The following is a 576,716-nucleotide window of genomic DNA, read 5'->3' on the forward strand; positions in this document are numbered from 1 at the left end:
GTTGAGTTCTTACTCTAATAATATAACCTAACATAAGGAAGTTACTTTTAGCTGTGTAGCCTATATAAAAAAAACATTGAACTGCTGTATTAACAGCTACTGCAATATACATTAGTAAATAGGTATAAGTAGAATACACAGACAGACTTGCACTTCTAGGGTACTAAACCTGCACATGACCTCTAGGTTGTATGTGATTTGGTAGACAACACTGGGGAGTTTTTGCCGTTTGATGAGTTCATTGGTAAATTTCAGGTTAATATTACTCAGAGAGAATATTTGAAGGTTTGCAAAGCAATTCCACTTCCTTTACTAGGACTTATTAAGAACACTTTGTTATATTATGAGGTTGTTCTCTCTTTTCTAAGTTTACAAATTAATGACTTGAATCTTTTGGATAAAAAATGCATCAATAAGTGGATATAATTGGCAGTTAATGAAGGAATTTTTGGTGATTATAATTCAATATATTGCTATGGAAGTGACCAACCCATGCTATGGTCAAAAGCGACTACCTTTTACTTTACTTGTCCAGTTATCCCAAAAGTTAAAGAAACTTATTTTAAAATATTTTCTTACATCTACCATGTTAATGATTTAGTGTTCTATTCTTTCGCTTAGTGTTCTATTATTTCATTTTTTTAACCATTATATTCACAATAATGTAACTGTATTGATGTGTAATATTGTTATTATTGTTCCAATAATTTTTTTAAAAATCTAGGTTGCGATAGAAAGTACAACCCTAGATCTCGCGTGATTTCATGTTTGCTGAATCGTCCAATCACTGAGCTCGACTGAGCTACGTGTATCTCCGGGTTCAGAGGGTAATGGTTGGATGAAGATGGCAGCCGGCAAACGGAGGTGTTGGGAGTAAGTGAAATGGCTCACAGAACTAGACTAGTGTATAGCCATCATTACTAGACTTGAAATGCAGAGCTATATGAATTTCTGATAATTATTCTATTTTGACATTTTGTCGAGGAGGGCTGCATAATGGTTCTCGTGTACGAGTTCGTGTGGCGGGTTCTGCATGTCCTTCTCCACATTCATAGAACGCTTATCACTTTGTTCCGAATCCGCCTTCGCAATTGGAATGGGCAGCTATGGTCACGAGCCTTAGCAGCGCTTCTTGTGCCGATAGCTCTCTCGTTTCCCAAACAGAAAAAGCTCGTTCCTGCACCCGGTAAACGCGTTGGTCGTCGGTATCGCTGGGGGGCGGATGGGAAATCTCTGGAGAAGCTGCCTGACCATATAGGCTTGTTGATAGCGGAAGAGGAGCCGAGATACACAGACATTGCCAACCTTGTCGTGTGGTGCATGGCAGTCGGCATATCTTATATCAGTGTGTACGATAATCACGGTAAGATATCATTTGATTATAAAATGTGTTCATTATTTTTATTCACACCAGGAAGTGCTAAATACAACATCAGCAGACAGTCACGTGAATTTTTCTATTTTGGTGCTTAGTAATCTTTGATAATTTATCAAAAAAATTATCTGATAGTAAATGGCTTTATCTGGCCTTCTTCCCTTTCAGAAGTCTACAACAACCCACTTTTGCCATATATGCTTAGTAATGTATCATTCATTACATAGATGATTTCAGACAGAGAAGCCTCAATAGGCTTTCAAGGTTTGCCCAATGGCTTTTTCACCTAATTCGTTATTTGAGCCTACAGGGAATTGTCTTAACTGAAAGGTTACACACACACACACTGTATTGCTATTCCTGTTTCACCACAGCCCATCCTACTGGGTCATTGGCTAGTTGTTGGAAAATATTGTTGAATCCTTCTTGATGGCCGTCTAAGTGTTTGGTGGTGTGGCGCTGTTCCTCAATGTCTGCTGACTTATGTCATCAGTCTCTCACAGCCAAATCTGTCATATGACACATTATTTGCCTCTAATGACTAGCCTTACTTGCTATATCATGATGTTAATTTCAGATCTCAGCTCTAAAAGACAGCAAATTATTTCTCTCTAATTTTTCTTGTTTCAAAGTTGTTGAGATTGTACCCCCCCCCCCCGTATGATATTGGATTGCTCACATATTCCTTTTTGGTTCCCAGGTGTGTTCAGGAGGAACAACTCCAGGCTGATGGAGGAGATCCTGAAGCAGCAGCAGGAGCTCCTGGGTCTGGAAGGCTCCAAGCAGCACTCTGTAGAGTTCCTCAACAATGGCACTGACAAACAGGACAATCAAGGTGAGACACCAGGAGCCGTATGTGTCAAGCTTCCCAGGTTAGGAGTGCTGGTCTAAAGAGCTGAGCCCTATACTACGTATTTTGTTTAAGGAGTTAGTGAGGTAACTTTGAACTCAGGTCAACCGGTACCACGAAAGTAGCTCACATTTTAGCCAGGTACATTTTTAAGGCAACAAATCCTTAAGAACTAACCTGCTCCCGGGCAGGCTAAGGGGTTTTTCTCATTAATGAAAGTTGGAGAGGCAGCGTTAAAGTACACTTTTCAATTCACATTAGCAACGGAACATCATGTGCCACAAGATGGTCCGGCTCTTGGCAACGGGCATTTGCCGTAAATATCCCAATGAAATATCCCAGTATAGCCACTAGCCAGCGTGCTTCGACTATGCAAGCGTCTTTTCATCTTTAACCATATTACACGTTTGAAAAATGGATACAAACCCCATTACACTCTTGAATAATGCAACGATTCACAAACGTGCAGACCATAAAGGTTACATTTCTTCGTCTGTAGGCTACACTAATTATATTTTAGTCTCAAGACAAAGCACAGAGTTGCTAACAGCATGTCTTCATCAAGCAACATCAAAAATGAACAATTTAGCCTACAACCCCTCTCATATGAGTTTAAAAGTACTGTAGGCCTACCATAGAACAAAAGTCAGGCATCATTTTTTTTATCAATATGGAAATCATTTAGCCTACATGTGGTAAAAGAAAATTGCGACTGAAAACGTGGGTATAATATACAGTACCAGTCAAAAGTTTGGACACACCTACTCATTCCAGGGTTTTTCTTTATTTTTACTATTTTCTATATTGTAGAATAATAGTGAATAGATCAAAACTTTGAAATAACACACATGGAATCATGTAGTAACCAAAAAAGTGTTAAACAAATTCTTCAAAGTAGCCTTTGAAGCCTTTGCCTTGATGACAGCTTTGAAGCCTTTGCCTTGATGACAGCTTTGCACACTCTTTGCATTCTCTCAACCAACTTCGAGATAGTCACCTGGAATGCATTTCAAGTAACAGGTGTGCCTTGTTAATTTGTTGAATTTCTTTCCTTCTTAATGCGTTTGAGCCAATCAGTTGTGCTGTGACAAGGCAGGGTGGTATACAAAAAATAGCCCTATTTGGTAAAATACCAAATCCATATTATGGCAAGAACAGCTCAAATAAGCAAAGAGAAATGGCAGTCCTTTACTTTAAGACATTGTCGTAACGTTGTATTGATTAGCCAGCCGCGACTGGGAGACCCATGGGGCTGCGCACAGTTGGCCCTGCGTCGTCCGGGATAGGGGAGGGTTTGGCCGGCAGGGATGTCCTTGTCCCATCCCTCGCTAGCGATTCCTGTGGCGGGCCGGGCACAGTGCACGCTGACACAGTCGCCAGATGCACGGTGTTTCCTCCGACACATTGGTGCGGCTGTCTTCCGCATTAAGTGGGCATTGTGTCAAGAAGCAGTGCGGTTGGGTTGTGTTTCGGAGGACGCACGGCTCTCGACCTTTGCCTCCTGAGTCCGTACGGGAGTTACAGCGATGAGACAAGACTGTAACTACCAATTGGATACCACGAAATTGGGGAGAAAACGGGGTAATTTTTTTTGTAAATAAATATCTAAATTCAAATTATTCTAATTTTAAAAGTAAAAATTCAACCAGAGGGTTCCCTTAGATCATGAGAAAAGGCTGCACTTGACCGTTGCACTTGAATCATTCCCATGGTGAAGGGCTAAGCCCGCTACGCTATGAAACCACACACTATTGCAGAAACTTTGATGTTACCGGCCGCAATTGATATGGTGAAAACAATGTGTTGGGAGGCACAGAAACTCAATTCAATACCTTTGTCAGATAGCACTGTGAAACTTAAGAATTGATGCTATAGCTAGCATTATCAAGAGGAAACTGACTGAACGACTCAAACTCCATATTATGCTCTCCAAATGGACACTAGCTGTGAGGGCCGAGATGCCCATGCATTGACTTTTGTTTGCTGCTTCCTCGAATGGTGGGCTTTTGCACAGATGAGGCGACATCTGTCACAGGACGCCGGGCAGGCCTTTGCAATGTGGTTATGAATGTGTCTCCCTCTGCCATATGAACGCATTGTATGATACACCCACTGAACTATAATGGATACACCGAGCGCAATTGGCGGCAAAAGAGCTGAGCGCAGAACTCTGAGATATGTAGCAGGTAACTTTGATTGTAAACTACATCACGCACGCCTGTTTGCAAAACTGTGGAGATAAGGGCTGACCCCATTTAGTCGATTGTTTTGTCAATAGGCTGTTGGTCGACTGAGATTTCTTTAGTCGGGCAGCAGCAAAAAATATTTAATAATCATGGTGTACAAGACAACTGTCTGATTCACGCCTGTTTGAGTGGACTGATCCAAATTGTATATGGTTATATTACGTAGGAACAATGGTGCAACACTAATACAAATATTATTTTATAACAGATGCGCCATCTGCCGCATTGGATAGCGGTCGCTGTCTGCGGTTCTGAAACACATCAGTTCACTGTTGAATTGGTGCCTTTTCCTAGACCATATTGCTATGGGCATAATAGCAAAGTTAAGCAGCATATTGCTGCTGAGAACAATGCTGTGGAGGTAGCAGCAGAGTTAGGAGACGAGAAAACAGCCTTTGCCTTATTGTCTAAGAAAAGTGAGGAGAGAGGAAACCCCAACTTAATTAGGTCTATAATCAACAGCCTAACTGTTAATCATCCATATAAACACAGCAAAAAAAGAAATGTCCCCTTTTCAGGACCTTGTCTTTCAAAGATAATTCATAAAAATCCAAATAACTTCACAGATCTTCATTGTAAAGGGCTTAAACACTCTTTCCCATGCTTGTTCAATGAACCATAAACAATTAAATGAACATGCACCTGTGGAACAGTCGTTAAGACACTAACAGCCTACAGACTGTAGGCAATTAAGGTCACAGTTATGAAAACTTTGGACACTAAAGAGGCCTTTCTACTGACTCTGAAAAACACCAAAAGAAAGATGCCCAGGGTCCCTGCTCATCTGCGTGAACGTGCCTTAGGCATGCTGCAAGGAGGCATGTGGACTGCAGATGTGGCCAGGGCAATAAATTGCAATGTCCGTACTGTGAGATGCCTAAGACGGCGCCACAGGGAGACAGGATGGACAGCTGATCGTCCTCGCAGTGGCAGACCACGTGTAACAACACCTGCACAGGATCGGTACATCCGAATATCACACCTGCGGAACAGGTACAGGATGGCAACAACAACTGCCCGAGTTACATCAGGAACGCACAATCCCTGCATCAGTGCTCAGACTGTCCGCAATAGGCTGAGAGAGGCTGGACTGAGGGCTTGTAGCCTGTTGTAAGGGAGGTCCTCACTAGACATCACCGGCAACTACGTCGCCTATGGGCACAAACCCACCGTCGCTGGACCAGACAGGACTGGCAAAAAGTGCTCTTCACTGACGAGTCGCGGTTTTGTCTCCCCAGGGGTGAAGGTCGGATTCGCGTTTATCGTCAAAGGAATGAGCGTTACCCCGAGGCCTGTACTCTAGAGCGGGATTGATTTGGAGGTGGAAGGTCCGTCATGGTCTGGGGTGGTGTGTCACAGCATCATCGGACTGCGCTTGTTGTCATTGCAGGGAATCTCAATGCTGTGCGTTACAGGGAAGACATCCTCATGTGGTACCCATCCTGCAGGCTCATCCTGATATGACCATCCAGCATGACAATGCCATTCTGCTCGTTCTGTGTGTGATTTCCTGCTAGACAGGAATGTCAGTGTTCTGCCATGGCCAGCGAAGAGCCCGGATCTCAATCCCATTGAGCATGTCTCGGACCTGTTGGATCGGAGGGTGAGGGCTAGGGAAATATCCCCCAGAAATGTCCGGGAACTTGCAGGTGCCTGGTGGAAGAGTGGGGTAACATCTCACAGCAAGAACTGGCAAATCTGGTGCAGTCCACGAGGAGGAGATGCACTGCAGTACTTAGTGCAGCTGGTGGCCACACCAGATACTGACTTACTTTTGATTTTGACTCCCCCTTTGTTCAGGGACACATTATTCCATGTCTGTTTGTCACATGTCTGTGGATCTTGCTCAGTTTGTCTCAGTTGTTGAATCTTCTGTTCATACAAATACTTACACATGTTAAGTTTGCTGAAAATAAACGCAGTTGACAGTGAGAGGACGTTTCTTTTTTTGCTGAGTTTACCTACAGAACTAAGACAGATCCTGCTTCTGTTTGAGTGTTTGTTTAATAGCCTACTGATTTCGTGAATTCGGCTGTTTGCTATGCTGTAATAAAGGCTTCACTTTTTTTGTTAGACCAGCCAGCCTCTGGTATTATTTATCATTTATTTAGTGTTTACACTGTTCGCTCCTTTTTCTTGATATCCTTATTGTTATTATTGTTATGATAATCATTATTATAATAAGTCATGTCATTATCATTAGTAGGCTTAGTATTGCACCCTTGTATAACCACCATTTTAGTTTTTAAACAAAATAACAAAGCGACCCTTGAATAATTAGTGTAAATAATAAATAGACCATTCCATTTTGGAAATTACATTCACGAGTGAATGCGACTGGTTTTAGTCTTTGCTGTAATAAAGACAAAACAAAAACATTACAATACTCTCTGGCATGCTTATAATTGTAATGTTGTTTGCATTGTTCCAAATGGTCAAAAATGATTTTAATCTAACAGCACCTGTTTGGCACACACAATATGCACGCTGCGCTTGCTCCTTACCTTATTTTTCGTGATCTCCACTATTTTCCACAACTAGTCAAATTTATTCCATTCTGACTTCCCCTTTCCCTCCTGACCAACCAGTAAACATTCCTCAGTTTTGAGGTTATTTGTCACATCCCCTGCAACCACTTTGCTGTCACATGCGTTACTGTGTTTTGAGTGTGTTATAATCAATTTATTGATGTGATTATGATATGCTATAGGTCAGACCTTATAGGTTACGTGCATGAGATGCATACATGTGTCACGTAAAGAGAGCAAGGGTTGAGGGAATAGGGAAAGTTATTCAGCTTCAGCAACAAATTTGTCGAGCAGTGGCAAATATATTTGTTGAAATATGGCACATAAGACACCCGTCTGAGTGGACTAATCCATTACGGAGGCCCCGGGGGTGGCACACCAGTATCACTAGTAGTACATTTACTGTTAATTCCCATCATTTCTAATCTACAATGTTTGTTTGGTTACGATAATTTCTGTTAATATATTCAATATATTATTATTACAGTCTTACTGTTGTCATTGTAGGAGTGGACACGTTGTTTGCAGAGTGCACAACCTAGGCTACACTTGTGAGAAAAATGTTTGGTTTATTTCATTCCGTTTACGAGTTGTCAATGTATTCATTGACCGGAGTGCTCCAAACAAAAGACAATATTGAGTATGGACACGCACCTGATTACGCATATAGAAGTAGGACTAGTCTACCTGGTTTTCCCATTCTGTGATATGATACTATATCTGATATGTCTTAACTCACCATCCCTGTGGAGCTGCTCAAAGTATAGTTTTCTTTGCCTCAAACAGCAGGTAAACGAAGTCTGTTTTTACATCCATTGAGAATTAAAATAGTTCTGCAATGTTGCCTATTTGAAGCTCTTTCCCTTCCGATTACCACTCAGCATGAAAGGGGGGGGGAAATGTAATGCGCTGATCCAGTGGAAACATAATCAAATAGGCCTACATGATTATTCCTTGGGCATATAGCCTACATCTGTGTCTGTCCGTAGCTCACTGGCTGGGAAACTGAGGGCCCAGAATATTTTATCCAATGTTGCAAGTTTGCTAGCACGAGCTGCCCCTGGACCAAGTTAATACAATAGTTTCAAGTACTTTGCAGACAGGCCATGCGTAGCCAACGTGATTTATAGGATATACATTTTTATCAGGATATTTTCTATCTGCGATGCGTCAATGTTTTTATTTGTTGGCTTTATGTAGGCTATTTTTACATATATGCAATGGCAATAGAAGTTACTTTCAGATTTATCATTTTCATTTAGATAGTGTTGATTAACCACATGACATAGATTTTTAGATAAGATGACTTTATTATATATGAAATTAAACTGTTCCACGAAAATGTGCATATGAAAATCATAACTGCCACGCAGATAAGTAGAAATGGTACAGTAACTTGGCACTCCAAATGCAAAAGGATGCCGACCGCTGGTGTAGCCTTTTACCGGCAACATCAGGAGTGTTTTGGCAGAATATGTGAAGGCCAGCAGCAGCGGGAGGAGGAGGAGGGGGGTCGGGAACAGGTTTTTGTTCTTCTGGTGAGGCTATATTGATCTCTGGCTCCCCCTTTAGTAATTTGTGTCTTCATTTTTTTTATCGGAGTGCTTAACCTCATCGTCCCCCTTTTTTCAATTTTCGCCTAAAATGACATACCCAAATCTAACTGCCTGTTGTTCAGAACCTGAAACAAGGATATGCATATTCTTGATGCCATTTGAAAGGAAAGACTTTGAACTTTGTGGAAATATGAAGTTAATGTAGGATAATATAACACATTAGATCTGGTAAAAGATAGAACAAACCAAAAAACGTGTTTTCTATTATTATTATTTTTCATCTTACAAATGCAAAAGAAAGGCCATACATTGCGTTCGGATCCTAGGTGTAATTTAGATTTTTTCCCCCCACAAGATGGCAGCAGAATGTGTGCAAAGTTTCAGACTGATCCAGTGAAGAATTACATTGCTACACAATATTTTGTATGAAGTCTGCCAGGAGCTTGCTTAACTGTTCGTCAATTTATACATTTAAGTACATACAGTTGAAGTCGGAAGTTTACATACACCTTAGCCAAATACATTTAATCTCGGTTTTTCACAATTCCTGACATTTAATCCTAGTAAAAATTCCGTCTTAGGTCAGTTAGGATCACCACTTTATTTTAAGAATGTGATTTGTCAATAATAGTAGAGAATTATTTATTCCAGCTTTTATTTCTTTCATCACATTCCCAGTGGATCAGAAGTTTACATGCTACCAAATACTAATTGAGTGTATTGCCTTTAAATTGTTAAACTTGGGTCAAATGTTTCAGGTAGCCTTCCACAAGCTTCCCACAATAAGTTGGGTGAATTTTGGCCCATTCCTCCTGACAGAGCTGGTGTAACTGAGTCAGGTTTGTAGGCCTCCTTGATCGCACACACTTTTTCAGTTCTGCCCACAAATTTTCAATAGGATTGAGGTCAGGGCTTTGATGGCCATTCCAATACCTTGACTTTGTTGTCCTTAGGCCATTTTGCCATAACTTTGGAAGTGTGCTTGGGGTCATTGTCCATTTGGAAGACCCATTTGCAACCAAGCTTTAACTTCCTGACTGATGTCTTGAGATGTTGCTTCAATATATCCACATAATGTTTCTGCCTCATGATGCTGTCTATTTTGTAAAGTGCACCAGTGCCTCCTGCAACAAAGCACCCCCACAACATGATGCCGCCGCCCCCGTGCTCCACGGTTGGGATGGTGTTCTTCGGCTTGCAAGCCTCCCCCTTTTTCCTCCAAGCATAACGATGGTCATTATGGCCAAACAGTTCTATTTTTGTTTCATCACACCAGAGGACATTTCTCCAAAAAGTACGATCTTTGTCCCCATGTGCAGTTGCAAACCAGTCTGGCTTTTTTATATATTTATATAGGACTCGTTTTACTGTCGATATAGATACTTTTGTACCTGTTTCCTCCAGCATCTTCACAAGGTCCTTTGCTGCTGTTCTGGGATTGATTTGCACTTTTCGCACCGAAGTACGTTCATCTCTAGGAAACAGAACGTGTCTCCTTCCTGAGCGGTATGACGGCTGCGTGGTCCCATGGTGTTTATACTTGCGTACTATTGTTTCTACAGATGAATGTGTTACCTTCAGGCGTTTGGAAATTGCTCCAACTGACGAACCAGACTTGTGGAGGTCTACAAAAAAAATGAGGTCTTGGCTGATTTCTTTTGATTTTCCCATGATGTCAAGCAAAGAGGCACTGAGTTTGAAGGTAGGCCTTGAAATACATCCACAGGTACACCTCGACTCAAATGATGTCAATTAGCCTATCAGAATCTTCTAAAGCCATGACATAATTTTCTGGAATTTTCCTAGCTGTATAAAGGCACTGTCAACTTAGTGTTTGTCAACTTCTGACCCACTGGAATTGTGATACAGTGAATTATAAATGTCTGTCTGTAAACAATGATTTGTGTCATGCACAAAGTAGATGTCCTAACCGACTTTCTAAAACTATAGTTTGTTAACAAGAAATTTGTGGAGTGGTTGAAAAACAAGTTTTAATGACTCCAACCTAAGTGTATGTAAACTTCTGACTTCAACTGTAACTATAGAGAACATACAAAAATGCTATGGTAATAAAAAATGTCAGTTTACAGACTCCCAGGAATGCCGTGCATGATGAATCATTAGCTTCCCTACAGAAAATACATTCTGCCACTTTCATGGCCAGGCGGGGTGGTTGGGGAGCCTGTGACAGCAGTGGGGTCAAACAGACTCCAGTTCCTACATTTGAATATACAAATGGATTTTATCAAACACGACTATGCTACATTTTTATCTCTGGGACCCTCAGGATGACTAATCAGAGCAAGATTACTGAATGTAAGTGCACTATTTACCTTCAGAGGTGAATGTATTAAACCAGTTGCTGTGATGAGTGTTTTGTTGTTGTGCACTATCCTCAAACAATAGCATAGTCTTTTTTCCTGTAATAGCTACTGTAAATTGGACACTGTAGTTAGATTAGCACGAATGTAAGCTTTCTGCCAATATAAGACATGTATATGTCCTGGAAAGTTTGCTGTTGTATACAACATTTTCTGGTCACATTATCACATACTGAGCAACAACCGTCCCGACAACCGAATATTTGGGAATAGATTTCCAAAATTTAAGTAACTTGGAGCTAATTTCCTGTTTTTAGTCTTATGTCCAACCATTAATTTAAAATTTTTAAAAATAACCACCCGCTGGCCACCAGTTGGGGAACCCTGCTCTAGAGAATCTATCGTAGTGTGAAAAGGGTCTTCCTCAGGGTTAGCTTCATTTATTTGGCTAACTCCATTTATTTTGAATGAAGTGTCTGAGCCATGATTTGACCAATGAAATTAGATTCCCTACTTCTCGCAAAGATTGCGTCATCATCCCCTTCATTTGAGGAAGAATACTTATTCAATATTTTATTAGGCTAATCAAATGTTTTTTTTTGTTTAAATTAGTGATGCACCGATATGACATTTTTGGCCGATACCAATATTTTCCTTGCCAAAATAAACGATACCGGTAACCGATATTTGCAATTTTACCTGCCTTTTTAAACATCCTAGTACAGTTAAATAGTTAAAACACACACATGGACGCAGCGGTCTAAGGCATTGCATCTCAGTGCAAGAGGCATCACAACAGTCCCTGGTTTGAATCCAGGCTGTATCACATCTGGCCGTGATTGGGAGTCCCATAGGGCAGCACACAATAGGCCCAGCGTCGTCCGGGTTTGGCCCTAGGTAGGCCGTCATTGTAAATAAGAATTTGTTCTTAACTGACTTGCCTAGTTAAATAAAGGTTACACACACACTACACTGACCAAAAAGTTATTTTGTTGGCATTTACCTATGTACACATTACTAGTAAAACATAATCAAAACCTATTTCTTTCACTTACTTGCTGTGCTGTTTCGTTGTTCATTTGTTCACTCATTTCGTTCTCAACCAGGATTTCTATGGAACGTTGTTTCGGTCTTTGCATGTGTAACGGATGTGAAATGGCTAGCTAGTTAGCGGGTACGCGCTACTAGCATTTCAATCAGTTACGTCACTTGCTCTGAGACTTAAGTAGGGTTTCCCCTTGCTCTGCAAGGGCCGTGGCCTTTGTGGAGCGATGGGTAACGATGCTTCGTGGGCGACCCTTGTTGATGTGTGCAGAGGGTCCCTGGTTCGCGCCCGTGTCGGGGCGAGGGGACGGTTTAAAGTTATACTGTTACATTGATGCTGTTGACCCGGATCACTGGTTGCTGCGGAAAAGGAGGAGGTTGAAAGGGGGGTGAGTGTAACGGATGTGAAATGGCTAGCTAGTTAGCGGGTACGCGCTACTAGCATTTCAATCAGTTACGTCACTTGCTCTGAGACTTAAGTAGGGTTTCCCCTTGCTCTGCAAGGGCCGCGGCTTTTGTGGAGCGATGGATAACGACGCTTCGTGGGCGACTGTTGTTGATGTGTGCAGAGGGTCCCTGGTTCGCGCCCGTGTCGGGGCGAGGGGACGGTTTAAAGTTATACTGTTACACATGTCAAAAAAGATCCGTGTCAAATAACACTTTGACCAATCAGGACCTGAATATGACTGCATGTCACACAATAATTTAACACGTTCATAAAATGTTTACGTAGTTACACATTGATTACACTCAATCGTATTTCATATGTCACAACGATTCATCGATATGTGTGCTATGATGCTGGTAAAGTTGTCTCGTGCACTTACACAGTGATGGTCATAAAAAAGCTAGCTAGCTCATGGATGCAAACAATGTTCTTCCCCAAAAACATAGCAAACGACAATCTGTTTCAGTCGCTATAGTTAACTAGCAAACTAAACTCTCACTGCCACCTACTTTATTTTCAGCAAACTTAACATGTGTAAGTATTTGTATGAACATAAGATTCAACAACTGAGACATAAACTGAACAAGTTCCACAGACATGTGACTAACAGAAATTGAAAAATGTGTCCCTGAACAAAGGTGGGGTCAAAATCAAAAGTAACAGTCACTATCTGGTGTGGCCACCAGCTGCATTAAGTACTGCAGTGCATCTCCTCCTCATGGACTGCACCAGATTTGCCGGTTCTTGCTGTGGAATGTTACCCCATTCTTCCACCAAGGCACCTGCAAGTTCCCAGACATTTCTGGGGGGAATGGCCCTAGCCCTCACCCTCCGATCCAACAGGTCTCAGATGTGGTCAATGGGATTGAGATCCGGGCTCTTCGCTGGCCATGGCAGAACACTGACATTCCTGTCTTGCAGGAAATCACGCACAGAACGAGCAGTATTTCTGGTGGCATTGTCATGCTGGAGGGTCATGTCAGGATGAGCCTGCAGGATGGGTACCACATGAGGGAGGAGGATGTCTTCCTTGTAACCCACAGCGTTGAGATTGCCTGCAATGACAACAAGCTCAGTCCGATGATGCTGTGACACACCGCCCCAGACCATGACGGACCCTCCACCTCCAAATCAATCCCACTCCAGAGTACAGGCCTCGGTGTAACGCTAATTCCTTCTACGATAAACGCGAATCCGACCAGCACCTCTGGTGAGACAAAACCGCGTCTCGTCAGTGAAGAGCACTTTTTGCCAGTCCTGTCTGGTCCAGCGACGGTGGCCATAGGCGACATTGTTGACGGTGATGTCTGGTGAGGGCCTGCCTTACAACAGGCCTACAAGCCCTCAGTCCAGCCTCTCTGTCCGCAATAGGCTGAGTCTGAGCACTGATGGAGGGATTGTGCGTTCCTGGTGTAACTCGGGCAGTTGTTGCCATCCAGTACCTATTCTGCAGGTGTGATGTGCGGATGTACCGATCCTGTGCAGGTGTTGTTACACGTGGTCTGCCACTGCGAGGACGATCAGCTGTCCGTCCTGTCTCCCTGTAGCGCTGTCTTAGGCATCTCACAGTACGGACATTGCAATTTATTGCCCTGGCCACATCTGCAGTCCTCATGCCTCCTTGCTGCATGCCTAAGGCACATTCACGCAGATGAGCAGGGACCCTGGGCATCTTTCTTTTGGTGTTTTTGAGTCAGTAGAAAGGCCTCTTTAGTGTCCTAAGTTTTCATAACTGTGACCTTAATTGCCTAACGTCTGGAAGCTGTTAGTGTCTTAACGACCGTTCATTTAATTATTTATGGTTCATCGAACAAGCATGGAAAACAGTGTTTAAACCCTTTACAATGAAGAGCTGTGAAGTTATTTGTATTTTTACAAATTATTTTTGAAAGACAGGGTCCTGAAAAAGGGACGCTTCTTTTTTTTGCTGTGTTTATATAGCTAGGTGTCATCTATATCATAATAACCCTAATTCATAATACAGTTCTTATTTGATTAAATGTGGTCGGACCCATCTATGTGAAGCTAGCCAAAATACGGATTAGGCACAATAGTGGAATTTGCGGTTAGCCTTCAAAATAAAAGTATGTGATTGACAGTGATGCAAATGCATACAAATAGTAGAATTATGCCATAATTGAATAGATCATGCTAATCGAGGTTGGAATGTTCTATAAAATCAACTAAATACAGTCATTTGTTAATTGGAAAAAAATCTGAAATTTTACTTTAGAATTGCATTAGGGGCATACTTATTTCACTGCACATCCTTACCTATGGATTGTGGATCAATGACATGGTGTGTCAGTCTACTCAGTGACACCCGCAGAACATTATCATCGTAGCTGTTATTGCGGGACTCTGAAACAACTGTGAATTGAGCCACATTTATTGTCAACCTATATGTATTGAACACTATTCCTGAGGAAAAACAATACTGTGTGAATGTTTGAGTCTGATAATGCTGAGGAGGACGTTGGGAAAAAATATCTTGGGTATTGATTAGACTGTTATCCCATTTCATTGATACCAATCATTAGGTAAAGCTGTAAAGTGCAATATGAATGTCAATACACACAATAGGCTGACTGGGGAGGTGATTTCAGTCACAGTCCCGCGATAAGAGCTACAATGCTAATATTTGTGTAAACTCTTCACAGTTGTGTTCTGTGGGTGTCACCAAGTAGACTGATACCCCATTTCATTGCTTCACATTCCAACTTTGTTTGACATTATCTGGTCTAAATATGGCATTATTCCACCAATTGTAACCATCTGCATCACTTTCTAAGAGGTACTTTTATTTTGTAGGCAATCCGCAAATTCCACTATTGTGCCTAATCCGTATTGTGGCTAGCTTCACAACACAACTCGGTCAGGTCGAGCATCACTAGCCAGATGAAGCTAGCTGGCTGCTTATAACGTTAGCTTTGGGCAACAGGGTTAAGTAGCTGGCTAGCTAGCTATTTATTTTCATGAACTGAAGTTCAATTTCAATAGGCGAACAACAAGTAGCTACCTAGCTAATACTTACTCACAAGGATTCCTAAATCATTGCTAAGAATAGTGAAAATGACTGCAGTTTCTACTGGTCATTGTTTTCAGGCTGGTTGTATTGGTGCTAGCTAGCTACCAAGCTAAAGCTAAAATAATGCTTTATTGTTGTAAGCACATCGTTCGTGGCTGGTGTTTGCTTGTTTGCAGTCTTTTTTTGTACAGCTTTGACAGTGCTGATAGTAGTGGTGGCGCTTGGCTTGCACGTGCAAATTCAGAACCAACAACGTTCTATAATTATATGACGTGTCAAGTTAAAAGCTTATTTAACGCGTCAAATAGTATTATTGTCAAATAGTGTTATTTGACATATCTTTTTTTGACACGCAAAAACCCAAACGGCGTTCCATAGTATGTATGTCGTGACGCTATTACTGTGTAACTCCGGTAGGGCAACATCTGAACAATAGCGCACTTCGTAACGTTAGTGTGTACTGGTGCTCGACCAGTCGCGAAAGCCAACATCACCCATGACAGAGAGCGGTTGATTGTCAAGGGAAATTATTTCATTTACTTGGCTTTAATGGATTTCTCCTTTGAGTTGTCTTGCTGAAATGTTCTTACTCTTTCAAATGACTGCTCGACTTGTTGACTGTTCGATCCACACAGTAGACATTGTGGGCTAGGTTAGGAATGCTGAGTTGCAGGTGTAGCGCACCGTTTTACGTGGCGTCATTATGTCATGTACCTATGTTATATAGGTATGCACGTCAACTTTGACATCAGTTTTTCACATCGCCGTTAAACTAGACATCGGGTTGATACCGATGTTGGTATTTTTAGCTAATGTCGTCCGATTCCAATATTTTCACAGATTAAAAAAAAATATATATATATATTTTTATTTATCGTGCATCCCTAGTTTAAATAGTCATTTTAAAATGCCTATCACATTACACATTTAGTAATGACAAAATGCATTTGAAACGTCACGCACACTAAAACTTGTGTATGACTTTATTTTGGATAAAGTTATTTTATCGACAGGAGTGGTGGAGAAAAGGCTCTTGTGCATTGATAAGCACATAAAGACTGCATTAATGATGAGTAATAAATGAAGGACATCACTTCATCAAGCCTATTTAACACCATAGCCTGGAAAAACTGGAAGGGCTACAACAGAGAAGCATTCAGAACTCTGCCATGTGTAGGCTATTTGGTTGTGAATAACCATTATGAATAAATAATCAATTCAATTCTATTGGATACAACACTTTGGGTTGAGTTTAGATTGCAAGGCATCATTGGGAGTGCAATTTTCACAATTCATCACTTATTGAATGAAGTTTGAAACTGATTATAAATACTATAGTTTATAATTTTATTTAGATGGATTCCAGTTCCACCAGGCTTTTGTTTATATTTTCTGTGGCGTTTGTTTATTAAAGGGCATGTGGACTGCAGCCAGCCTGTATGGGCTAATTTAAGATGCATTGTGCGGTTTTACTCTCCATCTGCTTTTGGCACAACACCTTTATCCCCTGAGCAAGTCAATCTGTTATGGCATACAGTCAGAATTAGACCATATGGAGTTGTGCAGGAACACAACACAGAAGAATTCTCTTCACCAAAGGAAATTGGGCGGCAGGTAGCCTAGCAAACCGAAAAGTTCTCAGTCAACTAGCTGAAAAATCTGCCGATGTGCCCTTGAGCAAGACACTTAACCCTATGGATAAGAGTGTATGCTAAAGTGTTTAAAAAATAATTCCTGTTCAAATACCCTATAATTCACTTAAATAACTTATGAATTATATGATCCTGTTCTTAATTGTGATTCCTGTTCTTCATTGTTTTGTAATCCAACAATCACCTGTTTATGAATGCAATATTCAAGCGTAACAGCAGGATTGTGAAGCAGGATTTCCGAGTTACCACCCACTGACCTTTAGTCAGACACTTTTACCATTGATTGGTATTATTACTGTGTGTGGGTGTGTGGTAGTGTTTGTGCCTGAGTACCGGTATTTGTGTTTTTTGGGGCTTATTATGACCGTATTCCTGTGTGTGTGTGTGTCCACAGTGCTGTCGTGTCAGGCAGTGGTGAAGGTGCTGTCTCCAGACGATGGGAAGCTGAGGATCGTCCAGGCAGCACAGCAGCTGTGTAGCGCTGTGGAACAGATGGATAAGACATCCAAAGACATCAACGTGACTGTGCTTGACTCTCTACTCAGAGGTGAGGAGGTCCCTCCCCCATGACCAGGAGGAGGACAGGACATTGGTTCTCGCTGTTGTCCTTAGTGCTGTTATTTATGGGCAGTGGACAATACCTTTTATTTCATTGTTTTATCTTATCAGGTTAAACCCCACAGACATTCTATTGATCATAGACTGTAAATCTGATAGTAAATCTGTGCCATACTATTACAAGCTGGAGTGAAGCTTAGCTCACCAGCTCTCCTTTGGCATGATGTTGAGAGTAGCAATTTCACTCTATTTGAAGCTCAGCAAGGATGGTGTAAAGGGAATGAGTAAAGGTCAAGGAGCCCCCTGTTAGACGAGCCTTCCACAGTGTTTGATCAAAAGATGAAGGAAACATGAAGCACTGGGAGTCTGTGCCAGAGAGAGCTCTTCTCTCAGTGGGTTATTTTCCCTGAGCCCTCTGCCCACCCCAGCTCTGCTCGTCGTTAGTCCCTGGCTAAGACTGATCACCCTCACCCGCTGTAAATCACGTCACGAGTACTTCAGTGGAACACATCTATGTGTACTCGCTCAGTAGAAGGTGATGGATGAGACCCGAGGCAGGAATATGAACAAACTGATGAGAAAGATGGTCTCCAGACAGAATATAAACTACAGAGGATAGCAGAGTTCACTTCAGTGAAGTTATGGTGTGTTTACCTCAGGCCCAGTAAGTGCAGCTGCTCGTCAGTACAATCAGATGTCAGAGACCCGCTCGCTGTCAGGATCCAGGGGGGCACAGCGAAAGGGACTCTCTAATCATCTCACTATCTAAGGGGCTTGGCAAGCTGCTGCTGCTGTTCTCTAAGGCTGCGTTTACACAGGCAGCCCAGTTCTGATTATTTTGCCAAACTATTGGCAGAAGATCTGATTGATCAAAATACCAATTAGTAGCAAAAAGATCAGAATTGTGATGCCTGTGTACATGCAGCCTAACATTCAAGAAGAAATTGAACTGTCACTTTAGATCTCTAGGATCTCTCAATCTTTTCAACAGTCCTTATGCTTTAGCAACCTCCTAAATATGTCAAAAAATAATAATTTCCTGATATTTTTCTTATATCTCTCAGATAAAGGACAAACACTTCAAAACAAAATATGTTTTTCCATGTATGTATCTGTTTTTCAATGCATTACTATAGACTAATATCAGTAAGGCCCAATTCATGGTTTGATCTAATGTTTTCTATATTTTTAAAGGTGTCTATCATACTTTTTTTTTTACCCATCTACACACATTACCCCATAATGGCAAAGTGAAAACACGTTTGCAAATGTATGTTTATTTTTTTATACAGAAATATGGTCTCATTTATATAAGTATTCACACCCCTGAGTCAATACTTTGTAGAAGTATCTTTGGCAGCAATTACAGCTGTGAGTCTTTCTGGGTATGTGCTCAAGAACTTTCCACACCTGGATTGTATAATATTTGCCCATTTTATTGTTTTCTAAATTCTTCAAGCTCTGTCAAATTGGTCGTTGGTCATTGCTAGACAACCATTTTCAAGTCAAAACTGTAAGTCGGCCACTCAGGAACATTCGCTGTCTTCTTGGTAAGCAACTCCAGTGTAGATTTGGACTTGTTTTTGTTATGCTGAAAGGCGAATTCATCTCCCAGTGTCTGGTGGAAATTGTTTTACTCCTGAACTTTTTAAGGCTTGACATAAAGGGGTTGAATACTTATTGACTCAAGACATTTCAGCTTTTCATTTTTAATTCGTTTGTACAAATTCTGAAAACAGAATTCCACTATGATATTATGTGTTTAGGCCAGTGACCAAAAAATCTCAATGATTTTTTTTATTTATTCAGGCTGTAACACAACAAAATGTGGAAAAAGTCAAGTGGTGTGAATACTTTCTGAAGGCACTATACTTCCATTCATCAAGTCTTGTGAGGCTTGGGGGCGTCCTAGAGCAAAACAATCGACATGCTCTTGAGAGGCCAAACCGTTAGGACGCTTCAGACAGAAGTTGGCAGATCGGTGGTACCAACTTCAGATGAGTCCCGTGTGGCTTGTGGGGGTCTTGGAGCAAAACAACTGACATGTTCGTGAGTCATCTTTCCAAAGAGTGGTCATATTAGCTTGTAGGCCAAACCGCTCGGACGGTACAGACGTTTTCGGGAGAAGACAAACACCGCTGTAGCTCGGCCACCTTCCACCGCAGATGCGGAAGTCCGCCATGTAGAGAAATCGTATGTCTAGCTTCAACAGGCAGATTTTGATGGATTTTGTTTATTATGCTCATTTGATTTCCGCGGGACCACAAAAAATGACTTGAGGGTTAAATGCTCCGCAGAGGACACTTTTATGAGATTTCCATTGATTGTGTTTTTCATTGACCTCTGTCCATGCTATCTCGGTTTGTGCAGAGTCGAAGACTACACCAGATCCTGACCTGGTTCTGAAGTTCGGCCCAATAGAAAGCACCCTGGGGTTCCTGCCCTGGCACATCAGACTGACAGAGTTCATGTGAGTATTGCGTGTGTGCGTGTGTTAAATGAGGCTGCCTTACTCATGTCCAGAAGACATTCTGGGATAGCCGCTGCTCTGTAGAGCTGGACAGGAATGACAGAGGTTCCTCTCTTCTTCCTGTCCCATTATAACCACTCGCTGTGTGTGTGGGAGACAGAGGAAGTGTGTGCTTATGCTTTACATCCTGAGTAGAATGGATATGGGCCTGTTGTGTTCATCTGTGCAGAATAACTGGTAAACCGGTCTCTGCTGCCTCACTTACCTCCCGGCTTGAACGATTGGCAAGACTTTTAAAAATGCCTCTGTGCAACTTTGTATAAGTAGTAGGGCTATTTTAAAGATCATGGAAATACTGAGAGTTAATGATGCAGTTCAGCCTACATAAGATGTGTAATTAGACTTTACCAGATGATGATGCATCACTAACAATGCTATTTTTCAGACGTGTCATTGTTTGGGAGTCATGAAGTTCAGTCAGAATGGCCCACATCATTGAACGTTATCAGTGTTTACAAAGCAACATTTTATTTGACAGATACTGTATTTGTAAGGACTTTTACCTTCACCAAACACTAGATGGCGGTATAGTACTGTAACTGCTTTGACGGTAGCTCAAGCAGCAGCTTTTGCTAATCACAGATTTTTTTATGACTGCCGTCGTAAAGTACATAATTGTATTTACTGTGAGCCTTTACTAATGTAACATGACATTTCTGTTGACCCCTTATTGCTTGGTATCTATTTTAACAACATTATTTAGCATTATTCTTTGTTAAAATGGCGCCGGAAGAATTGGCAGCAGTTTTACGGGTGCCTTGTGCTTTACCTAACACATTTTTTGCACTATTGGCCTGTAAGTAAGCATTTCACTGTAAGGTGTGATGTATTCGGCGCACATGACAAATAAACTTTGATTTGATTTGAGATAAACTGCTGCCATCTGAAGTAGGCTAGAGGTGTCTCTCTAGTATATATCTCTGACATCCTCCCTCTCTCCTGCAGCTCCTTACCCTCCCATGTGGATGTCTCCTATGAGGACTTATTCAGTGCCCTTCAGCATTATGCCTCCTGTGAGCAGCGGCTGGGGAAGTGAGTGATTGGCCAGGCCCCCTTCAGAGGAAGGGGAACGACATGGGTGGGGTAGGAGCTGCCCTAGCCCCTCCTCCTCCCGGGTCTCTGTTTACAGTGCAGGCGCTAGAGAACAAGCAGACAGCGGTACCGCCACATCGAATCGCATCTCCACCACCACTCACTCACTGTTTTTCTGCTCATCTGGAACGCGCAAGGCTCGCCAGGCCACCTCTGTGAGGCATGCTGGGTAGTACGGGCCCTGCCAAGGTAGCGTCACGCACTGAACATCTACCCCCGCATCAGTCGGATTAACGAGGAACCAACATCACCTGAAGGACATGGTTAGCAGTATGGTATAAATCTAGTTTAGCTTCGCTTCGCTCTTCTCTCTCTCTCTCTCTGTTTGTTCTAGATCTTGCACCTGCTGTGCCCCTGAGGTATGCCCTCCTTGGGGGTTTGAATGGAAATGAACTTTATGTAAGTGTGCTTCAAGTGTAGCGCTTGATCAATGTGGTACGAGAGGTTTTGGAACGAGAGCTCTGTAATCCGTGACTATACTCTGCACATGGTGTGAAGGATGACTGACTACATGGTTGTACTTTTACGTCTTTATTCCAAGTTACTATTGGTGGACTGTGTCTGCTTGTGTACGTGTGTGAAGCTCAGCCAGCAAGTCACACTTAACCTACACTAAGTCCAATCTTTGCAATCCAGTGGGAAGAAAGAGAAAGCAGTTGTCTGTATACAATGTCCCCCATGACCATCACTACTCTTTCTATTGCTCCGTCCATAACGTGAAGATGATTGCATATTGAACGGCCCCGTAAGAATCCTCAGTGCTGCCTTCGGTTGTTCATCCATGTGAAGATTTACTAACTATTGTATTAAAGTGTTGTTCTGTTATTTCCTTATCTCATTAACTCTTTTAAAACCCAGATTCAGTATTTTCTTTCTCTTTGGTTAGATGGCATACAGTAGTATTTTCACCATCATGCTAACTTTTAATACCAATGGGACAAAAACTCCCAATCCTTCACTAGCTAATGTGCCAGTGGTTGGGTTGTCATTGGAAGGTTTGGTGGGTTGTCATTGGAAGGTTTGGTGGGTTGTCATTGGAAGGTTTGGTGGGTTGCTCCACATGGAACTTGTCGGTTTAAATGATCAATAAATGTTACTGAAAACCCCATATATACAGTACCTGCTTTGTTTGGATTGGATTTTTTTAAAGACAGACTGACAATGTCTTGTGAATAATCTTCCTTTGAGATAAATGGAACGGATGTAAATGGTTGATTTTATAGTTGTGTTGTATGACCTAATTTTCTACATGTAATGTGTGGTGAACAAGTGTTGTATCCCTAGTACTGTATGCACCAAGAGGTGTCAAGCGCCTGGTGGCTTTTAAACCTCAAATGATCAACTATTGAACAATTGAGAGTCAAGCTATAGTCACCTTGGATTTGTTAGCTGAAAGCTGTGTGACTTGGGAGGGACTCCGATGCAGGTTTCTAGTCCTTCTCAATTGATATGCAGCACTCATCCAAATGCATGAAAGACTACACCATCATTCAAAGGGAAAGCAACTTGAAACGCTTCATAACTGTCTGAGGTGTGCAGGAGAGCTGCATCTCCCTGGATGCTGTGTTTTTAGATCAAACACACTGGCCTACGCAGCTGAGAGCAGCTCCAACCACTACTCCACTCCCTTTCAGATGCAGCACTACACATCTAAACATCCCCTTCGAATTGAAGATGGTTGTGTTTTAGAGGGTTTGCGATGTCAGCTGTTTCGACATGATATTTTCTATGCATTGCGAAATGTATTCAACCGTACTGCAAAAGGACAAGGGAAGGTCCCTGTTACCTACTGTCATCTGCATAGCTGTACTCTGTCACATACTTGCAGGTGCAGCAAAATTCTTGTATTTTTTGCTACAGCAGTGCATTAATAATACCTAGTAATACAAACAATGCACACAATTCAAAATGTCATTAAATATCAGAATGAGCAATGTCAGAGTCCAGAATACATATATACTGAGTGTACAAGACATTATGAATACCTTCCTAATATTGAGTTGCACCCACTTTTTCCCCTCAGAACAGCCTCAAGTTGTTGGGGCATGGAGTGTTCCACAGGGATGCTGGCCCATGTTGACTCCAATTCTTTCCACAGTGTCAAGTTGGTTGGTTGTCCTTTGGATGGTGGACCATTCTTGATACACATGGGAAAATGTGACAAACCCAGCAGCATTGCAGTTCTTGACACACTCAAACCAGTGCGCCTGGCATACCTCATTCAAAGGCACTAAAATATTTTGTCTTGCACATTCACCCTCTGAATGGCACACATACACAATCCATGTCTCAATTGTCTCGAGGCTTAAAATCCTTATTTAGCCTGTCTCCTCCCCTTCATCTACACTGATTTAAAGTGGATTTAACTGGTGACATCAGTAAGGGATCATGGCTTTCACCTGGTCAGTCTGTCATGGAAAGAGCAGGTGTTCCTAATGTTTTGTACCGCTTCTGAAACTTGCTTTCAATGAGTGACAGATCTATAACTCACATTTCTATGTACATTTTGTTGGTCGCCCAAAAAGGTTGCATATTGCAGCTTTAAGAACACTTGTTATTGCCATGACATCTTGTCAAAGCTATGATTCCTTATTGATGCCCCTTGTTAAATCCACTTCAATCGGTGTAGATGTATGGGAGGAGACTGTTTTTAAAGAAGGATTTTTAAGCCTTGAGACAATTGAGGCATGGATTGTGTATGTGTGCCATTCAGATGTTGAATGGTCAAGATGGAAATTGCAAGTGCCTTTGAACGGGGTACGGTAGTACGTGCCAGGCGCACCGGTTTGTGTCGAGCTGCAACACTGCTGGGGTTTTTATGCTTAAAAGGTTTTCCATGTGTATGAATGGTCCACCACCCAAAGGACATCCAGACAACTTCAAACAACTGTGGGAAGCATTGGTGTCAACATGGGCCAGCATCCCTGTGGAATGCTTTCTAAGGTGCAAGGTAGAGTACCGGGTGGTAGCTGGCTAGTAAACAATAATTAAAGTTCAGGGTACTGGTTGGAGGCTGGCTAGTGGTGCCTGTTTAACAGTCTGATGGCCTGGAGATAGAAGCTGTTTCTCAGTCTCTTGGTCACTGCTTTGATGCACCTGTACTGTCTCCAAGTTGGTAGCGGGGTGAACAGGCCGTGGCTTGGGTGGCTGAGGTTTTTGATGATCTTCTTGGCCTTCCTGTGCCACCGATGATGCCTTTGGCTGACCACACCACCCTCTGGAGAGCCCTGCAGTTGCTGACGGTGCATTTACCGTACCAGGCGGTGATACAGTCGGACAGGATGCTCTCCATTGTGCATCTGTAGAAGTTTGTGATTTCTTCAGCCTTCTGAGGTTGAAGAGGCACTGTTGTCTTCAGTGATGTGCATGCCGAGGAACTTGAAGCATTTGACTGTCTCCACTGTAGCCCTGTCGATGGGGGCGTGCTCTCTCTGCTGTCTCCTGTTGTCCACGATCAGCTCCTTCGTTTTGTTGACATTGAGGGTGATTTTATTTTCCTGGCACCACTCCGCCAGGGCTCTAACCTCCTTCCTGTAGGCTGTCTCGTCATTTTTTCTAATCAGCCCTACCACTGTTGTGTCCTCGGCGAACTTGATGATTGAGTTGGAGACATGCGTGGCCACGCAGTTATGGGTGAACAGGGAGTACACAAGGGGGCTGAGCACACACCCCTGTGGTGCCCCCATGTTGAGCATCAGCATGGCGGAGATGTTGCCTACCTTCACCGCTTGGGATCAGCCCGTCAGGAAGTCCAGGACACAGGTGCACAGGGAGGGGTTCAGACCCAGGGCACTGAGCTTAGAGGGCACAATGGTGTTAAAGGCTGAGCTGTAGTTTATTAACCGCATTCTTACATAGGTATTTCTCAGTCCAGGTGGGATTGTACATTGTAATGACGATTGCGTCGTCCATGGATCTGTTGGTGCGTTATGCGAATTGTAGCCGGTCTAGGTTGTTGCGTAAGGTGACGGTGCAGCCTGGTCTCATAGACTAGACATAACATAGTAAATGTAAATCCGGGACACTCAGATTTTACTGAACAAAAATATAAACGCCACATGTAAAGTGTTGGTCCCATTTTTCATGAGCTGAAATAAAAGATCACAAAATTGTCCATATGCACAAAAGCTTATTTCTCTCAAATATTGTGCAGACATTTGTTTACATCCCTGTTAGTGAGTATTTTCTCCTTTGCCAAGATAATCCATCCACCTGACAGGTGTGGCATATCAGGAAGTTGATTAAACAGCATGATCATTACACAGGTGCTGGGGACCATTAAATTAAAGGACACTCTAAAATGTGCAGTTTTGTCACACAACACAATGCCACAGATGTCTCAAGTGTTGCGGGAGCGTGCAATTGGCTTGCTGACTGCAGGAATGTCCACCAGAGCTGTTGCCAGCAAATTGAACGTTCATTTCTCTACCATAAGCCCATCTGTGTGCTCGACGTCCTCACCAGGGTCTTGACCTGACTGCAGTTCAACGTCGTAACCGGCTTCAGACATTTGTGAGAATACCAATTTTCTGGATGACTCATGGTCTGACAAATACCGCTCTAGCTCTGCCACCTTTCACCGCAGATGCGGGAAAAAAACATATCTCTACCTTAAATTGACGGATTTTGATGGACTTTTTTGTTGTAACTTACATTGACGCAGCCGGTGCCCTTAGGGGGTTTTAACTATCCTCCCAAAGCACTTCGGGATGACAGAAGTGAGTGCTACGGTGCGATAGTCATTTAGTTCAGTTACCTTCGCTTTCTTGGGTACATGAACAATGGTGGACATCTTGAAGCAAGTGGAGACAACAGACTGGGATGTGGAGACAACAGACTGGGATATGGAGAGATTGAATTTGTCTTTAAACACTCCAGTCTGCTGGTCTGCACAAGCTCTGATGACGCAGCTTGGGAAGCCAAGCTGACTATATTCTCCTACCCATTCTAGAACCAACCTTCTGGAATATCAATGACTGCAGTAGTCGTGAGTGCTAGATTCACATTTGTTTGATTTTGTTACGCAATACCATTGTGGGGCCACTGAACAGAAAGAGTCTTATATGAGATGTTAACATAGTTTGTACAGTTATGATGTATAGGCAGAACGACATTACTCTTTCCTTCCCAATAACTTATTTCTGGTTCTCCCTGCTGATTGATCAACAAGGGGATGGCAGAAAGTATTGGTGGCTCCCCGTATTCTGGCCTAGCAGCTAACTGTAAATAGAGCCGTGAAATGAAAACAATAATGAAGATGTGACCTTGTAGGAGGCTTGTACTTCATTTGTGAATGTTTACTTTCATTTTCAGTCTGGTGCAGGGGGAAATAACACACACAGACAGACAGACAGACACTTTCTATTTGTAAACAGTGCCAAAGCCACTATGAGCTGGGGTAAGGGCTGGTAGGGGTTTTCAATTTTTTTTATAATGTCTCCTGTGTAGTGCTGAAATAACCATGGCAACCACATTGTTAATCTGTGTATGATTGTAAATAATATGTAAAACAGTTTTTATTGATCCATAAAAATGATCTTGAAACAAATGACCTGTGTACCTATTTTAAATGAAGATGGAACATTAAAAGGAAAACTGATTATAAACTGAACTGCTGTTCTTATATGTTCACGTCTATAGTTTCATCCTCATAAGATCAATGGCAACATCATAGAGCGGTGGGCCAGTAACCAAAAGGTTGCTGGATCGAATCCCCGAGCTGACAAGGTAATAATCTGTCATTCTGCCAGTTAACCCACTGTTCCTAGGCCGTCATTGTAAATAAGAATTTGTTCTTTAAAAAAATATAGATATTTCACCTTTATTTAACCAGGTAGGCAAGTTGAGAACACGTTCTCATTTACAATTGCGACATGGCCAAGATAAAGAAAAGCAGTTCGACACATACAACAACACAGAGTTACACATGGAGTAAAACAAACATACAGTCAATAATACAGTAGAATAATACATCTATATACAATGTGAGCAAGTGAGGTGAGATAAGGGAGGTGAAGGCAAAAATAAAGGCCATGGTGGCGAAGTAAATACAATATAGCAAGTAAAACACTGGAATGGTAGATTTGCAGTGGAAGGATGTGCAAAGTAGAGATAAATAATGGGGTGCAAAGGAGCAAAATAAATAAATACAGTAGGGAAAGAGGGAGTTGTTTGGGCTAAATTACAGATGGGCTATGTACAGGTGCAGTAATCTATGAGCTGCTCTGACAGCTGGTGCTTAAAGCTAGTGGGGGAGATAAGTGTTTCCAGTTTCAGAGATTTTTGTAGTTCGTTCCAGTCATTGGCAGCAGAGAACTGGAAGGAGAGGCGGCCAAAGGAAGAGTTGGTTTTGGGGGTGACCAGAGAGATATACCTGCTGGAGCGCGTGCTACAGGTGGGTGCTGCTATGGTGACGAGCGAGCTGAGATAAGGGGGGACTTTACCTAGCAGGGTCTTGTAGATGACCTGGAGCCAGTGGGTTTGGCGACGAGTATGAAGCGTTCTGTTCTTCACTGACGTGCCTTGTTAAATAAAAAATGAACATACCTTGGTCTACTACAGTACACAGTATTCCTTTTTTAGGACCTGTGGCAGTCCCCCAATGTGACTTGATTCAGTATTGACAGTAAACTGCAGTAAATACCCATTGGGGTTAATTTGACATATCACAGGATGTTGGCATTATGAATAGTAACAGATCAATCGATTTAATAGAGCAAAGCCCAACCTCGGTGTCAGTAAATCTACATGAATTAGTCCCAGCACATTGATTCAGAATAAGATCCTAAAGCCCAAGGCTAAATCATCATTTCGGATCCCTTTATGAGCACACGAGCCTAGTCAGGACACGTTAGGGAAGACATATATACATCCACAGACTTTGTTTTCTTAAGACCCGCTAGTTGCCTCTTTTATTGATTTGAGTGCTGTAGCCTGCTATATTTAGTGCAGACACTTGAGTTGCTATTTCTTTCCTTTCAGGGTGTTTGTCTGTAGCTGGGGAAGCCATGCTACACTAACACACTCCAGCTAAGATGAATGTCCCCCTGATGGATCATTACACCACACCGGGTTTGAAATTGGAAATAGGGTTTGGCTACTGATACCCTTTCAGACAGAGCCACAATTATCTGACAGTGACTGATACATGTGCGTGCTTATTCCTCTAATAACGACATCTCTCTCTCTCTCTCTCTGTCCCAAAGGTTAGGATACATCTCAGCTTACACAATCAACGACAACAAAACAGATCATGCTAGCTGGGTGATTTGTCCTTGGAAGATTTGTTTTATTAATGCCTAGTTATTATGATTAATCTATGAGTACCTCGAGGGATGCTAAAGACAGGTGCTCAAAAGGTTTTAGGCTACTTAATATGAACAGACAGCAGCATAGTACTACAACAACATGTTGAAAGCAATGATCAGTCCTTGAACATGGACAAGGCTGCATGTGTGTAGAGTACATGCCACAAGAGAACCAAGAGTGTGGGCAGGTACCAGCCATCTCTGAGGATTCCCTCCTGAATTGAAAGTGATCCTTGAGTAGAGCAGCCACACAGAGACCAGAGAGAGAGAGAGAGGTTGCCTGTGCATCTGGCTGTGTTGTGTGTGTGTGGCAGAAGTACTACAGCTCCCCCTGATCATCAAATGTTTCCATGACAACTCCAAAAGGTGAGAGCCTGAATGTTGGGTGCATGAAAATGTTTCCCAGCACCTTTTCAACTTCCAGCCGATGGATGATTAGAGCAGTGTCTGGAAACATGTAATTGTAACCCTAATTATTATCTATCACCTCCGAAGGACCCGTGGGTTTGATGATAACGAGTCGGGTTACAATCAAGTTCTTTTCTACAGTTTAATCCTTTCAAGTAGCAGCAGCACGAACTTTAGCGGCACAAAAGGTTACATCTCCATCATTTCACTTCTCTGTCACACATCTCTCCTGTGATTCCTCCTTACACGCAGGTGAGTCTGGGAAGGATATTTTCCGAATAATAGTCCCAACATAAAATCGCAAGGACAATGCCATATAAAAGTCACATACACATGACATATTTCTGATGATAAAATATATTACATTCCAAAACCATGGCTGCATAATTGTAGGAAGCAGCCGTTTCCAACATGTACCAACAAATGTACATAAACCACATCTGAATGACTAGATAATAATGTAATATGTAGCCTAATTAAAGTGTGTATTATCAGATAATAGTTGGAGTATCGTAACTGGCCTCGGTCCAAACAGTTTGATGGATTCATTAGATCCACAGGTATATTGTTGGGAGCAACACGGGGCAATACATTGACAAGGTACATCCTTGACTGCATCTTTCTCTTGTTGTAATAACAATCTGCTAACGGGTGTTCGGGTTTGAGAACGACAATGGAAGTGTGAGTCATCAGGTCAACCCTAAACAAGACTATGATTAATAACAATAAGATGACTACTTTCTCTTAGTCACACCGTGAAATAGAATTCAACTTAATTTGCTTACATTCTGAGAAATGACTGTTTTCAGCATTTCATGCTGACACCAAACTAGAGGAAGGAGAACACCCGGCATAGTTAAATATAGACAGACATAAAGTAATGTAAGCCCGTCTGTATACACATGGCCCAGCGAGTACTCCCCATATTAAGAATGCAAGTCCAAAGCTGTTCCATTGTCTCTGTAAGGTCTCACACCACCCAGCCTCTCACGAGTATCAGCGGTCTAGGACGGGCTAAATCCATAACTGCTAACAGCTAGCCTGAGCTTAGTCTCTGCTCCAGTTGTCCTCAGCTAATTCAATCAAGTTTTTAATTCTGTGACCCGAGGTCTCCAACAGTCACTATTGACCATATCTCTTCTGGAAGTCTGAGGAAAGTAATAATTCATACAAAGAGCTTATTGGGATTGCTGAAAGTTAAGTTTGGCTGGGAGACATTTTTGGTATTTCTCTTTTATTCATTGTGACGCTGAGTTGTCATGATGCTTCAGCAAATGTACATTATACCAGGCGCGTTGGTAGACACAATGTAAGTAACCAAATTAATGTCCCTCTATCTGTCCTGAATGCCTCTGTTGATCCTACAGCTACTATATACAGTAATCATGTGCCTATGAACCAGATTTATACTGTTAGCACTGTGGTGTGCCCTAGTAGGAAGTCCACTGTGTGCAGCTCACCCTGCACTAACATAAATAAAATGAGAATATCTACTTCCGCAAAGCTTCCCAGTAAAGCAATGAAAACAAGTAAGCATCCCAGAAGAAAAGGGCTAAAAATAGCACACATATGTAGCTTAAGAAACAAGGTTCATGAAATAAATAATTTGCTAGTAACAGATGACATTCATATTCTGACTATCTCTGAAACTCACTTAGATAATACCTTTGATGACACAGATGTAGCAATACAAGGTTATAACATTTACAGAAAATACAGAAATGCCAATGGTGTAGGTGTTGCTGTTTATATTCAGAACCACATTCCTGTAAAGCTTAGAGAGGATCTCATGTTAAATACTGTTGAAGTAATATGGCAACAGGTTCATCTGCCTCACCTAAAGCCCATTATTATGGGAAGCTGCTATAGACCACCAAGTGCTAACAGTCAGTATCTGGATAACATGTGTGAAATGCTTGATAATGTTTGTGATATCAACAGAGAGGTATATTTTATGGGTGATTTAAATATTGACTGGCTTTCATCAAGCTGCCCACTCAAGAAAAAGCTTCAGTCTGTAACCAGTGCCTGCAACCTGGTTCAGGCTATCAGCCAACCTACCAGGGTAGTTAAAAACAGCACAGGAATGAAATCATCAACATCTATTGATCACATCTTTACTAATGCTGCAGAAATTTGCATTAAAGCAGTATCCTTATCCATTGGATGTAGTGATCACAATATAGTGGCCATATCTAGGAAAACCAAAGTTCCAAAGGCTGGGCCTAATATAGTGTATAAGAGGTCATACAATACGTTTTGTAGTGATTCCTATGTTGATGTAAAGAATATTTGTTGGTCCGTGGTGTGTAATGAGGAGCCAACAGATGCTGCACTTAACACATTTATGTAATTGCTTATTCCAGTTACTAATAAGCATGTACCCATTAAGAAAATGACTGTAAAAACTGTTAAATCCCAGTGGATTGATGAGGAATTGAAAAATTGCATGGTTGAGAGGGATGAGGCAAAAAGAATAGCAAATAAGTCTGGCTGCACAACCGATGGGCAAACGTATTGAAAATTGAGAAATCATCTGAATAAACTGAATAAAAATAAGAAACTATACTATGAAACAAAGATAAATTATAAAGAATTATAGTAAAAAGCTTTGTGAAAAAGGGCAAACTCAGCTCCATCATTCAGTGAATCAGATGGTTCATTCATCACAAAACCAACTGATATTGTCAACAACTTTAATTATTTTTTAATTGACAAGACTAGCAAATTTAGCCATGACATGCCAGCAACACACCCTGACATTACACATCCAAGTATATCTGACCAAATTAAGAAATACAAGCATTGGAATTTTGAATTCCGTAAAGTGAATGTGGAAGAGGTGAAAAAATGATTGTTATCTATCAACAATGACAAGCCTCCGGGGTCTGACAACTTGGATGGAAAATTACAGAGGATAATTAATAGCAGACGATATTGCCACTCCTATTTGCCATATTTTCAATTTAAGCCTACTAGAAAGTGTGTGCCCCCAGGCCTGGTGGGAAGCAAAAGTCATTCCGCTACCTAAGAATAGTAAAGCCCCCTTCACTGTCTCAAAATAGGGAGGCAAGACAACGAGGTTCTAGCTTCAGCACGTTTACTAGCCTAGTCTGCGTAAGTCATTTTTAGGTTACTGATACCCACAAGGGCCATCCGACTACATCTTCCCCTCACCAATGAACAAAAATTCAACATTCATAACCACTGAAGCATAACTGAAATGCAATTTGAAAAACCAGTATTATTCACTTTAACATGCTACTTCACATCCTGAAGCTGTATGAAAGCATAAAATTACACAGTCTGAACTCCTATGCATTAACTTAGGTACAGTCTCTTTTTGCTGGGTATGGTCCCCAACAGTATGTATTATATTCACATAACATAATCTTTCAGCCACTTTGGTGGCTTCACATCCCTTTTTGGGCGAGCTTGTGGCTCTGTGAGCATTCTCTCTCCTCCCCCCTCTTTTTGTGCGTTGTCTGTGGCCTCCTCAGCCTGTGTGGATGTTAGATCTGGAAGAGCTCTGTGTTTTGAGCCTGTGTCCACCACATAGGAGCGTGGGGCATCCGCTTTCCTCAGCACTACTGCTAGTCCCCTGACTGTTTTTACAGCTCTCTCTGCCTCACCATTACTCTGTGCATGGTAGGGGCTACTGGTCACATGTGTGAAGTCATATTCTGCAGCAAAAGCAGAAAAGGAGCTTGCAGAGAACTGGGGAGCGTAATCTGTAACCAGGACCTCAGCAACCCCTTGCTTGGAAAAAATGGACGTTAATCCATTGATGTCACCAGCTGATGTGGTTATGGGTGTCTTTGCTATTTCAATGTATCTTGAATTGTAGTCTACCACTAGCAGACAAGTGTAATTTTTCCAAAAGAACATATCTGCCTCTACCTTTTGGCAGCTCAGTTGCCATCATTAATTCAGGATGACAAGGTTGACATTTTGCACACACCTCACACTGGGCCACCAGCTTGGCAATCTGAGTACTCAGACCAAGCCACCACACCGAATGTTGAACCCTCAGTATTCATTTGGTTATCCCCATGTGTCCCTCATGCACTCTGTCTAGCATTTCTGGTTGTAGTCTCTATGATAACTATCCCTTGTCCTTTCATGAGTAGGTGTCCATTACAGTGGAAGTCACTTTGGTGCACCCAATAGGGGCTTCAGCAGCTGAGGCAGTTCCTGCTGCCTGGGCCATCCCTTTTTGCACTGCTGTACTATCTGTCTGCAGATTGGGTCTCGCTGTTGCTCCTCTGCAATCTGCTGCAGTTTGGTCTGAGATGCAGGTAGGCTGTCTCTTACTGCATTGATGGACACCTGTACCTCCCCCTCTAGACATTGCTCCTCTTCTGTTAATGGACGGTTAATTGAGGCCCTGGAGAGTGCGTCTGCTGTGATCAGTGCCTTCCCTGGCACATACACCATCTTGTAGGTGAACCTCAGTAATCTGAGGCGGAAGGGCAGAACTCTGGGAGGCAAGTCGTCCAGTGCTTTTGTCCCTAACAGAGCCAACAGTGGTTTGTGGTCAGTCTCTGCTGTAAGCTGAAGGCCAATTAGGTATTGGCTGAGCCTTTCACATGCCCATGTGATAGCCAACGCCTCCTTCTCCACTTGTGCATACCTTTGCTCTGTGTTGGATAAGCTTTGTGAGATGTATGCTATTGGACGCCACTCCATATTGTCCTGCATCTGTGTGAGGACTGCCCATAGAGGTGATGATGCATCTGCTGATACCTTTGTCTTAGCGTTGGGGCGGTACTGGGCCAGCACTCTCTGTGAGGCCAGGTCTCCTTTGATTTTGTCCAATGCCACCTGACCAGTCATTGTCTTTGGCTAGTAAGTCTCTCAGGGGTTTGGTTGTATCTGAAAACTGTGGGAGGAACTTACCCACATATGTGGCCATGCCTAAGAAGATCCTGACTTCAACCATCTTCTGTGATGGCGATGATCTTCTCCGGGTCCGGCTCTATTCCAGCTGCACTGATTTTGTGTCCCAAGAACAAGACCTCTGACTGTGCATTTTTCATTGAGTGTCATGCCAGTCTCCTGCAGTCTGGTCAGAACTGCTGTGAGCCTTACATCATGTTTTGCTCTGTCCCGTCCGCACACGAGCACGTCGTCCGCGTGGACTATGACGCCACTTAGCCCATCCAACAGCTGAGACATGCGTGTTTGGAAATGCTCAGGACCGGAAGCGATTCCAAATGGCAAAACGTTAAACTGTGTTATAAACGTTGTGAGCGACCTACTCTCTGGTGACAGGGGTATCTGCCAGAAACCTGAGTGGGCATCCAGCTTTGTGAAGACTTCCAACTGAGCCAGCGACTGCTCCACTGATGGTAAGATGTGTCTCTCTCTACAGAATTCCTCATTCAAGTTAGTCATGTCTGCACAGATCCTTACTTATGTCCCCATTGGCTTTTGGGACCACCACCATCCCTGCACACCAGTCAGTGGGACTCTCTGTTTTAGACACAGGCCAGATTTCTTCCATCCTCCCCAACTTTTACTTTATTTTGGCCAATAAAGGGATAGGCACACGGCGAGGGGTGGTAAGGGCATAGGCACCGCATCCTCTTTCAGGCAGATTTTGGAGTCACCTTCTAGCCTTCCTAGGCCAGAAAACACTTTTGGGAATGTCTTTTTGGGAATGTCTCCCCTCCCTGGGTCCTCCAGTTCGCTCACTCTCTCAATGAGTTGCAATGCTTCAATTGCTGGCAGCCCCAGCAACGGTCTGGTAAGAGAGTCAATGAAGAAGACAAGCTGGATGGCACTTTTGTCTTTACTCTTCAGTTTACTCACCAACTGCCCTACCACTGGTAATATCTTATTAATGGGCCGGTACAGTTTTTTGTTTGTACAGAGAAAAGGGCCATCTCTACTATAGCCTAGTGTCGGATTGCTGTCACTGCTGCCCCTGTGTCTAGTTTAAATGACTAAACCTCCCCATTGAGTTTTATATCTGAGTGCCAGCCAGCATTGTTTTCCTTTACTTCTACCAGAAAGATGCTGTCCTGCTGTACCTCCTCTGAGACCTCATGCATTTGCTTTGATCGACAGGCAGCTCAAAAGTGTCCTCTCCTGTGACATTTCCTGCATTCCGCATCCTTTGCTGGGCAATCTTTCCAGCTGTGGAAAGGTGATTTCCCACATTTGCGACAAACACTTAAACTAGCTATCACTGTCTGTGATTGTTTTCTCCACGTCTGGCTCTGTTCTGCGTTCCCCTCTGTTTTTTTAGCTCGGTATGAAAACACATTTATTTCCTCGCTCTCTTTGCTCTGCAAGGAGCTGCTGCGGCGCATCATCGTCTGCTGTCTTTTTACTGTCTCACTCTGCTTAACCTGATTTACAACTCTGGACCAGATAAGCTGGGAATCCAACTGTAACTTTTCCGAATGTGAGATATTTCTTATTCCCACTACAATCCGATCTCGGATCAGCTCTTCCTTGAGTGCGCCAAACTGACAGTGTTCTGCTAGCTTGTGAACAGCTGTGATAAAACTGTTGGTGGTTTCACCCTGCTCCTGTTTGCGCACATTAAACCTAGCTCTCTCAAATATAATATTGTGTCTCCCTCATTTTCAAGCAGATTTAAGTCAAAACTGTAGCTAGGCCACTCAGGAACATTCAATGTCGTCTTGGTAAGCAACTCCGGTGTATATTTGGCCTTGTGTTTTAGGTTATTGTCCTGCTAAAAGGTGAATTTGTCTCCCAGCGTCTGTTGGAAAGCAGACTGAACCAGGTTTTCCTCTAGGATTTTGCCTGTGCTTAGCTCTATTTTGTTTCTTTTTATCATAAAAAAACACCCTAGTCCTTGCCGGTGACAATCATACCCATAACATGATGCAGCCACCACCATGCTTGAAAATATGAAGAGTGGTACTCAGTGATGTCTTGGGTTGGATTTGCCCCAAACATAACATTTTGTATTCAGGACATGAAGTTCATTTCATTGTTAAATTTTTTATGCAGTTTTACTTTAGTGCCTTATTGCAAACAGGATGCATGTTTTGGAATATTTGTATTCTGTAAAGGCTTTCCTCTTTTCACTCTGTCAATTAGGTTAGTATTGTGGAGTAACTACAACATTGTTTATCCATCCTCGGTTTTCTCCTATCACAGCTATTAAACTCTGTAACGGTTTTAAAGTTACCATTGGCCTCAATGTGAATCCCTGAGCAATTTCCTTCCTTTCTGGCAACTGAGTTAGGAAGGATGCCTGTAACTTTGTAGTGACTGGGTGTATTGATACACCATCCAAAGTGTAATTAATAACTTGACCATGCTTTTAATATTTCTATACCAATAGGTACCCTACTTTGAAAGGCATTTGAAAACCTCTCTGGTCTTTGTGGTTCAATCTGTTTTTGAGATTCACTGCTCGACTGAGGGACCTTATAGATAATTGTATGTGGGGGGGACAGAGACAAGGTAGTAATTAAAAAATCATGTTAACCACTATTATTGCACACAGAGTGAGTGCATCCACCTATTATTGCCACACTCTGATCTGTTTCACCTGTCTTTGTGATTGTCTCCACCCCCTCCAGGTGTCGCCCATCTTCCCCATTATCCCCTGTGTATTTATACCTGTGTTCTCTGTTTGTCTGTTGCCAGTTCGTTTTGTTTAGTCAAGCCTACCAGCGTTTTTCCCTCTGCTCCTGTCTCTCGATCGTTCCTGTGTCCTAGTTTTCCCGGTGTTGACCATTCTGCCTGCCCTGACCCTGAGCCTGCCTGCCGTCCTGTAGCTTTGCCCCACCTTTCTGGATTACTGACCTTTGCCTACCCTGAGCCTGCCATCCTGTACCTTTGCCCCACCTATCTGGATTACTGGTCTCTACCTGCCCTTGACCTGCCTTTTGCCTGCCCCTGTTCGATTAATAAACTGTTGTTACTTTGACGTTGTCTGCATCTGGGTCTTACCTGAAACGTGATAATTATGTGACTTGTTAAGTACATTTTTACTCCTGAATTTATTTAGGCTCGCCATATCAAATGGGTTGAGTACTTATTGACTCACGACATTTCACCTTTTATTTTGTCATTCATTTGTAAAATTTCAAAAAACATAATTCCACGTTGACATTATGAGGTATTGTGTGTAGGCCAGTGACACAAATTCTTAATTTATTCTATTTTAAATTCAGGCTGTAATACAACAAAATGTGGAAAAAGTAAAGGGGTGTGAATACTTTCTGAAGGCACTGTATGTGAAAATGGCACATTTCTATAAAAACAAGATAGAGGAAGATTTGTTTCCAGTGACATCAACCAATTAGTAGGCAATTCCTACTCATAATTGGTTAAAATCACATGATGCACTCCGATGATGTCATTAAAAAAACGTATCTTCCTTTGTCTTTTTTTCCACAAAAGATAGAAACGTGCCATTTTCACATATGTAGATGTTGGGGTGGTACTGGAGATTATGGAAATTAAGTTGAATTATATATATTTTTTAAATAAGAGGCTGTAGTTCCTCTGACAAGGTGTAGCATGGCCATTTGAATTACAATAATGACTAATGTCTCCGATGATTCAACACAGTCTCCCTAGATTCTCATACACTGTGCTGCTGCAGAATTACATGGCATCTCTCTATATCTGAGAGAAGAGACCCTTTCATCCCATTGCTGTTCAGACTGCATTTCATAATTCATGGAACATGGAGTTTAATCTTGGAAGCCTTTGATAACACACTTCCTGTTAAAGATGCTGTTTATCTCCCTGCAAATAGTGTGATTGTTGAGTACAGTTCACGAGTGACTCCGACTCATGGGCTTTCAACAAGAAGGCTGACAGCTCCAAATAAAGCCTGTCTTGACCACCTGAGAATATTTCCCTGTGTGGGAAGAGACAAGCAGAGAGAGAAAAAAGGACTATGTTTATGTTGAGGTTCTTTCTGACTATAGGAAGCAGAGCTCAGCTCTCTGTTTTTGACTGTGGTTTAGTTACAAACTCTCTGACAGCTTTCCTTGACATCTGATCTTGCGACAGCTAGCCTTGGACCTCTGGCTTCAGGCTTCGAGACAGGATTTCAAAGATTGGCCACACGAGACTATGTGATAGCTAACTTGACTTCAAGGTAGCGAGATATAGCGAGGTATAGTGAATCTAGTAGACATATTCATAGGCACTAGAAACATTGCTATAATTCAACTGATATGGGTGATGACAATTATTTAAATTAATATACAAATAGTTGCTTCTTATTTGACATTAAAATAATCACTAGGCCCTGCAGAATATTTATAGTCCAGACCCTTTTGAAACTGAAAAAGTAAAAACCTTTTAATAGTATTACTGAAATGTGACATTGTCATTTCCATACGCTATTATTTTTGCCCATTTACACATGCATTGCTTATCTGTTATAACCACACACCAGACTATTAGTAGGGACTATTTACACAGTGCACAATTATCTGCCTTCTGGAGGCTATTTACATTGCTGTTACATTCCAGTTAGGTCTAAATCCGTGGATTTATTCCTCAGGTTCGACACACTGGTTCAACCCCACTACCTGTGGTGAAAGCACTCCCCCTGTTGGCTAATAAAAGTACGTTTCATCCAAAACGAGTCGCCTCTCAGAATCACCGCACAGTCCGGAGAAGGCATTAAGAAAATGCACGCTGACGAACAGGGGTACCTCTGCAAACATTTTCACTAAGGAACAGGTGCATCTTGCACGAGCCCCCCGCGCGCCAAAGGCTGTGGGGCCAAAACACATTCCTCACTGTGGAAATACATCAATATCGTCAGCATCACCTTCACCTGTGTGAATTATGGAATGCTGAGGTTATCCATCGCGCGTCCGGAGAATTTGATCTCGACCCTCGTGGAGTAGCCCGAGCCTACGTCATCTCCTTGCACGGAGCAGAATGCGCCCTGGTTTCTGATTGTTAAATGTTTAGTTCAGAGATGATTTCCTCACAGCAGAATCATGTTGTCACCACTATTGAGACTATGCCTCCAGAAACTATCACGTCATCGCCGACCATGGTTCAAAGGATAAGAAAAGTGTTTAGCAGGTAAGGATGAGAAATGTTATGCTACTGCAGATTTTACTGGACCACATTTGATTTAAAAAAATGCATACTATTCAAGTTTTTAATTCGACATCAGAATCACTTGACATAGCCTATGATTGTTGATTCATTCGGTTCTTTTGTAAAGCACCACTTGCCAAGGTTTAAAATTCAGTGCACGTCAATCAAAACGTCATCATCTTCTGAAACAGCAGAGCATTGGTCAGAGAAAGAAAACACATTTCAGCATAGTGTGTGAATAAATACAGTTTTATAATACAATATAATTTTCCAATCTATATTGAAATATTGTTTTTGGCTATGTGATTTTTATATATTTGTACGGAAACAATAGCGTTGGTGCCTGAAAATTCAGCATCATCAGCCACCTGGATAAATCACAATTACCTAGCTCATTTATTATTGTCTGTCCTCATAATGATGGATAATGTGCTTGTTATAGCCTATGGAATGTTTTTTTTTTCATCCTGCTTGTTTCATGCGTTTAAAGGGTGTTACCTTTTCTCTCAAATGATGTCCAAAAGGCCAAAACCAACATTCCAGACTCTTGGGGGTTCCAATTAACAATTGTAGGCTATTCACGGATCAGACAATAATAGTGATTAAGCTACTAGTCTCTGCAAATTCTTTATTAAGAGTGATCATCAGAGTAATGCCCAGTGGATGGTCTTTGTTCTGTTGTGTGTATCCCCCCATCCACGATGAGTTCTTATTCTTGTGCCCGTGGGGGTCTTTCAGCAAAGCCTATTCAAGTGTTCTAATAATAAACCTGTTGGAGACTCATAGGCTGAAAATAATGGTTTACTTGAGTCATCCACACCCCTAGACAGAATTCGACTAGACATTCATTACCACAACCCAGGACCAGAGTGTCTTATGTGACTAAATGAATACTTTCTGTTGCTTGCTTTTATTCCACTCTCCTAAACGTTGGTTTGGGTCAACGCTGTGTGTGTGTGTGTGTGTGTTTGCCAGTGCCATATCACCTTAAGAAGTGTGTGTGGGTGTACACTCTAGACTCGAGCAAGTGTAAGTTTCCTCTCTCGCGGAATGTGTGTGGCGTGTGCTTGTGTATCTGCTTGTTGTGTGTACCTCTGAGCCTCAGACAGGGGTAATGGAGGTCCAGCTGTGACAGTGAGAGGGCACAGTGAAGGATGACAGCTGGTGGTCTTGTCTTGGTCAGCCTGCTCTCTTCTCTCCTTGCCATCTGCTGGCCCTTTCATCCCTTGGACTCCCATTTAGCCAGAGAACAATGTCCCGCGAGGTGTAATCTGTGCAGGCCCAGATCGGGTTGCTCACTGTGCTGCTCTGGGGCTATTGTTGTCCTGGAAGGAGAGAATTCCACTCTCCCGGTGAAAGTGACTCGCTGTTGTATCTCTTACCGGGGCTGTTGCCAAGGGCTGCACAAAGAATCAAGCTTTAAGGCTTCTCTTACCAGCTGGAAGTTACTGTACTGAGCTGTCCAAGAGTACAATAGCTCTATGCTTAGAGATATGAAAAAAGCCATCCCTGACATATAGTTCAAGTTTAAGTTTTATTTGTCATATGCACAACAAGTACAGTGAAATGCTTAACTCGCAAGCCATACCCAACAGTGCAGTATTTAATATCAAAAATGTATAATTGATATGAGAAAAAAGGGAACAAATTTAAATAAGAAAGAGAGGAAGCTATATACAGGATCAGTACTAATTTTACAATGTGCAGGGATACTAGAGTATTTGAGGTAGAAATGTACATATAGGCAGGGATTAGGAGAAAGTGACTGGTAGCAGGATAAAAAATATATAAAAAAATATATTATAATAATAATAATAGTAAACTGTGTGTGTGTGTGTATATACAGTGGGGCAAAAAAGTATTTAGTCAGCCACCAATTGTGCAAGTTCTCCCACTTAAAAAGATGAGAGAGGCCTGTAATTTTCATCATAGGTACACTTCAACTATGACAGACAAAATGAGAAAAAAAATCCAGAAAATCACATTGTAGGATTTTTAATGAATTTATTTGCAAATTATGGTGGAAAATAAGTAACAATTATATATAGTAAGTATATATAATATAAGTAATAATGCAACCTCTTGCTAGCTAGTTAGCATAACAATTGACTAGTTATACATTTTACAACCTCGGGTGGGTTCTTAAATTTAATCTGGAGTGCCAGAGTGTGCTCGTAAATTCAGAGTGTTGTCAGATTGTTTGTTTGTAAATTCAGAGCGTTTTGCTCTCGGAGCGCACACTGGATGCTCGGGCTGAGGATTAGGGTTGATTTGAGCGTACGGCAGTCAAGAACCCAAGCTAACGTTGGCTAGCTTGCTAGCTACTTCCAGACACAAATGAGACCACTGACCATTTTAATTGCCCTAGCAGAGCTGGTTAGGCAGTTTTCATGTTATCCAGAGCGTTGGTGACTGTAACTGTGCTGCTGGCAACAATTTAATTATGCTTTTTTGCCAACGTTTACTGACACCGGCCATATTCAATGGGTGTTGAGCACTTGTAAATGAATTATTCTGCGCTCTGGTACACTTAGACAAGAGTGCTCTGAAATCGGAGTAGATAGCCAGAGCCAATTTATAAAAGCACCCGAATGTCCATTGACTATACCATTTAGCTAGGCTAAGAATGACAGGAATAATCAAGTCAATAAACGTTGTGTAGTTAGTTAGATAGCATATAGTTAATATTCTGGCAAGTTTGATGTATAAGTAGCCAACTAATATTAGGTAGCTAGCTAACAACATACCGGGACATACTGCTGTAATGATACGCTATGTGGTTCGTAAGGACAGCGTAGGTAACAATTTGGCAGCCAATATAGCGTGTGTGGTAACTTATTTGAAAAGTCATTACTTTATTACATTGCTCAACATTTTCTTAACATTTGTCATAATTAGTTAAAGCAATGAATTTGTGTCCACTCTCGTTGTACTTTGACTGCATATTTTCTGCCATTTTCTTCAAATCTGGAAACGATGTGAAGCCTCCAATGAAGCCTCCGACGAACCATTAAACAGGCAAAGCGTCAAAACAGTGGTGGCCAAAAGTTTTGAGAATGACACAAATATTAATTTTCACAAAGTTTGCTACTTCAGTGTCTTTAGATATTTTTGTCAGATGTTACTATGGAATACTGAAGTATAATTACAAGCATTTCATAAATGTCAAAGGTTTTTATTGATAATTACATGAAGTTGATGCAAAGAGTCAATATTTGCAGTGTTGACCCTTCTTTTTCAAGACCTCTGCAATCAGCCCTGGTATGCTGTCAATTAACTTCTGGGCCACATCCTGACTGATGGCAGCCCATTCTTGCATAATCAATGCTTGGAGTTGTCAGAATTTGTGGGTTTTTGTTTGTCCACCCGCCTCTTGATGATTGACCACAAGTTCTCAATGGGATTAAGGTCTGGGGAGTTTCCTGGCCATGGACCCAAAATATCGAAGTTTTGTTCCCAGAGCCACTTAGTTATCACTTTTGCCTTATGGCAAGGTGCTCCATCAGGATTGAAAAGGCATTGTTCATCACCAAACTGTTCCTGGATGGTTGGGAGAAGTTGCTCTCAGAGGATGTGTTGGTACCATTCTTTATTCATGGCTGTGTTCTTAGGCAAAATTGTGAGTGAGCCCACTCCCTTGGCTGAGAAGCAACCCCACACATGAATAGTCTCAGGATGCTTTACTGTTGGCATGACATAGGACTGATGGTAGCTCTCACCTTGTCTTCTCCGGACAAGCTTTTTTCCGGACGTCCCAAACAATCGGAAAGGGGATTCATCAGAGAAAAGGACCTTACCCCAGTCCTCAGCAGTCCAATCCCTGTACCTTTTGCAGAATATCAGTTTGTCCCTGATGTTTTTCCTGGAGAGAAGTGGCTTCTTTGCTGCCCTTCTTGACACCAGGCCATCCTCCAAAAGTCTTCGCCTCACTGTGCGTGCAGATGCACTCACACCTGCCTGCTGCCATTCCTGAGCAAGCTTTTACTGGTAGTGCCCCGATCCCGCAGCTGAATCAACTTTAAGAGACGGTCCTGGCGCTTGCTGGACTTTCTTGGGCGCCCTGAAGCCTTCTTCACAACAATTGAACCACTCTCCTTGAAGTTCTTGATGATCCGATAAATGGTTGATTTAGGTGCAATCTTACTGGCAGCAATATCCTTGCCGGTGAAGCCCTTTTTGTGCAAAGCAATGATGACGGCACGTGTTTCCGTGCAGGTAACCATGGTTGACTGAGGAAGAACAATGTTTCCAAGCACCACCCTCCTTTTGAAGCTTCCAGTCTGTTATTCGAACTCAATCAGCATGACAGAGTGATTTCCAGCCTTGTCCTTGTCAACATTCACACCTGTGTCCAGGAGAGAATCACTGACATGATGTCAGCTGGTCCTTTTGTGGCAGGGCTGAAATGCAGTGGAAATGTTTTTGGGGATTCAGTTCATTTGCATGGCAAAGAGGGACTTTGCAAGTCATTGCAATTCATCTGATCACTCTTCATAACATTCTGGAGTATACGCAAATTGCCATCATACAAACTGAGCCAGCAGACTTTGTGAAAATTAATATTTGTGTCATTCTCAAAACTTTTGGCCACGACTGTAGAGGACTAAGATCGAATCGTACTACACTGGCTCCGACGCTCGTCGGATGTGACAGGGCCTGTAAACTATTACAGACTACAAAAGGAAGCACAGCCGAGAGGTGCCCAGTGACACGAGCCTACCAGACGAGCTAAATAATTTCTATGCTCGATTCGAGTCAAGTAACACTGAAACATGCATGAGAGCATCAGCTGTTCCGTACGACTGTGTGATTACGCTCTCTGTAGCCGATGTAAGTAAGACCTTTAAACAGGTCAACATTCACAAGGTCGCAGGGCCAGACGGATTACCGTGAAGAGGGCACAACAAAACCTATTCCCCGAAAGGAGACTGAAAAGTTTTGGCATGCTCCCTCAGATCCTCAAAAGGTTTGTCAGCTGCACCATCGAGAGCATCCTGATGGGTTGCATCCCTGCCTGGTATGGCAACTGCTCGGCCTCCGACCACAAGGCACTACAGAGGGTAGTGCGTACGGCCCAGTGCATCACTGGGGCCAAGCTTCTTGCCATCCAGGACCTCTATACTAGGCGGTGTCAGAGGAAGGCACTAAAAATCGTCAAAGACTCCAGCCACCCTAGTCATAGACTGTTCCCCTGCTACCACACGGCAAGCATTACCGGAGTGCCAAGTCTAGGTCGAAGAGGCTCCTAAATAGCTTCTACCCCCAAGCCATAAGACTCCTGAACAGCTAATCAAATGGCTACCCAGACTATTTGCATTATTTACTGCTGCTCTTTAATAATTTGTTAATCTTATCTCCTTACTTTTATTTTTTGTATTTTCTTAAAACTGCATTGTTGGTGAAGGGCTTGTAAGGAAGCATTTCACTGTAAAGTCTACACCTGTTGTATTCAGCGCATGTGACATATAACGTTTGATTTGATTTTGATTTGAAGCCACGCCCATTTCCTGAAGAATTGCATTATGGGCCCTAAAGTATGGAAATAGTGTACTCTGTGTGTATACTTCATAATTTGGCGAATTTAGAATGACATCCGGGAACTTTTGGCATACTAACTATATCCATACAATGACCAATAAGCATCTATATACTCAATTCACGTCACAAATAGTACGGTTAGTGAGGTTAGTATGAGTATTCGAACACAGCTCTAGTCCATATTATGGCAAGGACAGCTCAAATAAGCAAAGAGAAACGACAGTCCATCATTACTTTAAGACATGAAGGTCAGTCAATCCGGAAAATTTCAAGAATTTTGAAAGTTTCTTCAAGTTCAGTAGCAAAAACGATCAAGTGCTATGATGAAACTGGCTATCATGAGGACCGCCACAAGGAAGGAAGACCCAGAGTTACCTCTGCTGCAGAGGATAAGGTCATTAGCATTAGCTGCACCTCAGATTGCAGACCAAATAAATGCTTCACAGAGTTCAAGTAACAGACACATCTCAACATCAACTGTTCAGAGGAGACTGCGTGAATCAGGCCTTCATGGTCGAATTGCTGCAAAGAAACCACTACTAAAGGACACCAATAAGAAGAAGAGACTTGCTTGGGCCAACAAACACGAGCATTGGACATTAGATGGGTGGAAATCTCCGGATGTGACATTTTTGCAGATTTATTAAAAACAAAAAACAAAAATACCTTATTTACATAAGTATTCAGACCCTTTGCTATGAGACTCGAAATTGAGCTCAGGTGCATCCTGTTTCCATTGATCATCCTTGAGATGTTTCTGTAACTTGATTGGAGTCCACCTGTGGTAAATTCAATTGATTGGACATGATTTGGAAAGGCACACACCTGTCTATATAAGGTCCCACAGTTGAAGGGAAGGCTACCAAAACATTTCTGCAGCATGCTGAAGGGCCCCAAGAACACAGTGGCCTCCATCATTCTTAAATGTAAGAAGTTTGGAATCACCAAGACTCTTCCTAGAGCTGGCTGCCTGGCCAAAATGAGCAATCGGGGGAGAAGGTCCTTGGTCAGGGAGGTGACCAAGAACCCGATGGTCACTCTGACAGAGCTCTAGAGTTTCTCTGTGGAGATGGGAGATCCTTCCAGAAAGATAACCATCTATACAGCACTCCACCAATTAGGCCTTTATGGTAGAGTGTCAGACGGAAGCCACTCCTCAGTAAAAGGCACATGACAGCCCGCTTGGAGTTTACCAAAAGGCACCTAAAGACTCTCAGACCATGAACTCTTTGGCCTGAAGGCCAAGCGTCACGTCTGGAGGAAACCTGGCACATTCCCTACGGTGAAGCATGGTGGTGGCAGCATCATGCTATGGGGATATTTTTCAGCGAGAGGGACTGGGAGACTAGTGAGGATCGAGGCAAAGATGAATGGAGCAAAGTACAGAGAGATCCTTGATGAAAACCTGCTCCAGAGCGCTCAAGACCTCAGACTAGAACGAAAGTTCACCTTCCAACAGGACAACGACCCTAAGCACACAGCCAAAACAACGCAGGAGTGGCTTTGGGACAAGTCTCTGAATGTCCTTGAGTGGCCCAGCCAGAGCCTGGACTTGAACCTGATCGAACATCTCTGGAGACACCTGAAAATAGCTGTGCAGCAACGCTCCCCATCCAACCTGACAGAGCTTGAGAGGATCGGGAGAAACTCTCCAAATACAAGTGTGCCAAGCTTGTAGCGTCATACCCAAGAAGACTCGAGGCTGTAATCGCTGCCGAAGGTGCTTCAACAAAGTACTGAGTAAAGGGTCTGAATACTTATGTAAATGTGATGTTTCATTTTCTTTATTTTTTTAAATTAGCAAGTTTTTGCTTAGTCATTATGGGGTATTGTGTGTAGATTGATGAGGGGAAAAAACAATTTAATCAATTTTAGAATATGGCTATAACGTAACAAAATGTGGAAAAAGTAAAGTCGTCTGAAAACTTTCCAAAGGCACTGTATATCTTTATATGTACAGTTGAAGTTGGAAGTTTACATACATTTAGGCTGGGATCATTAAAACTCGTTTTTCAACCACCCCACAAATTTCTTGTTAACAAACTATAGTTTTGGACTGTTCCCCTGCTATCCTTCCACAAGCCATAAGATGGGTGAATTTTGGCCCATTCCTCCTGACAGAGCTGGTGTAACTGAGTCATGTTTGTAGGCCTCCTTGCTCCCACACGCTTGTGGGCAGAACGCTTTTTCAGTTCTGCCCACACATTTTCTATAGGTTTGAGGTCAGGGCTTTGTGATGGCCACTCCAATACCTTGACTTTGTTGTCCTTAAGCCATTTTGCCACAACTTTGGAAGTATGCTTGGGGTCATTGTCCATTTGGAAGACCCATTCGTGACCAATCTTTAACTTCCTGACTGATGTCCTGAGATGTTGCATCAATATATCCACATAATTTCCTACCTCATGATTCCATCTATTTTGTGAAGTGCACCAGTACTACCTGCAGCAAAGCACCCCCACACCATGATGCTGCCACCCCCGTGCTTCACGGTTGGGATGCTGTTCTTCGGCTTGCAAGCCTCCCCTTTTTTCCTCCCAACATAACAATGGTCATTATGGCCAAACAGGTCTATTTTTGTTTCATCAGACCAGAGGACATTTCTCCAAAAAGTACAATCTTTGTCCCCATGTGCAGTTGCAAACCGTAGTCTGGCTTTTTTATGGCGGTTTTGGAGCAGTGGCTTCTTCCTTGCTGAGCGGCCTTTCAGGTTATGTCGATTTAGGACTCGTTTTACTGTGGATATAGATACTTTTGTACCTGTTTCTTCCTGCATCTTCACAAGGTCTTTTGCTGTTGTTCTGAGATTGATTTGCACTTTTCGCACCAATGTACGTTCATCTCTAGGAGACAGAACGCGTGTCCTTCCTGAGCGGTATGACGGCTGCGTGGTCCCATGGTGTTTATACTTGCGTACTATTGTTTGTACAGATGAACGTGGTACCTTCAGTCGTTTTGAAATTGCTCATAAGGATGAACCAGACTTGTGGAGGTCTGCAATTTTCTTTCTGAGTTCTTGGCTGATTTCTTTTGATTTTCCCATGATGTCAAGCAAAGAGGCACTGAGTTTGAAGGTAGGCCTTGAAATACATCCACAGGTACACCTCCAATTGACTCAAATTATGTCAATTAGCCTATCAGAAGCTTCTAAAGCCATGACATCATTTTATGGAACGTTCCAAGCTGTTTAAAGGCACAGTCAACTTAGTGTATGTAAACTTCTAACCCACTGGAATTGTGATACAGTGAATTATAAGTGAAATAATCTGTCTGTAAACAATTGTTGGAAAAATGACTTGTGTCATGCACAAAGTAGATGTCCTAACCGACTTTCCAAAACTATAGTTTGTTATCAAGAAATTTGTGGAGTGGTTGAAAAACAAGTTTTAATGACTCCAACCTAAATGTATGTAAACTTCCAACTTCAACTGTACAAAGAAATGTCAATAGAAGACAGGTAAAACGAAACAAAGTTCAGTCATTCCAGCTTCAGTTTGGAGTGATTGTGTTAGCTGTGTTGTTGGCTAGCTCCTCTGTCTTGAAGAGAGAGCACATTTTCTATGCCAGGTGAAATCACGCATCATTAGCACATTGTTATGGATGTATCCAAATAAATGTCCCTAGAAAACAGCTTAAACAAATGCAAATGCAACTACTTTGTTGTAATTCTGACTGCACTGTTTGACGTGACTGTGAGAAGGCCATAGTTGGCTAGCTAGCAAGCAAGGGATAAGAACGTTGCCAGCCAGTATGGTAATAGAAGATTTAGAACAAACGACTGGGTCGCACCCCATAGATACAGAACAAAAAAACATAACGACTGGGTCACGTCTCTGGCAACCGAACCGATAGAACGAACGGCCAGCCGGCTTGGGTATGACCCTAGATTTGTGTCGGAACTATATCGTGTGGAAGGATGAAATAGTATGAATGAATTAATCAAAATAATGTTTTTAATTAAAATATGTCAATCATTATTTGAATCATGTTGGTAACCCGTTGTATAAAAGGGATAATGCCCTCGGAGACGGTGTTTGGAGGATATATTGGCACGGTTTGCCGGACCTCGACTTCGTCTTGGGCCTAACAACACCTGTGCCAAAATATCCTCCAAACACTGTCTTCGAAGGCATTATCACTTAAAGGGGCTCTGCTTCTCTACTTGATAGACTCACTGATGAAGAGACATGTTAGGGGTTTTGCATAATCATCTCTCTAACGTTTTAGCTATAGGCTAATGGCAGCATCAGGACCTATTTGTTTTCGTAAGGCTAAAAGGTTACTGCGAATCAACATTTGAATAGCTTCGTAAACTGCAGTATATACATTATGTAAATGCATACTCTATCCTAACGGGAAATGGTGGACAATTACAAACGATTCCAGTTCATGAACTGCTTTGCCCTTTATGAACTGTGCTATTTTATTGCTTTGCAGCTTGCTACAGACCAACTTGAGGGAACTCAACACAACAACAGAGAACCGTAGAGTATCACCAAACGTTGCCATTGATTTCTTTCTCCACTTTATGCTGACGAAGCAAATCTTTGGCTCGGTGGTATTTACCCAGAGCAATGTGTTTACGGGAATTATCCATCCGTCTTCACACAGCTTTTGAGCTTTTCCTTGCTGCCTGTCACACTGTTTCTATTTTCCATTAAATATTACAAGAACTGTAATAACATTCATTCCATGGTGTGTTGAAAGATGGATGAAAAGGGACATGTCCTCTGAATCCATTAGCTTTAGGGTTATTTTCATCCATCCCAGCCTGGCTTCAGGCCATAAACCAGAGTGATTTTAGCAGCGCAATTATGTTTCACTATAGAAAATGGAGGCTCTGTCCTGTTCACTGAGCTCTTTTATTTCAATTACCAACCCGGTTGGGTTCTCTCACCTCATAATGAGATGTATTACTTTGACTGTTTTGCGGTGGTGCAACAGGGCAATGTATATATCTGTTATTAAAATACTTTAGGCTGTGATCGATAAAACGCAGGATTGACAGAGCAGTCTCATTCTCGGTTATAATACAGATTAATACAAGAACTTCCCTCCAAATTTCATTGTACCCTTAGATAATGTCTACTAAGGTGTACCACAAGCTTCCACGATTAATAGGGGCAGGAGATGTTTTGTACTTTGATAAAAACAAATGATATTATGGAGATCTGATCAACGTGTTATGTTTTCATTGGGAAGCTATCCTTAAAGAAGTAAAGAGGATATACAGTGGGGAGAACAAGTATTTGATACACTGCCGATTTTGCAGATTTTCCTACTTAAAAAGCATGTAGAGGTCTGTAATTTTTATCATAGGTACACTTCAACTGTGAGAGACGGAATCTAAAACAAAAATCCCGAAAATCACATTGTATGATTTTTAAGTAATTAATTAGCATTTTATTGCATGACATAAGTATTTGATACATCAGAAAAGCAGAACTTAATATTTGGTACAGAATCCTTTGTTTGCAATTACAGAGATCATACATTTCCTGTAGTTCTTGACCAGGTTTGCACACACTGCAGCAGGGATTTTGGCCCACTCCTCCATACAGACCTTCTCCAGATCCTTCAGGTTTCGGGGCTGTCGCTGGGCAATACGGACTTTCAGCTCCCTCCAAAGATTTTCTATTGGGTTCAGGTCTGGAGACTGGCTAGGCCACTCCAGGACCTTGAGATACTTCTTACGGAGCCACTCCTTAGTTGCCCTGGCTGTGTGTTTCGGGTCGTTGTCATGCTGGAAGACCCAGCCACGACCCATCATCAATGCTCTTACTGAGGGAAGGAGGTTGTTGGCTAAGATCTCGCAATACATGGCCCCATCCATCCTCCCCTCAATACGGTGCAGTCGTCCTGTCCCCTTTGCAGAAAAGCATCCCCAAAGAATGATGTTTCCACCTCCATGCTTCACGGTTGGGATGGTGTTCTTGGGGTTGTACTCATCCTTCTTCTTCCTCCAAACACGGCGAGTGGAGTTTAGACCAAAAAGCTCTATTTTTGAATCATCAGACCACATGACCTTCTCCCATTCCTCCTCTGGATCATCCAGATGGTCATTGGCAAACTTCAGACGGGCCTGGACATGCGCCTGCTTGAGCAGGGGGACCTTGTGTGCGCTGCAGGATTTTAATCCATGACGGCGTAGTGTGTTACTAATGGTTTTCTTTGAGACTGTGGTCCCAGCTCTCTTCAGGTCATTGACCAGGTCCTGCCGTGTAGTTCTGGGCTGATCCCTCACCTTCCTCATGATCATTGATGCCCCACGAGGTGAGATCTTGCATGGAGCCCCAGACCGAGGGTGATTGACCATCATCTTGAACTTCTTCTATTTTCTTCTATTTTCTAATAATTGCGCCAACAGTTGTTGCCTTCTCACCAAGCTGCTTGCCTATTGTCCTGTAGCCCATCCCAGCCTTGTGCAGGTCTACAATTTTATCCCTGATGTCCTTACACAGCTCTCTGGTCTTGGCCATTGTGGAGAGGTTGGAGTCTGTTTGATTGAGTGTGTGGACAGGTGTCTTTTATACAGGTAACGAGTTCAAACAGGTGCAGTTAATACAGGTAATGAGTGGAGAACAGGAGGGCTTCTTAAAGAAAAACTAACAGGTCTGTGAGAGCTGGAATTCTTACTGGTTGGTAGGTGATCAAATACTTATGTCATGCAATAAAATGCAAATGAATTACTTAAAAATCATACAATGTGATTTTCTGGATTTTTGTTTTAGATTTCGTCTCTCACAGTTGAAGTGTACCTATGATAAAAATTACAGACCTCTACATGCTTTGTAAGTAGGAAAACCTGCAAAATCGGCAGTGTATCAAATACTTGTTCTCCCCACTGTAAATAGTAAGCACAGATTCTGCCAGGCTGAGGGTCTCTTTCTCTCATTAGTTGTTTTCGTTCGACCTTGTGCAAGTCAAGCACGTAGAGCATGTTTACTTGGAAAGGGAGATTCATCTTTTCAACTCCTGAAAAGAGCTCATCTGCTGCTAATATAAATACAATACAATTGGACTTTCTCGGTTCCAGCATTGCAAAAGAAACGGCTATTTGATAGAAATTAATGGTGGCTTTTAAAATGTAGTAGACAGGTTATTTTCATATCTTTTAAACCAATGCCTTTTGGCAGGGTGTGAAGTGTGATTTGGGCTCCAATAGGAGGGGTTCAGTGCCAGGCAACCTGGGGTATAATACATGGAATTAGGGCGGCTGTCTGAGGAAACGGCAGGCGGAGAGCATTGTTCTGGGCATCCAAGACATTCATGTCCAGTGGGTCACACAGCGCAACCGAAGGTATTTATAACTAACCCAAGATAGTTCATCTGTGTCGTTTACAGTGGGAGCAAATGAAGCATAGTGGGCAGAACAAGCAAGGAGGTGGGCAAAGCCAAGCACAAGCTAGTGATATCCTATTGGTTGTTGTAGTATGTATTTGCTTATTTCTGTGAAGTGAGTCTCTGTAAACTGAATTTGACCTTGCACTCCTTCTAAACAACGCAAATTTAAAAACTTTGACAAAGCGTCAAGTCTATAAAACTTAGTGCACTGTGTTCGTAACAGATTCTAGTTTTGGGGACACCGATTATTTGGGGGATCAGTTGTTTAATTGATGAGAAAATTAGCAGAATGTCGGCCCAGTTTCACCTAGTTCCATCCTCTACCACTACCCGCGACTGGACTTCCTCTCGCTACCATATTTGGTGGTGAGAAAACATTCTAAACTGATGCTTCAGCTTTATAGCCCATGTGATGTTTCTGGTTTACCCCTTCTGTCTGTGGCGCAACTTTGTTCCCCTTTCCTACGGCAGCATGACTAGGCAATGAACAGCTGAAGGGAACCCTAGAATCTATCTGCCCACTTAAGATGGAAAGCGAAGACTGGTGCTTGGTTTAATCAATGACTTTTAAAGACAAAATGGGAATTCAGTTGGTACTGTTAATTTGAAATGAATTAAGATACATCGATTTGAAATAGTTTGACAACATTTTGTGAAATATTTGAAATACTCAACTCAACATGATATCCATAGACAGTCATACAGAGCTTGGTGTAACAAACCAATTCTACTCACTGTCTCTGAAAACAATACTAAAGCTCTTTGCTGAGCCATGGTTGAATGCCACTTGCAGTTTTGGAGTTTAATTTCAGAATGTAATTCAAATGTGAGTCAAGCCACAGAGCCTTACATGGCTCATCAGAAACGAAAGTTCGCACTCTGGAGAAGCACTGTGTTGTCATATTAAATCCTATAGAGTCAGACAAACTGTTCGCTGAGAAAAAGTTTCAGCTGAAAATAGGGCACGCAATCCCAGCAGGGCTAACTCCTGGCAAGTTTCATAGATGGACAATGTCCTGTTTGTGTTTGATACTGGCAAATGCCGCATTACATCACTGTGTAGTCTACCCACTTCACTGCTCATTTTGCAGTTAAATGTCATTATTCACAGGCTAATACACTCTTTCAAAGACAATATGACTAAAGGAAAAGACTGTCACATCTATGAGGTCCATGGTCTCATCACTGCCAGGTTGGTAATAAATGAATGATGCTGTCTTTTCCATCTGCATCTGTCTCTGAAATTAACCATGGCCGTGTCCCAAAACTGTCTTGCCTACTAAAACAACATATTGCTTACTAATAGTACTACATACTATTTAGAGCATACTGTTAAGTTAAAACATATGCAGTAAGCAACAAATATCAACAAAAACTTTATCCATAAATTAAATGAGTATGACATCCTGATATTTAAAGCATACTATATTTTCTAAACTGTACATACTATAAAACGTTCTATTTCGTATACCACAAAAGCCTACTATTTAGAACACAAGTCTAGGTATTCAGACATGGCCCATGTTTTGTCAGCCATGCCACTATACAATCAAATTCAATCAATCAAATGTATTTATAAAGCCCTTCTTACATCAGCTGATGTCACAAATTGCTGTGCAGAAACCCAGCCCAAAACCCCAAACAGCAAACAATGCAGGTGTAGAAGCACAACAGTTAATTGACAGTATATCTCTTCAATATATCCCACACTGTGTATTTCAACATTTGTATCACTCAGTATCTGACTAACTCAAACTATAGTAGCATAGCATTGTTAAAGGTTATGGAAGAGGACATAGTTGGTCCCAACCATTGTCACAACCATGACGCCTGTATATAGGTTAAATCCATTTGAATTCAGTCACTTATTGACAGCATTCCTTTTTGATTTAAACAAAACTTTTTGGACATGTTTGCCAATGGAAGAAGAGGTCAGAAAGTGACTTTTTGTACCTGAATGGAAAAACATTCAGGAGATAAAGTGTTCAAAGTTTACCCATTTTGCATACCCCACCATACCATGAGACATCCATGTCTCCATCATTGGAAAATATAAATGGTTGAGTTTGATATCACTTAAACACTTACAAACAGGGTTGTAAAACTATTGTATAATTTCTTTAAATATTTCTTAATAAAAATTAAGATTCGTTTTTACCTTTTTAACATCAATTATCTAAAAACGCATACACTTTTTTCATATTCGCATATGTTATAACTTAGACTGTATTTCACATCATCTGAGGTTTTTGTGTTGTGCCCGTCATCAGTTTAGACACAACCTGCTCTTGAATATTGAATACGGGGTGGGTGTCATGTTTTGGCTGTACTTAAAAGGGAATCAAATTGAAATTTCAACTTTCAAATGGTACCACAAAAATGGTTACAGGTCCACACATCAGAGAATGTTGACTTGAATGGAAATATCTATTATTTTCAATTATCCTGTCAAACCTTTATAGGAAACCTATTGAAATGATAGAAATATAGACATAGAATATACATTCAATTGTGGATGGACAACATGCTCTTGAATACAGGGTGGGTGTCATTTCAATCATAGAAATTGAATTCATAGAATGGACCTATCCCTTCAGACCATTGCAATTTAGCTTGTACACCATTGAAATTGAAATCAAATTGAAATTTTTACTTCTAGAAATATCGGTCCATCCACCATTGAATGTCTATTCTATATCTATATCTCTATGACCTCCAACCATCTTTGTGGTACCATTTGAAATTGAAATTTCAAGTACATTTTAGTACATTTATCAGCCAAAACATGACACCTAACCTGTATTCAAGAGAATGTTGTGTCTCAACCGCTGGCCGGAACAACACAAAAACCTCAGATGATGTAAAATAGGGTCTAAGCTACAACCTTGTTTGTAACCTTTTAATGATATCAATCTTTATATTTTCCAGTGATGAAGACATGGATGTCTCATGGTATGGTGGGGTATGTAAAATAAGTCAACTTTGGACACCTTTATCTCTTGAATGTTTTGGCATTCAGGTCCAAAAAGTTAGTTTCTTAGCACTTGGGCAAATATGTATGGAAGGTTTTGTTCAAATCAAAAGAGGTGCTGTCAAAAAGTGATTGAAATCAAATGGATTTACCCTATAGCCTGGTGCCATTCTTAGGTTACTGACCTAAACCAACAGGTTGGTCCAACAGGCTAGTAGCCTACATTTACCTTGTTAGTGTATTCCAAAGCTCACCAAGAAGCTTGATGGTAGGCCGCTAATGCAGCTATTTTACAATGCAAGTGGAACATTTATCCAAGGTTGTTTTGGAGTGGTAATATTCTGCTAATCAGACGTTGCAGTGCATTTCAACACTGCTGGATCTGATGCCTCGCAGATAGCTTGGGGCTATGGCTCAGTGAACTGATGCTTTTTCCCCAGTGTGGTAATTGTGCTTTGGTCTGTTTCGCACCAATGGAATCAGAACATCTCTCAATGTGGAAATTCAGCGCCTGCACATTTAAAAAGCATTCCTACAGGCAACTCTTTTTAAGAATATTATTGCTTTATTTCTCATGCTCCAAAAACTATAGCAGGCGATGGCAAACAGATTTTCTAACTGAAGGTTCATGCTTGTCTTGGAAGTATACCAGTACGGTACCTGCTTGAGGATCTTACCAACACACAGCATTTTCTCATCATGTTTGAAAGTGAGGGAGATAAGAGAGACTAAGAGAAATGACATGGGCATTTTTTCTCGTCTGCTGTCATCTGAATTTGAGATAGACAGTCCTCCCCAGTGTATTCATGCTGGCAGCCACTCTGTGAGAGAGAGAGAGAGAGAGAGAGAGAGAGAGAGAGAGAGAGAGAGAGAGAGAGAGAGAGAGAGAGAGAGAGAGAGAGAGAGAGAGAGAGAGAGAGAGAGAGAGAGAGAGAGAGAGAGAGAGAGAGAGAGAGAGAGAGAGAGAGAGAGAGAGAGAGAGAGAGAGAGAGAGAGAGAGAGAGAGAGAGAGAGTTAATTAAAAGGGCTGGATCATCCGTGCCCGTCTTGCTGTGGATTCTGGGGGATTGACTCTCAGGACCCTACTACTGTAGCATACGCTCTCCACTGTCCATCACAGGCAAAGACAGGAAGGGAAATGGCAGTGATTTTTCATTTCCTGCTTCCACTCAGTCTGGGATGATGTGGCGTAGCTTAGAGTGTACGCCAGGGAGATTTGAGTTGATTTATTCTTGCACACAGATAAAACTGAAGAAATGCAGAATTGACATTACTAAGAATTGCAAAGCAGTCATTTAAAATAATTTCAGTGCCATCAGTCAATGCATAAGGCTGAACATGGGAATCAACACAGAGAGAGTATGACGAAGGGGTGGTAAAGACATCTCGCCATCATGGAGGTGTTCTGTCAGTTCCTGTGTTGTATTGATGTGTGTTGGCACAGTACAGTATGTTGGAACACTGTTCCTGGAAATGAGGTTTCATATCTCTGTCACTGAAGGAAGTATGAGGGCACTTCTGTGTGAGTGCCTAGGCTTGTAGCATTAAGGAACTCCTGCAGCAAATTCAATCTCGATCAGGAACGTTGAATGTTTTGAGGAAAATGCTATAGGAAATGTGGCTGCCTGAGGATTGAGTAGGGCCATTATTTTGAAAAATGATTTTTTTTTACTGTGACTCCTGAGGAATAGTGGGGAAAGTGTTGAGGTGGGACACAATAACTAGGTCTCCTCCATCTTTACATTCTGCTGCACCAACAACGGAGAGCAGTCATTCATTTCTAGAAGATAGTACATGTAGTTTCATACTATCGAACCTCATTGACAGAGATTTGTAAGTAAACAAAATGATATGCTCAGAGACATCTATTTAATGCACGGATTTAATGTTGACTGTCATATTTTATTGATGATAGGTTAGTATTGATCTAAACGCCTGTGATTGCTCACTTTGAGCACGTGCCATATGGAATTGGCAACAACATGCAATGTGCCAGTGCAGCTGCACCACAGACTGTAAATCCATACCAGCCAGCATATAGAGAAACCCGGAGATGGACATTTGTCAGAGTGAAACCTCAGACTGCACAGATTCATCATGTCATATGCACTATTAAACCTTAAGTGCCAGACCTCACATGACACACTGTTATCTAGTGGTGGAGAAGAACTTTCGACTAACTGCTGAGGAAGCCTGTTAATTACTTCACTTCCATGTTTGATATTCCCATCCTACCAGGCTGAAGTGTTTTTGAAAAGCAGAGTGACCACTCTCTCAGACAGCCAAACCAGGCCTCCCACAGTCCCCCAGGACCCAGGGAGTTTAGCAGGCTCAGCCGAGCACACTGCCCCACTGATGAATAGGAATCTGTGGGCGAGAAAGCTGAGAGTGCTGGGTAGAATCCCTGACTGTCTGGATGTAGCTAATTAGCTAGTGGCGCTAGCCTTGAACTGGATGAATAAGCTCTGCTGATTGGCTGTGTGTTAGCTAGTTGGGTCTGGGACGCTCCTGAGTGTGGTGTTTCATTACACCACACCACACCACAGCGCTCCCCAACTGATGAGGCTGGGCTTAGTGAAGTACTGTAGGTCAGGTCTGCGGAGCAGCCAGTCAGCCAGCCACCATGGACCCAGTCAGTCCATTCCACAAGACACTGGCGGAATAGCCCTCATCGGAACAGACAGGGAGAGACAAGGGGAGGAAGAGGGGAAGAGATGGACAGAGGCCTGACCAAGAAGGAAACTGAGAGAGAGGAAAGATTGCTAGAAGAAGAGGGATGTTGAGAGGGGGAGGAAAAGATGGAGGGACAAACGGGCAGAGAGAGAAAAAGATGTCGACTTTTGAGAAGAAATGGAGAGAGAACATGGCATTATCTTTCTTCCGCGTCTCAATAAGGACTTGTTCCATACAATTTTCCTCACACATAGGAGATGAATGGTCATGTGTGTGAGAAAGTGATCCCCCCCCCAAATACTGGTGCACTCTTCCAGGGGTCATGAATGCGGAACAAAGAGGGATTCTGTGGGCCGCAATGATGAGATCACACACAGGACACACCAGCTCTGTCCCTGACGGTTATTCTTAGGGCACTGTGAGGCGACTGAGTCACAGGGCCTCAGGCCTAGAATATAGCCTGCAGCAGTACAGGGGGCTGTGTAGCCTGCTTCTGTCTGTCGGTTGGTCTATTAAACTTTGTCTGTCTGTTTGTCTGTTAGTCAGGCAGAAGAGAAGGTATCTAGAATTGGCAAATGGCAATGAGGAGATACGAGAAATGGAAGGCTTCTCTCCACTGATAAGAAATCCGTCTTCAAATAAATCACTGCGCAATGTTCTTGAATATCGCAGGCCACTAGTGTTTCACCTTATATTCAGTGTGATATTAAAAATAAACGTATCTCTTCCAGTGGCAGTTTTGTGTGTTTGAAACATTGTGGATTCAAACCCAGTAACTGCGGTAATTTGTCATACTCTGCCTAGCTTTTAAATTTAATCTTTGACACATAGCATTGTCTTAAAGACGAACTGTAAGTGATGACTAAATCATGACTCTGGGTTATTTTTACCATTATCATGCTATCTTTTTTCAGACCCTCTCTCACGTACCACTGAGATGTGGAAAGCCCTGCTGTGTTATGTGAATTCATTTCTTATAATGACATCCTATGGGAGCCATTATTCTGGCTATTTTAGGGTAACGAATGTTTGGAAGGGAACATTGCCTTGCTTATTTCAGACCGTCGCATGCTTATACACTGCAACACAAAGTTTGATAGCGATTCCAGCTCGGTTGATGACAATGCATTGCATTAGGAGGGAACTTCCACATGCTGGTTCATTCCTGACCTTTGTGTGCTGGTATCTCACCGATTCACAACTCGATAGCAATCACTGTTGTTGACAATGCATTGTATTAGGAAGGACGCACAGTACATTTGTGGCGTGTCATTTCCTTGGAACTGGTAGTGTTGTTTGTGCGGCAGAGTCTATTGATTACCTGCGAAACGATTGCCTCGGCCTCTTTATTCATTCCCTTTTGAGTGTGAAGGATTTTTGAGGTGACGTGAAGTTATCCCAGGGTGGCAAACCAATACCCAGCTCATTAACATACAACATGTTCTCTGAGGGTGACTTCAAAGGCTTTTCACCCACTCTACAGCCGGGGATGTTACTGTTGGTGTGTTGCTTTTGGATATCAACGTACGGGAGATGAATTTTGATCACCATATGGGTCTAGAGAAGAAGGGAACGTGGAATGTGCTCTGCTCTCACCCAAGCTGTTGGTGTTGTCTTCCATACTCTTCTACTGTAAGCAGCCATTAGCTAAAACATTAAGTGTCTTGCTCTGGAAAAGTCTACAAGACATGCTATTTTGCTTGTATTGTTTTCATTTTTGTAGGAGCACCTATCCCATCACACTGAAGTACTGTATCAATAGTTTCACTAGGTTTTCATGACCTTTACCATGTATCATGAATACCATGTACTCACAGGAGCCTAGTAGCCAAGATGTAGCTGCATCGCAAAATAATCAGCAGTGTGACCATCTGTGACACATGACTGGCAGTTGAATATGCTAGAAATATGCACCATTATAAACCTGCCCACCTGCTGTGGCTGGCTGCTGTGTCTGCTCTTGGAACAGTGATGTATCGCAGGACTCAAGGAGCTGACAGTGCGTGGATTAAATACGCATCTCCTAAAGTAGGTAGAAAGATGAAAGATGAAGGTCTCTGTGCAACACTGGCGCCACTCGCCTGCCCATGTCTGACAGGAGGCCACGAGGACGACTGACTGCTGGGACAGTGGAGGAGTGCTGAGTGCTGCTGACTTTCTGTTTGACTCAGTCCGACTGAAGAAAAACTAACATAATCCTACTGTCACGTTCTGACCTTAGTTCCTTTTTTGTCTTTATTTTAGTTTGGTCAGGGCGTGAGTTGGGGTGGGCATTCTATGTTGTTTTTCTATGTTTTGTTCTGTAGGTAATTTTCTATGTGTTTGGCCTAGTATGGTTCTCAATCAGAGGCAGGTGTCAGTCGTTGTCTCTGATTGGGAGCCATATTTAGGTAGCCTGTTTTCTATTGTGTTTTGTGGGTGATTGTTTCCTGTTTTGTGTTTGCACCTTTCGGGACTGTTACGATTTTCGTTTGTATCATTCACTTTGTTATTTCTGTATTTTTTTAGTGTTCAGTTTTAATAAATTAAAATGGACACTTACCACGCTGCGTATTGGTCCGATCCTTCATACTCCTCGTCTGAAGAGGAGTAAAATTGTTACACCTACAACTCTGAGGCCCCAAGGCCTGTCTGTGAAAACCTCGGAGGGGAGAGACTGCATACATACAGTACCAGTCAAAAGTTCTGACACACCTACTGATTCAAGGGTTTTTCTTTATTTTTACTATTCTTCAAAGTAGCCACCCTTTGCCTTGATGACAGCTTTGCACACTCTTGGCATTCTCTCAACCAGCTTCACCTGGAATGCTTTTCCAACAGTCTTGAAGGAGTTCCCACATATGCTGAGCACTTATTGGCTGCTTTTCCTTCACTCTGTGGTCCAACTCATCCCAAACCATCTCAATTTGTTGAGATCGGGTGATTGTGGAGGCCAGGTCATCTGATGCAGCACTCCATCACTCTCCTTCTTGGTCAAATAGCCCTTACACAGCCTGGAGGTGTGTTGGGTCATTGTCCTGTTGAAAAACAAATGATAGTCCCAGTAAGTGCAAACCAGATGGGAAGGCTTATCGCTGCAGAATGCTGTGGTAGTCATGCTGGTTAAGTGTGCCTTGAATTCTAAATAAATCACAGACAGTGTCACAAGCAAAGCACCATCACACCTCCTCCTCCATGCTTCACGGTGGGAACCACACATGCGAAGATCATCCGTTCACCTACTCTGTGTCTCACAAAGACACAGCGGAGGTTGGAACTAAAATTCTCAAATTTGACCAAAGGACAGAATCCCAACTGCCTAATGTCAATTGCTTGTGTTTCTTGGCCCAAACAAGTCTCTTCTTATTATTGGTGACCTTTAGTAGCAGTTTTGACCATGAAGGCCCGATTCACACAGTCTCCTCTGAACAGTTGATGTTGAGATGTGTCTGTTACTTGAACTCTGTAAAGACTTTATTTGGGCTGAAATTTCTGAGGCTGGTAACTCTAATGAACTTATCCATGAGAGCCAGTTTCATCACAGCGCTTGATGGTTTTTGCGACTGCACTTGAAGAAACTTTCAAAGTCCTTGAATTTTTCCGGATTGACTGACCTTCATGCCTTAAAGTAATGATGGACTGTCATTTCTCTTCGGTTATTTGAGCTGTTCTTGCCATAATATGGACTTGGACTTTTACCAAATAGGGCTATCTTCTGTATACCACCTCTACCTTGTCACAACACAACTGATTGGCTCAAACGTATTAATAAGGAAAGTAATTCCGTAAATTAACTTTCATCAAGGCACACCTGTTAATTGAAATGCATTACAGGTGACTACCTCATGAAGCTGGTTGAGAGACATTTAGGCCAAAGAGTTTAATCTTGGTTTAATCAGACCAAGGAATCTTGTTTCTCATGATCTGAGAGTCCTTCAGGTGCCTTTTGGCAAACTCCAAGTGGGCTGTCATGTGCCTTTTACTGAGGAGTGGCTTCCGTCTGGCCACACTACCATAAAGGCCTGATTGGTGGTTGTACTTCTGCAGAGATGGTTGTCCTTCTGGAATGGTCTCCCATCTCCACAGAGGAACTCTGGAGCTCTGTCAGAGTGACCATCGGATTCTTGGTCACCTCCCTGACCAAGGCCCTTCTCCCCTGATTGCTCAGTTTGGCCAGGCACCCAGCTCTTGGACGAGTCTGGGTGGTTCCAAACTTCCTCCATTTAAGAATGATGGAGGCCACTGTGTTCTTGAAGACCTTCAATGCTGCCAAATGTTTTGGTACCGTTCCCCAGATATGTGCCACGACACAATCCTGTCTTGGAGCTCTATGGACATTTCCTTTGACCTCATGACTTTGTTTTTGCTCTGACATGCACTGTCAACTGTGGGACCTTATATAGACAGGTGTCTGCCATTCCAAATCATGTCCAATCAATTGGATTTACCCGAGGTGCACTCCAATCAAGTTGTAGAAACATCTCAAGGATTATCCGTGGAAACAGGATGCACCTGAGCTCAATTTCGAGTCTCATAGCAAAGGGTCTGAATACTTATGTAAATAAGGTGTTTCTGTTTTTATATTCAATACATTTGCAAAAATATCTTTAAACTTATTTTCACTTTGTCATTATGGGTTATTGTGTGTAGATAAATCCTAATCTTTGTTTTTTAAATCCATTTTAGAGTAAGGCTGTAACGTAACAAAATGTGGAAAAATTAATGGGGTCTGAAAACTTTCCGAATGCACTGTACATACATACATACATACATACATACATACATACATACATACATACATACATACATACATGCATATGTTGTGTACAGCCATTTGTATTCACAAGTTCTAGTCGTGTTTTCGCCACCGCAAATGGCTTTGTGCTTTTAAGAACAGCTTGTCTCAGCAGTAGCTTGTTTGAACTTGCAGACGGATGAAACACTTGTTTATTGTCTTCTTTTTTTATAATGGCTATCGGCTTTTTTATCTAGACAGTTCCCCTGTCACCACAAGTGGAGGAGAGGAGTTAAATATCGAAAGAACACAACAAAAACTTGGTAACTTCTTTGATGAGAAGAAAAAAAGCAATTTGTATGGTTTCCTACAGCCAGTGTCTGGTGCTTTTGTCAGTCTTATCCTAAGTGCATTTGCTATTCCTTTTGACACGTTTAAAGCAGAACATTTTTTGCTTCAGGTGTCTGTGCATTTGTCAGCGCAAGACACATTACATCTTTGAAAGAAGAAGAAAATGTCTGTCAAACGAGCAAATAATCAGCACACGTCTCCCGCCCAAGCACAGCTCTCCAGTGCCTTTTGCTTCTACGTGCTTGCTCTTCACAGCGATAGTGAGTAATGATTATCGGTACTACAGTGTTAGATGACTTGGAGCCAAAATAATTTCCATTTGAACTATCTTGGCTGCACCTCAAACACCAAGGCTGTGGGTTTTTGTTTGTAGTTTATGTATTTTTGGGATAAATAATGCAGGTTTGGCAGTCATCGTTCGTTTTATGTCCTTAGGCAGTTTACTCACTGGGTTAACATTAGAGAGGGAAAAGGAGAGAGAGAGAGTCAATTGAAATGGAAACTGGTGTTCTTGCCTCCCGGTCCACAGCAGGACAGTTCAGGTTCTTCTGGATAGGGCTCAGAAAGCACCAGGGAACTGCATGTTAACTGCATCTATCCTACAATATCTTCTAGGTGCCTGCATACAGCACTAGAGCAGAAGCAATGGGGGAGACTGAGCTCTCTGAGATTCATCCTCCTTTGCCTGGTGTCAGGAGATGCTGTGTTTTGGCAGATGTTTACAGCCCCTCTGTTGCTCATGCCTCCCCTAAGACTTCCTGTTTATCCTCTGACCTTAATTCAGGCCACCAGCTGCCAGCACAATGCCTTCAGCCCCAAGACTCCAGCTTCTAGCTTCTAGCTCCAAGCCTCCAGCCTCCAGCCCCCATCTTCCAGCCTCTAGCCACAAACCTCCAGCCCCAAGCCTCCAGCCCCAATCTTCCAGCTCCCCCCTCCCAGCCCCAAGCCTCTAGCCTCCAACCCCCCAGCCTATCAGTCTCCCCATCTACAGCAGCACACCATGGAGACCGACACCCCTATACTACCCTGTCCTTACAAGGACGTCCCATCAGTAGACACCACTTGTGAAGCTCAGACCTGCTGACCAGTGCACCGGATTCAATGAAAGCACAACAATGCAGTTGTAAACACCTTCCACAGTACCACAATTCCATTGGTTCCCTATAACTAAACAGAAATGAAAGGAACCTAGTGGTGCTACCACTTCCCAGGCCAGTCAAGAGGGAATGTGTCAGTGTGTGTGGGGAGTGAGACAAGCAGACAGGCAGTCAGCCGCAGCCGAGGGGAGCGGGTGTGAGAGTGTGAGAGACAGCCAAGGCACTCCAGCCCACTCCCTCTGCCCTCGCAGGGAAAGCGGATGTTTGTCTGAGGAAAACAGAGGCAATGGACTAAACAATAAGTAATGTGAGGGAGAGAGGCAGAGACTGAGTGACCGAAATGGACCTGGCTCTTGACATCCCAGCGAACAGTAGTCCATTCTTGATGCAGGGCTAATTTCTCCCCATAAAAACTCTTGACACTTAACTTTCCTTTTACAACTTTACATTCTCACATCAAACCCCAGATGTGCTTGTCATGCTCTACTCTCATTGTCAGAGTAATCATACCTTAAACTCAATTGCCAGAACCCAGAGGACTTCAAAATGTAGCAATCTGGCTTTTCTCTCAGATAGGTATGGTATTATCGGTTTGAAATATTCATGGAGTTCGCCTGAGTACCCTTTTATTACACTGTAGGAGCACATTAATTATGCATGGCCCGGAGAGTTTCACATTGTATCCATGAACCACTGGAGTGAAGTTTCTGATATACCGTGTCTGGTAGAAAACCTCCAAAAAATTGAACCACAGGGCGATTATGAGAAACACAAATTCCTGGAGAGGGGTGAAACAGGCTCCCCCGTCTCCCCTGTCCTTGGTGCTCTGGACCTGAACAAAGATCAGGATAGTATGAGGTCATCTCAGGCCAGATAAACTTGATCCTCCCCTGACAGCCAGACTCTCTTCTCTCACAGCTCCATCCAGGGCCATGTTCTCACTCCCTGTTTGGGGAATCAATTCAGTGAAATGTGGCTCTGGTCTGATCCTGGGGTTCTGCAGTTACCAGTCAAAAGTTTGGACGCACCTGCTCATTCCAGGGTTTTTCTTAATGTTGACTATTTTCTACATTGTAGAATAATAGTGAAGACATCAAAACTATGAAATAACGCATGGAATTATGTACTAACCAAGAAAGTGTTAAACAAATCAAAATACATTTTATATTTGAGATTCTTCAAAGTATCCACCCTTTACCTTGATGACAGCTTTGCACACTCTTGGCATTCTCTCAACCAGTTTCATGAAGTAGTCACCTGGAATGCATTTTCATTTAACAGGTGTGCCTTGTTAAAAGTTAATTTGTGTAATTTCTTTCCTTCTTAATACGTTTGAGCCAATCAGTTGTGTTGTGACAAGGTAGATAGCCCAATTTGGTAAAATACCAAGTCCATATTATGGCAAGAACAGCTCAAATAAGAATAGAGAAATGACAGTCTATCATTACTTTAAGACATGAATGTCAGTCAATTCGGAAAATGTCAAGAACTTTGAAAACTTCTTCAAGTGTAGTTGCAAAAACCATCAAGCGCTGTGATGAAACTGGCTCTCATGAGGACCGCCACAGGAAAGGAAGACCCAGAGTTATCTCTGCTGCAGAGGATAAGTTCATTAGAGTTACCAGCTTCAGAAATTGCAGCCCAAATAAATGCTTCACAGAGTTCAAGTAACAGACACATCTCAACATCAACTGTTCAGAGGAGACTGCGTGAATCAGACCTTCATGGTAGAATTGCTGCTAAGAAACCACTACTAAAGGACACCAATAAGAAGAAGAGACTTGCTTGGGCCAAGAAACACGAGCAATGGGCATTAGACTGGTGGAAATCTGTCCTTTGGTCTGATGAGTCCAAATTTGAGATTTTTTGTTCCAACCGCCGTGTCTTTGTGAGACGCAGAGTAGGTGAATGGATGATCTCTGCATGTGTGGTTCCCACCGTGAAGCATGGAGTATGAGGTGTGATGGTGTGGGGGTGCTTTGCTGATGACACTGTCAGTAATTTATTTAGAATTCAAGGCATACTTAACCAGCATGGCTACCACAGCATTCTGCAGCGATGCACAATCCCATCTGGTTTGCGCTTAGTGGGACTATCATTTGTTTTTCAACAGGACAATGACCCAAAACACACCTCCAGGCTGTGTAAGGGCTATTTGACCAAGAAGGAGAGTGATGGAGTGCTGTATTAGATGACCTGGCTTCCACAATCACCCGACCTCAACCTAATTGAGATTTGGGATGAGTTGTACCGCAGAGGGAAGGAAAAGCATTCCAGGTGAAGCTGGTTGAGAGAATGCCAAGAGTGCGCAAAGCTGACATCAAGACAAAGGGTGGCTACTTTGAAGAATCTCAAATATAAATATATTTTGATTTGTTTAACACTTTTGGTTACTACATGATTCCATATGTGTTATTTCAGAGTTGTGATGTCTTCACTATTATTCTACAATGTAGAAAATAGTCAACAACAAAAAAAAAACCTTGAATGAGTAGGTGTTCTAAAACTTTTGACTTGTACTGTATTTGGTAATTACTCGTTTTTGAGAGAAGAGACATGTTCAAGAGAAGGAAAACACCCCAGAGGCAGCAGCCCTTTGTTCGCATTGACGGCTGGAGAGGTTGACGCTTTTGATCTGAACGGGGTTTCTAGTGGCATGCTGTTCGCAGTCATATTGGTCTATATAACACTGTATGCTTTAATCAAACTGCTTTTTAGCCTGAGACTGAATACCGTACTGTAGCTGAGAGATTTATTCATTCATCTGCAAGTCATGGCACCCATTGACCCCTTCTCACCCTGTTGTCCTGCGGTTCGGGTCGTAATTCAGCTACTTCATAATAGCTGCCTTGTTACTCCAGTCATTGCTATGTGGTACAACATTGCTACCACTCTTTTCAGCGTTCACTCTTTCATTTTCTATACAGACCGTGTGATTATGGCTACACAGAACAATGAGGATTTTCTGGTCAAATGTTATGTGCTTTGTGACATCCTCCTCGGGGAGTGGGCTGAGTTCATCGACAAACGTTCCATTAAAGGGTACATGCTCATTTAATAGGAATAATTTACCTTGCTTGTGTTACCTTAGAGATCACCCCCCCTCCCTCTTTCTTTTTGTCCCCATTCTGTTCTTTTCTGTTTTCAGATATGCTCTTCAACGTCTTTTAATAAGAACCATGTCTTTTTGACGGCCATGCATGGTGCGTTTGCTGTCGTTATGTATCAGTGTGCTACTGGGAGAATACGTCTGTCGATGGATGCCCTGTCTCTCTCTCTCTCTCTCCATCTCTTCAACCCAGCCCGCCTCTATCTGTCTGTTTGCCTCTCCGACTGATGCTCTTCACCCGTCATGTTGACAAGGTCCTTACAAATGAACTCTTCATGTTCCCTCAAGCGGTTTATTAAATCAATTAACTGAAACAGCTACCAATTAAAGATAACAGCCGATAACACATTTATCTCTGCAAAGATTGATTGACAACCGATGAGCAGTACCTACCTATGTGTTAGATATGTCAAAACAAGAAGAAGACATGACGAGCCGTTGACGACACACATGGTATTTTATGTGCGGTGCTGTTCTTCTAGTCCTGTTTTTCTTTATATTATTGAGAGGATATAGCCGAGCTAAGCATATCCATATCACATTTAATGGACAACAGTGTATTTCATCTCCATGACTGCTGCACTGTTCCAGTGAAGTGACTGTTGAGTTATTCAGGGGTGGCGCGGTAGGCAGTCCTTCACAATGGACCACTGGTCCCCGGCACGCATATTGAACACAGGCAGCGTTGTCTGGCTCTGTGAGGGAATGTGCCGGTGGACTTCACTGAACGGAAATGGTGTCTGGATCATTGTCCTCTGTTAGGGAGGCAGTACACTGTCGGACACATAGGCCTGTAGGAATATTATGGTATTATTAAACTGTACAGAAAGATAATTTCAGAGCATGAATTTAATCAAGCAATTATGATGTTATTAATGTCCAGAATTGTTGTTGTTGTTTAAAGAATTACTATGCTTCAAGGAATATTTTAATGTGATGAGCTGTGAAAAAGTTGGTGTGAGTTCAGTTTACTGTTTGATGAGCAGAACAGGATTCAGCTAGATGCAATTCATCGTTACATAGTCAGAGGTGGTTATATGTTATTGGACATAAATAACCAAATCTTGTCACAATCAACAAGTCTATTTCCTCTTAAAAGTCATTGTCAGTTAAAGTTGGCTGACTTTTACTCTCGGAGTACATGCTACAGTATTACCCTGTTTAATCTTAAGGGAATTGTGATCATTAAAATGGCCACACTGTGACTCAACCTCTGTCTCTTTTCTGGTCAAATTCACTTTTCAGTTTCTTAATCCCCCACACAGTGAATTAGTTAAATAAGGCATACAGTCCTCTGACACATAGCTACTGTAAGCATGACTGATACCCTACTGAGGTAGAGAGGCCCATGCACTCCTAGGAACAGGAGAGAGGAACATAGGTCTCTCTTATCAAAGACATCAGCCACAGGCTCACATTTCATTTTTTTAACCACACATTATTCTCACCATGCATTGAAGGGTTGAATTAAATCTATTGAGTAAGCGGTATTTAAGTCAAATCAAATGTCATTGGTCACGTACACATGGTTAGCAAATGTTAATGCGAGTGTAGCGAAATGCTTGTGCTTCTAGTTCCGATGGTGCAGTAATATCTAACAATTCCCCAACAACTACCTAATACACACACATCTAAAGGGGTGAATGAGAATATGTACGTATAAGTATATGGATGAGCGATGGCCGAGTGGTATAGGCAAGGTGCAGTAGATGGTATAAAATACAGTATATACATGTGATATGAGTAATGTAAGATATGTAAATATTATTAAAGTGGCATTATTTAAAGTGGCTTTGTTTAAAGTGACTAGTGATCCATTTATTAGTGTCCGGTGATTGGGTCTCAATGTAGGCAGCAGGCTCTCTGAATTAGTGATTGCTGTTTAGCAGTCTGATGGCCTTGAGATAGAAGCTGTTTTTCAGTCTCTCGGTCCCCGCTTTGATGCACCTGTACTGACCTCGACTTCTGGATGGAAGCGGGGTGAACAGGCAGTGGCTCGGGTGGTTATTGCCTTGATGATCTTTTTGGCCTTCCTGTGACATCGGGTGTTGAAGGTGTCATGTAAGGCAGGTAGTTTGCCCCCGGTGATGCGTTGTGCAGACCGCACCACCCTCTGGAGAGTCTTGCGGTTGAGGGCGGTGCAGTTGCCGTACCAGGCTGTGATACAGCCCGACAGGATGCTCTCAATTGTGCATCTGTAAAAGTTTGTCAGGGTTTTGGGTGACAAGCCAAATTTCTTCAGCCTCCTATGTGGGTGGACCATTTCAGTTTGTCTGTGATGTGTACGCCCAGGAACTTAAAACTTTCCACCTTCTCCACTGCTGTCCCTTCGATGTGGATAGGGGGCTGCTCCCTCTGCTGTTTCCTGAAGTCCACGATCATCTCCTTTGTTTTGTTGACATTGAGTGAGAGGTTGTTTTCCTGAAACCACACTCTGAGTGCCCTCACCTCCTCCCTGTAGGCTGTCTCGTCGTTGTTGGTAATCAAGCCCACTACTGTTGTGTTGTTTGCAAACTTGATGATTGAGTTGGAGACGTTCATGGCCACGCAGTCATGGGTGAACAGGGAGTACAGGAGAGGGCTGGGCACACACTCTTGTGGGGCCCCAGTGTTGAGGGTCAGCGAAGTGGAGATGTTATTTCCTACCTTCACCACCTGGGGGCGGCCCATCAGAAAGTCCAGGACCCAGTTGCACAGGGCGGGGTTGAGACCCAGGGCCTCCAGCTTGATGATGAGCAGACATGAAACACAACGCCATGATGCCGAGAAAGGTTTTTTAGAAGGGTTAGCGATGTAATTAGAGAGAGAGTGAGAGAGGTGGAGAGGGACAGAGAGTGAGTCACCAGTGTAAGGAGCTGGACCAAGGACTCAAGGAGTCTCTTCATCACAGGGAGCCCAGACAGCAGTGCAGACAGGACAGGTCAGCAGGGGTCACAGCACCATCAGTGTGTGTTTAGCACAGTCATTATCTCCTTAGATAATCACCACTCGCTGACCTACACTGTGTGTGTGTATGTGTGTGTGTGTGTGTGTAGGGGGCAAGTTGTAAGGGTGTGGACCAGGCCTCTCCCTAGGGGTCTTTCTGCTGCTGGCCAGATGGTACCCTCTACTGCCACCCTTACCCCACCCCACCCCAGCCGACACATTTCAGTTGAAGGCATTCAGTTGTACAACTGACTAGGTATTCCCCTTTCCCTTTCCCTGTCTGCTCTGCTCCCCAGCCCCACCCTGGACAGCCAGGCAGGGAAATGGCAAGCAGCCATAAGGGAGCTGCTGCTACTGTAGCACAGCTAGCACAGAACTATCATCTGCTTCATATGGTATTTACCCATCCATTATGCAAGTCCATTGAATGCAGTTTTGTTCCCAGAAACATTTATCTGTGCAAATGAGAATGGAGTAAGCTGGCAGTCTCCAGTGGGAGGTGACCTAGTTCTGATTAAACCATTGTTCACGTCCCCCCCCCCCTGTATAATTCAGTTTTAGACGTGTCTGCGGTGACACCCATGCTGTAGCCGCTGTGGTGGATGTGAGCTACCCCGCTCTGAGGACACCTTCCTGGGTACCAGAGCTGGAGCAGGGGGGCTAAATTGTGGAGGTGTAGCACACTCCCTCCTTTCATCCCCAGGAGGATGGCTCTCTCTCTCTCACTCAGTCATTTTATTGCTCCTCTCTACCTTTCCTGCAGTATCTGCTGGTGCCCGGGCACTAACTTCCTTTTATTGATTGTGAGCTGTAGAAATGAGACGGAACATAACTGGGAACACTGCAGAGTAAAAAAATCTATGGCATTTACTGGGATGCTACTTGCTATCATGCCACTGCAAACAGTGATTGAAATCTGTACAAAGTACAATCACTCTTCTCCTGTGTTTCTCTTTATCGCTGCATACCTTTTTATTTCCTTTTAATTTCATCCCTTTCTCTCTTTTCATCTCTCCAACCCTTTCCCACTCTCTCTCTATCTCTTTCCTTTCCCATCCATCTCTCTCTCTCTCCGTTCCTGCTGTGGAGGTGGAGGTGTCTCAGTATTCTGCAGAGTGAGGCAGAGTGTCTACTGAGAAGGAGCCACTCTCTCTGCCCGTCTCAAACGGGAGTGAATTAAATTAGGCCTCAATGTATATTTACTCCTGGAAGAAGATGGAGCCGTTGTAGGTCATCACGCTGATCCCGATCGAAGCAGACTGGAGTAATTTGGGGGGAAATGGTGTTTGATTCGGCTTTGAGAATGGAGAGTGGAAGATAGGGAAAGTGGAGGGTGGCGGACACACATCCCTGATGGTGAGAGGCCTGGATTTGGAGGAGAGGGAGTGAGGGAGGGATGGTGAGAGGAAAATCAATGGTTGTAAACACAGCGTCTCTCACATTTACATTTAAGTCATTTAGCAGACGCTCTTATCCAGAGCGACTTACAAATTGGTGCATTCACCTTATGATATCCAGTGGAACAACCACTTTACAATAGTGCATCTAACTCTTTTAAGGGGGGGGGGGGGGTTAGAAGGATTACTTTATCCTATCCTAGGTATTCCTTAAAGAGGTGGGGTTTCAGGTGTCTCCGGAAATCCTCTCCTCTCAGTGTCAGCCCCCGAACACCCGTGTCCCTCAGGCCTGGGGTTGGGGCTGGAGCTAGGGTTGCAGCTGGTGCTGGGGCTGGAGGCTTCTCTGGGATATGGCTGGTGCTGGAGGCTTCTCTGGGATATGGCTGGTGCTGGAGGCTTCTCTGGGATATGGCTGGTGCTGGAGGCTTCTCTGGGATAGGGCTGGTGCTGGAGGCTTCTCTGGGATAGGGCTGGGGCTGGAGGCTTCTCTGGGATATGGCTGGTGCTGGAGGCTTCTCTGGGATAGGGCTTGTCCTGGGGGCTTCTCTGGGATAGGGCTGGTGCTGGAGGATTCTCTGGGATAGGGCTGGTGCTGGAGGATTCTCTGGGATAGGGCTGGTGCTGGAGGCTTCTCTGGGATAGGGCTGGTGCTGGAGGATTCTCTGGGATAGGGCTGGTGCTGGAGGCTTCTCTGGGATAGGGCTGGTGCTGGAGGATTCTCTGGGATAGGGCTGGTGCTGGAGGCTTCTCTGGGATAGGGCTTGTCCTGGGGGCTTCTCTGGGATAGGGCTGGTGCTGGAGGATTCTCTGGGATAGGGCTGGTGCTGGAGGCTTCTCTGGGATAGGGCTGGTGCTGGAGGATTCTCTGGGATAGGGCTGGTGCTGGAGGCTTCTCTGGGATAGGGCTTGTCCTGGGGGCTTCTCTGGGATAGGGCTGGTGCTGGAGGCTTCTCTGGGATAGGGCTGGTGCTGGAGGCTTCTCTGGGATAGGGCTGGTGCTGGAGGATTCTCTGGGATAGGGCTGGTGCTGGAGGCTTCTCTGGGATAGGGCTTGTCCTGGGGGCTTCTCTGGGATAGGGCTGGTGCTGGAGGATTCTCTGGGATAGGGCTGGTGCTGGAGGCTTCTCTGGGATAGGGCTGGTGCTGGAGGATTCTCTGGGATAGGGCTGGTGCTGGAGGCTTCTCTGGGATAGGGCTTGTCCTGGGGGCTTCTCTGGGATAGGGCTTGTCCTGGGGGCTTCTCTGGGATAGGGCTTGTCCTGGGAGCTTCTCTGGGATAGGGCTGGTGCTGGAGGATTCTCTGGGATGGAGTTAGGGTTGGGGGCTTCTCTGGGGCTGGAGGTGCACAGTAATGAACTTTTGTTACCTCTAAATTTGATTCATGGAAAATTAAAGGCCAGGGTGAATCACTTGAAATGCCCTTTCTCTCCATAATTACCCGTGATTTAATCTCTGAGTGTAATTGCTGTTTTTAAGAGGCAACCAAATCTACAATTTTTGGTGTTGTTTTTGAAGTTGTAGCTATTTTCTTAATGACATGCACCCTCTCGTAATAACATTTCACAGAAACATAATGTTTTGCTGAATATTAGATGGGATTTCATTCAATAGCAATCATTTTGAAATGGCCCTGACCTCCTTCCTTTGTAGTCTCATACCGTTCCATCAAATCCATCTGAAATGACTACTTTTTATTTCTTTCATATGCTCTTGCACTCATCTTTGTTACGCAGACAGGGTCATTGTCAGAACACAAAACATTGAAATGATTTGATTTTTCTGCTACTCATTGGATGTTTTAGTTTTGCAATTTGACATCTAACTAAGGTGTCTGGTGCGGTATTTCTCAAGTAAAAAAAGGTGTGACATGTTGCCTTATGTAAACAGTCGGAGGTCTGTATCACTGTCTATGCTATTGGATACAGAGCGATCACTGCAGTTGTTCACCCCATGTTAGTGGGCAAAGGGACATCCTAAAATCAAAATCCAACCTTCATTTACCTGTTGGTACGCACGGATGTTCCAAACTCAGTCTTTGACGAGACTGACTTTATGACCAAAATTATCCTATTTAACTTTGTGGTCAAATTTGACACTAGAATTTTTCGGACTCATATCGATGCCACATCGGTCGTTTTACAAGGGATTTGTTGCTTTTTAAAGGCAGTCGCTCTTTAAAACTCTAACACTGCTTTTGGGTGTAGAAGCAGCCGTAGCTTCCTGAGTTTTCCCTTTCGTATATTGTGATCCCATGCCTCCCTCTCATATCTGGCTAACTTAGCTGATTAAGTGTGTCCTCTAGGCTTCCTTATTGTCCTTTGTTATTTTCATCCCCTTCTCAAAAGATGGTCAGTTGGACTAGAGCTCTCTGCCCTGTCCTTGAGAAGAGCAGCATCCTCCCACTACCACCACTCACCATGGCTGGCTCCTAGCACTGCGGATACAGGTAGTCATGCTATAACCAGAAAATGGTTGGAAATGGAAGTTGCTCACATATTTTGTGAAATGGACTTCCTGATCTTTCTAGCTGCCACTATGTTTTTACAGCATTACAATTATATCTGGATTATATATTATATATTTGGCATTGCCCAGCATAGACTGTATAACACTTTATCTATGTTGGCCACATTTTTCTACCTCACTCGTCTGTGTGATCATAGTTGGTCATTTCCATGTCTTATTGGGTGTGAAAAGAAAGATAAGTCTATATTTTTTTTAGGAATTAAGACGTACAGTATAGAAATTGTTCAACCATTTTCCATCCTAAAATGTTTAATAAACAAGGGCTTTGATTTGTTGTCAAGCAGATGGAAAAGGGCTCGTTGAAAATATCTACATCAAATAGTCTTAAAATGTATTAGAAATACTTCAAAACACAATAATGTTGAAGTAAAGACCCCTGCCAACTAATACCAACACTTATATTTAGTTCAGGAAAAAAATGTCTGCCTTCTGTAAGTTTAAGAAACACTGCCTTGTGCCTTGAAATTCCATTACCAAAAACCCACGTCTTGAAGATTTTTTCTAATTTCTCCCCCCCATGAGGAGGGAGGATAATGAACGTTCACAGAAGTAACAAGTAAAGGTAGACCTATTAATTAGTTATAGTGTGTTTACTGATATGAATTATTAAATTATTAAAACCGGTAACCAAATCGGTAACAGAATCTTCCCGAAAATCGGTAATGGAATTTCTGCAAATGATTTGGCTACAATTTAAATCATAGTAGTCACAAACCACAGTTTGGTCACCTGCTACTGTCCTCCCTTCCACTGGCATATTGTTATGTTCAGCTAATTACTGTTTTGGTTCTCTTACTGTTGTCTGGTGGTCAAAGAAATAGTGGGGAAAGTCTGGACAACCCCTCCCTCTCTCTCTCGCTTCATTCTCCAGTTAATGCCACCTCTCCCGGCTCTTACTGACACCTACCCATGAGCCCCCTCTCTTTCCATTTAGTGTAACCAGCATCCTCACTCACTGAGTACCGACCAACACCGGACAGCCATGGACGTTGAAAAGTATTTGAAATTTGGTCAGTGTGCCCTGGCCTTCATTTCAACGTCCACAGAAGTTGTTTTTTGGTCCTGTTACGTCCACTGTGATTGGTTCAGATTTGGGCCAGTCCGGATCGGTCCAAATCTGAACCAATCATAGACGTCTATGTTCCACAAGTTTAGACAGCACAGTACAGTAGAGTACAGTACAGTAGTGGTCTTCACGGGTCCAACAGACCCAAAATTACAAGATCCGACCTACGAGTCCTGATATAATTACCACGAGTCTCGGGTATGTGCTATTAAAATTAATTTATTGACTGGACCCGATTTGGACCCGTCCTCTATTCATTTAATGTGTGAAAGACTATGAGAACTGCGTGAGCTTGTGATATGTGTCAGCCAATTTCAATTCAATAAAACGTATAGCTTATGTCCAGCTGAAACTGGTTCCGGCTGCTCACGTCACGTGTGCCTGCTGTTGAGGCGAGAAAGAGCGAGTGAAAGGAGCCTCAACCGAACAAGGCTTCTGTTGATTGCGAAGATGGAGGCCTTTTTCATTGAAGTAAAATGAAAGTTAGAGGAGAAAGAGTATAGTGAAAAGAAGCCTACAAGGGGAATGTCCTCAGGGACAAGTTTTAGAGGACAACGATGAGAAGAATGTTGGTGCATATTTATATTTGTATCATATTTATTATAATTTGTTTTATCATTATTATTATTGTATATTATTATTATTGTAGGCCTATTTAAGCATCTACACCAGTTCTTTACATACAGTGGCAAGAAAAAGTATGTGAACCCTTTGGAATTACCTGGAATTCTGCATAAATTTGTCATGGACAAACACAGTGTGCTTAAACTAATAACACACAAATTATTGTAGTTTTCTTGTCTATATTGAATACATCATTTAAACATTCACAGTGTAGGTTGGAAAAAGTATGTGAACCCCTAGGCTAATGACTTCTCCAAAAGCTAATTGGAGTCAGGAGTCAGCTAACCTAGAGTCCAATCAATGAGACGAGATTGGATATGTTGGTTAGAGATGCCCTCCCTATAAAAAAAACATTTACAAAATTTGAGTTTGCTATTCACAAGAAGCATTGCCTGATGTGAACCATGCCTCGAACAAAAGAGATCTCAGAAGACCTAAGATTAAGTATTGTTGCCTTGCATAAAGCTGGAAAGGGTTACAAAAGTATCTCTAAAAGCTTTGATGTTCATCAGTCCACAGTAAGACAAATTGTCTGTAAATGGAGAAAGTTCAGCACTGTTGCTACTGTCCCTAGGAGTGGCCGTCCTGCAAAGATAACTGCAAGAGCACAGCGCAGAATGCTCAATGAGTTTAAGAGGAGTCCTAGAGTGTCAGCTAAAGACTTACAGAAATCTCTGGAACATGCTAACATCTCTGTTGACGAGTCTACGATACGTAAAACACTAAACAAGAATGGTGTTCATGGGAGGACACCACGGAAGAACCCATTGCTGTCCAAAAAACACATTGCTGCACGTCTGAAGTTCACAAAAGAGCACCTGGATGTTCCACAGCGCTACTGGCAAAATATTCTGTGGACAGATAAAACTAAAGTTGAGTTGTTTGGAAGGAACACACAACACTATGTGTGGAGAAAAAAAGGCACAGCACACAAACATAAAAACCTCATCCGAACCTTAAAGTATGGTGGAGGGAGCGTCATGGTTTGGGACTGCTTTACTGCCTTTACTGAGTCCACCTGTGGTAAATTCAATTGATTGGACATGATTTGGAAAGGCACACACCTGTCTATATAAGGTCCCACAGTTGACAGTGCAAATCAGAGCAAAAACCAAGTCATGAGGTCGAAGGAATTGTCCATAGAGCGCCGAGACAGGATTGTGTCAAGGAACAGACCTGGGGAAGGATACCATGGGAATGTTTTTCAGCGGCTGTAATCGCTGCCAAAGGTGCTTCAACAAAGTACTGAGTAAAGGGTCTGAATACTTATGTAAATGTGATATTTCCGTTTTTAAAACATTTTAGAATAAGGCTGTAACATAACAAAATGTGGAAAAAGTGAAGGGGTCTGAATACTTTCCGAATGCACTGTATCTGTATAGCAGTAGTAGCCTGACAAGTATAAAGAAATGCATGTCGGTGTTGGTAACATGGCGCTGGCATATCTCTATCTTTCTCTCGGTCACTCTGGGGTTGGCATAAGCTTCTCTTCCTTTTATATTTGAAATAGTCATATCATACAGTGGACACTTAGACTTTAGGCTATTAGCTTGCAGTGCACTGATGCATTTAGTGCTCAAATCTCCGACAGTTGAACCGTGATGTGGACAATTATTGTTTTAGGAAAGTAAAAACCAATAAAACAGTAGGTTATAAAGTTTTGTATATGCTACACATCGTAATTTGTTATAGGTAGTTTGTAAGGACACGTAACTAGATTGTTTGGCCAATATCGCTTGTTTATTGATGGCACTGGCAGCACCCGGTCTGAAATTTCTTTCTCTCTCTCTTTTTCCATGGCTCTTTTCGGAACGGGTTATCTGGTCGGGTGGGAAAGCCACGGATCCATTTCGGAATGGTCTGACTTTTTGGACCCGTGAAGACCTCTACAGTAAAGAAAAGTAGAGTGTAGTTCAATATAGTATAGTACAGTCCTGGTCTATACTTAAGCAATAAGGCCCAAGGGGGTGTGGTATATAGCCAATATACCACGGCTAAGGGCTGTTATTATGCACGATGCAACGCGGGTGCATAAGAAGGTGCCTTATTGTTATTACAAACTGTTTACCAATGTAATTAGAGTAGTAAAAAATAAATGTTTTGTCACACTCGTGATATACCACGGCTGTCAGCCAATCAGCATTCAGGGCTCAAAACACCCAGTTTATAATGTAGATTAGAAATGGTACATTTGTGTACCTATTTAGGATACATCACCATGAAGAGAATGACATTGATATCCATAATTATGCATTTCTATGATGAAATTCCGTTACCGCAGTTCTGTTAACGGGTGTAAATCCACTTCACTTACTGTAGTTCAATAACCAAAATATATTTATTTCAAACTCAAGGTGTCATAGCTGACACCCCATTCTTTCTGCAGAGATCTTTGAATCCTAATTCAGAATAGATATTTAAGAGTTTGGGGAAAACGTGGTCACATAATTTTGGGGGATTTTACCAAAATTCTGTTACCAAACTTTGCATCTCCACCGTTCTTCCAATAAATGTGTTTTTGCAAAATGTTCAGTGTAAATTGTTAAAAGTAATCTTTGTGCGTAGAGTTGAAATCAATGTTTGTTTCGCTATTCAAGGACTTGCGATGCTCGTGGTTGTTTCTCAAGGATGATGTTTCTTCTGTCGGGAGTAGGGACTATGTTTGTAGAGAGGAATGTAAAGGGGAACACGGGGCTCCTAGAGAATATGTTGAGAGGGATATGGACTTGGTACATTGGTGCCTCTTTTCTATGAGGGAGAAAACTGAGTGATTTAAACCTAATTCATTTAGGTCTCGACTAAGGTAATACTACTTGAGCAATAAGTAATTGGACAAAAATAAAAATACATCCATATTCAATCCTGACTCTGATTGCCTTAGAGGAAAGTCAATTGGTTTCCATCTAAATGCAAATGTCTACCTCTGTGTATTTGGCGCAATGAAACCATGCATAAATATGCACGTATGGAATACGCCGTTTTCTGGCCATATCATAGCTAAGCTTTAGATATGAATTATGTTTGACTTCTGCCAGTAACTGTGTGTGTACCGTCATACTCTACAGTATGTACTGCTCTATTTGTTCAGAGTGTAACTCTCAGTCCCGTGTAGGCCTACCTGTGTATTTACAGGTTTAAGCAAATATTAGTTTAATGACTTGAAATCCCCTCATCAGCAGCTGCTAATGGCCTAGCGGTGCAGTATGATTAACACAGCAGTTTATGTACCCTTTATGACTCAGCTAAAAAATGCAAGCTAACAAACTCCTAGTAGAATCTAGATCTCGAAGAAGAGTTTGGGGCATCAATGTTTACTTTAGATTGACTGTAACTACTCCGTGCACTGTAGTAATTGTGCAGGAGAAGATTCAAATTAGAGTGTGTAAGAGAGGGGATGTGTATGCCGGAGGAGGTGATTTGTTTGTTGCAATTTATTGGTGTATAATGTAATATGGGTGGTGTGATTCTACTCATTACTCTGGGCTCCACACAGAGATGCTCACAGTCTACGGCTGTAATTAAACGTGTCTGGGAGAAAATGGGAAAATAAACTCTCTGCAATGGGCTAGCTGCAGAGAGGGAGGGGGAGAGAGAAGCTTAGGGCAGTTAGATATCTCTGCTCCATCAGATAATGTTGTTATCGCAGAATTACCCATCAATGCTGCCTTCGCGGAAACCGTGAAGAGTTGAAAAACTAATTAAACATCAAGTGATAGTAAACAAGATAAGGGAGTGGTGAGACTGAGTGTTGTGATGCTTTGTATTTCATCACAGAGATATGAGCATGAAGTAATTGATGTTTAGGGTTTTTGGTCAATATATGCATTGTTTCTTAGGCCTATAGAACATATTTAATATATATGTTGTGTCATTAGCAGAGTAGTATAGTCTTTTTTATTTTTTTTAATTAAACAACAATAGGTAGCTGCGATCTCCATATACCGTTTCCCAATCTGGCAGATCGACGTTAAATCTGGGTTTGGCCGATGCCAGGAGAATGCTACCTGCCCCAATGCATAGTGCCAACTGTAACATTTGGTGGAGGAGGAATAATGATCTGGGACTGTTTTTCATGCTTCGGGCTAGGCCGCTTAGTTCCAGTGAAGGGAAATCTTAATGCTACAGCATACAATGACAATCTAGACGATTTTGTGCTTCCAACTTAGTGGCAACAGTTTGGAGTAGGCTTTTTCCTTTTCCAGCATGACAATGTCCAAAGTGAGGTCCTCCATACAGAAGTGGTTTGTTGATATCGGTGTGGAAGAACTTGACTAGCCTGTAAAGAACCCTGACCTCAACCCCATCGAACACCTTTGGGATGAATTGGAACGTAGACTTCGAGCCAGGCTTAATCGCCCAACATCAGTGACACCGACCTCACTAATGGTCTTGTGGCTGAATTGAAGCAAGTCCCCGCAATAATGTTCCAACATCTAGTGGAAAGCCTTCCCAAAAGAGTGGAGGCTGTTATAGCAACAAAGGGAGGACCAAATCCATATTAATGCCCATGATTTTGGAATGAGATGTTCAATGAGCAGGTGTTCACATACTTTTGGTAATGTAGTGTATGTTCTGCCTCTTCTGGAGGATAACATTTGAATTGTAGCCGACTATGTGTTTCTTCATTTAAAAATCAAGATACTTTAAACAGGGTTCCATTGTCAATCCACTGGAAATGGATAGTTTTCATCTGTATGACATCATAGAGCCCCCTTTTAAACATCGGATGTGCCTCTCTTAGTAGCCTACTGGAAAACCAGTTTGGATTTAGATACAGTTTCAGTATAATAGAAGCTTTAAGAGAGAGGTTTAATGCTTTTTTATTAATTTTATAAATATAACTTTATCTGGTTTTCCATTCCAGTGGTCCTGTGTAGAGGTCGACCGATTATGATTTTTCAACGCCGATACCGATACCGATTATTGGAGGACAAAAAAAGCCGATACCGATTAATCGGCCGATTTAAAAAATATATATATTTGATATACAGTGGGGAGAACAAGTATTTGATACACTGCCGATTTTGCAGGTTTTCCTACTTACAAAGCATGTAGAGGTCTGTACTTTTTTATCATAGGTACACTTCAACTGTGAGAGATGGAATCTAAAACAAAAATCCAGAAAATCACATTGTATGATTTTTAAGTAATTAATTTGCATTTTATTGCATGACATAAGTATTTGATCACCTACCAACCAGTAAGAATTCCGGCTCTCACAGACCTGTTAGTTTTTCTTTAAGAAGCCCTCCTGTTCTCCACTCATTACCTGTATTAACTGCACCTGTTTGAACTCGTTACCTGTATAAAAGACACCTGTCCACACACTCAATCAAACAGACTCCAACCTCTCCACAATGGCCAATACCAGAGAGCTGTGTAAGGACATCAGGGTTAAATTGTAGACCTGCACAAGGCTGGGATGGGCTACAGGACAATAGGCAAGCAGCTTGGTGAGAAGGCAACAACTGTTGGCGCAATTATTAGAAAATGGAAGAAGTTCAAGATGACGGTCAATCACCCTCGGTCTGGGGCTCCATGCAAGAACTCACCTCGTGGGGCATCAATGATCATGAGGAAGGTGAGCGATCAGCCCAGAACTACACGACAGGTCCTGGTCAATGACCTGAAGAGAGCTGGAACCACAGTCTCAAAGAAAACCATTAGTAACACACTACGGCGTCATGGATTAAAATCCTGCAGCGCACGCAAGGTCCCCCTGCTCAAGCCAGCGCATGTCCAGGCCCATCTGAAAATTGCCAATGACCATCTGGATGATCCAGAGGAGGAATGGGAGAAGGTCATGTCGTCTGATGAGACAAAAATATAGCTTTTTGGTCTAAACTCCACTTGCCGTGTTTGGAGGAAGAAGAAGAATGAGTACAACCCCAAAAACACCATCCCAACCGTGAAGCATGGAGGTGGAAACATCATTCTTTGGGGATGCTTTTCTGCGAAGGGGACAGGACGACTGCACCGTATTGAGGGGAGGATGGATGGGGCCATGTATCGCGAGATCTTGGCCAACAACCTCCTTCCCTCAGTAAGAGCATTGAAGATGGGTCGTGGCTGGGTCTTCCAGCATGTCAACGACCCGAAACACACAGCCAGGGCAACTAAGGAGTGGCTCCGTAAGAAGCATCTCAAGGTCCTGGAGTGGCCTAGCCAGTCTCCAGACCTGAACCCAATAGAAAATCTTTGGAGGGAGCTGAAAGTCCATATTGCCCAGCGACAGCCCCGAAACCTGAAGGATCTGGAAAAGGTCTGTATGGAGGAGTGGGCCAAAATCCCTGCTGTAGGTTGTGAAAACCTGGTCAAGATTTACAGGAAACGTATGATCTCTGTAATTGCAAACAAAGGTTTCTGTAGCAAATATTAAGTTCTGCCTTTCTGATGTATCAAATACTTATGTCATGCAATAAAATGAAAATTAATTACTTAAAAATCATACAATGTGATTTTCTGGATTTTTGTTTAAGATTCCGTCTCTCACAGTTGAAGGTTACCTATGATAAAAAATTACAGACCTCTACATGTTTTGTAAGTAGGAAAACCTGCAAAATTGGCAGTGTATCAAATACTTGTTCTCCCCACTGTATATATATATATACACTACTCAAAAAAATAAAGGGAAGACTAAAATAACACATCCTAGATCTGAATGAATGAAATATTCTTATTAAATACTTTTTTCTTTACATAGTTGAATGTGCTGACAACAAAATCACACAAAAATGATCAATGGAAATCAAATTTATCAACCCATGGAGGTCTGGATTTGGAGTCACACTCAAAATTAAAGTGGAAAACAACACTACAGGCTGATCCAACTTTGATGTAATGTCCTTAAAACAAGTCAAAATGAGGCTCAGTAGTGTGTGTGGCCTCCACGTGCCTGTATGACCTCCCTACAACGCCTGGGCATGCTCCTGATGAGGTGGCGGATGGTCTCCTGAGGGATCTCCTCCCAGACCTGGACTAAAGCATCTGCCAACTCCTGGACAGTCTGTCGTGCAACGTGGCGTTGGTGGATGGAGCGAGACATGATGTCCCAGATGTGCTCAATTGGATTCAGGTCTGGGGAACGGGCGGGCCAGTCCATAGCATCAATGCCTTCCTCCTGCAGGAACTGCTGACACACTCCAGCCACATGAGGTCTAGCATTGTCTTGCATTAGGAGGAACCCAGGGCCAACCGCACCAGCATATGGTCTCACAAGAGGTCTGAGGATCTCATCTCGGTACCTAATGGCAGTCAGGCTACCTCTGGCGAGCACATGGAGGGCTGTGCGGCCCCCCAAAGAAATGCCACCCCACACCATGACTGACCCACCACCAAACCGGTCATGCTGGAGGATGTTGCAGGCAGCAGAACGTTCTCCACGGCGTCTCCAGACTCTGTCACATGTGCTCATGTGCTCAGTGTGAACCTGCTTTCATCTGTGAAGAGCACAGGGCGCCAGTGGCGAATTTGCCAATCTTGGTGTTCTCTGGCAAATGCCAAACGTCCTGCACGGTGTTGGGCTGTAAGCACAACCCCCACCTGTGGACGTCGGGCCCTCATACCACCCTCATGGAGTCTGTTTCTGACCGTTTGAGCAGACACATGCACATTTGTGGCCTGCTGGAGGTCATTTTGCAGGATAATTATGTAAAATTCTGGCAAATTAGTTCGCAAAGAGCCAGGCGGCCCAAACTGTTGCACATAGCTAAATATGCAGGTTTAAAAATATATACTTGTGTATTGATTTTAAGAAAGGCATTGATGTTTATGGTTAAGTACACATTGGAGCAATGACAGTCATTGATTGATTGTTTTTTATAAGATAAGTTTAATGCTAGCTAGCAATTTACCTTAGCTTACTGCATTTGCGTAACAGGCAGGCTCCTCGTGGAGTGCAATGTAATCAGGTGTTAGAGCATTACTAGTTAACTGTAAGGTTGCAAGATTGCATCCCCCGAGCTGACAAGGTTAAAAATCTGTCGTGGCAGAACGTTCCTAGGCCGTCATTGAAAATAAGAATGTGTTCTTAACTGACTTGCCTAGTTAAATAAAGATTAAATTAAGGTGTAAAAAAATTATATATATACAGTGGGGAGAACAAGTATTTGATACACTGCCGATTTTGCAGGTTTTCCTACTTACAAAGCATGTAGAGGTCTGTAATTTTTATCATAGGTACACTTCAACTGTGAGAGACGGAATCTAAAACAAAAATCCAGAAAATCACATTGTATGATTTTTAAGTAATTAATTTGCATTTTATTGCATGACATAAGTATTTGATACATCAGAAAAGCAGAACTTAATATTTGGTACAGAAACCTTTGTTTGCAATTACAGAGATCATACGTTTCCTGTAGTTCTTGACCAGGTTTGCACACACTGCAGCAGGGATTTTGGCCCACTCCTCCATACAGACCTTCTCCAGATCCTTCAGGTTTCGGGGCTGTCGCTGGGCAATATGGACTTTCAGCTCCCTCCAAAGATTTTCTATTGGGTTCAGGTCTGGAGACTGGCTAGGCCACTCCAGGACCTTGAGATGCTTCTTACGGAGCCACTCCTTAGTTGCCCTGGCTGTGTGTTTCGGGTCGTTGTCATGCTGGAAGACCCAGCCACGACCCATCTTCAATGCTCTTACTGAGGGAAGGAGGTTGTTGGCCAAGATCTCGCGATACATGGCCCCATCCATCTTCCCCTCAATACGGTGCAGTCGTCCTGTCCCCTTTGCAGAAAAGCATCCCAAAAGAATGATGTTTCCACCTCCATGCTTCACGGTTGGGATGGTGATCTTGGGGTTGTACTCATCCTTCTTCTTCCTCCAAACACGGCGAGTGAAGTTTAGACCAAAAAGCTCTATTTTTGTCTCAACAGACCACATGACCTTCTCCCATTCCTCCTCTGGATCATCCAGATGGTCATTGGCAAACTTCAGACGGGCCTGGACATGCGCTGGCTTGAGCAGGGGGACCTTGCGTGCGCTGCAGGATTTTAATCCATGACGGCGTAGTGTGTTACTAATGGTTTTCTTTGAGACTGTGGTCCCAGCTCTCTTCAGGTCATTGACCAGGTCCTGCCGTGTAGTTCTGGCTGATCCCTCACCTTCCTCATGATCATTGATGCCCCACGAGGTGAGATCTTGCATGGAGCCCCAGACCGAGGGTGATTGACCATCATCTTGAACTTCTTCCATTTTCTAATAATTGCGCCAACAGTTGTTGCCTTCTCACCAAGCTGCTTGCCTATTGTCCTGTAGCCCATCCCAGCCTTGTGCAGGTTTACAATTTTATCCCTGATGTCCTTACACAGCTCTCTGGTCTTGGCCATTGTGGAGAGGTTGGAGTCTGTTTGATTGAGGTTGTGGACAGGTGTCTTTTATACAGGTAACGAGTTCAAACAGGTGCAGTTAATACAGGTAATGAGTGGAGAACAGGAGGGCTTCTTAAAGAAAAACTAACAGGTCTGTGAGAGCCGGAATTCTTACTGGTTGGTAGGTGATCAAATACTTATGTCATGCAATAAAATGCAAATTAATTACTTAAAAATCATACAATGTGATTTTCTGGATTTTTGTTTTAGATTCCGTCTCTCACAGTTGAAGTGTACCTATGATAAAAATTACAGACCTCTACATGCTTTGTAAGTAGGAAAACCTGCAAAATTGGCAGTGTATCAAATACTTGTTCTCCCCACTGTATATATAAAAAAATCTGCAAATCGGCGCCCAAAAATACCGATTTCCGATTGTTATGAAAACTTGAAATCGGCCCTGATGATTAATCGGCCATTCCGATTAATCGGTCGACCTCTAGTCCTGTGTAGCTCAGTTGGTAGAGCATGGATGTTGCACCGCCAGGTGGGTTTGATTCCCCAGTGGTGACCAATATGAAAAAAAAATGAAAATGTATGTACTCACTACTGTAAGTTAGCCTGGATAAGAGCATCTGCTAAAATTCCCCCCAACATTTTTTTTGCTCACATAACTTCTCCGGGAGTTGGTAGAGCCATGAATAGATATGGCAATTGCACACTACCTCAAAACTTGAGACATTTGTGGCATTGTGTTGTGTGACAAAGCTGCACATTTTAGAGTGGCCTTTTATTGCCCCCAGCACAAGGTGCATCTGTGAAATGATCATGCTGTTTAATCAGCTTCTTGATATGCCACACCTGTCAGGTGGATGGCTTTTCTTGGCAAAGGAGAAATGCTCACTAATAGGGATGTAAACAAATTTCTGAGAAACATTTTAGAGAAATAAGCTTTTTGTGTGTATGGAACATTTCTGGTTTGTATTTTTGTTCAGTACAGTTGGGTTTTAATCCAGATAAACTGGATAAATTATCCAGGTCTTCAATAAGAGCGTTCATGGTTGAAGATTGTGGACTTGAGAACTTGAATCGTCGGTTTACATTGATATCTTTATTTCTAACCCATTAATTTCTAACCCCTTAATTGTATTATTGGATTTGATTTCTATAGCTAACAATTCAATGGCCATAACAAACAAATATGGTGATAGAGGGCAACCTTGTTTTACACCTCTTGACAATTCAAAATTCTCAGAGAAATAACCATTATTCATAATTTACATATAGGAGTGTTATACATTACTTTTATCCATCTCATAAAAGATTCTCCAAGGTTGAAATAATCCAGGTACTTATAAATACATTTTAGCCATACTTTATCTTAGGCTTTCTCAAGATCTCATATAAAGATTATGCCTGGTTTCCCTGCATTCTCATAGTTTTCAATTATTTATAGTAATTGTCTAATGTTATCTTCAATATATCTTCCTTTTAAGAATCCTTTCTGATCATGATGAATAATATCCGGTAAGATCTTTTTAATTCTATGAGCAATACATTTTGGAAATATCTTTGGATCGCAAAATTGAATCTTCAGAATGAGGGAAATCAGCCCTTCTTTTTGTGTGTCAGACAGTTTACCATGTATATATGAATAATTAAAACATGCTAGTAGTGGATATTTCAATAAGTAATCAAATGTTTGATATATTTATATTGGAATGCCATCAAGGCCAGGGGTTTTCCCAGTCTGAAAGGAGTGAATTACCAACTGTAGTTTGTCCTTTTTTATGCTGCAGATAGTTTAAGCTGATTTTTAAGGAAAATAATATCACAACAAGCAAGTATAGTCTTTTGATACTGTCAACCACCTGTAGTGTGTCTCGTAAGCAGTACCTTGGAATATTCACTAAAAGGAAACACTCAGGTCAGGTCACTGTTGTGGCTATCTTATCCTTTATACTGTTTCGTCTCAGTTTGTTAATAACTTGTCTGTGCCACTGAAAGCTTTGCATACTAATTCCCTCCAACTGAAAGATCAGACCAGGCTCCAGGGCTAATATTGGATCTAATTGGTTTCCCCGAGCTCGCCATGCATCTGTCTGGTTTACCTCTTCATGTTTGTGCTTGTGTCATATTATTGTGTACCTCGTTTCAAACACTGGCCTTTGACCTTTTCCTCTATAAGGACACACACACACTTGCTATTATTTCCCAGGCATTACTAATTAGATTTGAGATGAACTGAGCGTAAATGGAACAAATAATAATCTCTTGACTTGCTTGAGTGTATGCCTGTTTGTTGGTCCTTTACTACAGCTCTGTACTGAATATGCAGATATTTAAAGATATTGCGCTGGAGTGGCTCTGCATTTGGCTCTTCCAGCGTATGTGTGCACATGTGTGTTCTCCCCTGTCACGGTGCCAGTGTGTAGGTGTAGAGGCAGCAGCGAATGGGGCTGATTTGGTATGTGCTTTCTCTGGGGGGGGGGGGGTGTTTAGATTTGATTGACAGCTCTTTCTTCCAGCTGAGGCAGAACTGACAGCTCCCACGATTGTATTTTACTACAAATACAATCAAATAGAAAGATTCCACAAGTGGCCTGAGAGGTTGGGTGTGTTCAGGCCTGGGCCAAAAAAAGTGCTCCATAGGGAATAGGGCGTTTATTTCAAAAAGTAGAGCAGCATATGGGAATAAAGGAGGATGTCATTGGCCAGAAGAGGAGACGTTATGGAGAATGGGGTGTCGTTTGAGACACATCCTCTGTACAACACTGTACAGTAAGCTCAGTGAGGAAGCTTCGTGTCCTTAACCAGCTGTTGATGAATGAGAGGAACCAAGGCCATGTGTCACAATGGCTGATGGAGCGTGTTTGTAAATCCTGTCCTAATATAAATCAGACTGGAAGCCCTTGATGTGCCTCACACTGCTAGAGAGACTGGAGTATAATGAGTTTAGAAGGTGACAACTCTGTGGGAGTCAGTGGGATGCAGAGATGGGTCTGTGGGTGATGGGGACACCTGTTGATCTGCTGTTGTAGCTAGGGACAGGAGTTTTACATGACCATGTGAGCTTCTGTTCTCTGGCCATGCAGTGCTGTGAATGTACTGTACTACACTAGTTGTATTCCAATGCCCTTTCCGGTCAGTGGTTTAGTATCTGTGCTGTAATACCAGTGTGTAGTAACAATGTCTTCTTCCCTGTCTCTCCTCTCCAGGGAACTTCTAGTAACACTGGCTCTGGGCCAGGTCCTGTCTCTGCTCATCTGTGGCATTGGGCTGACCAGCAAGTACCTGGCTGATGACTACCACGCCAACACGCCAGTGTTCCAGAGCTTTCTCAACTACATCCTACTGTTCCTGGTCTACACCACCACGCTCGCAGTTAGGCAAGGTATGACAATGGACACACATGCACGCACTCACATGCAACTGGACACAACAGGCATCAGTTGCTCAGGTCACACCTGAGTGCAAATAGAGACTATAACAGGATTAGTTTGAATCCTACTAGATGAATATTATATTGTGTACTCATCACTTTCTCAACAATAAGGGAAAGGTAAAAGCCCCTGTCCTCAATAGCTACTGCATAATGTAATACATTTGCTATGCTTTATGGCATTGGAGCTGGAGATGAATGGGACAGGACAGGACTTGTATAAACTAAAGACAGTTTACAGCTCGGATTGTGTACAAACATCTTTGTTCTGAATGATATGTTTGAAGAGAGGAGCTCTTGTTCTCTACTGACCTTCTAGGTGACCTCTTGGAGTGCTCACAGGGAACATTTCAAACAAGCAGCAGGTTTCTTTGTGAAAAACTATCACTGTGTGTGTTGTGTAAGAGTGTATGGTGTGTGTGTGGAGCACACTGAAAGGCCGTCTGAGTGGAACACCTGCTGGGGGTGTCAGTGCTAACTTACTCGCTAACTTACTCTTAGCATCGCATGTTGTCCCTGAGTGGCCATTGTCACAAAATTTATCCTAACAACTGTAGATGGTAGATTCCAGGTGAAGAACGGTGAGCTGATTTGGTTTTATACAACAGATTGCATGGAGAAGTTAAACATACTCGAGATGAATTAACTGATTTATTCATCCCTCTCCCGCAGTTTTTCATACCGCATACCGCACCCACCCACACCTGCTGGCTTTCTGTCCGACTCCCACTAGCTGCCGCAAGAACTGGTCCCAAACCCAACCCCCAAATGCTATTTTAGGCAGATGAACGTGGTACCTTCAGGCATTTGTAAATTTCTCCCAAGGATGAACCAGACTTGTGGAGGTCTACAATTCTTTTGTTTTTCCTATGATGTCAAGCAAAAAGGCACTGAGTTTGAAGGTAGGCCTTGAAATACATCCACAGGTACACCGCCAATTGACTCAAATTATGTCAATTAGCCTATCAGAAGCTTCTAAAGCCATGACATCATCTTCTGAAATCTTCCAAGCTGTTTAAAGGCACAGTCAACTTAGTGTATGTAAACTTCTGACCCACTGGAATTGTGATACAGTGAATTATAATGAAATAATCTGTCTGTAAACAATTGTTGGAAAAATGACTTGTGTCATGCACAAAGTAGATGTCCTGTGGTTGAGTGGTTGAAAAACAAGTTTTAATGACTCCAACCTAAGTGTATGTAAACTTCAGACTTCAACTGTATATGCAGTACCAGTAAAAAATTTGACAAACCTACTCATTCAAGGGTTTTTCTTTATTTTTTACTATTTTCTACATTGTAGAATAATAATGAAGACATCAAAATTATGAAATAACACATATGGAGTCATGTGGTAACCAAAAACGTGTTAAATAATATATTTTATATTTTTCAAAATAGCTCCCTTTGCCTTTATGACAGCTTTGCACACTCTTGGCATTCTCTCAACCAGCTTCAACCAGCTTTTACAACAGTCTTACAGGAGTTCCCACATATGCTGAGTACTTGTTAACTACTTTTCCTTAACTCTGCGGTCCAACTCATCCCAAACCATCTCAATTGGGTTGAGGTCGGGTGATTATGGAGGCCAGGTCATCTAATGCAGCACTCCATCACTCTCCTTCTTGGTCAAATAGCCCTTACACAGTCTGGATGTGTGTTGGGTCATTGTCCTGTTGAAAAACAAATGATAGTCCCACTAAGCTCAAACCAGTTTGGATGGCGTATCGCTGTAGAATGCTGTGGTTGCCATGCTGGTTAAGTGTGCCTTGAATTCTAAATAAATCACTGACAGTATCACCAGAAAAGCACCATCACACCTCCTTCTCCATGCTTCACGTGGGAACCACACGTGCGGAGATCATCCGTTCACCTAGGTGGTTTGAACCGAAAATCTCAAATTTGGACTCAGACCAATGGACAGATATCCACCAGTCTAATGTCCGTTGCTCGTGTTTCTTGGCCCATGTAAGTCTTCTTCTTATTGGTGTCCTTTAGTAGTGGGTTCTTTGCAGGATTTCGACCATTAAGGCCTGATTCACGCAGTCTCCCCTGAACAGTTGATGTTGAGATGTGACTGTTACTTAAACTCAGTGAAGCATTTATTTGGGCTGCTATCTGAGGTGTAGTTAACTCTAATGAACTTATCCTCTGCAGCAGAGGTAACTCTGGGTCTTCCTTTCCTGTGGTGGTCCTCATGAGAGCCAGTTTCATCATAGCGCTTGATGGTTTTTGCGACTGCACTTGAAGAAACTTTGAAAGTTGTTGAAATTTTACGGATTGCTGACCTTCATGTCTTACAGTAAGGATGGAGTTTCGTTTCTCTTTGCTTATTTGAGCTGTTCTTGCTATAATATGGACTTGGTCTTTTACCAAATAGGGCTATCTTATGGATACTACCCCTACCTTGTCACAACACAACTGATTGGTTCAAACATATTAAGTAGCAAAGAAATTCCACAAATGATTGTTTAACAAGGCATACCTGTTATTTGAAAAGCATTCTAGGTGCTGTCAAGGCAAAGGGTGTCTACCTTGAAGAATCTGAAATATAAAATATATTTTGATTTGTTAAACACTTTTTTGGTTACTACATGATTCCATTTGTGTTATTTCATCATTTTGATGTCTTCACTATTATTATACAATGTAGAAAATAGTAAAAATAAAGAAAAACCCTTGAATGAGTAGGTGTGTCCATACTTTTGACTGGTACTGTATATATATATAAACGGTATATATGTGATTGGATGTGTAGACAATATGGACAGTATATGGATAGAATATGTAGTATATCTGAAGAATATGAACGGTAATAGTTAAATAGGATAGGCCTTGACTAGAATACATATTGTGGACTTCAGGAAACAGCAGAGGGAGCACCCCCTATCCACATCGACGGGACAGTAGTGGAGAAGGTGTAAAGTTTTAAGTTCCTCGGCGTACACATCACGGAAAAACTGAAATGGTCCATCCACACAGACAGCGTGGTGAAGAAGGTGCAACAGCGCCTCTTCAATATCAGGAGGCTGAAGAAATTTGGCTTGTCACCAAAAACACTCACAAACTTTTACAGATGCACAATCGAGAGCATCCTGTCGGGCTGTATCACTGCCTGGTACGGCAACTGCTCCGCCCACAACCGTAAGGCTTTCGAGAGGGTAGTGAGGTCTGCACAACGCATCACCGGGTGCAAACTACCTGCCCTCCAGGACACCTACACCACCCGATGTCACAGGAAGGCCAAAAAGACCATCAAGGACAACAACCACCCAAGCCACTGCCTGTTCATCCCGCTATCATCCAGAAGGCGAGGTCAGTACAGGTGCATCAAAGCTGGGACCGAGAGACTGAAAAACAGCTTCTATCTCAAGGCCATCAGACTGTTAAACAGCCATCACTAACAATGAGTGGCTGCTGCCAACATACTGACTAGCCAATTTAATAATAAAAATGTAATAAATGTATCACTTTAAACAATGCCACTTTATATAATGTTTACATACCCTACATTACTCATCTCATATGTATATACTGTACTCTATACCACCTACTGCATCTTGCCTATGCCGTTCGGCCATCGCTCATCCATATATTTATATGTACATATTCTTATTCATTCCTTTACACTTGTGTGCATAAGGTAGTTGTTGTGAAATTGTTAGATTACTTGTTAGATATTACTGCACGGTTGGAACTAGAAGCACAAGCAATTTGCTACACTCGCATTAACATCTGCTAACCATGTGTATGTGACCAATAAATTTTGATTTGATATACATATGAAGTGGGTAAACAGAATGTAAACATTATTTGATGTGACCAGTGCTCCATTATTAAAGTGACCAGTGTTCCATGACTATGTACAGTTGAAGTCGGAAGTTTACATACACTTAGGTTGGAGTCATTAAAACTCGTTTTTCAATCACTCCACAAATTTCTTGTTAACAAACTATAGTTTTGGCAAGTCGGTTAGGACATCTACTTTGTGCATGACACAAGTAATTTTTCCAACAATTGTTTACTGTCACGCTCTGACCTTAGATATCTCTGTTTTCTTTATATTTTGGTTAGGTCAGGGTGTGACGAGGGTGGGTATGCTAGTTTTTGTATTGTCTAGGGTTTTTGTATGTCTAGGGGTTTTGTAGGTCTAGGTATTTGTATGTCTATGGTGGCCTGATATGGTTCCCAATCAGAAGCAGATGTTTATCGTTGTCTCTGATTGGGGATCATATATAGCCATTTTCCCTTTTGTGTTCGAGGGTTCTTGTTCTATGTTTAGGTGCCTGTCTGTACTATTCATATAGCTTCACGGTTCGTTTTGTTTGTTTGTTTGTTCAGTGTTCATTCTTTAATAAATAGAATGTACGCATACAACGCTACGTACAACGCTGACATTTACAGACATATTATTTCACTTATAATTCACTGTATCACAATTCCAGTGGGTTAGAAGTTTACATACACTAAGTTGACTGTGCCTTTAAACAGCTTGGAAAATTCCATAAAACGATGTCATGGCTTTAGAAGATTCTGATAGGTTAATTGACATCATTTGAGTCAATTGGAGGTGTACCTGTGGATGTATTTCAAGGCCTACCTTCAAACTCAGTGCCTCTTTGCTTGACATCATGGGAAAATCAAAAGAAATAGCCAAGACCTCAGAAAACAATTGTAGACCTCCACAAGTCTGGTTCATCCTTCGGAGCAATTTACAAACGTCTGAAGGTACCACGTTCATCTGTACAAACAATAGTACGCAAGTATAAACATCATGGGACCACGCAGCCATCATACCGCTCAGGAAGGAGACGCGTTCTGTCTCCTAGAGATGAACGTACTTTGGTGCGAAAAGTGCAAATCAAACCCAGAACAACAGCAAAGGACCTTGTGAAGATGCTGGAGAAAACAGGTACAAAAGTATCTATATCCACAGTAAAACGAGTCTTATATCGACATAAGCTGAAAGGCCGCTCAGCAAGGAAGAAGCCACTGCTCCAAAACCGCCATATAAAAGCCAGACTATGGTTTGCAACTGCACATGGGGACAAAGATCGTACTTTTTGGAGAAATGTCGTCTGGTCTGATGAAACAAAAATAAAACTGTTTGGCCATAATGACCATCGTTATGTTTGGAGGAAAAAGGGGGAGGCTTGCAAGTTGAAGAACATCATCCCAACCGTGAAGCACGGGGGTGGCAGCATCATGTTGTGGGGGCGCTTTGCTGCAGGAGGTACTGGTGCACTTCACAAAATAGATGGCATCATGAGGGAGAGAAATTATGTGGATATATTGAAGCAACATCTCAAGACATCAGTCAGGAAGTTAAAGCTTGGACGCAAATGGGTCTTCCAAATGGACAATGACCCCAAGCATACTTCCAAAGTTGTGGCAAAATGGCTTAAGGACAACAAAGTCAAGGTATTGGAGTGGCCATCACAAAGCCCTGATCTCAATCAGGGCAAATAGAACATTTGTAGACAGAACTGAAAAAGCGTGTGCGAGCAAGGAGGCCTACAAACCTGACTCAGTTACACCAGCTCTGTCAGGAGGAATGGGCCAAAATTCCCCCAACTTATTGTGGGAAGCTTGTGGAGGCTACCCGAAATGTTTGACCCAACTTAAACTATTTAAAGGCAATGCTACCAAATACTAATTGAGTGTATGTAAACTTCTGACCCACTGGGAATGTGATGAAATAAATAAAAGCTTAAATAAATCATTCTCTCAACTATTATTCTGACATTTCACATTCTTAAAATAAAGTGGTGATCCTAACTGACCTAAGACAGGGTATTTTTACTAGGATTAAATGTCAGGAATTGTGAAAAACTGAGTTTAAATGTATTTGGCTAAGGGGTATGTAAACTTCCGACTTCAACTGTACGTAGGGCAGCAGCTTCTAAGGTGCAGGGATGAGTAACCGGGTGGTAGCCGGCTAGTGACAGTGTGGTTGAAAATCCAAACATGATTGAGTTGGAGACGTGTGTGGGCACGCAGTCATGGGTGAACAGGAAGTACAGGAGGGGGATGAGTACGCACCCTTGTGGGGCCCTTGTGTCAAGGATCAGTGTAGTGGAGGTGTTGTTGCCTACCTTCACCACCTGGGGGCGGCCCGTCAGGAAGTTCAGGACCCAATTGCACAGGGCGGGGTTTAGACCCAGGGTCCCGAGTTTAATGACGAGCTTGGAGGGTACTATGATGTTGAAGGCTGAGTTGTAGTCAATAAACAGCATTCTTACATAGGTATTCCTCTGAAACAGATGGGATAGGACAGTGTGCAGTGTGATGGCGAATGCGTCATGTGTGGATTAATTGGGTCGGTAAGCAAATTGCAGTGGGTCTAGGCGTCTTGGGTAAGGTGGAGTTGGTATTAACCTAAACTAGCCTCTCAAAACACTTCATGATGAAAGAAGTGAATGCTATGGGGCGATAGTCATTTTGTTCAGTTACCTTCGCTTTCTTGTGTACAGGAAAAATGGTGGACATCTTGAAGCAAGTGGGGACAACAGACTGGGATATGGAGAAATTGAAGCTGTTTTGCAGATGCTCTGAGGACGCAGCTAGGGATGCCGTCTGGTTAACACATATAATTTCTTACTCACGTCAGCCACGGAGAACGAGAGCTCACAGTCCATGGGAACGGTGGTGGCCGGCGTCAGCGGCACTGTTTCCCTTGAAGTGGGTGAAGAAGGTGTTTAGCTTGCCCGGGGCAAGTTGTCCGTGGCTGGTTTTACCTTTATAATCCGTGATCGTCTGGAGTCCCTGACACATATGTCTTGTGTCTGAGCCGTTGAATTGCTACTCCACTTTGTCTCTGTACTGATGTTTTGCCTGTTTGATTGCCTTACGGAGGGCATAACTGGACTGTTTGTACTCAACCATATTCCCAGTCACCTTGCCATGGTTAAATGAGGTGGTTCAGTTTTGCACGAATGCTGACATCTATTCACGGTTTTCGGTTTGGATAGGTTTTAATGGTCACAGTGGGAACAACATCCCCTATACACTTGAACTCAGTCACCGTGTCAGTGTATACACTTCCTGATGAACTCAGTCACCATGTTGGTGTATACGTCAATGTTATTCTCAGTGGCAGCCTGGAATATATCTCAGTCCGGTTGATCAAAACAATCTTGATTCATGGATTCCGATTGGTCAGACCAGCGTTGAACAGTCCTTACAACGGTACTTCCTGTTTGACTTTCGGATGGAGGTGTGATCTGATTTGCAGAAGGGAGGGCGGGGGAGGGCATTGTAGCTGTCCCGGAAGGGACAGTAGGAGTAGTCGAGAGTGTTGATCGAGAGTGCAACGTGTTGATAAAACTTTGGTAGCGTTTTCCTCAGATTTGCTTTATTAAAGTCCCCAGCTACACAAAATGCGGCCTCAGGATATGTGGTTTCAAGTTTGCACAAAGTCCAGTGTAGTTCCTTGAGAGAAGTGTGTGGTATCGACTTGAGGGGGAATATACACAGGTGTGACGATGACCGAAGAGAATTCTCTCGGGAGGAAATGCAGTCTGCATTTGATTGTGAGGTATTCTAGGTCGGGTGAACAAAAGGACATGAGTTCCTGTACATTACCACAATCACATCATGAGTAGTTAATCATAAAACATATACCTTTCTTTTTCCCAGAGAATGCTTTATTCCTGTCTGCGGGATGTACTGAGAAGCCAGCTAGCTGTATGGACTGGGACAGTATATCCGGAGAGAGCCATGATTCTGTGAAACAGAGTATGTTAGGTCCTCGCCCTGAGCTTGTCTATTTTATTGTCCAGGGATTGAACATTAGCGAGTAATTTACTCGGAAATGGTGGGTGGTATGCACGCCTCCTGAGTTGGACTAAAAGTCCACCCTCAATACCTCTTCTCCGCTGGCGGCATCTTGGAGCAGTCTCTGGGATAAATGTAAATGCCTTGGGGGGTACGAACAAAGGATCCAGTTCAGGAAAGTTGTTTTTCTCATCGAAATGCTGGTGAGTTACCACCGCTCTAATATCTAAAAGTAGTAATGCAAAGGACAAAGGATGCAAAGGACTTTCTGACCTACGAGAAATAGCACAAAAAAAATGAAATACTGCAAAGTTGCTTAGGAGCCATGAACAGGGCGACCATGTCTGTTGGTTCTATCTTGCTATCTTGCTATGATCTTGCATGCCCAACTAGGAGAGGAGAGGTAGGCTACTTAACTTTAAGCAGAAAATTCTAAGTGTGAATAATATGACAAAGCTTTTAATACAATAGGTAGGCTGACGCATACAAGCATAAAGACGACCATTTCCAAATAATTTGCGGGAGAACCAAAATATTATAATCCCAAAGTTCAGCTCCGAACCGCAGCATGAAAAATTCAGACCGCGCCACAGTGATCTCTGTCGGGACCGACCCGCTGCTCTTTTTGTCCTCATTGCAGTTTCATGCTGTGTAGGAAGCTTTCGTGTTAAAGTTGTCATCATTAGCCTCAGTTTTCTGTTGACGTTTTTGATTCAGAGTGACATGGATGTTGAGGTAGAGGTGCATGGAGGGTGAGATATGAGTATCGATGCTGCATGGGAAAACCTGCCACAAGCAGATAGTGAAACCTTTGCCAGGCCTCACCTCAGCTCACTCACACACTATCTTTCTATACACCTTCTCTCCCAGGCTTCCTTGTTTGGATATTCAACTCACACATCCTAGAATAGAACAAACATGTAAGCGTCTCAGAGAGAGACAAATTTAGTTATGCTTTCTAATAGTAGAGCTGAATAGCAGTAGCATCACATAAACTCAGCAGAAAAATAAACATCCTCTCACTGTCAACTGCGTTTATTTTCAGCAAACTTAACGTGTAAATATTTGAATGAGCATAACAAGATTCAACAACTGAGACATAAACTGAACAAGTTCCACAGACATGTGACTAAAATAAATGGAATAATGTGTCCCTGAACAAAGGGGGGGTCAAAATCAAAAGTAACAGTCACTATCTGGTGTGGCCACCAGCAGCATTAAGTACTGCAGTGCATCTCCTCCTCATGGACTGTACCTGATTTGCCAGTTCTTGCTGTGAGATGTTACCCCAGTCTTCCACCAAGGCATCTGCAAGTTCCCAGACATTTCTGGGCGGAATGGCCCTAGTCCTCACCCTCCGATCCAACAGGTCCCAGACGTGCTCAATGGGATTGAGATCCGGGCTCTTCGCTGGCCATGGCAGAACACTGACATTCCTGTCTTGCAGGAAATCACGCACAGAACGAGCAGTATGGCTGGTGGCATTGTCATGCTGAAGGGTCATGTCAGGATGAGTCTGCAGGAAGGGACCGCATGAGGGAGGAGGATGTCTTCTCTGTAACGCACAGCGTTGAGATTGCCTGCAATGACAACAAGCTCAGTCCGATGATGCTGTGACACACCGCCCCAGACCATGACGGACCCTCCACCTCCAAATCGATCCCACTCCAGAGTACAGGCCTCGGTGTAACGCTCATTCCTTCGACGATGAACGCGAATCCAACCATCACCAGTGAAGAGTACTTTTTGCCAGTCCTGTCTGGTCCAGCGACGGTGGGTTTGTGCCCATAGGCGACGTTGTTGCCGGTGATGTCTGGTGAGGACCTGCCTTACAACAGGTCTACAAGCCCTCAGTCCAGCCTCTCTCAGCCTATTGCAGACAGTCTGAGCACTGATGGAGGGATTGTGCGTTCCTGGTGTAACTCGGGCAGTTGTTGTTGCCATCCTGTACCTGTCCCGCAGGTGTGATGTTCAGATGTACCGATCCTGTGCAGGTGTTGTTTTTTTTTTTTTTTTTTTTTTTTTTTTTTTTTAATTTTATCCCCTTTTCTCCCCAATTTTTCGTGGTATCCAATCGCTAGTAATTACTATCTTGTCTCATCGCTACAACTCCCGTACGGGCTCGGGAGAGACGAAGGTCGAAAGTCATGCGTCCTCCGAAGCACAACCCAACCTAGCCGCACTGCTTCTTAACACAGCGCGCCTCCAACCCGGAAGCCAGCCGCACCAATGTGTCGGAGGAAACACCGTGCACCCGCCCCCTCGGTTAGCGCGCACTGCGCCCGGCCCGCCACAGGAGTCGCTGGAGCGCGATGAGACAAGGATATCCCTACCGGCCAAACCCTCCCTAACCCGGACGACGCTAAGCCAATTGTGCGTCGCCCCACGGACCTCCCGGTCGCGGCCGGCTGCGACAGAGCCTGGGCGCGAACCCAGACTCTGGTGGCGCAGCATAGCACTGCGATGCAGTGCTCTAGACCACTGCGCCACCCGGGAGGCCTGTGCAGGTGTTGTTACACGTGGTCTGCCACTGCGTGGACGATCAGCTGTCCGTCCTGTCTCCCTGTAGCGCTGTCTTAGGCATCTCACAGTACGGACATTGCAATTTATTGCCCTGGCCACATCTGCAGTCCTCATGCCTCCTTGGAGCATGCCTAAGGCACGTTCAAACAGATGAGCCGGGACCCTGGGCATCTTTCTTTTGGTGTTTTTCAGAGTCAGTAGAAAGGCCTCTTTAGTGTCCTAAGTTTTCATAACTGTGACCTTAATTGCCTACCGTCTGTAAGCTGTTAATGTCTTAACGACCGTTCCACAGGTGCATGTTCATTAATTGTTCATTGTTCATTGAACAAGCATGGGAAACAGTGTTTAAATCCTTTACAATGAAGATCTGTGAAGTTATTTGGATTTTTACAAATTATCTTTGAAAGACAGGGTCCTGAAAAAGGGACAGTTGCTTTTTTTGCTGAGTTTATATATTCCTCTCTGATTCTCTACATGTAACACAGCCTTCTCTCTGTGTTGGCTTCAATCACTCCTATTCTGTTCATGCAGGTCTGTTACAGCCAGAATCACTGAAGGCTGAATATTCTGTGGTATGCTAGCTTGGCCCTTTGAAGGATCTGCTCTGTCTCTGGTGATTTGGTCTTGAAAAAAGCAGATGCAATGCACTGGAACAATACAGGTGTCATAAAAAATGTATAGGAATGGTAGCTGTTGTTCAACCAAATGTGAATTATTATTATTCTATTTTTTTAGGTCGTAGATCAGCTTTAATATTGCCGATAGATTGTGGCTTCTATCAATGTAAGTTGATATCAAGAAAATAGACAGAGGCTAAGTTTTCTCTTTGCGTGACCAGTATACATGTACATGTATTATATACTAAACAAAAATATGAACGCAATATGTAAAGTGTTGGTCCCATGTTTCATGAGCTGATTAAACAGCATGATCATTACACAGGTGTACCTTGTGCCGGGGACAATAAAAGGCCACTCTAAAATGTACTGTTTTGTCACACAACACAATGCCACAGATGTCTAAAGTTTTGAGGGAGCGTGCAATTGGCATGCTGACTACAGGAATGTCTACCAGAGCTGTTGCCAGAGATGTTTATTTCTCTACCATAAGCCGCCTCCAACGCCGTTTTATAGAATTCGGCAGTACGTCCAACCGGCCTCACAACCGCAGATCACATGTAACCATGCCAGCCCAGGACCTCCACATCAGGCTTCTTCACCTGCGGGATTGTCTGGGACCAGCCACCCAGACAATTGATGAAAATGAAGATTATTTCTGTCTGTAATAAAGCCCTTTTGTGAGGAAAAACTAATTCTGATTGGCTGGGCATGGCTCCTATGCCCTCCCAGGCCCACCTTTGGCTGCGCCCCTGCCCAGTCATGGGAAATCAATAGATTAGGGCCCAATTTATTTATTTCAATTGACTGATTTCCTTATATGAACTGAAACTCAGAAACTCAGTAATTGTTGCATGTTGAAATTGTTGCATGTTGCGTTTATATTTTTGTTCCGTATAGTATATTAATACTTGATCCCAAGTATACCTGAGTCAGGATTGGCTATGTTGAGGGGTTAGAGTAGAGCATGACCCATGTTTTTGATTAGACAAAACTGTCATCCTCTCAAATTAGAATGTAGGCTGTTAACAGACAAGCAATCTCATTATTTCCAAGCAAGCTGTTCTTTGTTAGACAGTGTGGCTACTTGTCCAACAGGCTCCTGGCCAAATTGGTCCAATTCTGTGTCGTGTAAGGCAGGGCCTAGCTGTAGTTGGGAGCTGCGGTAAGCATGACCATGCACAGAATGAATAGTGATAATTGAGTGCCTTACTGGAAGGAACTACAACAGGAGCAGCTGCCTGCCCCGGCTCTGCAGCCAACAGCCCAACTGATCTGTTGTCCCATTCACTTGTAGCTAAAGTTGAAACAGTAACAGATAAACAGCTATGAATAAATTCATAACCAACTATACGCTGAGTGTACAAAACATTAAGAACACCTTCCTTGGGGCCTAAGGTACTACATTGCGGCCCGGGTGCCTGCAGGCTGGCTTCGGTCGTCAGTTGAACGGTGTTTCCCCCGACACATTGGTACAGCTGGCTTCTGTGTTAAGCGGGCGGGGGTTAAGGACACATGACTCGACCTTCGCCTCTCCCGAGCCCGTTGGGGAGTTGCAGCGATGAGACAAGATCGAAAAAGAACACCTTCCTAATATTGAGTTGTGTCCAAGTTGGCTGAATGTCCTTTGGGTGGTGGACCATTCTTGATACACACAGGAAACTGTTGAGCGTGAAACCCAGCTGCGTTGCAGTTCTTAACACAAGCCGGTGCGCCTAGCATCTACTACCATACCCCGTTCAAAGGCACTTACATCTTTTGTCTTGTCCATTCAACCTCTGAATGGTACACATACACAATCCATGTCTCAATTGTCTCTCCATGTCTCAATTGTATCAAGGCTTAACAAAAAAATACAAAAAAGTGGATTTAACAAGACATTTTTGCAAATTTGTGATAAAAAAAAATGAAATATGACATTTACATAAGTATTCAGACCCTTTACTCAGTACTTTGTTGAAGCACCTTTGGTAGCGATTACAGCCTTGAGTCTTCTTGGGTGTGACGCTACAAGCTTGGCACACCTGTATTTTGGGGAGTTTCTCCCATTCTTCTCTGCAGATCCTCTCAAGCTCTGTCAGGTTGGATGGGGAGCATCACTGCACAGCTATTTTCAGGTCTCTCCAGAGATGTTCGATTGGGTTCATGTCCGGGCTTTGGCTGGGCCACTCAACAACATTCAGAGACTTGTCTCGAAGCCACTCCTGCGTTGTTTTGGCTGTGTGTTTAGGGTCGTTGTCCTGTTGGAGGTGAACCTTCGCCCCAGTCTGAGGTCCTGAGCGCTCTGTAGCAGGTTTCATCAAGGATCTCTCTGTACTTTGCTCTGTTCATCTTTGCCTCGATCCTGACTAGTTTCCCAGTCCCTGGCGCTGAAAAACATCCCTACAGTAATGCTGCCACCACCATGCTTGACCGTAGGGAATGTGCCAGGTTTCCTCCAGACGTGATGCTTGGCATTCAGTCCAACTTGGTTTCATCAGACCAGATAATCTTGTTTCTCATGGTCTGAGAGTAGTCCTTTAGGTGCCTTTTGGCAAACTCCAAGCGGGCTGTCATGTGCCTTTTACTGATGAGTGGCTTCCGTCTGGCCACTCTACCATAAAGGCCTAATTGGTGGAGTACTGCAGAGATAGTTGTCCTTCTGGAAGGTTTTCCCATCTCCACAGAGGAGCTCTAGAGCTCTGTCAGAGTGACCATCGGGTTCTTGATCACCTCCCTGACCAAGGACCTTCTCTCCCGATTGATTACAAACTTCTTCCATTCAAGAATGATTGAGGTCACTGTGTTCGTGGGGACCTTCAATGCTGCAGAAATGTTTTGCTACCCTTCCCCAGATCTGTGCCTCGAATCAATTCTGTCTCAGAGCTCTACGGACAATTCCTTCGACCTCATGGCTTGGTTTTTTTCCTGGCATGCACTGTCAACTGTGGGACCTTATATAGACAGGTGAGTGCCTTTCAAATCATGTCCAATCAATTGAATTTACCACAAGTGGACACCAATCAAGTTGTAGAAACATCTCAAGGATGATCAATGGAAACAGGATGCACCTGAGCTCAATTTCGAGTCTCATAGCAAAAGGGTCTGAATACTTATGTGTCACGACCCCTCCTCTGCAGTGCAGGGGGCGGTTCCTCCTGCAGGCAGAGGAGGGTCATTAGTGATTGGAGTCACCTGGGCTCAGGGTATTTAAACTGCTGCTTCACTAATCTCTCTCTCTCTCTCTGCTCCTCCAGGTATGATCCTGTTTTGTTTGTTCCTTTGTAGTTTTGCATAGTTTTCACTCAGTCATATTCACACACACAGATTCACGCATCCATGCACTTTACATACACCTTACATTATGATACTTCCACACCTCATTCCTTTTTCTTAGTTTAAAGTTAATAGTTTGGTTTATAATAAAGAACATTTTTAATTGGCCTATACCTGTTGTTCGTGTCCCCTCATTTTTGTCACAGGCTATGAGCCGGCCTAATAAGATATTTCTGTTTTTTGTTTTTAATACATTTGCAGAAATTTCTAAAAACCTGTTTTCGCTTTGTCGTTATGGGGTATTGTGTGTAGATTGCTGTAGGTCCATTCTTGAATAAGGCTGTAACGTAACAAAATGTGGAATAATTCAAGGGGTCTGAATACTTTCCGAAGGCACTGTATGTAATGGAAAACGTTCATAATGTTTTGTACACTAAGTATATTTTTTGATCAAACCACCAGTTTATTCTGAGCTAAACTGAAAACGAAAACATTGACAACAAACATATAGCCTACCCAACAGTGCTTAAAGGTCCAATGAAGCTGTTTTTATCTCAATATCAAATAATTTATCGGTAACAATTATTTTGTATTTATTTTATTTATTTAACCTTTATAATAACTAGGCAAGTCAGTTAAGAACACATTTTTATTTACAATGACGGCCTACTCCGGCCAAACCCGGACGACGCTGGGCCAATTGTGCACCGCCCTATGGGACTCCCAATCATGGCCAAATGTGATACAGCCTGGATTCAAACCAGGGACTGTAGTGACACTTCTTGCACTGCGATGCAGTGCCTTAGACCGCTGCGCCACTCGGGAGCATTCAAATTAAGTACCTTTGAATGTTTTCGATTAAAATTGTCAAAAACAAACAAAAATAACTTAGCAATTTCTCAAGCAAGACTTTTGCTAGGACTGTGGTCTGAGTGGGTAGGGGGAAACTGATGTCACCAGGCGGGCCAAAACTTCATCCCAACAAAACAGGTAGAAATTTCAGGCCGTCTTTTCAAACAACTGTTATACTAAAAAGGACATTATCATAATTTTCACTATTTCACAGTATTATTCCAACCTCATAGTATGAAAATATATATAAAACACAGGAAATTTTGACTGCACTGGGCCTTTAAAGTGCAACCACATATTTACTTTGACCTTAAAGTGCTTTAACCACACTGTCCCACTGGTTTGAATTTACTATCCACAAGTCCACAGATTTCCTCCTAGCCTTTGGCTCTGACCACCACTTACTGTAAGTGTAAGCAGCAGCACCTCTACTCTGTTATTCCAGACTGAAATGAATTGGGGCTCAGTTCCTCTCCCTCCTTCTCCTTCCTCTCTGCTCCCCATAGGGCTTCCTGACCCGCTCGTCCTCACTCAAATTCGATTTAAACTGTAGCCCAGAATTGGGGTCACAGGAGAAGGAGAACAGGAGAGGGCTGAGCTGGCACTCCCCCAAGGTGTCTTTCTCTCTCTCTCTCTCTCTCTCTCTCTCTCTCTCTCTCTCTCTCTCTCTCTCTCTCTTTCTCCTCTCTCTCTCTCTCTCTCTCTCTCTCTCTCTCTCTCTCTCTCTCTTTTTCTCTCTCTCTCTCTCTTTTTCTCTCTCTCTCTCTCTCTCTCTCTCTCTCTCTCTCTCTCTCTCTCTCTCTCTCTCTCTTCCTCTCTCTCTCCCCTCTCTCTCTTTATCCCCTCCTATCTCTCTCCTCCCCCCACTCTCTCTCTCTCTCTCTTTTCATCTCTCTCTCTCTCCTTTTCTCTCTCTCTCTCTCTCTCTCTCTCTCTCTCTCTCTCTCTCTCTCTCTCTCTCTCTCTCTCTTTCCTCTCTCTCTCAGAAGTGCATGACTTATCACAGGAAGTGAGGCGAGGTGATTATTCACATTAATACGCTTAGACGATTATTAATTACATTGGGTTCATGCTGATGGCTGATAACAAGGCTTTTCTCAGGCTGCACCATCAGTGGTGGCTGCCTTTCCCTATTAAAGCACATTCATATTACAGCAATTACCCAGCACTGATATTAAATACACAGAGACAGAGCTAGTTTTAATGTGCCAAAGAATACGTTTAGCATTTTTATTAACTCAAGGAGCTGACGACGATCTAGATGAGAAGTTTTTGAAATGTCATCCAATGTCAAATTGATTTTGAAATGAGATATTCTATTGTTGTAGAGATATGTTTTGTGCTCACTGTCAATGAAAACAGAACAGGTCTTGGTGTGGCACAGTCGGTGACAGAATGATCTAATATCTGAGGGACCCATCCTTCCACTGCCTCCATGGGTGCTAATGTGACTCATACAGCATACAGACACCCGAAACAGCAAATGCCACCTTGTATCAGAATCTCTCATTTGCCATCACAGGGACCAACATGCCTGGCAGGCCCTCTCTTCTCTGACACAATACTGGCGCCCAAGCTTATGGTCCAGCAGGCTCAGCCATTGTTTTTCAGGATTAACAGATTAATAGGAATGGCTGCCAGCATTCTTCTTTACCAATCTGTCAGAGTGGGGGGGGGGGACTGGCTTTTGCCAGGTGGAGCTCCGTCCAAGAGAAATGACTGAACAGCAATAAATAACGGTTAAAATCACTGAAAAGCTCAACAGTTGCAGGGCGGAGAACCTGTGGGTGGGTTTAGGATGGGAGGGGGGTTGTGCTGAAACACTTTCTAGTTTTGTTGCACTAACTGTCACGTCCATCTGCGCTTAACTGGTGCTCAGAAAAAAAATGCCAGGAAACCATAAGGATCCTCTCAATTAATAATTGCAGGTTATATAACCAAGAATATACAGTTGAAGTCGGAAGTTTACATACACCTTAGCCAAATACATTTAAACTCAGTTTCACAATTCCTGACATTCAATCCTAGTAAAAATTCCCTGTCTTATGTCAGTTAGGATCACCACTTTATTTTAAGAATGTGAAATGTCAGAATAATAGTAGAGAGAATTATTTCAGCTTTTATTTCTTTCATCACATTCCCAGTGGGTTAGAAGTTTACATACACTCAATGAGTATTTGGTAGCATTGCCTTTAAATAGTTTAACTTGGGTCAAATGTTTCAGGTAGCCTTCCACAAGCTTCCCACAATAAGTTGGGTGAATTTTGGCCCATTTCTCCTGACAGAGCTGGTGTAACTGAGTCAGGTTTGTAGGATCCTTGCTCGCACACGCTTTTTCAGTTCTGCCCACAAATGTTCTATAGGATTGAGGTCAGGGTTTTGTGATGGCCACTCCAATACCTTGACTTTGTTGTCCTTAAGCCATTTTGCCACAACTTTGAAAGTATGCTTGGGGTCAATGTCCATTTGGAAGAACCATTTGTGACCAAGCTTTAACTTCCTGACTGATGTCTTGAGATGTTGCTTCAATATATCCACATAATTTTCCTTCCTCATGATGCCTCTTGCAAGCCTCCCCCTTTTTCCTCCAAACATAATGATGGTCATTATGGCCAAACAGTTTTATTTTTGTTTCATCAGACCAGACGGCATTTCTCCAAAAAGTACGATCTTTGTCCCTATGTGCAGTTGCAAACTGTAGTCTGGCTTTTATATGGCGGTTTTGGAGCAGTGGCTTCTTCCTTGCTGAGCGGCCTTTCAGGTCATGTCGATATAGAACTCGTTTTACTGTGGATATAGATACTTTTGTACCTGTTTCCTCCAGCATCTTCACAAGGTCCTTTGCTGTTGTTCTGGGATTGATTAGCACTTTTCGCACCAAAGTATATTCATCTCTAGGAGACAGAACGCGTCTCCTTCCTGAGCGGTCCTCCTTCCTGCGTGGTCCTATGGTGTTTATACTTGCGTACTATTGTTTGTACAGATGAACGTGGTACCTTCAGGCGTTTGGAAATTGCTCCCAAGGATGAACCAGGCTTGTGGAGGTCTACAATTTTTTTTCTGAGGTCTTGGCTGATTTCTTTGGATTTTCCCATGATGTCAAGCGAAGAGGCACTGAGTTTGAAGGCAGGCCTTGAAATACATTCACAGGTAGACCCACAATTGACTCAAATGATGTCAATTAGCCTATCAGAAGCTTCTAAAGCCATGACATCATTTTCTGGAATTTTCCAAACTGTTTAAAGGCACAGTCAACTTAGTGTATGTAAACTTCTGACCCACTGGAATTGTGATACAGATAAATAATATGTCTCTAAACAATTGTTGGAAAAATTACTTGTGTCATGCACACAGTAGATGTCCTAACCGACTTGCCAAAACTATAGTTTGTTAACAAGAAATTTGTGGAGTGGTTGAAAAACGAGTTTTAAATACTCCAAACTATGTGTATGTAAAATTCCGACTTCAACTGTATTTATTTTGTTCCCATTCAAATTGACATTTGTTACCTAATTAATCACTTCTAAGTGAAATGTATTGATTTTTAAGTAAAGAGATGTGTTTGCCATGAAGCCTAAAAAGCTGGGAAGCCTCCACTATTGGTCTCTACTATAGAAATACAGACAGAGAATACATGTCAAGGTCGTAATGGATTCACATCATGTGACCATAATATACCACAGTATACTGTATATGGTGACTGACAAGGTGATAGTACACAATAGTTATCTGTGGTGTCGGCCTATACTCTAACACCTATCCAGTTGTCACATTTTCACAGACAGAGGGACTGTAATAACATGGCTACTACTAGGGTAGAGAGGTTAGCTCTCTTCAGAAATAGCCTTAACACAGCAGCATAGCCATAACACAGCAGCATTCTGTAATAAATGTTAGCCCACAAGGAAAACAGCCCTGACATCGCAGGCTGAATGATGCAATGCACCTGCAATGACTTAATGCACTTACAGTATGTTACAATGTAGCAATACCCACAGCCTACCTCCTTTTTTCCCCATCAATATTTTAACTTCTCTATGGGATGTTCAATCAATCATCGCCTTATCTCCCTGGACTGTCCTTGACTGTCGACTCAGGTTTTTGTCAGGCATTTTATACTTCAGTGCTTTTAGTTGTGTTGAATTGGACTGAATATAAATGTGTGGGTGATTGCTCTAGTTATCTCTTCAGTGTGGTGTGCGAGTGTGTGTCCATAAGATATTGTGTGTGTGTGTCTCTTAGTCAGTCAATGTGTATACCCTAGTCAGTGTGTATGTGTCTGAGGTGTGCCTCTGACTCTGTTTATTTTGGGGAGAGTTTGGTGGAGTTATCTTGAGTCAGTATTGTTCTTTACCTCCCGTGGTATCTTCCTTCAGGAGCCTGCAGGTACTTGGTCAGGTCAATGCCTGCATCCTCCCAGCAGGTGATTGCCTCTGTGAGCTCGCTCTTATATTGCTCTTTAGGAGGGAGGCTTTGCCCTTCCCAGCCTATTGACAGCAGAGGAGACTCAATAAGCAACGGGGTCTTGCTGCAGGGACAATCTCAGCAGAATATACAGTATACGGCTGATTGTGCTTCTGTTCCCATAAGCACATAATCAATAATGTAATAACTTATGTGTCACGCCCTGACCTTAGAGAGCCTTTTTTATTCTCTATTTGGTTAGGTCAGGGTGTAACTTGGGTGGGCAAATCTAGGTTTCTATTTCTTTGTTGGCCTAGTATGGTTCCCAATCAGAGGCCGCTGTGTATCGTTGTCTCTGATTGGGGATCATACTTAGGCAGACCTTTGTCCCACCTTAGATTGTGGGATCTTGATTTTGTATAGTTACTGTGTAGCCTGCAGAACGTTACATTCGTTTATATATATACATTTTTTTGGTGTTCATCAAATAAAGAAAGATGTACGCTAACCACGCTGCAACTTCTCCTCATTCCATCAACGATCGTGACAGAAGATCCCACCACAAACGGACCAAGCAGCGTGGCCAGGAGGAGCAGACATCCTGGACATGGGAGGATATCCTGGATGGTAAGGGATCCTGGACGTGGGAGGAGATCCAGGCCGGAAGGGATCGCCTTCCATGGGAGAAGACGGAGGCAGCGAGGGAGGAACAACGGCGACGAAACCAGGAATCAAGGAAACGAAGGAAGCCCGAGAGGCAGCCTCCCCCCTAAAATTTTGGGGGGCACACGGGGTGGCGAGCGGAGCAAAGGTGGGAACAAGAACCAACTCCCTCTAATTACGATGAGGAGTTGGTCACGGTTCAGATATCATGTTTTCCGGTTCTGCGCACCGTGCCTCCAGTGCGCACCCTTAGCCCGGTGCGTTCTGTGCCTGCTTTCCGCACTTGTCGGGCTAAAGTGAGCATCCAGCCAGGACGGGTTGTGCCAGCTCAGCGCTCCTGGTCTCCAGTACGCCTCCTCGGTCCAGGATATCCTGCGCCAGCTCTACGCAGGGTATCTCCAGTGCGCCTGCACAGCCCAGTGCATCCTGTGTCAGCGCTCCACACTTGCCGGGCTAAAGTGAGCATCCAGCCAGGACGGGTTGTGCCAGCTCTACGCTCCAGACCTCCAGTGCGCCTCCGCGGTCCAGTATATCCTGTGCCAGCTCCATGCACCCGGCCTCCAGTGCGTGTCTCCAGCCTATTACGTCTTGTGCCTGCTCCACGCACGAAGCCTCCAGTGATGATCCATGGCCCGGAGCCTGCAGTGATGGTCCATGGCACGAAGCCTGCAGTGATGATCCATGGCACGAAGCCTCCAGTGATGATCCATGGCCCGAAGCCTCCAGTGGTGATCCATAGCCCGAAGCCTCCAGTGATGATCCATGGCAAGAATCCTCCAGTGATGATCCATGGCCCGAAGCCTCCAGTGATGATCCATGGCCCGAAGCCTCCAGTGATGATCCATGGCCCGGAGCCTCCAGTGATGATCCATGGACAGGAGCCTCCAGCGATGATCCATGGCCCGGAGCCTCCAGCGATGATCCAAGGTCCGGAGTCTCCTGCGATGGTCTGCAGTCCGGAGCCTCCTGCAACGGTCTGCAGTCCAGAGCCTCCAGCGACGGTCTCCAGTCCGGAGCCTGCAGCGACGTTCCTCAGTCAGGAGCCTGCAGAGATGGTCCCCAGTCAGGAGCCTGCAGCGACGGTCCCCAGTCCAGAGCCTCCAGCGACGGTCCGGAGCCTCCAGCGAGTGTTCCCAGGCCGGAGCTTCCGGCGACGATCGGTGGTTCGGTTCCTCCAGCGGTGATCTACGGTCCGGAGTCCGCAACGACGATCTATGGTCCGGAGTCCGCGACGACGATCCACGGTCCGGAGTCCCCGGCGACGATCCCCGCACCAAAGGCGCCACCGAAGTGGGGGGAGCCTCAAGCGGAGCAGGATCTGCGTCCCGCACCGGAGCCTCCACCGAGATGCCCACCCGGACCCTCCCCTATAGGTTCAGGTTTGCGGCCGGAGTCCGCACCTTTGGGGGGGGGGGGGGGGTGTACTGTCCCGCCCTGACCTTAGAGAGCCTTTTTATTCTCTATTTGGTTAGGTCAGGGTGTGACTTGGGTGTGCAAATCTAGGTTTCTATTTCTTTGTTGGCCTAGTATGGTTCCCAATCAGAGGCAGCTGTGTATCGTTGTCTCTGATTGGGGATCATACTTAGGCAGCCCTTTTTCCCACCTTAGATTGTGGGATCTTGATTTTGTATAGTTACTGTGTAGCCTGCAGAACATTACGTTCGTTTATATTTTGGTGTTTTTTTGGTGTTCATCAAATAAAGAAAGATGTATGCTTACCACGCTGCACCATGGTCTCATTCCAACAACGGACGTGACATTATGTCTATATCAGGGTTGGGGGTAGAAGGAGGAGAGAGGAGGTACTAAGTAGCCTATGTTTGCTTATCTAACCGCACACTTTGCCATATTAAGAGTGTTGTAGGAGTTTTATGATAGAGTTTAAAAAGACTTGATTAAGAATGAGGCCAATGTAGAAAGGTCCATCCATATTCCATTGCAGTGGCGACCCGTCATTCAAGGCAGGTGGGGCTCTGAATGATGGGTCGCCACTGCAATGGAATATGGATGGACCTTTCTATATAGGCTTCATTCTTAATCAAGTCTTTAACCTCATTCTTAATCAAGCCTTTAATCATGTGTTTTGAGCCCCAGCTGTTTAGCAAAAAAATAAACAATGTTTTTCTTTTGGTTGTTGTTGCCTGTTTTGCATATTATTTTGGCAATAATGCATGTCACATATCAGTTTACAAACAATGTAAAACAATGTTTATTGAGTTTTTAAAGCTGCATACAAACATGGTTTCTTTTTTGCATTCTTCAGTAAGGCAGCTCCAAAATTCAGGTGTTTCAGCCTAGCTCAGTGCTTTCTGTGGTGGAGGGGCAGTCAGTGGAAAATACAGAGCATAGGGGTTGGTAATCTTCTCTAGTTGTGCCGTGACTGGCTCAGTGTTCTGTCACTCATGGGGACTAGAAAGTTCAAGCCCCCTTGGATGCTGGCATAGATTTACATTAGTAGTGCCCTTCCAAGAAGGCTCAAGGTCATTGGCCCCAGATAAAATTATGTCAAATCACATTATATCTACCGTAGCTTTGATTGGACTGATCATGTCAACATCATACTTTCAAAATCTTAGCTAGCGAGCTAGACAAGCAGTCATCATCATGAATTACGTTGACAATCTACTGGTAAATCCTATTCATTCCTTGTCATATGAAGAGAAATTATGAACAAAACGTATCGGTGCTCATCGGCTATTGGACATAAACATTACACAAAAAGTTTGAAATCGCAAATTCAACAATGAGTGGTTTGGAAGGAATCAGTGGCTAAGCAATCACTATTTTGCATTCCCGGCTATTCGGTGGAGAGGGTGTGTGATCCAAGTCTGGGTTTAAAGGTCTCTTTTCCAAGATTAAAAAGAAAAACATTCACGCGCAACACCATGTGCCAGAAATGGTTGAATAAATTGGCCATGCTGTCAATCCAGCATGACTTCTGCTGCGCAAAGCAACTGGAAACTCGGAACTGGAAAATCTCAGTGAGTTCAAGACAACTGTGAACTCTGAAAATAATTTGCTCCGACTGGGAAAATACATTTTGAACAGTCATCCAACTCAGAATTCTAAGTCGGGAACTGAGGCCGCTTTCTTGAGCGCCGACCTGAAGATCATTGACGTCATGATTTGACCTTGTTTTCCGAGTTCCCTGATGTCTTGAAAGCGCCATAAATCCAGAGAATGCCAGACTTTGATGACAAAGTTTGATGAAAAAATTTGCCCACAAGAAGGACTGCTGCGCCACCTTCTTGTTCAAGTAAGCACAGCACAAACGTGAGTCCAAAAATGTATTGTATGCTGCTGCATAAATGATGTAATATGCCAGGGAGATATGTATACTGTAGCTAAGAAAGTAATACTAAGTGTATGTTGTGTAGTAAGATGTTAGTAGCCCATGTGCCTCACCCTAATAATTTGGTCCCTTTCCCCCTCCTAATTTCACTTACTGTTCTGACTTGGTGGTACACATGTAGCCTTTAGCTTGTTTTAGAGAAATGTAATCATCAAATATTGTAAGAGCTTTCATTGTCTGATTATATGCACCCTTTATTTCTCCTACAGCCCCTTTATTTGTCCTACGGTTCTCACTTGGTGTACAGGGAGAATAGTGTAAGAACGGCCCATGTTCTGAATTCTGTCGCTGTACATTTCAAAAGTGCTGAACAAATATTTATATTGACTACGTCCGTCTTAGCTCGCGCATTAATGTCTTAATCTTAGCCTCTTATCCGCTCATCATTCCCTTATGCCATAGTTTGTACATCTCAATTGTCAGTAGAAACCACTTTTTTTTTTAAGGCAGTAAATGAGGCTGAATGAACTGTTTCACTGCCAGACGAGCCTCCGCTGATAGCCAGGTGTAGCAGTGGTAAGGATTGATAGAGTGAAAAGAAAAGAAAGCTCTGCTGTTGGGACAGCTTTATGTAGGCCCTAACAGTTTGTCACCGTTATAGTGCAATTCATGTATTGTTTAGTGTTGTGTTGTGTAATGGCTTTGCTGGCATGCCCCACCAAGATTTACATGCTAAAATCGCCACTGCTCCATTGTGAGATATCCACAATCAGTGATTCTATTGAGTCTGGATGGATTGGTATTGAATGAACGGTGTGATGGTATTGTCTGGTAGTAGGTGGTATAAAACATCAGCATACGTAGAGCATGTTCATGAAAAATGATTATGTCGAATACAACGGCTATAATGACTTCTAGAGGGATGTGTGTTTTGTACCTCTCTCAGTCTCTCTCCATCTTTCTGAGTACTCCTCTGTATGGTCTCGGAGTCCCACAGTGTGTGTGTGCCACCACTCGACAGGTGGGGTGTCATAATCTTGTCATTATTTGTTAGCTTGCCGAGTGTCTCACACTGTGTTGTAACTGAGGTAGTCCAGGTGAAGTGGGCCTTCTCAAGGGCACTGTGTGTGTGTGTGTGTGTGTGTGTGTGTGTGTGTGTGTGTGTGTGTGTGTGTGTGTGTGTGTGTGTGTGTGTGTGTGTGTGTGTGTGTGTGTGTGTGTGTGTGTGTGTGTGTGTGTGTGTGTGTGTGTGTGTGTGTGTGTGTGTGTGTGTGTCAGGGTTGGTCTCAATTCAGAATTGCATTGAGAATGCCTCATAAATTCTTGAATTTGAATTGAAGTAGGAAACAGGATACAGAATTGCAATTCAAATTTGAATGAAATGAAATATAAGTGAATTAAATTCAAATGGCTCTTCTATATTAGGTGTAGCGTATATAAAAATAGAACAGAACAGAACAAAAAATATAAACACAACATACAACAATTTCAAAGATTTTACTGAGTTACAGTTCATATAAGGAAATCAGTCAATTGAAATCAATAAATTAAGCCCTAATCTATGAATTTCACATGACTGGGAATACAGATATGCATTAATCAGGCTGTTGATTGTGTCCTGTGGAATGTTGTCCCACTCCTCTTCAATGGGTGTGCGAAGTTGCTGGATCTTGGCTGGAACTGGACAACGCTGTAATACACATCCATATAGAGCATCCCAAACATGCTCGATGGGTGACATGTCTGGAGAGTATACAGGCCATGGAAGAACTGGGACATGTTCAGCTTCCAGGAATTGTGTACAGATCCTTGCGACATGGGTCCATGCATTATCATGCTGAAACATGAGGTGATGGTGGTGGATGAATGGCACGACAATGGGCCTCAGGATCTCGTCACGGTATCTCTGTGCATTCAAATTGCCATCGCTAAAATGAAATTGCCTTCGTTGTCCGTAGCTTATGTCTGCCCATACCATAACCCCACTGCCACCATGGGGCACTCTGTTCACATTGTTGACATCAGCATAACACTCAACCACACAACGCCATACACATGGCCTCCCATCTACCCGGTACAGTTGAAACCAAGATTCAACCATGAAGAGCACACTTCTCCAGCGTGCCAGTGGCCATCAAAGGTGAGCATTTGCCCACTGAAGTCGGTTATGACGCCGAACTGCAGTCAGGTCAAGACCCTGGTGAGGATGACGAGCACGCAGATGAGCTTCCCTGAGACGATTTCTGACAGTTTGTGCAGAAATTCTTTGGTTGTGCAGACACACAGTTTCATCAGCTGTCCGGGTGGCTGGTCTCAGATGGTCCCGCAGGTGAAAAAGCTGGATGTGGAGGTTCTGGGCTGGTGTGGTTACACGTGGTCTGTGGTTGTGAGGCTGGTTGGACATACTGCCAAATTCTCTAAAACAACGTTAGAGGTGGCTTATGGTAGAGAAATGAACATCAAATTCTCTGGCAACAGCTCTTTTGGACATTCCTGCAGTCAACATACCAATTGCACGCTCCCTCAAAAAAATCTGTGGCATTGTCTTGTGTGACAAAACTGCACTTTTTAGAGTGGCCTTTTATTGACCCCTGCACAAGGTGCACCTGTGTAATGATCATGCTGTTTAATCAGCTTCTTGATATGCCACACCTGTCAGGTGGATGGATTATCTTGGCAAAGCAGGATTGCTCACTAACTGCGATGTAAACAAATGTATGCACAAAAAATGAGAGAAATAAGCTTTTTGTGTGAATGGAACATTTCATGGATCTTTTATTTCAGCTCATGAAACATGGGACCAACACTTTACATGTTGCGTTTATATTTTTGTTCAGCGTACATCTTGTATATAAAATATCAAACATGTCATTATATACATGCATAGAAAATATTATTGAAACAATATTTCAGGGCAAATTCTTATATATCATTAATCACTTACCTTTTGTTAAATATAGGGGGAAAATACATTTCCCACATTTCCCGGAATGCATTAGTTTTACCTTCAAGTTAACCCTTTGGCCTAGGAGGAAATATAATTGGCTATTCAAAGCACTAAGGTTAAAAGAGTATATGAACATTGTTTCCAGAGAAAAGTGATATATTCTTTAGTATCTGGAAGTGTGACCTTTCTGATTTAATGAAACTCTCATGTTCTATGACTGAGTGGAATTTCTTTGATTTGCACTGATTCAAACTCAAATTCAAATTCTACATCCTGTGGGGTGTGGCCAATTTAATTAGAATTTCAACTCATGAGTTGAATGGGTGTGAATTCCAAAATTCTGCATTGAGACCAACCCTGGTGTGTGTATGAGAGAGAGCCTTCACCCCATCTCCCTCCCTCTCACAGCCTCTTGCCCCTTCATCCTCCACTGAGCTTCTGATCTCTGTCTGTTAGACTAGACTAGAGACAACAAGCATCACATCAGACACAATTCAAACAGAAGGTCAGGTGATTGGTCTCCAATGATCTGTGTGACTTAGTGATGGGCTCTCTCCCTCCCTTGTGTGTAAACAATGATAGAGTGTATTTGCAGACCTCGGCGAATAGCGGTGCGTTGATTAAAAGGGACTTCCAGTGTTTGGGCCTCCCACGCCGTCGTTTCAATCTCCCTCCTCTGTTTGAGATAGTCACCGGTTCACCGGGGCAACCTTCTTCGCGACGATGACTCACACTATAACACTAAGCAGAAAGACGCCTCTCTAACCTTGGCTGATGTTGAAGTTGACGAGTAAGCAAGGCGTGAGTTTAACATTGATTTTCAACAATGATGAACCTTTTTCTTTAACAGTTTAGCTAGGTACTAGAAGTTCCCTCTAAGTACCCTTGGTAGAGGCGCAGGGGGAAGAGAAAAAAGTCCTGAGTTCAAATTGGAGCAGATTTAGAAGCATCCCAATTAGTGCCTGAGGGAGAGAGATGGGCCTGTCTGGTAGAGGAGCACTGATGAAGCACCTAGGCTCCGTCATTAGCCTGCACACTGAGTCCCTCGACACCCCCGTTGGCCACAGAGCTTGATGAGGTGGGCTGGAATGGACACAGCGTCTGTCTCCTTTGTCTACTGCTGTTGCTGTTGCTGTTCCCTGGCACGGCTCTGTCTTCTACCATGTGCTGCTGGGCTTTCTGTTCCAGAAATAGCTGGCCAAGTGTATGCAAAATCAGCATTGTACTGTATGCAAAATCGTTTTCATATGCTGCTCATATGCATGTAATGTATTGAGCAGGTCTGGGATCTGTTGTATGTGACAGGAATGTATCCTTTGCCAGAGGAGACAACCCTATGTTGAATGGTGGTTGTCTGTGCTGCAGCCTAGTGTGATTAGTTTGTTGGCCCTTATCAGTTCTCTTAACAAGCTCCGTAGTGACACCTCTGCTCCGCTCCAGGCCCCTGGTCATCTAGTAAATGTCACTATAATGACACACGCATTAACATGCACAGGTCCAGCAGGCCAAAAGAGATAATTGGGGACTGTAACCAGCAATGAAAAGGAGAGATGTCAAGGATTCTAAAAATGACATTTTGGTTGTAGAGTAAGTGAATGTTTTGGATCATTTTTAGGTGCATTTATTTTAGGAACATATTTCATATTTCATTGTGCAGTTTTCGAAATGTGCAATGATTTCAGTATAAAAACCTCGGTGTTTAGAATTGTTTGGACTATGAGGTTGCTAAGGAAACATTACCATCCAATGGTCTTGTTATTCTTGATCAGGTTCTAGGACTAGTAGTGCTTTAATTGGTAGAGTAATTGAAATGCAGAGCCCTGCAGGATCTATCCCAGTAGCATCGTTTAATTGTTTTTACATGGCCAATCAGTGTGTGTGTGTACCCAGAGAAGCTCCAGGGGACCTGTGCTAGCTAGCTAGCTTCATTTTCACTGTCACTACCCAGACAGGTTAATGTTCTCTTATTCTGGCCTTATTAAAAGCTGCTGCCTGCTACACATCCTGATCCCATACTCATCACGTCTCCTCTGCACTTCTAACCAGGTCTGGAGATGTTTTCTGATTTCCTCAGGTACATTTAAATTGCTTTTCGGTGTCTGAAATGGCAGTGGAATACTGACCCATCGAGCACATAAAGTGTGTGAGTGCCAGGCAGGCTGTGATAATAGCGTGCTCAGAGACACTTGGCTCTAATAAGAGGTGTTTGATTGCTTTTTTAATGTATTTCTCCTCCTGTTGATTATGTTTTCGGCCGGCTGCGGGGAGGACAAGCTCTTTCATGACGCTGCTGCTTGAGTGATTCTGAGCTCAGCATGTGAACGTGGATCCTTACTGTAGATAGGCGAGGTACAGTAGCAGTAATGCTATAGAATATATGTAGAGTGTCTATATTTATAGATTTGTCGTAGAGAGGAATGGTAACAGATCAGACTATTCCTCACTGACTTCATACTGTCTAGGTATAAGGAGATTGATATAGAAAGAGCATACAATGACATCCCTGTTTAAATGAAGAGATAACCTGCTCTTGGAGATGGACGCTTAGACATGGACATAAAGCTCAGTAAATACACCTCTATCTTTAGGAAATATTTACCTTTCTCTGTGAACAGTGGCTGCCTGGCTGACAGGCTCGGTAATGTTTGCTGTGCTGTGTGACCCATACCCTGTCTTTTTAAAAGCTAGAACACGTCCCAGTGGAAATCAGTGAATATGGTTGTTAGCTAGTAGAGCACAGAACCATCAGAGTTTGGGAAAGAAAACGGTTCCCCATCAATGCACTGCACTCCTGTGGACCCTAGGAAGAGTAGCTGCTGCTTCAGCAACAGCTAATGGGCATCCTAATAAAATACTTAATACTCAACTCCCTCCAGTCAAGGAATGGAAGTCATTTTGAACAATTTCCCTACAAAGGTTTCTGTTCGTTCTACACTTGAGTTCATTCTATGCAGCTATACAACTGGTGGCATATTTTTGTGTGCATAGAAAGACTGTCAATATGTAAATGCAGGGTAATTAGACAATTTCCTTCAGTGCATCTGTTACAGAGTTAGCTTAGATTTCAATAAAGTACCAGTACAGGTGTCAGTGTACAACACTGTAGCTGCCATAGTATTAACCCCACCAACCTGTGTCTGACAGTTTGATGTTTTTGAGGCTGAAAATAATTTGCTTTTGAACGCCTCCCACTCGCTCCCCTGGAAATATTGTTGGGCTGAAAGTCTGCACGCACTTCTTTGTTGTCTCCAATTATTCCTCCACTCCTGCCTTACTCTATTTCTCTCTCTACCCACACTCTGATCCCAGAGAGCTTTCTTTCGCCAATTATGGTCATAAAGAAAGGCGGCCATTTTAAAACACTCTCATGTTGGGCTTGTTGTGTTAAGAGATTACTGCACTTTGCTAGCTGTATAGTAACTGAGATGAATTGAAAATAAATAACTAGCTAGCCGGTGACTGCATTGATCTCTTGAGATTGCAGGAATGCTTTTTTCCTCCCATGATCCTCGGGGAAAGGCTGACTTCTCTCATGTGTGGTTTTGTTTATCTGTTTGTTTTGTCATGGTAATTGTTTCCGTCTTTGTATCCGTCTTCTAATTAATTTGAAATGTTAGCCACACACTGAAGCTGAAAGGGACATCTTATATACAGTAGTTTCAGCATGTTAAGGCTTATAAGGAGCTTACGCACTTATCCCTAGACAATGTCAATTATATCCACCCACAACATCTCATGAGCACAGTTATATTCCCTGTGGGAACAGACGTTTTTAGAACATGTCTCTCTTATCCTCTTCACAGGTGAGGAGAATTTACTGGCAATACTGAAGAGGCGATGGTGGAAGTACATGATTTTGGGATTGATAGACATCGAGGCTAACTACCTGGTTATCAAAGCCTACCAATACACCACACTAACCAGCGTACAGGTGAGTCTGTTTTCATCTATCACATGTGAACCCATAGGTGTGCGTGTATGTGCGCAGGGGTGCGTGGGTGCATGTGTAGGTACAAGCCTGTCCCTAGACGTTCCCTTGACTGGCCACTGGACAGACATAAGACAGTAATACGGCAGTGACCTTTGTTGAGTCTACATAATAAGATGACTAATTAAAGGTACGCTGGCTGACTCTCACCCCGTGTGTCAGTTCATCTTCAGTAAATTGCAGTTAGTGCCAGAGGAGCCTTACTCAGATCCATCCGAGAGGCCTCAGTTCCTTGGCGCAGGGCTGGAGGGATGGAAGGAGGGAGGTTTAAATGATTATAGGAGAGTCTTGGTGAGAGCACAATAGATTTCTTTCCTCTAATCTCACCTGAATCTGACATTTTCCTCCACTCCTCCAGAGCCCAGGTAGGACTCAGGATCAATTCCAGTGGCCCGGTGGCTGCAGAGATTTGGGGAAACAGATAGTGAGGAGTGTGTCGGTATCCCCTCTCTAGTAATGAATCAGGCCTCTAAACTCTCTCCTCTCAGTGTAGTCAGTTAGGGCTGAACGGGAACAGACGATACCATTAACACTCCACCGGCTAACCAGGACTCTTCTAGTTCCTCCAGCATACAGGCCTCTCACACTCAGAGAGAATGAGAGAGGAGAAATGAGATCCGTGCCAACTGCAAAGTTGTGATAATGGGTATTGATAGCTCTTGTGGTGTTCATGCTGTACTGAAACCATATCAGTTGAGTAGTTTCACTGTAGTCTAGTGTCATTTTCATTCGTCAAGTCTATGGTAGCCTGAAAATGTGAGGTATCAGCAACAATCGGAAGAAATAGATCAATTCCCTCTTCAGATCATAGTGAAGATGTGTAATTTTCCATTTGCAAGAAGTGGGAGGGAACCATGTGGAAACAAGTTGGCAGAATAACATCTGTAAATGTGTCTTCTGTCAGCTTGTGGGTCTCTGCCTCTGCCTCTACTCAGCCAGACAGAAAACAGATGGAGTGTCAGGGTCTATATCCGTCAGATAACGCTCAGCTCACATTGTCCCCCGACCGCCACTCGAGACCGCTCCGCCTCGCCGTTATTTCGGGAAGTGGAATCGATGACCGGCACGGCACCGCTGTCTCACGACAGAGAGAGATAATCCGTGGCCTGGGCCTGAGTCCTGCTCTGGGCTGGAGCAGCGGGAGTGGGAGTGGCAGGGCCAGTGGTGTGGAGGGCTGACTGTTCTGTTGAAGTAAAGTAGGGGAAGTGTAAAAGATACCAGAATCCCCTCATTCCCCTTGGGTCTGGCCCTGTGACTGACAGACAGAAAGACCTCATTCCCCTGTCGTCTGGCCCTGTGACAGACAGACAGACAGACCTCATTCCCCTGTGATCTGGCCCTGTGACAGACAGACAGACAGACAGACAGACAGACAGACAGACAGACAGACAGACAGACAGACAGACAGACAGACAGACAGACAGACAGACGGGATGACGCAGTGACGAGTTGATCAGTACCTCCATGCCCTGCTGACCCAAAGTCAGCACAACGCACTGATGTGACAAGCACACGAATGGCCTGCAGCTACTGTTTACACAGCGATGGATCTGACTGTCACTGAATGATTAGGTCGGGCGGTGACGAGAGTGATAGGGTGACTCTCTTCCACAGTGTAGAGACAGAGATATTTGAGAGTAGCATTGCACAGCAGCAGCTCTCTCTCTCCAAAGTAAACCCAGCCTGAGCATATGGCGAAGGTGATTAAACATTCAGAGGAAGGGGTGCTCATGGAATCACTGTAAATATTGACTCCGTAAACAGCTAGAACTCAATCTGGGACTCCTCAGTATTTTTGTTTTTCGAGGTCTGCTGTGCAAGTTTGTTTGATATTTAGAGAACAGCTCAGGTCAAGTGAAGTCAAATGAAGTAAGTTTGGTTGTTAGTTGGAGACTTTATCAATGGACTCTCTCACTATAAGGCCAAGTTATACTCTCCTCTTGTTACTCTGTGCAGGGTAATTTGCTATTTAGTTTGATTGGCTTTCACTAACTGATTCCTTTGGGAGGGTGGAGGAGAGAAATAGCCATAACAATTCTCAACAGTCTTATGTAAACTATAACAAGGTTAGACAATGCCTCATCAATATTAATATGCAGGCATGAAGAGAACTGGGCATAAGACGGTGCTATAAAATACTTTCCCATTAAGGGGAAATTATTAGTTGTTATGAATGGTCATGGTGTCTGGCTAGGCTCCAGTATGAGGAGATCAGTGGACACATCTGGGGAAAGCTCCTCTTCATCAACTCGTTAGAACAGGCAGCCACAGATGTAGGATCTTTATTTGAGCCAGTTTGCTGCAGCAGGAAAATAATCCTGCAGCAACAGGAAATGTGAATTATTATGTGGACAATTTTTTGTAGGGGTTGATGCATTCCTCGTTAGGGAAATCAACAACTTTAGAAGCCTTTTTAAACCTCAAATACACTACCAGTTTGCATTTCCTGCTAGGCAAAAGAGTGATCAAATTAAGATCCTACATCTGAATGCTTCTCAGTCCTCCACTTCAAGATATGCAGGTAGCCAGCCGTGGTCCTGGTGACAAATCACTGTAAAACAGAGGAATTAGTTGAAGATTTATTTAGGCAGAGTTAAGCGGAAAGTCTTAGGACTGACTAAATCGCATCATTCTTTCTCCTCACTTGGCTAAGTCTCATAGGACCTGTGATAATTGTATCGGTTTCATTAGTTTGCTGGTATTCGTAAAAAGGAGCAGAGAATGTCATTGACAATGTCAGGTCTATTATTTTGCTAGTAATTCACTGTAAAAGTTGTCGGGTTAATGCCAGAGCTGTTCCCCAGATAGCCCTGAGAGAACAGGTGAGAGTAAACACAGAACTCAACCTCAATCACTCACTCACTCACTTTCAGGGTTCTCTCATGTTTATCGTTATCCCTACACTGTTTATTTATCTTGCTCCACTTCCCTTTTTCTCTCTCTCTTGCTCGCTCTCTCTCTCTCTCTTGCTCCTTTTCCTCTCATCCTTCTGTCATCCTTCTGTCATCCTCATCCTTCTGTCATCCTTCTGTCATTCTTTTTCTCTCTCCTGCTCTCTGTGATTGTCCCTCTCATTTCCTCCCTCCACTTTCTCTCTCCACTCTCTCTCGCTCAAGGGCACGCTTCACTACAGTAACAGACAGGTTTATATAACCAAGCAGTGAAAAAGCCTTCCATTAGGCAGAAACACACTGGCCTGATGAGAGAGTGAGACATACTGGGCTGTCGTTTACACATCGATAAACCACACGTTATTATGCCAGGGTTGTCTTAGGTGTCAGAACATTCATTGCACACATCGATGTTGTGAGCTGCCAGGAGAGCCACCGCACCACCTCTTCTCCTCTGTGTACTCAACCTGTGATGAGCAGTAATGGGGGGGGCCATTTTGCTGTCCTGCGGTTAACCCCTCGTTCTCCTGTGCACTACCTTCCCCAGAGGGTGAGCCCATAGTGCTACCACTAAGTGCCAGAGAGGCTTCCCAGAATGGAGGCCTGATGGTCCCCTAGGCGATCATAAACCTTCCTCTCCTCCCTCCTGCATGGCCCCTTCTCCTCCCTGACACGCCATCCTCCATCACCCCTAATTCGCCATCCTTATTTTCTCTCATCACCATTAGTGTTGGACTGTCCTCTGACCTTGTCCTCTATAGTACTGTGTGTCCCGCTGTCCTATGTGTCACCCCTGGACTTTGTGGTGGGTGGTTTTAGCTCTGCTGTGATACCATCTCTGGTGTTTAGGTGTGTATTTTGTCTATGTGGTGTACAGTATCTTGGAACTCCATTGAAACCATTTTCTCTGTGTGTGTCTATGAACTAGAGTTCAGTGTGTCCATTCTAACCCTGTATCTCTCCGCTCTGTCTGTTAGCTCTTAGACTGTTTCACCATCCCCGTGGTGCTGCTGCTGTCCTGGTTCTTCCTGCTGGTGAGGTACAAAGCCGTGCACTTTGTGGGCGTCGGGGTGTGTCTGCTGGGCATCGGCTTAATGGTGGGGACAGACGTCCTGGTGGGAAGACAACAGGGCCTAGGTAACACACACATGCTCACACACAAACACACACAACTTTGGACTATATGGGCGTAATATCAGGTTTTGATTTAGGGGAAGGCGAGGATGGGTAAGCGTAGCCCTTTTTTCTTTATGATTGTTTATTTATTTAATTTGAAGATGATATTTCTAATGTACAAAGGTTGTTTTTTTAGTTTGATATGATATAACCTAATTGTAGAGGTCGGGTATATTATGACTTAAAAGCTGTGAATCGGAACGAATAGCTTTTAAGATTGTAACGGCTGTTTGAAGAAGAGGACCAAGGTGCAGCGTGGTACGTGTTCATGATTTTTAATAAAGCTGAACACTAGAACAAAAAATAACAAAGCGGAACAAACGAAACAGTTCTGTCTGGTGCAGACACACAAAACAGAAAATAACTACCCACAAAACCCATGTGGGCAAGAGCTACCTAAGTATGGTTCTCAGTCAGAGACAACGATAGACAGCTGCCTCTGATTGAGAAATACACCCGGCCAAACAACAAAGAAATACAAAACATAGAACACAAAACATAGAAAGCCCACCCCAACTCACGCCCTGACCAAACCAAAATAGAGACATAAAAAGGATCTCTGAGGTCAGGGCGTGACAAATATAAAACGTAATAAATATGAAATGATTTATTATAGGGCTAGGATAAAGGATTATATAATTAAAAACCTGCCTAGCTTCTCGATTGGAATAGGCCTATACGATCCTAAAATAATTGGTTATTACACTTTTACATTTAAAAAATACATCTATATATAAAATATGTAAAGGATGATTATTGTTCCCGATACACACCGGCAAATGGATTAGGTATTGTCAACAGGGTTGTTGTCTCTAGTGTGTGTGGGCTCGTTAACACTGGGATAAAGAGATTCAAGTTAACGGGAGAACTAATACAAAAACTGTCTTATGGAAGCACTTCTCTAAGTGAGAGAAAGGTATAGTATATATTTCTATATAAGTTATTTATGATACCTTTTATATTCTTGATCCTAATGATATAGGCCTAGGTTTAAAACAGCCGAGGCGATAGAGCAACGACCTTGGAATATAAAACAAAACGTGTATGGGTGGAGAGAGGGTTGGTTTTACAGGTTTACTCGCTCTGGGTTGTCAGTACCGCATGTATTCTTGGCTATCGTGCCTTGGCTGTGTCAGAGTCAATTGTAAATTAAACTTGGGTATTCCTTTATGGGCAGTGTGATGCCTAAGACACATTTTTACTAATTAGCGGCCGTTAGAATCTATGTTCCTTTTTCTTTCTTCCTTTTTTGGTCGGAATACAACAGGACATAATGAGGACTACATGAAATATGTCTTGCATGTAATGGACATTAAAAAAAGTACTGGTCTTGCGATATGTTCAGGTTGTTTTCTCTTAATTGAATCCAATGAACTGAGCAGGCTGGGCTGACATGCTTATAGCCTTGCTAGGACTTTCTAAATATGAGCATGCATGTTTAAGATTGTGGTGTTATTATTTATATTAATACTATCTATTATTGTTACTATTTATTTTTTTCTGACTGTTTTCCATGTTATTTGGTTGGTTCTCTTAAGCATCCTCATAGATATTTATGTTATCATGGGACTGCCCATATTTCCCTCTGGCCAACGCCAATTGGCGGCCAAGGGTTTGCTTTAGGATGCAAAGGTGCGTCATGAGTCAGGGAGAGGGTCTGATCGTCATGGTGACAACATACCTAGATATGGGGGGAGGTTTTAGTGGGTGGAATATTAGGACAATTGGAGGTTTACAAAGTTGCAGCTACAGTATGCTTAACAGTGCAAATTATTATGGTACAGCTATATGGACACTTAATCATCATGGTGCTTTTTAATGGTAAGTTTACAAACATTGGTTGTGGTAAGTATAACTGAAACTTTGTTATCATTATGGTAAGTGGGGAAATAAGTATAGCTAGTTATAATTGTAATGGCTTAGCAGATCATAGAAAAAAGAAGATACATTTTTACATGACTAAAAGATAAAGAATATAATACCTATTGTTTACAGGAAACTCATTCTACAAATATAGATGAGGTTGGGTGGAAAAAGGACTGAGAGGGAGAAATATATTTTTGTCATGGTCAAAGAAACTCAAAAGGGGGGATTATACTAATTAATACAAATTATGATCTGATTGTGCAAACTGTGCAAACAGATCCGCAAGGAAGATGGATTCTTTTAAATATGCTATTGGACCAAAAACAGATCTGGCTAATTAATCTATATGGGCCAAATAATGATGATCCACACTTCTTCGAAAATATATATAATAATCTATGGAGCTCGCAAGCAACAAAATAATATATTATTATGGTGGGAAATTATAATATGGTTTTAAGTACCTCAATGGATCGTAAAGAAAATCACTCTACAAACTATCACCCTCAAGAACTGAAGGAGATCACGAAGATCATGAATACATTAGAACTAGTGGATATATGGACGACACAACAGTGGTAGACTTGATTACCCACAACGACGAGACAGCCTACAGGGAGGAGGTGAGGGCCCTCGGAGTGTGGTGTCAGGAAAACAACCTCTCACTCAACGTCAACAAAACAAAGGAGATGATCGTGGAGTTCAGGAAACACCAGAGGGAGCAGCCCCCTATCCACATCGAAGGGACAGCAGTGGAGAAGGTGGAAAGTTTGAAGTTCCTCTGTGTTCATATCACCGACAAACTGAAATGATCCACGCACACAGACAGTGTGGTGAAGGCACAACAGCACCTCTTCAACCTCAGGAGGCTGAAAAAATGTGGCTTGTCACCGAAAACCCTCACTAACTTTTACAGGTGCACAATTGAGATCATCCTGTCGAGCTATATCACCGCCTGGTACGGCAACTGGACTGCCCACAACCGCAAGACTCTCTAGAGGGTGGTGCGGTCTGCACAATGCATCACCGGGGGCAAACTACCTGCCCTCCAGGACACCTACAGCACCCGATGTCACAGGAAGCCAAAAAAGATCATCAAGGACAATAACCACCCGAGCCACTACCTGTTCACCCCGCTTCCATCCAGAAGGCGAGGTCAGTACAGGTGCATCAAAGCTGGGACCGAGAGATTGAAAAACAGCTTCTATTTCAAGGCCATCAGATTGTTAAACAGCCACCACTAGCACAGAGAGGCGGCTGCCTACCTACAGACTTGATATCATTGGCCACTTTAATAAATGGAACAGTAGTCACTTTAATAATGCCACTTTAAGAATGTTTACATATCTCGCATTACTCATCTCGTATGTATATACTGTATCCTTCACTATCTATTCTTTACTATCTATTGCATCTTGGCCACTCTGTCACTGCTCATCCATATATTTTATACTTATATATTCTCATCCCATTGCTTTACTAGATTGTGTGTATTAGGTTTTATTGTGGAATTTGTTAGATATTAGGTTTTGTTGTGGAATTGTTAGATATTACTTGTTAGATACTGGTGCACTGTTGGGTCTAGAAGCATTTCACTACACTCGCAATAACATCTGCTAACCATGTGTATGTGACCAATAAAATTTGATTTGAACGACCCTGATCGAGTAAGATATACATGGAGGAGCTATCCGTCTTGATTACTTCCTAGTCTCGTTCTTATTGGCATCAAAAGTTTTTTTTTAAGTATTAATAGGAGACCGATTGCGATCGGACCACCATCTAATTGGCCTCCATATAACTATTACAGAATTTCCACGTGGACAGGGATATTGGAAATTGAATCAAAGCTTATTGGATGACAATTTGTTCTTAACTAAAACCAAATAATTCGTAATTGACTTTTTTGCACAAGATAGGTACAGCAGATCCCCTTATTGTATGGGGCACTTTTAAATGTACTTTTAGAGGCCATTCAAAATAATTCGTAATTGACTTTTTTGCACAACATAGGTACAGCAGATCCCCTTATTGTATGGGGCACTTTTAAATGTACTTTTAGAGGCCATTCAATACTCATCATTAAAACTAAAGCAGTTTACAGTAGGTAAAAAGAGATCACACTAATAAAGGAAGTAACAGCGCAGGTACACTACCGTTTGGGATCATTTAGAAATGTCCTTGTTTTTGAAAGAAAAGCAACATTTTTGTCCATTAAAATAACATCAAATTGATCAGAAATACAGTGTAGACTGTACAGTTCACCTAATACTTTTTTTGCACTATTGGTTAGACCCTGTTGTATTCGGCGCACGTGACAAATAAACTTTGATTTGACATAATTTTGTAAATGACTATTGTAGCTGGAAAAGGCTGATATTTAATGGAATATCTACATAGGTGTACAGAGGCCCGTTATCAGCAACCATCACTCCTGTGTTCCAATGGCACATTGTGTTAGCTAATCCAAATGTATCATTTTAAGAGGCTAATTGATCATTAGAAAACCGGGGCATCCCACTCCTCTTTCTATTCTGGTTAAAGCCAGTTTGCTCTGTTCTGTGAAGGGAGTAGTACACAGCATTGTACGAGATCTTCAGTTTCTTGGCAATTTCTCGCATGGAATAGCCTTCATTTGTCAGAAGAATAGACTGATGAGTTTCAGAAGAAAGTACTTTGTTTTGGTCCATTTTGAGCCTGTAATTGAACCCACAAATGCTGATGCTCCAGATACTCAACTAGTCTAAAGAAGGACAGTTTTATTGCTTCTTTAATCAGAACAACCATTTTCAGCTGTGCTAACATAATTGCAAAAGGGTTTTCTAATGATCAATAAATTTACTTATCACAATTAATTTCTATAGAAAGTCAGAAAAAATAGATACGATTCTGCAACCATGGAGAGGTAAATACTTGTGATTCTTCCATAAATAGACATTGATTAACTCTTTGCTCCTTTCACAGTTTATTTACTTACTAATGGCACTGCCTACTCCAGATGACACATTTTTTTTATCATATGAGCAAAAAAAACAAACATTTTATTTGGAATGCTAAGCCAGACAAAATTAAACGTGCCTATTTATATAATGAATATGAGTTTGGGCGGCAAAAATTATTCAATATTAAAACATCTCACTAAAAGCTTCACTTTGTTACAATGATGCTTGAATGAACTCGAACCCAGTCGCAGAGAAACACAGCAAACAGTAAGTTTAAATCCAGAACTTTACTTAAAGTCTTCACAGAAACAAGGCAACAGCACAAGAGTGCACTAAACAAAACATAAGACCTAAGCAAGGTTCCAGACCAACAGAGGAACCTAAATAGCCAGGCAACCAGGTGAACAGAGAGGGCAATCAAACACAGGTGAAACCAATAAGAAACAATCAGGGTAACCTGGGAACTAGAAGCAAAGTAAGGGTGCCCTCCAGCAGTAACCTAAGGAAACGCACTCCAAAAGAAACAGAAACTGTGACACACTCATACATAAGTTATACTTAAACCCAAATTGGTTCTCCAGTAGAATATTAAGAAAAGCTCATCCTTTTTTCAAAAATTGCCTTTATACAACTTCTCATTTCCGACGAATTGAAAATGTTTTTGTTTTTTTAATTGCCCTTTCTTAAACAAGCCGTATATAGCTGGTTACAATTTCTGTTTTGTCCCCCAGAAAATATTTCTTTATGGAACATTTTAAAAAAAAAAATGTTTTAGATTTATGAATGAAATTATGAATAGAAACGGAGGAGTTATGTCACATATGCAGTTATGGAAAATATACGGGAGTATCTGCTCAATCCAAATTTACAACCAACTGATTGCAGCACTACCACAAAAATGGAGGAGGGAAGGGAGAAGGTAGGGAACTTGTTTGCCTGCCATATATTAAAGATACAAATTGGCTGTAAGGAACTGGCATAAATAGAAAAATAGACCCGTTTCATCTGAGGACAAAAATGTTGACAGCTTCGCCATACAAGTTGCAAAATAAATGGGAGGAGATCTGATGTACGAATTCCATGGCACATGGTTTATGAACTGGTACAAAAAACTACACTTGATTCAACACTTAGAGTTTTTCCATTTAAATTATTATATACAATTCTTGCCACCAACAGAATGCTATATATATGGGGCATACAACAATCTCAGCTCTGTAGATTTTGTTGGGAATAGACAGAATCAATAGATAATTTATTCTGGTATTGCCTCTATGTAGCTTGTTTCTGGTCACAGGTTCAGGAATGGTTCAAAAATCACAACATGCACTTAAAATGAACCTTACAAATAGCTGTGTTGGGCGATTTGGAAAGCCATAGTCAGTCAATAATATAATAATACTTGTAGGAAAGGTTTTCATCTTTAGCTCACAATCTGTGGATAATGTACGATTAGAAAGGTAAAAAAATTATGTAAAACATCACAGCACAATTGAAAAATATATGACACATGGAAACCAAACAAGGGCGGTCTATGGTGATAGGTGGGATGGGCTGAGAGTGGCTGAGGGTTGGGATTAAAGAGTTTATGTTTTGTAAAGTATTATTGTTATGTGACTGCTTTATATAACAGTAAAAGTATGTATCCAAAATGTGTACAGTTGAAGTCGTAAGTTTACATACACCTTTGCCAAATACATTTAATCTCAGTTTTTCACAATTCCTGACATTTAATCCTAGTAAAAAATTCCCTGTTTTAGGTCAGTTAGGATCACCACTTTATTTTAAGAATGTGAAATGTCAGAATAATAGTAGAGAGAATTATTAATTTCAGCTTTTATTTCTTTCATCACATTCCCAGTGGGTCAGAAGTTTACATACACTCAATTAGTATTTGGTAGCATGGTACAACGCATCTCCTTCCTGAGCAGAGACGGCTGCGTGGTCCCATGTTGTTTATACTTACGTACTATTGTTTGTACAGATGAGCGTGGTACCTTCAGGCATTTGGAAAATGCTCAAAAGGATGAGCCAGACTTGTGGAGATCTGATTTCTTGTCTGATTTCTTTTGATTTTCCCATGATGTCAGGCAAAGAGGCACTGCGTTTGAAGGTAGGCCTTGAAATACATCCACAGGTACACCTCCAATTGACGCAAATGGTGTCAATCAGAAGCTTCTAAAGCCATGACGTCATTTTATGGAATTTTCCAAGCTGTTTAAAGGCACAGTCAACTTAGTGTATGTAAACTTCTGACCCACTGGAATTGTGATACAGTGAATTATAAGTGAAATAATCTGTCTGTAAACAGTTGTTGGAAAAATGACTTGTGTCATGAAATTTGTGGAGTGGTTGAAAAATGAGTTTTAATGACTCCAACCTAAGTGTATGTAAACTTCTGACTCCAACTGTATGTAAAATGGATCTGTAAAATGTATGTATATGTAGCAAAGAGCTTTAAACATACTTTGATTGCTATTGTGGAGTCTGCTGTGTCCTTCACACAAACACCCTCATCTCCTCCAACACACAGACAGTGTTCTCACTGTGCAGTTCACCATCGCTGTCTCATTGTGTTCAAACCTCACAGTACCTTCAGCAATAACTGAGTCAGATCCCCAGTGTTAGTCCCTGGTGTGGTTTGCCTTTCACACCCATGGAGAGCCTCCCCCTCTCACTATTGCATTAAGTACTCCTTGATTTCCCCAGCTCAACAAGATTCAGATAGATAGATTGCATTTTGGTTCGATATGAATAATACATGTTACGATCCAAATCATATTACGTGTTCTGGATCCGAAGAGTTTAGAGTTTCATTGAAAACACACGGCTGTAGTTTCATTTCTGTCTCGTGATTGACAGAATCGTTACGTTATAGTGGGATTATTTAAAAATCTTCTAGCATGTGCTAAGCATCTGTAAGATCTTTGTTTGATTGGGTACAGTTTATCCATACCTTACTGAAACCCATTGCAGCATACCGTATGCACTAAGCATGTAGGAATAAAGGAACAATGCAATTGTTTGGTGTCAGCTTCCAATCAATAATGCCTATTTGTCTTACCAGCTACACAGTAATGTTGCTTAAAATAGTGAAAATAGATATTTTAAACACAGTAAAGTGAACGGTAAGAAGATTAATTAACCAATGAAACTCCTTCTTCTGTTAAAATCCTACATTTACTCAATGTATGAACTCAAGCACAGTTGCTTTCTGTACCTTTTAAACACCCAATGTCTTTCACTGCCTCATTGTCATAATTTTTTTTCTCATAGGATAGACACTTAGTCAGATATTACTGGTGAGGGTTTCATAGGATAACCTATTTGTCATGAATAACTAATGGCTCTTTCATACAGTTTGACAGTCTCTCTCTCTCTCTCTCTCTCTCTCTCTCTCTCTCTCTCTCTCTCTCTCTCTCTCTCTCTCTCTCTCTCTCTCTCTCTCTCTCTCTCTCTCTCTCTCTCTCTCTCTCTCTCTCTCTCTCTCTCTCTCTCTCTCTCTCTCTCTCTCTCTCTCTCTCTCTCTCTCTCTCTCTCTCTCTCTCTCTCTCTCTCTCTCTCTCTCTCTCTCTCTCTCTCTCTCTCTAGGGGACCATAAGCTCCTGGGGGACCTGCTGGTGCTGGGAGGGGCCACGCTGTACGGCATCTCTAATGTGTGTGAGGAGTTCATCGTTAAGAACCTGAGTAGGGTGGAGTTCCTGGGCATGATGGGACTCTTTGGCTCCTTCTTCAGCGGCATTCAGCTGTGAGTGTTTGTGTGTGTGTCAGACCTATTGGAAATGATTTCAAATACTTCAACTGTGCTTCATTGAGCTTGTCTGGTAAAATCAAACCAATATAATAGTCCCATAATGTCATACCTAGCCAATCAGGCACTCCAGGCAGGCTAAAGCAAATACAGGAAAAAGAGAGCTGAACACGCCCCCATTCACATCGACGGGACTGTAGTGGAGCGGGTCGTGAGTTTCAAGTTCCTTAGTGTCCTCATCACCAACAAACTATCATGGTCTAAACACACCAAGAAAGTTGCAAAGAGGGCACGACAATGCCTTTTCCCCCTCAGGAGACTGAAAAGATTTGGCATGGGTCCCCAGATCCTCAAAAAGTTCTACAGCTGCACCATCAAGAGCATCCTGACTGGTTGCATCACTGGTAGGTATGGCAACTGCTCGGTATCCGACCGTAGTGCGTACAGCCCAGTACATCACTGGGGCCGAGCTTCCTGCCACCCAGGTCCTATATACTGGGCGTTGTCAGAGGAAGGCCCCAAAAACATTCAAAGACTCCAGTCACCCAAGTCACAGACTGTTCTCTGCTACCGCACGGTACCACCGGAGCACTTAGTCTAGGTCCAAAAGACTCCTTAACAGCTTCTACCCCCAAGCCATAAGACTGCTGAACAAGTAATCAAATGGCCACCCGGACTATTTACACCGGCTCTATAGTATTCAGTCTTTCTCTCTCTCCAGATCAGATGATGGCTTCGCTAGCAGCCCCATGCTGTCATATAATCTCCTTTTCTTTCTACGATGCTTCTAGTGCCACTAAGAAGGACATAGGCAATTAGTGCTGCAATACAGTTGGCCCAGAACAGAGCAGCCAGGCCCTTAAAGGTACACGGAGGGCTGATATCAGTAACATGCATATCAGTCTCTCCTGGCTCAAACTACAGGAGAGATTGACTGCATCACTACTTGTCTTTGTGGGAGGTATTGACGTGTTGAAAGCACTTGAACTGTCTGTTCAAACAGCGAACACTCAGCTCAGACACCCATACATACCCCACAAGACATGCCACCAGGGGTCTCTTCACAGCCCCTAAGTCCAAAACCGGCCCTGGGAAACAAACAGTACTACATAGAGCCATGATTACACAGAACTCTCTTCCACATCAAGTAACTCAAGCGAGTAGTAAAATCAGATATAAAAACAATCAGATAAAACACACACGTATACGCACACACACACTCTAATACAAACACTCTACACACACACATTGTAGTATTGTAAATGTTATATTGTACATTTGTAATACTAGAGTAATAATGCAATAATGTCTTGTATGATGTATAATGCTATTTCTGATGTAGGCTGTTGTTTTGTTGTTATGTAATTACTTTATTCATGTTAGGACCGCAGGAAGAGTAGGGACCTAATAAATACTATACAGTTCGGCTTCCTAACCAACTTTAGTGGGCAAATGCTCAGCTTCGATGGCAACAGGCACACTGGAGAAGTGTGCTCTTCACGGATGAATCTCGGTTTCAACTGTACCAGGCAGATGGCAGACAGCATGTAAGGTGTCATGTGGGCAGAGGGGTTTGTTGATGTCAACGTTGTGACAACAGAGTGCACCATGGTGGAGGTGGGGTTATGGTATGGGCAGGCATAAGCTACGGAGAACAAACACAATTGCATTTTATCGATGGCAATTTGAATGCACAGAGAAACTGTGACGGGATCAAGAAGCCCATTGTCGTGCCATTTATCTGCCGCATCACCTAATGTTTCAGCATGACAATTCACAGCCCCGTGTCGCAAGGATCAGTACCCAATTCCTGGGAGCTGAAAATGTCCCAGTTCTTTCATGGCCTGCATACTCACCAGACATGTCACCCATTGAGCATGTTTGGGATGCTCTGGATTGACATGTAGCACAGTGTATTCCAGTTCCCGCCAATATCCAGCAATTTTGCACAGCCATTGAAGGGGAGTGGGACAACGTTCCACAGGCCACAAGCCTGATCAACTCCATGCGAAGGAGATGTGTCTCACTGCGATGGTGTTCACACCAGATACTGACCTGTTTTCTGATCCACGCCCTTACATTTTTAAGGTATTTGTTCCCAACAGATGCATATCTGTATTCCGAGTTATGTGAAATTCATAGATTAGGGCCTAATGAATGTATTTAAATTGACTGATTTCCTAATATAAACTGTAACTCAATAATAATATTAGAAATTGTTGCCGATTGCGTTTATATTTTTGTTCAGTTTTACTACTTTTTAATGAGCTCATTCTGAGGCTTAAAGAGGAATGATAAAAAAAAAAAAAACTAGTTATGAGACATTGCCTGTCTTCCCTCCACTTATTTATCCACTTGTTATGTATGAAATGATCCCTACTGGGGAAGACAGTGGGAGCATGGGGACCTGTCTCTGTTTCTGTCTCTCGCTGATGTTAATTTTAGACACGGGAGCACCAGACGAGACCGTAACCTTGGTAACACGTCAGCACCGCCTCGTCAATTACGCTTTTTCACAGAGATGTCACAGAGCGAGACCTGGGTGGATTGTTTTCCATTCCTCTTGTCTGGAACAGAGGGGGGGTGAGGGAGGGAAAATGGTCTACCATGTTGTTTCTATTGTTAGTGCCCCTCTGGAGTCAGAGGATTCCGCCAATAGAATTCCCAGGATCTATTCTGTAGGGTCAGAGGGTTGAACCCCGCCTCGCTCTGATAGGATTGATTTGTCACTGACTCATCAGAACCACAGGTGCTCAGCTGTCAAAACTTTTCTGTCAAGAGACTTGCTTATGATCCTCCTGTCTTACTTTCCTCCCTCCATCAATAACTCTGTTGTATTCCCTATCTCACAAAGCTTACCTCTGGCTGACGGGAATAGTTTTTCTTTCTGTTCCAGGGCCATCATGGAGCATAAGGAGCTGTTAAGGGTGCCCTGGGACTGGCAGATAGGTAAGTTACTGGGATTTAGATGCTGCTCTCTCTTGCAGCGTTGGTTAGCAGCCCGTGTGGGGGGGGGGGGGGGGGAATACAGGGATGATTAAACATTTGCAGAGTGGGAATTGATTGCCCTGTCTAGAGGAGATGCCCCCCCCCCCCCCCCCCCCCCCGCTGTGTCAGATCCTGCTCACGCAATCAGTTAGGCTGTAAGGGGTGTCACTGGAAGATCTCTCTGCAAATTAAGTAGGGGGAAGGGGGGGGGCCCTGAGCTAAGATGGATGGGCCGCCGCTGTATCAAAATGTATGGTGGGATGGTGTCAACCTTTACGGACATTTTGTTGTGCCGCATGAGTTACTGGTAGGAGATGAAGGTGTCCACTGTTAGGTTCTAAATAACAGAGTAAAAACTAACGGACAACTATGAAAAGCTCAAACCAAGTTTATTCACCCAATGGGTCAGACAGCTGAACAGACAAAGACATGTTCCCACCAGCACAAGTATAGATACCCCACTTTAGGTGAAGTCTCCTCCTCTTCTCTGAACGTTACATCTTTATGTCGGTAGAAAACTGTTCCTTCTCCCTTAATGTGACCTGACCTTGGACCCCATTCGTCACTAATCCACAGCTCTCCACCCTTATCAGTGACCACAACCATATGATTGCCTTTCCCTTACTGAGTAACATTCCAAGCCCCTGGCTCATATCTAACCTTAATTGACCCCACCCTATACATTCCTCCTACAGATAACCATTAGCTTCTGGTGTAGAAACCAGACTGTGTCCCTTCTCCTTTCCATAGTATCCCTGATGTCTAACAACAACATGGTCAGACAGAACTTAAATGTTCTGCATTCCCCTCTCTCCCTCAGTACCATGAACAAGGATATTTCATATTTCAAGTTTAGAAGTCAGAACCCATCACCACTAACTGATATATGGATGCACTTTATTTGCTTATAACAGTGACTGTTCACTTAATGTTTCATTTTAAACAAACAAGCCAAACAGGGTGCTACAGTACAGTATATAGTATCCCATTAATGTTGACTGAGTTTCAATTAACTGGCCACTGAATATTTAAAATACAATAAATTATCAAGACAGCATGTTATATAGTAGCCCATGAAGATGCCCGATTTTAATTTACACTGATACAGGAGCTCAATGTGTGACGTGCAATTCGCCGCTCTCCAAAGCCAAAGCAAGTGACTAGGTCCTTAATCCACTTGGATTTACCCACTTTCTTTTGATTGAGCGAGCAAGGATGTGTGGTGCCAATAGCAGCATTTGGGTAGCGTCCCAGGAGATGCTGGCTTGTCACAGGCATTAGCCAGTCAGCGGTGGCTTGAGGGGCACGCCATTATCTGTCACTGCCGTGGCGGACAACATAGCGGGCGCCAGAAGGAAAGATCTCCTCAGCCAAGATTGCTTTGCCCTAGAAAAATAATGAGGACTCGGTCATGTAAAATGTAGGATTGTGAGCGTCTTCCAAATACTTGGTGAGATCAATTGTTGTTTCTTCCCTCCTCAAGCTTACCACAGTTGTGTGTTTTTTCCCTACTCTTAATAACCAGATATTGATCATAAGAAAGATGAAAACAAAGGCCCATACACTGCCGTGAAATAAAATTGTTTATTTTAGATTCTCTTCGGGTGGTAGTCATGAATTCTCATACAAATACAGTAGCTCATCTTTCCTAATAACAGGGATTTGAATATTCATGGGATTTAGATGTGCTTCTAAAAGCAGAGTCTCATACTACTACACCATTAAAACTTAGCCCAGAGATACACTTCAACTTAGTTAAGAAAAGCAGGTGTCGGCCATATTGCTCTCTGGTATGCTGCCAGACAAAGTAAACAAGGCATTTGAATAACTCATGAGGCCTTCTGTTCAGCTATTCCACCAACTACCAACAGCGCCTGGAGAAAAAGGGTTAGGAAGTCTCTGTGCTTGGCCTTACAGAAAATGGCATACATCTTGAGTGGATCGGGATACAAATAATGCTGAATACAGTGAGACTTCCTGGTCTTCAATGGAGATCTTTGTTTTGGTCAAAACAGTCTCATCCTGTTACATGCAGTAGCTTGGGCATGTCATGAATTCATGCACTAAACCAGAGCATGCAGATTAGGACTAGAACTCTTCAGTGTTTAAATGTATCCTATTCCCACCTGATCAGTAGACAGCTGTCCTTCAGTACCTTCTCTCTACAGATAAACAAGTGGATATTTTTGTTGTCTCTGCTGAGGACAAAACTCCTGATATGTAATGACTATAAAAATGAAAAGCGATTGAATGGAATCCTGATTTCTTTTAGTGGAATGAGCTTGTCGGAAATGGCCTTTGCAGCATTCATAACAGCTGCAAAGGCCTGAGAGCAGAATCTGACAGATAAATGCTATTTACGTTTAGTTTTGACACAAATTACTGTTGCCTGTCTGTGTTGTCTTTTCATCTCAGCCAGTAAAAGTTGTCTTTCATAAATGCATTTCAAAAAGTCAAACCTGAAACTAGATGAGCATGTCATTTTATTTCAACACTAAATCCATTACCGTGTTTCTGCAGGACAAAAGATTATCAGAATGTCTCTCGTCGCTATATGACCACCTTCTCTCTGATATCTCGGTCATTGTGTCAACATCTTCTGTCTCAGATTCCCACTTCTTCCTCAATGTCTGTCTTTTCACTGTTATTGACCTTCACAGTGACCTGACATATATATATTTAACGGTATTCTCCTCCCCCCCCCCAAAAATGACAAATTAAATGTTTTTTGGTGAAAGATTGGTAAATTAGGAAATGCTGACATGATTACTTTCCCATTTATATCAGTTGGTAATCTTGGTTAAAACAGCAGTAAAATATTGCGTGATTAACATCTGGGTCTATACGTGTTAGGAACGGGGAGTTCCGGCAAAAACAAAGTCTCCACCCTCGTGCCAAAGCCCCCCCCCCCATCTGACCTTTGTTGGCACACGCACAAAGAACTCGAGGCGAAGCAGTTTAAGCACCGCCTTCGCCCAATCCTGATACGTTCAAATAACCAGCGACGAAAACCCCCAAAACTGAACTAATCCTGCTCGTTATCTCGTGCATCCCATTCAATCACAACAGATTCTTCGGTCTACAAGCTGAATCTGCCCACGAGAGATTCATCTGTTTGGTATGCAGGAAGAATGTCACAGGATCCAACAAAATGTTAGATAATTGGACAAATCACTGCACGTGTAATATGGAAATGTGTTGACGAATGGGGAAGATGAGCCCCTCTCTACTCTGTCATGAAGGCCTTTCTGTTCTTGCATGACCACAAGGAGAAAACCCATCTATGCAAACCCTTGATAGACAGACAGGTGAATGATATCTAGCTGGCTAGTTGGTATTCTAGAGAGCACTGTGCAGTTAATTATTATAGTCCAGTCTCTGTCCCTGCGGATCTGTCACTCATCATGTTCTGTGTGTCTGTGTGTGTGTGTGTCCTTCCCCAGGGTTGCTCTACATCGGCTTCAGTGCCTGCATGTTTGGCCTGTACAGCTTCATGCCCGTGGTCATCAAAAGGAGCAGTGCCGCGTCGGTCAACCTCTCTCTGCTGACCGCTGACCTCTACAGCCTGTTCTGTGGTCTCTTACTGTTCCAGTACAAGGTGAGTGCCACACACACACACACACACACACACACACACACACACACACACACACACACACACACACACACACACACACACACACACACACACACACACACACACACACACACACACTTTCCACAAGCCTCCAGCATCCATTCTCCTGTACAGATTTTCTTCTCTTACTGCTGCAGCTCTGATAAGATGAAATTTAGATCAAGCGCAGTTTAGTGTGAGAGAATGTTAAGTAAGCCTTCTCTCTTTTAATTGTGTGGTAGAACAAATATAAATTATTAGTTTTTATCTTTCACCCTCAGTCTTTCATCTATCATAATTATTCCGATTTTGAGGGATTGTGTACCGCTATCATCTGAAACAATCCTATTCCACATATTTTCTTCGGTTTTACACCAATTGTTTGGGAACATTTTTGGTTTGCCTTTGCTATTCAGTAAATCAGAGAGGACCAGCGTGTATTTCTGCAGGGCATCGAAGCCTTGTTGTTTGGGAAGATGAAAAGGAGGGCGATGAGAGTCAGTGAGGGCAGCATGCCAGGGTGGTTGGGCTACAATGTGGGCCTTCATCTTCCTCCGTCCCGGGTGGGCTGATGGCCATCATTACTGTTAAAGCAGCTAGACCACCAAACACTGCCCATTAGTCACACCTTACAAATAAATAAAGCCCTCTAATCGCTTTCCCAGCTCTGACTCATGTAGTGCAGATTACCGCCCACTGCAAAAGTGAGAGAGAAAGAAAGCGAGATTAAAATGGGTGGCTTTATGCCGTGTAAACCTGTCTCTGCACTCTCTCTTCCACCCCAGCAATCCTTTGCTGTGTTAACTCTAAAAGTGGCTAGGGACATGGCTAATATTTTACTTGTATTTCTTAGTTATCCGTCTCTTTATGTTACCTTTAAAATGCAGCTTTTTCAAAGTCAATCATGGCCAATAAAAGCATCAACAATGTCTGGCAGATTGCAGTCAACAATGTCTGGCAGATTGCACTTTATTGTGTATACTACTGTACGTATATACAGTACCAGTCAAAAGTTTGGACACACCTACTCATTCTAGGGTTTTGCTTTATTTTTCACTATTTTCTACATTGTAGAATAATAGTGAAGACATCAAAACCATGTAGTAACCAAAAAAGTCTTAAGCAAATCAAAATATGTTTTATATTTGAGATTCTTCAAAGTAGCCACCATTTGACTTGTTAACAGCTTTGCACACTGTTGGCATTCTCTCAACCAGCTTCATGAGGTAGTCACCTGGAATGCATTTCAATTAACAGGTGTGCCTTGTTAAAAGTACATTTGTGGAATTCTTTCTTAATCAGTGGTGTTGTGACAAGATAGGGCTATCTTCTGTATACCACCCCTATTTGGTAAAAGAACAAGTCCATATTAAGTCAAGAACAGCTCAAATAAGCAAATAGAAATGACAGTAAGTCTTTACTTTAAGACATGAAGGTCAGTCAATGAGGAAAATTTCAAGAACTTTGTAAGTTTCTTCAAGTGCAGTTGCAAAAACCATGAAGCGCTATAATGAAACTGGCTCTCATGAGGACCGCCACAGGAAAGGAAGACCCAGATTTACCTCTGCTGCAGAGGATAAGTTCATTAGCGTTACCAGCCTCAGAAATTGCAGCCCAAATAAATGATTCACAGAGTTAAAATAACAGACAACATCAACTGTTCAGAGGAGACTGTGTGAATCAGGCCTTCCTGGTCGAATTGCTGCAAAGAAACCACTACTAATGGACACCAATAAGAAGAAGAGACTTGCTCGAGTCAAGAAACATGAGCAATAGACAGACTGGTGGAAATCTATCCTTTGGTCTGATGAGTCCAAATTTGAGATTTTTGGTTCCATCCGCCATGTCTTTGTGAGACGCAGAGTAGGTGAACGGATGATCTCCGCATGTGTGGTTCCCACCGTGAGCATGGAGGAGGTGTGATGGTGTGGGGGTGCTTTACTGCTGACACTGTCTGTGAGTTATTTAGAATTCAAGGCACACTTAACCAGCATGGCTACCACAGCATTCTGCAGCGATACACCATCCCATCTGGTTTGCGCTTAGTGGGACTATCATTTGTTTTTCAACAGGACAATGACCCAACACACCTCCAGGCTGTGTAAGGGCTATTTGACCAAGATGAGAATGAAGGAGTGCTGCATCAGATGACCTGGCCTCCACAATCACCTGACCTCAACCCAATTGAGATGGTTTGGGATGAGTTGGACCGCAGAGTGAAGGAAAAGCAGCCAACAAGTGCTCAGTATATGTGGGAACTCCTTCAAAACTGTTGGGAAAGCATTCCAGGTGAAGCTGGTTGAGAGAATGCCAAGAGTGTGCAAAGCTGTCATCAAGACAAAGGGTGGCTACTTTGAAGAATATAAAATACATCTTGATTTGTTAAACACTTTTTTATTTACTACATGATTCCATGTGTTATTTCATGCTTTTGGTGTTTTCACTATTATTCTACAATGTAGAAAACAGTAAAAATAAAGAAAAACCTTTGAATGAGTGGGTGTGTCCAAACTTTTGACTGGTACTGTATGTCTTTATTGTTTCTTGTTTGTGATTATATACCTTGGTGATAGAACCTTTACTTGCCTTGAGAAACAAAGCTCTGTAAGAATGTTTTCGGTTGTTGGGTCAGAAAAAGGTTGAATGTCTGTACAATATTTGTCAGGTCTTCTCAGAGAGTTTATACAATGTTTCTCTCTGCCAGAGAATAGTAAAAATACTAGAACATAGTAAAAAATAAACCCTTGAATGAGTAGGTGTGTCCAAACTTTTGACTGGTACTGTACATGTAAGTACTGTATGTAACCTGGAAGTGAGTCAGATACCACTCTGAATAGAGTGCTTTCTCTTTATCAATGAAGACCCACCACTTGTTTTAACCGTGCTTCTTGGGTTGGCAGGCCCCTTAATAAATACAGTACAAAGTGTGCGACAGCCTCCTTCAGCCCAGAAATGCCATTAAGTCCTGAGGTCTGTGTCACTGTCTCCAACCTGCCCTGTGATTGGAGAGCGTGAAGTGGAGCGAAGGGTCTAGCTAGTAGCTACCACACTCCCATCAGCTCACGGCTGTTCCTTCCATCTCTCTGACTGTTGTAATCAGGCCCTGGAGCTGTCACTAAGGGGCATCGTTTCCTCACCACAATCACTTCGCCCCATTCACAGTCCAGAGATGCTGTCTGTTGATAAGGTGGCCCACTCACTTGAGTACGAGCAGGGTAGCTTCTGATAATAACTGATCCTTGCATCAGCAGTCTGGAGGTGGTAAAACAAGAGTGAGTCGATCTTGCAGTATTGTAATACAGGCACAATAAAATCACAGGGCAGAGAGAGGCTTTTTTGTTTTAGCAATTTATTGGGAAATTGTAATAAAACTGGTATTTTCCGGTATTGTTGTACGGTCTAGTGTAGGTCACAAATCCAAGAGGATAACATTAGAACATTCAATGGAACGTTCTGTGGTATACATCACTAAATCATTCACTCCAATCATTTTAATTGTACAACTGGAGCATAAACCTCTAGTCTATTCTGTTGTCAGTTCATTTGTATTAGCTCGCCCACATGCCAGATTCTCTGGGGTATTACCGACCATGAGAATAATTCATTATATTCTTGTCCTTGTTTGGGGGAAAACAACTTCATTGTTCCGTGCTCAGAAAGGCTAGAGAGATTATTACAAATGCTACGAGCGGTAGCAGAATTCAGGAAGTATCCATTGCGGTCTCTCCATGAAATTAACATTTCCTAATAATATTAGACCTTCTCTACCTTGTCTCATTTGTTATGTTGGGCCAGCAGCAGCCAGTGCAATGGAGAGGGGATAAGTACACGCAGTACATGGAGAGGGGATAAGTACACGCAGTACATGGAGAGGGGATAAGTACACGCAGTACATGGAGAGTGGATAAGTACACGCAGTACACAGGCCACTTGTTCTTTACCTTTGTGGATCCATGCAGAGCAAGAGAACAGATAAACAATATTTTTACAAAATCTCTCCCTCTTTTGTTTCTCTCTCTCGCTTCCACTTCTCTCTATCTCTCTCTCCCTCCCTGTCCCTGTAAGCTTCCTCAAGGTGGTCTTGCATTGACAAATAGCCACGTCTACTGCAGACCACCCCAATCAGTCCTCTGCTGATCCCTCTCTATAATGCATGTTCCCCTACCCACTGTGTGGAATATGAATGACTTATTCTATACCTGTAATCCATTGGAGGCCATTGCAGGCAGTCAGTGTGGGAAGTAAGAGAGAAGTGAACTCAATATTGTCATGGCTTCTGGATGCATTTCTACAGCGTCTGTGCTGCTTTGAAGGCAAGAGCTATTACTGACCAGACTCAGAGAGGAGCAATCCACAAAGAACCAGAAAGTGATTGAGTTGTACTTTGGATAATATGTCTGTCTTTTAAGCACTGAAAGAGTACATATCTTAAGGTACCAAAGTCATTCAAATTGCCAGTCTTGGCAGAGAAGAAAGCATTCCATTCAACACCTGAGACATATCTGTCCTTTGGAGTTTCTACTATAGGACCATGCTACTGTGTCTGATTGCTATGATTCATCTTTGAATTATTCAGTTTCTTTATTTCTTTATTTTCTCATTTTGTTAGTCGTCTGATGCCCTTATTGCACCTACAGTCAACGTAAAGTAAACATTAAATCTTGTTCAAATCAAATTGCCTAGGAACAACACAAGCATCCATGTTCCTCGCCAGAACTAATTGCTTTTGAACTCCTAAGGGGAGATGCAGGGAATTGTGTGCTATTATTGACAGTGGAGGATGAATTAATATTAATAGCATTATACTGTAGAGCATCGGGAGGGTAGTGGAGAATGCAAAGGTCTCTAATTTGTTTCAGTATTGATGGAATATTCTGAATTAAGATCTGACACAATGCCTTGGCTGTGATAGATAGACACTGGTATTTTGGCTAAGACATTTCCAGCATTTAGCTTAGCCAGTTTGAATAAATATGCCCTATCCTTCTCTCCAGAAATTAGCAACAACAATATTGTATGTAATGGTTGGTTTATTAGTGCTGTACTGTAAATCGACTGCAGGGAAAGATGAGGGAATAGGGAAGTTGTTGAGGCAGCATTTATTGATTTGGCTTTGGACTCTGTCTCAGCCCACTGACCACTTTGACCACAACTGTAATCTTTGCCTCTAACCAGACTATGAGGAATGAACACATCGGCGTGATGGAATGCTTGTGTCAGCGGGTCACAATATGTGCTTTATGGTACAGTACAATTCTCAGGAGAGCATGCTGTCCAATGTTGAAATGATGGTGGTATCCGGAATTACTTTTCAAAAATACATGTTTGTCCTTGGGTGGAAATCGTCAATCATGAAGATGTCCTAATACTTAGCATGCAGTGCTAATGGTTTGGTTGAACTGTGCTGTGAGCAGCAGGAGCAGAAAAGCAAGATCCTCTACCTCTATCCTCAGACAGTCATATTTGATTCATATTCTCTAAATGTCTCATGTCCTCACAGTATAACGAAGCTGGGATGCATTCAAATGAGCTGTGGCTGATGTAATGTAATGCTATCTCTACCTGCTGTGACCACGGTAGGAGGAGGCCATGGCCTGATGGGAATCTAATCTCTAAACTCTCATGCAAATCACAAATCATAATCCCAGAACAGAGCAACAAGGGAAAGGTACAGGCAAAGGGCAACCAACAATAACACACCATCTGCTTAAATGAAAACAGCTATATTTGAATTCTCCCCGAAGATTTTACTACATTAGATGATGAACAGTGGTGGTGAAAGTCTTTCTCCTTTTCCACTCGCTTCTGAGTTTCTATCACGGTATGCAGGGCTGTAGCCGTGTCTCCAGTAGGTTCATGTCAATTAGAGTATGTGGAGATGTCACCATGCTAAGTAGAATGTATTCCTCTCAGTTTCCAGTTATGGCTTTCTCCTCTCATATATTCTCCTTCCCTGCAAAAGCACTGTCTCCGTGCCTGTTACTCCACATGTTAATAAAAGTCTTGACTAGGGCTGTTGCGGTGACCGTATTACCGCCACACCGGCGGTCAAGAGTCATAAAGGCAGTCAAATTCTACATGACCGTTTAGTCACTGTAATTAGGCTTCTCTATGCTCTGATGCTGCTGCTGGTCATTAGTAGCCTATCAAACTTGCTAACTGCCTGGTACTCAGCATTCCATTGTCCCTGTAATTACTCTGATATCAATGCAAATGTGTTTGAAAATCTGATCAAACACTTCATGAGAGCCCATGAGCTCATGTTGCACAACATTTCTATAGGCTATGCAATTGCGTGAGAAAACAGAGTGATGGCCGCTAATAAAAACATGAGGATCCCATCAGCTTTCTATAGGCTAGGGCTACTATATTTATTTCTCAACTTTCCTAATATTAAGCACATTGCTTCTCTTTACGACAGGAGTACAGCCTACCTGGCTGACATGAAAATGAACCACAGGAAAAGCGTCCTCCATTCGCTATTTAAGTGCATAGATTACATGTATTTTTTCCCGCTGCCTCTGTTTCGATTCAGGTGCATGATAATGGTACATTCTAAATCGAAACAAATGTCACACATATATTATTTAGTATATGTAAAGACAAGATGAAATCAAGAAAAGTCTGGTGGGTGACAATTAGGGTTGCAAAGGGTCGGAAACTTTCCGGGAAACTTTCCATGGGAAGTTACCGGGAATTTTGGGAAGTTTGCTTAAATTCATCAAAAAAGTTAGCTTATAACAGTGAACCTTTTTTTGTGGAATACACATAAGGCGATTATAGGTCTTGTGGCATATTTTGGTTAAACTATCCCCAATTCAATGGCATTGCAACCCTCTGCATGCACAGTGCATTCTGCCATCATATGTACAGCTGATTCTCAAGATCTTGCACACTAATGAGATGCTATTGAGCCCACACTACTACACTGTCTGAGCCAAGGACTACATGCTTTCTGGTAAGTTTTGATTACAATACTGGGTGGGGTGAATATTTTATATGACATGCATTATTTTTTGTTAACTAGTAAATAGTAGCCTACAGCAAAGTGTGTTTAAATCATTTCTAACTTGTTAACAATTTCTACTAGTTCGTTTTTGCTACTATGTGGGTTTTAGCTTGCTTGAGCCTGCTAACTGAGGAGTGTTAATTCACCTGTTTCCATACATGTTTCATTTTAAAACAGTTATCTTACAAAGGAGTTGTTTAATCTAACTGCTTAACTATTTATCTGTATATAGAATTGTATTTTTTTTTTTTTACTCATTTCCCCCCTAATCTTTACAGGAAAATGCCATGGGCACTATCTGATGTGTGGAGACATTTCACTGCAGCTTATGTAGAAGGAAAAGCTGTCTACATTTGCAAATAATGTGCCAAATCATATGTGAAGAATGCAACAAAGATGCAGAATCATCTGGCCAAGTGCATAAAGTTCCCTCAGCGCTCACAACAAGCAACCTCTGACAAAAGTCCTTCTACTTCTATTCAAGGTGAAAATGATGAATCAGATACCTTATTGATAGCAACAGCTCATGGTCCTCCTGGAATCAGATGTTTTTTTGACTCAATGGAGGAACGTAGTCAGAGAAATGCTGATGAATGTCTTGCTTGAGCTGTGTATACAACTGGTTCACCTCTGATGCACACAGGCAATGTGTATCGGAAGAGATTTCTGGATGTTCTTCGCCCAGCATACACCCCTCCAACCAGACATGCTTTATCTACTCATTTGCTGGATGCAGAGTTCAACAGAGCTCAAGTGCAGGTCAAGCAAATCATAGAGAAATCAGGCTGTATTGCAATCATCTCTGATGGGTGGTTGAATGTTCGTGTGCAAGGAATAATTAACTACATCATCTCCACCCCTCAACCAGTATTCTACAAGAGCACAGACACAAGGGACAATAGACACACCGCTCTCTACATTGCAGATGAGCTGATGGCAGTCATCAATGACCTTGGACCAAAAAAGGTGTTTGTACTGGTGACAGACAATGCTGCGAACATGAAGACTGCTTGGTCTAAAGTGAAGGAGTCCTACCCTCACATCCCTAAAGCCAAAACCTCATTTGGACGCCTTTCCTTCCAGTTCTCTGCTGCCTGCGACTGGAACGAATTGCAAAAATCTCTGAAGTTGGAGACTTTTATCTCCCTCAACAACTTTAAACATCTGCTATCCGAGCAGCTAACCGATCGCTGCAGCTGTACATAGTCCATCGGTATATAGCCCACCCAATTTACCTACCTCACCCCCCATACTGCTTTTATTTATTTACTTTTTTGCTCTATGGCACACCAGTATCTCTACTTGCACATGATCATCTAATGATTTATCACTCCAGTGTTAATCTGCTAAATTGTAATTATTCAATTTATTGCCTACCTCCTCATGCCTTTTGCACACATTGTATATAGATTCTCTTTTTTCTACCATGTTATTGACTTGTTTATTGTTTACTCCATGTGTAACTCTGTGTTGTTGTCTGTTCACACTGCTATGCTTTATCTTGGCCAGGTCGCAGTTGCAAATGAGAACTTGTTCTCAACTAGCCTACCTGGTTAAATAAAGGTGAAAAAAATTAAAAATTAACATCACACCCATTGGCTGTGCTTTTCATGCATTGAATATTCTCCTCAAGGACATCATGGCACTGAAAACAATGGATACACTCTAGAAGAGAGCCAAGGAAAATGGTTAGGTATATGAAGGGTCATCAAGTTATAGCAGCAATCTACTTCACCAAGCAAAGTGAGAAGAATAAGAGCTCCACATTGAAGCTGCTCAGCAACACCCATTGGGGTGGTGTTGTCATCATGTTTGACAGTCTCCTGGAGGGGAAGGAGTCTCTCCAAGAAATGGCCATATCACAGTCTGCCGATATGGACAGCCCCATCAAGAGGATCCTCCTGGATTATGTATTTTGGGAGAGAGTGGTAAGCAGCCTGAAACTCATGAAATCTATAGCAGTAGCCATTGCACAGATTGAGGGAGACAATGCTATCCTGTCTGATGTTCAGACTCTGCTTGCAGATTTAAGAGAAGAAATCTGTACTGCCCTGCCCACTTCACTGTTACTCCAAGCAGAGGAAACTGCAGTTCTGAAATACATCAAAAAACGTAAAGACTTCTGCCTGAAGCCCATACAAGCCGCAGCGTACATGTTGGACCTCAAGTATGCTGGCAAGAGCATCCTGTCTGGTGCAGAGATCAACAAGGCCTATGGTGTCATTACTACCGTGTCTTGCCACCTTGGCCTGGATGAGGGCAAGGTTATTGGCAGTCTGGCGAAGTACACTTCCAAGCAAGGGCTTTGGGATGGAGATCCAAATGTCAGTCGTGCCAAAATATCTCATCCGCCACCTGGTGGAAGGGACTTTGTGGATCTGAGGCTCTTTCCCCTGTTGCCTCCATCATCCTCCAAATCCTACCAACATCAGCCGCCTCAGAGTGCAATTGGTCCTTGTTTGGGAACATACACACCAAAACACACAACAGGCTGACCAATACAAGGGTTGAAAAACTGGTGGCCATCTGGGCAAATTTGAGGCTTTTTGAGCCTGACAACGAGCCATCCTCAACAAGGTTGGAAAGTGACAGTGAAGATGAGGCCTCAGAGTCTGATGTTCAAGAGGTGGACATTGAGGAGGTCCAGGGAGAAGACATGGAAGCCTGAGAGAAAGACAACCAAAGCTTTAGTTTTTAGACTATCATTGTACGTGTTTTTGGGAGATGTGATGGATCATTGGGGATCATTCAATATTCCCTTTTGTTGTTCAGTGAAATCATCCCATGTGAAGAGTCAACTCATTTAATTAAAGTTCAATTCGTAACTAAATTGTTTTTTACATTTTCTATTGGAAGGATTTAATAATTTGCAATTATGTCTACTTATAAAAAGGTAAAAGGTTTATGTTTCTGTATCCATATGATATGGTAAATATATCCAATGCAAAAAACATCTACATTTAAAGGTATTACTATAAATTTGCGTATTCCCTCTAATTCCCATATATTCCCGTTAATTTCCACGGAAAGTTTCCATCTCTGAATATTCCCCAAAATGTGCAACCCTAGTGACAATATTAGCCTATCACTTGTCAATTGTATGTTATCACTTGTGAATGATGAGAAACAATTAAACAAAGCCTTATTTTTGTGAATTTTTAGAATCACCTCATGTAGCCTAGCCCATAGGCCTATATGTTTTAATAAGGTTAATATCACAACTAAAGTGGCCAAATAACTTTTTTTAAATGAAGCACATTAATTAAGGGGTGTAGCGCCTAACTGTCATACATAAGCAGCTCGTGAGTTTCACGTTTGGGCAAGAACATTTTCACCATAAAAATTTACCTTTATAATAATAAATAAATAATAATAAAAACATTACATGCACAATTGCATTTGCGGTCACTTTTGATAATGGTGGTTTCCGCTAATGGCACATTCACGCGTATAGCCTTCTACATTGTGTGCATTGCTGCAAGTATAATGTGAAGAAATAGCCTAATAGTTTATCAACATTTTAAGGTAAATGTTCTGACCTGTTGCGTCAGCCACATTGCATATGAAGGTGTTTTGATGCTAGTGGTTGTATTCATTTGTGATCTATTGCATCCAACAACTGTCCAAGACTATGTTTGGAATATTTATTTCTCGCACAGAATAGAATTAGGTCAACTTTTGTACTATGGGGGATAGTAGATTGACATAGGCTAGTGCTTTTGCTGTTCGTTAGGCCTACTCATCTTGTTGGCTGACGAAATGTAAATGTGGACAGTTCTTCCAATATGCACCTCGGAATTGGATAAGGACGTGCGCAGTTGCGTCCCGGATGTGTCTGTCTTCATTTGTAGCCTGAGAAAGACCTGATCACGTGACGGAGAGCCATGTGAGTGAGAGGGCTTCTGATAGCGCAGCACGCTCAGGGAGAAGGGCACAATGCAGCACTCCGGGCCACAAAATGCCCAAAAACATTTAGGGTGCAGTAAGGCCACAAAGGGAATGCCGGCGTGAAATTCGAGGCATTATCAAGTGCTTGTCAATTTGTGAATGAGAGACTATTGGAGTGTGCACAGCCTGTGCAAAAAAAAACAAGCAGAGCTCATGCCTTTCAAGCGACTTTTTCCAAATCATCATTAGAATCTCATCATGCGGCCTTACAATGTGTTAAAAGCCAAAACATGTAGCCCAACGTTTGTAGAACAACTGGATTTACATAATTCTAAATTTCTACTTTATTCAGCTTTGTTCAAGTTGTATTCCTCATACTATAAAATAATATAAAATAATTATCCGGAATTATAAGCAAATATTGTCTGCTAAATGAACTAGTGTAGCCCACAGCCATTTGGCATAGCCACATCAGGACAACTCAGTATGCTCTTCTGTTCTTCTGAAATAGACTACAATTTTTGGGGGGGACTATTCATATCATGCTTCTTTAGACCTGCCTAAAATAAATGGATTTATTGTGAAAGTATAGGCTATATTACATGGATTTATTGTGTGGAAGCCAGGAGATGCTAAATGTGTTTATGTTAATTAATGATCGATCAATTACCGTGAGACCGACAGTTGTTTGCTTGACAATCACCGGCTGACGACATTTCGTCACTGCCATAGTCTTGACAGAGCCATTTGCATGATTTGTTTCCCGTGGTCTACATTGATATTGTTCTCAGGACCGTTTACTTTAGCAAATGCTAAATTGAAACCCTGCAGAGGGGGTATTGCTGCGCAGCAATTGGGGGGGGGGGGTTAGTGCCTCCAGAGAGAGATAATTCCTGGTTGTCAGGGTAATGATTCATATTTCAGTGGCACGAAATGGGAAGGATTAATTATGTCGGTATTTGTGATGACTCCCTCTGCCTGCTTCTGTGACAGTGACGTTCATGCGTCATGTATTTGGTGTTGTTTCTGTGAATGTATGGCCAAAATGTTTTTATATCTGCTCTGTTCTGTGTATGGCTGTTATTGTTCCGAGACAGTATTCTATTCATTGTATGTTATTCATCTGTTTTGTTCCTTGGTTGTTTGTCTTGTCTAGTTTGTTTGGTTTCTAGAGGATTGCTCCATATTGCTGCAGCATAAGGCACATCTAGACACTATCTCAGGCCAAAGGCAATCGAGGGGCTAAATAAAAGCCTGGACTTTACTAATTAATCCCTATTTCTCAAAAGCTTAGAACACATGGTAATGGTGGTGTGTGTGTGTGCTTCTCTCTTCCACACTCTATGCTTCTCTCACTCTACCTCTCTCTCACTGCCAGCTCCAACACCCAGGGGTCGTATAATTGTGTACAGTGCGTTCAGAAAGTATTCAGACCCCTTGACTTTTTCCACATTTTGTTAGGTTACAGCCTTATTCTAAAATGGAATAAATTGTCCCCCCCCCCTCAATCGAAACACAATACCCCATAATGACAAAGCAAATATTTTTTTTAATACATTTTTACATAAGTATTCAGACCCTTTACTAAGTACTTTGTTGAAGCACCTTTGGCAGCGATTACAGCCTTGAGTCTTCTTGGGTATGACGCTACAAGCTTGGCACACTTGTATTTGGGGAGTTTCTCCCATTCTTCTCTGCAGATCCTCTCAAGCTCTGTTCGGTTGGATGGGGAGCGTCGCTACACATCTATTTTCAAGACTCTCCAGAGATGTCCGATCGGGTTCAAGTCCGGGCTCTGGCTAGGCTACTCAAGGACATTCAGAGACTTGTCCTGAAGCCACTCCTACATTGTCTTGGCTGTGTGGTTAGGGTTGTTGTCCTGCTAGAAGGTGATCCAGGTTTTCATGAAGGATCTCTCTGTACTTTGCTCCGTTCATCTTTCCCTCGATCCTGACTAGTCTTCCAGTCCCTGCCGCTGAAAAACATCCCCACAGCCTGATGCTGCCACCACCATGCTTCACCGTAGGGATGGTGCCAGGTTTCCAAAGAGTTCAATCTTGGTTTCATCACACCAGAGAATCGTGTTTCTCATGGTCTGAGAGTAGTCCTTTAGGTGCCTTTTGGCAAACTCCAAGCGGGCTTTTATGTGCCTTTTACTGAGGAGTGGCTTCCGTCTGGCCACACTACAATAAAGGCCTGATTGGTGGTTGTACTTCTGCAGAGATGGTTGTCCTTCTGGAATGTTCTCCCATCTACACAGAGGAACTCTGGAGCTCTGTCAGAGTGATCATCGGGTTCTTGGTCAACTCCCTGACCAAGGCCCTTCTCCTCCGGCTGCTCAGATTGACCGGGCGGGCCAGCTCTAGGAAGAGTCTTGGTGGATACCACTGTGTTCTTGGGGACCTTCAATGCTGCATAAATGTTTTGGTACCCTTCCCCAGATCTGTGCCTTGACACAATCCTGTCTCGGAGCTCCACGGACAATTCCTTCGAGCTCATGGCTTGCTTTTTGCTCTTACATGCACTGTCAACTTTGGGTCCTTATATAGACATGTGTGTGCCTTTCCAAATAATGTCCAATCAGTTAAATTTACCACAGGTGGACTCCAATCAAGTTGTAGAAACATCTCAAGGATGATCAATTGCAACAGGATGCAGCTGAGCTCAGTTTTGAGTCTCATAGCAAAGGGTCTGAGTACTTATGTAAATAAGGTATTTCTACTTTTAATACATTCGCAAACATTTTTTAACCTGTTTTCACTTTGTCATTATGGGGTATTGTGTGTTGATTGATGGGATTAAAAAAAAAATACATTTTAGAATATTGCTGTAACGTACAAAGTGTGGAAAAAGTCAAGGGGTCTGAATACATTCTGAATGCACTGTATGGTGTGGTAATCGTGTTCACCCAGGGAAGGGGCTGCTGCCCACTGCAGGCTGCCCAGAGAGGGGGACCAACATTATGAATGCCCATACTCTGGCGACTGACATGGTGCTTCGGCATCCTGAGGGGCTGCCCTGAGAGGAAAGGAATCTACCGTATCTCTGCTCTGTATCTATTGAGCGGTCTGAATGTAAATCTTAAACAGACGTTTATTAATACATAATATCTGTGTTTGTTTTGAGATCAGAAGACTGATCGTGATAACAAGGCTGTTATGACCAGAGGGACTTGAGATGTTATTTCTGCTATTCCCATGACGCCCAGCCTCTTAGCATGTTTAAGAAGGCCCCATATTCACCCCCTGGAGCCGAACATAAAACGGAGCCAAAATTGCATCAAAACACACTCATAAATTATCCCAGAGGCATTGCATTGTAAACTAGTGTCTTACATTTTGATGTTAGCAGGTTCCTCTTAGGATTTTCAAAGAATGTTTACAGTGGGGAAGTTTTAATGTATAATGTTGCCTCCTGCTAATGTTCATTATTGCACTGCAGCAGTCTTAGCTGTAACTCTAGGTTATCTCTAATCAGAGACTGATTCAGAGTCCGACCTGGGACAACAGATCAGTGGAATGTCTGGTCAATCAGCGACATTACCGCTAAATCAATCCATTACCTACCAGGGAGAAAAGAAAACCAGCAGTACTGCTGTACAGACAAGGCTCCGATTTGGGAACCATTGCGATAGACCTATCAGTCCACAGAGTAAGTGGCATGTAATCAAGGAGACGACTAGACCAGAAACACCCAATGTCTCATTATTACAGAACATTTCCCATTTACAGTTTCAGTAGAGTTGTTTGATGATTGCATCAATAGCCCCCTTCAATATAGCAATCAAATCAAACAGTCAGTGGCCTTATTTGACTCTATCAAACCCTTGTTGGAACACTATACTATAGACTATGACCTACAGAGAGCTCCGAAAGTTTTGGGACAGTTACATACATAGTCCCCCCATTATAGGGGACCAAAAGTATTGGGACAAATTCACTTATGTATTAAATTAATACAAATTGAGTATTTGGTCCCATATTCCTAGAACACAATGTGCCTCCAAAATGACACAATACGTTATTTACCATTCATTTATATTGGGCACAACATAATCTGTAACACAACCATAAGAAACAGAAAATTTACATTTACATTTAAGTCATTTAGCAGACGCTCTTATCCAGAGCGACTTACAAATTGGTGCATTCACCTTATGATATCCAGTGGAACAACCACTTTACAATAGTGCATCTAACTCTTTTAAGGGGGGGGGGGTTAGAAGGATTACTTTATCCTATCCTAGGTATTCCTTAAAGAGGTGGGGTTTCAGGTGTCTCCGGAAGGTGGTGATTGACTCCGCTGACCTGGCGTCGTGAGGGAGTTTGTTCCACCATTGGGGTGCCAGAGCAGCGAACAGTTTTGACTGGGCTGAGCGGGAACTGTACTTCCTCAGAGGTAGGGAGGCGAGCAGGCCAGAGGTGGATGAACGCAGTGCCCTTGTTTGGGTGTAGGGCCTGATCAGAGCCTGAAGGTACGGAGGTGCCGTTCCCCTCACAGCTCCGTAGGCAAGCACCATGGTCTTGTAGCGGATGCGAGCTTCAACTGGAAGCCAGTGGAGAGAGCGGAGGAGCGGGGTGACGTGAGAGAACTTGGGAAAGTTGAACACCAGACGGGCTGCGGCGTTCTGGATGAGTTGTAGGGGTTTAATGGCACAGGCAGGGAGCCCAGCCAACAGCGAGTTGCAGTAATCCAGACGGGAGATGACAAGTGCCTGGATTAGGACCTGCGCCGCTTCCTGCGTGAGGCAGGGTCGTACTCTGCGAATGTTGTAGAGCATGAACCTACAGGAACGGGTCACCGCCTTGATGTTAGTTGAGAACGACAGGGTGTTGTCCAGGATCACGCCAAGGTTCTTAGCACTCTGGGAGGAGGACACAATGGAGTTGTCAACCGTGATGGCGAGATCATGGAACGGGCAGTCCTTCCCCGGGAGGAAGAGCAGCTCCGTCTTGCCGAGGTTCAGCTTGAGGTGGTGATCCGTCATCCACACTGATATGTCTGCCAGACATGCAGAGATGCGATTCACCACCTGGTTATCAGAGGGGGGAAAGGAGAAGATTAATTGTGTGTCGTCTGCATAGCAATGATAGGAGAGACCATGTGAGGATATGACAGAGCCAAGTGACTTGGTGTATAGCGAGAATAGGAGAGGGCCTAGAACAGAGCCCTGGGGGACACCAGTGGTGAGAGCACGTGGTGCGGAGACAGATTCTCGCCACGCCACCTGGTAGGAGCGACCTGTCAGGTAGGACGCAATCCAAGCGTGGGCCGCGCCGGAGATGCCCAGCTCGGAGAGGGTGGAGAGGAGGATCTGATGGTTCACAGTATCAAAGGCAGCCGATAGGTCTAGAAGGATGAGAGCAGAGGAGAGAGAGTTAGCTTTAGCAGTGCGGAGCGCCTCCGTGACACAGAGAAGAGCAGTCTCAGTTGAATGACTAGTCTTGAAACCTGACTGATTTGGATCAAGAAGGTCATTCTGAGAGAGATAGCAGGAGAGCTGGCCAAGGACGGCACGTTCAAGAGTTTTGGAGAGAAAAGAAAGAAGGGATACTGGTCTGTAGTTGTTGACATCGGAGGGATCGAGTGTAGGTTTTTTCAGAAGGGGTGCAACTCTCGCTCTCTTGAAGACGGAAGGGACGTAGCCAGCGGTCAAGGATGAGTTGATGAGCGAGGTGAGGTAAGGGAGAAGGTCTCCGGAAATGGTCTGGAGAAGAGAGGAGGGGATAGGGTCAAGCGGGCAGGTTGTTGGGCGGCCGGCCGTCACAAGACGCGAGATTTCATCTGGAGAGAGAGGGGAGAAAGAGGTCAAAGCACAGGGTAGGGCAGTGTGAGCAGAACCAGCGGTGTCGTTTGACTTAGCAAACGAGGATCGGATGTCGTCGACCTTCTTTTCAAAATGGTTGACGAAGTCATCAGCAGAGAGGGAGGAGGGGGGAGGAGGGGGAGGAGGATTCAGGAGGGAGGAGAAGGTGGCAAAGAGCTTCCTAGGGTTAGAGGCAGATGCTTGGAATTTAGAGTGGTAGAAATTGGCTTTAGCAGCAGAGACAGAAGAGGAGAATGTAGAGAGGAGGGAGTGAAAGGATGCCAGGTCCGCAGGGAGGCGAGTTTTCCTCCATTTCCGCTCGGCTGCCCGGAGCCCTGTTCTGTGAGCTCGCAATGAGTCGTCGAGCCACGGAGCAGGAGGGGAGGACCGAGCCGGCCTGGAGGATAGGGGACATAGAGAGTCAAAGGATGCAGAAAGGGAGGAGAGGAGGGTTGAGGAGGCAGAATCAGGAGATAGGTTGGAGAAGGTTTGAGCAGAGGGAAGAGATGATAGGATGGAAGAGGAGAGAGTAGCGGGGGAGAGAGAGCGAAGGTTGGGACGGCGCGATACCATCCGAGTAGGGGCAGTGTGGGAAGTGTTGGATGAGAGCGAGAGGGAAAAGGATACAAGGTAGTGGTCGGAGACTTGGAGGGGAGTTGCAATGAGATTAGTGGAAGAACAGCATCTAGTAAAGATGAGGTCAAGCGTATTGCCTGCCTTGTGAGTAGGGGGGGAAGGTGAGAGGGTGAGGTCAAAAGAGGAGAGGAGTGGAAAGAAGGAGGCAGAGAGGAATGAGTCAAAGGTAGACGTGGGGAGGTTAAAGTCACCCAGAACTGTGAGAGGTGAGCCATCCTCAGGAAAGGAACTTATCAGGGCGTCAAGCTCATTGATGAACTCTCCAAGGGAACCTGGAGGGCGATAAATGATAAGGATGTTAAGCTTGAAAGGGCTGGTAACTGTGACAGCATGGAATTCAAAGGAGGCGATAGACAGATGGGTCAGGGGAGAAAGAGAGAATGTCCACTTGGGAGAGATGAGGATCCCAGTGCCACCACCCCGCTGACCAGAAGCTCTCGGGGTGTGCGAGAACACGTGGGCAGACGAGGAGAGAGCAGTAGGAGTAGCAGTGTTATCAGTGGTAATCCATGTTTCCGTCAGTGCCAAGAAGTCGAGGGACTGGAGGGAAGCATAGGCTGAGATGAACTCTGCCTTGTTGGCCGCAGATCGGCAGTTCCAGAGGCTGCCTGAGACCTGGAACTCCACGTGGGTCGTGCGCGCTGGGACCACCAGGTTAGAGTAGCAGCGGCCACGCGGTGTGAAGCGTTTGTATGGTCTGTGCAGAGAGGAGAGAACAGGGATAGACAGACACATAGTTGACAGGCTACAGAAGAGGCTACGCTAATGCAAAGGAGATTGGAATGACAAGTGGACTACACGTCTCGAATGTTCAGAAAGTTAAGCTTACGTTGCAAAAAATCTTATTGACTAAAATGATATAGTACTGCTGGCTGGTGAAATAGGCTAGCTAGCAGTGGCTGCGTTGTTGACTTTGTTTGAAAGTGTAGCTGGCTAGGTAACCTCTAACTGGCTAGGTAACCTCGACAATTACTCTAGACTACACAATTATCTTGGATACAAAGACGGCTATGTAGCCAGCTAAGATCAAACAAATCAAACTGTTGTACTGTAATGAAATGAAATGTAATACTACCTGTAATACTACCTGTGGAGCAAAGCGGAATGCAACTACTCGCTCCAAACCAAACCGGAAGTGCGTATCGTAAAGGGAGAGGCAATAGAAGTGTTGTTTCTTGTATTATTGTCTTTTGTGTCTTTAGAGGACTGCTTCACCTTAATGTCCCCTTTCCCTTTTCTTCTGTCCTTATTTTGTCCCACTTTGTCCCTTCTTTGTCCCTTCTTCTCTTCTGCCAACTAGACACTCCTTGTTAGCTAGCTAGCTTCTTTCAGGAATGTCGGCTAGCAAGGTGCCGGAGAGCTGTGACTGCACCAAGGGTAACGTTTGTGTTGTCTCTTCGTGTGCAGGGCAAATAAAAAGATTTCAACGAGCAGACCATCAGTTGTGGCAGCGTCCTAATTAAAAATATACAACGCAGAATGAACCACGCTACAAAAAATGATTCCAACAAATGTTTTGAGTCACAAGCTTGATACCCTCAAATTAAAGCTGACAGTCTGCACTTTAACCTCATCATTTCAAATCCAAAGTACTGGAGTACAGAGCCAAAACAACAAAAGTTGTCACTGCCCCAATACTTTTGGAGCTCACTGTATGTGTCATGTTGACATACACTGAATATACAAAACATTAAGAACACCTGCTATTTCCTTGACATAGACTGAGACCAGGTGAATCCAGGTGAAAGCTATGATCCCTTATTGATGTCACTTGTTGGGGGCAACTCAATATAAGGAAGGTGTTTGTAATGTTTGGTATGCTCAGTGTATGTGTGTTGTAATATGAATGATGTATAAATTGCATAAAACTCCATTGACATGCAGACTGTGTAATGTAACATTCTCATTGGAGCTTCTGGCCTTTACATTTTTCGATGCACCGTGTGCATTTGGCCTATTTTAGTATTCACTGTGTACTGCTGTGTAAACACAACTGACTGGTTTGTACTTCAGTGTCACTTTCTGTCTCTCACAACTTCTAATTAGGGTCAGTAGCCATGTATGTCTGTAAATCCATGTCTGCGAAGCCATGTCTGCAGCCCCTTGGTTGGTTTTGTATGTATCAAAACAGAGATTATCCCAGAATGTCTGTTTATGTCACATACGTAGTACAGAAAAACAGTTCTGCATGTTTGTTTTATCCCACAACTGGTCTAGTAATACGTTTTTGCTGTGTATCTCTCAAATGTAGAAAACATGGCTGGTTGAAATATGGTTGTTTGACCTCGTTCAGTCAACTCAATCACAAAATGGTATTACCACCCTGTCTTTTAAGATGATATTTTTTGATTGTCACATGGCAGGTTACCGCTGTTTCTAGGATGTGACTCTTAATAGATGTTCACCAAGAATAGAAATAGACAGTAGACTTTCTGCTTTCAAATGCTCATTACCTCATCCTCTGCAAAATGCATTTAATTATTTTCCTCATTCTTAACTTGAGTTTCTAGACATAATGTAGTTATCACTGTATCACTCAGTGCTCCATTTATACTTAACAAAAATATAAATGCAACATGCAACAATTTCTAAGATTTGACTGAGTTACAGGTCATATAAGGAAATCAGTCAATTGAAATAAATAAATTAGGCCCTAATCTATGGATTTCACATGACTGGGAATACAGATATGCATCTGTTGGTCACAGATACCTTTAAAAAAAAAGGAGGGGTGTGGGTCAGAAAACCAGTCAGTATCTGGTGTGACCACCATTTGCATCGTGCAGCGTGACACATCTCCTTTGTATAGAGTTGATCAGGCTGTTGATTGTGGGCTGTGGAATTTTGTCCCACTCTTCAATTAGTGTGCGAAATTGCTGGATATTGGCGGGAATTGGAACCCTGTCGTACACGTCTATCCAGAGTATCCCTAACATGCTCAATGGGTGACATATCTGGTGAGTATGCAGGACATGGAAGAACTGGGACATTTTCAGCTTCCAGAAATTGTGTACAGATCCTTGCGACATGGGGCTGTGCATTATCATGCTGAAACATGAAGTGATGACAGCAGATGCATTTTACGAAAATGGGCCTCAAGATCTCATCATCTCTGTGCATTCAAATTGGCATCGATAAAATGCAATTGTGTGTGATGTCCGTAGCTTATGCCTGCCCATACCATAACCCCACTATGGAGCACTCTGTTCACAACGTTGACATCAGCAAACCGCTCGCCCACACAACACCATACACGAGGTCTGCGGTTGTGAGGCCGGTTTGACGTACAGCCAAATTCTCTAAAACGACGTTGGAGGCGGCTTATGGTAGAGAAATGAACATTAAATTATCTGGCAACAGCTCTGGTGGACATTCCTGCAGTCAACATGCCAATTGCACGCTCCCTCAAAACATGAGACATCTGTGGTATTGTGTTGTATGACAAAACTGCACATTTTAGAGGGGCCTTTTATTGTCCCCAGCACAAGGTGCACCTGTGTAATGATCATGCTGTTTAATCAGCTTCTTGATATGCCATACCTGTCAGGTGGATAGATTATCAGGGAAGTAAACAAATTTGTGCACACAATTTGAGAGAAATAAGCTTTTTGTGCATATGGAACATTTCTGGGATCTTTTATTTCAGCTCATGAAACATGGGACCAACACTTTACATGTTTATATTTTTGTTCAGTGTACATCTTGGGGGAATATGTGCTTTTGCTTTTGTACCATGAGATCTGTCAGTAGATCATGAGCAGCCCTCAAGGCAGCCTGTTGGGAACTCAGAACACTGCTATTACAATGCCCTCAATGTGTTTCATCTTATCAGACAGAGATTATTTAGGTTTGTTTGTTGGAGGCAGCAGGTAGCCTAGCGGTTAGAGCGTTGGGTCAGTAACTGAAATGTATCTAGTTCGAATCCCTGAGCCTACACAATGTTCCCTTGAGCAAGGCACTTAACCCTAATTGCTCAAGAGTTGCTGTTAATCATGGTCGACCCTGGCCACGACCCCACTCTCAGGGGGAGTTGGATATGCAAAAAAATACATTTCCAATTTAGATGTGTGTATTAGTACACACTTCTGAAATAGGACCAATATAAGCAATTTCTCAGTTGACTGAGTGTATGTGTCTGCTCCAGTTCTCAGGCCTCTACCTCCTGTCCTTCGTCATCATCGTGCTGGGTCTGGTCCTCTACACCTCTTCCTCTACCTACGTGGCCCAGGACCCGCGCATCTACAAGCAGTTCCGCAACGCCGGCCACCCCATTACGGACACGCCCACTCTGGGGCCCCTGGAACCCTCGGTGACCTATACCAGCCTGAGGCAGGAGATAGAGGAGGAACCTCGCATCAGGGTGGCCTGAGGGGGTGGAGCCTAATCATCCACTGCACCGCCTCCCAGATTCTGTACAGAGAGAATGATAATGATCACTGAATGATAAAGATATAATCATGTAGCAAACAAGCAAAAGTACACTGTGATCACAAACTGTGAATAGATAGCAGTGACTATTTCAGATTGAGGATTTGTTTCATGTATAGAAATATACTGTTCCCCCATCACATTCCCTCTTACTGTACATTTGACATGTTTAAAAAGGTTTTGTGTTAAAGGCTTGTGTAAATGGTGACTGTTTCTTTTTTACATCAGCACAGAACTTTATTGGATTTTAAGATTTGAATTTGAGCTGTGGGTCTAGCTCTCCCATATACTTTATTCCAGTGTTGTATTGTTCCCTCAGAGATAAGATAAAGTAATACACAGACTTACCATGAGTCAGTGCCTTACAATGTATTACTGTTGTGTGTTAGAGCTGCACATTATAAATGGCCCCTTCCTTGTGAGCCCAGAATTGTCTGAAGACATTGGATACTGATGTGGCCCCTCAATTTATATTAATAAACTCTATTTAGAGCACTGTGGATTGCTTCTCTGCATTACATTTAGTCTGCCCTTACAACTACTTACTAAACCACACATATATCCAACTTTCCATGTTGGAGACATTATCTCCTGAGGCCAATGGGTATAAAGACAAATATATCAGGATTCCTAATGAAGCAAAGTGATTATTGTACATTTGTTTCATTGTTCATACGTACACTGAACTCGCGTGGATAGAAAAAAAATGTGATGATTACAATGCACATGTCATTCCAGAATTGTGATGTTCTGTTTAACTGATTGTCCAGCTGTTGGATTGTATTTTAATTGTGTTGCTTTTTATTCCCTGCTGGATTTTATCCAAAGCACATTAATGGAATGATTTGGAACATATTTCTTTCAAAGTAATATTATCCTCTGTTTTTTGTATTCTATTTGATGTTGGTGTATTGGAGCCCTTGCTGTCAGAAGTGTTGCTTAAAATAAAGTATATTGGTCTGAAACGCAGAGAAACGGAAATATCACACCACTCAAAACATGGTGAAGATTTGTAGCAAATAAACACACAGAAACAATATTTACCACTGAAGATTGGTAGAGTGGTTGTGCAGATTCATATGCTATCACTGGGTCAGAACCACATCCACAATTCATTACTGAGTGCAGGTCCACACCTACAACACTGAAAGAGCAGGTCATGTTGAAACAGTTACTTGTTCATTTTCATTATATTCTGGAACATGTGTAACGTTCATTTTGCCAGACTCAGCAAATGTAATTTGGTCATAGGGACCAGATTGCAATATCTTATATCATAGGGTTTTTCCTAAACTTTATATGATATGGTAAAGTGGGTCTGCACATACAGTATGCAGCAGGATGTTATGCCAAAATCAATTTATATGGAATATCAGAGGGAAAACATGGATCTCTTACTTTGCATACCGCATTGCACTTCAAATACAAGTCACAACCTTAACATTGCCAAAAGTTTAAAGGAAAGGTTGCTGTCTTGTGTAAGGCCTAAATGTGCTATCAATATTCTTTAGATGTGTTGGTACTTAGGCTGTAATTTGCTTAAATCACCTAGATTAATTAAAATAGTAGCATACTGATTACATATTGTACCCAATGGGTAAGCCTAAACCTTCAACTGAAACTTAAGACCTCATATAGCAGTGGCATATGATGTAAACAGAGAAGAACCTGCAGTAATTTACCATTTTGATATTTGCATGTTCTAGGTGGATTGGCTGTGGTAATGTCTATTAACTGTAAATTGTTTTCAAATAAAATACTTTGTCAAACAGAGATTGAGAGAATTGTGTGATTTATACAAACGTCATCCTGATGATGATCACCACGCAATTTGTTGAAGATTGTTTTAACTAATGTAGCGAAATGGTACAACCCGAACAGCTGCTCTTGATTTAGATCGGCTCGGTTCAGTTAGCATTTTTAGAATAGCCTATTCATCTTTTGGTACACTATACACTACCGTTCAAAAGTTTGGGGTCACTTAGAAATGTCCTTGTTTTTGAAAGAAAGGCATTTTTTTGTCCATTAAAATAACATCAAATTGATCAGAAATACAGTGTAGACATTGTTAATGTTGTAAATGACTATTGTAGCTGGAAACGGCAGATTTTCTATGGAATATCTACATAGGCGTACAGAGGCCCATTATCAGCAACCATCACTCCTGTGATCCAATGGCACGTTGTGTTAGCTCATCCAAATGTATACTTTTAAAAGGCTAATTGATCATTAGAAAACCCTTTTGCAATTGTGTTAGCACAGCTGAAAACTGTTGTCCTGATTAAAGAAGCAATACAACTGGCCTTCTTTAGACTAGTTAAATATCTGTTCACCCATGTTGGTGGGCAAAATGTACATCCTCAAATCAAAACCCAACTTTAATTTACCCATTGTGACCCATTGTTACCCATAATATTTTGTCATGGGCAAAGAGAACAATTTGCAGTTTTATAGCTTATTTCCTGCAATACTAAACATTTTGTCATGGGGCAGAGGAAAATCTGTAGTTTTATATCTTATCTCACACTATTCTACACATTTTGCCATGGGCTAAGAGAAAATTTGACATTTTTAAAGCTAAAATACAGGTGTGTTGACTGTGATAAAATGCACTGGTTTATGAGCTATCTTGCTTGCTAAATGAACAAATGAAATAAGCAGTGGCATGGTGCATATAGCCATTGAAGGACAGTGACATATGTGGCTTTCAGTTAGATATTTTTGGCAACCCATCCCGTGAGAGTGAACGACATTCCGGTTAATCTGTTCTGTTATATTTAATCTAATCTGATTAAAACAGTGCACTGTTTGCTATGAATTATATCTGATGGTGTTTGCATGTTTAGGTAAAAAGTCTAACGTCCTGTTTGGAACACTGACAAGTAAAGACCAATCCGATTGTCTGTGCTTGCCTCTCCAGAGGCCTACGCCCCTGCTGCCACACATATAGCCAATGCAGTTGATTTCAGATGGTGTATGAAGGGTAGGACTAGTCCTCCAGTTCGGAGGGTACAGTATAACATAATAATCCGGAGGGAGACAGCTCGGAGACTGAAACCATTTGTGACTAGTTTCCGCTCCCCATATCACCAGCTGATAAAAACACTTTGAAGCGACTCAGCAGTGCAAAAAATTGGATAACCTTTTTTTCCTCTACGGCTTCAATCATAGACAGACTGCCTGTAATAAACCAAAATCCTGCAAGGGGATACAGCTCAAAAGGTTCTCCAGAGTAAAATGCCAATGTCGAGCTTCCCAGTACAGCATTCTAAAGATTGGGTATGATGAGTCAGATGAGGTCTCTGCTTTGAGGATTATGTTTCTGGCCAGAATTCACACATAACTTGGCCATAGCCACAGCACAACAGTCAAGAGCGTTCATCTGCACTGCCAAAAAGTCCATCTGTATAACAAATCTGGCATGCAGCTCATAGCAGGCAATAAAGGACAGTACCACCTTTGAATCCCATTGTGTTCACAGTGAAGAATCTAATTATAATTCATAACTGGCTGTGGAAAGCAGACTAGTCCTAAAATTGATCCCCGCAAAAGTAAAAAATGGTATGCCCCATATGACCTTGCCTAATAAATCAGACTGAAACCAATTCACAGTCTTGTGCACGTGCCTTTGGTCACAAGCAAACAAATCTTGATTGGCACCCACAGACAGCTGCATTTTGAAATCTGTTTAACAATATTTTCCTGTGGATATTTTGTCTCAAATTGACACACAAGGACCAACCCATGGACAATCGGCAAAGAAAGTTCACAATATTTTAGTCAACATTTGTGTCAGACAAGGGACGTTTAGGCTTTTTCTATGTAAATATGCGTGGTTATGCCTGCACAATGGAAGGCATTGCCACAATCGGTATCACATATGACCTACCATAGTTCTGTAGTTGGTTGAGTACATGCTGGAAAACGTTGGCAATGCTTCCGTGATGCTCAATAGCAGTGGTGTAAAGTACTTAAGGGATCTTTACTTTTATTTAAGTATGACTATTGGGTACTTTTTCCACTACTGCTCAAGAGCCAAGTAATACAGCTCCTTCCATTCAAACTTCAGCATGTTTCCCTCATCATCATCTTTGTCTGCCAAATAAGAACAAAACACCTCTGGAGAGGCAAGCCCAGACAATCAGATTGGTCTTTTTGGCCTATAGGCAGGGCAATGTTAATGGAAGCTAATGACCTAAAGGCATCCCTTACTCGTATACTGTATGTTCCATTTCATGATCCTAAAATACATTTTACAAACTCTACATTTCTGTAAGTGGCAGACAGGAATCGATCTGTGTTCATTTCAAAATGAGTCCTGTTTTCCCTGTAGTTTTTGGTCTCCACTAGATTTAGATGGGGACTGTTGTGGCGTTATCCATGTATTGGAGCATAAATGCAATTTCACCCTTGACATGCAGTGCATCCACTTGTGCTAAAGCACTCTACCCTGAAGCAGGCCTCTCCCCCCTCCCCCCCCCCCCCTACCAGACCACCGTGAGCTGGAGACCATGTTCAGACATTACACCCAGTGTCGATTCCAGTGGCTCTTTACCTACTGGCTGTTCCGCCAGCTGTCGTCCTTCGACAGGCAGCTCAGGGCCATTTACCTACAGTGGCGGAAGCACAGCAAGAGGAAGGTGGCGTCCTGGGGAGGCACGCTGTGTGACGTCCGCTACCTGGCCTCGCTCTAACGCATCACCACCGACTACTGGAGAGGGAAGCTGGCCCGGGGCGACAGCACTGTGGGTGAGTAACGCTTTGAGATGTTGCGCCTTGCCCTATACTTTTATTCTACTTTATGTTAACGTTATGCACAGTCATGGCACTCTGATTCGATTGACTGCGCTGAGTGGATCAAACCTTGTGCTTTACTCTGGATTTGTTTTAGAACGGGACCCACTCTTGGGTGCTCATAAATATTCTTCACTCATCATGGTTATATTCAATTTCTATGCCCCAAGAATAATATCATACCACCTTGACTTATGACTGTTAATGGTATCATTTCTTTATACATTATTGATTGGATGCAGTGAGTAGGGAAATGAATAAGCCTCTCCCTTGACACTGAGGCTCTTCTATTGAGCGTTACCCTGTGTTCTGCTCTGCTATCTGTTGTACTATGACAGGTCTTGAACAAAGGCCACTGGCTTTCATGCCAAGTGTCTATTCTCCTTCTTCCCAGGAATTCAGATGGTGGAGAACTATTTCTCCATGTGCAATCCACTGGTGGCCTTAATTGTAAGTGCATTTCCAGCTGATACAGATATTGTGCCTATCGGCATTTTGTCTGGTGGTAATTGGGCTATCTTGGCAAACATGCCAGTGGTCATGTGGTGTCCCATATACAACAGGAGTTCCCTGATCCTGTTGCAGAATACACAGGGTTTCTCCCTCCCCATATTAACTGATACCATTCAAAAGTAAAAAAGTAAAAGTTGTCTAGTAAAAATGTGATGCCTTCTGCCAGGTATAGACAGACAAGACAGACAAGACAGACAAGAAAGACAGACAGACAGACAGACAGACAGACAGACAGACAGACAGACAGACAGACAGACAGACAGACAGACAGACAGACAGACAGACAGACAGACAGACAGACAGACAGACAGACAGACAGACAGACAGACAGACAGACAGACAGACAGACAGACAGACAGACAGACAGACAGACAGACAGACAGACAGACAGACAGACAGACAGACAGACAGACAGACAGACAGACAGACAGACACTGATTTACATGATCAATGGCAGTGGTGAAAGAAGTACCCAATTGTCATACTTGAGTAAAAGTATAGATACCTTAATAGAAAGTTACTCAAATAAAATTGAAAGTCACCCAGTGAAATACTACTTGAGTAAAAGTCTAAAAGTATTTGCTTCTAAATATACTTAAGTATCAAAAGTAAATGTAATTGCTAAAATATACTTAAGTTGAATCATTTCAAATCCCTTACATTAAGCAAAGCAGATGGCACCATGTTCTTGTTTTTAAAATGTACGGATAGCCAAGGTATACACTCCAACACTCAGACATCATTTACAAACTATGCATTTGTTTTTAGTGAGTCCGCCAGATCAGAGGCAGTAGGGAAGACCACGTGTTCCCTTGGTAAGTGCGTGAACTGGACCATTTCCCTGTCCTGCTAAGCCCTCTACATGTAACGAGTACTTTTGGGTGTCAGGGAAAATATATGGAGTAAAAAGTACATTAATTTCTTTAGGAATGTAGTGAAGTAAAAGTTGTCAAAAAATATCAACAGTTAAGTAAAGTACAGATACCACAAAAAACTGCTTATGTAGTAGTTTAAAGTATTTTTACTTAAGTACTTTACACCACTGATCAATAATGGCTGGTTCTACCAGACTAGGTTATGCCTTGGATGTTATATGCACCCAAGAAGTAGAAAATAATCAACAAATGTCAGTTAACATCAATTGTTTCGCAATTGGGTTATCAAATGTATCAAATGAAGTGGTTTACCTTCTGTATTTCTACAAATGATGAGCCTGTGAAAGCTGTTGCCGCTGGCCGGATACTTGCCAACATTCCTAGGAATGCTCACAGTGAGGGCATGTCTGTATGATGCTGATGAGAGCCTCCTTGTTGGTCTTCTCTCTGCTGCATGTTCGGCTCAAACTGGACATCTCTTGAACAACTGCAGCAGGCAATCTTATGAGGTGGTGTTGACTGGGAGAGCCTGTGACAAGGTGATTTATATTAGACAGCCAAGTGGTAAATTGCATTTTGGTTTTAAAGAAAGGACAACGCTAATGCACTTCACAACCAAAATGACTACTAGTTGTATCTGCTTGGCTGGGGAATTGGCCTACTATTTTATCAAGCTGGGTATTGTATCTTTGAGTACAACTTTCCACATAACACACTACCTGTCGTCGATGAAGCAGTCTTTCATCAAGGCAGTAACTCTGGTCACTATCAGAGGCCTCATGATGATGTGTTCTTTTCATAGGAGTTGAGGGAGACTCTGGCAACAACGGAGGTGGTGTCACAAAGGTACTTGTCACATTTCACACTTTCATTCTGAGGTCTTGCCTGACAAGCTGTGAACATGATAAGTGAACAGTGAATGATATGATTTTGAGGATGCTAAACCATTGCAATCACATTGCTGGACATGTTATGATACCCACCTTTGCTGCTTCTGTTAGGTCCCAGCATCCATTCATGACCAGGGGATCACTCTGGCACCCAACTGTCCACTTTGTCTAACAGAAAAACAGGTTAAATGATTGTCATCATCCTTCAATAATAAACGTTGCTTGAGAAACGTAATCTCGTTTGGAAGCTAATTCTATGCTTTACAGATGTAGACTGACTGGCTCCAGATTGGAAGAGATTCAGGCCGGTGACGCTGTTACACTATGCAACCAACCAACTGTGATGTGTTTTGCTATGGCCCTGTGTTGGTTTGAGTTTGTTGCTGCTAGTTAGTACACTGTTGTAGTCACATGAGTTACTATAGCTAGTACCACCATAGTTGCAGCCAATATTTATTTGTGCATTAAATATGGTTTGCACCTCAGAGAATAATGTGACTGTTTTGTCTAGATTACCATTGCTAACTTGGAGTGGAATGAACATAACTGGTAGGAAATAACTTTGCTTTATTATGTTGTCAAATTTACTTTCGATGTTGCATTTTGCTGTTAGTAGAGATCCTGGTTTGAGTCCATGCTCTGTCCAGCCGGCTGTGACCGAGAAACCCATGAGCGGTGACCGGGAGACCCATGAGGCAGCGCACACTTATCCTAGCGTCGTCCGGGTTAGGGGAGGGTTTGGCCGGCAGGGATGTCCTTGTCCCATCGCGCACAAGTTTGTCAAATAGCTAGTAATGCTAATGTTAGCTAGCTAAAATATGGTAGTCCCCTCTATCTTAGTTAGCTGGATAAAAGTATAGCTACTGTATCTAAAGTCAATCTGGCCACATCACAATCATGACAAAAGGTTTTTCTACAAATGATTTACCTTTTGAAATGTTATCGTGTTTCTAAGCCAAATCCGAGTTGTATTGAGGTAGGCTAAAGCTAGGTAGGGTGGCTAACGCTAGCAAGGTGGATAACGTTAGCTAGGCTAGTGGTTAAGGTTAGGGTTAGCTAACATGCAAAGTAGCTAAAAAAGTATTAAGTTGCAAAAATTGTCTGTAATGAGATTTCAAACAGGCAACATTTGGGTTGCTAGACGTTCGCGATATACACCCACTCATCCACCCCGACCAACCACCTTACTTTCGTTTTGGCCTTAAGTAACCTGTCTTAAGTAACCAAACCAAATTTAGCATATCATACTAATTTTAGTGTTTTTCTTTACCGCTTTTTCATGATATCCAATTTGTATTTACAGTCTTGTCCCATTGCTGCAACTCCCCTACAGACTCGGGAGAGGCGAAGGTCTAGAGCCATGCGTCCTCCGAAACACAACCCTGCCAAGCCACATGGGTCTACCGGTCACCGCTCATGGGTCTCCCTTAGACCGCTGCGCCACTCGGGAGTCCCTAAGATTTACTATGTTACGACTAGTCTATGAGACCAGGCTGGTGCATCCTGCTGGAAGCATGCATTGCATGGTAGGGCTTTTCAGTCTCAAATGGCTGGTTGGGGGTAATGAAACAACTGAGCCCCATTTAATGAAGGGAAGCGAAGTGGGGACTAATTGGGGACTAATTGTAATCCAAACCCAACCTTAATTTACTCGTTGTGATGCAGAGGTTTCAAACTCAGTTTAGACTAGACTGACTTTGACCAAAATTATCCTATTTACACTTTGTAGTCAGTTTTGACACTGGAATAAATGTCTCTGACTCGATGCCACAGGTCGTTTTCAAAGGGATTAGTTTGTTTTTAGGGGCAGTCACTCTTTAAATGACTCAATTTCAGAAAACATTAGTGGAGTGTAATGTGTAAATTTACATTTACACATTACACTTACGACTTACAAATTGGTGCATTCACCTTATGATATCCAGTGGAACAACCACTTTACAATATTGCATCTAACTCTTTTAAGGGGGGGGGGGGTTAGAGGGATTACTTTATCCTATCCTAGGTATTCCTTAAAGAGGTGGGGTTTCAGGTGTCTCCGGAAGGTGGTGATTGACTCCGCTGACCTGGCGTCGTGAGGGAGTTTGTTCCACCATTGGGGTGCCAGAGCAGCGAACTGTTTTGACTGGGCTGAGCGGGAACTGTACTTCCTCAGAGGTAGGGAGGTGAGCAGGCCAGAGGTGGATGAACGCAGTGCCCTTGTTTGGGTGTAGGGCCTGATCAGAGCCTGAAGGTACGGAGGTGCCGTTCCCCTCACACTACACCCCTCAGGTGTAGTGCACCTACCGAAATGAGAGCACTCATTGTGTTTTTGTCAACACTATTGAAAAAAGATGAGAGATGCCTGACTCTTTTCAACATTATGGAGGACAATGATAATTTCCTTTGCCAAACTGCTTGTATACAAATTACATTTTTGTCATCTATTCAGTGGTGTCTTTAGTATTCCATCAGTGTGCATCTCCTTCCGTTAAGCATCTCCAGATCATCAGCTCTGTGCTGGTGATTTCACAGGTCACAGCTTGAGCAGGCTGCAGGAAGCGCCTAGACCCATGTAATGTCCTGCTAAATGGATTATAGACATATCAATGCATGTCCCACTCAATTACACTTCATGTGTGAATACAGGCTAGCTGCAGGCTTGTACTCTATATCAATAGCCAGCAATACAGTCAAGGACAGTGTTATCAATACAATTTATACAATCATATTGGCATTTGGTACATTAGTGGTTTGTATTATTGGATGGGATTGTTTTTCCCCAGCTAGTTTACTTGATGTATAGAATTGGAAAAGCACTTAACTTTGGCATTAGGAATTTGCTTGGATGACAATGGCATATAGGCTGCTGTAGTGTTTGATATTCATAAATTCTACTGTATGATTGTCTGATGGATTAGGGATTGACTGAGTGCAGGTGTACGAGGACACCCTGGAGGGCGTGTACCTGCTGCTGAGGGAGATGCAGGAGACTCTGGTGGAGCACAAGAGGTTCTGGCAAGTGGCCAAGGTCCAGATGGCCCAAGTGTGCACCCTAAAGAGACGGCCATCAACTGGAAGATAATCGAGACACTGCCCTACTACAAGTACGTGATTATTACACTGAAGAAAAATATAAATGCAACATGTAACAATTTCAAAGATTTTACTGTTTCAGTTCATATAAGGAAATCCGTCAATTTAAATGAATTCATTAGGCCCTAATCTATGGATTTCATATGAATGGGAATACAGATATGCATCTGTTGGTCACAGATACCTTAAAAAAACAAAGGTAGAGGCGTGGATCAGGAAACCAGTCAGAATCTGGTGTGGCAACTGTTTGCCTCATGCAGCGTGACACATCTCCTTAGCATAGAATTGATCAGGCTTGTGGCCTGTGGAATGTTGTACCACTCCTCTTCAATGGCTGTGCGAAGTTGCTGGATATTGGCGGGCCTCAGGATCTCGTCACGGTATCTCTGTGCATTCAAATTGCCATTGATAAAATGCAATTGTTTTCGTTGTCCGTAGCTTATGCCTGCCCATACCATAACCCCACCTCCACCATGGAGCACTGTTCACAATGTTGACATCAGCAAACCGCTCGCACCCACGACTCCATACACACTGTCTGCCATCTGCTCAGTTCAGTTGAAACCGGGATTCATCCATGAAGAGCACACTTCTCCAGCATGACAATGGCCTTCGAAAGTGAGCATTTGCCGACTGAAGTCAGTTACGACGCCAAATTGCAGTCAGGTCAAGACCATGATGAGGACAACAAGCACACAGATGAGCTTCCCTGAGACGGTTTCTGACTGTTTCTGCAGAAATTCACAGTTTCATCAGCTGTCCGGGTGGCTGGTCTCAGACTATGCCGCAGGTGAAGAAGCTGGATGTGGAGGTCCTGGGCTGGCGTTGTTACACGTTGCATATGGTTGTGAGGCCGGTTGGACTTACTGCAAAATTCTCTAAAATGACGGAGATAAATGATCATTAAATTCTCTGACAACAGCTCTGGTGGACAGCATGCCAATTGCACGCCCCCTCAAAACTTGAGATATCTGTGGCATTGTGTTGTGTGACAAAACTGCCCATTTTAGTGGCCTTTTATTGTCCCCAGCACAAGGTGCACCTGTGTAATGATCATGCTGTTTAATCAGCTTCTTAATATGCCACACCTGTCAGGTGGATAGATTATCTTGGCAAAGGAGAAATGCTCACTAACAGGGATGTAAACAAATTTTTGCACAAATAAGCTTCTTGTGCGTATGGAACATTTCTGGGATATTTTATTTCAACTCATGAAACATGACACCAACAATTTACACGTTGCGTTTATATTTTTGTTCTGTACAGTTAATCAGATCCAGATAACTAATCAGGGTTAGTCTTGAGCGGTATCCAGATTGTCATACCGTCCTTGTGCCATCCCAGGACTACACTGAGCCTCTGTAGTCCGAAGGTTAGCAAACATGTAAAATCCCATAGCGGATGCTAGCAAAATGCTAATGAGTGCATGCAAGCATATTATAATATAAACTAGTGGGATGGTGTGGTGAAAGCACTTTGAGCAAATAAGTGGTTGCAGATTAAAGGCCCAGTGCAGTCAAAAACTTTCCCCTGTGTTTTTATGTACAGTCGTGGCCAAAAGTTTTGAGAATGACACAAATATTAATTTCCACAAAGTTTGCTGCTTTAGTGTCTTTAGATATTTTTGACAGATGTTACTATGGAATGCTGAAGTATAATTACAAGCATTTCATAAGTGTCAAAGGCTTTTATTGACAATTACATGAATTTGATGCAAAGAGTCAATATTTGCAGTGTTGACCCTTCTTTTTCAAGACCTCTGCAATCCGCCCTGGCATGCTGTCAATTAACTTCTGGGCCAAATCCTGACTGATGGCAGTTCATTCTTGCATGATCAATGCTTGGAGTTTGTCAGAATTTGTGGGTTTTTGTTTGTCCACCCGCCTCTTGAGGATTGACCACAAGTTCTCAATGGGATTAAGGTCTGGGGAGTTTCCTGGCCATGGACCCAAAATATCGATGTTTTGTTCCCCGAGCCACTTAGTTATCACTTTTGCCTTATGGCAAGGTGCTCCATCATGCTGGAAAAGGCATTGTTCGTCACCAAACTGTTCCTGGATGGTTGGGAGAAGTTGCTCTCGGAGGATGTGTTGGTACCATTCTTTATTCATGGCTGTGTTCTTAGCCAAAATTGTGAGTGAGCCCACTCCCTTGGCTGAGAAGCAACCCCACACATGGTCTCAGGATGCTTTACTGTTGGCATGACACAGGACTGATGGTAGCGCTCACCTTGTCTTCTCCGGACAAGCTTTTTTTCCGGATGCCCCAAACAATCGGAAAGGGGATTCATCAGAGAAAATGACCTTACCCCAGTCCTCAGCAGTCCAATCCCTGTACCTTTTGCAGAATATCAGTCTGTCCCTGATGTTTTTCCTGGAGAGAAGTGGCTTCTTTGCTGTCCAAAAGTCTTCGTGTCACTGTGCGTGCAGATGCACTCACACCTGCCTGCTGCCATTCCTGAGCAAGCTCTGTACTGGTGGTGCCCCAGCTGCTGAATCAACTTTAGGAGATGGTCCTGGCGCTTGCTGGACTTTCTTGGGCGCACTGAAGCCTTCTTCACAACAATTGAACCGCTCTCCATTTGAAGTTCTTGATGATCCGATAAATGGTTGATTTAGGTGAAATCTTACTGGCAGCACAGTATCCTTGCCTGTGAAGCCCTTTTTGTGCAAAGCAATGATGACGGCACGTGTTTCCTTGCAGGTAACCATGATTGACAGAGGAAGAACAATGATTCCAAGCACCACCCTCCTTTTGAAGCTTCCAGTCTGTTATTCGAACACAATCAGGATGACAGAGTGATCTCCAGCCTTGTCCTCGTCAACACTCACACCTGTGTTAACGAGAGAATCACTGACATGATGTCAGCTGGTCCTTTTGTGGCAGGGCTGAAATGCAGTGGAAATGTTTTTGGGGGATTCAGTTCATTTGCATGGCAAAGAGGGACTTTGCAATTAATTGCAATTCATCTGATCACTCTTCATAACATTCTGGAGTATATGCAAATTGCCATCATACAAACTGAGGCAGCAGACTTTGTGAAAATTAATATTTGTGTCTTTCTCAAAACTTTTGGCCACGACTGTATATTTCCACGCTGAGGTTGGAATAATACTGTGAAAATGATAATGCCCTTTTAGTGTAAGAGCTGTTCGAAAGATCACCTGAAATTTCTGCCTGTTTTGGTGGGATGGAGATTTGGCCTGCCTGGTGACATCACCAGGCGGTAATTGGTGAATAGACCAATTAGAAAGAGTTCCAAACCTCTCTACCAATAACAGATGTTTTTCAGTTTTCCCCTCTTCACTCAGACCACTCCCAGACAGTCCCAGTGAAATTCTTGCTTGAGAAATTGTTCTTTGCTAAGGAGCTATTTTTCCTTCTTTTTGACCGTTTTAATTGAAAAGAAGCACCGTAAGGTACTTAATTGTTATCCAGAAACTATATAACATTGAGATAAACCTGCTGCATTGGACCTAAAAAAAAAAGTCTAAATTAAATATTAAAATATAAAACTTAAAATATTTTTTTCAATGGAATTGAAAATCATACCAGGGTATTTCAAAATTCCCCGGGATACGGTATATTTGGCATACCGCCTAACTCTTATGCGTTTCAGATCCTATTGAGAGGGAATATGGAACTATACTGTTAGTTGGTTAAAAACTCGTTAGCTATGCTTTGAAGCCTGGGGAGAGAGCGCTGTGTATCAGGGCACAGCTGGTAGCTTCAAACACATTGCCTGCAGCGCAGGACCCAGCACTATCCACTGTCAGTCAATGATATGTTTGAACTTCAAGACTGCTCACCCCCTCAATCTATACAGAGGAGTTCAACAGAAGCACATAACTCAAACTCAGAGCCTGAATCTTTTACCCCAGAGTTGAATTACATTTTTCCAGGCTCATTGTGTTTTTTCCCTGCCTTCTTAAAGTGGTAATCTATAGTTCAAACCAGACACCCCGCCACAGATTTAGCAAACAGTTTAGGACTGTGCCTGGAGACCATTCTCAAATTAATCTACAGAGCTATGAATGCCAGAACCATCCATGAGATTATAGTTTTAACCATGTTTTGAAGCTATACAGTGTTATTATAAACAAAGGTATAAAACAAGCTTATTTTCGGGTTCTGATAGCGTTAGACAGTTGAACTAAATAACTAATTTAAAAACCCAAACAGGGATGTTGCAATCACAGATTGCTCCTTTAAGTTACAGGAGTCTAAATAAAACACTGACTGGCTGCAGGACTAAATGTAATAACTACTTGTGAATAAAACATCTTTCACCATGGTATTATCAATGTAATATTTTAAATGCCCTTAGTATTCAGAGTCTCCATCCTGTCTGGGCGAGTCATTACATATTCGCTTAATCCAAATTTAAGGCACTGTGGAGAGAATAACTTGAGCTCTCTGAAAGTTACTTTGGGCACAGTTTTTTTTCTTTCTTCTAAGAGATGACAAATTGCCTCCATGGAGTTATCCATTTACTCCTTTTTCTTGCACATTCTGTTGTTCTCCAGTCTCTATGTGGTTTGATCATGTGAAATTCATCCCTGCTTCTAAAATAATGATGCTCACAGTAGAGATTGGATGGAAGAAAAACTGAAAATACTCTTTCATTGCTACTCCAAGGTGTCTGTCACGTTCGTCATAATGATGAGACCAAGGCGCAGCGTGAGTAGAGTTCCACATAATTTTAATCAACTGAAACTCACCTAACAAAACAACAAACAACCAAACGAACGAAATGTGAAGCTACTGATGTGCACCAAGGCAACTATACATAGACAAGATCCTACAACACAAATGAGGAAAATGGCTACCTAAATATGATCCCCAATCAGAGACAACGATAAACAGCTGTCTCTGATTGGGAACCATATCAGGCCAACATAGACATACAAAAACCCCTAGACATACAAAAACTAGAGTACCCACCCTAGTCACACCCTGACCTAACCAAAATATATAGAAAAACAGAGATATCTAAGGTCAAGGCGTGACAGTGTCTCAATTCAGGGCCACCCACCTATTCATGAATGGATTTTCTGTTTTTGTTTCACCCTTTCATTAAGTGTTTCATTTGTATCAGGAATATGACCATTTTGGAATTGATAAAACATTTTTGTCATGCATTTTCTGTCATTACTTAATATTCATTCATATTATCCATATGGCCATTAGAAATGTCTGAAGTGCATCTCTCTGGTCATCCCTCAGGCAGTACATAGTGTCAGGCAATGCAGTGTACCGAGGGCCCGTGCAGAGCTTCCTCCAAAGGAAGAGGCTGGTCCATCACTGGATCTTCCTGGAGCAGAACTCCTAGGTTCACACGGGTGCTGCCTGACAACCTCTACCCTCTGCTGAAGTTTGACACCAAGATCTCCCAAGGTAAAGTAGAACCTCGGTTCTCCAGTATGTACCCAGAAACCTCTTGTTATCATTATATACTCACCCTATCAGCTACAGAAACCTTTGTTCTCCAATATGTACCCACCCTATCAGCTACACAAACCTCTGTTCTCAGTATATACCCACCCTATCAGCTACAGAAACCTCTGTTCTCCAGTGTATACCATCCCTATCAGCTACAGAAACCTCTGTTCTCAGTATATACCCACCCTATCAGCTACAGAAACCTCTGTTCTCCAGTATATACCCACCCTATCAGCTACAGAAACCTCTGTTCTCCAGTATATACCCACCCTATCAGCTACAGAAACCTCTGTTCTCAGTATACACCCACCCTATCAGCTACAGAAACCTCTGTTCTCCAGTGTATACCCACCCTATCAGCTACAGAAACCTCTGTTCTCAGTATACACCCACCCTATCAGCTACAGAAACCTCTGTTCTCCAGTATATACCCACCCTATCAGCTACAGAAACCTCTGTTCTCAGTATATACCCACCCTATCAGCTACAGAAACCTCTGTTCTCAGTATATACCCACCCTATCAGCTACAGAAACCTCTGTTCTCAGTATATACCCACCCTATCAGATACAGAAACCTCTGTTCTCCAGTATATACCCACCCTATCAGCTACAGAAACCTCTGTTCTCAGTATATACCCACCCTATCAGCCACAGAAACCTGTTCTCAGTATACACCCACCCTATCAGCTACAGAAACCTTTGTTCTCCAATATGTACCCACCCTATCAGCTACAGAAACCTCTGTTCTCCAGTATATACCCACCCTATCAGCCACAGAAACCTGTTCTCAGTATACACCCACCCTATCAGCTACAGAAACCTCTGTTCTCCAGTATATACCCACCCTATCAGCTACACAAACCTCTGTTATCCAGTATATACCCACCCTATCAGCTACACAAACCTCTGTTATCCAGTATATACTCACCCTATCAGCTACAGGTTGTCTTAAGATTTCCTTCTTCAATGTTGTCCTTTCTCATTTAGGTTCTTACTAGTTTTACTTGTGGTGCTAATGCAGGGTTTTCAGCCTTTAAGAATACCATGATGATTTTGATCATAGTCCGTTTTAACAGGGGGAAATCCCCTCCTCCAGGCAGCCAGGGTGGGAGGTATTTGAATATAAGTGGTTTGACATAATTTACCCTGAGCTGTACTATAGCCATCCATCACCGGCCCCAGCCATGACAGTTTGTCAAAATGCTGTACATTTTTTGTATTAGGATTTAGTACCTGAGCCTGCCCACGGCTGACTGACCCAAGTGATAGACGGACACAACCAAAGGGGCCATTTGTCTTGTTTACAAGCCTCAAATTATGGCGTAGCAGGTCTGTGTTCTTTCTGGTGCAGATGTAATGATTCCAATACAGACACACACACACAGCAGCTAACCTTTGTGTTTACACTGTTCTCACTGTATTCAGTGTTCCTAGGAGGGTTTCCCTTTGTGGATGGCTGTAGAAATCTCATTCACACGTGTGGATCTGCCAATATTATGGTTCTGCTGTATCCATTTTTGATTGGAAGATGTGGTGTTTGCATGCATTCACTAAGGTTAACATGTTTTGGGGGGTTTGTTTACATTTTGCCGGGCCTGTGGTTTCTGTGAGGTTTTGGGGGGATTCTATTAAGCTGGCCCGGATGGGCGTCGTTTGCACTGGGTGGAAAGTGATAGCATTCATTTTGGAAGGGGCAGCCTCCCCGGCGTGAGCTGGGCGCCCCGTTCTGGCTGACAAGAAAAGTCACGTATAATAAGCACGTGGAGCAATGAGTAGGATTCTGCATGTTCACATGTGATAGTGTTTTTATCAAAAGCAATCTGCCTTCCCAATGAAAACTAGTTGGAGGTGGGGAATAGAGGGAGAGGTTTCATTTATTTATTTTTGGAGGGGGTGGGTCTTGGATGGTTGAGGGGCAGCTCTCGGGGATCTGTGGGGGGATCTTGGAGGGCTGGTGGCCTGGCGGTTGGGAGCCTGGGCCGGTGGCCGACAGGTCGCTGGTTCAGTTCCCCGTTTTTGACTTGGTGGGAGATCTGTCCACGTGCCCTTGTGCAGGGCGTTGACCCTGGTTGCTTCTGGGGGTCGCTTTGGATGGGAGTCTGTTAGATGACTGAATGTAATGTAAATGTTGAACTGCTTCACTGCCGGTAGATTGTATGTATGTTTTAATATTCAATAATAAAATAATAATTAGGGTTTAACCAACAGATGGATTGAACTACTTTGACGTTTTTGAATTGATCGGTCATTCCCCTTAAGTTGTGGTAGTAAATAGATTTCAAATGCTAACAATTCTTGGCCAATTAACGACAAAAGCTAGAAACGTGTGACAGTGCTGGGTCGCTGTATAACCAATAAAACACAACTCACTAGAACTGTGATCTGTTTCAGGTTCTGAATCATCTGATTATTATAACTGCGGCCTAGAGAGAACACATACAAACAGTTATAGAAAAATATTGTATTTGCAATCTGTACAAATAACATATCAAATGGAAAAATACTTGTTAATACATTTAGGAACATCATATATAAATAGACCTTTGGCATTCATAAAATCTAGCTGCAAAACTAAAAGCTTAAAACATTTATAAACCACAGAAATAATCCTACGTACAATAAAGCCAACCAGTGGCTCAAAGTCCACAGTGCACAGAGAGACAGCCATGACAACCACACCTTTCCCTTTTAGATGAGTCGACAACACCAGTCTCACCATAGACTTACACCGTCACAATGGATGACAACACCAGTCTCACCATAGACTTACACCGTCACAATGGATGACAACACCAGTCTCACCATAGACTTACACCGTCACAATGGATGACAACACCAGTCTCACCATAGACTTACACCGTCACAATGGATGACAACACCAGTCTCACCATAGACTTACACCGTCACAATGGATGACAACACCAGTCTCACCATAGACTTACACCGTCACAATGGATGACAACACCAGTCTCACCATAGACTTACACCGTCACAATGGATGACAACACCAGTCTCACCATAGACTTACACCGTCACAATGGATGCCATACTTACAGTGCCTCACCGTTCTGTGCATCCGAGTACATTCTTCTTCAGGTTTCACAAGAGCCTGCTATGGTCATTATTTACCTGAGTGGATATGTATGCATTGTTTGTGGCTATTGCTTAGCAACATCTTTGTCAACATACAGACAGTACAATGTAAGATGGTAATCATACATTGTAAGCGAGTCAGATAGTCCTATTTACATTGGATGCATACATGCAGAATAGTTACATGTCTCCAGACACTATTCATGTCAATAGGGAGGAACATACAGGAGCTCTTATCTGCTGCATAGATTTGTAAAGGCACAGAAGAGCAATATCTCATATCTGCTGCTGATAACTGAATGTGAGGCGCTGGCTGGTGCATGGGACATTGCATAGTATTTTACAGTTTCCATGTATCACTTAGGGCTAGATTAAATCCGTATCGTGGAAGATTCGCAGTATCGTACGACTGAAATGTAAAAGCCATTCCCAATTGAGCCAACATATGCAGGGTTTACCGTGAATGCAGTTTCCGCGACTGCAGAAACATTGCTTTTAAATTACAATCCCGCTATACTGCGGTTCAGCGTTAGCGAGGCTGCATATGTCGGCTCGACTGGAACACAGTCAAAACGTTAGTTCCATATCTTATAGCCTACCAAAACATTTGTTACATAGCTCATACTGTACAAGTTTCCTTTTTAAGATCGGTAATACAACAGTAGAATAGGATACCCTACCCATGCAAATTGTTCCTCGCACACAACACAATGACTTAAGTTCACATTAAAACATGTCACTTCGAAACATGCAATAAATTAGCTATGAAAATGGATATTGTCATTTTTAACAACTTATTACCAGGCTGAATTACAGTATTTGTAGATCGTATTTAAAATAACGTGTAATAACGTTCATCACCTTGTAGCAAACAGTAAATTCACTTTCCATTTAGTTAAAGATCAAGCATGAGGAGTATTCCTATGACAAATAGTGGGAACGACGGCAAACAATCAATGAAGTAAAACAGGAGAATGTGAACCAACGATCACACCATGAATTCAATAGACTAAAGAGTCCCCTCTACTGTGTGGAAGAGGTTGGAGGAGTAGAGTGGTCAGTAACCTTGACGTATTACGTGCTCCTATATTGACTGACTGGATGGATACAACTACTAGCTGAGTCAAGTCCCAGTGGGTAATGTTCTGAAGGCCGAGACTGTAGAAGTGCCTTGTCAATTTTGCCCTCGGTTGTTTTTGCATTTGTTCTACTGTCTCAATCAAACAGGTGTCTATGGAACTCAGGGGAGACGGTACTGAGCCCTGACCTCTGACCTTACCAAGGAGATTCCTAACTTCGAAAAACAATTCCTGAATTTCATTTGGTTAGAAAGACACCTGAATATTACCTGATGGGTTAATATATTGCTTAAGATGTTCAACAACAATACAACAGCCAATAATATAACTGAGGGTATAATTGCAATGCTATCATTTCCTTATCAACATAGCTATCCTAATAACCAGTCTGGGAGTGTTATTCACATCACTGAACTCACACAGAAGAAACACCTATATTAAAAAGGAACCGGAAACACCACAATGGCGCGGATATGAAAGGAAGAAGTGCCACTATGCAGTGTCGACCTGCGACTATGGGCAGCAGCTGAGAGAGACGTTTGGGGACAAGGTCTTTGGATAACACGCGTTGTGGAGATGATGTGTGAGAGGAGAGCCATTGGTTGCCGTTGGAGACGACTTAGGAAGGGGACAGCTGATTGCTGGAGAAGCTGTCACACAGAGGCACTTGACAGAGCAGCAGTGAGAGTCATTTTCCTACCGGCTGGTGATTGTGTCGGAGGGGCCAAATACACACCAACACACACACATACAGTCACACACTCATACTCCCTTCTGTGCATCTGTGAGGGTAGGGGTCTCCAGGTTTAAATACACAAGTCTATGCGCATGAAGCAATGTACATGATCATGTAGGAATTCTTTCTAGTACACAGGAAGCACGATCAACATTTGAAAAATCCAAACATCCTATTTAAAAAGACTGTTCCTTGTAAACTTGATTCACAGCTTGGTCCTACGTTCAGAAAGCTGGCGATAGATACCTCCATCACGTAGAACTGGATAAAAACCTCACGGCTGCTTGACACTGTACCAGGTTTATTATTCCCTTTTTTAACACTGTTCTTCCTGGGTTTCCTCCAATCAGGAGTTGTCCTGTCCTCACTGGCTGTGAAACAGTAGCCCTGGGGAGAGGGAGAAGGAAGTGGGCATGCTGACGCTGTGCAGTGACAAGAGAAGAGGGGCGGTTAGAACCCCTCGTGGCGGGTGTGTCATTGTCATTGCGTCACACAGTTGTCGCCCATGTCCTGTGCGTAGCGGTCGGAGATGGCGGTGCGCAGGTCGTCAATGTCCTTCCTCAGCTGGCCAACCTCCAGCAGCTTGGCCCGCAAGTTGTCCTCCACCAGGGAGTTGTCATTCTCCTCCCCTGACATGCTCATCGCTATGGGGGTTAAGAGAGAGAAATACACCGTCAGGAACCAGAGACCACATCAATGAGGCAATACTGAAATCTATCTGATGGGCTTTAGTTCACATCTACCATTGCAGGATTTCAACGAGCAGCAGGTGTGTGACTTAGTGAGTGTGAGATATGCCACATTATGAGATAGTAAGTGTATGAGTATCTTTTGGCAGGTGTGTGTATTTTTTATTATTAACTGGGTGGTTCAAGCCCTGAATGCTGATTGCTCTAATTCTGTCGGTAACCAGTTTATAATAGCAATAAGGCATCACGGGGGTTTGTGGTATATTTCCAATATACAACGGCTAAGGGCTTAGAACAGCCCTTAGCCACAGTATATTGGCCATATACCACACCCCCCCGGGCCTTAATGCTTAATTATACTGCGGCTGTGTGAAAGGCTCTGTTCAGTGTGTGAGTATAGAGAGTGTATATTGTGTATGTGCTAGGGATGGGCATTTGAAATATTGCCACTATTAGAATAATATCGTGATTGTTTTTCTCTCAGATATCCGGATAGTCAGAATACATGTGTCTTTTTTCTTGTTTGATGCGCGACAGCATAGACGATGCTGCTCTGCTTGTGCAGCAGGGCGGGGAAAGGGCAGGGGCCTGTGCCTGTTGGGAGAGAGAGAGAAAGTAGCTATACTCGCACTAGTTAGACACACTTGTTGCTGCCATAGGTTATCTATCATACAATCGATGCAAATAAGCTATTTTTTAATGGGGCGCACATCATAAACACTACATTCAAAAGTTTGCTGTTTTATTAAATGAATAATTTCATGGTACATTGCATTTGGAAAGTATTCAGACCCCTTGACTCTTTCCACATTTTGTTACGTTACAGCCTTATTCTAAAATGGATTAAATAGTTTTCCCCCCTCATCAATTTACACACAATACCCCATAATAAAAAACGGAAATATTACATTTACATAAGTATTCAGACCATTTACTCAATAGACTGCTGAGCATTTATTTATTTTTTAATCCATTTTAGAATAAGGCTGTTGAAATGTTGAAAAAGTCAAGGGGTCTGAATACTTTCCGAAGGCATTGTGTATATATATATATTTTTTAAAGGAATACTCTCTCAAGTAATTGAATACTAATGTCCGTTAGGATATTCGATTAACCGTGCCCATCCCTCTGTGTGTGTGTGTGTGTCATAGTCCTATTTGAACCTCGAAAGGCTTTGTCTGAATTAAATACTATTATCCATGTGACATGGCTACATACAAGTACTGTATATACAGTACAGTACATTCGGAACATATTCAGACCCTTTGACTTTTTCCACATTTTGTTACGTTACAGCCTTATTCTAAAATGGATTAAATAACATTTCCTCATTAATACCCCATAATGACAAAGTGAAAACAGGTTTTTAGAAATGTTTGCAAATGTATTAAAAATAAAAAACAGAAATACCTTATTTACATAAGTGAACAGACAATTTGCTATGAGACCTGAAATTGAGCTCAGGTGCATCCTGTTTCTATTGATCATCCTTGAGATGTTTCTATAACTTGATTGGACATGATTTGGAAAGGCACACACCTGTCTATATAAGGTCCCACAGTTGACAGTGCATGTCAGAGCAAAAAACAAGCCATGAGGTTGAAGGAATTGTCTGTAGAGAAGGGTACCAAAAAATGTATGCAGCATTGAAGGTCCCCAAGAACACAGTGGCCTCCATCATTCTTAAATGGAAGAGGTTTGGAATCACCAAGACTCTTCCTAGAGCTGGCCTCCCGGCCAAACTGAGCAATCGGGGGAGAAGGGCCTTGGTCAGGGAGCTGACCAAGAACTCGATGGTCACTCTGACAGAGCTCCAGAGTTCCTCTGTGGAGTTGGGAGAACCTTCCAGAAGGACAACCATCTCTACAGCACTCCAACAATCAGGCCTTTATGGTAGAGTGGCCAGACAGAAGCCACTCCTCAGTAAAAGGCACATGACAGCCCGCTTGGATTTGCCAAAAGGCACCTAAAGGACATTCAGACCATCAGAAACAAGATTCTCTGGTCTGATGAAACCAAGATTGAACTCTTTGACCTGAATGCCAAGCGTCACGTCTGGAGGATACCAAGCACCGCTCATCACCTGGCCAATAACATCCCTACGGTGAAGCATGGTGGTGGCAGCATCATGCTGTGGGGATGTTTTTCAGCGGCAGGGATTGGGAGACTAGTCAGGATCGAGGGAAAGATGAATGGAGCAAAGTACAGAGAGATCCTTGATGAAAACCTGCTCCAGAGTGCTCAGGACCTCAGACTGGGGCGAAGGTTCACCTTCCAACGATAATTAGCACACAGCCAAGACAACGCAGGAGAGGTTTCAGGACAAGTCTCTGAAGGTCCTTGAGTGGCCCAGCCAGAGCCCGGACTTGAACCCGATCGAACATATCTGGAGAGACCTGAAAAAAGCTGTGCAACAATGCTCCCCATCCAACCTGACAGAGCATGAGGGTCTGCAGAGAAAAATGGGAGAAACTCACCAAATACAGGTGTGCGGAGCTTGTGGCGTCATACCCAAGAAAACTTGAGGCTGTAATCGCTGCCAAAGGTTCATCAACAAAGTACTGAGTAAACGGTCTGAATACTTTTGTAAATGTAATATTTTTTTTATATTTTTTTTTATTAGCAAAAACTTCTAAAAACCTGTTTTTGCTTTGTCATTATGGGGTAATTGTGTGTAGATTGATGATAAAACAAATCTATTTTAGAATAAGGCTGTAACCTAACAAAACGTGGAAAAAGTCAAGGGGTACTGAATTAGTAATTGATTGGAGAAGTCAAATTGCTTTGAATCTTTGAAGGAAAGATGTCTGGTCACGAAGGAATGAAGCAGTGTCTTCTTTCTCCTCTGTTGCCTGAAGCCTGAAACCTGTGTAATCATCACTTTAAAACATCAATTTTTAACCCCCAACACGCTGCCTTCACTTCAAAGGCTGACAGTTTCTATATCTGGAGAAAACATCATTAGCTATCGGCCTCATAAATATGGGAGCCGGCAAGCCCACCAGGAGGTTCAGCCTCTCTGATCTGAGCTCTGACTGAAGGCGTAAGGATTTCTGTCTAGCTAAGCTAGCTATAGCTACATTACAGCCACTGCTGCACTCCGTCTGCTCCTTTCACAGCTCCAAACCAACGCATTTTCAAAAGAAAAGCTAACGATTCAACAGAAAAGGGAACATCATTTTCTCTGGCTCTGCGTCAATAGTTCAGACTCTTTTCAAATGCTTCCCCATGATTACAGTTATGCCAGTTGTTTGAGTAATTGCCACAGTGCAGCAGGACCAATGACGTATACACCCTGGATTGCTGATGCTATGTATTGACCATTGAGAGGCTTTGAAGCCACCAGTCGGCCAAATTGGCACACCTCAGTAGGAGCAGTCCTCCATAGGAATGAATGGAATTCTACAGTATTTCAATGAAATGTTTCAAGGACAAAAATCAATGTAATTAGGATTTTTGTTGTTGTATTGGGGACAGTAACATCAGTAACAACTAAGTAAATAGTTAAACCTTCTTAAATGTGTTAGTTTTATGTTTAGCTCACATAGTATACAGTGGAGTATGAAAGTATTCGCCCCCCTTGACATTTTTCCTATTTTGTTGCCTTACAACCTGGAATTAAAATAGATTTTTGGGGGGTTTGTATCCTTTCATTTACACAACATGCCTACCACTTTGAAGATGCAAAATATATTTTCTTGTGAAACAAGAAATAAGACAAAAAAACAGAACTTGAGCGTGTATAACTATTCACCCCCCAAAGTCAATACTTTGTAGAGCCACCTTTAGCAGCAATTACAGCTGCAAGTTTCTTGGGGTATGTCTCTATAAGCTTGGCATATCTAGCCACTGGGATTTTTGCCCATTCTTCAAGGCAAAACTGCTCCAGCTCCTTCAAGTTGGATGGGTTCCGCTGGTGTACAGCAATCTTTAAGTCATATCACAGATTCTCAATTGGATTGAGGTCTGGGCTTTGACTAGGCCATTCCAAGACGTTTAAATGTTTCCCCTTAAACCACTCAAGTGTTGCTTTAGAAGTATGCTTAGGGTCATTGTCCTGCTGGAAGATGAACCTCTGTCCCAGTCTCAAATCTCTGGGAGACTGAAACAGGTTTCCATCAAGAATTTCCCTGTATTTAGCACCATTCATCATTCCCTCAATTCTGACCAGTTTCCCAGTCCCTACCGATGAAAAACATCCCCACAGGATGGGGATGTTGTTCTTGGGGTGATGAGAGGTGTTGGGTTTGCGCCAGACATAGCGTTTTCCTTGATGGCCAAAAAGCTACATTTTAGTCTCATCTGACCAGAGTAGCTTCTTCCATATGTTTGGGGAGTCTCCCAGATGCCTTTTGGAAAACACCAAACGTGTTTGCTATTTTCTTCTTTAAGCAATGGCTTTTTTCTGGACACTTCCGTAAAAGCCCAGCTCTGTGGAGTGTAAGGCTTAAAGTGGTCCTATGGGCAGATACTCCAATCTCCGCTGTGGAGCTTTACAGCTCCCTTAGGGTTATCTTTGGTCTATTTGTTGCCTTTCTGATTAATACCCTCCTTGCCTGGTCTGTGAGTTCTGGTGGGAAGCCCTCTCTTGGAAGGTTTGTTGTGGTGCCATATTCTTTCCATTTTTAATAATGGATGTAATGGTGCTCTGTGGGATGTTCAAAGTTTCTGATATTTTTTTATAACCCAATCCTGATCTGTACTTCTCCACAACTTTGTCCCTGACCTGTTTGGAGAGCTCCTTGGTCTTCATGGTGCCACTTGCTTGGTGGTGCCCCGTGCAGACTCTGGGCCTTTTAGAACAGTTGTATATATACTGAGATCATGTGACAGATCATGTGACACTTAGATTGCACACAGGTGGACTTTATTTAACTAATTATGTGACTTCTGAAGGTAATTGGTTGCACCAGATCTTATTTAGGGGCTTCATAGCAAAGGGGGTGAATACATATGCACACACCACATTTCCGTTTCACTTTTTTTTTTTTTTCACCAATTTGAACTATTTTGTGTAAGTCCATTACATGAAATCCAAATAAAAATCCATTCAAATTACAGGTTGTAATGCAACACGATAGGAAAAACGCAAAGGGGATGAATACTTTTGCAAGGCACTGTATTTTAAAAGTATGCATTAAGGTGTCTGTAATAAATAAGTGTGACACAAATTAATGTATTCATTAAAGAGGAACTGCACCTGCTAATTTGGCCTTGCTCCTCAAGAAACGCTGTCGGCCCCCCAAAAGAGAAAATAATATATATATAAACTCAGCGAAAAAAGAAACGTCCCTTTTTCAGGACCCTGTCTTTCAACGATAATTCGTAAAAATCCCAATAATTTCAGATCTTCATTGTAAAGGGTTTAAACACTGTTTCCCATGCTTGTTCAATGAACCATAAACAATTAATCAACATGCACCTGTGGAACGGTCGTTAAGACACTAACAGCTTACAGATGGGAGACAATTAAGGTCACAGTTATGAAAACTTAGGACACTAAAGAGGCCTTTCTACTGACTCTGAAAAACACCAAAAGAAAGATTCCCAGGGTCCCTGCTCATCTGCGTTTACTTGCCCTAGGCATGCATGAGGACTGCAGATGTGGCCAGGGCCAATTGCAATGTCCGTACTGTGAGACGCCTAAGACAGCGCTACAGGGAGACAGGACGGACATCACACCTGCGGGACAGGTACAGGATGGCAACAACAACTGCCCGAGTTACACCAGGAACGCACAATCCCTTCATCAGTGCTCAGACTGTCCGCAATAGACTGAGAGAGGCTGGACTGAGGGCTTGTAGGCCCAATTTTTTTTAAATTATATATATATATATATCACACACACACACACACGCTACCAGTAAAATGTTTGGAGACACCTACTCATTCAAGGGTTTTTCTTAATATTTTACTATTTTCTACATTGTAGAATAATAGTGAAGACATCAAAACTATGAAATAACACATATGGAATCATGTAGTAGTAACCAAAAAAAAAGTGTTAAATAAATCAAAATATATTTTAGATTCTTCAAAGTAGCCACCCTTTGCCTTGATGACAGCTTTGCACACTCTTGCCATTCTCTCAACCAGCTTCATGAGGTAGTCATCTAGAATGCATTTCAATTAACAGGTGTGCTTTGTTAAAGTAAATTTGTGGAACTTCTTTCCTTCTTAATGCATTTGAGCCAATCAGTTGTGTTGTGACAAGGTAGGGGTGGTATACAGAAGATAGCCCTATTTGGTAAAAGACCAAGTCCATATTATGGCAAGACCAGCTCAAATAAGTATTATTACTTTCAGACATGAAGGTCAATATGGAAAATGTCAAGAACGGTGAAAGCTTCTTCAAGCGCAGTCGCAAAAACCATCAAGCGCTATGATGAAACTGGCTCTCATGAGGACCGCCACAGGAAAGGAAGACCCAGAGTTACCTCTGCTGCAGAGGATAAGTTCATTAGCGTTACCAGCCTCAGAAATTGCAGCCCAAATAAATGCTTCACAGAGTTCAAGTAACAGACACATCTCAACATCAACTGTTCAGAGGAAACTGCGTGAATCAATTCAAGGCACACTTAACCAGCATGGCTACCACAGCATTCTGAAGCGATACGCCATCCCATATGGTTAATCAATGTGATCTTTCCAAAAAAGGTCAAGTATTTACCTCTCCATGGTTGCAGAATCGTATCTATTTTTGCAAACTTTCTATTGAAATGAATTGTGGTAAGTTAATTCATATTTTTTGAGATATGAATACCAAGCATGTCTACTACACCATCCGTGCCCCTTTTTATTGGTAAACTACAAGGTAGTGTAAACACTGTCTTTTAACGATCCAATACGTAATATGGTACAGTACACTGACTTGATTAGTTAAATAAAAAAATTAAACACTTGTCATAATTAGGTTTTAATCCAGAGAGGCTAGAAAAGTGATCAAGATCTTCAATGAGACTTTGCAGGGATCAATTTATTATTTCACCTTTATTTAACCAGGTAGGCCAGTTGAGAACAAGTTCTCATTTACAACTGCGACCTGGCCAAGATAAAGCAAAGCAGTGCGACAAAAACAACACAGAGTTACACATAAACAAACGTACATTCAAGTTTGCGACTTAAGAAAAAACTTCAGTCATCGGCATACATTGACACTTTTGTTTTTATCCCTTGGATTTCTAACCCCTTGATGTTCTTGTTGGATCTAATTTTAATAGCTAGCATTTCAATGGCTATAATAAATAGATATGGAGATAACGGACAGCCTTGTTTTACTCCTCTTAAAAGCTCAATACATCCTGAGAAGTAACCATTATTTACTATTTTACATCTGGGGTTGCTGTACATAACTTTAACCCATTGTAGAAGAGATTCACCGAAATTAAAGTAATCCAGGCATTTTATATATAAAATCTGCTATGAAGACCAGGCCTGGTATCGTTGATGTTTCATAATGTTAAATTGTTTCAAGTAACCGTTGTACATTATCTCCAAGATATCGTCCATGTAAAAAACATGTCTGATCAGGAGGAACAATATCTGGTAAAACCTTCTTTATTCTATGTGCTATGCATTTCGCCAGGATTTTCGCATCTCTGGAAATGTTTGGTGTAGCCTACTGTTCTCCGGGTATAATGCAAGATACATTTTAAGCAAAACATTAGGAAATTTAGCAGGCTACGTTCTTTCTATGATAAACATTAGAAATATGATGGCCATGCATCATTTTTGCAAAAGACCTTGCTTTTTCATTGTAAGCTCATTTTCTTTTGTGGCTGCCAGCCAAATAGTGTTGCACTTTTCATCTGATGAAAATTAAGCTATTTTATGCCAAACGTGTTGCACTAATGCATTTTATGTGAAGGAAAACTATAGTTGCAGGCCACGGATCCTATTGAAGTAAAAAAAAACACTTGACTTTCAATAGAAAACAAGACTCCTGTCAATACACAGCTGGACTCACCTGTTTCTGCTTTCTCCCATTGTGCTATGTACAAACAAACATGACTGGCTCAACTGTTCTCGGGAACAACGGTAAGCTTCATAATGTAAAATAATGTGACACGTGAAATTAATAATGTGATCTACTTTATCTCCTAACGGATTGCACAAGTTGACTGCAGTTATTTGCTTAAAAAGTAGCTACAAATTTGTAAATGTATTGAAAAAATAGTTTTAATGGTATTGAATGTATTGAAACAACATCCCATGGATATTTCCAAATACCCCAGTATACCGTACGGTATACCGTCCAAGCCTATTTTGGATACGGCAGTAGTTTGTGGGTGGAGGTGTGTGTATGCAGAGAGGTTTGATCTAGACAGATGTACTTACATTTGATGCCCAGTAGCAGTGCCAGGTTAGGCTCCTTTCCCTGGGCCCTCTGGGTGAGGATACTACAGAGGGCCTTGAGGTCCAGCAAACACAGGGACATCTCCTTAAGTAAGGGCCCCGCCTCGGGCCCTTGGCCCCCGCTGCCCTGTCGCACCACCACGCCCTCCTCCACCTGCCTTCGGTTCTGTAGGAATACACACACACAGTGGAACACACACACTTAGAACACACACACACACTGGGTTTATTATTAAACGCTGACACTAATGCAGCAGAGCACTGGAGTGTTCATTAAATTCATGTAAAACCCATTAAATCCGCCCCAATATTAAATAGGATTTTGCGCCAGTTCAAAGTAGATAAAGTGTTGCTGAATTGAAACACAAATTGGCAAAAATCTTTGCTGTGCTTAAAAGCGTCATTGTTGTTCTCTGTCACTGTCACAATGCATTAACAACAACACATTGTAAATAGCTAGAGAAGGGAGTTTAGTCGCTCACAATAGGAACACAAGCATTTCACGGACCTGCAATAACATCTGCTAAATATGTGTTTGTGACCAATACAATTTGATTTGATAAAAACGTTTTTGTTTTTATCATAACATGACAGCCGCACTATTATTTCTAAACAGAAATGGATTTGTCCATTAAGGCTCCAGAGATTGTATTTTTGGATGAAACTGAATTTGAGAGAGAAATGCTGAAGAAGTGAGAACTGCCGCTGGCAGGCGGTGTCTAAAGCTGAGTGTGCGTGCGTGTGTGTGTACATTTGTGTGTGTTACACTCCTTTGTAACCTGTGAGGATCATTAACACTTGCACAGCCTCTCATTGGTTCTGCTTTGAAACAAAATAGTTCAAATAGACACTTTAAAATGAGTCTCTCCAAATGTCTCAAAGAACACCATGTAGTTTGGAATAATAATCACCATCCCTCAACAGGATAATGAGGCGTCATAGTAACACAAACACCCACAGAGGGGGCAGAAAGTTGTTGCAGGTGCAAAGTCATTTTAGGACCGATTATCCAAGATCCTGCTCTTCCAAGATGGAGGCCGTTTCACCACAAAAAAAACTCTCTCTCTTTCATCTCAGTTTCACACCCAAAGGCGCTTACCACTTGTTGATGCCTGGAGTCAAATCTCCCTCCTCCCCAGTCATTCTTTCTACACGCTGCTGGGGACATAGTGTGCAGCTTAAGACCCAGCCTCCACAGAGCAGTGGAGTTAAAACCACCCATACTAGACACACCACACAGACTCATCTCATCTTGTCATATCTCACCGTCCCCGCGCCGACAGCCCTTTGAGTAGTCAGAGCCAGGCAATACTCCATCCCCTCACCCTCCACCCTCCTCTCCCTCCCTCCCTCCCTCCCTCTCTCTCTCTCTCCAAACCAGCGACCTCGCTTTGTGGGAGCCGAGCCGGGGAATCTTCCAGCTGATAATTGCCTCTTGTGTCCCTGTCAGTGGGATAATGTATGATGCTGCGGCGCCAGCCACGTGTGTGCTCTCTAGCTCTCCTCTCTCCTCTGTACAGGAGACACACATGTGTGCTCTCTAGCTCTCCTCTCTCCTCTGTACAGGAGACACACATGTGTTCCCACCCTCTTCTGCCCGCCTGGCTGTCACATGCATGAATTCAGACCTTTCAGCGCCGGGCTCGTCCTCACCTTGAGACGGGCGGGGGAGGTGAAGAATGACACCATGAATTCTAATAGGGTGTGTGTGGTAGTGGTGGGAGCTGGAGGGGCCATATTGGGTTATTCATGACTTGGCTGCTATGAAAAGATCTGAGGACAAAAAGGGTCACTAGAGGAACATAATGGGGGTGAATGGACCTCTCCATCACCAGCTAAACCTGGGACAGAGCTACTGTCTGACAGGATGTGTGTGTGTGTGTGTGTGTGTGAGAGATACTCCAATCTACCCTTGGTTCTAACATGCGTTCTTTGTCCTGATCTTGTCCTCATTCTGATTGTGCCCACATTCTTAGACAGGAGTAGACGATTAAAAGGCCCACTGTGAACTGATTTTGATCAGATCTTATAAGTGTAAACTTATAGTAAACGATCAGGACCAGACCAGGACGCGTGTTAGCGGAGGGTATAAACGGGGCTAAAGAAATGTCCGCTCATTGTTTGCTGCTCCCGAGAACAATTCTACTTTGCGACGTGTACACATTTGTAGTTAGTGTTTTAGGAGAGGCTGCGCGGGGCTCATCAGCGAGGGTCTGGTTACCTGGTGGAGGGTGTAGGAGAACGCATCCAGGTCCTCGTCCTTCTCCTGCAGCTGTTGCTGGAGCTCTTGGGAGAGACATCGCTCCTTCTGCAGCCTCTGCTCTACAGCCTGCAGCAGAACAATAAGACAGCCATCACATGAAACGCCCACTATGCTGTACGATGCACGGATGACAGTGATGACTGATCGTCAGCCTCTTCTTAAACATTATCATCATCACCCACTCGCAGACACACTCAAGGACAGACACACAACATGACAACTACTAGACGACAATAGCACCTGATTGAAGCATACTGTTGACCCAAATTCAGTCTAATAATAGGGCTTACCGTCAGCTCAAGGGTCAGTTTTTCTATCTGGCTCTTCTGATTGTCTATCAGCTGAAAAAGACCAGAGCGGAATCGTAAACATCTGGTAGCTGTCAAGACTCAGCACTCTGAATGACCCTGTGTGTGTGTGCATTCGGCGTCTGACCTTGCTGGTGGTGGCTTGTTGTTCCTGTAGTCTTGCGTTCTCTACCTCCAGCTGCTTTAGGTCCAGCATGGGGAGCCGGACCCCGTCCTCAAGACACTGCTCCACCTTTTCCTGCAGGCTGGGGGAACCAGAGAGACACAACGTTAGGGCACTGTCTGTCATCAGCACAACCACAGCTAACCAGCTCTGTTTTAATCGCACTGTGACAATTAAAAACATGTTGCAATTGTATTTCTATTCCTTGGCCATACCTCTGCACAGCAGCCACCAGCTCCTTCTCCCTCTTGCACTGGGTCTCAATCAGGTCCTCTTTCTCCTGCAGCACGGTGCGGCCTTCCTCCAGGTTTTTCTCCAGACGAGCCACTGTGTCCTGCAAGCCCTGGGCCTTCCCCTGACCCTCCTCCAGCTGATAAACACACACAGCACATGAACATAACATTAGGACTGTACACACACAAACAGGCAAACACAACTAGATAAGACTCACCAAACCATACACACCAGTTTAGTGCACACAAACCCACACTATGAAATTTACATTGACTTAATTGTCTGGTTCTTATTGACCTCTGGTGGTAAAATGGTGTATTACACGATTACCATTACCAAATTGAATCTCATTAATTGTCTTGAAGAAAATTACACAAAGCAGGTTGACGATGATTTAATTATCATTACAGTTCAGATAGACAGGGCAAACACAATAGGAGACATATTAACTTAAGGTTGATCAGAGGTTATTAACAGACACTTGCTGTTAATTGACAGTATGAACTCCCCTGCCTCCTCCTCTTTCCCCTCTAGCACTACCATTAATGCAGCCTGAAATGGCTGATCTAATCATGTCTAATGGGATTAAAGAGCTGTAATGAAGAGACGCCTCCGCTCCATTACCAGGTGTTACTGTAGCTTATCACTGAGACGCTAGCTAGCAGAGATGCTAGCTGGGGCTCACTATCTGGCCATGCTAGAGGGGGCAGACATAAGGAGCTTTCTGACCAGTGACCACAAATCCAATTTCAACCAATAACCTTAACCTTTAACCCTCACCCTCACCTGGCCTTTAAGCTAAATCTTAACCCTAAAACTAAATCAAGACCATACAGGCTAGCTTATGTACTTTCTCATCATTTTTGGGGTATTCTCTAACATGGCCATCAAATGACTAAGAAGCATAGCAGAGATTCTAGCAGAGATTCTAGCAAAGATTCTAGCGGAGATGCGAGGCAAACGAGACCCCCTGAGGTGATCCTGTGGCTGGACAGGGTCTCTACCTGCTGGGCCTGGGTCTGGACCTCATCCAGGGAAGGCAGGTCAGCCAGGTACTTCTCCAGGGTCTCTATCCTCTGCTGCTTCTCCTGGTTCTGCTCACTCTCCCGCTGACACTTCTTCTTCAGGCTGTTGATGTAGCGGTCCCGCGTCTTCATCTGGAGGGCAGGATAGAGGGTTGATTACATACATTAGGGTTAGGGTTGTGGCTAGGTTAAGTGTTCCAGGGGTGTACACATCAAGCTAGAGTTAGGGTTGTGGATGAGGCTGGGGTTAGGGTTGATCCGGGGTGTAGACATGAAGCTAGGGTTAGGGTTAGGGTTGAGGCTGGGGTAAATCAAATCAAATTGTATTAGTCACATGCGCCGAATACAACCTTACAGTGAAATGCTTACTTACGAGCCCCTAACCGACAGTGGAGTTTCAAAAAATAAAGAATAAGAGATAAAAGTAACAAGTAATTAAAGAGGAGCAGTAAAAAATAACAATATATACAGGGGGGGTGCCGGTACAGAGTCGATGTGCGGGGGCACCGGTTAGTTGAGGTAGTATGTACAAGTAGGTAGAGTTAATTAAAGTGACTATGCATAGATGACAACAGAGAGTGACAGTGGTGTGGAGAGGGGAGGGGGGCAATGTGAATAGTCTGGGTAGCTATTTGATTAGATGTTCAGGAGTCTTATGGCTTGGGGGTAGAAGCTGTTGAGAAGCCTCTTGGACCTAGACTTGGCGCTCCGGTACCGCTTGCCGTGTAGTAGCAGAGAGAACAGTCTATGACTAGGGTGGCTGAAGTCTTTGATAATTTTCAGGGCCTTCCTCTGACACCGCCTGGTATAGAGGTCCTGGATGGCAGGAAGCTTGGCCCCAGTGATGTACTGGACCGTACGCACTACCCTCTGTAGTGCCTTGCGGTCGGAGGCCGAGCAGTTGCCATACCAGGCAGTGATGCAACCAGTCAGGATGCTCTCGATGGTGCAGCTGTAGAACCTTTTGAGGATGTGAGGACCCATGCCAAATCTTTTCAGTCTCCTGAGGGGGAATAGGTTTTGTCATGCCCGCTTCATGACTGACACAGTGTTCTTGGACCATGTTAGTTTGTTGGTGATGTGGACACCAAGGAACTTGAAGCTCTCAACCTGCTCCACTGCAGCCCCGTCGATGAGAATGGGGGCGTGCTCAGTCCTCTTTTTCTTGTAGTCCACAATCATCTCCATTGTCTTGATCACGCTGAGGGAGAGGTTGTTGTCCTGGCACCACACGGCCAGGTCTCTGACCTCCTCCCTATAGGCTGTCTCGTTGTTGTTGGTGATCAGGCCTACCACTGCTGTGTCATAGGCAAATATAATGATGGTGTTGGAGTCGTGCCTGGCCGTGCAGTCATTAGTGAACAGGGAGTACAGGAGGGGGCTGAGCACGCACCCCTGAGGGGCCCCTGTGTTGAATCAGCGTGGCGGATGTGTTGTTACCTACCCTTACCACCTGGGGGCGGCCCGTCAGGAAGTCCAGGATCCAGTTGCAGAGGGAGGTGTTTAGTCCCAGGGTCCTTAGCTTATTGATGAGCTTTGAGTGCACTATGGTGTTGTACGCTGAGCTGTAGTCAATGAATAGCATTCTCACATAGGTGTTCCTTTTGTCCAGGTGGGAAAGGGCAGTGTGGAGTGCAATAGAGATTGCATCATCTGTGGATCTGTTGGGGCGGTATGCAAATTGGAGTGGGTCTAGGGTTTCTGGGATAATGGTGTTGATGTGAGCCATGACCAGCCTTTCAAAGCACTTCATGGCTACAGACGTGAGTGCTACGGGTCGGTATTCATTAGGCAGGTTACCTTAGTGTTCTTGGGCACAGGCACTATGGTGGTCTGCTTAAAACATGTTGGTATTACAGACTTGGACAGGGAGAGGTTGAAAATGTCAGTGAAGACACTTGCTAGTTGGTCAGCGAATGCTCACAGTACACGTCCTGGTAATCCGTCTGGCCCCGCGGCCTTGTGAATGTTGACCTGTCTAAAGGTCTTACTCACATCGGCTGCGGAGAGCGTGATCACACAGTCTTCCAGAACAGCTGGTGCTCTCATGCATGTTTCAGTGTTATTTGATCCGGGGTATTGATATGAAGCTAGGGTTAGGGTTGGGGTTGTGGCTGAGGCTGGGATTAGGGTTGATCTGGGGTATAGACATGAAGCTAGGGTTAGGGTTGTGGCTGATCCGGGGTGTAGACATGAAGCTAGGGTTAGGGTTGTGGCTGAGGTTAGGGTTGATCCGGGGTGTAGATATGAAACTAGGGTTAGGGTTGTGGTTGAGGCTGGGGTTAGGGTTGATCCGGGGTGTAGACATGAAGCTAGGGTTAGGGTTAGGCTGGGGTTAGGGTTGATCCGGGGTGTAGACATGAAGCTAGGGTTAGGGTTGGGCTGGGGTTAGGGTTGATCCGGGGTGTAGACATGAAACTAGTGTTAGGGTTAGGGTTAAGCTGGGGTTAGGGTTGGTCTGGGGTGTGGACATGAAACTAGGGTTAGAGTTGTGGTTGAGGCTGGGGTTAGGGCTGATCCGGGGTGTAGACATGAAGCTAGGGTTAGGGTTGTGGCTGAGGCTGGGGTTAGGGTTGATCCGGGGTGTAGACATGAAACTAGGGTAAGGGTTGTGGCTGAGGCTGGGGTTAGGGTTGATCTGTGTAATATGCCCATTGCCCACCTTCTCCTCCAGCTTCTTGATGTCCTCTGTGTATTTCTGGGTGTTCTGTTTGAGGAACTCGTTGAGGTGGATGACCTCCAGCTCTGCAGCGGCCAGCTTACGGCCCAGCTCCCCGTTGTCACAGCACAGAGGGCTCATCCTGTCTGGGACCTGGGGCTGGGGCTGGGGGTGGGGCTGCAGATGGAGCTGGGGGTGTGACTGAGCCACTGGACTGTCATATGGAGACTCCTGGGTAAATAGAGGAGGATAGACATGAGTTGTCAGTCTTTTAAAGAGTTCCAGATATGTCAACAAATGGCAAAGCTTCAGACAAAGCTTAAAAATGTTAACACATGGCCAGTTGTGTATAACAGTATACTGTACTAAGTCAGACAGTTGAGCTGTTACTGTATAGGTGAGGCTTTATTACCTTAGCTTTGAGTAGATAGGGGTCGTCACAGCGCCCCTTCTGGCTCTGGAGGACCTGTTGCGCTTTCAGCTCGTTCTCCCTGATCCGAGCATGGAGCTGTAGGATCTGCTGCTTCTGTCTGGAAAACACACATCCGACATAGAATGGCAGCAATACACCACAATGTATAGCAGAAGCAGCTATACTGGTATCCAGGTAATACTTACACGTAAAAAAACTAGGTACACATTAAAATATGCAATGGTCACACAGTGCCACCTCTCTCCATTATGAATATTAGACAGGCTGGCAGTAATACAGAAAAACACAGCCAACAGGCCAATCAATGTGGAGCATATAGGACCATATATAATAATAGTATATAATAAGGCAGTTTGACTCAGTGTAAATCACTTAAATCTAATATTTCTCTCTTGTGAAGGGTGGGCCAGCTGGCTACATGCTATCCCGATGAGGCAAGCACACTTTCCTCCCCTAAACCCCGCCCTGAAAAAAAGTCACATTTATAATCAGCTCCTAAATACCTGTGTCTCTTTGCTTTGACATTTTCTGCCTTTCAGCAAAATAAAATGGGAGCGTTGATAAATGCTACCGGATCGAGATAGGAATACTAAACGCTTGGTGATTAGGTTTGCTTTCGACTGCCACCTGGTGGTGAAATTTGCCCGTTTTCTCATTCATTTGAGTCACAATTGATGGAGACATTCAATAACGAGGCACACAATTGAGAAAGCCCTCACCTTAACACCAGCCTGCTGCTAACTCAACTCATGAAGTTTCATAACGTTAGGAAACTGTTCATCCCATATCTAACAGCATGTTGTCGTATTCACAATAACACCAGTTGGCCAGGATATTGAGTGTGCTAGATTGATCTCTCCAGTTCAAAGCGGGTCCGGCCTTTAATGTCATACCAGTTCACGTGTCGATGTGGCAGGGTAGTGTCTGTGTGCTGTGTGTCTCCTCTGTTTCTCTGCCTGTATTTCCTGCAGTAACCTCAGGGTGGGTGTGTGGATGGGTGACCCTGTGCTGTCCACTCCCCTCCCCTGGCACTGCCCAGCTTGTCCTGTCAGCGCCAGCCTGCCACTCTGAAAGGGGACACCTCGGACGCGTGTGGCCGACATGCCGCCACACGGACATCTGCTCAAGGTCATTGAAAAGTGTGTGTGTATGTGTGTGTGTATGCCTCGGCTGGGTTGACAGTACCAGTGTGTGTGTGTATGTGTGTGTGTGTGCATGCCTCGGCTGGGTTGACAGTGACAGTGTGTGTGTGTGTGTGTATGTGTGTGTGCATGCCTCGGCTGGGTTGACAGTGACAGTGTGTGTGTGTGTGTGTGTGTGTGTGTATTGTGTACATGCCTCGGCTGGGTTGACAGTGTGTGTGTGTGTGTGTGTGTGTGTGAACATGCCTCGGCTGGGTTGACAGTGACAGTGTGTGTGTGTATGTGTGTGTACATGCCTCGGCTGGGTTGACAGTGACAGCGTGTGTGTGTGTGTACATGCCTCGGCTGGGTTGACAGTGACAGTGTGTGTTTGTATGTGTGTACATGCCTCGGCTGGGTTGACAGTGACAGTGTGTGTGTGTGTGTTTGTATGTGTGTGTACATGCCTCGGCTGGGTTGACAGTGTGTGTGTGTATGTGCATGCCTCGGCTGGGTTGACAATGTGTGTGTGTATGTGTGTGTACATGCCTCGGCTGGGTTGACAGTGACAGTGTGTGTGTGTATGTGTGTGTACATGCCTCGGCTGGGTTGACAGTGACAGTGTGTATGTGTGTGTACATGCCTCGGCTGTGTTGACAGTGACAGTGTGTATGTGTGTGTACATGCCTCGGCTGTGTTGACAGTGACAGTGTGTATGTGTGTATACATGCCTCGGCTGGGTTGACAGTGACAGTGTGTATGTGTGTGTACATGCCTCGGCTGTGTTGACAGTGACAGTGTGTATGTGTGTATACATGCCTCGGCTGGGTTGACAGTGACAGTGTGTGTGTGTGTGTACATGCCTCGGCTGGGTTGACAGTGACAGTGTGTGTGTGTGTGTGTGTGTGTGTGTGTGTGTGTGTGTGTGTGTGTGTGTGTGTGTGTGTGTGTGTGTGTGTGTGTGTGTGTGTACATGCCTCGGCTGGGTGGGCAGTGACAGTGTGTGTGTGTGTGTACATGCCTCGGCTGGGTTGACAGTGACAGTGTGTGTGTGTGTGTGTGTGTGTGTGTGTGTGTGTGTGTGGGTGTGTGTGTGTGTGTGTGTGTGTGTGTGTGTGTGTGTGTGTGTGTACATGCCTCGGCTGGGTTGACAGTGACAGTGTGTGTGTGTGTGTGTGTGTGTGTGTGTACATGCCTCGGCTGGGTTGACAGTGACAGTGTGTGTGTGTGTATGTGTGTGTGTGTGCATGCCTCGGCTGGGTTGACAGTGACAGTGTGTGGCCCATAGAAATGAATAAAGGATGTCAAAGACTGAGAGACTGCAGTGCTCTAACTGTCCACCGGGCAATAGCAACCAGAAGGGACACTCACGGAATGTTCTTTCCTTCCAATGTGACGAACAGAGTCAGACACCGTGCTGGAATATAATGAGGTACATACTGACTCAGTCCGACTGTGTACATTTGCTGCTCAGAAGCCTTGGTCCAATATAATAATGTTAAGATTCAGATGTGTTTCTCCTAGAATAGTTTTGGTGTTTTTTTCCCTCCAGCCTCAATGAATTCCCCTGCTTGGCCCAATGACTCACTACTGCACCTCTGCTGGTTTTAAACGCCCCTGTCCTCTGCCGTGCATTTCTGACCTGTCAATCTCCAGCTCTCTCTGTCGCAGAAGGCCCTCTTTGATCTTCACCAGCGTGTTCACAGGAAGGGAGGCTCCGCCCAGCATCTGCACAGGAAACACACACATCGGTCAGCACACTTAACATCTACTCAACAAGCAGATCCACATCGTTTGTCATCGTCGTCATTATCTTCATTATAATCAAACTAAAGATTTAACAAAGAGACACCATAATGCCATTTCACATTTATAACCTAAATGTAGTCCCTATACAAAGACATGAGCCACAGCTTATCTGCAAGCGCTGGGCCTTCACACATTCCAACAGTATATCCTTTATAGCCCTCCTCTATACAGGAGTGTGGGTAGGGTGTCATGGACGGGGCGTTTGGGCGGGCGTCTCTTCAACATTGCATCAGTGAGTGACTAATCTCCTATAGCATAACAAGGTCTCTGTGCCAGATGGCTGGGCTGCTGCAGGGCCCCTGGTAAGAAGCTGTCACAGGGATCACGATATGGGTCAGGTATGTCCTCACTATCTACTACTGCAGGGGCACAGGGCACAGGGGCACAGGGCAGAGACAGACATATCACGTTCAGTAGGCATGAAATAGAAAATCATTTGAATCGGAAAGATGAAAATGGGTGTTCCTATTGGACAAATTCAGTTACTGAACACATCCCGTACTATTATAATCTGGTCTCAGTCTCCATAAGATTGAAGGTTAGGAGCTTGCAACATCTAAGTCTTTATTTCTATACTCTCAAACCATATCTGAAACCCTGAAGAATCCCATAGGTATTCTAATATGGTGGACGGGACAGTGTGTCTACAACAGACTTCAGGCTTAGTCACGGGTGGTATGGTGGTGCTATGGCGCTATGTGCACAAACAATGCACACCAATCATATGGATCCTGGACACAAGAGCCATTACCACATACTGCGTTCTGCTTATCTGATGCGTGTAACCCCTCGGTTATTGTCTGTTCATTTTTTCTTCTTCTCCAGTGACAGTCGGACTTTGAGTTGCCCTGCCTGCCACCAGGTTAAAAATACCTCTCCTATTAATGCCCTAGATATCTCTAGCCCTGGTAAAAGGACCCACTCCTGTGAGGCTTTGCCCCCCCCCCCCCCCCCACATGCCCTGATAGGAACCAGGGTAGGAAGACATCACAGGAGATTGGTGGCACCTTAATTGGGGAGGACGGGCTCGTGGTAATGGCTGGAGGGGAAATCAGTGGAATGGTATCAGATACATCAAACACATGGTTTGATGCCATTCCATTCGCTCCGTTCCAGCCATTATTATGAGCCGTCCTCCCCTGAGCAGCCTCCACTGGCAGACATCCATCCGTCCCTGACTCCAGATCCACTTCACATAGCTTAGCCTATTTTTAACAAACCATTGTGTGACTGTGGCCACAGCAGCGGGCAGAAACAAGCAGAGACGTGTCCACTGTATCCTGGTAAGATAAGCTAGTACACATGGGCTCTCAGAACTCAGCAGATAGGAGATATTACAAAAGGGCCCCAATAAAAAGGTAGGGACACTGCTGTACTGACAACAAACAAGCTGGAGGGAAACATGGGGAGTTTCCACAACACTGTATGAGGAGGCCAAGCCAGGACAGGCCAGGGTAAGACAGGATAGGCCAGTGGGGCCCACAGGGACTGGCCTGAATTCTGGATCCCACTGCTGGCTTCGGCCCTCTCATCACAATATCACCACACATGATGGTTTATGTGTTTTTCTGCAGAGGAAACGGAGGGAAGCTCCGACTCTCTTTTGTTTTAGGCTGGTCTAAACCCAACCTAAATAGCGAGCATGACAAACTGAGGAGGTGTCGCCTGTGTAGAGGACACTCAGTGTGTCTCTGGGGACGGCAGAGCACCAAACTGCCACTACAGCCTTCAGGGAGCAGGAACACCACCCAGGGAGCGGAAGTCAGCATGAAAAAATCATGAAAATGACGGTCAAGTTTGTGCATTAGTATGTGCTAAAAATGAAATGGCATTGTACGCTGGAGGCCTTTCTCTGGGAATCAATGGTGAAAGAGAGGCTGTCCACTTGCCTGCCAAGTTTATAGAAAGAGAAAGACAGAGCGAGCGAGAGAGAGAGAGTATGTTAAGAGAAGGTGGGTGGGGTGCAGTTAGTTTGTCGCCATGCAGTCGGAGGCTCTTGGGCTGGGGGGGATTTACTTTAACATTAGGGATGAATGGCTGATCTGGGGCATAGCTGTCCCCACCAGCTGATAGCAAAGCCCAACACAAAGCAACACCCAGCGCCCTCTGACTGAGGTCATGGCCATGGGCGCAGCAGGGGTGATGTTATCACTGCATGCCTGCTAACCCCGCACCACACACTCTTTCTTCATTGGTTTAATACCAGAGGAAGCCTACTCCCAGCACCAGGCCCTAGACCCAGTATCAGGCTCCCTCACGTTGTCACTAGACCTAGAGCAGGAGCATACTGTATATCTCCGGTTGTCCGGCAACAGGTTTTTCAGTGTTCCACCTAATGACCATATTGTCGCTTTCTTCCTCCACACAGTCATTTCAACCAATTACAGTTGAAATGCAGTAACAGCAACAGCTGCTCCCAGACAGACCCAGACATTACACTGTGCTGCTGCCTGCTGAACTCTGCCAAACGACAAGACAGTTTCATTTAGATGCCTGGGGAGCTGGGTTTATTCATCTGTACCACACAGGAAGATGGAAACACGCACACACCCACACACAGGCATGCACACACCAAACTAACGAACCAGAAACCGAATCATCTTTTATAATGTGTCCCACATACGCCAGTGTATTTCAAGTTCAAAGCATTCTTACTGGGAGGTGGTCTTTAATCCTGTCAAAAGACTATCTTCCTGGCAGAGCTTATTACTTAAAGTAACTGTCCTGTGTTTCCCGATTTTTATGAAATATGACCTATAATTGGTTACAATATGAGTGAAATAGTTTTCCTTTAAAAAGTTTTCAATTAAGTATGTTAAAAAGCAGCTTTTCTTTGTTGGAATGGTGTGGGCGTATACCAGTCGTTAAAAATATTAACGCGAGTAGACCGCTGATTGGCCAGGACATCGTCCTCTAGGCCGCTGATTGGCCAGCTCATCCTCCTCAAAAGTATGACATCATACTCTATCAGGAAATAGCAAGCATTTTTGAAACGGTCTGTTTGAGATGCAAGTTTGAGGCGGGGTGTTTTTCTTCCATTTTATGCTTTGACAAATAGGAGTATAGGATGAGTCAACAACATTATTTGGGTATGAGTTAACAAAATATGAACTTCTGAAAGTGAGATTTTCACTGGACAGTTAATTTAAAGGATCAGATCAGATTACAGCAACAAACGGTCTGTTTGCTGCTGTAGGTAAATCTATTAGGCCCACTGGTCAAAGGTGCTATTGGCTAGTTAGCATAGCGAGGCTTGAGTTACATGTAACGGCTATGACCCAGGTTAGCCCTGAAGTGGACTTGCTAGCTTGTTAGCACCTACTGCTACTACATCTCACTAGCTAGATTTACAAAATCTCTCACTAGCTTTCTCACACTTCTACTAGGCCTACATATTATGTACTGTAGTCCTGGATTTAGCCATACAATCTTTAATTGCATCCATTTAAATTGAGTAGAATTTGTAAAATTGTCAAATTTCCCAACAGAAACGGCCTAGCCTGTCTCTCTCCACTCTCTCCATCACCAGACGAGGTCAGCATTTGGCTTTGGGCCTGGTTTCAGCTGCATCTATGTTACCAATTAAAATGAACCTGGCACATTGGGAACAACAAAACTTTGTTCCCAATGAATTCTTGTGGAGATGCCTGACTAAATGACACCTGGGAGCCAAGCAGGCTAATAACTGTAGCTCGCTCTGTCCATCTCTCTGTCTCACTGCTGGAGAGGAGGTCGTCTAGGAGCGCCCTGGAGACTTGACAGGCAGGCAGGCTGACTCATTATACTGTAGTATGGTGGGGCAATATGGAGGAGAGAGACAAGCCATATTCTCTCTCTCTCTCTCTCTCTCTCTCCCTATTTACCTCTTTCTGAGTCTCTCTCTCTCTCTTTCTCTCTTTACCTCTTTCTGAGTCTCTCTCTCTCTCTCTATCCCCTGGCTACTGCCGTGGCGAGGCGAGCGCCACTCTATCACATAGCACAGCTAATCTGCTGCCAATTCCTAGAACGTTATCGCCCCTGCCGCCCTCCTTCCAGGGCCCTCCAGTGCAGACACCCCAGCTTTCAGCACTCTCTCCCAGCCTTGCACACTGACACACACCTCCCCCTCCACCTCTCCTACCCTAATGGGGATACATTGGGACTGCCGTGATCTGAGCATTGCAAATGCATTAGACTTTACCTTTACATTTGTATTTTTAAATGTTTTATTTAACCTTTATTTAACTAGGCAAGTCAGCTAAGAACAAATTCTTATTTACAATGACGGCCAACCAGAAGAAGCCTCCTGCGGGGGACGGGGGCTGGAATTATAAATAAAAATATAGGACAAAACACACATCACAACAAGAGAGACACCACAACACTACATAAAGAGAGACCTAAGATAACAACATAGCATGGCAGCAACACATGAAAACACAGCATGGCAGCAACACATGAAAACACAGCATGGTAGCAACACAACATGGCAGCAGCACAAAACATGTCACAAACATTATTGTGCACAGACAACAGCACAAAGGGCAAGAAGGTAGAGACAACAATACATCACGCGAAGCAGCCACAACTGTCAGTAAGAGTGTCCATGATTGAGACTTTGAATGAAGAGATGGAGATAAAACTGTCCAGTTTGAGTGTTTTTTGCAGCTCGTTCCAGTCACTAGCTGCAGCGAACTGAAAAGACGAGCGACCCAGGGATGTGTGTGCTTTGGGGACCTTTAACAGAATGTGACTGGCAGAACGGGTGTTGTATGTGGAGGATGAGAGCTGCAGTAGGTATCTCAGATAGGTGGGAGTGAGGTCTAAGAGGGTTTCATTAATAAGCAGTGGGTCTTGCGACGGGTATACATTCGGGGTGTACATCTAAGAAATGAAGGTGTGTCTGCAGATACACCATATTCTGACTTTGACTTAATTCCATCATAATTCCACCACATTTATTCAGCGAGCGCAAGGGACCCACCTCTACCAAGCCTGTTACGCACCTTCATAAAGGGAAGTCTGAATACCAACTACTGAGAAGTGCTTAGGAAAGGCGTCATTTCCTAAGTCGGAATCGGGCCCTTAAAGCATAGAGCATGGCCTTGACACACATACAGCCAGAGGACACGCCAGCTGCAGCTCACCGTGGCCCGCCCTGGCCCTTAGTACCTGCCTCTCTCTGTGTAAGCATACACATGGCTGCTATATGCACTGAACACAGGTTTCCAACTAACCCCAAAGCCCACAGAAGGCCACAGTTAACGAGAGACCCATGCTGTGCTTAGACTTTAATGAACTAGCTAAACAACATCAACAGCTTCCATTATAGATGTGGCTGGTTGGAGATCTCTCTCTCTCTCTCTCTCTCTCTCTCTCTCTCTCTCTCTCTCTCTCTCTCTCTCTCTCTCTCTCTCTCTCTCTCTCTCTCTCTCTCTCTCTCTCTCTCTCTCTCTCTCTCTCTCTCTCTCTCTCTCTCTCTCTCTCTCTCTCTCATTATGAGCATTGAAGAAGTTCTCTCTCATGTAATGGATACGGAGCAGATTTTTTTTTATACATTTTTTTATTTCACCAGGTAGGCTAGTTGAGAACAAGTTCTCATTTGCAACTGCGACCTGGCCAAGATAAAGCAAAGCAGTGCGACAAAAACAACAACACAGAGTTACTTTACCTAGCAGAGACTTGTAGATGACCTGGAGCCAGTGAGTTTGGCAGCAAGTATGAAGCGAGGGCCAGCCAACGAGAGCATACAGGTCACAGTGGTGGGTAGTATATGGGGCTTTGGGGACAAAACGGATGGCACTGTGATAGACTGCATCCAATTTGTTGAGTAGAGTGTTGGAGACTATTTTGTAAATGACATCGCCGAAGTCAAGGATCGGTAGGATGGTCAGTTTTACGAGGGTATGTTTGGCAGCATGAGTAAGGGATGCTTTGTTGCGAAATAGGAAGCCGATTCTAGATTTAATTTTGGATTGGAGATGTTTAATGTGAGTCTGGAAGGAGAGTTTACAGTCTAACCAGACACCTAGGTATTTGTAGTTGTCCACATATTCTAAGTCAGAACCGTCCAGAGTAGTGATGCTGGACAGGCGGGCAGGTGCAGGCAGCGAATGGTTGAAGAGCATGCATTTAGTTTTACTTGCATTTAAGAGCAGTTGGAGGCCCCGGAAGGAGAGTTGTATGGCATTGAAGCTCGTCTGGAGGTTAGTTAACACAGTGTCCAACGAAGGGCCAGAGGTATACAGAATGGTGTTGTCTGCGTAGAGGTGGATCAAAGAATCACCAGCAGCGAGAGCGACATCGTTGATGTAAACAGATGATGATGAGAGGGTTTGGGAGAATGCCGTGCAGAGACACAGTAGGTATAAATGGAGTGTGTGTATGAATGCATGTACTGTATGTGTGTATGTATGTGTGTGTGTGTGTATGTGTGTGTGTGTGGAGAGTACAATCGGTAAACAGCGCAAATGCGTAATGCTTTATTAAACCTCTAATGAAGGGCACCGACCGCTGGCATCCGACACCTGTGTGGGCATACCTGTGCCACCGCAGGAGGGGGTGCCAGGTGTTCCAAGAACAGTACCACCCAAGCCAGAGAAAAAAGGGACAAAGCATGTCGTCCCAACTTCGTTCGCCCCCCCGTCGCCCTTCCTCCTTCTTCAAAGCAACGGCCATATAAAAAATGCACTATTCTGAGCTTGTTTTGATCGAGTCAAGACCCAGCTAAACGCTCCTTTTAAGGAAGAGCGGAGGGCCGAAAAGGCACGATTTGTTTCTGTTTTGGGGCTGAAAACTGTGCAGGAAAGATTTTCAGATTCAGAGCCCCTGGAGAGATTGATGACCACTCTGTTTCCTCTGATACAGTCAGGAACACAGAGAGGACTGACTGCATGAAACGGCAATAGACAGTCCAAACAAACAGAGTCTATGCGGGTTAGGAAGCACACACACAACGGAAGCCAGAAAAGCTGAAAGGGAACAAACTCTCAATAAGACACAAGTAAGCGACGTGGCTGAGGATTGATTCAATCTCGGAAACTCTCCTGAGAGAGAAAAGAAGCACAGCAACCACAACATTGTGCTTTTTCAGCTGTGGCTGCGCATCACTTTCATGACTGACAATCAGCCTGTGTTTGCCATTTCAGAATGACTAAGTATGACCTGATAGAGACAGTGAAGACACACAGGTCAAACTCCTCAGGGTTCAGATGGTTTAGGTCCTCCAGCAGAGGGAAAGAGAGACCCTGTTCAGAACGAGTGGTACTAGCCAGGTGAGAGAGGGGAGGCCGCTCTGCCCATCCGTGCCCTCCTCTTCCAAAATGGAAGGATAAACAGACCACATAGCAGCGATGCCACTCCCCCAGGCAGCTACATCCCTCTCTCCCCCTCTCTCTCCCTTCCCTCTCTCTTCTCTACTCTCCGCCCATCTGCTTTTCCTCCCATAAACAAGGTGACATAGTGTAGAGTGCTGCCAGAGAACCTCCTCGCCTGCTGCTGCTGCTGAATCCACAGCCTTTCTCCCAGCCTCCTCACCAGACGGTCTGTGACCTCCAGATCAACATCTATCCATCCATCTATCCGTCCATTCCACTGGAGCAGGTAAGTGCACAGGCCTGACGAGAATGACAACTTAAGTGCTGTAAAGAAAGCAATATTGTAATATTGTTCCAGCTATACGATGATATCGACATTACCTTGAAACTCATTTCTGCGGGGCTCCAAAGAATTCCCTAAGTATAATTTATTCACAAGGTCAAGCACTAATAGTTCAAACGGATAAGACTCACAGAATACTTAAGCAACTGTATTTGTCTCTCAAGCATTGATTGATCTTGCAATACGCAATAGTGTTGTCATGAAGGCTATATCCTGAGACAAAGGTATCCTGACGTTTAGGATGTAGTACTGAACTTAACTGTCCTACTGTAAACAAACAGAGCAGCGCGCACACACACACACACACACACACACACACACACACACACACACACACACACACACACACACACACACACACACACACACACACACACACACACACACACACACACACACACACACACATCAGCGGCTAGCCGTGACCTATCCACAACACACACATTTGCATCTGGCAAAGGCCTGGAATTTGCATTGATTGAAATGAGCAGACAGGACACAAAGGGAGTCTGTAGACAGGGAAAGGTTACTGCCAAACAACCAACCAACACTAGAGGAGAGAACTGGAAATCACATGGGTTTATCATGAAAATGGCCCTCTCTAGCTTGCCTCAGTGCAGTGAATCTACCGGTAATCATTTCTCATATTCCTTGTAATCCTATATTTCAATACCAGGTGGAAGAGGCTGTTATGAAGATACATTTTGTTTGAATAGAACAGACATTTTGTGGTTGTCAACTGACCATTGTTCACACTGCTATGTGTACCGTAATTGGGACTGTATAACATTTCACGTATGCCCTCTCCTGGGCCACACAACCAAAGCAATGCCCACAGCTCCCTGTGCATCGCTGTGTGATGCCATCATGGAAAGTTCAGTGCTGGGGGCCAAGCCCATTGAAAGCTTTCCTCCCTCTCCCTCCAGATGACTCATTTTCACAGGAACTACGCCAAGAGAGCAGAAAAAATAAATAAAACGAACATTATTGGCCTGTGAACGCTTCTGCCAGGTTTCAGAAGGATTTCCTTCTTAGGTTCGATTCGATTTCATGTTCAGCTTTGTTTTTCACCCACTGGCTCCGTCGCTCCATGTGGACTCTTTCATGGAGAGGAATGGCGGGTTTGGGTTTACAATCCAAACAACGTCCCCATAGGGTTTCAATAACAGCCTCTATTAGTTTGTCATTTCATCCTGCTGTGTCCTTGGCCTCCCCTTCAGAATGCCCTTGTAAGGGTGGGTGAATCCAGGGGGCAGTGAATGAGTAGACGGTGACATGTTTAGTAGTGCCAGGGGAGAGGCTATTATTAATGAACTTATCATATCCCCTTGTCCTGACATGAGGAGAACAACTCCTGACCACCCCAGAGTTGAAGGCTTGGGGGCATTTGGTGTTGACATGCCGCTTGATTGCCACTCATCGCTGAAGGCATGGCGCGTTAAGCAAACCCATGTGTCATGTGACCAGGGTGAGGGAGGTATGTTTGTGCCAGCCTGGGCTCCGACGTCATTCACTAGTAACCCCTCTTACCCAGAACCCTCCAGTTCCTTTTAGGCTGGGGGGATCCTGTGATCTTCTTGGAACACCGGGGTATAGCCTAGCGTTCCTCTCAACCACAATGGAACGTAAAACAACACGACTCAAAACATGTAGAAAGATAATGATCTCTTAGCAGAGATGTATTAGATGCTATAGTGGACAGAAGAAAGGCCCTTAATCCTCACAGACTCATTATCAGGACTCTAGCGAGATTCCTCCGATTCTACATCCTAACCCATTAAATCCGCACGCTCTCCTACACCCAACCCATGCTTTGCACGCGCACTTCCCCTCCCTCCACACTGGTGGTGTTCACGAGGTCAGGTCAGAGGGATGTTTAAAGAGGGGTTTAGGTTTGGCTAGTGTCGAAATGGACTCCACCTCTTTGAGATAGCCAAAGGTCAGCCCTAAGAATACCCGCTGGCACATAGCTGGAGCCGGGCAGATAACTGCTGTCAGCAGGTCTTCAGCGGGCCTGGCCGCCTCCTCGCCTTGCATCTCCCTCCCCTCTACTCTGGAGCAGGCCATGGGTAGTCTGACTCAGAGAGGCAGGGAACCAGCAGGGACCAGGGGCAAAGCTGGGAGAGTGACCCACAGATCCTCACCTTTCCTGGGCATGCCTGTCACTGAGGAGCCCCTGAGGGGAGAGAGGATTCTGGAAGAAGAGATAAGGCCTGTGCGGACGGACTAGAGAGAAGTAGGGCTGCTCTGACGATCACAATCCAGTGTGTATATTCTCGACACAAAATGGAGGACAGCTTTAGCCACAGTAATATCTCCAACAGCACCCTCACCGTCACTGAGATTAGAGGTGGTTTGAATGGCTTCATCTCCAGTTAGAAGTGTTCTGCGTTCCGATAAGGCGTGTCATCTCCAGCAGGTTTTTCCTTCCATATTCTGCCAGAGGGAATGCGGTGGAGCCAAATAGGACACACCACGTACAGCACCTACTCACTTCCATGTTGGAGTTGTCAAAGACCCAGCAGGGAAGTGGGCTATTAATTTATATGATGTCTAAAGCTGTCACAGTACATAGAAAACACACATTCCACATAAAATCATCGAGCTAAAGCATCGCATCCTTCAAGAACCCTGACAATATTCTAGTATTAAAATTAACCAAAATATACAAAAAAACAAGTAACATACACCATGAATACCAAACTGCCACCATCCAGGGTACAAACATCTCTTCAAACCTAGCTTCCGACTCACAACTTATGAACCCCATTGAGAGAAAAGTACAAAACCGGTTTCCTTTTTAGAAAACATTGCGGTGCGTCCTTCACAGAATAAGCCCAGATAAGATCGGCCAAATCCAGTCAGCCATTTATAGAGAGGAATGAATTATGGGAGACGACAGGAGGTTGGAGTCCATTTTATTATCATTCCATTATCCTCCCCTCTCTGTTGTTTTGACCTTGAGAGGAGGGCAGAGCAGTACAAACACGTGACACTAGAGAGCAGACTCAGTGGGGATAGGAGATCTGTGATTGATTATAAGGCCTGAGGTTATGGGGCCCCAAAGTGAGTGACGTTTGATTATATAGATTAAAAAATGATGTTGTATTGTAACATACACTGGATAGCTGCAGTGAAATGTGTTGTTTTACAGGGTCAGCCGTACTGTTGGGCATGAAGGGGATGGGTGGGGTATCTTGCCCTCCAGTTGAACCAATTGTTAATGAAACTGAATGTGACTGAAAATGTTATTCTGACTCCGTTAACAGTATTTCTTTGTCTGTGTTTTCTGCATGCTCACTGACTCCACTTTCTCTGCTGCTCCCTCCCCCCAGCGCAGCTCCTCCAGACCCCTGGGCCCTGGGACCACTTCTCTCACCTCCCTCCGTCACCGCCCCGCCACCACTCTCCATCCTCTGCACCACCCCTCTGTCCACCTGTCCTAGAGTACGCTCTCGCCCCTCACTGCCTAGCGCCCAACCCCACAGAGCCCGCCCCAAGCCCCAGCCAGCCCCAGCATGGATAAGGTGCAGCACACGATGCGCTCGGCCATCCGCAGAGCCTCCATGGCGGTGGACGTGCCCCCCCAGGCCAGGCAGAATATGCAGGAGCTCTTTGTCAACTTCAGCCTCATCCTCATCTGCCTGCTGCTCATCTACATCATCGTGTTGTTGATGTGAGGGCCGAGGGGGGGGCCGGGAGGGGCCAGGTGCCACACTACAGCCCAACAGGGCCATGCACTCTTCAAGAGGGCCAGACAATGAAAGGGGAGAGGAGGGGAGGGGATTGGGTGGCAAACATGGAGATTATCTTAATATTTTGTAAAATGGTTTTGAATTTGCAGGAATTAGTGTAGGATAAGATCAGATATACTGTTTTGTAGAGTCTAATAATTCTGCATGATTTATTTTAATGACTTATACAATCAGACACTATAATACTATAAAGTTGCAGTGTGAGAGTTGCAATAGAAGATTGTTGTTCCCAGATGCAGTATACACTCCCCTACATATTTATTTGCACAGTGAAGCTAAAGTAACAGGGGCATAAATATCCTACCCCACCAAAGAAAATGCTAATGAGAGGCTAGCATGTTTTGGCGGCATGATCTTTGTCCATCTGTTACTTTCTCAATCATCATTGTTCACGATTCATTCGTGATTATCCGTAACCGTGGTAGCACCCGCACGTTAATGTAGAAGTGTTCAGAAACATATTCTATTGTTATTCACGATACAAGGGACTCCAAAATGACACAATAAATGATTTACCAATCATTGAGCGCACCATCATCCGAAACACTACTAAAACAAACTGCAAATGCATCCAACGAGTTTGTAGAGTCACAAGCATGATGTGGTCATTGCGTGCCAGGAATATGGGACCAAACACTAAACTTTGGACTAAATTGAATACACTATTCTAAGAGTAGAGGAGTTAACCCCCATGTCCTGTCTGAATTCCCAATCTGGCCCTTATACAGTACCATCACAGTCACCTAATTATCCCCGGTTTACAATTGGCTCATTCATCCCCCCTCCTCTCCCCTGTCACTATTCCCCAGGTCGTTGCTGTAAATGAGAACGTGTTCTCAGTCAACTGACCTGCTAAAATAAGGGTTCAAATACTTATGACACCTTCAAATGCGGGGGGACTAGACACATAAAGTGCTTTCATTTCTAAACGGTAAACAGATATGTAGGAAAATACCCTGAAATAAAAAGGGGACATTCTGTACTGTCGCCTGATAAAACTTTTGACCTCAAATCCAAAATGCTGGAGTATAGAGCCAAATTAAACCTTTTAGCCTCACTGTCCAAACAAATACGTAGGGAAGTGTACGTTAAAGTTGTGTGCACACGTGTCACCCTCCTGTACGTCTGTCATCCCTCACAGTGACTCTTAACCTACAGCCCCCTACTGCCACCTGGCTATACTGACACACTACAGTGCACTGCTGAAATAAACTTACTGACAATGTTAACCCAAGGGAATCTGATTTGTATATATGTGTGTGTGTGTGTGTGTGTGGGTGTGTGGTATGTGTGTGTGTGTGTGTGTGTGTGTGTGTGTGTGTGTGTGTGTGTGTGTGTGGTATGTGTGTGTGTGTGTGTGTGTGTGTGTGTGTGTGTGTGTGTGTGTGTGTGTGTGTGCGTGTGTGTGTGATCATATGTGTGTCTGCGTGAACCAGTCTCTCACTGGGCCCCTGTTTTCCCCTCTCAGACCTCTGTAGCTGAACCAACAACCACCACAGCTTCAGTGAGGGCTAAGCAGGGAGATGTAATCTGCATCCATCCAATCATCCATCCATCACTAGCCTTCCTGAGGAACCTTCCAGAAGACCCCCCCCCCCCGAACTGAAGAGCTTTGACCAGAAATTGATCACTCTGCCTGGGGTATCTGCAGCCTGAACCCAGCCTCTCCATGTCGAGTGTCATCATGGATCTGGTCAACAACCGCGGCCTCAACCTGATGCTCAACTTCCTGCTCATCGTCATCGTGTTGCTCCTCATGCTTGTCCTGGTCAAGCTCATGTAACCGCTGACCTCTGACATCATGGCTTACAGTAGTTAGGTTGAGCAATTCCAGTCCCCAAGGGCCACAGAGTCTGATGGGAGTCCCTCTACCTCTGATTTGATCATATAAATACACCATGGCTTCGACTAATTACTATTCAACAGTTGTTCATCCACAGCATCAAATCACTGAATAAAGGCTGCGAACCTGCTGGATTAGAATCCAAGATCTTGAGCTTTTGGAAAGAAGAAAAGTCTGGGATTCCATGAGATCGTAACACGAGACGGCAAGATTCAAAATATGACAGGAGGATGAAGCTCCATCCACCGATGGTAGAGAATGTAAAAAATGTTGGCATGGGAGAATCAATAGCATGCCCTGCTTCTGTTTAGCTGACCTCCCCCTAGTGGTAGAATCACCTAACTGCACCACATTTCATTCTGGCCAATGGTTTATTTTTAAGTATGCCATTCAGCAGACACTTTTATCCAAAGTGACTAACAGTCATGCGTGCATACATTTTACGTATGGGTTTATATGAGCCATAGAGAACAAGCTCTTTAAAGCTTTTACACTCACAGTCAGACTATTCAAAGCTATTAAGACCAAAGCACAGAACACGAATGATGCCACTGACAAATGAAATGGAACTGAAAATGATTAAAGCTGCAATATGTTGGGTGACCCTACACAATTCACATAGAAATGTGCGTTATAGATCTGTCATTCTGATTGAAAGCTAATCTAATCTGTTGTATGTGTGCTATTTCTATGCTTCCCATTTTTTTGTCTTTTACTTTCTTTTTCAGCTACAAACGGCTGAAAATACAATATTTTTGGTTATGGAAAATATATTTCACAGCGGTTTAGACAATACAATGATTCTCTACACTATACTTTCTTGTTTGCCACATAAACTGAAATTAGGCAAACTAGTATGCGATATTTAAAGGCCCAGTGTATTCAAAAACGTGAATTTCCTGTTTTATATATATATTTCCACACTATGAGGTTGGAATAATACTGTAATATTGTGAAAATGATAATGCCCTAGAGCTGTTTGAAAGGATTGCCTAAAATTTCTGCCTGTTTTGGTTGGATGGAGTTTTGGCCTTCTATGGTGACATCACGATGCGGTAAATTAGATAATAGACCAATGAGAAAGAAGAGTTCCAAACGGCTCTGAAAATAACAGCTCATTTTCAGTTTCCCCCTCCCCACTCAGACCACTCCCAGACAGTCACAGCAAAATTCTTGCTTGAGAAATTGCCCTTTGCTAAGAAGCAATTTTTTAACCATTTTAAATGAAAACAATCACAAGTTAGATAGATAAAAACAGCTGCATATGACCTTTAAAGTTATCAGTCCTTTGTGGTGTGATATAATCTCTTGCACTCACAGAGTAACTGTTGAGTTAGGCCGTCCCTTTGGAGACGGTTTGCTTTTCATCTTTTTGTGTCCAGTTGCTTTTGAGCACAGTATGAGTTTTAGCATATTCACAGCACATTCTTCACTCAATAAAAATGGGTATGTAAGTGTAAACTGTTCGGTGAGAGATATAATATTGTTATTGCGATATCCTAACATAATGGTGTGCTGTAAATGTTTTAGTGCCCAGTAGTAAGACTCGACTCATTTATTTTGGCAGATTAAGACATAAATACAGAGTAAATGCACCAAACACGTCCAGCTCTAGCTCTCTGAAGATGAAACTACTGTAGAACGGTTGTCTATCTGCAGGCACTGGCTCCACTGTTCACTTTCTTACGCCACAACGCATTTTGTAAAGAATGTTATAAAATAAAGATAAAACACACAAACCATAAAGAGTTTGTCTGTCTTCATTGAAAATGTGAACTACTTTATATAAACCTTCGTGGAAATGCTGGAATGGATGTGTATCTTGTATCGGTGCAACCCGGGATCCACCTCTACCGCTCCAGTATCCCTGCACATTGTAAATATGGTATTGGAACTGACCCTGTATTTAGCATACTTACTTTCTCGTGTTATTCAACAACAAAAAATTGCGTGTGTTTTTGTTCTACCTTATGTTATTTTTAGTACTACTTTGATTTTGATTATTGAATTGTTTGGTTTAGAGCTTGCAAGAAAGGCATTTTACTGTACTTGTGGACGTGACATTAAAACCTGAAACGTGATCCTTGCGACGTCCCTAACCCATTGAAGTTCACATTTAAAATGGTTAAGGTAAGGATTAGGTTAGAGTTAGGGTTAAGGTTAGGATTTAGGGTAGGGACGTCCCGAGGATTCCAGATAGCACTGACCATCTTGTATTGTTTGTCTTTAGGAAAAACGACAATGCTTCAGAAGCCCACCAGAGGGCAATATGCCCTCATATTTAGTCCTACATGAAGCGGTTCACAATTTGGAGGGAAATCTTCACCAGTTTTTAGTACAGACTCCAGGCAATATTGTGCTGAAAATCTGAAAGGTTAACACCCATGACAACTAACTAACACTCATCAATTTACTTGACAGAGTCCCCTGACTAGCTGTCTAACAGAAACTGTAGCCTACTTCCCAATCCACTCCTCTCACCTGGTTGAGCTCGGCCTCTTGCCGTAGCCTCTCCCTCTGCTGCTGCTCCTGTTGCCAGGCCGACAGGGCCCCACACAGCTCTGGCCCGGGGCCGGGGGGCCGGTACTCCATCTGCTCACTCAGCCACATCTGGGTCCTCACTGCTGGCTGGATGGGGGACCCTCCTACTGTCTGGTGGCCCAGTGGTAGGCCCCTCTGGCTGGGTACCGTCAGCCCGACGCCAGGGTGCTTGGTCTCCGGTAAGGCACTGTAGGTCAGGTCTAAGGTGTTGGGTTTGAGTGGGGACGAGCAGGCAGAGTGAGAGTCTGTCTTAGTACTCAGGGGGTACTTGTACCTGGCCTCGGCCCCTGGGGAGTGCAGGTGGGATAGGTAGGGGTCCGTGGGGCCCAGAGGGTCATGTCTGTAACCGTAGAGCATCCCTCTGTCCAGGGAGCCATGGGGGTCAGAGCGGTACGCGGCCCGGCCCCCGGGGAAGGTCTTCTCCTGGGGGCTGAGGCGGGTGAGGGAGGACCAGCGGCGGACAGGCCGGGGGTCCTTCATGTCCAGGGGGCTGTCGAGGGGCGAGGGCAGCTGGCATGAAGACCAGGGGCTGCTCCCAGGGGAGGGCACTGTGCTGAGCTTGGAGCCGGAGGAGGGCGAGGGCATGACGTGCGCCGTGGGGAGGGCACCTTGGGAGCGCAGCGGCTGGAAGGACAAGGTGGTGCTGGAGCTGGAGTGGTCTGGAGGAGAGGAGAGAGGAACAGTGTGTGGGTGGACTCGTTCAACTATCTTACATATTCCAAACGACATACATTTCTATAATACATGACCACAACTTTTTGGGAAGTTTCTTGCCTGACGACTGTAGAATTTAGTAACAAAGGGATGCTCCAATTCTGAACACAGTACTGCACAGTGTGCTCCAAGAACCATTTCATACTACTGAACATTATTATTTTAGAAAATGTGTTCCTGGTTCATAGAACGCTGCAGTCTGTCTGTCTGGAGGGCTCAGATGTTCGGGAGGGGTGTTACTGTGTTACTATATGGGTGGAGGCACCGCCCACAGTGTCAGCCCCGGGCTCATCTGCCATGTTCCTCATGAATAACCCACGATCTGTGTGTGTGTGTGTGTCTGTGTGTTATACGACATACTAGGAACACTGCTTCCTCAGGGGCATCACGCAACGTGAGCAATGAAGGACACAGCTCATGGAACAGACACATGTGGCCAGTCACACACAAAGAAGCACGGGGGAAACAAAGGACTGTGTCTATGGCTGGGCCCTTCTAAACCAACATGACTAACTACCAAAGCAAGACACGGATAATTATCTCCCCAGTGCAGGTCTGAAATTGAATGACAGTATCATATGTTAAAGTCACCCTGTCATTAATCATTGGATGAACCAAACCGTATGATACTTCTACTGTACCTCAGCATGAAGGCCACTAGTTAGCCATGAGTATATAGACAGGACTGAACTCGGACTCATCACCAATTATAAGTTCTGCCCATTACTTAAGCACATCATAGCAATGATGCAACAACCAGTGGCCCATATCCAACTTCCCTCATTTACAGCAATAGACTAATATTAAGGCATCAAAGCCTCCACCGGTGCTTCCGTGCATCTCATTAAAACTAGAGGACTCTGCAATGCAGCAGAGCAGGGATTTACTCCTTCCAGACTTATTGGAAGTAGACTGGCTGGTGAGTTGGGGGAACAGGGAGAGGGAGGGGAGAGTAAGCCACAGTGACAGGGAGAAAGGAGGCTGAAGCTGGAGCAGAGTGGGAGGAGGACAATAGCCTGGGATGGTCTTAGCGCTGCCCGGGCCAACTCTTTTGTCATCCGTTGTAATGCGGTAAACTGTTAGCATGGTAACTAACACCACAGAGGAGGCTAAACTAAACCATGCAGTGACAGTGATCTTCCACCAGGCAAGAGAGAGGAAGACAGAGGAGCAGTCTGAGAGTGACAGGGCAGTCCTCCAACATCCCAGAGCCCTCTAGTACAGGAAGCACAGAACTGCTCCTGGCCCTAACTAACCCTGTGTAACGTTCCCTTCAACTGAATCTAAGCAAAAGATGACCAGATAATCTGAGGCCAAAGAACCTCGGCCAAAATAAGAGCATTGCAGGCCAAGGGCTCTGACTCCCCTGTACCCTGACAGTGACAGAGAGTGACACTTTGAAGGAGGAGTCAGCCAGTCAGAGAAGAGACAGAGCAGTCATTCTGTCAGCCCTCCTCACATCACATTAGTCATTAGGGCAATTCACGCATCAGAGCAACCCCCCCATGCACTGCTCCCACGACCAATGACCGGAATGTTCTCTAATATGAGCAGCAAGGACGCAGGGGGGGACGCATAATGATTTTATCCTTGGTTGAGTTATAAGGTCAATCAACTTAAAAGATTGTCGGCAATATTTTGAAAGCAACGTTAGTTCAGAATGGAGGTCAATTTCACTGGTTTGCAAGTTGTACTGAAGTAGCCGACTTAAACTGACTTTGTACTGAGACAAAGACCCTGTTGTCATGCCACCATACCACCCGGATTCCGTTGCTCCTTGTTGTTCAGTTTGCTCTCACCTTGAGCTCCCGGGAAACCATTAGCGGTTGGGCCGTTAACAAAGACAGTGGCACGTGGCTAGTTGAGGTTCTGACAAAGTGCTCCTTTGTTAACACTTTTGAGTGTCAGGGCAAATGCTAGAGCAGCTGGAAGGGGCTGGGGGTTGAAGGGTGGAGGTGGGGCTAGGGCAAGTTAGGCTCAGACAGCCCATTCCACACAGGACCGGCTGCCACTCTAAACCTCACACATTAGACACTTCCTTCCCTAGCTGGCTATGTGCAATAACCTGGTCTGGGAAGAGGTGACTCTAAACCAGGGCCCGGATGCATAAGGTTTCCCTTAAGGAATAGAGCCCCTCAAATATGTCCTTAGGCCTACTTGAGGGGTTTTACAGTAGTTTGAAGGTATGTATGGCAGAAAGAGTATCTGGTTACCACGGAGACGGCATGATTCACTGACTAATGTCTCGTCAAAGAGATTGCTTTAATTTTGTCAGATAGCAATCAAGACAGGATAACCAAATTGCTTCAGAAGACAATAAATCACGTTTCTTGTAGTTACTTTTTTCTCAACTTGTTCATATTAAGTACGTCAAGCTAGCTTAAATAGTACTTAGAGCTAACTAGCCAGCTTTGTAGCCATGGATTGTGCATCTTCCATTGTTTAGCTAAGTAGCTACCGGTAGCTGGTTGATGTTTTTATTTTATAACCAGAGCAGATGAAAGCAACCTTCACCTCCACAATGCTGTTTACATTGATATCCATACTGAATAAAGCAGTTCAGGGACCTCATGGGCACCCTTAACTTTTTCACTTCATTTAACGGGGAAATTCACATTAAAATGTTTTAACCAGACCCACTAACCAGCCTTCGGCTGTCTCTATACACGCTGAGCCTGACACAGGTAGTCTGGAAGGCTTTGAGTAGACATAAACCAGTCTGAAAGGGGTTAAGTAGACATAAACCAGTCTGGAAGGTGTTAAGTAGACATAAACCAGTCTGGAAGGGGTTAAAGAGACATAAACCAGTCTGGAAGGTGTTAAGTAGACATAAACCAGTCTGGAAGGTGTTAAGTAGACATAAACCAGTCTGGAAGGGGTTAAAGAGACATAAACCAGTCTGGAAGGGGTAGACATAAACCAGTCTGGAAGGTGTTAAGTAGACATAAACCAGTCTGGAAGGTGTTAAGTACACATAAACCAGTCTGGAAGGTGTTAAGTACACATAAACCAGTCTGGAAGGTGTTAAGTACACATAAACCAGTCTGGAAGGTGTTAAGTACACATAAACCAGTCTGGAAGGTGTTAAGTAGACATACACCAGTCTGGAAGGTGTTAAGTAGACATAAACCAGTCTGGAAGGTGTTAAGTAGACATACACCAGTCTGGAAGGTGTTAAGTAGACATAAACCAGTCTGGAAGGTGTTAAGTAGACATAAACCAGTCTGGAAGGTGTTAAGTAGACATAAACCAGTCTGGATAGCTCTAAGTGAAGAAGACATATCCTGGCTGGCTACTGTTGGAGACTGCGGCTCAGACCTGCTGGTTTCTCTTTTCCTGCAGGCCAGCCGGAGCTCAGGAAGCATGCTACACTGAGCGCTAACAACTTGGAAAGGCATTCAGATGCACACTGTGACTGACTGACCCTGGGCTTCCAATGGCTACTGAAGTGAACTCAGCCTCAACCACTCTGGATGCCAGCACTACATACAGTACAGCACACTAAGCACTGAGAGGTAGGGAACAGCATGGAGGGTTAGTGGAGGAGGGAAAGTCAACGTGGGGAAATACAGAGGGCAGTGTATTAACACTGACAACCATCTCTGACAGCCTGATGATGCTAGCATGATGATGATGGTAACTGATATAACAGTTGGCTACCAGGGAGCAACCATAATGAGGCCACACCACAGAATGGTGACAAGTGGTGACAGGACTGCTGGCAGGGAGGATATGTTCAGGACAATTCTAAGCAATGCCAATAAGCTTGTTATTGGAGCAAAAAGCAATAAAACGTGTTCTGAAAGGCGATACAGATCTCTGAGATCCAGCAGGCTTTAATTAAAACTCTATTAACAGGGCTCAATAGTGCAACAATTTTACTCGCATATGCGCCTAAATATTTTGCTGTGCGACCTTACATTTTAACCAGTGCGCCTAGAGAAATGAAGGATTCTAGCTTTATTACCTCAGATATCTTTGTGCTCCTAAATTTCTTTGTGTTTGCCTATATTTTTCAACTTAGGCGCAAACATGCTCCTTGTAAAAAAATGATGCGTAGAGAGATGATTAAATATCTAGGCCTTATTAAATCAAATGAAAGACATTTTAATCTAATCAAATTGTATTGGTCACATGCTTCGTAAACAACAGGTGTAGACTAACAGGGAACTGCTTACTTACGGGTCCTTCCCAACAATGCAGAGAGAGAAAACAGAGAAATAATAAAAAGGTTAAACATAATAATAAATACACAATGAGTAACGATAACTTGGCTATATAGACGGGGTACCAGGACCGAGTTGATGTGCTGGGGTACGAGGTAATTGAGGTAGATATGTATAGTGCATTCGGAAAGTATTCACATATTGTTACGTTACAGCCTTATTTTAAAATGGATGACATTTTTTTCACACCTCGTCAATCTACACACAATACCCCATAATGACAAAGCAAAAACAGGTTTTTAGCATTTTTTTCAAATGTATATATATTTTTTTTACATAAGTGACAATTCATGACATTTACATAAGTATTCAGACCCTTTACTCAGTACTTTGTTGAAGCACCTTTGGCAGTGATTACAGCCTTGAGTGTTCTTGGGTATGACGCTATAAGCTTGGCACAACTGTATTTGGGGGGATCCTCTGTCAGGTTGGATGGGGAGCGTCGCTGCACAGCTATTCGCTGCACAGAGATGTTCAATCGGGTTCAAGTCCGGATTCTGGCTATTCTCAAGGACATTCAGAGACTTGTCCCGAAGCCACTCCTGCGTTGTCTTGGCTGTGTAGTTAGGGTCAATGTCCTGTTGGAAAGTGAACCTTCACCCCAGTCTGAGGTCCTGAGCACTCTGGAGCAGGTTTTCATCAAGGAGCTCTCTCTACTTTGCTCCGTTCATCTTTCCCTTGATCCTGACTAGTCTCCCAGTCCCTTCCACTGAAAACCATCCCCATAGCATCATGCTGCCACCACCATGCTTCACCATAGGGATGGTGCCAGGTTTCCTCCAGATATGACGCTTGGCATTCAGGTCAAAGAGTTCAATCTTGGTTTCATCAGACCAGAGAATCTTGTTTCTCATGGTCTGAGAGTCTTTAGGTACCTTTTGGCAAACTCCAAGCAGGCAGTCATGAGCCTTTTACTGAGGAGCGGCTTCGTCTGACCACTGTACCATAAAGGCCTAATTGGTGGAGTGCTGCAGAGATGGTTGTCCTTCTGGAAGGTTCTCCCTTCTCAACAGAGGAACTCTGGTGCTCTGTCAGAGTGACCATCGTGTTCTTGGTCACCTCCCAGATCAAGGTCCTTCTCCCTGATTGCTCAGTTTGGCCGGGCGGTCAGCTCTAGGAAGAGTCTTGGTGGTCCCTAACTTCTTCCATTTAAGAATGATGGTGGCCACTGTGTTCTTGAGGACCTTCAATGCTGCAGACATGTTTGGGTACCCTTCCTCAGATCTGTGCCTCCTTCAACCTCATGACTTGGTTTTAGCTCTGACAAGCACGGTCAACTGTGGGACCTTATATAGACAGGTGTGTGCCTTTCCAAATCATGTCCAATCAATTGAAATTACCACAGGTCGACTCCAATCAATTTGTAGAAAGATCTCAAGGATGTTCAATGGAAACAAGATGCACCTGAGCTCAATTTCGAGTCTCATAGCAAAGGGTCTGAATACTTATAAGGCATTTTGTTTATTTTTTATATACATTTGCAAAAAATACTAAAAACCAGTATTTGCTTTGTCGTTGTGGGGTATTGTTTGTAGATTGATTAGTATTTGTATTTTTATTGAATCCATTTTAGAATAAGGCTGTAACGTAACAAAATGTAAAAAAAGGGGTCTGAATACTTTCTGAAAAAACTGTACATATAACTAGGATTAAAGGGACTAGGCAACAGGATAGATAATAAAGAGTAGCAGCAGCTTAAGTAATGAGTCAAAAAAGTTCATGCAAAAAGGGTCAATGCAGATAGTCCTGGTAGCTTTTTGGGTAGAAGCTGTTCAGGGTCTTGTTGGTTCCAGACTTGGTGCAGAGAGAACAGTCTATGACTCGGGTGGCTGGAGTCTTTGACCATTTTTCGGGGATTCCTCTGACACCGCCTGGTATAGAGGTGTACTGGGCCGTACGCGCTACACTCTGTAGCGCCATGCGATCGGATGCCAAGCAGTTGCTATAGAAAGTGATGATGCAGCCAGTCAAGATGCTCTCAATTGAGGATCTGAGGGCCCATGCCTCCTGAGGGGAAGAGGCATTGTCGTGCCCTCTTCACAATTGTGTTGGTGTGTGTGGACCATGATAGATCCTTAGTGATGTGGACAATGAGAATCTTGAAGCTCTCGACCCGCTCCACTAGAGCCCCGTCAATGTGAATCGGTGCATGCTTGGCCCTCTGTTTCCTGTAGTCCACGATCAGCTCCTTTGTCTTGCTGACGTTGAGGGAGAGGTTGTTGTCCTGGCACGTGTTGAGGGTCAGCGTGGTGGATGTCCTATTGCCTACCCTCACCATCTGGGGGCGGCCCGTCAGCAAGTCCAGGATCCAGTTGTAGAGGGAGGTGTTCAGTCCCAGGGTCCTTAGATTAGGTGATGAGCTTGAAGGGCACTATGGCGTTGAACGCTGAGCTGTAGTCAATGAGCAGCACTCTCACATAGGTGTCCAGGTGGGTGAGGGGCAGTGTGGAGTGCAATAGAGACCGCGTCATCTGTGGATCTGCCAGGGCGGTATGCGAGTTGGAGTGGGTCCAGGGTGTCTGGGATGATGGTGTTGTGATGTGAGCCATTAAGAGTGATTTCAGATGTTATTGTATGAAATCAAAGAGGGGCAAGAGCCTAAAACAGACACACACATTTTAACAGCTGTTATTCATTACACAATTAAAAAAACAAAAAATGATTTTTGGAGGTCGAGGTCTGTGTTTCCCATCCTTATATAGTCAGGGAGGTAATTCCAGACAGGGGGTTTAACGCACCCAGAATAGACTCATCTGGTTCTGATTTGCATTGCGGCAGTAGAGAAAAACAGGGCTACAGACAGAGAGAGAGAGAGGAGAGAAAGGGAGAAAGAGAGAGACAGAGTTGAGAGAGAGCACAAGTGAGAGAGAGACAGCAAGAGATGGGGAACTAGGCCTGCGGAAGCCTGGGGCTGGTAGTACACAGCCCTCCCCTACCACAGCTCACAGAGCTGGGGAGAGCCTCCTTACAATGTTCCTGCATCTAGCAATGAAAATCACAGCCCTTTTGTGTTCCAGGCCAAATTATGTCCAGTAACAGTCAGCTGTAGAATGTAGAGCTACATAGCTCGCCTCTGCCTCTCTGATTTTGTACAGTCTGTAGCTTCCCTGAGTTAGACCCATCTGGCTCTCTGTCCCCTGACTCAGCTAGCCTGTCCTCTCTGTGCAGGCAGGCAGAATGGTGCAGTGTGAAATGCCACGTACACTTCATACCCCGTACACTTCATAATACCCCGTACACTTCATACCCCGTACACTGCATACCCCGTACACTTCATACCTCGTTGGCTCTCGAGCCCCAGCCACACACACACGGACACACATCCCACTGCCTCACAAACACCAGCTAAACACACACCCCCTTGCCCAGCAGGGTCACAGCGAGCCACCCACCAGGGTCAGTGGCCTTTCTCAGCAACCCCTTCTCACTGCTGTCCGATGGACTGTGACACTCACTGGGGGCAGCAACACTGTGACCTAGACAACACAACATCCACACAACACAGCGCTGACTCAGAGGGGCAGGGGACTGCAGGGGGCTGCACAGTGGGGTATGGGTAGATGGCTCCACAAGTCATCCCTGCCAAATATAATGTACACCTTCCACAGTTCAACAGATAGGAAAATATCTATTCTGTGTTTATTTATCGAGAGGTCCTGGAGAATAAATCAACTGTATTTAAATAAACGGTATTCCCCCAAACCCCAGTTACATGACAGGACAAGATAAACTGTCCAGGGCCAGCAGGATGAGGCTGTGCTGCAATCCCCAAAAGAGGATACAAATGGATCAGGGTGATCTCCGTTAGCCTGAACATCAACAGAACAGGGCTGGATTTGGACTGGATCACGTGGCCACAGCGTTCCTCTAGGCCAAACAGTATCTGGTCCAAGTAACACTGAGGGGAGGCGATGAGCTCCGTCTTATATCACAGGATCTTGAACAGCATCCAAGCAGCCAAACGCCCAATGACTCACACCGCGAAGTTATCCTACATGAGTGCAGGACACTGAGTCCAGGTGAAGAAAATAGCAGTGAGAAGAGAGAAGGGGACAACAACAGCAGCGTGACAGACTGCGTGGTCTCAGATCAACAACACGTCGCCTGATAGAACGGTTGGGAGGTGGTGGTGGTGGTGGTGAGTGATTGTGAAAGAGAAGGTTGCGTCATCATCGTCATCATCATCATCATCATCATCATCACTGTCAATAGAACCAGCCTCATGATGTGTTCCACCAGCCAGGCCCTGTTGAGCAATCCCACACACGTGTCTATTAGCCAATCAACAGCTCTGTGGTGTGGGCCTCACTTAGGATGTGTGGTTTTGAAGAGAGAATTTGTGTGTCTGAGAGAGTGTGTGTTCACTCTGTGGCCTTGTGAGCATGTGTTTAAGAATATGTGGTATACGATAACGTATAGTATACGATAACGTGTGTGTGAAAGATGGTATGTGTTGTAGGTGTGAGACAATGAGTGCGTAAATAGCTAAGTGGGTATGTGTCAGACACGCCATTTAACATGTTTTCATCCCCCTTTGTAGACAGCCTTTCTCCCTGAAGGGTGCGTAGGATGTAGCCTGCTAGCGTTTCCGCCACATTAGCACGTATTTAGCCACAGCTATCGGGTTTCACGGCACCGGGCTGTTACCGCAGCGCTGGCGCCAAGGAGACGGGTCACCGGGGAAGAACACGCGACTCAGGAGCTCTGGACGTTCCATTCTCGTAAACCAAGGGCCGGGCCAGGGGCCAAAAATGAGGCTCCTATAAAAACACAGCCGTTTTTACAGTTGGGGTCCGACAGGGGAAGAGGGAATTGGAGGGAATTGAGGGAATAGAGGGAATTGGAGGGGGGTGAGGAGACTGCTTTATTGTCCTGCTGCTTGGCTAACTGCAGAGAGAGAGAGATATAAATGGGATGTTTTGATTCAGGTTTAATTTGGGATGGGTAAACATCCTATGGTCCAGCCACTCAGAGACATGACGTAAGGAAGTGGAAGGACCCCTGCCTGGGTAAAAGGTAGCCTCTGTCCTGCCTGTCAAAAACACAGCAAGAATCAGATGACTGAACAGTCTCATGGTAGGCTCAGGAATATGATGTCATCAGATACACACACACACCATGTATTATCATATGACTTCGGTAGGGGGTGTGTTAGATTTGTTCATACCCACAGCAGCCCCATGAGCATACAGCCCCACTGTTCCAATACCTTTCAATTGTACTGATCCTAACACGTTTTCATGTCTGTCAATATCATTAATCATCAGACTTTTGAAGTTTGTTTACAGACCAGCTCACATGATGCCATTCAATCTGCAACAACCACCACGCGGCTTCAAAACTCACCATCACAAATACAGCACATCAACCTCATCTATTTATGTAGTGAGGTGGAATCCAAATGGGAAAGCAGTAACGTTGGCTTCCCGTCAGCCTGCGCTCCTCGTGTCACGACATGCCTGTCCTGCTAGCTGTCGTCTGAGCGGTAGTGGAACTCTCGCTCCACTGGGGTTGCGTCACCACAGATAGCACTTAGCTAGCTAGCCCTGCCAACTTGCTCCTGTCCTGGACTCAATAAGCATGCTTCAGGGAAGAGACGTGTTGATGTAACCAGAGAGATAGAGCTAGGACGCGGGGTACAGACGGAGACAAGGGCACCAGCTGAAATATGAGTCGCCACATAGGACAGGAGAGGAGAGTAGAGAGGGCGGGCAGGGTGTGCTATCTGAGCTGAGCACTGGCCAACAAGGAGCACAGTTTAGCGGCCATCAAAAGAGACGCGAGCTAGGGTTAGCAGTCATTACGGCTGTTGATTTGGATTGTAAACATCCTACCGGTTATGCATTCCGCCTATCAACAATAAACAAGCTCTAGGCTAATTCGAAGCGACAAGTGGGGAGCAGCCGCATCCAATCCGGTTGCGTAACACCTTTAGTGGCTGAGCAGCAGCTTTGAGGCAGTGTTTGTTGTGTATGCCCAGTTTGGCTGCAGTCTTATATAACAGTTCTCCAAATCCAAAATTAATGTAAGAGTCCTCAAGCCCAAAACCTCCGTGATAGAGCGTAAACAAGTGTGTGCAGTATAATTCTGCCCGGTATGTAGTATGCCTGCGTGTGCACAGTATGTGCCCAGATGAGTATCATAAAAACAGTGTCCACATGGCTGGACCACAGGCAGTGCTGCTCAATAATCCCACCGAGGCCAGTGTGTGTGTGTGCACGAGGACACGAGGGGACAGATGGTCCTATGGCCCAGTGTGTGTGTTCATATATCCCTCTCTAATCTCCCAGTCATCAGGGTTAATGGAGACCTGTTGAAGGAGGGACACAGTCAGAGAGACCGGCCAGCTGGATGTATGAATATAGACCACCTCCCTCTCTCTCTCTCCCTATCTCGCCATCCCTCTCTCTATCTTTCTCACACTCCCTCTCTCTTGCTCGCTCGCTCTCTCAGCAGCCTAACCGACCTGAAAAAGAAACAAAGGAGTCACCAGTCAGCATAGTGTTAGTGAGAACGCTTGGCTTGCCTCACCAATTATACGGTGTCCGTAGCTGACTAGATAACACAAGCCTGTACAGGACAGGAAAGCTGGCTGGGTCTGGGGAGAAGTGCTGAGCCATCAGGCCTGTCAGAGCTGAGAGACGGACTTCATAAAGAGAGAGGAGACATATGACTGGGCTCAGCTCTCCAATAACACTGGCTGACGGCAACAGAGTATGGCTTCAGATGAGTCTGCAGATAGTCAGCGGCCAGTCTACACCGAGACCGGGGGAATTACTGTCGTATAACTGTAAAGTTCTCAGTCAACACCTAAAACACTCGGTTTGTTCCCTGTCGTTCCTCCACGCACAGAGACGACCCATGGATTACCTCACTTCAGTCGCAGTCACCTCAAATCACACGATCTACCACTGAGTTCCCTCCTCCTTCCTGTTGCTATTCACATCCTTCCATCAGCAGCTCCCAGGAACGCAAACCCAGCAGCACGTTGCATGTCACCAATATGCATTCCACTGGTGAATCAGTGCACATGGCTCTGTAGCCTAACTATAGCATAGCTCCTGTATCCTTCCCTTAGCTCATTAAAGTAACATTTGAATTAGAGCCCTGCCTTTAACACTAAGGGGTAAGTATTTCTGGTGTACACTGTAGAGCCTGGGTGGGGACTGTAATACCCTGTTAGCAATACTGTAATAAACTCCTGCCATGCTCCTCATGCCTCTGTAATGAAGCAGGGCCGCTTTCCTCTCATCTCATCCCTCCTTGTTTCTTTCATTAAGTCCAGGGTGTCTCAGTTCATCTGTATGTGATAGGGATAGACCTCAGCTTTAGAGAGAGAGAGTGAGGTAAGATATGAGATAATGAGCTGTAATGCTTCCTGCCCCAGGGGCCTGCAGGCTATATGAACATACTCAGGAAGAGAGGGATCGATTGGCCATTTGTATTTTATGTGGCACGTGACAAAAGGGGGGGAAAGGGGAGCAGAGAAGGAGAGAAGGGCTAAGTGGAGGTTTTTACGACAGGAAAGACGGCAAGAGGTGAGTGTGCTGCATTTGTGTTTACTGTGTCTGTGGGTATTCCTTAGGGTAGGAACAGAGAATGGGAAGACAAGAGAGGCAAAGAGGGAGGTAGCTGGGAGGAGGGAGAGAGGTGTGTGTGTGTCAGCTCCACCTCCTGCCCTGTGGGCTCTCAGACTGACAGGTACGGTGGGGTCGTGACTTCACGTCCCCCAGAAAGGCACTGAAGCTGGGGCCGATTGACGAACGAAAGGCCCCTCCATCATACACTGGGTGTTAAAGTGCACCTACCACAACAGCCCTGTCAAAGCCATAATAGCTAACATCTGATGTCAATTATTGTTATAGCCTACAGCAAAGGGAAGACGCCATAGTGACACCAGAAATTAGACATCGCTAAGCTAAACCCTACAATCTCAGAGCAAGGCTGTCATGACCGACCTTGAGAAAGCTCAAAATAACAACCTTTTGGGTTTTAGAAGAGAGGAGATTAGTGGAGTGACCTCATTCAGCACCTCAGCACCACCTTTTCAGAAGGACACTCCCCCCCCGAGGTCTTTAGTTACACCAGTTCTAGCTGATTTCAAACTGAGAAACCGTTCATTCACAGACTGAGACCGGCAAAGCTTTTAATCCCATTATCATTCATTAAAATAATATTCAGGATTTCTGAAATGCTTAGAAGAGCCACATGGAGAACATAAATCTTAGAAAGTGAAACAAGTTGAGGGCTTGCATCTCACGGGCTGAAAATGAATCTGGTTCATTTTGCCACCATGCAAAAGAAAGTTAAGTAATATAATTTGTCCCATTCCACTAACCACCAGTCCAAACCAAATACCATGACCATTTTTTAACCACTTCACCTCCAGGCGGGTGCTGGGATCTGTAGTCTAATTACACGTTGTGCCTCTCTCTACGAGACGTCACTGAAAAAGACCCTAGTTATGATGATGCCTATACAACCCCCCGTTGAGGACACAGAATACTGCGAGTGTCCTGCTGCGAGAGATTCTTCCTCCTATGCATCCATCCTCCTCAGAGTGGTGTAATTTAACATGGTGAAAAGCAGGCTGTGTATCTGGAGAACAGACCAAGGACACGCACTCCTTGCTGGTCTCTCATCCTGTCTGTCAGAGAATTGCCTTTCCAGGCAGAGCCTCGCTAGGGGGCCATATAATTAAGCTGGCATGGAGACTGGCATGGACACTTCCTGTGTGTGTCATCTCAGTTACATCCAGCTCCATTCAGTTATCCTTCTCCTCCAGGTACATCTATGTAACATGGATTTAAAGAGGAATATGAAGTGTGTGTAATCCAGCGAGAGGTGCTCACCTAGTTGTGTCTCTACTTGTCGTTAGTGGATTTGCACACACTACAGTCTCCCAGGGCAGGATTTGCCTGCAAACTCTTCAAAAAGCTTTAAATCTCAGATCAGTTCAGGATGGACGATTATCCTATTAGAAATGCGTGGATGGTTTCTTTATCTACGAGGGTGGCGAATCTACTCTTTTCTTGAATGTTGGGAAAGTATCCACAGACACAACGAAGCCTACCTCAGCAACATTGCAACATTGTCACCGTGGAATTCACTCGTTGTTTTCGGTTAAGGAAACCAATCAAGGAAAATTGACCGAAAAAATTGACTTGAGATGCATCCAGGGAATAAAGAGATGAAGAGCTGTTGTTAAAGTGCACATTCAGTGGAGGAATGGAAATCTGACAGAGACGAGCCAAGGGCTGCCAGAGAGAGAGAAAAGGGAAAGTTTGGTTTCCTTGGGAACCCTGAAGGAGGCGGGAGAAACTGGTGAAATATCTATCAAGCCTTCATCTAGAAGACAGCTATTGTGCGTTGTATTTAGAGTCATCCCCTTCCCACTACTAGAGCAGAAAACAAACCAGACTCATAATGCAGACAAACACACACACACACAAATGCACGCACCTACACACATACCTTCCCTCGCTTGTCGACCTCATTCCATTTCCCCTCTACCCATGCTAGCCTGTATCAGCGCGTCAACGATGGACAGTGTGCGTACCAGACACCGACTGACAGCCAGTCAGACAACCTGGGTTCTGTCTTTTCATCGCCCCTAGATTAACTCTGGGGGGGGGTCCCACTAATTACAAAGGGCAGTGATGAAGGCTGCAGGAGGCCCCATATGTACACATGGCTCAACTCCAAGCCTAATGACTAGCCTAATCCATACATGAACTGGACCACTTCCTGTCTTCACACCGCCACGCCAACCCCTCGTCTGACACATCCTGTCGTGTCAAGCCCCCCTAAACTAAAGAACAGATTCAGAACAGTTGGGGGGCCTCTGGTTTATTTCATAAATCCAACTAATATCCCATGAGATTATATACAAAGAAGCCTTTTACAACATCCACTAAATGAGGTGTTAATCAAGTTGGGGTTATGTTCCTTGAAAGGGTCCAGGATCGCTGTAAGAGGATTTGGTTTTTATTAAAAGATTATGGGAACCAGAAATGCGGTAACAGCACTGTGTAAATAACAGAATCTAACAGAGTGCTAACATGCATTGTGGACTAGCTAAATGGCGTATCCAGGTTAGCATGCAAGCTAGTACAGTAGCTTATTATCCTTCACAATTTCCATTGTTTGAGCTGAGTTTTAGTTGCTTAAGGTTCATTATGCATCCTCTTCCTACATCCGCATATTTAGTTTGTGGAATACGTGTTGATGCCAGCAGTGCAGACAGTGGAGCCAACAGACGCCTACAGCACACGACTACAAATTCAAATGTCAAACTGTGTCTTTCTTTGAGCCTGAAAGACAAAGAAAGACACAAACTATACTAAACTGTACAGAACTACCTTAACACCAGGTTTGTTCATTCCCTCCACAGCAGGTACCATAACAGCAGGGAAATCAGCAGGGAGACCATTTCCTTTGTGAATGCAGATGTCCAAATCAACACCCGATCACATGTGGTGCATAAAAAACATGTCACCACTGCCAAAAGCATCTCTGTGAAGACGAGGGAAGATGGAGCTGCGTTCAGCCCAACTGTGACTCACATTATAGCAGAGAACGATAAGACACGCACTCTCTCTCACACACACACACACACTCTCTCACACATGCAAGCACTGATCCCTGGTCCCAGCGGAGAAACTAACTAGCTCTGATTCATCCGGATCTAAGTCAGAGGCTCAGTGAGCGAGAGGGAGCTTCAGAGAGGAAGAGGCTGGGGAGATCCAGGAGAACAAAAGAACACTGCTTATTATTTATGACACTATTAAAGCTAACTGCGCTAGCTAGCTACTGTGTGTTAGCACACAGCCACAGGATCAGCTAATATGCTGGCTGACTAATTGCAGCATTACCGCAATTGGAGGGGGAGAAAGTAAGGAACTTGTCTGTCGGCCCTGCATTAAAGACCATAATTGGTTAAAGAAAATTGTGATAAATAAGAAAGTATACCAGTTTCATTTAAGGACCAAAAAATGTACAGATGTGCAAAATATACATTGCAAAATAGTTGTGAAGAGATTTTCGATGTACTGATTCCATGGCACTGATACGGAAAACGTCACTGGAATCAAAATGATTATACAAAATTCTTGCAACCAATAGAATGTTATATATATGGGGGGATACAACCATCCCAGCTCTGGGGATTTTGCTGCAAAAAGACAGAATCATTAGATCATGTGTTTTGGTACTGTCCATATGTAGTTTGTTTTTGGTCGCAGGTCCAGGAATGGCTGAAGATTTGCAACATTTACCTGGAGCTAACTCTGCAAATAGCACTGCTGGGTGATTTGAAAAGTCATAGTCAATCGTTCAATATTATAATAATACTTTTAGCAACAACAACAAAAATCTTTCATTTACAATCTGTAGAAACTATGAGAATAGAAAGGTTCAGAACTTTTGTGAAACATCACAGCACAGTTGAAAAATATATGCCAATTATAAAAAAAAAAAAATGGATGGAGATACCTTAAGAGATGGATGGGAGGGGTTGAATGGAGCTGAAGGGTGAGACTAAAAACAACAAGATATCTCATGTAAAATATACTGTGTCCGTAAAACGTATACAGGTTCAGAACTTTGTGAAACAGTAAAGTTTAAAATATACGACAAATAGAAATCAAACTGGATGGTCTTCAGAGATAGATGGGAGGGGTTGAGGGTAGCTGAAGGATAGGACTAAAAACAAACAAAAGATAACTATTGCAAAATACATTGAATCCGTAAAATGTATATAGTATGTATAAGCTGGAAGTAGAAGCCTAAGTATTGTTGTCCATTAGGGGAGGGGTGGTAGGGTTAAAAATAAAAAATATGCCGGCTACAGTGGCTAGCAGATAGCGTTAGCATACTGTCCTGTACCTCACAGCAGGATGTGATGGAAAACGTTATGTTTGTGCTTTTCTAATAACCAATTCTGTGACTGATTGAACAAATCCTCACTATCAGTATCTGCAATTTGGCAGTACCCCCGAGACCCTTGTTTTGAGAATGAAAGATATCTTAGTTTCAAGGTTTCAGCTTAGAGAAAAGAAGCCTTGTGAGGTATTGGTCTGTCACATGCATGACCCAGTATTGGTCGGTCACATGAATGAAGCAAACGTCAATGACTAATTCATTATGAATAAGTTAAAATATAACTTGTATATAAGAGAACTAACGGGACTGCCCCGGTGGAGCTCCTGATCAACATGTGTACTTGGTGCATTGAGTTGTTTGGAACCGCTCCAGCGCTGATAATACATAATGATTCATTTAAGATTGACTTCGAGTGTCCCGGTGTAGAATTTCCATGACAGGGATTAGCATATGAAAACTAGCATAATGGACATGCTGTCCACTCATGCATCTGTTTATGCATGAGTGGACAGGGATTAAAGGCTCATGCAAATATGTGGGATCAATGTAGGCCTAACTCTACTATTAGGCCTAACCTTTACCAAATAGGCAACATGTGAGTGGATCCAATCACAGTAACCATTTGGTGAACACAAAACAAAACAAGAATCTTGATAACATTGCTGACATTTTGGACTGGACTCTCCAAGTGGGTATATTTCCATTTTCAAGACTTAGCCTAGGCTAAAGACCCATCTGACATATTACCCAGCGGGAAAGGTCATATTCAGGTACACAATAGCTAACTTTGCTAACTTCAGTGAAGGATGGTCCTTGCCAAGTCTGTGTGTGGCCTTTCCTAACCCATCATTAGTGAGATGAGAGCCAAGCAGCTGGTCTAGCGGTTGCGTTAGGGACTAGAGGGGTGACGGGGCAGGGCCCTGGGGGCCTTGCCCAAACAATACCCCCCACTCCCTTCAATCACAGCCTCAAATAATTACCCCCCTCACTGTCAAACGCTAATGAGATGAGCCACAACTGGCCGAGCGTGCTTGGGATGGTGCAAAGCTACACCAAATCTCATTTCAGAATAGCCTCTCTACTTAGGTCTCTTCTGGGAGGTGGAAATTAGGTTCGGATCAACAGGAGATTTAGACACTTATTCCAAAATGGCCTCCTAGAAACAAGGATTCTAGACAGCAAATCTACATGGATAGTTAAGCTGCCTAAATTCATTAGACCACATAAAAAGCACAAAGGAGAGCAGTTGCTGGCCCTTTTTAACTGGGAACAATGGTCCCCGAATTCCCTCCAAAATGTGAGCCTATCCCGGGCTTACCTTTCAAACAACTGGAATTGGTCATACAAGGGCTTGCATGAGTGGGGGACTATGAAGAATGGAACATAGACATGTTGAGCTAGAGACCTGACACCCACTATTGACACACAGGGTTGAGTGATGAGTGTAAATCCTTTGTGATGGAGTGAGTGCCGAGTTGCCCTTCATCGATACGCATGGGTGTTCTTTAGTATTAATAGAGTGCTCAGGGGAATGCCAAGCATCCTTCCTGCATGTCTTGGGCCACCTCCGTGTTTATTCCTGGCCCATATGTCACTGTGCTCAGCTCAGGTTGCCTCTCCCAACTGCCCATCATCTCCCTGGTAACCTAACACCCCGGTGACGGCCTGGGCTCGACCTGCATTACGTAAAGCACCCCATGGATCTGGATGTCCCCACGGGGCCAAAATAAGAACCTGGGAGCCTCTATGCTTAAGGTGTACACACAGAGCCTGTAGTAACCCCGAGAGAAGGACGGTTGCTGGAACTCAAGCATGGAATTTTACTGCACTGTCCATGTCACTCCACAAACAACTGCTGATCTGATATCAGGAGGGCCTTCACTTGGTCTTGATTAAGATGTTGGCTAGCAGTGTACCACCCTGTATCCCACTGCTGGCTTACCTCTGAAGCTAAGCAGGGTTGGTCCTGGTCATTTACTGGATGCGAGACCAGATGCTTCTGGAAGTGGTGTTGGAGGGCCAGTAGGAGTCACTCTTTCCTCTGGTCTATTTTTTTTTTATCCCAATGCCCCAGGGCAGTGATTGGGGACATTGCCCTGTGTAGGGTGCTGTCTTAACCCCAGTGTCCTGGCTAAATCCCCTTTCTAACCATCATGCCCAGCTTCCAATTGGCTCTTTCATCCCTGTAACTATTCCCCAGGTTGTTGCTGTAATGAGAATTTGTTCTCTGTCAACTTAACTGGTTAAATAAACAAATAAAAATGTTCAGCTTACATGGAGTAGTTAACCCTGGCAGAACATTACATCAGCTATTGGAAAGAGTCTTCAACAGGAAATTGACATGAACCAGCAATATGTTCACCTTTGCAACACAACCTCTCAATAAAAAGCTTTACAGCCAACCATCTGATGGGCCTGTTTTACCCAGAACCACTGTGGTGAAGCTAAAGGCACCCCTGAAGTAATTATGAGGCTTGCTGCTGTCGCGGCCATGTATAATTAGAGAGGAGGGTCATGGGGCGGCCTGGTTCCAAACTGGAGGAATTTCCTTCGCCTTGTTCTAGGTCGGCAGCGGCCGAGAGCTCATTTAGAAACGGGGGGATTCTTTAGAAGGGCTCCTTGGTTCTCCAGCGGTCTGGGAAACTGTGTCGTCTGTTACAGGTTGGTTGACTCAGAAAGCCGGATGTATCAAATTCTTTGCTCAACGCTATTTTCTCTCAAGGTTATATTTGACCGAAGAGGGACGGTAAGGGACGGTAATGCTTCAACTTATTTTTCCAGGTTGGATCATTTTGTGGAAAACCAGGTCCCCCAGAGAGTTGGAGAAAGGGTTATCCAACACACAATCGGATACAGAGATTTCATCTAGAGACAAGAAGAGATAGCCATAGGCGATAGATGATCACTTACAAACGCAGCTCTCAAGAAGATGATGACCTCACACAATCAGGAAAGACATTCCTCCCCTCAACAGACATCTACCCTGCCCCCACCCCAATGGACATTTATCATGCTGAATAGCCACCACTACTACTTCACTGCAACTACATGTGCGATCCTGTGCATGTGACTAAATAAAAATTGAATCTACTGTGAAAGGGGGATACCTAGTCAGTTGTACAACTGAATGCATTCAACTGAAATGCGTCTTCTGCATTTAACCCAACCCCTCTGTATCAGAGAGGTGCGGGTGGGCTGCCATAATCGACATCCACATCTTCAGTGCCCAGGGGAACAGTGGGTTAACTGCCATGCTCAGAACAACACATGTTTACCTTGTCAGCTCAGGGATTTGATCCAGCAACACTTTCGGTTACCAGCCCAACGCTCTAACCACTAGGCTACCTGCCACCCCTGAACACATTCCATCTCTGCACTTATACTGGGAGGCCGGAGCCTAATCATTTAATCATGGATGTAAATATCCAAACCTGTTAGTTCTAACACTAGAAGTCTACAACACCCCAAGAATATACTCTGAACTTTTCAGCGCTCAGGTAAGCACATGTATGTGCAACCCTGAAACAGAACTAGCCTACAGCTGACTTCAAGCACCAAATCAGATGGCTCTGTGCAGGCTGCCATAGACAGCCTAGAGCTCTGGCTGGGATGGATGACCTATATTTACATCAATATTATGTCTGGAATTCTGAGCCTGGACTGAGCCTCTGGTATGGCTACATCACCCAATGGTCTTTGGCATTGGTGTCTGCACAGCCATTGGTCTTTGGCATTGGTGTCTGCACAGCCATTGGTCTTTGGCATTGGTGTCTGCACAGCCATTGGTCTTTGGCATTGGTGTCTGCACAGCCATTGGTCTTTGGCATTGGTGTCTGCACAGCCATTGGTCTTTGGCATCGGTGTCTGCACAGCCATTGGTCTTTGGCATTGGTGTCTGCACAGCCATTGGTCTTTGGCATTGGTGTCTGCACAGCCATTGGTCTTTGGCATTGGTGTCTGCACAGCCATTGGTCTTTGGCATTGGTGTCTGCACAGCCATTGGTCTTTGGCATCGGTGTCTGCACAGCCATTGGTCTTTGGCATCGGTGTCTGCACACACAGAAACCAGGGAAAAGGCAGAGTGACCTGGATGCACCCATGTCCCCAGGCGAAGCCAAGCCCATCCACTGTATCCTACCTCCTAATGAACCGGAATGAACTGGAATAATTATGAAACTCACGTGATGGAGAATAGCTATCAAAGGCACACAATTGAAACACACACAAAAAGGCAAGCGGCGTTACATAAGCGCGCTCTGCAATGAAGATGTTGTTTAAGGATATGTAAGGGGGACTGAAATAGAGCCGTTTGTCTCGGTAAACGTCAGACAGAGAGACGGAAAGAGAGAGCGGGCTGAGGAGTACAGCAGATAGCAATCTCTTGATAGGGGGTACTGAAAGGGTATACTGTCAGTACGTTTGGATTAAATGTGTGTAAAACCAGATTGTCCCCATATGTGAGGAGCAAAACGGAGGGTAAAAAGAAGATCAACCAACTGTAGAATTGATGCAGTGGCTCCAGGAATTACAATCCTCCCTTCATGTGGATTACAGTCTGCACAGAAAAAAACCAAGGGTTTGGAGTAGAAACACCAGCGCTGCATAAATACCAGCCTTCAAACCCCAGCTATACATCGAAATGAGAACAAGAGGAATTAATTGTATCACTGCTGTAAGGAGAGAGGAAGATTTCCTATAAACTCAAATGTCAACGCAATGATGTGAGGTGGAAACGTGTACAATAAAATGCAGGAGATCCTGCACACGCGGGGTTTAAATAGCGAAAAGGTATCTCTCAAAGTGTCGAGTCCAATGTCCAAACAAAACAAATAGGAATAACTGAGAATTCAATCATCCCTTAATCACTAGACCTTTGTTCCATTTAATTACAGGGTACAGTGGATTAGCAATCTGAGTTTGTCTGATGTTAGCCTAGCTACAGTATCGGAAGATATAGCCATGCTACAGGATGATCACAGTAGTGTCCTCCTAATGCGATAGTTATAGAAGAGCTCCTGATCCATCCACTCAGACATTACAGCCATTGTCATGGCAGAGCTGCCCTACTTCAGAGTCCAGCTCTCTCTCTCGGCCTGTATCCATTCACATCTCCAGTGGTTATGGCATTTAAATGGGGAGGGGGGGGGGGGTCACGAGAAAATACAAAGGAAACAATTCACTATTTGTGGTTTAAAATAGGCAGAGCCTGTACAGGTCATCCTGGGTTAGTGAAAGGCAAGTCGATGTTATCTTACGTTCTCCTAACACACCAGCCAGCCTGGAAGAATGAAATAGCAGCAGCGGAGATGAAGAAGTGACGAGAACTGAGTCTGACCTTGTTTCTGGATCTACGCAGTGCCTGATACGTTGCACTGAAGGTAAGTAGCTCAATTAAAAGCAGAGATGCTGCGATCAATGTGAGTCTGCCAGGCCCTGTGCTCATCAACCGGCCGGGAGAGGTGGGGGAGGCTCAGTATTAGTTAGTTCCCCACAGCACACACACACAGACAGGCAGGTGCCTCAGAACAGCTCTAGATCCAGCCAGGCTCCAGGAGGTGACAGACAATGTGCCCTAGCCCGGCCCAGTGTCTCTGGCTGGGAGGGTGGATGAGGGAGGGCAGGGTGCCGACTGCTGAGTGCTGAAATGTAGGCCAGAACAATGAAACTCCAGCCTGGTGTTTCCGCAGGTGAGGACAAACAGAACGTTGGCGCAGTGCTATATTCCATCATCGCCAAGGGTACCAATTAGGAACTGTTGACTGCTTGTGTCATAATTAACAAGAAGGGTTCCCAAGGTAACAACACTTCCTTCGGGTGTGTGCTGTCTGTGTACATTCAAGTTGCTAGGGGGGCTACTGGGACACAGAGTTCTCTAAAATATTCATCTCTCACAAGGCAGTGACATTCACAAGCGTCTGAAGCGCTCTGTGTGTGTACGCTCCAAAATACATCTGAAAACACTCTGCAAGTCCTAACGAAATGCTAAATGATTCTGTGCGTTTGTTTAAATGATCCTAACAAAGCAAGGCCTTGAGCAGATCTCTGCAGCGCAGCCCACAAAATGTCTGGATGACCTGAATGTAGAGTCTTTGTTTGGGTAGCCCTGAGGCAGACTGTGTCTGGCCAGCTGTTAATGGTTATCGTGGTTGTGGGAGATGGGTGGCCAGTCCAGAGAGCCCCAGTCCCAGACACAGCTCCCCAGGGAAGGTAGAGGGTAGAGGGGGCTGGGCTGGGTCCTGACATCTGGACCTGTGGAGGTTACGGCCGCAGTGCAGCCAGGGGGCTGGGCTGGGTCCTGACATCTGGACCTGTGGAGGTTACTGCCGCAGTGCAGCCAGGGGGCTGCCGACAACATTCTCTAATCTGGCAAAGCCACAACACCACACAAGGCAGGCATACCCCCCATCAGGAGATATAGTGAGCAGCTTTAAAGTTTGGCTACTAGAAACTAGTAGGCCTAGTCCTAGAGTGGACTTGTTGATAAGCAAACGTTTGCCACAGACTTCTTGTATGTTCATGTTGGGCTGGTAGGAGTAGTATGCAGTAGTGCAGGGAGTAGGACCTACTCAATCCAAATGTAAGAGTTGTAGTCTTGACAATTGTAAGGAAAACATATTTCCCAATGTAGCTAGAAACTAGGAGAGAAACAGGGATATGCAAGAAGTGAGTCCCGTACCACAAAAATAGAGTGGATTTGGAGTCTCCACTAAATCTCAATTGAATTCCTTCCAGTGATCCAGCCAGTTAAGCCACACTACTGCCAAAAGGACAATACTTAAGTTTCCATTTGTGTCATCGTTACTTTCCTTCAGAAAGTGAAACACCCTTATCCGGAACAACAGTGTGGAAAGAGTTGGACTAGAGTCCGTAGCTTCAGAACTAGTCATTTATATAACAGCAGACTCTTAGCTAGAAGATGCGGTGAAACTTAAAATGGGTCATACACGAGAGATTCTCTCTCCCTCTTCTGCTGCTAATAATGCTCTTATTGTGCTGTACTGTTAGTGTTATGGAGGAGTGGACCTCCTATGCATGATGAGAGTCCATACCTTCCACACTGTCGGAGCAGGATGTGCCGATGCCTGTGTCACCGCTGTCAGAGGCACCGCTGTGGCGTCTCCCACGGTTACTGGTACCGGGGGCAGAGGAGGTACCCTGCCATGACGACTCACACCCCGGGACCCATCCAGGAGGGCTGATGTTGGAACCTAAAAAACAAGACCCCCAGTCAGGGAAGAAGCGTTTGTTAGAAACACTCACTGTTTACTACACTGTACTAGTCTGTTTCAGTCCCAACAAAGGTCAAACCAACTTCAACTTTAACAATCCTGTAACAATCATAATAGATTCAATGAATTAGCCTACCACCCATGGTAGCCCAACAGCTAGGCCTAGCTCTAACATGAAGCCAATAAATGCTGTCTTGGTGGGTTACCTTATCTCTAACCGATAAGAGGATCGGGATTGTTTGATCATTATTAAAGTGAGCAAACAGAATCTCCACAGCTAGAGACCCTAATAACAGCTGCTAGCTTAGCTCAACTGGCATATGTTTTGGTTGGAGACGGACTGACTACATTTCTGTTGCTCTACACCCCCTTCCCCCCCTAGTAAACACACAACTAGTTGGCAAAAAACAGACTCAACAATCCCTGAAGTCTGGTTGTATGCTATAACGACACTAGATCTACTTTTCTCTCAATTACAGTCAATGTGATTGTGTTATACAGTCAGATATTTTTTATTTTTTTATTTAACCTTTATTTAACTAGACAAGTCAGTTAAGAACAAATTCTTATTTACAATGACTTCCTACCCTGGCCAAATCCTAACAACGATAGGCCAATTGTGCGCCGCCCTGTGGGACTCCCAATCGTGGCCGATTGTGATACAGCTTGGAAATGAACCAGGGTCTATAGTCATGCCTCTAGAACTGAGATGCATTGCCTTAGACCCCTGCGCCACTCGGGATAATATAGAGATAGTAGTACTGAGGGGGTAGTGTTGACAGTTGAATGATACAGTGGTAGTGCACATATTGACTAGGAAACACTCAGTTCCTGAGGGGAGATAAACCCAGTAGTATAACATGACACAGTGTCACTGAAATCTACCAAGCAGGGATGTGGCCTGTACGCTCAGGTCAAAAAAGACTACACAGCTTAGATTTAAACTAGCCCAAAGGCCGGCAGATGTCTCTTCATCTTACCGTCCGAAGGCATTGTATGCAGCCGGCTCAAGCACGGTAGTGGAAAACGGTGTTTAGAAAGAAAGTATGCATATTTCCCCCTTTTTCTCCCACCTTCTCACCATTAAATCGAGTTAAGGAGGAAATTTACGCCTTTGCAGCCTGAATGGAGAATGTTTTATGTACGACCCTGTCCACGGATACGGTAAGATGAAACGACTCAATATCGCCATCTGCCGGCCTTCGGACTAGATTTAAACCAAATGATGTTCCAATCCCAATACTGGATTTTTCCCCAACATTTCAGGGAAAGCTTCAGATGAAAAACACAGATAGGACTGTTTAGTATCAAACAAAAACAAGGGATCGTATACTTTATACTCCTTTGTGCTGACTGAGCTAACACATGAGACGCGGAAGCCAGACCAGAAGTGCCCGCGGTACTGATTTTCTGTCTGCTCAGACCTCTAATCCAATTGTTTCCCTTGATTTACTGAGTCACAAAACACAAAATAACTTTTGCCTCCTGTGATATTCAGTTGTTAGACAGTATGCTAGGCCCTAGTTCACTGCTCAGCTACACCAATCCATAACTGAGCAAACCAGTCAGTCGCCCATTATAAAAACACAGTCCCCTCTAGTGAAAACAAACCCTCTCTCCCAGGCACATGGAAATGAAAGCAGAGGCTACACTGAAATATTTCCTGAGTAATTTCAGATGACAGGAGGGATTTTCGGTTTCAGATTCCTAGGGATGCATACAGGCACTTGTCATTATCACACTGAGTAACTGTTATGTGTGTATGGGTAATGACCGAGGTCAGGTTAGACATAGTGAGGTTCAGGTGAGTCCCAAACACACAGTAGTGCATCCCAACAGTCCCTGTCTGTCTCTACACACTGCAGTATGTCCTCTTTGTCTGCAAACTATTCTGAGTGTGTAATCCGTTTAGACAGACGTCATTAAGGCTGTCCTATTTTGTGCCGTACGGCAGGAGGAGGCTGAGGAGGGTGCAGCTCAGATGTGCTCTGTAACGTTACTCCACATGGAGAGGTGACTGTCCTCCTGCTCTGCTGTGACCATCACCAAGGCACTTGCTGAAGCACACTCCTGTTACAATGCAGTGTAGGTGGTAGAATACTTTTGCTTATAGATAAGACTTTATATCAAATTGCTCTTATACTTATGTAGTAACACTATATTACTTTAGTAAGAACATTGCTACTTATTGTAGCCTATAGTTGGCCAATTGCGTAGTGTTTTGGGGGGTTATTACACAATAATAAGAATATTACATAGTTGTGTAAGAGGCATGGATAATTATCCAATCTACAGTGACCACATACCAGAATCCTATTTCTCTTTACACACTTTCCTTGACTCTCCCTCTCTCTCTACCAGGAATCAGCACATCAATTATGATAGGCATCAGCAGCAGAGAGAGGTTGAACTAGACCTGCTACATGATCACTCTCCCATTTCTGACATGTCTTAAATCTCGAGGGCTCTGTCCAGACAGCCCCTTACATCATCATGCCCAAGGCCTCCACTCCACTCCTGCTCCCAGCCTGCCTGCCTGCATATGTGGCACATCACAAATACCTGTGATTTCTAGCATAATTCTGAAAGCTGGAATCTCCCTGTGGATGTAACACTTGGTGAGGGTGAACCTACAGTGAGCATGGCTCAGATTGAGGTGATTGAGCTGTTGGATTCCAGTGGTCCACTCTCTCTAATCACTGCCCAGATATATTAGCCATTCCAAAATTGCCTACATTCTCAATATACCTGTCCTGAATCTGAGCCTGGTGAAACCACTCACATAAACTAGGAGTCCTTAAATAAAGAGGATCATAAAATAACGATATAATTGATATGCCTTTTGTAGCCAACATATTGTAACACTATGGAGAACAAGTTGATAGTGTAAATTCCTCATCTGTTTTACGGAGGAGTGCGCCTAGGCTCTTTAGAATGTAGAACTTGGGTTATGCAAAAATAGATAGATTATTTAGATCACAAAAGCACGCTGCACCCGCCAAGCTCCATTATGACACTGCAGTGGCTATGCTCATCTGATTCAGCAGTTTGCTGGGCGCCGAAGAACATTATGCTTAGGGAACATATCAAGTTTGTTGTTCATTGTAGGCTAAATCAAAACGTGATGATCTATTTGTAGGGCTGGTACTATATCTGTTGGCCACTTTAGATGATCTAGCTAGTAGGCTAGCTAGATTGATAGTTAACTATCAATCTGGCCATAGCCACAGTAATTGACAGGGCTAGCTGTCACTGACTCACTGGACAGGAAGACAAAGGACGCGCGGGGGTAAGTCCGTCATAATATAATTCTAGCGACACAATGCAGATAACTACATCACAATGTAGCTTGGCTAGACATCTTTCGAATGTTGATTACAGAAACAGAAATCGTAAGATATAAGGGCGAGCAGTTAGTTAAATGCCCCCGATGATGAAAAAAAATCTGCTCTCTGCAACCTGCATTATTTTGTCATGAACAATTGATAGTCATCTATTCAAGCATTTCTGTTACAATGTCTCATCATCAACGATGTTTCATCATTATCAAGAAGCACCAGATGCTCCGGGAGAGCAAACGTTAGCAGTTAGCTCGCTAGCAGAAGCCCTTATGTATTAGCTTAGCATCAGCTAGCTAGAATCGAGTGAAGGTTCACCGTTATACGAGCCTGATCAAGCCTCTCGTCTGTTCAGACATTATTGCCAAAAAAATATCAACACAGTGATGTTATTCTTGAATAAAATATAAATAATAAGATCTTACCCGTTTTAAAGGTATCAAACCCATCCTCAAATTCGTTTCTGCCCCACATTGTGACTGGTTTTATGCGCCGGATCGCAGTGGAACTCCGAGAATAGATCCCAGAAGAAAAAAGCAAAACGTGATCTCACAAAAGATGGAAGATTCCTCAAGAGGTTGTCATGATTACATTGCGGGAAAGGACAGTCATTAAAACTGAAACGAAACGGCTTCCTATTATAACATGTCTTCTGTCCAAAACGCGCTCCATAAATCTGAAATCTTGGTAAGGTTGACTAAAGAACTACTGTCGACTCGCTGGCAAGAGCAATGCATGTAAGGATGTGATCTCACTGAGTGCGCGCTACAGCTCCTCTTCCCGAAAGGCTGTCTCCTCCCCCTCTACTCAGTGCCAAGGCCACTGCAGCTAGACAAGGGTTGAGTGTTCCTTGGCGACTCTAAGCATAGCCAACCGGGCTTCACACAGTATTCTAAAATACTGATAATCGTTTCCCTGTGTGTGGCTTTTGGGATTTTAGTTTTGAGCTGCAGTATGCAGTCAAAGGCAAAGCCCCACTGTCTGCAGTCTTGACGGAGAGCCAATTGTACAGGTGCGCTGAGCATCATGAGTAATCATTGTGACGTTTCTGGCGCGCTGTCACTTTTAAATTATGATGATTTTTTATCCAGGTGAGGCCATGCTGAACGGCAATTAAACAACAAATTAATATATCTAAGGGAAATATACTTGTTACTGTCGTGTAATTAATTAATCCTACATAATAACACCAACTTTCTACCCCAAGACTGCACTTCCATTAATAGGTAAACAAGGCAAGGTTACCCGAAAAGAAAAGGATCAGCTAAGGTCATGTCAGCTGGTCATAAGGTCATATCAGCTGGCAACTTCTCACAGTGAGATTTCTTTTTGTTTACAGAAATGTTTGAAGCTCTGTGGAAGACACCTGGTCAAAGCTGCTAGACAACAACACAGCAGTCAGTCAAGACAGGAAGAGGAGCTATTGAGTTGCCTAGTGGGGAAACCAGTGGGACCAGTTAGTGACATTCCTAATTTTTTAATTTAACTAGGCAAGTCAGTTAAGAACAAATTCTTATTTACAATGACAGCCTACACCGGCCAAACCCAGACGACGCTGGGCCAATTGTGTGCCGCCCTATGGGACTCCCAATCACAGCCTGTTGTGATACAGCCTGGATTCAAACCAGGGTGTCTGTAGTGACACCTCTAGCACTGAGATGCAGTGCCTTAGACCGCTGCGCCACTCCGGAGCCTCATATAAGTCTCATATAAGCCTGCCTACTACACATTCCTAAATGGTCATATTCCTACTAATGACAATTTTCTACACTAATCCTGAAATGATGAAGGGCACTTTGGGACCTTCCGTTAAGCACTTGAACTGAAAACTGAACACAGTGCATTTGTTTTTTTGCAGGCAGTAAATGTCCCTTTAAACCTAGTCCTGTCACTTCTGCTTTGCTCTCTTTATTCCCTATCACTTAGTTATGTGCTTCACTGTCCAGCTTTGTTCCTCTATTGTGGATTTAAAAAACTACCGCTTCTTAGACTTGCTTTCAATGAGAATTACAGATCTAAAAGTCACAGATCTATAAGTCACATTTCTATGTGAATTTGGTTGGTAGCTCAAAAAGTTACATATTGCAGCTTTAACCTAAACCCATACCAAACCCGTTATCATGCGAATGTTTATTTCTACACAATATTTCCTTGGGAAAAACAGACTACCATAATAATGTGTCAATAAGCAACATTTCAGCAAACACAATTCCAAAACTCATCCTCCTAAGTTCATATAGATACTTCCCTTTAAGTTTGAACAGAGGAGCTTCCTTAGCAACCTACCATGGTGCCAACAAATTGACAAATTGTGACGAATCATTGTTCATTACACAGTAAGATCACAATATGACAGATCATTCCCTGGCCATCAACAGGTTTTAACCGAGTGAAGAATATTTGGAAGGAACCCAAGGATGACAAAAAAAATCTGAAATATCCCAGACAAAACATATGTAATATTTCAATGTGTGCTGGAGTTTTGCATCACTACTAGACTGTAAAATTGGTCAGCTATGACACCAGAGGACCGATCCAAATCAGTTCCAACGCTACAATGACATGAACTGTCTGCAGTCATTCAGCATGAGACCGTTTCAGGCCGAGGGGAACAGTCCCGATGCATAATTATTTGTGTACAGTATTGTCCCGGTTCAATTACCCATACTGTCTCAATTAAATAAATTACATTCTCTCTGTGTCTGCATACAAATGCAATTATCTCAATAGACGAGCTAAACAGAGCTGCCAAAAGACATGAGACAAATGGGAAAGTGTGTGTTCTTAATCACTAAATGTTTTTTGGTGTCATGTAATTGAAGACTTATCAACACAAAATGAGAGCACATGATGGTTGCACACTCCTCCTGCCTGCTTTTGATCAAGTTAATGTAGAAAATATATGGGAAGTGTGATGTCAGTGTAACAATGTTCATGAAGTAAGGCAAAGATAGTGTTTTGTTAATGAATTTCATCCCCCATGGTTTAGAGTGTTGGCAAATTCAGCTCTGACCTAATAGCAAAAACATTAAGGGTCAAGCCCAAATCATACATCAATATCAACATTGGAAATTCGGTCTAAATTCATTATAATGATATAAGGAAATGGGAAGTATGAAAACAGACCACAGTATTTACAGGTACAAGAACTTCCAGATGGCAAACTGTTATAAACAAGAACAAAACACAAAACTGAATCTCCCAACAGGTCTGAACATGACGCATCACTACAGCGTATTACACAATCATCCATTTCCATCATCAACATGAGTTATTGAGAACACTCTCCCGTTCACAGTCAACTAATTGACAAGGTAGTACTTTGGCAGCGCTCAAAAAAGGGGGTCACAATGCCTCAGTGCCTTCAGAAAGTATTCATACCTCTTGACCACAGGAGGTTGGTGGCACCTTAATTGGGGAGGACGGGTTCATGGTAATGGCAGGAGCAGAATGAGTGGACTGGTTCAAATATATCAAACACATGCTTTCCATGGTTTCCATGTGTTTGATACCATTGCATTCACTCTGTTCCAGCCATTACTATGATCCGTCCTACCCCCTTATTCCACATTTGTTGCGTTACAGCCTGAATTCAAAATTGATTAAATAAACTCAGCGAATAAACTCACTGTCAACTGTGTTTAATTTCAGCAAACTTAACATGTGTAAATATTCGTATGAACATAACAGGATTTAACAACTGAGACATAAACTGAACAAGTTCCACAGACATGTGACTAACAGAAATTTAATAATGTGTCCCTGAACAAAGGGGGGGAAAAATCAAAAAATCTAAAGAGAATGCCAAGAGTGTGCAAAGCTGTCATCAAGGCAAAGGGTGGCTACTTTGAAGAATCTAAAATCTAAAATATATTTTGATTTGTTTAACACTTTTTTGATCACTACAAAGCTCCATATGTGTTATTTCATCATCTTGATGTCTTCACTATTATTCTACAATGTAGAAAATACAAAAAATATAGAAAAATCCTTGAATGAGTAGGTGTCTCCAAACCTTTGACCATTACTGTAAGTATTCACACCCCTGAGTCAATACTTTGTAGAATCACCTTTGGCAGCGATTAAAGCTGTGGGTCTTTCTGGGTAAGTCTCTAAGAGATTTCCACCCCTGGATTTTGCAACATTTGCCCATTTTCTCTTTTCAAAATTCTTAAAGCTCTGTGAAATTGGTTGTTGATAATTGCTAGACAACCATTGTCAGGTCTTGCCATATATTTTCAAAACTGTAACTCAGGAACATGCACTGTCTTCTTGGTAAGCAACTCCAGTGTATATTTGGCTTTGTGTTTAAGGTTATTGTCCTGCTGAAAGGTGAATTCATCTCCCAGTGTCTGGTGGAAAGCAGGCTGAACCAGGTTTTCCTCTAGGATTTTGCCTGTGCTTAGCTCCATTCTGTTTCTTTTTTATCCTGAAAAACTCCCCAGTCCTTAACGATTACAAGCATAGCCATAACATGATGCAGCCACCACTATGCTTGAAAATACGGAGAGTGGTACTCAATAATGTGTTGTATTGGATTTGCCCCAAACATAACACTTTGTATTCATGACAAAATGTGAATTACTTTGCCACATTTTTTGCAGTATTACTTTAGTGCCTTGTTTAAAAACAGGATGCATGTTTTGGAATACTTTTATTATATATAGGCTTCCTTCTTTTCACTCATTTAAAATTCATGTTAAACACTATTATTGCAACTTAAAACTATCCATGCAACTTATTATGTGACTTGTTAAGCACATTTTTACTCCTGAACTTATTTAGGCTTGCCATGAGAAAGGGGTTGAATACTCATTGACTCAAAACATTTTAGCTTTACATTTGTAATTATTTTCTCAAAGAAACTGACATTTTGTGGTATTGTGTGTATGCCAGTGACAAAAATCTCTATTTAATCAATTTTAAATTCAGTCTGTAACACAATAAAATGTGGAAAAAGTCAAGGGGTGTGAATAATTTCTGAAAGCACTGTACCTACACTCTAATTCTCTGTTCCCATAGGATAACACTTTGGAGAGCCCTTTTTGGTTCCAGGTAGAACCCTTTTGGGTTCCATGTATAACTATTTTCACAGAGGGTTCTACCTGGAACCAAAAAGGGTTCTCCAATGGGAACAGCCAAACAACCCTTTTGGAACCCTTTTTTAAATTAAGAGTGTAGGATTCGATTTGTCAATCACTACTTCTAATAAGTATTCTACTGTCATAGATAGTACAGTGATGAAAACCACGGCCTCTGATGAGTTTGGTAACTGTTTGGGTCAGGCCTGAACAAGAACACCTGTGTATTAGAGGAGCTAAGTTGTGCATGCATCTCTAGACACAGAGTAGACATGTTGTTCTGGATGGAACCCTGGCACTGCAGGACACCACAAACCGTCCCCACGACAACAGTAGCTCTTTCAGCCAAACAGCACGGCCCACTCCCTCCCATTCTGAGTCTGAACAGTAGACTACACTTCAGAACAAAGAACACTTCACATTTACCAAACAATCCTTGGGCTGTTAACAGTGCACATTTATGTGTGATTGAACTTGCGTCTTTGGTTATTTTCAGATGCACCTTTTATGAGCAGCAAAAAGACCTTGAGGAAACATTCAATAAGCTAAGGTGACCAGATTTTGGAAATTAAAATGTTTGCAATAGTCCTTTCAAATATTTGTATTAATTATAACACAGAAATGGATTACCCGTCGTGGACATTTTTGGGGACAGCTCTAGCCGGAGTCAGGCCACCAAAACCATGGACTGTCCCCAGAAATTGGGGGAGTCTGGTCACCCTACAATAAGAAGTGGCTTGTAACTAGACCTATTACAAAACCACATCTGGATTGTGTCTGAGTCAGGGAGAATTCCAATACAACTAGCTAATAATGGAATGCATTACTACAATATTGTTTAAAGAAAGCCTAATTCTCCAAAGCAAAGAACACACGTTTTGGTATCAAAGCAGAAGTCTGGCACTCAGCCCTTATTAGAGACTAATGAACAGTCGCTACCCAGCACACAAACACAACATTTCCTCTCAGAGGACTCTGAATATATGTGTTCCACTGACGACAGCAGTGACCTGCTCTTTCGCTGTTGTTTTTCCCTCCACCACCTCAGATGAGGTGGATTACATGTACAATTTCCAGATCATTGTTGAAATATATATCAAGAGGGACTTTGGGCAAACGGAGCGGTGTCAGAATCAGTGTTTTTGTGCATGTTATCAGCTTGTTGCAGACTGCTCCCTGCCCCCACTTCCTGTCTCTCAACCAGGAAACCAATGACTGGGCCTGGACACACTACTACAGGCAACCTGCACACTGAGCCCACTGTCCTAGCACACAGCACTGACACATGTCAACAGAAAACCCTGGCCAGACCATGTGTTACACTAACATACCAGTACACACTAGCATGACCACTACATGTTTATGGAACATTGCCTGTTTTCATATCCACAACTTTTACACATTTCTGCCCAAAATAGTTTCTCTGAATAGTACAACGGATGGTGGTAACAGAACTTGAGAGTAAATCAACAACATCAACATGGGCTGTAGAATGGAATGCCAGATACAAAAATGCTAAGTCAAATTCTGTTTAAAGTAGCCTTAATCTGGGTTATATCCTAATAGAAGACAAGTGTCCTCTTTACATATTCACATCTGTTTTAAATAGCACAACCATATTTCTATGTATTTCTTTTGAGGAGCTTGCTTTATGAGTAAGTACACACCAACATGAACAAATATGAGAAAAGAGTACGGGTAATACATCTATTAAAGTTTTAGAAAATCTACTTACACAAATTGTTCTTCATGAGCACTTCGGCACGCAATGCAGAAGCAGAGTGAGGAAGTGGTAAAGGACTCAGAATACGTTGACATGAAACTCAACTCAGGAACTTGATTAGCCAACCACCTTCACAAAACACAGCAAGAAAAAAGTGACATTTTGAACACAAGCTGTGCAATGAGAAAGGTCTATGACCCGTACTCCACTTTGTGATTTTGGCCTAGTTTTCAGGAAGAATTCATAAGATCAAAGGAGTAAATTTTTTTTTAACCTTTCTACACATGCTATACAGACAACACTATTTCATACAATCTTTTGACAGTGAAGCATCAATGCAGAGGGAAACATAATCAAGGTACCAGCTTTATTACAGAACAGTTGAAGCCTGCTTCCTTCCAGACAGCTAGTAAATCTGCCTCTATGTTCACCATTAGACTGGCTGACTGGGATGTTTAAGTGCACTTCTAAAACCATGGATTTAGGTTACTTGTTAATTAGCCTCTTTAATTGGGTGTTTTGTCTGACCTTCTGTCTGTATCCATATAGATCAATAATGGTAGTCTAAGTCTACATTTTAGACTGCGTCTGGACAGCCAGACTAGACCCATGGTCTCTATTCCAAGGCCTCTACAATATCCCCCGGTCAATTCATTATCATGGTCATTCCAGAAGCTTTCAGCTCCACTTTGAAGTTAAAACAGAAGTCAACTAAACTTCTACAATGGATCTCTCCAGCTCTTACGTCCCTCTCTCCCCTCTTTCTCCACTAGATAAGAACATATAGATGCTGTTTTGGGAAGTTGGAGCTGTCGTTCAGTGTGAAATTTCAAGGAAGCTGAAAGTTGGTACTCAGAAGAGCCTTTCTACACAGTAAGGGTTCCTTAGTCGGCAGTTATTTTTTCAGTGTTAGATTCCGGCTTGTCAGTGCAACAGTGTGGGTGCATTGCCCAACTTTTTACATGACACAGCGCAGTAACAACAGTCTCATACACAGTTGAATCCATCTCAGACAAATAGTACTTGCAGTCTTATCAATATTATCCTCATGTGTAAGACTGAATCCAAACCATGACCATATTGAGTTTAAAAAATGTTGAATGCACAATGTTGTCAAACTCAGAGACAGCTAGCTTGGAGGTGTTGTCAGTCACATTAGCCTGCATGAGTTCATACCTCAGGCCTCCAGCTCTTCTGTCAGGAATGATCATTTTCAGCCTTCTCCCCTCTGTTCCTGCAGCACCCATGCAAAAACAAGCCTGTGAAATATCTCCACTGTGTTTATGTAACTGTGTACAGACTGCCAGAGGCACGCAGGCCAGCCTTTCACTGCTGCTCATTCCTATGCAACCCACAGATCTAGTACCACAAGTTTTAGAGGCACGTTGGAGTACATTCGGAATCTGAAATGGTTTTTCGCAGCTAGTGATTATCTGTCATCTGTTCCAGATCTGCCAAGCCAGTTAGAACAGGAAGGGGCTGTTCTAAGATGCATTCTTATAGGAATGAAAGAAAGGAGATAATCAGTCATGAATGTGATACAGTACTTTATGTCCTAAAATATCAGATAAAGACAATTTTCCCAAGCAGTTGATAAGTTCTAAAACAAAAAGTAGACCAGACTTACCCTAAAAGATGATCCTCCAAATTGAAAGACAAACCCTGAGGAATAACAGAAATCTCAACCGCAAAGAATAAACTGAGGACAAAAGCAAAACAGTCTGTTGAATTGAACAAAGACCTCTACACAGGAGAGTACCAAGACATGTGCATTTGGCACATAGCAACTCCGTCAGCTGTTCAGACTGCCAAAACCTGCTGAGAGGAACTAGCACTGTGGCTAATAAGTTCTACATTAGCACTTTACATTTCAATAAGGAATACAATCATTCAGGACTTTCACCTCTTCGAAATTGAATAGGTATAGGTCATTTTATTATAAAAGAAAGTATTATAGGTCAAACGGCAAATTCTCAAAGTACAGCACTTCTAAAAGCTGTGAATATTATGAGCACATGCACTTCACATGACATATTATACCTGTGCCAATATTATTCTGACAAAACATTCAATCCTTTGAACTGAGACTAGAAGAACCTCAGAAATACTGTAGAGGACAAATGAGAAATACAATGCTCCTGAAAATCAGAATAAAACTGCTGGAAAACAAGAGAAGGCTGACATCATGCAGTGATTGGGTGAGGTATGTGGTAGTAGACAGATGGGCGGATGGCTAATCAATGTCTCTTCATTATTGATGAGGCTGCTTCTTCATCTGCAGGAAGTTAGGATCCATTAACTCCTCGTCTTACCTCCTGTTGTCACCCACCTCCGACCTTCCTCCATTAACATCACCAGCACACCACCTCACTGGGGACGGTCTGGCTGTCTGGCCGACATTGAGCAGTCTGACCTACACCAACTAGAACAAAAGACATGCTTCAGCAAGTTGGGTCGATATGATTGTAATGTGTGCAGTGCATCTCCATACGTTACCTTTATGCAAGTGGCTGGTTCGTAGAGCCTCTTCGGTTTGTCGTTCCTAGGGAGATCTGGTTGATTTGTTTCCATCTTCTTAAATGTTACTTATGAGAAGTGATGGATTGATACTATTAGTGTCCTTGCCTAAACTCAGCCAACACATCTTATAACGAAACCGGACGAGACCCAAATGCAGACACAGGAGGCAGATGGTTTGAGTCTCTGATATTTATTAATAGACAAGGGGCAGGCAAGAGGCAGGTCGAGGACAGGCAGAAGTTCGTAAACCAGGTCAGAGTCAGATGGGTACAGAACGGCAAGCAGGCTCGAGGTCAGGGCAGGCAGAATAATATGGCAGGCGGGCTCAGGGCAGGCCAGAAAAGGTCGGAACTGGGAGGACTAGAAAACAGGTACTAGACAAACAGGAGTGTGGAAAAACACGCTGGTAGGCTTGACGAGACTAACTGGCAACAGACAAACATAAACCACTGGTATAAATACACAGAGGATAATGGGAACAAATGGGAGACACCTGGAGGGGGGTGGAGACAAGCACAAGACAGGTGAAACAGATCAGGGTGTGACAGTACTCCCCCCCCCCCCTCTAGGTGCACCACCTGGCGTCCTACGCGGTCACATACCTGGTTGACCGGGATGCCGGCGGTGAAAGTCAGCGATGAGGGCCGTGTCCAGGATGTCCTTAGCGGGGACCCAGCACCTCTCCTCCGGGCCATAACCCTCCCAGTCAACCAGGTACTGGAAAGCCCTGCTCCGAGGTCGAACACTCAGGAGGCGCCTCACCATGTATGCCGGATGGCCATCGATGAGACGGGGAGGGGAGGGGAGGGGAAGGGGGGGGGGCCTGGAAACAGATCAGGGTGTTTAGCTTTTGCTGAGGAGCTTTCATGAAGCTTCCCTTTGGAATGCCATCCATGTAGTCATGACAACAGCCATGCTCCCTTTGGTGCTCTGCTTTCTGGAAGTGGTTAAGAAGATGAAACCATTACGTACCACATCATAATCATAATACATAGCTTCAGGCAAATGTAGGGCCATGTCAGTTATCACCCATATTGATTGGTGCCTGCCTTTTATGACTGAATGAACATAACTTCTGCCTACAGCAATATTGCAAGTTTTCATGGAGCGTGTGATATTGCCCATTCCATGGTGAAAATGTGCCATTTGCAGCCTCATATGAACAAATTAGTCATATTTAAGTTTTACTACCTCATATAACAGCATTATTTCAGGGGCAGCAGGTAGCCTAGTGGTTAGAGCGTTGGGCCAGTTACCGTAAAGGTTGCTGGATCGAATCCCTGAGCCTATGAGGTAGAAATCTGTCGTTCTGCCCCTGAACAAGGCAGTTAACCCACTGTTCCCCGGTAGGCTGTCATTGTAAATAAGAATTTGTTCTTAACTGACTTGCCTAGTCAAATTAAAAAAGTATTGTGACACAAGATAGGTTTCATTTAGAGAATAAATAGTTTCACTAGATTGTATCTATGGCATAATTCCTGTTCAATAGCCAGCAGCATGACATCAAGTCAATAATGAATCTCATTATCAAACACTGATCTGCATATTTATACAAATTCGTGAGAATACAACACACACGCATGCATGTACACACACGGTGACAAGTCACAAATAATATTCAGTACATTACTGTTTCAAACATTGTGTCATTTTTGCTTTTTTCACTGACTCCTTGTCCCAGGCCACATCCAAATCATCATCATCGAAGTTGGAGGAGCTGAACACAGAGAAGCCAGAGAAAAGGCCTTCAGAGCCCAGCTCAAAACACTTCCTCTTTTTAGGGTTGGCAGCAGAATCTCCAGCAGGGGTCTGGCCCTTACTGTTGACTGTCTGTAAGTATTTGCCTCCACTAACCCCTGCCTCAGTCCTATCCTCTGTAGAGGCTTTAGCTTGCGTCCCTGTCCTCTGCTGTATGTTGGTGATTGCTTGTGTCCTTGTGTCCTGGTGCCCTGCTTTAAGCTCTATGGAGGAGGTTACCTGAGCATCTGATGTAGGAGTTGTTTTGGGGTTGTAACTTCCTGGTCTTTTGTGGTTGTGAAGGAGAAGCTGTAGAGTTTGGCCAGGGTAGAGGCCGCCACAGTGGGCTTTGGGTGGTCTGGCTGTAATGGGGGTGGTGGTGGCTCTGTGGGGGTTGTTGATGTAGTTCTGTTCTCACCAGGAGCCATGCTGCTTGGTCTGCTCAGCAGCTGCTGGCGTTTCTGCTCTGTCCCATGATCCCCCCCACCACCACCACTTCCCTCTGCCCTGGGACCACTGACCTCTGGGCTCAGGTCACATGACACCTCAGTGAAAAAGTATTTTTCGGCAGACTGAACCCTCAGTCTCAGCTTCTTGGCTGCACTGTTGCCCTCTGCTGGCCTGTCTTTGTAACACTGTTTCTCACTCTTTCCCTTTTCTGTTCTGTCTTTCTCTGTCGCAGAAGAAGCTGTGTTACGATTGTCTCTGTTCTGTGGGTTTGCTTTTCTATGTGGACCTCTATTCTCTGTGTGAAAGTCTGAGCTTTCAGGACAAGGGCAGAAGTTTAGTGTGGGACATCTTCTCTCTTGGCTTAAATGTGAACCCTGTGAACTATGAGTGCAGTTCTTCTTCCCATGCCCCCACAGTATCAGAGGGGTCCTGGTCTCCAGACGGAAGGTTACAAGGGACATTGTTCTTCTTTGAGTTGCATTTCTTCCCTGCTCTAGATGGTCTATGAGGTCTTTGCTGGTGCTGCCTCCTCCCACAGATTCCTTTGCCTGCAGGGGAACATTAGTCATCTCTCTGAGCCGTTTGTCTCGCAACTTCTTAGACACCTTCTGTACCACAGAGCTGGATGTGTCTTTAACTACTTTAACTAGCTCTCCCTACAGCTCTCCCTTCAGCTCTCCCTACTTTTTTTTCACCTTTATTTAACCAGGTAGGCAAGTTGAGAACAAGTTCTCATTTACAACTGCGACCTGGCCAAGATAAAGCAAAGCAGTTCGACACATATAACAACACAGAGTTACACATGGAGTAAAACAAACATACAGTCAATAATACAGTAGAAAAATAAGTCTATATACAATGTGAGCAAATGAGGTGAGAAGGGAGGTAGATGAGAGTAGATGACAGTAGATGAGTGTGCAAAGTAGAAATACTGGGGTGCAAAGGAGCAAAATAAATAAATAAATACAGTAGGGGAAGAGGGAGTTGTTTGGGCTATTTATAGATGGGCTATGTACAGGTGCAGTGATCGGTGAGCTGTTCTGACAGCTGGTGCTTAAAGCTAGTGAGGGAGATAAGTGTTTCCAGTTTCAGAGATTTTTGTAGTTCGTTCCAGTCATTGGCAGCAGAGAACTGGAAGGAGAGGCGGCCAAAGGAGGAATTGACTTTGGGGGTGACAAGTGAGATATACCTGCTGGAATGCTTGCTACGGGTGGGTGCAGCTATGGTGACCAGCGAGCAGAGATAAGGCGGGACTTTACCTAGCAGGGTCTTGTAGATGACCTGGAGCCAGTGGGTTTGGCGACGAGTATGAAGCGAGGGCCAGCCAACGAGAGCGTACAGGTCGCCAGAAGTATACAGAATGGTGTCGTCTGCGTAGAGATGGATCAGAGACTCACCAGCAGCAAGAGCAACATCATTGATATATACAGAGAAGAGAGTCAGCCCAAGAATTGAACCCTGTGGCACCCCCATAGAGACTGCCAGAGGCCCGGACAACAGGCCCTCAGATTTGACACACTGAAGAACTCTGTCGGAGAAGTAGTTGGTGAACCAGGCGAGGCAATCATTTGAAAAACCAAGGCTGTTGAGTCTGCCGATGAGGATGTGGTGATTGACAGAGTCGAAAGCCTTGGCCAGGTCAATGAATACGGCTGCACAGTATTGTTTCTTATCAATGGCGGTTAAGATATCGTTTTGAACCTTGAACCTACAGCTCCCCCTACAGCTCTCCCTACAGCTCCCCTTACAGCTCTCCATATAGCTCTCCCTACAGCTCCCCCTACAGCTCCCCTTACAGCTCTCCCTATAGCTCTCCCTAAAGCTCCCCCTACAGCTCTCCCTAAAGCTCCCCCTACAGCTCTCCCTACAGCTCACCTTACAGCTCTCCCTATAGCTCTCCCTACAGCTCCCCCTACAGCTCTCCCTACAGCTCTCCCTAAAGCTCCCCCTACAGCTCTCCCTACAGCTCCCCTTACAGCTCTCCCTATAGCTCCCCCTACAGCTCTCCCTACAGCTCACCTTACAGCTCTCCCTATAGCTCTCCCTACAGCTCACCTTACAGCTCCCCCTACAGCTCCCCCTACAGCTCTCCCTACAGCTCCCCTTACAGCTCTCCCTACAGCTCCCTCTACCGCTCTCTCTCTACCGCCTCCTCCACAACAGTTTTCCTTGGCATCTTATCGCACACAGGCGATCTCCCACTCTTGCGTGCAGCACCACTGTTGCCTGGCAACGACCGGGGGGTGGTCGGGGGGGGGGGGGGGGTTGGCAGGTTTCGGGCCTGCTTTGAGGAAGAGTTGTGGTTGTCTTGTGTGGATGTTGCGGTTGTGTTGTGTGGATGATGTAATGGGTGAGGTGATGATGGGTGAGGTGGTGTCTCCTCACCCATCTGGGCCAGCCAGTGAGTGGAACCAGTCCAGTCCACTCTCTGAGTCTGTGGTGATGTCAGAGCTCCCCGGCCACCTTATCGGAGCATTAGAGCTCTTCTCTACGTAATGACAACCAATGCTCAGATCATTGTGTTGTGCAGAGGAGTACATTTTTCTGTTCTACTTTAGGGGAGCATGGCTCATTATTCTGCAGCCTAAAGAAAGCACAATGACTCACTGTATATGAGAGGGAAATCTTACTCCTTCACAGAGAATTGTATTCAGTACTTTCACTGGGCTAGGGTTTAGAGATTATATGTTGGTGGGGAGATGTTATAAATGGGATTTATACTGAACAAAAATATAAACGCAACATGTAAAGTGTTGGTCCCATGTTTCATGAGCTGAAATTAAAGATCCCAGAAATGTTCCATACGCACAAAAGCTTATTTCTCTCAAATTTTGTGCACAAATTTGTTTACATCCCTGTTAGTGAGAATTTCTCCTTTGCCAAGATAATCCATCCACCTGACAGGTGTGGCATATCAAGAATCTGAATAAACAGCATGATCATTACATAGGTGCACCTTGTGCTGGGGACAATAAAAGGCCACTCTAAAATGTGCAGTTTTGTCACACAACACAATGCCACAGATGTCTCATGTTTTGTTGGCATGCTGACTGCAGGAATTTCCACCAGAGCTGTTGACAGATAACTGAATGATAATTTCTCTACCATAAGCTGCCTCCAACGTAATTTTAGAGAATTTGGTAGTACTTCCAACCAGCCTCACAACCGCAGACCAGGTGTAACCATGCCAGCCCAGGACCTCAACATCCGGCTTCTTCACCTGCGGAATCGTCTGAGACCAGCGCTTCGGACAGCTGATGAAACTGTGGATTTGCACAACCAAAGAATTTCTGCACAAACTGTCAGAAACCGTCTCAGGGAAGCTCATCTGCGTGCTTGTCATCCACACCAGGGTCTTGACCTGACTGCAGTTCGGCGTGTCGTATGTGACTTCAGTGGGCAAATACTCACCTTCAATGGCCACTGGCATGCTGGAGAAGTGTGATCTTCACAGATGAATCCCAGTTTCAACTGTACCGAGCCGATAGCAGGCAACATGTATGGCGTTGTGTGGGTGAGCAGTTTGCTGATGTCAACGTTGTGAACAGAGTGCCCCATGGTGGCGGTGGGGTTATGGTATGGGCAGGTATAAGCTATGGACAACGAACAGAATTGCATTTTATCGATGGCAATTTGAATGCACAGAGAAACCGTGACGAGATCCCGAGGCCCATTGTCGTGCCATTCATCCGCCGCCATCAACTCATGTTTCAGCATGATAATGCACGATACCATGTCGCAAGGATCTGTACACAATTCGTGGAAGCTGAAAATGTCCCAATTCTTCCATGGCCTGCATACTAACCACATATGTTACCCCTTGAGCATGTTTGGGATGCTCTGGATCGATGTGTATGACAGCGTGTTCCAGTTCCAATATCCAGCAACTTCGTACAGCCATTGAAGATGAGTGGGACAACATTCCACAGGCCACAATCAACAGCCTGATCAACTCTATGTGAAGGAGATGTGTCGCGCTACATGAGGCAGGTACTGCTGACTGGGGTTGTCAGGAAATGACATGTGCAGAGCATTTCTAACTCCCAGGAGAGCGCCCCCTAAGGCGCAGACACACAACCAATCTCCCAGACACTTGCATTTCCATTTCCATTTCATGTGATGCGTGTCATGAAGTGTTGGGCTAATGACATTACCATATACACTCAATGAAATTGTAAAATGTAACGACATATAGCGGTTTCCTAGCTGCATAGAGCACTCCGTGACGGAGACCTCGACAACAGCATCCTCCACAGTGACAGTGTCTGGAAACATCAACCTGGCACGTGCTGCAAGGACCAAGAGAAACATAATAAGCTGTTTGATCACATATGAACGACTATAGTATAAAACATTCATACAATAAATATGATAATAAATATGAATTATTACAGTTTCAGTAAATACTAAACACCTTAGTAAATGAACTAAACCTAATTGAGTGCAGAAGGAAAATAATGATATTATATTTGTCCCGTGCTCTGCCAGGTGGCTGAGGCTCTCCGGCATGCGGTGGGTGGTGTGGGCTGCGTTCCTGCTGTCACTTTGCTTCTGCAACTGGTAGTAGCCTCTGGACAGAATGGAGTTGGCCTCCTCAGACACCCGCGGCTGCAGCCCCTTGGTAAGGCAGAAATAGGCCTTCATCTTCTCCATGCACCACAGAGACTCCTATGACTGGCTGGGAGCTCCTGGAGGGCAGATGAAGGGGTTATTATTATCAGGGTCGTATTCATTATCAAAACAAATTTGTATTTGTCACATGTGCCGAATACAACAGACCTTACCGTGAAATGCTTACTTACAAGTCACCAGACAGAAGGACTGTTTGTTAAGAATTGTTTTCAGTTGCAAAACTTTTTGCTACATTTTTCCGTAATGATTAGGACCCAGCCTTCAGTAACCACAGCTCTGAGTGGTCGTCTTGATAATGACACAGAGCACCGATTAAACTGGGGCGATGACGTAGAGTATACATCATTGGCTTTTATTCAACATAGTTCTTCCTCATGCAAATAGTGTGGGAATTATATTATGCAAATCATCATGTGCTGGCTTCCGGGGAAGAGAGACCAGACAAGGTCTCAAGTCTAATTTGCAGCGTAGCGTAGCGTAACGTAACTTAACGATATCATATCCCAGTGATTCCTCTGTAATTGGTGGATATCTCAGGCACTAAGAGCAGGGCTGTTACACTCCACTTCTAGAAAGATGGTTTTATTTTAACCCTGTTCTGTACTTCAACTGATCCTATGTCATTAATTGGCCGGAGAGTCCTTCCCTCTGAATCAGTCTCGAACATCCAGTAGGACCAGGACCAGGTCAAAACGGCTGAGCAGGGGGATGGTAAGGGCCACGTTGACCGACACAGGCATGTTGGGGTCATACTGGCCCTTAAGGGTTGGTGGCTGCCAAGATGGTTGTCCTGGTGTTCAGTTTACACACCATGCTGGGAAAGAGAGAGGGAAATACAAAGGGAAATAGATAGCAAAAAGTCAATGAAGGCAATAGAAAGAGGCATTATGTGTGTCATTATGTCATTATCTTTTGAATGCCTACTGACATTATCGTGTTCGATATGTCTAACTCTCAACCCACAACAGAAGTAAAGACCAATTTTGAGTGCAAGATAGGATTTCTATACAGTAGAGCAAGAGGCTTTATAGAACCGCCCTCTGGAATTATATTATGACTATATACATATAAAAACTGTATTTTCTTTACCCTGCACCTTGGCCACACTGATGGTCTGCTTCGCCATGGTTCCGTGGATACTGGTGCGGTCGTGCTCTTTGATGCTGTTGAACACCAGAGCTCCTGCCTCTAGATGCCACTCCCAAGAGTCCTTCACGGCTGCCACCGTGACACACACTACATTTTTTACTACTATAAGTGGTTATTTCATGGATTCTTCTAAGCAAAGTGCACTGTATCAGATGCACCAGCAGAGGTCAGACAGACCTGCGGTAGGAGAGCAGATCCCAGCAGTGAGGACTGAGAGGCGAGTGATTTTAGCAGCGTTCTTCAGAAACTTCCCACCTGCAGAAGATGAGACTCGCCTAAACAAGGACCTAATTACAGATCTAGAATCAGATATTAACATGGACACGGTTATTTTCAGTATATAAGATGCAGTTGAAGTCGGAAGTTTACATGCACTTAGGTTGGAGTCATTAAAACTCGTTTTTCAACCACTCCACAAACTATAGTTTTGGCAAGCCGGTTAGGACATCTACTTTGTGCATGACACAAGTAATTTTTCCAACAATTGTTTACAGACAGATTATTTCACTTATAATTCACTGTATCACAATTCCAGTGGGTCAGAAGTTTACATACACTAAGTTGACTGTGCCTTTAAATAGCTTGGAAAATTCCAGAAAATTATGTCATGGCTTTAGAAGCTTCTGATAGGCTAATTGACATAATTTGAGTCAATTGGAGGTGTACCTGTGGATGAATTTCAAGGACCACCTCCAAACTCAATGCCTCTTTGCTTGACATCATAGGAAAATCAAAAAAATCAGCCAATACCTAAAAATGGAGACCTCCACAAGTCTGGTTCATCATTGGGAGCAATTTCCAAATGCCACATTTGTACCACATTCATCTGTACAAACAATAGTATGCAAGTATAAACACCATGGGACCACGCAGCCGTCATACCGCTCAGAAAGGAGATGCGTTCTGTCTCCTAGAGATGAACATACTTTGCTGCGAAAAGTGCAAATCAATCCCAGAACAACAGCAAAGGACCTTGTGAAGATGCTGGAGGAAACAGGTACAAAAGTATCTATATCCACAGTAAAACGAGTCCTACATCGACATAACCTGAAAGGCCACTCAGCAAGGAAGATGCCACTGCTCCAAAACCGCCATAAAAAAGCCAGACTACGGTTTGCAACTGCACATGGGGACAAAGATCGTACTTTTTGGAGAAATTTCCTCTGGTCTGATGAAACAAAAATAGAACTGTTTGGCCATAATGACCACCTCTATGTGTGAAGGAAAAAGGGGGAGGCTTATAAGCCGAAGAACACCATCCTAACCGTGCAGCACGTGGGTATCAGCATCATGTTGTGGGGTGCATTGCTGCAGGAGGGACTGGTGCACTTCACAAAATAGATGGCATCATGAGGTAGAAAAATTGTGTGGATATATTGAAGCAACATCTCAAGACACCAGTCAGGAAGTTAAAGCTTGGTTGCAAATGGGTCTTCCAAATTGACAATGACCCCAAGCATACTTTCAAAGTTGTGGCAAAATGGCTTAAGGACAACAAAGTCAAGGTATTGGAGTGGCCATCACAAAGCCCTGACCTCAATCCTACAGAGAATTTGTGGGCAGAACTGAAAAAGCTTGTGCGAGCAAGGAGGCCAACAAACTTGACTCAGTTACACCATCTCTGTCTGGAGGAATGGGCCAAAATCTACCCAACTTATTGTGGGAAGCTTGTGGAAGGCTACCTGAAGCGTTTTACCCAAGTTAAACAATTTAAAGGCAATGCTACCAAATACTAATTGAGTGTATGTAAACTTCTGACCCACTGGGAATGTGATGAAAGAAATAAAAGCCGAAATCAATAATTCTCTCTACTATTATTCTGACATTTCACATTCTTAAAATAAAGTGGTGATCCTAACTGACCTAAGACAGGGCATTTTTACTAGGATTAAATGTCAGGAATTGTGAAAAACTGAGTTTAAATGTATTTGGCTAAGGTGTATGTAAACTTCCAACTTCAACTGTATGTGAGAGAAATGGGCCCATGTTTAGAACAAGGATACATACCTCTTACCTTTGTTCCAGAGGGATCTATTCTTTGCACCCCACCGGCTAACACCATAGCAACAGATAACCTAACTACGTACATTCCAAACACCTGTGGGCACAGACTCATGAGAATCTGTTTCCTTGCCTTTGCAATGGAAAAAGAACAACAATCAAATTCCATAAACACTTTATGTCCATCTCATCTCATAGTATTTATCATGTAATAATGACTATTAAATAAATGTAAAAGTTGTATTTAAATCTATATGGCAACAGTTAGTTAGGTTAGTTTCTATGTACCAGCTATAGGGTCATGTTTGTCCCAGAGCTAGTCAAACTCCTTCTGCATGTCCCTAGGACCAGAGCTGCCATGGTCTGCTCATTGTTCACTTCAATAAAGTTGGCTTTCAACACTAGATCCAGTTCACAACGTGCGACCTCATACAGGGGCTTCCATCGCTGACAAACTACTCTATGCACTGTGACATCGTCTTGTTAACATTCTTAATCACAATAATGAGATTTTAGAAAATCAGCCCAACATTCATTGTGATGTCACTAATCCCTTTAAAAACATTCCTATTCGTTAAAAACATTCCTATTCATCTAATATGACTTCATCCTGGGTGAAAGCCAATCATACAGTATTGTGATGTTATCATAAACAAAATGACACCCCAATGTAACATCCATATATCATACAGTATTATGACATCATTGGTTACACATCACTCTGTGGAATTTCAATACTCAGTGATGTCACAATCTACCTGGCAACATAATGATGTCACCTCTGCAAAACAAATAATTGTTTAAAAAAAATCCCATAATATGACAACATCCTTTATGTAACAAATCACACTGTGACGTCAACTGTAATACTGCATCATAGTGACAACCCACTGGGCACACACTGGTTGAATCAAATGATGTTGAACCAACGTGGAATAGACATTGAATTGACATCTGTGCCCAGTGGGAAGTGAAGTCATAGTGACCAGTGTTACCTGATTTACAGCTCTCCTCCAGATCATCCTCCAGAATGACAACCATGGAGCGAGGAATACTGCCCACAAACAGCCTGAACCTGGACACCCAGATCAGCAGTGAAAGAGGGGCCGCAGTCTGATCAAATATAGGCTTATAATTTCTGTTTGCAGATGTTATTTAACAGGCTATTCCACGTTCAACCGATAGTAGGGTTATACAATGTGTAAAACAGAGCTATAGCCCCTTGTCCCCCAGTCAGTCAATCACCTGCTCCTGGATCTTAATCTGCAGTTAGTCCCTGCAAGCTGCTGGGTAGGTGAACTTGGTGGCAGGTGAACTTGGAGTTGCAGAGGTCCTGGTTGGGGCAGTAGGTGGGAGCTCCATCCGGCAGTAGGTGGGAAAGTCAGCTTGCAGGGAGAGCACATGACTGCACTTAGAGCACATGACGGCACACATTTAGTCCCTCTTGTACTCCAGGACTTTGGTCACACTGGTGCGGATGACCGTGTCTGTTACAAACAGGAAGTGACCCGGGTTCCGAGACTTGGGGATGTTCTCCCTGGTGAGCTCTGGACACACAGGAAGACCTGAGGCCTGATGACACATTCATTAGAGAAGGTTAAGGTTATGGACATCAAATAGACCAAGGAGCACTGGACTAGACTTTAAATCAGAATTGATAATACAACTGCACCAACATACTTGGAACTTAAAAGTTCAGCATTACTTGTCATGCTCAATATACACCATCAGATGGGGATCTCTACCCAGTCTTGTATTGAGGAGAGAGCGCTTACATCTTGCATGAGTCAAATAAAACACACTACATAGAAGATTGAAAAAATGCTTGGCCTACACATCTGGCACAAGTAGTTGCCTTGCTGTACATCTGTTAAGTAGCCTACAGTATTGATTTTCAGTGGATAAAAGTACCTAATGGAGAGAGTTCAAAGGGAGGTAGCTTAAAAGCGCCCGCATACTAGGTTTGGTTTGCTCCTAGCAGAACTTAGTTAGGCGAAGTAAATGTCTGTGCCTCGCATACTTCCTTCAAAGACCTTTGCTTAAAAATGTAAAATATTACTGTTTGTCCCTATTGAGACGCTGTAGCAACAACATAGCCAGTATACACTTCTGAAAATAGTTTGAATTAATCTAAGGCCAGCATCCTGGAGTCGCCTCTTTACTGTTGATGTTGAGACTGGTGTTTTGCGGGTACTCTTTATTGAAGCTGCCAGTTGAGGACTTGTGAGGCATCTGTTTCTCAAACTAGACACTCTAAAGTACTTGTCCTCTTCCTCAGTTGTGCACCGGGGCCTCCCACTCCTCTTTCTATTCTGGTTAGAGCCAGTTTGCGCTGTTCTGTGAAGGGAGTAGTACACAGCATTGTACGAGATCTTCAGTTTCTATTCAATTTCTCACATGGAATAGCCTTCATTTCTCAGAACAAGAATAGACTGATGAGTTTATTCTGGCCCTTTTGAGCCTGTAATCGAACCCACAAATGCTGATGCTCCAGATACTCAACTAGTCTAAAGAAGGCCAGTTGTATTGCTTCTTTAATCAGGACAACAGTTTTCAGCTGTGCTAACATAATTGCAAAAGGGGTTTTCTAATGATCAATTAGCCTTTTAAAATGATAAACTTGGATTAGCTAACACAACATGCCATTGGAACACAGGAGTGATTGTTGCTGATAATGGGCCTCTGTAGATATTGTAGATATTCCATAAAAAATCAGCTGTTTCCAGCTACAATAGGCATTTACAACATTAACAATGTCTACACTGTATTTCAGATCAATTTGATGTTATTTTAATGGACAAAAAAATTGCTTTTCTTTCAAAAACGGTAGTGTACATATGACCTCAATTACCTTGATTAACCTGTAGCCCCGCACATTGACTCGGTACCGGTGCCCCCTGTATATAGCCTCATTACCGTTATTTTATTGTGTTACATTTTTAAAAACTTTTTCTGCATTTTTTGTGAAAATATTTTCTTACTTACTTAAAAAAAACTCTGCATTGTTGGTTAAGGGCTTGTAAGCAATGTTCCCACTAAGCTGCGCGCTTACGGGGGCACACAGCTCCAGTGGTGTAAAGTACTTAAGTAAAAATGCTTTAAAGTACTACTTAAGTAGTTTTTGGGGTATCTGTACTTTACTTTATTATTTATATTTTTGGCAACTTTTACTTTTACTTCACTACATTCCTAATGAAAATAATGTACTTTTTACTAAATACATTTTCCCTGACACCCAAAAGTACTCGTTACATTTTGACAGGAAAATCGTCCAATTCACACACTGATCAAGAGAACATCCCTGGTCACCCCTACTGCCTCTGATCTGGCGGACTCACTAAACACAAATGCATCATTTGGAGTGTGCCTCTGGCTATCCGTCAATTTAAAAAAACAAGAAAATGGTGCTGTCTGGATTGCTTTATATAAGGAATTTGAAATTATTTATACTTTTGATACTTAAGTACATTTTAGCAATTCCATTTACTTTTGATACTTAAGTATATTTAAAACCAAATACTTTTAGACCTTTACTCAAGTAGGATTTTACTGGGTGACTTTTACTTGAGTCATTTTCTATTAAAGTATCTTTACTTTGACTCAAGTATGACAATTTAGTACTTTTTCCACCACTGCGCAGCTTCCTGGGACTGCCACGCAGAACAAATATCAGCCCGCACAGAGAAGCACGAGATTAAACTTTATAGAGTTTTCCATGTTAGTTAATACTATCAACGTTTCCCTTTACTGTGGGAATTGTGATCGAATCAACACAATATTAGCCACTTTCAATGCAACATACCGAAACCTAAACAAACTATGCAAAACTAACGACTCAGGCCCGTACTCTACACAGACCGGCGCGCCATAAACAATCAGAGCTGCAGTAGCCTAAATGCAAATAGACCATTGCCATATATGGACCTGTGTCATTCACTTTGAACTGGACTGTGTTTACAGCATGACCGGTTGTGATTATATTGCGTTTGTTTTGAGAGCAAAGTGAGAGCTACATGTAGCAACGTGTGCACTTTTGTTCATATCCTTTGCTAGTTATTGAGATATTAGCCCATTTATAGATCATTTGTAGTCAGCAATGAGGGCGTGACTGCTTCCTACAAGAGCATAAAATGTGTGCATTTCTTGACATCTTTGAAAAGTGAGTCAGGTAAAGAGTTTTTTTTTGTCTTAAAGAGGCAGTGTTGTATTTTGAGATAGGCTTGAATAAGCTAAGTAGCTAATAGGCAGAGGGTAGTATAACTTGTCTGATTCTGTGTAATAATGGTATGTGAATAATGATGCATTTTATTTTGTAAAGTTGTTTTTGCATCAAACAACCAGATTTTCAGTCACAAGTGGATAAACAGGTTCATGTCAAGCCCTGCATGTTTTTTTCAAAAGTATCATGAAATGTAGGCCTACATTGAACACCACACATCGGCTGCTACTGTAGGCTGAATGATAGAACAGCTATTTCCATGTTAAAATGTTATGGGATGCATTTTCTTGATTGTTTTTGATGATATGCCACTCTGGTAGGCCTACATTATGATCAATTAGCCACAGTAGGCTACTTGACCACTGTTAAAACTAACTTAAATCGGGTACAGCCTCAGTGTTCACAGTAAACACGCACTGGAAGTTGCACAGAACTTTCACAATGTTCAAGTTTGCTTTCAGCAGGATAGAAATTTGCTCAGTGATGATTTTTTTTTTGAGGGAACATTGCTTGTAAGGAAGCATTTCACGGTAAGGTTTGCACCTGTTGTATTCGGTGCATGAGACAAATACAATTTGATTTAATAGGTGACATTGCTCTTCTTTCATCCCACGCACTGACAAAGTATAAAAGGAAAATAGGCCTTTATGATGGATCCAATGCAATATTCCAGCCCACCAAATGCTATCATGGCCTCATAGAACACATCATCTCTCTCCATCTAGCATCTTAAATGGCATTCACATTTTACGTCCACATCTTCAATGCTTTTATGTGAAGCACTTTCCATTTTCTCCATGAGATTAGACAACTCCGATTTAAGATGCAGCCCACATACAGCGCTCTCCACAGAGACATACTTTGTATTTCGAGCGAGCAACATGTTGAAAACATCGAGTCATCAAAAGTGCCCAGCATACCCTGAGGAGAAAGATATTGGTCTGACCTTAAACATTGCCGTGTAGTAGTAACATTCCCCACCAGAACACACACGGCTACATCACCAAGAGCCTTTTGAAGCGCATCCTCTGGCTAATTATAACGCTGCTGTCTGTACCAGTGAGACCCCAGACTGCAGTGCACAATGGCTAAAGTAATTAGGTGTGGAGGTTGACCTAGGACGGCTCACACAGGAAAATGTATAAACCGGTACTTTGTTTTGGTTCTAAGCGGTTCAGAACTTTATTTTGCTGGTCGGAATAGTGGAACAGAACAAAAAAATTGTGAATCATCATGAATGAAGTCGACAATCTACTGTCAAATCCTTTTCAATCCTTGTCCTATGAAGATAAATTATAGATAAAATGCATCGGTGTTCATCGGCCGTTGGACAAACATTACACAACAAGGTGGAAATTGCAAATTCAGCAATGAGTGGTTTGAAAGGAATCAGTGGCTAACTGCAAGCATTGCAAAGCAATCACTAGCCTGCTATTCAGTGGAGTGGGTGTGTGGTCCAAGTCTGGGTTTAAGGGTCTCTTTTCCAAGATTAAAAGGATAAACATTCAACATTGGCCATGCTGTCAATCCAGCATGACTTCTTCCGTGTTCGAAACAACTGGAAATTCAGAACTGGGAAATCTCAGACTTCAGTGAGTTCAAGACAACTGGAAACTCTGAAAGAAACAAGCTCCGACTGGGAAAATAAGTTTGGAACGGTCATCCAACTCGGAATTCCAAGTCGGGAACTTGGGCCCCTATCACTGACGTCATAATTCAACCTTGGTTTTTTTCAGAGTTCCTAGTTGTCTTGAAAGCGCCATCAATCCAGAGAATGCCAAACTTTAAATGACAAAGTTTGAAGACAAAATTTGCCACGAGGGACCTCTGCACTACCTTCCTGTTCACGTGAACACAGCACAACAAGGTGAGTCCAAAAATGTTTGTACTGTATGCTGCTGCATAAATTATGTAATGTGACAGGGAGTGCAGTGCATTCGGAAAGTATTCAAACCTCTTGACATTTTCCACATTTAGGTTATGTTACAGCCTTATTCTAAAAGTAATTACATACATTTTTTCCCTCATCAATCTACACATAATACCCCATAATGACAAAGAAAAAAATGGTTTTTATACATTTTTGCAAATTTATAAAGAAAAAACTGAAATAGCACATTTACATAAGTATTCAGACCCTTTACTCAGTACTTTGTTGAAGCACCTTTGGTAGCGAATAAAGCTTTGAGTCTTGGCACACCTGTATTTGGGGAGTTTCTCATATCCTCTAAAGCTCTGTCAAGTTGGAAAGGGTCCCGAAGCCACTCCTGCGATGTCTTGGTTGAGTGCTTAGGGTCGTTGTTCTATTGGAAGGTGAACCTTTGCCCCAGTCTGAGGTCCTGTGCGCTCTGGAGCAGGTTTTCACCAAGGATCTCTCTGTTCTTTGCTCCGTTCATTTTCCCCTCGATCCTGACTAGTCTCTGAGTCCTTGCCACTGAAAAATAACCCCACAGCATGATGCTACCACCACCATGCTTCACCGTAGGGATGGTGCCTGGTTTCCTCCAGATGTGACGCTTGGCATTCAGGCCAAAGAGTTCAATTTTGGTTTCATCAGACCAAAGAATCTTGTTTCTCATGGTCTGAGAGTCTTTAGGTGTCTTTTGGAAAACTCCATGCGGGCTGTCATGTGCCTTTTACTGAGGAGTGGCTTCCGTCTGGCAACTCTACCATAAAGGCCTGATAGGTGGAGTGCTGCAGAGATGCTTGTCCTTCTGGAAGGTTCTCCCATCTCCACAGAGGAACTCTGGAGCTCTGTCAGAGTGACCATCGGGTTCTTGGTCACCTCCCTGACCAAGGCCCTTCTCCCCCGATTGCTCAGTTTGGCCGGGGGGCCAGCTCTAGGAAGAGTCTTGGTTGTTCCAAACTTCTTCCATTTAAGAATGATGGAGGCCACTGCGTTCTTGGGGACCTTCAATGTTGCAGATCTGTGCTTCGACACAATCCTGTTTTTCGGAGCTCTTCGGACAATTCCTTCGACCTCATGGCTCGGTTTTTGCTCTGACATGCACTGCCAACTTTGGGACCTTATATAGACAGGTGTGTGCCTTTCCAAATCATGTCCAATCAATTGAAGAAACATCTCAAGGATGATAAATGGAAACAGGATGCACCTGAGCTTAATTCAGAGTCTCATAGCAAAGAGTGAAAACATATGCAAATAAGGTATTTTTTAAATATTTTTTTTATACAATGAAAACCTGTTTTCGCTTTGTCATTATGGGGTATAGTGTGTAGATTGATTTATATTTTATTTTCATTTAATCCATTTTAGAATAAGGCTGTAATGTAACAATTTTTTTCTTTTAAAAGGGGTCTGAATACTTTCCGAATGAACTGTACATATAACTAGGAATAAAGGGACTAGGCAACAGGATAGATAATAAAGAATAGCAGCAGCTTAAGTAATGAGTCAAAAAAGTTAATGCAAAAAGAGTGTAACGTAAGAAAATGTGGAAAAAGTCAAAGGGTCTGAATACTTTCCAAATGCACTGTATACGGTAGCTAAGAAAGCAATATTAATTGTATGTTGTGCAGCTGTTAGTAGTTCATGTGCCTCACCCTAATAATTTGCTCCCTAACTTAGCCTACTGTTCTGACTTGGTGGTGCACATTTATTTAGCCTATAGCCTGTTTTAGAGAAATGCCGTCATCGGATATTGTAAGAGATTTTATTGTCTGCTTATATGCCCCCTTTATTTATCCTACGGTTCTGACTTGGTGTACAGGGATAATACTGTAAGAATGGCCCATGTTCTGAATTCCTCCGCTGTACATTTCAAAAGTGCTGAACATTGACTATGTCCGTCCTCGCTCGCTCATTAATGTCTTAATCGAAATTACGGATTGCCTCTTATCCACTCATTGTCCCCTTATGCCATAGTTTGTACATCTCAATTGTCAGTAGAAACCACATTTGTTTAAGCAAGTCAACCATATCAGCTATGTTTTTTTTAAAGGCAGTAAATGAGTCTGAATGAACTGTTTCGCTGCCAAACATAGCTCTGCTGGTTTGGATTTTGCACTGACCAATATTTCACCCCACTCTGGAACTTTGAGGGTCTATAATATAGTCCCTCTACTAATATAATAGGATCTCTATGGTAAGGGCCTCTTACCTGTGATTCTGGCCTGCAGGTGGTGTTGGACCTTGTGCCAGCCTTGCTGTGTTGAGTTCACTGACACCGTCTTGGCGGCTCTGTGAAGGGCGTTGTCGAAGATATTGATGACCCCTCGCTGGGGTAGGCATTAAATCAGTCTCCCACCTCCATGTTGGCTTTGAATAGCGTCATGGTGTTGCTGACCACCGAGTAGTGGGCATCTTCATCAAGCGCCAGAAGGATCTGCAGGATGTCAGTCGCGTGGTGCTCTGTTACATACGCCTCAAACACCTGCCCTATCAGAGCTACCAGCTCAGGTTTATCAACATCATGGATCTGCAGGGGTGGAATATGCTTTAAATTTAACAAGCTGTGTAATGTATGCAATGATCGATGCAGCCAGATGACATCTCATATAAACCCAAAGGGCTCATCTGTAGTGTCTGGCTTGTAAACTGATGGTGAAATTGGTAGTAGAGGCAAATGTGGACAGCAATCTATCAGATTGGTGATTGTAAGTCCGGCTAACACGAATGCGTCAGTTCTGTACGCTATGAGATGCATTCGCGGACCAGAGTTTGTGTGTTCTATTCTGGAGAAACAACTGGTGTATGCAGAGACGTGTTTGTCGACACTAACAACTTTGGTGAGTTACAAAAGTATATTGAAGTAAGTCACTAAACAAAGTCGGAAAATAATTCCTCTAGAGGGATGAATGTAATGGCCGAAGATCCCAAAACACCGCGAAGAGAGATGTTTCGCTAAGTGCGTCGTTAGACCATGTGTCGATACTAATAGGATCGAAAGAAAAGCAGCGCTGCTCTCGTCTCAGCTTCCTCCATTTAAATCTTACATGAACATAAAAAGGATTCCACTATACCGACGACGGATCAGCTACTAGCGATATTACCACCGCTGGAAATATTGAGGCTTTTTATTATGTTTACTAAATAATAATGCCCCGAATCACAGATTGGTCACATCATTGCCCTGTTACACATCATGAAATATACTGAGGCAAATAATTACAGACAGCAGCCTAAAGAAATCTCCAATTTGGACTCCAGACCAAAGGACGAATTTCCACCGGTCTAATGTCCATTGCTCATGTTTCTTGCCCCAAGCAAGTCTCTTCTTCTTATTGGTGTCCTTTAGTACTGGTTTCTTTGCAGCAATTCGACCATGAAGGCCTGATTCACACAGTCTCCTCTGAACAGTTGATGTTGAGATGTGTCTGTTCCTTGAGCTCTGTGAAGCATTTATTTGGGCTGCAATTTCTGTGGCTGGTAACTCTAATGAACATGTCCTCTGCAGCAGAGGTAACTCTGGGTCTTCAAATTCATGTGGCGGACCTCATGAGAGCCAGTTTCATCATAGCGCTTGATGGTTTTTGCGACTGCACTTGAAGAAACTTTCAAAGTTCTTGAAATATTCCATATTGACTGACCTTCATGTCTTAAAGTAATGATGGACAGTCCTTTCTCTTTGCTTATTTGAGCTGTTCTTGCCATAATACGGACGGTCTTTTACCAAATAGGGCTATCTACCTTGTCACAACACAACTGATTGGCTCAAATGCATTAAGGAGGAAAGAAATTCCAAAAATTAACTTTTAAGGAACACCTGTTAATTGAAATGTATTTTATTTAACTAGGCAAGTCAGTTTAGAACAAATTCTTATTTACAATGATGGCCTAGGAACAGTGGGTTAACTGCCTCGTTTTTACCTTGTCAGCTTGGGGATTCGATCCAGCAACCTTTCGGTTAATGTCCCAACGCTCTAACCACTATACTGCCTGCCACCCCTATTTATATATATATATATATATATATATTACACACTACCGGTTTATATATATATATATATATATATATATATATTACACACTACCGGTCAAAAGTTTTAGAATACTGTCACTGATTCCCCCGGTACTGCTGCCTACCGGTCAGTTTTACCATCAAAAGTTTTACAATATATATTTAAGTTAACCCCAACTGTTTTCCTAACCTTAACCTAATTCTCCAAACAAGCTACATTAATTATCCTAACCTGCTGCGTAAGGTCTTTTAACCTGCTATGAAAAGTCAAATCTGACATTAACTTGACAAAAGCTGGATCCCTTCTAGCCATGACCTTTAAGAACTTTGGAACTTTCCTCTGGATTCACACATTCAGTACTCCCACAGGGGTGTTCAAAACTACAACACGAAAGAAACATCACGGTCTTAAAATACTCACTATGAATTAAATGCTGCATTTACATCCACAATAATTCAATAGAAAACATGTGCTTTTTCATGTGGGTCAAAATAATCTGAAATTGCTTTTATGGAAGGAAGCCCTTATATTTTCTGATTTGTTAGCGTCTATGTCTATCCAGAATAAATGTGCAGCCGCAAGGCTGTCACATGCCACAATAGGACCAGAGAAATTCACCTGAACCAGACCTGAACACACACACAGTAATACCTGTACATACTTTGACCTAAAACAGTGTAAAACACCATTTCAAAACATAATGGAGTTCATTCAAACACCTTATAATTAAATATTTTCTGAAGAAGTTGGGATTCTATGGCACAGTACTTTATGGTACAAATCCTCCATAAATTGAAAGGCCCCCAAAAAAGACAGCACACATATCATGATTAAATGTCACAATAATTATTTATTAGTTAAGCATACATAGTATAATATAAATATAAAATATGCAATTTATTTTTAAAATTGGTGAGACATCATTATATCTGTGTTGAGACAACCATACAAACAGTTTAATTCTACCAAAATTGGTTATGCGGCTGTAACAAACTCTCGTTATGGTGCCATTCTAAAATAAGGTACAGAGAGAGGACAATTTACTGTAGCAGCATATGCATCACTCTTTAGAAACTGCAGAAAAGAAAACGTCAAACATACTCATCGGCACTGTACAAACAAGGAACCCGTTCACGGTGAAGTAATCAACAGAATGAAATGGAGTGGGAGATCATTAAATAATGTTCATTTCTTTTGTTGTATTTTTCGTTTCCTATGGTTGACATGCTCTCGAGTTGCAAAAGTCAGAAAGTGAAGTACTGGGCGAACCACTCCTGGCGCTGGGGGTCGGGGGATCCTACGGGTGACTCTTCTGTCTCAGGAGGGCTACACAGGGGGGGCACACCACAACAGCAGCACAGTTACACAATACAGGACATTATTGACTAAGGAATCCTTATTACACCTTGGAGTTGAGAGTCATTTTATTTGATTTAAGTCTGTGGGTTTTATGCCTATGTGATGTGTTTGTGAATGTTCCTTAGTGTCGTTGGTATAGTCATTCATCCAGCTCAGAGGGTAATGGGATTTTGCTGCGGCAGTATAGATTTGATGATCTGCTCTTAAGTGTGAATGTTTCCTAGAAAACAATAACATTTCCATTGCGCTAACCAGCCTTTAATCGTGTTAAGTGTGCTCATTTCTAAGAGCCTGCGGCTCTACTAACTCTAACATTTCTGTTTTACATGATCATCCAGACATGAGGTTTTGTGAGATTAAATTACAAGACCATGCAGTTGTTAATCTTTGACTCAGGTCCTTGGGGGAGGACGCTGTCTTGGTTATATAGATATGTGAATGCATCTATATCTTTAGAACAGGGCTCCGGGCAGCCGAGCGGAAATGGAGGAAAACTCGCCTCCCTGCGGACCTGGCATCCTTTCACTCCCTCCTCTCTACATTCTCCTCTTCTGTCTCTGCTGCTAAAGCCAATTTCTACCACTCTAAATTCCAAGCATCTGCCTCTAACCCTAGGAAGCTCTTTGCCACCTTCTCCTCCCTCCTGAATCCTCCTCCCCCTCCTCCCCCCTCCTCCCTCTCTGCTGATGACTTCGTCAACCATTTTGAAAAGAAGGTCGACGACATCCGATCCTCGTTTGCTAAGTCAAACGACACCGCTGGTTCTGCTCACACTGCCCTACCCTGTGCTTTGACCTCTTTCTCCCCTCTCTCTCCAGATGAAATCTCGCGTCTTGTGACGGCCGGCCGCCCAACAACCTGCCCGCTTGACCCTATCCCCTCCTCTCTTCTCCAGACCATTTCCGGAGACCTTCTCCCTTACCTCACCTCGCTCATCAACTCATCCTTGACCGCTGGCTACGTCCCTTCCGTCTTCAAGAGAGCGAGAGTTGCACCCCTTCTGAAAAAACCTACACTCGATCCCTCCGATGTCAACAACTACAGACCAGTATCCCTTCTTTCTTTTCTCTCCAAAACTCTTGAACGTGCCGTCCTTGGCCAGCTCTCCTGCTATCTCTCTCAGAATGACCTTCTTGATCCAAATCAGTCAGGTTTCAAGACTAGTCATTCAACTGAGACTGCTCTTCTCTGTGTCACGGAGGCGCTCCGCACTGCTAAAGCTAACTCTCTCTCCTCTGCTCTCATCCTTCTAGACCTATCGGCTGCCTTTGATACTGTGAACCATCAGATCCTCCTCTCCACCCTCTCCGAGCTGGGCATCTCCGGCGCGGCCCACGCTTGGATTGCGTCCTACCTGACAGGTCGCTCCTACCAGGTGGCGTGGCGAGAATCTGTCTCCGCACCACGTGCTCTCACCACTGGTGTCCCCCAGGGCTCTGTTCTAGGCCCTCTCCTATTCTCGCTATACACCAAGTCACTTGGCTCTGTCATATCCTCACATGGTCTCTCCTATCATTGCTATGCAGACGACACACAATTAATCTTCTCCTTTCCCCCCTCTGATAACCAGGTGGTGAATCGCATCTCTGCATGTCTGGCAGACATATCAGTGTGGATGACGGATCACCACCTCAAGCTGAACCTCGGCAAGACGGAGCTGCTCTTCCTCCCGGGGAAGGACTGCCCGTTCCATGATCTCGCCATCACGGTTGACAACTCCATTGTGTCCTCCTCCCAGAGTGCTAAGAACCTTGGCGTGATCCTGGACAACACCCTGTCATTCTCAACTAACATCAAGGCGGTGACCCGTTCCTGTAGGTTCATGCTCTACAACATTCGCAGAGTACGACCCTGCCTCACGCAGGAAGCGGCGCAGGTCCTAATCCAGGCACTTGTCATCTCCCGTCTGGATTACTGCAACTCGCTGTTGGCTGGGCTCCCTGCCTGTGCCATTAAACCCCTACAACTCATCCAGAACGCCGCAGCCCGTCTGGTGTTCAACTTTCCCAAGTTCTCTCACGTCACCCCGCTCCTCCGCTCTCTCCACTGGCTTCCAGTTGAAGCTCGCATCCGTTACAAGACCATGGTGCTTGCCTACGGAGCTGTGAGGGGAACGGCACCTCCGTACCTTCAGGCTCTGATCAGGCCCTACACCCAAACAAGGGCACTGCGTTCATCCACCTCTGGCCTGCTCGCCTCCCTACCTCTGAGGAAGTACAGTTCCCGCTCAGCCCAGTCAAAACTGTTCGCTGCTCTGGCACCCCAATGGTGGAACAAACTCCCTCACGACGCCAGGTCAGCGGAGTCAATCACCACCTTCCGGAGACACCTGAAACCCCACCTCTTTAAGGAATACCTAGGATAGGATAAAGTAATCCTTCTAACCCCCCCCCCCCCCCTTAAAAGAGTTAGATGCACTATTGTAAAGTGGTTGTTCCACTGGATATCATAAGGTGAATGCACCAATTTGTAAGTCGCTCTGGATAAGAGCGTCTGCTAAATGACTTAAATGTAAATGTAATCTATTAAAAATCCTATATACTACTTTCATACTACTTGTCTGTAGTTTCTGAAAAGCCAATGCAATTGTAACCCCAAGGACAAAATCTGAGGGAGAAAATGTATTGAAAGACCATAACCTTGTCTATTGTTGTTTGTTCTAAGTCTACCTAAGATATAGCATATTCAACCTAATGCCTTTCACTGGGTTTGCTGGCTTGACCATAGCCTTGGCATTGACAAATTCACAATAACCGGCCAACAAACATCATTGTACTCGAACATTGCAGCTTTATTCCACATAAAATAACCTTTGCTCTTTGCCTATAGAGCTAGATATATCTCTGTCTGTCTGTCTGGCTGCCTGGTGTCTAGGGCTCTCCCTCAGCCTCAGTTGTTCAGGGTCGTAGCCCATTGATGGGCACCAGATGCCTCCTATCTATGAAGGGATTGACATCCGACTGTCTGGAGAGCCAAAAAGGAGGAGAGGATGAGTGGGAGAAGTCTCATTGAAATGTCAGTACAGAACAAACCGTAATAATGTGAAGCGCTCTCCTCTCAACAACTAGAGTGTACAACGAGTTCAAGATGGAAAATATCTCAGTGATTTATGACTCAACTTTATATTGCAGTTGATATTTGACAAACACAAAGGCAAGGAAATTGCAGTCCGCGAATCTGACAAAGAACGGTGTAACTTCAGATATTTTGAGTTTTAATTTCCTACTATGGTTATTTCCACAGTTGTTATGTGAAATAACATCCTCTGAACTTAAAGTTTTATTATTACTATCATGACTAGATACAAATGAATGAACACAGTCTGCACTCATTCTGCACTGCACCAACTGTATTGCCCTAACTGAGCTGAACATGTCTGAAGTTTTTCAATTAAAGACAGGTGGCTTCTTCATCCTGTGCGGAGCTTGAACTGTTTGTCTCTGAGAACTATCCTAAAATATCTCCTCTGTGATCATTCTCTCCTCAGTCTCAGTAGCCTCCATTGCAGCAAACCCAATTGAATGCTCAATTGGTCTGTTCATCACCAATTTCAGATCCAGAGAACACCTGGGCTGAGACGGACAGGGCTGACTTCAACAACATCAAAAGCTAGAAGCAGAGAACTGGCATAAGCACGCATGCTAGTGTTTTTCATCGGGAAAACTCAAGTATGTATGTACATGTATTGTACTACACATTTGCTGGTGAGCTGAATTAAGAAGTTCTATTGATCTAGGTATCTTTTCCGAGGACTGAAGCATGTGTATTCTGGTATAGACCTCGTGAATGGAAATAGGGCAGCACTTCAGGAGCACTGCAACGAGATAGAAGCAGCCTTTGAATAATCTGAAACCAAATATGTAATACATGGCACCATTGTGTCATTTGCCCCTGCTGTTTGGTTAATTCGAGTGGTATGTGCTTCAGCAGGTATGTAGTATGTGGGGGTGCATCTGTTGCTAAGTGTAAACAGGGTCAACCTTGCCAGGGGCTGAGACAGACAGGCCATGTGTGTGATGCAGTGATGGGAGAGTCCCATGACAATGGAGGGCAGCCCCGCACAAATCCGCCACGCCGACTCATCTGCAACTTATTTACATAGCAGCATGCAGCAAAGGCAACAGAAACGGCCAAAGCTCCTTCGGCACAGTGCACACGGGTACAGATACATAACAAGTGCAGCAATAGGCAGAAACCTAAGTACCGGATGAGTAGAGGCATCATAAGCTAGTACAACACGTGCACACGAGAGTACCACATTAACATGTGAGCTTAATACACATGAACAGAATTATAGCTGGAAGCACAACAACGAGCAAAGCAATGCCAAGGCACAAGAGAGAGAGGCGTTCATTGATGAGAGGGAGAGTGTTGTTGTTATTGGAGGCTTCAGTTAGACGTTCACACATCCCCACACACAGAACTGTACATGGCAAGAAAATATCACCACCATATTTTCCTCATGTAAAATCAAAACAATTTCACATCAAGGTGGACAACAAAGTGCAGTAAGCCTGGAGGCCGATGAGGATGGGGGGGTTTAACAGAACAATATCACCAATGAGTTGTAGGCCTATAACTTCCAGAACAAACTGAACAATTAACACAACGCAAAGACACAAAGAGACAACTCCTAGCGTGCACACTTCAGTTAGCATGTTAAGAGTGATGGTGGGGGTGGGGGGGGGGGGGGGGGGTAGTGGTACACATGCTCCTTTTGCATTCCAATGCCATCTCAAAGCTTATGTATTTACTATACTTTATAATAGTATAGTAAAGTGTTGACACATCTCCAGCAGTGTGTGTAAGTTCAGCTGGAATATATTTTGTTGTGTGTTTGAAAAGAAACCCTCCTGTGAAGTCACTGACTTCGCGGTATAAAGTAAAGATGAATTGACATAGCAGTGTATGGTTGGGGGGGGGGGGGGGGGGGATTGTGGGAGCTCTGCCTCTCTCCGAAAGCTAATTCTCGGGGGATGCAATCAAAGCCTCGCGAAAATTGCAGGCAAAGACAAAAACCATCATGTCCTTCAAATAGAATAGCAATCAAGAGGGAATCCTGGGATGAACCCTCAGCCTGTTGGCAACAGGCAGCACACAACTTAATCTATTATTCAAGGTAATTAAAGTTCTAGACTGGAGTGCTTAAATGTTTTTTGTCATTCCTAATTTAACGCTCTTTTGTTTATCAGAGCGAGGTCTGACAGAGAGGGGGGAAGAACATCAACATTCGCCAGTGAGGGTCACATTGAGAAGTTTCTTTTAAAGACTGAAGCCCAACATAAAGGGATATGACAGCTGACTCTGGAGAGGTTTGTATGAAAGCTGCCTATCTGCAGCTGTATGGGCCGAAGGTCAGGGCAAGCCTCTGTCTGTCTGTGTGTCAGTGTGCTTGACCCCTGGGCCTGCCCATGGTGCGGACGGAGGCGTCAGCGGCGAGGGAGGGGCGGCGCTCACCTCATGAATTTCTTGGGCTCTGTCGGAGGGGTCGGTGGGGGCAGAGGTTTGCTAGTGTTGAGCTCAAGGTGGTGAATGGGGGAGTTGGGGATAGGCTCTAGGCGGTTGGGCTGGGGTTGCCCGCTCCCCGTCCCTGTTCCTGTCGCCTCCAGAGCCCTGAGGTTTGGAGAGCTGCTGAATCGGTTTGCTGATTTGTCATTCTTTCTCTGTTGCTACACAGTAGGACAAAAACACAAACAAATGGGAAAAATAGGGAAAGCTAGTCCAATGGAAAAAAAGACTGCTGTGTATATATATATATATATATTTCTCATTCTCTTAGAGGATTTATGTGGATGGATGCTTTCTGATGGTCAAGCTCGCACCACTCAGCTAGTGAAGCAACAGTCGCTCTCAGCTTTATGTAAACTAAGATGGGCAAAAAAGGGATGCATCAAAGGAAGAGGCTACAGAAAGTTCACACTAACAAAGAATGGCTTGGAAAGCAAAGGAGAACTGGATGTCTGAACAGGGAGATAACACACACACTGACTAACACACACACACACACACACACACACTGACTAACACACACACTGACTAACACACACACTGACTAACACACACACTGACTAACACACACACACACACACACACACACACACACACACACACACACACACACACACACACACACACACACACAAATGTACAGACACACATAATATCGGAAGTTATAGAACTTGAAATGGAATCAACAGTTACATATTGACCATGCAGAGTGATCCATTCAACTGGGAGACAGGGGATTGCTGTGTTTACATTGGAATGGGACACAACTTCTCTCCACTAAAGGATGGAATGGTTCCAATGGAAATCAAGGTTAAATATATGTGGAAAATCTCCACTTCAATCATTCTCGACAACGACGTACAGGCAACCGGTTTAGGCTTGTAATGACCGGGATGGTTCCCTAATGGTTTCAAATTGTCACCGGTAGCTTTCGGGCTTCACAAAGTGTCAAAGATGATCTCAGATTAGCTATATGGCTCTAATCAACTGATGGTCAGTGTTAGTCCAGAGGTGTGTTAGCCTTGTGTCTGTCTGTATGGTGTGTAAGTGTGCAGCGGTCAGCTCACCTTGATGAGGGGATTTATTACTCCCACGTTGGGACTGGTGTTGAACACTTTGTTGAAGTTGGTCTCTCTGTTCACCAACTCCAGCTGGTAGAACTTCTTGTCGTCCTGCACGTCCACAGAGAGATGCCAGTTAGGTCACGGTGCTCTGGGTTCGTGATGGAGCATCTCACTGATTGTTTACGACACACCTCACATACTCGGTCTACAATGGGCTTAGCAGTACAGGATGATAGCACTGGCTAAAGTCAGAGGGTTTCTATCCACTCTCTCTAGTGCCACAGACACTTTGTCACCGATACGGTATGCTGGATAACCTGTCTGAATGCATTGCTGGGACTCAAGGGCTGTAACATAGCTCTCGGAGTCTACTGCTGCTGCATGAGAACTCTTAGGTCATGCAAGGCTACACCACTCCATAGTCTGGTCTACTATTGTTTGGAGGTAAACAGGCATGCAGGCTCCATGTCTAGGATTATTGAGTAAAACCACAAAAGGGCATCCTGTAGGCCATCTTGTACTGTGTACATACACTTACCACCAGCTTCTTGACGAGGGACTCCCTCTCAGTCACCATGTCCTTTAGCTCAGCGATCACCTGCAGATCCTCAGGCCGGCTCTCCCTGTTCCGGAACTTATCCTCCGTTCCCTCCAGCCTGGGGAGAGGAGGGGGCCATTAGGGCTCAGACGTCTCACAGTTTGTTTGTGTAACGTGATAATAAAAGTGCCTTGGATCAACTTGGGGATATGAGCATTAATACATGCTGACACTGAGGGACCATGTTTTCAAAGCTTCCCTTCCCTTACCTACAGCTCAATAGTAAAGCATTAGCTTTTAACTCTCCTACGTTTAATCTCATAATCAGAAAGCCTATTAGTGCTTGTGTACTATGATCAAAAAGTGGCAGTACATGTTTTTCCTGAATTTCCACTTTAACGTGTCAACAAATAACAAGCGCTCTTTAGAGGAGTTCTTATCAGTGTTCAGAGCCATCTGCCTCTCCACAGTTTTTTGCTGCCTCTAACTTGAGATTGATGACTTTAATATGCCGAGATATTCCTCGTACTGTAAACAAGCATCCATCATGTCCAGTTTGGCTCGTCGTCCTCAGCACTTACAGATGTGGAATGACAAGTGATACCAAACTCGCCATCAAAACGGCGACGCAAGACAGGGACAGGCAAGCGCTTGAATTAGAGGGAGAGCACATTGGATATCATGATAACTGCTTCTGCTGCGCTGCTATGCATCAGCGATCTGTTCATTTCTTGCTCTACTACACATCACTTCAGTGTCACATTTCACTATAGACTCATCTGCATCCAGTGGTGTAAAGTACTTAAGTAAAAATACTTTAAAGTACTACTTAAGTAGTTTTTTGGGGTATCTGTAGTTTACTATTTACAGTGGGGAGAACAAGTATTTGATACACTGCCGATTTTGCAGGTTTTCCTACTTACAAAGCATGTAGAGGTCTGTAATTTTTTATCATAGGTACACTTCAACTGTGAGAGACGGAATCTAAAACAAAAATCCCGAAAATCACATTGTATGATTTTTAAGTAATTAATTAGCATTTTATTGCAAGACATAAGTATTTGATACATCAGAAAAGCAGAACTTAATATTTGGTACTGAATCCTTTGTTTGCAATTACAGAGATCATACGTTTCCTGTAGTTCTTGACCAGGTTTGCACACACTGCAGCAGGGATTTTGGCCCACTCCTCCATACAGACCTTCTCCAGATCCTTCAGGTTTCGGGGCTGTCGCTGGGCAATACGGACTTTCAGCTCCCTCCAAAGATTTTTTATTGGGTTCAGGTCTGGAGACTGGCTAGGCCACTCCAGGACCTTGAGATACTTCTTACGGAGCCACTCCTTAGTTGCCCTGGCTGTGTGTTTCGGGTCGTTGTCATGCTGGAAGACCCAGCCACGACCCATCATCAATGCTCTTACTGAGGGAAGGAGGTTGTTGGCTAAGATCTCGCAATACATGGCCCCATCCATCCTCCCCTCAATACGGTGCAGTCGTCCTGTCCCCTTTGCAGAAAAGCATCCCCAAAGAATGATGTTTCCACCTCCATGCTTCACGGTTGGGATGGTGTTCTTGGGGTTGTACTCATCCTTCTTCTTCCTCCAAACACGGCGAGTGGAGTTTAGACCAAAAAGCTCTATTTTTTAATCATCAGACCACATGACCTTCTCCCATTCCTCCTCTGGATCATCCAGATGGTCATTGACAAACTTCAGACGGGCCTGGACATGCGCCTGCTTGAGCAGGGGGACCTTGTGTGCGCTGCAGGATTTTAATCCATGACGGCGTAGTGTGTTACTAATGGTTTTCTTTGAGACTGTGGTCCCAGCTCTCTTCAGGTCATTGACCAGGTCCTGCCGTGTAGTTCTGGGCTGATCCCTCACCTTCCTCATGATCATTGATGCCCCACGAGGTGAGATCTTGCATGGAGCCCCAGACCGAGGGTGAATGACCATCATCTTGAACTTCTTCTATTTTCTTCTATTTTCTAATAATTGCGCAACAGTTGTTGCCTTCTCACCAAGCTGCTTGCCTATTGTCCTGTAGCCCATCCCAGCCTTGTGCAGGTCTACAATTTTATCCTTGATGTCCTTACACAGCTCTCTGGTCTTGGCCATTGTGGAGAGGTTGGAGTCTGTTTGATTGAGTGTGTGGACAGGTGTCTTTTATACAGGTAACGAGTTCAAACAGGTGCAGTTAATACAGGTAATGAGTGTAGAACAGGAGGGCTTCTTAAAGAAAAACTAACAGGTCTGTGAGAGCCGGAATTCTTACTGGTTGGTAGGTGATCAAATACTTATGTCATGCAATAAAATGCAAATGAATTACTTAAAAATCATACAATGTGATTTTCTGGATTTTTGTTTTAGATTCCGTCTCTCACAGTTGAAGTGTACCTATGATAAAAATTACAGACCTCTACATGCTTTGTAAGTAGGAAAACCTGCAAAATCGGCAGTGTATCAAATACTTGTTCTCCCCACTGTATATTTTTGACAACTTTTACTTTTACTTCACTACTTTCCTAAAGAAAACAATATACTTTTTACTCCATACATTTTCCCTTACACCCAAAAGTACTCGTTACATTTTGAATGGCTAGCAGGACAGGAAAATGGTCCAATTAACTCACTTATCAAGAGAACATCCCTGGTCATCCATACTGCCTCTGATCTGGCGGACTCACTAAACACAAATGCTTCATTTGTAAATTATGTCTGAGTGTTGGAGTGTACCCCTGGCTCTCCGTGAATAAAAAAATGGTGCCATCTGGTTTGCTTAATATAAGGAATTTGAAATTATTTATACTTTTCCTTTCAATAATAATTTTAGCGGTTACATTTACTTTTGATACTTAAGTATATTTAAAACCAAATACTTTTAGAATTTTACTGAAGTAGAATTTTACTGGGTGACTTTTACTTGAGTCATTTTCTATTAAAGTATCTTTACTTTTACTCAAGTATGAAAATTAGGCACTTTTTCCACCACTGTCTGTATCCCTACACATATTCCAAGCACACCCGTGTGAAATAAACATGTTGCTGCAGTGCAGCCTGGGAAGCTGGTGCTGGCTTGCTTTCTATAAATATATCACACTCCATTCAACTCTCTAGCGACATCGCTCAAAACAGATGTGACAACAACCAATCAGACAACAAACTCATGTTGGTTCCCAGGGGCTTAACCAATAGGAGATGTAATGAGATAAAATATTCATAAAGCTTAAATGGGGTAATAATTTAGCGTTGGCCAGGGACTGGCTTTGGGTGAACGAAGCTGCCATGGTGATTCATTGGGGAGGGGACAGGGGCTGTCGTTAAAATAGATTTGTCCTGTGCTTAATTAGCAGGCAGTAAATCGGCCACCTCAAGGGAAGGCCCTGGAAATGTCAACTAGTCAGCAAATTGATAATGACAGGGGCTCGAACCAGCAGGTAATTGTTGGTTTTAGAAAGGTTAGTAACAGAGAAATCTATGTAGGGCCAATGTGACCTATTTTTACAATATCGTAATGGATTCTGTTTGTCAGTCAAATTCATGGAGGAACATGCGCACAAATAATGATGTATGCTTCACTAGCATTTCATTTTGATGTTGTGAAAGGAGTGATTGAGCCATGAGAAGATTTGGTGGGGAACATCACAGATGAGCTATTTTAAACAGAGGCTCTCTCTGCAGTAGCTGGCTGTGTGTCTAGATTGTGCTCTCATTCAAGTGAAAGTGAAACCAAATTAGGTCACTCCTGACAGCAAAATCCACAGTCCTAGGGCCCTCGCTGAGGCCTTGCATCTGTTTCTCCTCTGTTCCGCTCTCATATTCCAAAAATAGTTCCTATGGAGACGCACGGATCATTTATGTGTGCCTTCCTAAGCTCCCTATTTAATTTCCATAATCAATACATCTTCATTGATCTATTCACAGCAGTTTGCAGGGGATTTTTCTATGTCTAGGCTTGTATTTGCTGGTGTGTACTGTGTGTGTATTGTGGTGTCTTGAAAGCTAGGGCAGCTGCACACCCAGCTGGAGGTTTATCCCCAGTAGGACACTGCTACATGGACTGTGTGTGTGTGTGTGTGTGTGTGTGTGTGTGTGTGTGTGTGTGTGTGTGTGTGTGTGTGTGTGTGTGTGTGTGTGTGTGTGTGTATGTGATGGGATATTGAGGACACAGTCACCTCCGTACAGCACACGTGGGAAATAAAAAGTCTGCCAGATCTCTCATAGGGAGCTGTATCTGTACTACTGGGAGGGTAAGGAGAGAGAGAAGGACCTTCCCAATGGGCCATATTCACCTCCGGAGGTCATGTGTAGCCCCCTTCTCTCTCCTCTTGGAATCCATCCCTCCCTCCCTCTCATCCTTCCTTCCATTCATCGCTGTATCTGTCTGGGGCACTCACCTTTTCACCCTCTGTTGCTCTGCCAGGGACTGTGGTCTTTCATCATCTGCCAGGGCTTTATATAATCACACACACACACACACACACACACACACACACACACACACACACACACACACACACACACACACACACACACACACACACACACACACACACACACACACACACACACACACACACACACACTGCTATATCAACTACATACTGGATGTACTGTACGTACAGGAATTGCAGAGCAGAGATCTTGTCTTTGAGGAGCTCCTGGGCCTTGTTGAAGTCACACAGCATGTTCTGAGTCTCTCTGTTGTGCATGGCGTTCATCTCAGCCATCTCCCGCTCGTGTTTCTTACACAGGTCCTGTTCATGAGCCCTGATGAGAAGAGACCAGACCATTAAAGCCCATTCAGATCACACGCCTTTATACGCCTCTCCAGCTCTGAGGCTCTGAGTCTCTGGTCCAGAGGTGTTACAGTATCCTAACGAGGCACAATTACCACAGACACATTCCTTTTGATCCTGCTGCCGCTATTCAAATTGTATTCATCTTTGACTTTCTTTCGTTTCCTGACATACTCGTCCTTTCCTAGAAAGACATACATAATTCATAGCAGAGGGCTCTGGAGGAGAGGTATCACTGTTTCGCCATAAGTGAAAAAAACACTCCTCTCTATTTACTTATTGATTTATTTTGAATCGGGACAGATGGACAGGACTTTTCCAGGACATTTCACAAGCTCATTGAAATTCCCTGCATGGTAGCGGTGACTGTCTCCTCTCAGTGGGCTTTATGTCAGTGCTGCTCACTCTGAGGTACTGCAGTCGGAGAGAGAGACCACGAGGAGTGCAGAGGAATAATTTTGCCTCTCCCTGAGTAACACCCTGAGGGACACATCATTTCCAATGTATTTATATATTATGTTATTTTTATCTCAGGAAACGAGGATTCGCCAGCGTGTTACATAATTGGAAGTGAAACGTGCTCCACGAGGGGCTTGGAATCCTGCCAGCGATGTGTGTCGTTGATGTCACACATGCATGCACACACAAACAGGCGTGCGCTGATGCACACACATGCGCACTGGAACACTAGCCCTCTGATACAGAGGGGTTGGGTTAAATGCAGAAGACACATTTCAGTTGAATGCATTCAGTTGTACAACTGACTAGGTATCCCCCTTTCCCAATGGGACTCCCTAAATCTTTCTCAAACACCCAGAAAAGGATACTCTCCTCGATGTTATCCTCACAAATAATCCTTATAGGCATCAGTCTGGTGTTTTCTGTAATGACCTTAGCGATCACTGTTTTACAGCCTGCAGTGTTCGTAATGGCTGCTCAGTGAAACGACCTGTCCTGATTTGTCATAGACGCTTGATAAAAACCTATAATGAGCAAGCCTTCCTTCATGAACTGGCCTCTATAAAATGGTATAGAATCAGCTTGATCCCCTCTGTCGAAGATGCTTGAACCTTCTTTTTTGATATTTTCAGTGGTATTGTTAACAAACACGCCACCATAAAGAAAAAGATAATTAAAAACAGGTTCAGTTCCTGGTTCGACCGTGATCTAGCAGAGTTACTCCACCTCAAGAAAAGGCTCGGCACACGCATACTCAGGCTGACTGGCTCTCGTTCAGGCAAATGAGAAATAAGTGGACTCAGGGGAAGGCCAAAGTTAGTTACTTTAAGGAGCAGTTCTCTCTCTGTGGGTCTAACCCCAAGAAGTTCTGGAAAACGGTTAAAGACCTGGAGAATAAACCTTCCTCCTCACAGCTGCCCATGTCCCTTAATGTTGATGATGTGGTTGTTACTGACGAGAAGCACAAGGCTGAGCTCGTTAATCACCACTTCATTAAGTCAGGATTCCTATTTGACTCAGCCATGCATCCTTGCCCGTCCTCATCTCCCACCCCTTCTAATGTGATTAGTCAGATGGTTTGACCCTTTCTTCTTTAAGGATGCTGCCCCTATCATCGCCAAGCCTATCTCTGACCTTTTTAACCTGTCTCTCTTCTCTGGGGAGGTTCCCATGGCTTGGAAGGCAGCCATGGTTCGTCCTTTATTTAAAGGGGGAGATCAAGCTGATCCTAACTGCTATAGGCCTATTTCTATTTTGCCTTGTTTATCAAAAGTGTTGCAAAAACACAAATAATCAATTGACTGGCTTTATTGATGTCTATAGCATTCTCTCGGGTATGTAATCTGGTTTCCGCTCAGGTTATGGATGCGTCACTGTAACCTTAAAGGTCCTCAATGATGTCACCCTTGCCCTTGATTCTAAGCAATGTTGTGCTGCTATTGTTATTGACTTGGCCAAAGCTTTTGAAACAGTAGACCATTCCATTCTTGTGGACCGGCTAAGGAGTATTGGTGTCTCTGTCTCTGAGGGGCCTTTGGCCTGGTTTGCTAACTACCTCTCTCAAAGAATGCAGTGTATAAAGTCAGAACATCTGCTGTCTCAGCCACTGCCAAGGCTCGATCCTAGGCCCCACGCTCTTCTCAATTTACACCAACAACATAGCTCAGGCAGCTCTCTCAACCATTTATATGCAAATTATACAGTCTTATACTCAGCTGGCCCCTCCCCGGATTTTGTGTTAAACACTCTACAACAAAGCTTTCTTATTGTCCAACAAGCTTTCTCTACCCATAACCTTGTTCTGAACACCTACAAAGAAAGGTCATGTGGTTTGGTAAGAAGAATGCCCCTCTCCCCACGGGTGTGATTACTACCTCTGAGGCTTTAGAGCTTGAGGTAGTCACCTCATACAAGTACTTGGGAGTATGGCTAGACGGTGCACTGTCCTTCTCTCAGCACATATCAAAGTTGCAGGCTAAATTTAAATCTAGACTTGGTTTCCTCTTTTGTAATAGCTCCTCTTTCACCACAGTTGCTACACTAACCTTGATTCAGATGACCATCCTACCCATGCTAGATTACGGAGACATACTTTATAGATCGGCAGGTAAGGGTGCTCTCGAGCGGCTAGATGTTCTTTACAATTCGGCCATCATATTTGCCACCAATGCTCCTTATAGGACACATCACTGCACTCTATACTCAGTAAACTGGTCATCTCTGTATACCCGTCGCAAGACTCACTGGTTGATGCTTACTTCTAAAACCCTCTTAGGCCTCACTCCCCCCTATCTGAGATATCTACTGCAGCCCTCATCCTCCACATACAACACCCGTTCTGCAACTCACATTCTGTTAAAGACCACACACATCCCTGGGTCGCTCGCCTTTTCAGTTCGCTGAAGCTAGCGACTGGAATGAGCTGCAACAAACACTCAAACTGGAAAGTTTTATCTCAATCTCTTCATTCAAAGACTCAATCATGGACACTCTTACTGACAGTTGTGGCTGTTTTGCCTGATGTATTGTTATCTCTACCTTCTGGCCCTTTGTGCTGTTGTCTGTGCCCTATAATGTTTGTACCATGTTTTACGCTGGTGTTGCTACCATGTTGTGTTGCTACCATGCTGTGTTGTCATGTGTTGCTCCCTAGCTATGTTGTTGACTTAGGTCGGTCTTTATGTAGTGTGGTCTCTCTTGTCGTGATGTGTTTTGTCCTATATTTATATATTTTTTTTAATCCCATCCCCCGTCCCCGCAAGAGGCCTTTTGCCTTTTGGTAGGCCGTCATTGTAAATAAGAATTTGTTCTGACTTGCCTAATTAAATAAATTTTAAATAAAAATAAAATGAAATGTGCTTAGTTATCTCTAGCTCTAGAAAAGCGTCAGCCTCCATTATTTTATTCATCACCAAACAGGCCTTTAATTCTAATGAGAGTTCCTGCCGTTCATTCCATCCGGGCCTTAGCCACACATTATGAATTAATATAAGAGTGAATTATTAATTATCAGCCTGTGGGAAAAGCATGATGATAGATTATATTTAGGCCTTGCCCCAAATAACCGTTTCATATTTCCTTATCAATTTATTTGGCCATATAACAAAATGTCAAAAGGGACCATGTCATCAAAGGGAATAATAAAGCACAAAATATAAACCAGGACATCTAGCAGGGAGAGGCAAATTGGCCTCCTCTCTTTCTGCCAGTATCCTTCCACTTTAATCTAACTTGAAAACGATGCCAGCACTGCCAATGGCCACTGACAGTCACATCTAAACAAGAGGAAGTCACACAACTGAACTTCTCGTGTTGTGAGTCACCAGTCATCTAAATGAACTAAACAATCCAAAAGAACCTTAATGGTGACCATATTAAAACGAGGTACCTGCAGGGATACAGAGATTCACCTACAGTGCCCTCAGAAAGTATCCACACCTCTTGACTAATTACACATTTTGTTGTGTTCCAGCCTGATTTTGAAATTGATTAAATTGAGATTTTGTGTCACTGGCCTACACACAATACCCCATAATGTCAAGTGGAATTATGTTTTTAGACATTTTTTTAAAATTAATTTAAAATGAGAAGCTGAAATGTCTTCAGTCAATAAGTATTCAACCCTTTTGTCATGGCAAGCCTAAATAAGTTCAGGAGTAAAAATGTGCTTAACAAGTCACATAATAAGTTGCATGGACTCACTCTGTGCATTAATAGTGTTTAACATGATTTTTGAATGACTACCTCATCTCTGTACACCACACATGTAATTATCAGTAAGGTCCCTCAGTCGAGCATGGAATTTCAAACACAGATTCAACCATAAAGACCAGAGAGGTTGTCCAATACCTCGCAGAGAAGGGTACCTATTGGTAGATGGGTAAAACAATGGCAGACATTGAATATCCCTTGGAGCATGGTAAAGTTATTAATTTGGATTAATAACACTGTATGGTATATCAATACACCCAGTCACTATAAAGATACGGGCATCCTTCCTAACTCAGTTGCCAGAAAGGAAGGAAACTGCTCGGGGAATGCACCATGAGGCCAATGGTGACTTTAAAACAGTTACAGAGTTTAATGGCTGTGATAGCAGAAAACTGAGGATGGATCAACAACATTGTAATTACTGCACAATACTAAACAAATTACAGAGTGAAAAGAACGAAGCCCGTACAGAATAAAAATATTCCAAAACAACTTGTTTGCAACAAGGCACTAAAGTAAAACTGCTAAAAATGTGGCAAAGAAATTAACTGTATATCCTGAATACAAAGGATTATGTTTGGGGCAAATCCAAAACAACACATCACTGAGTACCACTCTTCATATTTTCAAGCATGGTGGTGGCTGCATCATGTTATGGTACGGTTGTCAACGGCAAGGGAGTTTTTTAGGATAAAAAGCAACGAAATGGAGCTAAGCACGGGCTACATCCGAGAGGAAAACCTGATTCAGTTTGCTTTCCACCAGGACAATAATCTAAATGTAACCTAAATGTAACCTAATAACCTAATGTTCCTGAGTGGCCTACTGTAGCTAAATTTTTTACTTAAATCAGCTTGAAAATCTATGGCAATACTTTAAAATGGCTGTCAATGATCAACAACCAACTTGACAGAACTTGAAGAATTAAAAAAATTATAATGTTCAAATATTATACAATCAAGGTGTGGAAATCTCTTAAGAGACTTACCCAGAAAGACTCACAGCTGTATTTGCTGCCAAAGGTGATTCTAACATGTATTGACTCAGGGGTGTGAATACTTATGTAAATGAGATATTTCTGTATTTCATTTTCAATAAATTTGCAAACATTTATAAAAACATGTTTTCACTTTGTCATTATGGGGTATTGTTTGTAGAAGGCTGATACAATAAATATATGTAATACATTTTGAATTCAAGCTGTAACACTGAAGACACTGTAATTAAGTTTGGCAACGCGCCGGAACAACATTACTGTAGATGGCGAGTTATTGTGTCAACCCTCCTTTGTGTCACCCCATAATGCTCTGTGGTGGGGTCACGGCCCTCCCCTCCTGCCCTCTCCTTCCACCCACCTGATCTGCTGGTTGGCCTCACTGCGGATCTTCAGCACCTCCTTGCCCTTAAGCTCCAGCTCCTTGGTGAGCGTGTTGATGTTTTCATTCAGTGTGTGGATTTCGTGGTCCAGCTCAGCAATGTGGTTCTTCCTCCTTACCACCTCCTCCTGCAGGTCTGAGATACGGCCCAGCAACTCCCTCTCCTTTGGGGTAATAGGCAGACATACACAGGCACACACACAAAGATACACAGAAACACACAAAAACCAAGCAAAAAAAACACACGTTTGAGTTAGCATTTGATCTCATTTGTGCATTCTTGCTGTGCTGTTGTGCTGCCTCCTTGTATTCCCAAGGGGTACTGTGATGTTGGATACCATCTTTACAGTGCCATGATGCTACAGCTTAAGTGGGCACACTAACATACCATGGTCACTAGTGATTAGGCCTGGGAATTGCCAGGCACCTTACGATACAATATTTCCACGATACTTAGATGCCGATACGATCTGTATTGCGATTCTCACAATTCTATATGTATTGCGATTTGATACTGTGATTTTATTGCAATTCGATGTTCCAAACATATTGCTCATCATATGTCTGCTGCAGAGGGACATGAGAGAGCCATGAGAAAACAAGTTTTATCAGTCATGGAAATTAAAGTCCTGAAAACAAATTGGCTCCCTATTTAAACATAAGATGGAGAACAAGCTATGAAGGAAAAATACTGGAGTTTTAGTGCAAATATACTGGCAGCAAGCGCAAAAATTATATTGCGAGATTGTCAAAATGATACGTCAAGGAAACTGTACTGTTCAGATGGGTTAAATGGAGAAGTAGCCTGAAATCTGGACACTGATTGTAGGTCTATAACCTCTCACATAGCCTAATCTAATAATAACTCATGCAGAATTAAGCATTTCTTATAATTTTACTACACACCAAATGTACATTTTGACTCGAGAACAGGAGTGGAGAAATATGATGTCACGTTCGCTGGAATAAATATCGGACCAAGGCGCAGCGGATGTTGAGTTCCACATAATTTAATGATAAAGTGAAACTTAGCAAAGACAAAAATAAATAAACAATAAACTAACAACAAATCGTGACTACAGAGGTGCAACGTGCACTAACTCAAAACAATATCCCATAAAACACAGGTGGAAAATGCTACTTAAATATGATCCCCAATTAGAGACAACGATTACCAGCTGCCTCTAATTGGGAATCATACAAAATCACCAACATAGAAAAACAAAACTAGAACCCCACATAGAAATAATAAACTAGACTAACCCCCAGTCACGCCCTGACCTACTCTACCATAGAAAATAAGGGCTCTCTATGGTCAGGACGTGACATATGATTTATTTCTTTCAGGATCTTGAGAAAATGAATGAGCGGTTAGCAACCGTCTGTAATGGTGCTATTTTTATCAGCATAAAATCCTTATTTCAAACAACATAAAATATGCATCCAAGCTGAACTGAAATCTCCTCAAAAACACGTTGTGTCATTTTTAACAGCTTTTCATTTCCTTAAAAACGGTCAAACTGATACAATTCTGCAAGTAAAATCTTTCCCGTTGTAAGGGGTGCGTAACTGGTGGCAGGGAAGTCAGACGCAGGAGAGCAGAACTAGGTAATAGCCAGCGCAGTTTAATTCCAAAACCAACGGCATCAAGAAAATAACTTGGGTACAAAACCCGACACGCACCAGTCAACATGTGCACTTACAAACAAACAATACCACACAAAGACATGGGGGAAACAGAGGGTTAAATACACAACACGTAATGAGGGAATGAAAACCAGGTGTGTGGGAAAACAAGACAAAACAAATGGAAAATGAAAAATGTATCGGCGATGGCTAGAAGACCGGTGACGTCGACCGCCGAACACCGCCCAAACAAGGAGAGGAACCGACTTCGGTAGAAGTCGTGACACCCGTTGAATTAATTAATTTTTAAACATTTTCTTCCAGGTCCCTAACAAGCTTTGCTGCGCGAGAGAAACAGAGATGAAAGATGGCAAGGGTTTATTTAGTCTTCTAGGGCAACAAGTAATGAGAAGAGAAGCTGCATTTATATAAGTATAGACAAGTTGACTAACAAATAGGCTATAAGCAGAAACAGGCCTATATCTAAAAAGGCCTGTAAAAAATAGTTCTGCCATCTCTGACTGTACAGCTCATTTTATATATTTGCGGGTTAGGTTGGATGCGGGCCTCAAAGTGAAAATCTATCACATAGTCAGGGGTCGCTGATGGGTTAATAGCAACAGTGGTGGAAAGAGTACCCAGTTGTCATACTTGAGTAAAAATAAAGATACCTTAATAGAAAATTACTCAAGTAAAAGTGAAAGTCACCCTGTAAAATACTACTTGAGTAAAGGTCTAAAAGTATTTGGTTTTAAAAATATACTTAAGTATCAAAAGTAAATGTAATTGTTCAAATATACTTAAGTATTGAAAGTAAAAGTAAAAATAATTTCTAATTCCCTATATTAAGCAAACCAGACGGCACCATTAAAAAAAATATATATATATTTTTACAGAGAGCTAGGGGACCACTCCAACACAGACATAATTTACAAATTAAGCATTTGTGTTTAGTGAGTCCGCCAGATCAGAGGCAGTAAGGATGACCAGGGATGTTCTCTTGATAAGTGTGTGAATTATACAATTTTCCTGTCCCGCTAGTCATTAAAAATGTAACGAGTACTTTTGGGTGTCAGGGAAAATGTATGGAGTTAAAAGTACATTGTTTTCTTTAAGAATGTAGTGAAGTAAAAGTAAAAGTAGTCAAAAATATAAATAGTAAAGTAAAAAACGACTTAAGTAAAAATACTTCAAAGTACTAATTAAGTACTTTACACCACTGAATAGCAATTGCGGGCGGATGCGGGTGAACGAACAGCTGACCCGCTCATTACTAATGGCCACCACTCAACCTCTCTCTCAGCACTAAACGTATACTTCACTGGACACGTGTGTTGTGAGGTTGTTAGTACTGATGCTGCTGATATGTCTGAACTTTCTGCACAAATCTCTAAATATATCTTATATTAATAAATAAAAGTGACTGTACTGCTTGTATTTGTTTATACTAGTCTGAGCTACAACAACGTGCTAGATGACTGTTGTATCGCCTGGAAAAGGTCGCATCCCAGGAAAAAAGGTAATCTCCTGACTATTCGCTCAAACCTGGCTGTTGCTGTCTGGTCCAGTCAGGGTCCATTGTACTGAAAACCTACTGGTAAAGCATTCACTAGAATACATTAGTCAATACATTTAGTCAATTGTTCAGTATGTAATAGGGACAACGCTGCCATTTAAATCTAGACGGACTATTATCACTCTCTTTCTCAAAGTTACTGTAACAGTTAACTCTACAGTTTGATAGATCAAATGCAAACATCCCCTTTAGCCCAGGCAGAAATACATGTAATTACCTGATTATACTGTTCAGAGAACTATAACTACATCCCAGTTGTAGACGAATCATGCTTTGCTTGGCTCAAAGATCATTTCCCCCTTCAGCAATGGCACATCTTTTAAAAAGTCCTTCCCTCTATAACAGAGACTAAGCTAAGAGTTCCCACAGCATACCGTCAAGGCAAACTCTGGTATTGAAGTTGATGGCTCTTGTGTAATCAGATTACAATCTGTATTCATTTTGAATTCCTGTAAATATAATTTCATGCCAGCTGATTATTGTGATAACAGTATTGTAGTTATTCATGCGTGGGCCACTGCAGGGGGCTGGTTTCAGTGGACTAGCTCACTCTCCTCCATAGAAGCTTGTTAACCCATCCTCTGCCTAACAGAGATTCACTGTGACATTTCTGCTGACTCCCCAGTGGATACCTGTTTTGCTTGGGAGCCAACATGATTGCCATGTCTCTGCATGGGTTGGTTGTGGATTACACAGGTAGAGGCAGACAGCGCTGAACATCAGTGTGGGAAAGGGAGTTTTTGGCTATGTTCCAATTGGCATGTGACCCTATCTTTGTGTATGCAGTGGCTGGTTAGGCGAGTGCGTGTCTGTGTGTCCATTTGTGTGAAAATGTGTGAAAATGTGTGCGCGCAAGTTGATTTGATTGATGTGTGCCTGGGCTGTAAAGTGAGAGAGTGGTGGCAGCTCTATTAGCAGCACTGAGCCTCACAGTGAGGACCCTAGGCTGACCTGCAGAGGTTCAGAGGGACAGTCTGAATACCACCCTGACAACTAACACTCTCCGTTACGGTGGAACTATAAAAAAGCAATATTCATTGTCCATCTAAAGATGGACACTGTTGGAACTTTTGTATGGTGGAGCCATTTGAGCAGTACTTCTCAAAATCAAACAGACACTTTTCTAGGGCAAAGGAAGCTTTAAAGGCTTTGGACAAAATGTCACAGGAACAAAATAGCACTTCAGGTTTCAAAGACTCCTCTGAGGGGATGGTGGGAAGTTGGTAGACGGAGCTCCCAACTCCAATAATCACCATATTTGATCTCTGTTCTTTGACAAAAAGCTCTTTAGAAAATGATTTAATTTCTCTGGCTGGCTGACACTTAGTTTGACAGCAGTGTGACTGGAGATGGGTAGAGGGTACAGTACAGTGGTAGAGGTCTGGGAATAGGAAGGTCTCAGCGAGGAGCTGATTAGAAGACAAGTCTACTGGCCTCGTGAGGCCTCTTTGAGCCCCAGCTCCCCAGTCTCTCTCTCTCTCTACAGTTCCAGAGCAGACTGATCAAAAGGCCAGCCAGAGCACAGCCTCATCATTAGCGGCTGGAAGCCACATACAGAGAGAGAGAGAAAGAGAGGAAGTGAGAGAGAGCTGAGTCACTAGAGGGAAGCAGTCAGATCCTGTCTGTGAAGCCGGAGTGATTGGAGGTACTGAGACCCTCACCCCCAAAACTCAACCTCTCCGGGGCTACATCACATCACATCACAAGGATGGGAGGTATCGAGCTGCTGCCATTAGTCCAAGAATTGCCACGCACCAGAGAGAGGTGAGTCACAATGGCAGATGAAATCTTTCTTCAGCCTCCATAAATGATATGAGATCAAGTATACCTGTGGTTTGAATTCAAATCATACCCAATACTGCAACAAAGCAGGAATAACTCCAGGGCCATTGATCCGCCATACAGGTGACACTGAAACGTCATTGATAAGGAAACTTCTTTACAGATTAAGCTCTGTCATAGTAACTATGAGTCACGACCACTGAGGGGAGATGACCATCCTCATTCCCCCACCCCAGCAGGAGCGCGCACCTCCTCTAAACATCCCGATCTGCCCAATAATCTGGGAAAATAGAGGCATCTATCACAGTTTGCAAACAGGCCGCGGCGTGTCTCCGCTGTGAAAAATAGGTCCGCTGGTGATGAGGAGCCATTAGCGATGCTTCAGTTGTTGGAGATGAATTGAGCATTTACAGGGCTGTGTAGGATTTCATTAAGACTAGGTCTCATAGACAGACATTGTTTTGAGGAATCAGCCTCCGGGGACTACAGCGTGGGGATATTAACTTTCAGATACAGAAAAACGTGAGAGGAAATATGACACAGACCTCTCGATGGCCAAAATGCACACGGGCGCACACACACACTCTAAACATTCTTCAGAGCCGTTTGTCTGTCAGAAGCCGAGCATTCGTCTGTGGGGAAAACTGATCACTATCCCCAGCAAACGCAATTCTCCACACCGCAGACCAGGCCTGCTAATCTCACAGCTCATTAAACAAGCCGGCACCGTGCATCTCTCAGGGGCCCCAATTATCGATAAGGCAACACAACGCTCAGCGCGGGCCCCGCCGCCCGCCGAACCATCAACAGCTCAGCACAGGGAGTTATTTGTTAGATACATCTCTACGTCTCCCAGAAAGAGGACGAGCAACACTTTGTACCTCTCTTCAGACGGCCCTCTCTCTATCTGCCGGGGCTGCTGGGCTGGAGGGACTGTTCAAAGGGAAACACCATGCTCGGCGTTGCTAAGGCTCTTTGATTAAGGCACTGAAGGCACATGTTCATTCTAAAGATCAGAGCTTTGCCATTTACTGGGTAAAACCACAACACCTCTATAAGAGACAACAGCAGCCGTACAGTCTGGGAAACATAACTGGCGGCTGTGATTAGCAGATCTGTATAATGAAGGATGACTCAATGTACGGGCAGTATGGGCATAATGCATTTAAATGATGGATGGCTCACGTGGGAGGGATGTCTCAGCGGCTGGGAAATCATACAGCCCTATGGGACATAGACAGAGAGACAGGGCTGTGTCTGATACGTCTGACTGCTGAGCTGAACACAGACAGTTTGAAGGAGAGGGGGCTTAAAGAAGGTTGTTGGTTGATTGAGACACCACCAGGAAGCCTGTTTATGCCATGAGAGATGTCAGACGTACTAGTACTGTGGTGCTTGGATATGGCAGCCCTATAAGGGATGAGAAGAACAGGCCATGGTTCACTTCACACACACCTCTCAGGGGCAAAGACCAGGCAGGGCATTTCATATGAATTTGAGATATGCATTGCTGTCTAATACAAGCGAGAAACACGCCTCAAAGACCTCAATATATTTCCTGTTTTGTTTTCCAGGTATCCTCGCATCGTAACAGAAGGTGGATCTCACAGACCTGGCAGTGTGGTGCCAGGACAACAACCTCTCCCTCAATGTGAGCAAGACAAAGGAGCTGATCATGGACTACAGGAAAAGGCGGGCCGAACAGGCCCCCAGTTAAAATCGACGGGGCTGTAGTGGAGCGGGTCGAGAGTTTCAAGTTCCTTGGTGTCCACATCACCAACGAACTATCATGGTCCAAACACACCAAGACAGTTGTGAAGAGGGCACGACAACACCTTTTCCCCCTCAGGAGACTGAAAAGATTTGGCATGGGTCCCCAGATCCTCAAAAAGTTATACAGCTGCACCATCGAGTGCATCCTGACCGGTTGCATCACCACCTGGTATGGTAAGTGCTCGGCATCTGACCGCAAGGCGCTATAGAGGGTAGTGCGTACGGCCCCGTACATCACTGGGGCCAAGCACCTGCCATCCAGGACCTCTATATCAGGCAGTGTCAGAGGAAAGCCCTAAAAATTGTCAGAGACTCCAGTCACCCAAGTCATAGACTGTTTTCTCTGCTACCGCACGGTAAGCGGTACCAGAGTGCCAAGTCTAGGACCAAAAGGCTCCTTAACACCTTCTACCCCCAAGCCATAAGACTGCTGAACAATTAATCAAATGGCAACCAGAATATTTACATTAAAACCCACCTGCCCTCCCCATTTGTTTTGTACACTGCTGCTACTCGCTGTTTATTATCTATGCATAGTCACTTCACCCCTACCTACATGTACAAATTACCTTGACTAACCTGTACCCTCGCACATTGACTCGGTACCAGTACCCCCTGTATATACAGTTGAAGTTGGAAGTTTACATACACCTTAGCCAAATACATTTAAACTCAGTTTTTCACAAATCCTGACATTTAATCCTGTTAAAAATTCCCTGTCTTAGGTCAGTTAGGATCACCACTTTATTTTAAGAATGTGAAATGTCAGAATAATAGTAGAGAGAATTATTTATTTCAGCTTTTATTTCTTTCATCACATTCCCAGTGGGTCAGAAGTTTACATACACTCAATTAGTATTTGGTAGCATTGCCTTTAAATTGTTTAACTTGGGTCAAACGTTTCAGGTAGCCTTCCACAAGCTTCCCAGAATAAGTTGGGTGAATTTTGAATTATTTTGTATTTTATTTCATTTTTAATGATTTTTTTATTGAATATTTGAAACATACAATATACTTGCAGTGAAGCCGCTCAATAACTACATCATACCAGTCATCCAACAGATTCCCATTCAGAGCGACACACAGAAGCATCCAGGGTCAGTGTCCTGCTCAATGCCCTGACCGATCTACCACCAGGCCAAAAAACGGGAACCCCAACCCTCCAAGATCCCCCCCCACAGTTCCCCAATAGCTGTTGCTCAACCATTCGAGACCCCTCCCACAGTCCCCCCAAAAAGAAAAAAGAAATAAAAAAGACAATTAATTCCATTCCCCACCCCCCAAGAACCCCCTAATGCACCAACAACCAAGAGAATGAACTAAAGAGAAAAAAGGAAAAGACAGAAGAAAACAGCAAACAAAAATGCCCCCCAAAAGTATATACTATAAATTTAAAACAAAAGACATCAAGGACAACTGAAATCATAACAGCAATGCCAACTGTATATGTTTGTGTGCATGTCTGGCACTATTACATGTATGTGTGTGTTATTGTATGTGTTTATTTGAATGAGAGTGTGTGTATATGCATGTGTACAAACACCTGCACGGCATCAGCCTCAGGCAAACCGGCATTAGTTGTAAAAACACTGCCACTTAGTGTCATTCAAATGTACTTTTTATTATGTTTTATTTGAACCTTTTAAAAACTTTTATCTTTGACCATCATTCTATCTCTCACACAGTAACTCCACTCCCACTTGTCTCCAATTCCACATACCAACCCTCAGCTTCCCTCAGCCCATCCCATTTATCTCTGCTGGCCACCCACTTCGGGTTTCTACGCAACACATATCTTTCAACTATGCTGTGATGTTAAATGTACAATTTCAATCTATCTAATCGAATAGAATCCACAGATTGCGAGTTGAAGATAAATACTTTTACTAAGAGTATTGGTATATTAGTAATTGACTGACCCGGTCTCTCCAGATCTCCTAACAGTACTATTGCTAGGGTCAATTTTAGATCAATGCTATGCATTTTCAGCCATTCCTGAACCTGAGACCAGAAACAGGCTACCTGAGGGCAATACCAAAATAAATGGTCTATAAATTCTGTATCCTCACAAAAAAATCTGCAGAGCTTTGATGATTTTATGCCCCAAATATTCAACATTTTGTTGGTGGCAAGAATTATATATAATAATTTTAGCTGAAAAGCACGAAGTCTTGAATCTTGAGTTGTTTTATATATCAACTCATATCAACTATATAAACTCGCACCATAGAATCGGTACATAAAAAATGTTGAAATCTGTATGGCATAGTTGTCAACATCCTGGTCCTCAAATGAAACAGGTATACTTTCCTATTTATGCTATTTTTATTCCGTCGCCAGTTTTGATCCTTTATATTGGGCAGACAGACCAGTTCCCTACCTCCTCCCACTGCCACCTGCCTCCTCCATTTTTGGGGCAATGTTGTAATCAATTGGTTGAACTCTTGGATTGAGCAGACCTTTCCGTACAATTCTGATAACTCCATGAAGGACATAACTCTACAATTCCAATTTACAATATAATTTAAGAACAAAATACCCTTTTCAAACATCATTCCCATAAATACAGGTATTTTATCAACCAGCACATTTGAGTTCAGCCATAATATTTGTTATAATATTTGTTCTATCTTTTCAGGGGGATGAAATTGAAATTGTAGCCAGCTCTGCAATGCTTGTTTGAAAAAGAGAAATACTTTGAAAAATGAGACATGGCAATCTGCACAAAGGCAAAAAGGCAATTTTTAAACAATGGATGAGCTTTTCTTAGTAATCTACTTGAGAACCATTTAGTTTTCAAATAAAACGTTTGAATGAGTGAAGCTTTTAGAGAGAGCTTTAGTGCTTTTATATTTAATAATCTCAACCCACCCAATTCATATTCATTATATAGATAGGAATGTTTTATTTTGTCTGGTTTAGCGTCCCAGATAAAGCGAAATATTTTTTTCTCTTATGATTTGAAAAACGAATCATGAAGAGTAGGCAGCGCCATAAGTAAGTGAGTAAACTGAGATATAACTAAGGAGTTAAACAGGGCAATTTTTCCATAAATAGACAAGTATTTACCTCTCCATGGTTGCAGGATCTTGTCTATTTGTACAAGTTTTCTATTGAAATTCATTGTGGAGAGCTTATTTATATATTTTGTGATATGAATACCAAGTATGTCTACTTCACCATCAGCCCATTTTATAGGTAAACTGCATGGTAATGTAAAAGTTGTATTTTTTTACGATCCAATACGTAATATTGTACACTTATCATAATTAGGCTTTAGTCCAGAGAGTACAGAAAAGTTATCTAGATCTTTAATGAGACATTTCAGGGATCTAGCTTGCGGACTTACTATAAATGTAACGATTGTCGTCGGGAGAAGGAGAGGAGGACCAAAGTGCAGCGTGGTACGTATCCATAATACTTTTAATCAAGATGAATAAACGAACAAAAACAACAAAACGACCATTGAACAGTTCTGACAGGTGCAACAAACACTAACCAGACAATAACCACCCACAAACAAAAGTGGGAAAACAGGCTACCTAAGTATGGCTCTCAATCAGAGACAACGATAGACAGCTGACTCTGATTGAGAACCATACCAGGCCAAACACATAGAAATAGAAGACCTAGACCTACAACATAGAATACCCACCCACATCACACCCTGACCAAACTAAAAATAGAAACATACAAAGCAATCTACGGTCAGGGCGTGACAATAAAACTTGAGTCATCGGCATACATGGACAGTTTTGCTTTTAAGCCTTGGATTTCTAATCCTCTAATGTTGTTATTGGATCTGATTTTAATAGCTAACATTTCGATGGCCATAATGAATAGATATGGTGACAGTGGACACCCTTGTTTAACTCCTCTCGACAATTCAAAACTCTCTGAGAAGTAGCCGTTATTTACTATTTTACACCTGGGGTTACTATACATTATTTTTACCCATTTTATAAGAGAATTACCGAAATTGAAAAAATCCAGGCATTCATAAATAAAATCCAGTCTTACTTTATCAAATGCCTTTTCAAAATCCGCTATAAATACCATTCCTGGCTTCTTATATGTTTCATGATGTTCTATTATTTCTAGTAGTTGTCGTATATTATCTCCAATGTATCGTCCATGTAAAAAACCTGTATGATCAGGATGAACAATACCTTGTAAAACCCTTTTAATTCTGAGTGCTATGCATTTTGCTAGTATTTTTGCATCACAACATTGAAGTGTAAGGGGCCTCCAGTTTTTTAGATAGACTGGGTCTTTACATTTGCCATCTGGGTCTTGTTTTAATAATAGAGAAATCAAACCTTCCTGCTGAGTACCTGACAGACTACCATTTCTATAGGAGTAGTTAAAACAATCTAACAATGGAGCTTTTAGTATATCAAAAAATACTTGATATACCTCTACCGGTATGCCATCAAGCCCTGGGGTTTTTCCAGACTGAAAGGATTTAATAGCCTCAAAAAGTTATTCCTCTGTAATTTGGCCTTCGCACTGATCTTTCTGTACATTTGTTAATTTTCCATTTTTTATATTATTTGGAAAGAATTCCTTACCATAATCTTCATTCGGTGGGAAAGGATGAGACGGAAAAGAGAACATCTGCCTAAAATAATTAGCTTCCTCTTTTAAAATATAATTCGGAGAATCATAGATGACTCCGTCTTCAGTAACGAGTTTCTTCAAATAATTTTTGTTAGCGTTCCTGTATTGGAGATTCAGGAAGAATTTTGTGCATTTTTCGCCATATTCCATCCAGTTTGCTTTGTTTTTGTAATAGATTACATTAGATCGTTCTTGAATAAGTTCCTCAAGTTCTTTTTGTTTTTCCTCTAACTTATTTTGTATCTCTGTAGTATCGTTTTTATTGCTATCTACCTGTACTATTAGTTCATTGATTTCCCTTGTTAGTCTTGTCTCTTTAGCCAGAAACTGCTTTTTTATTATTGATGAATATTGAATTGAATGACCCCTGAAGGTACATTTAAAGGTATCCCAAACAATAAGGGGATTTGTTGAACCTATATTATACTGGAAAAATTCAGTTATAAATTATTTTGTCTTAGTTAAAAATAAGTTGTCCTCCAGTAAACTTTGATAAAATTTCCAATATCCCTGTCCACGTGGAAAATATATAAGAGTTATGTGAATGCCAATTAGATGATGATCCGATCGCATTCTGTCTCCTATTACATTTTTTAAACTTTTGATGCAAGAGAGAAAGAGACAAGAAAGTAGTCAAGACGACTAGCTTGATTAAGTCTCCTCCATGTACAGTGGGGAGAACAAGTATTTGATACACTGCCGATTTTGCAGGTTTTCCTACTTACAAAGCATGTAGAGGTCTGTCATTTTTTATCATAGGTACACTTCAACTGTGGGAGACGGAATCTAAAACAAAAATCCAGAAAATCACATTGTATGATTTTTAAGTAATTAATTAGCATTTTATTGCATGACATAAGTATTTGATCACCTACCAACCAGTAAGAATTCCGGCTCTCACAGACCTGTTAGTTTTTCTTTAAGAAGCCCTCCTGTTCTCCACTCATTACCTGTATTAACTGCACCTGTTTGAACTCGTTACCTGTATAAAAGACACCTGTCCACACACTCAATCAAACAGACTCCAACCTCTCCACAATGGCCAAGACCAGAGAGCTGTGTAAGGACATCAGGGATAAAATTGTAGACCTGCAAAAGGCTGGGATGGGCTACAGGACAATAGGCAAGCAGCTTGGTGAGAAGGCAACAACTGTTGGCGCAATTATTAGAAAATTGAAGAAGTTGAAGATGACGGTCAACCACCCTCGGTCTGGGGCTCCATGAAAGATCTCACCTCGTGGGGCATCAATGATCATGAGGAAGGTGAGGGATCAGCCCAGAACTACACGGCAGGACCTGGTCAATGACCTGAAGAGAGCTGGGACCACAGTCTCAAAGAAAACCATTAGTAACACACTACGCCGTCATGGATTAAAATCCTGCAGCACATGCAAGGTCCCCCTGCTCAAGCCAGCGCATGTCCAGGCCCATCTGAAGTTTGCCAATGACCATCTGGATGATCCAGAGGAGGAATGGGAGAAGGTCATGTGGTCTGATGAGACAGAAATAGAGCTTTTTGGTCTAAACTCCACTCGCCGTGTTTGGAGGAAGAAGAAGGATGAGTACAACCCCAAGAACACCATCCCAACCGTGAAGCATGGAGGTGGAAACATCATTCTTTGGGGATGCTTTTCTGCAAAGGGGACAGGACGACTGCACCGTATTGAGGGGAGGATGGATGGGGCCATGTATCGCGAGATCTTGGCCAACAACCTCCTTCCCTCAGTAAGAGCATTGAAGATGGGTCGTGGCTGGGTCTTCCAGCATGACAACGACCTGAAACACACAGCCAGGGCAACTAAGGAGTGGCTCCGTAAGAAGCATCTCAAGGTCCTGGAGTGGCCTAGCCAGTCTCCAGACCTGAACCCAATAGAAAATCTTTGGAGGGAGCTGAAAGTCCGTATTGCCCAGCGACAGCCTGAAGGATCTGGAGAAGGTCTGTATGGAGGAGTGGGCCAAAATCCCTGCTGCAGTGTGTGCAAACCTGGTCAAGAACTACAGGAAACGTATGAACTCTGTAATTGCAAACAAAGGTTTCTGTACCAAATATTAAGTTCTGCTTTTCTGATGTATCAAATACTTATGTCATGCAATAAAATGCAAATTAATTACTTAAAAATCATACAATGTGATTTTCTGGATTTTTGTTTTAGATTCCCGTCTCTCACAGTTGAAGTGTACCTATGATAAAAAATTACAGACCTCAGACCGCTTTGTAAGTAGGAAAACCTGCAAAATCGGCAGTGTATCAAATATTTCTTCTCCCCACTGTATATCTCACTAGGTCTGGGTTTTTTAGTCTCCAAATATCCACTTTTTCTAATGTGTCCATAATATTTGTGATTTCCTTAAGGGCACGGTGATGATAGTTTGTAGAGTGATTACCTTTACGGTCCATTGAGGTACTTAACACTGTGTTATAGTCCCCTACCATAATGATTAGATCATTTGTTGCCTGTAAGTTCAATAAATTGGTATAAATGTTTTCGAAGAAGTGTGGATCATCCTGATTTGGACCATATAGATTAATGAGCCAAATCTCTTTTCGTCCACTTTCATATTCAAAAGGATCCACCTTCCTTGCGAATCATTCCTATTTGCACATTCAGATTGAAATTTTTGTTAATTAATATCATCACACCCTTAGAGTTCCTTTGTCCATGACAGAAAATTATTTCACCACCCCATTCCTTTTTCCACGCAACTTCATCTAAGGATGTAGAGTGAGTTTCCTGTAAACAGTATATGTTATATTCCTTTTCTTTTAGCCATGCAAAGACTGATCATCTTTTTTTATAATCTGCTAAACCATTACAATTATAACTGGCTATACTTATTTCATCCCTTACCATAACTAGATACTATTCTCAGTCTAAATTGACCATAATTAGTGCTTGTAAAGTTACTGCCATCAGGGGTATTATGAACGTCAAAATTAGAGCTTTCAAATGTCTGATATTTAGAATTCAAGAAATAGGTTCTAGCAATATTTGTTTTACTCCCTTGCCTGTTTGCCTGTGAGCCAATGCCACAGATGTTAGAAAATTGAGACAAGATATTATGTGTGTAACAAATCTGAGTAGGTCGATGTGTATGATATTGGATGTGATATAATGAGAGTGTGTACGATGTCTATATAAGAGTAAGACTATAATGTGTGATGTCCAAATAAAAAATAACTCTGCCAATTTGCATGGTTGAGTGTCTAGGTGTGTAACATGTAGTGCGTATAGCCTTAACATTCATGATGATAATTGTAATCCATATTGTATCACCATCATAGTTGCATCATAATTACCTTTAACATAATTGAAAAACACATCCCAGCATTTCCACAGCAATTGACGTTTCACATGATCATGAAAGAGACCTTGCATTACTCTAGAGACGGCTTCACTACAGTACAAATGTATTACATACAATATGTTATTATTCCCCAATTCCCCTATTCTGATATCTTCCCCTTGCTTGTTGTAAACATCTATAAACTTGTAGACAAATACATAAAAAAGATAGACAAACAATAAACACATTACATTATAAAACAGTTCTCGACAATAAATTGAGGGAGAGAAGAGAAGAGAAAAGAGAGAGAAGAGAGCGAGATCAGGTGTGTGTGTGTGTGTGTATGTATAAGTCCGTATGTGTAAGAAAGCATGTAATTGAGTACGTGTGTGTTCATATCCACTTCATAATGTTCAGATATTTTTACAGTTCCCATACCTTCTTTTTTTTCATAACCTGAAGTCCCTGTAGAATTTAGTACAGCCACGGTGTTATGGAGCTGTCTTGGAATAGCTGTCCATCTACAAGAGTTTGTCCACAATGATAAAGGCACGCCTACCATCCTTCCTTTGTTGTCTTTGTACCGGATACAGGTGAATTTTGTCCCAATCCTCCTGTCAGAGCTGGTGTAACTGAGTCAGGTTTGTAGGCCTCCTTGCTAGCACATGCTTTTTCAGTTCTGCCCACAAATGTTCTATGGGATTGAGGTCAGGGCTTTTGTCACGCCCTGACCATAGTTTGCTTTGTATGTTTATATGTTTTGTTTGGTCAGGGTGTGATCTGAGTGGGCATTCTATGTTGTATGTCTAGTTTGTCTGTTTCTGTGTTTGGCCTGATATGGTTCTCAATCAGAGGCAGGTGTTAGTCGTTGTCTCTGATTGGGAACCATATTTAGGTAGCCTGTTTTGTCATTGTGGGTCGTGGGTGATTGTCTATGTGTAGTGTTTTGTGTTCAGCACTATTTTCTATATAGCGTCACGTTCGTTTTGTTGTTTTGTAAAGTTTGGTTAAGTGTTCTTCGTTATAATAAATAGAAGATGTATTCATATCACGCTGCGCCTTGGTCCTCCTCTCTTCCTCCATACGACGAACGTGACAGCTTTGTGATGGTCCACTCCAGTACCTTGACTTTGTTGTCCTTAAGCCATTTTGCCACAACTTTGGAAGTATACTTGGGGTCATTGTCCATTTGGAAGACCCATTTGCTACCAAGCTTTATCTTCCTGACTGATGTCTTGAGATGTTGCTTCAATATATCCACATAATTTTCCTTCCACATGATGCCATCTATTTTGTGAAGTGCACCAGTCCCTCCTGCAGCAAAGCACCCCCACAACATGATGCTGCCACCCCCGTGATTCACGTTTGGGATGGTGTTCTTCGGCTTGCAAGCATCCTCCTTTTTTCTCCAAACATAACGATGGTCATTATGGCCAAACAGGTCTATTTTTGTTTCATCAGACCAGAGGACATTTGTCCAAAAAGTACGATGTTTGTCCCCATGTGCAGTTGCAAACCGTAGTCTGGCTTTTTTATGGCGGTTTTGGAGCAGTGGCTTCTTCCTTGCTGAGCGACCTTTCAGGTTATGTCGATATAGGTCTCGTTTTACTGTGGATATAGACACTTTTGTACCTGTTTCCTCCAGCATCTTCACAAGGTCCTTTGCTGTTCTGGGATTGATTTGCACTTTTCGCACCAAAGTACATTCATCTCTATGACGGCTGCATGGTCCCATGGTGTTTATACTTGCATACTATTGTTTGTATAGATGAATGTGGTACCTTCAGGCATTTTGAAATTGCTCCTAAGGATGAACCAGACTTGTGGAGGTCTACAATTTTCTTCCTGAGGTCTTGGCTGATTTCTTTTGATTTTCCCATGATGTCAAGCAAAGAGGCACTGCGCTTGAAGATAGGCCCTGAAATACATCCACAGGTACGCCTCCAATTGACTCGAATTATGTCAATTAGCCTATCAGAAGCTTCTAAACCCATGACATCATTTTATGGAATTTCCCAAGCTGTTTAAAGGCACAGTCAACTTAGTGTATGTAAACTTCTGACCCACTGGAATTGTAATACAGTGAAATATAAGTGAAATAATCTTTGTAAACAATTGTTGGAAAAATGACTTGTGTTATGCACAAAGTAGATGTCCTAACCGACTTGCCAAAACTATAGTTTGTTAACCAGAAATTTGTGGAGAGGTTGAAAAACGAGTTTTAATGACTCCAACCTAAGTGTATGAAAACTTCCGACTTCAACTGTAGCCTCGTTATCGTTATTTTATTGTGTTACTTTTTATATATATTTTTACTTTCATTTATTTTGTAAATATTTTCTTAACTCTTCTTGAACTGCACTGTTGGTTAAGGGCTTGTAAGTAAGCATTTCAAGGTAAGGTCTATACTTGTATTCGGCGCATGTGACAAACAGTTTGATTTGATTTTGATTTGACATTGAAATAGCCTACAGTGAAAAAAAAAATGCTTTGCTGCCAGTGCCATTTTCATCTCCATAGGAAAAACTAAAACAAAACAAAAACCCTGTCGTAACCCTGACATAATAGCCTGCTTCTGTTGTGATAAAGGTCTGTCTGTCCTGATATGTCTGACTGCTGAGCTGAACACAGACAGTTTGAAGGAGAGGGGGCTTAGAGAAGGTTGTTGGTTGATTGAGACACCACCAGGAAGCCTGTTTATGCCATGAGAGATGTCACACGAACTAGTACTGTGGTGCTTGGATATGGCAGCCCTATAAGGGATGAGAAGAACAGGCAATGGTTCACTTCACACACACCTCTCAGGGGCAAAGACCAGGCAGGGCATTTCATATGCATTTGAGATATGCATTGCTGTCTAATACAAGCGACAATCACACCTCAAAGACCTCAATATATTTCCTGTTTTGTTTTCCAGGTATCCTCGCATCGTAACATGAGGTGGATCTCACATTGAAATAGCTAACAGTAAAAAAAAAAAATGCTTTGCTGCCAGTGCTATGTTCACCTCCATAGGAAACACTAAAACAAAACAAAACCCCTGCCATATTAGCCTGCTTCTGTTGTGAAAAGGGCCTGTCTGAGGTAATAGGTTTAGATGATTACTGTGTCACGGTGGAAAGCGAAGCCGTTTCCACTGCAGTAGGTACCCTGGCTCGTTGACCTCATTTTATTTGGCAAGTAGAGCTGTATTTGCCTTGTAACCTTGCTGAAGACTGACTAGCGTAGAAGTAGGTCCCCTCAGAAACAGCGGTGTGCCTGGGCCTGAACATCTCGCCATGGCCATGACAGAGGACCCAGGGCGTTAAACTTCATTTCAGTGATTTATGCCGATGAAGGGCACCGTTGTCAGAAGATGGGGCGGCTGGGAGTGCAGGTATTATGTCAAGTACATCTACTGCTCTCTAACTGATGCATCAGCTGAGTCCAGCCTCTCCTGTGTGTAATACTGTCTTTTACCTGCTAATTCTGTCAGCTGCGGCATAGCTATTGTTGACGTACAGTACGCAATAATTTAGCTCTTTGTTTCTGAGAACATGGCCTGTGTTAGTGATATAAAGCATCCGGTTTTGCTGCAGAAAGTGGAGGAATAGGGAGCAAACGGATGATGTGTTCAGCACAATACTTGTGCATAGCCTCTTGCTGTGGAGTGTGTTTGGGTGTGTGCTTTGCGTGCGCGTGGGAGGGAAGGAAAGCTGTCGCTTGTTCTTTCTCTAGAGGCCAGCACCCCAGTTCCCAACACACTGATGACACTTGCTCAAGCCATATCCAACAAGCCACACAGCTATTTAGTCGGGTGAATATACACAAGCAACAGAAGCCAGAGTGAGGAGAAAAGAGGGCTGTTGCCAAGGGAGATCTATGTATTCTATGTCCATTAGTGCTAAAGCTTTTCAGTCTGCACAATTAAAGGCACAGAAGGATTATTTAGATTCTAAAGTGTGTATGTGCATATACTCTTTCATATACGCTTTGAATAGAATGATCTATCATCATGCGTTGAGCTAATGTCTGGCCTCATTGTTAAGCCACTATATTTCCCCTGCTGTTAGGGAAAATACAACGCTGTTCATGGCCAATATACAATTATGCTGTTATACAAACTAATGCTGGCCCATCCGTATTGTTGTTGATATGTGGAATGCCAGTATGTGCCGGTGAGTCTGACCTGCATCCGGCTGTTCTCCAGTGCATTCTCCAGCTCTAGTTTGGCTGCAGCTGTCTCCTGCTGGTGGGTCTGCCGTAGCTGTTCTATGGCCGAGGCGTGGAGGTGGTTGAGCTCCGAGCGCAGAGAGGCTAGGAACCAGATAGAGAGAGACAGACCGGGTCCTTAGGGAGTTCCCCTCTATACACCACACAATAGAACAGGCCACCCTGGCTAATTAAAAACCCATTCATCATACAGTACATCCCCTACCTCTAACAAGCTACGTGATGGAATGTTCCAGCGTTGACCTTGATTCCTACAGGGAGGAGTGTGTTGTTCAGCTGCACTGTGTGTTTTAGTTTCCAATGGTTTTTCTGAGGGCTGCAAGTGTAGCATTTACCCAGCATGGTCCCCTATTGCTACATACAGTATGATCCTTCCCTCTGAAGGTCCTTACTCAGGGCTCTAGCCTCGTCTTACCCAGCATGGCCCTCGTTATTAGGGCACTAACCCGGTGTGTCTCCCTCCCTGCCAGGGCCCTTAACCCAGTGTGAGACCCTGTGACCATTCCCCATCAGGCCCTAACCCAGCCTGGCTCTTACTCAGCACGGCTCTTACCCAGCATGGCTTTTCCCTCGTCCTCCAGCTCGAAGCGTAGTGTCTGCAGCTCCTGCTCCGACTGCTGTTTGAGAGTCTCGATGCTGTGTCTGTGGGCCTCTCTCACAGACTGGAGCTCCATGTGGTGCTGCTGCCGCAGACGCTGCTCCAGCTCCTACACACAGAGGTCAAAGATCATGAGTGACACACAGGTTTAGGACAAACAAATGACATAGCAATTATTTTCTCGAACCTTTTGGCACGTATAACCGGTTTTCACCTGGTTGATGATGCTGGTTAACCAGAAAAAATAACCATTATGTTCATCCCTAGAAGGAATGGTCTGAAACGTATACGGAGAGTTCAGATGGTCAAGACAAAGAGGCACTGATCAGTTTGGGAGAATCTGGCAACAGCATCAGTTTAACTCAACCGGCATGTTGCTGTGGGACTAAGTGTAGTTCAGTAACATAAGGGCTGGGAGGTACTCGGGCAGTGGCATGGCACCAGGGAGGGCTAAAGGGGAAACCTTTGCATGGAGCCAAAATACATATTTTAGACAATACTGCTGATCACGTTGGAATTATTTTACAATCAATGAGCACTTAAGCATATCATCAGTAGCTTGATGCGGCTATTGGAAGGCTGCCCTATGTTTTCCAGCAACAGTCAGCAGAGGCAAATGTCACACATTACACCACTCCAAACTCAATTGAGAAGATAAAGCCGTTAACATGGCGAGGATACAGTCAAAATCTCACGAAAACACCTCTCATATAACACTAAAATCTCTTGAGAGTAGAGAAAGAGACATAGAGTGAAAGAGAGAAAGGAGAGAGTAGTGAGAGCAAGAGAAAGAGCGACAGAGACTGAGACAGAAAGAGAGAGACAGAGAAAAAGAGAGCGACAGAGACAGAGAGAGAGAGTGATAGCGGCTAAATCTAACTACAAACACAGACTTGTCCAACTGGCAAGGAAATAGCTGAATGGGAATGTGATGGAAATTTTATACATATGCTTTTCTTGTAACTAATTTCTGTGTTCTATTCATGTGCTATTCTAAAAACTAATTTCTGTGTTCATGCAAGTGACTGATTGAACGAATCCTCACTTATCAGTATCTGCAATTTGGCAGTACGCCCAGACCTTCTTTTGAGAACGAAAGATTTCTCCGTTTCAAGGTCTCAGCTTAGAGAGGAGCCTCGTGAGGTGTTGGTCTGTCACATGTTATGAAACAGTATTGGTCGGTCACATGAATGAAACAAAACGGTAATGATGAATGAATTATGCTAAATCATGCAAATATAACTTGTCTATGTTTAGCTGTATATAAAACAACTGCCGGGACTGCCCCAGCAGACATTCTGACAGACATTCTGAGGTTGTTGGAACCTCTCCAGCGCGCTGACAATAAACCATGATTCATTTAGGATTGACTTCGAGTGTCCCTGTGTAAGAATTTCCATGACAGGAACATCCAATAGACACGACACCAGATTGATAGGGATCAAACAAGATTAGAGATTAAGATGGAAATAGAAAGAGAACAGTGCATTTCAATCAACATATGACTTGTATAAGACCAAATCAAATAAGCCTTAAAGAGTAGGCTTGGGCTATATGCCATTTGTACCATATACCGACAGTATGATTTTCAATACCGTATAAAAAAAAATAAGAAAAACGGTATAATAACAATAATTGTTGTTGTTTTTTCAGGGTTGGGGGGGGGGCGCCCCCGCCTCGCGGGAGCTGCAGGGTTGCATGCTACGCCACAGTTTATAACTATAAATTAAGTATAACTGCAAGAAACGTAAGATGTGTCAAATAAATTCAATCCAGCTCAGGGCTCCAGTTATGCATCTGGTTTGCTAACTTGCTAGCTAAGTGGCTAGATGTCAAGATCAAGATTCTTGGTTACTGCAGAGACATTCAATCCTCTCCTGGATGAAGATCCCTGTTTGCTTTTTGAAACGTGGAAATAGTGCCCTTGTGTGCACTTCTAGTAATACGGTATACCCCGGAATGGTACCGAAACGGTATGATGATATGAAAATCTGGATACCACCCAAACCTATTAAAGAGTAAACAGGAATAAATCAGTGGTGACATGATGTTGCAATGATTCTGGTTGTTGAATGCCATACAACAGTTAGTGGTTGAGCCACAGCAGTGTGAAGCGTGTGTGTGTGTGTGTGTGTGTGTGTGTGTGTGTGTGTGTGTGTGTGTGTGTGTGTGTGTGTGTGTGTGTGTGTGTGTGTGTGTGTGTGTGTGTGTACAGTGCCTTGCAAAAGTATTTGGACCCCTTGGATTTCTTCACATTTTATTGTGTTACAAAGTGGGATTAACATTTATTTAATTGTACATTTTTTGTCAACAATCTACACAAAATACTCTGACGCCAAAGTGGAAGAAGAATTGGAACACTTTTTAAGATTAACAAAAATGTAATAACTCAAATATAGTCGTGGCATAAGTATTCAGCTCCCTGAGTCAATACATGTAAGAAACACCTTTGGCATTGATTACAGCCGTGAGTCTTCTTGGGTAAATCTATAAGAGCTTTGCATGCCTGGACTGTGCAATATTTGCCCATTATTCTTCTCTAAATTATTCAAGCTCTGTCAAGATGTTGGGGATCATGTCAATTTTCAAGTCTTGCCATAGATTCTTAAGCAGATTTAAGTGAACACTGTAACTTGGCCACTCAGGACCATTCACTGTTCACTGGCCTCTTGGTAAGCAACTCCAGTGTAGATTTGGCATTGTGTTATAGGTTATTGTCCTGCTGAAAGGTGAATTCCTCTCCCAGTCTGAAGCAGGTTTCCTTCTAGGATTTTGCCTGTACTTAGCTCCATCCCGTTTCTTTTTATCCTGAGAAACTCCTCAGTATTGCCGTCAAGCATACCCATACAGTACCATAATGCAGCCACCACAACGCTTGAAGGAGGTAGTTACTCAGTGATGTGTTGTATTTGCCCCGAACATAAGGCTTTGATTTAGGCCAAAAAGTATATTCCTTTGCTGTGTTTTTTTGCAGTATTACTTCAGTGTCTTGGAATATTCTGTATAATTTGTATTCTTCTTTTCACTCTGTTATTTAGGTCATTATTGTGGACACACTACAATGTTGTTGATCCATCCTCAGTTTTCTCCCATCACAGCCATTTAATAACTCAGTAGCTGTTTTAAAATCACCAATGGCCTCATGGTAACATCCTTCAGCAGCTTCATTCCTGTCCTATGTTCAGAAGGTCGACTGTATCTTTGATGTGTCTGGGTGGTTTAATACATAATCCACAGGATAATTCTTAAAGAGATATTCAATGTCTGATTTGTTATTTTTTACCCATCATTGCCCTTCTTTATGAGGCGTTTGAAAAAGCTCCCTGGTCTTTGTAGTTGAATCTGTCCTTGGAATTCAATACTTGACAGAGGGGCCTTAAAGATGTTGTATGTATGGAGGTCAGAGGAACGGTTAGTCATTCAAAAATCATGTCAACCCCTTTTATTTGACACAGAGTGAGTCCATGTAATTTATTATGTGATTTGTTAAGCCAAATTTTGGTCCTGAACTATGTTAGGCTTGCCTAAACAAAGGGAAAGAATACTTGTGCAACGACTATATTTTAGTTATAAATGTTTTATTTACCCCCCCCAAAAAAATCTTGCACTTTGACATTACAAAGTATTTTGTGTAGATTGATGACAAAAAATGACAACTAAATCAATTGTAACCCCTCTTTGTAACACAATAAAATGTGAAGAAATCTAAGGGGTCTGTGACAAATCATTTGTTGTTTTGAAACTGTACTCCAGCACTTTGGATTTGAAACGATACAATAACTATGGAATTAAAATGCTGACTGTCAGCTTTAATTTGAGGGTATTTTCAATCATATCGGATGAATCGTTTAGAAATTACAGCACTATTTTAACGTAGTCCCTCCATTGTAGGGGACCAAAGTATCGGGACAAATTCACTGTGTGTGTATTAATGTAGTCAAAAGTTTAGTATTTGGTCCCAGATTCCTAGCACACAATGATTACGTCAAGCTTGTGACTCTAAAAACATGTTGGATACATTGCTGTTTGTTTTGGTTGTGTTTCAGATTATTTTGTGCCCTATAGATGTGTCATTTTGGAGTCACTTTTATTGTACATAAGAATAGAACATGATTCTAAACAATTTTACATTAATGTTCAGACCCTTTACTCAGTACTTTGTTGAAGCACCTTTGGCAGCGATTACAGCATCGAGTCTTCTTGGGTATGATACTACAAGCTCTGCACACCCGTATTTGGGGAGTTTCTCCCATTCTCCCCTGAAGATCCTCTCAAGCTCTGTCAGGTTGGATGGGGAGCGTTGCTGCACAGCTATTTTCAGGTCTCTCCAAAGATGTTCGATCGGTTTCAAGTCTGGGCTCTGGCTGGGCCACTCAAGGACATTCAGAGACTTGTCCCGAAGCCACTCCTGCGATGTTTTGGCTTAGGGTCGTTATCCTGTTGGAACGTGAACCTTCGCCGCAGTCTGAGGTCTGGAGTGCTATGGAGCCGGTTTTCATCAAGGATCTCCCTGTACTTTTCTCCGCTCATCTTTGCCTCAATCCTAACTAGTCTCCCAGTCCATGCCACTGAAAAACATCTCCACAGCATGATGCTGCTACCACCATGCAACACCGTAGGGATGGTATTGGCCAGGTGATGAGCAGTGCCAGATTTCCTCCAGACGTGACGCTTGGCATTCAAGCCAAATCGTTCAATTTTGGTTTCATCAGACCAGAGAATCTTGTTTCTCATGGTCTGAGAGTCCTTTAGGTGCCTTTTGGCAAACTCCAACCGGGCTGTCATGTGCCTTTTACTGAGGGGTGGCTTCCGTTTGGCCACTCCACCATAAATGCCTGATTGGTGGAGTGCTGCAGAGATGGTTGTCCTTCAAGAAGGTTCTCCCATCTCCACAGAGGAACTCTGGAGCTCTGTCGGGTTCTTGGTCACCTCCCTGACCACGGTTCTTGTCCCCCGATTGCTCAGTTTGGCCGGGCGGCCAGCTCTAGGAAGAGTGTTGGTGGTTCCAAACTTCCAGAAATTTTTTGTTACCCTTCCCCAGATCTGTGCCTCGACACAATCCTGTCTCGGAGCTCTTCGGACAATTCCTTCGACCTCATGGCTTGGGTTTTGCTCTGACATGCACTGTCAACTGTGGGACCTTATATAGACAGGTGTGTGCCTTTCCAAATAATGTCCAATCAATTGAATTTCCCACAGGTGGCCTCCAATCAAGTTGTAGAAAGATCTCAAGGATGATCAATGGAAACAGGATGCACCTGAGCTCAATTTCGAGTCTCATAGCAAAGGGTCTGAATACTTATGTAAATAAGGTTTTTTATTTTTATTTCTAAAAACCTGTTATCGATTTGCCATTATTGGGTATTGTGTGTAGATTGTTTAAATAAATTAAAATCTCAGCAATTTTAGAATAAGGCTGTAACGTAACAAAATGTGAAAAAAGTCAAGGGGTCTGAATACTTTCCAAAGGCACTGTAGATGTGAATTGTTAGCCGGTGGTCCGTGCATTGTGTTTGTGCATTAGCCAACTCCTCTGTGTGTTTGTTAATGTATAGCTTGGCAATGATAGAGGAGCTGGCTACAGTACACGGTATGAGACTAGGCAAGTTAATTACCTGTATCTTTTGTCTCAGGTCTAAAACCCTGTGTCTGTTAAGTGTGTGTGCACACACCGGGTAGTTTGTCAATCTTAACTCCATTGCAGTCAGTCAATAACCATGAATTAGCTGTTAGAAACACATGTAGAGGGAGAGAGCCTATTTCATTGTGTGCCTATTCATTCAGCTGATACTGTGTAAGCCTGGGCACGAATGAAAAATAAGATAAGATTGAACGGCGCATAATCTATAGCTTGAAAGAACCTCAAACTTCATACCTCGAAAGAACCTCAACCTTCATACCTCGAACTAGGTGATTTGCTGAAATCGGGACACCGTGAAAAAGTAGCTCCTAGTTTGGATGTTAAAGTATGTGTGGAGAAGATTTGTAAGCGTTTTAATTAGCCTTGTATAACAGTGCCTGTCATGTAAATAGATCATATCAGTGGATATGTGTTTCCACTGTAGGCAAGGTGAAACTAGATTTGTCCCTAATGCCTCAAACAAGACAATTCAGTTTGCTTTGCTAACAGGCTAAATGCCTTAGTCCTCAGAAAATGTGTCTAGAACAAACTAAACCCTTAATACATTTACCCCTGCAAAGGTTTTTACATTTTAGAACAACTTTGAGTCAACCTAGCCCCTATTCAAGAGCGAACATCTATTGAGATAAATGTGTCCTTAGGGTGTGGTATATTTTTTAATTAGCAGACATGAAAGACTTTTCGGCCCATTCAATCACCGATGACTCATGGGTCTTTTGCTTCTAATCCAATCTGTGGCTGGAGAGGTGAGACAGAATGCTTGGGGACATTCAGTCAGCTTTGCACAACGCCTGCATGAGCACTTCACATAAATTCCATCCAAGGGTTTTTGAATGTCAAAAAGATGCCTCAGAGTAAGGTTGAATGTATTTCAAAATGTCCTTGACTGTATAACGGAATGTTAAGTGCAGAAAAAAATGTATTTCTTCCTTTTTCTTTGGAAGGGAAGGTTCAGTGTTAGTTGAAAAAGTCAATGTCTTAATATTTTTCAGAAGTCTATATTTTCATGTATTGGGTATGTCTGGATTGGCAAATGAGTTTTGATTCATACTTCAACCTTCATTATGAAATGCCCAGACTAGTATTGAGATGTCAGTATTTTGGGGTATAGTCAGTAAGTCTGTTATATGTAAAGATGGAGAGAGGGGCATTACTGTTATGCCAAAAAGTGGTACCCGCTCTTCGGCTATCAGTGTTTCATTTTTGTGAGGAGCAAATGCAGCCTTCTCCAGCTAAGATTGTGCCACAGTGAACCCAGCAGCCCGGTTGCATTTACATATCAAACACCGGTGAATAATGAACACAACCCATCACCTTGCTGTTCTAGACCTTCACAGTTTGCCCATGTATGAGCCTGGCTGGCAGTCTGCCTTTCAAGCATGAACCCATGCGACTAAATGTATGACCCGCGCTGATCGATATAGCTACCTCTCGCTACACAACTCACTCTCATGTCCTATAAAAGAGCTTTAGGAGCAGAGAGGCTGATTTAAAAAGATCTGGATCTGAGCATGAAGCTAATGCTAACACTGGGACTCCTGGATGACTGGCTTATGGATCAGAGTTATTGCCCCCGGCTGTGCTGACAGCAAACTCATCACCATCTGAATTACTATTACACAGATGCCTCGCCAGATTCCTCAGACGTTCCCATACTATTACATTACTTCACTACATTACTCATAAGCTGCTGTAAAGATTCCCTGGAACAATATTAGCTGTGTTGCATCGTAATTTCATCAAAAACTATGCTGCTGCTGCTCCGTAGCCTATTCGTTTTAAAGTGAAAGGAACTGAAAATCAGTGTGTGTCCTAAACAGCAATAATTCAATCAGTGTCAGGTCCAAATCACTGATCCGCTCAGAAGTCAACCGCTCCACGTCTCTGGTAATGTTGATGGACTCACTGTTGCAAAAGTCCATCTAGCCACATCACCAGCTATTTCACCAGTATATCTCCACTGTCTCTCCTCATTCTCTGCACCCGACTGATATCCAGTCTTACTGACACATCAGAGTCTATACTGGCCCATCATGCCTCAAATATCTAATCTAATGCTCTAACATCACAATTGGGTATATTTCACACGGGCAGTGACTCTGGCAGTCAGATAGGTGTCACAGAGTTCTGCTCTGAGCCAGGTTCTAAATGGTCACACCTTGAGGTCGTGCTGACGGGTCTCCTCCAGGTCCTGCATGGCGCAGCAGTGGGCCTCCTGCAGGCTGTGTTCCCTGCGCTGGTACTCCAGCTGCAGCTCCTGGAGCTGCTGGCTCAGATGCTCCCTCTCCTGACTGAACTGGGCCTGCAGCTGCTGCAGGGAGCTCTGTGACTGAGACAGCTGCATCTCCAGACTCTGCTTCAGCAACGAGATCTGACGAAAGGGAGAAGTAGAGAAGGAGAGAAAGGAAAAGGAGAGAGAGAGACGGTGTAGAAAAAAGAACAGCTTGGATCAGATTGCACGTAGTGTCATTAGTTCCTATATTACAGGTTTGCGAGACCTGTCTGTATACTTCATTCACTAACCTAGGCCTACTTCGTTAGACAAAAACAGATATACATTTTTAACGCTAGCTTGTTATGACCTGAAGAAAGAGGGTGCATCAAAAAGTCATTTTGAAACCAATTATACCCTCATAATCCTTATTTCAATATGGTAGGCCTGCAGCAACTTTGGCTACTTTGCAATGGTAGAAAAAGTAAAAGTGAAAGTCACCCAGTAAAATACTACTTGAGTAAAAGTCTAACAGTATTTGGTTTTAAATGTACTTAGTATCAAAAGTAAATGGAATTGCTAAAATATACTTAAATATCAAAAGTAAAAGTATGAATGATTTCAAATTCCTTATATTAAGCAAAACATTTTTTACATTTACGGATAGCCAGGGGCACACTCCAATACTCCAACATGAATTTACAAACAAAGCATGTGTGTTTAGTGAGTCCGCCAGATCAGAGGCAGTAGAGATGACCAGGGATGTTCTCTTGATAAGTGCGTGAATTGGACAATTTTCCTGTCAAAATGTAACGAGTACTTTTGGATGTCAGGGAAAATGTATGGAGTAAAAAGTACATAATTTTTTTAGGAATGTAGTGAGGTAAAAGTAAAAGTTGTCAAAAATATAAATAGTCAAGTAAAGTACAGATACCCCCCAAAAACGACTTAAGCAGTACTTTAAAGTATTTTTACTTAGGTACTTTACACCAATGCTGCTTTGCAGCCTTTGGCGGCACCCTACACGTACTGTTGTGTATGTGTGATCAACGGCTCAGTGTGTGATCAACATGAGAACTCAGTCACGCCATATTAATCAGCCAGGCCTCATTAGGAGTTACAGCCTATTACTACAGAGTATTATTACTGTGAATAATGAGACCGACCGGGACCTAAGCAGGAGAGGTGGAACGTGTGGGAGGAAAAGATCCACAGTGGTGACACCTCCATAAGTCACCCTGACTCTGCTGCTAGCTGAGTCAGGGTGACTCAGGAAGCATCTGGAGCTACACCGTTAAGTAGGAGCTCAGAGTTAGAATGCGCTCCTTCCCTCCCACATGCAGAGATTTTTCCAGCACCTGTGTAATAAAAAATGTGGACAACAAACAGTATGGAGTGGACAGTGCATTATCAATGTTATAATGCTGTGACGTGTATTCGTTTGGCTCTGGGCGGAACATAACATAGTGATACTGTGGACATGGCAGACAGACTGCAGTGATCTAAGTGGAGTCAGTAGACGTGTCTGTGGGTTCATGCCAGTGAGGGACTAGTGGGCTTTAGTGGTGATCAAGCTGTGGGGTGCTGCTGACACTAAAGTGGGGCCATTGACAGAAGACATTCACACCTCCATTAGAATCAATACCTACACTGCCTTGGAGTGAACAAGAGGCGACACACAGGATCTGTATAGCTGTAATGCTCACTGTGTGCCAGACTTATTATCAGAGTCATCTGCTGCAGGGCCAAATGTGTGACTACTATCAAAATGGCACTACTCGTCATCCCTGATAGAATCACAACCACTTGTGAAGAGGGATAAGAGGCTGCTGAATGCCTTCCATTGGGACCTGAGCGCAAACAACAACATTCCTAACTCAGAGGAGACTCAGATGTGGTTATTATGGCACAACAAAGAGAGCAGGAGGTACAGTAAATCACACGCCACTCAGAGAGGCTGTAATTCTGTCTCATCAAAATAACAGAAATGTACACCTTTCACAGTGTCAGGAAGAGGAAAAACCCTCCAGTGTGATGTGCACCAGGAGTCAGTTACAGAGCATAAAGAGAATATCAATGTTCAGAAGAAGGCAGATTTAGGTAATCAGTGTTTCATGCGTGTTGCCTGGGAACTGGGTGACGTTGGTTCACTGCAGTAGCAACCAGTCACAGTGGTTCTATAACAACCCTCTCTGTATAGAGACAAGGAGTGAAGAGAGAAACCACACACACACACGTTGGCACATTCAACACTGCAAGTGTCCCCCACAAGAAGCACTCACCTGCGTACAGCACGCTGTAACGAAAGGAAAATGGACGCTGTAAAACCAGCATCGTTAGTGCAAACCAGGCCAAGTCCACACAACGCCATCATGCTAGCCACGCACACCAGTTGAATATACTGGTATTTGTCTGTAAACACACTATAGTGAGGGAGAAACAAAGAGCGCCAAGTGGAGCAGGTGTGTAAGTAGACTAAAAGCTCAGACACACCGGTAGGACTGTCCAACGTTTGCCTGCCGACAATACTTAGCACCTCTGAACAGAGTGTTGGCAGTCCATCTAATTTGTGTTCACACAGCAAAGACCTTGGAAGTGGTCAGCCACTCAGCCTAAAATACTAAATACTCCAAACCAGAAGGTGGCAGTAGCATTGTTTGGCAATGCATATCTGTGCCCGTTGTGGCGGTATTGCTTACGGTCTAGATTCCAAGTTATCTACGCTAATGTTGCTATTTTGTAGAAAGACCTTGTTGATACTAGCCTGATGGCCACAGCTAGATAACTACTTAGCAAGATGACAAAGAAACAATTTAATTCACTCTCCATAATCCCATACTGCAAGTGCCAGCCGATAGCCAAATGTTTAGCCTAACATTAGCATATTCGCTAAATAGGGCAACATAACTAGCTAGCTAAGGACACTGCACTAACTCAGCGGCTAACACAGGCAGTTGTTTCATGGAAACTAGCTAATCCATTATGATTTAATTCTAACGTCAGTGGTTAGCTAACTTGGAGGAAGTGCTTAGTTTTGTGTGCATTGCGTCTGTGCACTTAGCTAGTTACCATCCCATAGCCTACATTGCATATAAAGTGTGACTGGCTCATCCATAGATGTACGGAGGAAATGCCCTCATTTCCCCTTTTTTTTTTTGGCTCCCCCCCTGGGGGTCGTGCTCTCTGATTGGCTCAAAGTCAAGTTGTAGACCACTGACAAGAACAGCGATTCCGTAGATTCGTCGCTACCGGATTGGCACGCAGCATCTATCGCTTTTCTTCTAGCAAGAGAAGGAACAGCCTCCCTCTGTGATAAGTACTTATCGTCAGTCTATCGGCAGTGAGATTCTCAGTGTGTTTCATGCTTACATTACTGATTGACTTATGTTTAGCTTCACTGAGCTGAGTGGCGCTATGGGTGTGAACAAAATACACAGGAACACAGGGAAACATTCAGGAGTCAACAATGTCAAAACAAAGGCAAAAAATATATAAAAGGGGCAGAGAGGGGAGGGAAGCCAGGTTTGGGTAGCTCTTTATCAGGGAGTTGTTGGAGTATTATGAGGGATAGCCAAGTTGGTGAGTACAGAGGAGCCCTTTTTCTCTAGATGATTGAAAACAACAGGAAAAGATGAGCAGCACTGCCTATTTCAATGTTTGAATGGATAACAAGACACTGTGAAATATGGTGATATCTCAGTTCAGTAAAAAAAAAAATGAAATTACTTACTACTGTCAAACCTAATTATTATCTGTGAAATGCCCTGAATGTTAATGCCATTAGCAAGTACAAGTGCATTAAAAGTTTTCGTTTTTAATTCGATTTGATTGGCCCATTCAGTCCCCTCCACAGGGCTGCCAGTGCCAGTTTGGGAAGACTTCAAATGTCATCATTTGAATAGATATCCAATAAATTCCCCATGTTTTATCTTCATACACTTTGTGTGAGTGACAGTGCTAGCTGTAGCTGTGGTGGGAGTTACAGCTAAGTAGCAGAACAGGCTTCTCAGCAGTCTCTCATTGTCATGGCTGGTATCTGCATGTGTACGGCGAGGCCCTGAGCACTCTCTTCTCACCTATTCATGGACATTTGAAAGTGGATGATTTAATATGGTATGACATACACTTCCAAAATATTTCATTATATTTTGGGTTAAGTGGTGGAAATGTATAACCTATACTCTTGACCTTACAGTATGTAAAGTAGTCACGGAATCCCTATATAAATCCCAGCTCAACAAAACACTTTGCACTGATGGGACTAGTGGACAGACAAACGACGTAGTCCTTTTACTCTCCATGTATCCTGGAGCCCAGTCATAATGTGGACATGGGGCAGAGTATGCTGTGTATATCACAGTCAAGGTCTTCACAGGTCCAGCCGAAAACCCGTGACCCAACCGGGTCGGATCCGAAATTCTGTAGTTGACTCTCAGATGTTGTGCCAACAGAGATTCTGGGTTCGAGTCCAGGCTCTGTCGCAACCGCGACCGGGAGGCCCATGGGACGGCAACACAAGTAGCCTCAATTAGCCAACCCAGCTAGCTTAACTAGCTAGCTTCTCTTCATGGTTTGATGCAGTCAAAACAGGTGCTATGTAATCAGATTGGTTGATAAATAACCTAGATTTGACAGCTAAAAGTTAGTAACTAGCGTGAGTTGGCTTGGTTGCTGTGGTCTCTCTCTCCCTCCTCTTTGTGACATTCAGCCACATATAAACACACACACCGCATGACCCCTGCCCTGCTTGCTGCTCCTTCATTCCTCTCTTCCTCCCTCAGTGCCTGCATAAACAGCTTCAGTTTAATTATCTGCTGCTTCCCTCACTCGGACCGGATCAGACCGAGTCTGGACCCGAAAAGGCTCTTTACGGGGCCAGGTCCGGTTGTCCTCTAGTCCATTTATTTATTCGGGTAGGATCTGGGGAGGAAAGCCCCGGGTCCATTTCGGGAATGGGTTCAACTTTTTGGACCCGAGAACACCTCTATATCACAGGAACCAGCTGTAGTGTGGTGCAGCAGGGTGAGGGTGGACTGTCTCTTACCTGCTCCAGTAGGTCCTCCACCTTCCTCTGCCAGCTCTCGCGGGCACTGCTCAGCTCCTGCTCCTTGTTCTGGGCCAGCTGGGTGAGGGCTGCCCTCTTGACATCCTCATGATCCTCCCGTAGCTCCTCACGTAGCTTCTTACACTCCTGCCTGTGGACACACACCAAACGCACACAATTACCATTAGATGAAGTATACAGAAGACAATAAAGATCACACTGTGGTCAGGGGATCAACATAATGCAATAAAGCAAACCATTTTTTAAATAATTCCATGTAGTAATATATAGTAGTAGCATTAATGTACTAGTAATATTAATTCCAAATCAGTAAAGCCGCTGCAAATCATATACAGCAGAACCCTGTTTTAGCTAGGGTTAGGATTACGTTGACAAATAATAATTATTATCACGCAAGTCATGCTTGCAAGAGCACATGCATGAAAAGACCATCTAGTAAATATGTTATACTGTATGTGGCTGTGTTAAGACCCTTTTACCAATGCCACTTCTCATTAGGACGAACAACGCAACACAGACCAACATTAAACATTTGTTAGGAAAATCTGGCGTTGTGTGCATATTTCATAAACAGAATGCATCTGCACTTCGCTCCAGAGCAGACTCCGCATACAGCCAATCATTAGAGAGAAGAGAGATTGGGGCTGACACTCCCAACCATCTGATACAGTATGTAGATGTTAATGCATGCGTCGGTCTGTACACAGGCCTGGGACGGAGGTTTTCTAAGAGGATAACCGTGTGTCCTGTAATTGGTGAACATTTCCAGCGAGCCGCTGTCTGTCGGAGCTCCGGGGGTGTTCAGAGTCCACATCCTTGGGAGTGGAGCAGAGTGTACGATTCCCCACGGCGTCATGCAAATGCCTCCCACCTCGCCGTGTCAGCGCTACTCGATGCCCACGCGTTTAGCGCCGCTGCACAGACTGCATGTTAATCGTTATTTAGCAGAGAATGGCGTCGTTAAACGTGGGGCGCTGACAGTCTTTTCGCCGTTCCCTACAAGCAGATGAGCGTCAGGGTGCGTCAGGGTGAGTGCGTGCCACGGTTTAGCCCTGCGACACTGCTGTAAAAGGAGGTGTTGATCCTCATCTCTTCGGAAAAACACACACAGACACACAGCATCTTCATATTGTAGAGAGCCTCATATTCATACTCTAGCCCCAACCCCCCCCAATCTGGCTAACTACCTAGGAGGGCACTCAGCACCTGGTGAGTGGAGCAGATGGGAGGGAGGAAGGGGGTGAGTGTGTAGACTAGGCAGGTAGGATGGAGGAAGAGTGTAGGCAGTACGGAGGACGGAGAATGAAGGACGGAGAAGGAGGGAGAAGAGAGGGGAATGAAGGAGGATGTAGCGAGAAGGGAGGAGAATGAAGGATGGAAAAGGACGGAGAAGGGAGGAGAATGAAGGAGGATGTAGCGAGAAGGGAGGAGAATGAAGGACGGAGAAGGGAGGAGAATGAAGGAGGATGTAGCGAGAAGGGAGGAGAATGAAGGACGGGGAAGGGAGGAGAATGAAGGAGGATGTAGCGAGAAGGGAGGAGAATGAAGGACGGAGAAGGAGGGAGAAGGGAGGAGAATGAAGGAGGATGTAGCGAGAAGGGAGGAGAATGTGTGTAAATTAGCCGGCCCCGTTAAGATCAAAGCTTTCAATCAACATCAGACAGTAGCAGAGAGGACAAGCAGTCGGCCACAAATGGACGCCATCAACTCACTGTCTAAACAGCAACATAGTTTCTTTCCCCAACTTCTGGCACACAACGACGCCAAGCATCTCTCACAAAGGCTTAGTTTGACTCTGAGGTAAATCTCTACTGACAGTGGAAGTTCATTATACCCGGTTCTGACATCACTGCATTGAAACACTCAGTAAAAGAGCTTCCTCTTATATTCTATCTGCCTGAAATGGTGGGTCTTAGATGTCTATCTCTCTCAGCACGAGCCAAGCCAGCTCTGTTCAATTATTCTCGGTCCCCTTGTGTGTGCGTATTCTCCGTGTGTGTGTGTTGGCTGTGCCGGTGTGCCAGATGACACACACGCATCTCTTGCGGTTGAGGCACTTGAAAGGCTGTCAAAGGCACTGCGGTGCAGTGTGGTGGTGCCGCCCAACTGGATTGTTCCGCTTGCAAATGCTGTTCATGTTCAAGCCCACCATTACGTAAGGTAAACAGAGCAGGAGGCTTTAATGTGGGTAGGGGCTCTGGTATCGCTGCATCTCCCTCCACATCACCAGTCTAGCTCCCTGTGAGGGGCAGGAGGAGAGATGTTTCTGACAGGCCGTCACAGGAGATGAAAGAGAAGAGCCTAGAACAGAGGACGGAAGAGGGAAATGTGAATATCTCTCCCTCTGCCTCTTTCTCTCTCTCTCTTCTTTCATCTCTCTCTCTCTCTCGCTCGCTTTCATTCTGAGTGGCCTGTTGGCTCGAGTTATACATGGTGATAAGAAGAAATGAGGGCAAGACCGCAGACAAACTCAATGAACTGGAGAGGTGAAGTTGAGTTGAATAACTGCAGACAGTAACAACAGAAAACAATAATACTGTCACGCCCTGACCTTAGAGAGCCTTTTTATTCTCTATTTTGGTTAGGTCAGGGTGTGATTAGGGTGGGAACTCTAGTTTTTGTATTTCTATGTTGGCCTGGTATGGTTCCCAATCAGAGGCAGCTGTCTATCGTTGTCTCTGATTGGGGATCATATTTAGGCAGCCTTTTTCCCACATGTTGTGTGTGGGATCTTGTTTTTGTGTAGTGCCTGTGAGTACTCCATTACTTCACGTTTCGTTTGTTTCTGTATTTGTTTTGGTAAGTTTCATTTATTAAAACATGTGGAACTCTACGCACGCTGCGCCTTGGTCCATTTATTCCAACGATCGTGACAAATACTATTCAGTGACAGTGCTGTGAAAGGACACAACAAGGTTCTGTACAGAAACACAGAAGTACAATCAGAACCCCGGAGGTTGCTATTTGCATTATGCTTTACTAAAGAAGAAGCATACGCTGTCTTCAATTATTTAGATTTTTTTATAACTACCTCACTTATTTAAAACACTAAATGCTGTCAGAATTACAGAGCATGTCAAATTCACCAAACGCAACGTATAAATTACAATTCATAGGGACAAAATGAAAGAAGCTGAAGGGGAATGAAATTGTGAAAGATGAACATTGAGAGAGGCGGGTAAATTAAACGTAATTACGGTACAAGAGATGAAAAAAAGGACAGAAAACTTTGAGCCAATGCTGGTCTGGATGGAGTTATTGTAGAACTCCATCTGTAGCAGAGCCTTCCTGGTAATCAGGAATCCTAATGCTGTATTAAGACATTAATTGACCCCAGCAAGGGAGACAGACACTAATTGGACTCTGTCTGATGAGCTGGGATGATCTTCCTCCTCCTCCCCAGTCTCAAATCTCTGAGCTACAGTTCTGTTCACACCCTGATTCACATGTCCCTGCTGTAAAGGCATTGAGATTCAAATGTGACAACAAAACCCTTTTCCACTTGAAATTCATAGGCAGTGGCTTGTCAGGGCCTCCTTGTTAATCGGGCTCAAATCCATATCTCATATGAACCTCATTACCATCCTGTCTTTCTCCTTTGAGCCAGAACAGGCAGCAGCAGCGGCAGTGAGATGCTCTGTCTGCTCGCTTGGTGAACACCCGCCATTGCTTCAGCAGAGTAGCCTTTTTTGAGATAAGCGAGGGCATTGACTGAACAAATCTTGTGGAAAATGAACTCTTTAAAAGAAAAGCGAGATAGAAATATTTTGGGGCAGTCTGATTTTTCATGGGACCTATCCTCCTACTCCTCTTTCATTTGCGCACAACGTGGGACCTAGCTAGCTACAGCACTTCAAAAGTACAGTATTACAGTATAGTGTTAACTTATTACTCTTTTGAAATGTGTGGATTTGAGCCCTCTGAAGATGGTCACCGTCCATTTCAGTGGTTATATAATCTGTGGTGCAGCACTGGCTCTTTCTAAATGAAGCCATCCGTTCATAATCCTCAGAGCCAGGGAGAGGAGGACCTCTTTCTGGGCTGGGATCAGGGACCGGGCCTGGACTAGTATCATTACCATGGTGTATCATGGTGGCACTCGCCTCAATGTGACTGTTTCAATTACTCACCCTGTCCATCGCCATCCTTGGCACATCTCATCAAATCCACCCCAGGGCCAAGGACACACACATACACACCTTAACGTCTCGGTCCACTTGAGCTCCAGTTCCAGGGCCATCTTGTCCATCTTGAGTTTCTCGTCCTCTTTAGTGGTAATGACTTTAGCCTCGTGCTGCTTCTTCTGGGCCTCCATCTCTCCCTGAGAGAGAGGAGAAAGAGAAAGAGAGAGAGAGAGAGAGGAAGAAAGGGTTTGTGATATTAGCCCTCATGATAAACAAGACAATTGAGCATGGGATCTAACCCTGTATGGACAGGACTCAACATACACAACTACATGTGGCTCAGTCCCGTGTGGCTCAGTTGGTAGAGCATGGCGCTTGCAACGCCAGGGTTGTGGGTTCATTCCCCACGGGGGACCAGGATGACTATATATGAACTTTCCAATTTGTAAGTCGCTCTGGATAAGAGCGTCTGCTAAATGACTTAAATGTTAAAATGTTACAAAAGAGGAACTCGGCTCCACAGCCATCAATTCTCATTGCTCCACACTTCCCCTGACATTCAGACGAGAGTCTGCTTCATTATGCAGGCCCAGAGAGATGAGAGAGAGGGGGGAAAGAGGGAGAGAAGGAACGGAGAGAGTAGAGAGGGAGAGAGGGAGAGGAGCCACAGAAGGTCAAAGGGAGAGCCAGTCTGAAGAGCAGCCTTCTAATGAACTGCCAATGCTATACGGGCTCCTTAAAGATGAGAACATAATTCAGAATCTGAGTCTGATTAGGTATGCCAATCCAAAGCTGCTGGATAGTCTGCTTGGCATATCAAGAATTGGAATCTGGGACAAAGCAGGTGGATGTGATGGATTTCGTATGGGAACAGACTCAAGGCTAGGAGATCAATTCAGTACAGATCAAGTTTATTACCCCCCCATAAATAAACATGATATACAATCAATAAATCCTCAGTCAGAAGAGTGAATGGGGAAGGGAATTCATTAGGGTTTGCTGATGGATTCTCCAATGCCTCCCTGATGAGAACCACACAGGGCCCAGGGGAGAATGTGTGTGTGTGTGTGTGTGTGTGTGCATGCCTTTGTGTCTGTATGTATGCATTGTTGGTGCTCTCACCTGCAGGGCGGTCAGCAGGTTGCTGGTCTCTCTCAGTCTGGCCCTGGTAGCGTCCAGTTCCTCCGCTAGTTTGTCCTGGGCCTCCTTCAGGTTGGTGATGTGTCCCTCTGCTGTACCCATACCCTGCTCACCCTCCTTCACCAGCTCCTGCAGGCGCAACACCTGCACACAGGACGGACAGATCTATCATACATCTCAGACAGGCTTTAAAAACAGCTGTAAAGGGAAAGCAAGTTGTCACCAGCCATGTCATCATGATGATATCTTGATCATTTGACTGCTGACAGGCAAAACATTTTGGGACTGTATCAACAGTCGACTAACGGAAAAAATATATATATAGTTTTTGAGTGAAATTTCCCTTTCTAATGACCTGGTAGTAAAGTACATTCCATTTTTGTAATAGATATGAGTGTGGAATCTGCACCACAAATGAGCCAAGACATTTTTTATCACCTGCTGTTGATAGCAGCAAACTTGAATATATTCCAGTTTGTCTGGACGACCACAACAAATGGTCATGACAACATGAGAGGAGCAAGAGGAGAGATCTGATCGGTTGGGTGGCTCCTGACTGACCTCCTGATTGGCTTGTTCAAGTTTGGTGGCGAGCTCCTCCTTCAGGCTGTCCAGTTGCTGTCTGAGATGGTTCTCCTGCTCCTCCAATGAGAGCCTCTCCCTCTCAAACTGCTGCTCCACTTCCTGTAGACAAACCCCAAAGACTCTGTTATAATACTACCAGCACAATAACCATTACAGGGCTAATCAGAGTATTTTTATGAATTTAAATACTTAGTAAATATGGCTGCAATAACTGTGCTTTTAGAGGAAAATCAAAGCCAGAGTAAAAGGATTCACTAGTACATGAAAGGATAATGGTTGTTATTATTCACATTTACACACTACTAAGAGTTTTGTCAGCATCCTTGTAAAACAATCTTGTCTAATATGGACTCAGAAGGGCTTGGGAGCTGTAATAATTTAAGAGACTGTGTGTGTGTGTGTGTGTGTGTGTGTGTGTGTGTGTGTGTGTGTGTGTGTGTGTGTGTGTGTGTGTGTGTGTGTGTGTGCTCCAATCCCAAGTGACACATTCATGTTGTACCCCTGGGTAGGTGGCTAACCTTTTACTGCAGTGGGCTAAATCAGGGTCACACAGAGTGATTCTTGGTAGTCTTAAACAAATCTACCTTGAAACAAAAGTATACACCTCACACACATGGTTATGGGCTTAACAAAATAATACTTTTTGAGTCTGCATCCCATTATTACACTTTATATACATCACAGAATACTGAAATATAACTAAACTGTTTGACATAGAAACACCACATTTTCAATATATATATTTTTAATAATCTTAATAATAAATATTAATAACATTCCACCCATGAGTCACCCATTGACTGTCACCCATTGACCGTCACCCATGAGTCACCCATGAGTCACCCATTGACTGTCACCCATGAGTCACCCATTGACCGTCACCCATGAGTCACCCATGAGTCACCCATTGACTGTCACCCATGAGTCACCCATTGACTGCAGGACAGGGCTACTATCCTGCTGGGAAAAGGGATGACATGAGTGAGTTCCTTATATACAGTACCAGTCAAAAGTTTGGACTACTCATTCAACGGTTTTTCTTTATTTTTTACTATTTTCTACATTGTTGAATAATAGTGAAGACATCAAACCTATGAAATAACACATTTAGTAACCCCAAAAAAGTGTTAAACAAATCAAAATCTATTTTATATTTACGATTCTTCAAAGTAGCCACCCTTTGCCTTGATGACAGCGTCGCACACTCTTGGCATAGTGTGTCCAAACTTTTGACTGGTGCTATACGCAACGTCAGGCCACCCAGAACAAGGACGTCTGTAAATCAAATAAATTATGCAGAATTCACTGATAAGGGCAATGTCACATTCTGGAACTCAATTTTCCGGGGGTAGAAAAGATTTCTCGCTGTGACGGTGAGATATCACGGAGTAAATGCGGCCTTCAGACATTTCTGATATGGGGTAGATGTCTAGTCTACCATTTCATTCTCATTGCAGGATATTTGTGTCAGTGGATGACACCCAGTGACAGTATGATAAGTAGACATCACCATAGGAAGACAAGCCTCTGGAGATGGAAGAAGTGCGCAGTGGCATTTTTTTGCACCAGGCATGGAAATGTAATTACTGCACCAGATGACGATTTGCTTATGAAATTCTCAACAGCTCTGCATCTGTTAATGTCAGCGCTGAACATTCGACCGTGGACATCATTGTAAACACTTCATATAAGCCTGCATAATTTACAAAACAGAATACTTGATCACTTTCATACATACATTACTGGTACAGTACTCTGAAAAGACGCCTTGAAGCTAAATCAATTACTGCCAAATAAATAGGAAATGCATTGAGCCGACTAGTGACTCAGACTACTATGTGAACCTTGTCCACTCCAATATTAACTTCCTCTGATACAGATGGTGATTGATAATACATTATCCTTTGCCTCAGTATCTTCTCTTGAGGAGGCAATCCGCAGTTGAAACAATAACAAAGCAGCCTCCCCGCCACTGTTTCTGTAAAAAGACGAGGGATGGGGCTGGAGAAATGTAACCACTCTCAAATTCATAGAGCTACGAATGCATGGACTGACTATCCATGATATCAAAATAATAGTTCAACCACAGTTTGAGGCCATACAGAGTTTGTTTACCTTGTTGCTTATATTTTCGGGTTCTGATGGGGTGTGACAGTTGAACTAAGCTCAGGAGGCATTGATCCGTTATATTCTTCCAGAATTAATGGGTACATATGATTCATTTACAAGTCCCTTTAATGCTTTCCCATGACCAAAAACTGGGAAGAATACATATCATACAGAATATGAAATAGACAAGACACTTAAAAGTGCGATCTCAAAAGGTAGTATCTATCTGCATGAGCAGCAGACTTGTCAGCATGGTGCACTAAGTAGAGCTAACTGAATAATGTATAGTTCCACCTTATTCAGAGAGAACTGCTCTGCACACTTTATGTGTGTGTGGTTGAAGAGTACATGATTCAGAGCTCGCATCTTCCAGAGCACACTCATATGCAAATAGGAGCTTATCTATTTTGCATGATACCATCCCTCCAAAACAAGAGTCAAGACATTAGGCCTTTAATCTCATTAGCGTCTTCCCCTATTTTTTTCCCACTGAGTGTCAAGGGTAGTGTGTGTGGGTGTGTGTGTGTGTGTGTGTGTGTGTGTGGTGGCTTTGAAGCAAAGTCACTGAGTTCACCTTGCGCACAGTTCTTGAATAGTGCATACTCTTTAAAACGTCTAAAAGTTTGTGCCACACAAAGTCTACACTGTCAGCCGCCCATGGTAGTTTGACTAGTCACTAGTTCTACCTCAGTGTCCACAGTAAAGGTCCTTCCCACACCTTGGCGATGCCAGCCAAGGAGGTGACTCATGACCACGTCTTGGGACAGAAGGATGACAAATTGTCTTTCCTTCCTCCTCCTCTTGCTGTGCGTAGAGGGAAGAAGAGGAAGAGCCTCAGGGAGTCCGCCCAAAATAGGATGTCAGCCGACGCGTCGACTCGTCAAGCTGCACTTTGTGACTCTGACTCACCGGCGCACAAACATAAGCCCTCTCCTACATGATCTATCCGCTCGCTCTCACCCTGTTCTGCATCTCTGTTTGGGAGAGTGAGGAGCGGAGAGGATATGATAAGCAGCAGTGCAGTGGATAGATGCCGAGGCATCGCTCTCTTTCTTTTTCTCTCTGGGCGCCAGTCTAATCAATGACATGAACGCATTTCTCCGTTCTGTCTCGGAGACCTCCACCTTCGTCCTGACAAAGGAGAGCGACCAACATTTGTCTCCCTATTTAAAACAATAAGGCTAAACAGGGAGATCTGAGCTGCCACTGGAAAGTCTGTTGACAATGTAGAATGACCAGGCTGATTTGTGTGCCCGAAACACACACAAACACTTTCCAATGTGTCTGAGGAGAGCCTCTGTCATCCTTCAAACTCTCTGAGAAGAGTGGTCTTTCCCATCTTCCCTACCTTCAAGCAGCCATCATGGGCCAGTACAGACTGTCTTGTTTGTCTGAGCTGAAAAGGCTTTTAACTCCAAACAATGGTGTTAGGTTGGCCAGCCCTGATATAAACAAGCCTAATTACAGCGGCTAAACCCAATATCTGTTATGCAGACGTTTTTTAATTACAAAAACACTAAATAATACAACCATGTTGGAGGGGGATGAGTTGACTGAAGCCTTTGGCAGCCTCCGAGCCGAGAAGCAAAAAGATGACAGATTGCATTTTGGCTGAGTCAATCGTGCATGTCTTCTGAGTCATTTCATTTCATATGTTATCAAAACAGACAGTTTAGTCATGTCAGTGTGGCAGATGTTTTCAAGCAGATAGAAACGCTTCTCAGTATTTCATGGAGTAAGAGCGGGGTTTTCTGTAGTGAGGTGCAGAATGGATGTGGAGGGTGCATGTCAGCAGTCTCCAACACCTCGGCCCAGGCTGAGGTAGGTCCTGGTGCTGTGTGGGTCTGAGTGGTTGGGCAGAGCAAAGCGCGGGCGGGGTGGGGAGATGAGTTCTCATTGTAGTGGTAAATGAGGCGTGGGTGCTAGGCCAGATACAAACACACTCCCTGCTCTGCCGCCCCCCTGTCCGCCTGCGGGACTGAAGCTGAGGCAGCAGAGCTCTGGACCCTGACACACACAGAGAATAGTCTGGACTGAGACACAGACACAGCCTAAGATATATACAGTTGAAGTCAGAAGTTTACATACACTAAGGTTGGAGTCATTAAAACTTGTTTTTCAACCACTCCACAAATTTCTTGTTAACAAACTATAGTTTTGGCAAGTCGGTTAGGACATCTACTTTGTGCATGACACAAGTAATTTTTTCAACAATTGTTTACAGACAGATTATTTCACACATAATTCACTGTATCACAATTCCAGTGGGTCAGACGTTTACATACACTAAGTTGACTGTGCCTTTAAACAGCTTGGAAAATTCCAGAAAATGATGTCATGGCTTTAGAAGCTTCTGATAGGCTAACTGACATCATTTGAGTCAATTGGAGGTGTACCTGTATTTTTGTATGTATTTCAAGGCCTACCTTTAAACTCAGTGCCTCTTTGCTTGACATCATGGGAAAATCAAAAGAAATCAGCCAAGACCTCAGGAACAAAATTGTACACCTCCACAAGTCTGGTTTATCCTTGGGAGCAATTTCCAAATGCCTGAAGGTAACACGTTCATCAAACAATAGTACGCAAGTATAAACACCATGGGACCACGCAGCCGTCTTACCGCTCAGGAAGGAGACGCGTTATGTCTCCTAGAGATGAACGTACTTTGGTGCGAAAAGTGCAAATCAATCCCAGAACAACAGCAAAGGACCTTGTGAAGATGCTGGAGGAAACAGGTACAAAAGTATCTATATCCACAGTAAAACAAGTCCTATATCGACACAAGTCCTATACCGCTCAGCAAGGAAGAATGTTCCAAAACCGCCATAAAAAAGCCAGACTGGTTTGCAACTGCACATGGGGACAAAGATCGTACTTTTTGGAGAAATGTCCTCTGGTCTGATGAAACAAAAATAGAACTGTTGGCCATAATGACCATTGTTATGTTTGGAGGAAAAAGGGGGATGCTTGCAAGCCGAAGAACACCATACCAACCGTGAAGCACGGGGGTGGCAGCATCATGTTGTGGGTGTGCTTTGCTGCAGGAGGGGCTGGTGCACTCCACAAAATAGATGGCATCATGAGGTAGGAAAATTATGTGGAGATATTGAAGCAACATCTCAAGACATCAGTCAGGAAGTTAACTTTTTATGGCTGCAATCCCGCTAACGGGATGATATGACAACAGCCAGTGAAAGTGCAGGGCGCCAAATTTAAAAAACAGAAATCTCATAATTAAAATTCCTCAGACATACATGTGTCTTATACCATTTTAAAGGTAATCTTGTTGTTAATCCCACCAAAGTGTCCGATGTCAAATATGCATTTCAGCGAAAGCACTACAAACGATTATGTTAGGTCACACCAAACCACAATAAGCACAGCCATTTTTCCAGCGAAAGATTGCAGTCACAAAAAGCAGAAATATAGCTAAAATGAATCACTAACCTTTGATGATCTTCATCAGATGACAATCATAGGACTTCATGTTACACAATACATGCATGTTTTGTTTGATAAAGTTCATATTTATATAAAAAAATCTGAGTTTACATTGGCGCGTTACATTCACTAGTTCAAAAAACATCCAGTGATAGTGCATAGCCACATCGTTTCAACAGAAATACTCATCATAAATGTAGATGATAATACAAGTTATAGACATGGAATTATAGATATACCTCTCCTTAATGCAACCGCTATGTCAGATTTAAAAAAAACTTTACGGAAAAAGCAAACCATGCAATAATCTGAGACGGAGCTCAGAACAATAGTAAAATTAGCCGCCATGTTGGAGTCAACAGAAACCAGAAAAGACATGATAAATGTTTCCTTACCTTTGATGAACTTCATCAGAATGCAGTCCTAGGAATCCCAGGTCCACAATAAATGCTTGATTTGTTCGATAATGTCCGTTATTTATGTCCAATTAGCTACTTTGGTTAGCACGTTTGGTAAACAATTCCAAAGTCACAAAGCGCGTCCACTATAACATGACGAAATGTCCAAAAGTTCCGTAACAGTCAGTAGAAACATGTCAAACGATGTATTGAATCAATCTTAAGAATGTTGTTAACATACATCTTGAATAACGTTCCAACCGGAGAATTACATTGACTTCAGTTGAGCGATGGAACGGAGCTGCCTCTCACGTGAACGCGCGTGGTCAAAGCGTGGTCACCTCATGGCAGTGGTGACTAATTCCTGTCTCCTTCGGCCCCCCTTCACATTAGAGTCATCAGACAATGTTCTATTGACTGTTGACATCTAGTGGAAGCCATAGGAAGTGAATACTCATCCATATCCCGCTGTAATTTCAATGGGAACTTGGCTGAAAATCTACCAGCCTCAGAAAAAATCCAAACAGGAAGTGGAACTTCTCAGTTTTTTTCCTGCCATATGAGTTCTGTTATACTCACTGACATTCAAACAGTTTTAGAAACTTCAGAGTGTTTTCTATCCAATACTAATAATAATATGCATATATTAGCAACTATGACGGAGGAGCAGGCCGTTTACTCTGGGCACCTCTGTGCACCTTTCATCCAAGCTACTCAATACTGCCCCTGCAGCCATAAGAAGTTAAAGCTTGGTAGCAAATGGGTCTTCCAAATGGACAATGACCCCAAGCATACTTCCAAAGTTGTGGCAAAATGGCTTAAGGACAGCAAAGTCAAGGTATTGGAGTGGCCATCACAAAGCCCTGACCTCAATCCAATAGAAAATTTGTGGGCAGAACTGAACAAGTGTGTGCGAGCAAGGAGGCCTACAAACCTGACTCAGTTACACCAGCTCTGTCAGGAGGAATGGGCCAAAATTCACCCAACTTATTGTGGGAAGCTTGTGGAAGGCTAACGTTTGACCCAAGTTAAACAATTTATAGGCAAAGCTACCAAATACTAATTGAGTGTATGTAAACTTCAAACCCACTGGGAATGTGATAAAAGAGCTGAAAGCTGAAATAAATAATTCTCTCTACTATTATTCTGATATTTCACATTCTTAAAATAAAGTGGTGATCCTAACTGACCTAAGACAGGACATTTTTACTAGGATTAAGTGTCAGGAATTGTGAAAAATGGAGTTTAAATGTATTTGGCTAAGATGTATGTAAACCTCCGACTTCAACTGTATATATATATAGAGAGAGATATAGAGACACCTCCTATGATACAGAGACGAGCCTGAGATAGAGACACAGCTAGGCTTGGGTGATATACTGTTTATACAGTACACCGGGGTAGTCAAAATATGTTCAATAAGTTGGGATGCATGCTACACCACTGTTTTATAAATAGAAGTTAAGTATAACTATAAGAAACGTAAGATGTGTCAAATAAATTCAATCCAGCTCAGGGCTCCAGTTATGCATCTGGTTTGCTAACTTGCTAGCTAAGTGGCTAGATGTCAAGATCAAGATTCTTGGTTACTGCAGAGACATTCAACATCCCTGTTGCCTAATAAAAACTACAACAACAACAAAAATGTTATAGCGCCCGTTGTCTGCACTTCTGGTAATACAGTATACCTCAGTATGGTACAGAAACAGTATGACGGTATTGATACCACCCAACCCTAGACACAGCCTGGGATACAGAGTCCCAGCCTGGGATACAGAGTCCCAGCCTGGGATACAGAGCCACACAGCCTGGGATACAGAGACCCATCCTCCAGCCTGGGATACAGAGACCCATCCTCCAGCCTGGGATACAGAGGCCCATCCTCCAGCCTGGGATACAGAGGCCCATCCTCCAGCCTGGGATACAAAGACACAGCCTGGGATACAGAGACACAGCCTGGGATACAGAGTCCCAGCCTGGGATACAGAGACACAGCCTGGGATACAGAGACACAGCCTTGGATACAGAGACACAGCCTGGGATACAGAGTCCCAGCCTGGGATACAAAGACACAGCCTGGGATACAGAGTCCCAGCCTGGAATACAGAGACACAGCTTGGGATACAAAGACACAGCCTGGGATACAGAGACACAGCCTGGGATACAGAGACACATCCTCCAGCCTGGGATACAGAGACACAGCCTGGGATACAGAGACACAGCCTGGGATACAGAGACACAGCTTGGGATACAGAGACACAGCTTGGGATACAGAGTCACAGCTTGGGATACAGAGACACAGCCTGGGATACAGAGTCCCAGCCTCCAGCCTGGGATACAAATCAAATCAAATCAAATTTTATTAGTCACATACACATGGTTAGCAGATGTTAATGCGAGTGTAGCGAAATGCTTGTGCTTCTAGTTCCGACAATGCAGTAATAACCAACAAGTAATCTAACCTAACAATTCCACAACTACTACCTTATACACACACACAAGTGTAAAGGGATGAAGAATATGTACATAAAGATATATGAATGAGTGGTGGTACAGAACGGCATGGCAAGATGCAGTAGATGGTATAGAGTACGGTATATACATATGAGATGAGTACTGTAGGGTATGTAAACATAAAGTGGCATAGTTTAAAGTGGCTAGTGGTACATGTATTACATAAAGATGGCAAGATGCAGTAGATGATATAGAGTACAGTATATACATATGAGATGGGTAATGTAGGGTATGTAAACATTATATTAAGTGGCATTGTTTAAAGTGGCTAGTGGTACATTTTTACATAATTTCCATCAATTCCCATTTTTAAAGTGGCTGGAGTTGAGTCAGTATGTTGGCAGCGGCCGCTAAATGTTAGTGGTGGCTGTTTAACAGTCTGATGGCCTTGAGATAGAAGCTGTTTTTCAGTCTCTCGGTCCCTGCTTTGATGCACCTGTACTGACCTCGCCTTCTGGATGATAGCGGGGTGAACAGGCAGTGGCTTGGGTGGTTGTTGTCCTTGATGATCTTTATGGCCTTCCTGTGACATCGGGTGGTGTAGGTGTCCTGGAGGGCAGGTAGTTTGCCCCCGGTGATGCGTTCTGCAGACCTCACTACCCTCTGGAGAGCCTTACGGTTGTGGGCGGAGCAGTTGCCGTACCAGGCGGTGATACAGCCCGACAGGATGCTCTCGATTGTGCATCTGTAGAAGTTTGTGAGTGCTTTTGGTGTGTACACCGAGGAACTTAAAACTTTCCACCTTCTCCACTACTGACCCGTCGATGTGGATAGGGGGGTGCTCCCTCTGCTGTTTCCTGAAGTCCACAATCATCTCCTTTGTTTTGTTGACGTTGAGTGTGAGGTTATTTTCCTGACACCACACTCCGAGGGCCCTCACCTCCTCCCTGTAGGCCGTCTCGTCGTTGTTGGTAATCAAGCCTACCACTGTAGTGTCATCCGCAAACTTGATGATTGAGTTGGAGGCGTGCATGGCCACGCAGTCGTGGGTGAACAGGGAGTACAGGAGAGGGCTCAGAACGCACCCTTGTGGGGCCCCAGTGTTGAGGATCAGCGGGGTGGAGATGTTGTTACCTACCCTCACCACCTGGGGGCGGCCCGTCAGGAAGTCCAGGACCCAGTTGCACAGGGCGGGGTCGAGACCCAGGGTCTCGAGCTTGATGACGAGTTTGGAGGGTACTATGGTGTTAAATGCTGAGCTGTAATCGATGAACAGCATTCTCACATGGGTATTCCTCTTGTCCAGATGGGTTAGGGCAGTGTGCAGTGTGGTTGCGATTGCGTCGTCTGTGGACCTATTGGGTCGGTAAGCAAATTGGAGTGGGTCTAGGGTGTCCGGTAGGGTGGAGGTGATATGGTCCTTGACTAGTCTCTCAAAGCACTTCATGATGACGGAAGTGAGTGCTACGGGGCGGTAGTCGTTTAGCTCAGTTACCTTAGCTTTCTTGGGAACAGGAACAATGGTGGCCCTCTTGAAGCATGTGGGAACAGCAGACTGGGATAAGGATTGATTGAATATGTCCGTAAACACACCAGCCAGCTGGTCTGCGCATGCTCTGAGGACGCGGCTGGGAATGCCGTCTGGGCCTGCAGCCTTGCGAGGGTTAACACGTTTAAATGTTTTACTCACCTCGGCTGCAGTGAAGGAGAGCCCGCAGGTTTTGGTAGGGGGCCGTGTCAGTGGCACTGTATTGTCCTCAAAGCGGGCAAAAAAGTTGTTTAGCCTGTCTGGGAGCAAGACATCCTGGTCCGCGACGGGGCTGGTTTTCTTTTTGTAATCCGTGATTGACTGTAGACCCTGCCACATACCTCTTGTGTCTGAGCTGTTGAATTGCGACTCGATTTTGTCTCTGTACTGGGACTTAGCCTGTTTGATTGCCTTGCGGAGAGAATAGCTACACTGTTTGTATTCGGTCATGCTTCCGGTCACCTTGCCCTGGTTAAAAGCAGTGGTTCGCGCTTTCAGTTTCACGCGAATGCTGCCGTCAATCCACGGTTTCTGGTTTGGGAATGTTTTAATCGTTGCTGTGGGTACGACATCGCCAATGCACTTCCTAATGAACTCGCTCACCGAATCAGCATATTCGTCAATATTGTTGTTGGACGCAATGCGGAACATATTCCAATCCGCGTGATCGAAGCAGTCTTGAAGCGTGGATTCAGATTGGTCGGACCAGCGTTGAACAGACCTGAGCGCGGGAGCTTGTTGTTTTAGTTTCTGTTTGTAGGCTGGAATCAACAAAATGGAGTCGTGGTCAGCTTTTCCGAAAGGGGGGCGGGGGAGGGCCTTATATGCGTCGCGGAAATTAGTATAACAATGATCTAGGGTTTTTCCAGCCCTGGTAGCACAATCGATATGCTGATAGAATTTAGGGAGTTTTGTTTTTAGATTAGCCTTGTTAAAATCCCCAGCTACGATGAATGCAGCCTCAGGGTGTGTGGTTTCCAGTTTACAAAGAGTCAGATAAAGTTCGTTCAGGGCCATCGATGTGTCTGCTTGGGGGGGAATATATACGGCTGTGATTATGATTGAAGAGAATTCCCTTGGTAGATAATGCGGTCGACATTTGATTGTGAGGAGTTCTAGATCAGGTGAACAGAATGACTTGAGTTCCTGTGTGTTGTTATGATGATCACACCACGTCTCGTTAATCATAAGGCATACCCCCCCGCCCCTCTTCTTACCAGAAAGATGTTTGTTTCTGTCGGCGCGATGCATGAAGAAACCAGCTGGCTGCACCGACTCCGTTAGCGTCTCTTGAGTTAGCCATGTTTCCGTGAAGCAGAGCACGTTGCAATCCCTGATGTCTCTCTGGAATGCTACCCGTGCTCGGATTTCATCAACCTTATTGTCAAGAGACTGGACATTGGCGAGTAGTATGCTAGGGAGTGGAGCGCGATGTGCCCGTCTCCGAAGCCTGACCACGAGACCGCCTCGTTTGCCCCTTTTACGGCGTCGCACAGGGTCGCCGGCTGGGATCAGATCCATTGTATTGGGTGGAAGGCAAAACACTGGATCCGTTTCGGGAAAGTCATATTCCTGGTAGGAACGATGATGAGTTGACGTTAATCGTATATTCAGTAGTTCCTCCCGACTGTATGTAATGAAACCTAAGATTACCTGGGGTACCGATGTAAGAAATAACACATAAAAAAACAAAATACTGCATATTTTCCAAGGAACGCGAAGCGAGGCGGCCATCTCTTTCCGGCGCCGGAAGTTGTTGATACAGAGTCCCAGCCTGGGATACAGAGTCCCAGCCTGGGATACAAATACACAGCCTGGGATACAGAAACACAGCTTGGGATACAGAAACACAGCCTGGGATACAGAGACACAGCCTGGGATACAGAGACACAGCTTGGGATACAGAGACACAGCCTGTGATACAGAGACACAGCCTGGGATACACAGACACAGCCTGGGATACAGAGTCCCATCCTGGGATACAGAGACACAGCCTGGGATACAGAGACCCATCCTCCAGCCTGGGATACAGAGACTGATAGCACTGGGCTCTCATATAGAGATGGGATGGAAAGAGAGGAAGACCTAGATCTGAGCAAAACACGGCCCTAAAAGCTGAGGGAGACTAGCGACAAGCACACATTACTGCTGTCAGACAGCAAGGAAATAGGAAAGGTTTTTGATGGGGCTGTTGTCAACCATTATAACCAATCTGTTTCCATGTGATTTCAAACCACTAGCCATCCATAATAACAGTCTTTCTGTTCTGTGTGTATGGCAGGCAGCACTTGAGGATACTCAAAGCTACACCAGCACAGAGCTGTTTTCAACACTCGTGGGATTGCCTTGACAAGTGGCAGCCAAGCTGCAGAACCAAATCAGAGAAGCGAAGCCTGGAATTCATGCATGCAAATGACATGGAGGGGCTTGAAGGGAAGCGAGGCTGTTCTGCCCATTGTAATGACTCTCTCTCCCCCACTCTTTCTCTTTCTCGCCAGTGGTTCCAGCAGCAATCAGTCTGTGTGATTGATTAACACCTACTTGAAACCAGAGGTGGGACCAAGTCACTATTATTCAAGTCACAAGAAACTCTCAAGTCACAAGGTCCGAGGTTCAAGTCGAGTCTCAAGTAGAACGGGTCAAGGCTCGAGTCAAGTCCAAGTCGTGCATACTAAGAGCGAGTCAAGTCGAGTCACGCGCTTTCAAGTCAAGTCGAGTGCAACGATTTGTTTGACTACAAATCTTTGTCTATTTATTGAGGCTACCAGACAGACCATTATTTTATCTACAAGACATTTTGATAAGCCCATTGTAAAATAGCGGTCTTGTATCATCCGTGACATCAGCAGAAGGCAAGGCAGGTTGATGTGCTCAGAGCGTAGATTTATTTACAGGTCTTGGTGATCCAATGGTGAAAGTGCCATATCACACAAAACATACAAGTAGACTTACCAAATATACACAGGCAATATCCACCTGTCCTATCTGAACAGACACAGGTAGAGGGCACGACTGTCCAGCCTCCCCTTGACAAACCAAATGGAACCTGTCTAACAGGAGCTCTTTCAGGACCAAACAATTACCCAATTGGCAATTACAACTAATAAACTGGTTCTACAATGTAAAAGGTCATTTCCCACATACATTGCTACATTCGTCTTAATCAGACTTCATGACTATTAATGATATTTCAACACCCGTGCTTACGTGGAACAATCATTATCGCTTATTCAACATTCTGTCTCCGAAGCGTGGAACGCAGGCCACGTAGCCTATTCCTATGCGCACCGAGGCGCGCTCTCCTAATACGCACAACCAGTACGACAGAGACACATGGAACTCCGACATAACCCCGGAAAATATGAATAAAGGAAACCATACATTGAATGAAATCAACAGATATTCTACCTCATGAGTCTTGTAAACGGGCACAATAAACATCGCTCCCAGAGGGTAAGAAGTGGTTGGTTAAATGAACATGTATCGTTGGCCTATCAAACACGAAACGCCTACGTGTTGCAATAAACGGTACGGGGATGGAATGATGAAACGCTAGCAATTATTGTAGTATTAGATGTAATATAGATTTACCACATAGGACCTATGCATTCAAACGTGTGAGAGCAAGAGCAAACATTTCAACAGGAGTGAAAAAGCACTCTCCACCGGCGGGAATTTGGAGAGAGCAACTGAAGAGCCGTGCCTACAGTATGGTGCGTCTTCGCCTCAGTAATAATTAATTTGAAACAAATTCCATAAGTAAATTACCAATTTCAAGCAATTGGTACATACCAAAATACCAGTAGGCCTATGCAAGTAACTGTTGCCCATTGCTGATGAGCTTGAAAAGTACACAGTTCATGTTTATTTATTATGTCAATCCTCTCTCCCTATAATTTGACGTTTGCGCTGTACCCTATCCTATAACTGTACAGCAAATCAGCAATCTGTTCGCTAGAACACCACCCGACCTGTGTTGCTGGTCCAATCAGAGTGCCGAGTGTACGTTTCACTAGCCAATCTTTTGCAGGCTTTTTTTTGCAAGGGAGATGCTGTGGCTACTGTCTCTGGCTGCGTGGAGAGTAATCCACGTAGGCTCTGTGCCACAAAATGAGTGACACAACATTACAAAACCTGGCCAGATAATTTCAAGTCATCAGCCTCAAGTCAAAGTCGAGTCCCGAGTCTTGAGGCTCCAAGTCTCAAGTTCTTTTCTTTTAAGTCGAGTCACAAGTCATCAAATTTGTGACTTGAGTCAGACTCGACCCAAGTCATGTGACTCGAGTCCACAAAATTGGTCTTGACTCTTTTCTAATAGGAGGGTATGGAGCAGGCCCGACTCAGAATAGACCTTTCTCTTATCCCCACATTCAATTAGTGTCTAATCTTTGTTTCAACTGTTGTTCTTTAGTTTTTATTTATTTCACTAGGCAAGTCAGTTAAGAACAAATTCTTATTTACAATGATGGCCTACCAAAAGGCCTCCCGCGGGGCTAGGACAAAACACACATCACGACAAGAGAGACAACACATGAGTCTTGCTGTTTTAGTCTTGCTGTTGGATCCGGTGTAACTTGTTCATTAGGGTGGTTGTAATGTCAATTGCAGAATCTATTACTGTAGCCAAATCATAGCAAAACATGGCTTGGAGGTGAAATGATCATAGATGCAGTGTACTGCTGTGTATGTTCAGCCCATCCCATTGCAGCAGTGTGTAGCTGCGGTTTCACCGCAGTGTGTGTGTGTGTGTGTGTTGCGTAGGTACAGTGTTGTGTTACTGGAGGTTATGTGTGTGTGTGTGTGTGTGTGTAACTCACGGCCAGTAGCCGGCTCTTCTCCTTCTCGGCAGTAGTCTGTGTGTTCTCCAGGGTGGTCCGGTGTTTTTTCGACAGCTCCTCCAGCGCCCGGGTCTGTGACTCTTTGAAGTGGGCGGCGTCGTCCTCGTATTTGGCACGCATGTTCACCATCTCTTTCTCATACACCTGCTTCTCCTCCCGTAGAGTCTGATGGAACAACACAGAGACAACACCGTGACTGTCAGCCAAATGTGTTTATCTAAGACGCTTGATTCTAGTTGAATTAAAACCAGCTGTGAGCAGAATGCTAAGCTCATTACGGTCTTATTTACATTCCCTTGGTAATTTGAGTGAGCATCTATTTGAGTCAGTCACACACAGGTAACACATGAACGGCTGTTCCGCTTTTCAGTCTTGCTATTGTCGGTGTGTTGTTGTGGCAAAAAGGTGACAGCTTAAAGATGCTTCATATGCACTCTGACACATGAGAGAGAGAGAGAGAGAGAGAGAGAGAGAGAGAGAGAGAGAGAGGTCACGATCAGATGAGCTCCTGCATTTTTCAGCATTTTCTTTAAAAAATATACATTTAGAGTTAGATAAACTTGGATTTTTTGTCAGGAACACATACAGGATGCTACCCTCTACAACATAACCCTCACTTCAAATCAAAACTCGAAACCTACAACCTGATTTTGGACGGAATTACAGAATCACCTGAAAAGTTCACAAATACCAAGGATTAATTATTCTATACAGCAAATTCTCTGGAAAACAACAGAAACCTGAGAACACCACCCAACCTGGAACTGAGTGAGTAATGTTTAGTCTGAAACTATATTCTATTTCCAAAAGCCAAGAAGAATAATACATGACATTACTTTATAAGGACTGAATAGTAACATAACTCTGCCAAGCTTGATACAACTTCATCTAGCACTTAAGTGTCAAGTGAGAGGTGTCAAAGCCCATTAGCCCAACAATGGCAGGAGAGTCGAATAGTCTACCCCAACCAAATGGAGAGGCCTTAGAAGCTGCCTCCCGCTGTTCAGAGGTAATTAAAATACAGTACCCTGTCATTGTAAAGAATGATAAGGCAAGAAAAGATCACAAAATGAAGCTCCTTATGGAAAATCAAGAGACACTTTTTGCTGACTATTACAAAAATGGGAACATCAGCAACCTTATCTTCTACACAAACCATCCAGTGGCATGGCACAGTGCTATATTAGCACACTACCCCTTTGTTAAGAGAGGGGGGGTTAACGAGGGGTGGAAACTCAGGATACTTGACAACGAGGACTCTGAGTCAGCTAATATAAATCTATATAAGTCTGGAACAGTAATGGTACAGGGCAATCACAAACAGTTTCAGCTGGAGTTTCACCAAATCAAAGAATTAGCCCAGCAGGAGAAGCTCTCCCTTGATAAAGATACCCCCACCCCAAGCGGGTCAGACCAGACGTCTTCATCATATAACCACACAGACGAGCAACCCTCAGCAGACAGTCAACCTCCCAGTACAGAGTACTTCTCCCTCATTGAAATGAAGGATAAATTCACCCAGCTGGAGGTAAGGCAGGTGGAGCTGGAACAGCAGGTGATCACACTCCAGTCAGCACAGACCCAGACAACAGTCCAGCACAACAACACCCCCTTAACCAGACCTGGAGAGCCGGAGGTGGAGAAAGACATATCTGCACTATGGACAGTGGTGAGACAACATCAACAGGAGAAAGAGCAGGAGCAGGAGAAGAACAGAGCACTAGAGGAGAGGATCAGACTACAGGAGGAGAGGGAGAGGGGGATGGAGGAGAGGATCAGACTACAGGAGGAGAGGGAGAAGGGGATGGAGGAGAGGATCAGACTACAGGAGGAGAGGTTGAGGGGGATGGCATGTGACAGAGAACAACCCACTAGGGAGGTGGCCATCCCCACAGAGACGCCAGCAGAACAGCCCACCTCAGCACCCGACAAAAGTCTCGACACCACAGCAGAACAGTCCACACCAGACCCTGACCATAGAAACGACATCACAACAGAACAGACAAAAGAAAAACCCCAAGCCCAGCAGCTCTCACCCCCTCTGAGCACCCCCCCTGTCAGCCACCCTGATAGCCCTCCTGACAACCCCCCCACACCCACTGAGGACAAACACAAGACACAGATTGTCCTTCTTATGGACTCAAATGGGAAATATATAGAAGAAAAAAAACTTTTTCCCAAACACAGTGTGTCTAAACTCTGGTGTCCAAACACCCAGCGCGCCCTAGACCTTCTGTCTGAGGACAAACTATGCTCACCTAGCCACATAATAATACACACAGGCACAAACGACCTGAGAGCACAGCAGGAAAGGGTGGCCACAGCACTGAAGGGAGTGATCGAAAAAGCTTCTTCTACTTTCCCCAACGCACAAGTGGTTATCTCCACCCTGCTACCACGAAAAGACTTCCACCCTGCTACAATACAGCGGGTAAACGCAAGCATCTCCCGTGACTGTGCCTCAAAACCAAATGTTTTTCTGGCCCACCACTCCACCCTGGACTTGAACAGCCTCTATGACCAGGTCCACCTCTACAAGGCAGCAGTGCCCACCTTTGCCCGGACTCTAAAGGACATCGCTCTCAAACGCAGCCCCAACACTTCACACAGGAGCAACAGATCAATAGACACCCCACCAAGACCAGCGAGACACCCTCCAAGACCCCCCCCTGGACCTACACACCCCCCCCACATCAACCATGCCCACACCCAATTTAGGCCCCCTCAGATCAGACCTATGCCACTCCTGCCCACCCCATGCACCCCACCCCCGCAAAGAGGGCATCAACATGGAAGTCACACATACGCCCAGGTAGTGAGCGGGCAAACAGGCCCAACCCCCACTCTTACACTCGCCCAAGCCAACGGCATGTACCAGATGCTCAGCAGGCTCTGCTCACACTTACTGGCCTGAGGCCAAACCACACGGCCAACAACATTGGACACTTTATGGAACAAAAAGCCTTCACTATATCATCCTGGAATATCCAAGGCCTGAGGTCATCTGCCTTTGGCCTAAAGAGCAGGAACCCGGACTTCACCAAAGAAATCGGTAATGCAGACATTGTCATCCTGCAAGAAACCTGGTACAGAGGAGACGGACCCACTGGTTGCCCTCTAGGTTACAGAGAACTGGTAGTCCCATCCACCAAACTACCAGGTGTGAAACAGGGAAGGGACTCAGGGGGAATGCTAATTTGGTATAGAGCAGACCTAACTCACTCCATTAAACTAATCAAAACAGGAACATTTTACATTTGGCTAGAAATTCAAAAGGAAATTATCTTAACAGAGAAAAATGTCCTCCTGTGTGCTACCTATATCCCCCCACTAGAATCCCCATACTTTAATGAAGACAGCTTCTCCATCCTGAATGAGGAAATCAATCATTTCCAGGCCCAGGGACATGTATTAGTCTGTGGCGACCTAAATGCCAGAACTGGACAAGAACCTGACACCCTCAGCACACAGGGGGACAAACACCTACCTGGAGGTGACAGCATTCCCTCCCCCATATGCCCCCCTAGGCACAACTATGACAACATAACCAACAAAAACGGGTCACAACTCCTGCAGCTCTGTCGCACGCTGGGTATGTACATAGTCAATGGTAGGCTTCGAGGGGACTCCTATGGTAGGTTCACCTATAGCTCATCTCTTGGCAGTAGCACTGTAGACTACTTTATCACTGACCTCAACCCAGAGTCTCTCAGAGCGTTCACAGTCAGCCCACTGACACCCCTATCAGACCACAGCAAAATCACAGTCTACTTGAACAGAGCAATACTCAATCACGAGGCATCAAAGCCAAAGGAACTGAGTAACATTAAGAAATACTATAGATGGAAGGAATGCAGTTTGGAAATCTACCAAAAAACAATTAGACAACAGCAAATTCAATCCCTTTTAGACAACTTCCTGGGTAAAACGTTCCACTGCAATAGTGAAGGTGTAAACTTGGCAGTAGAAAATCTTAACAGTATATTTGACCTCTCAGCTTCCCTATCAAACCTAAAAATCTCAAATAGAAAACCGAAGAAAATGAACAACAATGACAAATGGTTTGATGACGAATGCAAAAATCTAAGAAATAAATTGAGAAACCTGTCCAACCAAAAACATAGAGACCCGGAAAACCTGAGTCTACGCCTTCACTATGGTGAATCACTAAAACAATACAGAAATACACTACGGAAAAAGAAGGAACAGCACGTCAGAAATCAGCTCAAGGTAATTGAAGAATCCATAGACTCTAACCACTTCTGGGAAAATTGGAAAACACTAAACAAACAACAACACGAAGAATTATCTATCCAAAATGGAGATGTATGGGTAAACCACTTCTCCAATCTTTTTGGCTCTATAACAAAGAATAAAGAGCAAAAACATATACATGATCAAATACAAATCCTTGAATCAACTATTAAAGACTACCAGAACCCACTGGATTCTCCAATTACCTTGAACGAGTTACAGGACAAAATAAAAACCCTCCAACCCAAAAAGGCCTGTGGTGTTGATGGTATCCTTAATGAAATGATCAAATATACAGACAACAAATTCCAATTGGCTATACTAAAACTCTTTAACATCGTCCTTAGCTCTGGCATCTTCCCTAATATTTGGAACCAAGGACTGATCACCCCAATCCACAAAAGTGGAGACAAATTTGACCCCAATAACTACCGTGGAATATGCGTCAACAGTAACCTTGGGAAAATACTCTGCATTATCATTAACAGCAGACTCGTACATTTCCTCAATGAAAACAATGTACTGAGCAAATGTCAAATTGGCTTTTTACCAAATTACCGTACAACAGACCATGTATTCACCCTACACACCCTAATTGACAACCAAACAAACCAAAACAAAGGCAAAGTCTTCTCATGCTTTGTTGATTTCAAAAAAGCCTTCGACTCAATTTGGCATGAGGGTCTGCTATACAAATTGATGGAAAGTGGTGTTGGGGGAAAAACATACGACATTATAAAATCCATGTACACAAACAACAAGTGTGCGGTTAAAATTGGCAAAAAACACACACATTTCTTCACACAGGGTCGTGGGGTGAGACAGGGATGCAGCTTAAGCCCCACCCTCTTCAACATATATATCAACGAATTGGCGAGGGCATTAGAACAGTCTGCAGCACCTGGCCTCACCCTACTAGAATCCGAAGTCAAATGTCTACTGTTTGCTGATGATCTGGTGCTTCTGTCACCAACCAAGGAGGGCCTACAGCAGCACCTAGATCTTCTGCACAGATTCTGTCAGACCTGGGCCCTGACAGTAAATCTCAGTAAGACCAAAATAATGGTGTTCCAAAAAAGGTCCAGTCGCCAGGACCACAAATTCCATCTAGACACCGTTGCCCTAGAGCACACAAAAAACTATACATACCTCGGCCTAAACCTCAGCACCACAGGTAACTTCCACAAAGCTGTGAACGATCTGAGAGACAAGGCAAGAAGGGCATTCTATGCCATCAAAAGGAACATAAATTTCAACATACCAATTAGGATCTGGCTAAAAATACTTGAATCAGTCATAGAGCCCATTGCCCTTTATGGTTGTGAGGTCTGGGGTCCGCTCACCAACCAAGATTTCACAAAATGGGACAAACACCAAATTGAGACTCTGCATGCAGAATTCTGCAAAAATATCCTCCGTGTACAACGTAGAACACCAAATAATGCATGCAGAGCAGAATTAGGCCGATACCCACTAATTATCAAAATCCAGAAAAGAGCCGTTAAATTCTACAACCACCTAAAAGGAAGCGATTCCCAAACCTTCCATAACAAAGCAATCACCTACAGAGAGATGAACCTGGAGAAGAGTCCCCTAAGCAAGCTGGTCCTGGGGCTCTGTTCACAAACACACCCCACAGAGCCCCAGGACAACAGCACAATTAGACCCAACCAAATCATGAGAAAACAAAAAGATAATTACTTGACACATTGGAAAGAATTAACAAACAAACAGAGCAAACTAGAATGCTATTTGGCCCTAAACAGAGAGTACACAGTGGCAGAATACCTGACCACTGTGACTGACCCAAACTTAAGGAAAGCTTTGACTATGTACAGACTCAGTGAGCATAGCCTTGCTATTGAGAAAGGCCGCCGTAGGCAGACATGGCTCTCAAGAGAAGACAGGCTATGTGCTCACTGCCCACAAAATGAGGTGGAAACTGAGCTGCACTTCCTAACCTCCTGCCCAATGTATGACCATATTAGAGACACATATTTCCCTCAGATCACACAGATCCACAAAGAATTCGAAAACAAATCCAATTTTGATAAACTCCCATATCTACTGGGTGAAATTCCACAGTGTGCCATCACAGCAGCAAGATTTGTGACCTGTTGCCACAAGAAAAGGGCAACCAGTGAAGAACAAACACCATTGTAAATACAACCCATATTTATGTTTATTTATTTTAACTTGTGTGCTTTAACCATTTATACATTGCTACAACACTGTATATATATAATATGACATTTGTAATGTCTTTATTGCTTTGAAACTTCTGTATGTGTAATGTTTACTGTTAATTTTTATTGTTTATTTCACTTTTGTATATTATCTACCTCACTTGCTTTGGCAATGTTAACACATGTTTCCCATGCCAATAAAGCCCCTTGAATTGAATTGAATTGAATTGAATAGAGAGAGAGAGAGAGAGAGAGAGAGAGAGAGAGAGAGAGAGAGAGAGAGAGAGAGAGAGAGAGAGAGAGAGAGAGAGAGAGAGAGAGAGAGAGAGAGAGAGAGAGAGAGAGAGAGAGAGAGAGAGAGAGAGAGAGAGAGAGAGAGAGAGAGAGATCTCAGAATGCCAGCAGCCCAGTGGATCTGAAAAATGTACTCACAACTCCGTTCCCATCAAGTTGTCATAGTAACACCTAACTCAAGGCTATGGTAATGTGAAACAGGACAGCGATTTCCTGGGAACTGGAGAGGTGAGAACATCGCTCTCACTTTTTCAGGCTACAGCATTGCAGTGAAAGTGACTGGGGGGAATTGTCATTAAGACACACCAATGTCAACATCACACTCTCCCTGTCTTGAGTGCATATTACATATTCAGAACGGCATATGGTGAAAGATTCAACTGTGCATTTTACCATAATGAAAATGCAGAATGGGATATAAATCTTGCTTGACATTTACAGCGGAACTACAGTTTGTCTTCTGAGCTACGGTTCGTAAATAATGTGACCTTTTTGGACGTTCTTTTTAAAAGGTTGTTCAAATTTGACTCGCTCAGCAGCATTTTGTGTGTTCAGAGGCAATGCAAATTTCAGGGATCTGTAACTCCTGAGAGCAAGGGGGACTTTCCAAGGAGCAAGCTAAATTCTTAGTCGTAAAATATTTTTGGGTTGTTGTGTACTCTAACATCAATAATTTAAGTTAAATGCTATTTTACAACCAGAAAGCATGGCTTAGAGCAAAATGGTGACTATATTGGAAGAAATGGCTAATAGCTGAGATATAATGAAGCAAACTGTGATGCAAAATTGATGTCTATTTATACCAAAAACTTAGTCTTTGCTAAATCAAAGTACTCAGCTAAACGTTAACAAAAGCGCAATTTTTTTGTCTAGTAACTTCTCTTTCCAAGATGTTGAGTTTTGTGAATTAAACATGGAGGAGTGGATTTAGGCACTGCAACAGCGATTTCCTTATTGGAAGAGCTGGTGCAGAAAAACAGTCTGTCCTCAAACAACTCAAGGATCCAGAGAGGCAGATATATAGTTTCCACCACCACACTGAAGTCTCACCTTCTCCAGGGATAGAATCTGTTGCCTCTGCCTGTCGTCTAGTGCGTGGGTCTTGTTCTGGAGGGCCCCGCGTTCCTCCTCTAGACGGATCACCTTGTCCTTCAGACGAGACTTCTCAGACTCCAGGTCCCGGATGGCTGCCTCGTGGGTCATCTGAGTGGCCTGCAGGCTGCCAATGTGACCTGGCAAGGAGGGAGATGGAGAGAGAGAGAGAATGAGAAACAGTCCAGCCAGACATTGTTATTATACTGGACAAAAATATAGACGCAACATGCAACAATTTCAAAGATTTCACTGAGTTACAGTTCATATGAGTCAAATGAAATGATTTTTTTAGGCCCTAATATATGGATTTCTCATGACTAGGAATATATTCTAGGAATATATTCATATCCTTTATCCCTTTACACTTGTGTGTATAAGGTAGTAGTTGTGGAATTGTTAGGTTAGATTACTTGTTGGTTATTACTGCATTGTCGGAACTAGAAGCACAAGCATTTCGCTACACTCGCATTAACATCTGCTAACCATGTGTATGTGACAAATACAATTTGATTTGATTTGATAGATATGCATCTGTTGGTCACAGATACCTTTAAAAAAAAAATGGGCCTCACAATGGGCCTCAGGATCTCGTCACGGTAATTTTGTGCATTCAAATTGCCATCGATAAAATGTAATTGTGTTTCGTTGTCCGTAGCTTATGCCTGCCCATACCATAACCCCACCAACACCATGGGGCACTCTGTTCACAACGGTGACATCAGCAAACCGCTCGCCCACACAACGCCATACACATGGTCTGCGGTTGTGAGGCAGGTTGGATGTCCTGCCAAATTCTCAAAACAACATCGGAGGCAGCTTATGGTAGAGAAATGAACATTCAATTCTCTGGTCACAGCTCTGGTGGACATTTCTGCAGTCAGTATGCCAATTGAACGTCTGTGGCATTGTGTTGTGTAACAAAACTGCACATTTTAGAGTGGCCTTTTATTGTCCCCAACTGTTTAATCAGATTCTTGATATATCACACCTGTCAGGTGGAAGGTTACCTGGGAAAAGGAGAAATGCTCACTAACAGCACAACAGGGATGCAAACATAGCCCAATCTCCTGTCAACAGGTATGCTAGCTGGAGCTGGAGCTACCTACTTCCAGAGTGAATAAAACACCTCTGTGGGTTCTCGTTTATTCTACCATCCATGGGCAATGTATCATAACAGTAGAAGAAAGAGAGCCGCATGACAGATAATAATTATTGTGAATAGACAGACGGAAGCCTACATAGGTTTCCTGTGCACCTGTTTAATTTCAGAGGGGCATAAAACCAAAGATACTTTTTTTTATTTTCTGAAAAGAACAGATGCAAGCTTGTGCAAAGGCTGCACATTTTTATTTTACTTATTTAATTATATTATTTTATATTTATATTATGTTTATATATATATTTGTACATTTTCGTGATATCCAAATCAAATCAAATCAAATGTTATTAGACACATGCGCCGAATACAACAGGTGTACAGTGAAATGCTTACTTACGAGCCCCTAACCAACAATGCAGTTAAAAAAATACAGATAGAATAAGAAATAAAAGCAACAAGTAATTAAAGAGCAGCAGTAAAATAACAATAGCGAGACTAAAAGAGGGGGGGGGGCAATGCAAATAGTCTGGGTAGTCATTTGATTAGGTGTTCAGGAGTCTTATGTCTTGGGGTAGAAGCTGTTTAGAAGCCTCTTGGACCCAGACTTGGCGCTCCGGTCCTGCTTGCCGTGCGGTAGTAGAGAGAACAGTCTATGACTTGGGTGGCTGGAGTCTTTGACAATTTTTAGGGCCTTCCTCTGACACCGACTGGTATAGAGGTCCTATAGACACCGACTGGTATAGAGGACTGGTATGTACTGGGCTGTATGCACTACCCTCTGTAGTGCCTTGCGGTCGGAGGCCGAGCAGTTGCCATACCAGGCAGTGATGCAACCAGTCAGGAGGCTCTCGATGGTGCAGCAGTAGAACCTTTTGAGGATCTGAGGACCCATGCCAAATCTTTTCAGTCTCCTGAGGGGAAATAGGTTTTGTCATTGCCCTCTTCATGACTGTCTTGGTGTGATTGGACCATGTTAGTCTGTTGGTGATGTGGACACCAAGGAACTTGAAGCTCTCAACCTACTCCACTGCAGACCCGTCGATGAGAATGGGGGCGTGCTCGGTCCTCTTTTTCCTGTAATCCACAATTAATCTCCTTTGTCTTGATCACGTTGAGGGAGAGGTTGTTGTCCTGGCACCACACAGCCAGGCCTCTGATTTCCTCCCTATAGGCTGTCTCGTCGTTGTCGGTGATCAGGCCTACCACTGTTGTGTTATTGGCAAACTTAATGATGGTGTTGGAATCGTGCCTGGCCATGCAGTCATGAGTGAACAGGGAGTACAGGAGGGGACTGAGCACGCACCCCTGAGTTGAGGATCAGCGTGGCAGATGTGTTGTTATCTACCCTTACCACCTGGGGGGCGGCCCGTCAGGAAGTCCAGGATCCAGTTGCAGAGGGAGGTGTTTAGTCCCAGGGTCCTTAGCTTATTGATGAGCTTTGAGGGTACTATGGTGTTGAACGCTGAGCTGTAGTCAATGAATAGCATTCTCACATAGGTGTTCCTTTTGTCCAGGTGAGAAAGGGCAGTGTGGAGTGCAATAGAGGTGCATCATCTGTGGATCTGTTGGGGCGGTATGCAAATTGGAGTGGGTCTAGGGTTCCTGGGATAATGGTGTTGTTGTGAGCCATGACCAGCATTTCGAAGCACTTCGTGGCTACAGACGTGAGTGCTACGGGTCAGTAGACGTTTAGGCAGGTTACCTTAATGTTCTTGGGCACAGGCACTATGGTGGTCTGCTTAAAACATGTTGGTATTACAGACTCGGACAGGGAGAGGTTGAAAATGTCAGTGAAGACACTTGCCAGTTGGTCAGTGCATGTTTGCAGTACACGTCCTGGTAATCCGTCTGGCCTGGTGGCCTTGTGAATGTTGACCTGTTTAAAGGTCTTACTCACATCGGCTTCGGAGAGCGTGATCGCACAGTCTTCCAGAACAGCTGGTGCTCTCATGCATGTTTCAGTGTTATTTGCCTCGAAGCGAGCATAGAAGTAGTTTAGCTCGTCTGGTAGGCTCGTAGCACTGGGCAGCTCTCGGCTGTGCTTCCCTTTGTAGTCTGTAATGGTTTGCAAGCCCCACCACATCCAATGAGCGTCAGAGCCGGTGTAGTACGATTCAATCTTAGTCCTGTATTGAAACTTTGCCTGTTTGATGGTTCGTCGGAGGGCATAGCGGGATTTCTTATAAGCTTCCAGGTTAGAGTCCCGCTCCTTGAAAGCGGCAGCTCTAGCCTTGAGCTCAGTGCGGATGTTGCCTGTAATCCACGGCTTCTGGTTGGGGTATGTACGTACGGTCACTGTGGGGACGACGTCGTCGATGCACTTATTGATGAAGCCAATGACTGATGTGGTGTACTCCTCAATGCCATCGGAGGAATCCCGGAACATATTCCAGTCTGTGCTAGCAAAACAGTCCTGTAGCTTAGCATCTGCTTCATCTGACCACTTTTATATTGATCTAGTCACTGGTGCTTCCTGCTTTCATTTTTGCCTCTAAGCAGGAATCAGGAGGATAAAATTATGGTCAGATTTGCCAAATGGAGGGCGAGGGAGAGCTTTGTATGCATCTCTGTGTGTGGAGTAAAGGTGGTCCAGAGTTTTTTTCCCCCTCTTGTTGCACATTTAACATGCTGATAGAAATTTGGTAAAACGGATTTAAGTGTCCCTGCATTAAAGTCCCCAGCTACCGCCTCTGGGTTAACGTTTTCTTGTTTGCTTATGGCAGAATACAGCTCATTCAATGCTGTCTTAGTGCCAGCCTCTGACTGTGGTGGTACGTAAACAGCTACGAAAAATAGTTTATCATGAGATACTCTACCTCAGGCGAGCAATTGCTCGAGACTTCCTTAGATATCGTGCAGCAGCTGTTATTTACAAAAATACATATTACACGTAGTTACAGTCTTGTACCATCGCTGCAACTCCCGCACTGTTTCAGCTCGCTTAACCCGGAAGCCAGCCACACCAATGTGTCGGAGGAAACACCATACTGTACACCTGGTGACCGTGTCAGCGTGCATGCGCCCGGCCCACCACAGGAGTCGCTAGAGCGCGATGGGACAAGGACATCCCGGCCCGGCCAAACCCTCTTCTAACCCGGACGACGCTGGGCAAACTGTGCGCCGCCTCATGGGTCTCCCGGTCGCGGCCGGCTGTGACACAGCCCGGGATCGAACCCGGATCTGTAGTGCCTTAGACCGCTGCGCCACTCGGGAGGCAAAGGCTGGTCAATTTGAACCAACATTATTTCACATTATTTCATGACTTGCTGAGATACTGATACTTCAATATTGGTGGGAATCATGTAGGACCAAGAGTGCAGTAGGCCACTATTCACTTGTGTTTTTCAGGTAGTGTAGTACTGTGGGTTGTAACAGAGAGAGGATGAAGGAGGAGAAGAGGATGCATAGGAAAAGAAAAGAGAAAGAGGAGGGAGAAAGTGCAGTACGGTGTAAACTGCCAATAACAGAGGGAGGAGGGGGTAAAGAGAGACGAGGGGAAGAGAAGGAGAGTGCAGCGTTTACCGCTAGGTTAAGAACCTTAATAGAGAGGAGGTGGGGAGGAGGGTGGCATGCTAACTCACTGGCTTTGAGGAGGATCTCTGTGGCCTGCTGCTGCACACGATCTCTGGTGGCCTCCAGCTCGCACTCGGCTTCCTTCTGTCGGATCTCCACGATCTCGGCATCCTGCGTCACCTCGTCCAGCTGTTTGCTCAAGTCCTGGAGCACAGACACAGAGCACAGGTTAGCCTACACTACCGAGGCACAGACACACCTACTGTAGCACAGGGCCAAGTCACTGTGTTCATTCACTCTCCCTAAACAATGAAACAGTATATATGACTCACTCACTCATACTCTCTAATTATCACTTAACGTTCTCTCTTTGTTTCTCCTTCTCTCTTATCACCATCACTCTCTTATTTAATTCCTGCATTTTCACTCTCTGTAGAGATGTAGAGAGAATAACCACTTTCATTCTTAATTGGACAGCGTTTACAGCATAGTGCATGTTGTCTACTGCTCTCAAGGACTGTTACTTAAGAAATAATACATCGGATTGGCCATGAAATAGACACTTAGCTTTACATTTCCCATGGGAATAAAGCCCATCTGCAAGTGGTGTTCTAATAAATATCTTGACTATTTTCTTTTTTTTTTTATCTGAAAAATCTGTATGGAGGAGTTGATGTCCTTTAAATTAATAGATTAAGGGACTACATTTCCTCAAGCAAGAATCTATTTCACTAACGGAATATCTGGGTGTTAACCACAGAAGTCTTGCCCAAAATCTATTTGATGATAAGATGGAGTATCTTAAGAGACAACTGTAGAGTACTTTTACAGCCCGGCTTTCTTTCTCCAAATTGTCTGCCATTCACTAGGCCTAAATTACGTCTGCATTCTTTGTAGAGGGACACAACATGTAGCTACAGTAAAATAAACATCTGGAAGTGAGTGAAACAGGGGATGCAATTTGATTGTCTAGTATGGTGTGATTTCCTATTCTGATTGGTCCGTAGGGTGTGATTTCCCTGATGAGCAGGTGCAGGTGTGTGTAATGAGCTGTTTAGGGAGAGAGGACATGCTTTAATCGCTCTCTCAGTTTGTTTTGTTTCTCTTAATGAAAAATCCAATTGTGGTGGCATGGCTGATATCATCGTGTCACACCTGCCTTCCTGGTAAGCAGTAGGCACCCATCTCATACTAAACTGACTGGATGGGCTCCTGGGAGCTATCCATATAACACAGTCTGATAAATTAGCTAGCTAACAAAGACCCACCAATACATGTTACGGGGACTAGGTCTTTGGTTTACTGAAAGGGAATATCTTTAGTAACCAGTATTATTAAATTACAATTAAATCATACTGGGATTTTCAGGATTATCACTCAGGTAATTGCCCAAAAAAAGGAAACACTTCCTGAATGAATTAAGCAATTCAAATCCCATCATGCTTAGGGTCAAGTATAGAAAGTTGCCCATTATTTTGGCTACCATGGCTAGAAGAGATCTCAGTGACTTTGAAAGAGGGGTTTCAAAGGTAGTTTAAAGAGCGTGTGTGTCTCAGTCAACAGAGCTCAACTTAACTGAATACTTATAGGACATTCTGGTGCGGCGCCTGAGATAGCGTTTTCCACCACCCACAAGAAAACACCAAATGATGGAATTTCTTGTGGAAGAATGGAGTCGAATCCCTCCAACAGAGTTCCAGACACTTGTAGAATCTATGCCAAGGGGCATTGAATCTGTTCATGTTGGCCCAACGCCCTATAAAGGCACTATGTTGGCATTTCCTTTATTTTGGCAGTTACCTGTATTAAATGCTTTCTGGGCTAAACGAAAGATTACTGTAATAATACAACATCAACGCTAGCTACATATCTTCTACTATGAAGTGGACATGTGTATCTTTTTAAGACTAATAGCTTTGGGGCCTTTCATTGGGACATTTAAGCCACCGAGGGGTATCTCCACAGCCTATCTTACCTTGGTGTTGCTCTCGGCTGCAGTGAGCGAGGCCTGCAACTTGTGGGACTTCTCCCTGTGTTCCCGGGCCTCCTCCTGCACCCTCTGCAGCTCAGAGCGCAGCTTCCCCAGGGTCTTCTGCAGCGCTGCCTCCTGCATGTGGAACTCCCTCCGCAGCTCCGCCTCAGTCTTCTTCCAGGCCTGCAGGTTGTCTGCGGTGAGCTGCTGCGTACGCTTCATGGCCTCCAGTTCGCGCTCGTAGAAGGCCTGGGCCTTGTTGAGCTTGGCCTCATACTCCTCCACCAGCCTCTTCTTGTCCCCCTTCACTTCCTCCACGCGCTCCGACAGGGACTCCACCTCAGCCTTGTGCAGCTGGCCCAGTTTCTCCTGGTCCTTGCTGTGGTTCTGGTTCTGGCTCTGGTGGCTGCGGAGCAGCTCCGACACCTCCTGCCGATGGTTGGCCTTCAGCTCCTCCACCGCCAGCTTCTTCTCCTGCTCAAACTGGGCCTGCGCCGTGCCGAAGAAGCGCAGTTTCTCCTCGAACGAGCGCCGCATCTCCTCCACCTCGCGGGACATGGTGACAACACGCTGTGTGTGCTGAGCCTCGGTGCACAGCTGCATGTCCTCCACGCGCTGCCGGTAGGTCTCGAACTCGGCGAGGGCCTGGCGCTTCATGCGCTCATGCAGCTCCATGGACTCCTCCATTGACTGGATGCGCTGCTTCAGGTCCATCTCGTCACTGATCTTGCCCTTGTACTGCATGATCTTCTCCCGCGTCTCCGACAGGATCTGCTGCACCTCCTCCTCGTGCGCCTCCTTCAGTATCTGGATGGCCGCCTCGTGCTCGTCGTTCTTGGTGTTGAGGGCGTAGATTACCTGGGGAGGCGGGAAGAAAATTAGAATGGGAGACAGGATAGAACAAACGCATATCCAATGGCTTTGAACGGGTGCTGGAGATCAAAGTAAATGTCCCTCAGCAAAAAACCTGTATGGTGACATGTTAGCAGTCTTCTCCGGTTCAGGCGATAAAAGTAGCCTTAATGTACATCAGCAAGAAAGTTCAAACTTTGTATGATGATATGATAGCACTGTCCTGAAAATAAAAGGTTTATCATGACATTAACTGTCTGACTACAGTCATAAAACACTTATGAGACGCATGATTGACAGTTGAGTGACTGGCTGACCTTTACTCCCCCAAAATGACTTCCAACTGAAAGCCCGGATAATCTGACTACAAAGTGATTTTGGGAGAAAATGAGTTTTACATTTACAGTCTAAGAGCCATGAGAAATGTCCCCTAATCTAATCCTCCCCCTACTGATCCAGGGTGTTTGCTCCGGGCTGCTGCCCTACGGAATAATGCTATTTGTTTTCTCACCAGATACACACATCCAATAATACATCATGCTGAACAGTTGAATACTTTTGATAATCCTTGTTTACTTAGTACAAAAGCCTGTCATCACAATAAGAGAAAAGAAACGAAAAATAAAAAGCCCTTTTCTGAGAATTATATCTATATTTTGTACACCAGGGTGAAAACAGGGGAAGGACAGTGACGTTCTTAAATGTGTTGCCAACGTGCCAGTGTTTTTGATATGCAAAACTCTTTATAATATGTTTAAACAGACTTCTTTTGTTATCACCCTTAAGATTGTCTGTTACGGCTCTTCATCAAATGATAGTAAATGCAACACATTGCACCCAACCAGGTAGGACAACATTTTTATCAAAGGTTTATTCAAGAAAATACAAAACCACCAGGGATTCCTGGCTTCCTATTGTAACCTCCCCTGCAATCCTTCAATCACATTCTCGTGTCTCAAAGAAGATAAGAGGCCTATGCAGCAGTATCTCAGCTCAATACCCATTAGAGACCTTAGGCCTAATCATATCCATCCTTTAGATAACATAATAATGTCCTTGTTGAAATGCATTTTAGGGGAATGAAAGGACCCCAGCTTGTGAAGTTTCTCACAAGCGATGAGGGGCTGAGTCGGAATTCATTTCCATAATTGTTTTGACAAATGATTAGGGGAGAAAGCTAAAAGTTCTGTGCCTATCTGTTGTTAGTGCGGCAATCTAGCCAGCCACATGTGGAGAGAGAGAGAGAGAGAGAGAGAGAGAGGTCTGTGGTCCCATGGTCTCAGCAGGTGAGATGGCTTTGGCAGAGAACCGTGATGTGGTGTCATCATTCCATAATGGATTCTCCCCTCCATTTGACCTGAGAGGAACCCAGGACTACCTCCCATATAGCCTCCGTCCATTTTATCTCTCTCACGCAGCCAGGCACGGCTCAGCACCGTCAGCTCCTGCAGCACGGACCCTACAGCCATTTAGTAGAGCCAAGGGCTTTGGAATGAGCTTACTCAGCATTCTTCCAGGATTCTCTTCAAAAAAGAGAGCGAGAGATGAACTGACTTAGGCGTATGTGTTCTGCTTCAAATAGAACGCAAACGAAATGCACTGACAAGAGTGAAACAAATCAACGTCAAAGTTCTGCATCGATTGCAGACTCATCAAAGTATTGCTGCTGCCTGTCTTTTTCTTTATCACGATTCTAGCCGTTTCCCAAAACCCATATCCTCCTTCTTTAATTAAAAGGCTACCCTCTGCTCCCGAACCATTTGGTTAGGCTCCATGTGTTATTACCATCATCCATCCCCACCTCCCCAGGTGAGATCAATGTGTGGTTCTGCTGGCTGAGATGTTGTCATAATGACAGTGACTGGGCTAATGAATAAGACAGCACTTAAAGAGCACAGAGCAGTACAAAATAGATTTTTGTACGACGCATTGTGAACGCTGAATCTGTGATTGCAGATGGATGCATTCATCACTGACGGATGAACCCAATATAACACTGGCTGCTTAGTAGTCAGCCTGAAACATGAGCTGAAAGCCCCAAGAGTGGGCCTAGACCTACTTACCGCTAGCTACGAATGTGTTCGCTAACTGTCTCAATCTTAACACTAAGCTCCAATAATTGCTTAAAGGTGAGCCTTATTCATGTTCCCAGAACGGTTTGAGGATGCTGAAGACTGAGAAGAAAGGGTAATCTCTTAGATCACAAAAGGCAAAGACATCTCAAGGCAACACTGGAGGCTCTGGGTTAAGTTTCCAGAGCGAACTACTCAGCATTGCCCATCTCACATACTCTGGAATACAGAATTATGATACACAAAGGAGTATGGATCTGAATTATTGCCATAAATGAATGATGACCAGTAATCCCAGGTAGCAAGATGTCGATATGGAAGTGAACAGCGGGTGTCAAACTCAAAGCCCCCTAGTTGTGGATGTTAATCTTTGGGCTGAAGCCAGCATGTTCGGCACATAAAGAGGCATCCCTCTAGTGGTGTGGGGGCTGTGCTTTGGCAAAGTGGGTGGGGTTATATCCTTCCTGTTTGGCCCTGTCCGGGGGTATCATCGGATGGGGCCACAGTGTCTCCTGACCCCTCCTGTCTCAGCCTCCAGTATTTATGCTGCAGTAGTTTCTGTGTCGGGGGGCTAAGGTCAGTTTGTTATATCTGGAGTACTTCTCCTGTCTTATCCGGTGTCCTGTGTGAATTTAAGTATGCTCTCTCTAATTCACTCTCTCTCTTTCTTTCTCTCTCTCGGAGGACCTGAGCCCTAGGACCATGCCTCAGGACTACCCGGCATGATGACTCCTTGCTGTCCCCAGTCCACCTGGCCGTGCTGTTGCTCCAGTTTCAACTGTTCTGCCTGCGGCTCTGTAACCCTGACCTGTTCACCGGATGTGCTACCTGTCCCAGACCTGCTGTTTTCAACTCTCTAGAGACAGCAGGAGCGGTAGAGATACTCTCAATGATCGGCTATGAAAAGCCAACTGACATTTACTCCTGAGGTGCTGACTTGTTGCACCCTCAACAACTACTGTGATTATTATTATTTGACCATGCTGGTCATTTATGAACATTTGAACATCTTGGCCATGTTCTGTTATAATCTCCACCCGGCACAGCCAGAAGAGGACTGGCCACCCCTCATAGCCTGGTTCCTCTCTAGGTTTCTTCCTAGGTTTTGGCCTTTCTAGGGAGTTTTTCCTAGTCACCGTGCTTCTCCACCTGCATTGCTTGCTGTTTGGGGTTTTAGGCTGGGTTTCTGTACAGCACTTTGAGATATCAGCTGATGTAAGAAGGGTTATATAAATAAATGTGATTTGATTTGATCATCTGCCCCAAAAAGGGAGGGCTCAGCTCAGGTCTGAGAAATCCAATGCTTCTCCTCCTCTAATGGCACTGGTGATTGAATCACTCCTACCGCCCAGTGCAGGGGTCATTACTAATGTCTGAACATCAGCAAATGAGACCTTGATGATAGCGATTATCAAAGGGTGGCTATTTGAAGAATCTCAAATATAAAACATATTTAGATTTGTTTAACACTTTTTTGGTTACTACTTCATTCCATGTGTTATTTCATAGTTTTGATGTCTTCACTATTATTCTACAATGCAGAAAATAGTAAAAATAAAGAAAAACTATTTTGACCGGTAGTGTATGTACGACAGGGTTTTCCATTTCCCGCCAATATCCAGCAACTTCGCACAACCATTGAAGAGTGGGGCAACATTCCACAGGCCACAATCAACAGCCTGAGCAAACCAAAGCAAAGGCGATGTGTCGCCATGCATGAGGCAAATGGTGGTCACCCCCAATACTGACTGTTTTTCTGATGCACGCCCCTACATTTTTCTTTATGGTATATTTGACCAACATATGCATATCTATATTCCCAGTCATGTGAAATCCCTAGATTTGGGCCTAATTTATTTATTTCAATTGACTGATTTCCTTATATGAACTGTAACTCCCTAAAATCTTTGAAATTGTTGCAGGTTGCATTTATATTTTTGTTCAGTGTAGCTTTGAGCGGTTATATCTCAAAGGACAGCCCTGCAGTGTGCCTGTCCGCCATCAATGCCTCGGTCATGTCATTGACTGTCTGTATCCTACTATAATAGGATGCAGTTGCAGCCAACATAAAAGCCAATCTTGCTCATGTGACTTTAGAATATTTCCAGTTTTGTAAACTTAATTCCTAACTTGTATTCACTATTCAGTATTAGTTGGACTAAGTCACGTACAAATATACCGCATCAACCACTTCAGAGGCTCCTTAAAGAAGTGAGATGCTGATTTGCAAAGCTACTGAATATGCATTAAGTGTGGAAATGGATTTAATGAAGTCGAAAGATAGTGCTAATTAGAGTCATTATAGGCACAGTTTTCACTAAACTGCAAGGTGCACCTAAAATCCAGGAGGTAATTAAGGCAGATAAGGGGGTAGCACAGGGCCAGCTCTGTAAACTGTTCTTTGTTTCATACAGAGGGAACACTGACTGGAACTTTGCTATGCTGAGCAGATTCTCCAGTAGTGTGACACCAAAATTCCCCCACTGCAGCATTTACATGGCCTGATTGTGAATAAGTTTCTTTTAAAAGCCTGACTTAGCAATACATAATATAAATCAAATCAAATCAAATCAAATCAATGCTGCAGTAGTTTATGTGTCGGGGGGCTCGGGTCAGTCTGTTATATCTGGAGTACTTCTCCTGTCTTATCCGGTGTCCTGTTTTAAAAGCCTGACTTAGCAATACATAATATATTATTTTTCTCCAAGGTCATATTAAATGGAAGTGTTTGGCGTACCTTAAAGGTTGCTCAAATCGAATAGTTAGCCTAATTTCAGTTTATGTGACAAAACAAGCAGTGTAGAGAATCTGACAATTAATCTTAATGGTTGTACAGTCTTCTCAAATAAAACTGTGAAGGACCTCGGCGTTACTCTGGACCCTGATCTCTCTTTTGACAAACATATCAAGACTGTTTCAAGGACAGCTTTTTTCCATCTACGTAACATTGCAAAAATCTGAAACTTTCTGTACAAAAATGATGCAGAAAAATTAATCCATGCTTTTGTTACTTCTAGGTTAAACTACTGCAATGCTCTACTTTCCGGCTACCCGGATAAAGCACTAAATAAACTTCAGTTAGTGCTAAATACGGCTGCTAGAATCCTGACTAGAACCCAACATTTTTATCATATTACTCCAGTGCTAGCCTCCCTACACTGACTTCCTGTTAAGGCAAGAGCTGATTTCAAGGTTTTACTGCAAACCTACAAAGCATTACATGGGCTTGCTCCTACCTATCTTTCCAATTTGGTCCTGCCGTACATACCTACACGTACGCTCCGGTCACAAGACGCAGGCCTCCTAATTGTCCCTAAAATTTCTAAGCAAACAGCTGGAGGCAGGGCTTTCTCATATAGAGCTCCATTTTTATGGAATGGTCTGCCTACCCATGTGAGAGACGCAGACTCAGTCTCAACCTTTAAGTCTTTACTGAAGACTCATCTCTTCAGTGTGTCATATGATTGAGTGTAGTCTGGCCCAGGAGTGTGAAGGTGAACGGAAAGGCTCTGGAGCAACGAACCGCCCTTGTTGTCTCTGCCTGGCCGGTTCCCCTCTCTCCACTAGGATTCTCTGCCTCTAACCCTATTACAGGGGCTGAGTCACTGGCTTACAGGTGCTCTTCCATGCCGTCCCTAGGAGGGGTGCGTCACTTGAGTGGGTTGAGTCACTGACGTGATCTTCCTGTCTGGGTTGGCGCCCCCCCCCCCCCCCCTTGGGTTGTGCCGTGGCGGAGATCTTTGTGGGCTATACTCGGCCTTGTCTCAGGATGGTAAGTTGGTGGTTGAAGGTATCCCTCTAGTGGTGTGGGGGCTGTGCTTTGGCAAAGTGGGTGGGGTTATATCCTGCCTGTTTGGCCCTGTCCGGGGGTATCATCGGATGGGGCCACAGTGTCTCCTGACCCCTCCTGTCTCAGCCTCCAGTATTTATGCTGCAGTAGTTTATGTGTCGGGGGGCTCGGGTCAGTCTGTTATATCTGGAGTACTTCTCCTGTCTTATCCGGTGTCCTGTGTGAATTTAAGTATGCTTTCTCTAATTCTCTCTTTCTCTCTTTCTTTCTTTCTCTCTCTCGGAGGACCTGAGCCCTAGGACCATGCCTCAGGACTACCCGGCATGATGACTCCTTGCTGTCCCCAGTCCACCTGGCCGTGCTGCTGCTCCAGTTTCAACTGTTCTGCCTGCGGCTATGTAACCCTGACCTGTTCACCGGATGTGCTACCTGTCCCAGACCTGCTGTTTTCAACTCTCTAGAGACAGCAGGAGCGGTAGAGATACTCTCAATGATCGGCTATGAAAAGCCAACTGACATTTACTCCTGAGGAGCTGACTTGTTGCACCCTCGACAACTACTGTGATTATTATTATTTGACCATGCTGGTCATTTATGAACATTTGAACATCTTGGCCATGTTCTGTTATAATCTCCACCCGGCACAGCCAGAAGAGGACTGCCCACCCCTCATAGCCTGGTTCCTCTCTATGTTTCTTCCTAGGTTTTGGTCTTTCTAGGGAGTTTTTCCTAGCCACCGTGCTTCTACACCTACATTGCTTGCTGTTTGGGGTTTTAGGCTGGGTTTCTGTACAGCACTTTGAGATATCAGCTGATGTAAGAAGGGCTATATAAATACATTTGATTTGATTTGAATCATTGTACCATCTAAACCGCTGTGAAATATATTTTCAATAACCAAAAATATTGTATTTTTAGCTGTTTGGTGTACAAAACCAAAAGTAAAAGATGCAAAAACAAAACTTAAGAGCGGGAAGCATAGAAATAGCACACATAGACTTGCTTTCAATTAGAATGACAGATCTATAACTCACATTTCTATGTGAATTTGGTCAGGTCACCCAAAAAGTTACATGTTGCAGCTTTAAGCCTCTCATAGACAGAAGATGAAGGTTTACGTACATAGGCAGTAGTAGCTTAACAGTCTTTACACAAGTCATTGTGTGATCTTATCTAAGGCAGGTTTGATTGGCTGTGGCCCTTTATTAAGTAATAGGTCGGCGTGTGAAGGGAGGCCTTCATGGGGTGCCTGCCATCTCTATCTAGAAGGGGGGCTGAGTATGAGAGTGGATGTATGAATGTTTATGTTCATCCTTCATTCTATACTGGTTCGTATCATAATCAGGGCTGTTACGGTGACCATATTACCGCCACACAATGGCGGTCACTAGTCATGACTGCAGTCAAATTCCACATGACCATTTAGTCACGGTAACTAGGCTTCTCCAAAACTGCGCTCAGATGCTTCTTTTGGTCATTAGTAGTCTACCAAACTTGCTAACTGCTAGTCACTAATGGCCTGGTACTCAGCACTCTTATTGTCCCTCTAATCACTCTGACATCAATGCAAATGTGATAAAAAATCGAATCAAACACTTCATGAGAGCCCATGAACTCATGTTGTAAAACATTTCATTGGGCTATGCAATTGCGTGAGAAAACAGAGTGATGGCCGCTAATAAAAAGATGAGTATCCCATTAGCTTTCTATAGGCTAGGCCTACTATATTTATTTCTCAACTTCCCTAATATTAAGCACATTGCTTCTCTTTACAACAGGAGTATAGCCTACCTGGCTGGCATGAAAATAAACCACAGGAAAAGCGTCCTCCATTCGCTATTCAAGTGCATAGGTTACATGTATTTTTCCCCCTACCCCTGTTCCGACAAGTGCATGATAACAGTCCACTCTAAATCAAAACTAATTTCACACATATATTATTTAGTATATGTAAAGACAAGAATAAATGAAGAATAGTCTGATGGGTGACAATATTATCACTTGTGAATGATGTATTATCACTTGTGAATGATGACCAGAGTTTGCAGTAAGACAAGAAACAGAGCAATACTTTTTTGTTGTTGTGACTTTTTCAAATCATAGTCGCACACCTCATGTAGCCTAAGCCTATATGTTTCAATAAGGTTTGTATCATAACTAATGTGGCCAAATAACTCCAAACGTAGCCTATTGGCCTAGGACCCATGGAACAGGGTTAGAGAGCACATAGCTTACAGACCCTAGTGAAAGGTGTGTTCTTATAAATCCAGTCATTGTGCAATCGCGTGTGAAAACAGAGTTTTGAATGGCAACTATTTATTTAAAAGAGGACCACAGCTTTCTCCTGTTGCTATATTTATTGCTCAATTCTTAAAATTAAGCACATAAATCCGTTTTACAACTGGTGTAGTCGAACTGGCCTAAATAGGCGGAACGTGAGTTTCAAGTTTGGGGGAGATCATTATATGGGTTTTCATATAAAGTTAACCAAGTCAGTAACCACACCCACATGAGCATAGATATTACGTCGGCGCCCTTTTCTCTGAAGTGTATAAAACCCACTCCTGACGAAATTCACATTCGACTAGAAAACATGTAGCTGATGCTTCATGTGAAATGGTTAAGAACTACAATAGGCCACGGAGACCATACCGCGGCCACGGAGACCGCGTAGGGTTGGCTACGCGGCTGGAAATGATTAAACTCTGAGACTATCGATCGCTACAGAATAAGCGAGAAATTCTAGACGTCAAATTACTAGTCTGCAGCTACAAATGACATAAACCTAGAACGAAAATACAGACAACAGCCGAAGCATCTATTCTTCCGAATGGTACTCTGAAGTATCCATTCTAACCACCGACAACCACGAAAGACATTGTGACTTCTGGGAGTTAACCAGAGATTCTGATGAACTCTACAGGACGATCGAGTATTCCAACAGAGAAGACAACAACGGCATACCGATGTAAATATATGCATTGCAATTATTCTCAAATGAGCGGCCATTCATGTGCAAAGGGTTAGCATTTCAATGATTATAATTATCCACTGTGTGTAGTGAATCCATTTTGTCTTTCCTGCTCTCTGTCCCCAACCCTTTCCTTTGTCTACCAAGCCGTCATATCTGCTTAGCCCACTAGGGACTTTTCTATCATTGTTAGTAACCAGTATCTACTGTTTGTTTGTTATGTATTTCTGTGATTAGTAAGTTAGTAAATAAATTATTAAGCCATTTTGTTGTGGCTAATGTTAGCTAAGCTAAGGGTTAAGGTTAGGGTTAGGTTTAGGGGTTAAGGTTAGGGAACATGCTGGCTAAGTAGTTAAAGGGTTAGGTTTAGGAGTTAGGTTAAATGGTTGGTAAAAGGTTGGGCTTGGGGAAAGGGTAAGCCAACATGCTAAGTAGTTGCAAGGTAGCTAATTAGCGAAAATGCTAGTTATCAATGATGAGATTCAAACACACAACCTTTGGGTTGCTAGACACCCACCCATCCTTCCCAACCAACCTCCCTTCTATCTCCCTCCTATCATTTCTGTCTTAAGTAACCTACGGTCTTTATCTGTGATTGAAATGCACTGTATACAAAATCGTTTATTGCACATGAAAAAATATATTTTTTCGTGTGCCTGTCACAAATTTCCAATAAGCAATTTGTGTCTATTTCACAATAATCTGTGATACTGGGTTGCTAATAATATAACTCAATCACTGTTCAAAAATAAAATGTTCAATGCATGGCTAAGTGGGTACAGTGTAGAGTAGGCCTACGCTATATCAGATACATTTATTTATTCTTTGCATGTAAAAAATGTGCCCTTTTATAAACACAGTTAATGCAATTCTACTACACTTTATTTATGACTGGAGCAGTGGCGATTTTAGCATGGAAATCTTAGTGGGGCAAAGTCCAAAAAATGTTTTTAGATGCATGCCAGCAAAGCCACTAAACAATACATGAATTGCACTATGATGGTAACAAACAGTGCCCACAAACTGTTAGGGCCTACACAAAGCTGTCCAACAGCAAGAGCTTTCTTTTCAGCACCATGGAGTGAATCCTTACCTCCACTCTGGTAGCAAAACAGTTCATTCAGCTTCATTTACTCCCTTTTTAAAAAACCTAGCTGATATGGGTGACTTACTCAAACAAATGTGGTTTCTACTGACATCTGAGATGTTCAAACTATGGCATAAGGGAATTATGAGCGGATAAGACGCAATCCGTAATTTGGTTAAGACATTAATGAGCGCGCTAAAACGGACATAGTCAATATAACTATTTGTTTAGCACTTTTGAAATGTACAGCAACAGAATTCAGAACACGGGCTGTTCTTACAGTATTCTCCCTGTACACCAAGTCAGAAACGTAGGATAAATAAAGGGGGCATGTAAGCAGACAATGAAAGCTTTTACAATATTTGATGAGAACATTTCTCTAAAACAGACTATAGGCTACATGTGCACCACCAAGTCAGAACAGTAGGCTAAGTTATGAGGGGGAAAGGGACCAAATTATTAGGGTGAGGCACATGAGCTACTAACAGCTTACTACACAACATACACTTAGTATTATTTTTTTAGCTACAGTCTGCATATCTCCCTGGCATATTACATAATTTATGCAGCAGCATACAATACATTTTTGGACTCACCTTGTTGTGCTGTAATCACTTGAACTGGGAGGTGGCGCAGCAGTCCTTGTGGGCAAATTTTGTCATCAAACTTTGTCACCAAAGTCTGGAATTCTCTGGTTTTATGGTGCTTTCAAGACAACTGGGAACTCAGAAAGGTTAAATCATGACGTCGGTGGTCTTCAGGTCAGAGGTCTAGAAAGAGGCCTGAGTTCCCGACTTGGAATTCCGAGTTGGATGATTGTTCAAAACTTATTTTACCAGTCGGAGCTAGTTTTTTTTCAGAGTTCCCAGTTGTCTTGAAATCACTGAAGTCTGAGATTTCCCAGTTCAGAGTTTCCAGTTGTTTTGAACGTGGCAGAAGTCATGCTGGATTGACAGTGTGGCCAATGTTTTCAACATTTTCTGGCCCATAGTGTTGCATATGAATATTTATCTTTTTAAGCTTGGCAAAGAGACCCTTAAACCCAGACTTGGACCATACACCCACTCCACTGAATAACAGGCTAGTGATTGCTTTGCAACGCTTGCAGTTAGCCACTGATTCCTTCCAAACCACTTGTTGTGTAATTTTTATCTCCAATGGCCGATGAGCACCGATACATTTTATCTATAATCTATTTTGAATGATTGTATTTATTTCTGTATAGACAGGAGTAGTCTAATTAGGCTATATAACTCTGGCTATTTCATTAAATTTACTTTAGGACAAGCTTAGCTTCCCCTATCCTTATGGATGTGCCACCTATGCTTGCATATTAAACATTTTACTGCATGTAACCTCCATTCATTCACTATTCGAGTGTAGGCTACGGATTACATGTTTTTTTTGTAAACCATTCTAATCCAAAATAATTCCACACATATATATTAGTAGCCTATATGTAAAGATCAGATTAAATTAAGAATAGGCTGATGGGTGAGAATATTATCAAGTGCTTGTCAAATTGTGAATGAGAGACTGATGAAGTGTGTGCAGCCTGCACAAACAACTAAGCAGAGCTCATCCCTTACAGTACATGCAACTTTTTTCAAATCATCATTAGAGTCCAATCATGCAGCCTTAGAATGTGTTAAAAATCAAAACATATAGCCTAACGTTTGTATCACAACTAAAATTGCATAAATAACTCTAAATTAAGCATATAGGAGGACATGTTTCTTTGTTAACCGGTCAACACAGAAGCCGCATGTGTGCACTCCCTCGGAAATCGTTTGGAGAAAATATCCTTTCTATTTTATTCAGCTATGTATTGTATTCTTCATACTATAAAATAATATAAAATAATGCCACGTAATTCTAAGCAAATCTTGTCTGCTAAACTAACTAGTGTAGCCCACAGCCACATGGCATAGCCAGATCAGGGCCTTGAAAAAAATGAAAATAATAATAATATTTAAAAAATACATTTAAAAGAATTAAAACATATGCACTCACTACTGTAAGTCGCTTTGGATAAGAGCGTCTGCTAAATTAATAAAATGTCAAATGTAAATAAGGACAACTCAGAGTATGCTATTCTGTTCTCCTGAAATAGACGACATTTTCTTCATATCATGTTTCTTTAGACCTGTCTAAAATAAATAATGGATTTAATGTCATGGTGTAGGCTATATTAAACAGATTTATTAGACTTTTTAAAATGAAGGCCTAGATGTTCCAAAGGTCTACATCAGTGGCTTGTAGGCTATGTGTGGAAGCAAGGAGATGCTAAATGTGTTTATGTTAATTAATGGTAAATTACCGTGAGACCGGCAGTTATTTGCTTGACAATCACCAGCTAACAACATTTTATGACCGCCACAGCCCTAATCATAATTATAATTATTATCATAGTTATTCTTAAGTATTTGTATGAATGGGAAACGTAATTCCATTATGTTGTGCAATCATTTGTTCTCCCTTTGTTCGCTCTCTCTCCTCCCTCTATTCCTGATCACAGGTGACCAGTGAGAATGTATATTGGAGTGCTATGGGGTGGGGCTTCAAGTCTTCTGGGTTCCGGGCCTGGGAGAACATGAGAGAAGGTGTCTCCACGAGTAGGTCTTCTTATTGCTACCCGTGTCATGTTTTAGTTATTTTCAGCCTGAGGGCCATGTATTTGTAATAAATATGCCTCAACTTTAGTATCAGACAATGTGGTCCTGCGATTCCTTTTCATAGATATAATCCAGGTTTCATAGATACATATAATGTACCATATGGTCTTCTTCTAATAGAAACTAGAGGCTCACACTCACTGATGCTGTTGTGTTGGTGTTCCTCTCTCTGTTCTGTTGCGTAACTGTATTGGTGCCTTCTTAATTATTGGGATGGATGGGTTTTTCACACCTTCACTAAAGTGATGAACGTTTCACACGGCTCTCTAATCAGCATTATTCATTTACAATCTTAGTCTAGCCTAATCACGATGCACTGCACTGTAGGCCGAGACTAGAAGTGTGGACTTTCCTATCAGTATTGCATGGAAATGTAGCCTTATTAATATTACATAACAAGACATTTGAATTACAGCTGGGACCAATGGCGAAGGTCACAGGAAGTGATGTTCTCCACTTGCCATCAGACAGGAATTGCACATGTTTATGGGTGGTGGAATGGTTGCCTGTAGTGAGTGGGCACAAAACAAATGAGTCATGCACCAATTTGTCTCCGATTCATCTAACTACCTTGAAAGCCTTACTGAATGAGATCTTACTCCAAAGCATCCAACTCCAAAGCACTCTCCTCCTTCAGAAATGTAATGGTTGATTAGGATCATTAAATCACATTCCTCTCATTTCAATATTGTAAAATAGCCACCCCCCCTCCCTCCCCCCAAACAGCATTGTCCGTTGTCCCTGAACAACATCTTCCTCAGATACTAAAGCCAAAGAAAGTAGAGGAGCCATGCCAACTTCTGGGATACCACCTGATAAATATCTAATACTGTATACTAGGCCACAGCACTGGGGGTGGTGAGAAAAGCCTCGATTGTTGTGGTTCCCCTCTTCCTTAGCAGGCCTTGACAGGTTAAGTCTATGCGTACCAGGGGGAATCCGTGCCTGCTGATGGAAGGCATGGTTTCCAGGCCCCTGATGTCACCCAACATGGGCAACAACCTCTGTATGGGATCAATAAGTATTTGCTGGGAAGGAACAGTATAAACATCATCTGACTGAGAATGGTTCTAGGGCTGGGGCCTACTACATCTTGCCAGCCACTCAATTTCGAGGAAATGTTATAGCGTTTCAATTCAGATAACTTGGCGTCCAAGTAGACACACAGACAGTATTGGTAAAAATATCAGTGTGTATGACTTGCTTTGTTCTACAGCTGTTTGCCAAAGAACTTGATGAGAACACTGACTGTGGCACTGCTGGAGCAGATGGAATATCAGTATGAAGGCTCATGTGTCTCCACACATGACTGGATGACACCTCAAACAACGCAAGAGGGCAACATGGATTAAAGATCTGGAAGTTTTTTAGACAATTTTTTAGAGGCACAAAAAGTGATGGCATTTCCCTGTGGGGTTTCGGAGCATCCTTTTCAGAGTGTATCGCAGCCAACTGCCATGGTTCATTTGTTGTGTGATCCATACAGGCTGATCAGCAGGGGAAGAAGAACCACTTCTGTTACTGTAGCCTCCTTTCTCCCCCTTATCCCAGGAACTAGGTAGAGACAAGAGAAAGGGCTGAGGGAATGGAGTACTGGAGCACTTTGATTGGCCTTGCACTCAGTTCTCCATCAGCACAGGGACTAAAGTTTCTAAAGCCCCGCCTTGGAAGTGGCAGTTGTAAGAGAGGGCTGAGGTGTGAAGCTTTCAGCCAGACTCGCAAGAAAAAAGAGACAACACTATTTAATAGGCTGCATCTCATGGAAAAGGCCAAATGCTCAGACGCTGTTATGCTGATGAATGAGGACCCAAAAGCGACGTAATAGTAACAGAGTCTTTATTCCAGTATCAAACAAACAATGATTCTCCTGGATATATCAAAGGTAAATCCAAAACAGGAAACTGAAATCCTCTCGTCAGTAGAGAGGAACGACAGGAGACGCGACCACAGACTGCAGGTCGCTTCAGGAAGGCACAGGCCGTAGCTGACATAGACACCTGCTCACACGCAGCATCTGAAGAAGGCAAAAACACGACAGGGCGGAACAAGGACACAGGAACAGCAAACATCAAACAAGAATCCGACCAGGACAGAAGCGGAAAACAGAGGGAGAAATAGGGACTCTAATCAGAGGGCAAAATAGGGGACAGGTGTGAAAGAGTAAATGAGGTCGTTAGGAGAATGAGAAACAGCTGGGAGCAGGAACGGAACGATAGAGAGAGAGAGCGGGAGAGGGAGAGAGGGAGGAGGAGAGAGAGAGAGAGAAAGAGGGAAAGAACCTAATAAGACCAGCAGAGGGAAGCACAGGGACAAGACATGAAGATCAAAGACAAAACATGACAGTACCCCCCCACTCACCGAGCGCCTCCTGGCGCACTCGAGGAGGAACCCTGGCGGCAACGAAGGAAATCATCAATCAACGAACGGTCCAGCACGTCCCGAGATGGAACCCAACTCCTCTCCTCAGGACCGTAACCCTCCCAATCCACTAAGTACTGGTGACCACGTCCCCGAGAACGCATGTCCATGATCTTCCGTACCTTGTAAATAGGAGCGCCCTCGACAAGGACGGGGGGGGGGGAGGGAAGACGAACGGGGGCGCGAAGAAAAGGCTTGACACAAGAGACATGGAAGACAGGGTGGACGCGACGAAGATGTCGCGGAAGAAGCAGTCGCACAGCGACAGGATTGACGACCTGAGAGACACGGAACGGACCAATGAACCGCGGAGTCAACTTGCGAGAAGCTGTCGTAAGGGGAAGGTTACGAGTGGAAAGCCACACTTTCTGACCGCGACAATACCTAGGACTCCTAATCCTACGTTTATTGGCGGCTCTCACAGTCTGCGCCCTGTAACGGCAAAGTGCAGACCTGACCCTCCTCCAGGTGCGCTCACAACGTTGGACAAAAGCCTGAGCGGAGGGAACGCTGGACTCGGCGAGCTGGGACGAGAACAGAGGAGGCTGGTACCCAAGACTACTCTGAAACGGAGATAGCCCGGTAGCAGACGAAGGAAGCGAGTTGTGAGCGTACTCAGCCCAGGGGAGCTGTTCTGCCCAAGACGCAGGGTTTCGAAACGAAAGGCTGCGTAATATGCGACCAATCGACTGATTGGCCCTTTCTGCTTGACCGTTAGACTGGGGATGAAACCCGGAAGAGAGACTGACGGAAGCACCAATCAAACGACAGAACTCCCTCCAAAACTGTGACGTGAATTGCGGACCTCTGTCTGAAACGGCGTCTAACGGGAGGCCATGAATTCTGAACACATTCTCAATGATGATTTGTGCCGTCTCCTTAGCGGAAGGAAGCTTAGCGAGGGGAATGAAATGTGCCGCCTTAGAGAACCTATCGATAACCGTAAGAATCACAGTCTTCCCCGCAGACGAAGGCAGACCGGTAATAAAGTCTAAGGCGATGTGAGACCATGGTCGAGAAGGAATGGGAAGCGGTCTGAGACGACCGGCAGGAGGAGAGTTACCTGACTTAGTCTGCGCGCAGTCCGAACAAGCAGCCACGAAACGGCGCGTGTCCCGCTCCTGAGTAGGCCACCAAAACCGCTGGCGAATAGAAGCAAGCGTACCCCGAACGCCGGGATGGCCAGCTAACTTGGCAGAGTGAGCCCACTGAAGAACAGCCAGACGAGTAGAGACAGGAACGAACAGAAGGTTACTAGGACAAGCGCGCGGCGACGCAGTGTGAGTGAGTGCTTGCTTTACCTGTCTCTCAATTCCCCAGACAGTCAACCCGACAACACGCCCTTCAGGGAGAATCCCCTCGGGGTCGGTAGAAGCCACAGAAGAACTAAAGAGACGGGATAAGGCATCAGGCTTGGTGTTCTTATTTCCCGGACGATAGGAAATCACGAACTCGAAACGAGCGAAAAACAACGCCCAACGAGCTTGACGTGCATTAAGTCGTTTGGCAGAACGGATGTACTCAAGGTTCTTATGGTCAGTCCAAACGACAAAAGGAACGGTCGCCCCCTCCAACCACTGTCGCCATTCGCCTATGGCTAAGCGGATGGCGAGCAGTTCGCGGTTACCCACATCATAGTTGCGTTCCGATGGCGACAGGCGATGAGAAAAGTAAGCGCAAGGATGGACCTTATCGTCAGACTGGAAGCGCTGAGACAGAATGGCTCCCACGCCCACCTCTGAAGCGTCAACCTCGACAATGAATTGTTTAGTGACGTCAGGAGTAACAAGGATAGGGGCGGATGTAAAACGCTTCTTGAGGAGATCAAAAGCTCCCTGGGCGGAACCGGACCACTTAAAGCAAGTCTTGACAGAAGTCAGAGCTGTGAGAGGGGCAGCCACTTGACCGAAATTACGAATGAAACGCCGATAGAAATTAGCGAAACCGAGAAAGCGCTGCAACTCGACACGTGACTTAGGAACGGGCCAATCGCTGACAGCCTGGACCTTAGCGGGATCCATCTGAATGCCTTCAGCGGAAATAACAGAACCGAGAAATGTGACAGAGGAGACATGAAAGGCGCACTTCTCAGCCTTCACGTAGAGACAATTCTCTAAAAGGCGCTGGAGTACACGTCGAACGTGCTGAACATGAATCTCGAGTGACGGTGAAAAAAATCAGGATATCGTCAAGGTAAACGAAAACAAAAATGTTCAGCATGTCTCTCAGTACATCATTAACTAATGCCTGAAAGACAGCTGGAGCATTAGCGAGACCGAACGGCAGAACCCGGTATTCAAAATGCCCTAACGGAGTGTTAAACGCCGTTTTCCACTCGTCCCCCTCTCTGATGCGTACGAGATGGTAAGCGTTACGAAGGTCCAACTTAGTAAAGAACCTGGCTCCCTGCAAAATCTCGAAGGCTGACGACATAAGGGGAAGCGGATAACGATTCTTAACCGTTATGTCATTCAGCCCTCGATAATCCACGCAGGGGCGCAGAGTACCGTCCTTCTTCTTAACAAAGAAAAATCCCGCTCCGGCGGGAGAGGAAGAAGGCACCACGGTACCGGCGTCGAGAGAAACAGACAGATAATCCTCGAGAGCCTTACGTTCGGGAGCCGACAGAGAGTATAGTCTACCCCGAGGGGGAGTGGTCCCCGGAAGGAGATCAATACAACAATCATACGACCGGTGAGGAGGAAGGGAGCTGGCTCTGGACCGACTGAAGACCGTGCGCAGATCATGATATTCCTCCGGCACTCCTGTCAAATCACCAGGTTCCTCCTGAGTAGAGGGGACAGAAGACACAGGAGGGATAGCAGACATTAAACACTTCACATGACAAGAAACGTTCCAGGATAGGATAGAATTACTAGACCAATTAATAGAAGGATTATGACATACTAGCCAGGGATGACCCAAAACAACAGGTGTAAAAGGTGAACGAAAAATCAAAAAGGAAATGGTCTCACTGTGGTTACCAGATACTGTGAGGGTTAAAGGTAGTGTCTCACATCTGATACTGGGGAGAAGACTACCATCTAAGGCGAACATGGGCGTGGGCTTCCCTAACTGTCTGAGAGGAATGTCATGTTTCCGAGCCCATGCTTCGTCCATAAAACAACCCTCAGCCCCAGAGTCTATCAAGGCACTGCAGGAAGCAGCCGAACCGGTCCAGCGTAGATGGACCGACAAGGTAGTACAGGATCTTGATGGAGAGACCTGAGTAGTAGCGCTCACCAGTAGCCCTCCGCTTACTGATGAGCTCTGGCTTTTACTGGACATGACATGACAAAATGTCCAGCAGAACCGCAATAGAGGCAAAGGCGGTTGGTGATTCTCCGTTCCCTCTCCTTAGTCGAGATGCGAATACCTCCCAGCTGCATGGGCTCAGTCTCTGAGCCGGTGGGAGGAGATGGTTGAGATGCGGAGAGGGGAAACACCGTTAACGCGAGCTCTCTTCCACGAGCTCGGTGACGAAGATCTACCCGTCGTTCTATGCGGATGGCGAGTGCAATCAAAGAGTCCACGCTGGAAGGAACCTCCCGGGAGAGAATCTCATCCTTAACCTCAGCGTGAAGTCCCTCCAGAAAACGAGCGAGCAACGCCGGCTCGTTCCAGTCACTGGAGGCAGCAAGAGTGCGAAACTCTATAGAGTAATCCGTTATGGATCGATCACCTTGACATAGGGAAGCCAGGGCCCTGGAAGCCTCCTTCCCAAAAACTGAACGATCAAAAACCCGTATCATCTCCTCTTTAAAGTTCTGATAATCGTTAGAACACTCAGCCCTTGCCTCCCAGATAGCTGTGCCCCACTCCCGAGCCCGACCAGTAAGGAGTGATATGACGTAAGCGATCCGAGCTCTCTCTCTTGAGTACGTGTTGGGCTGGAGAGAGAACACAATATCACACTGGGTGAGAAAGGAGCGACACTCAGTGGGCTGCCCAGAGTAACATGGTGGGTTATTAACCCTAGGTTCCGGAGACTCGGAAGACCAGGAAGTAGCTGGTGGCACGAGATGAAGACTCTGAAACTGTCCAGAGAGATCGGAGACCTGAGCGGCCAGGGTCTCAACGGCATGACGAGCAGCAAACAATTCCTGCTCGTGTCTGCCGAGCATTGCTCCCTGGAACTCGACGGCAGTGTTGAGAGAATCCATAGTCGCTGGGTCCATCTTGGTCGGATTCTTCTGTTATGCTGATGAATGAGGACCCAAAAGCGACGTAATAGTAACAGAGTCTTTATTCCAGTATCAAACAAACAATGATTCTCCTGGATATATCAAAGGTAAATCCAAAACAGGAAACTGAAATCCTCTCGTCAGTAGAGAGGAACGACAGGAGACGCGACCACAGACTGCAGGTCGCTTCAGGAAGGCACAGGCCGTAGCTGACATAGACACCTGCTCACACGCAGCATCTGAAGAAGGCAAAAACACGACAGGGCGGAACAAGGACACAGGAACAGCAAACATCAAACAAGAATCCGACCAGGACAGAAGCGGAAAACAGAGGGAGAAATAGGGACTCTAATCAGAGGGCAAAATAGGGGACAGGTGTGAAAGAGTAAATGAGGTCGTTAGGAGAATGAGAAACAGCTGGGAGCAGGAACGGAACGATAGAGAGAGAGAGCGGGAGAGGGAGAGAGGGAGGAGGAGAGAGAGAGAGAGAAAGAGGGAAAGAACCTAATAAGACCAGCAGAGGGAAGCACAGGGACAAGACATGAAGATCAAAGACAAAACATGACAGACGCAGGTAAATGCCGATAGCTGAAAAGGTTATCAGTGCGTCATTTGGCCCACCTCAAAAACGAACATTTGGCTCACAAGTTCTGCTACTGCCCTGTGAGTGTAATCTAAACACAGAGACAAATCCCCATGCAGGCAGGATATGATCACAAGAAAATCCCATACACACATGCATGCAGCCCCAATAATCCACTATTTGAAGATATAAATGGGATGTTTAAGGTTGGGGGATATATGTCACGGCATGTGCATTTATGGAATGAGAGCAGAGGCATCATATCTGACAGCCAATGAGCTTAAACTGAACTGGACTGTTGTGGAGATGAGAGAGGTATTACTGATATCATTTCCACACACTTGAGTCTGACACACTCAAACCCGATTCCTGTAGTCACGCAATCTTCACCTCCTTCGCAATAATTTAATGTTCTTGCTCATGTTTACTGCAGTAGAGCTGTCCAGGTTACATGATGTTCCTTGCTCAAGGCAATATGGAATCAGGTTGATTCCCGGCTGTCAGGGAGGTAAGCGCTCCTCCACCCCTCAGTTCCTGGAGTTGGCCTCAGTAGGCCTCTGTGGGGGGATGGCTAAAACAGGGAGGGAAGTAAATCAAACTACCAGAGATGCCATGGTGTCTGTGACCCCGATATGACAGTCTGTCTGGCCACACTGTGACAGCTCAGTGCTGGGTCTACTTGGGCCAGAGACACCAGTGAATGGAGACCAGCTGGCCACTCGGTTAGACGGTCTGTCATCTCCATTTAGACATATCCTCTATCTGACGTCTGTCTGTCTGTCTGTCTGTCTGGGTAGTGGGCAAAGAGACATCAGCTCTACCCACACAGCCACAGGCTCATTTAGAGTCTGGACAGGCTGTCTGCTGGCTGGAGAATAGCCCATGTAATAGTCAGTGAGGGGGGGATCAATCCCTGTCAGCCTGCAGCCTGGCATCATGGTAACCCTGGCCCACGGCCCCTCCCAAATCACTGCCTTGATCTCAGACCTGTCAACGGGGCTTGTCACATTGCGGATGTATAACCCCACTGGAGTGTGAGCCAGGAGAAAGCTCAGTCTTTGAACGCTCACAGTGCCGTGTCTATTGATTGAAGAGAGGAAGCCGGGTAGTGTTTTTTTATTGTCATGTGCACTATCACAGTGAAATTCCTTTCTTGCTGGTTATTTCCCAACAATGCAGTAGTACTATAAAAAGTATAAAAAAGTAAAGTAGAACAAAAACACACGAGAAATAGAAATAAGAAAAAGACGAGAAAGTAAGTAAGCTGTTTACAGGGTTAGTTCCAGGTCCAGTGCCAATACCATATGTACAATGTGCAGGGATACTGGAGTGGTAGGGTTAGATATGTATAGGAGCAAGGTGACTAGGCATCAGGATATATGATAAACCAAGTAGCAGCAGTGTGTATGATGATGATTTTATGTGAGTGTGTGTGCGTGTGTGTAGAGTCCATATGAATGTGTGTTATGTGGGTGTGAGCAAATTAAGTGTGTGTGTGTTGGAGTGTGAGTGTGTGTGTGTGAGTGAGTGTGTGAAATGTGCATAAAATGAGTTTGAATGTGCATAGAGACTGCAAAAATGTCGACTCCCACCAGAACCGCACTTCGCCGAGACCGACAGTATCTGGGGCCGCTCCCGCAACACGATCTTCCACGTCCGGATATGGCTCGGGCGCCCGAGGCCCAAATATAATATAAGGGTCAATGCGGATAGTCTGTGTAGCCATTTTATTAGCTATTTAGCAATGTTATGGCTTGGGTTGTTTCCTACAATAAGTGGTTCTGATCTCACACTAAACACATTCTTCAGTGCAGTTACAGAGGCATAAAAGTGGAGAATCCAATGTAAATGTAAATGTCCCACTGAGTGCATAGTTTCGGAATTTGAGCACAGCTATATGTGGCCCTATTGAGTCATTTTTCGGATTTGTTTTTCACTTTGGTCTAAAATGCAATCTGAAGAGAGCGCTCGTAATTTACTTCAGCATGAGATAATGACCAAATATTTGCAATACATTTTTAATGGATAGGCAATAGATTATGGATACTACCCCAATATTGAACTCTTGGCCAGGAAGATGATGAACACAAAGAAGAAAACTGAGGTCCGTTATAGGGAGGAACCGCAGTCAGAACTAGGGCTGTTGCAGTGACCATATTATCGCCACACCGGCAGTCATGGGTCATGACCGCAGTGAAATTCTACATGACCGCTGAGTCACGGTAATCTTATGCTCTCTGAACATGCGTTAGTAGTACCCAACTCGCTAACGATCATCAGGTCGCTAATTTCCTTGGTACTCATGGCTCTATTGTCCCTCTAACCACTCTGACATCATTGCAAACGCAATCGAAAATCCCGGCAAACACTTATCATCACAACAGTGCTATTAAAACTCACCTCACTGTGATTGATCACTTTGAAGAAAGAAGTTCAACAACAGGTTGAAACTGAGTGGAGAAAATGGTCGTTTTGAATGTTGTTTCAGAGCCTAATACAACGTAATGGACAGCGCTTTCTTCCTAAGGTGATGATTAATTCAAAACATCCATATGCATATTAGAGCTGATGCATAGGCCTATATATGAGCCCATGCCCGAAAAAAACCCTGAACCTAATGATGTCCGTTATACAACATAACCTACCGACTATTAGACAAGACAGAAAAACATAAAATAATACTGATTTAAGATATCTTTGGTACATAATTGGTCAAGCCTAAATGAAACACATTCAGTTAGCCTACAATTATAGTGAATTACTAGGCGATGTTGTTGACAAAATCCAACTCGAACATGTACACCGTTTAGGACAGAGATATGAGCAGCCAATTGTTGTTAAATTTGCATTCTTTAAAGATAAAATAATGGTTAAAAGCCTGGGTAAAAGACTCGCTGACACGAAAATAGGATTTATGATCAGTTCCCGAAGGAAATTGCAGAACGGCCCAAAGTTCTGTGCCCAAAACCACTGATGGGTGAGCATAATATACATGGAATTTCTCAAAGCTGATAATGAGAACCTTGTCGATCGGTTGGGATTCCGGTGAGGTGCCCCCACCCAGGTAGTGGCAGTGCTGTCGACACTAGCTTCAGTAACCCATTTGGGTGGGGGTCACACTCTGACAATCAATCAGAGAGGGGGCAAATTACTGTGGCCCTGGTGACACGGAATGATTAAAGGTCTGACTGCACAGAGATGCTTGGGAAATGGTCACAACTGGGGACCAGCGTGTTTGTTTCAAGGGAAGGGGTTGTACCTGATCTCCAACAGCTAGGACTTAACATTGGTTAAGGTCCCGTATGGCTCAGTTGGTAGAGCATGGCACTTGCAATGCCAGGGTTGTGGGTTTGTTTCCAATGGGGGGCCAGTACAAAAATAAAAGTCGCTCTGGATAAGAGTGTCTGCTAAATGACTAAAATGTTTTTAGAAAATCCACATTTTTGCCAATTTCTTTGCTCAATTATGCATGCCTTCTCAAACAGTTGCAACTGTATATGCATTCGCACATAGCCAAAAGTATTTGACTCTGTAAAGTATTTAGATAACAAATTCGAGGTTCAACATTTTTACAGAGGGAAGAAACTTAGTATCTTTACTCAAGTCAGCATCATTAGTAATATACTACTGCTATAGTACTACAAATGTAACGTCTGCGTCCAACTCACACTCCCAAACACTTAGATCCCTGGAACGCAGCCCACTTTCCAGCTCACTCTCCAGATCCCAATCACCGGAATTCTAATCACCTGTTCACACACCTGCATATCATCATCCCACACTATTTAGTTCAGTTCCTTGCACCCCATCACTGTGAGGTATTGTTTGTTTTGAGACACACTTTTTCAGAGCGCTGGTTTTTCCCCCGTCCTTCTCGCCACCCGCGTATGATTGTTTTTGCCTGCCTCACTCATGACGCCTTTTGCCTATTCCCTGCTGTTGCAATTTTGGACCAACCGTGTATGACCTTCTGCCTGCCCCTGGACCCTGCTACCAGCCTCCTCCTGTGTATGACCTTCTGCCTGCCCCTGGACCCAGCTACCAGCCTCCTCCTGTGTATGACCTTCTGCCTGCCCCTGGACCCAGCTACCAGCCTCCTCCTGTGTATGACCTTCTGCCTGCCCCTGGACCCAGCTACCAGCCTCCTCCTGTGTATGACCTTCTGCCTGCCCCTGGACCCAGCTACCAGCCTCCTCCTGTGTATGACCTTCTGCCTGCCCCTGGACCCAGCTACCAGCCTCCTCCTATGGTCCCTTTCATTAAATACCTGCTGCGCTATGCGCTTGAAACCAGCTCTCTGTCTCCCACGTGTTCATTACAACAAACCATTACACTATTAGTAACTATTAAACTGTGTGGAAAAAGGACTGTTTGGTGAAATATACTTCTCCCATGGGCAAAGAAATAAAAGGGGTGATGATATGAACAAACATATATTTTGATCCGAATGTGCAAATTGTCCAAACAGATCCGCAAAAGAAATGGATGATTTTAAGAATGCTATTCGACCATAACAGATATGGCTCATTATTAATCTATACAGTCCAAATAATGATGACCCTTGCTTCTTTGAAAATATCTATAATTTATCAAACCTACAAGAAATACAAGACTATTACTTTGGTAGGAGATTACAATACGGTTTTAAATACCTAAATGGACCGTAAAGGAAATCACACTACAAACTATCACCCTCATGCACTTAAGGAAATCACAAATGTCATGGACATATTGGAACTAGTGGATATATGGAGGCTTAAATATCCTGACCTAGTGAGATATACATGGCGGAGGCTCAATCAAGCTAGTTGTCTTGACTATTTAAAAAAAAATATATTTAAACTTTATTTAACTAGGCAAGTCAGTTAAGAACAAATTCATATTTACAATGACGGCCTACCCCGGCCAAATTCTTACCCTAACAACGCTGGGCAAATTGTGTGCCGCCCTATGGGACTCCCAATCAAGGACGGTTGTGATACAGCCTGGAATAAAACCAGGGTCTGTAGTGACGCCTCTATCACTGAGATGCAGTGCGTTAGACCACTGCGTCACTCGGGAGCCATTCTTATGTCATTCTCACTGGCTCAAAGTAAAAAAAAAAAAAAAAACTGTTGATAGGGGACTGAATGCGGTCGGACCATCAAATAATTGGCATATATATTACTCTTACAGAATTTCCATATGGGCGTGGATATTGGACATGTATAAATTACTTTTTCCGACATAACATAGGTACAGCAATTTAGGTCAAAAGTATCAGGAATCAAGGTAAGATCCAGATGCAGACTGTCGAAGTAACAATGTTTATTGTAGCAACCGAGCAGGCAAAGACAGGTCAAGGCAGGCAGGGGTCGAAAATCCAGGGTAAGGCAAAGGTACAGGACGGCAGGCGGACTCAGGTTCAGGTACAGGCAGAGTTCAACAATCCAGAGGTTGGGCAAAGGTACATGACGGCAGGCAGACTCAGGTTCAGGGAAAGGCAGAGTGGTCAGGCGGGCGGGTACAGGGTCAGGACAGGCAAAGGTCAAAACCAGGAGGACAAGGAAAGAGAGGCTGGGAAACAATTGGAGCTGACAGGAAAACTGCTGGTTAGCTTGAACAATCAAGACGAACTGGCAACAAACAGACAGAGAACACAGGTATAAGTGCACAGGGGATAACTGGGAAGAGGGGCGACACCTGGAGGGGGGTGGAGACAAGCACAAGGACAGGTGCAACAGATCAGGGCGTGACAAAAATAGTCCATATTAACAAAGGAAATGGAAGGACTAATAGTACAGAAAGATAGCAATAAAAATTATACCATAGAGGCACAGAATAAGTTAGAGGAAAAACTAAAATAACTTATTCAAGAAAGATCTAGTGTAATATTTTTTTTTAAATTAAGCGAACTGGATCGAACATGGGGAAATGTACGGATTCTTTTCTATTAATAATTTAAAATTAACAGCTGTACAGAAAGACTCATGAGAAGGCCAAAATACAGAGGAGGAACTTCGTGTTGCAATTAAAAAATTTAAGTCCGGGAAAACTCCAAAGTTCAATGGCATACCAGTGGAGGTACAGTGCCTTCGGAAAGTATTCAGATCCCATGACTTTTCCCACATTTTGTTACGTTACAGCCTTACTCCAAAACAGATTTTTTTTTTTTTTAAATGCTCAGCAATCAATACACGATACCCCATAATGACAAAGCAAAAACAGGTTTTTAGAAATGTTTTCAAATTTATTCTAATTAAAAACAGATACCTTATGTAAATAAGTATGAGATCTCAGGTGCATCCTGTTTCCATTGATCATCCTTGAGATGTTTCAACAAACTTGATTGGAGTCCACCTGTGGTAAATTCAATTGATTGGACATGATTTGGAAAGGCACACACCTGTCTATATAAGGTCCCACAGTTGAAAGTACATGTGAGAGCAAAAACCAAGCCATGAGGTTGAAGGAATTGTCCGAAGAGCTCCGAGACAGGATTGTGTTGAGGCACAGATCAGAAAGGTACCAGAAAAATGTCTGCAGCATTGAAGATCCCCAAGAAGTGGCCTCCACCATTCTTAAATTGAATAAGTTCGGAACAGCCAAGACTCTTCCTAGAGTTAGCCGCTTGGCCAAACTGAGCAGTCGGGGGCTAAGGGCCTTGGTCAGGGAGGTGACCAAGAACCCGATGGTCACTCTGAAAGAGCTCCAGAGTTACTCTGTGGAGATGGGAGAACCTTCCAGAAGGATAACCATCTCTGTAGCACTCCACCAATCAGGCCTTTATGGTAGTGGCCAGATGGAAGCCACTCCTCAGTAAAAGGCACTGTCGTGACATGACTATCATTAATGTGATGACTGCTATTCATCAAATAATTACCTACTATGTTTAATTATTACTCAATTAAATTAATCACATAACAATTAATGAATTAGTAATTTGGGGCACCACGGGAAAAGTTTATTTAATGAGTTACAGTTTCCTGAATTAACTCAAGAATATATCGATATCATACCAGTCATCAATCAATAATTTCCTCATATGAGTCTCATTCTGAACATCGTTGAGCTCGTAAATCTGCACGAACCCTAACCTATGGGATGAATCAGCGATACACAAATTGGCTTATTTATTTATTTACTAACTAACTAATCACACAGAAATACACACACACACACACACACACACACACACATATACACAGACACACACACACACACACACACACGGTATAGGTTATTGATTACTAACATAATGCATATGAAAGTTCCCTAGTGGACTAACCCAATATGACGGCTTGTTACACAATGGAAAGGGGAAAGATAAAGAGCGGGAGAGACATACACTGCTCAAAAAAATAAAGGGAACACTTAAACAACACAATGTCAATCACACTTCTGTGAAATCAAACTGTCCACTTAGGAAGCAACACTGATTGACAATACATTTCACATGCTGTTGTGCAAATGGAATAGGCAAAAGGTGGAAATTATAGGCAATTAGCAAGACACCCCCAATAAAGGAGTGGTTCTGCAGGTGGTGACCACAGACCACTTCTCAGTTCCTATGCTTCCTGGCTGATGTTTTGGTCACTTTTGAATGCTGGCGGTGCTTTCACTCTAGTGGTAGCATGAGACGGAGTCTACAACCCACACAAGTGGCTCAGGTAGTGCAGCTCATCCAGGATGGCACATCAATGCGAGCTGTGGCAAGAAGGTTTGCTGTGTCTGTCAGCGTAGTGTCCAGAGCATGGAGGCGCTACCAGGAGACAGGCCAGTACATCAGGAGACGTGGAGGAGGCCGTAGGAGGGCAACAACCCAGCAGCAGGACCGCTACCTCCGCCTTTGTGCAAGGAGGAGCACTGCCAGAGCCCTGCAAAATGACCTCCAGCAGGCCACAAATGTGCATGTGTCAGCATATGGTCTCACAAGGGGTCTGAGGATCTCATCTCGGTACCTAATGGCAGTCAGGCTACCTCTGGCGAGCACATGGAGGGCTGTGCGGCCCCACAAAGAAATGCCACCCCACACCATGACTGAGGTGCAGTCAAAGTACTGAGTAAAGTGTATGAATAATTATGGAAATGTGATATCATTAATTATATTTTGTTTATACATTTGCAAACATTTCTATAAACCAGTTTTTCATTTTTCATTATAGGGTAGTGTGCAGATTGATGAAAAAAACAAACATATTTTAGTCAATTTTAGAATAAGGCTGTAACATAGGATGTGCCTATATATGGAAAAATGTAAGTTTCCAAAAAACAATTGATCGGTGTCACGCCCTGGCTATAGAGTGTTTTTTTATTCTCTATTTTGGTTAGGCCAGGGTGTGACTAGGGTGGGCAGTCTATGTTCTTTTTTCTATGTTGTTGGTTTTCTATGTGTTTGGCCTGGTGTGGTTCCCAATCAGAGGCAGCTGTCTATCATTGTCTCTGATTGGGAGCCATACTTAGGTAGCCTGTTTTCCCATTTTGTGCTGTGGGTGATTCATTTCTGTTTAGTGTGTGTTGCACCTGACGGAGCTGTTTCGGTTGTTGTTTTTGCTTTTTAGTGTTCAGTTTCTATTAAACATGACGAACACTTACCAAGCTGCGTTTTGGTCTTCACCTTCTTCCGACGACAGCCGTTACAATCGGTTGACAAAGATTGTTTTTTGTCTGGGACAGCCCTACCATTAACACGTTTAGCATCTCCAGGCCTTCACAGAATACAAGCCACATAAACTCAGCAAAAAAATAAACGTCCTCTCACTGTCAACTGCGTTTATTGTCAGCAAACTTAACATGTGTAAATATTTGTATGAACATAACAAGATTCAACAAATGAGACATAAACTGAACAAGTTCCACAGACATGTGACTAACAGAAATTGAATAATGTGTCCCTGAACAGAGGGGGGGGGGGGTTAAAATCAAAAGTAACAGTCAGTATCTGGTGTGGCCACCAGCTACATTAAGTACTGCAGTGCATCTACTCCTCATGGACTGCACCAGATTTGCCAGTTCTTGCTGTGACACACCGGCCCAGACCATGATGGACCCTCCACCTCCAAATCGATCCCGCTCCAGAGTACAGGCCTCGGTGTAACACTCAATCCTTTGACGATAAACGTGAATCTGACCATCACCCCTGGTAAGTCAAAACCGCGACTCGTCAGTGAAGAACACTTATTGCCAGTCCTGTCTGGTCCAGCGACGGTGGGTTTGTGCCCATAGGCGACGTTGTTGCCGGTGATGTCTGGTGAGGACCTGCCTACAAGCCCTCAGTCCAGCCTCTCTCAGCCTATTGCAGACAGTCTGAGCACTGATGGACTGATTGTGCGTTCCTGGTGTAACTCGGGTAGTTGTTGTTGCCATCCTGTACCTATCCCGCAGGTGTGGTGTTCAGATGTTCCGATCCTGTGCAGGTGTTGTTACACGTGGTCTGCCACTGCGAGGACGATCAGCTGTCCGTCCTGTCTCCCTGTAGCCCTGTTTTAGGCGTCTCACAGTATGGACATTGCAATTTATTGCCCTGGTCACATCTGCAGTCCTCATGCCTCCTTGCAGCATGCCTAAGGCACACTCACGCAGATGAGCAGGGACCCTGGGCATCTTTCTTTTGGTGTTTTTCAGAGTCAGTAGAAAAGCCTCTTTAGTGTCCTAGGTTTTCATAACTGTGACTATAATTGCCTACCGTCTGTAAGCTGTTTGTGTCTTAATGACAGTTCCATAGGTGCATGTTCATTAATTGTTCAAGGTTCATTGAACAAGCATGGGAAACAGTGTTTAAACCCTTTACAATGAAGATCTGTGAAGTTATTTGGATTTTTACAAATTATCTTTGAAAGACAGGGTCCTGAAAAAGGGAAGAAATAAAAAAGATGTTTTGTTTTTTTGTTGCTGAGTTTACAAGCCGCTGGCTGATGCGAGCCTTTGGAACATCTACATTTAAAAAAGTTGAATAAATCAATTGAATATACACCATTACAATAAATCCTGTCACGCCCTGACCTTAGAGAGCCGTTTTATTGTGGGGTGGGCATTCTATGTTTTCTAGGGTTCTGTATTTCTATGTTTTGGCCGGGTATGGTTCTCAATCACGGACAGCTGTCTATCGTTGTCTCTGATTGAGAATCATACTTAGGCAGCCTTTTTCCCCACCTAATGTGTGGGTAATTATTATTTTCCGTGTGTGTTTGTGTGCACCTCGGTTGTGTTACGTTCATTGCTGTTTACCTTTTTGTTTTTGTTTGTTAAGGTTTCACTCCTATTAAAAGATGTGGAACGACATGCATGCTGCGCCTTGAATGATTTATGACAGGGAGTTTGAGGATAGCGAGCGTGACAAATCCATTATTTTAGGCAGGTCTAAAGAAACATATGTATTTCAGAAGAACAGAACATGAGTTGGCCTACTGTCACGCCCTGACCTTAGAGAGCCTTTTTATGTCTCTATTATGGTTTGGTCAGGGTGTGATTTGGGTGGGCATTCCATGTTCTTTATTTCTTTGTTTCTGGCCGAGTGTGGTTCCCAATCAGAGGCAGCTGTCTATCGTTGTCTCTGATTGGGGATCATACTTAGGCAGCCCTTTCCCTCCTTCTTGTGTGGGATCTTGTTTGTGTGCAGGTAGTTTGCACAACGAAGCTGTTTGGTCGTTGTATTCTTTATTGTTTTGTCTTTTCTAAAGTTTCACTTCGTTAATAAATTATGTGGAACACAAAGAACGCTGCGCCTTGGTCTCATCCTTCCGATGACAACCGTTACACCTACTGTATGTTATCTGGCTATGTACCATGCCATATGCTGTAGGCTTGTTCAATAGCAGACAAGATATGCATATAAGTCCCATGCCATTATTTTATATTCTATGATTTTATAGTAAGAAGAATGTAATTGAACTTTGCTGAATAAAATACTAAGGATATTTTTTCCATTCCTTAAAGTGATCATTTGAAACAGGTCCTATTTGCTAGATTTTGAGTTATTTGGCTTTAGTTGTGAATGATACAAACCTTAGAATGCCTTAGAAATTAAAATATATATTCTGTATTTTACATGACAATACCTTGTTGACAAAGTTTCATGACCACCACAGCTCTAGTCAGAACCCATCCTGACATTGACACTGACAGGACAGACAAGTCACAGACAATGGCTGTATAAATGGTCCACAGCACCACTGTTCCCTTTCTAGACTCTCTGGGCTTTACTTTTCTCCTCTGGACAAAATGTACTTATCAGCAATCTGCAGCTTATTGACCACAAAGGGAAGGAAGCGCAGTTTTCAGTTTTCAGCTAGGCGACTTTGCAGAATGAACACAATTAAGTAGGTCAGTCCATCAATAGCACCAGGCTTTATCAGCCCAGAGAAAGACACATTCTATAAAGCAGCCTAATCCATGCACTCTCACCTTTATCTGTGACGAATGGGAAGGAATTTGACAAAATAATGTGTATTTAAGAGATTGTGCTGTAATTTCAGCTCAATGCCCAGCCACTACCTGCTGTTAACTCAAAGCAGCCTCTGGGAAGATAGTCGCAGACAGGCACTGCTTCTAGGATACGGGCCAAGTTAATTAAATATCAGCTCTATCCTTGAGCAGCATGGAAAATCAAAAGGACACAGGAATTTGACAAGCAATGAGGAGAAAAGAAACAGCAATTCCTACTGTTTAAACTCTCTGCTATTCATTATGGGCTTCTACTGAAGTGTCTTTGGCTGGAAAGACGTGGGGATGGGGGATGCTTCTTCCTCCTCAGAGTCCACTGGTCTCAAACCTACCTGTGTCACAGCTGCACAATCTTTCCCACTGCTCATTGATTCAATTCTATCCTGATTGCATCAAAGCCCTCACATACTCTTCATGCCCCCATTCCTAACCCACTCACAAGTAGGCTACCCTCAGAGACATCTGTGTTACACAATACCATAAATAAGTATTCACTGAGGGATTCCTACTACCTCGTTAATTGGCTTTACTTCTGGATACATTCTGCTAAGCACCACCTGGTCTATCTACTCAAATAGGGAGACTGTTACAAGCCATTTGAGTTTACAGTAAAAAAAATCACTCTACAGCAATGTTTCTATGCATTCACATACCTATTAAATACTTCAGTCAGTAACCTGGCAATGAACTATGCTCAATAGCACTTAATAAGAAGCTGAACACTTGGTTGAACTAGGTGGGCCGCGGAGGAGGACAGTTGAGTAGAGTAAAGCTCTAGGCTACACCTGAATAGAGCCTTTCTCTCCCTGGTTATATAACTGGGTCTGATCAATAGACCTATCTAGATTTACTGTGACTGCAAAGCTTAATTCAGCCTATTGTACAGCTGAGCCTGTTAGCTCCAGTATTGATTAAAGCCTTTCAGCAGATAAATAATTTCCAGTGAAACAGGACATATTATTGACCAATGAGAAAATATACACAAGTAAAACGAGCAGAAGATGAACAATCCGATATTTGAAGTCCAAATTCGACAGTCGCTTATTCGACAGTGTCCTTGAGAACTTTGTACAGTACATCTGAACTTTGCAGAAAGTAATCATGAGGATAGGAGGTGGCAGACGTAGATGAGACACAGAGTTAGAAAATATTTGCTCTGGTGCCGCCCGTGGCCCAAACCAATCTGAGATGCAGGGATCGTAAAGTTCAGCCTCACTGAGGAGCTACAGGTGTGCCTCCAGACCTTTCAGAACTCCACTGTCTCCTGTTAACCTACACCTGGCTGGACCCCCAAGGTATCTGAGACTAAAATAGTCTGTCTATACCGTGTTGCATTATCCTGACAGTACAAACTTCACAGGATCCTCCGACAAAATCATGCTTTGTAGAGCAAAATGGGTTAAGTGGATTCAACGATGGCATGATATCACCACATTGCGTCCCTTGACAGTTTGTTTGCAAAATGACAGTTTGTTTACAAAATGGGTTAAGTGGATTCAACGATGGCATGATATCACCACATTGCTTCACTTGACAGTTTGTTTGCTTATCTGTCTGCATTGTTTAAAGACGTTATGATGTGAAACATGCAAAGCTGAACAATGTATTTGCTCCTCTCACTTTGCAAAAAGGCAATGGTTTTGAATCTAACATCGTAATTGTAATGAACACGATGGGAGACAGAGAGCTGGTTTCAAGCGCAGCAGGTGTTTATTTGTAAAGGACCACAGGAGGAGGCAGGTAGCTGGGTCCAGGGGCAGGCAGAAGGTCTTACACAGGGGGGCCAAAAAGGCAAAAGTACAGGCAGGGAAAAGGCTAGTAACGTCACCCGGGAGATCAGGCAATAGGTTGATAACAGGAAATCCGATAGGCTGAAGTACAGGCAGGGAATAGGCAAAAGGCATCGTTAGTGAGGCAGGCAAAAACTATCATACACGGAAGGATTAAATTACGGGAAACCCAGCGCTCGGAATAGAAGTGTGTCACAAAACAAACAATACCTTACAATAATGGGGTGCAAAGAACTGAACAGTGTGTGATAATGACATACAGGTGTGTGAACAGTTTATCAGAATTCAGGTGATTGGGATCTGGAGAGTGAGCTGCGTTCAGGGGATCTATGTGTTTGAGAGTGTGAGTTGGAAGCAGATGTACAGTTATCAACTGACACCCAGAGATCAAAATTCAGAATTGATGCCACTGTCAAGTCACTGGCTGTGTAGGAATACCCATACTTGCGTCCTAAATAGTAGTCCGTTTGAGTATGCGAAAACAAAACATTTTATAGTACGTGAATTTTTGAAATTCAAGTATGCTTTAAACGCATACACAGCCACAATGCATTTGAATAGGGGGGCTGCGAGTTTAGATAGCTAGATCTCTTTAAATAAGAAACAAAACAACATGTAAGATGGCGAATAGCAAAGCTTCTGCGGTGGTGTTCAATGTAAGTAGCTAGTTTTTGTTCTCCTTAAATGATTACGACTATTTCATTGTAACGTTATCTTTGAAAACATGTCTGCTGCGCCTTAAGCTAGCTACGTGCTTTAGTTCAGTAGGACTAGAAGTTATAACTGTTTTAACATTAGCTACAGGGTTACTTGCTTGCGATGACTTCATATTTAACATGAACTTAGTTAACTAGCTAGTTAACTACTTGTTGTAAATACCAGGGCTTGTTTTCAAACTGTTATAGGGTCTGATGTCACGTCGGTTTATCTGTGTTGAACTGATTCTAATATTCATGCTATGCAATATTAGTTTCTACCTGAACGGTTACACCCTGAATTGGTCTAGCTAGTTTCATTGAACGTAAGTTGTTATGGTGAAAGTAATGGGAAGCTGCACTCATTACGGTTTCACCTTGGCACTCCAATTTGATAAAGTATGTGAAAGTCTAGCTATCTACCGAAAGTTCACACAACTCTACTTTGCCCATGTTTTGGTTAATGTTGTACTTCATCTTGTGTTTTTTCAGGATCTATGTGAAGGACTGTGAGCTGGGGGGGCAGCTGTCACCTGCATGGGGGACAATGAAGTAGGAGAGGGCTACTCTGGGAACCAGACTGAGTTGTGTAACCGCTGGACTTATTCTTCACAATGTATGGCACCCACTTGGGTGATGCCTCAGTAGCTCTGGGCAGCAGAAAGCTCACCACACACAGTTCAGAGTCGTAGCCAGTCGTCCTCATTAAGAGCCCTCTGCCTCAGGACTGCATTCCTCTACTGCATCTCTAATTTCTCTCAAGCTTCAGGTGACTCTTCAATTGATACATACGTAGGCCTATGGTACACTCAAGTTTACTCCATATCTGTTGTTCAAATGCTAGCTACTTAGCTAACGTTAGCCCAAATCAACAACACGAAAGGTCACTGGGTGGGGCTACTGACGATCCTTTCCAGTTCATATGAAGCCATAACTGATGGTGCGTTAAAGACAACAGGGAACTCGGGGGGGGGGGGGGGGGGGGGGGGGCGGTGGGACGTCCTCCAACTCTTTAACAAGTCAAAAACTCGGGCATTATCCTAGAGCTCAGACTTCTCTGCCCTGAAGATCATCGACGCCACGTTTTTTCCCAGTCCGAGCTCGTTTTGTTTCTGAATTCCCAGTTGCCTTGAATGCACCAAAAGTAGTATGTTTTGGCCATGGCATACTGCATACTTTTTACTAAACCGTATTATGATTAGTAGACAGTACGCAGTTTAAGTAAGTAGTAGGCAGGCCAGATTTAGGCCACTGTCTGTCACTGTGCTACATTTTGATCTGAGACTATGATCCCTCGCTCAGACCTTCCATTAGTGTTGTTGACTCAATACTAGATAGACCACCTATGTAGTTTAATATAAACCACAACCTGGTCTCCCAGTTGTTTTGACACATATAACTTGAGAGTCCCTGTGGAGAGACACATGCTGGCTCATTGCATCCCTCTTTTAACTCTCATCTCTCTTCCAACCCACTGAAGTGATGCATGAATGAAGCTTGGACTCTCAATTATGACTAAAGTCTCTAGATACCAGGTTTACCAGCACCTAACCACCCCACACTAGCAGCATCCATCCCACACAGTCACATTCTTCTCTTCCAACATCAGACGTGGGCACCGGATCTCTATGACAAATCCACAAAGCTTGCATGCTGTCTGGGAGGGTGTCTCTGAATCCGTACAGCTCTAATGGTGCATTTCCATACAGGATTTACCCCTGTGTTTTCCCAAAAAGGATCAGACTTTTCTGTTTCCATCTAGGCGGCCCGTTACACTGGTCCATGGCCCCGGCGGACCTGCTCTCACTTGGGGCCAAAGCCAGGCCACTGGTACTTTGCAGCGTTCATTGACATAATAATGGTTGTGAACTTTAACACCTTCTCACAAAGCAACTGTTTTCATTATCCCGAGGATGTGGATTCTGCTCTTCACAAGTCCTCACTGTCAGCCCTAACTATGAAACACAATTTCCTTTGTATAAAACAGCCTAGTTTGGAACCTCAGTGTGTCACAATGAGTAAATTAAGGTTTGGTTTGGATTACAATTATGTCAACAAATCATGCCCCTTTTGTCAAGCTCCACAGGCAAATTGCCCATCCGCCCACTTCACTTCCCTTCATTGAATGGTGATTCATCGCCCCCAACGCGTTCAAAGGATCACAGGCCCTATACGGATTGACCATACCTCCACAGCCAAAGTTCTATGGTTTCCATGCCCTGCGAAGGACCCTAGTATACGGTCATAATAGGTGCTTGGAGTTTGTCGGTCCCCAAGTCTGCACCAGTAACGGTAGCTTGGTGTGCAACGACCGGTGGTGGTGAGTATAACCAGAGATACTGGAATATAATGACCTCTGGTATAACTTAACTAATGACGTTAGATAACATTATCGCTGGTTACGTAGCTATCTTTGGATAAAACAAGGCAGGCTAGCTAACGTTTTCACTTTCGTTAGCGTCGCTAGTTAACTAAAAACTAAATAATGGATGAAGCTGTGGTGGTAGCTAACTTATGTCAGAGTCTGACTAATATAGTGAACTAGGAGCAACAAACTGTAATGGCGTCACCGGCCTGGATCTAATCCAATCTGGAGCTACAGTCAGTCTACATCTGTAAAGCATATAATTAGGGTTTCCACAATGTCAAAATTGACTATAGTAAAAATGAATGAAAACAAACTTTTTGGTCTTAATTTAAAGTTTTGGCATAAGGTTATATGTGTGGTTATGTTTAAAATCACCTTTTATGAAGAGACGTTTTAGAAATAGGCAGGCTTTATGACTTTGTGGCTGTGGTAACTAATGAGGATCTAAAATTGGCTTGCCCCGAGTTACTCCCCTGATGACACGGACGGCTTCATCAACAACGGTAATGTATGTTATGTGAAAAGTTTGATAAACTAGTAGCTTAATTATCCAGCCACACAGATACAAGTAGTAGAGTCATTTTGGTTGTAAAATGCATTTATAACAAAATGTAATTTACCACTTGGTTGTCTATTGTACCACCCTGTCACAGGCCCTCCCAGTCAACATCACCTCATAAGATGAGAAAGTACATTGTTTATGAGGATTGCCTGCTGCAGTTGTTCGAGATGTCCAGTTTGCAGCCGAACATGCAGCATAGAGAAGACCAGCAAGGGGACCCTAAGCATCACGCAGACATGCCCTTGCTGTGAGAATTCCTATACAGTTGAAGTCAGAACACTTAGGTTGGAGTCATTAAAACTCGTATTTCAACCACTCCACAAATTTCTTGTAACAAACTATGGTTTTGGCAAGTCGGTTAAGACATCTACTTTGTGCATGACACAAGTCATTTTTCCAACAATTGTTTACAGACAGATTATTTCACTTATAATTCACTGTATCACAATTCCAGTGGGTCAGAAGCTTACATACACTAAGTTGACTGTGCCTTTAAACAGCTTGAAAATTTTCAGAAAATGATGTCATGGCTTTAGAAGCTCCTGATAGGCTAATTGACATCATTGGAGTCAATTGGAGGCGTACCTGTGGATGCATTTCAAGGCCTACCTTCAAACTCAGTGCATCTTTGCTTGACATTATGGGAAAATCAAAAGAAAACAGCCAAGACCTCAGGAACAAAATTGTAGAACTCCACAAGTCTGGTTCATCCTTGGGAGCAATTTCCAAATGCCTGAAGGTAACACATTCATCTGTACAGACAATAGTACGCAACTATAAACACCATGGGACCACACAGCCGCCATACCGCTCAGGAAGGAGATGCGTTCTGTCTACTAGAGATTAACGTACTTTGGTGCGAAAAATGCTAATCAATCCCAGAACAACAGCAAAGGATCTCGTGAAGATGCTGGAGGAAACCGGTACAAAAGTATCTATATCCACAGTAAAACAAGTCCTATATCGACATAACCTGAAAGGCCGCTCAGCAAGGAAGAAGCCACTGCTCCAAAACCACCATAACAAAACAGACTACGGTTTGTAACTGCACATGGGGACAAAGATTGTACTTTTTGGAGAAATGTCCTCTGGTCTGATGAAACAAAAATAGAACAGTTTGGCCATAATGACCATCGTTATGTTTGGAGGAAAAAGGGGGAGGCTTGCAAGCCAAAGAACACCATCCCAACCGTGAAGCATGGGGTGGCAGCATCATGTTGTGGAGGTGCTTTGCTGCAGGAAAGACTGGTGCACTTCACAAAATAGCTGGCATCATGAGGTAGGAAAATTATGTGGATATATTGAAGCAACATCTCAAGACATCAGTCAGGAAGTTAAAGCTTGGTCGCAAATGGGTCTTCGAAATGGACAATGACCCCAAGCATACTTCTAAAGTTCTGGAAAAATGGCTTAAGGACAACAAAGTCAAGGTATTGGAGTGGCCATCACAAAGCCTTGACCTCAATCCTATAGAAAAGTTGTGGGCAGAACTGAAAAAGTGTGTGCGAGCAAGGAGGCCTACAAACCTGACTCAGTTACACCAGCTCTGTCAGGAGGAATGGGCCAAAATTCCCTCAGCTTATTGTGGGAAGCTTGTGGAAGGCTACCCAAAACGTTTGACCTAGGTTAAACAATTTAGAGGCAATGCTACCAAATTCTAATAAAGTGTATGTAAACTTCTGACCCACTGGGAATGTGATGAAAGAAATAAAAGCTGAAATAAAGCATTCTCTCTACTATTATTCTGACATTTCAAAATAAAATTAAAATAAAGTGGTGATCCTAACTGACCTAAAACAGAGATTTTTTACTAGGATTAAATGTCAGGAATTGTGAAAAACTGAGTTTAAATGTATTTGGCTAAGGTGTATGTAAACTTCCAACTTCAACTGTATATGGAACAGGGAGGATACTTGAAACAGGTTGGTGACATTTGACTTGGTCAAAACAGTTTTGAGTTTTGTCCCAATTTACCTTCATAACGTGGAACCAGCCTGATTGCTGAACCAGCCTGATTGCCATTTACCTTCATAAGGTGGAACCAGCCTGATTGCTGCATATACCATTTTATTTCACTTCACATACCATGATATCTGAAGTGGAATAGAAAGCAGCGAGAATGAAGTGATCAGATTGGTTCCACCATACTAATCATAACCACCATTTGATAATGTAATCAGTGCTCTGTGTGTGACCGACCAGTATCTTTGATGAGGGGCCAGGAGCTGATCTACGCTGCCATGCCCATCAATAGGGCTCTGGCAAAGACCTTACCTCCAGCCTCACTTCTTGCCTGCTCACTATTGGTCGTCGATGGAGAGACCAGAATTAGGTAGATTTAGTCTGACTGGTTCAAACTTCAACATAGTTGACTTCCGGCGCCGACAGAGATGGCCGCCTCGCTTCGCGTTCCTAGGAAACTATGCAGTATTTTGTTTTTTTATGTGTTATTTCTTACATTGTTACCCCAGGTAATCTTAGGTTTCATTACATACAGTCGGGAGGAACTACTGAATATAAGAGCAATGTCAACTCACCATCATTACGACCAGGAATATGACTTTCCCGAAGCGGATCCTGTGTTTTGCCTTCCACCCAGGACAATGGATCTGATCCCAGCCGGCGAACCTAAACAACGTCGCCGTAAAAGGGGCAAACGAAGCGGTCTTCTGGTCAGGCTCCGGAGACGGGCACATTGCGCACCACTCCCTAACATACTACTCGCCAATGTCCAGTCTCTTGACAACAAGGTTGATGAAATCCGAGCAAAGGTTGCCTTCCAGAGAGACATCAGAGACTGTAACGTTCTTTGCTTCACGGAAACATGGCTCACTCGAGAGACGCTATCGGAGTCGGTGCTGCCAGCTGGTTTCTTCACGCATCGCGCCGACAGAAACAAGCATCTTTCTGGTAAGAAGAGGGGCGGGGGGGTATGCATTATGATTAACGAGACGTGGTGTGATCATAACAACATACAGGAACTCAAGTCCTTCTGTTCACCTGACTTAGAATTCCTCACAATCAAATGTCGACCGCATTATCTACCAAGGGAATTCTCTTTGATTATAATCACAGCCGTATATATTCCCCCCACAAGCAGACACATCGATGGCCCTGAACAAACTTTATTTGACTCTATGTAAACTGGAAACCACATATCCTGAGGCTGCATTCATTGTAGCTGGGGATTTTAACAAGGCTAATCTGAAAACAAGACTCCCTAAATTCTATCAGCACATCGATTGCGCAACCAGGGCTGGTAAAACCCTGGATCATTGTTATTCTAACTTCTGCGACGCATATAAGGCCCTCCCCCGCCCTCCTTTCAGAAAAGCTGACCACGACTCCATTTTGTTGCTTCCAGCCTACAGACAGAAACTTAAACAAGAAGCTCCCGCGCTCAGGTCTGTTCAACGCTGGTCCGACCAATCTGATTCCACGCTTCAAGACTGCTTCGATCACGTAGATTGGGATATGTTCCGCATTGCGTCCAACAACAACATTGACGAATACGCTGATTCTGTGAGCGAGTTCATTAGACAGTGCATCGGCGATGTCGTACCCACAGCAACTATAATAACATTACCAAACCAGATTCCGTGGATTGATGGCAGCATTCGCGCAAAACTGAAAGCGCGAACCACTGCTTTTAACCAGGGCAAGGTGACCGGAAACATGACCGAATACAAACAGTGTAGCTATTCCCTCAGCAAGGCAATCAAACAAGCTAAGCGTCAGTATAGAGACAAAGTAGAGTTGCAATTCAACGGCTCAGACACAAGAGGTATGTGGCAGGGTCTACAGTCAATCACGGATTACAAAAAGAAAACCAGCCCCGTCGTGGACCAGGATGTCTTGCTCCCAGACAGACTAAATAACTTCTTTGCTCGCTTTGAGGACAACACAGTGCCACTGACACGGCCTGCTACCAAAACCTGCAGACTCTCATTCACTGCAGCCGAAGTGAGTAAAACATTTAAACGTGTTAACCCTCGCAAGGCTGCAGGCCCAGACGGCATCCCCAGCCGCATCCTCAGAGCATGCGCAGACCAGCTGGCTGATGTGTTACGGAAATATTCAATCAATCCTTATCCCAATCTGCTGTTCCCACATGCTTCAAGAGGGCCACCATTGTTCCTGTTCCCAAGAAAGCTAAGGTAACTGAACTAAACGACTACCGCCCCGTAGCACTCACTTCCGTCATCATGAAGTGCTTTGAGAGACTAGTCAAGGACCATATCACCTCCACCCTACCTGACACCCTAGACCCACTCCAATTTGCTTACCGCCCCAATAGGTACACAGACGACGCAATCGCAACCACACTGCCCTAACCCATCTGGACAAGAGGAATACCTATGTGAGAATGCTGTTCATCGACTACAGCTCAGCATTTAACACCATAGTATCCTCCAAACTCGTCATCAAGCTCGAGACCCTGGGTCTCGACCCCGCCCTGTGCAACTGGGTACTGGACTTCCTGACAACATCTCCACCCCGCTGATCCTCAACACTGGGGCCCCACAAGGGTGCGTTCTGAGCCCTCTCCTGTACTCCCTGTTCACCCACGACTGCGTGGCCATGCACGCCTCCAACTCAATCATCAAGTTTGCGGACGACACTACAGTGGTAGGCTTGATTACCAACAACGACGAGACGGCCTACAGGGAGGAGGTGAGGGCCCTCGGAGTGTGGTGTCAGGAAAATAACCTCACACTCAACGTCAACAAAACAAAGGAAATGATTGTGGACTTCAGGAAACAGCAGAGGGAGCACCCCCCTATCCACATCGACGGGACAGTAGTGGAGAGGGTAGTAAGTTTCAAGTTCCTCGGGATACACATCACGGACAAACTGAATTGGTCCACCCACACAGACAGCGTTGTGAAGAAGGCGCAGCAGCGCCTCTTCAACCTCAGGAGGCTGAAGAAATTTGGCTTGTCACCAAAGCACTCACAAACTTCTACAGATGCACAATCGAGAGCATCTTGTCAGGCTGTATCACCGCCTGGTACGGCAACTGCTCCGCCCACAACCGTAAGGCTCTCCAAAGGGTAGTGAGGTCTGCACAACGCATCACCGGGGGCAAACTACCTGCCCTCCAGGACACCTACACCACCCGATGTCACATGAAGGCCATAAAGACCATCAAGGACAACAACCACCCGAGCCACTGCCTGTTCACCCCGCTATCATCCAGAAGGCGAGGTCAGTACAGGTGAATCAAAGCAGGGACCGAGAGACTGAAAAACAGCTTCTATCTCAAGGCCATCAGACTGTTAAACAGCCACCACTAACATTGAGTGGCTGCTGCCAACATACTGACTCAACTCCAGCTCACTTTAATAATGGAATTGATGGAAATTGATAAAAAATGTATCACTAGCCACTTTAAACAATGCCACTTAATATAATGTATATGTATATACTGTACTCTATATCATCTTCTGCATCTTGCCATCTTTATGTAATACATGTATCACTATCCACTTTAAACTATGCCACTTTTATGTTTACATACCCTACACTACTGATCTCATATGTATATACTGTACTCGATACCATCTACTGCATCTTGCCTATGCCGTTCTGTACCATCACTCATTCATGTATCTTTATGTACATATTCTTTATCCCTTTACACTTGTGTGTATAAGGTAGTAGTTGTGGAATTGTTAGGTTAGATTACTCGTTGGTTATTACGGCATTGTCGGAACTAGAAGCACAAGCATTTCGCTACACTTGCATTAACATCTGCTAACCATGTGTATGTGACAAATAAAATTTGATATGATTTGAGTATATATTCGTTTGTCAAATATCACCTATCCTAACTGCCATTGGTAATAGAACAGTGACTGTGTATGTATTCACACACAACGTGTTATGCTTGGGGCAAATCCAATACAACACATTACTGAGTACCACTCTCCATATTTTCAAGCATAGTGGTGGCTGTATCATGTTATGGGTATGCTTGTAATTGTTAAGGACTGGTGAGTTTTTCAGGATAAAAAAGAAACGTAATAGAGCTAAGCATTGACATTACAGAGTATTTTGTGTAGATCAAATGTCAAACTCATTCTACAAAGGGCAGAGTGTCACCCCTGGTATAAACCATTGACAAAAAATTCCAATTAAATCCATTTTAATCCCACTTTGTAACACAACAAAATGTGGAAAAAGTCAAGGGGTGTGAAGACTTTCTAGAGCAGGGGTACTCAACTCTTACCTGTTCTACCTGATAATTAATTGCACACACCTGGTGTCCCAGGTCTAAACCAGTTCCTGATTAGAGGTAAACAATGAAAACATGCAGTGGATCTGGCTTCGAGGTCCGGAGTTGAGTTTGAGGGTTCTAGAGGCACTGTGTACGAGACACCACACAGGAAGGTAGGACCACTCTGACATGTTTGCCAAGGAAGCCCCATTACCATCAGACAAATGCCGATAGGCACAGTACCTGTGTCGGCTGGGAATGACAATGAAAGTTGAAAGGTGCACATTGTTATACACTGTATGGACCTCGCTTTGTGCATGGTGGCATTGTCATGCTCAACCAGGAAAGGGCCTTCCCCAAACTGTTGCCACAAAGTTGGAAGCACAGAATCGTCTAGAATGTCAATGTATGCTGTAGCATTAAGATTTCCCTCCACTGGAACTAACGGGCCTAGCCCAAACCATAAAAAAAGCTTGGCAAGTTGGCACTATTCATTGGGGCAGGTAGTGTTCTCCTGGCATCCGCCAAACCCAGATTTGTCAGTCGGCCTGCCAGATGGTGAAGCGTGATTCATCACTCCAAAAGAAGGTGTTTCCACTGCTCCAGAGTCCAGCGGCAGCAAGCTTTACACCATTCCAGCCGACACTTGGCATTGCGCATGGTGAACTGCAGTCAGATCAAGACCCTGGTGAGGACGATGAGCACACAGATGGCGATTTCTGACAGAAATTCTTTGGTTATGCAAACCCACAGTTTCATCAGCTGTGGGTTTGATCTTAAGCTTGTGTGTGGCTGCACAGCGTTGGAAACCCATTTCATGAAGCTCCCGACAAACAGTAGTGAGTGTTGCAACCGAGGACAGATGATTTATATGAGCTACGCGCTTCAGCACTCGGCGGTCCAGTTCTATGAACTTGTACGGCCTACCACTTCACGGCTGAGCCGTTGTTGCTCCTAGATGTTTCCACTTTACAATATCAGCACTTACAGTTGACCGGAGCAGCAAGAGCAGGGCAGAAATTTGACTTGTTGGAAAGGTGGCATACTATGATGGTGCCACGTTGAAAGTCACTGAGCGCTTCAGTAAGGACCTTCTACTGCCAATGTTTGTCTATGGAAATTGCATGACTGTGTGCTCGATTTTTACACCTGTCAGCAACGGGTGTGACTGAAATAGCCGAATCCACTAATTTGAAGGGGTGTCCATATACTTTTGTATATATAGTGTATTAGCAGAACACTGCTTCTATGGTATTATGTAAAGGGTTGTTTATTCTACATGGACCGGTTACTACATTTGAAAGTTATCAAAACACTCAAGTTTAGAATATGTACACTGAACAAAAATATAAACTCAACATGTAAAGTGTTGGTCAAATGTTTCCTGAGTTGAAATGAAAGATTCCAGAAATGTTCCATATCAACAAGAAGCTTATTAGTGAGCATTTCTCATTTGCCAAGATAATCCATCCACTTGACAGGTGTGGATGACTCCGTTGGAGTCAAGAAGCTGACTCAACGGAGTTTTAGAGAATTTGGCAGTGCGTCCAACCAGCGTCACAACCGCAGACCACGTGTAACCCAGGACCTCCACATCCGGCTTCTTCATCTGCGGCATCGTCTGAGACCATCCACCCAGACAGCTGATGAAACTGTGGGTTTGCATAACCGAAGTATTTCTGTCAGAAATCGCCATCTGTGTGCTCATCGTCCTCACCATGTCACGTTCCTGACCTATTTTCTGTTGTTTTGTATGTGTTAGTCGGTCAGGGCGTGAGTGTGGGTGGGCATTTCTATGTTTTGTGTTTCTATGTTTAGGTCTTGTAATCAACCTTATATGGTTCTCAATCAGAGACAGGTGTTTGACGTTTTCCTCTGATTGAGAACCATATATAGGTTGGCTGTTCACACTGTTTGTTTGTGGGTGATTGTCTCCTGTGTCTTTCGTGTCTGTGTATGTGCACCACACGGGACTGTTTTGGCTGTTCATTCGTTTGATGTAGTCTGTTCCTGTCCGTGAGTTCTGCGTGTAGTTATGTAAGTTCCATGTTCAGGTTTTCGTCTACGTCGTTTTGTTGTTTTGTAAAATTTCCAAGTGTTTTCGTGTTCGTCTTTGTATTTCAAATAAATTCATTTATGTCTACATACCTCGCTGCGTGTTGGTCCGACCCATGCTCCTCCTCGTCCGAGGAGGATGCAGATTTAGAACGCCGTTACAGAATCACCCACCAACCTAGGACCAAGCGGCGGGGGAGAGCTCAACAGAGCAACCAGGACTCGTGGACTTGGGACGAAGTATTGGAGGGAGAAGGACACTGGGCGCACATTGGGGAATATCGCCGCGCTCGTGAGGAGATGGAGGCAGCGAGAGCCCAACAGCGGTGGTATGAGGAGGCAGCAAGGAGACGTGGCTGGAAGCCTGAAAAGCCCGTGAGTACTACCCAAAAATTTCTTGGGGAGGGGGCTAAGAGGTAGTGGGCCAAGGGCAGGTAGGAGACCTGCGCCCACTTCTCAGGCTAACCGTGGAGAGCGGGAGTACGGGCGGACACCGTGTTACGCAGTAGAGCGCACGGTGTCTCCTGTACGTGTTCATAGCCCGGTGCGGGTTATTCCACCTCCCCGCACTGGTAGGGCTAGATTGGGCATTGAGCCAGGTGCCATGAAGCCGGCTCAACGCGTCTGGTCTCCAGTGCGTCTCCTCGGGCCGGCTTACATGGCACCAGCCTTACGCATGGTGTCCCCGGTTCGCCTGCATAACCCAGTGCGGGCTATTCCACCTCGCCGCACTGGCAGGGCGACGGGGACCATTCAACCAGGTAAGGTTGGGCAGGCTCAGTGCTCAAGAGAGCCAGTACGCCTGCACGGTCCGGTATTTCCGGCAAAACCTCCCCGCCCCAGCCTAGTACCTACAGTGCCTACACCACGCACCAGGCTTCCAGTGCGTTTTCAGAGCCCTGTTCCTCCTCCACGCACTCTCCCTGTGGTGCGTGTCTCCAGCCCAGTGCCTCCAGTTCCGGCACCACGCACTAAGCCACCTGTGCGTCTCCTGAGTCCTGTACACACTGTTACTTCTCCCCGTACTAGTCCTGATGTGCGTGCACTCAGCCCGGTGCCACCAGTGCCGGTACCACGCACCAGGCACAGAGTACGCTTTGAGAGTCCAGTGTGCCCTGTCCCTGCTCCCCGCACTAGCATGAAGGTGCGTGTCCTTAGCCCGGTGCCTCCAGTTCCGGCACCACGCACCAGGTCTACAGTGCGCCTTATCCGGCCAGAGCCATCCGTCTCCCCAGCGCCATCTGAGCCATCCGTCTCCCCAGCGCCATCTGAGCCATCCGTCTCCCCAGCGCCATCTGAGCCATCCGTCTCCCCAGCGCCATCTGAGCCATCCGTCTCCCCAGCGCCATCTGAGCCATCCGTCTCCCCAGCGCCATCTGAGCCATCCGTCTCCCCAGCGCCATCTGAGCCATCCGTCTGCCCAGCGCCGTCTGAGCCATCCGTCTGTCCCGAGCCGTCAGAGCCGATAGTCAGTCAGGAGCCGCTAGAGCCATTCGTCAGACAGGATCTGCCAGAGCCGCCAACCAGACAGGATCTGCCAGAGCCGCCAACCAGACAGGATCTGCCAGAGCCGCCAACCAGACAGGATCTGCCAGAGCCGCCAACCAGACAGGATCTGCCAGAGCCGCCAACCAGACAGGATCTGCCAGAGCCGCCAACCAGACAGGATCTGCCAGAGCCGCCAACCAGACAGGACCTGCCAGAGCCGTCCAGCCAGGACCAGCCAGAGCCGTCCAGCCAGGAGCTGCCAGAGGCCTCCAGCCAGGAGCTGCCAGAGCCGTCCAGCCAGGACCAGCCAGAGCCGTCCAGCCAGGACCAGCCAGAGCCGTCCAGCCAGGACCAGCCAGAGCCGTCCAGCCAGGACCAGCCAGAGCCGGCCAGCCAGGACCAGCCAGAGCCGGCCAGCCAGGATCCGCCAGAGTCAGCCAGCCATGAGCGTCCAGAGCCGTCAGCGAGCCATGACCAGCCAGAGCCAGCCAGCCAGGATCCGCCAGAGCCAGCCAGCCAGGATCCGCCAGTCATTCTGGTGTTGCCCCTTAATTTAGGTGGGGTTATTTGGAGGGTGGTCATTTTGAGGAGGCTACGGAAGCTGGGATTGACTATGGTGGGGTGGGGACCTCGTCCAGAGCCTGAGCCACCACCGTGGTCAGATGCCCACCCAGACCCTCCCCTAGACTTTTGGTAGTGCGTCCGGAGTACGCACCTTGAGGGGGGGGTTATGTCACGTTCCTGACCTATTTTCTGTTGTTTTGTATGTGTTAGTCGGTCAGGGCGTGAGTGTGGGTGGGCATTTCTATGTTTTGTGTTTCTATGTTTAGGTCTTGTAATCAGCCTTATATGGTTCTCAATCAGAGACAGGTGTTTGACGTTTTCCTCTGATTGAGAACCATATATAGGTTGGCTGTTCACACTGTTTGTTTGTGGGTGATTGTCTCCTGTGTCTTTCGTGTCTCTGTATGTGCACCACACGGGACTGTTTTGGCTGTTCATTCGTTTGATGTAGTCTGTTCCTGTCCGTGAGTTCTGCGTGTAGTTATGTAAGTTCCATGTTCAGGTTTTCGTCTACGTCGTTTTCTTATTTTGTAATTTTCCAAGTGTTTTCGTGTTCGTCTTTGTATTTCAAATAAATTCATTTATGTCTACATACCTCGCTGCGTGTTGGTCCGACCCATGCTCCTCCTCGTCCGAGGAGGATGCAGATTTAGAACGCCGTTACACACCAGGGTCTTGATCTGACTGCAGTTCAGCGTTGTAACTGACTTCAGTGGGCAAAAGCTCTCCTTCGATGGCAACTGGCACGCTGGAGAAGTGGATGAATCCCGGTTTTAACTGTACCCGGGCAGATGGTGTTGTGTGGGCCAGTGGTTTTCTGATGTCAACGTTGTGAACAGATTGCCCCATGGTGGCGGTTGGGTTATGGTATGGGCAGGCATAAGCTACGGACAACGAACACAATTGCATTTTATCGATGGCAAATTGAATGCACAGAGATACCGTGACGAGATCCTGAGGCCCATTGTCGTGCCATTCATCCTCCGCCATCACCTCATGTTTCAGCATGATAATGCACGGCCCCATGTCGCAAGGATCTGTACACAATTTCTGAAAGCTGAAAATGTCCCAGTTCTTCCATGGCCTGCATACTCACCAGACATGTCACAGAGCATGTTTGTGATGCTCTGGATCAACGTGTATGACAGCGTGTTCCAGTTCCCGCCAATATCCAGCAAATTTGCACAGCCATTGAAGAGGAGTGGGACAACATTCCACAGGCCACAATCAACAGCCTAATAAACTCTATGCGAAGGAGATGTGTCGTGCTGCATGAGACAAATGGTGGTCACACCAGATAATGACTGATTTTATGATCCATGTTGCATTTATATTTTTGTTCAGTGTACATAAATTCAGTAATTGCATTCTTCTCATATTACTCTGTAGGCTACTGACCTATGCAAAGCTTCTTCCAGCATCTCACCACACATCTGTCTGTAGTTATTGAACTCAACCTGTAGGAGATTTGTTTGTTGTGATTGAGTGGGGGGAAACGGCTGCGGGCAAGGTTCTGACAGATGGGTGTGTCTTGGTGGTGGCAAGGATACACCCACATCAAACTAAACCCCCAAGCCAACTCACTTTTGTCTCTTTATTTATTTATTCCTTATTATATTAGGTAAGTTGACTGAGGACACATTCTTATTTATAGCAACGACCTGTGAATAGTTACAGGGGAGTGGGGGGATGAATGAGCCAATTTGACGCTGGGGATGATTAGGTGGCCATGATGGTATGAATGGGAATTATCCAGGACACCAGGGTTAACACCCCTACTTTTATGATAAGTGCCATGGGATCTTTAGTGGCCACAGAGAGTCAGGACACCGGTTTAACATCCTATCTGAAAAACGGCACCCTACATGATTCCATATGTGTTATTTCATAGTTTTGATGTCTTCACTATTATTCTACAATGTAGAAAATACTAAAAAATAAAGAAAAACCCTGGAATTAGTAGGTGTGTCCAAACTTTTGACTGGTACTCTGTGTGCATATATAAACTCAGCAAAAAAAGAAACTTCCTCTCACTGTCAACAGCATTTATTTTCAGCAAACTTAACATGTGTAAATATTTGCATGAACATAACAAGATTCCACAACTGAGACATAACCTGAACAAGTTCCACAGACATGTGACTAACATAAATTGAATAATGTGTCCCTGAACAAAAGGGGGGTCAAAATCAAAAGTAATCTGGTGTGGCCACCAGCTGCATTAAGTACTGCAGTGCATCTACTCCTCATGGACTGCACCAGATTTGCCAGTTCTTGCTGTGAGATGTTACCCCACTCTTCCATCAAGACACCTGCAAGTTCCCGGACAGCAACGGTGGGTTTGTGCCCATAGGCGACATTGTTGCAGGGGATGTCTGGTGAGGAACTGCCTTACAACAGGCCTACAAGCCCTCAGTCCAGCCTCTCTGTCTATTGCGGACAGTCTGAGCACTGATGAAGGGATTGTGTGTTCCTGGTGTAACTCGAGCAGTTGTTGTTGCCATCCTGTACCTGTCCCGCAGGTGTGATGTTCGGATGTACCGATCCTGTGCAGGTGTTGTTACACGTGCTCTGCCACTACGAGGACGATCAGCTGTCCGTCCTGTCTCCCTGTAGCGCTGTCTTAGGCGTCTCACAGTACGGACATTGCAATTGGCCCTGGCCACATCTGCAGTCCTCATGCATGCCTAGGGCAAGTTCACGCAGATGAGCAGGGACCCTGGGAATCTTTCTTTTGGTGTTTTTCAGAGTCAGTAGAAAGGCCTCTTTAGTGTCCTAAGTTTTCATAACTGTGACCTTAATTGTCTCCCGTCTGTAAGCTGTTAGTGTCTTAACGACCGTTCCACAGGTGCATGTTGATTAAGCAAGCATGGGAAACAGTGTGTAAACCCTTTACAATGAAGATCTGTGAAGTTATTTGGATTTTTACGAATTATCTTTGAAAGACAGGGTCCTGAAAAAGGGACGTTTCTTTTTTCGCTGAGTTTATATATATATAATTTTCTCTTTTGGGGGGCCGACAGCGTTTCTTGAAGAGCAAGGCCACATCAGCAGGTGCAGTTCCTCTTTAATGTCTACATTCATTTGTGTCACACTTATTTATTACAGACACCTTAATGCATACTTTCAAATTATATTATGTGAGCTAAACATAAAACTAACGTATCATTTTTAGTTGTTACTGATGTTACTGTCCCCACTACAACAACAAAAATCCTAAATACATTTAATTTTGTCATTGAAACATTTAATTGAAATCCTGTAGAATTCCATTCATTCCTATGGAGGACTGCTCCTACTGAGGTGTGCCAATTTGTCCGACTGGTGGCTTCAAAGCCTCTCAATGGTCAATACATAGCATCAGCAATCCAGGGTGTATACGTCATTGGTCCTGCTGCACTGTGGCAATTATTCAAACAACTGGCCTAACTGTAATCATGGGGAAGCATTTGAAAAGAGTCTGAACTATCGACGCAGAGCCAGAGAAAATGATTTTCCCTTTTCTGTGGAATCGTTATCTTTTGTAATTGCGTTGGTTTGGAGCTGTGAAAGGAGCAGACGGAGTGCAGCAGTGGCTGTACTGTAGCTATAGCTAGCTTAGCTAGACAAAAATTCTTACGCCTCCAGTCAGAGCTCAGATCAGAGAGGCTGAACCTCCTGGTGGGCAAGCCGGCTCCCATATTTATGAGGCCGATAGTTTCTATATCTTGAGAAAACATCATTAGCTATCTGTCAGCCTTTGAAGTGAAGGCAGCGTGTTGGGGGGTAAAAATGTATGTTATACAGTGATGACAACACAGGTTTCAGGCTTCAGGCAACAGAGGAGAAAGAAGACACTGCTTCATTTCTTCATGACCAGACATCTTTCCTTCAAAGATTCAAAGTCATTTGACTTCTCCAATTATTTATACATTTTGAATTCTCGGATCAGGAGAACACACACACGTATGACCACATAGATGATGTAGCCTACCATTCAGATGCATTCAGCAGATAGCATTTGAAAAATTCCTTACTATGTTTGGCTAAGTGTCAAACTAAACCCTCTGTATGAGACATATTGGAGGTGCCATTTGTAAGCCCAGATAAAACCGATGAGAAGGCATTACTGATTTAGCGTTTAGTCAAGCGCTCCTCGCTGTGCCTGAATCAAAATCAAATGGACTACGTCTGGATAGGTGAAGGGTGGAGTGGTTGAGGGCGCGTGCATGGCGGTCACACAGTGTTCATCGCTCAGCTGTCACTGGAGTGGGGGAGAGTCGCTCAGCTGTCACTGGAGTGGGGGAGAGTCGCTCAGCTGTCACTGGAGTGGGGGAGAGTCGCTCAGCTGTCACTGGAGTGGGGGAGAGTCGCTCAGCTGTCACTGGAGTGGGGGAGAGTCGCTCAGCTGCCACTGGAGTGGGGGAGAGTCGCTCAGCTGTCACTGGAGTGGGGGAGAGTCGCTCAGCTGCCACTGGAGTGGGGGAGAGTCGCTCAGCTGCCACCGGAGTGGAGGAGAGTCGCTCAGCTGTCACTGGAGTGGGGGAGAGTCGCTCAGCTGTCACTGGAGTGGGGGAGAGTCGCTCAGCTGTCACTGGAGGGGGGGGGGTCACTCAGCTGTCACTGGAGGGGGGGGAGAGTCGCTCAGCTGTCTCTGGAGGGGGGGAGAGTCGCTCAGCTGTCTCTGGAGGGGGGGAGAGTCGCTCAGCTTTCTCTGGAGGGGGGGAGAGTCGCTCAGCTTTCTTTCTAATATGAGGGTAGAAGATCTGAACAGGAGAGGTGGCCAGCAGCCATTCAAAGAGGGACAATTCGGAAAAGGAAATTCACGAATCACTGCCTTGTCAGTTGGGATTGTTCCAGAGTGTCTCTCTTTGTTATAGCAGGTGACCTGCATGGACAAATCCGTCCCTGGCCAATGACTCCCAGAGAACAAGATGATAATGAGTGGAAGTAGGCTTATCGATAAGTCACAGTGGAGGTTAGGGGTCACGGCAGACAGGTTCAAGACCACACAGTGTGGAACTATCGTAACATGCCACCTTTGAACTGGTGCCTGTGATCCGTTATCAGTAGCCTGCAGCAGGTTGACCATCGCCACAGCTATAATGAGAGGGTCGCCTCCTATCGCACCACTTATTACACGTCACTGTGTTTAACAAAAATCCCAAATGGGACCCACAGAGACCAAAGGAAATAAGCCCAGTTAATTAGCATAGTAAAGGCAATGGGATGGAGGCAGGATCAAAAGCTTGTATCAGTCACTCACGTCTAGTCCAACTATCCAAAACCAAATAAGCGCAAGTTTTGCTTCAACGTTTGGCCTCATTATGCTCTCATCTTATGCTAAGCCACATTGCGTTGATTGTTGAAAAATGCGAAAAAGCCTAATTTACATTTGACATTTTAGTCATTTAGCAGACGCTCTTATCCAGAGTGACTTACAGAAGCAATTAGGGTTAAGTGCCTTGCTCAAGGGCACATCGACAGATTTTTTTATCTAGTCAGCTCTGTGATTCAAACCAGCTACCTTTTGGTTACTGGCCCAACCACTAGGCTACCTGCCACCCCATAAATCAACACTGTAACGTTATGATTTTTTTTTAAAGCGACTGTATGCCTACTGCATTGAGAGCAGCACCATAGAGTAGTTTTATAAACTAATATAAAAGTGAATATAAGGCCTTGTATGATATATTTAGCATTGTGTGGGACTATAATTGCACACCACATCAGAGAAATCAGGGAATTTAGGCACTTTGTTGCCTTTCTGATTGACAGAGCAAATCTAACATAAAGTAAGAGTTGCCGTGGCAACTAGACACAGCTGCCTCTGCAGAGTGAGTTGGTGGTGAGAGCCCAGCGGTCGGGTCCTTTTCATCCCTGTAATTTACAAAGACATGCATGATTGAGTTAAGATATTCATATATACAGGCAATAATTAGACATTATGCAGAAATCAGTTGATTGGACTAATTGGTATTATCAAGGCCATTACGTTCCAGGCTGATTAAAAAAGCTGGAATAGCGTGTTTCTGTCTCTAAGGGACAAAACTAATACATCTACTAACTAGGGCTGGGCGATATGGACAAAAATCCATATCGCGATAAATTGCCTGAATTGATGCGATAACGATAAATAGAACAAAGTTTATAACATTAATGTGCACCACAGTTTTAAATGATCCTTTAAACTAGCTGTAACGCTCGTCTGAAGAAGTGGACCAACATGCAGCGTGGGGTAGGTTAATCATATTCTTTAATGAATAACCAGCAAAAACAAGAAAAAGAAACCCAACGAAACGTATAGCCTTGTAGGGCTCAACAGCAACAATACAAGAACAAGCTCCCACAACATACAGTGGGGAGAACAAGTATTTGATACACTGCCGATTTTGCAGGTTTTCCTACTTACAAAGCATGTAGAGGTCTGTAATTTTTATCATAGGTACACTTCAACTGTGAGAGACGGAATCTAAAACAAAAATCCAGAAAATCACATTGTATGATTTTTAAGTAATTAATTAGCATTTTATCGCATGACATAAGTATTTGATCACCTACCAACCAGTAAGAATTCCAGCTCTCACAGACCTGTTAGTTTTTCTTTAAGAAGCCCTCCTGTTCTCCACTCATTACCTGTATTAACTGCACCTGTTTGAACTCGTTACCTGTATAAAAGACACCTGTCCACACACTCAATCAAACAGACTCCAACCTCTCCACAATGGCCAAGACCAGAGAGCTGTGTAAGGACATCAGGGATAAAATTGTAGACCTGCAAAAGGCTGGGATGGGCTACAGGACAATAGGCAAGCAGCTTGGTGAGAAGGCAACAACTGTTGGCGCAATTATTAGAAAATGGAAGAAGTTCAAGATAACTGTCCACACCCTCGGTCTGGGGCTCCATGCAAGATCTCACCTCGTGGGGCATCAATGATCATGAGGAAGGTGAGGGATCAGCCCAAAACTACACGGCAGGACCTGGTCAATGACCTGAAGAGAGCTGGGACCACAGTCTCAAAGAAAACCATTAGTAACACACTCTACGCCGTCATGGATTAAAATCCTGCAGCGCACGCGCAAGTTTGCCAATGACCATCTAGAATCTAGATGGTCATTGGCAAACTTGCGCGTGCGCTGCAGGATTTTAATCCATGACGGCGTAGAGTGTGTTACTAATGGTTTTCTTTGAGACTGTGGTCCCAGCTCTCTTCAGGTCATTGACCAGGTCCTGCCGTGTAGTTTTGGGCTGATCCCTCACCTTCCTCATAATTCTAGATCATGGGTGTCAAACTCTGGCCAAATTTGGCCCGCGGGGTAATTATATTTGGCCCGCGAGACAATACCAAATTACTACTAGAGCTGGCCCGCCGGTATTATACAGCGCATTCACCGCTAATACTACGAATCCCATAATGCTCTGCTGTTGTTTTCGCGCGCCAATCAGGACAGGACCCAGAAACGCCCTCTCCTCTGTGACAGTAGTCATAGCAACATAGACGCTACAACTGTCAGCGCGCTACCCCTTCCCAAAAATGGCGAAAAGAAAGGCAGAAAACAGGAGCTTTCTGGACAAGTGGGAGATGCCAGGTATCTGGCTTGGGCACATCAGATTAGATCAGTGTGCAATAATTAACATTTCTTTGTGCACTTTTTCTTGCTACAAGGCATGGGCTTGAATGGTTGATTGATTTATTATCATTTTATTTGTAAAATTATTAGCCAGTGGAAAAAGTTTATTTTGGTATTTAAATCAGAAGGCTGCAAATAGAAAAGAGGCATACGATTTTTATTTAAATTTTATTTATTTAATAAATGAATGCCATTGATGTGTTTTTTCATTTGAAATTCGATTTTGCATGTGTCCACTATTAAATTATATATTGTATGGTAATAAGCGATGCTTGTTCCATATTCAATGTTAAAGCAAAACTTGTTTGGGTCCATATTAAAAGGTTCATTTGTTCAATGTTGGCCCGCGACTTTGCTCAGGTTTTACATTTTGGCCCACTGGGTATTTGAGTTTGACACCCCTGATCTAGATGATCCAGAGGAGGAACGGGAGAAGGTCATGTGGTCTGATGAGACAAAAATATAACTTTTTGGTCTAAACTCCACTCGCCGTGTTTGGAGGAAGAAGAAGGATGAGTACAACCCCAAGAACACCATCCCAACCGTGAAGCATGGAGGTGGAAACATCATTCTTTGGGGATGCTTTTCTGCAAAGGGGACAGGACGACTGCACCGTATTGAGGGGAGGATGGATGGGGCCATGTATCGCGAGATCTTGGCCAACAACCTCCTTCCCTCAGTAAGAGCATTGAAGATGGGTCGTGGCTGGGCCTTCCAGCATGACAACGACCCGAAACACACAGCCAGGGAAACTAAGGAGTGGCTCCGTAAGAAGCATCTCAAGGTCCTGGAGTGGCCTAGCCAGTCTCCAGACCTGAACCCAATAGAAAATCTTTGGAGGGAGCTGAAAGTCCGTATTGCCCAGCGACAGCCCCGAAAAAAGAAGGATCTGGAGAAGGTCTGTATGGAGGAGTGGGCCAAAATCCCTGCTGCAGTGTGTGCAAACCTGGTCAAGAACTACAGGAAACGTATGATCTCTGTAATTGCAAATAAAAGGTTTCTGTACCAAATATTAAGTTCTGCTTTTCTGATGTATCAAATACTTATGTCATGCAATAAAATGCAAATTAATTACTTAAAAATCATACAATGTGATTTTCTGGATTTTTGTTTTAGATTCCGTCTCTCACAGTTGAAGTGTACCTATGATAAAAATTACAGACCTCTACATGCTTTGTAAGTAGGAAAACCTGCAAAATCGGCAGTGTATCAAATACTTGTTCTCCCCACTGTAGGTGGGAAAAAGGCTACCTAAGTATGATTCCCAATCAGAGACAACGATAGACAGCTGCCTCTGATTGGGAACCACACTCGGCCAAAAACAAAGAAATACAAAACATAGAATGCCCACCCCACATCACACCCTGACCTAACTAAATAGAGAAATAAAACAGCTCTCTAAGGTCAGGGCGTGACACTAGCACTACTAGTTTGATGGTTATAGCCATCAATTGACCCATTAACAATCAATTAGCAAACTTATTTAATGTCAAACTTCACATTTCTTTAGTATAGGCTACTTAGATCAGCAAAATGCCTGCAATAAGTGTGGTTGGTGTCGATCATTTCCGCTTTATCGTCCCAGCTACCGCTTTATCGTCTACTACTAACTGGTCTATTTGTCAGACCAGCACAAGCTACGATGTAATCATCAACATTTTGCACATGTTGATTTAGAAATGTCTTGTCTGTCTATGTACTGGCCTTCCGATGTTCCAGTGAGGTCAAGGGAACCTTGCTCTTCCTAAGTCTCTAAAAGGTTTTTCAGCTGAATTCTAACGATGTAGCCTATTTCTGTATTTGAAATACAGTATAAAGAGAAGCAGAGGCTCACATGATTTATTAAGTGGTGTCATAATCAGAGGAGAGCATGGCCTATATAACTGATTCACAGTATACAGCAGAGTATATCAGCTCTCTCCGTGCATCACACGAGGCCACACACTCAGAAAAAAGGGTTCCAAAAGGGTTCTTAAGCTGTCCCTATAGGAGAACCATTTTTGGTTCCAGGTAGAAACCCTTTGGGTTCCCTGTAGAACCTCTCTGTGGAAAGGGCCCTACATGGAACCCAAACGGGTTCTACCTGGAATCAAAAATGGATCTTCAAAGGGTTCTCCTACGGGGACAGCCGAAGAACCCTTTTAGGTTATAGATAGCACCTTTATTTATTTTAGGGGCAAACGAGAAGAGAACGAGGGGGAGACAGAAAGAGGGGGAGACAGAAAGAGGGGGAGAGAGAAAGAGGGGGAGAGAGAAAAAGATACCTAAGTGTGTTTGTGTTAAACTCAATACAGAGCTGGTCCCAAAGAGATAGAGGTAGCTAGCTGGCTGCTGATGTAGAAGAGAGAATCAGGCCCAATGAGTCACCAGCCCACAGCAGTGCCTTGATATTGGTCACGGAGGAGAATCTTGCCCACCTCTTATCCTCCCTGCACTTCAGTAGCAGCAACCTGCAATTCTAAATCATTAACATTCCTTTTCACCTCAGATAATATACAGCCCAATTCATCTAGACCCACTGCACGTCAGCAAGAAAACCCAAATCAATCGACTGTAAGCTTTTAAAGCAGGTCATAACTTGTAAAACCTTAATTTAAATAAATATAATCTGTGTTATAATTTGGATTAGTTACTTCTGTTGTCTTCCACAACTGCTGTTTTCATCCAGCCGGTCTCCCCTGTCACACAATCAGCCACACTCACAGCCTCACACACCTGTAGCCAGTACATGCACACTAGGAGTTATCCCTGCAGCAGTCCAACCAGGGAATGTACTGCTATCCAAATCTGAAATTCTGTTCAACCCTCCTGCTGTGTTCCGGTCCAAAAGTGACCGATTTACAAGTTTTCTCTCTGAAAAATGTAGTTCATTTAATCTGATTGTCATAAGGTTCCATGACTTTGTCCACACAAGGCATCTGAACACACAAAATACATTTGGATGATTTTCATTACATTTTAGGTGTTTTATTTAATTTTTGTAAACATGTGTTGTCCCCGGTCAAAAATGACCAGTCATTAGAAATTAATGGGCGAGACTACAATTAGTGTATAAAATTTAGTTCAGGCATATGCCCATTCATCAGATAAACACACTTCCTCTTCCAGACCCCGACATGCATGTGTGTTTGAACACACACACACCTCACTCCCCTTCTTGGCTTCCATGGCAACCCCCACGGGAACATATCCCCAGTATAATCTTTCCCCCACGGGAACCACACCTGTTGGCATTCTCACAAACAATCACAACATTGTTTCAATAATATATAGAACTTTTCTCGCAGATCTGGTATATAAAGCTTTTTTGAGGCCTTGCTCACAATTCATTCTGTGGCAGCACAATGACCAAATGATATACTGTATGTGAGGCTCTTGATCATATCTTTGATCATGACGCTGGTGAGGAGAGAGTCCTTGTTAAACTTTGACACAAAGTAGTCTGCGATAAATAGCACAATATGTTTAATCTGTGTATTTGTTATAGTCAAAATAATCCATACATTAGGCTTTTTTTACTCAAAACCAGTTGTATTATCTCAGGTCAATGAGGCCTACAGGCCATAAATAGCAAATGGAAGTTCAAAACATGTAATGTTCACAAGAACTTAAGTTGATAAAAAGATCTAACACAACATTAGGTGATAATATATGTATTATTATGGATTTATAATCAGCTATAATGGGGCGGTCATTTTGGACCGGGTACACAGAATTAATTAACATGAAACGAACACACCAGGAGGGTTAAATCACGACAGAGGCAGACACATAGAGGGATAGAAAAGTGCCACCCCGCTATTGTAACAGCAATTCAACAGTGGAGGAGTTTCACCAACTTAAGTCCATGAATACTGACTATCTTCATCTGAATTGCCTACAGATGTAGGATCTTAAAATTATCACCCCGTTGTTGCAGGAAATGCTAACTTGTAGTGTATTCTAGGTTAAAAACGCTTCTAAAGTTTGTCATTTCCACTTTAAAGTGTCAGACTTGATTTGCCAGAACAGAAAATGTATCAACCCCTACAAAAATGTCAATTAATTAAAATCCACGCAATTTCCTGCTGTGAGAAACTGGTTTCAATTAAGATTCTACATCTTTAGCTACTTGTCCATTCAACCATCCCCTTCTTCCAGCTGTCTCCCTCACCATGCATCACGCCTCTGTCTCACAGACCCCTCATGAGGCCTTGACAGACACGACCTTGTCCTGTCTGGTAGACAAACACACACACACCCACACACACACACACACACACACACCCGACTGAGTCCAGGAAGGCTGCCTGCCCAACCTAGAGTCAGCCCCAGCAGGTGACGTCACGCCATGAGACAGCCCTGTGCTCTGTCACCTGGCTGTGGTGGCCCTGCGTGGCTGATGGATAGGCCACTTCTTCATTTGTCCCTGGCTAGCCGGCTGTTAAATTGTGTATGAGCTGTTGTCCAGGCTGGACTCTGAGATAGCCCTCCTGCCTTCACCCAGCCGGCCCTGCTATCATTCACATCATGATGCACACACACAGGGTTACACACAGAGAAGTCTTCACACAGGGAGACACACATACAGACAGATATACAGTGAGAGAGATAGAGAGAGACACACACACACATTGTACATGTACACAACACACACATGCAATAGGACTCACACGGTAGGACATAATGAAGCCTCCCGTGGACATGTAGGAGGAGGTAGAGGAGGATGTGGAAGAGGAGGATTTGGGAGCTGCTATCTGACAGAGGAAGATGGATGGGTGCCCACACTAAAAGCCCATATCCTGTCATTGTTCTTAGGGCCTTATACGAGAATCCCTGAATAGAGAAATTAAAACGGAATTCAAAGTAGTGTAGTGGAGGTATACGCCATATCAATTAATAGGGCTGATGGAACAGATCAGAATGCTTAGCTTAAAATGATGATACACTATTATTTCTTCACATATTAGGTGCAGCAATGTGCACATGGCAGTAGACCTATGCACGAAGGTTCCAAAATGCAATTTGTGGAGAGACGCCACTCTAAAATGCGCACCGCATATGCAAGCGGTTTCATGTGACAGAGATGGAAATATCCGTTAGAAATTTAGAAAGAGGGGAGATAAAGATGCAACAACTATCATGGATTGCTAATACGACTAGGATAAATAAAGTGGAAAGAAAACCAATAGAACAGGAGAACGCATATGAGGAAGTCTTAATAAAAAAGAACTGCCTACACGTTTCTATGGTAGGATTTTGGCTATAGGCTACTATGAAGCAAGGTAAGACTTGCTTCATAATATGAAGTGAAACGTCCAGGTTTCAAACAATTAAGGAACAGGAAAAATATAGTGACGCTAATGACAGGCCTAACCGTCTTCTGGTAGATGGAAAGGCTTTCCCAGAATCCTAAATTAAACGTTAACTATCTACAAAGTAGCCTATCTGGCAGAATGATATCATGACTATTTGCATCAATCCAATGGCCAATCTCATGTGCTACAGAAACACTGCTAACCAAACTATAATGCTAGGCGCCTGCACACTTGAATCAAAACTCTACATTTCTTATATTTTTCCCAGACATCAAAAGTGGTTTCCTGATGTGGTTTAAGCCTGGTTATGAACTTAGAACATTATTTTTGGTTTATTTTTCTATTAAAAAAGTGATATTTTTGAGAGGGGAAAACCTGAAAAAGACCTGGGAAAACAGAAACCTGGAAGAACAAAATGGAGAAAAAGGAATTTGGGAAAAAATGTAATAGAATCAGACAATTTTTCAAAACTGATTTTATAGGGCCCTATGTTCTGTGGCTAGTGCGCACCATCCCATCCCCGCCTCTCACCCTCCCACCCTGCCTCTCCATCTCTATTTCCAAACCACTACCTGAGCTGGCCCTGCATGAATGTAAAGCTGCTTGTTTCTTACCCCTTCAGGGTGCTTTGTCTCTGCAATAAAAGTGTGCTCAAGCACATCAAACATAATGTTGTTGTTTTTTTGTTTTTTTTTTAATTTTTTTCCCATTTTCTCCCCAATTTTCGTGGTATCCAATCGCTAGTAATTACTATCTTGTCTCATCGCTACAACTCCCGTACGGGCTCGGGAGAGACGAAGGTCGAAAGCCATGCGTCCTCCGAAGCACAACCCAACCAAGCCGCACTGCTTCTTAACACAGCACGCCTCCAACCCGGAAGCCAGCCGCACCAATGTGTCGGAGGAAACACCGTGCACCCGCCCCCCTCGGTTAGCGCGCACTGCGCCCGGCCCGCCACAGGAGTCGCTGGAGCGCGATGAGACAAGGATATCCCTACCGGCCAAACCCTCCCTAACCCGGACGACGCTAGGCCAATTGTGCGTCGCCCCACGGACCTCCCGGTCGCGGCCGGCTGCGACAGAGCCTGGGCGCGAACCCAGAGACTCTGGTGACGCAGCTAGCACTGCGATGCAGTGCTCTAGACCACTGCGCCACCCGGGAGGCCCAAACATAATGTTTTAAAGTCCCCCGCTAAGGCAAGGGTAACTTAAGAACAGAACACCTTCTCTTTGCTCCAGCCCTGAAGAAAACTCAAAACGGAAAAGAGATTTTTTTTTTTGTTGCTTCGGAGCGTTAGGTTCAATCGCTGTGGGCGCTTTCGTCTACATCTATTGTGTTATTACAAAGAATATTCTAACAAACCTGTGCATTCATGGACACGTGAGTTACTTGTTTTGAGTCAGTTCCAGGAGAGGAAACCAAGATAATAAGTACACAAAGAAACCAATAGAAAATGTAGGCCTAGTTCCAAGCCAGAGAGAAAAAGAGAGACAGAGCGTGGGCATCATTACAACACTGTACTGTACATAGCAATAATATGACATTTGAAATGTCTCTATTCCTTTGGAACTTTTGTGAGTGTAATGTTTACTGTTCATTTTTTATTGTTTATTTCACTTTTGTTTGGTATCTATTTCACTTGCTTTGGCAATGTAAACATATGTTTTCCATGCCCATGCCATTAAAGCCCTTTGAATTGAATTGAAAGAGAGAGACCCAGACAAGATGAGATCCAATAGCTCCCTCCTCTCTCCCTGTGCATCCCATCCCAGTATCGGGCTCCAGCATCAAGTGCTTAATAAACCCAATTCATTTTAGTAGAAGGTTTTAACCTGTGAAGTGAGGGCTGAAACCAGAGGATCAAAGCTGTGGAAATGACTGCTGAGTCTCCTCTTTGAGCCTGGTCAGAACAGAGCAGAGCAGACTGACAACTTCTCATGGGCAGAGGCACAAAACAAGAGCTTCCCCCAGACACCAGGGTGTTACACATTTTAACTCTGCCCTCCTCTCCTCCTCAGACACACACTGATCAGTGCTCTGGAGTCCATCCACGTCCACAACTCTGGCTCACACACACGCGCACACACTATCACCTCATTCACTTCGGCCCAACAAAAGAGCCTAATCAATAGAGCTGCCATAGGCACAGACACAGAGAGACATGTGGACAGATTGGCTTCATTGGCTTTTATCTTCAATGACAAAGCCCAAAGCAGTGTGGCTATCAGACCAGAGGAAAGATAGAGCAGGTTGATCAGTCTCCTGTGGTCTGCATACAGCTGATAATGAGACAGTCAGAAGGACTCTTCAGAGGCATCCCTTTGCTTTCGTGAACAAATCCGTCCTCTCTTCTTCAGGTAAAAAAGCCCTCACCAGGCTTTGCCAAATCACCGCCTTTTAAAACAGCTTTAAAAAAGTGATACCGTAGTACAAGGTTTCCGTTAGCTGGGAATTGCTGGCTTTTAAACAATATATTTTTTTAAGCTGATAAATAAAACTGTTGCAGGCCAAAATGACTGGGAGAAAAAAAATCTCCTTGCAAAATAATGCTTTTTATTCATTGATGGAAATACCAGTCAATGGAAATACATTTTACCGTCATGCTTATCGGTCTATAGGTTCATTTGCATTATTTTGTGGAATTAAACTGTACGTTGTGTATTTTCGTTAGTCATCATGTATGTTATTTATCCAACACAACTATGACACGCACACAGCATAGCCTATTTTGAGTGGGATTTTCCTATAGCTCCTCAGCTTGTTGCTGCTGGAGTAAAACATGAACTGGAACACGCTGTCGTACACGTCGATCCAGAACATCCCAAACATGCTCAATGAGTGACATGTCTGGTGAGTATGCAGGCCATGGAAGAACTGGGACATTTTCAGCTTCCAGGAATTGTGTACAGATCCTTGCAACATGGGGCCGTGCATTATCATGCTGAAACATGAGGTGATGGCGGTGGACGAATGGCACGACAATGGGCCTCAGGATCTCGTCACGGTATCTCTGTGCATTCAAATTGCCATCAATAAAAAGCAATAGTGTTCTTTGTCGATGCCTGCCCATACCATAACCCCACTGTCACCAAGGGGTAACTCTGTTCACAATGTTCTCATCAGCAAACCGCTTGCCCACACGATGCCATACACGCTGTCTGCCATCTGCCCAGTACAGTTGAAACCGGGATTCATCCGTGAAGAGCAAACTTCTCCAGCGTGCCTGTGGCCATCGAAGGTGAGCCTTTGCCCACTGAAGTCGGTTACGATGCCGAACTGCGGTCAGGTCAAGACCCTGGTAAGGACGACGAGCACACAGATTAGCTTCTCTGAGACGGTTTCTGACAGTTTGTGCAGAAATTCTTCGGTTGTGCAAACCCACAGTTTCATCAGCTGTCTGGGTGGATGATCTCAGACGATCACGCAGGTGAAGAAGCTGGATGTGGAGGTCCTGGGCTGGCGTGGTGACCCATTGTCTCCGGTTGCGAAGCCGGTTGGATGTACTGCCAAATTCTCTATAGCGACGTTAGAGACGGCTTATGGTAGAGAAATGATCATAACATTTTCTGGCAACAGCTCTGGTGGACATTCCTGCAGTCAGCATGCCAATTGCACGCTCCCTCAAAATTTGAGACATTTAAGAGTGGCCTTTTATTGTCCCCAGCACAAGATGCACCTGTGTAATGATCATGCTGTTTAATCAGCATCTTGATATGCCACACCTGTCAGGTGGATGGGTTATCTTGACAAATGAAAAAAGCTCACTAACAGGGATGTAAACAAATTTGTCCACAAAATTTTAGAGAAATAAGCTTTATGTGCGTATGGAACATTTCTGGGATCTTTTATATCAGCTCATGAAACATGGGACTAACATTTGACATGTTGCGTTTATATTTTTGTACAGTATATTATTATTTCTGAACGGGTAATTGAAGCGCGCCTCCCTTTCACCATTTAAGTGCAGGCAACAGACTATCAGCGCATCACCCACCATTTAACAATGTGAGCTGGAGGCAGTATGCATTTTGAAAGCGTACTTAATCGTTTGAAACTTAAATGTTTTATTTCATTTTATGAGGCATGTCTTACCTTGCTTCAAAGTAGCCAGTAGGCAAAATCCGACTATGGAGACGTGGAGGCAAAGACTTCATAAGCGACGCGTTAGTTTCAAATTTGGGGAAGCTTACAATTTATCCTACCATTTCTACCCTTCTGCGTGCCAGTTATGATTTCCATATGCGCATTTTTGTGGAACAGTTTCATCTCAAAATCATCGTCACATGGTTATTAAGCATAAAACTCTGAAAGGTGAAAAGTCAACTAATGCGAGATGACCAGCCTCGAGGGGGAGATTGTTGTAAAGATTTTTCAAATAGCTTACTGTGAGGTACTATCGTTTTTATATATTATCATTTGCAGTGGATGTAAAAAATAATAAAAAATCTTACATTTCCGCGCAGCAGGCCACGTACTTCTATGCGTGCTCAGGCGCACCCGCTCCCTCAACATTATTAGGACAGAAAAACCAAACACATGCGCATTGCTCACATGAAGCGCTCCAAACAAAAGACAATGAAAAAATTGACAAACCTCGTAAATGATGGTTATGGTAATAACCAAAACTTGTTTCTCACAAGTGTAGCAGGTTGTGAATTCTGCAAACAACGTTTCCACTCTGAGAATGAGAACGGTAAATGACTGTAATTAACACAGACATTAATGTATACAAATGACAGGGATTAACGGTACATTTACTTTTGGTAACATCTGTAATGGGGAATTTATAAAAATCAAAAATCCAGGGAAAACAATTCACACAATGAAACAATGAATGCGCAATAATTGGCAGGAGCCAGCTGGAGCCATTCTGATGAGACTCGCCTATATCTTTGCCACACACCCCTACCCTGCTTGTCTCAACATTTTAAATTATACTCAAGACACATTATCTTCACACATATTTTAGATTCTCTTCACTGACAGCCGAAACTCAATAATCAGTTATTGTCAAGCGCTCTGCCCAAATTGCGGGCTTCCCAAATAGGTATAGACCTAAGAGCTTTTGATTTGAAACAATCCACAGCTATTTTGAGAAGAAGCTAATGATCCTCGATTCCTCTGTGGCTAAGTCATGCTTTCTGGTGATGCATTTCTAATGATTTTCTTTCTGTATTGACAGGAGTAATTATATAATGTACTTCCCTATTGGACTCACCGCTATGCCTTTTCTCTCCTGTTTCTCTCCGAACTTTCTTTCGTGGTCCAGAAGCCAAAGGCATAACCCTAGTCATATTAGCAACCCATCCTAGTTGTTGCATCTTTACATTCCCCCTCTTTCTAAGTTTCTAACAGATTTTCATCTCTGTCACATATGGAACCGCTATTAGGTGCGCTATTTAGAATGGTGTTTTCCCAGGTGTGCGGTTTAGAATGGTGTTTTCCCAGGTGTGCGGTTTAGAATGGTGTTTTCCCAGGTGTGCGGTTTAGAATGGTGTTTTCCCAGGTGCGCGGTTTAGAATGGTGTTTTCCCAGGTGTGCGGTTTAGAATGGTGTTTTCCCAGGTGTGCGGTTTAGAATGGTGTTTTCCCAGGTGTGCGGTTTAGAATGGTGTTTTCCCAGGTGTGCGGTTTAGAATGGTGTTTTCCCAGGTGTGCGGTTTAGAATGGTGTTTTCCCAGGTGTACGGTTTAGAATGGTGTTTTCCCAGGTGTGCGGTTTAGAATGGTGTTTTCCCAGGTGTGCGGTTTAGAATGGTGTTTTCCCAGGTGTGCGGTTTAGAATGGTGTTTTCCCAGGTGTGCGGTTTAGAATGGTGTTTTCCCAGGTGTGAGGTTTAGAATGGTGTTTTCCCAGGTGTGCGGTTTAGAATGGTGTTTTCCCAGGTGTGCGGTTTAGAATGGTGTTTTCCCAGGTGTGCGGTTTAGAATGGTGTTTTCCCAGGTGTGCGGTTTAGAATGGTGTTTTCCCAGGTGTGCGGTTTAGAATGGTGTTTTCCCAGGTGCGCTGTTTAGAATGGTGATTTCCCAGGTGTGCGGTTTAGAATGGTGTTTTCCCAGGTGCGCTGTTTAGAATGGTGTTTTCCCAGGTGTGCGGTTTAGAATTGTGTTTTCCCGGGTGCGCTGTTTAGAATGGTGATTTCCCAGGTGCGCTGTTTAGAATGGTGTTTGAAATGTTAGACAATTATGTTTTGTTGTCCGCTTCATTATATGAGTTGCATGTTCTGATATGAAGCATTACCATAATCTAAATGTGATTTCTGTCATTCTGAGCACTGTGGGTGGACGCCCTAATGGGTTATGCACCCAATGCATTTGGGTCTGGTAATTTCTCAAATGGCCGGTATATTTGTATCTTCACGGTCACGTTGTCTGGCGCCACATTTTCCTAACGGAAACCCTGCGGTAGTAGCTGAACCTGTCCTTCAAACTAAATAAGCATAGTACTACTATTGAGCCTAACAGGCTGACTACACCGCTCGTGTCGCGTGCGCAAAAGTTGCAAAACACATTCTGAAATCTATATTATTCAATTATTGCACCCACACTGCTTGTGCGCGCCAACGAGCGTCTGCGTTGCCCAGAGCTAAAATAGAATCAGTTCTATTTCTGACGCAGATCGTGCTGCAAGTCCTGCCTCTCCCATCTCCTCATTGGTTTATAGAAGCAGGCACCCACGTGCCATCTCCTCATTGGTTATACCCATGTGGGTGACTGAAAGGCGAAATAGGTCGGTGGCAGTAATGCGCCTAATTAATGAAAGTTGCCAATCGCAATATAAAGTCAAGCGAAGAAAAAGCCCACAAGCTCTGTCAAGGTGTTTGGGGTCATGGCTAGACAGCTATTTTCATGTCTTGCCATAGATTTGAAAGCAAATGTAAGTCAAAACTGTAACTTCGCCACTCAGGAACATTCACTGTCTTCTTGGTAAGCAACTTAAATGTAGGTTTGGCTTTGTGTTGTAGGTTATTGACCTGCTGAAAGGTGAATTCCTCTCCCGGTGTCTGGTGTAAAGCAGACCGAAACAGGTTTTCCTCTAGGATTTTGCCTGTGCTTAGCTCCATCCCGTTTCTTTTCATCCTGAAAAACTCCCCAGTCTTTGCCGATGTCAAGCATACCCATACCATGATGCAGCCACCACCATGCCTGAAAATAAGGAGGCAGTTACTCAGTGATGTGTTGGATTTGCCCCAAACATAAGGCTTTGGATTTAGGCCAAAAAGTGTATTTCTTTGTCATTTTTTAAAAGTATTACTTCAGAGTCTTGTTGCATACATACAGTGGCAAGACAAAGTAAGTGAACCCTTTGGAATTACCTGGATTTCTGCATAAATTAGTCATAAAATTTGATCTGATCTTCATCTTAGTCACAACAACAGACAAACACAGTGTGCATAAACTAATAACACACAAATTATTGTATTTTTCGTGTCTATATTGAATACATAATGTAAACATTCACAGTGTAGATTGGAAAAAGTATGTGAACCCCTAGGCTAATGACATTTCCAAAAGCTAAACTCCTCAAGAAACGCTGTCGGCCCCCCAAAAGAGAAAATAATATATATATATAAACTCAGCAAAAAAGAAACGTCCCTTTTTCAGGACCCTGTCTTTCAAAGATAATTCGTAAAAATCCAAATAACTTCACAGTTTAAACACTGTTTCCCATGCGTGTTCAATGAACCATAAACAATTAATGAACATGCACCTGTGGAACAGTTGTTAAGACACTAACAGCTTACAGACAGTAGGCAATTAAGGTCACAGTTGTGAAAACTTAGGACACCAAAGAGGCCTTTCTACTGACTCTGAAAAACACCAAACAAAAGATGCTACAGAGAGACAGGACAGACAGCTGATCGTCCTCGCAGTGGCAGACCATGTGTAACAACACCTGCACAGGATAAGTACATCCGAACATCACCCCTGCAGGACAGATACAGGATGGCAACAACAACAACTGCTCGAGTTACACCAGGAATGCACAATCCCTCCATCAGAGCACATCTGGGACCTGTTGGATCGGAGGGTGAGGGCTAGGGCCATTCCTCCCATAAATGTCCGGGAACTTACAGGAAGAGTGGGGTAACATCTCACAGCAAGAACTGGCAAATCTGGTGCAGTCCATGAGGAGATGCACTGCAGTACTTAATGCAGCTGGTGGCTACACCAGATACTGACTGTTACTTTTGATTTTGACCCCCCTTTGTTCAGGGACACATTATTCAATTTCTGTTAGCCACATGTTTGTGGAACTTGTTCAGTTTGTCTCAGTTGCTGAATCTTGTTATGTTCATACAAATATTTACACATGTTACGTTTGCTGAAAATAAACCCAGTTGACAGTGAGGACGCTTCTTTTTTTGCTGAGTTTAATTGGAGTCAGGAGTCAGCTAACCTGGAGTTCAATCAATAAAATGAGATTGGAGATCCTGGTTAGAGCTGCCCTGCCCTATAAAAAACACTCACAAAATTTGAGTTTGATATTCACAAGAAGAAGTATTGCCTGATGTGAACCATGCCTCGAACAAAATAGATCTCAGAAGATTTAAGATTAAGAATTGTTGCCTTGCATAAAGCTGGAAAGGGTTACAAAAGTATCTCTAAAAGCCTTGATGTTCATTAGTCCACGGTAAGAGCGTCTGCTAAATGACTTAAATGTAAATGTAAATGTAAGACAAATTGTCTATAAATGGAGAAAGTTCAGCACTGTTGCTACTCTTCCTGTGGCTGTCCTGCAAAGATGACTGCAAGAGCACAGTGCAGAATGCTCAATGAGGTTAAGAAGAATCCTAGAGTGTCAGCTAAAGACTGACAGAAATCTCTGGAACATGCTAACATCTCTTTTGACGAGTCTACGATACGTAAAACACTAAACAAGAATGGTGTTCATGTGAGGACACCATGAAAGAAGCCACTGCTGTCCAAAAAAAAACATTGCTGCACGTCTGAAGTTCGCAAAAGAGCACTGGGATGTTCCATCTTCTGGCAAAATATTCTGTGGACAGATTAAACTAAAGTTGAGTTGTTTGGAAGGAACACACAACACTATGTGTGGAGAAAAAAAGGCACAGCACACCAACATCAAAACCGTATCCCAACTGTAAACTATGGTGGAGGGAGCATCATAGTTTGGGGATGCTTCGCTGCCTCAGGGCCTGGACAGCTTGCTATCATCAAAGGAAAAATGAATTCCCAAGTTTATCAAGACATTTTGCAGGAGAATGTTAGGCTATCTGTCCGCCAATTGAAGCTCAACAGAAGTTGGGTGATGCAACAGGACAACGACCCAAAACACAGAAGTAAATCGACAACAGAAGAAAATACGCCTTCTGGAGTGGCCCAGTCCTGACCTCAACCCGATTGAGATGCTGTGGCATGACCTCAAGAGAGCGGTTCACACCAGACATCCCAAGAATATAGCTGAACTGAAACAGTTTTGTAAAGAGGAATGGTCCAATAATTCCTCCTGAACGTTATGCAGGTCTGATCTGCAACTACAGAAACCGTTTGGTTGAGATTATTGCTGCCAAAGAAGGGTCAACCAGTTATTAAATCCAAGGGTTCACATACTTTCCCCACCTTACACTGTGAATGTTTACACGGTGTGTTCAATAAACGTATAATTGTTGTGTGTTATTAGTTTAAGCAGACTGTGTTTGCCTGTTGTTGTGATTTAGATGATGAGAGCATTTTTTTATGACCAATTTATGGAGAAGTCCAGGTGATTCCAAAGGGTTCACATACTTTTTCTTGCCACTGTATGTATATTTTGGAATATTTTTATTCTGTATATTTGTATTCTTTTTTCACTCTGTCATTTAGGTCATTATTGTGGAGTCACTACGATGTTGTTGATCCATCCTCAGTTTTCTGCCATCACAGCCATTGAACTCTGTAGCTGTTTTAAAATCCCCAATGGCCTCATGGTGACAGCCTTAAGCAGTTTCCTTTCTGTCCTGCAGCTCAGTTCCAAAGGACGACTGCATCTTTGATGTGTCTATGTGATTTAATATAATTATTAACTTGAAAATGCTTAAAGATATACTCAATGCAGTGGAGGCTGCTGATGGGAGAACGGCTCATAATAATGGCTGGAACAGAGTAAATGGAATGGTATCAAACACATGGAAATCATCTGTTTGATACCATTCCACTGATTCCGCTCCAGCCATTATCACGAGCCCGTTCTCCCCAATTAAGGTGCCACAAACCTCCTGTGATTCAATGTCTGATTTGTTATTGTTACCCATCTACCAATCACAGCCCTTCTTTATGAGGCTTTGAAAAGCTCCCTGGTCTTTGTAGTTGAATCTGTGCTTAAAATCCAATACTTGACTGAGGGACCTTGCAGATGTATGTATGGGGGACAGAGGAAGGGTTATTCATTAAAAAATCATGTCAACCCTATTATTTCACACAGAGTGAGTCCATGTAACTTATTATGTGATTTGTAAGCCCATTTTTACATCTGAACTAATTTAGGCTTGCCTAAACAAAGGGGGTGAATAAATACTTATGCAACGACTACATTTTAGTTATTTAATTTGTATTAATTTGTAAAAATTTGTATTTTGTGTAGATCAATGACAAAAAATTACAATTAAATCTATTTCAATCCCACTTTGTAACGCAACAAAATAAAAACAAAAGTTCAAAATTCAACTATCTCTCTGTCTGTGTCACCACTCTCCCTCGTTAGGCCTGTCTGAGAGGCAAAGCAGCATCATGAAGGGAGCTGAGGGCTGTGGGAGAGGCCAGTGAGCCAGGCCTGAGTGAGATCCCTAGCTCAGACTTCCCTAAAACAGGCTTTATAGTGTAGTAAAGGAAGAGAGGGAGTGGGCTCACCTGGTTTAATGTCTCATACAGAGATAGGCCCTAAAAGTCAACTGACCACAACTAGGACTACAGACATGTACCATAAAACCCTCAATAACTCACGTTTTACAATAACTCACATTCTATTACTGTATTACAGAGACACATTTGATCAATGATGTCATTATATCAACTGTCAGGGGTTTGGTTCCTCTGCTAAGTTCTTACCATTGAGAGTTTCACTGTGAGCTAATTCCAGCCTGCTCTATCGTCTGTAGTATGAGCGTTTATGCAGAGTTGTCAGCACCACGTTAGGTGTTAAAACCAAGTGAGATGTCGACCAAGGCCATTAAAACAGATTTGTGGCGGAGCTCAGGAGAACTGAGAGAGGAGAGGGTAGCACTCCACACACACATACACTCACGATCACACTTGTTGTCGGGCGAACAAACAAGCCCAACAACCGAGCCAAGAGATTTATAACCATTCAACTCCAAAGACCTTGGAGAGGCCTGAAACACAATGCGTTTAATACCATTGACTTTACTTCACAGTGTTCAAAATGGCTCTGACAGCAGCCTATATCAGAGCATGTGAGCCGAGGTTCCCGCTCATCGCTCATGGAGCCGCTCCCCACCGAAAATAAATTATTTAGGCTATATTATTTCAATTATTTCAAGGCTATAGCCTACAAAGAAATACAATGTGAAGGATTTGCGAGTGCGACCAAATAGGTTGGTAGGGACATAAAGCGCTCAGTATTAAAACAACATTTAGTTGTATTAAATCATTGTAGTCTATAAATTTCGCATATAGGCTGTGACTTACTTAGAATTAAATACAAATTAAAGTAAAAATGCCTTATTAGGCTCAGTCTACAGTGACTTTGAATTCATTTTTAGAAGCACGAGTTTGGTCAGAGTCTGTGGCTTCAGGCACATGAGATGGGGCCTGGAGCGCAGGCCAGCAGCGGAGAATATTGCAGAGCCACTGGGGATATTAAACACTCTTTCGTAAATATTTAGCGAACTCCGTGACAGTAGCTAAAGCAAGGGACTATAGCAGCGCACAAGTAAACTACAACTGCATGCTGGGCCGGGCATGCCCGAAGCTCGTAAAGTTAACGCTACTGAATCGAAATTGGAGTGGGCGAGAAGGCTGACGCTCCAGCCTTTGGGAATCTCGCTCCGTGCTCCAGTCAAATTGGGCACACTCCTCGCTCCGCTCCAGCTCCATTCACATACTCTGGCCTCTATATACAGAACCAGTGGTTTTCAACCTGTGGTCCGCAGAACAATTGTGGCCCGCGGGGGCATTGCAGGTGTTATATTTTTTAACAATTTATTTTCTTTAAAAAATAATAACAGTCGGGAGTATTAATGGTATTATAAGCAATTTTACATTACTTTTCACAATGCAAATTATTAATAATATAAGCCTTTAATTTGTTACATTCACTGCTAAAATTGACAATTTGACCATTATTTAAATATTATGTAAAAAAGATTCTGCGACTCCACGAATAGGGGTCCTCAAGAGCTTTTGACAGTGATTTGGTGGTCCCCGGAACGGAAAAGGTTGGGAACCGCTGCTCTATACATCAGATCCCCCTGTGGCTCTGTGAGTGAAGAATTGGATGGGGGTTGAGGTGAAAGCATCTTAACATTGATTGTGCATTAAGTGATAGCGAGAAGCAGCTGATAGCTCTTGCTGAGTCGGCTGAGTCATTGGGAAAACCAATGAGTCAGAGCAGAGGCCAAAGAGTAGCCAACATACACACATACCCAAAGGGAGGAAACCTCTGGAAGCTGCACTCTGTATTCACAGTGCTTCTCTTCATTTTGTTCAGACAGATGTCTAGAGCAGCCTTTAACTCTGTGGAGCAGCCAACTAACATCGCCCTGACCCAAACAAAAAGAACAACAGAACCAGTGGGAGGGAGAGAGCGTGAAGCTTGCAAAACAGAGAAACAGAGAATTCAGGGAGATATGAGACAGCTAGACTTAGACACAGTGCCTCCAGTAGTGTCTTCCAGTACGCATGGTAGGACAGGTCCTGACCCCAGCCAGTCCGTTTTTCACTGATATGATTCGCTTTACAGCACCTGGATGACTGAGCTGGCCACCTCGGCAGCCAACAGCAGACTGCACCGACTCGGCATGTTAATGTGGCAGCCATTTACTGGGCCTTAAAAGAAAAGTCTGGCCTAGCCGCTCCGCTCTTCTCCTCTCATCCAAGCCAGCCAGAGCCAGCAGTCCTCCTCTTACTGTAGCTCATTCCTCACCCCACACCTCCCATCTTATGGACGGCAGGTGGAGGGGTTCTCGAATCAACCGCTATTAACTTGCCGCCCTCTGATGCGAAAGGCCAAGTCATATCGGCTCTCTGTCATCTTAATTGGAACATTTCTGCAGCCGCCAAGTCGTGGGCGCTGGTGAGGCGGCCTGTCAGCACTAAGGCAGGGCTCCTCTGATAAGTGCAAAAGGAAAAGTAACCTGTCCTTGAGTCCTCGGTCCTGCACTGCACAGCCAGCTACAGGCTGATTAAATCAGGTGCACCAGGAGTAGGCTAGATCTGACTGTACTCCCTTTGACAATGATGAAGAAGAAAAGGGCAAAAAATTAAATAAATCTAGCCTGGGAATCAGAAAATCGAGTTTTTATTAGATTTTTATGATGGACGAGGAAGTGGATTCCTTTATCTCTTGGTCCTCTTCGGTTTACGTTTTTGGCGTTAATAATGGCACACAGTCCCTTAGCGGGGGGTTGAGGCAGAGATGTGAGGCAGCAACGAGAGGAGCAGACTGGGCTGTGATAGCGGAGGGCCCTCCGGGGGTCCTTGGGGAAAGGCCCCTGACCCTGGCCCCTTCCACCAGGCTTACTAATGCATACAGCATCATTTCTCTTTAACCATGATAGAGTAGTACACTCTGGCCTGTAATCCTTCCACCAGTTAGAATATTGATTTATTTAGGTTATCTAGTTTCACAAGCTAATGCTCTCCCTACCTTCCTTGTAGGAGCAGGATGTATTATGGCTGTGTGTGCTGTTATAAGCTGTATGTTTGTGTGTATTTGAGTGTGTGTGCACACAAACATACAGCTTATAACAGCACACACAGGTCAAAGTGTTGAAACCGGCAGAAAAGCGTGACACTAATACGTGTGAGAGAGTGTTTCTGTGAGAAGAGGATGCTTGAGAAGCCAACCCGCAGGGTGTGATCGCTGACAATACCGTGGGGAGACAATGTGCGAGAGACAATAAACCAAATGAATGCATCACATGGGACAATGTGAGGCCGATAGAAAAACAATGAGCATTGTAGACTAAAACCCATCGCATGTGAGAGGATGGGGCATCATATTTCTCCCAAACCAGCAGGACATGAAATACAGAGTGAAATATGAAATTGGCCACATTGAAAATTCAGAATGTGCTTCAAGGGTGCAAATGACCATGAAATTCCTCTGTCAACAGATGAAACTGGCACTTTACCAAATCAAATCAAATTTTATTTGTCACATGTGCCGAATACAACAGGTGTAAACCTTACCGTGAAATGCTTACTTACAAGCCCTTAACCAACAATGCAGTTCAAGAAATAGAGTTAAGAAAATATTTACTAAATAAACTAAAGTAATTTTTTAAATAAAAAGTAACAATAAAACAACAATACAGAGGGCTATATACAGGGGGTACCGGTGCCTAGTCAATGTGCGGGGGTACAGGTTAGTCGAGGTTATTTGTAGGTAGGGGTAAAGTGACTATGCATAGATAATAAACAGTGAGTAGCAGCAGTGTAACATCAAGGGGGGGTAAATAGTCCGGGTGGCAATTTGATTAATTGTTCAGCAGGCTGTTAAAGAGCCTTTTGGACCTAGAATTGACGCTCCTATACCTCTTGCCATGCCGTAGCAGAGAGAACAGTCTATGACTTGGGTGACTGGAGTCTTTGACAATTTGTTGGGCTTTCCTCTGACACCGCCTAGTATATAGGTCCTGGATGGCAAGAAGCTTGGCCCCAGTGATGTACTGGGCCATACGCACTACCTTCTGTTGCGCCTTATGGTCGGATGCCGAGCGGTTGCCGCAGTAAAACCTTTTGAGGATCTGGGGACCCATGCCAAATCTTTTCAGTCTCCTGTGGGGGTAAAGGTGTTGTCACAACTGTCTTGGTTTGTTTGGACCATCATAGTTTGTTGCTGATGTGGACACCAAGGAACTTGAAGCTTTCAACCTGCTCCACTACAGCCCCGTCGATGAGAATAGGGGCGTGCTCGGGCCTCCTTTTCCTGTAGTCCACGTTCATCTCCTTGGGCAGGTAGCCTAGTGGTTAGAGCATTGGGCCAGTAACCAAAAGGTTGCAAGATTGAATCCCTGAGCTGACAAAGTAAAAATCTGTTGTTCTGCCCCTGAACAAGGCAGTTAACCCACTGTTCCTAGGCTGTCATTGTAAATAATAATTTGTTCTTAATTGACTTGCCTAGTTAAATAAAGGTTAAAAAAAACTTGAAACTCTCAACCTACTCCACTACAGACCAGTTGATGTGAATGGGGATGTATTCGGCCCTACTTTTCCTGTAGTCCACGAACATCTCCTTTGTCTTGCTCACGTTGAGGGAGAGGTTGTGTTGGAGAGGCCATCAGCCAACTTTAGTGTTGAAGAGTCCATCAGCCTGAACCAACAACGTTTGCTTTGAAGTCTTTCAAGGTGGGGAGGGGACATCATCAGATAGTATGACATCCAGGCTCCCAGTGTCCAGTCTGGACCGTGAAGTCACAAGCTCTGCTGGTCAGCTACTGCCCCTAGAAAGCAGGAAAGTATTCACATCCCTAGACTTTTCCCACATTTTGTTCTGTTACAAAGTGGGATTAAAATAGATTTAATTGTAATTTTTTTGCCAACGCTCTACACAAAATACTCTGTAATGTCAAAGGGGAAGAAGAATTCTTACATTTGTAAAGAAAATTACGAAACTTAAAACACTAATATACAGTGGGGAGAACAAGTATTTGGTACACTGCCGATTTTGCAGGTTTTCCTACTTACAAAGCATGTAGAGGTCTGTAATTTTTATCATAGGTACACTTCAACTGTGAGAGACGGAATCTAAAACAAAAATCCAGAAAATCACATTGTATGATTTTTAAGTAATACATTTGCATTTTATTGCATGACATAAGTATTTGATCACCTACCAACCAGTAAGAATTCCAGCTCTCACAGACCTGTTAGTTTTTCTTTAAGAAGCCCTCCTGTTCTCCACTCATTACCTGTAGTAACTGCACCTGTTTGAACTCGTTACCTGTATAAAAGACACCTGTCCACACACTCAATCAAACAGACTCCAACCTCTCCACAATGGCCAAGACCAGAGAGCTGTGTAAGGACATCAGGGATACAATTGTAGACCTGCACAAGGCTGGGATGGGCTACAGGACAATAGGCAAGCAGCTTGGTGAGAAGGCAACAACTGTTGGCGCAATTATTAGAAAATGGAAGAAGTTGAAGATGACGGTCAATCACCCTCGGTCTGGGGCTCCATGAAAGATCTCACCTCGTGGGGCATCAATGATCATGAGGAAGGTGAGGGATCAGCCCAGAACTACACGGCAGGACCTGGTCAATGACCTGAAGAGAGCTGGGACCACAGTCTCAAAGAAAACCATTAGTAACACACTACGCCGTCATGGATTAAAATCCTGCAGCGCATGCAAGGTCCCCCTGCTCAAGCCAGCGCATGTCCAGGCCCGTCTGAAGTTTGCCAATGACCATCTGGATGATCCAGAGGAGGAATGGGAGAAGGTCATGTGGTCTGATGAGACAAAAATAGAGCTTTTTGGTCTAAACTCCACTCGCCGTGTTTGGAGGAAGAAGAAGGATGAGTACAACCCCAAGAACACCATCCCAACCGTGAAGCATGGAGGTGGAAACATCATTCTTTGGGGATGCTTTTCTGCAAAGGGGACAGGACGACACACCGTATTGAGGGGAGGATGGATGGGGCCATGTATCGCGAGATCTTGGCCAACAACCTCCTTCCCTCAGTAAGAGCATTGAAGATGGGTCGTGGCTGGGTCGTCCAGCATGACAACGACCCGAAACACACAGCCAGGGCAACTAAGGAGTGGCTCCGTAAGAAGCATCTCAAGGTCCTGGAGTGGCCTAGCCAGTCTCCAGACCTGAACCCAATAGAAAATCTTTGGAGGGAGCTGAAAGTCCGTATTGCCCAGCGACAGCCCCGAAACCTGAAGGATCTGGAGAAGGTCTGTATGGAGGAGTGGGCCAAAATCCCTGCTGCAGTGTGTGCAAACCTGGTCAAGAACTACAGGAAACGTATGATCTCTAGGTTTCTGTACCAAATATTAAGTTCTGCTTTTCTGATGTATCAAATACTTATGTCATGCAATAAAATGATAATTAATTACTTAAAAATGAACGAGATGGCCGCATGAACTAGGAGCTCCGCACAAGTAGTTTCCAATTCCTAATCTTACCTCCACTTCAAGTTTAAACTCATTTAGCTTTAGTCAAAAAGTCATGGCGGCTACAAAAGGCGACACTACAGGTGACATTTTTACCCGGACTCGAGCACTAGCGACGGAAAAAGCCTCCAAGAAGCAGCTAGCTTCAGAAAAAGCTAGCGCCATTAGCCAGGAGCAAGAGGACCCGTTCCCCCCCGAGGCCCAACGAAGGCCAACCTCGCACTCTGTCGAAGACATCTTTTCTGAGCTGAGATCCCAACGTACAGAACTCAACACCAAACTAGATTCCATTAACGCTCAGCTCAGTGCGATAGGGGGCAAGGTGACAATCCTGGAAAATGCTTTGCCTGACATAAACAACAAGATAACCATGAACGCGGGGCGCCTGGACGAGGCAGAGGGGCGAATCCTATCCACGGAAAACTTATTGACAGACGCCATGGAAACAATAGCATATGCTAAAAAAAAATAGAGCAGCTGGAAGAGAAAACAGAGGACCTGGAAAACAGGGGGCGAAGGAATAATTGTGTTCTATTAAATCTGGGCGAAAAAGAAGAGGGAAACATGCCACTGATCCGCTACCTGCAAGACAAACTTCCCGAGTGGCTCCACCTGTCCACCGACAGACCCATAGAACTCGAGAGAGCTCACCGAGCACTGAGGCCCCCACCAGCAGCCAGACAACCACCGCGCCCAATCACCATACGTTTCTTGAGATTCACCGACAAGGAACGAGTCCTACAGGCGGCGAAAACCAACACCATTACAGTGGGAAACGCCAAACTCACCTTACTCCAGGACCTGTCAGCTGGAATACGCCGAAAGCGCCGAGAGTTTGACGAGGTGAAGAAATGCTCCATTGACCGAGGCATCTTTAGGGGATTCAAATACCCAAACGAGCTCAGGATTCTTCACCAAGGAGCCCTGCGACACTTCAAAACTCCCGAAGAGGCAAAACGTTTTTTGAAAGACAACCCCGGTCAATGAGAAATGGACCAATGACTAAATGCGATTACTATTATTACTAAAGGAGGTAAGACAACATATAGCCGATATCCAAAGACCCACCCGCCCTGCTAAATGTCATTATAGCCGTCTAATCTATATTTATGTTCCTTTAGCTGAGAGGGATAGGCTCCATATTATAACCTAGGCCTACTATATGTAGGCTGGGCTATTGATTTTATTTTCTCCCATTTTTAATGTGGTCTGGACGGGGGCTACGTTGTCATTTACCCAATGCGGGGCGGAGAGGATGAGGCATTTCTTTGGTGGGGAGGGGGAGACGTTGTGCGTTGCTAACTGTTCCCGTTTTTTTTGTTGTTGTTGGAACACAGAATTGTGACTGAGCGGGGAGGTAATAGATCCAACGGGATATGTCGAGTTGTTTGGGAACTCGGCTGGGGTGTTCAGAGACTGTTATTTTATGTAAACCATTTATTTTCCTTTTATGTGAACGCAGCTGTAACTACTATCCACCTTTACCCAGAGATGACTTGCACTAAAGTTCGATTACTGTTCGATGACGATGACTAGTACCTTAAATCTATTGACATGGAACTGCCATGGTCTAGGTCATGCAATAAAACGGAAAAAGATACTATGTGCTCTAAAAAAGGAAAAAGCAGACATCGCGCTATTGCAAGAGACACACCTCTGTGATGCTGAACATGCCAAACTCCGCAGAGCTTGGGTGGGACAGGTGTATTTCTCATCTTTCAAATCCAACAGTAGAGGCACAGCCATACTTATCCATAAGAATGTTCCATTCATAATTGACAAAAACATATCTGATCCGGAGGGGAGATTTATTTTGATAACTGGGTCACTGTATGGGCAACCAATTACTCTCTTAAACATATACGCCCCTAACACAGATACTCCTGCTTTTATGTCGAAAATGATAACCCTGTTCAATGAGCATTGTGTTTCCTTTGGAGTGTTGGCCGGAGATTTTAATTGTACCCTGAACCCAACCCTAGACAAATCATCTCAAGTCCCCACCACAAATCCTAGATCTGCAAAGATGTTGAACTCTCTTACTAAAGAGATGGGACTGATAGATATCTGGAGAGAGACTAATAGCTCATCTATGGACTATACATACTACTCTAATGTCCATAACACCTACTCCCGTATAGATTACATTTTTATCCCAAAGAGTTTCATAAATTCAGCCACGTGTACAATCGGACCCATAGCGCTTTCGGATCACGCCTTTGTCCACCTCCGCTTTGACCTCTGCAAAAACATCCCGAGGTCAAAGAGCTGGAAATTCAACACCTCCATGCTATCAAACGAAGCATTCCATACATTGGTAACTACATGGATAGACAACTACACACAAGACAACAAAGATTCTCCTGTTTCTCCGGCCACAATGTGGGACGCTGCTAAAGCCACACTAAGAGGTCATCTAATTGCATATGCTTCCTCTAAGAAAAAAGCAATGGAAGCACACAGGCTAGATCTGGAGAGGGAGCTGGAACGCTGTGAAAAAGTACATAAACAATCCACAGACAGCACCTCCTGGAGTCAACTTAAAGCAGCCAAAGCCAAACTGAATTTGGACTATACTCGGGAGATTAAAAAAAAAGTTTTCTTTACTAAACAGAAATACCATGAGTATAGCAATAGGCCTAGTAGATTGCTTGCTTATCAATTAAAAAAAGAGCAGTCAGAGCGTACAATTATGGCTATCCGAACAGCAGAGGACGAGGTCACATATGACCCAAAAAAGATCAATTTAACCTTTCATGATTTTTACTGCAAACTATATACCTCTGAGAGAAAACACACGGAAGCAGAACTCCACTCCTTCCTAGAGGGAATCTCGCTACCTAAACTATCAGAGACTGACCAAGAAGATCTCAACTCCCCCTTCACTCCTGAGGAGATCCTGGAGGCAATTACCTCCATGCCACCTAACAAGTCCCCAGGCCCAGATGGATTCCCCAGAGAGTTCTACAAAGCTTTTTGGCCCCAGCTTAGCCCTATTTTCATGCCAATGCTGGAGGATTTTTGCAAAAACGGAGTTCTCCCAGACTCAATGCGCACAGCTCGCATTACAGTGTTGCTCAAAAAAGACAAGGACCCCCTATCCTGCTCCTCCTTCCGGCCCATAAGCTTGTTGGATTTCGACTACAAAATAATTACCAAATTGCTGGCCAAAAGACTAAACACTCTTCTTCCCAAAATAATAAAAGCGGACCAAACTGGATTTATTAGAGACAGATACTCTTCTGATAACATTCGCCGTCTTTTTGATATTATTGATCAAGTAAACGCACAGAAGACCCCTGTCCTGCTGGCTTCACTGGATGCTGAGAAGGCGTTCGACAGGATGGAGTGGAGCTTTCTGTTCTCAATCTTAGAAAAGTTCAATATGGGCCCAAACTTTATTAAATGGATCAAATCACTATACTCTCATCCAAATGCCATGGTGACTACTAACGGACTGAACTCTGACAGATTCCCTTTGGGACGGGGCACAAGACAAGGGTGCTCGCTATCCCCCCTGCTCTACTTGTTGGGGGCGGAGCCTCTGGCAGAGTTGATAAGGAGCAATCCAAGTATTACAGGTGTTCCTGCAGGCGGCCTGCAGCACAAGATTTCGCTTTACGCGGATGATGTCTTGCTCTACATATCCAACCCTGAGAAATCCCTTCCTCCCATTTTAGACACAATTGCTCAGTATGGCACGTTTTCAGGTTATAAGATAAATTTTAACAAATCCACTGTCTGCCCTCTCAATATTACACTCACCAGTTCTATGAAGACACTATGCCCATTCCAATGGAAGACACAGGGGTTTCAATACCTTGGGATATTCATAACACCAGATCTGAATAGGCTTTTCAAGGAGAATTATCTTCCACTCCTGGATCGAATCAAAAACAACCTCCAAACCTGGATCTCCCTCCCAATTAGCTTAGTAGGAAGAATTAATGTAATCCGTATGAACATCCTCCCTAGACTGAACTATTTATTTCAGATGCTCCCATGCTATCTCCCAGCTTCCTTTTTCAAAACAATTAACCAAAGCATCACCAAATTTATATGGGGCAATAAAAAACCTAGGATCAAGCTCTCCACTCTATCGAAACCTGAATCTAAGGGCGGTCTTGCCCTTCCCTCCCTTCAATTGTACTACTGGTCTGCCCAAATCCGCAACATGCTAACATGGATCACAAACAGACAAGAGTCAACGTGGATCCAGATAGAAGCCCAATCCTGTGGTTCATTGCCACTAAGCTCAACTATATTCATTAATAACTTTAGTGAAGTGGGCAACATAGCCAAAACATTTGTGATTTACAGCACCCTACTAGCGTGGAGGGACTGTAAGAAATACCTGGGCATCTCCTCCCAAATATGCTCTCACTCGCCTATAGTAGGCAACCCAGACTTGCCAAAAGCCCTGAGGGATGCCAACTTTAATCTTTGGCATACTCTAGGAATCAGGACCTTTTCAGACCTATTTCATCAGAAGACCACTACACTGAAATCCTTTCAAGAGCTCTGCAGTGAATTCAATGTGCCAAGATCCCATTTTTTAAAAATATCTTCAAATTAGACATGTCATCTCCTCATTTACTTCCAAGAGGAGGTTTAGAACTCAGTTGAACTCAGTTGAAACCCTTCTTGTCACAGCACAATCCATTAAAGGCAAAATCTCCTATATCTATAGACTCCTTTCTGAGAAAGGAGGCTCCTCCTTTACTCCTTTGAAAATAATCTGGGAAAAGGACCTTGGTCTGACTATCAGTGATGAGTTATGGGCGGAGGTTTGCGACAGGGTATACTGCTCCTCTACTAATGTAAAAATGAAAGAATCGAATTACAAATTTTTGTACAAATTTTATTACACTCCCTTGAGACTCCATAAAATGAAAACAGACATTTCTCCTAACTGTAAAAGATGTACCTCTGAAAGTGGAACCTATATGCATGTATTTTGGAGCTGTAGAGAGATTGCCAGATTTTGGCAATCTATACATACTGCTGCACAGAAAATACTAGATGTACAGTTTGATATGACCCCGTGTCTCTATCTTCTTAATGCCCAGCAGGACTTTGTTCTTGATCCTGACAGAGAAAATTTGCTCATGACCATTACATACTTTGCTAAGAAATGTATCCTTCTATTGTGGGCCTCTAGTACCTCTCCTACATTTAAAATGTGGATTGACCAGATTGTTGACTTTCTCCCTCTTGAAAAGCTCACTTATGACCTCCACAAGAGACAGCCCAAGTTTGATAGACTCTGGTCTCCACTACTCCACTATATCTCAAATTGGACAGAGTGAATGGGGGGATCGGGGAGGTGAGCAGATGCGTGTTGTGTAAGGTGCTGTAAAATCTAAAAACTAATCATTGGCTCGTCATCTCAGCTAAGGCTGGAAATAGCAAATAAGAACCTTGATAGTGCTGCTGCAAGTTCTACATTTTAAATGTTGTTATAATTATTATTTGTGTGTATGTGTGTATGTATGTATATGTATGTATGTATATATGTATATATATATATAACAATTTTTTTATTATTATTATTATTTATTTATTTTTAAGTCTGTCACATCTGTGAATGTGGAGTGTGTTTGGTTGGTTGTTTGAAAACTTAATAAAACTTTAAATTGAAAAATAAATCATACAATGTGATTTTCTGGATTTTTGTTTTAGATTCCGTCTCTCACAGTTGAAGTGTACTTATGATTTAAAAAATTACAGACCTCTACATGCTTTGTAAGTAGGAAAACCTGCAAAATCGTCAGTGTATCAAATACTTGTTCTCCCCACTGTATCTTGATTACATAAGTACAGTGGTTTCTCCTTTAAAAGTTGCAGGCTTGCACCACGGGACTTAGAGGTACCCAGCGTCACGGCTTCATTGCTCCAGACCACCACAAGGGGGAGTTAGAGTACTCATTATGAATTTTGGTCCCAAGGTTTTTATATGACCAATCATATCGAGTGGTTCTAATGACGAATTTTGACGCGAGCCACCTGTCTCTGGGTGAAGATGGCTGACAAAATGTACAATTGAGAGGAATATGTTAGTTAATGTAGAGACAAATATTTTTTTGTCATAGTTAACTTGCTAAATAGCGCTTTTCGTAAATTATCTGACTAGCTAACTTTAGCTAGTGTTGGGAGAATGAATTTGTAATTCCTGTTGTTTAACTTCTTATGGCTGCAGGGGCAGTATTGAGTAGCTTGGATGAAAGGTGCACAGAGGTGCCCAGAGTAAACGGCCTGCTCCTCCGTCATAGTTGCTAATATATGCATATTATTATTAGTATTGGATAGAAAACACTCTGACGTTTCTAAAACTGTTTGAATTATGTCTGTGAGTATAACAAAACTCATATGGCAGGCAAAAACCTGAGAAGTTCCACTTCCTGTTTGGATTTTTTCTGAGGCTGGTAGATTTTCAAACAAGCTCCCATTGAAATTACAGCCAGATATGGATGAGTTTTCACTTCCTACGGCTTCCACTAGATGTCAATAGAACTTTGTCTGATGACTCTAATGTGAAGGGGGGCCGAAGGAGACAGGAATTAGTCACCACTGCCATGAGGTGACCACGCATTGAACACGCGCGTTCACGTGAGAGGCAGCTCCGTTCCATCGCTCAACTGAAGTCAATGTAATTCTCCGGTTGGAACGTTATTCAAGATGTATGTTAACAACATTCTTAAGATTGATTCAATACATCGTTTGACATGTTTCTACTGACTGTTACGGAACTTTTGGACATTTCGTCACGTTATAGTGGACGCGCTTTGTGACATTATCGAACAAATCAAGCATTTATTGTGGAATTGGGATTCCTAGGACTGCATTCTGATGAAGTTCATCAAAGGTAAGGAAACATTTATCATGTATTTTCTGGTTTCTGTTGACTCCAACAAGGCGGCTAATTTTACTATTGTTCTGAGCTCCGTCTCAGATTATTGCATGGTTTGCTTTTTCCGTAAAGTTTTTTTGAAATCTGACACAGCGGTTGCATTAAGGAGAGATATTATCTATAATTCCATGTGTATAACTTGTATTATCATCTACATTTATGATGAGTATTTCTGTAGAAACGATGTGGCTATGCACTATCACTGGATGTTTTTGGAACTAGTGAATGTAACGCGCCAATGTAAACTCAGATTTTTTTATATAAATATGAACTTTATCAAACAAAACATGCATGTATTGTGTAACATGAAGTTCTATGAGTGTCATCTGATGAAGATCATCAAAGGTTAGTGATAAATTCTATCTCTATTTGTGCTATTTGTGGCTCCTCTCTTTGGCTGGAAAAATGGCTGAATTTTCTTTGAGTCGGTGGTGACCTAACATAATCGTTTGTGGTGCTTTTGCTGAAAAGTCTATTTGAAATCGGACACTTTGGTGGGATTAACAACAAGATTACCTTTAAAATGGTATAAGACACATGTATGTTTGAGGAATTTCAATTATGAGATTTCTGTTGTTTGAATTTGGCGCCCTGCACTTTCACTGGCTGTTGTCATATCGATCACGTATCGATCACATATCGATCACATGTTTTAGGGACTCCTGAGAAAACCAGCAAACCAGGCTGCAGTCTTGTGAAATAGTGGATGTAAAGAATCTAGCTAGCTAAAGCATTTACTGCAAATTTTATGTACAATTGTGTTAGCTTGCCTTGCAATGCAGCTGAAGTAACATAGCTAACCATTTACTTGCTTATTGTGTAGTGGAGGATAAAAATAACTGTATGCCTATGGATGTTTAATTGAGACATTATTTTTCAGTCATATCAAACTCCATTATTTGAATGACGCTGTGTCTGCTTGTATGTATTACAATTATACACTTCAACAGTGTTTACTGCTCCTGGGACATCAATGATCACACATTGTAACTATGCAATAGACTAGAAACATGATTGATTATTAATTCATATATACAGAAAAAAATCTATGCATATCTAACTCCCTTCATCTGCAATAATCTGAGGACACAGGATAGTATTTCAATAAAATACTTAATTTCAACCAGTGGAGAATGTGAAACGCTTTATTGAAAGAAGTTCATTATCCAGGTGTTATAAATACATAATAAATGCATTATAATTATGATAATTGTAATATTATAAATACAAGTTCAATCTGTACTTCAATGCACATATGGTGTGCATTGGAAGAAAGACAAGGTGGGGAGAGAAGTGTAGAAGACAGAAAGGGAAAGAGGTAAGAACAGCGGCAGACAGCATATGATTAATGAATTAGTGCTACCCTAATATTCTCTCAGTTCATCACAATTGCAGTGTCTCCTAACCAGCCTTGGGCCCCCAGTTGGCCCGAAGGTTATCTTAAGAGTGGGTGAGGTGGCGATGAGGGACTGGCTTCCTCTCACACATCAAAACATACCTGCAGACGAGTGCAAATTGGGGAGGGGGGCTAATAGCTGAACAATAGACTAATCAACCTTTACTAAAGAACAGTCTAATAGCCAAGCTAGGTGTGAAAACCACCCCTCCTATCACAGACCAGATTTGCCCTAACGACCAAGGGGTAGCTTGCTACTCAATGTAATAAAGTAATAACTTTTCAAATAAGTTACCTTACACGTTATGTTGGCTGACAATTTGTTAGCTACGCTGTCCTTATGAACCACATAGCATATCATTACAGCAGTATGTACCGGTATGTTAGCTATGTTACTACGTAACGTTAGTAGTTATACATCAAACTTGCCAGTATATTAACTATAGGCTATCTAACTACCCAACGTTTATTGACTTGATTATTCTCATCATTCTTAGCTAAATGGTATAGTCGTTGTGCTTTCTCAATGGACATTCGGGTGCTTTCGTGAATTCGCTCTGGCTATCTATAGTCTGTACAATAGAATGAGTCAAAATTCACCCAAGGCTGAAAAACGGCTTAAGAAAGTTGGCTAAACTGGAACACTAGCGCGAACCCATAGCAAATAAATGGACTCGAAATTTTGCAGAGCCTGTTTTGACTGGAGTGATGCTTAGAATTCCATAAAAAATTTATCCCTTTTTATTTTAACACTACAATCTGTTCGTCTGACGAAACTGGAAAAAAACTACTTGTGTAGAAAGTAAACATCCGCACTTCGATGGTGTCAACTGTGCTTATGTTTGCGTAATGAAAAAGTAGGGAAAAAATAAAAACTTCTGACTATTTCTGGTCTAGCAATCGATGACAAACGAGCTCGCTGCCCAGACTTACATAATTACGAAGAGGAGAATATTCCTGATTTTAAAATGGTGCCTGTGTAACAGTTATGCTTCCGTCCCTCTCCTCGCCCCTACCTGGGCTCGAACCAGGAACCCTCTGCACACATTGACAACAGCCACCCTCGAAGCATCGTTACCCATCACTCCACAAAAGCCACGCCCTTGCAGAGCAAGGGGAACAACTACTTCAAGGTCTCAGAGCGAGTGACGTCACCGATTGAAACGCTATTAGCGCGCACCCCGCCATTTCACACCGGTTAAACCCGACTTGAAAAAAACAAAATATACACAATGAGATATTTGGCAAAATAGACCAGCATGCCTCTCCATAGGAAAACAATTGTGGGAGCTCAGCATTCCAAGGGCAAAAAGTATTTTGGGGCTAGCATTTGATGACAACCGAGCTAGCTGCCCAGACTTACATATTTAGAAAGAGGAGATTCTCATGATTAAAATGGCGTCCGACTTGAAAAAAATCTAAATCTAAACATTGCGAGACATTTGGCAAAATAGACAGACATGCCTATATTTCCCCCAAAATAAACAATGGGAAGACCGCAGAGTTCCAATATTATTTTTGTTGATTACATTTTAACTATAAAACAACGTGAGCAGGTCTCATTGCCAACAATAGCAAAGCAGGCATTGTGACGTTGAACAATAAGCTGGGAATAGAACATTCGGAAAGCGAAATAAAGATAAAAAAATACTCTTTCAAAATGCAGATGTTGATTTAGTTATGGATCCGTAATGTACTAATGTACTATGGGAATAAATATCACTTATTTACAGAAATATTGGAACAAAGTTGTCTAATGAAGGCAAACAATTTAGAATCCTCCAATCCTGTAGCCTACTCCTGACAATCACGTTGTACAGCGCCATATTTTCCATTCCATCCTAACGGAAACCCTTAGGGTTTCATTTTTCATTTTCTCTGAATGGAAACACCATAATATTAATTAAATGAATTAAGCCAAATTTCTTAAAATCAATCCCATATACTATGTTATTACAAAAAAGGTTTTAAATTCTCTGGTCATGCCAATATGGAATACTATCAAATGCTTCTCAAAGATGCCCTCTGGTGGTCAAACTAGCAATAACTTACAGTAACAGAAGAAATGGCTGAGAATTAAATGACGTGCCACAGAATGCTGCAGCAGCACCCAGGGTGTGCCACAGTATGATGCAACTTTTAAAGGAGGAACCACTGTATTCAACCTTCTGAGTCAATACGTTAGAATCACCTTTGGCAGCGATTACAGCTGTGAGGCTTTATGGGTAAGTCTCTAAGAGCTTTGCACACCTAGATTGTACAATATTGGCACATTATTCTTTAAAAAATGTGTCAAGCTCTGTCAAGTTGGTTGTTGATCATTGCTAGACATTTTCAAGCCGTGTTTTATTGTCCTGCTGAAAGGTGAATTTGTCTGTTGGAAAGCAGACTGAACCAGGTTTTCCTCTAGGATTTTGCCTGTGCTTAATTCTATTCCGTAGTTTTTTTTATCCTAGAAAAACTCCCTAGTCCTTGCCGATGACAAATACCCATAACATGATGCAGCCACCACCATGCTTGAAAATATGAATAGTGGTACTCATTGATGTGTTGTGTTGGATTTGCCTGAAACGTAACGCTTTGTATTCAGGACATAAAGTTCATTTCTTTGTCAAAATTTTGCAGTTTTACTTTAGTATTACTGTATTACTTTAGTGCTTTATTGCAAATAGGATGCATGTTTTGGAATATTTTTATTCTGCACAGGCTTCCTTCTTTTCACTCTGTCATTTAGGTTAATATTGTGGTGTAACTACAATGTTGTTGATCCATCCTCAGTTTTCTCCTACCACAGCCATTAAACTCAGTAACTGTTTTAAAGTCACCATTGCCCTCATGGTGAAATCCCTGAGCGGTTTCCTTCCTCTCTGGCAACTGAGTTGGGAAGGATTCCTGTATCTTGGTAGTGACTGGGTGTATTGATACACAATCCAAAGTGGAATTTAAAAAACTTCACCTTGCTCAAATGGATATTCATTGTCTGCTTTTTTTGACCCATCTACCAATAGGTGACCTTCTTTGCGAGGCACCTCCCTGGTCTTTGTGGTTGTATCTGTGTTCGAAATTCACTGCTCAACTGAGGGACCTTACAGATAAATTGTATGTGTGAGGTACAGAGATGAGGAAGTCATTCAAAAATCATGTTAAACACTATTATTGCACACAGAGTGAGTCTTGCAACTTATTTTGTGACTTGTTAAGCACATTTTTACTCCTGAAACTATTTAGGCTTGCCATTACAAACGGGTTGAAAACTTATTGACTCAAGACATTTCAGCTTTTCATTTTGAATTAACATTTCAAAAAACATTCCACTTTGACATTATGGGGGATTGTGTGTAGGCCAGTAACACAACATCTCCATTTAATCCATTTTAAATGCAGGCTGTAACACAACAAAATGTGGAAAAAGTCAAGTGGTGTGAATACTTTCTTAAGACACTGTAAATTACGATCGCTAGAATGGCCCCCCCCAAAAAATGTGATGGCCGTGTAGGCCTCTAAAATTTGTTTATGATCAAGTTCGCTATAAATTTAGATATAATTAAATAGTGATCCATCGACAATGATCTTTTGCTAGTTATGGCCTCTTTCACCATGATCCGTAGCAATGTTGTTGCAATTCAGCCCCATTGAGCAATATGGCGTGTTTCAAATTCAAATACTTCCAGCTTCATGCGCCATCGGGAGTTTTTCATAGGAATGCGTGGATGACGTCAGCACCATAACCATCTACTGGTTTTAATGTCTATGATGACATCTTATCCTTGTCATACTGCATGACATCTCTGAACATGGCCATGGCAACATCATGCATGGATGGGCAGTCAGTGAGCAGCACACACAAGTGTAAACAGGAACATGTTTTACGCAGATTATCAACAGTGAGTCTTAACTCGCTGTGAGCCCGAGCTGGTCGGGTGGAAATGTAAGGTTTAATAACGCACGGGGAAGCACGGGTTTATGACGCAGCCACCAGTCAGTCATGTTAAGACCTGTGCTGTCATTAGTCGTGGCTTTCCTGTGAAACACCCACCTGACACCTCCAACCTGCCCTCTCTAATCTCCACCTGTCTAGGTTCTGGGGTGTTTCCTCACATTCCTGTAGAAACTCGGTACAGTACGGTCCCCTAACAATAAACAGCCAGCCAGCTCAAATAGCCTTGTCAACTGCTTGGGGATATTTCATTAGAAATGCATAGGTTACTTTTACACACATTGGCCAGAATGGTATTGTTTCCTCGGCTTCACTACTGCCTGTCTCTAGAATACACTTGAGGTGGAACAATTGGAGCTAGAAGCACCTTCAGAGCCACTTTCCAGAACTTTCCAGGCTAAACCCTGCATTATTGTCACCACAGAGGTGTGTTCTGGCAGACGACAGATGAGCAGCATGTACAGTATGGCAGTGACCATTTACCACAGATTGCATCACACAGTCAGTGGTGTATCAGAGAAAACTTTTATCATATTTCCTGTGATAAGGGTGTGCCATGGGGTGCGAGAGTATCTTAATGAAATCTGACGTGGGATTGTGACAATCAGCCAAGAGCATCCTGCCAAGGTTAATAACAACTCCTGCCTTTTTCAACAGCAGGGTTCAATCTTGACAGTTTGTTCATTTGATTTCGCCCCCTCTCTGAATCCTTCTGGGAGAATAATTGAAATAATTTTCAATATCCCCAGTGCCTCCAGGTAAAGTCATGGACAATTTGTGTTCTCAAAGAACAAGCATTTTTCCTCACCACAAGATAAAACAATTTCCTGTCTTGACTAGTTCTCGCCTAGTTATTCTCTCAATAAATTACACATTTGCTAACAAAGAATGAGTTTTCCGACTTCCTGTCTTGCAAGCCCTCTGCAGCACAACTTTGTTTGAATTCTTGCAGTACGTTTGCTAACCACTTACAGGTACTGTAGCGTTAACGTTTGCAGAGTAAGCGTTTTCTGTTAAGCCTGTAGTGCCATTTCAGTCCCTATCTGAGGTCCACCAGATAAGGCTGAAGCGGTTTTCTAAAATAACATATTGTTAAGGTTCCTCCCAGTCCCACTACCTATTGGAACTAAGCCCTGGAGCCCAGGGCCGTAGCCATCTGCTCTGCAGCATGGCCCAGCCTGCCACCTGATAAATCAGAGAAATCAAATAACTTCTAACCCCTGGATTATGGCACCACACATGCAGACGTTGCAGTGCACTATATTCCCCTCTCTGGCAGGGGTATTAACACATCACAGCAGTCTGAGCCCATCCTCTGAATGATCTCTCTATAGAGAGAGATTCACTGGGGAGAGGGGATGGACGGGACCACCTGGCACGGCTGGGAGAAACACATTCCTTCAAGTGCTGTCATCACTTTACACAGAGCAGCCCGCTCCATTGCAGAAGTAAACACGGTGCTGGGAGCTAAATCAGAGGTGGAATGAAACCAAAGTGAAACATGCGCCAGTGGCCAGGTTAACTGGGCAGTGCTTGGGTAACGGGGTGGGGGGGGTACCACTCTGGCTCCAACTGTCTCTTGGCTCCAGATCATTCTGTAAAGGCAGTCTTGTTGAACTAATGTGGGAATCTGAATCAGCAAGATACACTATACACTACATGGTCATAAGTATGTGGACACCTACTCGTCGACCATCACATCCCAACACTAATTTCAAGGGGTGTCCACATACTTTTGGTCATGTAGTGTACAACATACTTATTAGTAACATAATATATTACATGATCTACATCAATGAGGAAACATAGTTTAACTGTACTGTGTTGGCCTAACCTATATTGTTGTAGTTTGACTATTCAGGCCTACAGCTAGATCCAACTCGGTTCATCAGCTCAGTACTTAAATGAACCTATAAAATGAGACTGCTTTGCACATAGTACCCTGTTTCTCCTTGGAACAATGTTATGGGTACATAATAATAATATATATGTCTCCATAATATTCAGTTTTCAGGTGCTTTTGTCTATAAACCCATTACCGGACTCATTAGCACAGCTAAGGACAAAGGATCGGTCGAGGCCAGTTACTTCAGAAGAATATGCATCTTAATACCTGCATGATATTGTCTTGAATTATAATGAACTGGTTGCTATGGAAGCAATAGCTTACTTTACAGTCCTGACAGCCATCCTCTATAAAATGAAACAGACAGTAAAATACAGCTCTCACACAGGCAGTCATACAAGAAAAAAAAAATACAGAATGGATTTTATTCAAGCGATGTGACACAATATCTGATGTAAACTGACCAATGAAGTGAGTCTTATAATATTGTACAGAAATATAAATCACATTGATATTAGGTTGCCTTTCAAATAGATAAATACAGTAGGCTAAAATATGGCTCCTCAGTTTGAAACACCCTTGCATCCAAATGTTATTTGCTGCATCACTTACAGTATTCAGGTGAGAGACAGAAACAAACATGTACTACTGTGCTGTAAGGCTGAGAAACATGAATGTCTTGCATCTCAATGAGCTGCAAAATACTGTAGTGTCGACCTACTCTGAATGACACTGCAAACGCTATGAATCAGGACCTTACTGCAAGGAATAGGAGACAATGTTTTCACCAGACTAGAGCATCAGCGACAGACAATGGAGCTGCCTTCTGTAGGACAGGTCAGATTTATCCCTTTTCAGACCATGTCCACTACTTCAATGTTCCGACTGAGTTATGACCTGGACAAGAGGACACTTAGCATTAGTCTTCAATCAGATGAAGTCTGTCTGTTTGACAGGGAGGAACAAGAAAATACGTTTCTTAACAGATGTTGCACAGAGGCGCTGCTGGGGTCTCCGAAACACAACAACATGGCCACACCCTGTTTGGGTTAGTTGGAGGTAGGATGCAACAGCTGTATTACTCCTTATTGTATGACCATGCCTTTGAATTGGTTGTCATATTGAAAACCGCAAGGTTTAGCCAACTAACTCACATATAATGTAGTGAAATGTGAAACCCTGCCACAAGGAAAAACTGTGTCCACTTTAAAGAGTTAATAGCCCATATGAGGTCAGGTTATAAACTCAGCAAAAAAATAAACTATGATTTCCTAAAAATCCAAATAACTTCACAGATCTTCATTGTAAAGGGTTTAAACACTGTTTCCCATGCTTGTTCAATGAACCATAAACAATTAATGAACATGCACCTGTGGAACGGTCGTTAAGACACTAACAGCTTACAGACAGTAGGCAATTAAGGTCACAGTTATGAAAACTTAGTACACTAAAGAGGCCTTTCTACTGACTCTGAAAAACACTAAAAGAAAGATGCCCAGGGTGCCTGCTCATCTGCGTGAACGTGCCTTAGGCATGTTGCAAGGAGGCATGAGGACTGCAGATGTGGCCAGGGCAATAAATTGCAATGTCCGTACTCTGAGATGCCTAAGACAGCGCTACAGGGAGACAGGACGTACCACTGCTCATCCTCGCAGTGGCAGACCACGTGTAACAACACCTGCACAGAATCGGTACATCTGAACATCACACCTGCGGGACAGGTACAGGATGGCAACAACAACTGCCCGAGTTACACCAGGAACGCACAATCCCTCCATCTGTGCTCAGACTGTCCGCAATAGGCTGAGAGAGACTGGACTGAGGGCTTGTAGGCCTGTTGTAAGGCAGGTCCTCACCAGACATCACCGGCAACAACGTCGCCTATGGGCACAAACCCACCGTCGCTGGACCAGACAGGACTTGCAAAAAGTGCTCTTCACTGACGAGTCGCGGTTTTGTCTCACCAGGGGTGATGGTCGGATTCGGGTTTATCGTCGAAGGAATGAATGTTACACCGAGGCCTGTACTCTGGAGTGGGATCGATTTGGAGGTGGAGGGTCCGTCATGTTCTGTGGCGGTGTGTAACAGCATCATCGGACTGAGCTTGTTGTCATTGCAGGCAATCTCAACGCTGTGCGTTACAGGGAAGACATCCTCCTTCCTCATGTGGTACACTTCCTGCAGGCTCCTGACATGACTCTCCAGCATGACAATGCCACCAGCCATACTGCTCGTTCTGTACGTGATTTCCTGCAAGACAGGAATGTCAGTGTTCTGCCATGGCCAGCGAAGAGCCCGGATCTCAATCCCATTGAGCATGTCTGGGACCTGTTGGATGGGAGGGTGAGGGCTAGGGCCATTCCCCCCAGAAATGTCCGGGAACTTGCAGGTGCCTTGTTGGAAGAGTGGGGTAACATCTCACAGCAAGAACTGGCAAATCTGGTGCAGTCCATGAGGAGGAGATGCACTGCCGTACTTAATGCAGCTGGTGGCCACACCAGATACTGACTGTTACTTTTGATTTTTAACCCCCTCTGTTCAGGGATACATCCTTCCATTTCTGTTAGTCACATGTCTGTGGAACTTGTTCAGTTTATGTCTCAGTTGTTGAATCTTGTTATGTTCCTACAAATATTTACACATGTTAAGTTTGCTGAAAATAAACGCAGTTGACAGTGAGTTTAGATGGGTTGGTTGTTTAGCAACAAAACCGACGTGTGTGTAACTATGTTGAAAAACAGACAGGGTTGGCTTAGACTGTTCACAACATATAAACTATATTTAGTCTCCAAATGTTTAATGAAAACATAAATACATTTGCACAACGAGCACTACAAAAATCTCTGAAACTGGAAACACTTATCTCCAATCACTAGCTTTAAGCACCAGCTGTCAAAGCAGCTCACAGATTACTGCACCTGTACATAGCCCATCTATAATTTAGCCCAAACAACTACCTCTCCCCCTACTGTATTTATTTATTTTGCTCCTTTGCACCCCATTATTTCTATCTCTACTTGCACATTCTTCCACTGCAAATCTACCATTCCAGTGTTTTACTTGCTATATTGTATTTACTTCGCCACCATGGCCTTTTTTTTGCCATTACCTCCCTTATCTCACCTCATTTGCTCACATTGTATATAGACTTATTTTTCTACTGTATTATTGACTGTATGTTTGTTTTACTCCATGTGTAACTGTGTTGTTGTATGTGTCGAACTGCTTTGCTTTATCTTGGCCAGGTCGCAATTGTAAATGAGAACTTGTTCTCAACTTGCCTACCTGGTTAAATAAAGGTGAAATAAAATAAATAAAATAAAAACTTGTTGTCTCTCAAATACATTGATACAGTGGTTGGTTAGCTAGCTAGGCGAATTTTAGATACAACGAGCTGAAACGAGCAACCTACTATTCCCCACAAGGCAGCTTCTTGTAATTGTTGCTAACTATCTGACGTTCAGAATTGTAGCAACGCATACCTCCTTCTGATAACATTGCACATGCATCATTTTTGTGACTTTGTCAGCCAACTTGTCTATAGGCTAATATGGAACCACTATCTCTCTTCTCTACTTCATTGGATCTTGCTCCTAGTGTGGATGGGCAATCTGGTCTCAGAACATTTTGTATATTTCTATAAGTAAATCCACGACACTACATTTAGTATGATATGTTACGTTTCATATGGTATGTATTAATTTGCGATGTACATCACCCATTTCGTATGATATCTTATGAATTACAATTCGTATTACAGTACCAGTCAAAAGTTTGGACACACCTACTCATTCAAGGGTTTTTCTTTATTTTTACTATTTTCTACATTGTAGAATAATAGTGAATACAACAAAACTATGGAATAACACATATGGAATCATGTAGTAAGCAAAAAGTATTAAACAAATCAAAATGTATTTTATATTTGAGAATCTTCAAAGTAGCCACCCTTTGCCTTGATGACAGCTTTGCACGTTCTTGGCATTCTCTCAACCAGCTTCATGAGGTAGTCACCTGGAATGCATTTCAATTAACAGGTGTGCCTTGTTAAAAGTTAATTTGTTGAATTTCTTTCCTTCTAGCTGGCTAACGTTTGCTAGGCTAGGGTTTAGGGTTAGGGTTAAGTTTAGGAGTTAGGTTAAAAGGTTAGGGGAAGAATTAGCTAAAAGGGTTAAGGTTAGGGTTAGAGGATGGGTATGCTAAAAGGGTTACAGTTAGGGGAAGTGTTAGCTAACATGCTAAGTAGTTGCAAAGTAGCTCAAAAGTAGTAAATAGATGAAAAGTTGCTAAATAGCTAAAATGCTAAAGTTGCCCGTGATGACGTTCGCCCGTGAGTACTACTTGCAAGCTAGACGCTCGGGTTATACGCCCACACATCCACCCCGACCACTTTAGTTTTTCACTTAAGTAACCATCTGTTTTATGTAACCATACCAATCGTAACATATACTAATTTGAGTGTCCGGGATTAACATTTACTATGTTATGTGTAGTCTATGAGACCAGGCTGGGATGGAATACTTGCTTCCTAAATTACCTTGTAGAAAAACATAGGTTATATTAAAATGGGTAACAATAAAATGTTCTTAATTTGAAAATGGCCCTCACACTATCAATTCATTCCAGCTGGTGGTATAAACAGCTGTCAGCACCTAGGGTTAAAATGTATTATTATTGAGCACTAGTGCAAGATTATGTGAGTACTACTGTAATAACGTTCTGTGTTCAATGTTATGTTTGCATACATATGACCAAACTAGGAATATCATTATGTAAGAACTGAATAATTCCTAGCTATATATAAAATAATTGTAACATTTTGCGTTTTGTATAATCAAAGCATTGATTCGCTGATGCCGGATGCGAGGACTGGGATACCTCCTCAGCACCCGAGCCTTGACAAGTGCAGCAGCATCACAGCACCCGATTAAAGACCGGTCCATTGGTACTCGATTATCTATAACAGTAACGATCCTTACCTTTGTCAGCTGTGCTATTTTCTTGCTCATTTTGAGGTGCAGATCTTGGGTATATTCCATGGTGATGCCCGACTGGTAAGACATTGTAGATGATGAGCCAGAATTATATTTCCCTGCTCCGGACGATGGATTGCCAGCTGCAGGGCTGTAGTATTGCTGCCAACCCGCTCCAGTCGCCATCTTCACGATCCTTCAAATGTTGTTACTAGAAGAATGTGATGTATCAATGACAATAGCACAAAGGTCAAAGCAGGTTCCCCTGCAACAGGATCTTTCTCCTCAAATCCGTAAAACAAAAATACATCAAGACATACTGCTTGATAATATCAACGTCTGTAATTTTCTGCAGGTCAAAACAAATGCAATACAGTTGCTGTTAGCATCACGTTTTAATAACACATGAAAATATAGTACAGCAAAACGCAATTAACACTGCCTACCGTCTTCATCAAAGAAATGTTGCCGTGTGTTTCATGAAAGGGTCCTCAGCATTAGCTAGCCAACGTCAGCTAACGTTAAGTGTGGCAGTAGCGTTCCTTTGACCACACTCAAATTCTTGATATTCTTCGCTTTGTATTTGACAAGCAAGGAGTCACCTGCCACGGGTATTTGCTCAAATAAAAATCTTGTTGAATTGATGTTACTCAAGTTGAACCCGATATTTTCCAACGGAGAAAGCCGGTCCGTGGAGGGGTTTCTTCAATGCATAGCTAGCTTGTATCAGCTCTTGTGTGTGTGTGTGTGTGTGTGTGTGCGTGTGTGTGTGGCTCTCTGACAGGCTGAGTGGTTGCTGTATAGCTGAAGACTCTGTTACCAAGGATGACTTCAACAGTTTACGTTACTGTCAATGACGTCAGTTCCGTTCGTTTTCACTCTCTCCCATCCCTTTCAATGATGCGCTGATTTTTTTGGGGGGGGTATAGCTACGATGGGATCAGAGTCAGGTGACACGTGCACTACATTTCAATAGTGTTAATCAAAACATTAAACAAATATTGTTGAATGTTTGTTTGTATATGTGTGTGTGTGTGTGTGTGTGTAGCCTATTTGTGCATGTTCCAAGAACACATTCATTATGGGATGTGTGAGGAGGACAAAGCTGGTCATCAATCAAGCTTGCTGTCTGCATGCCTGGAGTACCTTTTGGAACATTTCCACTGCGCTGGTCTTAAATCCCTGCACATAGGAAGAGAATCCTGAAGCAGATTGAAGATCCCACTCAAACCATAGTTCAGTTCATAGTCCTTGCTCTAATTCTGATTCTTCTGTCTGATTTCTTATACTCTTATACTCTATATGTCTCTTATGCTTGCGACCAAGACAGAGAGCAAACACATGTTAGGCTTACCTAAAGCAGGGTTTCCCAAACTCTGTTCTGGGGCCCGACCTTAGTGCATGTTTAGTTTTTTGCCCTAGCGCTCCACAGCTGATTCAAATATCTAACTCATCATCAAGATTTGATCATGTACTGTACAGTGACGACCCGTCATTCAGGGCAGGTGGGGCAGGTGCCTGTTTTGCGTGTTATTTTGGTAATAATACATGTCACGTTTCAGTTTGCAAACAATGTAAAAAAATATATATATAAAGCTGCATACAAACTTGGTCTCTTTTTTGCATTCTTCAGTAAGGCAGCTCCAAAATGCAGGTGTTTCAGCCTGGCTCAGTGCTTTCTGTGGTTTTGGGGCAGCCAGTGGAAAATACGTGCAGGGGTTGGTAATGTTCTCTAGTTGCGCCGTGATTGGCTCATCGTTCTGTCACTCATGGGAACACTACGTTACCGCCAGATCTAAGGGTAGAGCTAAAAAATTCAAGCCCCTTGGGTGCTGCCATTGAGTTACATTAGAAGTGCCCATCCAAGAAGGCTGGTCATTGGCCACAGATAAAATTATGTAAAATCAAGTTATATCTACATTAGCTTTGATTGGACTGATCATGTTAACATCATACTTTCAAAATCTTAGCTAGAAAGCTAGACAATGTCACGGCCGTCGAATGAAGAGGACCAAGGTGCAGCGTGGTGAGCGTACATAATCCTTTTTATTAGAAAAATGACGCCAACAAAACAATAAACAAAATACACAACCGTGAAGCTTAAGGGCTATGTGCCACTAACACAGTTAACTTCCCACCAAGAAAGGATGGAATGTGGCTACCTAAGTATGGTTCCCAATCAGAGACAACGATAGACAGCTGTCCCTGATTGAGAACCATACCTGGCCAAAACATAGAAATACAAAATCATAGAAAAACAAAAGATAGAATGCCCACCCTAAATCACACCCTGACCAAACCAAATAGAGACATTAAAAGGCTCTCTAAGGTCAGGGCGTGACAGACAAGTAGTCATCATCATGAATCAAGTTGACAATCTACTGGCACATTCTTTTAAATTCTTGTCATATGAAGAGAAATGATAGATAAAACGTGTCGGCGCTCATTGGCCATTGGAGATAAACATTACACAACAAGTTGGAAATTGTAAATTCAACAATGAGTGGTTTGGAAGGAATCAGTGGCTAACTGCAAGCATTGCAAAGCAATCACTAGCCTGCTATTCAGTGGAGTGGGTGTGTGGTCCAAGTCTGGGTTTAAGGTTTTCCAAGCCTAAAAGGATAAACATTCAACATTGGCCATGCTGTCAATCCAGCATGACTTCTTCCGCGCTCAAAACAACTGGAAACTCGGAACTGGGAAATCGGATTTCAGTGAGTTCAAGACAAACTTGGAACTTGGGAAAAAATGTATACTGTAGCTAAGAAAGTAATACTAAGTGTATGTTGTGTAGTAAGCTGTTAGTAGCCCATGTGCCTCACCGTAATAATTTGCTCTCTTTTCCCCTCCTAATTTCACTTACTGCTCTGACTTGGTGGTGCACATGTAGCCTATAGCTTGTTTTAGAGAAATGTAATCATCAAATATTGTAAGAGCTTTCATTGTCTGATTATATGCCCCCTTTATTTCTCCTACGGCCCCTTTATTTGTCCTACAGTTCTCACTTGGTGTACAGGGAGAATAGTGTAAGAACGGCCCATGTTCTGAATTCTGTCGCTGTACATTTCAAAAGTGCTGAACAAATAGTTATATTGACTATGTCCGTCCTAGCTCGCTCATTAATGTCTAAATCAAATTACGCATTATGCCATAGTTTGTACATCTCAATTGTCAGTAGAAACCACATTTGTTTAAGAAAGTCACCCATATCAACTGTGTTTTTTTTAAAGGCAGTAAATGAGGCTGAATGAACTGTTTCACTGCCAGAGAAGGCTACGCTGATAGCCAGGTATAGTAGTGGTTAAGTGTTGGGACTGCTGTTGAGACTCTGCTGTTGGGACAGCTTTATGTAGGGCCTAACAGTTTGTGGGCACCGTTTGTCACCATTATAGTGCAATTCATGTGATGTTAAGTGTTGTGTTGTGGCTTTTCTGACATAAATCAAGTGTCCTTTAAAACTCTCACTTAGCTGCTTTGCTACAACATCATCGTCATGTATATTCCATGAAGGTTATTAACAACACAGACCCGGGACATTTGAGACACATGGGTAGGTTTCGTCAAATCAATACAGCCTAAACACTCATACAGAATTCTCCATGGCTTTTTACCCACTGTCTCTGTGCCTCCTGTCTGTGAAGTGAAACAACTAAAAGGACTGGGAGAGACATAATGCCGGAATCGGGTAGATTGTCCATAAGAGGCATAGAGATGGAAAAACATCAATACTCCTTAAGTGTACCGGGTGAAAGGGTTTGATCCAGGGTTTGGATGGCTTGCTACTTTGTGATCTCGGATTACGAATCAGAGATACCGTACTGTAGGTCTTGTGGTTTGGAGCCAAAGCCAGCCAATCGAAGCCGTGTTGATTGTGGTGATTTGTAAATAGGACACATCCTCATTTAACTTGCTGTTGATTAATAATGTAACCTCCTGCTCTGACTGAGGCATCTCTTGTGGATTTTGTTCCAGAGATGTGTTGTTTAGTTGTTTCATTAGGAGATGCATGGGGACTGTTTAACTTTGTGTCAACCAAAATCACTGGCACTGTGAACTGCAATCTATTGTTATTCTCTAACAAGGGGGGTTCCACCAAGGGAGAGGGTTTTCATTCTATGCTGCAAGTGTGCAAGTATGCAAGCCTACACACACACAACACACAGACAGACACACAAACACAGTCTTGTACACACACAACACACAGACAGACACACAAACATAGTCTTGTAAAACTAACCTTGTGGCGACACAATTCAGTCCCATTCAAAATGCTATTTTCCCTAATCCCTATTTTCCCTAACCCTAAACCTAACCCTAACTTGTACTCTTACCCTAACCTTAACCTTAACCCTAACCTTAACCTGAAAACCTAACCAAATCAAATCAAATTTCATAGGTCACATACACATGTTTAAGCAGATGTTATTGCGAGTGTAGCGAAATGCTTGTGTTTCTAGCTTCAACAGTGCAGTAATATCTAACAAGTAATATCTAACAATTTCACAACAATACACACAAATGCAAAGTAAAGGAAGGGAATTAAGAATATATAAATATTCGGATGAGCAATGTCGGAGCGGCATAGACTAAAATACAGTAGAAAATAATAGAATACAGTATATACATATGAAACGAGTAATGCAAAACATGTAAACATTATTAAAGTGACCACTGTACCATTATTAAAGTGGCCAGTGATTTCAAGTCTGTGTATACAGTCGTGGCCAAAAGTTTTGAGAATGACACAAATATTAATTTTCACAGTCTGCTACCTCAGTTTGTATGATGGCAATTTGCATTTACTCCAGAATGTTATGAAGAGTGATCAGATGAATTGCAATTAATTGCAAAGTCCCTCTTTACCATGCAAATGAACTGAATCCCCCAAAAACATTTTAATGAAGTCCACGATCAGCTCCTTTGTTTGGTTGATGTTGAGTGAGAGGTTATTTTCCTGGCACCACACTTCCAGGGCCCTCACCTCCTCCCTGTAGGCTGTCTCGTCATTGTTGGTAATCAGGCCTACTACTGTTGTGTCGTCTGCAACCTTGATGATTGAGTTGGAGGTGTGCGTGGCCACGCAGTCATGGGTGAACAGGGAGCACAGGAGGGGGCTGAGCACGCACCCTTGTGGGGCCCCTGTGTTGAGGATCAGCGAAGTGGAGTTCTTGTTTCCTACCTTTACCACCTGGGGGTGTCCCGTCAGAAAGTCCAGGACCCAGTTTTACAGGGCTGGGTTCAGACCCAGGGACCCGAGTTTAATGATGAGTTTGGAGGGTACTATGGTGTTGAATGCTGAGCTATAGCTATTCCTTTTGTCCAGATGGGATAGTTCAGTGTGCAGTGCGATGGCGATTGTATCATCTGTGGATCTGTTGGGGCGGTAAGCAAATTGAACTGGGTCTAGGGTGTCAGGTAAGTTAGAGGTGATATTATCCATGACTAGTCTCTCAAAGCACTTCATGATGACAGAAGTGAGTGCTACAGGGCGATAGTAATTTAGTTCAGTTACCTTTGATTTCTTGGGTACAGGAACAATGGTGAACACCTTGAAGCATGTGGGGCCAGCAGACTGGGATAGGGAGAGATTGAATATGTCCGTAAACACTCCAGCCAGCTGGTCTGGGCATGCTCTGAGGACGCGGCTAGGGATGCCTTCGGGGTCGGCAGCCTTACAAGGGTTAACACTGTTTGTATTCGGCCATATTCCCAGTCACCTTGCCATGGTTATGTGCGGTGGTTCGCGCTTTCAGTTTTGTGCTAATCCTGCCATCTATCCACGGTTTCTGGTTAGGCTAGGTTTTAATAGTCACAGTGGGTACAACATCTCCTATACACTTCCTGATAAACTAAGTCATTGTATCAGTGTATTCGTCAGTGTCAATCTCGGAGGCTAAACGGAACATATCCCAGTCCGCGTGATCAAAACAATCTTGAAGTGTGGATTCTGATTGGTCAGACCAGTGTTGAATAGTCCTTAGCATGGGTACTTCCTGTTTGAGTTTCTACCTATAGGAAGGGAGGAGCAAAATGGTGTCGTGATCAGATTTGCCGAAGGGAGGGTGGAGGTGGTTGAGCGTTTTAGCAACGCAAGTACTGCAGTCAATGTGTTGACATAACTTTTGCTTTGTTAAAATCCCCAGCTACAATAAATGAGGCCTCAGGATATGTGGTTTTCAGTTTGCATAAAGTCCAGTAAAGTTATTTGAGGGCTGTCGTGGTATTGGCTTGATAGGGAATATACACGGCTGTGACTATAACCGATGAGAATTGTCTTAGGAGTTAATATTGTGAGGTATTCTAGGTCGGGTGAACCAAAGGACTTGAGTTCCTGTATGTTATCACAATCACACCAGTTAATCATGAAACATACACCCCCGCCCTTCTTCTTCCTGGAGAGATATTTATTCCTGTCTGCGTGATGAACTGAGAACCCAACTGGCTGTACGGACTCAGAAAGTATATCCCGAGAGAGCCATGCTTCCGTGAAACAGAGTATGTTACCATCCCTGATGCCTCTCTGGAAGGAAATCCTCGCCCTGAGCTCATCAACTTTATTATCCAGAGACTGAACATTAGCGAGTAATACACTCAGAAGTGGTGGGTGGTGTGCGCGCTTCCTGATTCGGACTAGAAGTCCACTCCGAATACCTCCACTTCGCCGGTGTTGTTTTGGATCAGCCTCACAAAGGATCTGATTCGGGAAGGTTATATTCCTGGTCCTAATGCTGGTAATGCTGGTGAGTTACTGCCGCTATGATATTCAAAAGTTCTTCCTGGCTGCATGAAATAACACAAAATAAATGCTGGGCAAATAATGTAAGAAATAACACATAAAAAAACGAAATACTGCAAAGTTGCCTAGGCGCTAGAAGCATGGCTGCCTTATCTGTTGGTGCCATTTTTACTACTTTACTTGTAAAACACTGAACCTAACCCTAAACCTAGCTCCTAACCCTAACCCTAAAACTAACCCTAGCTCCTATTCCGAACACTAATTCTAACCTTAACCCTAAAAATAGCATTTGACCTTGTGGGGACCAACAAAATGTCCCCAGTTGCTCAAATTTTGCTCGATTACTATTCTTGTGGGGACTAGTTAAACACGTCCACGCACGCACGCACGCACACACACACACACACACACACAAAGACACACACCACAGAGTAATAATACTGTTGTCGTGTCTTTGGCTATACCGGATTAAGTGATATGACATGCTATTCTATAAAATCCTTTCTCTGTAATTAATATTACCTGATTGAGCTAATCATGTAATTAACTAGAAAGTCGGGGCACCACGAAATAATATTTATAGAGCAGTTATCTTCCGAATAAACTCTTAAAGACCTAGTAATATTTTACATCAATAGCAGTCAATATTAATCGTCACCTTATTTTAGTCTCATCTGAAAGTTGTAAGTTCTTGGTTATCTTCACAAACTCTGGCTAACAAGTTGAATCAGCAATACAAAATTGGGTTTAATTATTTATTTACTAAATACCTAAATAATCACACAGAATTACATATACACAGAATGAATCATACCTTGATTACAAATTATGTCATAAAGGAAAACGTCCCTAGCGGACGGAACAGATATGACAGCTGGTTACACAAAGAAAAGGGGTCTGGGTTTGAGTGAAAGAGCGGGAAGACTGAAGAACAAAGGGAGAAGCGATGTCTCTATCGGGCCGTAGGCATCTACTCTATCGTAAATACAGAATCTTATGCATTCTAAATTACCGCCCATTTGGAAAAGGAAAATGCAATAAATATTTACTCTGAGCTGCTCTTCAATAGGTTGGTGGTAGATGGAAGGCCGTGTTGCCCAACAGAGTCCTTTGTCCTTTGAAGAGTGTCTCTGGTGGTGAACGGGAAACGTTGTAGTGTCGTCGTTGTGTGGTAGACGGGATACTCTGTCCTCTCCGAGCCCACGTTTACAGCGTCCACTGCTAACTCAACGGCTAGGAGGTATCACTTCTGTAGCGAATAAGAGTTCAAAGTTCATACCATTCGCAACCAAAGCTCATGCTGAGGTTGGCTTCGTTCTGTAGTTATTATCTGAACCCTTCTGACATCGGATCGTCATCCTAATGTACCCGGAACAGGAAGTTATATTGTCGTCAAGGCTTTATATATGAAGGGAGAGGAGGGTGTGTTTCATAGTTTATAACCAATGTCTCTTCACGGGCCACTGAGTCGGGCCTAATTCACTCATGAAAACCCAATTGTCACATTTTATAAGCTAAAATCACATTTCATCCCCTCACAAATAATTTCACATTTAAATTGCACAACAATTCCAAGTGAATCTGATAACTATAATGTGTAGACTTTCCACTGTACAGTTTATGTCATCCTATAATTGATGAGAATGTCTCAGATGACAACCGAACTGACATCATATTCATTAAGTACCAACGCATATGTTCAACTGGTTGGATTACCAAAATATGGTTAATTTCCCCCCACCTTCTGATGTTCCCAGAATCTCTATGTTAACCAAGGGATTTTCAATAGTCACATCATCAGTGGGGTAGAGAGAGAGGAAGAAAAGAGGGAGAGGTATTTATGACTGTCATAAACCTACCCCCAGGCCAGCGTCATGACACAGTGCTCTTTACATTTCTTCCTATGATTTAGATGGATATTAAGCTAGTCATGGGTTAACTAGCTAGTCATAGCTGCTTCCTCTTGATGAATTAGATTACTTTCAAAGACACTATACACTCTTCCTCTCATTAAGGGAATAGGCAACCAACCATAATGAAGAGAATAAACATGAAACACTAAGTCTACTAAGCTTTGATACAGCAACACCTTATTACATCATTTAGGAAAGCTATGAGGAGATAGTTCACCTTTGTTTGTGAGCAAGTGTAATCAATCATCACTGCACTCCACTGGGCATACCTTGTAAACTACTTATGCAAAGCATGACGTTCCATTTGAATGGTTGGTTCAAGTAACCAACTCCTCTGTCAACATGCATTCATACATACAGTATTGGCTGAATATTCTGCATTATGGTCAACCACTTTAATTTACTGTATATCTAAAGGGATATACAGTACTTGTTGAGGCTTTTATCAAATCATGGAAATGTAGAGTTTTTTCTTAGAGAACTCTTTGCCTCTGGGACATGTGTTTTGTGCATGTCAGACATCTCTCAATGCACATTCAGGAGTCGTAATGATTTATTCCTATTCATCACATTAGAGCAGAAACGTCAGGGAGTCTTCACTAGCAATATGATTAACCAGATATAGAGAGTCATGTGACTATTCAGACATAATGTTTCATTGCCTCCTGTCATGTTAATGTGCCTATTTGCAGAAACAGCCATGCACCTTATAAATGTTGTTGTTACAATGAAACAACTGACTTGTACCCTTCATTTCAGACAATGCCATGCTCTGTTAGATTCAGATGAAATGACTGCCTTCTGAAAAGGCATACTGGAAGGAACTGGCTCCGTCCTTGGATTTGTTTGACAGTCTGATTTGTTTTGCACTGATCTATAGCTGGCCCTGAAAGTTTGCAGTGTTAAGATACAAAATAAGTGGGAGATAACAGTTTCTCAATCCTTTCCAGTCATGTACACAGTACATTTTCTCCAGGACCTCTAGCATGGAGTCCCAGCTTTGACCTTTTGGACTCATCTGTCAGTCTGTACTGTGTGCTGTGGTAGTTCCCTCCGGATATGTGGACTTGTGGTTGACACCAGACAGGTGTGAAATCCGTCATTGTTGTCCCTGTGCTGACATTCACAGCACCCGCAGACTAACTCCAGCGTACTCAAAGTGATCAACGTCTTCGGCGAGGCAGCACATGGAGCGTGTGTGACAGGATTGTGACAGGATTGTGACAGGATTGTCAAGGCGATTGCTGCTGCTGGTAGACTACTGCTGCTGCTGAGAGTCTTTAGAGAGTTGCATCAAGCTACTTAGCCACCTTTGTCATCTCCCTGCGTGAACCTGTGATGCTGTCATTTCATCAAACTGAGCAATCATTTTATCTCACCTCGATCAGCAGCACAGCCACGTCAGTCATGGACAGAGCTCATTTCTCTCTGGCCAGGCCTGAACACGGAGGTAATCAGGATTCCACTTTCTCAACGACTCATTTTCTGCACGTGGTTCTGTGACATCAATTTGTCAGGGAGGGGTTATGACTGAAGTGAAGGTGTTTGCCTCATGTCACTTAGTTCATAAGTATCCTTTCAGATCAGGATTGTGATCTGCAGTGAATTTATTTCATCTGTGGTTAAAAAATACAATGCAACAGCAAACTATCTTGGATTGATTATCCTACCCCAAGGGCAAGCATTGTCTATGGCCAGTACCAGAGAGATGGAATCTCCTATACCGTTACTAATGGTGTCTGCCTGGAGAGTGCATTGCACGGTCCGTTAGAGGATTGCTGAGCTCTCAGAAATTAAAAAGGAACTTCTCCGAAATGTCACAGTGACTACACTTCAGGAAGAGCTAGTTGGGGCCGTCTGAAGAGAACAAGGACGTACTCAATATAATACACAACCGTCCTGATGACAACGCTCTTGGGAACTGTTAGGGATTTAAGTGGCTGCAGTTTTCCATAAATTGATTTAAACATTTCTTCTGGCTTCACTTACAACATGTTAAATGTCCTTATAATAACGATAGATTGTCTAACCATGAAAATCATCTTGGGAGATAAATAATTTGTACTTGCAATGAGACAAACTACTGTTCTTATCAACATTTATGACAGCATAACATTCCTACATTCCTACAGCTATGTTGCTGTGAGTGGAACATGGGGGATTCCCCCCGCCTAATTACAGATGAGATGCAGTGGTGGAAAAAGTACCAAATTGTCAGACTTGAGTAAAAGTAAAGATGCCTTAATAGAAAATTACTCAAGTAAAAGTGAATGTCACCCAGTAAAATATTACTTGAGTATTTGCTTTTAAATATACTTAAGTATTGAAAGTAAATGTAATTGCTCAAATACACTTAAGTATAAAAAGTATAAATCATTTCAAATTCCTTATATTAAGCAAATCAGATGGCACAATTGTATTTTTAATTTTATTACCGGATAGCCAGGGGCACACTCCAACACTCAGACATAATTTACAAACCAAGCATTTGTGTTTAGTGAGTACGCAAGATCAGAGACAGTGTGACCAGGGATGTTCTCGTGATAAGTGCGTGAATTGGACCATTTTCCTGTCCTGCTAAGCATTCAAAATGTAACAAGTACTTTTGGGTGTCAGGGAAAATGTATGGAGTAAAAAGTACATTATTGGCTTCCCCCAGTATAGTTGGACTGGCTTCCCCCAGTATAGTCTCCTGACTGGGACAAGTAGAGCCGCTCAAAATGACTAACACTGCATTTTACATTTGAAATGCAAACTTAGACATGAAAGGAGCATCATATTAATGAAGTGCCCAAAATATATTTTTATTATAATATTACAGTGCAACCCCTCGCTGAAGTAGTCGTATGTTATCTCACTACAAAGGACACTTACACAGTGATGCATAATGCACGTGTACAGATCTCTACACTTTGCAAAGCTGCTGCCATGCTGTGGACACATGTTAAGATAGTGGAGCCATGTATAGTTATTCAGCCCTCTGTGACCCTGAAACAGATCAGGATTCTCTGTTTTAGTTCCAAGTCCCTGGTGTGAGCCATGGCCACTCTTGGCTTTCCACCAAATCTGCTACATCATGAAGCAGATATACACACATACGCTCACGCACACACAGGGTTAGCGTTATAGTTAGGGTGGGGATTGAGCCGGGATGTGGACATGAAGCTAGGGTTAGGGTTATATAAGGACATATTGGAGGAATCTTTGAGACATGGTGCAGGAGTCCGTCTTCCGGTAGCTCCTGCTCAATTTAACCACTGCAAACACACACTCAGAGACACACACCCTCTATGGACAAGCGATGATATGCATATTTATGCTCTTCTTGCACTCTATGTTCTCTGTGGGTCTGTCACTGGTCCTTAAGGGATATATATATATATATATATATATATATATATGAGAGAGAGAGAGAGCGAGAAAGAGCGAGAGAGAGAGAGAGAGAGAGAGAGAGAGAGAGAGAGAGAGAGAGAGAGAGAGAGAGAGAGAGAGAGAGAGAGAGAGAGAGAGAGAGAGAGAGAGAGAGAGAGAGAGAGAGAGAGAGAGAGAGAGAGAGAGAGAGAAAAATAATGCATACCATTCCAACACTGTGGTCAGAGCATAGTGCCACAATGCTGATTCAGCATCTAGGACACACAGCCACAGGCATAGTGCACCCTTATAGCTGGCACTCACTCAGGAGTCTGGCAGCAAGACAACGGCCTCATTCATCCATGGATGGGACAGTTCTGACACACAGCTCTCTACCCACTGATCACATCCAGAGGGGACAATTAGCCAGAGTCTGGTGCATCTGGTGCCTATTGCTACTGTCACCAACATCTATTGAGCTAGTTGGAAAACTGTCCATGACACAGCGGTTGGTTTGTCCCCAACCTTGAGTGTTAGAGTGGAACTTGTTATATTGCCTAAAGAGGTGTTGTAAGGAAACAGATTCTGTCCATCTCTCAGTGCTCTGTTCTCTAACGGGGTCAGAGGACTGATTGTGAGTTGTGACCTGAGCTTGTGACTCCACTCATCTTGAATGTAGATTGCGAGGCACCCTGTCTATGGCCCCTTGTCACCGTGGACAAGGTCATTGCTGATTGATGGCCTTTGATAGAGCGGCAGACTGAGCCCCTCCAATTAAAACATCACTTCAATAATTGATTGGGCCCGAAACAGCCAACGGTCAAATGAAAGTTGTTCTCCAAACAGCACCCAGCAAAATGTGCTTCTTTGGTCCTTGATTAATAAAACATAAACTCTCCCAGCCTCTCATTTCTCAGCACATTGACAACTTATGCCAGAACAGTCATCAAATATTAAGACATAAATAGGCATTTACTTTATCTGGCACCAAGATCTACTTCTCATCTGTCTGTTCCCGGTTTATTCCTCATTTGGATCCCTTGGACAATCCCATTTACTATTCTATCTTCTCTATAGCATGGGGGAACAGTTCAGAAGGGTGCTGAAGCTAAAACAGCTAGAAAGAGCCCTGGAATGTTTTATTACCCAGGATGCTGTGTAGGATGGATGGTGTGTCTGTGCAGGTGTGTATGTGTCTTGCTGGTTGAGTGTGTGTGTGTGTGACCACAGGGGGTTTGAATAACGACAGTGATGATAATGGACCTGGAAAGGGTGAGGATGTTGTGTCACATGTGTCACCATGGTGACCTGGGACTACAGGGCACTATGGAGCCATTCATCTCCCTGGGAAGATGTGACTATGGATGAGTGTGGAAGAATATATAAGGAGACAGAATACAGGAAGAAGATGACAACTATAACATTCATAGACATATACAGAGAGGCAGTAATGCACAGACCTCTAATAAGACATGGACCGTTACTTCACACTGTATCCCCTCCCTACATCAGAGCTGCCTGCCAGGCAGCAGGAGTCAGGAGCCACATCTGATCTCAATGTGCATAATCTCTTAATTTCCCCCACGTCGTCACAATAATCGGCCAAACTCCATTAGCACTCTTTGGTGTGTCATGGTGTGAGCCAAGCCTCTCACAGCACCTCAGAAAGAGCGAGAGCGAGAGCGAGAGCTGGGCCTCTTAAAGCACCTCAGAGAGAGAGAGAGAGAGAGTGAGTGAGATGAGCCTCTCACAGAACCTCAGAGAGAGAGAGAGAATTCACAAAACAGGACAAACACCAAATTGAGAGACTGCATGCAGAATTCTGCAAAAATATCCTCAGTGTACAACGTAAAACACCAAATAATGCATGCAGAGCAGAATTAGTCCGATACCCGCTAATTATCAGAATCAAGAAAAGAGCCATTAAATTCTACAACCACCTAAAAGGAAGCAATTCCCAAACCTTCCATAACAAAGACATCACCTACAGAGAGATGAACCTGGAGAACAGCCCCCTAAGCAAGCTGGTCCTGGGGCTCTGTTCACAAACACAAACACACCCCACAGAGCCCCAGGACAGCAACACAATTAGACCCAACCAAATCATGAGAAAACAAAAGATAATTACTTGACACATTGGAAAGAATTTACAAAAAAACAGCGCAAACTAGAATGCTATTTGGCCCTGAACAGAGAGTACATAGTGGCAGAATACCTGACCACTGTGACTGACCCAAAATTAAGGAAATCTTTGACTAGGTACAGACTCAGTGAGCATAGCCTTGCTATTGAGAAAGGTGCCGAAGGCAGACCTGGCTCTCAAAAGAAGACAGGCTATGTGCACTCTTCCCACAAAATGAGGTGGAAACTGAGCTGCACTTCCTAACCTCCAGCCAAATGAAAGACCATATTAGAGACACATATTTCCCTCAGATTACACAGACCCACAAAGAATTCAAGTACAAATCCAATTTTGATAAACTCCCATATCTATTGGGTGAAATACCACAGAGTAATCACAACAGCAAGATTTGTGACCTGTTGCCACAAGAAAAGGGCAACCAGTGAAGAACAAACACCACTGTAAATACAACCTATTTTTATGTTTATTTATTTTCCCTTTTGTACTTTAGCTATTTGCACATCATTACAATATTGTATATATACATAATATGACATTTGCAATGTCTTTGTTATTTTGGAACTTTTGGAAGTATAATGTTTACTGTAAATTCTTTATTGTTTATTATCTATTTCACTTGCTTTGGCAATGTAAACATATGTTTCCCATGCCAATAAAGCCCTTAATTGAATTGAATTTGAATTGAGAGATTGCGAGCTGAGCCTCTCACAGCACCCCAGAGAGAGAGAGAGTATGTCACACTGCTCAAAACACAACCTCCCTCCCTGGTCTGCCCCACTCCTTCCCAGTCTCTCCTCGATTGGGAAGGTCACATGGAGGTCTCCTCTGCTTCATCCCAGACTCAGCGGGACATGTCACGGGCTGTAACCTGACACACCCAGAATAAGCTCCATGCTGATTTCCATAAAGGACAAACGCATTATGTAAACATCAAGTAATTCTAACCCCATGAAAATGATGTGACTCTTCAAAAAAGCGATTGGGATTTAATTTAGCAAATAAAATCCACATTCAGCAGTTGATATACTGTGTGTCTCGCGGGGTAGCCATTTCATTACAAGCAGTTTATTGCATTTTTATTTAAACAATATTCAGAACATGGAGAAAATAAAGGACAGTTGAAGACTTCCTTGGTGGCTTTGATCTGTAGAACAGAGACCGTTATAGACCACAGAGGAGAGAAAGTGGATGGGTATCTGGAAAAGGAGAACTGGACACCATAAAAAAAGTATCACTTAACATCAATTAGTAAAAATAAACAATACAAATTAAACATCTAGTCAAGCACTGGCGTGAATTGAAACACCAGCCTAGCATCAAATGTCTGACGTGTCTCTTACTTAGGTTGTTTTCCTAATCATTGGATTGCCCATATCAGGCCTAAAATGCTGCTTTTCCAAGATATCAGCCGTAGTTTTGCTGGATGACGGTTAATCCCCTCTAATGCCTGCAATCCCTGTCGCTTCAACAGCTGTGGCTCTCAAATTAGAACATTACCCACGGAGCTGCATCACACTGATGCATAGCAGCCCTGTGTGCATGTGTACTGCTGGCTGAAAGTGTGTGTGGCTACGGGGGGTTGAATAACGACAGTGATGATAATGGGCTGGGAAAGGGTGAGGAGACAGGGAAACGCGTCACCACAGTGACCTGGGACTATGGGACACTATGGAACCTGGCCAGCTGCCACTATGGACATACATACAGGACATACGCGGTCGCTCAGGGCCCTCAACCACCGGCATTCTTTTTTTAGGAACTCAGTCGGGATCCCAGTTTACTGTTGAGCGTTCGAATAGTAGAATAGATGAGGTGGAATTTCGAAATTTGGTTGTGAATTCGCAGTTTATCTCTTGTTAGTTCAGCCACTAGAATGGTTTCCATCCAATTGGCGACAGATTTTCATGCGAATATTCAAACATCTGCATGAAAACAACATGTGCATTTTCCCACCAGAGATGTTTCCATCAAATTGACTTGTTGCAGATAAAAGAATGTGCATGATGACACAGTAAAAAATTTAACACCGTTAGCAGGTTAAAATCCCATAAATAAAATATACAAGTTAAATGCATTTCCATAGTATTTTCAACTCTACTGATGGTTTCCTCACAAAAAATGTTGCATTGTATAAGGAGTATAACCACTTCGGTTTTGGCAAGTGCGCTCTAGCCAACAGCATGCAGAGCACAGATACAGTACTGTATCTGTGAGCTGTTGGCTAGAGCGCATGTATAGCCTACATGATGAGATTATTATGGATTTAAGAGCAAGATTATTTTTATTTGTCAAACAACAGCCAAGCATCGATGATGATGTCACCAGAATAAGATCCTTGATATGTATTGGAAAGGAAGTGTCATTCAGAAGCATTATAAAACATATGTCTGGATTTTATTACAGCTTTGATCAGCATGAACATTCAAACCTGATGCTACCTGACCCTGATGAGCCATATATTAAATACATTTTATAAGCCTTACATTGACACCATTTTATGAGCCCAAGCCCCAAAAGAGCCCAAATGATTGTGCCATTATCGAATACATACTGTAAATGATATAAGCTACTGCACATTACGCACGACAGAAAAACATAAAAGGCCATAGATGTAGCTAGCTATAGCCTATGCTCTCTTGGTAAATAAAGGAAACTAGCTCTAGTAGGCTAATCTTTTTGAGTGTGAACTGTATTACTGTACTGTATTGTGTTATACTGTATTATATGGATTGGAATTACGCACATCGTTCAAACCATGATAAAGCAGAAGAGAACATGTGATTCTGGTGCAACACATGGGGCCTACAAAGTTACAAGTATAGGCTAGGGAATTTAATTTACATGTTTAAATATAATAGGGTCTATTTGTATAATTAGTAGGCTGACCCACATATACATTTCATAATGTTAGAATTAGACACAGGAAGCTTTGACTTCTCTTCACGAAGATTGAATGGTTATAGGTCTGAATAAATAACTACTATAACCTACCGCCATCGCGCATTCACTCTTCTTTCAAACTACCCGTGAGTTCTATTGGCTGCTGTATTTAACATTCAGCAAAAAAGAGCGTGCGTCCCATTTTGAATAGTCTATTGGGAACAGAAATGCAAAAAAATGTCCAGCAAGCTACTCTAGTCTAGCTTTTCCTGCATTGGACTCCAAGATCTAAGTAGCGTTTTTTAAGGAGAGGCCAGCGGAGCACAGGTGCTTGTGTATTGCGCAAGAGACAGAGGCTATAAGTTAGATGCTTATTATGCATTACCCATCATTAATTAGCTAAATATAAGGATAATACTGTATTTAATTTATTACCTGAAAGAGGTAGGCTAGGACATCTATATACAGTGCCTTCAGAAAAGTATTCAGACCCCTTAACTTCTTCCACAGTTTGTTACTTTACAGCCTTATTCTAAAATGGATTACATTTTTTTTAATCCTCAGAAATCTACACACAATACCCCATAATGACAAAGCAAAAACAGGTTTTTAGAAATTTTTGCAAATGTATTAAAAAAACAAAACAGAAATACCTTATTTACATAAGTATTCAGACCCTTTGCTATGAGACTCGAAATTGAGATCAAGTGAATCCTGTTTCCATTGATTGGGGTCCACCTGTGGTAAATTCAATTGATTGGACATGATTTGGAAAGGCTATATAAGGTCCCACAGTTGACAGTGAATGTCAGAGCAAAAACCAAGCCATGAGGTTGAAGGAATTGTCCGTAGAGCTCCAAGACAGGATTGTGTCGAGGCACAGATCTGGGGAAGGGTACCAAAACATTTATGCAGCATTGAAGGTCCCCAAGACCTTCATCATTCTTAAATGGAAGAAATTTGGAACCACCAAGACTCTTTCTAGAGCTGGCCGCCCGGCCAAACTGAGCAATCGGGGGAGAAGAGCCTTGGTCAGGGAGGTGACCAAGAGCCCGATGGTCACTCTGACAAAGCTCTAGAGTTCCTCTGTTGAGATGGGAGAACATTCCCGACGGACAACCATCTCTGCAGCACTCCACCAATCAGGCATTTGTTGTAGAGTGACCAAACGGAATCCACTCCTCAGTAAAAGGCACATGACAGCCCGCTTGGAGTTGGAGGCACCTAAAGACTCTCAAACCATGAGAAACAAGATTCTCTGGTCTGATGAATCCAAGATTAAACTCTTTGGCCTGAATGCCAAGTGTCACATCTGGAGGAAACCTGGCACCATCCCTACGGTGAAGCATGGTGGTGAGGCAACATGCTGTGGGGGTGTTTTCAGTGGCAGGGACTGGGAGACTAGTTAGGATCGAGGCAGATGAACGGAGCAATGTACAGAGAGATCCTTGATGAAAACCTGCTCCAGAGCGCTCAGGACCTTAGACTGGGGCGAAGGTTCACCTTCCAACAGGAAAACAACCCTAAGCACACAGCCAAGACAACGCAGGAGTGGCTTCGGGGACAAGTCTCTGAATGTCCTTGAGTGGCGCAACCAGAGCTCGGACTTGAACCTGATCTAACATCTGAAAATAACTGTGCAGCAATGCTCCCCATCCAACCTGACAGAGCTTGAGGGGATGTGCAGAGAAGAATGGGAGAAACTCAGCAAATACAGGTGTGCCAAGTTTGTAGCGTCATACCCAAGAAGACTCGAGGCTGTAATTATTGCCAAAGGGGCTTCAACAAAGTACTGAGTAAAGGGTCTGAATAATTATCTAAATGTGATATTTCCGTATTTGATATTTCCATTGATATTCCAAAAATGTCTAAAAACCTATTTTTGCTTTGTCATTATGGGGTATTGTGTGTAGATTGATGAGGAAAAAAAACTATTTCATCAATTTTAGAATAAGGCTGTAACCTAACAAAATGTGGCAGGTAGCCTAGTGGTTAGAGCTTTGGGCCAGTAACTGAAAGTTTGCTGGATCGAATCCCCGAGCTGACAAGGTAAAAATATGTCGTTCTGCTCCTGAGCAAGGCAGTTGCTGTTCCCGTGACGCCGAAGACGTGGATGTCAATTATGGCAACCCCCCCACACCTCTCTGATTCAGAGGGGTTGGGTTAAATGCGGAAGACACATTTCAGTTGAATGCATTCAGTTGTACAACTGACTAGGTATCCCCCTTTCCCTAAAAGTCAAGGGGTCTGAATACTTTCCGAAGGCACTGTGTAGGGCTATATATCAATCTAGAACAGGATGATCTATTTTGGATGCAGTTTGAATGGAGTAGATGGAGAGAAAGACTGCGAGTGAGTTCTCACACGTGCACTGATTTAAAGCAAAGATATGAGTGATAGGCTGTTTTAAAACTCTACAGTTGCAATAAAATAAAAAAATATCATCTTTACAATTAAAAAAATTATTATCTTTACATTTAAAAAACAAGGTGACTCCAAAAGCCAGACGAAGATGGGTGAATTAGACGCGAGTTCTGTATTTATATTACTGTAGCATAGGCTATGCTGCAGCAAATGTAGGCCTACCTGTCACAAGAAAAAAAGTTACCATGATGAGATGATATTGTAGGTCTACATGTATTGTGAACTGCGCTCTATACTGAGATGGGCTGTCTGTCCCCACCCTGAGCGTTGATTCATCAGGTAGAAGCCATAGAGAAACCATATTTAGACATCGCATATAATTGAACAGGTCCATTTCACGCCATGCTGTTCATATAAATAATGTATTATAATTTACCGGTAAAAGGGAAAAGGGAGTGGTTTTGGACGATAAATCCCGGTAAATCTCTGTAACTGGATTCCCGCCATTCAACCCTAGTTAGTGACAGTCACTAATTTACTCTAGGTTGAAGATGGGAAGGTTAAGACAATGGTATCATAATAATGCTGAGGTTCTACCGCTCTGAATCAACCATGGTACCAGCTCTAGTGTTGTAGCTAAACTGCCTAGGTAGAAGTGCCTAGTAGCCTGAAGCAGATCATAAGGTTGGTGAAAAAAATTGCATTTTAAGCTAATGCCAGAAAAAAGACAGCAAATATCTAGCCAGCTAGCTAACAACTAGGACTCTAGGTTGAAGATTAAAAGGTTAAAACAATGTGTTTCTAATATCCCCATAACTCTTTGCAATTCATGGGACCAGTATTGCTAGTTAGCAACGGCGCTAGTAATTATCAATGGCGCTGGTCCCATACATTTTTTTTATTACGTTGTCTTAACCTTGTATTTTTTAACCTAGCATTTTCTCAAGTCTTTCCTTTATTTTGGCAGTTACCTGTAGAATGGACCGAGAGGTATCGCTCGAGTCTTAACAAAATGAAATATAACGCTACGAATAAAGGTTGGCAAAAAAGGTGTCTGGACCCTTCTATAACATTTCATTTACAACAAAAATAGAGATTTGGTTGTAAAAAATAAAACTTCTCCTTTAACATGGCATAAGACTTGGCAAAATGTTTAGAATTGCAGGAATATTGTTTTGAAAGCTTGCTTTGAAACTTCAAATCTTTCTGTCATCCCCATGGAAAAATTTGCAAAATTTCCAAATCTCCCTTAGGGCCCCCAAATAGCTAGGGCCGGCCCTGCATGCATGCATCTCCCTGGGAAGCTGTGACTATGGATGAGTGAGGAAGATAATATAAGGGGAAAGAATACAGGAAGAAGATAACTCTTTTCAGGGATACCTGTGAAAAGTAAGTGTCAGTGTCTTATTAGAGGCCTGTGCATTACTGCCTCAACTGGCAACAGACAAAATCCTTCATCCTTATTAGTGTGTATTGCTGGGTTGTGCTGCCACCCTGTGTTCTTAGTTCACAACTGTAGTTCACACTTTCAGCTTCTGTATACTGTACAGTACAATACCTAGCTTTAGATGGACTTCAATTCATCAAGTGGCTATAGGAGACATCTTAGAAATAGCATACATCTCTAATCTGTCAATAAAACCACTATCTATAATTCACTGAACAAGTTGCATTTCCATTGCATAATTGCACACCATAAGCATTAAGGGATATATACTGAACCAAAATATAAAACGCAACATGCAACAATTTCAAAAATGTTACCGAGTTACAGTTCATATAAAGAAATCAGTCAATTTAAATGAATTCATTAGGCCATAATCTATGTATTTCACATGACTGGTCAGGGGCCCACCCACTTGGGAGCCAGGCCTAGCCAATCAGAATGAGTTTTGCCCCACAAAAGGGCTTTATTACAGACATAAATACTCCTGTTTCATCAGCTGTCCGGGTGGCTGGTCTCAGACGATCCCACAGGTGAAGAAGCCGGATGTGGAGGGCCTGGGATGGCACGGTTACACGTGGTCTGCGGTTGAGGGATTGCCAAATTCTCTAAAAGGCAGCTTATGGTATAGAAATTAACATTCAATTCTCTGGCAACAGCTCTGTTGGACATCCCTGCTGTCATCATGCCAATTGCACACTCCCTCAAAACTTGAGACATCTGTGGCCTTGTATTGTGTGACAGAATTGTGTGGCCTTTTATTGTCCCAAACACAAGGTGCACCTGTGTAATGATCATGCTGTTTAATCAGCTTCTTGATATGCCACACCTGTCAGGTGGATGGATTATCTTGGCAAAGGAGAAATGCTCATTAACAGGGATGTAAAAAATGTGTGCCCAAAATTTGAGAGAAATAAGCTTTTTCTGGGATCTTTTATTTCAGCTCATGAAATGCCTCAGAGACTGATTCCTCTTTAGGTTTTTCCTAGCCACTGTGCTTCTACAGCTGCATTGCTTGACCCTGCTGGTCATCTATGAACGTTTGAACATCTTGGCCATGTACTGTTGTAATCTCCATTCGGCACAGCCAGAAGAGGACTGGCCAACCCCTCAGAGCCTGGTTTCTTCCTAGGTTTCTGCCTTTCTAGGGAGTTTTTCCAAGCCACCGTGCTTCTACATTTACATTGCTTGCTGTTTGGGGTTTTAGGCTGGGTTTCTGTATAGCACTTTGTAAAATCGGCTGACGTAAAAAGGGCTTTATAAATACATTTGATTGATTGATTGGTGGTTTTAGGCTGGGTTTCTGTATAAACACTTTGTGACGACTGCAGATGTAAAAAGGGCGTTATAAATACATTTGATTGATTAACGACGCATACAACTACATGCAATAAGCATGTCTGAAGGTCAAGACAAAGAAAGCAGAGTTGAAAGAGGAGCAATACATCACAATGTTTTGATAGTCTTCTGCCACCTAGTGGATAATAGCTATACATACAGCTTCACTTGGAAGTGGTTTGGTATCCTCTCTCTTACAGCGCTGATAAAACATAGTGGTGAGAGCCCTGTACAGCCTCTGATTATCAGACACATTTGACCCATTGGAGGACTAATCATTGATGTCAAGATTACATTTTAGAATGAAAACACCAAAAAGGCTATCTATTAAAAGATTGTTTTATTCACAATAGAAGTGTAACAAATATAGTTTATGAAAATTTTTGCTGCTCATTAACATAATTTCATCCATACGTTCATAAGATTTATATAAATGTAGAATGGAATATTTACATTTTAATAAGAAAGAAACAAAAACCAACATAACAATTTCCCACAAAATTAAAATAACATATTAACCCAAATAAACTATGTGCAATGGAATGATTATCAGCAATATTGTACAGTTTACATTTCTGAGGTTGTTTCACGAAACCATTAACAAGAGATTCACAAATAAAAGGCATTGTAATGCGAGAGATCGTCAACACAATATTCAACCACAAAGTCAATTGGAAATGAACAGCACGTCTTCTAGTCTGCATAATGAAAGAAAGAGGAAAATAAATGCGTCATGTTTTCATTTTACAGCGACTTTTATGTTTTTCAGTATTCCTACGAGTCATCCCTTCTGCTCCCGAAAGCTGCAACAGTCAGGAGACACTTAGAGACAATTTATGCTTGATCTGACAACGTGGTCTGAGGCGCCGTATGGATGGTGTGACGCAATTGCGGAGCCTCTGGAGGCACTCAGAGGCCAAATTGAACTCCGTACCGCATCGCTGTGAGCCTCTCAAATTGTGTAACAATGCGGAAGGCTCTGTATAGCTCCGCATTGACATGATTGGTTGACGGTAGGTGAAGGCGGGAGGTTCTGTATAAACACAAACTCACTTCCTTGACAACAGCTCTGCACTGCTCTGCAAAGCTCACAAAGTATGAATGCCCTGACTTCTGCAGAGGCTGTATCACTGTAAATGCTGCACGGCCAATGCAGAAGCCGAATTGACTACGCAGCGCCTTTTAGGCTCTCAGAGACGGTGAATGCAGCAGTGTCATATCTACAGTGTATAGTGAGTGATACTCTCTTCCCTTGAGCCTGAATGGCTGCCATAATTAACTAGGTGGAGGGGGATCTCAACGTATATGGACATCACAGTTTCCCTCATTAATATTGCTTCCTCCAGTAAGGTGAACAGGGATTACTTTGACTTTGCCTTTATAAAGAACAGTAGAGAAAGCAGAGATTGCCCTGCTGGCGTTTCTGGAAGTCTGGAGGAGTGTAGCTCCAGCAGGTGGCTGATATCAGTGAGGCTTCTTAAACCTCTGGTCTATTTTCTAGGGTCAGAATATTACTTCAAAAAAGATGAAGGCCTCTTGATCATACCCCATCTATTTCCCAATAAGATGTATGCGGAGCCATTTTAGGAACATCAGCGCCCCCTGTCTGTAAAAGTACACTGCAGAAGAACAGAACCTTTTGACTAAGGTTTCATACAAACACACTCTTCTCTCGAACTCTCATTATGATGAGACAACGGAGGGAGGTCAGATTGATCCTGCGGTCAACTGAACGCCCATGTCTGAGTGTCCATAAACTTCCATGGTCATGAGTGTGTGTAGTGTGAATGTCTATGTATGATATGTGACCCTTTCAATCTATTTGTCCTCTTTTCCCTACACAGTATTCAGCATGTTTACATGTTCATATGTGAGTGGATTTCATCCAGTGTAGTGAACAGAGAACCTTCTCATTGCATGTCAACACACCTAAACAACTCCTCTTGTGCCTCCTCTTATTCTCCTGAACTGACTAACAGATTCTTCTGATGGGTACCACGACACATTCCTTCAGCATTTTGTGCTTTCCAGAAGAAAGGAATCAACAAACAAATCAACAAATTAAGAACAACAAAGGCAAAATAATCTTAAACATCACATTTGATGGTACATTCATTCATACGATGCATTCGTTCCATATGATTCACTACCAAGTTCTTGGTCTGACTCTGCCCTGGTCTCCAACTCCCAAATAATCCACAACACAGTGCCCTCGCTCTCCACAGTGCCACCTAGGGGCCTGATCCCAAACCTTCCTTCCAATGTACTACGGAATAAATTAGCAGCATAGCAACTATTTTACATCACATGGAAATCATTGTCTTTACCACCTCTAATAAAGAAAAAACTAAAACACACATCAACTTTGTCAATTTAAGAACAAAGGAACATGTTGGGGGTTGGGAAATAAAGTGAGCTCTGACAAACTGACTAGGCTGAATGAATTGATGACATGTTGATAGAAGGGATGAACTCTACTTTCCCCACACGTTTCATATTTCAGGAAGAAGGGACCAAGCTAAACGGTAAATGTGTCCACTTCATTAACTGAGAGGTTGTCCTCAGTGCAGGTCTTTTCCCCTGTGACTTCATCCCCTTTATAAACCTACCTGCTACACTCAAATGACTGGAGGACTGAACTGTTGTAGTACTGGTTGTCCAAAACTAGATGGCAGTGTGGTAAAGGTGATAAAACCTTCAGCCAATGCCACCTGGACTGTCTGCTAACTACCAGACTACCTGTATAAATAAAAGTTGCAATTTGCCTGAACTGCTTATTCGATAGACTATTTCAGACTGAAAGGCACTATTTTGACTGGATTTCAGCTATAGAGCAGGTGATAATCAAGCTCTGGGTCTTTAACAGAAATCCACCTAAATGGTCCATTGTTTAAGTGCGACTAAAATCATATTTACCATAAGAACAACCCAAATCCGATAATATGTTGATTGACATAAAATCTGTTTTCAGTCACACCCACAATCACATACCCAAAATACATGGACAGAAAGAAAATGATAAAGCTGTATTCAAATCAGTATGGCTTTTTTTGAGTGATGGTGAATCTTACAGGGTAGTGGTGTCCTGTTCTCCTCACAGAGGAGGGTAAATCCTACAGCCTCTACAGCACTGGGAGGGGAGGGCAGCATGCAGACTGATTGTTATCTCTACACGATGACAAGACAAGCACTCATGGACGAGGTGGTTCTGAGTGGTGGTTCCCAGTCCCCAGTAGAGGGCAGTCTGGGTCAGGAGAGGCAGGCAGCCCGGTCCGGTTCCATCTGGTCTGATCATGGACTCAAAAACAGGAGCGAGTCCAGTCTACCAGGGGAGTGGCCTGCCTGGGTGAGCTCCACCCACAGTGGGGGAGGAGTAAAATAGACAGCTCCGCCCACTGCTCAGAGAGGGAGGGGTTAGAGGAGTTCCGAGATGGGTGGGGTCAGGTCAGGGGGTGGTCCACTCTACTCCAGCTGGTTGGGCTTGTCTGTGTCTGTCATCTCCTTCTTGATGACAGGGAGGGGGTGGGCCTCTGTGTTGAACACCCAGTGCTCAAAGGGAAGATGGTCGTCATCAGAGAACAGCAGGAACAGATATCTGAGGGAAGGAGAGCGAGACTCAATTTAGTTCAAACACTAATTTCTGATCAACACGAGGCCTTACGAGAACCCAGATATTTACATCAACAACCTCCACTCCTAGTTGATGTCCATGAGTGCATCAGTCTGAGAGAACATCCACTAGATGTCTGAGAGTGTCAGAGAAACCAGTGGAACGGTCTCACTGAAACAAATCCCAAAACCAACTCAGGGAACAAACCGTTCAGCAACTCTCCCATGCCAATATTTTCCCTGCCAAGCTTGGGGTGAGCCAAGCCAACAATGTAGAATGATAAATAAATTAAAATGACAAGACTCGAAACAATTTATGTTTCCTGCCGCCTGCCAAAAGCTATTGCGCTCGGCGTGAAGTCGCAAATCAAAAAAGTTGAGCCCAGCAGCAGCGGTTGGATTGCAGGTGGGCCTATACCCTAAAAGTCCTTAATCAGGTGCAGATGTGACACTCGTTAAAATTTACAGACTATAAAACGGACAGGGGTTGGATGACGCCACGCCCTGCATAGCCACGGTAACCTTGCGGGCGCCACTCCATTTCCAGAGTGAGAGGGAGAAGCAGAGTAGTCTGAGCGATTAGTGCTTTTTTTTTTTTTTTTTTTTTTTTAGATCTGTTGGGTTTCGGTTCCATTATTAAAAATCATGTGGGTTGAATGCTGTAACACAGCTAATAAAAATCCCATGATGGTGATGACAGCCCATTACTGCTTATCACATCATTTATTCACTTTAATAAAATATTTCAGATGTTGTGTATATTACATTTGTTTTATTTGGTGACTATGTTTTTATTCCAAGTCATCATCTCATCTCTACAGAGCTGCTGCATGTGCTGTCCGACAAAAGTCACTATTTTTGTAGTTATTCAAAGTAAATAAGGCATACTTTTATGACTGCTGAATACCAACTATCAATCACTTAGATCATGTATGTTCAGGTAGAGATACCGCGAAGCAACAGCTGCTCTCGATATCACCTCATGATTGCGCATTCTTGTGCCTCTTCCGTAGATGCGCAATGGATTATGGCCATTGCAGTTAATTACCACGTTTTATGCGCTAAACTATGTAGAATACAGGCCAATATTGAATTAGTTTAGCGCATAAACTATGTAGAAACTACAACTCCCTACTACAACGCACAGTTCAGGCTGGATCTGATTTATCTCTAGAGAAACTGTGCAATGTGCGTATTGAGCTCAGAGAAAAAAACTAACTAACTTGAATTCAAATAATTAACTGACATCAGTCAATTAGTTGTTTAAAAAAAGAAAAAAAAGAAAGAAAATTGAGTACTTCAGTCACTAATGACACACTGCTGGTCAACAGTCAAATTCCCCTCGCACCAGAACCCAAGTGATTCTCAGAACTCAAAGCCTCATTTCACTACACTAGGAATGTGGAGTAAGACACAAATAACTCATTAAGTCATAGCAGCACAGCATCGTTCTTTATTGTATTTTTATTTTGTTGTTGTTGTATTTTACCCCCTTTTTCTCCACAATTACAATCTTGTCTCATGGCTGCAACTTCCCAACAGGCTCGGTGAGGTGAAGGGCTAGTCATGCATCCTCCGAAACATGACCCGCAAAACCGCGCTTCTTAACACCCGCCCGCTTAACCCGGAAGCCAGCCGCACCAATGTGTCGGAGGAAACACCGTTCAACTGACGACCGGATGTCAGCCTGCAGGCGCCCGGCCCACCACAAGGAGTCGCTAGTGTGACGAGCCAAGTAAGGCAAACAGCCAGACATACAGCTTTACATTGAGTCATTACTGCTAATTTGACCTTACGCAAAGGCAGAAGAACCCTGGCCAGGAGGCTGAGAGCGAGAGATGGAGAGAGGGAGAAGAGAGATGGAGAGAAGGAGGAGAGAGATGGAGAGAGGGAGGAGAGAAATGGGATTCAGGAAGAAAGAAGGGAGAAAGGGAGAGCCAGAGCCTAAAAGATGGATTTTGCAAGCATTAGTAAACGAGTCATTTGGGGAGGCCTGGCATTTGGAGAGACCCTATTCGCAAAATTGCAGCACTTTCCAACACCATTAAATGAAATGCTAGAGAAGTTTAACAGCTCTATTAGGTGGCGGGACTCACACAGCATTTCATATAAGCATCAGTCAGAGAGGCAGATTAGCCCAGGTGTTTGGGGGTTTGGGCAAAAAAAGGAAAAATAACACCAAAATCTAAGTGCCACAGAGTTATTTACTGCTGTTGCTGCTGTGGTTGTTAACTGTTACAGCAAGACGTCCTCACTTACCTCTCTTGGATCCTTTCTCGCCCAACCTTGAACCTGTATATTTGTCCTGTCTCCCCCAGGTCTCTACCTCTTTCCAGCTCTCTCGCTCTCCATCTTCCTACCTCTCTTTCCATTTCCTTCTCTCCCTCTCTCATGCGTGCAGCTTGGTGTTATCTGTCAGTCATTCTGACGTGGCTGTCCTTACAGCCCCTAGCCCCCAGAGCAGAGCAGTGTGGGGACACAGAGCAGGGACAAAGAACCTGTGACCTCTTTATAAGTTCACACCAGAGTGCTTTGACAAGGCTCCCACAAAAGGGGAGCAAAACAACACCACTGATACGCCATAGAAACCATAGAGGGAGGGGGGTTAAATCTCTCTCAGACCAGGATTAGACTGGACAATAGACAGAGAGACCCATCTATACGCCGGTAAGAGATACGTTACAATGAGCCTATCTCACTGGACCCACATTATATGGTCCGTCTAACCTCCCAGGCATTGCGCTATTATCAATAGTGAACAAGGAGAGAGAGATTTTCAGTTTCAGAGAGCGAGAGAGGGTATAAGGGCTCGGTAAAAGCAATCTGCCTCCTCTTATCTGTCTCTGTGTGTGACTGCTGCTATCTCGGAGAAGACTGCTGAGGTCCCTGTAGTACACTGCACACTGTGCTAGCAGAAGCCTGTCTGTCTGAGCTGGCCGTGACAAGACAATACACACAGGACGTCAGTTGTTTCTCCTCAGAGGCCAGCAGGCACAGCACAGACAGAGGTGAAGTGAGTGCTCATTGGGGGAAAGACATTCTACTTCTGATCTGTTTTGAAGTGTTCAAACAAACTGAATGTCAGGAAGCTGTCAGAGAACACAGAGACGTGTCTTGTTTTTTAGGGTGTGATGAAATACTAGAGCAGGTTTTTGATGTCATGGTGTCATGAAACAAAATGTAGGTGTGACTCTACCAGGAAAACATTGCCTGAATATAGACAATGCTCTTCTATATGGCCTTCTATATGGCCTAATCTCGGTTAACCCAGAACTAAAGTCTCACGGAAATAGTCAGCTGCTCGATCAAGTTTTGGATCCATACGTGTTAAAGGGCAACTCCACCACTTTTTCAACCAAATTTTAATTACCTCCAGCACAATACTAGTGTCTACATATGTGAAAACGGCGCACTTCTAAGTTTTGTTGAAAAATATATCAAGTTAAAACATCAAAAGTTAGAAATGCCTTCTGGATCAAGTGAACTCTCAGGTGCCTTAATAACAAACTTGTATGTCATTTGTAAATACGAATAAAATTGTTCAATTACGAGCCTAGTTGGTTTAGCCACAGACAAAGACCGGGACCTTCCCGCTAGCCATGATTGGCTGAGATAATGGGTGGGCTGGACATGCCTAGAAATGAGTTTGGATTGGTCTGCCATGTAGCTCACTTCTGTCTTTAACATGAGCTACTCAATATGTGTAGGTAATCTTTTTTTAACAATATCACGAAGAACTGCAAAAGTGTTGCTAATGCTCTACACTTTCTGGAGGACCGAGTTTTGAAATGAGTGGAATGCCCGGTTGAAGCAGAGTTTGATAGCTAAGAAATTTAGAAAATTCTAGCGTTTGATTGCAAATATGCCGAGGGAGTCAAAAAGAGAACACACAGAAGGCTGTTGTATAAAACAGCTGTCTCCGGATTACATCTTCAAACTAAGGGAAACCATGGCATCCGTGACAGAGGGAGAAGCATTCATCCATGTATACGGGTAAGAGTCTAGCTAGCTACATTTCACATATTATACGTTTCAAATTTTGTCAGAAAGTTGTTTTCATTGCAAGTTAAAGCGTACTGTTAGCTAGTTAGTTGCGTGTTCGATCTGTGTAGTAATATTATTCGTATCTCAGAGCCATTAGCATTTCTAGTTATAGTCCAATATTATCTAACTAGCTAACATTGAACCTAGTTGGTTAGCTTTAGCTACAGATTCATGCAGGGTAGTAACGTTATGAGTTGGGATTATGGTTCATTGTTTAACTAACTACATGTCTAAACAAAATACTCCACTATGCAAGCAATCATTTCACTATACTGTTTACACCTTCTGTATCCTGTGCATGTGACAAATAAACGTGGATTGTATTTGATATAGTGTGTTTTTACCAGAGACGGTAATGTGAAGGACAACATGACCTGCACCAAAGTCAAATTAGGATATAACGTTAGGCCAATGAGACAGTGTACAAGTTGTAAAATTCTCCAGTAGAATGTCCTGCTTTTATTTTGTCACACTCACAACCGTAAGCTATATTCTGTAATTAGCTTGCTATTAACTTGTAAATATGGATCTTGTTGTGAGTTTATTTTCCTGTAATAATGAATGCAAAGTAGCTCAAGTTAAGATGTCAGCTATATGATATGGTCTTCATTTGCTAGCCAGCTAACTTAACGTTAGCTAGCTAGCTAATAAGCTAGAAACAAACCAAAACATTGTTTAGAAAGTTGCTTTTAGTTGCCTGTTTTTCTAGATAAACAGATACTAAATAAATGTTTAAACAGACAGGTTTATTGGTGTTAAAATAAACCAGTTGTGCTATTTTGGACCACCAGGCTGCTGACGTCATGCAGCCTGTCGTTTTTGTGTTAATACTTTTTCATAACGACAAAGATAAGTTTGATGTCAGACGACAATAAAATGTTCATGATGTCACTGCGACAACTGTCTACAGACATGCAGATTGACGTAAACCAGCCTTTAGTCTTAATCTTTGGTTGTTAAGTACACTATCGTATTCACTCTGTTTAGCACATGGCCTCACATGTGAATCCTTAAAGAGATGGGTGGGACTAAGGCTTAAGCGGGTGTGAACAATGCTGAATGGGTGTAGACAAAGAAGAGCTCTCCAGTAGGTGTACCAAAACATTCAAGGGCCATTTTCTCAAAAGTGAGGTTACAAGTTTATCAACTTTCAAAGCAGAATTACTTTCCCATTGATCCTCAACTGTTGTGTATGATATACAATTTTCTAGCTCTATCTACAAAAAAAAAGAAAAGTATCTACTTTTATCCAATGTAAAAAAAACAATTAAAAATGTTAATATATAAGACCGAATCGACCCGGTCGGTCACACATGTAGACACTGGTTTGGTGCTGGAGATGATGAAAAGTGGAAATATTGCCCATTAAGAGAAGAGATGAAGAGATGCTAAAATGAGGAGCAGAACTGGAACGAGGAGTTCTAACCTCTTAGAATGTACCCTCCCTTCCGAAATTCAAAAGATGCGAACACCTGCGAAATCATGATTTGTCCAAATACCCAGTGACGAGAAACCCAAACACCTGAACAACTGCTTCTCTTTATCCCCCGCATCCCATTTTGTCCCAACAGATTCTACGGTACCAGTTATGTTTAGGTAGATCTGTCCAGGAGAGAATAATGGCCTTATAGGGAGGACAATTACTTCTAAACGTATGTGTCCATTATATTGTCAAACAAATCCAATACTATAGCTATTCAAGGAACGGTTCTGGGGGGAGGACGTATGATGACAAGGATGCCAAAAAAACAGATCGATTTTCTGACAAGATCGATTTTTATTCCTCTCTAATGGCAAGGCCAAAATGTCAATGCTATGTCTCCAGATGGCTCTTAGCAGAGTAAGTTCAATGTGTGTGTGTGTGTGTGTGTGTGTATTAGCGTCTTACTTGAGTGTCTCTGCCAGGTAGAAGCTCTGCTGGACGTCGTCATGGTTGGGGCTGGAGGCGTAGACGTCTCTCACTCCACTGTAGCCTCCCTCCACACGACAGTGCTTCTCCAGAGCCTGAGACACAGAAAGAAAGAGAGAGAGAACAGAAAATAGAGAGGGAGAAGAGGGAGAGAACGGAGGGTGAAAAAGTGTTGAGTTGACTCTGTTTCTTATGGCAGGGTGTTGTAGAGGTATGCACGGTGGTGCTAGCTTGTTGTTGAACCAGCATATTTCCCTTCAGTGTGGCTGCTCTGCCTGCAGGTGGGGGGGGAAGAGGAGAGGAGGCTGCATTAGGCAATATGAATATGAGAAAATGGGGCTGAGGAGGATGGACCTGGGGCTGCAGTGTTTACACATCCACTCTGAATGAGGGTTGAGGGCAGGAGGAGGAGTTATCTGCAGGCAGGCAGAGAGGCAGGCAGGCAGGCTCCAGATCATATTTATGGCTAACACAAGGCCCATCAGAGGTAATCTCATGTCATTAGTGGATACAACAGCATGACTCTGGGATCTGAGCAATCAGCATTCAACATTACCACTGTTCTGATCTGTTGCCGAATAGCAATGAGAGAGAGAGGAGAGAGAGAGAGTGTGGGGAGGAAGGAAGAGTCTCAGAGGTTTTAAAGACTACTGTACTCAGAACTAGCGGTGCGTAGACCTGAATGAGTCTACACATCACAATGAACAGGAGTCTGTTGGCGTACAGAGCCCTTTCCACTTTTTGGGCTCCCGAGTGGCGCAGAGGTCTTAGGCACTGCACCTCAGCGCTAGAGGCGTCACTACAGACCCTGGTTTGATTCCAGGCTGTATCACAACCGGCCGTGATTGGGAGTCCCATAGGGCGGCGCACAATTGGCCCAGCGTCATCCGGGTTAGGGTAGGCCCTCATTGTAAATAAGAATTTGTTCTTAACTGACTTGCCTAGTTAAATAAAGGTCAAATACATTTTTTTAAATTCACTGTCAAAGATCTAAGAGGTAGAGTCTCTTCTCAGTGGAGGCTAGGAAGGGACAGGATGAAAACAAACATGACAGATAGGACTGTGGTGGGATAATTCTGAAGGATGATGGGTAGTATAGTTCTCACCTGCACAGCCTCCCAGCCCCACTCTCTGTACTTGGGGTCGTGGGTGAACCTCCACATGTACATGTAGGTCTCGATGACCTCAGGCCTCAGGATGAAGTACTTCTCGTTCTGCCGTGTGGCGATGGCCTCCACGCCGCCGTCAAACCTGAACCCCTCTGGGCCCAACTTCAGGGCTGGAAGAGGGGGAAGCAAGGAAGAAGACAACATCATGAAAAACTCCAACCAGGTCTAGGAGAAGGTGATGAACAAAACAAAAATATATCAAAAATAACTAAAGATTTTAACCTGGCTGGCACTACGCTCTACTTACCCAGCAGCCCCTCTGGCCTCAGAGAGAAAACAGGCTCAACGCTCATTAATCTTTCATTTCACACTGGCTTGCTCTGAAGAGGAGTGTGTAGGGTGTGTGTGTGTGTGTGTGTGTGAGAGAAAGAGTGAGTGGTGTGTGTGTGTGCTGTGGTTGAGTCCTACACCTCCTTTTGTGTGGGCTTCAGAACTAACACCACCTCACCTGGGAGGAAGAGTTTCTTAGCCTACCCCTGCTGTAGAGGGTGACAGGGACACTGGTGTGCCCCAGATGAGGGGGTCAGTCAGACTCACTGGTGCGGGCGTAGGACTCGTGGCATGTGCGGGCGATCTCTGCGGCCTGCTCCATCTGGTGACCTGTCTTGTCCTCGGGAGCTCCGTCGGCCCCCAGGGCGATCATGCCCCCGGCAAAGCACGTCAGGTGACCCATCTTGTGCTCCAGCAGGCCGCCCTTCCACTCGGCGATGTACGTCAGTCCACCGCTGGACTTCCTCATCAGACTGGTCTCAATGGCCTGGAGGACAATGACAAGAACGGCATACAGGTGAGCCATCTATCCAACCCCAGTCCCAGACCGGGGCCATTCCCACTACAAATGGAGTGGAACATGAATAAATACCACCCAAACAGCATTGTTAACCTTGATAAAACGGATGTTGTTTGAAATCCAGGGGTCCCAGCTGGTGGCCAGTATTATGTATTTGCTTGGGCGGCGTGGACACAGAACGCTGCTCCTATTTGTCCCTGGCTTTTACTGTAGACAGGAGGGCCACTTTATCCCGAGACATTCTGGAATGGCGGGCTGTGTTTCATCCACGGCAAGACACGACACCAGGAGGATCACAAATGATTCAAAACGACGGCCTGTGTCTCCTGCTAGCCACACATCAGGTGTCCAATACGGTAAGATCACATCTGACAGACAACACACGGTTATTACACGGCCATTACCGACGAGAGAGTAAAAATCCTGCCTTTTAACATAGGGAATAAATATGTGCAGCGAGTCGACGGCAGCTTCAAACGCTATACTATCTCAGGTGCATTCTCTGATGCGCCTCGTTGTTCATCGCTTCATTTGGCACATTTATTTTCATATTCATTGAGTTTGCTTTTCTCCTGCCGAGGGAAAACCCAAGAAAATGTAATATTGCAAATCTCCCGAAAGCAATTACGTTTTTAAAAGATAATTCAGATCTGTGCTTTTGTAGTGTGTGACCCATCACGTAAATGGGGCCGTCTATATGCGGGTGGGCATTGCCTGGCGTGTTCCGCCACAGAGAATCAGCCGATTAATATTCTCCTAAACTGGTTATTTCATTTCCTTTGGTCTCTTTAAAAGGCAGCATATATCCTGTTTAGCAACAGCCCAGCCTGTTTCTGCGGAGAAGAAAGAAAAAAAACTCAGGCCATTTCCTTCAATCTCTGTCTCCGACTACTAGTGCTTCGAGAACAAAGAGACCTGGACAGAGGCAGGCAGCAGCACATCTTGTTCAGCATTGGCTGCTTCGTTTCTCATCGGGGGGATAGAGAGCATGTAGGCTGGGCCGGCACTGAGGCGAGGATGCCAAGGAGCCATTAATAAGTGAACAGAGTCTGTTCCTAACCAGCTGCCTCTCAGGCTGTCTGACCCAAATGGAGGATGGCTTGGCGTGGCAATAGGGACCCTCTCGCTGTGGGTGACCTGCTTGTGGTGTCTCACCCAGGTGGATGGCAGACAAGCGGGTTGGTAGGTAGGCAGGTGTGGTGGGGAAACAAGGCTGGCTGGGAGGGTAATATCCTGGAGCAGTCTGGGTCTTTGTGGACCTCCGTACGGAGAACAACGTTATTATCTCCAACAGGACAGGAGGCGTGGCTCTAATGAAACAGAGAATTTGGCTAGCAGCATTCAGAGCACATCTCACCAGACAGAGCTCTGAGTCTGGCTGACCCCCATCCACTGAAAGCTTCCTCCAACCCCACTTACTCGCTCCTCCATCTTCTGTGGAGTGTGGTTAGTACTTCACACTCAGAGATAACCCCTGCCTGGCGTAGCATGTTTTGCTTTCACATAGCAACCCACACAACTGGTACTGATTTCCGACTAGGACTGTTCAGTCATTTAAGAACTGTAACTGTTGTTATCACGCTGACAAAATAAACTTTCAATGGAGGTCAAAAGAGCCTCGTAAAAAGGTTTAGTCAGCGCTTCGGAATGCACTGGTACTGTAGCCATTAAATCTCAGTAGGAGAGAAGAAAGGATGAGGAGAGGAGACGAGAGTAGGAGAAGAGGAGCAGGCTGGAGTGGGGAGGATGGAATGGGAGTGGGGGAGAGGAAAGGAAAGGAGAGGACGGGAGAGAAGAGAGGTGTGTAGGCTAGGTAAGGTGTCTTGAGGGTTTACCTGCAGAGCGTCATAGTAGAGCTTCTTGCCCTCCTCGTCCGTCTTGTCTGACATCAGCCAAGCCTTGAGCAGGTACTCGTAGAAGCTGTCTCCCAGGCCGCCCACTGACACGTGATCTACAGGACAGAGACAACACGAATGATTTGAGCGTCGTGCTGGAGCCAGGCTAATTTACCTATCTCATCTTGCCAGCAGCAGCCCTCCCTCCTCAGTGGCCTGCCTCACCTCGGGATGATGAATGGCCCAATGATGGCGGCCATCTCAGCACCCGAGGCTGTTTACACAGGAAGATGGCCCCTTAATACCTGCTCAGCCTCAGAACCTCAGTGACAAAGGGACGTGTCTGGCATAGGCCTGGCCAAGGGGACGGGGACACCTTTTCAAACAGAGCCCAACAAAGCTACAGGAGTAATGGGATTAGTCTCCTTTGATGGCTGATGTATGGAAGATGTCTGCAAGGGGGAGATTGGCATTCTGATGAGTTTATCAGGTCCCCCCCGGCACGTCCCCGGTCACTGTGTGCGTACCGACTGAGCTGTGCAGGGAGCAGCAGCGATACCACAGCCGGGTATAAAAGAGAGACAGTCCCTGTGACAGTCAGTGAGGTGTGGGGCTGTGCTCCGTGCTGTGCCGGGTGATGTGCTCTCCTGTCCACTTCACTCTCTGTGAGGAATGAGTCTCCAGGGTCTGGGAGAGAGCCTCAGTCAAGCCAAGCCGCTGTTCATCATAGTGATTGTCATGCCCCCTCATACATATGTATATGTCATTAACAGCCAAAGCCTTGTTTGGGGGAAATAGATTAGACGTCAGCAGTAATAAAAGGGACAGGACAGAGCTCCAGGAGAACTTTGTAGTGGAGTGTGGCCTTGCCCTCATAAGGACTGTATTTCCTTGCTGACTGGGGTCAATGCCACAGGGGTTAACAGCAGGTCAGAGAGGGAACACAAGGTCAAGGATCTGATCATGGCTCTATCTGATTGACAAGGGACAGGGACAAATTAAACTGCCTGCGAACTGAGGACTTAGACATCACACTGTCTTGCAGCCCTGCAGTCTGATTGGACTGATAGGATCTCGTTAATCTATCGTAGCGTAACAGAAACGCCTGACCGCTCAGTTCCCACCCAGTTTTCGTCAGGAAAGGAAGCTAGGTTGAAGGAGGGTCATGTAATTTGTAATCAATTAAAATGTCAGCATTTTGGAATTGACTTACACAATTGGACGTTGGTCTCACACACACACACACACACACACACACACACACACACACACACACACACACACACACACACACACACACACACACACACACACACACACACACACACACACACACACACACACACACACACACACACACACACACACACACACACACACACACAAACTCCGTCTCATCCAACTCTGAATTCAAAGTAGGAAACTGGCATCTTTCTAAAGCTCCGACTTGAAGACCACTGAAGTCATGATTTGAGTTCCCAGTTCTCTTGAAAGCACCAAAAATCAACAAGCATGGCGTCGCACACATACTTAAGGACCACAGCTCATGAAAAGTTATTTTCACAATAATGTAAGGGGTTCTTGTTTATCCTAGTCTGTTTATCCTAGGCTGCCTGTCATTTCATATAAATCAGCTCCGGTCAACTGTAACTGCAGTTATTGTGACGTGGAAACGTCTAGGAGCAACAATGACTCAGCCGTGAAGTGGTAGGCCACAGAAGCTCAGAACGGGACCGCCGAGTGCTGAAGCATGTAAAAATCGTCTGTCCTCAGTTGCAACACTCACTACCGAGTTCCAAACTGCCTATGGAAGCAATGTCAGCACAAGAACTGTTTGTCGGGAGCTTCTTGAAATGGGTTTCCATGGCCGAGCAGCCGCACACAAGCCTAAGATCACCATGCGCAATGCCAAGTGTTGGCTGGAGTGGTGTAAAGCTCACCGCCATTGGACTCTGGAGCAGTGGAAACGCGTTCACTGGAGTGATGAATCACGCTTCACCATCTGGCAGTCCGACGGACGAATCCGGGTTTGGCGGATGCCAGGAGAATGCTACCTGCCCCAATGCATAGTGCCAACCCCAAAGTTTGATGGAGGAGGAAAAATGGTCTGGGGCTGTTTTCATGGTTCGGGCTAGGCCCCTTAGTTCCAGTGGATGGAAATCTTAACGCTACAGCATACTATGACATTCTAGACAATTCTGTGCTTCCAACTTTGTGGCAACAGTTTGGGAAAGGCCCTTTCCTGTTTCAGCATGACAATGCCCCCGTGCACAATGCAAAGTCCATACAGAAATGGTTTGTCGAGATCTGTGTGGAATAACTTGATTGGCCTGCAGAGCCTTGACCTCAAGCCCATCGAACACCTTTGGGATGAATTGGAATGCCGACTACGAGCCAGGCCTAATCGCCCAACATCCGTGCCTGACCTCACTAATGCTCCTGTGGCTGAATGGAAGCAAGTCCCCGCAGCAATGTTGACGTATCTAGTGGAAAGCCTTCCCAGAAGAGTGGAGGCTGTTATAGCAGCAAAGGGGAGACCGACTCTATATTAATGCCTCTGATTTTGGAATAACATGTTCGACGAGCAGGTGTTCACATACCTTTGGTAATGTAGTGTATCTAGCTAATATTTAGCGTCTTTGGCTACACAACTCTAGCGTCTCTCTTCCAGCTATTCCCGTGTGCAATAGGCTATAGGCTACGGATGCAAGACTCTCCGCTATTCCTCTTCTCGGAAAATCTCAGGAAAAGCTATAGGCTACAAAATATATATCAGGCTTTTCGTGGAGAGAAGCAGGTTTGGTCTTGCTAATTGCAGAATGCCTACAGCATAGAAAATGCACCTTGGGGAAAGTTGCGGATAGAGAGTGCATCACTGGCCAGTGATGATAACATTGTTGCACTGATGTATTAAACGGTTGCACAGGATAGACAGTGATGTGCACAGTGAAAAAGAGCCAAACGAATTGACATCCATTAGAAAAATGGAAATCTCTTACAAACCACAAGGCAAGCAATGACATGGCAAGCAATAGCAGGCTAAACAGTGTTTATTGTTGAATATCTACATGTCATTCAAATGCAAGTGAATATATTATACTTGTCATTAAACTACATGTAGCCTACATTGAAGTGTTATTCGCAGTTGTCACTATGACAATAAACACACCCTGAAGCACTGAATGGTCTGTGTTACCACTTTATGAATAGGCCTACAGCGTCGCAGTAGGATGCTTTGATCAGTTGATTGACAAGTGTAGGATACTGTGGAACGATACACTTTCCTCTAGTGTGGATGTTCGCCAACGCAGTTAGTTATAGTCCTTGGTGTGGACGGCCCTTAACTCTTACATTGGTAAAGGCCTCCCTTTAGCGGATAACATGAATATGGTATGAATACAGCAGGCGATTTCAACCACTGATTTGTTTTGATAGAAATTTAAACTGCAACATATATAGCCTACTAATAAGGGATTTAATATTCCCTGCTCTTTGGTTTTAATGACCATTTTGTAGGGGAGGTTAACGTGTTTTTTCCCTCAAACGCTCAGGGAAGTCCAGGTAAAATATTACCTCCATGTACCCCTTAATATACTGTAAATAACATTCACTCCCTAAGGGTGGGATGTCCTCATGACTGTAAGCCATGTTATTGGTGTGATAGGATAACAGTCATGTCTGCGGGCTATGCCATTGGTTTGATGCGATGTCCGTCATGTCTGTGGGCCATGTCATAGGCAGCTCCACACATACAAGAAGATGTGACTGCCAGATACGTGGCTCTAAGCGACACTGTACTGATGGTTTATATTGAAACATCAACTACAACAGCATCACCAGAGCTTTGATAGGCCGTCTATACCGTGACAGAGAAACACTGAGAATGGAAAGACCATTTCTATGACATCCCCCTCAGGTCAACTCTACCAGTAAATACAGATCACAAGTGACCTTTATGTAAAATATCCTCAGGTGGCAAATGGTTCTGGTGCGAACCTGAAAAATCACTTTACATTTTTGTCACAGCCAACATTAGCATTCCTACACTTCAGGCTATTTGTCAATGGAGTTGTTTTTCTTCTACTTGGACATTCTTCTTCCAGCTAACACTGACCATGTAGACCACAAACACTTTTAGAGGTGCCTTTAGCAATGTTTGTCTTGGAACCTTCTCTGTGTTCTCTAAGGCTTGGTTTGGCATTACTGGTGTAGTACAACTACCTTCCCCTAGTCAGTCAGCAATTCACAGAGCCACTCTCTCCCTCACCTGGCTGGCTCTCGTCAGAATAGCTACTTGTAATGATAATTATAATAATACTACTATACGGTACTTAAGTAGTGCTTTTCAAAGACCCAACGATGTAGAGTCATCCAGAGAGACACAGGACTCTGACAGCACCCCCACCCCACTCCACTCCACCCTGGCCTGGCCTGGCCTGGGTCACTACATCACTCTGCTGGGTGACCTGATGTCAACACCACCCATGCTCCACTAAATTATGGAGCTGTAAACTGTCCAAAAAAAATAAACCCTGTGGGATGGATCAAGTTGTCAGAGAGAATGAGAAACAAGCCGGGCGGCTGCCCTCCTCTTCCTCCCCTTCCATTGATCCCCTCCACCCAGTTTGACCCAGGGGCTGGATGCACAGCGGTCAGTCATTAGCACTGAACCCTCTCTGACCCCCCTGACCAGGACTACAGCAGAGACAAACACACAGACAGCTAGTATGGGTATTCATCAGACGTGACATTTCAGCGAGGGCGTCGAGGGGCCATTCAATTACAGAGGGTCACACACACACAGTGGGGAGGGGGGAGGTATCGCACAGAATAGCAAAACAAACAAAACAGCTAAGATATGCATTCAAATGAGTGTGTGTGTGTGTGATAGAGATTGCAGTGGGTCCATCAGGATGCTACAGCCAGCAGCATATGGCTGAGCTAGGGACGGGTCTGGTCTGATCTGGTCTGTGCATCTCATTAACCTTTTGTGCGGCTCAGAGACAAACACAATCATTTTAGAAGAGATCCACGCAAGCTGCTGTCTGCTGGGCACAGGGCTGTCTGAGCACGGACACACTGCAGGGTTACTGCATCCCACCACCTCCTCTCCCCAGCCACCTCACTGTGCCCTAGATTAACGACCAGGCAATTCTTGGGTCTGAAGCTTGTTTTGTCAAGAGGTGGCCTGGCTGGAGCTGGGTAATGTCACAGTAGAAGTTGCTCCATACCAGGGATGGGGGTCCTGAACTGTTGGGGTGCCTTGAGTCAAAGGAGCAGGAGAGTTTGAGGAGTATTGTGTGGAGGTATCACGACTGAACTGTAGCGAGAGAGGACTAATTAACTTTACTGGCAGTATTCACCATGTTCAAGTACTGTCATTAGCCACAGATACTTATTTCTCCCTGATGTCCCTCACCCCCTGGGCAGCATTAAGTTACATAATCTCCTAATGCACAGCCCACTCAATCAGAAGTGCTCACATTGAACTGAAGTGGCTCTCCCAGCTGTAAATACCTTGATAATTACAGGCTGCGGAACATCGATTGACAGCCACTGGTGAACCACTAATGGAAAGGGAAAGGGGTGAGATGGAAGAGAGGGATGAGAGAGGTGAAAAGAGAGAAGGCTGGGCAAGATGGAAGATAGGAGAGATGGTTAAACAGTGATGCAGAGGGAGGTGGAAGGGATTCGATGGGAGATAGGAATGAGACAGGAGAGGGGTGAGATGAGAGAGGGATGAGGGGGACTTACGTTGTCCCCACTGTCCGCTGTTTGGGTTCAAATAGTTGGGGTACAGTCCCTGGGGCTTATCCAGTCGATTCAGAACCTTCCGGATGTTCATGACCTAGGAGGAGGAGGAGGAAATGAGTTTCTACTTTCTCCCTGCAAATACCTCATTGCCGCCTAATCTTCCAGCAGCACGGCACAGTAATGCACTTTAAATGGCCTTGCTGCAGGGACGGCAGTTAAGGGAGGCATAAGAGAGCGAGAGGCCGGTGGCTCAGAGCGGAAAGAAGGCATTTACCTGCAGAACAGGCGTTAACATGAATAGTAATCAAGGTCGCAGCTATGAATAACCCCATCATCAGGCTGGCTGAGTGCTCAGTTACACTTGGTGTTAATGCACTGGAATGGAATGTGCTGTGTCTCCCTAGCTCTCACCTTCTCTGCGAAGGCTGGGTTCCCTGACAGCTTAGAGAGGTGCATGAACTCCAGGTGCAGGGTGCCGTACTCCGCTAGGATGCTGCTGCCTCCAGACGCCCACGGCCAGTTCCTCCCGATGCCACTGCAGAGACAACAAGACAACACAGCTAATTAAGTCAGCTTCTCCAAACAACACTGTTACTGCATAGAACACCAAACACAGTTCTACGAAACCTCAGGTCCACCAAACATCACTGCAGAGGAAGAGAACATAAAACATTTACCTCAGTCAAAACATTTACCTCAGTCAAAACCCCACCACACAAACATTCCCTAGAGAGCTCACGCCTCCATAAACCTGTCAACTTACGTCAACCCTACACACGTCAGTGGGGTCAAAACCTTCCTCCTGTCTTAGGAATGTGACTTTAGATATAGTACTCATCTGTTTTAACATCATACCAAATTAACTTAAAAGACCACACATTACTCCTCTGATACTATCTGTCCACAGTGTGTGTGATATAAAAATGTCCACCACAATGTGTATCTGGGCTGCCTGATAGTTTTTAAACAGCAGGCCCAGGTCAGAGCTGCCCTTCTAAATTCGTTCTATTACCCTGCTTCCTGTGTAATATCGCTTCCTGAGTCACCAGGATGGGCCAATGTGTGTATTAGGACTAACCATATTTCCGTCTGCTAATGGTGTGTAATCATTGACTCCCCAAATAATAACTAGTGTCACTTTTATTATTCTAGCTTTTGTGTGAGAGACAGAGCACTGGGATATTTCTGTCATTAACACTGCATGAATCAGTTCTGGCTAGTACAGCTGGGCTGGAGGGACCAAAGGGTAAGAGCCAAAAACATATCCCTGTGTGGGCGAGCGCGTGCGCGTGTGTGTGTGAGTGAGTGAGTGCTATGAAAAACATATTCTACCCAGACTCCCAAATTGAACTGGCATCCCTTTAACTTCATTAGGAAAGCAAACTTGTTTATAAACATTAGTGTAACTAATTTGACCTTTCTCCGTGCCAAGAATTGGGTTGAAGCGGTTTTCCAGGTCCGTATTTCAAAAAAGGGCTGACAAATCCCAACAGCCTATAGCACGGAATTCATTAGAGAAACAGGCAGGCAATGCAGAGGTCTCCAGTCGATGACATCGTGTATTCATAAGGTCTTAGTGTTGCCACCAATGTCATCATTCCTATCGCTGAAATGATCTTCCACTATCACTAATGATCCAGGGCCTGCCCCAATGCTAGGCTCATTCATGCAGGCAACGCATGACCGTGCACGCACAAACACACAGGGCCTTGGAACGTGAGCCTACATCCATCAGCTCCCATGGTCTGGGCCATAGGGAAGGGAAGAGGGGAAGAGAGGGAGAAGCAGCCAGGAACACACTGCTCAACCTTTTTAAAGATGGGTGTGTATTGTAATAACCCTCCTCCTCAACCACACGCTGTGCCAAAACAATTTGTTTTTCATTACACAGCTGATTAAATCATGTTACACAAATTCTGGAAAAATCACACAAAATGTCTGGGAGGAAAGAAAAGGGAGAGAAAGCGTCTGTTCCTGGGTCAGAAAACCTAATTGGTGTTTATGATTGTTAGTGCCCAGATCCATTACCAGAGACTTAATCAGATTGCCATCGCCTGGGATGGAGATGATATATGCACGTGTGTGACAGTGAGTTGTGTGACGGTGTGTGTGGGTTATTTGTCAAGAGTGTGTGAGCTGAGGAGAATCAGATGACATCAGTATCTGCAGTGTACCTGCTGCAGCCAGCCATGAGGTTATTAAGGTAGGTGGATGCAGACAGACCTGCCATCTCTCCTTCATCTCCATAATGGTCCATTAAAACACAGTACAGTGAGCTCCTTGGCTCTATTGTGGCCCAGCACTGCCATGTCCTCTCTTTCCAGACTATAAAGGCGTCAGCATGCTTCAGTTCGGCTGGCGCCTAGCGAACTCGGCTAGCGAACCGAACGAGTGTACTCTATTAAAAAAACGTTGCTTGAAAAAGTGTCAATAGTACTTTGTCCATTTCGAGACTCCGCAGCCAGTATAAACTTCCTCAAAATAGTCAGAATTAAAAATGTCATTCATTTTGATGTTTCTGTGGAAGAAATCTTAGTCGCGCAACTTTACATCTAACTAAGATGTTACGTGCAGTATTTCTCCATAAAAATAATTTGCATGAAAACAAGTTCTCTCGTTGAATGACACCAAATACAGTGCATTCGCAAAGTATTCAGACCCCTTGACCTTTTCCAATTTTTTTAACGTTACAGCCTTATTCTAAAAATTGATTAAATAGTTTGTTTTCCTCATCAGTCTACACATGATACCCCACAATGGCAAAGCAAAAACTGTTTTTATAAATGTTGACAAATATATTAAAGATAAAAAACAGAAATACCACATATACATAAGTATTCAGACCCATTCACTCCGTACTTTGTTGAAGCACCTTTGGTAGCGATTACAGCCTTGAGTCTTCTTGGGTATGACGCTACAAGCTTCCCATTCTTCTCTGCAGATCTTCTCAAGCTCTGTCAGGTTGGATGGGGAGCGTCGCTGCACAGCTATTTTCAGGTCTCTCCAGAGATGTTTGATCGGGTTCAAGTCTGGGCTCTGGCTGGGACATTCAGAGACTTGTCCGAAGCCACTCCTGCGTTGTCTTGGCTGTGTGCTTAGGGTCGTTGTCCTGTTGGAAGGTGAACCTTCGCCCCAGTCTGAGGCGCTCTGGAGCAGGTTTTCATCAAGGATCTCTCTGTACTTTGCTCCGTTCATTATTTCCCTCGATCCTGACTAGTCTCCCATGTGCTCTTTACTGAGGAGTGGCTTCAGTCTGGCCACTCTACCATAAAGACCTTATTGGTGGAGTACTGCAGAGATGGTTCTCACATCTCCACAGAGGAACTCTGGAGCTCAGTCAGTGACCATCGGGATCTTGGTCACCTCCCTGACCAAGGCCCTTCTCCCCCGATTGCTCAGTTTGGCCGGCCAACTAGCTCTAAGAAGTATTAGCCAAACTTTTTCCGTTTAAGAATGATGGAGGCCACTGTGTTCTTGGGGACCTTCAATGCGGTGTCATTTTTTGGGTAGCCTTCCCCAGATCTGTGCCTTGACACAATCATGTCCCGGTGCTCTACGGACAATTCTTTCAACCTAATTGGCTTGGTCCACTGTGGGCTTGGTTTGGTGGCTTGGTCCACTTTATAGACAGGCGTGTGACTTTCCAAATCATGTCCAATCAATTTAATTTACCACAGGTGGACTCCAAATCAAGTTGCAGAAACATCAAGGATGATCAATGGAAACAGGATGCACCTGAGCTGAGTTTCGAGTCTCATAGTAAAGGGTCTGAATACTTATTTAAATAAGGTATCTGTTTTTAATTTGAAACACATTCGCAAAAATAAAAAAAATAAAACGTTTTGCTTTGTCATGGGGTATTGTGTGTAGATTGCAGAGGAAAAACATTTATTTAATCAATTTTAGAATAAGGCTGTAACGTAACAAAATGTGGAAAAAGTGAAGGGGTGTGAATACTTTCCGAATGCACTGTACTTTATTGAAGAATCCCTACTACTGACCAATGATGGGGCATAAAAATTTGGTTCCGAAATTCAGTTCCGAAAGTGCTCCTGAACTGCAGAAAAAACCCTTACGGATGTCCAAAACGAACAAAAACGTCAAAATGTCATAACATATGCACTAACTCTTTGGAACTGCGTTGGCTGGGAAGCATGTGGATGCCTTAAGAGCTGCATTTAACCTGACCACTCGTCTGGACTGCACTCTGAGCGCCTGAAATGGATCCCCGCCAACTCCCTCTCTCTGTTGGCCTCTCTCTCTGTTGGCCTCCCTCCCTCCTGTGGTCTATGTGTCAAATCCCTTCCTAAGCCCTTGGATGAGATCTAAATCCCGAGGAAGAATAACAACAGGGAGCATAGGGGAGCCCAAAACAGGCACACGGCTAAGCCTAAAGGTACAGGGTCGAGGATGAGTGGGGTTCAAATGCTACATTTACATTACAGGGAGGGAACTCTACTACCTCTCTCTCTTTCTCTCTCTCCAACTAAACTATCCATATTCCTCTCCCTCCTTCCTCTCTGTTTAACTATTGCCTCAGGTCTGGAATCTGTGGGCACTAGGTCCAGCTCAGTGGTTTTTACCCATTCCTTTTACGGGAAAGAGAGACGCAGGCTGGCACTAACAAATGTGCAGCTCTGTGTACATAACGTAGTGGCTGACAGGACCTTGTGAGAACACAAACAGCCTTCTGGACAATGAACTAACAGTGGCTCTGTGATACACTCCACTTTACTCCAGTCAGGTGCCAATGCCTTTGTACGTGGGCAGCGTGCACACAGAAAGAATACTGAAGCTTTGGCTTACTGCTTCCTGTTGTTAGCTCTTAGTTCCAAACCTGATCTCTCCTCCATATCTCTTACTCGCTCCGGGCGAAATGGGAGCTATAGATCCGCAGTTAAGGGCTTAATTAAATTCCTTAAATCACGCCAGTCTTCTATATCCTGCGGGGCTGAGGAGGCTGGGTGGGGTATGTGGGGATCATTGTAGGAGACTAGCTCCAGGAGCTCGTCTGGTATTGCCCTGGAGTAGTGTCCTGGGAGAGCGCCTGGCTGCTGGAGAGCTACAGCACAGAGGGAAGAGGGTCTGTCAGGACTAGACAGCTACTCCAGTGGCTCTTTTTCCAAAACAACCTTGTCTGCCAATCCAATTACAGGTAACGTATAATAGCTCACATACATCAGAGTCTGACGTAATGTCTGAACCTCTCCCTTTGGCGCAGTGGCACCAATCCTCTTACCATCAACTATCAACTTCAGGCTATCCTGGTTCCATCAGGCCAGAGCTATAAACGGCAGCTGTAATTCATATTTGAGGGACGGCCAATACTAGATGAAGCGGTGCTCCTGTGTGTCACTGTGTGAAAAAACTCAATGGCTTCTCTTAATTGGGCCACTCGGAATCTAGGCTTATTAATCAAACCACTTTCCCCAGACTCTCGGGATGGATTGCACAGCCTGAGAGTGAACCGCAACGAGTAAATCTGCTAAAGCTGCCATATTTCATACCAAGACGGCGGGGAAAAGAGAGTTGGCTTTAACTTCGTGTGATGACATCCGCTTTAACTAAAAGTTCAATTTGATCGGAGAGTAATTTCCTGCTTGCCATTTTATAAGAGAGAAAGGGGAATTCTAAAAGATACATAAAAATGGAGCTATTATTCCCTGAGGAGGGAGACTAATTTATAATTATGAGAACTAATACACCAGGGCTGGAGTCTGGCCTTGCTGGACCCGCTCTCTGTCCCCAGAAAAAACACTCTATTGAAAAGCGGCGCAGTGCGGCTAACGACATGACTTCTACTCTAAGGTACCAAATATAGAATCTGTCTTACTGAATCACCACCAACTGAGGAGAGCAAATCTACACCAGGGCCCTATGATCAAACTGTTTACAGGGAATTACATAAACGGCAGGCAGACAATTCATTTTTTATATACACTGAACAAAAATATAAACGCAACATGCAAACATTTCTAAGTTCAAATAAGGAAATCAGTCAAACAGTCAATAAATTCATTAGGCCTTAATCTATGAATTTCACATGACTGGGAATACAGATATGCATCTGTTGGTCACAGATACCTTTAAAAAAAAAGGTAGGGGCGTGGATCAGAAAACCAGTCAGTATCTGGTGTGACCACCATTTGCCTCATGCAAATCTCCTGCGCATAGAGTTGATCAGCCTGTTGATTGTGGCCTGTGGAATGTTTCCCCACTCTTCAATGGCTGTGCGAAGTTGCTGGATATTGGTGGGAAATGGAACATGTTGTCGTACACATCGATTCGGGGTATCCCAAACATGCTCAATGGGTGACGTCTGGTGAGTATGCAGGCCATGGAAGAACTGGGACATTTTCAGCTTCCAGGAATTCTGTACAGATCCTTGCGACATGGGGCCGTGCAATATGAAATACGGATGAATGGCACAACAATGGGCCTCAGGATCTCGTCACGTACTCTGTGCATTCAAATTGCCATCGATAAAATGCAATTGTTTTTGTTGTCCTTAGCTTATGTTTGCCCATACCATGAGGCACTCTGTTTACAACGTTGACATCAGCAAACCGCTCACCCACACAACGCCTTAGACGCCGTCTTCCAGGTACAGTTGAAACTGGGATTAATCCACAAAGAGCACACTTCTCCAGCGTGCCAGTAGCCATCAAAAGGTGAGCATTTTCCCACTAAAGTCAGTTATGACACCGAACTGCTGTCAGGTCAAGACCCCGGTGAGGACGATGAGCACGCAGATGAGCTTCCCTGAGACGGTTTCAGACAGTCTGTGCAGAAATTCTTCGGTTTTGCAAACCCACAGTTTCATCAGCTGTCTGGGTGGCTGGTCTCAGACCATCCCGCAGGTGAAAAAGCTGGATGTGGAGATCCTGGGCTTCCGTGGTTACACGTGGTCTGCGGCACATTTTAGAGTGGCCTTTTGCCCCGAGCACAAGGTGCACCTCTGTAATGATCATGCTGTTTGATCAGCTTCTTCATATGCCACACCTGTCAGGTGGATGGATTATCTTGGCAAAGGAGAAATGCTCACTAACCGGGATGTAAACAAATTTGTGGACAAAATTTGAGAGAAATAAACTTTTTGTGCTTTTGGAAAATGTATGGGATTTTTTATTTCAGCTCATGAAACATGGGACCAACACTTTGAATTGATATTTTTGTTCAGTATAGTTAAACAGAAATCAACATCTCACATTAATTCCAGAAGCCTTCCATATGTTAAAACTATTCATGGCTTAGTTTCGCTCCACTCACAACTACTGATCCTTGCTTTCAGACCATGGTGTGACGCAATACTACACTTTGATTGACACTTCTCTGTACCTGTACCTGTCATTTGGTGAAATAAATAAGCCATCTGCCAGGTGAAAGCGGTGATGCTGCTGACAGCACTGTTGCTATGGGCTTGGTTGGGGTAAATGGGACTAGTGATGAGATAGTTTTTTGGGGGGACTGTCTTTTGAAAAGGGATATGGTGCAAATGTTTACTTCGGCCAAAAAAATATAAAAAATAAAATATAAAGTTTTTTTCTTGGACATGTTAAATCAGCCATATTCAACTAGTTGAATTTCAAATGACGTGAACAACACCAGACCACGTTGCTATACTCCTGCAGTATACACTGAGTACACCAAACATTAGGAACACCGTCCTAATATTGAGTTGCACCCCGCTTTCACCTTCAGAACAGCCTCAATTCATCACGGTATGGACTTTACAAGGTGTCGAAAGCATTCCACAGGGATGCTGGCTCATGATGACTCCAATGCTTCCCCACGGGAAACTGTTGAGTGTGAAAAACCCAGCAGCGTTGCAGTCCTTGACACAAATTGGTGCGCCTGGCACCCACTACCATGCCCCTTTCAAAGGCACTTACACTGAATTCAGAAAGTATTCAGACCCCTTGACTTTTTCCAAATTTTGTTAGCCTTATTCTAAAATGTATTAAATACAAATGTTTCCTAAAGCTACACACAACATATAATGACAAAACAAACAGGTTCAGAATGTTTGCAAATGTATATTTAAAAAAAAAAACAGAAATAACTTCTTTACATAAGTATTCAGACCCTTTGCTATGAGACTTGAAATTGAGCTCAGGTGCATCCTGTTTCCATTGAACATCCTTGAGATGTTTCTACAACTTGATTGGAGTCGACCTGCGGTAAATTCAATTGATTGAACATGATTTGGAAAGGCACAAACCTGTCTATATAAGGTCCCACAGTTGACAGTGCTTGTCAGAGCAAAGCCCAAGCCATGAGGTCGAAGGAATTGTCCGTAGAGCACTAAGACAGGATTGTGTCGAGGCACAGATCTGAGGAAGGGTACCAAAACATTTCTGCAGCATTGAAGGTCCCCAAGAACACAGTGGCCTCCATCATTCTTAAAACAAATTAGTCAGGAACCACCAATACCCTTCCTACAGCTGGCCGCCCAGCCAAACTGAGCAATCGGGGGAGAAGGGCCTTGGTCAGGGAGGTGACCAAGAACCCAATAGTCACTCTGACAGAGCTCTAGAGTTCCTCTGTGGAACCTTCCAGAAGGATAACCATCTCTGCAGCACCTCACCAATCAGGCCTTTATGGTAGTGGCCAGACAGAAGCCTCTCCTCAGTAAAAGGAACATGACAGCCAGCTTGGAGTTTGCCAAAAGGCACCTAAAGGCTCTCAGACCCTGAGAAACAAGATTCTCTGGTCTGAGGAAACCAAGACTGAACTCTTTGGCCTGAATGCCAAGCGTCACGTCTGGAGGAAACCTGGCATCATCATGCTGTTGGGATGATTTTCAGCGGCAGGGACTGGGAGACTAGTCAGGATCGAGGAAAAGATGAACAGAGCAAAGTACAGAGAGATCCTTCATGAAAACCTGCTCCAGAGCGCACAGGACCTCAGACTGGTGTGAACGTTCCCCTTCCAACAGGACAACAGCCAAGACAACGCAGGAGTGGCTTCGGGACAAGTCTCTGAATGTCCTTGAGTGGCCCAGCCAGAGACGGACTTGAACCCGATCGAACATCTCTGGAGAGACCTGAAAAAAGCTGTGCAGCGAAACTCCCCATCCAACCTGATAGAGCTTGAGGAGATCTGCAGAGAAGAATGGGCGAAACTCCCCAAATACAGCTGTGCCAAGTTTGTAGCGTCATACCCAAGAAGACTCGAGACTGTAATCGGTTCCAAAGGTGCTTCAACAAAGTACTGAGTAACGGATCTGAAACTTATGTATTTTGTGCGTAGGGAAAAAACGATTGAATCAATTGTAGAATAAGGCTGTAACATAACAAAATGTGGAAAAAGTCAAGGGGTCTGAATACTTTCCGAATGTACTGTAAATATTTTGTCTTGCCCATTCACCCTCTGAATGGCACACAGACAATCCATGTGTCAATTGTCTCAAGGCTTAAAAATCCTTCTTTAACCTGTCTCCTCCCCTTCATCTACACTGATTAAAGTGGATTTAACAAGTGATATCAATAAGCGATTATAGCTTTCACCTGGATTCACCTGGTCAGTCTATGTTATGTAAAGAGCAGGTGTTCCTAATGTATTGTATACTCAGTGTATTGGACACTTAGGTAGGCTCCAAAGACAGAGATATTACCCACGAGGCTATTGTGACCACATGAAATTAGTCAACTGCAATTTAAAGCCAGATATACAATTATGGTTAACCTTTGGAGAAAAACAAATCAACCCGTTCTGTATGCTAGTGCTTGCTTACATTACACAAAGGTACAGTCAATATTCAAAAAGAGCAACGCAGCTATTTACTTCATACGGATTGGGCCGAGGGGGTGATAGACTATTACCCCTGCTGTGCTGGTTTTCACCACCCCACTGGCTTGAACGGATAAAATAAGATTACTCACAGCAGCGACCTTCGATTATATTTGACTCTATATTCCTAACTCGGGGAAAGAAAAAAATATACTGAGAAAAGTTCATAAGGAAATCAGTCAATTTAAATAAATTAAAATCAGGCCCTAATCTATTGATTTCACATAGGTGGGCCTGGGAGAGCATAGGCCCACCCACTGGGGAGCCAGGCCCAGTTTTTCCCCGTAAAAGGGCTTTATTACAGACAGAAATACTCCTCAGTTCATCAGCTGTCCAGGTGGCTGATCTCTGACGATTCCGCAGTTGAAGAAACCAGATGTGGAGGTCCTGGGCTGGTGTGGTTACACGTGGTCTGAGAAATTAACATTAAATTCTCTGGCAATAGCTCTAGTGGACATTCCTGCAGTCAGTATGCCAATTGCCATTCCCACAACTTGAGTCATCTGTGGCATTGTGTGTGACAAAACTGTACAGTTTAGAGTGGCCTTTTATTGTCCTCAGCACAAGGTGCACCTGTGTAACGATCATGCTGTTTAATCAGCTTCTTGATATGTCACACCTGTCAGGTGGATGGATTATCTTGACAAAAGAGAAATGCTCACTAAAAGGGATGTAAACTAATTTGTGCCCAAATTTGGAGAGAAATACGTTTTTTTTTGCCTATGACAAATGTCTCCAATCTTTTATTTCAGCTCATAAAACATGGGACCAACACTTTACATGCTGCATTCATATTTTGTTCAGTATAATTCATTTTCATGGCACGGCAAGGACGCTAGTGAGGTTTCTCACGACGCAATGTGGAGATTAGTCACTGGAGTTTTAGTGCTTGTCTTAATGTCACCAAACTATAATTGGTAAATCAAATAAATAATTACTACACTTTTGTATCATATTGCTTTGATTTTATTGGTATTGTGCCCCTGGCACTCTTTCAAATTGTTCTTCTTGTCTCCATCTCTGGAAGGGCACATTTACAACGAACATCCCTGAAAACAAGTCATGTTGGACTAGGAACATGCTATCTTGAGAAAGCTTATCTTGAATAAAATATAGGCCTAGTTTGGCTCTGGCCAGATAAAAAACATGAAAATAACATCAATGACACTGTGCCATGTGTGGGAATGATGGACACCGACACCGACACCGACACACCGACACACACACCGACACACACACACACCCACACACCCACACACACACACACACACAGCTGTGTCCCTGACCAAACACCCCCCCCCCCCTATAACAATTTCCCATTTAATTGAATTTAGGCAGGTTAAGTCAAGTTAAACTGATGTCAGGCTTCGGCAGCAGGGAACATTTGATTTGGGAATCCTTTATCTTGCTTATGGTACTATTAAAAGGAGATGGGAGAGGGTGCGGAGAGGAGATAATCCCAAGGAAATGGATTCAGAGAAAATATTTCATAGTGTCGGACTGAGAGGAGAGGCACTGCTTTAGTGGCAGGGTTCATCGGCCAGCACACTCTCTGGCGATCCGGGAGGAAGAGAGAAGGGAAAGAGAAAGAAGGGAAGAAAGCAGGAAGAGTGATTGGAGTAAGTGTTATCTTAGTTCTCCTCCTTCAAAGGATGCCTGTGTGGCGTGGTGTGCCAGGTAGTGTGTGAAGCAATACAAAGACGCTAAAGAAGAGCGCACACGTCAGTCCCACCTGAGCGCTAGCATTAATAATGAAAAAATATGAAGTTACATGTTTATTCATGAGAGACATCTTCCTCTGTAGAACTTTAGACTGGAGATTTTATCACCTGAAAGGAAGTCCGTATAACTTTTTTGAACTTGGGTCTCACTTCATTGACTGTTGATATTAGGGAAACTCTAAGTCACACTATGACACAATTTTATGTGAGGTTAGTAAATCGACAGTCCAAAGGGGTTTGGAGTCAGGGACGAAGCTTAGAGTCTATTGGAGAGCTGCTGAGGGTCAGGGGGCTACTGTGAGGTGCTGCTGTCTCCGTTGCATTGAAACGCCTCCTCTGATCCTCTCCAGACAAACTGACAGGCTGTCTGTCTGGTACACCTGCTGACTGGGGTTGCAGAAATCTATCGTAATGTTGGTCATTTATCTTTGAATAACTTAAAAAAATATATATATACAGTGGGGAGAACAAGTATTTGATACACTGCCGATTTTGCAGGTTTTCCTACTTACAAAGCATGTAGAGGTCTGTCATTTTTATCATAGGTACACTTCAACTGTGAGAGACGGAATCTAAAACAAAAATCCAGAAAATCACATTGTATGATTTTTAAGTAATTAATTTGCATTTTATTGCATGACATAAGTATTTGATCACCTACCAACCAGTAAGAATTCCGGCTCTCACAGACCTGTTAGTTTTTCTTTAAGAAGCCCTCCTGTTCTCCACTCATTACCTGTATTAACTGCACCTGTTTGAACTCGTTACCTGTATAAAAGACACCTGTCCACACACTCAATCAAACAGACTCCAACCTCTCCACAATGGCCAAGACCAGAGAGCTGTGTAAGGACATCAGGGATAAATTGTAGACCTGTACAAGGCCGGGATGGGCTACAGGACAATAGCCAAGCAGCTTGGTGAGAAGGCAACAACTGTTGGCACAATTATTAGAAAATGGAAGAAGTTCAAGATGACGGTCAATCACCCTCGGTCTGGGGCTCCATGCAAGATCTCACCTCGTGGGGCATCAATGATCATGAGGAATGTGAGGGATCAGCCCAGAACTACACGGCAGGACCTGGTCAATGACCTGAAGAGAGCTGGGACCACAGTCTCAAAGAAAACCATTAGTAACACACTACGCCGTCATGGATTAAAATCCTGCAGCGCACGCAAGGTCCCCCTGCTCAAGCCAGCGCATGTCCAGGCCCGTCTGACGTTTGCCAATGACCATCTGGATGATCCAGAGGAGGAATGGGAGAAGGTCATGTGGTCTGATGAGACAAAAATAGAGCTTTTTGCTCTAAACTCCACTCGCCGTGTTTGGAGGAATAGAAGGATGAGTACAACCCCAAGAACACCATCCCAACCGTGAAGCATGGAGGTGGAAACATCATTCTTTGGGGATGCTTTTCTGCAAAGGGGACAGGACGACTGCACCGTATTGAAGGGAGGATGGATGGGGCCATGTATCGCGAGATCTTGACCAACAACCTCCTTCCCTCAGTAAGAGCATTGAAGATGGGTCGTGGCTGGGTCTTCCAGCATGACAACGACCCGAAACACACAGCCAGGGCAACTAAGGAGTGGCTCCGTAAGAAGCATCTCAAGGTCCTGGAGTGGCCTAGCCAGTCTCCAGACCTGAACCCAATAGAAAATCTTTGGAGGGAGCCGAAAGTCCGTATTGCCCAGCGACAGCCCCGAAACCTGAAGGATCTGGAGAAGGTCTGTATGGAGGAGTGGGCCAAAATCCCTGCTGCAGTGTGTGCAAACCTGGTCAAGAACTACAGGAAACGTATGATCTCTGTAATTGCAAACTAAGGTTTCTGTACCAAATATTCAGTTCTGCTTTTCTGATGTATCAAATACTTATGTCATGCAATAAAATGCAAATTAATTAATTAAAAATCATACAATGTGATTTTCTGGATTTTTGTTTTAGATTCCTTCTCTCACAGTTGAAGTGTACCTATGATAAAAATTACAGACCTCTACATGCTTTGTAAGTAGGAAAACCTGCAAAATTGTCAGTGTATCAAATACTTGTTCTCCCCACTGTATATAGCAGGGGTCTCCAGCCTTTTCTAGCAAGCTACACATTTTTTTCTAGCTTTCAAATATTCTTCTCTTCTCCTTTCCCCAGCAACTCTTCCCTGGGTCCTTGGTGTACAAGAGAAGTGCACCGTTATCTGTCAATATATCTGGTAAAATAATGGTTAATAAACAACTAAGGGGGGCCATATAAAGCCGGTGATTTTCTGCCAGAATTATGTTTTATATTTTCCCAAATTATGTTTTCACAGTTATATTTTTCCTCATTTTAGATTGTTTTGGTTTTTCACACTTAAAATTAAAACATTTAATAGAGAAACAATGAAATTGGATGTTCTGAGTCCATGTCAATGCTTAAATCTTGAGCGTGGCCAATGGCGCGGTCTCTGACCAAAATTTGAGGCCCTCTGGGCCGCAGAGACACCTTTTTGCTGTTTTAATGTAACTGCCCAGTGTTGCCAGATTTCTATGAAATATTACCTATAATTTCTTACAATATGAGTGAAATTGTTTTCCTTTCAAAAATGGGTAATTAAGTATGTTAACTTTACTGGATCAGTGTCCCAAAATCGGGACAGTTTTGAATTTTTTTACCTTTATTTAACTAGGCAAGTCAGTTAAGAACAAATTCTTATTTTCAATGACGGCTTAAGAACAGTGGGTTAACTGCCTTGTTCAGGGGCAGAACGACAGATTTTTACCTTGTCAGCTCGTGGATTCGAATTTGCAACCTTTCGGTTACTAGCCCAACGCTCTAACCACTAGGCTACCCTGCCGCCCCAGTTGCTGCTCAATATGCGCTATTTGACTAGAATGGCGTTGTAAACAAAAGCCAACTTTCCGGGACATTGACGTCAGATAAAATCTAAGTTTATTTGTCACGTGCGCCAAATACAACAGGTGTAGACCTTACAGTGAGATGCTTACTTACAGGCTCTAACCAATAGTGCAAAAAAGGTATTAGGTGAACAATAAGTAGGTAAAGAAATAAAACAACAGTAAAATGCCTGTGTCTTATATGGTCAGAAAGCTTAAATGATTGTTAATCTAAACGGCAGTGTCCAATTTACAGTTGCAGAAATTGACCGGCAGAGCGACACGATGAGTCCTGCACGCAATAAAAATTGGAAGGAGAAGGTACTTCTAGATCAGTAAGTAAAATGTTTTTGCTTCTTGTGCTAATCCAGTTGTTTAAATGGTTACATATTAATTTAAGATATTTGTCTATGATTTCTATATATAGCACCAGTCAAAAGTTGACACCTACTCATTCCAGGGTTTTTCTTTATTTGTAATATTTTCTACATTGTAGAATAAAACTATGAAATAACACATATGGAATCATGTAGTAACCAAAAAAGTGTAACAAATCCAAAATATATTTAATATTTGAGATTCTTTAAAGTAGCCAGCCTTTGCCTTGATGACAACTTTGCACACTTTTGGCATTTTCTCAACTAGCTTCACTTGGAATGCTTTTCCAACAGTCCAAAAATCTACCAGCCACTCATATTTTTTATCAGGCAAAACAATACATTTTCACCAAAACTACACACAAAAAAATAACCTGACAAAAACGGACGAGGATGCTTTGTAATGTTTCTAAAACAATACATGTATTACTAGTAAGAAGTAATGTAGTATATTGCTTCATTTCATTACATTTTTTGTGACCCGAGTCTCAACCAAAATATCACATACAAAAATGTTCACCTGCCCCTTTAAGGACGTGAGGTTACCATAATAACATGACTGAGTCATGCTTGTGCCTGTGAGATTGTGAAAGAGTCTTCCCTTGCAATTGAAACTAAAACATTGAAAAACAAACTAGCTTGGGAACAAAACAATGCAAACACAAAGAAACAAGGACAAAGTCTCACTGCAGTAGACTTTCGTTTCAAGTAAATTGGACCAACTTTTATGCCTGTGCGCAGCACTTCTAAAAATTAATCTTTCACTCAGCACTTCATGTGCGCACAGCCCCCAGCCAGGCAGTGCTGCTTTGCAAGGTGGGATAGGTTATAAGATTCATAGTTCTTTGACCTTGTGCAATTAATTGACCAGATATGAAACAAAAACGTCAGAAATAGTTTAAAAACAGCTACTGCAGCATTTATTTGACATTTTTATTAACAAATGCGAGTGAAATGCTCGCACTGTGGAGCCCTGACCACCCGCCGGTGAAATAGACATCTTACCCGCCAATGCTAAAATCTACCCGTCTGTGGCGGGTGTTCATTTTAGGCTCGGGTCTGAGCGTACCCCAACAACAGAATGGTGTGGGCGTATACCGGGCATTAAACATGTTCATGCAAGTAGACCACTGATTGGTCAGCTCATCATCTTGAGGAGTATTACATCATACTCCATGAGGAAATAGCAAGCATATTTTAAAGTTTGCGGTGGCTTTTGTTTCTCCGATTTAAGCTTTCGACACAAATACAAGTATTGGACAAATCAACATCATTATTTGGGTATAAGTTACCAGAATATTAACTATTAAGTGAGATTTTCACTGGGCACTTACTTTAAAGCGAATGTTCTGCTCTTCTAAACATTTTGCAATGGGACGGAGAGAAAATGTTAGGTTTTAAAGCTAGTTTCTTGCAATTCTAGACCTTTTGCCATGGCTTACGGCATGTTCTTATGCTATCTGAGTGACTCAAACATTATAACTAAATCCATGTGGGCCACATGCCATGGTATTAAAAATATATATTTGTTTAGCTTCTGTCTAGTGTTTATTCTGGTGGTTGTTAGTTCTCAAAGAATATCTTATTTTAAAATATATTACCATTATATTTTCTACATATTTTATATCTGGTTTCAGTGGTTTGAAGTTTACAATGTTTTACCATCCCAAAAATGATTGCTAAAAAATTAAACAAACAAATAAAACAAAAAATGACACCATATTTTTGGGAGTGGCAGATACGATTTAGCAGCGGCGGCCGCTGGTGGAAACACTGAAAAGTGTGTAAAAAAAATATAAAGGATATTTAATGCCGGAATCCTCATATTACACACCCATGGTTATTCACTAAGTTGATGATTTATATTTAGGATAATGTTTTACAGCTTTGCCATTTTATTTCTTATACTTCTTATTGAATTATTTCATATTTTATATGTGATAAGGTCACACAGAGGCCCAGAGACAATTCCAGACATATGTGATAGTCTAAAGTACCCAAAAGGACCACTAGATGTCTTGTGATAGAACAATTCTGGTTGTTTACTGATAAACGTTTCCAGTAATATATCCTGCCTTTGCAACCCTACTGCAGACACCAGCTGTAATCGCATCACTGTCAACTCCTCAAGGAGAGTGGAAATGTCCTCCGCTCCACTAGTCTCCCTCATCTTCCCGAAACATTAGCAGGCTCACAGAGTACAGTGTTTCAATTCCACAGCTTCAATGGTGATGGGAACTGTTTTACTATACGTGTATTTATGTTACATGGCTAAAACATGTTTCTCCCTCCAATATCTGTTCGGACACATCAAATAGTAGTATGTTCTTGATTGAGCTAGTTGACTGTTCTTGGAAAGGTATGAGCCTCTTTGCACTGCTCATGGAAAATGAAGAAGATAAGATGTCTCAATGCATACATGACCTTCATTATTATCCAGAAGTTATGTTGACCAAGTCACAAAGTGAATATGTAACTGACCTGACGTTTCTGTACTGACCAATAAGAATGTACATGTTGTGCAAGTTGACTGTATATGAGGTGTTGTACAACTTACGTTTGGCAAGGTGTTTGTCTGAGCGCGACCTCTTCCATGGCGATGTAAATAAACAATTGATTAGGATTCAAGCATTTGTTGTTTGTTCTCTATCTTCCTTACCACTCACAAACTCAGAACCGTACAATGGTTTTGAAACTGTATCATGTCTCATGAAAGTAATGTATGTTCCATTTGACCTTCAGGAGAAAATCGTTTCGAGGGGAGAATTTAAGAGAGTGTTTGAGTTCACAAAGGAATCTAGTCATGTAGCTAGCACAACTATTTTACCATTGCCTCTTTGATTAAAGGTTTTTGCAGTGTTTCACAGAAGTAAAAACACCTCTGTTATGTTTCAAACGGCTAATTAAATGATCTAATCCTTCTGGTGTTGTATTGTTTGATTATTCTAGCGGTGCGATTCTTTTCTTTTAATGTAAACCCCGAGATGAAAATGCTTTTTTTTTTGTTTTAACAAATTATTTTCATCCTTCCGCAGTGGAGGAAATGTAAGGGATACAAACAAGCAGAGAACAGAAGAGATTAAGCTAATCAGATTGTTGTTCCAGGGTCACAATCAATTAACAGCTAATGAGGTGGCAAGCCTGTGTGCCAGGGACTTTCTAACTCTGTGGTCATTGGAGGACCTGGTCATCCTGATTCCTCCATCTGTGACCTTAATTTATGAGGACTTCTCTCACCACGATAGCCATGCACACTAGGATGACTTGGTCATATACCAACAATAAATGGCCTCATTTAATGACCCATGAGAGCCAAGCTTCGACCCAGTCCATACTCACAGTGATATGCATAGCTATATTCATCTGGACATCCACAGAAAGGAGGATGAGAAGAAGAGGGAAAAGAAGGATAGAGGTAAGGGTCTACAGACCTGGAGAGAGAGAGCGAGAGAAAGGGATGGGGCATGCTTTCACCATACTTCCATGGATCAGTTCTGGATCAATCTGGCTCAAGGTTGTAACACCGTGGTCCGAGTAAAATGTAACCAGATATCGCTATGGGGGCTTATGTAAAATGTAAGTGATTTGCTTTTCTGGGAAAGTTATGCTGCTGATAAACTTGATAAAAGTGTTATCCCACTTAGCAGACAAGTAGGAGAAAATGCCCTTGAACATTTTGATGAGATTTCCACACATGCTAGAGAGCGCTTCTTTGTTTACGCCCATTCGGCATCGTTCACACCCTCACCCATCTCTTTAAGAATTGACACGTAAACGCATGGCCAAACGTCAGCATTGTCGACCCCTCCATTATCTCAGCCAATCATGGATAGCCAGGAAGGACCCTGTCTTTCTCCCTATATAGCTCAGTGCTTTCTCTTTGGCTAAACTAGGTTCAAAATTGAAATGCTCTATTCATATTTACGCATACCATACAAGCTTGTAATTAAGGCACATTAAAGTGAATATGTTCAAGAAGGCATTTCTGAAAAATATATATTTTTAAACGACCCTACTGTGAAGTAGGAACTAGTGTCAATCTCCTCCCATCCTGTGTTGTATCACAAATCAATAGATTTCTTGCTCTCCAAATCAGCCCTGGTTCCTACCATCCTTCCTTCATTTGCTAGATGTGAATGGCTTGGAAGTAGTAGCCTTTAAAAGCCTCTGTATCCGACCCACCTCCTCATTAAACCACTAACAGAGTGGCAGCGCTAAAGTGGCAGCTGCTCTGCGTAGCCAGGGCATGCTATCTACTCCTGTAGCCTCTATCAGTTAATGACTGTTATGGGAGGTGAAGTTCTCTCTCTTATGTGAGGACTGATGATGTAGAGCGGGTCTATATATAGACGTCATCCTCTTTAGAAAGGGCTGGAGGCCAGTAGGGTTGGTCTCAGGTCAATAGGCTTACAGGTGTTGGAACATCCCTCTACAGATACTCGGTTTTGCAACATATTTTCTACAAAACAGACTAAGGCCTACATAACTGCTGAGCACAAATGATCTGCTACGACTGCAACATTATGACTGCTAGTATGGTTCTTGGTTTTCAAGTTACTCCCGCCTCCGCAAAGTACAAAAGGATGTAAACTAGGATGTAAAGTATGAACACTTAGTGTTACAAATCTTGGGAATGGTCTTCTAAAACATTCAAAGTCACTTGGCTTAACCTTAACTGTTCTCTGAGGAGAGTAGAGGAAAACTTCCTGTAGCTGTCTGAAATTGGGTTACTGGTTCTAACATATCTGATGTAAGCGGATGAGAGTGCGTCCCTCAATTTAAAGTAGGACAAAGTGCAGATGCCAAAATAGCCCAAACTTTCCTCCTTTCATTACAGGTAAAGTGGCTGTCATCTTTGAATTGGGTTACGCTGTTGCTGTCGACAATTCACGGGTCAAATATATGTATTTAACAGCTCATGGCAGTAGCCTAGTTACGAGTCCTTGTACTTTTGTAAGAGGGGAAGATGAAGAACCATCTGGGGGGGAAAAAGCATCAGTCTTCATGCCATTTAGCAGACGCTTTTATCCCAAGCAAAGATGGGTTAGCCGACAATGTCACGAAAACAATGCGCACGCTGAAATAGGGCAGACGAATGTGAGTTGTTATGATTCTGGATGGCCAGATGGCTACCGCCAATGACAAGAAGCTGCCATGTGGGGAATCGTAAGTGACTCGTTTCATCTTGTTCTTGATACCATGTCTTGTTTTGAGGTGTTTTGACTGATTTCATGTCAATACTAACGTAGCTAAAATTTGCTAGCTGGCTAACCAACAACTGTAACGATGTACTGTATTTAAGAGACAACACCTGCTCATTCTAACAATGTATTTATGTTTTCAGTAAACCCTGTTTGTTTTATGCATAGTTGCACACACGTCAGTTCTGTTGCTAATCAACCAACCCCTCTATACATTAATGGTAGGGGTGGTCCCGGGAATCAAACCCACTATCCTGGCGTTGCAAGCGCCATGCTCTACCAATTGAGCCACAGAGGACCACAGACTCATCCACATACACACAGCAACACACAGCAACAACACACAGCAACAACACACACACACAGCAACAACACACACACACACACACACACACACACACACACAACACACACACACAGCAACACACACACACAGCAACACACACACACAGCAACACAGCAACACACACACACACACACACACACACACACACACACACACACACACACACACACACACACACACACACACACACACACACACACACACACACACACACACACACACACACACACACACACACACACACACACACACATTAAACGAGAAGGAAAGTTGTTGATCAATATCAAATCATCTCTTTCCATATGCAGGGAGAGAACAGTGAGTTTAGATTCAGAATTCCCCGAAGGGGACCACTTCCCCCTCTTAAGAGCTTTCTTAGAAACAAGCACCAACAAAATGTTCAGATGAAAAACACAAGGAAGAGGGCCTGCCAGACATAACCTCCAACAAGAAAATGAGTCACAAACAAAACCTGCCAAGAGGCTTTTGACAGCACACAGCGTTCGTCTTGTTAGTCATCACGTTAATGAGAGAGAACGAGTGGGAGAGCTCTCTTAACACAGCTCACTATTAAATGGATGGTGCTCCCAACTGATGCTAATCTGCTTCTTATAGTCTCTAGACAGAAATCATATACATATGGCAGGCTCTACATTAACGTATATACTAAGGGAAGCCTATTTCTTTTCCCCATATCTAAAGAAATCCAGCGTATTCACTCCTATGCCTTACCATCTCCATATCAGAAATACCATCTGTGGTCAAGGTCTGGTGGGCTCTATAAAAGCTAGGCCAGCTACAGTATGGTTCAGTGGCGCGGTAAATTCATCATTGACACCAATCTGTTGAGGCCCCTGGGGGCCAGTGGTGGGGTGAGGGCCAGGCGGGGGCGGGCGGTGGTCCTCTGGGGCCTCGGCTCTAACTCCAGGAGACTGGTAGCTCCAACCACCATGTGACGATGCGTGCAGAAAGCCCTTTCATTCGCCATAAGCGGGGAGAAATGAATTTGTTACACGGACCCAGTCATCTCCATGACAACCTGGGTTTTAATGAATATCTGACAAACTGGGCTGCGGTCTCACTGGGGGAAAATGTGAAAAGAATGCATTCACATGGCGCTTGACTTGAGCTTTTTACTGAAGTGAGACAGGTTTCTCCCTCCTGGCTATTAAAAAACATTAAACATTGTAGGTATGTGAGAAGAGATAACATATTACATATCAAGCTAAAGACATTTCTGTCATTGGGACAGTAATAGTGCTGCGAAGCCACCCACATGTTCAGGTTTTGTGATATTTCTTTAAAGCTAAGCTATGTGGATGTGACCCTGACAAAAATCTCTCTGTCTGTTCTTGGTAGTGGCAAGGGTTGTGCAGTGAGAGGGAAGAGTTGAGCGTGAGTGTGTAAATAAGGACTCTCTCAGGCCTTGGACTGATGGGGCAGAGCACACTACACTGGCTGCAGGAGACTGAAGCAGACTGGACAGAGAGGTTGTTTATTCTCATGGCTGAGACAAGCCACTGGCGTTACACGCCCCCCTCCTTCCTCCTCCTCCCTCATTTATTCCCCTCTTCCTTCACCCTTCAGGCCCCCTGCTGCTTTTACCTACCGGGCAGCAAGTTGGTTAGCGGCGGAAGAAAAACAATTTCCAAACCCAATAATAATCATCCAACAGGTTTGACCTTCGAGAGTACCCTCTGTCCTCCCTTTTGTCCTCTTACCCCCCTCGCCCTGTTCTCAGCGATGTGGGCGGCTAGACACCCCTCAGCTCAGGGGGGCTACCATAAGGGCAAGGAGAGGGATGGAGGGTAGGAAGGGAACAAGACTTCCATGGAGGGCTGCTCAAGAAAAAAGTCACTTTGGATTGGTTAGCCGACCCAACCCTTGACTTGTCAGACTCAGGGCTGTATTGTTCTGAAGCTGTTTCTTTCTGGAGCAGGGAGGGAGCCATGGCAGCTATAGACGCTGTAGCCTAGACGCTGGGCAGAGGTCATTCAGAGTAAGGTGCAGACAGAATAACAATCTAGAGGCAGGCTCGGTTTGTAAGAGCATCATAAAATCGGCTGAAGTGTGTCAAGGTCCAGACAGTGTGTAGTCAAAACACTGGCTTACCAAAACAGAGCCTTGAGCATCGATACTGACACCATTCCTCACTTCTGTGGTTTGGGGGACAGTATAAAGCAAGCAGAGATCCCACTTCCCAAAACTGCTTTTATGTGCCAACCACAATGCTATCAACCCACAGCAGAGAATACTTCAAAGCTGTGGAGAGGGATAAGTATTTGCAATAGTCTGTGTAGTTAACGTAACTGAGGGAAACAAAGGAGAGAGAGAGTGAAATCATTGAAGGCTTTTGGTCTTTACTCCTGTGAATAGAGTACAAGGACGAGTGATGCAAGGGAGGAGTGAGTGAGCTATTTCAAGCTGCCTAGTGGGTGTACAGTATATGTCTGTACAGGTCCAGGTTCAAGGTATTGACCTCTTCTGATTTGAGTGACGCGCCAGTATTGGGAATAGTGAGTGATATATTTGAAGCCGTTGGCTGACTGTACAGTGTGTATATAAAACAGACAGACAGAGACCGACAGAATGGTGGTGTTTGAGTGCAGGACTCACCTCTTCAGGTTTAGGAGGGCCCAGGGGATGCCTGTGGGTGTTTTGAATGCAGGCAACAGCTTCTCTCCCAGTTGTATGGCCTTCTTCCTGAACACCTACCAAACAAACAGAGGAGAGAGATGTATCAGCAAAACAATCTACCCCCGTCTTTCTGTCAATCCTGTCTGATGTCTGAGAGGTGGTGACAAGGCACTGATCCATGGACAATGGTTTAGGGTTAGCTCTTCCTGTCACATGGGCATTTTATTTCACATACAGCGTTGCCCTTCTTCCTGTTAGAGAGGAGGAAAGGAGAGGCTGTTTCCTGGTTTGTGAGAGAGGAGGAGGGGGAGAGAGGGAGCGAGAGAGATAGAGCGACAGGAAGAGGGAGACAGAGCAAGAGTGTTTAGGACTACATCCTGCAGCAGGCTGATAAAAGCAAATCAGATAAGAGCGGAGCGGAGCGGGGCAGGTCTGAGGCCTTCCTTCCCATCCTGCACTGTACTTAGCTCCACAACGCTGTGCTGCCTCCCACCGCCTCCCTCCCAACCACCCACCATCCCTCCACATTGTTTTGTTACAGCCTTTTTCTAAAATTGATTAAATAATTCAGACCCTTTGCTATGAGACTCAAAATTGAGCTCAGGTGCATCCTGATCATCTTTGTGATGTTTCTACAACTTGATTGGATTCAACCTGTGTTAAATTCAATTGATTGGACATGATTTGGAAAGGCACACGTGTCTATAGAAGGTCCCACAGTTGACAGGGCATGTCAGAGCAAAAACCAAGCCATGAGGTCGAAGGAATTGTCCGTAGAGCTCCGAGACAGGATTGTGTCGAGGAACAGATCTGGGGAAGGCTACCAAAAAAATTCTGCGGCATTGAAGGTCCCCAAGAACACAGTGGCCTCCATCATTCTTAAATGGAAGAAGTTTGGAACCACCAACACCCTTCCTAGAGCTGGCCTCCCAGCCAAACTCTGCAATCGGAGGAGAAGGGCCTTGGTCAGGAAGGTGACCAAGAACCCGATGGTCACTCTGACAGAGCTCCAGAGTTCCTCTGTGGCGATGGGAGAACCTTCCAGAAGGACAACCATCTCCGCAGCACTCCACCAAATCAGGACTTTATGGTAGAGTGGCCAGACGGAAGCCCCTCCTCAGTAAAAGGCGTATGACAGCCCGCTTGGATTTGCCAAAAGGCACCTAAAGGACTCTCAGACCATGAGAAACAAGATTCTCTGGTCTGATTAAACCAAGATTGAACTCTTTGGCTAGAATGTCAACCGTCATGTCTGGAGGAAACCTGGCACCATCCCTACGGTGAAGCATGGTGATGGCAGCATCATGCTGTGGGGATGTTTTTCAGCGGCAAGGACTGAGAGACTAGTCAGGATCGAGGGAAAGTTGAACGGAGCAATGTAGAGAGATCCTTGATGAAACCTGCTCCAGGGCACTCAGGACCGCAGACTGGGGCAAAGGTCCACCTTCCAACAAGACAACAACCACAAGCACACAGCCAAGAGACCGCAGGAGTGGCTTTGGACAAGTCTCTGAATGTCCTTGAGTGGCCCAGCCAGAGCAAGGACTTGAACCCGATTGAACATCTCTGGAGAGACCTGAATATAGCGGTGCAGTGACGCTCCCCATCCAACCTGACAGAGCTTGAGAGGATTTGCAGAGAAGAATGGGAGAAACTCCCCAAATACAGGTGTGACAAGCTTGTAGCGTCATACCCAAGAAGACTAGAGGCTGTAATCGCAGCCAAAGGTACTTCAACAAAGTACTGAGTAAAGGGTCTGAATACTTATGTAAATGTAATAGTTATTTTTAACAAATGTGCAAAAATGTCAGAATCTGTTTTTGATTTGTCATTATAGGGTATTGTGTGTAGACTGATGAGGGGGAAAAAACTATTTAATACATTTTTGAATAAGGCTGTAACGTAAACAAAATGTGGAAAAAGTCAAGGGGTCTGAATACTTTCCAAATGCACTGTACATCTATCAACCCGTTCAGATTACATCAGGGACAGGGAAATGTCACCAGCACTTTACATGAAATTATATACAATGACAGGTAGGATATGAAAGGCACATACACGTCCGAGTCCTGAGAGGATTCTGTACAGTAGGAAATAGGAATACTAATGTAGAATAAATACGTTCCCTATGAAGTCCCCAGAGTTTCTGTGAATGCACTCACTGTGTGGATTGAAGATGCCCCAGTCAATAATTAGAATTTCATGCAGACACTTCGGCTCTGAGATAAAGTGCTCTGGGTGCAGCTAAATCCAGCATATAAGAACGGTAAATTTAGTCACAAGAGCTACTGTAACAAACAGAGATAACAAAGCTGTAGACATGATCATATCTGTGTATTCTATCAATGCTCCACCAGCACATGTTCATATACCACACTGAACAAAAAATATAAAAGCAACATGAAACAATTTCAAAGATTTTACTGAGTTACAGTTCATAGAAGGAAATCAGTCAATTAAAATACATAAATTAGGCCCTAATCTATAGATTTCACATGACTGGGCAGGGGCACAGCCATGGGTGGACCTGGGATGGCACAGTCAATCAGTCTGTCACTTGGGAGCCAGGCCCAGCCAATCATTATTAAAAGACAGAAATACTCTTCAGGTATTCGAAGGTGAAGAAGCCGGATGTGGAGGTCCTGGGCTGGCATAGTTACACGTGGTCTGCGGTTGTGAGGCCGGTTGGACGCACTGCCAAATTCTCGAAAATGACTTGAGGCGGCTTATGGTAGAGAAATGAACATTCAATTCTCTGGCAACAGCTCTGGTGGACATTCCTGCAGGCAGCATGCCAATTGCACGATCCATCAAAACTTGACATTGTGACATTTTGTTATGTGACAAAACTGCACATTTTAGAGTGGCCATTCATTGTCCCCAGCACAAGGTGCACCTGTGTAATGATCATGCTGTTTAATCAGCTTCTTGATATGTCACACCTGTCAGGTGGATGGATTATCTTGGCAAAGGAGAAATGCTCACTAACAGGTACGTAAACACATTTGTGCACAACATTTGAGAGAGAACTTTTTTTCGGAATGTGTTTGAAACATTTCTGGGATCTTTAATTTCAGCTCGTGAAAAATGGGACCAACATTTTACATGTTGCGTTTACATTTCTGTTCAGTATATTTCTAATGTGACATAGAGCCGTCAGAGCAGGTTGTGTGCGGCTGTGAAGAACAGAAGGCGCAGAGACGTCTGCACGCAGCATCAATAAAGAAATAACCAAGACTATGTTTTATTGGTATATGGATGGAGTGCTCACTCTCATTCCATACCCACATCACCCACCTTCAGTACCGCAACAAAGCATCCTTCACCCACTCTGCCAAGTACACCCTTGTAAAAATGGCAATTCGGAACTATGGCGATGTAATTTACAGTCTTGCCCCGAAAAAAAACAAGATGTCATTTACCACACTGCCATCCACTTTGTTACCACTTCAACACTCATCACTGTGACCTTTACACCCTGGTCAACTGGCCCTTGTTACATACACGACGCCAGACTCACTGGCACCAATTTATTAAGTCCATCATCTATCTCAGCTCACTACTCAACATCTCCACTACCTATAGCAACCTGCGCTCTGGTAGATGTATCACACTGGTCATTCCCAAAGTTCGCACTTCCTTTGGCCGTCATTCATTCCAGTTTTCCACCGACTGGAACAGGCTGCAAAAAGAACCTTAAACTTGGCATATTCATCCCACCACACTCCTTCAGAAACATTAACTGAGCTGCTATCTGATTAATGTACCTACTGATTATTAAGTCTTCTGTGTTGCCTTGACCTTTTCTGCTCTAACACACTGTGAATATTTCTTAGTGTTGTATATTTAGGTGAATTTGTACCTTTCCTCTGTATAGTGTGTTTTATTAATTTCTTTGTGGTATTGTGTTGTCCTGTTCACTGTTGCAATGTTATGCCTCTAGGCCAGGTGATTATTGTAAATGACAAATGGTTCTCGATTGACTTATCTGGTAAAAAAAAAAAAAAAAAAAAAAAAAATGAATAATTGTCACATGCAACAGATTGGTGCGGTGAAATGTGTTGTTTGTGGAAGCACTGCCAATCCAGGGACCTGTGCCACACGGCTTCCTGCTAATCCAATTGATGTGAAAAGATATTCTCTCCTCTATGAAGTAGTAAAATGGCTTATTTCAGATAATGAAGGAGAAAGGGTAGCAGCTTTAGAGAATGCCCCACTGGGTACCAGCCACTCCATAGTGGAGAATGTCTCACCATGAGCTGCCTGCTCTGAGGGGACACAAATGAAAAGGGTAAAAACGCAACTTGTCAAATATTGGTGTCATAGAGCAATAGAGCCGGTGTCTTGAAAGTAATTGAATTGGGTATTTTCAAAAAGTGGAGGTTGATGGATATGCTGGCGAACTTTCAAAAGAGGCATTTGGTAGCCGTATCAATACGGGGCGGTGCTACATGACATCACGTGGCGAGGTTGCTTTCAGCTCATTGTGTTACTGATGCCTTTCACCCATCGGCGTCATTCACCGGATGCCCACTGAGACTTGTGCCGTACTCAAACAACACGGCTAGGTCTGTGTGCGTCAGCCACCAAATAATTACTATGTCTCCCGCCGTGTCCTTTGAGTCTCTGGACAAGGTCACCTGTTAACCTGTTCTACTAAATCCACAGCGCTGCCCCCTCTGCAATGAGACGTGGGCTGTCTACCTCGCTCATTCACCACTGAGTTAGTCTGTCGCCTCCAGGATCCGTGTTATTACATTGGACATTTATAGCTTGTTTCTGAGGAGATTCTGAAAGTAATCTGGAGCCCCCGCAATGTATGTAGGGGACACCCACAAATCATTCCATCCCACCAGGTTTGGCATATATACTGTACACAGGTCAGAAATGGAGATATCCTGCGTAGCTACGTCTCATCCAATTGGTGTGATTAATGCCTTTAATAATGCCAGGACGCTGGAGAATAAATTAACTACAGCACCACCTAGAGTCATCAAGCAAACTGTCAACAAGGTTTACAAAGCAATCAAATGATCTGCACCACCAAACAACCTGGCCAGGCGAGATGGACGGCAGATAACATTAGCAAATATTGATGATGATAATCATATTGCAAACACACTCCAGTGAGTTTGGATAATGATTTATCACCGATGTGAGAAGCTCTGCTATGAAGTAGAACTCAAACGTGTGTTATACGGATTATAAACAGCAACGGCGGTTTTTGCGGGTTTCCTGACACTGAACGTGGATAACGCAAGACTTATTTGGACGATTTAGGTCAGAGGAGACAAAGAAGGAAGAAGTGGTTGTAGTTCTGAAAACGGGGAGATGTCTGGTTTCACTACTTTCAACTTGCACACAACCTATTTCTGCAATAGGAGCCATTATATTTGTCCTCTACCAAGACATTTAGAGCTAGGGAATAAGGACATAGCCACCGAGCACACAGAGAGAGAGACATAATGGGCGAGGGTAAGTGTGTGTGTGTGATGCTGTGTGTGTGTGTGTGTGTGTACAACAGGGCTATGTGCCTGTCACTGGGAGCCAGGCTAACGGGTCCTGTGCTTTGGGGCTGTGGGGAGGAAGGCTGGACATGCCACTAAATAAGATGAATTACCGTGCCTGACCAGGGTTGACTGGGCCGCCCCGCGGGACACAGCCCAAATTACTTCACGTGTCTGTGACAGGGATCTGGTGCCTCCGATAGATCGGCCCAGAGCCCCCCCTACCAGCTATACCTGGATAAAGTGCCAGGGAGGGACTGGGGGGCTCTGGGATGGGATCTCCAATACCTTGCCATGACTCTCCAGGGAGCACACATCACAGGTCAACCACAGGACTGAACACGGCACCATGGAAATTCACTTCACCGTGGCTACTGAACCGTAGGTTAGATCTGAGAACTGACTGTACCTGCTTCTACTGTAGCCGTTGTGGATTAATATCACATAATACAACATCAAATACAGATAGATACTCGGGGGGCTGTGGTGATATTATGACTGATTTTTAAAACCCCATGAGATCTCCAATCTCCATTGGCATGAGCACAGTCCTGCAGATGTCTGCACAGGCTTCTGTTGAGGATGACAATGACTAGACAACAGCATTGTATCCAGACTGGATCTCTCATCAGCTCATCAGACAGAGTGGTCTGACCCTCTTAAGATGCCATCCTGCACTCAGCAGGCTAAAGCCTGAAAGGGCCTGAGATATTAATTGCTGGGAAAGAGCAGCTTTTGTCCGATCTAATTGTGGTGAGCTGCACAAAACACCGGGCAGGACAGGGGAGGTCAAATTGCATTAGGGAATGAAACCCAGCACACCGTTTACCAGAGTGCACTCTCCCAGTTTACGTCCACCTGAGTAAGGGACTCATAGCAGCGCTGTCCTCCCTAAAGACCGAGGTCAACAACACCATTCAAACAGGCCTCTGGACGGAACTGGGACTTTCCGACTAATTGAGAAATCATTGCTTGCTGAAAGTTCAAAGCTAAACTGTGACTTCAGAAAGGAGTCCTCTGGTGCTGTTTGCTGTGGCTACGCACTTAAAAGATTGATTAGGCCATCGATTGGGCAGTGTCAGTGAGAGAACTCACCTGGCGTCCCAGGCATGACTGATTCACCTGATGATTGAAAAGTAACAACACTGAAGTCTTTGAGATCAGGGGTTGTGCCCCTTACTTTAATGTGCTGCTGAGGCGCAGCTTTTTATATTAGCAAAGAGAGCCTGAAGATATCTCACCTCACATCTAAAATGACGACTTAGACCTTTCTCCATTCCTTAATGAACTATTAAGCAGCGAGAGAAAGAACCCCATTCCCCCATTACGCCCCAATAAGTATTTTTTAGAGGAATGGCGTACCTGTGCTTTACAATTACTAGGTGTCATTTGTAGTTTGTGCCTCTCTGCTATGCTGACATTAAGGGAGCTAGCCACAATAGATCACGTCCTGGGTGCAGGGGGAGACATTGTGAAAGGGCACTTCAAGGCAATTACCACAGTCATTTGTAGGGATTTATCTTAAGTCAGCACTGTGGGCCCCAGCACTTCTTACAGCTAAGAATCCACAGCAGTGAGGGAGAGAGGGAAAGAGGGAGAGGGCTAGTGAGATAAGTGGATTTTGTGGAAGGTAAGGAGGGATAAAATGCCATAGGGAAAGAGAGAGAAAGTATGTGAGAAAAGTAGAGAGAGATTCTGAGGGGCAGCAGTAAACCCAAATGAAGAGACCTCGATCTTGTGTCTGTCTGTCTGTCTACTCAAACACCAGGAGTCTTAAAGGTCAGACCAGGTGCAGGAAAACTGACTTCTTTGCCACAAGTGAGTTCCATTGACAGCTCTGACATATAGGCAGTGGAATGGACTATCTGAGACTAGAGCTGACAGCCTTGGCATCCTTAGCTGAGAAGCAACCATCTAACGTAAAGACCATCTACCGTAAAGACCATCTACCGTAAAGACCATCTACCGTAAAGACCATCTACCGTAAAGACCATCTACCGTAAAGACCATCTACCGTAAAGACCAAAAGGGCACTTCAACATCTGACTCAGCCTATCAACTGACCAGGGCCCAGATGTGTGGCTTAAGATCACTGCCACCCAACAAGGTTTTCACATTATGGTCTATAAGCACTCTTAAGGCAGTATGAGAGTCAGAGTGAGAGAGACCTGAATGCCAGAACGAGACAAGATAGAGACTGACAGAGTAACAGAGAGAGACAGCCCCATCCTGCGACCTAAGCAGTATGTATCAGATGCTCAACACACTCTGCTCACACCTACTGTAATGGTCCGAGCCTAAACCACACAAAAAAAACATTAGACACCATGGAACACAAAGCGTTTACTACCTCATCCTGGAATATACAAGGTCTGAGGTTATCTGCCTTTGGCCTAAAGAGCAGGAACCGAGACTTAATTTGTATTTGTTTAAGCTGTTTTCTAGTGACATTTATTTGAATATATCCATAACAGTTAGCTAATGATGTTCGATTTCACCTGGCACAGAAAATGTGCTCTCTACTCAGGACACTGTTGTTCAGAGGAACTAGCCAACAACACACTTCAAACTGAAGCTGGAAAGACTAGCTGCATTTGTTTTACCTGTTTTCTATTGACATCTTTGTGTACACATCCATAAAAATGATGCTGATTCATGATTTCGACTGGCTGAGAAAAGCTGCCTGCATGTCTGTCTTGTCCCGACTCCTGACCCCTACACTTTCATTACTATGGGACAGCTGGAGATCAAATTTCAATATTGAAACAATGGTGCAAATGTCAGAAAGACAGACAGCGAGGTTTATACAAATCTCTGTTATTGAAAACCAATTGCTAGTCTAAAAGAAATGTGAGATAATGTCTAGATGCTTTTTACAGTGGAGATCAAGTTTATAAATTGTCTGGCTGGGCTGATGAGACTGTGAATTTTGCAGTCAGATGGAAAAGAGTAAATAGGCATTTCAACATTATAGCTTTAGCTGGTGGTAACTTGTGAAATAGACACAGGCTGGAATGTGGTTTTAACCAATCAGCATCCAGGATTAGACCCACAAATTATATAAAGACTATTTAATTCCCTTCATCTGAACATTGGCGTGTCATCAACAATCATGCATGTCAGGTCAGTACACACCCCCAGATATTGTTACTACGGATCAACACTGATCTCAAAAACGACCTCTCCAGAACCCACATGACAGAAATCCGTCACATTAACGGAGAACTTTAATCCCTGTGAATTGATTGATATATTTCTAAAACTGTCTAGAAAATCGAATCTAAAAAAGGGAACAACAAAAAATATGAACTTCCAAAGGAAAAATGGTTTGACAATTAATGTTCCACTGCAAGACAACTAAGAGTTTTGTCAAACCAAAAACACGTCTCATATACCAACTATATATACTAAGCCAATATAAGAAGTTATTTCAAAGGAATAAATCCTTCTATATGACTAATGAGCTTGGCAAAATATTTTTATTATTTTATTTCACCTTTATTTAACCAGGTAGGCCAGTTGAGAACAGGTTCCCATTTACAACTGCGACCTGGCCAAGATAAAGCAAAGCAGTGTGACACAAACAACAACACATAGTTACACGTGGAATAAACAAACGCCTTGGCCAGGTTGATGAAGACGGCTGCACAGTACTGTCTTTTATCAATGGCGGTTATGCTATCGTTTAGTACCTTGAGCGTTGCTGAGGTCCACCTGTGATCAGCTCAGAAACTGGATTGCACAGCGGAGAAGTTACGGTGGGATTCGAAATGGTCAGTGATCCGTTTGTTAACTTGGCTTTCGAAGACGTTAGAAAGGCAGGGCAGGATGGATATAGGTCTATAACAGTTTGGGTCTAGAGTTTCACCCCCTTTGAAGAACCAGATAACCGCGGCAGCTTTTCAATATTTAGGGATCTCGGGCGATACGAAAGAGAGGTTGAACAGACTGGTAATAGGAGTTGCAACAATGGCGGCGGATCATTTTAGAAAGAGAGGGTCCAGATTGTCTTGCCCAGCTGATTTGTACGGGTCCAGGTTTTGCAGCTCTTTCAGAACATCTGCTATCTGGATTTGGGTGAAGGAGAAGCTGGGGAGGCTTGGGCAAGTAGCAGCGGGGGGTGCAGAGCTGTTGGCCGGGGTTGGGGTAGCCAGGAGGAAAGCATGGCCAGCCGTAAAGTAATGCTTATTGAAGTTCTCTATTATCGTGGATTTATCGGTGGTGACAGTGTTTCCTAGCCTCAGCGCAGTGGGCAGCTGGGAGGAGGTGCTCTTATTCTCCATGGACTTTACAGTGTCCCAGAACCTTTTGGAGTTAGAGCTACAGGATGCAAATTTCTGTTTGAAAAAGCTAGCCTTTGCTTTCCTAACTGACTGCGTGTATTGGATCCTGACTTCCCTGAAAAGTTGCATATCCCGGGGACTATTCGATGCTAGTGCAGTCCGCCACAGGATGTTTTTGTGCTGGTCGAGGGCAGTCAGGTCTGGAGTGACCCAAGGGCTTTTTCTGTTATTAGTTCTACATTTTTTGAAAGGGGCATGCTTATTTAAGATGGTGAGGAAATTATTTTTAAAGAACGACCAGGCATCCTCGACTGACGGGATGAGGTCAATATCCTTCCAGGATACCCGGGCCAGGTCGATTAGAAAGGCCTGCTCGCAGAAGTGTTTTAGGGAGCGTTTGACAGTGATGAGGGGTGGTCGTTTGACTGCGGACCCATAGCGGATGCAGGCAATGAGGCAGTGATCGCTGAGACAGCAGAGGTGTATTTGAGGGCAAGTTGGTCAGGATGATATCTATGAGGGTGCCCATGTTTATGGATTTAGGGTTATACCTGGTGGGTTCCTTGATAATTTGTGTGAGATTGAGGGCATCTAGCTTAGATTGTAGGACTGCCGGGGTGTTAAGCATATCCCAGTTTGGGTCACCTAACAGAACGAACTCTGAAGATAGAGTTCAATTCACATATGGTGTCCAGGGCACAGTTGGGAGCTGAGGGGGGTCTATAACAGGCGGTAACAGTGAGAGACTTATTTCTGGAGATATTAATTTTAAAAATTAGAAGCTCAAACTGTTTGGGCATAGACCAACCAAAGTTGGTATAACCTGTAAACAACACTTTGAAAACCTTTTATATATATATATATATATATTTTTTTTTTTTTTACTGAACTACACCCAAACATCAATAATAGAACAATTAGAATAATTAGAATGAACAGTAAAATACAAACAAAACCAACTGGACAATCCTATTGCATTGTCTGAATTAAATGATACAATAAAGGCCCTCAAGAGCGGTAAAGCCTGTGGGCCAGACAGCATATAAACAGAGCAGGCCTACGCTGAGAGAGTCTATTCTCAAGCTGTTTAACCTAGTTTTGGGGAACAAAAAAAAAAAGAGACAATTCCTTAGTCAGAACAGACGAGTGAGACAAGGTTGTAATAGGAGCCCGACCTTATTCAATACAAATAAATAAAGTTGATTTTATATGCCGATGACTTAGTAATCTTGCCACCAACAGAACAGAGGCTACAACAAAGTCTGTCCTTGATAGAACAATATTATAATAAATATGTATAAAAACAAAGTCATGATCTTCATAAAAAATCCAGATCTTAGGGAAGTAGATATCATTTCACCCTAGGAGAAACAACCCTGAAACACAGAGTGCGCCCCTTCAGAGCAATTGGCCCAAAAGCACCAGTTAAATTCAACAATTGGACAACCAATATCTACATTCAAACAAATAGAAATAGCTATCCCTAATTCATACACTAATTACTGGCAAAATTGTATTTAATTTAAAATCACAAGCTTCAATGTAACCAAGTTCTAAACAGAGATATCAAATTATCACAACACCTCATCAAAATCCAATATTTCAAAGAAAGAAATGAACAAATGTACAGACTGAGTGGCCATAGCCTGGCCATATCTAATATCAAGGAAGTGTCAAGGTTCTGCTCACCTGAGTTAGAATACTTTAGACCATATTATTTACCAAGAGAGTTTATCTATATTTTTTGTAGCTGTAAGTAAACAAGAAAAAAAACTCGTTCAGGAAGTGCCCCTTGTGGCCAGTGATTTTAATGCAGGAAAATCCATCTTACCTCATTTCTACCAGCATGTCACCTGTACAACTGGAGTAAAATAAAAACTCTAGATCACCTTTACTCCACACACAGAGACGTAGTGTTTTCCACTAACACATGGAGTAGACAGCCAAATAGAAAAAGTAGCCAGCCAGGCAACCCCCAAAAATCTATGTTTTGGTGGCCTCTGGTATATTCTAAAGCTAGATTGTATTTTCAAACAGCAACTATCAGTAAATAACACTGATCACATTTTTACAATGTTAGTTTCATCAGCTGTTGTACAATAAGATATGAAAAACGACTTAATTTGTACTGCACTGGACCTTTAAAGAATCCTGTATGAGTCTGCCGACTTCCACAGGCTTCAAGCTTCCGCTTAAGAGGCATTTTCTCAGCTATCTGCAATCCAGGTATGATTGAAGAATGTAGCAGGTGTTAATCACGGGCTTTGCTACATAGCGAGCAGCAGTCGACTACTCCATTGTCAACACTTTGATCAAATCAGTAGACCTAGATCAATATATTTGAAAATAACAGATGTATCGTTAGCTTTTAAAACAATCCAATCCGCTTTCTTTTATCATATCTCGGACCAGAGTGAGGCTCTCTCTCCACTAGCCTGTCTGTTGTTCCTGCAGTGAGGAGGATTCACCATCTTCATCGAATGTGTTCATTATTTATCTGCAGATAATCGCCAACAAGCCTACCAGTATGCAATTTAGGGAGCCAAATGAACAGCTCTCTTACCGATGCAATTCAGTAAGCTACTGACGAGTCACTCACTTTAATACCACTGTCTGACAAGTCCTGATGGACTTCATATTGAAAATACAAACGAGAACTTTAGTTTACTTGTCCGGATGCAATACCATTCATGTATAATTTATGAATGGCAAGGATATATGAGATAAACTGACTGAATAAAGTCTGTCACCTTTTATAAACTAGTCCAGCTTGCTGTTCATCAATCAACGCACAGACTAAATAGACTATGCGCCACCACGCCGTGGTTGCATATGAAACATGCCAGGGTCCAACGTGAACTTTTTTTCCTCACTGGCCCGGTCGGACAAGAATCTATTGTCCCAAACAGTCCGGACATGGTGTAGTTCTAAAATGCATTGTGGTCATGCAGGGCCTATACTGCCCTACCAAGAAAAAAGGCAGTAACTGCTCAATCATGTGGACAAGTATCCTGCCTCTATTGTATTGTGTTTTGGAGAAAATGGGGGTCATGTAGCAGTAACTGCATAAAGTTACTGTGAAACCAAGGTAAATAAAAGCAATTTTTCTCAGTTCCACACTATGAGCAGTTACTGACTTTTTGCTTGGTAGGGCAGTATAGGTTGGCATACTTTCTTTCTATCTTCAACTATTAATAGGCTATATTTGGTTATTATGATACACAAAGTATGAGGACACCCTTTCAAATGAGTGGACTCGGCTATTTCAGCCACACCCGTTGCTGACAGGTATATTAAAACGAGCACAAAGCCATGCGATCTCCATAGACAAACATTGGTAGTAGAATGGCCCATACTGAGGAGCTCAGTGACATTCAACATGGCACTGTCATAGGATGCAACTTTTCCAACAAGTCAGTTCGGCAAATTTCTGCCCTGCTAGAGCTGCCCAGGTCAACTGTAAGTGCTGTTGTTGTGAAATGGAAACGTTTAAGAGCAACAACGGCTCAGCCACGAAGTGGTAGGCCACACAAGCTCACAGAACGGGACCACCGAGTGCTGAAGCATGTAAAAATCGTCTGTCCTCGGTTGCAACACTCACTACCGAGTTCCAAACTGCCTCTGGAAGCAACATCAGCACACTAACTGTTCGTCGGGAGCTTCATGAAATGGGTTTCCATGGCCGAGCAGCCGCACACAAGCTTAAGATCACCATGCACATTACCAAGCGTCGGCTGGAGTGGTGTAAAGCTCGCCGCCATTGGACTCTGGAGGACTGAAAACACGTTCTCTAGAGTGATGAATCACGCTTCACTAGCTGGCAGTCCGACGGCAGTCCGAATCCGGGTTTGGCGGATGCCAGGAGAACACTACATGTCCCAATGCATAGTGCCAAGGGTAAAGTTTGGTGGAGGAGGAGTTTTCATGGTTTGGGCTAGGCCCCTTACTTCCAGTGAAGAGAAATCTTAACGCTACAGCATACAAATGACATTTTTGACGATTCTGTGCTTCCAACTTTGTGGCAACAGTTCGGGGAATGCCCTTTCCTGTTTCAGCATGACAATGCCTCTGTGCACAAAGCGAGGTCCATACAGAAATGGTTTGTCGAGACCCCTGAACACAACCCCATCGAACACCTTTGGGATGAATTTGAACGCCGACTGCGAGCCAGGCCTAATCGCCCAACATCAGTGCCCCGCCTCACTCTTGCTCTTGTGGCTGAATGGAAGCAAGTCCCCACAGCAATGCTCCGACATCCAGTGGAGTGAGGGCTGTTATAGCAGCAAAAGGGGGGGGACCTACTCCATATTAATGCCTATAATTTTGGGACGAGATGTTGAACGAGCAGGCGTCCACATGTAGTGTATGTATTAAAAAGCTGCGTAATATAATTTAGCAATGCAAGTCATTACTATATTCTTTAGAATAAAGAATAAATAAATGAGCTCCGTGAGTAGGGCACGTCCTTTTGCTCCAGACAGCTCACACCTGCTGTGTGATGGCGTCAACTCATGTACTACTCGAGAAGTCGGGAGCGCGGTGTGTGTAGTTTTCAATGGTAGACTACGACAGAACAGATTAACAAAAAAAGTTACTGGCCACTGACGAAATGCCACTGGTCCGACTCGTTTTTACTGTTGCACCCGGCACGCAAAAAATAAATAAAAATGAATGTGCCAGAAAACAATAGGCTAAGTGAATGTTGTCACATTATATGTGACGTAAAAATGTATGGTGGAAATTAATGATCTGTCCCTCTGTGTAGAAATTCAACTGCAACCACAGCGCACACAACACACACCCAGGTACTGAGAGTCCCCACCCGGGTACCGAGAGTCCCCTCCTGTACTCCCTTGTTCACCCACGACTCCAGCCCCATCATGAACTTTGCCAACAACACAGTGGTGGTAGGCCTGATCACAGATGAAGATGAGCCTATAGGGAGGTCCGAGACCTGGCAGTGCGGTGCCAGGACAACAACCTCTCCCTCAACGTCAGCAAGGCGAAGCTGATCGTGGACTACAGGAAACGGAGGGCTGAGCACACACCCATCCACATTGACGGGGCTGTACTGGAGCTGGTCAAGTGCTTCAAGTTCTGTTCTCTCTGCTACCGCACGGCAATCTGTACCGGAGCACTAAGTCTGAGACCATGAGGCTCCTGAACAGCTTCTACCACCAAGCCATAAGACTGCTGAACAGTTCATCAAATGGATAGCGGGCTATCTGCATTGACCCACTTTTTATGACTTTTTTTTGTCACTGGCTCTATGCACTCTCACTGGACATTACCCATACACATCCTACACTGACACATCCTACACTGACACATCCTACACTGACACATCCTACACTGACACTCCAACACTGACACATCCTACACTGACACTGACACTCCAACACTGACACTCCAACACTGACACTCCAACACTGACACTCCAACACTGACACTCCAAGACTGACACTCCAAGACTGACACTCCAAGACTGACACTCCAAGACTGACACTCCAAGACTGACACTCCAAGACTGACACTCCAAGACTGACACTCCAAGACCGACCGAGAGAGATGTGGTGTTGAAAGATGCCGAAGATGAAGATGGGCCTCCACCGCGGCTGGACCAAAGACAAGTAGAGGCAGACAAGGACGTCCATTCACACAGGAGCAGGAGGGCTTAATATTGAGCGCAATCTGGACCGGACAGACAGAAGGGGAGGGCTGAGCTGCTGACGACCAGGCTCCCTCTATCCTCACTGTTGCCTCTTTCAGCATACTGAGGACTACAGATCCTCAGCAGCTTCCTCTAATATGTCTGCCTTATTGTGCCTAAGAGCTGAGCCCACTGAGCTGGGAGGAGGTGGAAGAGGAGGGGGAGGGCTGTGGCAGACCACAGAGAGATAAACTGCTCCCAGCATCCCAGTGTTTCCTTCACAAAGTCATTTACATAAGGTGAGGATGAGCTGGGATCTACCCCATGTCTGAGAGGGAAGAAAGTAGAGGAATAGTTTTGTCGGAGACTGAGAACACGCCTGAACAAACAAACTAGCCACAATACCATCCTATCCTGTCCCTTTAAAAAACAAAGCAGAAGATGTGTGGATTCCCACTGCATTCTCCCTGAGGGGGTGAATGATGATGTACAACCAAACAGAGAAGTGAGGAGAAAAGCCCTGGTGTTTTCTGTAGTCTAATCCTTCAGGGCTGGAACAGGCTCACATCTGCGGAATGCGCTAGCACACAAGAACATTGTCCGTAAATTGAAGACAGCAGTGAGGAGAGATCCTCTAAAAGCCTGGATTGAAGCAGATCCATGGAAGAGAGGCGAAGAGACGGATATTCCCTGGGCCCTGGCTCTCCAGCAAATAAAAGGCATGTGCTAGGAAGGGGAATGGGAGATCTCCCCTATAGCAGGGTCTAACACAGGGTCCGTTACAAGACACGGATTACTTTCCCTGTGTTCGTCATCAATTACACCCCAGTCACAAAATAGGCAACAGGACGGGAGAAAAAACAAAAACGCCAAGCTCATTACTGTCCCCGACTTGTTAGCTTCTATTGATTTGAATTTGTGCCTGGCGAAGTGCTGCCGTGACTCCCCGGGATAATTGTGTTTCAGTCGCCAGTGCGTTTTCTTTTATTCATTCATTCTCTCCGTTAACGGTGGGGTGACTCTGAGAGGCACGCAATGTAGCATGGAAGGTAGACCGGGAATAATTGATATATTTAGGAGCCTAGATAGCGGACGTCTTTATTATGTCCCAGATACATCGTAACACGGCTGGCTAAGGGGAGGGGGGGGGGGGTGATGTGAGATGAATGAGCAGACACTAGGTAATAGAGTGAGAGGGGTTTTATCACTGTGCGTGATCCCGGTGAACAGCTCTTGCTAGGACACGAGAGCTGCAACAATGCATTAACTCAGGCATCTACACACACACATAGACCAAAGACACACACATGATAAACCAGGAGGAAAATGAGAAAGGGAGAGGAAGAGATGGTAGGGTAGGCTACATCAACCAACCTTATCGTCCATCACAGCTTTCACTGCACCATTGACCATACTAAAGGTTATTGAAAATGGATTGTATTTCAGTGAGTGTTTTGTGCGTGTCTGTATGTAGGGAGTAACTGGTGTCTGTGATGCTATTCAGATGGAAACGAGTGGCTGAGAGAGAGAGGGAGGGAGGGAAAGAGAGAGATAGGGAGTGAGTGAGAGGGAGGGAGAGTGGGGGGGAGCGTGAGAGGGATGGAGGGAGGGAAAGAGCGTGAGAGGGAGGGAGGGAAAGAGCGTGAGAGGTAGGGAGGGAAAGAGAGGGAGAGTGAGTGAGAGGGACAGAGAGAAAGAAATAAACAGAGAGAGAGAGACATATAGAGAGCAAGAGATAGTGAGAGAGCTCTTAGCTTCTGCGGAGTGAATGCTCTGTGTCCCGCCAGGGACCACCTGTCAGGAGCGATAAAGCAGGTTGGATTAGTGGAACTGGGAACACAGACAGACACACAGAGCAGAGCCTGCCTGGCCTGCACAATCCTCAGCCTCACTCAGGGCCTTTTGTTCCTGCAGAAGGGTGGAGAGAGGAGAGGTTGAGGGAGGGAGCGAGAGAGAGAGGACATACAGAGAGAGAACACATGAGAAAGAGATAGAGGACAGGGAAAGGAAAGCAAGAGGGGAGGATACCCGACATAGAGAAAAAGAGAGTGAGAGATGGATAAGAGAGAAAGAAGGAAAGGAGAGGCGGGGGCAGCATCTAGGCTGGCTGGCTGTTTGGTTGTCCTGGCTGGGCTCCACCATACCAGCATGTGGGAGTCAGGCAGGCATATGAGCCAGGGGAGCAGCTCCTGTCTGCCAGGCCCTGTTGGCCCCTCTAACTCCCAGCCCAGGAACCATTATTATGGCATTGTGTTGGGGAACAGACACACGTTTGCTGCTGAAAGCCCTCTCCACCACATGGACACGAGAGCTCTGGCCCTGGTTCTCTTCCTCGCTGACTACTACACTCCCAGAGGATATGTCAGCCAGCCTCTCCCTCAGCCAGATCGGCTCTAGGAGAGAAAACAGAACGAATAGCATACAATCCTTTCCTCCTGTATCCTTTCCACCTGGATGCTAGCTTGCACTAACCTCAAAGCATAAAAGACCTCATACAAAGGGATCTACGCAACACCGACACGACAGGGGCGGGATAAGATCTTCCTCCAATAGCCTTAGCGAGATGAGGAGATAGGTGTCAATGCAGCAGCTTACAGAGCGAGCACAAAGGGCAAGCGTGCCCGGTTTCAGACAAGACGCTAGTCTGAGAGGTTACCACGACGCCGCTCAGACACTCAGGGAGAGACACGGCAGCGGGTGGGTGGACGACTCCCGACTCCAACGCTCCAGTTATGGCAGTAAAGCATGCTGGGTAAGGACGGACTGTCAGCTCTCACATTTAATTTACAGGGCACTCGCTTCCTCCTCCACCCCACGCGCCCTCAATCAGAGGGAAGAAAGAAAGAAAAAAAAGAATAATAATCGAACGAACACAGTTCCCTGCTCTGAGAGTGCACACATTCATTATCCGCTGTCAGTGGGGAGGGGAGAAAGTGCACGCGTGCAGCGCACAACACTTTCCAGAATCAGTAGAGCACAGCGGATCGCAACACCATCATTCAAGTCAACACCAGGTTCATACTGTACAGCACATGCTCTTGAAATAGTTGTATAGTCCATGTACTTCTAATAAAACAGCCTAAACACCTGCCTGTTCTCACTTTGTAATGCAACTCAATTGAGGGAAATGGATGTGGGGATTGACGACCACGTTCATAAACTAAAACGCATTAGAGGGGACGACCACAATAAAAACCCTGATGTAATATGTTGTTCCTGGACTCAATAACACTTGACAGGCCTCCTCTCGTGTGTGAAACGCGACCCTTTAATCCACATTTGCAGCGCATCACTGGGCTCACCCCCATTATGTCATGAGGAGAAAACTCTTCCTCGTGCATCATCCCGAATTGGAATGTAGCCTAGGTTAGGTGGTTTGTAGGGAGATTATAGGATGGAATGTAGCCTAGGTTAGGTGGTTTGTAGGGAGATTATAGGATGGAATGTAGCCTAGGTTAGGTGGTGCGTAGGGAGATTATAGGATGGAATGTAGCCTAGGTTAGGTGGTGCGTAGGGAGATTATAGGATGGAATGTAGCCTAGGTTAGGTGGTTTGTAGGGAGATTATAGGATGGAATGTAGCCTAGGTTAGGTGGTTTGTAGGGAGATTATAGGATGGAATGTAGCCTAGGTTAGGTGGTTTGTAGGGAGATTATAGGATGGAATGTAGCCTAGGTTAGGTGGTTTGTAGGGAGATTATTGGATGGAATGTAGCCTAGGTTAGGTGGTTTGTAGGGAGATTATAGGATGGAATGTAGCCTAGGTTAGGTGGTTTGTAGGGAGATTATTGGATGGAATGTAGCCTAGGTTAGGTGGTTTGTAGGGAGATTATTGGATGGAATGTAGCCTAGGTTAGGTGGTTTGTAGGGAGATTATAGTCGGAATGAATGCTCGCCAGGAAATAGTATTTTTAAGAGACAAACACCACCTCGTCAGACTGAACATGACATTTCCCTTCTCGTGGCTCTGTTAGTCAGCTCTTTTGACTGTGAAAAAAATGTAAGGAAAATACTGTTGCATAGACAATAATGGTATAAATAATTTAAAGTAGAAACACAAGCCAATTTCAAAAAGTCATAGCGAGGTAGTTCACTCATATTCTCGAGTAACACAAGTATGACTGTTCACATACCTAGTTAGCGGCAGGGCTCCAGTCGAAACACAATGTAGAAACTAGTGATGGGGGGGGGAAAAATTGATACAGTTACATATCGGGATATTCTTTTTGTGTTTGACACCTCCAATATTTTCCCTTCTTTTTAAATTAGGGAGCCAGCTTGTTTTCAGCACTTTTATTTCCATGACTGATCAAAACGTGTTCCGTCTCTCTGCAGCAGACATATGATGAGCAATACGATTGGAACATCGAATGACAATTTAAAAAATCACGGTATCGAATGGCAATACATATAGAATTGTGAGAATCACCATACATAATCGTAACGGCATCGTACCGTGAGTTCCCTGGTAATTCCCAGCCCTAGTAGAAACACCGGAACTATCCAAAAAAGAGACGCCAGTAGACTACTTTGCATTCCACAGAACACCACAACTCATGCCCCCAAAGCAGTGCATTCAATGCATGCAACAAATAACCTAGGGATATTAATTCATAAAGTCCCTCTGGGCATAATCGGAGGTATCCATAAATGCAGGGTGGGTTCATTATAGAAAAATGCTAATAATTTTTTTTAATAACAAAGGTCAGTCACCACACCAGCTTCATTCAGAGAGTGACTGCATCTGCTTGCGGCATGCTGGAAAAACAAGGCTGGTGACCTGGTTTTGTTGTGTGCTTGCCCCTCACATCAGCACGTAACGCTGGGCCAGAAACAATGGAGGGGCGAGGGATGTTTTTAGCTTTGATGATCAGCCAGCGTTGACCTTTGAAACAGGTTGACACAGAACAAAGGCTGATGGGAGTTCTTTTGCAGGCAGGGCCCTAAATGAGCACAGAGCAAAACAACGCCGCCAGCCTGTCAGCCCGCCGGTCTTCAGAGCTCCACGGCCCAAACGTTTCCCTCACAGAGATGGTATAACCTTTGAAAACATCCGTCACATCAAAAGGACAACTAGGGATCTGTGCTGATGTTTTGATATACTGACACCCAACCAGGCACAGGGAATACATATAGAAGAACAAGAAGCTGATGTAATTGGAACGTAAGTCCTGTCTTTTGAAGTGTTGGTAAAAAGACATTAAATTGAGCAGTGTATCCCCTGAAGGGAATATGCTCGCACGCACAAGTGCAGACACACACACACACGCTCTGCCTGCTGAGCTCCAGCTCTGCAGCCCTACAGACCTGTCCATGTGCACAGTAAGCACACAGGAAGTAGTGAAACAGTGAGATGTTGAACTGCTCTAGGGATTCAGTCTCTATCTGTAAACTCCCCCTGTGCTTACTTGCCTGCTGTCATCAGTTGATACAGTTTAATACAAGGTAACACAGAGCAACAACTCCACTGGAGCGGTTGAACTGGATCCCTTTCAGCCCAGATAAGATACAGTAGCATCTCTCCCGATATGGTGATGACGTCGAGGGAAACACTTCATTGTTCAATTCCTTCCTGCCGTAGCTTCCTGCGCTGAGCGATGCACATTAACATTGCAGATGGCTTATTAGGCTTATCAGCCTCCCCGAACGGAGAGATAAGAGACAATGACAACACGCTTAACCTCCCGAACGGAACAGTAGAGTCTGAGTGTCAGAGAGACCCCGCTGAAACTCTCTGGCTGTGCTGTTTAACTTCCACTTAACTGTTACAGAGAAGTTAACTACTGTACTGACTGGAGGAGTGCTGCAGGGGGTCCCTGAAACTAGCAAGCCCTTTGACTGTCTGCCAGATATATCCATATGCTAGAGACGGCTGAGAGGGAAGAGAGTTGGAAAAAAAGACTGCTCAAACTGAGAAGACCGTCGGGAGAGACAGCTGGTTAGACATGATAGGCAGGGTGGTCTTAGCAAGTCTTGAAAATAAATGCTGTGTATAGTTTTGTACGAGACATGATTGATTTTGGAGGAAAAATGTTGAGCTGTAGGGGCATATAGTGGAGCACAGAGGTGTGGAGAAAACTACATCCGCAGAGAGTTGGTGTAGCAATTATATCCTCTAAGAGGAGCACTATGGGCAAGAAGTCAGCTAATACTCGTTTCCCCATTCACACTGGGTAGAGAGGTGGTAAACCAAACTAGTGTAGCCGAGGGCTTGTCAACACACTAAGAACTTATAGCATCTCGGTTTCTTAGCTGATAAAGCCGCGGTAATCTGCTGAAGGCTTCACCCCAATGTGTGACCTCGTCGCCCAAACCAATTTTCTCCTTGTCAAACCACGGCGTGTGTGTTCAGCAGAATATGCTATAGAACGAACGCGGGCGGTTGGTTCATCCTCTTATGGTAGAGGGAGAAATAGGGTCATTATATCAGACTTGGGAGAAGATGAACGATGAGAACCGAGCAGCTAGTAGATAAGAGGTGCTTTCTCTCTGGCTCTGGCTCTCTGGGACTCTGGCTCTCTGGACTCTCTGTCTCTGGCTCTCTGGGAACAAACAGATTGCTAATTGTGCTCAACCTAAATACTGTTTAGGGAGGGACGAAGCCACTGCTGCTGAGGACTAGATAGAGAGCCTGATAACCCTGGGTGTTATGGGTATGGCTTGTCACCGCTCTTCCATAGTAATCCAATAAGGACAGTTTGTTCAGAGCCAGTGGACAGGGATGGCACAGAGGAGGCTGAACAGTTCACACTTCATATACTGTCATGGGCCTCGCAGACTGTGTCAAAGGATGCTGTTGTGGGGGAACAGTGAGTGTAGTTTCGTCACTCACAGAGATTCTCTTTCCTGCATGGCTGTGTCGTTTAAAAATGGAAGGATCCTTCGCTAGACTGAACTCAGCTCTAAATCCCTGAGCTGGATGCGATAGAATCAAGGTTGCTGTATCTGGGGACTACATTTAGAGAGCTCTGTGAGGGAGGAACGACTGAGTCAGTCTGAGTCACTACAAATCTCCCACCAGCCAGCACCACATCACATTAGAAAGGCTAGACATTCCCTCAAATACAAAAAGGTCCCTCTGAAGAAGACGGCTGATTTCTGGACGCAACATCGATAATATTGTTCTAATAGAGAGAAATCCCTTTGATATGTTCAGGAATTGCACAAGACAGAGACCGGTGTGGAGTTTCACATTAACATACCTAATATACACTGCTCCAAAAAATAAAGGGAACACTAAAATAACACATCCTAGATCTGAATGAATGAACTATTCTTATTAAATACTTTTTTCTTTACATAGTTGAATGTGCTGACAACAAAATCACACAAAAATTATCAATGGAAATCAAATTTATCAACCCATGGAGGTCTGGATTTGGAGTCACACTCAAAATTAAAGTGGAAAACCACACTACAGGCTGATCCAACTTTGGTGTAATGTCCTTAAAACAAGTCAAAATGAGGCTCAGTAGTGTGTGTGTGGCCTCCACGTGCCTGTATGACCTCCCTACAACGCCTGGGCATGCTCCTGATCAATGCCTTCCTCTTGCAGGAACTGCTGACACACTCCAGCCACATGAGGTCTAGCATTGTCTTGCATTAGGAGGAACCCAGGGCCAACCGCACCAGCATATGGTCTCACAAGGGGTCTGAGGATCTCATCTCGGTACCTAATGGCAGTCAGGCTACCTCTGGCGAGCCCATGGAGGGCTGTGCGGCCCTCCAAAGAAATGCCACCCCACACCATGACTGACCCACCGCCAAACCGGTCATGCTGGAGGATGTTGCAGGCAGCAGAACATTCTCCACGGCGTCTCCAGACTCTGTCACGTCTGTCACATGTGCTCAGTGTGAACCTGCTTTCATCTGTGAAGAGCACAGGACGCCAGTGGCGAATTTGCCAATCTTGGTGTTCTCTGGCAAATGCCAAACGTCCTGCACGGTGTTGGGCAGTAAGCACAACCCCCACCTGTGGACGTCGGGCCCTCATGGAGTCTGTTTCTGACCGTTTTAGCAGACACATGCACATTTGTGGCCTGCTGGAGGTCATTTTGCAGGGCTCTGGCAGTGCTCCTCCTTGCACAAAGGCGGAGGAAGCGGTCCTGCTGCTGGGTTGTTGCCCTCCTATGGCCTCTTCCACGTCTCCTGATGTACTGGCCTGTCTCCTGGTAGCGCCTCCATGCTCTGGACACTACGCTGACAGACACAGCAAACCTTCTTGCCACAGCTCGCATTGATGTGCCATCCTGGATGAGCTGCACTACCTCAGCCACTTGTGTGGGTTGTAGACTCCGTCTCATGCTACCACTAGAGTGAAAGCACCGCCAGCATTCAAAAGTGACCAAAACATCAGCCAGGAAGCATAGGAACTGAGAAGTGGTCTGTGGTCACCACTTGCAGAACCACTCCTTTATTGGGGGTGTCTTGCTAATTGCCTATAATTTCCACCTGTTGTCTATTCCATTTGCACAACAGCATGTGAAATTTATTGTCAATCAGTGTTGCTTCCTAAGTGGACAGTTTGATTTCACAGAAGTGTGATTGACTTGGAGTTACATTGTGTTGTTTAAGTGTTCCCTTTATTTTTTTGAGCAGTGTATTTTCACGAGGTCTGCACTTAACCTCCCACACCGCGTTTAGAACGGGTGGTCTAGTGTGCATTTACCTCTAAAGCTGAACAAGTTGCTATGGAAATGAGCCCTAGCCAATCACTTCACTTAAGAGACAAAACAAACACTTCAATTCCATTCGTAAAACTGTGGCGTGAAGTGTGGGCAGACAATCTTCAAAAAGCCAAATGCCGACGAATGCTCGAGGGGGGAGGGGGACACATAGCGACCTGGATCTCCTGTGTGAATTTCAAACAGCTGCCTGCTGTCCAGATAAAACAACCCCAGCTGAGAGTGATGTGAATCTGTGGCTGGCCACGTTTGACAAGCAGATATCCAATCACACACCCCGCTCAGCACGTCAGGCCACACACTTATCATCACACCCCTATGCTCCTTTAACTCCACTTCATAGTCATACAGTGGCGAGGAGAAATTATGTCACCGGTTAACAGGTTATAGCTAGGCCATAACCCTCTGGAGAGGCTTCTTCCACCATGGGAAGTAAATAACATTTTGTTAAGGGAGAAAACTGGGTTTGCAGGGGGAGCAAGAAAACTAAAGTTGTATCCCTCTCTTTTTTTCTCTACCAATAAAGCACATTACTAAACATACAGCTAAACTTCTAAACTTGAATATATCTGTCTTAATCCACTTTCCCAAACGAATAGTCTCAGTGGAAAGTGATGCTGGTGCCTGTAATATGTGAAGTGGAGCCAGGGTGTCCTGAACCCCATCGAGGCGCGAGGCGACAGCCTGAAATGAGTTTCTGTCTTCAATCATCTCCTCCCTGGCTCCAGGACCTGACCCTGTTGCCTAGCATTACCGTTAGCACTGCTGGAGCACCATAACAATACAGTGTGTCACAGCACAATGAAGAGCGCCAGGCAAAACCAATTCTCTCCCGACAGAATACAGCACCGGTGGTGGCAGACTTGTAGAAAAACATATTACTCTCTAGAATACGAGGGGTCCAGGGCAGCAGACACACATACGGTAAGTGAGTCATTTGTATGGCTTGTAGTGGTTGGACCATGTCCCAAAATGTCTCATTAGTCAAATATAGTGTGATTATGTACATTTTGCCATCATCAGGATGGGGACTCATTACTTTTCTACAGAGGTCAATGGGCTTGATGGATGATCGCCCAGGTCAATACCTCTTAGAGGTATTTAATAAAACCACTTGGATTGAGAACCATCGGCTATGCTTTATTTTTACCAACAACCTGAACATAATGCATTATTAATGTATGCATGTACAGTTGATGTCAGAAGTTTACATACACTTATGTTGGAGTCATTAAAACTCATTTTTCAACCACTCCACAAATTTCTTGTTAAACTATAGTTTTGGCAAGTCAGTTAGGACATCTACTTTGTGCATGACACAAGTCATTTTTCCAACAATTGTTTACAGACAGATTATTTCACTGTATCACAATTCCAGTGGGTCAGAGGTTTACATACACTAAGTTGACTGTGCCTTTAAGCAGCTTGGAAAATTCCAGAAAATGATGTCATGGCTTTAGAAGCTTCTGATAGGCTAATTGACATCATTTGAGTCAATTGGAGGTGTACCTGTGGATGTATTTCAAGGCCTACCTTCAAACTCAGTGTCTCTTTGCTTGAGAGCAAAAGCTGACAGATTTGATCAAATGTTGATAATTTATTGTTCAGAATATATCTAATTCTTTCTAAGTGTACAGTGTTTGCCAATTCGCTGAGCCATAATTTGGTAGAGGGCGCTTCCCTCCTCTTCCAAAACAACAAGATACATTTTTTTTGCCGAAATGAGACTAAGAGATGAGTTGTTTTGGGGGGTTGGTTAATCCGTTTAGGGAATCAGACACTCCCAGGATTATCAGAAGCGGGTCTGGGTCTATTGAAGTCTCCAGAACTTCAGAGAGGATCCTAAAAATTCCTCACCAATAACCATACAAGTTAGAGCACAGGGCAAAGCAGTGGAGTAGTGTACCCTGCACAGCCTGACATTTATCACACATAGGGGATGTATCAGGAAATATCCTATGCAGTTTGGTTTTGGAATAGTGTAATACCTTGAATTGTATGAGACGATGTCTGGAGTTAATGGAGCATGTGTGGATATACTCCAAGCCATCTTCCCAGTCTGCCACAGAAATGTCAGTCCCTAGTTCTTCCTCCCATTTTGCCTTAATGGCATCTGTAGATGGTGTGCTAACAGATTGAAAAGCGTCATATAGACGAGATATCAGTTTGTCTGAGGTGGGGCATATTCTATGCATCCGTCAAATTTAGGTATGAATACTGGGATGTTCTGGTATAGGTAGAGCAGTTGTGGGAGAAAGACCATTTTAATGGCATTAATTCTTCCGAGCAGAGAAATTGGGAGAGTTCTCCAAAATTGTATGTTTGCCTTGAGTTTTTGCATCAGAGAGGGGAAATTCTCTTTAAATAATGAGTATTGTTTGGTAACTACAATTCCTAGGTAGGTACATTTTTCTGAAGATAACTTAACTGCAAGATGTTCTAGCCAAGAGGTGTTTTGCAACCGTATGGGCATTAATTCGCTCTTGTTCCAATTGATTCTGTATCCCGAGAAGGTACCAAACAAATGAATCACATCAAGAATAGCTGGAATACTAGCGTGGGGTTCTGTTACATAGAGGAGAATGTCATCTGCGTATAGGGAAATCTTATTTAGAGTATCTTTAGTATTATAGCCGTGTATAGCTGCATGAGATCCGATCGCCTGAGCGAGAGGTTCAATAATTAGGGCGAAGAGCATAGGCAACAGCGCACAACCCTGCCTTGTCCCTCTGTAAAGGTTAAATCGGGGAGACAATGATTGGTTAGTGAGTAAAAGCCGGATCCAATTTATGAACCCATCTCCAATATTACATTTCGGTAGGACCTTGAATAGATAGGACCACTCAACTTGGTCAAAGGCCTTTTCGGCGTCAAGAGATATAACGGCATGGTCCACGTTAGGTAACCTCTGAGAATACATAATGTTGAAGAGGCGCCTGAGATTGAAGAATGAGTTTCTGTTAGGGATAAAGCCGGTCTGGTCCGAATGGACCAATTTGCCAATTAAAGCCTGATAGCCAGAGTTTTTGCTAAAATCTTTTGGTCCATATTAAGGAGGGATATTGTTCTGTATGATCCTACCTCTTCCGGATCTTTACCCTTCTTATGTATAACTGTAATGAACGCCTCATCCAAAGTAGCATTTTGTGCAGGTAGGGAGAGAGCATGTTGTTGAATGTTTTATAGAATTCACCAGGGTATCCATCTGGGCCCGGGGTCTTGCCACTCTTTAGAGATTTAATTGTTTCTCGAATTTCTTCAAGAGATATTTCCTTATTCAGGAAGTTAGAATCTTCCTGGTTCAGGGCAGGAAGATTACGGTCCTCCAAAAAGTTTTGCATAATTAAGGGGTTAGGATCCGCTTTAGATGTATATAGTCTCATAAAACTGACGGAATCTGTCATTGATGTCTTTGGGGGAAGAGAGTATTTCCCCCGATGCAGATTTAACTTTGTGAATCATTCGGTCACTCACATTGTTTCGAAGTTGTCTGGCGAGTAATTTGTGTGGTTTGTCACCAAACTCAAAATATTTTTGCTTGGCATAGAGAAAAGATTTAGCAATTTTAGCTGAGAGAATCTGATTATATTCAAATTTTAGAGGTAATTGTTTTATGTTTCTCCATAGATGGATGGCTAGCATTCTCCCTATCCAGTAAGTGAATATGGAGGGAGCTGAAAGTCCGTATTGCCCAGCGACAGCCCCGAAACCTGAAGGATCTGGGGAAGGTCTGTATTGAGGAGTGGGCCAAAAACCCTGCTGCAGTGTGTGCAAACCTGGTCAAGAACTACAGGAAACGTATGATCTCTGTAGTTGCAAACAAAGGTTTCTGTACCAAATATTAAGTTCTGCTTTTCTGATGTATCAAATACTTTTGTCATGCAATAAAATGCTAATTAATTACTTAAAAATCATACAATGTGATTTTCTGGATTTTTGTTTTTCCTACTTTGTAAGTAGGAAAACCTGCAAAATCGGCAGTGTATCAAATACTTGTTCTCCCCACTGTACATACATATACACACACATACAAAAAATTAAATATGTATATATATATATATATATATATATATACATACACACAACTTTTTCTCAAATATATATAGATGCACACAAACACACACATATATACACATTCATACATATATTACACATACACACATATACAAACATTCATACCCCAGAATAATAATCTACACTAATTTAAAATATATACATACATAATACTATTAAAATGCTGAGAGATAAAATAATAATAAAGTACAAATATTAATTATATGTACGCACACCTACACAAGACACAAGCACCACAGAGGGCTGGTGGGAATCTACTCGGGGGAGCGGCGCACGGCTATGACAAAGGCAGACCGGCACAAAACATCAACTTGCTATCCAGGTGTCCGCCCCTTCCCAACCATCACCCCCAGTCCCCTGCAAGCAATACATAAATGGTATGGTAATAAGAATAATGTAAGAATTGAAAAATAAATAACAAAACAAAAATGGGGGATTATAAGTATACCCATCCGAAAGTGTCAATGATTAAACCTGGAAGGCCACCCAAACAGGTATCGCTCTGAACCCAGCCGGAATGAAAGTGAAACTAACGTCAAATGAGAGCTCTGACCACCCTCCATTGGTCGGCTCAGCGTCTGGATATATTTCCACAAATATTTCTTCATGCAATTCATCAATTACAATTGTTCATGCAGCGGTGCTTTTGTTTAGGAATACGGAAAACAATTTTACCTGTGCACCTGGCTGGTTATATTATCATTATATTTTTTGTTTCTACTTTATCAAAAGAAGCTGGACTTTATTCAATTGTACAACTCTATTACTAATCGAATCTACAAATAAAGTTGATCAAATGGATTACACAAAAAAAATGTATACTAAGGGAAACAAAAATGTTTTTTCTAAGACTGTGTTTATCAAGCATTGGTGCTTATGTTTGCGGGTTGATATTCATCTGATGCATATGATAAAGGGGACGCCCGGCAGCATTCTCTAGTGGGTACTGATAGTCTGAAAGGCCAGGTGGTTCTAGTGTTAATACAGTACTAAAGGCTGTTAAGGAGCCATGAGCTGTTATGAATACTTATATCTTCCCATGCGTCAGACGGTGACAAGAGGGAGCTATAAATTAATTCATAATGCATTAAATCACAAGAAAGTGTTACCCCACAATAATGATTACAGCCATTATAAGTTCTCCTCGGTGAACGTTGGCATATCATTGGTTATAATAACAGATGACTTCTCCTGACTAACAGCTCATTTAATAATCCGATACCCAGTAAAGCGGAGCCATCTCTCTCCCTCGCTCTCCGCTGCAAATAGATTCTTAGTCTAATTACTTGGTAGTATGGAGTAATGAACACTTCATAAGCACCTGTTCCATCCCCACAGAGGGAGGTTTCAGTTGGCACCACTCAGGCACACAGACAGAGAGCCTAATCAGCCCAGAAGAGGCGACGGCGGTTGTGGTGGTGGGATCCATATTCGAGGTGGGAGTCAAGCTGCCTTCCCCTAGTCACGACCATGTTTATCATTACCTGCTCGACTTCACTGGAAAGCCATTATCATGTGCTAAGGTCTGTCCTGACAGGTTTTTTTTATCCCCTCACTGGCTTGTAACAATAGGCTGTGATGTACTGGAGTAATATCTTCCAGGCGGTAGCTAGCAAGCTAGTCTCATCAAACATTATCCACGATCTGCCCATCTGCCCCTGTGTGCTCAACGTCGAACCTCTTCGTTGTCACTTAACCTTCAACGACGGCTCCGAGGAGGCCATTTTTAATATGGGCTATCCCTAGTCATTCGTCCGATTATTTGATGGCCTGAACATGTGTAATAGTGTCTTCAATTATAGAGACATCTTCCTGTAACTAAGCTATTAACGAGGAACTCTCAGTATGACAATTGCCTTCACAAGGTTAAGCTCTTGATAAGCGAATAGATCTGCTTACGATCTGAGCAGAAATCTTACACTGCCTGCAGTTATCTGGGATTAAATGCACACCAAGGTGACTTAGCGCCGTGTGTTTGAACCAGAGGTTGAAACCGGTTCAGGGAACAGAACCAAAAACCGGAACATAATGACTTTTTCAAGGAACAGAACCGGGAACGAAAGTGATCCATACTGGTCCGGAACAGAACCTTTATTTTAAAAGCATAGTTAATAATATTATTTTCTTCTAGTCCCACAAAAAATGCAACAAAGCGCTTATACAAAGCCCTCACTTTGTGTCTACCTGCAAGCTGAAAATCTTTGTACTGAAGTTACCATAGGCTGCTGTACTGACGTTACCATAGGCTGCTGTACTGACGTTACAAGCGTGATTCAGAAGATAGGGAGATCGATTTTTAATTAGCTAGAGAAGAATGGATTAACTTTTTGAATGTGAGTTGAGGATACTATAGGCTTAGTTACCACATTTCATGTTGTATTTATTAACTAGACAACGCTATGACGTGTTTTTAAATCTCTTCACACACACAAGCTTGATAACGTTAACTAGATAGCTCAAAGGACATTTAAACTTTTACTGCAGTGGGATAAATCAGGATCACACAGACTGATTCTTGGTAGTCTTAACTTCTCTAGGATAGGGGGCAGCATTTTCACGTTTGGATGAAAAGCATGCCCAGAGTAAACTGCCTCCTACTCAGTCCCAGATGCTAATATATGCATATGATTATTAGTATTGGATAGAAAACACTCTGAAGTTTCTAAAACTGTTTGAATCATGTCTGTGTCTATAACAGAACTTATTTGGCAGGCAAAACCCAGAGGACAAACCATTCAGAATTTTTCATTTTTTTTAGGTCACTTTTGTTTCAATGGGTTTTCATTGGGAATCCAGATTTCTAAGGGACCTTCCTGCAGTTCCTATCGCTTCCACTGGATGTCAACAGTCTTTAGAAATTGGTTGAGGTTTTTCCTTTGAGAAATGAAGAAGTAGCCATGTTCAGAATGAGGCTCCAGTGAAGTGTACTGTTTGTTAGAGGCGCGTGACCAGAAAGCATGCTAAACATTGTTTTCCTCCGGTATTTAACACAGATCATCCCGTCTTCAATTTGATCAATTATTTACGTTAAAAAATACCTAAAGTTGTATTACAAAAGTAGTTTGAAATGTTTGGACAAAGCTTACAGGTAACTTTTGAGATATTTTGTAGTCACGTTGTGCAAGTTGGAACCAGTGTTTTTCTGGATCAAACGCGCCAAATATATGGACATTTTGGATATATATTGACGGAATTAATCGAACAAAAAGGACCGTTTGGGATGTTTATGGGACATATTGGAGTGCCAACAGAAGAAGCTCGTCAAAGGTAAGGCATAAATTATATCTTTATTTCTGCGTTTTGTGTCGCGCCGGGAGGGTTGAAATATGATGGTCTGTGATTGTTAGCTGGGGTGCTATCCTCAGATAATAGCATTGTTTAATTTCGCCGTAAAGCATTTTTTAAATCTGACACGTTGGCTGGATTCACAACAAGTGTAGCTTTAATTTGGTATATTGAATGTGTGATTTCATGAAAGTTACATTTTTATAGTAATTTATTTGAATTTGGCGCTCTGCATTTTCACTGGATGTTGGCCAGGTGGGACGCTATCGTCCCACATATCCCAGAGAGGTTAAACTAATCTACTTTGAAACTAAAGTATACACCTCACACACATGGTTATGGGCTTCAAAAAAAGAAGACACCTGTACCATGTCAAATACAGAGTTAGCAGTTTTTTGTAAATAACATTTATTAATTAGTTTAAAAATATAAAATAACATTCCACCCATGAGGCCACTAGTCATTTGACCGTAGGAAATGACTACAGTTCCTCCATAGAAGCCCCTCCTCCTAGGTATAATTATGTGGACCTAATTCAGAAAATGCATGTCATAACAAGATGTCCAGTGCTTCAAGCCAAGCCTCCTCCTCCTCCTCTTCAACCCTCTCTCGCCCTCTCCCCACCCACAAAATGTCAATCTTTCGCCATAGGCTACACTTGTCTGTCCGTCACGCATGTAAACAACTAGCTTGCCTGGCCTATCCACACTGATTGGTGAAGTCATTTAATGAGATAAATCAAGAAAAGTTAACTTGAGGATTTCACAGGTTAAAGAAGGAACAAAAAGGAACGATATAAACCAGTACTTTTTGGGGGTTTGGAACAGGTTAAGAACTTTATTTTGCTGGTCGGGAAACAGTGGAATGGAATTGTCCTTCTGTTTAAAATAAAATGATTGGAAAATTAATTTTGATTCCAAGCCCTGGTTTGAACACAGCACATCGGATTTGGAGTGTTTATGGGATTTGTGGTGAATTGGGCTTGCGAAACGGCCGGGTCTATAAAGGCAGATGGCTTCATTAGCATTGCAGTCATGTCGAGAGGATGAAACAAACTCAACTCCATTGGGTTCCCTCTCACTTCTAACACAGAGAATACATTTGACTAGTCTATGGATTCGATTAAAGGCTCTGACACTTTCTGAGCCTCCCTGTTGCGACTTTCTCCAGGAGGAAGCCACGATGCTCCAAATCACCTCATTAGAGACTGCCACAGCTGACTGGCAGAGTTAACATATGGACCTGCAATCAAGTTTCTGGTTGAAACTCAGAGCTCCTACATCCCCTGTCCTGGACAAGGTTACTGGTTAAGTCCATCACTTCTCTGTTCAGACACAGCCTCACTGCTCTGCTGTTCTCCTGGGCTCTGCGCCCTGTCCAGACAAGACAGAACTGACAGTACTTAAAGGGAGGGGGGGTTCAAGATACGTGCCAGGATGGAAGGGTGTCTCTCTCTCTCTCTCTCTCTCTTATTTATACAGTGAGGGAAAAAAGTATTTGATCCCCTGCTGATTTTGTACGTTTGCCCACTGACAAAGAAATGATCAGTCTATAATTTTAATGGTAGGTTTATTTGAACAGTGAGAGACAGAATATCAACAAAAAAATCCAGAAAAACGCATGTCAAAAATGTTATGAATTGATTTGCATTTTAATGAGGGAAATAAGTATTTGACCCCTCTGCAAAACATGACTTAGTACTTGGTGGCAAAACCCTTGTTGGCAATCACAGAGGTCAGACGTTTCTTGTAGTTGGCCACCAGGTTTGCACACATCTCAGGAGGGATTTTGTCCCACTCCTCTTTGCAGATCTTCTTCAAGTCATTAAGGTTTCGAGGCTGACGTTTGGCAACTCGAACCTTCAGCTCCCTCCACAGATTTTCTATGGGATTAAGGTCTGGAGACTGGCTAGGCCACTCCAGGACCTTAATGTGCTTCTTCTTGAGCCACTCCTTTGTTGCCTTGGCCGTGTGTTTTGGGTCATTGTCATGCTGGAATACCCATCCACGACCCATTTTCAATACCCTGGCTGAGGGAAGGAGGTTTTCACCCAATATTTGACGGTACATGGCCCCGTCCATCGTCCCTTTGATGCGGTGAAGTTGTCCTGTCCCTTTAGCAGAAAAACACCCCCAAAGCATAATGTTTCCACCTCCATGTTTGACGGTGGGGATGGTTTCTTGGGGTCATAGGCAGCATTCCTCCTCCTCCAAACACGGCAAGTTGGGTTGATGCCAAAGAACTCCATTTTGGTCTCATCTGACCACAACACGTTCACCCAGTTGTCCTCTGAATCATTCAGATGTTCATTGGCAAACTTCAGACGGGCATGTATATGTGCTTTCTTGAGCAGGGGGACCTTGCGGGTGCTGCAGGATTTCAGTCCTTCACGGCATAGTGTGTTACCAATTGTTTTCTTGATGACTATGGTCCCAGCTGCCTTGAGATCATTGACAAGATCCTCCTGTGTAGTTCTGGGCTGATTCCTCACCGTTCTCATGATCATTGCAACTCCACGAGGTGAGATCTTGCATGGAGCCCCAGGCTGAGGGAGATTGACAGTTCTTTTGTGTTTCTTCCATTTGCGAATAATCACAGAAACTGTTGTCACCTTCTCACCAAGCTGCTTGGCGATGGTCTTGTAGCCCATTCCAGCCTTGTGTAGGTCTACAATCTTGTCCCTGACATCCTTGGAGAGCTCTTTGGTCTTGGCCATGGTGGAGAGTTTGGAATCTGATTGATTGATTGCTTCTGTGGACAGGTATCTTTTATACAGGTAAGAAACTGAGATTAGGAGCACTCCCTTAAAGAGTGTGCTCCTAGTCTCCGTTCGTTACCTGTATGAAAGACACCTGGGAGCCAGAAATCTTTTTGATTGAGAAGGGGTCAAATACTTATTTCCCTCATTAAAATGCAAATCAATTTATAACATTTTTGACATGCATTTTTCTGGATATTTTTGTTGTTATTCTGTCTCTCACTGTTCAAATAAACCTACCATTAAAATTATAGACTGATAATTTCTTTCTCAGTGGGCAAACGTACAAAATCAGCAGGGGATCAAATACTTTTTTCCCTCACTGTATATACAGTGGGGAGAACAAGTATTTGATACACTGACGATTTTGCAGGTTTTCCTACTTACAAAGCATGTAGAGGTCTGTAATTTTTATCATAGGTACACTTCAACTGCGAGAGACGGAATCTAAAACAAAAATCCTAAAAATCACATTGCTCTGTCGAGCCTTAGGCCTGTACATGCTTAATGGTAGAATCAGAGGGGACTCTTTAGGTCAGTTTACTTACTGCTCAGCTCTTGGGACAAGTGTAGTCGATTATGCCATCACGGACATTGACCCCTCCTCCATTAGTGCATTCACTGTCAGACCACAGACACCATTGTCAGATCACAGTCAGATCAACATGTTTTTGAAGAAATTAACCGGCAATATTCATTCAAAAAAACTGCCCAATAAACTCTTCAACATAAACCAATCATACAGATGGGCTCCAAACAGTGCAGAGAGATTCATTGAAACATTGAACTCAAAAGAAATGATGAACTCTATACAGTTTTTCAATAACTCACAATACCAAAACAATAAAGATGGTGTCAATTCGGCTACTCTAAACATCAACTGCATATTCCAAAAAGCAGCATCGAAAGCAAATTTGAGAAAACCAAAGAAATGCAACATCAGAAACAAAAAACAAAATGTTTCTGACAAATGGTTTGATAATGAATGTAAAACAATTAGAAAACACCTAAGACAAATGTCAAACAAAAAACATAAGCAGCAAAACAACCCAGAGCTACGATATGAATACTTTGAAACTCTGAAACAGTATAAACATACACTGAAACGCAAGAAACTGAATTATACCAACAAGACACTTGATGAAATTGAAAACGCAATTGACCAAAATCAGTTCTGGGACATGTGGAACAATTTAAGCACAACAAAGCCACAAGAATTAGCCATACAAGATGTAGGAATTTGGAAAACTTATTTTGATAATCTATACAAAAACATCCCACAAAAAGACTTAAAACAGAACCAATTAGAAATTAAAGAAAAATTGAAAATCCTTGAATCAGTCATTAAAAATAACCAAAATCCATTAGATTACCCAATAACCCAACAAGAACTAAATGAAAAGCTCAAATCTATTAAATCAAAGAAGGCTTGTGGTCTAGACAACATCAGAAATGAAATGCTGAAAAACAGCACACCTGAGTTGCAAAATGCTGTGCTTAAATTGTTCAACATGGTTTTAACTTCTGGCTGCTTCCCTGATGTCTGGAACCAGGGGCTCATCTCCCCTATCCACAAAAGTGGAGACAAATCAGACCCCAATAATTACAGGGGAATTTGTGTAAACAGTAACTTGGGAAAGGTTTTCTGTAGCATTTTGAATTCAAGAATCCAAACCTTTCTTCAAGAAAAAAATGTAATAACTAAATGTCAAATTGGCTTTCTCCCTAACCATCGCACTACTGACCATATATACACCTTACACACACTAATTAATAAACACGTCCACCAAAAAAAAGAGGGCAAAATCTTTGCTTGCTTTATTGACTTTAAAAAAGCATTTGATTCTATTTGGCACGAAGGGCTATTCTACAAAATTCTACAAAGTGGGCTTGGTGGTAAGGTGTATGACTTAATAAAATGTATGTACACAGAAAACAAGTGTGCAGTAAAAATCAAAAACCAAAGAACAGAATTCTTTTCACAATGTCGAGGTGTGAGACAAGGCTGTAGTTTGAGTCCAAATCTTTTCAACATTTATATCAATGAATTAGCAGACATGTTGGACCATTCTCCAGCCCCAGGACTCACACTATTTGACACAGAGGTGAAATACCTGCTATATGCTGATGACTTGGTACTTCTATCACCAACCAAAGAAGGTCTTCAACAGAACATTAATATTCTAGAGCAATATTGCCATAATTGGGCCCTGGCAGTAAATTTCCCAAAAACTAAAATCATGATTTTCCAAAAACAAAACAGATGTCAGAAACACAAATATAAATTCACCCTGAACAACACCATAATTGAACACACAAAAAATTACACCTACCTTGGTCTGACCATATCTGCATCGGGAAACTTTAATATGGCAGTGAATGCACTCAAAGAAAAAGCCCGCAGAGCATTGTATGCAATAAAAATGAAATTATTCAAAATCAACATCCCAATTAGAATTTGGACCAAAATATTTGACAGTGTAATCCTACCAATAGCTCTTTACGGAAGTGAGGTTTGGGGGCCACTCAATAAACTGGACTTTAAAATGTGGGACAAACATCCAATTGAAACCCTACATGCAGAATTCTGTCGGAAAATCCTACAAGTCCAGAGAAATACACCAACTAATGCATGTAGGGCAGAATTGGGCCGCTTTCCAGTAATAATGAAAATACAGAAAAGATCATTAAAATTTTGGCTACATCTAAATTCAAGTCCAAATTCGAGTCTGCAATTTAAAGCACTTCAAACCCAAGAACTGAGCCCAGAAACGAGCCCTCTCAGTCAGCTGGTGTTGGACCTAACCAACCAAGCTGACACCGGCACTGCTTCAAAAGAAAGAATTCCAATAAACAAAATCATGAACCAATCAAAGGACTCATATTTACAACATTGGAAAAACGAAACAAAATCCCAAAGCCGACTAAATTGCTATCTGACCCTAAACAGAGAATATGAATTGGCTGAATATCTCTACTCTGTCAGAGATTCGAAGCAGAGACAGATCCTTACCAAGTACAGGCTGAGTGACCACCGATTGGCAATAGAAACCGGCAGACATAAAAAGACATGGCTACCCAAAGAGGAGCGTGTATGTGGTCACTGCACGACAGGGGAGGTAGAAACAGAGATGCACTTTCTCCTTTACTGTGATAAATATTCCTCACCAAGAGATTCATTATTCACAGAAATGACTACATTTATTCCAAATTTTAACTTATTAAACCCAGAGGAAAAACTAAAAATACTCATGGGTGAAGGAGCAATGGCTCCTCTTGCAGCCAAATATGTATTTGCCTGCCATAGCCTGAGGGACACTGAATAATAACATCTGCATAGTAAGCAGTAACTTACTTATTATGACTGTTATTGTTATTACTGTTATTGTTATTAGTATTATTATTGTTGTTTATCATTCCAAATAGTAATGGTATGGGTGGTAATGGTAACGATAGCAGTTTAATGATAGTGGTGGTGGTAGTGGTGCATTACACCATACATTACATTCGACTATTGACTGTTACCATTTTATTGTTACTATTTTTTATATTTAATTTTGTATTATTATTTACTGCCATTCTATATTATTATTTGTCATTGTTTTAATTGTATTACAATGTATATTGTATACATTGTTGCTTTGGCAATATTGACACAATGTTTTTCATGCCAATAAAGCAGCTTGAATTTGAATTTGAGAGAGAGAGAGAGAGAGAGAGACTTCCAGCAAGGCCCTTTCTCCTCTGTCTTAGAATCTCATCTGTTCTCGTGATGGTATATTTCATAACACACAGCCAGACACAGGAAAGTCTCAGGGGCCTGGGACCATTTACAGCTCGGAAGGATGTCACAACAGAATACGTAACAAAATGTGTAAAACACAAGGGATGCCATTGTACCATTTGCGACACCTGAGGACGCGTAGGCAGGGATGGAATGTTTGGGTGCTAACTGCACACTGAGGCCAACACAGATTGTTTCCCTTCTGACATTCAGGAGGTGAGCAGTCATGCACTCCCTGTGTGTGTGTGTGTTTGTGGAGAGACATTTGTTTGAGAGGACACGTAGGTGTAGGGAGTGGGCGCTGAACCGCAGGACCCAGAGAGAGACGGAGCAGCCTTCTAACAGAGGTACACAGAAGCAGTAGGCAACACAAGATGCCAAACCATACAGCATTCCTTCTCCACATTATGCAGGCATTATACCCCACACATTTCCAGTCAAACTAGAGACTGCTGAATTCATCTCATCATCCACACATTCCTCCCATACAGGAGATAGCATTGCAGCCTACTGCAGGTCTTTTTGTGAGTGAGGAAACGATGAAAACCAAGCAATTTGTGGAGTTCACACAATGCCAGCCTCTCATTTGACTGGTTGACCTCTACTGTAAACTCTGAGGATCTAGTCTAATGAGGCTTGTATAGAAGCCTTTCTAATGGAAAGATGAATGCTGCGATCCTTGAGTGTGTGGTTCTAGGCTGCGCTGCTCCAATCTCCCTGACTGGTAACGCAGGCAGGCACCAGGCAGGCAGGCACCAGGCAGGTACCAGGCACCAGGCAGGCAGGCACCAGGCAAGCACCAGGCAGGTACCAGGCACCAGGCAGGCACCAGACAGGCAGCACATCTCCTAGGGAAGGAAGAGGGAGCCAGGGCAGGCAGGAGGCAGAGAGTAGAGGAGAGAAAAGGCCAGACCTCAGGGCCAGGAAATGCCAGTCCAGCAGGCAGCAAGGCCAAATGACTTAACACACCAAGAGCACAACTGTCCTATTCACACGATAATGATGCAGCCATTTTTTTGCTGGGTCATCAAAGCCCATAGCAGATGTTACGCCGTATTAAGCATAGAGTAAAATGTGAGCAGGAGTCATGAATGCACCTTCATTTAACCCCCAGGCGTGCTCACACTCCAATGGACAGGAACATATGGCACGATGGTTATGACTTTCAACGGTACACAAGAGATCCTATGTGACCATAGAGATCCTATTCAATTAGAATTCCTAATTCTAAGAGTGTGACATGGTAACAGTTTAATTGCTTTGATTTAGTGCTTTGCATTTCTGCACTCTCAACTCCCACTCCAATGCAGCATACTATGATCCCTGAGAGTCTGTTGAGATCTACCAGGTGTGAGACTACCACACAAATGGGACGCAACACTACAGAAGTTATTGTCAGGTAAGCACAGAACAATTAGCTTGCCTACAAAACATAAAAACACACTTTTTGTAATGTGGTAGGTTCTAAATGATGCCATATGGCAGTTCTGTTGTGTGATGCCTCATGGTGAAAACCTTCCCAGTGGAAACACAGTAACTTTATGTGGTTCCAATGAAGATATTAATTGGTGCCACCTTGAGTGCCGTTCTCACAGATTGCAAGGAACCTCCAGGCACCTCAGCTGGGGATGTACGTTCATTGAGATGCATAGTAACATATGGCAAATATAAGTTTGACTTATGTTCATAGGGGTAGATACAATAAGTACCAGACAAGCAATTTCCATTACGGCAAAGAACATAACTGTATGCTGCTGTTCATATCACCTTCATTTGCTTATTTAAAGCATATTAAGCTTCACACAACATGTTTCCTATATAGGCTATTAGAAGTTTGCATATCTTTGGATTAAAGAGCGAAAATTCAATTTCTTATTCCATTTTATCGCCAAAGAATATTCTGCAGTGTGTTTTACACTGAAAAAGCCATATAGATCAGAGAGAAAATACAGACCACTAGAAGATAAGCACCGGGTAGGAAAACAAAAGGTTCCAGGCTCACTTCTCTGAGGCAAGTGGCCAAAGCCAGAGGGAAGACTGACAGACTGAGTGACAGCACAGCACTTACCCTTCCAGGTACAACTGTATTTCTGTCTCGAGACTTAGTCAGTCACCAACTGTAAAAGGCTAAACATATCCCATCCAAGATGGCACTCTAAAACACTGGCCCAGCCATCATTAACAGGGTAGACGACGCTCTCTCTCCTACATGTTGTGGCTTAATGAGAGCAAACAGAGTGGTTTCTGTAAGAGCCGATGTCTTGTGACAGATACAAATGGCTGTGAACCCTTGGCTATGATTAATATCCCCCCTGTCGCGCCCCAACCGCCAGCCATAAACAAGTCAGATGTACTTTTTAATCATACCAGCCAAAACAGCAATAAACAGTGGTAACGAGCCTTCAGCCCACCGCTTGCTAATGAGTTGTGATTTACATGCAAATAGAGGAATGTCGTCTGAGCAAACAATGGGAGCGAATGGGTCTGGGGTCTGGTGATAGTGAGTCACTGGAGAATCGCAGTTTGAAATGATTCATTGATCTGTTCGCTTGTCATGGGGGGGGGGGGGGGGGGCTGCGCATCTCGACAGATGTAGAAAAAAATGAAGATGCACAAAATGTCTGTCTCTGAGAGACGGAGATTGCATGAAGACTGCATTAAGCATTGCAGTGGGAAACGAAATAACATAGAGGAAACTATTGACTCAACTGAAATTTTTGATTCAACAACAGTCCCTCATGACTTTGTCCTTCCTTGCCAGAGATGACCTTTGCCTACTAATCTACTTTCCCTGACTGTGCTCAAAAAGTTGGCAACACTGTTTTGATCCCATCACGGTTGTATAACGAAATTGGAACGGATGACAGTGTTTTCGGCTTGACTGACTGACAAGAGAGGATACAGGACGTGGCAGGTGCAGGGAAAATGTATGTTTCCTTGTCTGAGACTCTGCTTTAATAGATGGCCAGCGGTAAACCATGTTTCCCAAACAACCCTCACAGCCACAAACAGAGTTAGCCACTTGATGACAGAGCAAACAGGCTGAGAGCAGCTGCGGAGCTGGTGTGGTTTCATGACAGCTCTATATGGTAGCTAGCGCTTCCTGCTTGGTGGCCACACTGGCGTTTTGCCTACAGCCCGTTGGAGAAGGAGAAAAATAGGAGTGGGCTTCATCACCCGTGGCACACCTAAAATCTTGTGTTCAGACAGAGGGAGAAGGCCCACTCCAATGCTGACCTTGGGTCTCAGCTGCTGGGAAGTTTTGTTCCACTGGACTAATTCTCACTCACACAAAACCAGGAGACAAACAGACAACCAATGGATTTTATTTTCCTTCTTATTTAAAAGTAAAAGCCACGCGGTGGGAAAACTATTCTGTGCAAATGCTAAAACTCAAAGGTCAGTGGATGAGTGAGTGACTAACAGATCCAGTGTCTGTGTGCTTATCCCTTTGACAATGCAACACACTCCAAAGGCTATACACTTTGAAGTATCCTTTCCACCCATTTATGTTGATCATCTCCATAGCAACGTGTAGAAACCAAAACCTGAGGCTGGTATCTTCAGTTGGACTGTAGCCTAAGCTCTATAACAAAACATAAGAAAAGGACGAGACACCTACGGTGACATTGTTCAAACCTTGTTTGATGTGAAAGCACACACACTTTTCCCTACACCATCAGCCAGTGCCTGCAGAGCTTATGGCCTTGGGTTCCTCTCTGGCAGTGGTTGGGCTCTGGGTACACCACTTGCAGAGTACTGTAGGAAATGACTCATTACAGAGAGTTACAAAAGGACCACTGCCAGTCACACAATGTGACTGAACAGAGAACAGATAAAAAGACTGCAGTGGCCAGGCTTAGTAGCTAAATCGTTGGCTAAGGAGAGTAACTAGCTCCTGTACACAAACAGGCAGGTTGGTTGGTTCCAGGTTTTTTAATCTTAGGCAGCATATGAGATCCAGTCTAAATTGCATCTAGAATGGAGAGGGAGATATCCAACAGGCAGCTTCCATGTATCTGGGAGAAGCTCCACAGCCAGGGCTGTCTGTGCTCCAGCAAAGCCCTGCCAGACTCCCTACAGACCAGGCCCTGATCATCTGTGACCAGCAGACAGACAGACACTGGGCCTATTTCAACAGCAGCACACTGAGAATCACACTGTTTAAATAGCACTGCTAGCTCTGCAATACATCTGCATACAATATTTGTCTAATGCCTCAGACATAGCACAGCCTAATGCACCCCCTGCCATGAAATGACTGGCAAAATGTTTTAGGCGGGTTTCACAAAGAGGTATTTAACTTGGTTCCCCGGATCTCTGAATTATTTAGTCGTACGGGATATTCCTTCCACTGACATGGTAAAACGTTCACATTGTGGGGTACTCAGTGCTCACTTGAACCCTTAGTCTGAATACCCATGGAGCATGGAGGTACATGTAAGGTACACTGGTCCACTAGTGAGGGAGCGTTTTTACCCCAAGAACCTTCTCCTTGAGAATACAAATCTGATTGACATAAGATCCAAGATAATTCAAAAGCTCCCCAGCGTAAGATTGTCACAGTAATCAGGTAAGAGCGTGGATGAGTATTTGTGCTGTCCTTAATCTCTGAGTGGATATTAAAACCTTTAATCATCCATCCAGCCCATTCATTCCTGATTCCTTTCGGTCAGTTATGTAAAATTACTTATGGCTCCCGCTCAATATCTGATCCATTGAGACGTTAAGTGCTTTGCTCTGACAGGTCGGCATGTCCCGCTCAGCAACACGTCAGAGATGGAAAACTGGCCAGCCATAAATAACACTGATCCTAAAATCAGCCCTCTATTAATCCCATCCATTACTCATAGTAGGAAAAACAACCAAGGTCTAAATCAGAGGTGACCTGGGGCTAGGTGGCCTTCACTTCAGCATAACTTATGAATGGTTAACAATTCCACTGCATCAATAGCTCATTTCAGAAGGTCCTGGAAAATTGATCTGGCACTACATTAAGCTGTCTGCGATGCAGACGAAGGCCACTCCCACTCAGAAGAACAATGAGCGAATCAGGAGGAGAGGCTCTTTATGGCTCCTTCACCATGATGATGATCAAGTGTCTGTTAGCTCTTCCTATCGGGCATCTCAGGGCTGGCTAACAGACAAGGACAGGCCTTATCAGTATGCAGGGCTGGGGCTGTCCTGCCGTGCATCTGTGTAGTTTTACACATACAAAATGTCATCAAAGGGTCCAGCCTGCTTTGAGTTATAGCCAAGCGAAAGGCACAGGGGGGCACAGGGGCCGGGGAGAGATCTCGGAGCCTGGCACAGGGGCCAGGGAGATCTCAGAGCCTGCCTCCATCTCCCCTCGCACCCACCACCGGGCCTCATGCACATGTCTCAGCCTCCATTGTCTTGCTCCAGGCAGCTTAAAGTGGGTCGGGTGTACATAACAGACTCCCTCTACCTTCTCCTGCAGGACTCGGAGGAGCTCCCTGGACTCAGGTTCTGAAGGCTCACATCAAATGGGTCCGCCTCTCTTAGAGGATGAAAGGGTGAACAGAGCAATGTGCGCTCAGTTTTAGAGAGGAGATCCAATCTGCTGGGAGTGACACAGCCTCACTGTACAGATATTGAAATACAACAAGGGAGAATGAAGGGGAGTTCACTACAACACTGTAACACACCTGGTACACTAGTTATGTTTGTCAATGACAACATTTCCCAGTGCTGCACTCAAGGATATTATTTTCTACAGTGTTTTGGAGATAATGGGAATTGATTTATACAGTGAGGTAATTCAAACACCCTAAACCCTGTGGAAATCCCTGTAGACTAAGCAATGACCAGGCTAAGCAGCGGAGCATTACAAAACAGCATTATGCCACACTTATCACGTGTGGTTATGATGAAAAACAGCATGGGTCAAGCTTCCCAATACAAGAACCACAAAAAAGGTGTTGCTTTCAACCACAAACCTGCACAACCTGTAGCCTTACCGCATGATGCGTCACTAGAGTACTGGCAATTTCCCTGCCGTTCATTCATCTGCAAATAAAATACCATGAACTGGCTGGTACATCTACCTACTGTAAACCCTTTTAGTCCTGTGGATATCTGCCTCGGGATATAGTGCCTCTTACAGAGAGGATTTTAACATAATAAATACACCGGGAACAAAATAAAAGGATTACATAGTCACTCTCCAAACCGTAAAATAATAAACCTGCAAATCCGGCGGATACCATTGTAGTTGCTTCTATGAACCACTCACCCCTGTTCCTGTCACTGCTTAACGGTGTGACTTGCCTCTCCTCAACCACATCTCATCTACATTTTACAGTCCAGAAATACCATTAATATGAATGGGAGCAAAAATGACTATGAGATTCAATGAAATTTCCACACACCGCATGCAATGCAATGCCTTTCCAGCTTTTGTGTGCAAGTCTTGGACATAACACATTGCCATGTTATTTTGTATTCATTAATACAGGGAATTTCCATAGCAATCCAATATGCCAGCTTATTTTATTTTTTACAGGGCATGCTGTACGGTGATGAAAAATTCCCCCAGTGTCTCTCCCAGCGTGTCAGAACAAAATGATGGTAACCACGACAAAGGCATGCACAACTTCTTGACACTTCCTGTAGCAAAAAAACCCTGGCTGCTTCTGGGGTCTGTCAGCAAAGAGCACTTCGAGACGCCTCGTGTTAAAAGGTAAAGCATTACTGTCAACCTCACTCTCCAGTAATTCAAATTGCATAAACACTCAAGAGGACCTCTTTCCTACCGGTTTACCTTAATTGGAGGAAAATTATATTAAATGAGATAATTGCTCTGAAATAATTGGCAATGTTTGATAAACAGCATCCTTCAGAATGATGCATGGCTTCATAATCTAAACGCAGTCCTGCGACATGTGCGGGGAAGTATGCTCTCTATTTCATTAAAAACCTCTTGCAGGTGAAAATGTGTAAGAGGCCAAAATAATTTCTGTTCAGAACGCCAACTGAGTTTCCAGCCTCTGTAATCCTCGACTTGATAATAAGTCTGAGCGTTCACAGTGATTGGTGTGACACAGAGGAAACAAAGATCAGCTTCTCCTTTTGCTTCTGTTTCTTTCAGATTCCCTTTAGACTTGGAAAGACTCTAAAGAGACTTTCTTTGCTGAGCTCATTGAACTTCTAAATGGATTCCTCCCACTCTGGTATTGCAACTGTCCTGTTTATGAGAGACACTTAGCCTGGAACCAAGGTTCAGTAGTTCCCTGAAACCCTACTGAAATGGGGAGATAAAAAGCATAGATCTTCTGGTCGGAAAAGTCCTCCTGCCTGCTAAAATTCAACTGGAGGAGTCATTAGAAGCACGTTTGCGAAAACAGGTTGGCTTTTAAACAGGTTTTTTTGGGGCCTATTTGGTGGCATCTATGACTATCTTATCTTCAAGCCAGTCATTAGAGCAGGTCATTAAAAACCTCTGCCTGCATGAAGAGAAATAGAGGGCTGATAGTACTCACAACAGAAAACGGGTTTGGTCCCAAAGAGATAGTTTCCTGACAACGTGAGAGAACTGCAGTCCCACACAAATCCCAGAGTTGGCAGGCAGAAGGAGCCTTCCTCTCAGAAGAGATTAGCTAAACCCCTGATATATTTTCATAGCTCTACATCTCCCTGAAGGACTGCCCTGCACTCAAGAGATTGGCGGGCAGTAAAGCGCTCACCTCTCTTTCACAGTTCAACGTTCAGCAACTTTGGAACAACGCTGTTCCAACATGGCTGCAAGAAGATTATTTAACGCCTCGCATCACTCTAAACTGAGGGGAAATGGTTGTTCAACTATTGGCGGCTACCTCTATGTAATTATCTCAGCTAACATGGTCTCGATCAAACTGGGGTCAAATGGAATGAACTAGGTCCTCTTCTCCTCATCACATGCATCAGATCTTGTCCAGTTGTAGCGTTCAGAGTTCTGGGCAGCAGCATCAGCGTTTTCACAGTTAGGTACATACCTCTTTGCCGGAGAGGTAATAGGCGGAGAGCAGTCCTCCGACAAACCGGATGTTCACTTCAAAGACTGAGACCTCAGCATTCTGCAGAGAGAACAAACAAATACAGTGAGAGAGAGAGAGGGATGGGAGCAGAGAGAGAGAGAGAGAGAGAGAGACAAAGGATTCATGAGTAGGAGTATTCAACCTGCTGAGTCACCATGCAGCAGCTGGCAGGAATATCCTCACATCACACACCGAATGTAAAGACTGACAGACAGACAACGCTGTGGGCTACACCTGAAGACACACTGAGGTATCAAAACCCTTAGGCCACGCCTCCATAACTCAGAGAAGATATCTGAGTAGACCACTTAATACTACAACAAACATTTGACCATTTCTGTTGAAATGAATGTGATCCACTAATGTATTCCCATGGTAAAGACAGAAAACAGAGAGAGGAGGGGCTGTCAGAGAATGGACTCCCGCCGAGCTCGCACAGCGCCGAGGCTAACCGACTCTGGAAAAAGGTATCTATAATTGAGAAAATAGCCACCCTGCAATTTAAGTGTCATTTCATCTTAAGGTCAAGCTGGGAAGCATGAGTCGCCACCAACAAACATGAACCAATAAGAAGTGGTGATGAGATGCCTTCCTGACAATCCCATCAGGCCAAAACACAGATCTGCACTCAGCCCATTTCCCTCCGAAGGGCCCCAGGCTTTGTTTTCTCCATTATTATAGCCAGACTTATTACCCATATCCATTCTTCATGTAGATTTTCATTACTCTGAAAAGAAGCATGTGGAGCCCATTCATCCAGAATAAAGTCCTAGAGGCCTACAGTACTTTTAGTACTGATAAATGGTTTTGATAACCTCATCCTAACCTCGAGCCCTTTGCTTTATATGATAGATCAAAAATGGTAGATCATGTAGAGTGGTCTTAAAATATTTATGTTAATCTAATATTACTATGTGCATATTCCTTGAGGTTTTAGTGAGAGGAAAAGTTTGTTATTGCCTGTACTTTGAGTGGACCACATTTTAAAAACTGTGCGGGGGGGGGGGACATTGTCCATTGTTGCATGGGATTTAACTTAATGAGAAACACTTGTTCCTGGTAATGGTGGTGGTGGTGGGCTATAAATAACCTCATTATGGTTTCAGTGACAACGCTTGGTAATTATACCAAATAACAAGTAAATATCAGTAGCTAAGACTTTTTTTGTTGTCCTCATTTCCAGATATAAGCAATTATTTTCTATTTGAGAGGGAAATGTTTAACTTTGGCTTTTGTTTCTTGTAGACTATTTGTTTGGGACAAACAGCAGATGAGGGAATAAACATTTATGTATTTTTTTCATAGAGGTTCTCAATACGAAGGCTTCTCTGTACTATGACTCACAATTTCTACATGAGTAAACTAATCTGGTCCGGAGAGATACAGTTCTATTATTTAATAGTAGAGAACGTGCGGCAGGCAGGCAAACAAGATAATTTAACGCTGGGCCGTCAGACTAACTTATAATTAAAATAAATGTATTTAGTCCTGCAAACCTGCAGACTATGAAATCCAAATTCGTAATATTTCTGCTAGCATTATCAATGGTGTGTTAATGACTTCAAATTATGACAGATGGCAGTTGTTCAAATGGGGAAGGCATTTTGTATTCATGGAAATGTACTGATTTTTGCCTGACTGTGGACAGAAGGACTTGGCACACCTTATTAACTGTTACGGAGGGGTTGAACTCTTGAGGTATCCTGAGGACACTGCTGTAGCTACTAGCTAGGTACTGTAGCGTAGGTGCTTTCCTCTCAGAGAGGATTACTTCTGTTCTGAGGACAGCCACTATCACGAGGCCCTGTCTCTCACCCACATCAAGACATCAGAGGGCTGTTCTGTCCTTCAGTCAAGAACTTCAGTGAGGCCAAAGCGTCAAGAGGATTTCATTGAGCGTCTTCTGCACTGCACTCAGTGTTCAATTGCACTTACTGCCAGGGTTAGAAAAGAAAGTGTCATGAGAGCAAATACGTTTTGTGGATACTAATGAGGTACAAAAAAACCTGAAGAACATCTAAATGTGATTACGTATTGTAGACATTAATGGTGCGAATTCCGTAAAAGGGGTCAAATCTAGAGCGCCGAAATAACTTAAACTGACGACAGCCTCAATGTATTCAGACCAGATGTTACAGGTTGCACAATTTGAATTTACATTAATATTTACATCAAACACAGAGCAGTCTCTCACACGGTATCGTGAGGTGAGTCATTGCTGAATTCCCTAATGTATGAAGTCCTCCTGCTGCTGTTTTAGTAAAAATGCAAAGTCTTTCAAGTTGTATTAGTTGCAAGTACGGGATACACATTTTATACATTGTCCAACGAAATACTTACTTGCAGGTTCCTTCTCGACAACGCAACAACAATAAGAAATAATAAAAGCGCTAAATACGGCTGTTAGAATCTTGACTAAAACAAACACAATTGTATTATATTATATTACTCAGCCTCTCTGCTGAATCCAAGGTTTTATTGCTAACCTGCAAAGCATTACATGGACTTTCTTCTACCCATCTCTCCGATTTGGTCCTGCCGTACATACAGTGCATTCGGAAAGTATTCAGACCCCTTGACTTTTTCTACATGTTGTTACGTTACAGCCTTATTCTAAAATTGATTAAATGGTTTATTTTCCTCATCAATCTACACACAATACCCCATAATGGCAGGTTCAGATTTTAAAAAACAACTGAAATATCACATTTACATAAGTATTCAGACCCATTACTCAGTAATTTTTTGGCAGCGATTACAGCCTCAAGTGTTCTTGGTGTGACTCTACAAGCTTGGCACACCTGTATTTGGATAGCTCTTCTCTGCAGATCCCCTCAAGCTCTGTCAGCTTGGATGGGGAGCATCACTGCACAGCTATTTTCAGGCCTCTCCAGAGATGTTCGATCGGGTTCAAGTCCGGGCTCTGTTTTGGCCGCTCAAGGACATTCAGTGACTTGTCCCCGAAGCCACTCCTGCGTTGTCTTGGCTGTGTGCTGAGGGTCGTTGTTCTGTTGAAAGGTGAACCTTGCTCTGGAGCAGGTTTTCGTCAAGGATCTTTCTGTACTTTGCTCCGTTGATCTTTCCCTTGATCCTGACTAGTCTCCCTCAACCACTCCCTACTCATTCAAAGGTTGTCAGAAATTAGCCTTGACCAGGCGTCTTACAACTGGTTTAGGAACCATCTGTCAGACAGGAAGCAATGTGTGCTTTCTGATGGTGTCAAGTCACCTCGATATTACTAAAAGGTCTCCCACATGGGTTGACTTTGGGACCTTTCCTCTTTATATAAACAATATTGGTCTATCTGCATAAACCTGTAACATTCAGCTGTATGCTGATGACACTTATGTACGCCATTGCCCATACGACTGACCAGGCGATATTGGAGCTGCAATCTGATTTTGTCGCCCTGCAGAAAGTCCATGATTATTTAAAAAATTGGTACTTAAAATGGGGAAAAAACTAAATTATGCTGTTTTATAATTCTCGTAGAAGTATTTCAGATGGTTATACACATTTCTGCATTGGACAGCTCTTTCATCGAGCAGGTTTCCGCCTATAAATATCTTGGCTTTTGGATTGACAAAAATGTGACTTACAAAACATACGGATGAGCTAGTTAAGAAGCTGAGATTTAAAGGAGGCTTATTTTATAGAACTAGATCAAATCTTTCCCTAAACAGCAGGAAGCAGATTGTATAGTCAACTTCCCTGCTAGTTTGTGACTTTGGTGACACCATTTATGGGAATTCAGCAGCCACCACTCCTAAACCTACAATAGTGCCCTTTGCTTTATCACAGGTGACAGTTTTAATATGCATCATTGCATCCTGTATCAAAATGTTGGCTGATCCTGATTAAAGTCGTGTAGACTTCATTACTCCCATTTTGTTTACAAATCTTTACTACACAAGCTTCCGACCTACCTCACTTCACTGTTAAAATAAAAAACACCAAACCCGTTCACAGAAATGGTTAACTTTCGAAGTTCCACTAGTATGTACCGATCTAGGTAAATCTGCCTTCAATTTTAGTGCCCCCCCATTTTTGGAATAGTCTTCAAAACTCCCTATATCTTGACTAACTGGTGCCTCTATGGCAGTTTAGGACTTTAATGTTGAATGACTTTAATGAGATCAATTTGTTGTATTGTTGTCCTCAGGGCACCATTGCAAATGAGACCCATGTCTCGATGGGTTTTCCCTGATTAAATAACAGCAAGACAATGTATTCCATTGAGACCATTTCAGCCATTACCGGGGTGTGTTTGACAGGTCATTACAAACATTTCCGCGGTCGTAACGTTAGCGGGGGGGGGGGGGGGGGAGGAGACAGGCAAAAAGCAAGATTATGAAAGAGTCGCAGGAGTAAAATGAAAGCAATCAATCCAGCAAGATTTAAGTGGCTTTTGCACCCCTCAATGGCTGAAAAAGACAGATCCTCAGGTGGGCGGGGCATGTGCGTTGCTATTAATAGGACGCTAAAATAAGGCAAGGCCCATCCAGCTGGGGCTCATGGTGTCAGACCGAACCACAGCCCTCAGCCTCCTGACCTACTGAAACCTCTAGTCAGGTCAAATCAAGGGACATCTTCAACCTAAATCGCATGATTTCATAGGCCAACTCATATTAAATTATACTCCCTGTACGTGTTGAATGAATGAGCTCCATTTCAATAGAATAATCAGACTACAGGGGAAAATTACTTTGAGATGGGATTGAGAAATGGAATTGCAGAACGTTGTGTAGAGGTTCTAGAGCGGAGGCTACAGTTATCTGAGCTCCATCCCATCACAACGTTGAGAGCAATGTTAGTGAATGACAACAACAATAATACTCCCTGACAGTAAAATCATCTCAAGGAAGCCCTTGTGTAGACATAAAGAGCAGCAGTGACAACTGACTCCTGGAGATGATGCACGAATGCTCTTTCTAAGCCTGGCCTACACTGCTACACAATAACATGCTGCCATGTCTGTGGATCAGCTGTCAGAGGACCCTTAGAAATTCATCCTCTGATGACGTGCTTTAGTGTGCGAGTGTGTGTAGGTGTGCGTGTACAAAAAGGCGCGAGGGGGGGGGGGGCTCCCTCAAACCTCTGGCTAGAAAATGTATCTTTGTTCCAGCCTCTGAAAGGTTATCTTGCAGGCTGATGTCCAGCAAGGCTGTGCAGTCCATTACACAGCTCCTGCCTGCGGATTGACGGCGGAGCCGGGGCCCTTCCATAATACATACAGCCATTGCCTTTGTTCATGTACTGGCCTTGCCATTCACAGCAGCCCACAACACACAGCTCACCAGATGAAAGATTGCAGCTGGGCACAAGGCAGAGGCCAATAAAGATGGGCGCTTGCTTGCTTTCTCTCGCTCTACACCTCTTCCCAGCAGAACTGAGGGGAAAACAAAAGAGAAATCGTCCCTGGCCATTATAGTCCATGCTGTTTGCTTTGACCAGACCTGTTTTTGTTCTGACCCTATGTGTCTGTCTACCTGTCATGATCAGGTAGACAGACACACAGGCAGGCAGGAGCTGGTGTGTGTGTGTGGGGGAGGGGGGTAATGCAAGTAGTCTGGGTCAATCAATTGGCTCGATATTTAACACAAGCGTAATTCCGGTATCCCCACTGCCTTGTCTTGAAACCTGAACATTAAAACAGACTCCGAGACGTCTCCCCTGTACCAGTGGATCTGTATTGAACAGAGGCATCAGGAAATGCAGTGGTATGCTCCTGTCTCTCAGTATTCCTGTCGTGGCCCCTCACTATTATGACAGTGAGGCGGGATGGAGGAACATGACAGAGGTTGGGGCCAAATGGAAAACCACAGACCGCTCCATCCATGTTAAGACAATGTTGGAAGAGAAGGAGATGGAAGAGGGGGTTGTATTTATCTTTGAAATAAATATTCTGTATTCAGAAGACAAAGTGAATATTAATGCCCAATCCACCAGGGCTTTTGTGAGCTCCTTTATTGTTGGAATTGCTCGAGGGCAGCGAAGTCAATGCCTTTCAATTAAAAGTTTGTTAATACTCTTCATGAATGCGTCTGATCACTAATGTGTTTTTTTTCGCTCTCTCCCGCATTTGGAAAAAAAATAAGGGTGGACAAGAATTTAGTGCTTCTTAACGAGTTGGTTCTCCCAGGGGAATAAATAATGAATCTGGTTCCATAACATGGGCAGGGTCTAAGAAGGCAGAGGAAACATCAAAGTAAAAAGACTGAAGGTGTTTTTTTTTCACTGTTTCCACTCCAACTACCTCAGCTAAATTCTTCAGCTCCATCACCACCCCTTCCTTAATCCATGGTAGTTCATTTCACACAGCAACTAGGGTTAACAACAGTGAAAAGAGGAAAGGTTAGACAATTTTCCCTTGATGAGCCATCACATTTCTTTTAGCTATAACCTTCCTCACCTCTGGCATTCAATTGATCATAGAAACTGCATTACAGGGCTAAGTAATGGTTCAGTAGTTCACATACAAAAATTGCACAAACTGCAGTTTGACATTCTCTCAAGTGGGACATTCCTTTTAAAGCTGTAAAAGGAACCATGACTTGAAAACAACATTTAAGAAAGAAAAGAAAAACTTGCAGAGAAATCACAAATTATTGAGGCATGACCAATGGGGAGAAACATGCTGAGCTAAGAATAGATGCAAAAAAACAGAGTGGTTCAAAGCATTTGAGAGTGGTGCAGGTGTGGACTACAATGCAAATACTAATTATTGCAGTCCAATAGACTGGGGGGTTGGTTTGTAGGGTTATTCCACTGTGTATTTGTGCATTATTGAGCACCATTGCCAATATCACAATTTCCTAGATATACACATCACGTCAGATTGCTAAGGTTTTGTATATCGTGTGGCAATGTCTGAGACAAAGCCTTTTCAAACTGTTTTATACATCTCTTCCGTCTCAGTGTTTGGGAGTAATTTGTTTCCTATGCATAGTCTGGAGGGAAAAACTGTCTTAATGAATATCCTTTTATCAGTGAGAGTGAAAGGCTTGAGGAAGGCAATGTGTTCTATCTGATAGACACACAAAGTCCTCACTCCTAAAGCACATTACCTTCAAACTGATGAGTCGGGTCCATATTGACTGATTAGGAAAAAATACAAGAGTTAAGTGCTCCTTTCCCTACCCCAAACAGTGGAATTAAGATGACTTCATTCAGTCCACTTCCACAGACAGACGCGGTGGTTCCTTCCAGGTGAGTACTCTACCTGTTCTGTCTAACACTAGAAAGGCCTTGAGGGACCCATCCCTTCAAGCCAAAATGAGTCATTTTAAATCCAACATTCTAATGAATACATTTCATATGCTATCAGAAAAAGTATATTTTGGTTGTGTTAATGAAGGTATTGGGTAACATTAGAATAGGGAAAAAAAATCTCTCTCATATATATATATATATATATATAAAATCATTTTTATTTGTTTATTTTAGGCTGTTGCCTCATGCTCAAGTGTGGAACTTATGAAAGTGGGTATTCTTGAAAAAAGTTATTTGGCAATGGTAGGTGTTTTGGAAACCTCTGAATCTGTGTGATACTATATAGAAATCAAAATGTCTTACCTGCGACTCTGTAGGAGGATTTGAAATTCGAACATACGTATGTTAAATAGACATATTTAAGAAAAGTCAAGGACAGAGGGCATGACTTTAAACATGGCACAGATATTTCAATGTTTTATTCATATTTAGTCAAAAAGCTCTAACTTGGCTCTTCTAGTGTTCTAGTGTTAAACAGAGCACTTCATCAGGGTCCAATTACCTGGAGTCAAATCAAACCAAATGTTATGCGTCACTTCCTTTGTAAACAATGCAGAGTTAAAGATAAGAAGAAAAAAAATAGAGGCATTAATACAGTGAATAACGAATTAAAATTAACATGGCTACATACAGGGAGTATCAGTACCGAGTCGATGTGCAGGGGTACGAGGTAATTAAGGTTGCTATGTACTGTATATATAGGCAGGGGTAAAGGTACTTGGCAACAGGATAGATAATAGACAGTGGCAGCAGCATATGTGGTGAGTGTGAAAGTGCGTGTGTGTGATTGTGTGTGGCGTCAGTATACATGTGTGTGCGTGTGATTGTGTGTGGGCTTATGGTGTGTGTGTGTGGGCTTATGGTGTGAGTGAGAGAGTGAGAGAGAGAGAGAGACTATATGTGTATTTTGGGTTGTAAGTATGTGCGAGTGCGTGGGTAGGTAGGGCTGTGGCAGTCATGAAATTGTGTCAGCCGGTTATTGTCATGCAAATGACTGCCAGTCTCACAGTAATTGACCGTTAATTAACATAAATATGTTTAGCATCTCCAGGCCTCCACGCATACAAGCCGCTGATGCACGCTTTTGGAACATCTACATTAAAACAAGTCGAATAAATCAATTTAATATACATCATCACAATAAATCCATTATTTTGGTCAGGTCTAAAGAAAAATTCTGTCAGAAGAACAGAATAGGAGTCTAGTTCATTTAGCAGACAAGATATTTTTATAAGTCCCGTGCAATTATTTTATATGTTTTTATTGTAAGAATAATATAATTGACCATAGCTGAATAAAATAAAGGATATTTTTCCCATTCCGGAGCGAGTTCGCATTTGAAGTGGCTATGTTGAGTGTAAAAGTTACCATTTGAAACAGGTCCTATACGCTAGATTTAAGAATTATTTGACACATTTAGTTGTGAATGATACAAACCTTAGAATGTCTTAGAAATCAAAACATACACTGAGTGTACAAAACATTTAGAACACCTTCCTAATATTGACTTGTCGGGGCATGCACTCAAGGTGTCGAAAGCATTCCACAGGGATGCTGGCCCATGTTGAATCCAATGCTTCCCACAGTTTCGTCAAGTTGGCTGGATGTACTTTGATACACACAAGCATAAAAAAAACAGCAGCGTTGCTGGTAGAAATGATGTAAGACGGAGTTCAGCTTTCCTGCATTAAAATGCCTTGGGTGGCTCTGTATTCTTTCCCTACTAATTACAGTGGGGCTTGCCTAACCAATCAGATTCTAGATCTCCTGTCCTTGAGCTTGTCAGTGGCTGACTAGGTAGCAGTCAAATGTGTTCTATGGTTCTACTAGCTAGCAGACAAGGGGGTTCTATGTTATTTGGTTCTACTCACCACGTTGAAGTCCAGGTTCTTCTCCACCCACTCTGTGGCCATCTCAAAGTCCTCATACATCTCCATGACGTATAGGGTGTCCAGGGCATCCACGATGGTGGCTCCCTTTATGCTCCCTGGGAAGGCAAACAAAACAAAGCCTTGAGGACCCGTATCCTATTTTCCTCTCATAGCAACATATTGTATTGGTAGAAAAACCGCACAGTCAGAGTCAGGTTTCTACCATTAAGACCAGAGGAGGTTAAAATCTCCAGGGCAGCTGGGAGTTCTAACCGTAAGTGTGCTGTTTTATTCAAAGAGCGGGGCATATCTCCTGCTGCGGTGGAATATTGCTTCAGGCAACCTCCATTTATCTCAGTGCGAGATGCCATGCATATGAACAAATACAAATATGACAGAGCACCTTTGGCTATATTGTCAGGTTTTTACCTGGTTGAGGAGGATGTGGCAGAGAAAGTCGGAACAGAGGAGTGAGCATATTAGAGTCTTTTCACGGTGGGCTGATGCTTTCGCAAGCCTCTTGGCCACCAGACCTTACCTATCGGATGCCATTATACCGAGCCTCCTGAGTGGCGCAGCGGTCTAAGGCACTGCATTGCTAGAGGTGTCACTACAGATCCGGGTTTGATCCCAAGCTATGTCGCATGTTGCCGGGAGACCCATGGGGAGACCTATGAGGCGGCGCATAATTGGCCCAGCGTCGTCCGGGTTAGGAGAGGGTTTGGCCCGGCCGGGATGTCCTTGTCCCATTGCGCTCTAGTGACTCCTTGTGGCGGGCTGGGCGCATGCTGACTTGTGTCACCAGTTGTACGGGGTTTCCTCCGACGCATTGGTGCAGCTGGCTTCAGCGGGCGGGTGTTAAGAAGCGCATGATTCGACCTTTACCTCACCGGAGCCCGTTGGGGAGTTGAGACAAGATCGTAATGAGATCGCAATTGGATATCACGAAATTGGGGAGAAAAAGGGGGTAAAATACAAAAAATTAAAAGATGACATACCCCGTTGACAGAGTACCGTGTCCATAAGTCTGGTCCTGTGCAACTAAAAACACCCTCTTCCGCTTCATTAAGATAAGAGCAACAAGATTAATGAAATTACTGAGCTATAAAGAAATGTAGCCAAGACGCAATTTATTCTCCAGTGAAGATTCGACTTGCTCGGTTTACCAAGTGCTTAGGAGAACCCAGCCCCTGCCAACTCTCCACACTCGCTTGCAGGGCCGATATTTCTCCTCCTTTACGTCACACATTCAAAAGGAGGAGAGGATGAAAGGAAAGGCACCAGCCAGGCAGGCAGTCAAAGAGGAAAGGCACCAGCCAGGCAGGCAGTCAAAGAGACGAACACTCAGCAAAGCTTTTAGTCCGCAGCATTATTGAAAATAAAGTCAATAACACGACTAAAGCACTTTCCCATTCACCTATATAGCTTTCTTCAAATGAAAAAAATATATAATGTTGTGGTAACTGAAGGTGTTTTTATTTCCTTAAAAAGGGTAGGATTACAGCTAAAAGCTTTAATGTAGATTGAACGCCCCTGAAACTTAACAATGGGTGCTGTAGGCCTGCCTGTGTCTGTCTGTCAACGAATGTTAATGTGGGCCACAAAAAAGAAGAGTAGCAAGGGTCATTGCAGGCTTGACTAAACACGTTTCCACTGGCCATCCTTTTGTCACCTGGCCTCCTTTTCCCTTTCCTGTTTTTCATTAATCCCTCACTCCATTTGGACTCTGTGAGAGAGATGAGGGAATGACATTTCGTGCCTGTCACCCATTGTCTGCCAGCCCGGCAGGCTTCCTTCCTGCTCCGTGGCTAGAGTGCGTGCCTGCTTCCCCCATTATAAAATACAGTGGCAAGGAGAAGTGGAGAGGGCGGCATCCTCATCCCATTACTGGGACAAGCCAGAGCATGATGTGTGAAAAGGTGTTGTGTTTTTGCGAATGTTTTCACGTGCGTGTGCATTTGTGTGTGCATGTACCTCAAATGTACAGCAAGCCATGGAGTGACTTGAATTCTAAGAAGTAGAACACAGAATATCAAAGCCAGATTTCTCTGATCTATCAAACAGTCTTCTCACTCTAAGCTTCCAATTAAAATGAATTTCTATGACATGTCATGAAGCAGCCTTTATTCTTATAATAAAGGGCTCTTGAGATCTTCGTCAATTTTGAATGTAAGAAGATAGATTTGAGTAAATGAAAAACATGTGAAGGCTTTTGAAAAAAAGAAGGATGACCTGGATATCAGTTCTTATAGAGAATCCCAGTTGGTAATTTTAAAACGTTTGATGGAAGAACACTTTCCCAAGTATCCATTTAGAAATCCTGAATTGACTTAAGGAGGACATCACTTAACATTTTTCTGAGGAAATCAATTAAAGGGATACTTTGGGATTTTGGCAATGTTGCCCTTTATCTACATCCTCAGAGTC

The 576,716-nt window shown here is 43.5% G+C and overlaps 6 protein-coding genes and 1 pseudogene across 12 annotated transcripts in view; 3 read left to right on the plus strand and 4 right to left on the minus strand.

Annotated features, from left to right (window-relative positions):
- Positions 1-804: 804 nt before the first annotated feature.
- Positions 805-26,839, plus strand: LOC139582981 (dehydrodolichyl diphosphate synthase complex subunit nus1-like). Of its 2 annotated transcripts, XR_011676463.1 has the most exons (6): positions 805-1,363; positions 2,076-2,210; positions 17,443-17,595; positions 19,977-20,076; positions 21,082-22,223; positions 22,270-26,839. XR_011676463.1 is itself a non-coding variant. In XM_071413540.1 (5 exons), exons 1-5 carry the CDS (start codon positions 997-999, stop codon positions 21,170-21,172), a joined length of 846 nt encoding a protein of 281 aa, XP_071269641.1. In that variant the 5' UTR covers positions 805-996; the 3' UTR covers positions 21,173-26,839. The 2 variants fall into 2 exon arrangements, 1 of the variants encoding a protein (XP_071269641.1); XM_071413540.1 differs by having other exon boundaries at positions 21,082-26,839.
- An 11,714-nt stretch (positions 26,840-38,553) lies between these two features.
- LOC139582984 (solute carrier family 35 member F1-like) lies at positions 38,554-161,181 on the plus strand. The gene is made up of 8 exons (XM_071413545.1): positions 38,554-38,990; positions 87,871-88,046; positions 118,227-118,354; positions 122,280-122,439; positions 130,878-131,034; positions 133,934-133,986; positions 137,469-137,623; positions 159,125-161,181. Exons 1-8 carry the CDS (start codon positions 38,866-38,868, stop codon positions 159,347-159,349), a joined length of 1,179 nt encoding a protein of 392 aa, XP_071269646.1. The 5' UTR covers positions 38,554-38,865; the 3' UTR covers positions 159,350-161,181.
- Positions 161,182-177,444: 16,263 nt separating this feature from the next.
- Positions 177,445-249,063, minus strand: LOC139582982 (centrosomal protein of 85 kDa-like). 2 transcript variants are annotated; one of them, XM_071413542.1, is made up of 13 exons: positions 248,949-249,063; positions 238,615-238,773; positions 214,683-215,401; positions 198,799-198,884; positions 196,015-196,132; positions 195,606-195,833; positions 192,923-193,075; positions 191,900-192,054; positions 191,649-191,766; positions 191,504-191,554; positions 191,172-191,279; positions 188,933-189,116; positions 177,445-180,550 (listed from the first exon to the last, which is right to left on the minus strand). In XM_071413542.1, the coding sequence occupies exons 1-13, from the start codon at positions 248,962-248,964 to the stop codon at positions 180,387-180,389; spliced, it is 2,259 nt and encodes a 752-aa protein (XP_071269643.1). In that variant the 5' UTR covers positions 248,965-249,063; the 3' UTR covers positions 177,445-180,386. The 2 variants fall into 2 exon arrangements, with proteins under 2 accessions (XP_071269643.1, XP_071269642.1); XM_071413541.1 differs by lacking the exon at positions 248,949-249,063 and adding an exon at positions 242,558-242,906.
- Positions 206,347-210,283, plus strand: LOC139582983 (phospholamban-like). Its single transcript, XM_071413544.1, has 2 exons — positions 206,347-206,546; positions 209,939-210,283. Exon 2 carries the CDS (start codon positions 210,122-210,124, stop codon positions 210,281-210,283), a length of 162 nt encoding a protein of 53 aa, XP_071269645.1. The 5' UTR covers positions 206,347-206,546; positions 209,939-210,121.
- Positions 249,064-252,050: 2,987 nt separating the features above from the next.
- LOC139582289 (DNA helicase MCM9-like) lies at positions 252,051-271,703 on the minus strand (annotated as a pseudogene).
- Positions 271,704-272,387: 684 nt separating this feature from the next.
- LOC139582985 (protein FAM184A-like) lies at positions 272,388-455,683 on the minus strand. 5 transcript variants are annotated; one of them, XM_071413547.1, is made up of 19 exons: positions 455,310-455,683; positions 454,870-455,074; positions 357,799-358,653; positions 355,892-356,027; positions 351,167-351,348; positions 343,362-343,547; positions 328,591-328,713; positions 328,012-328,173; positions 326,965-327,086; positions 322,745-322,895; positions 317,647-317,859; positions 309,803-309,956; positions 309,206-309,333; positions 290,355-290,539; positions 284,654-284,800; positions 280,033-280,150; positions 279,498-279,602; positions 278,380-278,591; positions 272,388-272,889 (listed from the first exon to the last, which is right to left on the minus strand). In XM_071413547.1, exons 2-19 carry the CDS (start codon positions 455,047-455,049, stop codon positions 272,808-272,810), a joined length of 3,441 nt encoding a protein of 1,146 aa, XP_071269648.1. In that variant the 5' UTR covers positions 455,050-455,074; positions 455,310-455,683; the 3' UTR covers positions 272,388-272,807. The 5 variants fall into 5 exon arrangements, with proteins under 5 accessions (XP_071269648.1, XP_071269647.1, XP_071269650.1 ...); XM_071413546.1 differs by having other exon boundaries at positions 280,027-280,150; XM_071413549.1 differs by lacking the exon at positions 278,380-278,591 and having other exon boundaries at positions 455,310-455,682.
- A 21,672-nt stretch (positions 455,684-477,355) lies between these two features.
- The window catches only part of LOC139582986 (mannosyl-oligosaccharide 1,2-alpha-mannosidase IA-like), a 172,255-nt gene continuing 72,894 nt past the window's right edge, over positions 477,356-576,716 (minus strand). The window contains exons 3-12 of the mRNA XM_071413551.1: positions 574,290-574,405; positions 565,105-565,185; positions 519,067-519,161; positions 496,554-496,677; positions 496,143-496,236; positions 490,389-490,504; positions 488,301-488,520; positions 487,701-487,873; positions 486,574-486,689; positions 477,356-480,627 (exon numbers count right to left, since the gene is read on the minus strand). Coding sequence (XP_071269652.1) covers positions 480,495-480,627; positions 486,574-486,689; positions 487,701-487,873; positions 488,301-488,520; positions 490,389-490,504; positions 496,143-496,236; positions 496,554-496,677; positions 519,067-519,161; positions 565,105-565,185; positions 574,290-574,405 — 1,268 coding nt within the window. The 3' untranslated portion in view covers positions 477,356-480,494. The remainder of the gene's footprint in view (positions 480,628-486,573; positions 486,690-487,700; positions 487,874-488,300; positions 488,521-490,388; positions 490,505-496,142; positions 496,237-496,553; positions 496,678-519,066; positions 519,162-565,104; positions 565,186-574,289; positions 574,406-576,716) is intronic.

The sequence above is a fragment of the Salvelinus alpinus genome, chromosome 8 (assembly GCF_045679555.1).
Source record: "Salvelinus alpinus chromosome 8, SLU_Salpinus.1, whole genome shotgun sequence".
Taxonomy (NCBI): Eukaryota; Metazoa; Chordata; class Actinopteri; order Salmoniformes; family Salmonidae; genus Salvelinus; species Salvelinus alpinus.

Excerpts from the sequence above, each read along its gene's own strand:
- LOC139582981 (XM_071413540.1), top strand. The coding sequence starts at position 997 with ATGGTTCTCGTGTACGAGTTCGTGTGGCGGGTTCTGCATGTCCTTCTC. Across the intron at positions 17,596-19,976 it reads GCTTGACTCTCTACTCAGAG|AGTCGAAGACTACACCAGAT; the intron begins GTGAGGAGGTCC and ends CGGTTTGTGCAG. Across the intron at positions 20,077-21,081 it reads ATCAGACTGACAGAGTTCAT|CTCCTTACCCTCCCATGTGG; the intron begins GTGAGTATTGCG and ends TCTCTCCTGCAG.
- LOC139582984 (XM_071413545.1), top strand. The coding sequence starts at position 38,866 with ATGTTTAGTTCAGAGATGATTTCCTCACAGCAGAATCATGTTGTCACC. Across the intron at positions 88,047-118,226 it reads CACGCTCGCAGTTAGGCAAG|GTGAGGAGAATTTACTGGCA; the intron begins GTATGACAATGG and ends TCCTCTTCACAG. Across the intron at positions 118,355-122,279 it reads CCACACTAACCAGCGTACAG|CTCTTAGACTGTTTCACCAT; the intron begins GTGAGTCTGTTT and ends TCTGTCTGTTAG.
- LOC139582983 (XM_071413544.1), top strand. The coding sequence starts at position 210,122 with ATGGATAAGGTGCAGCACACGATGCGCTCGGCCATCCGCAGAGCCTCC.
- LOC139582985 (XM_071413546.1), bottom strand. The coding sequence starts at position 455,049 with ATGGCGACTGGAGCGGGTTGGCAGCAATACTACAGCCCTGCAGCTGGC. Across the intron at positions 351,349-355,891 it reads AGAGATCCTCCTCAAAGCCA|GTCACATTGGCAGCCTGCAG; the intron begins GTGAGTTAGCAT and ends CCTCCTTGCCAG. Across the intron at positions 284,801-290,354 it reads GAGGCCAACCAGCAGATCAG|GGCTCATGAACAGGACCTGT; the intron begins GTGGGTGGAAGG and ends TCTTCTCATCAG.
- LOC139582982 (XM_071413541.1), bottom strand. The coding sequence starts at position 242,606 with ATGTGGGGCAGAAACGAATTTGAGGATGGGTTTGATACCTTTAAAACG. Across the intron at positions 238,774-242,557 it reads GTTTGATACCTTTAAAACGG|GTTCCAACATCAGCCCTCCT; the intron begins GTAAGATCTTAT and ends CTTGTTTTTTAG. Across the intron at positions 189,117-191,171 it reads TCTCCTACACCCTCCACCAG|AACCGAAGGCAGGTGGAGGA; the intron begins GTAACCAGACCC and ends GTATTCCTACAG.